Below are 576,716 nucleotides of genomic sequence, written 5' to 3' on the forward strand. Positions count from 1 at the left end.
CTATCGAAGAAGAAGCGTGTCGCCGTCGCAGCCGCTGCTGTTGCATCACTGAACAAGGGTGTCGCTGCTGTAGCTGTCGCATTGCACCGCATCACAAGAAACGTCTTGCAACATCGAAGAAGTGTGTCGCAGCCACTGCTGTCGCATCACAGAGCAAGGGTGTCGCCGCTGTAGTGTAGCTGTCGCATTGCACCGCATCACAAGAAGTGCCTTGCATCCACGGAGAAGCTTGCCGCCGTCGCAGCCGCTGTCGTCGCATCACTGAACAAGGGTGTCGCCTCTGCAACTGTCGCATCGAGCAGAAGCGCCTCGCATCGTCGGAGAAGAGTGTCGTCGCCAAAGCCGCTGTCGTCGTCTCACTGAACAAGGGTGTCGCCTCTGCAGCTGTCAATTCGAGTCAAGACATCTCGCAACATCGGAGGAGCGTGCCACATCAAGAAGAAGACGCCATCTTTGTTTCTTTGCACCGGATCTTCAACGCATCACCGTCTTTGCGTGTAAGGAACTACTGCATCACCATCCCTGCAACACTTTTGTTGTAGAAGCGTTACGCATCTTAAGGTACATTGACTCAAAGTGTTGCATTTTAAGATCTAAAGAGAACTAAGCTAATTCTACCATTTTAAGTACAGTATTGTGGATTTTTGTTGTTTGTGGTCTTGTGTTAAATCTATATAAAAAATACTTATTTTTAATATACAACTTGTGTGATGTTCATCTGTAGTGTTGTCACTTGATCACTGTATGTGTTCACAAATGCTTTACACACTGCCTCTGAGATAAACCTGTCTGCTCGGGCCGAGCTACCAAGGGGGTGAGCAGGGGTTATTTTAGGAGTGTATCCCCTTACCCTGACTAGAGGCAAGGGTCCCTATTTGTCACAAGTGCCAACCTGTGCCAACTAGAGACCCCCAAATCTAACATACAGCAATCGAGAAATCATCGTGCATGGAGCACGTATTTGAACTCACCCATTTCGGGTCGACAATGTTTGGTAACGTGTAACGGCAGGTGTCAACACTGAATAGTGCAGTGTCCTGACCATGGAGTAGGAAATTGAAAAAGATAAAATAAAACATAATTATTCACCAAGCTAGCCAATGTGCAGCTACTTGCCAATCACTGAAACACCAACATGGGACCTGGTAAGTGTAAGTCCCATCCCCACAACTATCCGCCTAGAAAGGGATTAGTGTACTTACTTAGGCGTTTATTATCTAGGACACCCATGGAGGCTAACCCCACGCAGGCCCTCAAGATCCCTCTGTGCCTGAACAAGGGCCCAGAGTGTGTCCCCAGTGCATGCCACGTGTATCCCCGAGAGAATCCTGTCAAATAACAGAAGTTAAGTCACAGTCTAGTAAGCATGTCACTAGTCCGCATAGCAACCCAGAGGCAAGACCAGGTCTCGTCCTCTCTCTTTCCCAAGAAGGTACCAGAATCTATACGATCATTGTGCCCTCCAAGGGGGCCTAATCATTGACCTCATTAGTATCAGAGGAGGACGACAGCCAATAAGAACTTGTGGGGCGTACACTTCAAAGAACAGCTCACCACGCAATGCTGTGTCAGAAAATAGCGGTTCAGGTTTACACACGGTTCCACAGCCATGCCTAGATTACTCACGTTTTCCGATTCTGTCGTACGTACTAGATAATAAACGCCTAAGTAAGTACACTAATCCCTTTCTAGGTGGATAGTTGTGGGGATGGGACTTACACTTACCAGGTCCCATATTGGTGTTTCAATGATTGGCAAGTAGCTGTGCATTGGCTAGCTTGGTGAATAATTATGTTTTATTTTATAATTTTTTATTTTTTTCAATTTCCTACTCCATGGTCAGGACACTGCACTATTCAGTGTCGACACCTGCCGGTACACGTTACCAAACATTGCCGACCCGAAACGGGTGAGTTCAAATACGTGCTCCATGCACTATGATTTCTCGATTGCTGTAGTTGCCTTAGATTTTTAGATTTCTACATCTTGCACATTATCACAGACACTTGAGTGTGAAGCATGCGTTTGCACACTTTTTGCAGTGTTGCACTATGATTGTTGCACTATACATTGTTGGATAATGATATATTATTTCTGACTAATCTCTCCTTTCGCAGGTATGATATAGATCTACAGGTACCACTTTTTAGGGTGTTGTATGCGTGGTCACTGATTTTTCACTATTTTAGTACCACCACCAAAAAGTGGAGATACATCTCACTTAGCTCCTAAAGAATTGCAGTCTTTTTGACATTAGGCAAGATACATGTAGGCCTGATTCTCTAGGGCGCAACCCTGTAACCTTAGAGCAGGAGTGCGCGCCTTATCATTTTTAATCAGGATAGTGGCCACATTCATTGAACTTTTTCTGATTGGACCACTTACTCCTGTTTTAACCTCACTTTTTCTAAATCTTTACATTTACACTCACTAAGGCCCTCAAATGCACTGCACCCAACGACGAAAGATCTCCACCAAAAGGGCCCCATCATGGGTGGCAATCGAGTATTGCAGCGCCAACCCAATAAGGAGCAGACCCAATGATGATGCAAGATGCCTAGTTGTTCGGGTGTGTGAGGTGAGGGACTTTTTCCAAAAGGAGAAATCTCTTCTCCTACCCTGAGTGAGCACAGTTGTGCTCCGTGGATCTTCAATAACCTACATCACTGAATCGGAACGGTACACCCTACTCTACGTTGTTGTCCGTACCTGTTTGTTGCTGCGGAGTTGGCAAACAAGGATTGTGGCTACTAGATACTATATATATATATATATATATATATATATATATATATATATATATATATATATATATATATATAGAGAGAGAGAGAGAGAGAGAGATGGATAGACAGACATATAGATAGATAGATAGATAGATAGATAGATAGATAGATAGATAGATAGATAGATAGATAGATAGATAGATAGATAGATAGATAGATAGATATAAATATACATAGATAGATATATATATATAGATAGATATATATCACTTACTTATTGGTGGTTAGGACTTTCCGTAGGAAAAGCATTTTTGATTTGCCAATAACTTTGCCGGTGTTTGACGAATCTTTGCAAAATTTTGAAAACTAATAGTGGGTCACGTCAGCTGGTGTCTTGAAAATCTTGGTGTGATCCGTCAAGCGGGGGCAGAGAAAAAGGGGATGTCCCTAAATGCTTTTCCTCCATGTTAATTATATATATATATATATATATATATATATATATATATATATCAAAGTTCCACAGATGCCCATGCAATAGGAAGCACTCATCCAACAGCTCACATCAGGCTGCAACACAAACTGCAAACTCAGGTTTTCAATCACTGTGCCTGACGCGTTTCCGACTTTCACAGTCCTTGTTCACAGGCAGAGACATCGCTGAAAATAAAGCCAGACTGCTGATTGCTCACACCTGAATTTATTGCCCCAGTGGGCCTCCTGATAAAGCGCAATGCATTCTGGTATCAGCAGTCCTTGAGCCGTTTCGCAGTTCATAATTCGTGCTGCTCACAGTTCAAAATTACAGCAGCGATGTCACTCAATTATTTAAAACAATACAGCCATTAATGGGCTAACTTTGAGTCTTTAGCTTGCGTGCAAAAACATCTTACGCCATGCTGCTGGTACGGACCGAGCCTCGTACTCACAAGGCCCCGGGCCCGCTTGTGACAAAGCGGAGGTGCTACCTTGCGGCTGGACTGCCGCATATAAATCAAAGTTCCACAGATGCCCATGCAATAGGAAGCACTCGTCCAACAGCTCACATCAGGCTGCGACACAAACTGCAAACTCAGGTTTTCAATCACTGTGCCTGACGCGTTTCCGACTTTCACAGTCCTTGTTCACAGGTAGAGACATCGCTGAAAATAAAGCCAGACTGCTGATTGCTCACACCTGAATTTATTGCCCCAGTGGGCCTCCTGATAAAGCGCAATGCATTCTGGTATCAGCAGTCCTTGAGCCGTTTCACAGTTCATAATTCGTACTGCTCACAGTTCAAAATTACAGCAGCGATGTCACTCAATTATTTAAAACAATACAGCCATTAATGGGCTAACTCTGAGTCTTTAGCTTGCGTGCAAAAACATCTTACGCCATGCTGCTGGTCCGGACCGAGCCTCGTACTCACAAGGCCCCCGGCCCGCTTGTGACAAAGCGGAGGTGCTACCTTGCGGCTGGACTGCCGCATATAAATCAAAGTTCCACAGATGCCCATACAATAGGAAGCACTCGTCCAACAGCTCACATCAGGCTGCAACACAAACTGCAAACTCAGGTTTTCAATCACTGTGCCTGACGCGTTTCCGACTTTCACAGTCCTTGTTCACAGGCAGAGACATCGCTGAAAATAAAGCCAGACTGCTGATTGCTCACACCTGAATTTATTGCCCCAGTGGGCCTCCTGATGAAGCGCAATGCATTCTGGTATCAGCAGTCCTTGAGCCGTTTCGCAGTTCATAATTCGTGCTGCTCACAGTTCAAAATTACAGCAGCGATGTCACTCAATTATTTAAAACAATACAGCCATTAATGGTCTAACTATGAGTCTTTAGCTTGCGTGCAAAAACATCTTACGCCATGCTGCTGGTCCGGACCGAGCCTCGTACTCACAAGGCCCCCGGCCCGCTTGTGACAAAGCGGAGGTGCTACCTTGCGGCTGGACTGCCGCATATAAATCAAAGTTCCACAGATGCCCATGCAATAGGAAGCACTCGTCCAACAGCTCACATCAGGCTGCAACACAAACTGCAAACTCAGGTTTTCAATCACTGTGCCTGACGCGTTTCCGGCTTTCACAGTCCTTGTTCACAGGCAGAGACATCGCTGAAAATAAAGCCAGACTGCTGATTGCTCACACCTGAATTTATTGCCCCAGTGGGCCTCCTGATAAAGCGCAATGCATTCTGGTATCAGCAGTCCTTGAGCCGTTTCGCAGTTCATAATTCGTGCTGCTCACAGTTCAAAATTACAGCAGCGATGTCACTCAATTATTTAAAACAATACAGCTATTAATGGGCTAACTCTGAGTCTTTAGCTTGCGTGCAAAAACATTTTAGGCGGTAGACTGCGTATGGCGTGGTGCAGGTTAGGAACTGATTAATTTTCTTTTTCTGTCTGCACCCTGTGGGTATGCTTTTGATACCTATGGCGAGCTATTAAGGCTGAAGCGCAATTGTTCAACCAATGAAGATTTTGAGCTTGCTGCAAAGGAGAGTAATGAGAGATTTGAGGCCAGGGGGTACAGTAAAAAATTGCTACAGAACACTCTAGAAAGGGTTAGGATACCATCGAGAAACACCCTCTTCATTAAAAAGTCCAAACCCACGACTGACACAGGGAAATTCAGAATGATCACCCCCTACTCCCAAGATTGCCAACAACTCAGAGCAATTCTGAAGAGACACTGGCACATTCTGAAAAGTGATATTATCATAGGGAGTGATGTGCCCAATAATCCCCTAATCACTTTTAAAAGGGCCCGGTCATTATGGGACAGTCTGGTACATAGCCACATGTCTCCCGCTCCCACGAAAACAGGAAAGTTGAAAGATGCCAAGGGCTTCTTCCCTTGTGGACGCTGCAAGGCTTGTGCCAGTAGCAAAAGGGTTTACACATATGAGATCACAGGGTGCAGACCGAAAAAGAAAATTAATCAGTTCCTAACCTGCACCACGCCATACGCAGTCTACTGCCTAAAATGCCCATGTGGGCTCAAGTACATAGGGAGCACCATCAACCCTGTAAAATTGCGTATCCTGGAGCATATGCGGGCAATAGCCAACAGAGACTTTACATATCCTGTCGCGAGACACTTCTCTATTAAACATAACAGCGACAGAAGTCTCTTGCAATATTACTGCTTGGACGCAATTCCCGAAAATATCAGGGGAGGGGATAAGCTACAAAAACTTCGTAGACTGGAATCCCGACATATTATAGATTGTCAGACCAAGGCCCCTGGGGGATTAAACTGTGGAGAGGAGGTAACAGTACACGTAGGCAGTTGAGCGACAATGAATTAGTAATAGAGTGTAGCCACCAATCTTGAATAGGTTAACATATATGCATGAATACAGATGAAAACCCAAAATGATTTTGTTATTTGCTATGAACTTCCTACCTCAAATGATGATGCTCTAGCATTGGACAGATTGATTAGATTAATCTACCAAATGAATGTAATGATTAATTAAGGAAAGTTTTTTTTTTTTTGAGATCGGATTTTGCAGAATTTTTGTTAACTATATAGTACTATGTAACTTTATTTGTGCAAAGAACAACACAGGGTGTCTTTGGGACATTTTCATTGCATTGGGCTTCGGGGACTGTATAGGCAACCTGGGTGGTTGCCATAGGCCGATCCACGGCGAGATTTTATCCCCTGCCTTTGCGCTATAACATAAGAGAGTTCATATGCCGATCCACGGCGAGATCGTATTGAAAGGAACGTTGTTTTCAATTCACAAATGTTCGTTCCAACCTTAAAACTGCCATAGAAACATTGTGGTGATAACATTAATTAAGTGCTATGTTATTGTTTATTCACCTGTACTAGCAACATGGCGCTCACGTGCCTGTCCTCTCTCTATGTCCCATACTAACCGGTGTGTGCATTTTAAATGAAATAAAATGGCGCCTCGGCGCGCGTTGCGAAGTAACAACATTGAGGAAGGAAGCGTGGCTTCCGAAACGCGTCTGTGCGAGTAAAGTTGCTTTTTGAATTGAAGATTCCCGTGTGTGCAGTCTTTATTTCTCACCCGGGACCGGGAGGGATTGAGCTTGAATATATATATATATATATATATATATATATATATATATATATATATATATATAGTCTTCTCCACAGCAAAAATACAAGAATACAAGAAAAAAAATGACCATCGAATGTGACCATAACAGAAAGATTAACAATCCATACACTTAAATCAAGAAGTGGCAACACAGTCATACATCATACTTACAGTTTCATATAGGATGTCACCAAACTGCTGAAGGATATCTTTCACCACAAAATCATAAAAGTACAACCCCACCAGAAAAAATACAAGAAGAATTCTACAACAAACTTGACTACTTGTACCAAAACAGGTTCCTCACACTGAATGACAGAAGTTATGTATCTGTCAAACACCTCAAAATGGCTACATTTTGATATATAACCCCAAACTCCATAAAGATATATTTAATACAGAGGGCACTCAGTAATTGCATGCATGGATACCTTCTGGTCAAGATTAGTTGAATACATTAAGTCCTTTATAATCAATCAATCAATCAATCATAGCATTTGTATAGCGCGCTACTCACCCGGAAGGGTCTCAAGGCGCTTGGGGGAGGGGGTCCGCTACTGCTCGAACAGCCAGGTCTTGAGTTGTTTCCTGAAGGCGAGATGGTCCTGTGTCAGCCGGAGGTGGATGGGGAGGGAATTCCATGTCTTGGCTGCCAGGTAGGAGAAGGATCTTCTTCCGGCGGTGGCTCTTCGGATGCGTGGTACGGCGGCGAGGGCGAGGCTTGTAGAGCGTAGCTGGCGGGTGGGTGTGTAGAAGGTCAGGCGGTCGTTGAGGTACTTGGGGCCCAGGTCGTGGAGAGACTTGTGTGTGTGGGTAAGGAGCCTGAACGTGATCCTTTTGCTGACGGGGAGCCAGTGCAGGTCCCTCAGGTGGCCGGAGATGTGGCTGCGTCGGGGGATGTCCAAGATGAGTCGGGCGGAGGCGTTTTGTATGCGCTGGAGTCTTTTCTGTAGTTTGGCTGTGGTTCCCGCGTAGAGCGTGTTCCCGTAGTCCAGTCGGCTGGTGACGAGTGCCTGGGTTACCGTCTTCCTGGTTTCGGTCGGGATCCCGCGGAAGATGTTTCGGAGCATGCGCAGGGTGTTGAAGCACGACGAGGAGACGGCGTTGACTTGTCTGGTCATCAAGAGGGAGGAGTCCAGGATGAAGCCCAGGTTGCGTGCGTGGTCTGTTGGTTTGGGAGCGGTGCCCAGGGCGGGAGGCCACCAGGAGTCGTCCCAGGCGCAGGGCGATGGTCCCAGGATGAGGACTTCCGTCTTGTCTGAGTTCAGTCTCAGGCGGCTGTTCTTCATCCACTCGGCGACGTCTTTCATCCCTTCGTGTACGCTGGTTCTGGCAGTGGCGGGGTCATTGGTGAGGGAGAGGATCAGCTGGGTGTCGTCGGCGTAGGAGATGATGTTGAGGTTGTGTTGGCGTGCGATAAAAGTCCTACTCAGCTACACTGTTATAAAACATGTCAAGAGTGATGTAATATGTGGGGGTTATTACAGTGCCTGGTGAGGGCGCAAGTTATAGTTTACCTAGGGCACAAGATACAGTTACTAGAGATAACTATAATGGGTGAATTTCAGAGTTTTTATTCGTTTAAAATGGTACATTGTAACTGAATTTTTCAACTAACTAGAACATCACTTTGACCGTTGTTTTTTCAGTGATTGTGTAGTTTTTATTTACGGAAAGTAGTACTATACTATATGTATACCCAACATCCCAACCACGCACAGCCTTCACTAACCCCTCCCCCCCACAGGTAGCCAACCCCACAAGGGCCAAAGAAGCTCTTGTAAATTTTGTCAGAGCACCCCCCCCGTACAGTGCATAGCGTGCAAGCCTGCCCACTATAAGGTGGCTTGGGGGGGGGGGGGGTGGGGGGGGGGCAAAACTGCTAAATTCTACAACACGTTTCATTATATATTCAACTGTATTAGTTTTGAAAGCATAGTAAATGATGACCTTACAGTGCAACACAATACAGCAATCTTTATTGGGGCTCTTAAATGATTCCCTCACTATCGCCCTCTCCAACAGTGCCTCTCATCTCTCCAGAGCCCCTCTCTCATATGTGTTTCGTTTCTTTTGTTTTATAGCACCACTCATACCAGTGTATGGTGTTGGAGTAGTTTACATCTCACACACACATACAGAGACAATGAGTCATACGTGTGTGTAAATCAGTGTATAAAAAAAGTTACAAAAACAAAGGGGACTATGAGGTATAGGATTTACATGTTATCCATGCTGGTAGGCTTTTTTTTAAAACATATTTTATTAGTTTTAAGCTATACAGTACAGGATGTTCAAATATCATGTGCCAATAATTCTTTGTATCACACAACAGTTATAAACAGCATTTCTCAGTCCCACATGTATATTCTGAGTCAAATATCATTCTGCGTAACATAATTCTAACAAAAACTCAACTCTATCTATGCCATTTACCTATATATGTTCATGATCTTGGTCATGCATCCACTCATTGTATCTATGGACAAGTCTTTAGACTCTTCGTACATACATTTATGTTATCTCTTCCGTTATTAAATGACCATCTGCCGTTTTATACATTTGTATGGGTATACCTCTATAGGTGGTCCACCTTGCCCATATTATGATGTGTTTCTGTGGGCAACCTCGGGCTATAAAAACAGGGAGTTCTAGTTCCATAGTAAAATCCATGACTGACTTCCACAGTGCTATTCGGGGTGGATTCTCTGCTTTCCATTGTCTGGCAATGTCTTGTTTTGTTAATTTATTTATGAGACCAAGGAACAACAAGTGTTTTTTTGTACCTGTTTCCCCCTATAATGTCCATGCAGTGTAATAGTGGTAATTTGGGGGATCTCGGTATGTCCCAGGCCAACACTTCTGCCAGGCAATTTAGCATCCCCCGCCAAAAACGCTGGGCAAAACCATATTATGTGTATGAATGTTCCATCTTCCACGTGACATCGTAGACATCGTGGAGATGCAATCAGCCCCCTGTCCATAACATGTGTGTGGTATAATATACCCTGGGTAAATATTAAAATTGGATAAGGCGAAGTTGGGTCAAGACCGCTGCTTCCTGCAGTGTTTGAAGTGCCTCGGCCCAATCATCGTCATCAATCGGACCGATGTCATCATTCCATGTGGCCATTAAGGCTTCTACTTTCGTAGGGCTGTTAGTAGCTAACAACTGAAATTTTAGAAATCTTATGATCCAAGGTCCTCCATCAAAAGTTTGCCCTCTAGTGGGCTAAATTCAGGTAGTGTGGTCAGGTCTTTAATATATGGGTGAAGGGCATGTCTCAATTGTAGAAATGTATAGAATTGCGTGGTGGGCATAAAGAAGTCTTTACAAAGGTCCACAAAGGATTTGAGTATCGTGCCCCTCATGACGTCTCCCAGGGTAGATATTCCAATTCGGTCCCAGTTTCTGAATCCCTTCAGATCAGTGATCTGCGTGAGCAAGCGATTCTGCCAGATCGGTGAGGCTTGTGTTGAACGACCCCACCATCCATTTCCAGGAAGAGTCTGTCGCCAGGTCATAATCACCAGGTTGGTCGCTGGGGAAGGTCTTTAGGGTCAGACCTACTATATAAGAGTGTGTGTCCCGAGGGCTCTCCCATTATCCACTGTTCCAGCCTGTATGCCAAACTCTCTTTGGACCCGTACCACCACTCATTCAATATCTGCAAATGCACCGCAGCATGATATGACTGTATATCGTCCGTAGCGATACCGCCGCAGTAAGTGAACTTTGTGCACATACGTAGGGCCAGTCTCGCTGCACCAACCCCTCCATAGGAAGTGTCCCAGCATTGTGTTAACCTGAAGAAACCAGGCCACGGGGATTGGATAAGGATAAGATTGTAGGTGATACAGCAATTTGTGTAGAGAGACCATCTTAAAGATGGCCGATCTACCATATAATGACAGAGGAAGCGTTGACCAGGTTCTAACCTCCGACTTAACCTTATCAGTTATTGCCTCAATATTGCATTCCCAGGAAATGGTTTGATTATCTGATACATAAACACCGACATACATGAGCCCGTGCGCGATGGTTGTAAGTTCATCCGCCCTCCGACCTTGTCCCACAGAGCCCCGTAGCGGCCACAGCAATGATTTAGATGCATTCATATATAGGCCGAAAGTTTCTCCAAATATGGGCATAATCTGCAATATTCTGGGGCCAGTTCAAAGAGAATTGTTCAAGAAAAATAGGATATCATCCACATATAATGCTATACGGTTGAAGATTTCGGGGGTCCACTCAAAGCCGCAATAGAGCGCATCTTTTCTCACCAAAGCCGCAAGAGGTTCGATGACTAGTGCAAATAGCAAGGGAGAGAGGGGACACCCCTGTTGAGTTCCCCATTGAATCAGGAATTATGCTGATGTAGCCCCGGACACTCATATTGAGGCTGTGAGGGTCATGTATAACAATCTGATTAGTTTTTTCTATCTAGGCCCCATATTTAAGTGTCGTAGTAGCATCAACATGCATGTTCAACTGACCAAATTGAATGCCTTGTCCATATCCACTAATAGTAAGTCTGCTGGTCTGGCTAGTTTATCCACTGAGGCTATCGCATTGTAGGCTCTACGAATATTATGCCTAGTCGTGCGTTGTGGCATGAAACCGCCTTGATCTGGGTGGATCAAGGCTGGGAGGTGCGGTATTAGCCTATCCGCCAATATCTTGGCAAGTATCTTATTTATTTTTTTTAACAGATTTTATTGCCATTTTTATGTCTTATCACATATCAGTAAACATACATTTAATCGTCATTAGTACATAACTTAGTTGTTCCGCAGCATACTCGCTACCTAGTTGACTTTGGCAAGTATCTTAGCTTCAATATTTAATAAAAAGATCGGCCGATACGGTGCACATGATTCGGGTGGAAGGCCTGGTTTCGGGAAGACCACTATCTCTGCATGTCGCCAATCTAGGGGCAGGCATTTAGCCGTGAGGGTTTCACTTAGGGTTGCGAGATATTGATTTGTGCATTTTGAAAAATTCATTAGGGAATCCATTAGTTCCAGCTGATTTACCGGACACTATCTCCATAACTGCTGCGTAGATTTCTTCCAGTGTGATGGGGCTATCCAAAGATTCGCGCTCCGTGGCTGTCAGAGTCTTGGGCGGTATGTCCCGAAAAAAATCTTCAATTTGGGATTCCGAAATGACTTTCCGTTTGGTATATAGTGCTTGGTAGAATTCTGCAAATGCGTCCACGACCCGAGTAGGCTCGGTGATCTTCTCACCAGAACTTAAGTTCATTATGGGTGTTTGTGTTGGTTTCAGGGAATATTGGAACAGTCCGTGAAGCATTTTCCCTGACTTGTCCCCAATTGATAAATTTGGCTTTGTGTAGCCTGCCATATGTGTTTGGCTTTGTCTATTTGGATTCTTGATACAGCAGGTACATTAATCACCAGAGTTACCATGTCTTGGCGCTTTTATTGTTACCTGAAAACTGTTGACACAGAAGAAGCTGAGACTATACTTGTTTGGTACTCTCTTCCAAGGGACACTGCAATGCTTTTAACTGTTGCACGGCTTCAAAACCAGACCCCATTAACAAAAGTGGTCCCTCACCGTTCCATCCAGATACTGCCAGTCCAGCATTGAACCCCATTCAACACAGGCTTTAGGAGTGGGACTGGCTGAAGGGCCTGTCATATGACCAGGCCCTGCACCCAACCCCATTGGCGTAGTTTCCCTCCCCCAGCCCCATCGAGCCTAGTAAACACCAACTTTTCTATGGGGAGGGGGCACATGGCCCCCTCCCTGAGCCACTTTGGGCCCTCCGAACACCATCCCCCAGGGCCTGAGATACTTCTGGGTGGGCACCCCGATACTAATCCCAAGGTTCCCTCCAGTATGTTGGAGGCAGCAGTATTAGCCTTAGGGACCGCACGGCCCCAGCCGGCTACCTGCATGCACCCATCCTGGGTGATGCAGAGGCCGGCACTGCTCCTGCCTGGCAGGAAAAGCTGTTTTGTTTACTTCCACCGGGTAGGAGCAATGTGGGTTTACCTGCCCACAACAGCACATGCAAAGATATAAGTATGCTGGCAGGAGCATTTTTAAAGCTCCTGCTGAATGGGAGCAGATATGCCATCCAGCCTGCATTCTTGAGAGCAGGGAAGGTATGTCCACTCCCACCCAGCGACTGCTTTCAAAATGCTCCCATCAGGTGGGACTAGACATGTGTTTCTCTGCTCGTGCTCTTGCAAGTAAGTAAACTACGGTATCCCCGGTGAGGGCTCCCTGGGACAGTAATTGAGCTGGCCCCGTCAGATGGGGTCCCCCAGGGCCTTTACAGGCTCAGGTGTAGGGGCTGCACGCTCCCCTCCCTTTTAATTTAAGATCAGTTCTGGGGCCTGTGGTCGGTGGGAAAGGGGTTGTTTTCCCCCCCCACCCTAATACTTATTATTTTGTGTCTGTGAGATGAGATCCACAGGACCTGGGACGACTCCTGGTGGCCCCCGGCCCTTGGCAGCGCACCCAAACCAACGGACCATGCTCGCAACCTGGGCTTCATCCTAGACTCCTCCCTCTCGATGACCAGACAAGTCAACGCCGTCTCATCATCATGTTTTAACATCCTACGCATGCTCCGAAAGATCTTCAGATGGATCCCCATCGAAACAAGGAAGACGGTCACCCAAGCACTTGTCACCAGCCGACTGGACTAAGGTAACACCCTCTACACCGGAACCACAGCCAAACTGCAGAAAAGACTTCAACGCATCCAGAACGCCTCCGCTCGACTCATCCTGGACATACCTCGACAAAGCCACATATCCGAACACCTAAGAGACCTTCACTGGCTCCCCGTCAGCAAGAGAATCACGTTCCGTCTCCTCACCCACGCACACAAGGCCCTCCTCGACCTAGGACCCAAATACCTCAACAATCGCCTAACCTTTTACACTCCCACCCGCCAACTGCGATCATCCAATCAAGCCCTCGCCACGATTCCACGCATTCATAGAGCCACCATGGGAGGAAGATCGTTCTCCTACCTGGCGGCGAAGACCTGGAACTCCCTCCCCACCCACCTTCGTCTTACCCAGGACCACCTCTCCTTTAGAAAACAACTCAAAACCTGGCTGTTCGATCAATAGCGAAGCCCTCCCCCTTAAGCGTCTTGAGACCCTCTGGGTGAGTAGCGCGCTATACAAATTTCTGATTGGATTGGATTGGATAGGGAGGGTGGCTGAGCGCCCCTTCCCTTTTTTCAGAGAATTGGCTTCTGGGATGGTTTCCCCAGGGCCTTACATGGCCTAGAGAGGGGGGACATGTGCCCCTCTCAATTTTATTTAAACTTAGGCCTCGATGAAGCTCAGGGAGGGAGGCCCCTTCCTCTTTGATTTTCCCAGGAATTTATTTGTATTATCACAGTTAAATAAGGTGGGCCGAGCCAAATGTAAGCTTCATCAGTAAAAGGGTACGTCCAAAGGAACAGAGATTTAGTGCTACTGACAAGCAAGCCTTTTCTGTTGTCTGGGCACTGAAGAAGCGGAGACTACACTTGTTTGGGACTCACTTCCAAGTTAAAACAGTCCACAAACCCTTTATATGGCTCACGCAAATGGGTGAAAATCCCAAACTGTTGAGGTAGTCCATCCCCTTACAGGGAATAGACTTTACGGTGGACACTGTCCTAGGTCAGACCACTCCAATACTGATGGTCTGTTCAGGTTCTTTCTGCCTTAGTGTTTAGAACTCCCAGGAAGTTCGGTATTCTCTCCACTTCCTACTGGACGTGGGAACACGTTAGACCTTTCGGCCTTAGGGTGGTCTTGCTAACTCCACCCTCCTATTTTTATGAATTTCTTTTTGTTGGCCTTAGGCATTTTACCACTGCTAACCAGTGCTAAAGTGCTTGTCTTCACTTTCTAAAACATAGTAAAATTGACCTACACCTAATTAGCCTATTTAATGTATTTATACGTCTCTAGTAAAGTAGTATATCATATGCGCAGGGCCAGTAAATTAAATGCTACTAGTGGGCCGGCAAGTATACACAACAGAAGTATACACCCAATAGGGAACTGTGTTATATTTGTATCATGCAACAATGTCCCAAAGGGTGTCAACAGAAAAGAAACCAAACTGGTTAGTCTTGCAATACTGCGAAGCCATGTATTGTATACATAACTGAATTACAAAACAGAACAAGCATTAGAAATGCAATCGGGCTCGGATTTATTTGAGTTTGAGCTAATGGCTTTGTAAATGGCAATGTCTTTTCGCCATGTGTTATGGAGTGTGTGCATGTGGTGTGTAGTGGAATTATGTGGGTTGGATTGTAATTTTACCAATGGTTGCATGCTGTGCTTTAGATGAATATGTTTAAAAGTAAAGTGTACCATACTGCGATTGCTACAATAGTTAATTGTGGATACGTTAACAATTGATGCGTGCACTGATGGCTGGTGGTGTGTGTGCTTGGTGGAAAAGTGCACTGCCGGCTGGAGGTGTGTGTGCCTGGTGGAAGGGTGCACTGACGGCTGGTGGGTGTGTGCTTGGTAAAAGCGTGCACAGATGGCTGATGGTTGTTGGTGTTTGTGCATAGTGAAAGCATTTCTGTGTACTGGTGAGTGTGTGGTGGTGAGTCTGTGGGGGTGAGCCTGGGGAGTAAGTGTGGTGATGAGTGTGTTGTGTTGAGTGGTGAAGTGTCTGTGGTGTTGAGAGACTGAGGTGTGTGGTTTGTGTGTGCGTTATGTGTGTGTGGTGTGTGTGTGGTGTATATGTGTATGGTGTGTGTGTGTGTGGTATGTGTGTGTGGTGTATGTGTGTGTGGTGTTTTCTGCACACTCACACACTGCCCCTACTCATTCACACACTGCTCACCCGCCCACTCCCAATGTCACCCTGCATAGTCACACACTGTTTATCCTGCACACTCATTCTGCACACTCACACAATGTGCACCCTGCACCCTTACACACTGTCTCTGCAGTCACTCTGCACTCACTGTCACTCTGCACTCACTGTCACTCACTCTGCGCTCACTGTCACTCACTCTGCACTCACTGTCACTCTGCACTCACACTCACTCTGCACTCACTGTCACTCACTCTGCACTCACTGTCACTCTGCACTCACACTCACTCTGCACTCACTGTCACTCACTCTGCACTCACTGTCACTCACTCTGCACTCACTGTCACTCACTCTGCACTCACTGTCACTCTGCACTCACTGTCACTCTGCACGCACTGTCACTCTGCACTCACTGTCACTCACTCTGCACTCACTGTCACTCTGCACTCACTGTCACTCTGCACTCACTGTCACTCTGCACTCACTGTCAGAAACTTTCTAGAAAAGGAACTTTCGCACACAGCGCTATGAGCCATCGAGCCATATAGTGCCTACACTCCCAGGTATCCAGGTGTGGTGCAGTAAATTCAGTGAGAGCGGGGAGAGTCAAGCTATCCTCCGTCCTCGCCTTGGTGGGGCGCTGTAGAGGTTGAGGGGGCGAGCCTAGCAGTGAGTGGAGTCACATAGCGCCTAGATGCTCATATACGGAACAGTCAGGGGAACCCGTGAGATCCGAGGTGATATAGAAGGGGGGGACAAGGAGAGGCGAGGTTATGAGTGGTTCCAGTCCAACTGTGCGGGCCGCGAGACTCAGGGGATGGGTGCATATCTGTTCGTATAGCGCCTAGTGTATTGCACTACAGCCAGAGTGGCAGTGATTTCGGTAGGGGGGGCGGGGAATTATGAGTGTTAGTCAATTAACAGAGGGGGAAGAGCCTTATGCAGTGAGTGCTGACACCGAGCGTGGGGGCTTGCAGTTTAATCGCACAACTCTCGGGACCATAGGCGCTACATTCTCAAAAGGGCAGGACATTAGAAGTAGTTACTTGTGGCTTTAGGCGCTGTCTGGTTTCGAAGAAGGAACGTTTCCCCATACACAGATCAAGAGGAACAAGTGAAGTTTCTGGTGGGGGTACTCCGCCAGGATGGGGGTTATCTAGGCGCTTGTGCAGTACACGGAGATGAAAAGAAACGGGGGGGCGACAGGAAACGACGCCATACAAAAACAGGTCAACAGGAAAACAGAACAAAGCAAAGGAAACGCGATGACAGCCCTGTCAGCTATGCCCTGGAACATTCCACATCTGGTTTTACACCTTACTCATTCTATTCTGGAACATCACCTAAACTGTTGTTCCATTAAGATTACCTACCGCATTGGTACAGCATTACTGTGTTTGCATTTTCCATACGTCGGATTTTATCTGAAAATGAAATGCCATTTAAAAAAAAATAATACCTTTGGCTTGATTGTGGTGGTGTGTGCGCGCGCGCGGTGGAGGTGGGTAATAGTGGTGCGTTACACTGAATATTGAACATGCAGCTCTTAGCGCTAGTTCACGCTTGCTAAAATTCATATCTTAACTAGTCTGTATTATTAGCCCTATTTCGGCTACCTGTCTTTCAGGGTTCTAATTTCGCTCTTCCTTCAAAACAAGCTTTCCGCTCAACATACACGTTCCGATACGGGGCTAATTATAAAGTACGATATGTTAATAACGCATCCAAACAATTACCCCCTATGTCTCATGTTAGGATGTTTCCATTTGTGATCTCAGGGTGCCCAGTGCTGTAGGACTGCGTGCGTTAAGAGGTGCAATTCTCTTCCATGCGAAGGCTCTTTTGGGGAATTTCATCTACATGCTGCCTGGAAGCGTAATCATTTAAGACGTTTTTCGCACCCTGGATGAGCCTTGCAGTATATTAAGCGGAGAGGGGAGATGTCACAACGACTAAATCATCAAAGTTTCTAGCGCTTAGAAGTCTTGAATATCTAAGCCCTTTGTGGTAAACAGAATGAGGTCAGAATCCATCACATGTTCAGTGTTCAATGCGAGTGCACGCATTGCAAGACTGCCAGTCCCCGAACCCCCTTAACTCAATCCTTGTATCACTTCAGAAACACGACTAGACCACATCACAATTAAGAGCTCAAAATAATTAGATGCATGTTGACCCTTACCTGCGCCCTTGCACCGCGACCCGACACCAGTGACCTCGTTCTTAGCCCCTTAAACCTACACAATCGGCTCTAGAGAAATAAGGCTGCCCGCGCTGAGAGAGGGAAGCGCTTTGAATATCCCGCCAAAACACGTTTATTTAGTGAGGGTAGGAGGTGTGACGCTATAAGTGACACATCGGAGGGAAGGGATTGGGTGTTGGGCCAACACACCCTCTATTGTACCACCAGGCGGGAAAAAGATGCCACCCACTCACTTATTTTCTATTCATGTGACTTCCCCCGCCCCCCCTTTCCAACTGCCACTTCGGTTACCTGGAGGAGTTTCCCCTCACGCACAAACTGCATGCGACTGTAAGCACTGTCGGGCCACAGTGCTACACTCGGTATCACGTTTCGACCCTTTGGGGTGCGCAATGTATGCGTGTAATACGCAGTGCCATTTACAGTGTAGTGTGATCGAGAATACGCAGTGCGACAGCGTGATGGAGAACACTTACAGTACGCGCTAGCCTGAGCACTCACATTACACGCTGCAGACGAACGCACGCCCGATACATGCAATGCAGAATGGTGAACGCGCTCCCACCATCTGGATTGCATTAGAAGGGCACCCTGACAGCTCCTAATTAAAATTAATGGAATGCCGTGCGCGAAACCGCACAAAAAATTCCAAAAATGGCGGACGAACATTACATATGCCCTATCGCATCAAGACTACTAAAAAAACAGCACCGCGAGGACCAATCACCATTCAGATTAGAAAATAAAGCACTGCAAATGCACGAGCAAAGAAGAATTTTTCCAGCACGAGCCAGAAACCCGCTACAATACGGCTCGCAGCTCCTCCCCACTTCTGACGAAGTGGTGACGTCGCCGAGCCCGTAAAAAGGAAGAGAAAGAGGAAACATGGCAAAAAACAATCCAGAAGTAAATGTATTCAATATTTTTTTAATTAAGAGTAGCACAAGTATGAATTATAAAAAAGCTCAATGCGCATAGTGAATACACAGGGCTCGTGGAAATCAAGTGAATGTTGCAAAGTGAAACACTTAAAAACAAGATAACAGCGAAAAGAAACATGATCAAATAAAGTGCCTATATGTAAATAAATTATAAAGTTTCAATAATATACCATTGCACAATAAATGTTCTTTTTCAGACGGCATTTCCACCTTCTGCCATATAAACGGTCATCATCGGGACAAAAAGAGAACTACCAATATGATTGATGTTTACAGGGCAAAAAATGTAAAAAGTTGGTCAAAAAGATAAACTGACTAGAAAACAAAAAAAGCCATATCTTTGGTACCTGTATATGTTCCAGGGATACTGTAAGGAGAAATAGGATTAATACAAATTGCTAACTTTTGGGGGAGTGCAAGTAAAAAGTGAGATGGTGCACAACCAGTGTCTGTTGTGTTTCTGTTCTGCTTACCCCTTTAAGAAGGTGCATGGGCAGCTCATGCCAGGAATGTTGGTGGTCTACCTGTGAGCAGGGTTGTAAGCAAGGACAGTTGGCGACTTAGGGGCTGTCTGGCTGGCTGTATCGTTGGTGGTGTATCTCCTCATGTTAATAAAGCAACTTTACAAGTACATCAACTCAGCGTTCAAACAGTGTCACACTGCAGTGAGGGACATATGTACACTGACGGATGGCTGCACAAACGTCTGTACCTATCAGATAAACAAAAGGCGAGCAGGGGGCAGAAAATAAATTTAGAAGGCGCCCAATAAAGTAAGAAATTATTTCATGAGAAAGTCTAATAGTTACAATTTTTAGGGCCACAAAGGCGTCTGTAAATGGTTCCATGCTGGAAAACGTCAAGAAAATATAAACTGGCAAGTAGAAATAGGAAACTTGCTCATATTGAAGCAATCCTTGAGAGGCGGATACACTAATAATATGAAAAAGGGATCAAGCATACCTGTAGGGAATTCACTTCCTCTTACAGTAAAACTGGTGCAGAGGGGAGAAGCACGAAAAGTTTTGGTGATCCAACAAGGCCCCGGCCCGAACAGGTAAAAGCATGGCGGACAACGTGAAGTGCAACTGCATATGCAGTACGTGAAAGAAGACTCGATCGAGCACCAAGATAATTATTTAAAAGAACTACTGATTAGAAACAGAATTGTTGGTAAAATAATTTCTGCATAAAAACGTGAAAATAAATTCTTCAATGTAGTCCACATTGAACAATTTATCAAAAGGCAGTATAAATTTGAAAAGTAAATAATTATGTGAAACTAACATGAGTCGTACACGAAAACACGCTAACCCACTAAATGGGGCCTTACAATCTAAAACTGCGAACTCTGTAATTATATAGGTTGAACCATGAGTTCAGTAAATTTCATGTGTTATTCCATTATGTAGTGAATCAATACAAAGTGAGCTGTCTTAGAATGTCAATATATTTATCAAGAAAGGCAAAACAAATTGGAGGCTGTACATAGTTATAACAAATTGAAACCTATGTGGATTACATTAAAAAAGTTACATCTAAGCCAAATTAACCCTTTAGGACAAAATGAAAAATATCGAAGCACAAAGGAGAGTAACATTAAGAAAAGACAAATTTAAATTGACCCTATATAATACATGTCTCATAAAACAGCCATGTTTGGTGTCCTAGTATGTAAAATACACCAGGGAGGATGCACAAAGGGTAGAAATTACTTGGGCTCCAATCAATCAAATATTCACCATACTGTTCCATCCATCTAATGCAGTGGTTCTTAACCTTTTTAGGTCGAGCTGGTGGAAGCAGTGCGAAGCACTGCGTCCAGCGAAGCATCTTTTGTTACTCACTTCCTGGGAATGTGAGCCAGGGGATGGGCACACGCTGGGCTGTCTGAGATTTCAGCATGTGTGCACGCTTTTGCTGCTGGGTGCTCGCGCAGGGCCGTCTAAGATTTCAGCGTGTGTGCACACTTTTGCTTTTGTCCTTCGCATCACGTGTACTGCTGGGCGCTGGCGTTCTGCTGTTGTGGGCGCACTTCACAAGCTGCCTAATACGTTAATACAACATTAATCTGTCCCAACATAAAACGGCGTCTGTCAAACTAATGTTAGGCTTCATGCCAATGTATTTAACATTAGCCTATTCACGTTGCGGCACACACAGACACAGGCACGGGCGTGCACACACACACGCACAACCCCCCCGCCCCCCTCCGCCCCCCCAGCCATGGTCCAACTAAGTTAGCCTACTGCAATCGCTCGCGAACTTCCGGTTTTCGGGCCAGAGGTAGTACAGACGAAGCCAGCAACAAATATCAATAGACAAAAACAGAGTGATAGACAAAAGGCAGCACAATTGAAACCGCACTGCCCACAGAACAACACGCACACTAAACTCTAGTGGGCACCAAAGACAGAGACATCCAAGGGGTGGCTATAGACAGCAGAGACAACAACACCCAGCACAGAGAGGCTGGAGGGGTTATCAGGGACCACCCCCCCCCCACTACCAACAATACATGGGACCCCACCTTTTGCCCATTTCCCTTACCGTCCTTCACCATCAGGACCTACCTACCCTCAATGGGCCCCAGACTACGAAAGTGGTTACTACACACAACAGCCTTTTTTAGGGACACGCCCAGGATCGCGAAGCGGCAGAAACAGGAAAGGCAACACTGTTATGTGGCAGGATACAGATCAAGAGGACTCGAGAATGAACACGAGGAGCATGACAGGTGCCCTCCCCAGTCACCCATCGACTTCAACCAACAAGAGAGGGACCTAGTGGTCAACTTAACGCCAGTGGCACTCACAGACCTACAGAGGAGTCTTCTTAATAAAGGAATAGGTTTTGTCCCAACAAATAAACCTGACTTGTTTAAGTTGCACATTGAGATGCAGGATTTTATCAGGAAGATAAAACTACAGACCTTTTTTCGAGATAAGGAACCAATACAAGTTACCACTGACACAGGCCTCAAACCAAAATCCTCCTTCACCCCCCCCCGATGCAATGTTACCAATTGAGGTACTTGCTTTTGAAAAAAGCAGTCATGAATGAATTGAGTACACTTAACTCATCACACACGAACTGTTTCCACAACATTAGCCAAACAGAGCAATAAGCTATTCGACTAATGGCCACTAATAAAGAAATCACTAACAAAGGGGGTGCTATAGTAGTACAGACAACCACAGCCTATGACCAAGAGTGCCTAAGACTTCTAGCAGACAGACGTAATTACACGATCCTAGGAGAGGATCCTACTGAGTCTTTACGTATCACTATCGGAGGCATGGTTGAGGAAGCACTAGCCCATAATTGGCTATCTAAAAAAGAAGCGTTTTTTTAAATTCAGAATAAACCAAAAATCCCCTATTTCTACTGTATTCCTAAAATACACAAAAACCTGGAAACACCACCAGGGAGACCAATCATCTCAGGCATTGGTTCGATTTTGGAACCCCTGTCTAAATTTGCAGACGCCTTCCTCAGACCCCTTGTACAGGCAGCTGATACGTACCTCAAAGACACGAAGGTTGTCCTTCAACTACTCAAGGATCTACCATTTGACCCAGGATCTCAATACCTGTTGAGCCTCGATGTGGAGAGTTTATACACGAGCTTGCCCCACGACGAGACACTCTCCATTATCGAAGAAGTTCTGTTCACCATGCCTTGGAAATACCAAACACCCAGAGGTGTTGTGTTGGATTGTATTTCTATGGCACTGACAAAAAACTATTTCCAATACAATACAACGATCTATCTCCAAAGCCATGGGACCAGCATGGGCAGCACTTTTGCCCCGAGCCTAGCGGGACTGTATGTCCATCATTTAGAAACCAACAAAATCATGAATAATGGAAATCCATACAGAAACAACATCCGCATTTGGAAAAGGTACATTGATGACGTTTTCGTCTTATGGCAAGGTGATCTACAATCGGTCACAGAGTTCATGGCTTGGCTAAATATCCAGAATGCCTTTTTGAAATTTACAAGCTCAGGCTCAAATCAATCTCTAGTATTCCTCGACCTAAACATCTACGCCGAAGTGGGAACACTTAAGACCACCACCCATTTTAAGCCTACCGCAAGAAATTGTTTATTAAGATTTGACAGCTTCCATCCCCGGCACCTACGGGAGAACCTACCGTACGGCCAATTCTTGCGCCTACAAAGAAATTGCAGATGTGGCTATGTACAAAACACAGGCAAATGACCTAAAAACGAAGCTACAACAAAGACAATATCCAGTCCGTATCATAAACACAGCAATGAAACGGGCCAGGAATAACAATAGAGAAGCCTTACTGGAAGATAAGGTCCAAACAAACCAAGATCAAAAGAGACCCATATGTGTAACCACATACAACATCCATTCGAACGAGGTCTCTAAGATCATTAATAAACACTGGCGAATACTAACCTGTGGCGAACTGGATTGTGAGAAACCCATGTTCGCACACAAACGGGGGAGAAACCTGAAGGATATTCTGGTGCACACCCGTCCAAAAGAGAATCAGCAACATACACCACCACTGCATGGTATTCAAGGACACTTTCCATGCGTAAACTGCAGTAGTTGCCACCTCACTAAAAAAAGCAAGTAACTGACATTCAGAAATGGCACAACTTGGGAACAAAGGAAAATGACAAACTGCAACAGCAAAAACGTGATATACTTGATCATGTGCCCCTGTGGGCTCGAATACGTAGGGATGACCACCAGGGCAGTCAAGACACGAATGAGTGAGCACAAAAGCAACATAAGATGTAGGAAAAGCACCACTAAGATGGCGACGCACTTCTTAGAGGCGCAACATTGCGTAAATGACCTTCACTGGACAGTGATCGAACAGCTACAGTCTGACACCGGCCTTTTCGAGAAAGAACAACGCTGGGTGTTCCGCTTAGGGACTCACAAGACAGGCCTCAGCGATGACATACCATGGGGCCAATTGGTTTAGACTCTCCTTTAAACATTTAGATATATACTTCCTAAGTTGAGGGACTAACAGCCCATTCTGGCCTATGGAGAACAGGTAGCCTTGCAATAGTGAAAAACGAAAATGGCTGTAATTCAGTATTAGGACATGCCTTACACACTTGGGCTTGTCCTACCTTATACTTACAAAGCACCCTGCCCTTGGGCCTACCATAGGGGTGACTGATATGAAGAAAAGGGAAGGTTTAGGGACTGGGAAGTAGGTGCACTTGCCCAGTCAGAATGACAGTACCAGACTGCACGCAGGCTCTGCAATGGCAGACCTTAGACACATTTTACAAGGCTGCTTCTGTGGGTGGCACAACCAGTGCTGCAGGCCCACCAGCAGCATTTGGATTACACGCCCTGGCACACTCAGTGCACTAGACTAGGGTCTGACAAGTAAACCAAAGTAGCCTAACATGGAATCACTAATCTATACATCAATTTACAATAGGGAGCCCTTGCACTGTGGCACTGGAAAGCAGTGGCACAGTGCCCAAAGCATCTAAAACAGCAAAAACACATGAGGCAACAGCAAAAATGGAAGGGAGACCCATGCCAATGGTGCTAGGTCTAACACGTGTCCCCTCAAGCTGAAAAGTGGGGAGAACTACCCTAACTCCTGGGAGTTTTCTTCACTAAGGCAGAAAAATCTGGACAGACCATCAGCGTTGGCATGTTCTGTACCAGGGCGGTGTTCTACCGTAAAGTCCATACCCTGTAGGGAGATGGACCATCTCAACAGCTTTGGATTCTCACCCCTCATCTGCATCAACCATCTGAGGGGTCTGTGGTCTGTCTGAACCCGGAAGTGAGTCCCAAACAGGTATGGTCTCAGCTTCTTCAGAGCCCAGACCACAGCAAATGCCTCACGCTCAGTAGAACTCGACCTCTGTTCCCGTGGAGGTAACCTTCTACTGATAAAGGCTACAGGTTGATCTAGGCCCTCCTCATTCATCTGTGACAGAACAGCCCCCACACCATGCTCTGAAGCGTCTGTCTGGACAATTAACTCTCTTGAGAAGTTCGGTGCCAGGAGCACGGGCGCTGTGCACATGGCAACTTTCAGGGCCACAAAGGCTTTCTGACAGGTGTCAGTCCAAATCACTTTCTTGGGCTGCTTCCTGGAAGTCAGCTTTGTGTCACATACCGGGAGCTTGAAGGGCGGAGGACGCAAACTCCAGCATTCGACCGCGTCGGGGAAAACTACATTTCCCATGATTCCTGTGTCCGGGTAGGCGTGCGAACAGTGTGATGCCGCACCTTCCCGAAATGCTTTGTATTCGGAAATGACGTGGCACTCAGTGCTGCAAATTCCGCCTGTTGGGTCAGCCGATCCTGGAGAATCGCGTCGGGAGAATCATCTCCGATTTTCGAACTAGAACAGAAGGGCGGTAAGGGTGACTGTGTCACCGCTCCTGGGGACTTTTTGATAACCTTGAATCTGGAATCATTTTACTATTTATAGAAGGGTGCATGTCATCATTTAGAACTTTCTACATTCATTATATATTTGCCCTATACAAGAGATAGAGGTTCTATTTCCCACAAACATTGAAGTTAGAGTGTTTCATTTGGCGCACACCTTAATTCTGGACTGTGTGAATTGTTAGCTGTGTTGAAACAGCTGAAGGTTCGTGGCATGATGTAATGCAGATTCTATCTCCTACAAACATTGAAGTTTGAGTGTTTCACTTGGCGCATACCTTTATATTGGACTGTGTGAAGTGTTAGCTGTGTTGAAACAGCTGAAGGTTTGTGGCATGAAGTAATGCCGGTTTCTACTGCCTCATGGTGATGTTGAACATCTTATACTACATTATATGCTTTTATGATTTCTCATTCTAACAGCGGTTTTGGTGTGAACATTCTACCCACTCTGTGATGCAAGTATCTACAAGCATTGTGGTGGGTGAAGTGTGAGTGACTAGTGTGTGTGCTTTACGATACCATGTATTATGAACATGATCAGTGATTGTTGTTTCCTTATTTTTATATGAAGAGTTCATATGCGATAACCTCATCATGGAAATTGGTATCAGAATACAGGAAGCAGTATTTTCCTTTACAAGTAGTTATCATTTAGAATAGTGCATGTATTTAGGATTGTAGTATTAGAGAGATTACAGATTATTGATTGTGTTTTCCGGTTTGTGTATTGTAGATCTCCTTCCCCGCTGTCCCCATCCTTTCCTTTGAAGCGATTGAGAGGTGGACCCATTTGAGCAATGCACCGATCCTGGGAGTTTGGAATAAAGACCTTGACAGAATTCCCAGCCTAAGAATGTATTCCCTCCTGATCGGTGTTTAGTTGATGATGGCCACTTTGGATGATGTAATGGCGGCTTTGGTTATAGTTCAGCAGGAACTAGTTACTTCTAGGGCAGAGACTGCTGCTTTACAGGATCGTGTTGAGAAATTACAAAGGAATCCCTTTGATATGGGTGTCGGTAGGGGTAGTGGTGCCACATGGTCCTCAGCTTCCTTTCCGGGGGGGGACACCTCCTTTTTCGGTGGACTTCCCCACTCCTATTCCTTTGGCAGCTCCTGAAAGGTTTTCCGGAGATGAGAGGAAATTACAGGTGTTTATGACACATGTGTTGTTACATTTTAACTGCAAACCTAAGGCGTTTCCCACAAATCAAGCGAGAGTGGCTTTCCTTATTTCATTCTTGGCCGGAGATGCTGCTTTGTGGGCCGGTCCGTTGGTTCGAAGTGATGACCCACTCTTATATGATTGGGATGGGTTTAGAAAAGAGTTTGAAAATATTTTTTGATAGAAGGGCTCGTAGTCTCACGGCAGACAAGGAGTTGTTGGAACTAAGGTAGGGCAATAAAGATTTAATAGTGTATTTGAATACATTTCAGAGACTAATTTCAGAGACTAGATGGCCGGAGGAGAAAAGAGCAGCTCTGTTTCATCAAGGACTACGAGACGAGCTCAAGGATTTGATCGCCCAGGTAGAACCTCAACCATCCACGTGCACTGATCGCATTAATTTGACCCTAAGGTTAGATAGTAGGTTGACTGATCGTAAGAACGATAGGAAAAGAACAGACAGGGGTTTTTCTAGATACGAAAGACCAAGGTTTTCAAAACCAAGCACTGTTGGAGGGCCTGAACCTATGGAAATATGAACAGTTAGGACTCCTTTATCACAGAAGGAAGGAGATCAAAGACGCAAGAATGGGTTATACTTGTATTGTGGCAAAAAGGGGCACTTTGTGAGAGATTGTTTAGCCAAACCAAAGAACAAACCCAGGTTTGGTAGTTTGAATGTAGCTATGTCCTCCAAGTCGGAAAACTAGAATGCTCAAAGATAACAGGAGGGGGCTTTTTGAGCAACTTAGTGATCCCTTCAACACATGAGATACAAGCCATTATTTTCCAAAAATTTCGGATTCCCATTAGCATCCAATTGCAGTATGCTTGGAGAGACCTGGAAGCATGATAGACTCGGGGGCTACTGGGTTATTTATGGATAAGTCTTTAGCGGTTGATTTAGGTTTGTCCTTGGTTAAGAAGGATGTACCTGAGATTGTCTTAGCAATAGATGGGAGAGAGCTGAAGACAGGTCCCATTAGTTTCTCCACCGGAATATTGTCAGTACGTAGTACACCTCAACATGTAGAGTCTTTGACTTTTAAAAAAAATATTTTATTGAACAAAAGCAGAGGTAGTCTGTCACAAAATACATATTTGACATAGAATACGTATGTTACAGCAAAGTATCGCCAGCACGATTTCGAGGGGAACCAGATCTAGCCAATGACATTTCAGTAGAGGGGGGGGAAGTACACAGTTCACCTCTATAAACGTTCCATTGCCCCCATTTTTTATCCCAGACACCAGGGCATCCCCTGATCTTATAGACCGTTTTTTCAGACAACATACACACATCCATAGCAGCGACCCATCTGATCAAAGGCGGTTTAGCTGGTGAGCCCCATTGCATTGCTATTTCCCTTTTCAGTAAGAGGAAGCCCAGAGCTGCCCACTGTTGCTCTAGTGCAGTTAGATCTGTGGGGTCCCATATATTGAGGAGTGCGCACCTGGGAGTCAGAGGGACGGGTTTCCCTAGAGCATCGGTCATTTTGCGAACAGCTCGCTCCCATAGGTCTTGGATCACCGGGCATTCCCAGAGAATGTGGTAGAAGGTACCAATCAGACCGCAGTTACAGAGACAGAGGTCAGATGTGCGTCTACCAATCTTGGCCAGTAGGGGAGCGGACATGTATGTTCTGTGTAGTATCTTTAATTGTATGAGTCGAAATCTATGATTAATAGTTGATTCGCGCGGGGACATCAGCGCCGCCTGCCATTCTGTCTCATCTAAGTCTCCGATGTCGCTTTGCCATTTGTCTCGTAAAAGTTGGAAGGCATTGGGCATATTATTACATAATTTGCTGTAGGTGTACGATATTGCTTTGGCCTGGAGGGGTTCCGATAAGAGTCTATCCTCGAGGGGCGAGGATTGTGGAAGAGAAGAAAGATCAGAGACGTTGGCAAGTATGGCGTGTTTGATTTGGAGATAGCGGAAAGCCTCAGATTGGGCCAAGTCATGTGCCTTCTGGAGTTCCTTGAACGTCAGCAGTTTACCCTTATGAAGCATGTCAACTAGAGTGGAGATGCCAATTGTGTCCCATCTGTCAAAGCCCTGATAGTGGCAGAGAGAGCCCAGTTTATGTGAGGTCCATAGTGGGGTAGATAACGTAAGAGTGTTGGCCCACCCAAGTCGTTTGTTAGCACGGTGCCAGATTGTGATTGTGTGGGACATCGGGCCTATATATCGGGCTCGAGAGTGTTTGCCATATAAGGCCTCTATATAGCCCCCGCGGCCCATCTGGTACCGCTCTAGGTGAAAAGCCGGGTTCGTGGGTGAACCATAGATCCATGTGTTAGTGGCGGTCAGTTGGGTAGCCCAATAGTAAAGTCGTATGTTCGGCAAGGCAATACCTCCGTCGTACCACCCCTGTGTAAGTGAAAGGAGAGCCATACGGGGGGAACCGCCATCCCATATAAGGAGTCGGAGGTCTCCTTCGAGCGTGTTAAAGTAAGAATCGGCTATGGGAAATGGACAGTTCTGTAAGGCATATAAGAATCGAGGGAGTGCTAACATTTTAAAGAGGGCTGCTCTGCCGGGGAGAGAGAGAGGGAGTGATCTCCAATGAGAAATGTCATCACAAAGTCTTTGTAGTGGGCCTTTAAGGTTGCGATTGTAGAATATTTTTGGGTCTGGAGTGACAAAAATTCCGAGGTATTTAAATCCCTCCTGGGACAGTTCAATTGAGTAGCCTCGTGGGAGGGAAGGAGGTGGGCCATGTAGTATGTATATTATCGATTTGGACCAATTAATGGAAAAACCTGAGTACTTGCCAAAGTTGGTGATGACGTGTAATAAACTATTGATAGAGGATTTGGGGGAGGAGACGTATACGAGAATGTCGTCCGCGTAGAGCGAGATCTTGTCAATCGTGTCGTCATTCCATTGGAGGCCGCAGATGGAGTTGTCAGTCCTGACCCAGTGGGCCAAAGGTTCGAGAGTGAGTGCAAACAACAGAGGGGATAGTGGGCACCCCTGCCTCGTACCTCTGTGTAGGGGAAATCGCCTGGATGTATGTCCATTAACATAGACTTGACCCCAGAGATCAGTGTAAAGCAATCGGATCCACTGGATGAATTTGGGACCAAAGCCATAGCGATGTAGGACCGCGAAAAGGTATGACCATTCTATAGAATCAAAGGCAAGTGTAGCATCTAGGGAGAGAATGGCTGCGTCTTCCTGAAGGTGTGTCATTCTACTCATTACGTTATGAACCCGTCGGAGGTTGAGTGCTGTATTCCGGCCTGGTAGGAAGCCAGATTGATCTTCGTGGATCAAGGCGGGGAGGACTGTCATGAGCCTGGTAGCGAGGAGCTTCGCCAGGATCTTCGCCTCAGAGTTAATGAGGGAGATTGGTCGGTAGGAGCCGCAATCGTTAGTTGGTTTATTAGGTTTACGGATGACCACTATTGACGCTAATCGTTGGTCAAGTGGCAGGCATCCAACCTCTTGGCTCTCCTCAAACATCGCCTTAAGGTGTGGGAGGATCTCGCCTGCCATGCCTTTTAGGAACTCAATAGGGACACCGTTGGGGCCAAAGCTTTACCTGATTGAACGGCAAACAAGGCATTTCCAACCTCTTCTGAGGTGAGGTCTGCCTCCAATTCCTGCACTTCAGAGTCTGAGAGAGTGGAAAGTCATCTCGTCCAGGAGCAGTCTAGACTCTTCGGCGCTGTATAGTGCTTTGGCCATGTAGATTTTCTCAAAGTGGGCGGCAAATGCCTCTGCTATTTCATCTGGGTCTGTGATAGGGGATTGGTCTGGTATGGTCAATCTGAGATCCATCGGGCCCCCTGGTCGCGTTTTTCCAGCCATGCCAGCAGTTTACCTGCCCTGTCTCCCAGTTCGTAGACACGGTGGCGAGTCTTCAGGAGCTTGGCCTGCGCTTTCTCAGAGGCCAGCGCTTTATATTCCATTTGTTTCGCGCGGAGACGAGCCGCTGTCACGTCCGTGGGATTCGCGTTGTGGAGTGACCAGTAACTGTAACCAGTTTTGAGGGATAGTGCCCTCCGTGGGATTCGCGTTGTGGAGTGATTCTAGGTCGGTCAAGTCTGTTTCTACCTGAGACAGGTGTTCGCTTTGCTTGCGGATGTAACCAGTTTTGAGGGATAGTGCCCTACCCTTAAGTACCGCCTTATAGGCCTCCCATAGAGTTATAGCGGATTTCACTGAGCCGACATTTTCCGCGAAGTAGTATTCTGTGTGTTCTAGTAGCCGTCCGGCGCAACGTATAATGCGTTCGCCACACTGTGATTGGCAACGTGCTCCTCTTGTGCCTCTGCCGTTTTCATTCTATTTACCAATCACATGCAAGGTACGCACTTTCAATTATTATTGTTTGGGAATCACCTGTCATTCCCCAGTGTAGATGCTCCCCAGTGAAGACACGTATCTACCCGAACGTTACTTCAATATTTCAAAGGTACTTTTCAATTTCCACGCGCTAAGTTATCTTTGGGACCCTTCAAGATCTCCTCTTGTGTTTTCCATTGAGACTGTTTCTAGTGCTATATAAATGACGTTCTGCAAAACGCTGAGAAAAATAATTCTCTTTGAGCACAGAGACTTGTCAGTTGTCAAAGCTTCACAGGAAAGCACAGTCAAGTCAAAACAAAGTCTCTTAATTTATTGTTAACAGCGACACTTGGTGGATATTGGTAGTATTTTGAGTGCTTCCATTTCTCAATATGGATTTCTTTCCAAAGGCAAGCAGAACGAATGTCTTGAAATAATTAATTGAGGATAATAAAACCTTCTGTCGCACCTCTAGTAACTGTCAAAATGTCGGAAAAAGAATATCTGAACAGGCTGATACATTAATGAAACACCAAAGGGTGTTCATCCATCTGATGGTGGTTGAATGCATAGCAGCAAAACCAATCGCATTTTAAAATTATATTCTCAATGTATGGTAGACTGTGAACTCCGTTTTAAATTCATGTACATGCTCCTTGTTGGAGTTCTTAGTTTTTTTTATTCTTTCCACTAAAGGGACGCGTTGACTCGAAATCAACTACAAAGACCACGTTTTGCTGTCTTGAAAGGTACTTTTGGAAGTCATGCCATCCTCAGGTCCTATCAAATTTCAAGTTCTTCTCAATTGTCAAATACCATATTACTCAAATTACATGCTCTCAAGATTTATATTACTCTACATTCTCAATGTATTTTATTTATCAATGTACATGCATACTTTCAATTCATCAATGATATCAATGGACATGCATGTGATAGTTCTATTACTCCATGGTTTAAGTTTATTTTCATGCATGTTTGCAGGTTTCTCTATTTGGGATTGCGCATTTCAAATTTTCTTTTTCTATGTGCACGGGTGTCTGTTGCATTTTCTAGTTGGACTGTAAATTTCAATTGTTTATTTATCAATGTGCATGAATGTGTTCATTTACTCAAGTACAAGGTTCAATTCTATTCTTGTTTTCAAGTTGTGCAGTATTTTTCTACCAAGGTCTGTACAGTTCAATTTTCAATTCATTTACTCAAAGACGGAGTTCAATTCTATTCTTGTTTTCAAGTTGTGCAGAAATTTTCTGCCAAAGTCTTTATGGCTCAATTTTCAAGTTGTTCAGTAGCTCCCACCTTCCAGAATCAAAGCCTATTGAATCAAAGTTATCACTTCCTTATCCCTGCTACTCTAGAAGTTCCATCTCTATTTCACCTGTCAAGTGTGTCAATTCAACCTGTGCTGTGCCTTTGGTGAGGGCAAGCATGTCTCGAAGTACTCCTGCACACATCCATTGTACCTGCCTGCCAGTTACTTTTACAGTGCCTCAAGAATCGACTATTCTTCCCATTTTGCAGTACCTCCTCCCGTCTATCAACCAGTGCTCCAAGTTTTGACATAGGACTTTAGATCAACTAGATTAAAGACACGTTGGGGACACGCACCTTAACTAGTACTTTAAATGTGCCTGGGAGGGTGACAACTCTATTTGTAGACATATTTTATACAGTGGGTAGACAGAGCCATGAACTTTTATGACGCAGATGTTTCATTTCAAGCACATTTGCTGCAGTGAGTCAATTTTAAGAGGTTTTGGTCTGTAGTTGACCTTGCAACCACCCGGCACAACAGTTCGGTAATGTGTCGCCATCTCAGTATTGGCGCCTCACATCAAGATTTTGGTCCTCTTTCTCATTCAAGATGTTCACCCTCAATAAAGTTTTTTTCAAATAATGGCAGTGTTGAACACGAGTTATATCTCGTGTTTCTAGCCCTAATCCAAGGAAATATTTTACGTGCCTTGTTTTCTTCTATGTCGTTGTGGTGCGTATCTAATCCACTGGTCATGCGTGTTTACATGAGCACGACTTTGACTCCCTAGAATTAATTTTGCCTCAACAATTATTCTATTTCTCTTCATGTGCCTTTTAAAGAAAAAAAAATTCTCACGTTTCTGACAGTGTGTCTAGGACATACTTTACAAACCAGGGTGTTTACCTCATGTTCTTCCACACCGGCAAAGTTTTGTTTTCCTGCCATGATGTTCTTGTTAACTGTATCTACCTTGGACTTCAATGCTTCACTATGTGCAGTGTGGTAGTATACTTCTTAATTTCAAAATGCTATTATTTGCTAATGTATGGTTTCAAATGTTACTATAAATTGTTCTACTGTTATTTTTTTAATTCACATGCATGCCTGGACTTAACTTTAATTTTTCAAGTCAAATGTTTTCTCAAATTGTTTTCTTACAAGGTTGCATATGTGTAATTGTATTCAAATTCAATGATATATTTCTACTTAAGGTTGTCCAGGTTGCACTTTACTCAATCCTTTATATTTTTCGATTTATGCATGTCAGGTGACCTCTGCTTGAAGTTTTCCAGGTTTGCACATTCTCAAACTTATACATTTTCAAAAGTGCTATTACATACTGTTTAATGCCTTCATCCCTCTCATTCTTTTGCATGCCTTTATCCTCTATTTTCTATTTGTGCAACGCTTCTCAATTAGCCTAGCATTTTCACGAAGTATTACAAAGTTCAACTCCTCGATGTTTTCAATTTCTATTTGTACCGTTTTCTCTATCTATAATTGCACATTTCAATGTATGACTTGTTGGGAATGTTTGTCAAGTTTTTTTCTTTTGCTCAAGCTTTTCCAGTTTGTACATTCTCAAAAGTCTTAATATCAATTTTGCAATATTCACTTGGTGGGATTGCAGTTCAATCTAGTTTCTAGTCTATTGTATGAGTTCTCGCTTATCTAGTCTTGTTATTTTACATCGTTGTTTACAGGAAAGGAATGGGTCAATTTAAATTGTTTATTCATTTCCTTCTCTGTATCACTATGAGTTTTGTACTCTTAAAGTCAAGTTGTTTTACATTATATTTAATTTAGTTTCAATGCTCCTCTGTTAATTGTTTTGTTTTGGAAGAAAAGGAGGTATGTTGTATTCTACCTATTGCATATTCCCATGTATGCCTTAACCCACTTAATCCCCTTCTTGTGGAATGTCTCTGCACTGTGATGCACTACGGAATGTTGGGTGCTGGTTGAAGATAAGCAGTTATGATGGGGCTGAGCTGACTGCTCCTGGTGGGGCTTATTCCAGGATACTTAACATCTTATAATAAATCTTCATGAAATACCTCAACCAGCCTGGAGTCAATTACTACATTTGTCTTTTATGTCAGGGATTTTTAGGATCCAGAGTGTTATGATGATAGGGCCGCGGGGTCTCTGGCGGTGATGCGTGAATTCTACTGTAAGTGGGGAGTGATCCAAGATTTCCCTGGGAAGCCCTTTAGGGTGACGAAAGAACTCTAGGTCAGTGATCGGTGAGAACAGATAGTCTATACGAGAGCTGCTGTTGTGGGCGTTGAAATAGTGTGTGAAATAAGAAGTAGTCGGTGAGATGAACGCCATAGGTCCTCAAGCCCCATTGTTTGTGCGAAGTCAGATAGGTCAGAACCCGGTCGGTGTGACGGCCGCTGGGGGTGTCGGTCCTGGGAATCATTCATTGTCATGTTGAAGTCGCCCCCAATAATTAGAGGTCCTTGCGGGAGGTCTAACATTATGCGTTGCAGGGCCTGCAATGCAGCCGTGCCTAGGGCTGGAGGAAAGTAGACTGAGATGACATTTAGCGGTTTGCCTTCCCAGTTGGCCTCTATTACTGCAAAACGACCCAGAGGGTCAGCCCATGTCTTTGTGCATGTCAGTGCAACATTATTCCGAACCAGGATCCCAGTCCCTCTAGATCCAAAGGTGAAGCCTGCGTGTACGAGTAGTTTATAGCCTCCCCGGTGTAGTGCTTGGCATGCATTGCCCATCAAGTGTGTTTCTTGGAGGAGAACCAAGTCTGGGGCATGGCGTTTAAGATATTGTATGACTATCCCTCTTTTAATTCTATTGCCTAGGCCGTTGATGTTCCACGTCATGAGTGAGAGAGCTGTCGTTGATGGGGGTGTCATGGTGGCTCAAAGGACGGAGGGTGTGCGCGGAATAGTGGTCTTGGGGGCACCAATTGTGCCCTGTAGAAGATGACAGTTCCGGGTATGCCCATAGCGGGTTTAGTGAGGGACCTGGTATGGCTGACCGTTGGGTAGTGGGTGCTTTGTGAAAGTGTCGAGCGTTGTGTAGGTAGGCCCATGCCTGAGATATCAGTGTGGCGTGGAAACAGGAAATAAGTCAGAAAGAGCAGCAACGTCAGAGCTAGGTTCTCAAGCACCCATCTCTCTCTAAGGAGGGAGCCGGCATTGTCTGATAGTGAGTGTGTACTGTGTCGTGAAGGCGTGGATCGCTGCGTAGTACGCTCCATGTTCATAGACTCTCTGCAATATGTAAACAAGGACAAAGCCAAAAACCATAACATTGACTTGGCAAACTTCTCAACTACCCCCCTCCCCCCCATTGAGTGCGGGATGACTGGTGTGGGCGCGTAGCGCTGTAACAACAGAAACAATAACAGTGTCTTAGCGACCTTCCCAACTACCCCTGTCCCCCCCAAATCCTCCCCCATACCGTATCCCTACCCCCAACCCCCCTCCCTGCCCCCCTGCCCGCGGACTTAAAACTATCCACTCCCCAACTAGGCAGAGTGCCTGTCGCCCTCCCGAACATTAATGGGGTGCGAGGAGAGCCATAGGTGCCCTCGCTAGCAGTTAACAGGATGACATCGTCTAGTGCAGTCAAATGCAACTTGCAGCAATAACAGTATTCACATAGTAGATAACAGTAACGAATTAATCGGAGTAGGCCATGATGGCTGGAACTAGAGAAGGATAAGGAGAGTCAAATAGCTGGTTGTACCCAGTGGGCCCCCGGCCGGCCCCGCGCTGGAGGCCCAATCTATATCAGTTCAGACATTTGGCAGTGTCCGGCAGCAATAACTAATGTATACGGACAGCATGCACACTCCCGATAGGATCAGGACAGTCAAGTTCTGTAGCGTTTCTCTCTCCAATTAAGCATGAAGCTCATCACTCTCCCATGTTTCAACAAGCCGCCCAGAGGGCCAAGGATTGCCTCCACTGCGAGGACATTGGGTGAGTTAGACTATCATATCCTAGAACCATCTACATGAGTAATACCACTCACAGGTCATAGGAAAAACATCAAACGGAGCAAAATACACAATTACAGCAAAATCAAGAAAAGGATATATATGGATCAGGATAAGTTGCAGATCATTAGATTGAGTCCAATCCGGAGAGGAAGGTCGTGAAAGTTGAGGATTGAGTTCATAGCTGCGATCTGGAAAACCCTCCCAAAAAAAAAAAACGGAGGCATAAACCAATGAGAAGGTCACTTCCGTGGAGTCGAAATACTGTAGTCTGTTGCAGCCCCAGACCAGTGTGGATAGTTCAGGCAGTAACACAGTGTCATGACAGACTAAGGAAGTAGCGGATATTTATCCAAGGGAGTCTTTGACTTTTAACATCATACAGGCACCACAGCATGGTATCATTCTGGGATTACCATGGTTGATTAAAAACAATCCTTCCATAGATTGGGGGGCCAGAACGGTACGTTTCACCAGTACTGAATGCATAGAACATGTAGATTCAGAACAGATTGGTCAGCTAGTACAAGCGTTAGCCGCCCTTTTGCACATTGCTACCACAGCAGAGCAAGACACTGTCTAACCCAGAGAATATGAGTCATACAAAGACGTATTCAATGAACAACAAGCCAATGTGTTACCTCCGCATAGACCCTATGATTGTCAAATTGACCTGGTACCAGGTGCGGTAGTACAATGTAGCAGGATTTATGCTCTCACGGTTACAGAAAATGAACATCTGAAGGTATATTTAGATCAATATTTGACAAACGGCTTTATAAGACCCTCCAAGTCTCCTGCAGCATCCCCTTTGTTTTTCATACCGAAAGCAAATGGGGAAAAATGCGCGTGCATCGATTTATAGGGCCTTGAACCACATTACCGTTAAGAACAGGTATCCCCTACCCCTCCTTCCTGTTCTGTTAGATCAGGTAAAATCAGCTCAAATGTATACTCGTTTGGATCTAAAGGGAGCATATCATTTAGGCCGGTTAAGAAAGGGTGATGAATGGAAGACTGCTTTCCGCACACGTTTTGGTTTGTTCGAATATGCAGTAATGCCCTTTGGGCTATGTAATGCTCCTGCCGCTTTTCAGTTTTTCCTGAATGAAGTATTGCGGGAATACCTGGATGTTTTCACTGTTGTATACATTGACGGCATTTTGATTTATTCTGATTTTGTGGACCAGCACTACCAGCATGTATGCTTGGTACTGCAGGCTTTGCGGGACAATGGGTTATTTTGTAAGCTAAGTAAGTGTGAATTCCATGTTCAGCAGGTGGAATTTTTAGGTGTAATCATTACACCTCAAGGATTGGAAATGTCTGATCGCAAAATCAAAGCGGTAAAGAACTGGCCTCAACCAGTCAACATAAAGAAAATACAATGCTTTTTCGGCTTTGCTCACTTTTACCGCAGGTTCATTCCACAATTTTCAAAGATGGTAACACCAATAACAAAACTGTTGAGAAAAAATGTTCCATTTGAATGGACTCAGGAAACCGAATCATCCTTTTTACAGTTGAAAAAAGCTTTTACTTTGTCCCCTGCTTTGGCACATCCAGATCCGGATCAGCCATTCATAGTGGAAGCAGATGCTTCATCCCTTGCAATGGGTGCTATCTTGTCTCAAAGGAATGCAAAGACAGGACAACTCCACCCGGCAGCATACATGTCTCGCAAACTTAACGAGGCTGAAACAAGATACACTATTGCAGAAAAGGAATTAATGGCCATCAAGGATGTCTTTTCCACATGGAGACATCATTTGATGGGGGCCAAGCATGTGGTAACTGTGTACACTGACCATCGAAACCTACAGCTTATGAGGTCAGCCCGGTTATTATCCCCCAGACAAATGCGTTGGGTGCTGTTCTTTTCTGAATTTGATTATGTTGTTACCTATCAGCCAGGAGCGGAGAATAGGAAAGCTGATGCTCTAACTCGAAGAGAAGCAGGGAGTGGTCAAGAGCATAACACAACGCTTTCCATATTGGCCCCTGAACAAGTCATAGGTGTGGTACACTCTGAACAATTCTTAGGCTCAGTGGCCCGGGCAAGTAATACTCCCTTGTGGAAACAATGGATCAAAAATCATCCTCAATGGAAAATAAAACAAAGGGTACCACTCAGAAATCAACAAATGTTAATCCCTACAAAAGTATTACAAGCAAGAGTGCTTGATTGGTGTCATACGGCTCCAAGTGCAGGTCACAATGGAGTTGACAAGACACTAGATAGAATCTTGAGGTATTTCTGGTGGCCTTCTGTAAAAACGGACGTGACGCTTTTTGTGCAGAAATGTGAGACTTGTGCAAAAGCTAAAACTGATCATAGAAGGGCTCAAGGGCTGTTGCAGCAATTACCCACACCATCTATTCCATGGAATACCATTTCCCTGGATTTCATAGTAGGCTTGCCTAAGGATCAAGGGCACACGGTGATTTTGGTAGTGGTAGACAGTCTTACCAAGATGGGACATTTTATAGCCTGCAAGACACTGCCTACTTCGGGGCAGTTGGCCAAGATTCTTTTGAGCCAGGTAGTGCGCTTACATGCATGCCCTCCAAGATTGTATCCAACCGTGGTTCCCAATTTACAGCACACTTCTGGTAGGTATGGTGTGAAGCTCTCCAGATACAGTCCGCGAAATCCACAAGCTTCCATCCGCAAACAGATGGACAGACTGAGCATTTAAATCAAACATTAAAACAATACCTGTGGTGCTATGTTCAAGAAAATACTGATGAATGGGTGGATCTGTTATGGGTGGCAGAAACAGCTTATAACAGTGCTATCCACCAGTCTACCAAATACACCCCTTACTACAGCAACTATGGGTTTCATCCTAGACTTTTACCTTTGGTCCATCCAGGAATGTATCATGATGTGCCTGAAGTTCAGGACAGTGTGAAGCAGATTCAACATGTAATAAAGACAACACAGCTAAATCTCCAGAAAGCAAAAACCAGTTACAAGAGACATGCTGATATGCATCGTAGGGAGGCTCCTCGCTACAAACCAGGTGATGTGGTATGGTTATCCACCAGGAATATCCGGTTCCATAGATACGGCATCTTTGACCCTCGCTACTTGGGACCTTAAAAGGTGGTAAGATGCATCAACCTGGTCTCTGTTCGTTTGACCCTACCAAAATCCATGAAGATACACCCTGTGTTTCATGTGTCCTTGCTGAAACCATCCTACACACCGGTGAAGGTATCCCCTCCTCCTCTGTTGGTGGATGGCGAACCTGAGTACGAAGTATCGAAGATACTAGACTCCAAAATGAGGGGATCCTCGATGTGGTATTTGATTTCCTGGAAAGGATATAGCATGGAAGAGAATTTCTGGGAACCTGCAAGGAGCGTTCATGCTCCTCAATTAACAGGCGCTTTTCATAGGTGTTTCCCCAACAAGCCACGGCATCGTGGGCCCTTGTAGGGAGGGGAATGTACGGTCACATACCGGGAGCTATTTATAGAAGGGGGCATGTCATCATTTAGAACTTTCTACATTCATTATATATTTGCCCTTTACAAGAGATAGAGGTTCTATCTCCCAGAAACATTGAAGTTAGAGTGTTTCATTTGGCGCATACCTTAATTCTGGACTGTGTGAATTGTTAGCTGTGTTGAAACAGCTGAACGTTCGTGGCATGATGTAATGCAGATTCTATCTCCTACAAACATTGAAGTTTGAGTGTTTCACTTGGCGCATACCTTAATATTGGACTGTGTGAAGTTTAAGCTGTGTTGAAACAGCTGAAGGTTTGTGGCATGAAGTAATGCCGGTTTCTACTGCCTCATGGTGACGTTGAACATCTTATACTACATTATATGCTTTTATGATTTCTCATTTTAACAGGGGTTTTGGTGTGCACATTCTACGCCCTCTGTGATGCAAGTATCTACAAGCATTGTGGTGAGTGAAGTGAGAGTGACTAGTGTGTGTGCTTTACGATACCATGTATTATGAACATGATCATTGATTGTTGTTTCCTTATTTTTATATGAGGAGTTCATATGCGATAACCTCATCATGGAAATTGGTATCAGAATACAAGAAGCAGTATTTTCCTTTACAGGTAGTTATCATTTAGAATAGTGCATGTATTTAGGATTGTAGTATTAGAGAGATTACAGATTATTGATTGTGTTTTCCTGTTTGTGTATTGTAGATCTCCCTCCCCTCTGTTCCCATGCTTTCCTTCCCTCGCTTAATCATTCCTATCCTCTGCGCTGTTATAGCATCAGAGGGTGGAGAGATTGAGAGGTGGACCCATTTGAGCAACGCACCGATCCTGGGAGTTTGGAATAAAGACCTTGACACTCTGTAAAGGGTGCAACAATGTTGCTATATCACTTGACAAACCTCCTGTAATACCCTGTGAGACCTAAGAAGGCTCTCACCTCTGTCTGGGTTTTGGGTGGTTCCCAAGCCAGGATGATTTCAATCTTGGGTTGTAGGGGTGCCACCTGGCCGCTCCCAACTTGGTGTCCCAAGTACACCACAGAACCCTGCCCGATCTGGCACTTACTCGCCTTGATTGTGAGGCCTGCTTTCCGCAGCGCCCTCAACACTTCCCAGAGGTGGCGCAGATGTTCCTCCCAACTGACACTGAACACTGCGATGTCATCCAGGTAGGCGGCACTGAATTCCTCCAGTCCAACCAACACCTGTTTGACCAACCTCTGAAAGGTGGCAGGGGCATTCTTCATCCCAAAAGGCATAACCCGGAACTGGAAATGCCCATCTGGTGTGGAGAATGCTGACCTCTCCTTTGCCCAATCAGTCAAGGCAATCTGCCAGTACCCAGACGTTAAATCGAACGTGCTGAGGTACCGTGCAGCACCTAGCCGATCAATGAGCTCATCAGCTCTGGGGATGGGGTGCGCATCAGTCTTCGTGACTGAATTGAGCCCTCGGTAGTCCACACAAAACCGGAGTTCGGGTGTGGCACCCTGCGCTGCAGCCTTCGGGATCAAGACCACTGGGCTGGCCCAAGGACTGCTAGATGACTCAATCACCCCAAGTGCAAGCATCTTTGAGACCTCCTCTTTAATGCAAGCCCTTACCCTGTCAGTTACCCTGTAAGACGTGTGCTTCACAGGTAAGCTGTCTCCTGTGTGTGTCCACATCATGGACGCACCAATCTGTGACACCAGGAACCAGGGAAAACAGATCAGAAAACTGTCCCAGCAACTGGCAGCAGTCATTCTGTTGCTCAGGGGTCAGGGTGGAAGAGAAGTTAACCCCATCCACTGACCCATCTTGCTCTGAGGCGGACAGGAGGTCAGGAAGAGGCTCAGTCTCCTCCTCCATCCCAGCATCTGTTGCCAAGAGCACGCCCACTTCAGACTTCTCTAAGTGGGGCTTAAGGCGGTTGACATGTAGGTCCCTCAAGGGGTTTCTGGGAGACCGCAAGTCCACCAAATAGGTAAGATGACTCTTGCGCTCCACAACCTCAAAAGGTCCGGTCCACTTACCTTGGAGTGCGCAGGGCTCCACTGGGGCCATGACCCACACCTTCTGTCCAGGTTGAAGATCTACCATTGTGGCATTCTGGTCATACCAGCGCTTCATCTCCTCCTGGCTGGCCTCCAGATTCGCCTGAGCGAGTTCACTGAAGCGCCTGGTCTGGTTCCTGAAGGCCAGCATGTAGCTATATACATCCTGGGGAGGTATCCTGGGAGATTGCTCCCAGCCTTCTTTAACCAGACTCAGAGGTCCTCTGACTGGGTGTCCATAGGGAAGCTCAAAGGGACTTAACCCTCGAGATTTCTGTAGCACCTCACGGTATGCAAACAACAGGCATGGTAAGAGGATGTCCCACTTACGCCTCATGGGTTCCTCGAGACACATTATCATGCCCTTCAGGGTCCGGTTGAACCTTTCAATGAGCCCATTTCCTTGGGGGTGGTAAGGAGTGGTGAATTTGTAAGTTACACCACACTCCTGCCACAGGGACTTCATATACTTAGAAATGAAGTGGTCCCCCGGTCAGACACTACCTCGCAAGGGAATCCCACTCGTTAGAAAATTCCCATCAGTACTCGTCCCACCACGGGGCCGTCACTGTCCTCAGAGGTATGGCTTTCGGGTACCGGATGGCATGGTCCACCAAGACCAGGATGAACCTGTTGCCCATAGCTGTCTTGGGGTCCAGTGGCCCCACAATGTCAATCTCCACCCGCTCAAAGGGGCTACTGACCACAGGGAATGGCTGGAGAGGAGCCTTGTGCTTCCTCCCACTCTTTCCACTTGCCTGGCAAGTCAGGCAAGTCCTGCAATGAGTATCAGAAATCTTGCGCATTTGGGGCCAATGAAAGTGGGTGACAAGCCTTTCAAAGATCTTGTCCTGTCCCAAATGTCCTGCTAACGGCACATCATGAGCCAGCCCCAGTTGGAAGGCTCTGAACTTCTGGGGTACCACCAGCACACGGGCTGACCCAGGTTTAGCAACCTTAGGCTCACTATACAGGAGACCATTCTCCCAATAGAGCCAATGTGATCCTGACCTATCACCTGCCGCCTGGCTTACAGCCTGTTGTCGCAAGCCCACGAGAGAAGGGCACTCTTTCTGCTCCTTACAAAATTCTTCCCTGGAGGGACCTCCTTCTTGCTGCCAATGGGTCAGCTCAGGCAGGTCTTCCAGTTCAGCTATCTGCTCCCCGGTAGGCTCCAGGGCATCCTCCTCAGGGTCTACCTCCTCCTGGGCCGTGGGAACTTTGCCGGTTTCCACCGCCCCCCGCCACTTCTCTCTTCGGCAGGTTCCTGGGCCTCACTCTCAGGCTCCAGGTCCTCTTGAGAACCCCTTCTGGCTGACATTGACCGGGTAGTCACGCACGCCCAGTCAGGCAGTCCAACCATCTTCAAGTGAGTTGTTTTCTCCACCTTTTCCCAAGGGGAGCTCTCCAAATAATTTCCTAACGAACAGTCAACAGGCATGGAGGGCCTCACAGCTACCTGAAGAGTACCAGAGACCCCCCCACTCAAAGGGAACCTGAGCCATTGGACAATGACTCTCTGTGTTGTCGGCATTAACAACTCGGCAAAATGCATGAGGGACAATCTGCTCTTGAGACACCAGGTGCCACCTGACAGCTGTCACACTGGCTCCTGTATCTCTAAGAGCCTCCACCTTTTGGCCATTGACGGTCACTCGCTGCCCATATTTCTTAGTGTTTCTGGGTAGCTGAGCTTCTGAGACCGTCTCACAGTCTCCTAAAGAGACATGGGTCATCTGTGCAGGACCCCCCCACCTTGGACTTTAATCTCCTCCCACAAGGCTACACTAGCCATCTGCCGGGGCGGAGCACCAGTGGGTGCTTGTTTACCAAACAGGCGGCACCTGGGATCATTCGCCTTATGACCCAGGTCACCACACTTGTAACATTTCTGGGGCCCCTGGGGAATAGGACTACCTGTCGGGCCCCTTGCTTTCTCTCAGGGGGTGGCTGGGAACCTTTCACGGGGTTCCCTTGGGGACTACTTTGGGGCCCTCTGCGGAACTCCTTCTGTTTACCCTTGTCCCCCCCACTCTTCTGATGGGGACCCTGCCTACCTTTGGCTGAGTCTCCCATGTGACCCTAGTGGACCCTGGTACTGACCCAGCGGTCCGCCTCCTCAGCAAGCTTCCTAGGGTTAGTCAGCTTGCTATCTATCAGATGCTGGCGCAGCTCTGGAAAACAATTATCAGACAAGTGCTCCCATGCGATCAAATCAAAGAGACCTTGAAAATCATCACCCGTGTTGCCCTTTACCCAACCATCCAATGCTCTGCAAAAGAAAGTGACATATTCAACCCAAGTACTGTTTTCAAACTTTTTGCATTTCCTGAACCTCTGCCTATAGAGCTCAGGTGTCAAACCATATCTAGACATCAATGCATCTTTCATGTGGCTGTATGAATTGTGGACATCAGAAGAGAAGTCTAACAATGTATCCCGCCCCTCACTAAGGAACCTTCCCGATAACCCCCTTCCCAATCTCTCTCAGGGACCTGGTGGGAAGACATGGCTACCTCATAGGCTCTGAACCACTGACCAATATCATCATTTTTGTAAAACTCTTTCACCACATCATTGGGAATATACACTCTACTTTCTGTATGTACTGACGGTACGCTGCCACCAGAGGGAGTAATTTCCAAACTTTTAGCTTTTAACTCCATCTCCCTCAAAACATTTTCATGCTCAAATTGCATTTTCTTTTCCTCAAGAACTAACTTTCTATTTTCTAATTCCAACTGCCTATCCACCTTGAACCTGGTCATCTCCATTTCATGCCTTCTTGATCTCTCTCTGTCCTCCAGCTCCTATGGAGACAGACTTTTGTTAGAAGCACTGCTACATTCAGGGGAAGGTACTTTCCTCCCTCCTAGGCCCACTGGCCCTTCTTGTTGCACAATTGCCAAGTCATCCCCCTCAATTTCAGGAGTTTTCCTTGCTTCTACCCAGGCCCTCAGCGCCTTGTAGAATTCTTCCTTCACTCTGAACCCAGAGGTGGAAACATTGAATTTCTAGCAAAAGTACTTCAGCTGCGTTACTTTGTAGCTTCCTAGGTTCTCTTCTTCCCATTCAAGATCAAGAGAGAGGCATCTTTCAAAAATAGGCAATCCAAAAATCAACAAGCATTTACAATGCAATGGTCTCGGCATTATTAAAGGTAGAGCTATTGGCATTGCTCATGACATTTTTTTTTTTAAAAACATAAATACATGGTATTGTCATTTACAATGGCAATAGGTGAGCATTAGAGAGTAGTAGAGAGTATTCACGGACACAGAGCCAAACACACACAGACAGAGCCGCGCACACACACACACACACAGACAGAGCCGTGCACGCACACACACACACACACACAGACAGAGTCGCACACACACATAGACAGAGTCACGCACACACACACAGACAGAGCCGCGCACACACACACAGAGCCACGCACACACACACAGAGCCACGCACACACACAGACAGACCCACACACACAGACAGAGCCACGCACACACACACACACACACAGACAGAGACACACACACAGAGCCACGCACGCACACACAGAGCCACGCACACACACACACAGACAGAGCCACGCACACACACAGACAGAGCCACGCACACACACAGACAGAGCCACACACACACACACACACAGACAGACAGAGCCACGCACACACACAGAGCCACGCACACAGAGGCACAGAAAAACCGGGATGACAAGCAGGGAACAGAGGCACAGAAAAACCGGGGGAACACAGGTACAGAAAAACCGGAGGAACAGAGGCACAGAAAAACTGGGATGACAAGCAGGGAACAGAGGCACAGAAAAACCAGGATGACAAGCAGGGAACAGAGGCACAAAAAAACCGGGATGACAAGCAGGGAACAGAGGCACAGAAAAACCGGGGAAACAGAGGCACAGAAAATCAGGGATGACAAGCAGGGAACAGAGGCACAGAAAAACCGAGATGACAAGCAGGGAACAGAGGCACAGAAAAACCGGGGGAACAGAGGCACAGAAAAACCGGGATGACAAGCAGGGAACAGAGGCACAGAAAAACTGGGATGACAAGCAGGGAACAGAGGCACAGAAAAACCGTGGGAACAGAGGCACAAAAAAAACGGGGGAACAGAGGCACAGAATCACCAACAGATTTTAAACTTGTCAGAGTATATGTGGCTCCTTCTTTGGGAGGACTAGGTGCATTTTGATCTTACCAGTTATTTGGCACGCTTTTGGTGTGAGCATCTGGGTGGGAGGCCAGTACTGCTACTTTGGTATTTTCCCAGTGGACTGCAAACCAGGGTTTTTTCTGAGCAGGATAGGAAACCATGACCCAACCATGCCTTTAAAGTCGCATTCTAGTCGGTGCTTCTGGCAGAACTGGTTTGAACATTATTGCCAGGACCCGTCTTGCTTTCCAATCCGGCCCTGATGAGCTCTGACTGACTTGGACCTTTGAAGAGATATGTGGCAAACTCGTTAGGTGAGCACTTGCAGACTTCGATTCTGGCAAAGGCATTTGACCTGCTCTTGTGGTTTCTCAGTCACAAAGCCAAATAAGCAGTGGTTGGGATGCTTGAATTACCTTGTCATTGGTATGTGCGCAGATCTGCATTGCAGCCCATCTTGTTTGGGATTCTCTTTTCCTGTTGGAGAAGGAAAAACTGATTTGCATTGCCAGACGGATAGCTCAGTGAGCTGAACGTCTGTTGCTTGAACAAATCTGTTATCAGTAAGTTAGGAGTTTAAAGCCCAGCGAGGTTGCCTCAGGTTTCCATCCTGTCGAAGGGCAGTGAATTGAGAGCCAAGAGTTTGTAATGGCAACATCTGTTATTTACCACAGTTAGAATCTGCAGAAATGCGATATGAAGCATTATATGAAACAGATTCTCCTCTAGAGTGGTAAATAGGGAGCCTCGAGGTTGCCACTGGGTGACACGTCTGCTCGCATTCCATCCATTTATTGTTTTAACCTGATGTTGTAGAGGTGGCCACCAACACATTTGCATCCCGCCAGAGATCTCTGGCACGCTAGTGGGGTGAACACCGCCAGATTTGGGTTCTGCCGGGTGTTTGTGGCATACTCTTGAGCAGTGGCGGCTGGTGACATTTGAAAGTGGTGAGGCGTAAAACAATTGTCGTACTTCACTGCGGCTAGCTAGCGAGCCTGAACCATATATGGGGGACTCGGGGATCTCCCCCCTAGAAAATCTAAAAAAAAGAATGGGCAAATGGTACATTTTCAAGCAAACCAGAAGGTGTGAAGAACAGCCCTGGAATGCTTTCTGCCCAGAACTCAGGATCCTTCCCACCTGGCAGTGCCCAAGGAAAGAAATGAAAACCTGCCTCTTCTAGGAGGCTTTTCTAGCCCTCTACAAAACTCACAGGATGCCTCGCATCCCATCCAAGGAAAAAGTCCCCGAAAAATGTTAAAGTGCCGCAAAGGAGCTCTGTGAACTGAGTAAAAAACAAGTGACCTAAGCCTGTTAGATTTTGCTCATCCTGTGCGTATGTAGGGGTTTTGGTTACACTTGAAATACACCTAGACTCAATATCCAAAACAGCATTACAAAGTGGCCACCAGCCAAAAGTCAGGGCACAACAATTCAATTAAAGTTACACCTACCTTGTCAGACACAGGGACACACTGAGGGGAAACATTCCATCTTGTAACTTTAAGGCATTCTCGCCTCACTCACCGTCACCTTACTCCCCTTATTTCACCAGGTACCCCTAGATTACAACCAGCAAAAAAAGTGGGCAACTGACCCCCACCAAGAATTCATTGGTATTATACATGAATAAGCACCCAGTTTTGGACACTAATTGGTTAAATCCAGATAGAAAAATACCCACACAGCTTTCAAAGTTAGAGCTGGCTCTGCCTGCAGTTCTTGCAAAAAGATTCCAGTGTTTTTCCTTTCTTGGCTACAGGTCTCCAATTTCTCAGGTCGCACGGAGTGCTGAGGCCTGGAGGGGAGCGGTGTCACTGTGTGTATGCTGCACAAGGAGTGCTGAGGCCTGGAGGGGAGCTGTGTGTATGCTGCACAAGGAGTGCTGAGGCCTGGAGGGGAGCTGTGTGTAAGCTGCACCAGGGAGGGCTGAAGTCGATTTGTGGGTGGGTGGGTGGGTGTATGCAGCTGCACAGAAGCCCCCGGGTCTGTGGCAGGTAGACGGCCTGCAGGCTGCACTATAAGGATGAGACTGGCTGTGGCAAGTGCAGGGTGTGGTGAGCAGGGTGGGGTGCAGGCTGCTCTCAGGAGTCTGTGGGGTGCGATCGGAGGAAGGCAGCACTGTATGGGCACAATACACGTATTTAAATCCAACACATAACACCCTCTCTGTCACACACGCCTGCCAGCTTTGGGCTTTCAAGGGGTCTGCATAAGAGAAGAGGCAGGCCTTGCAGGAGAAGCAGGCGTGATATTACATTGACTGTCCCTGCGCTGTGCCTGCACATCAGGGAAAATATAAACCGCCTGTACTGCCCCTGTTTACAGGCTGAGCTATTGTATTTTTCTTATCAAGCGTGACAGGTGCCACTCGGTCGGGCAGAGGCCAGTGTGGTTACATACACATGCATTACAGCGCCTATATAATAAAATGTCTCTTCTAATGGTAAAGTGCAGGGTGCACACTTAAGAGCTGGCGTAAAAATGGGTCGTCTATCCTCACTAGCGTGAAGAGTTTTATATATCACCTTTTCGCCTCTGTGTCTGCAGATATAAATGTCACCTCCCCCCCCCCCCTTTCACACACACACCCTTTCCTTTCTGATCGAAAAGCGCACAGACAGCCTCTTCTGGGAGCTAGCTAGATGCCCAGGGTGCAGAGGAATGCTAATATATCACAGTTGCCCGTCTACCCCCTCGCCCAGCTCCTGTCCACAATAGTGAGAGACCGCTTGGTTTCAGCGCTCTGCCACCCACCAGAATCTAGCAGCGCTATATAAAACTTGTCGATAAAATAAACTGCCCACATACAAGTGAATGGGGACTACACTTAAAGCGTGCATGTAGCTTGGGCGGCCCCCGATGACCTCAATAAACTCTGGTGTATTCCATAGCAGGACGTGTACCATAAGAGGTATATAAAGCTATTTATGGTTCAAAGGCCCAGGGTTTCTGACTGAGAACTGCTTTGGACGACAGCAGAACTCTCCTCCAGCCCTGACCTTTTCACTTCGTGCACACTAAGAATTAAAACTGTTTACTTCTCAGCATGTTGTTACCACCTCTTGAGATGGATCGCAACAAATACTGGAATTTAACCCTCCCCTCAACTTGCCCTCCAAACCCGGAAAGGGCTATTATGAGACCCGCTAGCTTAAATCAGCTTTGAAATGTCAGTCTCTCAGTTCATAATAAAAGTGATTTGCATTTGAGATTCAGGGCGCTTTTAAGTGCGGGTAAACCGCTTCTGTATCTAGACTAACGCTCCGCTGTTTCATTTGCCATTAAACTGATGGATACTCCAATGTAATGCGGTGTATTTCCGTTTGTATTTCTGCTCATACGAAATGCGTAAGGTTCATCAGTCTCAGCACTTGAAACGCTCTTACGGGAATGGAGCCCCCCTTCCCACCTCCACTGTAGTTTAACAAGTGAGTAGCAAGCCCAATATCACGAAGCAAAGGCTATCTATATATACAATATTTCAGTGCATACTTCTCAGATTTTTTTTTTAAGTTGTAAACACAAAACTAAAGAAAATTTTAGAGATAGCCATAGCGCTCCCCCCTCCCCCCACGAAACCACAGAGAACCCCTTCCATGGCGTTGTACGAGTCCACCCAGTACCCCCACAGACCCAGTCGCGCCTCACAATACTCGCGCGGGGGGGGGCAGGGGTGGGCTCGCGCGGGGGGTTAAAATACATTTGGGGGAAAACAAGAAAACTTACCTGACTGCCCGTGTCCGCGCCTGAGCAGAGGAAGCGGCTCGGGTTCTCGTCGTCAACCGAGGAAGCTGCGGTGGGCGGAGATCGTATCTTGAATGGCGTCTGCACGTTGGGGAGCAGCGGGAAGAGCACGGGAGCGGGCACCAGCAGGGGTCCCCAGACTGGCTGCTAGAGATACAGTCTTGGCGATGTGTGGGCGGGGTGAGCGCCGGATCCTCTGCACGTAGTGTGGACCTTGAGGGCCGGCTGTTTTTCGGAGGCTCTACCCCCGGCTGGGCTCCACTGCAGTGGGAGAGACATCAGAGGTTTGGCTTTGGAGTCTCGGCGGTTTTCCTGTGCTGGGACCCTTCGGCACTGGCGGGTGGCGGGAGCTATGGGCCTTGTGGTCAACACAGCGTGTGTGCAGAAAAGCGCAGGAGCCGTGTGCTTTTCCTTTTACCGCTTGTGGGTGGAATAGCGGCAGGAGCCGTTAGCCTCTGAATCAGCACAGCGTGTATGCAAGCAAGCGGCAGGAGCAATTTGCTTCTCCTTGCATCACGTGTGGGCAGAAAAGACTGCATCTGGGCTCCGAGGCGCTGGGCGGAAGCCCCATCCGCCGTTTGTGCCGGAGCATGTGCGATCTGCATCACCGTGACTCGGCGCCGGCCAGGCAACAATGGCGGCCGCAAACATCCGAAAATTTCGGATTCGGGGCGTGTTTTTTGCGCTCTGAGTGACAGATGACGTCACAGGGCTAAAGAACGCAAAAAACACGCCCCCGAATCCGAAAGAGACGGGGCTTTTGGAGTGACTCCATTCTCCTCCAATGGCTGACCTCCGTTTAGGAAGCCAGCCAATGGAGAAGAATGGAGGAGAGAGGCGGGTTCAAAGCCCCTAACTCCAAAACATTAATTCTTCGGTACTCCTTCGCAGTGAGAAGCGACGGTCCCTCGACCTAAAAAGGAATCTACCAATGCGGTATCGTTATGGTCTGCACTCACTAAGTAGTGTTCACCAGTCACTGTACATGAGTCACAAATGACAAATGCAAATCCAGAATCCCTTCCGCTGCCTACCAATGTTAGATTTGGGGGTCTCTGGTTGGCACAGGTAGGTACTTGTGACAAACAGGGACCCTCTCCTCTAGTCAGGGAAAGGGGATTACACACCTAAAATAACCCCTGCTCACCCTCTAGGTTGCGTGGCGCGAGGAGTCAAGGCTTATTTCAGAGGCGTTGTAAGTTAAGCAGTTGTGACCACATACAGTAACCCATTGACAACACTACAAATGGACACCACACAGGTTTTATATAAAAAATAAGTAGACTTTATATAGAGTTACCACAAGACCACAATCAACAAAAATACACACTATGATTACTTTAAGATGGGAGATTAAGCTTAGTTCAGTTCAGTTCTTAGATGCGACACTCTGCGTCAATGTACCTGAAGTTGTGTTGCGCTTCCACGACAAGCAATGTCGCAACAATGGGAAATGCGGCAAACTTCAGATACACAGAAATAAAGACGTGAAGATCTTCCAGATGCGGCGCGCTTCTCGGGGATGCGAGAAGCTCTCAGTTCGATGCGTGGACTGCAGCGAAAACACCCTTAAGATGCGACGGCAACAGCTCCAGCGGCGACCCTCTTCTCCACGATGCGTGACGCTTCCACTCAATGCGACAACTACAGCGCGACATCCAAGATGCGACGACAGCAGCTGCGACGGCGGCGCGCTTCTCGGGGATGCAAGGTGCTTTTGCTCGATGCGGTGCAATGCGACAGTTCCAGCGGCGACATCCTCCTTCTCCAGAGTTGCGACGGCAGACACAGCGAAGGCGACACGCTGCGACCTCGTTGCGAGATTCTTCTCCTGATGCAGTGCAGGGAGACAACCACAGCGGTGACACCCTCCTTCTTCGGAGTTGCGACGGCAGCAACGGCGACACGCTTCCTCTTTAGTGCGGCACGCTTCTCTCCGATGTGGTGCAGTGCGACAGTTCCAGCGGCGACACCCTCCTTTCTCCGGAGTTGCGACGGCAGGCACAGCGATGGCGACACGCTTCTTCTCGTTGAGTCGCGCTTCCAGCTCCTTGCGACACGCAGTTCCTCAGAAGGCCCAAAACAGCAGCAGGCTCTTCCAAAAGAACTCTGGGGAGCTGGGCGGTGAAGTCTGTTGTCCCTGAGACTTCAGCAGGAGGAAAGCTCTTTTCCAAGCCCTTGGCGATCCTTCACAAATTGAAAGCAAAGTACACAAAGTTCCTTTCTCCTTCCTTTGGCAATAAGGCAACCACTGCAGGGCAATCCCCCAGCAGCACTGCAGCTGGGGAATAGTCTCTCCTCAGTTTCTTTAGGTTCCTCTCCTCAGTAAAGGTTTCTTCTTGTAGCCCAAAGTGGTCTAATTTCATGGGATCAGGGTCCCAATATTTATATCCAGAAATCCTTTGTTCTCCGAGGGAAGAGGGGCCTTTGCCCAGTCCAAACCAGTTCTGAAGCACTCTGTTTACCAGACTTCTCCTTGCCTTTCACAGTGCAGGGCATGCACATCAGACACCCCACAGGAGGTGGAGCCAGCATTGTGGAAGGCAAGTACAGTCCTGAGGCACTTTGTTTACAGGACTCCTTCTCTTCTTTCAGCGTGCAGGGCAGAGACATCAGTCGCTCCCCAGGGGGGTGGAGCCAGCATTGTGGAAGGCAGACACAGCCCTATTCAGAGTTCAGGTGCACTCCTCCCTCCCATCTAGATGCAGATCTCTCTATTCACCACTGAGTGACTCAGCCTGGCTCCTGGAATTCCCCAGCCCTGTCACTCACAGAAACCAGACATAGGAATACACAAACTAGCAGAGGCAGGTTTGAATGGTTAGACAAGCAAATACTTACTTTCTAAAAGAGGTATTTGCAAAAACAGAATATTAAAATAAACTTTACTAAAATATGTATTTTGTTATTCTGAGTTCAGGCATACTAAACTCGAATTTCTACCATGTTCTCTGAGCCTGTTAGGATTATAAAATGTAACAATTCTAACAGCCCATTCTGGCCTATGGAGAACAGGTAGCCTTGCAATAGTGAAAAACGAAAATGGCTGTAATTCACTATTAGGACATGCCACGCACACCAGGGTTTGTCCTACCTTATACTTACAATGCACCCTGCCCTTGGGCTACCATAGGGGTGACTGATATGAAGAAAATGAAAGGTTTAGGGACTGGGAAGTCGGTGCACTTGCACAGTCAGCATGACGGTACCAGACTGCACGCAGGCTCTGCAATGGCAGACCTTAGACACACTTTATAAGGCTGCTTCTGTGGGTGGCACAACCAGTGCTGCATGCCCACCAGCATCATTTGGATTACACGCCCTGGCACACTCAGTGCACTAGACTAGGGTCTGACAAGTAAACCAAAGTAGCCAAACATGGAATCACTAATCCATACATCAATTTACAATAGGGAGCACTTGCACTGTGGCACTGGATAGCAGTGGCACAGTGCCCAAAGCATCTAACACAGCAAAAACATATGAGGCAACAGCAAAAATGGAAGGAAGACCCACGCCAATGGTGCCAGGTCTAACATTCCCCAATGATTTTTCAAGTCTGTGTTCACAGATTTCGTCTTCACCGAGGGTGCAGATGGAATTAAGAAAGCTACTTTTGGGGCTGGGTGGGCGATAGATAAGCAAACCTATAAAGGATTTATTTTTGGTCAGCTCAAACCAAAATATTAGGGCTTCAGAGTCTTCATTAGGCATCGCTACAAATCTAGCCCTAATCCTGTCCCTGTAAATAATTCAGAGCCCGCCCTCCTCTTTTAAGGGGTCAATCTATTGTGGACATGGTGTATCAAAGGGGAATGGCAATCATAAGATCCGGGGTAGAGGAACATTATGTTAGGTTGGTGTGTTTCAACTACGACAGCCATTTCAATGGCATGTTTTACTAAGGAGTGACCATTATTAAGGGCACAGCGGTACAAGGATGCGATTGTGTGAAGTGAGTCAGGGTGGAAAGTGGTGAAGCCTAACGGTGGTGAAGGGGTGTCAAGAAAAAGTCCACATAGCTTACAGCTAGTGCTGTTTCCTGGCCAGAGGGAGAGCATATTAAAGCAGGAAGATCTGGTGGTACATCCCCTAAGGGTTAGTAGCTCCTTATCTGATATTAATAATAGGATCTGGATGGAAACAGCAGGGGTTCCAGCGCTCAGTGAGATCCGGGTGCAGACGGGCTTGCCTTTGGCACGCCAGCGCTACTCCACGATTTAAATATCCCTATATATGAGGGTGGGCGTGTCTACACGCCAGTGCCGGAGCACGAGTGCAGATAACTCAAAACAAATGGCTAAAGCATAAGGGGGCAAATCCAGGGCCCAGCAACCCCGCTTTTCCTACACAGGCTCCCCACATGAAAATAAGGAAATTGTGGACACTGACCCTTCCAAGATGGCGCCCAGCATTTGAGAGGAGCCAGGCAACTCCAGGAAACTGGCACAGAGTATCTAATACACCAGATGCCTACAAGGAAATAAAAGAATGAGGTAGGTCACACAGATTCACAAATGATCTGCTGAGCTGCGAGTCTGCGTTACTCCATGATTTAAATATCCCTCCATGAGGGTGGACGTGTCTACATGCCAGCACAAGATGGCAAGTGCAGATTGCTAAAAACGAATGGCTAAAGCAAAAGGGGGCAAATCCAAGCCCAGCAACCACTAAGGAGGTTTGTCGCCAAACATTTCATAATCAGTTCACCCTCTCCATCGAGTATGGTCAGTCAGTCACCTGTAATCCAAACTCGAGAAGAAGAGGTGTCAACTAGTGTAGATAAATTTGGCCAACCAGAGGATATCGTGGATGTCTCCCAGCCGGCCACTCAGGATAGGGGCCCCAGACTTTCGTCTTCACTCTGCCTTAATATTTCACTGACATCTTTGGTGCTTAAAGGGTCCAGAGCCTTCAGGTCTGTATATAATGGGGATTCGGGGGACCAGAGCGGTTCGCTGCTTCAGAAGGGCTTTCAGTCCCTTGTGTCCAACGTAACCAAAGGCTCTCTGGGAGGGTCCATTGACATCCAGCCGACTGGCTCATGATCTTTGTTGGATGTCATAATGCTTGTGCAAAATACGCTACAGGGTATTCTAGAGACTCGAGTGACTGTTAGCTCAAACCAAGCGGTTAATCTCAATATTGGAAAGACATTTTGACTGAGCTATGTAATATACAACAAGGGCATGATATAGTTGCAGGGGTGGGAACGGAACCCAAAGTACTTCATCCATAGGCAGTCTTGGGACAAAAGCCAACTACTTGCAATGAGGAAGGCATTCCCCGCGTATACATTTCAAAATGCCCAATATTGGTACGGAAAAGAAAGCATATTTTTGGTCCGCCCCCCCCAGTTTTCCTCAAGATACTACCTCTCTCAGAGGTTTGGGAGGATAAAAAGAGTAGTAAGATCTTAAGAGCCAAAGGGGGAAGAGGAAAAAGTGTAAGACCAAAGGCAAGGACAGTGTTCTCACAACAAAAGGGGCTCAGGTTATACCAGGCCTGCATGCCCTACCTAACTTACAGTGGTAGATCACCAGACCTAGATTTTACACACCCCTGATCTAATTATGTCTTTGATTTTTCCTCCTTGAGCTATTTTTATGGAACACACTTTTCCATCTGTGCACCTTTTGGCATTTCACTTTTATGATTTCTGCTCTTACATGTGGGGGAGGTTATTTAGTACATCTTTAGTAAGATGTTTAGTTTCAATCATATTAAGTGGCTTGCAATTAATGTTTTGACTCATTCTATGTACTGGATAAAATATCCACTTATATGGGATTAAGAATTCAACGTAGGACCGCTTGTTGTAATTTTGAATAATGGCTCACTGTACATGCATCCATTTTTCTTTTTCTTAGGTTATATTTTAATACACATGGCTTCCTGATGAAGGCACCCAGCCGAAAAGCGCGTAGGATACAGATTTCCATTAGCCATGTTTGACAGCCATTTGTATATATGACATGATCACTTTGTCTTCTGATAATTTGAATATACACATTTTTTTAACATAATGATGTCAAATAGCAGCAATGTGATTGTCAGAATCAATGATTGATATCAAAGGATGTCATTGTTTTATTCAATTGTTTTGTATCTATTGTGCTCAATATATATTTATAAATCTAAAACAAATAATAAAAATATTTTTGATATAATCGTACTGGATTGCATGTACATGATGTACACTACTCATGCTTAGGTCTACTTATATTTTCATTGTTCCTAAATGGTGATACTCACATACTAGATAACTTCCCTGATTTAGGAACTTGTTTCAGGGGTACCCCTATTTTTTCACACACCACTCAGGCTGTGGCAATAACACAAGGCAGCAGCCGGCCACTTAAGATCCACAAGCCAATAATGGTAGGTGCAGCAGCACGCAAAGCCACCCTAACAACAATCAGAGGAAAGGACATTAATCTATCAGGACCTAAAATAATCTCTAGTTAAACTATTATTACCTTAGATAATCAACCTATCCAAGATCCCGTTCTCATGTCCTGTTTGATATAATTTGCAGAGGGAAAAAAAGGAATGTATCCCCTGAATATTTGACATCCTGAGGTGATTTAGTTTCAGTGGGGTTCACAGAGGGTGAAGGGAAAACAGCCATCTAAAGTGGGTTTATTTCCCCCTGCATCACACTATTGGTAGAAAAAGCAGAAATGAACTTTTATTTTTATTATAACCTGGTTTAGAAGTTTGAGGTTCAATCAGAGACAAGCCTAAGGTGTATGGTTCATTCTCCGATTTAAATTCCTCCCCCTTTTTAGGTCTCGCCTGAGACTTCGAGACATTTACTAAGTGGCTTTTTAAAAGTGCCACCAGAGGCTTGCTGGCCTCCAGCTTGCGTTCACGAGCGCGTGCACAGCTGCCATCTGTGTTTTTATTGCTGTAATCAGGCTCCTCTGCTCGCACTCCCTCCTCCCTTCTCCCCTTCCCTATTCGTCAGTTTCATTTGTGTCTTCTATTGCTGTGAATGTTCCTCTGCTTGCACATCCCCCTCCCTCTTTGTCAGTTTCATTTGTGTCTTCTATTGCTGTGAATGCTTCTGCTTCCACCAGGCACACACACCATCAGTCGCTAGTGCATGCTTTCACCCGGCACACACACCACCAGCCGTCAGTGCACGCTTCCACAAGACACACACACCACCAGCCGTCAGTGCATGCTTCCACCAGGCACACACACCACAACGCTTCCACCAGGCACACACACCACCAGCCGTCAGTGCACACTTCCACCAGGCGCACAAACCACCAGCCGTCAGTGCACGCTTCCCCCAGGCACACACACCACCAGCCGTCAGTGAACGCTTTTCCACCAGGCACACACACCACCAGCCGTCAGTGCACGCTTCCCCACCAGGCACCCACACCACTAGCCATCAGTGCACGCTTCCCCACCAGGCACACACACCACCAGCCGTCAGTGAACGCTACCACCAGGCACACACACCACAACGCTTCCACCAGGCACACACACCACCAGCCGTCAGTGCACACTTCCACCAGGCGCACAAACCACCAGCCGTCAGTGCATGCTTCCCCCAGGCACACACACCACCAGCCGTCAGTGTACGCTTTTCCACCAGGCACACACACCACCAGCCGTCAGTGCACGCTTTCCCACCAGGCACCCACACCACTAGCCGTCAGTGCACGCTTCCACCAAGCACACACACCACCAGTCGTCAGTGCACGCTTCCACCAGGCACACGCACTACCAGCCGACAGTGCACGCTTCCACCAGGCACACACACCACCAGCCGTCAGTGTACGCTTCCACCAGGCACACACACCACCAGCCGTCAATGCACGCTTCCACCGAGCACACACACTACCACCCGTCAGTGCACGTTTTCACCGGGCACACACACCACCAGGCGTCAGTGCACGCTTTCACTGGGCACACACACCACCAGGCGTCAGTGCACGCTTTCACCAGGCACACACACCACCAGCCGTCAGTGCACGGTTCCACCAGGCACACACACTACCAGCCGTCAGTGGACGCTTCAACCAGGCACACACACCATCGGCCGTCGGTGCACGCTTCCACCAGGCACACACACTACCAGCCGTCGGTGCACGCTTCCACCAGGCACACACCAGCAGCCGTCAGTGCATGCTTTCACCAGGCACACACACACCACCAGCTGTCGGCGCATGCTTCCACCAGGTACACACACCACCAGCCGTCCGTGCACGCTTCCACCAGGAACACACACCCCCGGGAATGGCTTCTTCCTACAACCAGAATGGAAACAACATTCAGAGCAATGAAAACAAGTTCATTTGATGCAAAGAACTTTTAACAAAAACCATGTCCAGCTATTGTAGATCTGGCAAGTTAAACAAAACAGCAACAAAAAACAAACAAGCATCGGCATAGCCAATAGGTCTCGCTTTTTGGACCCTTTAGGTATTTACTTATGCAGCAGAATGTCCTTGGTGCAACAACACCAACTGTTGCATGGCTAAACACTTATAAGGTCCCAAATGCGAGACCTATTGGCTATGCCAGTGCTTGTTAAATATGCATGGGCAGCTGGTTCCCAGCCAGGGGGAGCAGACTTTTCCCTATCCTCAAGAAAGGTTACAACAAGTCGAGGCAAGTTGGTCAGGCCTCTAACAATTTGAGGGTGGTGTTTCCAAATGATAGACTGAAGGAGCAAGGGGGCATTCCAGATCGGGAGGAGGGAAATAGATATGTCCCCCTGATGCAGCTTCCTAGGAGGAGGAATCTTCGCCCAATCTGAGAGTCCGGAGTTGGAACATCCACGGGTATGAGCGTTTCAGAAAAGTGTGATGACTTGGAGGAAAGATAAAAGCCCTACCATGTGGTGTTCCTTCAGGAATCTTGGCTGAGAGAGGTTAAAACAATGGATGGTTTCATAGTTATAAACGGTAAAGGCTTCAAAAGAGGTAAAGGTTGAGCCTCAGCTGGGGTATGAACCCTAATATCCACCACGGTAATTACCAAACCACTGGAGGCAATCAATCTGTTCAACGGAATGCAGCTCTACATGGTATAACTTGGCCTGAACACTAATATTTTTAGGTGCTTCATATTGATAAATGGATACATTCATAGAGAAGAATACCATAGAATAAATGACTGGCTGGATCCTTTCAAACAATCCTTAAAGGATATAGTAGGGAGTTTTCCTGCAGCTATAATAGTGATGGCTGGAGATTTTATTGCTCGATTGTATGCAGGTCAGGTAGATACCCAGTTGGAAGATGTACTGGACTGTTACGATGCTCCTTTAGCCTCCTTCCTCCCGGATTCAATACAGTGGGAGGTCAAGGCACCAAGGCAATGGCTGGCAATTAACAGCCTGCTAGGTCTGCTACGTTTCTGCAGGTTTATAGGGAAGGCCCAATAGATTATATGTTTACCCCATTCAGGCAGTGTGGTCTTTTTTTAGAATTTAAAGTGGCAAAATATGGGGGAAGTGATCACTGGGCTATGGCAGCCAGCCTACATTTTCAGGAACCTGTTGCAGTAGAGAAGGTACTGCCCATGAGGGTTACTACTCGCCTTGACCCAACTCATCTTCAGCTTCTGGCCGCCTATCAACTGACAGCTAACAGTAAGGTTTTTTTCCTGGGGCCAAGAGAACAGAATTGTGTAGTTCAATGAGATCTTGGCCAACGTGAAGGATTGTATACATGTAAACATAAATAATATGGGCCACAGTTATCTCGTCGTGTTAAAGGGAAAGATTGGTTCGACTTTGCATGTCAGCAAATCAAAAGTTGGGTAGGGAAGGCATCCAAACAAGTTAGGCAGATTCCAAAAGCTGTGTAGGTTAAAGAGCCTGTATAGACGGCTGGTTAAAGAGAAGAAGTCTTGTTTTATCATAATACGTGGGACGATATGATTAAGGTTATACTATTGGGGGATCAACAAGAGTTCACTCAGAAGTAAACTAATTCTCTAGCCCCCATGGGGGGACCCTTACATGTATGATCGCTGAGGATACTGGGCAGCAGACTTAGATTGTCTATGTAGTAAGGTTTTCAATCAAAGAAGTAAATGTGGCAATTGAGCGGATTAAACTATCAAGACCCCTGGGTCCTGATAATATTCTGGCAGTGCTAACTAACTCCATAGTGCCTGGGGGGGTAAGGATGAATTCCTTTCTGATTTGCAGGATAGTCTCAACAGTTGACTATATCCTGTCTTGGAAGGGCACAATAGTGAAATTCATCCTGAAAAGGGGGAATGGTTCGGACTCTTCACAAAATAGATTAGTCTATTGGATCTCAGTGAATATATTCTCAAAGATCCTACTCTCGCAGCTGGATGAATGGGCTTATGAGCAGATTATACTGATTGACCAAGGGGGCTTTCAGGAGGGCCACTCTACCATAAACCACTGTTTTGCTCTTTTGGTCATCATACATAGGGCCCTGGAAGTTAATCAAAGGCTGTGCTGTTGCTTTATTGATTTTCGAACAGCCTTCAATACAGAAGACAGGGTCTTCGGAGGGGGAAACTTGTGACCTGGAAGCTCCCAAATGATCTCTTCAGTGCATTACAAGCACTACATATGGACAACTGGGCACAGGTCAAGCTAGATAAATCTGGCAGACTATCACAAAAAATTCCAATTTTGAATGATCTTCGTCAAGGATGTGCATTAGCTCCCCTGCTATTTCGTTTATTTTTGGTAGACCTTCCAGCAGCCATAGAATTTTCACATTCATTCTCCCCCAACGTTTTAAATCATCACATTCGCTGCGATGCAATGATTTGGTTCTGCTGGACTACACCCCCATTGGTCTGCAAAGAAAACTAAACCCCTTAGGAGTATATAGAATACAGAATTTGCTTAAAATCAATTTGGAGAAAACCAAGGTGGTGATATTTGGGAAACAAGCATTTGCAATGCAATATGTCTCGCATTTGCGAGAGTTTAAGCTATTGGCATTGTAAATGACAATGCCTTTTATGTATTTGTTTCAATAATTAACACATACATAAAAAGCCTTGTCCTTTACAATGCCAATAGCTCAAATTCAAGGAAATGCGAGACCAATTACATTTCAAAGAAGCAGCCACCATTGTCCCGAGCTGCTTGGAAAGTGAAAGCTTGCATGGCTTGCTGACTATTGCAGGAAAGCATGCCGTGTCTGCAGTAAGTGAAGCTCATTAAAGAAAATAGTACTTACAGACTAAATAAGACTTAACTGTGTAACAAATTAAGTAAAAGGGCCAGTCCTCATGGGAGGTTACGAATGAAGACAAGGCAGTTCTAAGGAGGGACTATCAAGTCTAATAACAAATCAGAAGCCAGCATTTAGGATGGACAATGACACAAGCCCATGATAAATATGGGAGGAGCTTCAAGTCCATATTCAAATACAGCATGCCTCGCATGCTCCCCCCTTTTCTCTCGTACCCTACACCTACCACCTGCGGAGTCCCCCAGGGCTCCTCCCTCAGCCCTACGCTCTTCAACGCCTACATGGCTCCGCTCGCCCCCATCGTCAGAACCTACGATCTCAACATTGTGTCATACGTAGACGACACCCAACTCATCCTCTCCCTATACAACGAACCCAACACCGCCAGACACAACTTTTGAAAAGGAATGGAAGCAGTCACCAAATGGATGAAAAACTGCTGCCTACAACTAAACACCAACAAAACAAAACAAACCCCGACACATGGAACGACACCTGGTGGCCCTTCGCCCTCGGAAACCCGCCGACCCGAAAGGACCACGCACGCAACCTGGAAATCATCCTGGACTCAGAGCTCAAAATGGACCACCAGATCAACTCTGTCTCGTCCTCTTGCTTACACCCCCTCCGCCTCCTACGTAAGACCTACAAATGGATCCCCCTCGAACACAGAAAGACCATCACTCATGCTCTGGTCACCAGCAGGCTCGACTATGGCAACGCACTCTATGCTGGAAGAACACAAATCTCCCCTGCAAGCTACAGAACATCCAAAACGCCACCGCAAGACTGGTCCTCAACCTGCCAAGACGCTGCCACATCTCCCAGCACCTGTGCACACTCCACTGGCTCCCCATTGAAGCTAGAGTCACCTTCAAGATGCTAACGCATGCAAACAAGGCCCTCCATGACACCGGACCAGCATACTTGAACAGCCGACTCAAATTCCACACACCACAAAGGACCCTACGACCAGCCCAGCTCTTCTACGCCGTGGTACCCCACACCAGAAAGACCAGATCTGGAGGCTGCTCCTTCTCCTTCCGCGAGGCCAGAGCCTGGAAGGACCTTCCGCTCCACCTCAGACAGATAACATCGCTCCCTATCTTAGCAAGAAACCTCAAAACCTGGCTCTTCGACAGACCCCCTCCTTGATGGACTGGAACATGCGACCCCCCCACCCCCAGCGCCTTGAGACCCTTACTGGTGAGTAGTCGCGCTTAACAAACACCTGATTGAGAGCATGCTCTGTGAGGGCTCGACCTACAAAGAGTAGTCAGGTTGTGAACCTTGAAAGGCATATGGGGGGGTTCCATTGAATCCCTCAAGACATGCCCCTGCAGGTAGGTTTAATCACTGAGGGCATCTGCCTGCAGAGGGATCTCTGCCCCCTCCCCTTTGAAATGCAGACCAGATGTCAGAGGGCCCGCTGCTTCAAACAACCAGGCTGCCTTTCTCTGATGCACTGACCCCAGGGAAAGATAAGTTTATGGCTAGGCTGGGCATAGCATATTCATTGTGCTAGGGCACAATTACCTGGTTTGCGCAGGGCGCAACCATTTCAAGTGTGCCGCAGCGCAGAACATTGTGCTCCCATCAGTAATGTAGGCCCAGATTGCAATGTTTTTGTATGTAAAAATACAGTTGAGCTGGATGACATTTAATCAGGAACTTCGATTGTGCAGCATGCGCTATGGAAGAATCTGTGTGCCTTTAGGTTACAGCATTGCGCAGCTTGCCAGTCCCATGGGCTGTGATGGTATAAAGCCCTCCCACATACACAGCAGCCCCCACTGGAAGGGAAAAAAGGTACAAACCGCACCTTGAAATACAGTGGTCTAGGATGGAACGAGAATCCCTTGGCAATTACGCACACACCTGAATCCTAACCTCCTGCTGGCACATGCAAGCTAACCCTGCTCTGGGAAACAACCGTGGGACGGCTAGGAGACACCTGCTCTCCCCCTCCTCACTTAACAGGCTGACTGAGGTGCACAACGCGGTGAGTACACCGTATACTGGCTTATGGTGGCTCTTTAAGGCGCCTTTTAAAAAGGGAGGCCATTATTGCTTTAGCAGCATTCGTTGTCTGGAATACTTGAGCGCTTTATGTCGAGATTCTTTTTCTTAGCGCTAGAGATAAAAGAGTGTGTCTGTGTGGGAGTGTTGTGACTGGCAGTAGTTTCAATGTGGTTATTGGGAAACGGAAGTGTGCGTGGGGCGCAGCCGAGCAAACATGGCAGGCTAGGTTCATCGTGAGGGAGTGGGCACACCACATTTGCCATCTCCCTTCAGTCCTGGGATATCATTTGGCAATTTCATGGTCATAGTGGTCAGGTTTCCCAAGTCATCGCTTAATTAAATGCTCTAGTCCACTTTTGTCTTTCGTACAACTTCCAGAATGCAAAGAAAAACAAGCTGCTCAGCGTCCAGCATAAACTCTCTCAGGCTGCAGGCGTTACCACAAATTCCCTGGAAAGACGAGGATGCGCACACAACCTTCTTGTTAAAGAGAGGAGGGCAAGAGGGGGTAGCTAAGCTTCAGTGGATACCCCTGCCGTCTCAGCCATGCAGGCTACACACAGACCTGCAGGCAGCGAACACCATGAGAAGACAGTCCCTGGCGAGACACCCTTCCCATTCCGAGGACTGGACTAGTAGGAGAATGGCAGCCAGGTCGGCGTCTGCGACAGGCAGGACTGAAGCAAAGCTCGCAACATGCCAAGCTCGGGTGGACTCGTTCCCAGCCCTGCGTGGCCTCTAGAGGCGCCAGGTCGTCTACGCAGAGCCCTGTGGCCCAGCCGGCCCCTGCTGCGAAACCCTTGCGAGTGTGAAAAGCTTGCACCTCTGCTGCCTGTGGTCTCCTTGTGAGTGTAAGAAGCTTGCACTGCTGCTGCCTGTGATGTCGTTCTTGTGAGTGTGAGAAGCTTGCACCGCTGCTGCTTGTGATGTCCTTCTTGTGAGTGGGAGAAGCTTGCACCTCAGCTGCCTGTGGTCTCCTTGTGAGTGTAAGAAGCTTGCACAGCTGCTGCCTGTGATGTCCTTCTTGTGAGTGTGAGAAGCTTGCACCACTGCTGCCTGTGAGTATGAGAAGATTGCATTGTGCATCTCTGTGCTGTTCCTGTTCTTTGTAAGGGACTCTTGCTCTGTTGCTGCTGCTGCCTTGGCACAGTACCTGCTGTGAGTGTGTAAGGGAAGCTTGCACCACTGCTGCTTGTGATGTCCTTCTTGCGAGTGTGAGAAGCTTGCACCTCTGCTGCCTGTGGTCTCCTTGTGAGTGTAAGAAGCTTGCACTGCTGCTGCCTGTGATGTCGTTCTTGTGAGTGTGAGAAGCTTGCACCGCTGCTGCTTGTGATGTCCTTCTTGTGAGTGGGAGAAGCTTGCACCTCAGCTGCCTGTGGTCTCCTTGTGAGTGTAAGAAGCTTGCACAGCTGCTGCCTGTGGTGTCCTTCTTGTGAGTGTGAGAAGCTTGCACCGCTGCTGCCTGTGAGTATGAGAAGATTGCATTGTGCATCTCTGTGCTGTGCCTGTTCTTTGTAAGGGACTCTTGCTCTGTTGCTGCTGCTGCCTTGGCACAGTACCTGCTGTGAGTGTGTAAGGGAAGCTTGCACCACTGCTGCTTGTGATGTCCTTCTTGCGAGTGTGAGAAGCTTGCACCTCTGCTGCCTGTGGTCTCCTTGTGAGTGTAAAAAGCTTGCACTGCTGCTGCCTGTGATGTCGTTCTTGTGAGTGTGAGAAGCTTGCACCGCTGCTGCTTGTGATGTTCTTCTTGTGAGTGGCAGAAGCTTGCACCTCTGCTGCCTGTGGTCTCCTTGTGAGTGTAAGAAGCTTGCACAGCTGCTGCCTGTGATGTCCTTCTTGTGAGTGTGAGAAGCTTGCACCGCTGCTGCCTGTGAGTATGAGAAGATTGCATTGTGCATCTCTGTGCTGTGCCTGTTCTTTGTAAGGGACTCTTGCTCTGTTGTTGCTGCTGCCTTGGCACAGTACCTGCTGTGAGTGTGTGAGGGAAGCTTGCACCACTGCTGCTTGTGATGTCCTTCTTGCGAGTGTGAGAAGCTTGCACCTCTGCTGCCTGTGGTCTCCTTGTGAGTGTAAGAAGCTTGCAAAGCTGCTGCCTGTGATGTCCTTCTTGTGAGGTCTCGCAGTTGTGAGAGTTTGAGCTATTGGCATTTTAAATGCAAGTGCCTTTTATTTATGTATTGGTTTTTGAAACATAAATAAAAGGCATTGTCATTTACAATGCCAATATCTTAAACTCTCGCAAATGCGAGACCTATTGCATTGCAAATGCTTGATGGTACTGGTGGCACTGGTAATACCGGTAGCGGTAGTATTGGTGGTGGTGGTACTGGCAGTGGTAGTATATGTGGTGGAGGTACTGGTAGTGTTAGAATTGGTGGTGGTGGTACTGGTAGCAGTAGTATTGGTGGTGGTGGTACTGCTGGCTGTAGTACTGGGAGTGGTAGTACTGGTGGTGGTGGTACTGGTGGTGGTAGTAATGGTGGTGGTGGTACTGGTAGTGGTAGTACTGGTGGTGGTAGTACTGGAGGTGGTGGTACTGGTGGTACTGGTAGTACGGGTAGTGGTAGTACTGGTGGTGGTGGTGGTGGTACTGGTGGTGGTGGTGGTACCGGTAGTGGTCAGTACTGGTGGTGGTGGTGGTATTGGCAGTGGTAGTATATGTGGTGGGGGTACTGGTAGTGTTATAATTGGAGGTGGTGGTACTGGTAGCAGTAGTATTGGTGGTGGTGGTACTGCTGGCTGTAGTACTGGTAGTGGTAGTACTGGTGGTGGTGGTACTGGTGGTGGTAGTACTGGTGGTGGTGGTGGTGGTGGTACTGGTAGTGGTCGCACTGGTGGTGGTGGTACTGGTGGTGGTGGCACTGGTAGCACTAGTGGCTGTAGTACTGGCAATGGTAGTACTGGTGGTGGTAGTACTTGTAGTGGTAGTACTGGTGGTGGTAGTACTGGTGGTGGTAGTACTGGTGGTGGTGGTGGTGGTAGTCGTAGTACTGGTGGTGCTGGTGGTGGTGGTACTGGTAGTGGTAGTACTGGTAGTGGTAGTACTGGTGGTGGTGATACTGGTAGTATTGGTGGTGGTGGTACTGGTAGTGGTAGTATTGGTGGTACTGGTAGTGGTAGTATTGGTGGTGGTGGTACTGGTAGTGGTAGTATTGGTGGTGGTGGTGGTACTGGTTAGATTAGATTTTATAAAGCGCGTAGTCACCCGTAAGTATCCCAGCGCTAAGATCCGTACATCTGAGGGTCACTGGGGCGAAGGGGGAAGTCAGATCAGGGGAAAAAGGTGCGTTTTCAGACGCTTCCTGAATCGGAGATAGTCTGGTTCCGTTCTAAGGTCGCGGGGTAGTGAATTCCAAAGGCGGGCAGTGTTAACAGAAAAGCGCCGCCCACCCGTACGCACCTTCTTGACTCTGGGGATGGTGATAAGGTATTCCTGATCGGATCGAAGGGCTCTTGGGGCTTTGTAGGGTCTGATAAATTTTCTCAGAATAGGGGGGCCTTTGCTTTGTAGAAGTCTGTGAGACAGACAGAGAGCCTTGAACTTCACCCGCTCTCTCACTGGCAGCCAGTGGAGGAGTTTTAGGGCTGGTTTGGCCGAAGTTCTGGCCAGAGTATTGGTAAGGATCCGAGCTGCGGCGTTCTGGATCCTCTGTAATTTGTCTAGGGTTGCCTCGGGAGCGCCTAGGTAGATGGTGTTACTGTAATCCAGCCTTGATAAAATAAGGCCTTGGATTAACAGTTTCTGGGAGGCAGGAGGAAGTAAGGGCAGAATCTTCCTGGTTGATTTAATGAGCCCAAAGCAAATCCCCGCGATTTTTTTGGCTTGCGTCTTGAAAGACAGATCTTTTTCGAGCCAGATACCCAGGCTTTTAATCTCAGACTTAGGAGCAGGGGGATCACCCATGCAGGGGGGCCAGATGTTCTGCGAGAGGTAGTACTGGTGGTGGTACTGGTAGCAGTAGCATTGGTGGTGGTGGTACTGCTGGCCGTAGTACTGGTAGTGGTAGTACTGGTGGTGGTAGTACTGGTGGTGGTGGTAGTATTGGTAGTGGTAGTACTGGTAGTGGTAGTACTGGTGGTCGTGGTACTGGTAGTACTGGTGGTGGTGGTAGTGGTAGTACTGGTGGCTGTAGTACTGGTAGTACTGGTGGTGGTGGTGGTACTGGTAGTGGTAGTACTGGTGGTGGTGGTGGTACTGGTAGTACTGGTGGTGGTAGTACTGGTGGTGGTGGTACTGGTGGTGGTGGTAGTGGTACTGGTAGTACTGGTAGTGGTGGTGCTGGTGGTGGTGGTACTGGTAGTACTGGTGGTGGTGGTAGTGGTAGTACTGGTGGCTGTAGTCGTGGAAGTACTGGTGGCTGTAGTAGTGGTAGTACTGCTGGTGGTAGTACTGGTAGTACTGATGATGGTAGTACTGGTAGTACTGGTGGTGGTGGTACTGGTAGTGGTAGTACTGATGGTGGTGGTACTGGTAGTGGTAGTATTGGTGGTGGGGATGGTAGTGGTAGTATTGGTGGTGGTGGTTGTACTGGTAGCGGTATTACTGGTGGTGGTGGTTCTGGTAGCAGTAGCATTGGTGGTGGTGGTACTGCTGGCCGTAGTACTGGTAGTGGTAGTACTGGTGGTGGTGGTGGTGGTAGTGGTATTGGTAGTGGTAGTACTGGTGGTCGTGGTACTGGTAGTACTGGTGGTGGTGGTAGTGGTAGTACTGGTGGCTGTAGTACTGGTAGTACTGGTGGTGGTGGTACTGGTAGTGGTAGTACTGGTGGTGGTGGTGGTACTGGTAGTACTGGTAGTGGTGGTGCTGGTGGTGGTGGTACTGGTAGTACTGGTGTGGTGGTGGTAGTGGTAGTACTGGTGGCTGTAGTAGTGGTAGTACTGCTGGTGGTAGTACTGGTAGTACTGATGGTGGTAGTACTGGTAGTACTGGTGGTGGTGGTACTGGTAGTGGTAGTACTGGTGGTGGTGGTACTGGTAGTGGTAGTACTGGTGGTGGTGGTACTGGTAGTACTGGTGGTGGTGGTACTGGTCGTAGTGGTAGTACTGGAGGTGGTGGTACTGGTAGTGGTAGTACTGGTGGTGGTAGGACTGGTGGTGGTAGGACTGGTGGTGGTGGTACTGGTGGTGGTACTGGTAGTGGTAGTACTGGTGGTGGCGGTAGTGGTAGTACTGGTGGTGGTACCGGTAGTGGTAGTGCTAGTGGTGGTGGTACTGCTGGCCGTAGTACTGGTAGTGGTAGTACTGGTGGTGGTAGTACTGGTGGTGGTAGTGGTACTGGTAGTGGTAGTACTGGTGGTCGTGGTACTGGTAGTACTGGTGCTGGTGGCAGTGGTAGTACTGGTGGCTGTAGTACTGGTAGTACTGGTGGTGGTGGTGGTACTGGTAGCGGTAGTACTGGTGGTGGTGGTGGTACTGGTAGTACTGGTGGTGGTAGTACTGGTGGTGGTGGTACTGGTGGTGGTGGTAGTGGTACTGGTAGTAGTGGTAGTACTGGTAGTGGTAGTACTGGTGGTGGTGGTACTGGTAGTACTGGTGGTGGTTGTACTGGTGGTGGTGGTAGTGGTAGTGGTAGTACTGGTGGCTGTAGTAGTGGTAGTACTGGTGGCTGTAGTAGTGGTAGTACTGGTGGTGGTAGTACTGGTAGTACTGATGGTGGTAGTACTGGTAGTACTGGTGGTGGTGGTGGTACTGGTAGTGGTAGTACTGGTGGTGGTGGTACTGGTAGTGGTAGTACTGGTGGTAGTACTGGTGGTGGTGGTACTGGTAGTGGTAGTAGTGGTAGTACTGGAGGTGGTGGTACTGGTAGTGGTAGTACCGGTGGTGGTAGTACTGGTAGTGGTGGTACTGGTGGTGGTGGTACTGGTAGCGGTAGTACTGGTGGTGGTGGTACTGGTAGCAGTAGCATTGGTGATGGTGGTACTGCTGGCCGTAGTACTGGTAGTGGTAGTACTGGTGGTGGTGGTACTGGTGGTGGTGGTGGTAGTACTGGTGGTGGTAGTGGTACTGGTAGTACTGGTAGTGGTAGTACTGGTGGTGGTGGTAGTGGCAGTACTGGTGGCTGTAGTACTGGTAGTACTGGTGGTGGTGGTGGTACTGGTAGTGGTAGTACTGGTGGTGGTGGTGGTACTGGTAGTGGTAGTACTGGTGGTGGTGGTACTGGTAGTACTGGTGGTGATAGTACTGGTGGTGGTGGTACTGGTGGTGTTGGTAGTGGTACTGGTAGTACTGGTAGTGGTAGTACTGGTAGTGGTAGTACTGGTGTTGGTGGTACTGGTAGTACTGGTGATGGTGGTAGTACTGGTGGTGGTGGTAGTGGTAGTACTGGTGGCTGTAGTAGTGGTAGTACTGGTGGCTGTAGTAGTGGTAGTACTGGTGGTGGCAGTACTGATGGTGGTAGTACTGGTGGTGGTGGTACTGGTAGTGGTAGTACTGGTGGTGGTGGTACTGGTAGTACTGGTGGTGGTGGTACTGGTAGTACTGGTGGTGGTGGTACTGGTAGTACTGGTGGTGGTGGTAGTGGTAGTACTGGAGGTGGTGGTAGTGGTAGTACTGGTGGTGGTAGTACTGGTGGTGGTAGTACTGGTGGTGGTGGTACTGGTAGCGGTAGTACTGGTGGTGGTGGTACTGGTAGCAGTAGCATTGGTGGTGGTGGTACTGCTGGCCGTAGTACTGGTAGTGGTAGTACTGGTGGTGGTGGTACTGGTAGTGGTAGTACTGGTGGTGGTAGTGGTACTGGTGGTGGTAGTACTGGTAGTGGTAGTACTGGTGGCCGTGGTACTGGTAGTACTGGTGGTGGTGGTAGTGGTAGTACTGGAGGCTGTAGTACTGGTAGTGGTGGTGGTACTGGTAGTGGTAGTACTGGTGGTGGTGGTGGTACTGGTAGTACTGGTGGTGGTAGTACTGGGGGTGGTACTGGTGGTGGTGGTAGTGGTACTGGTAGTACTGGTAGTGGTAGTACTGGTAGTGGTGGTGCTGGTGGTGGTGGTACTGGTAGTACTGGTGGTGGTGGTAGTGGTAGTACTGGTGGCTGTAGTAGTGGTAGTACTGGTGGCTGTAGTAGTGGTAGTACTGCTGGTGGTAGTACTGGTAGTACTGATGGTGGTAGTACTGGTAGTACTGATGGTGGTACTGGTAGTACTGGTGGTGGTGGTACTGGTAGTACTGGTGGTGGTGGTACTGGTAGTAGTGGTAGTACTGGAGGTGGTGGTACTGGTAGTGGTAGTACTGGTGGTGGTAGTACTGGTGGTGGTAGTACTGGTAGTGGTGGTACTGCTAGTGGTAGTACTGGTGGTGGTGGTACTGGTAGTGGTAGTACTGGTGGTGGTACCGGTAGTGGTAGTGCTAGTGGTGGTGGTACTGCTGGCCGTAGTACTGGGAGTGGTAGTACTGGTAGTGGTAGTACTGGTGGTGGTGGTACTGTTGGTGGTAGTACTGGTGGTGGTAGTGGTACTGGTAGTGGTAGTACTGGTGGTCGTGGTACTGGTAGTACTGGTGGTGGTGGTAGTACTGGTGGCTGTAGTACTGGTAGTACTGGTGGTGGTGGTCGTAGTGGTAGTACTGGTGGTGGTGGTGGTGGTAGTGGTAGTACTGGTAGTGGTAGTACTGGTGGTGGTGGTACTGGTAGTACTGGTGGTGGTGGTAGTACTGGTGGTGGTGGTAGTGGTAGTACTGGTGGCTATAGTAGTGGTAGTACTGGTGGCTGTAGTAGTGGTAGTACTGGTGGTGGTAGTACTGGTAGTACTGATGGTGGTAGTACTGGTAGTACTGGTGGTGGTAGTGGTACTGGTAGTACTGGTGGTGGTGGTACTGGTAGTACTGGTGGTGGTGGTAGTACTGGTGGTGGTGGTAGTGGTAGTACCGGTGGCTGTAGTAGTGGTAGTACTGGTGGCTGTAGTAGTGGTAGTACTGGTGGTGGTAGTACTGGTAGTACTGATGGTGGTAGTACTGGTAGTACTGGTGGTGGTACTGGTAGTGGTAGTACTGGTGGTGGTGGTAGTGGTAGTACTGGTGGTGGTGGTACTGGTAGTACTGGTGGTGGTGGTACTGGTAGTAGTGGTAGTACTGGAGGTGGTGGTACTGGTAGTGGTAGTACTGGTGGGGGTAGTACTGGTGGTGGTAGTACTGGTAGTGGTGGTACTGGTGGTGGTGGTACTGGTAGCGGGAGTACTGGTGGTGGTGGTACTGGTAGCAGTAGCATTGGTGGTGGTGGTACTGCTGGCCGTAGTACTGGTAGTGGTAGTACTGGTGGTGGTGGTGGTACTGGTGGTGATAGTACTGGTGGTGGTAGTGTTACTGGTAGTGGTAGTACTGGTAGTACTGGTGGTGGTGGTAGTGGTAGTACTGGTGGCTGTAGTACTGGTGGTGGTGGTGGTACTGGTAGTACTGGTGGTGGTGGTGGTACTGGTAGTGGTAGTACTGGTGGTGGTAGTACTGGTGGTGGTGGTACTGGTGGTGGTGGTAGTGGTACTGGTAGTACTGGTAGTGGTAGTACTGGTAGTGGTGGTGCTGGTGGTGGTAGTACTGGTGGCTGTAGTAGTGGTAGTACTGCTGGTGTTAGTGCTGGTAGTACTGATGGTGGTAGTACTGGTGGTGGTACTGGTAGTGGTAGTACTGGTGGTGGTGGTACTGGTAGTACTGGTGGTGGTGGTACTGGTAGTACTGGTGGTGGTGGTACTGGTAGTGGTAGTACTGGAGGTGGTGGTACTGGTAGTACTGGTGGAGGTAGTACTGTTGGTGGTAGTACTGGTAGTGGTGGTACTGATAGTGGTAGTGCTGGTGGTGGTACTGGTAGTGGTAGTACTGGTGGTGGTACCGGTAGTGGTAGTGCTAGTGGTGGTGGTACTGCTGGCCGTAGTACTGGTAGTGGTAGTACTGGTGGTGGTGGTACTGGTGGTGGCAGTACTGGTGGTGGTAGTGGTACTGGTAGTGGTAGTACTGGTAGTGGTAGTACTGATGGTAGTAGTACTGGTGGTGGTGGTGGTAGTGGTAGTACTGGTGGTGGTGGTACTGGTAGTACTGGTGGTAATGGTACTAGTAGTGGTAGTACTGGTGGCTGTAGTAGTGGTAGTACTGGTGGTGGTAGTACTGGTAGTACTGATGGTGGTAGTACTGGTAGTAGTACTGGTAGTACTGGTGGTGGTACTGGTAGTGGTAGTACTGGTGGTGATGGTACTGGTAGTGGTAGTACTGGTAGTAATGGTACTGGTAGTGGTAGTACTGGAGGTGATGGTACTGGTAGTGGTGGTACTGTTGGTGGTAGTACTGGTGGTGGTAGTACTGGTGGTGGTAGTACTGGTAGTGGTGGTACTGGTAGCCGGAGTACTGGTGGTGGTGGTACTGGTAGCAGTAGCATTGGTGGTGGTGGTACTGCTGGCCGTAATACTGGTGGTGGTAGTAGTACTGGTTGTGGTAGTACTGGTAGTGATAGTACTGGTGGTCGTGGTACTGGTAGTACTGGTGGTGGTGGTAGTGGTAGTACTGGTGTCTGTAGTACTGGTAGTACTGGTGGTGGTGGTGGTACTGAAAAGAATACGCTCTTAGGAACTGCTGGACGTTTAGGACCCTATCCCTCTCCCACATTACCAAATGCCATCAGTTTAATTAAGCCAATCATACGATGCCACCCAATAGAAAAGAGCAACAGCAAAGCAATTAAAAAATGTAGCATAACAGACAGAACTGTCGCCATTAAAAATGCTCGATTTACGGTAGCATCTTACCAGCATATGCTTCTAAGCATCAATTAAACTCCCCGTGCCTAATAAATGTAGCTCGGTTTAATTTAATATCATCTACTACCTTCAGATCGACTTCACGCTACATAAAACTGCAAACACCAAATATAGTTGGAAAAAATGATTTTGACACTAAGACAGACTACGCACGCACCTACCCTTCCCTGCTTCACAAATGACCTGGTTGTGCAATGACTCCAAAAAATGACACACCAAACGGGAAGCTGTGAAAACCACTCGCACTCGGCACAAGGCACGGAGCAAGGAACGTTCCCGTCTTAAGAATCTTCTTGTCTGCACCAGGCTGTGAGGCACACCAGACAAATGTTGTGCTTTGCATGGCGCGCGCCCACCAAACGCACTGCAGAATGGTGAACGCGCCCACAGCATCTGGATTCCATTACAGCACCTCCCTGACAGCTCCTAATTGATATTTATGGACGGCCGTGCGCATAACCGCACAGAATATGCCAACAATGGCGACCGGAAATTACATGTAGCCTATCGCGTCAAGGCTACTAAAAAGTCAGCACAGCGAAGACGAATCACTATGCAGATGCCAAACAAAATGACTGAAAAAGCTCGCGCTCTGAGGAATTTATCCAGCACAAAACAGAATACCCTTTACAATACGGCTCGCAGCTCCGCCCCACTTCTGACGAAGTGGTGACGTCACCGAGCCCGTAAAAAGGGGCATGGCTTCACGCCATACTGAAATCCCCTCCTCACAATATCTCTTTGCCTGCAGCAGCGCACGCGCTGCCATGCAGGCTTCGACCTAAAAAGGGAATACATTTCAAATGGTATCTGCACGGGAGGTGGAAGTTGTGAATTTTTATAAATATTTAAGTCTGTACTTCATTGGGAATCTAAAATGGGATATTCATGTGGGGTGTGTTAATCAGCGGTCCATGCTACAAGCTGGATGCCTGGTTAAATTGAATTCGAACCAAGGGAGTTTGGCTCTCAATCCCCTAATGAAAGCTTACAAAGGGAAAATAGTCCTTGGCTTGGGGTTGGATGGGGAAAGGTACGAGCTCTTGACCTTTCCACTGATTGGGATACTATGGAGGATGCAGTCCTTAAGAGACTGCTTTGCTACCCCCAGGAACCATGGTTCAGGGTATAACAGAATTGAACCTGCTTTCCTGGAATTTGCAGGCCTCTTCCTATGTGCTGCGATTCTTTAATACGATAACTATGTATGATGAAACCCCAAAGGTGTTTAAATTGTGCTGGGAAGAAATCTGTGATAGTGAACAAAGGTATACAAAGGAAGCAAGTAAAAGGATAGAAGATTTTGAAAAGAATACACTCCCTGTGGGGTATAATAAAATACTCGTCTTCCTTTCCAAGTAAATTAGCTTTGAGAGACTCTGTGAGGAAGGCTGACAGTTCTCTAGACATGGTCTATTTAAGGAAGAAACCTTCGATTAGCTTCGCAATTAATATTCTAGGCCAGGACACAGTTTTACCCTATTGGGGCTAGGAGCCCGACCCTAGATTGCACAGCGAAATTTTAAAACTGAGTTGAGTGTAACCCTGTTTTTTCGACCCGGAAATGGGGCAGTGTCGTTCAGGACTGTAATGGATTTTGCCCATGCTCCAAGAATGTGGAAATGTCATTGCCTCATGTACTTGTTGACTGTATATTTTATATTTCTGCTACTATCAAGTTTATAAGAACTTTGCTTTTAGAATAACAAACACTTCAACGTCTAGAAGCGTTGAAGTTGTTGTCTGAAACGCGTTACTTCTATGTGGCAACTGGAATCGCACATTTTCATTTAGCTATCAAACAGAATTTTAAGAAAGGGTTTGAATAGGACACGCTGCTATGGGAGATTTGGGATGCTAGATGTTCTTAAATTGTATAGTTGCTCCATTATTTTAGCATGTTTTATGGACAATTGTCCCAATAAACTTTTGTATAACCTATCCCTTAAATAGGTCACCTGCTACAACGGCATAAATCAGGAATTTCACATAGCAATTGTCACGCAAAATTGCTGACATTTTTGTAAGAGTATGCCAGCATAACAGAAATCTCACCAGGGCATAAGATTTATTTGGGACGTATTTCATATTGTAGGGTGTGCTATTTGCACCATTTCTAAACGCACCAGTAAGTGCTGTTTTGCAGCGGCCAAATAGTCCAGATTTATAAAGAAAAGTATGAGCAGAGTTCTATGAACCCGTATGGTTGTATTTTTTACACTTTTCCCCAGTTCACAAAACAAATGTGACATCTGGAAAGCCATGCCAGGGGCATGATACCATGCGTAGTATTGCATATCTCACGTGTCACTTTTTGAATGCCTATTATTCCCTGTGCGGAATTATAGAATTTGATACAGCATTTTTTTTCTTCCCGGTATTCCTGTGGAGAAAACTCTTCATCTATGCTGCACCCAATTTGGGGGTGATCCATTTCCCTTGAAACTGTGAAAGGGAAGTAAATCTTCAACCTTTTCCATGGTTGGATAGGGATACATTTCACTTTGGTAATCGCAACTATACATGTTTACGGTTGTGTACAAACGTCCAAAGCTAACCACTCTTTGTTTTGCCCGCTACCTGCCTCTTAATGGGATTTAATATTGCATACTTCTCTGCATTCTGCCAGGATTTCATTCGTAATTTTCTGACAATTGTAACGTAGTTTTTTTTACCATCAACTTAAGTTTATGGCCAGTAATGGATTGAGATACAGCCAAGCGTAATTACTAGTGACTGAGATTATTAAAGCTGTCCACCCATCATTTTTTTGTATACTTTGCATAGAGATTACATATAGCACTGTGGAGTAGATTAGCACCATTGAAGCTGCTCATGTATTCTGTTCCTGGACCACCAAACGATGATCGCTAAAGAAGTACTCACATTCTGCTGCCTGCAGAGGTTGCTGCAAAGTGCCTCCCCTCAAATGCATCCAAGATGTGGCGTGTTGATAATGGGGCTGGCCACCTTTTAGCATTTGCTTTAGTCTGTGAAAAATGGAAGCAAATCCAGTGGGAAAAGTGCCTTTTTGGGTAGATCTGCTTCCACCTTCCACAGACCAGTAAAAAAAAACACATCAGAATCCCTCAGCAGTAAACAGGCTGCTGCAAAATTAGCAGCTTGCATGGAACTAGTTTAAGGTTGTTCAACGGTTACTTTGATGGCAGTCAATCTGGCCTAACAGACAAACATATCCTGATTTATTGGAAGACTTGCCAATCAGATTGTGGAAATAGAACTGTGACTGGCCAGCCTTTAGACCATAGGTACTCGTAAACATTTTCCCAAGGGCCAAAATGTTTGGTCTGATGTGATCGAGGCCCACATTGATGCAAGTCAGGGCAAGAAGGTCGGTGTTTGTGGTATGGTGGGTTTAGGGGAAGCGAAGCATATATATCTAGTGAATGAACTGCACAATGTGAAACCAGAAAACCTATTATTAGGTTACAGAACAGCTGTGATTATTAAATCCATATAGTTTAAAAGTGACTATTACCTGCAGACTAAGCCTTTCTTAGGGCACGATTCTGATGCAGTTTGGAAAGCTTCCCGACCAAATGGGTTTGGGAATGGTTTACGACTGAGGGCCCGATTCTGATGCGGTTTGGAAAGCTTCCCGACCTAATGGGTTTGGCAATGGTTTACAATCGGATTGGGAGTGTCCAACCGACCAAGTACGATGCATCGAGATGCTTCCAGATACGATTTGGTTGGACTTCAATGGGAGCCTATGTTCCTAACCGCATTGTAAGTGGGTCTTAGGTGGGAATGCTTTCCTAACCACAACGTAATCAGGCCCTCGGTTGGAAAAACAAGTTCCCAATCAGATTTGGACGGAGCAAATGCCGTTAGGAGGCCTTTCTTACCGCATCAAAACCAGGCCGTGAATCGGGAGAGTGCAACCGACCGAGTTAATGCATCTGGATACTTCCAGATACAATTTGGTTGGACTCCCATTTACTTCAATGGGAGCCTTTGTTCCAACCAAATGCATAGGCTCCCATTGAAGAAAGGGGTGGCTGGGGGAAATCGGGCACCCCCTGGTGCCTGCCACACTGTGCATGGCTGGTAAGTGGGGACCCATTGGTACCCCCACGGGCACAATTAGGAAGGCTCCTAGTGCAGGGGGGCCACTATGGCCCCTAAAGTCTGAATCAGACTTTCAATTTGAGTCGGACAACACAATTCAGAAAGGCTGTCTAAATCCTGCATTGTACTCAGTCGTTCGGAAACATAGCCAGTCGAGACATACGATTCTGCTCCGTACGGCTTGGCCATTCCAAATGCCGTCTGGTTCGGATTGGTATATTCCTCAAACCTAACTTGCAACATACTCTGTCAGTCAGAAACCTTTATGAGTCCGTCAGATACGTTCCCGATCCGATATGGACGGAGCAAATGCAGTCAGGAGGCCTTCCGAACCGCATTGGAATGCTTTGGGAGTCTGAATCGCCAAACTTTTAGGAGCGTTATGGTACTTGTGTTGGTGCGGTCATTGACAGCATGACTGGGACTATGTGTGGTGCAAGCTGCAGTGGCCTCCTGATGAGAACCCTGGCACTTATTGTTTTACAAATTAAGCACTGCATACCGAGATACAAATCCATAAATAACAATGGCACAGTGCGCACGCTGAAAATGACGGGAACATACATACTGCATGATACACACAGTAGATAAACCTGGCAGCATAAATACTGTACCAACGTTATGGTGTAAACTTACATTTTGTAAAATACCTCATAATAAGTTCCGAGTTTGGTGTTGGAAAACTTGCAAAATAAAGTGCTGCAAAAATGACGCAAAATTCCCATATTTGTGCCACAAAATTTGCTAATTTGTACCACAATATCCTGGGGGTCTGCTTTATAAAGCACAATTGAAAAATAATACATGCACAAGCCCTTTAAAAATGTATCTCATTGACCCCAAGGCTGCTATGATTTAATTTTCTAACTCTCTTTCTAAGTCAATTAGCATAATATGAATGTTAATTGCACTTCATTGATACCGCAGTATGACTTCATTTTTTGTTGGTTTTAAGACTTTAGCTTGTATTGATTACAGAAAATGTTTTTTTGTATGTTTTTAAGAAATTCCATTTTCCAAAATAAACAATTGCTGCTACATCTCTTTGCAGTGCCCAGTGAGTTACAAAATAGTGACCCTGGAGCAGTGCAATATAGACTCCACCCTTGCAGGTCATAGTAAAGTATTTATATATATGTGCATTTAATATTATATTCACTGTGTACCTTAACTTTATTAACGTGTGTGAAACTTAAATGGGTTATTGAAATGTATTCACGGTAGATACTACAGATTTATATATGTGTAAACTAATGTTCAGCTGAAACAAGAAGACGTTTGCCCCTAAGGTTATATTTGCAAATGTACTTTTACTTACTTTATGCATATATTCCTAAAGTTACATATGTGCATGAAGAACCATGTATTCAAATATTAAATGCTTAAATAAAGGTAGCCTGACAACAGTATCAGTTGAAATGCATTTTGCTTAGCAAGCCATGTTCTTTTTCTTGCAGGTTTATCATTTTGTTAGTTTAAGCTTTTTGTCCGTTTTAGACTGCTGATAGAGGCCTGGAGGACAGCGAACACGGAGAAACAATGGTTGAATGAGGCGTTCTGTTCATCATGTACCCGGATGGCAAGATGTTCGTGATTGAAAATCACAGTCCTAGTTCGATGTTAGTTCGATGTGTTGGGAAACTGGAGCAATGTTCCAGAAGCACTCAAGCTATGGTTTGATTGGTCCCTGACGGTGTGATAGGATATTTCTGAATCTCGTTACTTTTAGCTTCGGGTTCACACAGGGTCACTAGAGTCCCTTTAGACTTCGAGAGGTGCAGACCTCTCTGCTTGCTATATTCTTGCAAGTGTGAAGCTTTATGCCAAAACACTTATTACTTTTTTCCAAATACTTCTATTGAAGTCTGAGCATGCTGAAACATTCTATGCTTCCGAATTACAGACCAGTGATAGGTGATCCTATATTTAACAGACGTTTAGAAAAGAGAAGGGAAGTGTCTTTATGGAACACCCATTTGCTTTAATTTATTTTGTACTTTTGTGGCTATCAGAATTCTGTATCTCAATCGGTTGCACCTCAGGCAACTGAGGCATTTCATCTTATCTATTGTATTACTGTACCTATTGAACTTATTTATGGTGTGTGTGTATATATATATATATATATATATATATATATATATATGTATATATATATATATATATATATATATATATATATATATATACACACACAATACCAAACCAAGACTGTATATTTTAGATACAATGAATATTTATTGGTTTTAATGATATTTATGTATATATTTATTTATTTGCGGATATTTGCACACTGACTGTTTTCTATTTGCAGAGGAATCCAGCAGGAAAACGTATAATATGTTTTTGTATGCGAGGGTGGGATGGGGGTGATGATAATTTAACATCATATCGTGTGTACATTTTTAATGTGTCACCCGTTGGAGTCATCGACATTGAGACTAGGCAGCAGTATGTTTTTTATGTCTACAGGCCCGCAGGTCAGATGACCTGTTTTTACACTATAAAATTGTGGTGATAGGCTAACCATGTCATGTGATAAAGGGCTCAAGGGCCCGAAACGCGTCATGGCGGAGAGAGAAATGCACACAAAAAGTTGCAAATTCACCTGAATGGGTCCGGTTAGTTCTTTATCCGGTTTGAAGCGGATGATATAACGAAGTTCCTGGAATATTTCTACACAGCCATGCTTCTTGGTGTATAACGGACCCCTCCAGCGTTCTGGGTGAAGCGGAAGGAAGCTAGCTCCCGGTGACCTGGAAGCATCTACAGCTCTGTTAGGAGCAACCGCCTCAAACCCCCGGCTAGCAACATCCACCCGGAATCAGCAACCTGAGGTAAAGGGCTCTCACGGCCGTGATTGAGCCTGTGCCAGGAGCAGGAGCTGGTTCCAGCGAGTGATTGCAAAGAACACCGTGCCGGTGCAGGAGTAAGGCCAGTGAGACGAGCAGTACCACCGAGGGGAAGAGGCTTGTTTGACTGGGTGCAAGATATTTAAAAGTGCATAATGATGGCCGCCACGGACGTGGTTAGGAACCGAGAGGAAGCGGCAATCAACATGTTCGATGACTCCCCCACAGCGGATGCTCAGCTAATAAGACACGTCACACAGGTAGAAGCTGGGGGCAGTAAGATAAAGGACTTGCTTAAGCAATTGGAAAAAGCCATGCAGACGGAGCAAGCCAAGTGGTGGGAGAAGAAGTCCCTCTCCCGATACCTGGAGGTGGGACGTATCCCACGCGGCTTGCGGATCCTGCTGGCCCCCAGCTTCGAGAACCCCGACCTCAATATGCTGCAAGAGTGGGCACAGTGCAACCTGGATCATTCCAGTCGACTATTGCAGATACTGATAAAATATGCAGAGAGTGATAGGGCGAGTCTCCAGAAGGAAATAATGGACTTGGATGAACAGATCAAAGCTCTAAATGAGCCAGCCCAAGAGAAAAAATACAGAGAGGAAATGGTGGTAAGGCTCACCAAGGAAGAGGATATTATTAAAAAAAGAAAAACATTCAAATTCCAGCGGGACAAGCTGGATTACCAAAATGGGTGTATTTTTACGTTCAAGGAAATATGACCCCCCCCAGAGGAATATCCACTCCCGAAACAACAATGGTGGACTCGAACATAGGAATGGAACCACGTCCTCTACATCACAATCAGACCTCAGCTCTGTGCCTGCCAGCGACTCGGAAAACGAACAGCAGGCGATGAGTGAGCAGTTGGGGTTTACAAAACGGTTGTTGGCCCAGGAGGTGGATTGCCTGAGGCACGACCGCAAACAAACATTAAGATCCCATACCACAGGCTCCAAGCAAACCAAAGGCACAACCTCAAGCGCAAGTAGCGCAGGCAATGCAGCACAGCAAAGCTACGCGGCAAACCAAGCGCCGAAGAGGAGAAATCAGAAGAGGTGGTACCGCAGATAAAAACACAAGTAAGAAATGCAAAGACAGTCATTAATTTAACAGACATGCATTTAAGTCCGGGGGAAATTAACACGCTTTCGTTGGGTCTAACATAGTGCCCACCCAGTACTTTTAACTATGCACAAACCAGAATGGATCTATTTAAGTATATCAGAAAGTTAAAACTAAGAAAACTTTATCTCCTCAATAAGAACAAAATGCGTAAAACACCCACCAACGGCGGCGCAGGGGGAGCTGATTCAATGACAATTTCAGCAGGAGAATATGAGCTCCATTGTGACCTACAAGAGTAACATAGGGAAGGCGGCACAGATGACACCGTAGATGATGATAGCCCATTGAGAACTAACGCCCCGGGGCTAACACACTTCAGACCAAAGTCAACATTTAATCTGGTGTTAGCTCATGACAACATTGATGTTTTTAATGAACTGGTAACGGCTGAGATTAAAAACTTACATAAGGCATCAGTGATTAAAGACAACAAAAGCCGGAAACGGAACAGTGCCTATGGGAGTCTGATGAAAAAACTACAGAGCGAGAATAAGGTGATCATCAAACAATCTGACAAGGGGGGCAATATTGTCCTCTGGCCCAGGCACCTTTATTTGGAAGAAGCTTTAAAACAGCTTAATGACAGACAATGTTACTGTAGAAGTGATTGGCAAAAAGCAAAGGCAGCGTGGAATGATTTTAACTCCAAATTATGTACCTGGAAAAGTAAAGGGCTTTTGAGTGGAGATGAACTCAAGTTTTTGAAAACAAATTACCCGGTTATTCCGGTATTTTACTTGATCCCTAAAGTACATAAAGACCTGATCAAACCACCGGGGAGGCCAATTATTTCGGCCAGACAGGGGACCTTTGAAAACACCTCCCGATACATCGACCATTTCCTCCAGGAACATGTAAGGGCTTTGCCCTCTTATTTGCGAGACACTGGGGATTTTCTGGAGAAGATTAAAACAATAGTGTGGCAGGAGAACTATTTACTGATCACACTCTATGTGACTGCCCTTTATACTAGTATTAACCACGGGGATGGTTTGCGGGCAGTAAGACATTTCCTGCGCAACAGACCAGTCTGCATGTTAGAACATAATGCAATGCTCAGTGAAATGATAGAGGTTTGCCTCACTAGCAATTTCTTTTTAGTCCAAAACCAAGTCTTCCAGCAATTGAGAGGAGTTGCGATGGGGGCCTGCTTCTTCCCTAGCTACGCGTGCTTGCTTATGGGGCTATGAGAGGAGCAGGTCCTAGGAACCGCCTATGCAGATGTAATGTTAAACAACATAGTGTCATGGCACAGGTTCATTGACGACCTCTTCATAGTGTGGAAGGGGTCGGTTAGTGAAGCAGAGAAATTCATCTCGGATGTGAATGTCAATGACTTGAATTTAGGTTTCACTGGGCAGATCAGCAGAAACGTGGTTAATTTCCTGGATGTTGAAGTGCACATTGAGGGAGGTAAATTGCAGACCAGGTTGCACCGCAAGGAGACAGCAGGCAACACAGTCCTGCATGCGTCTAGTCACCACCCAGCGCACCTGATCCGAAGCATCCCCTATGGGGAGATGCTGAGGATCAGGAGAATTTGCAGCACAGAGGAGTCGTGTTCGCAAGCACAAACAGGTAGTAAAGAGAGGTTCCTAGAGAGAGGCTATTCGGTGTCGGTGGTAGAAAAGGCTATGATGAGGGCTAACAAGCAGATCAATTACCAAGATCCAGAGGACAAATCAGGGAAAACTCAAGTAATGGGAAGTAGCGAAACGGGCCAGCCCAGGCTAATAATAGCTTATAGTCGACAACACAAGCAGCTACAAACAATAATCCGCAGAAATTGGCCCATAATAAAGGGGGACCCCGTGATTAGTAGATCTCTTGCAGACAAACCGGCAATAACTTACAGCCGTGCAAGATCAATGAGTGATATGCTGGTGAAGAGCAGCCCAGAGGTAGTGATTAATACCTGGTTGCAGACCAGCAAAGGGTTCATAAAATGCGCAAGCTGCAAGGCGTGCAAAATGGGGAAGAATAAAACAGCATACATGACCCCATTCAGTGAAATACCAGTACCCATTACCAAGAAGATCACATGCAAGTCTGAATTTGTCGTGTATGTGCTGGAGTGTGCGTGTGGCCTGCGGTATGCGAGTAGTACCAAGTTGCAGGTCCACAAGCGCATACTCCAGCACATGCGGGCGGTCAGCAACTGTGATGAGGCTTACCCGGTGGCGAGACATATTAACTCATGTCACAACGGAGATCTGGGATGTTTAAGCTATTTCGCTATAGATATGGTCCCACCGCTACGCAGAGGGGGCAACAGGGAGGCCCGCCTGAGAGTTCTAGAAATCAAGTACATCATAGAGCTCAATTCCAAGACAACGAATGGGTTGAATGCCACCGAAGACCTTTATACGTGCCTGTAAAAGATTGAGCCAAACTGAGTAAACGCACAAAGCTCAAGTAATAAGAGACAGAAATTTGAGAAAGGGAGTCATCGCAGCATGATATTGTCTTTTAGAGAAATATGAAACACAAATATGTATTGATTTTAAGGTTATTTCACAGGGTGAAGGAAAGGCACAATTTTGGGGTTTCCCCCACCTTTGTTGTTTTATTCCTACAATAGTGTATTAAGGGCTGACCACAAGGCAAAGGGCAGTGTAGACGCAGTTGTCTCAATACCATATACTAAAAAAGCCCACTTGGGCAGAATTACAACTACCACCTACAAACCCCCAGCTTCTTGAAAACGTCTGCACTTATCCGAATGCGAATTTTGCACAGTTAGCAGATTTGCACAAATAATGAATTAAATTTACAATATCAAACCAAGACTGTATATTTTAGATACAATGAATATTTATTGGTTTTAATGATATTTATGTATATATTTATTTATTTGCGGATATTTGCACACTGACTGTTTTCTATTTGCAGAGGAATCCAGCAGGAAAACGTATAATATGTTTTTGTATGCGAGGGTGGGATGGGGGTGATGATAATTTAACAACATATCGTGTGTACATTTTTAATGTGTCACCCGTTGGAGTCATCGACATTGAGACTAGGCAGCAGTATGTTTTTTATGTCTACAGGCCCGCAGGTCAGATGACCTGTTTTTACACTATAAAATTGTGGTGATAGGCTAACCATGTCATGTGATAAAGGGCTCAAGGGCCCGAAACGCGTCATGGCGGAGAGAGAAATGCACACAAAAAGTTGCAAATTCACCTGAATGGGTCCGGTTAGTTCTTTATCCGGTTTGAAGCGGATGATATAACGAAGTTCCTGGAATATATATATATATATATATATATATATATATATATATATATATATATATATATATATATATTCACTGAAAAAACCATAGGTTATAGACCATATATAGTTAGGAATTAGCATTTAAAAAACCTTATTTTACTCACACAAAACCATTGAAATTCCATATATAGTTAGTTGCACTAACTATATATCGCGCACCCGCAATCCACTGCTGATCATGTCACATATTACATCATTCATGACATGGTCAGTGACATCACTGATGACATCACTGATGACATCTCAAATGACATCACTGATGACATCACTGATGACAACATCCAGTGACTGTATGTTTCTGTAAAGTTAAAATATGTCTTACATATTGAAGAATGAGTGGATGTATAAGTGTCTGGATGAAGGATTTAGTAGGTGCGTGACTGACTGTATGAGTGAGTGATTAAATGTGTCTCACTGAATGCATGGGTTAGTGACTAAACTGTCTTAATTTGTGCATCATTATGTCTGTTGTTCTGTAAACTGCTGCATGTGTTGATCATTAGCTATACGAGAGGCTATATGTGTTATTAATTGGTTGCCCAAGTATTTCTATGGGAGATTGAGTTTGTGTGGGGGTGGCTGGAAGGTGTGTGACTCTATGCATAGATGTGTGAGCAGTTTATTCACTAGGTGTATGAGTTCAAGAGTGCATGTGGAAACAGCTACATGGGCAGTTGACTGTGTGCATGAGTGTATTGATGAGTGAATGGATATCTCAATGCTACATGTCATAGTAAGTACATATGTAAAACACAGTACATGTGAGAGTTGGCATATATAAATAACTGTGCATGAGAGCCACTGAATGAGTGAGTGGTTGTATCGATCATTGTGAACTTGTATCAGGGATTGTATAAGAGAGTAAATATGTGTTAGTATATGTTTCAATAAGTAAGGTGTGTTTAACTGTATAGTTGAAGAAATGGAGGTGAGATTGTTTCTTTGCATGACTGACTGGGTGTGTGAGTAACTCCATGGATGAGTGGCAGTGTGTGAGTGTCTGTATACACTGAGTGTATCTAAGGTTATATTAGAGTCTGAAGAGGTTTATCGTATTAGCACAAGAATGATGTCAAATGAGATGTCATCAGTGATGTCATCAGTGATGTCATTTGAGATGTCATCAGTGATGTCATCAGTGATGTCACTGACCATGTCATGAATGATGTAATATGTGACATGATCAGCAGTGGATTGCGGGTGCGCGATATATAGTTAGTGCAACTAACTATATATGGAATTTCAATGGTTTTGTGTGAGTAAAATAAGGTTTTTTAAATGCTAATTCCTAACTATATATGGTCTATAACCTATGGTTTTTTCAGTGAATTTTCAAGGTTTTGTAAATGCTAATTCCTAACTATATATGGTCTATAACCTATGGTTTTTTCAGTGAATTTCAATGGTTTTTTAATAGCAAATATCATAAGCTGTCGAATGTCAAGTACGTGGTAAGTGAAAACATTTTCGTGTTTATGCACACTGATCTGCTTTGAATGGTGCCCCCCCCCTCATTTCTATTAGGAGTACTCTCTCTTTGCAGATAGTGAAAGGTAGTTAACGCAGGCCTTTGCCCCCGTTGTAATCCGTCGTGCCTGCTTCTCTCTCCATTTGATTGATTGTTATCCAAGTATTTACTGTTTTAGAATTAGTTCTCTTTGGTTCATTCTCTATTTACAAACAAACACAGAGTCGCAATACTCTGTTTAGTCTTTGCAGATAACGAAAAATCGTGTAAAAAAAAGAAAAGGAATCGAGCAAAATCAGTAGGCCACTAATGGGATCTCTTTTTGACCTCGCTAAAATAGAAACATTAGGAACAACCCCTCATGACAAATACAAAACTAGTGAGATGAACTGAACTCCACACAATGATGGCTGCAAAACAGCTCAGCTCCGCCACCCACCCCGCCCAAAATAACGATAAAGAACGGCTGCCATGATTGGTTGCGGAATGACCACGACGGAGCTACGAAATGGTGCTGCTCTCATGCTAACCCCAGCTTCAGTCTGAAACATCCAGAAACACTGTAGACTACCAATTCGATCAGTTCCGGTAGCGCCCCAATGTAACCCGGTAGAGAAGAACTAGCCCTCCCCTCTTTGACTGATGGTTCTTGTTGCCTGTCCCTTCTGTTGTCATTTAACAGAACTATTTAGCCTGCTGAAAGGGGTTGTGTACCGACCGCTGGTTGGTGGAGACATTTTGACTATATTCTGTACCTGCGTTGTCGCGTAATGCGTCATATGACGCGCCGCGTTAGCGCATCTGGAAGTCATCCGGGGCGCGCAGCGCGTAACGTAAGCATAACAAGTCATGTGACTTGTTAATAAAACTTTTCATTGGTTCATTTTACTTTTCTTATTGTAATGATGAAAGGCTTGGTCATATGACCTAAAAATTACGCTTTTCATTACTTCCGAACATTATTTTTTCTTAAATATATGTTATAATGTTCCAGGCTAATGTACTTTCCCGGAAATTTTACAACTGTCCTGCAAGTAAAATATATTCTTTTTTCGAGAAAAAGAGCGTTTCTTCGTCCCATGACGGAGCCGTTGAGCAAAAGAGGGTCGACCTGCTGTCTTAGTCGCCGATACGCCTGAATATGAGATTCTTATCGATCACTTTATGTTGCAGGAATAGAAAACACAACAGCCCTTGACCATTTATCTTTACTGCGTTCCTTCGTATTATACCTTTTACCCTTCATGTAATTGGTCTGCTTTATTTCACTTGCCTTTTAATGATTCTAAAACAGTCACTATTATTAAAAACTTTACCAATGTATATACTACTACCATGTTTTCTTTTAAAAACCTTTATTGTGAAAATGTCATTATACAAATACGAGCCTATAACCACGTGGGCCTGCCACAGAGCAAACTGTAATCGTATATGATGAATAGACATTTACACTGTAGAGGAACGTAACGGGCGGGCCATTAGGTTGCAAGAACTAAGGTGTCTAACAGTTACGGAATCGGTGGACGTACATTTTATAATTAAAATACGACAGGGCCAGTTACAATAAAATTATCTAGATATACATTTGCGGGCAAGTACCATGGGTGACGTTAATTCGAACTTTCAACAGTACAGTAATCAATAACACATCAGAACTTAATATCAATAGGGATGTCGAAATATTCAATCAATTCTCGTCCCCGCCCGCCATGTGCTTCAAAACTGCATACGTATCTCGTGATTTCAAGGTTCTGCAACCAGTACACAACAAGGAGTTACGAGTCCCATTTATTCCGGCGCCATTTTGGGCGAGGACGGGCAGGTCCAGGATATAGTCAAAATGTCTCTACCAACCATCGACTATGATGATGTTCATATGCTGTATTTATTAGAGTAACACTCATCTGTCCACATGAAATTAATTTGCCACAATCTAAACATGTCATTTTAATCTTTCCAAAGTTCTTCTAAATATTTGGGACCGTTTCCCTTGCCTCTGAAGCTCTCAGTGCCACTTCTTTGATGAATGTACTAGCAGGTCAGGGGTTCTCCTCCAAATCTCTCTTTTATGCAGCACTATAATTAATTGGTGCCACCTCTCCATATCACGATGCATGGTATAGTTACCACAACGATATTTTTTTTCGGTTCCTCTGGAGAGTTCATCGTGGCAGATGAAGCGTGTAACGTACCGGGCATTTACCTTTTTTTGCATGTACAGGAAAGGAAAAAAAAATCGAGCGTCCGAGTTCTAAGGTGTCCCAGGGCCATTTTAGTGGACCAGGCCCAAATCCAAAGAACAGGCCGCCATTTTGAGAGTCCTCTTGCAGCCGCCTGTCGCTGTAGCATCAAGAGCAGCCGAAACTCAGCTGAATGGCAACTGAAACGGTAAAGGGGCGCCCCACTACAGCAGACGAGCCTCCACCTAGGAAGGCCCATTCACGCCGGCTCCCCCCCCCCTTCGGGCACCCCACGCCGTTATTCGGAGCAGTATTGTAGGATGGCCACACCAGTGCGGCAACTTGCTAGACATCACCTCGGTGGTAACCGAATCTCAACGCCTTGTGGTGTCTTCTATTCAAAAAACATTGTTATGCTGCCTTCGACCTATTCGCCGCAAGTGCGCACACAACTCAACTGCATAGCTTGCTAGACACCACCTCGGTGCCATCCGGATCTTGGAATGTCAGCACCTTTTGGTGTCTTCTCTTCAGAAAATATTGTTGCGCTGCCTTTGGCCCCATTCGCACATCAGTCCGCTACTGACGCCATCTCACAGGCTAATGGGGCGCCCCACGCCGACTTTCAGCATTGTAGAATGACCACACCAGTACAGCAACTTGATAGACATCACCTCGGTGCCATCCGGATCTCGGCGCCCCACTGCAGATGAAGTGCCTCTCAACTATGAAACCACCACGGTGACATCCGGATCTTGGCGCGTTGTGCTGCCTTCGGCCTATTCGCACATCGGTCCGCTACTGACGCCATCTCACAGGCCAACGGGGCGCCCCACGCCGACTTTCAGCATTGTTGGATGGCCACACCAGTGCGGCAACTTACTAGACACCACCTCGGTGCCATCCGGATCTTGGCGCGTTGTGCTGCCTTCGGCCTATTCGCACATCGGTCCGCTACTGACGCAAACTCACAGGCCAACGGGGCGCCCCACGCCGACTTTCAGCATTGTAGGATGGCCACACCAGTGCTGTAACTTGCTGGACACCACCTCGGTGCCATCCGGATCTTGGCGCGTTGTATTGCCTTCGGCCTATTCGCACATCGGTCCGCTACTGACGCCGCCTCACGTGCCAACGTATTTTCTCCGCATTTTATACCCTATGCCGCATAACAGGTCATGTGACTTGTTTATAAAACTTTTCATTGGTTCATTTTACTTTTGGTTTCCTAATGATGGAAGGCTTGATCATATGACCTAAAAACAACACTTTTCATTGGATGAAAACTTTTTTTTTTTCCCAAACGATGAAAGCCCCACCTTGTTTCTGGATGTTTCAGACTAAACTGGCGTCAGCATGAGAGCACCACCATCTCGTAGCTCCGTCGTGGTCATTCCGCGAGCAATCATGGCAGCCGCTCCCCACCAGAAGCCTGCAGGAGTCGGGGCCCCCAAAACTTTTGATGAATTCTCAAGGCGGAGGGGACGCTTTCGAGAATGGGGTCCAAGACCTAGCAGACAAGCGTCCGATTTCCAAGGTGTCCCAGGGCCATTTCAGTGGACCAGGCCCAAAAAGGAAAGAGCCTGCCGCCATTTTGAGAGTCCTGTGACAGCCGCCTATCGCTGCACCGCAAGAGTGGGCGCAACTCAGCTGAATTGCGGCTTTTGACACAGTGGACCAAAAACGGACGGAATGGCAACTGAAACGGTAAAGGGGCGCCCCACTACAACAGATGACACTCCACCTGGAGAGGCCCGTTCACGCCGCCTCCCCCGGGGCGCCCCACGCCGTTATTCGGAGCAGCATTGTAGGATACCAAAACCAGTGCGGCAACTTACTGGACATCACCTTGGTGCCATCGTTCTGCTGCCTTGGAACTATTCGCACAACAGTTTGCTACTGATGACCCACCCCCCGCGACGCCCCATGCCGTTATTTGCTGGGTGGCAACTTACTAGACATCACTTTCGTGTCATCTAGATTTCGGCGCGTTCTGCTGCCTTGGAACTATTCGCACAACAGTTTGCTACTGATGACCCACCCCCCGCGACGCCCCACGCCGGAAATCTGGACGTTGTGCTGCGTTGGGACTATTCGCACAGCCGACCGCTACTTCGTTGTTTTTCCCTAAAAATGTTTATATGTTATTACTATTTTTGTTTTCTTGTATATATTTATAAATTATTAAAGTTTTATAATCTTACTACTTTGTCGGAGTGCTATATATTTTTAATGTGACACATAATTGTAAAAACTTTGATGTACAAAGAGTCATCCCTGGAATCTTCCGCTTCACGCTCGGTCCCCTCCCCAATCACAATACAGGATGGTTTTCAGATAATAGCAACGCTTCTGCTGTGACGGATCTCATCGAGTGTGGGCCTTGATCTACTATAACTCCTTTGAAGAGGGGTGATTCTTTACAGCTGTGGCCATAAACTACATCTGCAGGGCTAGCTGATAGCCTAGGACCGGCCTGGACAATCGGACACAGAGGAAAAGGAGTGTCAGAGGGTGCAGTAGTGAATAGGGCGAAAGGGAGGTGTCGGGCGGGCACAGGGTGTGATTCTCAGGGAAGAGCAGCGCAGATGGGGGGAGGTTTATTACCCATGCATAACACAGACAGCGGGGGTGACCACTGCCTGGGTGAGATGCTTGCGAGGGTGGGGAGCCATGCTAAGGATCGACAGCGTGCACAGAGTGGGTCTGGTCAAGGCATCTAAAATGGCTGCCGTGCACGACAAAAGTGTGGCATTTGAAAAAAGACAAGATGGCGCAGACAATGTTTTTCAACACTTCCTGATTTCCTTCGAATCGAACGTTAACAGACGTTGGGGCATATTACCAAAGTTAAGCGATATTTATCCCTAACGATGCATTGCAAAGATTTTTTTACCGTCAGAAATTATCGCAGATAAACCTTGCTATTATCAAGGTTTATCGCAAATACGATAAAAAACGACCGCAATGCATTAATATCGCTGAAAACTCAGCGATATTCATGCATTACCGAGCTAATGCTCTTAGCCATGTTATCCACCTCCCATTGGATAACATGGCTAAGAACTGCTCAGGGCAGCTGTTACTTTTTGGAGATATTCGCGCTTATCTCGAATATTTCCAAAAGTTGATAATAGGAGATAGCGATGTTAGCGACTGTTTCCAGTCGCTAACATCTTGGCATGCCCACTTTGCATGTCATTAGTGATAAATATCACTCACATGCAAAGTGGGGCCCAAGATGGTCGCTATCTCCTACTAGCCGTCGCTAACTGGTGTTAGCAACAGCTAGGTAATACAGATATAATTTTATCTCCGCGAAGCGGAGCGCTGTTACAGATATATATCTTGTTTTTGAACGTTAATTTCTCAAAATGCACTGAAGCACATATATTGAGACCTAGCAAAGGCACATCGGGCTACCAGTCCCTAATATTTTACCAAGTTTCGTGCAAATCCATTCAGCCGTTCGATTATTATTATCATTTTTTTTTGCCCCGCGGGGCCCTTTTAAAACCTCCACATCAAACCTAGGGGGTCAGCGAGGATCTACTATGCCCCCTTATGGTCATTTCCCCCTTCGCTTTGGCCTCCTCTTGTCTCTCGATCCTACCGAGAGACAAGATGGCGGCCGCTACGTACTGTTTGGAATGTTTACAGACACCGGAGAGCCAATCAGCTTCGCTTCGCAAAGCTCCGTAACGCGAAAAGTACGCGTCCTGGAGCGCTGCCCGGTCCGCTGTTACAGATATATATCTTTTTTTAAACGTTAATTTCTCAAAATCCACTGTAGCACATATATTGAGACCTACAAAAGGCACATCGGGCTACCAGTCCCTACAATTTTGCCAAGTTTCGTGCAAATCCATTCAGCCGTTCGGGCTAAAAGTGAGGCCAACCGCCCTATGGAAAACTCAATGTTAAAAACACGTTTTGGGACCCCCCTTTTTTCTCGACCCCCCCTGGACGAACCCCCCCCCCCCAATTTTCAGGGGCTGCTCAGAAACAAAATGTGCCATTTTCCTGAAAATTTCAGCCAATTCCGTCCACAAACGCCAAAGTTATTAGACATAGAATTTTCAAAAAACCCATAGAGAAAAAATCCTAACTATATATACCTACTGGCGACCGCCAGTAGGTAATATATATATATATATATATATATATATATATATATATATATATATTGCATTGATTGGTACTTCAGATAAAACCCTCTACCCATATTCAGCGATTCCAGGTCCTTATTGAGGAGTCACATTGGCTTCACAAGTTAGATATTATGGTTGATGTGTTCTCACTTTCAATGCTTCACGTCAGCTAATAAAGGTTCATACAACCAATGGGGAAAAATCTTTTAAGACTTGACTAAGAGATTACATTGTACGGCCCAGTACCCTTTCAACCTCATCCATCATGTTGGTAGCTCGTAAATCAAATGAGAGACAAGGACACTAATGGGGAACCAGTGCATACCAAAAGCCATCAATTGTGTTGTTCTGCTTTTGATTTTCCCACTGGATAGACTAGGCTTCATTTCATTTTTTAAAAAAAATCTAATTTGCATAAGGAGCTAAACCGTTAAAGTCTGTGAACTCTTATCATGTTACTATTATAAAATTGGCGAGAACCTAATGATAAATGAAAATAGGATTGCTGGACTATTCTTTAATATCCTTTAACACACTGTTTCATGAGGATTTAAGTGCTTGCACCCTCAGGAAAGTGCTTAATTCTATTTAGCAAAGAAGCAGATGTTGCAAAAGCCTGTGAAGGTGTCCCTTTTGTCATTCTAACAGCATCTAATTTTACTCATTGAGCTTACCCTCCTGGGTTTCTTCTGCTCCATAAACTAAAGTATTGCAATTCACTGGCATGACTTCCCTTTTGGACTGGCTGATAGATTACACTCCAGCGGCTTTTCTTCTGCCATATAATAGTTCTTTTGCAGAACCGTTTTGTGTGTTACTGGTAATTCTCTTTTAACAGCAGAACAATTCCAGTGGGATAGTTCACTGGTTAGCTACCTACCTAAGCATATTTTTCAACCGGCCCTCAATTGGTAGGAGTCATGTACCTTGAATTCTATGTCAGGATTGGAGACAAGGATAATGCCTTCTTTCTTCACTTTTTTGGTACAGCGGCCATTCAAAACAACAAGACTACATTTCCCATCAAATCTGGAGAAATCTGTAGTCAAACAAAAGTGTCCAATTAGTATAGTCCTTGGTCCACTAATTAGGGTCCTCCAGTATCCAGATAGTCTGCCCTCACTGGCCCTTCCTCCTCTTTTTTTCGCTGCTCCGCGGCCGAGATAAGAGTTTTTTCCTCTTTCTCTAGTCGGTTGGTTATCTATGGTTTATTGCCTTATGACATTGTATTGTTGTTTTCTTATATGCTCTTGCGCTCTTATGCCAATATCACATAGCGTTGTATTCTATTTATGATGCTTTGTTTCTTTTTTCTCAACTCGCACTAGGCTCTTGTGAGCGCTTCTTTGTTATAGGGCCTTGCTGCCCGTTTGTCAATTTTGAGGCAGCACGGGGCTTTTTACTTATTTCACTCCCGCTGTCAACCTCTGTTTCGTTTGACAGTTTTATTCAGGGACGAGTGCCCGTCCCACTGAGGGAGCCGCAGGAGCGTTTTTTGCTCCTACGCGGCTCGTCTGGTGCACCCACTCTCCTTCCGCCGTCAGGGGGCGTGTGAGGAGTTTACTACGGCATGCGCATTTCAAACCTTTTTTTTTATTTTATTTTTGTGAAGCCTTTATCGGCAATAAGGAGAAAGCAACACACAGCTTCGCGCCTACAACCTGTGACATCAGGCCGGCAGCACCGATAGAATCAGTTCATAACATGTCCAGCATTAGAAGTATAGCATTACCGATGTTAGACACAGCATGCCGCCTACAACCCGAAACGGGCCGGCCGCGATATAAACTGGTATCGTTGGATAACATACAAAGTAGAAATACGACTCTGGAAGTGCTGCACAGTCAAGCCTAGTGCTTTGAGGCTTCTTTTATAATTTTTTGGTACAGTACCTAACATAAACCTTGAACAAAACTAAACTCCCACGTGATATACCGCCATAACTTGTGTGTGGACAGGGGGGGAATCGCAAGACAGGGGGGGGGGGGCACGTAACTGTCTGAGGGGGGATGCAGTGCAACCATCTCCAGGGTAAGTGATGCTGCAAACCAGTGCTATACATTAGGCTGACACGGGAGGAGGGAGATACGGAGGTGGGGGGGGGGGGGAACAGGAAACAGTAGTGATGCGTGTAACATGGCTATGAAATGGGCGCGGAGTCATGCAAGGAGGGCGTGTCGCATGGTTCTGAAGAGTTGTCCCCTTGCTCCTGAAGAAGGTAGGCTACCAGGGGTCCCCAGAGATCCTTGGGGCGGGACATATGAGGCATGAGATCGGCATAATTGCGTAATTGTTCTTGCCATGTGATCATTGTATTAAGCCATATTTTGAACTTGGGCGCACGGCCCCTACCCCATTTTCATGCCACAAGGCGTTTGGCGAGCAGGAGGCCTATTGCGAAAAATTTCCTATGTGTTTTCAATGCCGGCGCTGAGTGACCCAGCAGAGCTATCTTGGGACAGGGTGTAACATCCACCCCTACCATATCAGACAATGCCTCGAAAACCTCGCGCCAGTACATCGCCACAGCGGGACAGGTCCACGCAAGGTGAAAAAAATCAGCCCCTTCGCCCCTGCAACGGAGGCAGCGATCGTTTGCGCTCAGTCCGAGGCGGAACAGCTTAGAGGGAGTGAAGTAGGTGCGGTGCAAGAATTTGAAATGCAGCAGCCGGAGACGGGCATTACTGGTGACCGCATTAGTGTGGGAGCAGCTTTCTTCCCACTGTTCGTCCGAAAGTGGGGTGCCAAGATCGGCATCCCAGTCCCTGCGGGATCTAAGGGAGGGGGGGGGAAGGTGCCGGCTGTGCATGCCGATATAGCATAGACACCACGTGCTTCGGGGAGTCAACCTGTAGGAGCGTATGGAGGGGGGCCAGGGTGTCTGGTTCGTCCGGGAAAGAGGGCGTGACCGCCTTGACATTTTGGCGAAGCCTGACATAAAGGAAGGTGTCCATTACAGAGGGGGTATGCTCACCAAAAAACTGAGCCGCCGTGCGGAATTGTCCCTGGAGGTACAGCTCGCCCCATGTGTGGACCGCCAGTTTTACTAGCAATTTTCGGCCGATCTCCTCACAGGCCATGCGCAACCGCGGGTCATGTGCTAGGGGCATAAGCGGGGAGTAAAGGAACGTGAATCCCATGTGTCGCGCTATTCGCTGCCAGGCCAAAACCGTGCAGTCCACTGTGGTCGGGTCTCGGTCAGTGACCCGGGGCGTGGTGTGTAAGTAGCCCGATGGCTGCACAGGCCTCATATAACCGTCCTCTACAGCCAAGTGGGCCATGAAGGGAGGAGGGTGAAGCCAGTAGGCGGCAAAGTGGCCCTGGGCACAATCATAGTATCGCTGAAAGTTCGGTACCTCGAATCCGCCTTGGTGGTACGGTAGCATGAGAGTTTGTAAACTAACCCTGGGCTGCTTACCGCCCCAAATGAGGCGTGACAGTTGGGAGTTAAGGGAGCGAAAAAAATGCGATCCCGGATTGTACGGGATGTTGGTGAAAAGATACAGGAATTTTGGAAGGATAACCATCTTGATGAGGGATATACGTCCCGCCATGGAGAGAGGGAGATGAATCCACCTAGTGATGGTATCAGACAATTTATCCAGGACTGTGCCAAAATTAGCCCTGATAAGTTCTTCTCGATTTCGGGAGACTACGACGCCCAGATACTTAAGCTCCTCTGATTCCCACACCAAGGGGTAGTCAAGGGGGAACTTCTCAGTCCTGTCCGTCAAGGGAAAAAGGGCGGACTTCGACCAGTTGATCTGCACGCCCGATATGGCACCGAATTTAGTAATTTCGCGCAGTACAGGGTTTAGGTTTTCGCGCGGTTTGTGAATGTAAAGAGTGATATCATCTGCATACAGTGCCACTAGTAGTTGGCGTTCTGGGTAGATAAGAGAGCGGTGGTTATGGTGTTGCCGAAGTTTAGCTGCTAGTGGCTCAATCGCGAGCGCGAAGAGGACAGGGGAGAGGGGACATCCCTGTCTAGTGCCTCTATGAATGACAAAGGGGGCCGATCTAGCACCATTCAGTAACACCGAGGCGCATGGGTTAGTGTAAAGTAGTTTGATCCAATCCAAGAAGCTATACGGGATCCCCATCCGCTCAAGAAGAGACAGGAGATAGTCCCATTCGAGGGAATCAAACGCTTTGGTAGCGTCCAGGAACACGGCAGCCGCCTCGCAACGGGGGTTAATGTCCTGAAGTACGGCTTGAAGGGTGCGTAAGTTGTGGTAGGTCGCCCTGTTAGGGACGAACCCCGCTTGGTCCGGTAAGACTAGTCGCTCCATCAGAAGGTTAAGGCGCGTTGCAAGCACTTTCGCTAATATTTTAACATCGGTATTGAGCAACGATAGAGGCCTATAAGAGTCACAGTTATCAGGCGGCTTGCCAGGCTTCAAAAGAGATGCAATAAGGGCCTCGCGCATAGAGGGCGGCAGGGTACCGTCTTCGAGGGCAGCGTAATACACCTTTTGCAAGATCGGGGCGAGTAAGTGAAGGTAGGCCTTGTAAAAGTCAATTGGTAGCCCGTCAGAGCCGGGTGCTTTACCAGATTTCATGGACATGATAGCGTCCTTTATTTCATCTAGTTCAAGAGTGTGATGTAGAAATTTTTGCTGAGTGGGGCCCAGCCACGCAATGGCCGTGTCATCTAGGTATTGGCGTAAGTCTATTGGTGTCGATCTGTGAGACGTGTATAGGGTGGAATAGTGAAGTGTGAGGATGCGGAGTAGTTCTGGAAGGTCTCTCTGCGGGATGCGGTGTTCATCTAGCAGGGAGGTAACAAAGTTGTTGAACCTAGGGGGTTTGACAGCCGACGCGAGCGCCCTGCCAGGCCTATCTCCCTCGCCATAGACGCGCGCGGTGTGATGTTTGCCAAGGAACTTTCCCTCCTTGTCAGCAGCCTCAGTGTATGCTGATAATTTTTCCCTAAGAAGGGCGGCAGTAGCAGCGTCGCGGGGGTTGCGAGTTCTAATCCGCTCTAGGTCTCGAAGTTCAGACTCAAGTTTATGCAATTCGCCCCGTAGTGATTTAAGGACACCTCCACCCTTGGCGATGCACCAACCTCGAGCCGTAACCTTAAAGGCCTCCCAGACCGTGGTAAGATCCGGGACTGAACCGATATTACGCTCAAAAAAGTCCTGGATGTCTTGTTCTAGTTCAGCACGGAAAGCGGAGTCTGTAAGGTGGGCGGGATTGAATCGCCAGCTCAGGTAAGGGGAGGTTTCAATGGGTATATGCAGCGATATTAGGACTGGGGAGTGATCAGAGAAAGTCCTAACAAGGTGCAGGGCACTGGTCAGCCACGACGCTAGGCTGGCCGATAGGAACATGTAGTCCAGCCGGGCCCAAGTGGAGTGCACAGCAGAAAAATGGGTACCTTGCTTGAGGGAAGGGTGCAGGTGTCGCCAAGCGTCTACATAGTGATGTTCGGCAGTAATGGAGGCCAGTGCGCGCTGGGTATGGGAGAAGTGCGCCCCCTGGGGGTGAGACCTATCTAGGGATGGAGCAATGGCTGTATTGAAATCACCCCCCAGGATGACGTGGCCTATTCCCAGTGTCTGAATCCTGCCCCACATCGTGAGTAGAGGGGAGACGTCATCAGTATTGGGGCCATAATAACATGCAAGCAGGACAGTATGTGAATATAATTGCCCCCAGACCATGCAGTATCTGCCACTGGCATCCGCTTCCGTCCCAGCGGGTGTAAACCGCAGCCCTCGCCTAACAAGGATCACCACCCCCCTGGCATAGTTAGAGTAGGAAGAGAAAACTTTGCAGGAGGCCCATCTAGTCGCAAACGGGGGGGAGCTATCTGGCAGTAGGTGGGTTTCTTGAAGCATAGCAATTGACACATTCTGTCTGTCTAGATAACCCAATATTTGCCTCTTCTTCCTGGGGTCATTTAACCCACGAATATTCCAGGACACCAGTCTCAACTGTTGTGTTGGTTGCAGATTTTCTACGTCACCCATTCAAAGACATAACAGATTCCATGACGCGTTATACTGTAAAGAAGCACCGGAAATCCGTTGGCGCTTCGGCGATGGACCCCCCCACCCAGAGCTCCCCCACCCAGCCCCCCCAGTGACCACACAACAAGCACAGCAAAGGCAGTAATATTGGCATTCAGTTTCTTCCCACCCACACCGGCAACCCCAACTAGCCGGGCATACAACATCCTCCCACCCACCCAACCCCACAGTAACCCGAAAACTAGAAACAGTGTGACAGCTGCCCCTCCCCATAGGGGGGAGGGGGTGTACAGGGGCTCACCCATTAGGGGGATATAGAGCCAGGGGGCACCAGACCTGCCAACCACCTCCTTACTCTCACCCACAGACACCAGAAGTTCCGGGCGTCTAGCGTGGGACGGAGGTGGGTGACCGAGCAATCAATACTTCAAAAGACCGGTAATCGTAAAACTGTCAGAGTACACGCAGCCAGTAGCAGGAAAGTGAAGATGACACGGGTCAATGTCTCGCCGCTCCTATTCAGTCCTGCTGTGACAGTGGTGAGGAGGGTCTGGAGCGGCGGGCGTGAGGGTCAACAGCGTCATCGCCACCACGGCCTCCCCGACCATGTTTGAGAAAGTCTTCCACTTGTTGCGGGTTCTGGAAGAAGTGCTGTCTGCCTTGGCACGTAACCTTCAACCTGGCAGGGTATAACATGGCGTATGGGAGCTCCAGTGCCTGAAGTTTCTTTTTCACCACCGAGAATTTGCGTCTGGCGTCCTGGACGGAGGCAGTAAAGTCAGGGAAGAAGGAAAGAGACGTATTGCAGTAGTTGACAGTACCCATCTCCCTCGAGCGTTTCAGCACTGCATCACGGTCCCTATAATTCAGAAAGCGCGCAATAACAGGGCGTGGCGGGGCCCCAGTGGGGGGACGCGCCGCCAGGGACCTGTGGGCCCGTTCGACGATGAAGTGCGGAGAGAAAGACTCCTTACCAAAGAGTTCTATGAGAAGATTCTCCACAAATGTCTCCATTTTGCCAGTGTTGGTAGTCTCTGCAAGGCCCAAAATGCGGACATTGTTGCGGCGGGACCGCGCTTCTAAATCCTCATTCTTATCAGCGATGAGCTTGAGCAATCTGTCCATCTGCGTGACCTGCTTATGGGATGAAGCGGCTCCGTCCTCCAAAGTAGAAATCCTGCCCTCAGCTTCCCTGATGCGACTGTCGTGCTGGTCCAGCTTGGCCACCACGCTGTCCATGCGTAAATTCATGGTGTCTATTTTGGCGTCAATCGTGGAGAGGCTTTGTTTCATACTAATCAATAAAGTCTTCCAGTCGTCCTCCGGAGGGGTCGATGCCGCAGGACTACTCCCCACCTCCTGCGCAGCCCCAGTGGGCCGTTTGGATTCGAATGGGATCTTGGATTGACGGGCATCGTTGCGCCCCATGGTGCGTCTGGGCGGCAGCGACGGAGGGGGGGAAAAGAGCGCCAGATCGCTGCAGTGACAGCGCAGTGGTAAGGAGGAGGGAGCGCCCCCAGAAACTGCACTTGCGGAGGTATGGAGTCCAAAGGCCACAAATAATGGAAAGGCAGCCCACCTCTCAGATTACAGCGCCAGGCATTCACAGGCTGCGCCACTGGGGTGCTGAGAAGGCCACCATTGCGAGAGGGGGGAGGGGGGGGGGGGGGGGGTGACTGCCACCCTCGTTGCACTGACCGGGTGTATGGCGCCGATTCAAAGTCTTGCCGTATAGGCAGAAGTGGCGGCCAGGCAGGAGGTAGCTGTCCGTGAGTGGCCAAGAAGTGGAAGGAGGCAGTCTCCCGCTGAGTCTTCGTCTTGCCGCTTAAGGAGGTGGGGGGAGCACTGCCGAGGAGAGGGGCCCGTCGCCCTGCAATGCGTGTGGGATCAGCGGCGGCGGCCTCACCACAGGTACCCGCCGTCCCGTTGTATTAGAACCAGTGCAGCCGCTGAGCGAGTTAAGCAAAATGGCGGTTGGCGGGAGGAGGCAGGAACTCAGCGGCCTGGCTGTGCGGCGGCTTCACGCTGGTAGGGCCTGGACGGGGACGTGGCAACACCTCGCAGGCAGCGCTCACCTCATGGCAGCAGTGGGGAGTCCCCGTCGAGGAAGTAGAGCAGTCGCTGGCCAGCCGGCGGCGGGATGTCTCGGCGAGCTGCGCCCCTCCCGCAGCGACGGAGAAGGCCTCTCAGCACCGGTCTTTCCTGGCAGGGCAAGCCGGCGGGCAGGAGTCGCGGAAATGGCAGTGGGTCCGCTCAGGCTTCCGCGGCCGCTAGCTACTCGCCGGGTGGGGTGTTGCGCAAAAAGAAGACACCGCCGTGTAGAGTTCGGCAGCGCGAAGGCAGGCAGGCAGCATTCAGGGCTGTGCGCCCGGTCAGGATCCCTGAAGGATAGGCGAGATCGCTCGGTCGAGCGGGAGCCTCACAGCAGTGCGGCCATCTTGGTCCGGCGCCACCTAGCGCCCCCCGCGCATTTCAAACCTTGAAGAAATTGTGAGACTCGCCATAGATGTGGGGTTTGCTGGCCTGAAGCAGATTACCATGAGCGGGCTGTAAACGGTTCTCCTATTTTCAAACAGCCGCTCGGTGGTGCATTCCTCACGCTCCACTTGGCACATTACTTAGTGAGGTCTGTATTTTTTCTAATATGCCCTCTGGATCGTGTATTGCTGTGTGTTCTCACGCTTACTGGGCACTTGTTACCCAGCCCAGTTTAGTGTTTCTCTGTACCTTACAGGCACCAGACACGTGCCCAGGGCTAATTACCCCCTTCTTTGCAAGTTTCTCGACCTGCATTCCGGCTCACACCAAGCCCCCACAGACCTGGGATCTCCCAGCAACGTCTGACACCCAGACCTTTTTACTACATTTTCTCCTTCTCTGGCCTTCGTGTTTTGTTTTTGTGGCCCGTCGCCATGGAATTTGAATATGACTCCCCCCAAGGAGGGGATAATGCCCTGACCGACCTCCAATGGGAGGAGGAGTTCTATGAAGCAGTGGACACTTCTATTTATAGAGCAGTTGGGGAAGCAATGACCCCCCCCTTCGAAGAAAGGCTCACCCAGAGAATTGATCAAACGCTGGCACGCATTGTAAGTTTACCGGTGGCCCCTCCACCTCCAAATACCCCCATCCCAACAATTCTGCCGGATCCCTCACCTCACCTCCGCCAGCCAAAAGTCCTAGAGACACAGGGATGGACGCCACAGCCTTCGACAGGCTCAAGCAGGCTTTCCTTGCCACCCAACCGAGCCCACCGCAGGTGACTACCCCTGCTATTCCCCAGAACTCAGGGAATGATCATACCGAACCAGGTCCTTCCAGACCCCCAACCCCTCTCCTCCACCAGATGTCTCTGATATGGTTGATCCGGACGAGATCGTGCATGCTTTCTCGCTCATTCAACTGGGCTCCAACGGATAAAGTGGAAGAATATGTGGCCTTACACATCAGGAAGCCACTAGAGAAGGATGCCCATAATTGTCTTAGGGCAGAATTCCCACCCCCTTCTTTGGATGGAAAAGTTGCCCTCACACCGGAGATCGAACCCCGACTTTCCTCCAAAAGTTCCTGAGGGACCCCAAGAAGGGAATACACAAATCCTGGCGAGCTTGCCAGGATAAACTCCTTGATGTCCTCGGTCCTTTAACCAAGATTCTCGACATAGCGATTCCCTGTCTGGTTGGGCTCAGAGAGCTATTGTGCTCCTTGGCAATGCCAACTGTGCCATCTCAACTGAATGGCGGCGCTCTCTGCTCATCAAGGTGGACCCCAAACTAGGAGATTTTGGAGATTCGAAAGCAGGAGTGGTAGCCCAAGGGGGTTTATTTGGTGACTCATTTGTAAAAAAAATTGGGAAAATTCGTTAATACTTTCACCTCCCTTGACAAAGCTCAATCTACTACCAAGAAGGTGTTTCCCAGGGTTTTACGCGGGAAGGTCTAGGGAGGGGCCGCCAAGCGGGCAAGGCTCCAACAAGAGCCAATATCAGGACCAATCCCATTTTGGCAACCTTTACCTCATGAGAGCAGATGCAGCAAAGGACGTGGTTTTCGCGGACCTGCATCCTCTTCCAACGGTGAGTCTACTCCCTTCTTCCCATCTAAAAATAAGGGGGAGGCTGGGGAATTTTTTCCAGGCCTGGACTTCTGTCACAGGGGGATCAGTGGGTTCTGCAAACCATCAAAAGCTTTCACATAGAATACCTGGGAAACCCCCATCAATGCACCAGGCCCCGCCCGCTTCAGTTTTCCCACCAGGATACCCCTCTGGTAGACGTGGAGGTGTCCATCCTCCTTGCAAAAGGAGCTATTGTTACCTCAGTCCTTCACCCTTGAGGTTGTGTCAGCAATTTATTTGTAGTAGACAAGACAGATGGGGGCAAATGCCCGGTAATCAATCTAAGCAGTTTCAACGAGTGGCTGGTGTACCGTCACGTCAAGAGGGAAGGTATCCATCTTCTCAGGGATATGCTGCACACGGACGATTGGCTGGTTCGCCTCGACCCGAAGGACGCCAATTTGGTAATTCCGATCTTTCCTCCCCACAGGTGTTTCCTTCAGTTCACTTGGCGCAGAAAAGTATTCGAAGTTGCCTCCCTCCAGTTAGGCCTCTCGTCTGCCCCTTAGTGTTTTACCAAGGCCCTCAAACTGTGGTAGAGTGGTTCGGCGCTCGGGGCATTCAGATGATCGTCTACCTCGATGATCTCCTGCTTATGGACGCTTGCCCTCGCCGACTTCATCAGCATCTTCAGATGATGGTAAACCTCCTCCAAGGCCTGGGGTTTGTCATCAACGAGACAAAGTCAATGCTCTCTCCCTCACAGACTGATATTTATGGGTTTCGTGATCGACTCAAGGCCCTCTACTCTGTCTCCTGCCTCATAAAGTCACAAAGATCCATCACAAACTACGATGCACTCTGGTCAAGACAATTGTGTCCCTCAGAGGTTCAGCTCTTGTGGTAGGCTTGCTCTCTGCCTCCATCCAGGCGATCTTCCCAGGCCCCCTTCACTATCGATATTTCAACACCTCAAAGCGTCATACCTCCAGAAGGGGGCCCCTACTCTCACAAGGTGGCTGTCATCAGAAGCCAGAGAAGAAATCCAATGGTGGCTCCAACATATGGAGGCCTGGAACGGTTGAGCAATATTTGGTTCCGCTCCAGACTTAGTTATATAGAGTCTGACACCAGCAACCTGGGCTGGGGAGCCAGGAGTGACGAGTTTTCTACCGGAGGGTTGTGGTCTCCAGACGAACACAAATTACATATAAAATAGCTAGAGCTCCTGGTAGGCACCTTTGTGGTTCGCTGTTGGACAAGAGACTGCATTCTATCTTCAGTTCTCCTCAAGATGGACAACATCTCTGCAGTCCGCTACATCAATCATCTGGGGAGCACCAGGTCCAAAGCCCTCTCAGATTTGGCCGCCAGTTTATGGCAATATTGCTGGAGCACCATGTTTCGGTGATGGTGGACTATCTTCCGGGTCGGGAGATTCTGGTAGCGGATTTCCAATCCTGCAACTTCTGGGATTCTAGCCTGTGGAAGCTGGACTAAGGGATCTTTTTGAGATTTAACGACTTCTGAGGGCCATTCTCGATCGATCTCTTTGCCTCGAGGCTCGATCACCAGATGCCTCGGTTCTACAGTTGGAGACCGGACCCACTGGCAGTGTCCACAGATGCCTTCCCCCAGAATTGAAACCTGGAGTTGGGGTACGCATTTCTGCCTTCTGCGATGTTGACCCGTGTCACGGCTCAGGTCCGTCCCCAGGGGGCAGAGTTGGTTGTCCTCTCTCCCCTGTGGAGATCTCAAGTGTGGTTTCCAGTTCTTCTGGAACTGTCCTGGGATTTTCCTACCCTCCTCCCCCTGTTACCACATCTCCTCAATCCCGAGGGGGTTCCTCAGCCTCTAGTTCTGCAGAACTTATTACGGCTTGTAGCATGGAGGATTACAGGTGACAATGGGAAGTCCCAGGACTTTCGGCAAAGGCTGAGGAACTCATGTCCAACGTGTGGGCGGGCAGACTACCGTCAAACGCTATAGATCTGCTTGGGGCAGATGGTCCCGATGGTGTCTGCAAAGGGGAGCCAATCCCATGGACGGAGATGTAGTACACGTTTTGAACTTCTTAGCCCATTTGGCTTCTAACGGTCTTGCTTACTGTTCTATTAACAACTTTCTTTCTGCGGGCCATGTCCCCATTAACAACTCCCCTGTCGGGGAACATTCCCTTGTTTGCAAACTCCTCGGGGGCATTCGGCTATCCTTGCCGCCAGAGCCCCGTTATTCAGCTCCATGGGATGTGAACTAAGTCTTGAATTTGTTTTTATCCTGGCAACCCAACAGGTTTCTTTCACGGAAGGAGCTTTCAGCCAAATTGGCAATTGTACTCTGATTTCTTGTAGAAGGGTCTCCGGTGTAAGAGCATTGGATATCTCTTCCAGGATATTTACTCCCTCTGGGGTGACCTTCACCTTAAACAGATGGACAAAGTGTCACACACAGGTGATTTCTTACCCAGAATTTCCAGATTGTCCTAAGTTACGTGTGGTTCGCTGTTTGAAGGCTTACGAGGAGATGACAGAAGAAATGCGGCCTCCAGGTGAGTGCCAACTTCTCATCACTCTCTGCAAGCAGTTTAAAGCGGTTTCTTCACCTACCATCACGCAATGGGTTAGGTGGGTTATGCAAGAAGCAGGTTTCAGCCTCCAGGAGTTTGTTGCCCACTCGGCAAGAGGGGCAATGGCTTCAAAAGCATTTGGCTTGGGTGCCTGTTTAGAAGATATCCCCAACGTGGCAGATTGGTCTTCAGACTCTACCTTTAAAGCGTTTTATTTCAAGCCTGTACTGACATGGCTCACCTCGTGGTGAGCAAGCTTTGAACCAGCATAAACCCCGCCTCCAGCCCTGACCTAGAATTGATGGCTCCTTTTGTCCTTGTAGGTTCAGACGTGAATAAACAGGATGCCTGAGGATTGGGTTTCTGGCCGACTTCGCGCAAAGAAAGAGGAGGAAGGGCCAGTGAGGGCAGACTATCTGGATACTGGAGGACCCCAATTGGTGGACCCAGGACTGTACTGACTGGACAATTTTGTTCAACTACAGATTTCCCCAGTGTTGATGGGAAATTTAGTCTTGTTGTTTTGAATGGCTGCTGTACCAATAAAGTGAAGAAAGAAGGCATAATGCTCGCCTCAGAGTCCTTAATAGAATTGAAACTTTCCGTTACGATAGCTAGGAAATTTTTCATTCCTATTCGCCCTCCAAACAAGAGAAATTAAATCTATGGATTTCAATGAGATTTCCTGCTCCTAAAAAAGCCACCATCACTATCCATAAAGTTTAAACTCCTTTTATTTCAAGGGAATTGTGCAATCTTCAAAACTACTTGGTATCACACTCCGAGATTTAAAAGGTTGACCATTATGCATTTTGCCTGCACAGCCACACCATTCCCATTGCCTACTTGCACCAATGTGGCAACTCTCCAATATTCTTGTTCTGCACACTACTGAACAAATATTCTTTAGCCATTACGTGACTCGTAATCCCCTCTGCACACTCATCGCACTGTGCCTTAAGCAAGACCTGCAAGGATGAGACAGTTCTTGCAGGGCTTTAAGAGGGCTGTGCTCCTCCGCGTGTCAGACCCGGTAGTAATTAACAATGGACATTGATGTCCCTGGCAGGCTGGTTAGCAGTATCCAAAATGGTCATGCTCCCTGGACTCTCATCATTCTGTAAATATTCATGTGATCTTGCCGGCCTGGATTTTTAGATCACTTAACACACTGCTCACGTCCTTGCTCTGGGGACAAGGAAGGCACAGGATGGCATTATCCAAGATGCAGCAGCCAGACACAGCTGGTGGCATGGGGTCACCCGATTTTAGAACGTACCATATAGTGGGACCGTTGCAATGGTTGGCCTATTGGCTGGCGGGCCAAAATCTGTTTGAAATTGGTTACACCCCGACGCACTTAAGGAGTGGAAAGTTGCAGGCGCTGCTGTGCCCTGGAGCTGACAGGATGTGTGACCATCCGTTCCAGTTGTCCATTGCCATCCACTACTGGAAGCAGGCACAGAAATCTGCTAAAATTCCATACCCATATGCACCGAATATCACTCTTTGTGGTCTACCTAATCGACGCGGTGTGTTGTCAGCTGGCCAGGTACAGAACTGGATACAGGCGGGCACAGCCACAGCTGGAGATCTTTTCGGCGGTGCGCTGATGACTCATGGCGAATTTGCCCACACTAGAGCAGTACCGGAGACTCTATTCCTCATACATGCATCGGTTGCACAATATGTCCAGCAATATTGGTTGGTGGCGCAGACGGAACCCCCCTACATTTCAATTGTTGCGGTCACTGCACATCATGGGCCATGGTCGCCACCTGGTACACTGGCTATACCATGGATTACGTCAACACCTGCATGTACCACTGTTGCTGCTCAGTCATTAGTGGGATTTGGCGCTGGGAAGGGAACTGGAGGACAGGGAGTGGGATGCTACCCTAGAACATCCCAGTCAGGTGTCCCATAATTTCCGGCTGACGTCCATACAACTATTAATACTACACAGGGCTTATCTTACACCGCAGGTTATTCATAGAATGTACCCCTGGGCTGCTGCACGCTGCCCCAGATGTCCCCACGATCCTGCTGATTTTACACATATGTTATGGTCATGTCCTGAGGAGGGGGTTTTGGTCTGAAGTTACCGGTGGGTTATCCACATTGACGAAGCGTAATGGCTGGGATGCCATGGAAATGTGTTTATTGGGTCTCCTCCCACTCCCGAAGAAAGCAATACTGCTGCGTCGCTTTGCAGGATTGGCTCTGATGCTCGCCAAACGACTAACAGCGGTGGAAACCTTGTAGGGCGCCACGAGAGGGCAACTGGAGAGAGGAGGTCATTATATGGGCGGTAGCAGAAGGTGAGGCGCTGGCTTGTGAGGAATATAGGGGACTAGGGAAAAAACCAATAGCACTTGATTGGGCACTCGTGTTAGAGCAATTTAAAGCAGCGACAGGAGACGATATGGATGCAGCCCTAGATATACCGGTTGAGTTGTCCGCATCGGCCTCATTTTACATTATGGGCAGCAACCCGAACTTGATGGGGGATTGCATTCTGGCCGGAGGGCTGCTCCCCCCCCCCTCCCGGGTCTTAACTCCTTACTACTTCTTTCCTTTCAAAATAAAATGTTCACAAAAGAATGCAAGAAGGAATTTCTTTTAGCTAAAGTACTGTGAAGGTTTAGGTACGTTTGCTTTGCAGCATCGTTTAGTAAAAGGTATTGATGCATGCTAGTGTTTCCCAAAAATATTCAGAATGGAAAATAAGTAACCAGTTTCAATTAGATTATAGGAAAGATAAAAATAAACTAGCATTGTCAAATCCATATATCTTAAATTGGAAGTCAGCCTTTTAGTTTTGTCAGCATGTGACTTATTTTGGCATTATTTTTGTAAAGCCTTAGTGTGGGAGCTGATGGGCCCTCATAACGAGCATTGGCAAAAAGCAAACATTGTTTTTGGTCTCAAAAAGTACACTGACACAGCAGTTACTAGCACTGAACAAAACTACTTTGTGTGCCAATATGCTCCTTGTAAAAGAGCAGAATGCGGTCACTTACAGTGAAGCCAGCCGATAGAGAGACAGAATTTTAATAAACACAAACGGTCATGGTTAATGCCAGATCTAATTAGGGACCCAATTATTAAAGAAAGTCTCAAACGTACACCCATGGTATATGTACTTGAGTTAAGTGCAGATATACAGCTTTCATGAATTCACATAAGTAGGCCAAGAAATCGTACTCCTAGAAAAAAAATATTTGTGAACTGCATTTTTAGCATGAGCAAATATACACGAGCAGATTTGCTCATGCAAAAAACAGCGTTTGCAAGTACATTTTCTCTCCAACCACGTTTTTTCCTACCCTGGAAGAATTTTTAATATGCCATTGTCCAGAGTAACTTTTCAATCTCTCTCAGGAAAAGATTAGAGGAGTTGGTGAAAAACCTTAGAGCATGCGTTAGTATAGGTTTGCAGACTCAGAATAGCATTCCAACCCTGGAACTATTGCAAACCACTACCTTCAGCCCCAATATGTAGATCTGCAGAAATACAGCAACATAAGGGAATTGCTAGTATTCAAATCCTACAATGATATAAGCTCTGGAATAATCAGTGAGGTTATATCATCGCTTTTTAGGTCGAGCCTGGAATTCGCATCCGAAGGATGCGTCCAGGTGGAGACTTATAGCTAGCTGACTCGGGGAATGAAGGACAAGGAACTGCCACGCGATTCTCTTCGGCTGGATTACACTGCGTGCATGCGCACCCACACTCACGCATGCGCACATCACAGCCACACGCATACACCCCCCCGTCGCCGCCGCACCTACACACACACTAGCGCACCTACACGCACACACAGAGACCCCCCACACACACACACCAGCGCACCTACACACACGCACACATACAAAGACCCCCCTCCTCCCCCCGCCGCCGCCATCGCACACACACACACACACACACCAGCACCGGACCCCACTCACCGGCTACGCAGGATTTCTCTTCTCTGGGGCAGCCCCGGGGCTCTCCCTAGCTCACGGGAGCCCCGGGCCGCGGGAGGACTCGGCTTCTTTGCTCCATCCCGGCGGGCAGCCAATCATAGTCCAGCAGCAGGCGGGACTTCCTTCTTTCTTCTGGCCCGGCCCACGTCTTCTCTCCCGTTGCCTGGCTTCCTGCCTCAGGGGTCCGCCAATGGCAGCGCGGCCCCGAGCAGGGAGGCGGGCACAGCGTTTCCTCGTTTAATCAAAGTGTTTGCTGCATCCGGAAACGGATCTTCATTCTCAAAGGGCCTGAGAACTCGAAACCGTGCCAATCCGACGGTTCCTGCAGTAAACCACGGCGGTCGCTGTCCTTGTGATTGTACTGGCACCACTCGACCCCACAACCAGATTTATTTTTTGCTCTTTTACATTAAAAAACCCAAAATGATTGCACTATTTTTTGCAGTGGGCGGTGGAGGAGCGCACGGCCAGTGGGCTATGGCTCTCGGCGGGTTTGTACATCCAGTGCCTCTCCTCGCCACGTCCATCTGAAGGTGAGTTCCGTCAGGTGCACACGCAGTTGCCGCAAGCGGCCGCGGCGGGCGTGTTGCTGTACCTGGGCTTACTTGTTAGTTGTCACACGCCCCTCCTCCGCTATTTCAGTTTTTCCTCCTTCCATTTTCTTCTCCTGTCTTCCAAATTGCAAACTGGAGGACTTGAGGCGTAATCTGAAAGCAGTTGGCCCGAGTTCAGATTTCCTACTTAAATCATATTTTTACCTGTTGTACCCTTTTGTAAAAAAACAACAAAAAAATAAAACAACAATAAACGTGTATGTCATGCCATGGTGGCCTGGAGAGCTCTGTGAGGGAAATATTAAATGTCATAGTCCTGAAAGTGTGAGACGGGATTTTCTTCCTAAATTATTTGCGAGAAAATAAGACTTTTATTAAATATAGTTTGTAAATAATAGTTTTTTGTACTGTAACGTTAACTGCAATTTCTATAGTACACTGTACAAACTGAATTGTTTCCAAAAGAGTTGCTTCTGCTGACCTGGAACTCATTTCATCTGCTATGAACGGTGAAAGGCTGAGTCGGCCTGTCCTGTCTCAAACCTGTGGCTTGCTCGTATTGCGTACTTCTGAACCCTGTGTGCTTGTCAGAACTTGAATTGCATTTACCTTTCTGTAGCCCCCCTGAGTAAAGAGCTATAATCTTTCCTGGCTAGCCTATGCGAAAATAGTTGATGAATAATTCGAAAATACTTATAAGGAGAATGTCCTCGAATGGGCCGTAAATTGTGAAGGGGGTGTAAGAGCGGCATTCAGTGCCACATTTGTGTTAGGACAGTCGGGGGTAATGCTATTGACCACGATATTTATGGTGCTGTATGGTAAAGCTGCTCTTCATAGCGCTACGAAACTGGTTTTGCAGGCTCTGTTTTAATAATCTTACTTACAATTGCGTTACTATTCTGAGAAGAATGAATTAAAGGCTCGTAAAGAGAGTTCATTGTCGAGAAAAGGATGCCACGGAACCTATTCAGCCCGCCTGCTCGGTGCCTTTTGTCGTGTCATGTCATGTGCGAGGGGTTGCGGCTCGGCGCGCCGCGGACGCCTTGAGTGACTTGGGGCACTTCCTCATTAAGTGCCCGTCGCCCCCCATTCTGTGCGCTGCCGGGACCCATTCCATCTACGCGTCACCCCTACGGACACCATCTCGCTGCAGCTCCCATCTGTCCATATAGGCGATTAGTCAAGACCCGTCCTTCAGCTTTTTTAGTGGGTAAGCGCATATGTTTAATTAGCAGGCCTTTTGTTTTTGTTTTAAAAACATAATTAAAAGGTATTGTCATTTACAATGCCAATAGCTTAAACTTGTGTAACTGCGAGACCTATTGCATTGCAAATGCTTGTTTATAATGGGATTGCTGCCACAATCTGTCACCACATTACATGGCACAAAAGGGATAAGTGGATTTTGTTACAGGACAAGTAGATCAATGAAGCAACTTGCCCCATGGATAAGTAGATATTTAATTAAATTCCACATCCCTGCTATTGTTTTATACTCTGAGGAGACTATTTTACAAGAACCCAAAATAGGTGCCCAAAAATCTAATGTGTTACCACTGGATCCAAAGTTCAAATTGATTCATAGCCTGCAAGAAAAAGAACAGTGTTGCAACACAACAACAAAAAAACAGTTCCAACTGTCCTGGAAAATATCCAGGATCGTGATGGGAGATGGTTAATCACAAGAGCATTCAGCAACACCTAAACCTTCTATATAGTGAACATTCACGCACTGATGGCAGTTGACTTCCAGTTTTGTATTACTCGGAACAAAAATGTATGTGCAATACCCAAACAGACTGGTATCATAGTATCAGGAGACTTAACCTTCATTGCAACATAACATTAGACAGGGATTCCGTTTAACAATTATAGACCTAAGTCACACAAGCAAATAGAAAACCTACATAATCACTGCTTACATAACCCTAGATGGATGAGTTCACTTTTTACTCCCATCCACACAACACTTTATCCAGAATCGATCGATTATATCCTGGTAAATGACATACTCCCAAAACCCCCACCAACAAAGCGATATCTGATCAAGTCTGCATCCCCCATTGAAATATATATATATATATATATATATATATATATATATATATATACACACAGTTGTACGACGTTACAACGCATGGTTTTACCACGCATGCCTTTACATCGCAGTTTTTACAACGCATGCTGTTACAACGCATAGCGTTAAGGGGTGCTGGATAGTGAATAGTTTAATTTACTATTCCAACTCCAGTCCCCTTGGATAGTAGGGAAGGTGTTGGATAGTAAATTAAATCTATTCCCTATCCTAGAGCGCCCCCCAGCGCCATGCGTTGTAATGACATGCGTTGTAACAGTTGCGTCGTAAAGGCACTGCGTGGTAAAAGTTGCGTTGTAAATGATGTTTACCTATATACACATATATATATATATATATATACATATATATATATATATATATATATATATATACACACACACACACACACACACACACACACACACACACATATTTTATACACACACACAAATACTCCTAAGGAGAAACAGTGGAGAATGAATGAGCTCATCTAATATAAAACACTAAAATATAAGGTAAATACAGCTGCTATTAATATTTTGAATGAACATGCTACTAATAACATTCACTGAAACGCTAAGGGACGCAACGAAAAACAATTATAGGTGTGATAATTTATGTCTAACAGAAATAAAATCACTAACAAAAGAATAAACTTAATAGAATCTACAGTAAACCTACAACAGAATAAACTGTTCGGTACAAAAAAAAAAAAAGAGCACTTACACAAACTAAAACCTTGGAAATAAAGGAGAATAACAAAATAGTCAGCACTCGTTTCAACACCCAAGTTCAAAATAATAAAAAAAAATTAGGGAGTCAAACAGCAGGTAGAATACTTGCAAATTGCCTTAAATATAAGACTAATAACACTCTCTCTACTGCCATTAACCCCTTCCATGCTGATGACGGCCCCCGTCCGTCATGCATCACGGTGGGCCTGTGCTCATTAAAACGGCCGCACAGGCGCAGAATAGCGGCCGCGCCCAAGGGGTTAAAAAAACAAATTTATCACTGTTTTGGACCCACTTGAGATAGCAAAAACAGTCCAAGAGTACTACTCTGAGCTATACAACCCAAAATCAACTTATACTCCATATAAATGCAAAAGGTTACCTAGACAAAATACAATTACCACGACTTGTGGAGTCCAAGAATGAATTTCTCAGCTAAAGTAGTACCACCGTGGAAATCCAATGTACAATTAGCTGCCTAAAATCTAGGAAAGCTCCAGGACCGAATGGTTCCTGGTGAGCTTTTACAAAAGCTCACAAGACAGTCTACAACTGCATATGGAACGTGTATACAAAATAATTGAAGGCTTCTCTGGAAAAATCTGCATCTGAAGCCACATTTGCGGTAATATACAGATGGGACAGAACCCTGAGAGGTTAAAAACTACAAACAAATGTCCATATTAAATGTAAACTAAGATCTACATGAAAATCCTGGCACAGAGACGGGAAAAAAGTTCTCCCCCTACTGATTCACCACACCCTGACTGTTTATAGTCTGGCCCGACAGTGCAGCAGTCACCAGACAATTATGAGAGCAACAGTAGAAGGGACTTTGACTCCGCCCACGATTGAATGCACCAAAATGATTGTCCCTCAAATCAACTTTGCTACCTTTCAGGCTCCGCCTCCAACTCTCAACCAACTTCTTTACACATTCTGGCTTAATGTGGAAAAGCAAGAGAAGTAGGACTTCTCTGAGTAAACTCAATTTATACAAGTCCAAATGTGGAATTAGCCTCCCAAACTTCTCTAAATACCAGACACCCTTTTAAGTGATAGGCTACTTGGTGTAACAGCCCCAAATACCCTAAGACAAACCTCTGCAGATATACATAGAAGACCAAACAAAACAATTGTCTTTCCCATCAATTAAAAACTCATAATTCCCCACTCACTCCATCAGAGACACTATTTTGGCTCTTAAAATACCTACAACAACCTTCTTAACGAGATTCAAGGATCAGAGTTTGCCTCTTTATGCAAAAATTAAAATGCAAGTCTCTGGTGTTCTCGAATTATGCAGAAAAAGACAATATACATCAAAGACTTATGAGTCGGACGTCTCAAATACCTAAAATCTTCAGTGAGCTACAGTGTGCCCACAAACTAAAAAGCAAACTTCAACAGCTTTCCAAAACTGGTGGTTGCTCAGAGTAAAGGAACACACAAATCTGACATCAGCCTTCTAATAAAATGTTGTGCCCTACTGCACGCTGCAGACAAAATATTAAACTCCAACAATGCTGAAAATACCCCTACAACAGCCCATCACCATATCCAAAAAGTCATGGAAAAATATAAGGAAGTTTTTCTTTAAATCATCTTGTCTCAATGTAAACTGTGGACACGATGCTCTACGACCTCCTAAACATATGCTTTTCAACTGTAAAATGCTCCATGAGTTCAAGTCAGAAACCGAAACCAACAAAGTATTACACACCAATATTACCTCAACGACTATGTGGGGCCCCTGTGGACATTGTGCCTTACTCCTACTTCAGAATTAAACACAAACGCCTTCTGCTCGACTTATAACTAACCATAGGGGTTAAACATATATTATGCAAATGGCAATCATTTAAATATCTATCCCCCAATATGTGGTGGGAACGTGTCTGCTTTGCCAGAAGTGCAAACAGCACAGCATTCAACACGAATTTTAACATCCAATCTACACACTGATTTAGGAATAACCGTGATCTGTAAATCCAAACAGATCACCCCCCCCTCTCCCGTGGATAGCTAAAACCCACGCCCCAACAACATAAAGACTGCTTAATGTTAATACCCTCTAACATAAGAATGTGATAGAGGTGATGTACACCAAAATTACCAACACAAAGTTCATGCCACACCTACCTGAAACCTAATAGTGTGGCTCGCATTATTTTTTCCCTCTAATTCATTTCGAATCTCACCGTATACATATCAAACAACGCTTAAACAGGTTTACTAAACAAGTATCTTACTTTTACTAGTTAAAAGCTTTATACGACCGGTACAGGATACCCTCGTTGTACTTATTGCGTGAATATCTTCCCATAAAACTCAATAAAATATTTTGAAAATAAATGACAAAAATCGAAGCCAATGTATGACGAACGAACTCATTTGTGACTTGCAATACCCGACTACAGACATTGGTTTTTTTTAAACACACCAAACCTGATGTATGAAACTCCTAAGACAAAATAAAGAGGTAAAATTAAACATATGAAATACACATTCAGAGAGTCTCTGTTCTAGGAGCAGGCATTCACAGTCATCACGGTTGCTAGCACCTTGTCTTGCTAAGGAGTCTGTCGAACAGAGATAGTGGCAGCCATTTTGGGAGAAAACTGGCCGACTTTGAACCTTCATTTCAGGGCATGCCCGCCGCCAAGCGACCTAAAGAAATGATTTTGCGCTAATTTTAGTTTTGGTTGCATCTTTCAGATTCCTAAAGAACAACAGCCAAGTTTTATGCGTTTTCCTGGATGGGACGGTGGTTGTATCAGGCTTTCAGTACATGGATATATTCAGCTATGGGAAGGCGCCGAAACCAGGTAAGCAAAGTAACTTCAAAGCGCTCCTGTCCTGACTACCTCCTTACAAACTCTTTGAATTGAGAATAATGGCGCCACGACCGCCATTCCCTCCCCCAGAACCATCGCGCCCAACCCACCTCACCCCCTCACCCACACCCAACCTGCCTTCCGTCCTGGGTTACCCCACCCTTTCACCACTCCTATGGGTCATTCCCCCGTCTGTCAACGCAGCTCGTGCTGCTATTGGTACAATGCCAAGTCACGCAAAAGGAAACGCAAAAAAAAATAATGGGCGGGATAAAATAAAAAAAAAAACTGTGGCGTCTCTCACCACACCACATTCCTCCTTCTAAACATACCCTCCCCCTACAGGGCGGGGCCCACTTCCTTGTCTATTGGCCAACCCTCCCTCTGCCAGTCAAAGAAGGCGGGCTTTGGAGCCTCCCATAGTCAACTGGGAGTGGTCCACTAGCTTGTCATGTTGGCTAGTCCCACCCCTACACTGTCGAGTCCCCTTCCCTTCCAGCTAGGTTAGGTTGCTTGCTTGCCTCGTCAGCACGAGATCGGTGGATGTTGGGTACGCGGGCTTTTGGTTTGAGTGAGCGCTCGCGTCCCGGTTACCCCAGAATATGAGCGGTAAGAAAACGATTAGTTGGGGGGGGGGCGTTGGGGAAAAAGGTGGGAAGGGCTCGCGCTCTATGTTAGATGTGAGAGCGCGAGCATGTTGAGGCGGGCTGAGGGGTGGAGGCCGCGGCTATAGACAGGGCGGCGGGAGGAAACAGGGGAGGCCGTGCCTGCCCCCGGTGTTCCCTCCAGCCCTGCCCACAGGGACTCGGAGGGGGGTTGGGGGAAAGCACCTTCTCACAGCCCCTCCCTCCGCCCCGCCGCTGATCGCCCCTCATCCGCCCCCCGGAGGCGGTGTCTCCCGCCCTTTCTGGGGGAGCGGGCGGGTCAGGGGAGGAGAGAGCAGAGCTGCAGCCCCTCAACACAACCTCCCACCGTCCAAACAGTATCAGTCGCTGTCGCGGACTTCCTGAAATGGAGATCAGTGAATATCAAGTGACTTGGTGCTTGTAATAGTGTGAACACATGGAAAATTACGTTGAATTTAATTTGTTACATATTTAAATTAAACGTGGACATTCGCTTAAGCGGAGGTGTGTATCTACATCATTGTTGTATTTCTTACACTGGTTAGTTTATATTATCCTACCATACGCTTTTCTGATTATATTGTGGAATTGCTGGGGGGGGGGGGTGGCTTAAACCCACCTATAGAATTTCTCTTTACTACGCAGTATTACATCAAATGGTTAGTGATGTTTTCAAGTCTCATATTATTAAAGTATGGAGCATTTACTATTATCCTATAAACGAGAGGTTCTCGCAGGAGCACGCACAGACCGACATCGGACGGAGGTTTATATTTGTAGAACTGGTAATAAACACTCAGTAGTCCTACTAAAATGTGAACATGAAAGCGTTTATTTGTAGTAAAACTTCTAAGCGAGATACATTAAATACGATCTTTAAGGTTGCTAACGAACTACTGGTAACCTTTAAATGACGTCCGTGTAGGTATTATACTGAGGGGAACACGTTTGCTTCTTCTGTATTGCCATAACTAGTATATGAAGAATGATATAGTTATGTCAGAACTAAGTTGTGAGCAATAGAACCATTCCCTTTTATTCATTTTGGTACCATAGCTTCAGATTTTTTTTCTCTTCGTTTTATTCACCCTTAAATACCTTCGCCATTAGTCTTTTCCGTGTGTTCGCACCTAGCATATTGACCACCTCCTTTAGTAAGGCGGTCCAACTCATCACCGTCAGTCTCTGGTTATAATATGGTGAGGTCAATAAATCTATTCTTCTTGTGTCTAGGCATAATCCCTAATGGGCGCGTTTCAGGATTAATGCCTGGCTTTCTTGTTTAAGAAAAGAAACTGCATGTCATTCCCAAGGGTTTTACGGTTAAATGTGTATAAACCTCTCCAGAATCATTTTATTTATATTTAACGTGAGGTGTAGCACATATCAAAACTGTAAATCATTTGTAACTTCATGAAATAGCTGTTTCACAAAAATATGATGCTCACTTTATCAGTCTCTGAAAGATAAAATTCCAAGTCATTCCATTGGATTTCACATTTGGGGGCCATCACATTTTCTCAAGTTCAGATGTTTTTTTTTTTTTTGCCAAACACTTGTGTGTGTGGGAAAAAACATTACGTAGTGTACACAACTTTGAAAAAATGGGTCCTCCCCGCAGTGGCAGAAAACAATGTGTATTCTTGAGTATGCATCAGACCTATGCCTTACACTTGCATCACCTACAAATTGATGTAGCGGCAGCATTTTGAATGTGCTATAGTCTTTCGGAGGCACAACGGTGGATGGCCCTAGAATTATCAACCTGAGAATGTACGTACACGTTTGTCTCTGATCTTATGAGTGAAATGTATAAAGAGAAAAAAAGTATGCAAAATTCAACAAGTAACAGTAATTTTTAGAACCAGCTGTTGAATGAGATTTTGCAACAGATCTGAAATGTTCAAGATTTTTAACGATGGAGACAGGTTTTGGAACTTTCCACACGAAAATACATCAAACATTATGCTTCTGGTTATTGAGAGATGATGTGGAAATTGTCTAGCGTCTGAAACAGCATATTTTTCTCGGATGTCTTCTGCATAAACAAACTGCTAGCTACCATTAGGATAAATACATTTCTTAATAGCACTCATAATGTCGGCACACATTTTTTGTTACCTGTACTACGATGGATCACCAATGCATTGGAACTGTGAAACAAATAAGACAAGAGGAGGAGAGGTAAAAGGGGGTGCAAATGAGGTACTTATGACAAGTAATGAAGAAGCAAGTCTTATTTCTGTATGTACCAGCGATGGAGACATCAGTGTAGTCACCACATAAAATGTTAGTTATCTGGGGGAGGGAGTTTACAAGTGTATTACATACATTTTATTTAACATTTTGAGTTTCCAAGTCTTCGTGGTAACTTCTCCGTGGGGTCGGTACTAACAAATTTAATCTGCGGGAAATCAATCAAGATGGCTCGCAGACCCCACTCCCTATTGGTCAAATGTAGTGCAGTGGTTACTTAGCCCTCACTTCTCTCCTTGGGGAATCTCACCCTCTTCCTCCAGTGATGCAGACATCCTGTGCGTCCCACTCTTTTGAATGTTATCAGGAGCATGTCTCGTCATTCTTTAGCTCCCCTCCTGACTTTGAATATTTGCCATGAAAGGTTTCCAAACATTTTTAATCTCATAGCTTTTTGTCAGAGATGAGAAGTATCAATCTTTCCATTGTGAAAACCTACCATAATGGATTGGGAAGATACAAGAGCAAGTGGCATGCTTTTATAATACTGGTGCCAACGCAGTGATCCGTGCTAATATTGCCACAGTAATTCATAGGTACAACTGTTAAATCAAAAGGAGGGTGTGTCATGTGACTTGTAACAATATACAGCCATACATCACCCAAAAAATTACTAATGTGTACACTCTCAATTTATGCCTGCTGTCACATCATCACTGGAGGTACTTTATATAGATTAATATTCTTTTGGGAGACCTTCAGTGCAATTTTATTTTATTCTGGTATCTACTTATAGAGAAATGTACTTTTTGTGCTTCGAATAGTTGCATGTGTGCTCGTCAAACTTTCTCCTAGACACCCCCTCAGCCCTTTCTTGCTACGCCAAGAGATCCACCCATTAAATGGGCGGAATGGAAGGAATGTTTTTTAAACTATATATAAATTATTGATGATGAAGAACTTGCGTTTTATTGCACTCATTGGGGACGCAATTACTGAAGGTAATCCTTTGTGGGTTCCAAAGTGGCGAGCTACTAGCCAGAAAAGTGCTTCAACACCCATCGGGGGTAACAAGTGCTATATGAACGTACACCTTTCTTCCCCTTTTATCCCTCCTCTATCCTTCTCACTCCAAATGACTAATATCCAATACTGAAATTACTTCATATTTCACCATATTAATTCACCACTAATCCTTTATGGGCTTCCTGAATAGTATGCGTCAACACCCCATCAGGGGTAACAAGCGCTATATAAAGACAAACCTTTTTCCTCCTCTATCCTTCTGCTATCATTCCAAATAACTGACTAACCTATCCACCACTTAAAATGTACTTGCATGTTTCATTATACTAATTCAACACTAATCCTCTATGGATCCCGGAGTAGCCTGCTACTCGCCGGAAAAAAGCTTCGACGCTTAGTCAGGGGTAGTAAGCGCTATATAAATGCAATTACAATACAACAGGATCAATAAAACAAGAACGTCGCAGGGTGGGATGTTTTTGAGAATGCCGTAGCACAGTGGTTCCCAAACTTTTGACTCCTGAGGACCCCCATTGAGTCACCACTGGAAGCCGGGGACCCCCAAGCAATTTGTATGAGTTAAATTTCAAAAGTAAAACAGTAATTCGAAAAAAATACACACCTGTGCACACAAAACAAATACTCAGGTACTAAAGATTTTGGGACCAGATGTACGACCATTTCATTTAGCGCCTCGCAATTGGCGACACATTGCGAGTGGCAAATTGCGAGTCGATAAATGAAATGTACAACAGTGTGTTTAACACTGTTTGGGATTCCCAATGGGGTCGCAAATTGCTAGGTTCATTAATATTAATGAGCCTCTCGCAATTTGCGAGCCCATTGGGAATGCCAGCCCTCCCAGGGATGGTGGCCTGCTGGGCTCTGCAGGCCACCAGGTCTCGGACTGCTTTTAAATAAAGCAGTTTAAAAAAAGAAATGCAGCCTGTTTACCATGCATTTAAAATAAAAAAGAAAATGAAACGTGTTCATTTTCTAAGGGCAGGCAGAGGTCCCTGGGACCACTGCCTGCCCTTAAAAAATAATTTTGCATGCGTTTGCAAAGGGGTAGGGGTCCCCTGGGGACCCCTTCTCATTTGCGAATGTATTACCGTCTACTTGAAGTAGGTGGTAATTGCGACTGTTTTGCGACCGCAAAACATTTGTACATGGTCTTGAGACTCCCTATTTGGAAGGGAATGCCCCTTCCAAACAGCAAGTTGCAAAACCTATTTAGCGAGTCGCAAACAAATTGCGACTCGCGAAATAGGCTATGTACATGGCTCAATAGGTTTTTGCATGCATAAACGGGTTCGCGAATATAAAAACAGATCGTACATCTGGCATTAGTATTTTATATTGAAGTAATAGCTCCTCTGTCATATGTATTTCATTTGTTTTATAGCATCTCTCATACCATTGTAGGATGTCAGAGCACTTTACATCACACACATATAGAGACATTGAATCATACATGTAAATCAGTGTGTATATAAAATGTTTAAAGAGTGCATAGTATGGAAAAGCACAATCTCATGATTCAGAACATAAGACAGTGGCTAACCCTGGCTTTAACATTAAAAATGCATTTCCACCCAAATAAATCTTTTTAACAGCATCAGGATAATGAATAGCTGTGAGAAAATAGAAGTTAATAACTGGTACCATGCAGTTTGCAAGCAGCTCTTTGATGACAGGTTATAGGCCCCTATGCTAGATTATGATTCTTACTTATGAAGTGCACAGTAACAAAAGAATTTCTGTGACAAAAGCAGTAACCACGCACCTATGCACATAAAATACTGCTTTTTAAGATGCATGATACACGTTCTTTGCAGTAGGCACATTAACCCTCTGTGCTACATTAGTTCAATCAAAGCTGCCAATGAACAAAACTCTCCTCAGCTCCAGCAGGTGCATTAATCACTGGCATTCTCTTGACACTTTTATTGTTGCTGGAAGGCTGCTAATTATACAAGAAACGTTTCTGTGCTTTTAAAACTGTTGCCTACGGACCCCCTGGGAATGTGTCACGGACCCCTGGGGGTCCGCGGACCACAGTTTGGGAAACACTGCCATAGCAGACTTAAATGAGTACTGTTCTCCTTGTGTTTGAATTGGAATTGATGGGTTTAATTTTTTCTAGAGGAAACAAGAAAAGTGAGCCTGTTGATTAATGTTTCTGCACTGAAGAAATTAGCTATTATGTGTAGATTTGGGTCACTACATGACGACAACAACAACTGTTAGAAGGGAAGGGTGTGGTTAGTAGAATAGTGCAGAACAAAAATTTGAAAAGTGGTACGGCCACCATTTGGAATGCAGATAAGGTGAAAGATGTGCAGAAGGGTTTTGGCAAATCTAGCTCAGAAGGAAATTTTATCGTTCTGATAGTTTAAGCCGTCTTGCTTATAGTAAAACCTGCCCAACAATTAATCAGATGTGTGCAGCGTGTGGCATTAAAGGACATTTCGCGAAAGGGTGTAAGAAGTATAGTTGTGATGTCGTGGTTAAATTGGTTAAGGATTCCATTTGGAAATTGTCAGAAGATAATTCTAGCAATTCAGAAGATGAGTGCAGAAATACAGTGAAAGGTTGTGTTCTTTGCATGAATGGTGATGTGAAGAAAAATCCTGTGTGTTGTCAATTAATACAAGAAAAAAGTTAGGTGGAATCGAAATGTTGATTGTAGCAACTCTGGATCCCCATTCACTATTGTGAATGAGAGTGTTTGGAAGTAGCAGTTTGTAGGGAAATTAGGAAAATAACTCACTCTCCCGGATATCTCCCCAGAAACTTTTGTGAGGTAATGTATTCCTATGTTGAGATTTAGAGTACTTGCATTTGAATTGCAAAATTGGAAGGCTAAGGAGGGTCCATGTGTTTTGGGATGGATGGACGAAAGGGAACTTTATATCATTTTGAATCCCACTAGCATGCAACAAGTTTTGATAATGGATGATATGGAAAAGTGCACGAAGAGAGTTTTCACAGGTGTTGCCGGGAAAAAATTGAATGTTAAAAGGATTTTGCCACAAATCAATAAAAAACAAGCATTTACAATGCAATGGTTTTGCCTTTGTTAAAGTTAGAGCTATTGGCATTGCTCTTGACACTCTGAAGCTCCACTCTGAAGCTCCACTCTGCACTCTGAAGCTCCACTCTGCACTCTGAAGCTCCACTCTGCACTCTGCAGCTCCACTCTGAAGCTGCACTCTGAAGCTCCACTCTGCACTCTGAAGCTCCACTCTGCACTCTGAAGCTCCACTCTGATGCTCCACTCTGATGCTCCACTCTGATGCTCCACTCTGATGCTCCACTCTGATGCTCCACTCTGATGCTCCACTCTGATGCTCCACTCTGATGCTCCACTCTGATGCTCCACTCTGATGCTCCACTCTGATGCTCCACTCTGATGCTCCACTCTGATGCTCCACTCTGATGCTCCACTCTGAAGCTCCACTCTGAAGCTCCACTCTGAAGCTCCACTCTGAAGCTCCACTCTGAAGCTCCACTCTGAAGCTCCACTCTGAAGCTCCACTCTGAAGCTCCACTCTGAAGCTCCACTCTGAAGCTCCACTCTGAAGCTCCACTCTGAAGCTCCACTCTGAAGCTCCACTCTGAAGCTCCACTCTGAAGCTCCACTCTGAAGCTCCACTCTGAAGCTCCACTCTGAAGCTCCACTCTGAAGCTCCACTCTGAAGCTCCACTCTGAAGCTCCACTCTGAAGCTCCACTCTGAAGCTCCACTCTGAAGCTCCACTCTGAAGCTCCACTCTGAAGCTCCACTCTGAAGCTCCACTCTGAAGCTCCACTCTGAAGCTCCACTCTGAAGCTCCACTCTGAAGCTCCACTCTGAAGCTCCACTCTGAAGCTCCACTCTGAAGCTCCACTCTGAAGCTCCACTCTGAAGCTCCACTCTGAAGCTCCACTCTGAAGCTCCACTCTGCACTCTGAAGCTCCACTCTGCACTCTGAAGCTCCACTCTGCACTCTGAAGCTCCACTCTGCACTCTGAAGCTCCACTCTGCACTCTGAAGCTCCACTCTGCACTCTGAAGCTCCACTCTGCACTCTGAAGCTCCACTCTGCACTCTGAAGCTCCACTCTGAAGCTCCACTCTGAAGCTCCACTCTGAAGCTCCACTCTGAAGCTCCACTCTGAAGCTCCACTCTGAAGCTCCACTCTGAAGCTCCACTCTGAAGCTCCACTCTGAAGCTCCACTCTGAAGCTCCACTCTGAAGCTCCACTCTGAATCTGCACTCTGCACTCTGAAGCTCCACTCTGCACTCTGAAGCTCCACTCTGCACTCTGAAGCTCCACTCTGAATCTGCACTCTGAAGCTCCACTCTGAATCTGCACTCTGAAGCTCCACTCTGAATCTGCACTCTGAAGCTCCACTCTGAATCTGCACTCTGATGCTCCACTCTGAATCTGCACTCTGAAGCTCCACTCTGCACTCTGAATCTGCACTCTGAATCTGCACTCTGAATCTGCAGCTCCACTCTGCACTCTGAATCTCCACTCTGAATCTCCACTCTGAATCTGCACTCTGAATCTCCACTCTGAATCTGCACTCTGAATCTCCACTCTGAATCTGCACTCTGAATCTCCACTCTGAATCTGCACTCTGAATCTGCACTCTGAAGCTCCACTCTGAATCTGCACTCTGAAGCTCCACTCTGAATCTGCACTCTGAAGCTCCACTCTGAAGCTCCACTCTGAAGCTCCACTCTGAAGCTCCACTCTGAATCTGCACTCTGAAGCTCCACTCTGAAGCTCCACTCTGAATCTGCACTCTGAAGCTCCACTCTGAATCTGCACTCTGAAGCTCCACTCTGCACTCTGAATCTGCACTCTGAAGCTCCACTCTGCACTCTGAATCTGCACTCTGCAGCTCCACTCTGAATCTGCAGCTCCACTCTGCACTCTGAAGCTCCACTCTGAATCTGCACTCTTAATCTGCACTCTGAAGCTCCACTCTGCACTCTGAATCTGCACTCTGAAGCTCCACTCTGCACTCTGAATCTGCACTCTGCAGCTCCACTCTGAATCTGCAGCTCCACTCTGCACTCTGAAGCTCCACTCTGAATCTCCACTCTGAAGCTCCACTCTGAAGCTCCACTCTGAAGCTCCACTCTGAAGCTCCACTCTGAAGCTCCACTCTGAAGCTCCACTCTGAAGCTCCACTCTGAAGCTCCACTCTGAAGCTCCACTCTGAAGCTCCACTCTGAAGCTCCACTCTGAAGCTCCACTCTGCACTCTGAAGCTCCACTCTGCACTCTGAAGCTCCACTCTGCACTCTGAAGCTCCACTCTGCACTCTGAAGCTCCACTCTGAAGCTCCACTCTGCAGCTCCACTCTGCACTCTGAAGCTCCACTCTGAAGCTCCACTCTGAAGCTCCACTCTGAAGCTCCACTCTGAAGCTCCACTCTGAAGCTCCACTCTGAAGCTCCACTCTGAAGCTCCACTCTGAAGCTCCACTCTGAAGCTCCACTCTGAAGCTCCACTCTGAAGCTCCACTCTGAAGCTCCACTCTGAAGCTCCACTCTGAAGCTCCACTCTGAAGCTCCACTCTGAAGCTCCACTCTGAAGCTCCACTCTGAAGCTCCACTCTGAAGCTCCACTCTGAAGCTCCACTCTGCACTCTGAAGCTCCACTCTGCACTCTGAAGCTCCACTCTGAAGCTCCACTCTGCACTCTGAAGCTCCACTCTGAAGCTCCACTCTGAAGCTCCACTCTGCACTCTGAAGCTCCACTCTGAAGCTCCACTCTGAAGCTCCACTCTGCACTCTGAAGCTCCACTCTGAAGCTCCACTCTGAAGCTCCACTCTGAAGCTCCACTCTGCACTCTGAAGCTCCACTCTGAAGCTCCACTCTGCACTCTGAAGCTGCACTCTGAAGCTCCACTCTGAAGCTCCACTCTGATGCTCCACTCTGAAGCTCCACTCTGAAGCTCCACTCTGAAGCTCCACTCTGAAGCTCCACTCTGAAGCTCCACTCTGAAGCTCCACTCTGAAGCTCCACTCTGAAGCTCCACTCTGAAGCTCCACTCTGAAGCTCCACTCTGAAGCTCCACTCTGAAGCTCCACTCTGAAGCTCCACTCTGACTCTGCACTCTGAAGCTCCACTCTGCACTCTGAAGCTCCACTCTGAAGCTCCACTCTGAAGCTCCACTCTGAAGCTCCACTCTGAAGCTCCACTCTGAAGCTCCACTCTGAAGCTCCACTCTGAAGCTCCACTCTGAAGCTCCACTCTGAAGCTCCACTCTGCACTCTGAAGCTCCACTCTGCACTCTGAAGCTCCACTCTGAATCTGCACTCTGAAGCTGCACTCTGAAGCTGCACTCTGAAGCTGCACTCTGAAGCTGCACTCTGAAGCTGCACTCTGAAGCTGCACTCTGAAGCTGCACTCTGAAGCTGCACTCTGAAGCTGCACTCTGAAGCTCCACTCTGAAGCTCCACTCTGAAGCTCCACTCTGAAGCTCCACTCTGAAGCTCCACTCTGAAGCTCCACTCTGAAGCTCCACTCTGAAGCTCCACTCTGAAGCTCCACTCTGAAGCTCCACTCTGAAGCTCCACTCTGAAGCTCCACTCTGCACTCTGAAGCTCCACTCTGAAGCTCCACTCTGAAGCTCCACTCTGAAGCTCCACTCTGAAGCTCCACTCTGAAGCTCCACTCTGAAGCTCCACTCTGAAGCTGCACTCTGAAGCTCCACTCTGCACTCTGAAGCTCCACTCTGCACTCTGAAGCTCCACTCTGAAGCTCCACTCTGCACTCTGAAGCTCCACTCTGAAGCTCCACTCTGCACTCTGAAGCTCCACTCTGCACTCTGAAGCTCCACTCTGCACTCTGAAGCTCCACTCTGCACTCTGAAGCTCCACTCTGCACTCTGAAGCTCCACTCTGCACTCTGAAGCTCCACTCTGCACTCTGAAGCTCCACTCTGCACTCTGAAGCTCCACTCTGCACTCTGAAGCTCCACTCTGCACTCTGAAGCTCCACTCTGCACTCTGAAGCTCCACTCTGCACTCTGAAGCTCCACTCTGAATCTGCACTCTGAAGCTCCACTCTGCACTCTGCACTCTGATGCTGCACTCTGAATCTGCACTCTGCAGCTCCACTCTGAAGCTCCACTCTGCACTCTGAAGCTCCACTCTGAAGCTCCACTCTGAAGCTCCACTCTGAAGCTCCACTCTGAAGCTCCACTCTGAAGCTCCACTCTGAAGCTCCACTCTGAAGCTCCACTCTGAAGCTCCACTCTGAAGCTCCACTCTGAAGCTCCACTCTGCACTCTGAAGCTCCACTCTGAAGCTCCACTCTGCACTCTGAAGCTCCACTCTGAAGCTCCACTCTGAAGCTCCACTCTGAAGCTCCACTCTGAAGCTCCACTCTGAAGCTCCACTCTGAAGCTCCACTCTGCACTCTGAAGCTCCACTCTGAAGCTCCACTCTGAAGCTCCACTCTGAAGCTCCACTCTGAAGCTCCACTCTGAAGCTCCACTCTGAAGCTCCACTCTGAAGCTCCACTCTGAAGCTCCACTCTGAAGCTCCACTCTGAAGCTCCACTCTGAAGCTCCACTCTGAAGCTCCACTCTGAAGCTCCACTCTGAATCTGCACTCTGAAGCTCCACTCTGAATCTGCACTCTGAAGCTCCACTCTGCACTCTGAAGCTCCACTCTGAATCTGCACTCTGAAGCTCCACTCTGAATCTGCACTCTGAAGCTCCACTCTGAATCTGCACTCTGAAGCTCCACTCTGCACTCTGAAGCTCCACTCTGAATCTGCACTCTGAAGCTCCACTCTGAAGCTCCACTCTGAAGCTCCACTCTGAAGCTCCACTCTGCACTCTGAATCTGCACTCTGAAGCTCCACTCTGCACTCTGAATCTGCACTCTGAAGCTCCACTCTGAATCTGCAGCTCCACTCTGCACTCTGAAGCTCCACTCTGAAGCTCCACTCTGAAGCTCCACTCTGAAGCTCCACTCTGAAGCTCCACTCTGAAGCTCCACTCTGAAGCTCCACTCTGAAGCTCCACTCTGAAGCTCCACTCTGAAGCTCCACTCTGAAGCTCCACTCTGAAGCTCCACTCTGAAGCTCCACTCTGAAGCTCCACTCTGAAGCTCCACTCTGCACTCTGAAGCTCCACTCTGAAGCTCCACTCTGCACTCTGAAGCTCCACTCTGAAGCTCCACTCTGCACTCTGAAGCTCCACTCTGAAGCTCCACTCTGAAGCTCCACTCTGAAGCTCCACTCTGAAGCTCCACTCTGAAGCTCCACTCTGAAGCTCCACTCTGCACTCTGAAGCTCCACTCTGAAGCTCCACTCTGCACTCTGAAGCTCCACTCTGCACTCTGAAGCTCCACTCTGCACTCTGAAGCTCCACTCTGCACTCTGAAGCTCCACTCTGCACTCTGAAGCTCCACTCTGCACTCCGAAGCTCCACTCTGCACTCTGAAGCTCCACTCTGCACTCTGAAGCTCCACTCTGAAGCTCCACTCTGAAGCTCCACTCTGAAGCTCCACTCTGAAGCTCCACTCTGAAGCTCCACTCTGCACTCTGAAGCTCCACTCTGAAGCTCCACTCTGAAGCTCCACTCTGAAGCTCCACTCTGAAGCTCCACTCTGAAGCTCCACTCTGAAGCTCCACTCTGAAGCTCCACTCTGAAGCTCCACTCTGAAGCTCCACTCTGAAGCTCCACTCTGCACTCTGAAGCTCCACTCTGAATCTGCACTCTGAAGCTCCACTCTGCACTCTGAAGCTCCACTCTGAATCTGCACTCTGAAGCTCCACTCTGCACTCTGAAGCTCCACTCTGAATCTGCACTCTGAAGCTCCACTCTGAAGCTGAATCTGCACTCTGAAGCTGCACTCTGAAGCTCCACTCTGAAGCTCCACTCTGAAGCTCCACTCTGAAGCTGAATCTGCACTCTGAAGCTGCACTCTGAAGCTGCACTCTGAAGCTCCACTCTGAAGCTCCACTCTGAAGCTCCACTCTGAAGCTCCACTCTGAAGCTCCACTCTGAAGCTCCACTCTGAAGCTCCACTCTGAAGCTCCACTCTGAAGCTCCACTCTGAAGCTCCACTCTGAAGCTCCACTCTGAAGCTCCACTCTGAAGCTCCACTCTGAAGCTCCACTCTGAAGCTCCACTCTGAAGCTCCACTCTGAAGCTCCACTCTGAAGCTCCACTCTGAAGCTGCACTCTGAAGCTCCACTCTGCACTCTGAAGCTCCACTCTGAAGCTGCACTCTGAAGCTCCACTCTGCACTCTGAAGCTCCACTCTGAAGCTCCACTCTGCACTCTGAAGCTCCACTCTGAAGCTCCACTCTGCACTCTGAAGCTCCACTCTGAAGCTCCACTCTGAAGCTCCACTCTGAAGCTCCACTCTGAAGCTCCACTCTGAAGCTCCACTCTGAAGCTCCACTCTGAAGCTCCACTCTGAAGCTCCACTCTGAAGCTCCACTCTGAAGCTCCACTCTGAAGCTCCACTCTGAAGCTCCACTCTGAAGCTCCACTCTGAAGCTCCACTCTGCACTCTGAAGCTCCACTCTGAAGCTCCACTCTGCACTCTGAAGCTCCACTCTGCACTCTGAAGCTCCACTCTGAAGCTCCACTCTGCACTCTGAAGCTCCACTCTGAAGCTCCACTCTGCACTCTGAAGCTCCACTCTGAAGCTCCACTCTGCACTCTGAAGCTCCACTCTGAAGCTCCACTCTGAAGCTCCACTCTGAAGCTCCACTCTGAAGCTCCACTCTGAAGCTCCACTCTGCACTCTGCAGCTCCACTCTGAAGCTCCACTCTGAAGCTCCACTCTGAAGCTCCACTCTGCACTCTGAAGCTCCACTCTGAAGCTCCACTCTGCACTCTGAAGCTCCACTCTGAAGCTCCACTCTGCACTCTGAAGCTCCACTCTGAAGCTCCACTCTGCACTCTGAAGCTCCACTCTGAAGCTCCACTCTGCACTCTGAAGCTCCACTCTGAAGCTCCACTCTGCACTCTGAAGCTCCACTCTGAAGCTCCACTCTGCACTCTGAAGCTCCACTCTGCACTCTGAAGCTCCACTCTGAAGCTCCACTCTGAAGCTCCACTCTGAAGCTCCACTCTGAAGCTCCACTCTGAAGCTCCACTCTGCACTCTGAAGCTCCACTGAAGCTACACACCGCGCAGGGCAGCTCTGGATGCTGATGCGAGAGGCCAGCTGGGAGGCGCGCTGCTCGTCTTCCTGCTCGTGCTGACTCGGAGAGAAAACTTGTTTTCATTGGGAGAGCGGCCTTCAAAGACCCGGTCACTGCGCCTCTCCGAGTGTTTAGCTTGGGATAAAATGGGCGCAGTGTTGTGGTGATGACAGTAGAGCAAGGGAGGTGCCGGCAATGCCGGACCAGACTCGGGGGCGTTCCCGGCGTCGCGTGACGTCGGCAAAAGGGAAAGAATGTCAGGAACGCCCCCGTGTCTGGTCCGGCATTGACGGACAGGCCCCTCGTCCAATGGCAAGGCTCCGTTTACGGAGCCAGCCAATCAATGACGAGGGCCGACCCAAAGCACCCTACAGTTCTCAACAGGATTTCGCCTGCGCGAAAAAGCTGCGCAGAGCGCAGCTTTCGCTAGGCAAAACCTAAAAAATGCCAAGCCTAACATTCACAAAACGAGGGATTGACCTGTTTGAATGCTGGTATTAGTGAGCGCGTGGAGAGTGGCTGAATGGATTACGCCGTAGGTGGTGGCAAGACAACCTATGGTAAAATATGGTTATGTGTAGATTTGAGGGATTTGAACAGGAATATTATCATAGAGAGATTTCCTCTACCGAAAATAAATGAAAGTTGTCACTGACCAAAAGTATGCAGTGATTTACGTCAATAGATCTTTTCTCTGCATACCTTCAAGTCCCATTGCACCAGTAGAGTCAATTTTTGACTGCATTCATGACACCTATGGGTTGATTGTTTCGTCAGCATGCCATCTGGGCTAGTCTTGGCGGCTGTCTTTCAAATATGAAAGCTTAATTTGCTTGATTGAAACAAGGGGAGTAAAAGGCAAGAACATCAGAGGGCGAGTGAAGTTTGGAGAAAATAAGAAAAATGTGGGTTAACAGCTGAAGCCCCGAAATGTAGATTTGCTGTACAATCTTTAAATTACATTGGTCATGCAATTGCTAAGGAAGGTGTTAAACCTAAAATGGAGTTAGTGGAAGAGCTTAAGAATGCACCCACACTAACTAATAAATAAAAATGAATGTCTTTTTTTTTTTTAGGGCTAGTTGAAATTTAGTCGAAGTTAGGAGCTTTTCTGAAAAGACTTATCTTACTCAAATCAAAATATACTTTATTCTGCTTTAGATTTAAAACCATAAAAGTTACACAATTCCATACAATGAATGACAATAAAAACAAAGGGAATTAATCCTATAGAAAAAGCAGCAGTATATACATCTTGTGCAAAAGATTAATCAGACGGATAAAACACACAATGAGGGGTGCCACTAGCTCTCCATACAAATCTTAGATCTCAGTGAAGATTTCAGAAACCCTACTTTAATAGACGCACATTGTGGTTTCAACAGTTGTAAAAAAGAGCTGGACAAACCTGGATAAAATTCCACTTCGTTAAAAGAGCTTTTAAATATCTGCACGGTACTTCATAAAATGTACAAAAAAACCATAAAGTTTAGCAAATCCTGAGGAGACACTCCGTCGCAGACACAGGATGCTAACACCTGACCTCTGCAGCTCACTTTTGGGGCGGCAAGCAACAAATGAAAATAATCTAACCGAAACCTGACCAATAAAAACCGTTCATGAGATGAACGTAGCCACAAAAGATAGGGCTCAATCGATGGAGATGATTTGAGCACCATATGTTTGCGGACACTTGATTTTCCAATTTCTGTATCATCTCTACCGAACTTTTTTAAGGTAGTGGAAGTATACTTTACAAATTCCACATCTTTCGATGTAATTGAATCAGGCTTTGTAAAAAGGTCTGGCCGCTCCAGCTCTTCAAAACAATGGGATGCTTGTCATATGATCAAGGCTCATAATTTCTCTTGATGATTAAGAGCTAGATCTTTATTTAATCAGCAATTAAACCAGAACAACATAGGGCGCATAGCCAGGGTATCCCCTATAAATTGTCAAAACAGAATTTCCCCTTTGGGCTATGATAACAAGAAGTACAAAATCAACAACGCTGCATTCAAATCAAGTAGGAGCAAAGGAGAAAATAAAGTATGCAAAATGTATTCAAATATACATTAAAACATGTTCAACAATACATTGCCATTAAAAAAAATTTTTTTATACACAGAAATATACATCACAGGTGGGACACAAAAGAAAGGAAGATATAATTCCTATACAGCTGAGGAAGACCCAGTAGTCCAAACAGTACAATCTCACTCTATCACATGTATTGCTATCTTGGTTAGAGTTGTTGCTTGAAGGACTTATTGTGTCACTACTCAGATAGTGCATCGACGCGTTTCGGTGGGCATACAGTTTAAAAGCCAACACCTTCTTCAGGACAAAGTATATGAGTCCCACATTTATATAGAATGTCTTTTTGAAACACTGCAGATTCTCATGGAATCCCTCAAAGAGGACGGGCAGCGAGATTATACAGCGTTCAATAAACTGTATCTTCGTTCTTGCGTATATGTCTGGCTAAAAAATTAGAAGGCACACCCAATGTCCTCCAAACGCCCGAGTCCGTATGCTATAGGCGCCTCAATTTGATAGCGGGTTAGTATTAATAGCCCCGTATACTGAGTTACTACAAGACCGCCAGCAGCCTGCATGTAACGAAAACCTTGAATGGTCCGGACAAACGCCTCGTTCAATGTGTCCCCTATAAATGCCAAACCCCAGTTCTTCGTGCACCACCAGATTTGATGTTCCACTAGGCACTCCTAAAAGACGTTTAAAAAAAAAAAAAATTCTCAGCCACCTGTAAAGTGTCAGATGATGTATAGCCCCAAATTTCACTCCCATGGCTGGCAAACGCAACACTTTTAACCTGATATATTTTCACCATTGCCGCTATTGGGCGCTTACCCATCTTCGCGGCAAAGTTAGAAATCCGCGACATTCACCTTTATTACCTCCCCTTTCTTTTCTTCTTGATCAGGGACCCCCAACTTAACTGATCATCTACCAAGACACCCCAGCAAGAGAAAATCGTGGTCACCGGAACAATCTTATTACCCACTGTTTCTTCTATAATCTTACTCCACTTTTGAAGAACAAAGTTGAATTTAAGTGGAATGAACTTTTGCAATCAGAATTTGAACAAATCAATGAGAACTATGTTCTGAAAAAGTGCTTCACATGTTTGAGCCAAAATTGAAATGTGTTGTGAATACTGACGCGAGTTTTAAAGACCTGGGTGCAGTGTTGTCTCAAAGGATGCTTATGCACCCAGAGCATTAACTCTGGCTCAGGATCGCTAAACTAAAAAGAGCACGGAATAGGATGATAAGGCAAATCAAGAAAACTATTCTTAACGAGGAAACATCAGGCAAACTGAAAGCTGCGAATCAAAAACTAAGGAAATTAATATGGGATGAGAAAAATCAGGCAAAACGAGCACTCTGGGCAAAAATATACCACGCAAGCAAACAGATAAACACAAGAGAGTTCTGGAAAATTATAAATGGTCTGGCTAGACCAAATAAAAGGGTTGTTTCCTCCGTTCTAACTGAGCAGGAATGGGTGACATTTCTTAAAAAACATTTAAACCAAAATAGTATGACAATAGAGAAAATTGAATCCCAACCGACAGATACATACGATGGAGATATGGAAACCCCAATTGTAGTAAGAAAGGATCAACTAAGAAAACTAATTATAAAACAGAAAGATGGAGCACCAGGACCCAACGGCATCCCGTTTGCCCTATTCAAAGAGAATCCAGATCTATGGGCAGCACATTTAGAAAAAGTATTTAATGAAGTTATTAAAAAAGGCGTTATCCCGGAGTCATGGCGAGGATCATTAATAACGCCAATTTACAAAAAAGGAAACTGGGCGCTTGCAGAAAATTACAGGCTCATCACACTTCAAGATACAGATGCCAAGTTGTTTGCTAGGATCTTACTGAATGAGTTGAGTGACTGGGCAACAGAAAGTAAGATCCTACCACTGAATCAAACGGGCTTTATTAAAGGATTGGGGATATCAACAAACCTCTTGGCTTTATCTCTTTATTAATGGACAAGTCAATTAGTCTTAAACAGCCCTTGTATCTTTGTTTCGTTGATTTTAAATCAGCCTTCGATTGTGTTCAAAGGAACTTATTGTGGAAAAAGCTCAGAGAAAAGAACATTCTAATGGCCCTTCTGAAAATGATCCAGCTATTGTATAGCAAAACTTGGGTAAGGGTAAGGATGGGGGATGGGCAAACGCTGTCGAAGGAAATCCCAGCCAACGAAGGATTAAAACAAGGCTGTGTACTGGCCCCCCTTCTTTTTAATATATTCTTGGCAGATCTGTCGGGGACTTTAGATGAATTAAATGCTCACCCCCCGAAATTAGCGGATAGGCATATTTCAAACCTACTGTATGCTGACGATGCCATCCTCCTCAGCCAAACAAAAATTGGGCTGCAGCGACTAATTTCTGGAACATGTACCTACGCAAGGGAAAATGGGATGGTGATCAACGAAACCAAAACAAAGGTCATGATTGTCGCAAAGAGCAAAAAATTAAGAAAAAAATGTAATTGGTATATGGAAAATACCAAACTAGAACAGGTTGAAGTATATAAGTACCTGGGCGTACTTTTCGATGAGAAGGGTAGTTACCAGCCCCAAATAAAAGATATTCAGAGGAAGTCCAACTCCCTAACAGCTGCATTTAGAATCTTGCAGAGATCGCTGGGCAACCTCACATATGGGCCATTTTTAAAGGTTATAGCGGCAAGATTACAACCAACAATCACATACGGCAGTGAGTCGTTAATGGGAAGGGATACGGAAACAAACAATAATGCTGTATCTAAAACATACAAATTACTATTTCATCTCCCAACAAATGCCTCACCAGCCCAAATTAGACTTGAGTTTGGTTTAACCAACCAATATTATGCGACGAAGGGACACTTTATTAAAACCTGGAACCGGATTAAAAACGATCAAGATAATCAAATCTCTCAGCTATTATGGAAGGAGATCAGTAATAATACAAAGGCCACACCATGGATTTTTCTTAAAGAGGCTATAGAAGAGTTTGCAGTCACCGCAATTTGGAATAATACCATAACTAACGCTTCCTTTAAGAAAATAATTAATATAACGTCAAATCAACTATCAATTTTAAATGATAAAGATAGTCTGACAAAAAGAAAACATGCCTGGACAATAATAAATGGATATAAAACAAAGAAGGTTCAAGACTATTTAGAAATACCATGGTCAGGAAACAACAAACAAATCCTTCTAAAAGCAAGATTTGGAATCCTTCCGGGAAACTGCCACCTCCCGCCTTGGAAAATCTCTGAAAGGAGTTTAATATGTAGACAATGTAACAACGGAAAGGAGAATATTGTCCACTTGCTCTGTATTTGTCCGGGACTACGAAATGAAAGGACAAAACTACTTAAAGACCCTTTTATTGTACGTGGAATACGATCATGTAGGCAAGCCCTGAAATGTTGTCTTCAATCAAATGATATAGCCATGAATGCTACCTTTGTAAAATTTTTATTAATGGTAAAAACAAAATTAGTGGACTAAGTCCTAAATGAAGTATACTAAGGATATATTTTAATGCATTTTATGATGAGTTTTATTGGTTTTATACTAAAAGTATTTTTGTAACTGTATATTGTAAGATTTTAAATAATCAAACAATAAAGAACCTATTATTATTATTACACTGTTCAGTGGTTAAAGAAGAAACTCTTGCTGTGGGGACTGTTTGGGAAGGTTCCGTCTGTTCATATGGGGTTTTGAGATTTTTGTCTGCTGTGATCAAAAACCCCTGTTAAAATTGCTTACTACTGAAATACTGTTAAGGGCCGCTTCTAGAATAGCTCATGTCTGTGAGATTGTTTTGTTTGATTTTAATTATACATTACAATATATGCTAGGAGTCAAAAGCAAAGTGACACATTGCCCGAGTAGACTGCCACTGCAGGAGGCGTCACAATATGATTAGGAAGAGTTCAGTGTAGCTTAGACTGAGTCTAAGGGTGGAGTGGCAAAAAATGAGTTAGTGATGTGATGCTATGATGGAGAATGAAATGTTGAATTTGATTGTGAAAAGTGTTGTGGAATGCTGGCTAGTAAAAAGTTAGTTAGATAAGATGTTTTTCAGTTTTGAGAAATTCTGGATGAGTTATCATTGGTTGGTAATATCTTGATGAGAGGAACAAAAATTGTCCCATCTAGTGTGACGAGGGACTGTATTGCATGTCTTTGCCATGATGGTCATCCAGGAATCGTCAAGAGAAGTCAGAGTTAAGGAATACTATTGGTGGCCAGGTATGGATCGTGAAATTGAAAGGGTGGTGAGAGAATGTTTGCATTATAGCATTGCGGATAAATCACAGGTTTTGAGTAAGCCTCCATTGTTTCTGTTCCTGAAATGGCTTGGGAAGTTTGTTATGACGTGATCCTGGTAGCATTGTTATCCTTTACCCAGTCTTCAGGGTTTATTTTTAATCCCTCCTTTTAAAAAGGTAAAAAAAAAGTATATTTTTATTCTTGAAAAATAGTATTTGATGTGACGTCTCATTGATACGATCCTTTGTACATGTACTGTTTTTCTGCTTTTATGTGGGGGTTTTTCAAAAGCTGAATAAAGTGATTTGATTGGCTTGGCAAATCATTGGATTAGATATTAAGGGACGGGTTGTGAATGAAGATGTCTAATACCTTTGTGTTGGCTACTGTGGATGTTTTTCTAAATGGTCAGAAGTTCAATTTGTCTGGAGAGCAGATGTTCAGGCTGTGGTAAGATTCATGGATGCGATTTTTCAGAGAGAAAGGCTGCCTAAGAAGATACTTATAGACAATGGTGTGCAAATCATGGCTGGTGAGTGAAGTCATTTTTGACTAGAAATGATGTGGAGCATAAGATGAATCTGTGTACCATCTCGAAGGCCATGGAGAGGATGAAAGATTTAACAGTGTAATACGTTACCTTATAGACAGCCAAGTCCAGGAACAAAAATTTGAAAAATGATGTTCAAAATATGGTTTGGATGTATAGGATAACAGCGTATAGTCCATAAGTCATTATGAGAGGGAGATTGCCGTTTAGCAAAGATACACTTGCTTGGCATGGTAGTTCTCAGTTGCACCTATGGTCACCTAATATTATCAGGGAAAATATTTGTAATGCTCAATCTGTTTATAAGAAGGTTTTCAACGAAAAACACAGATCTAAAGAAGCAAAATTAGAAGTTGGACAGTTGGTTCCGGTGAGGAAATCTGGATGCAACACGTGGGGGGGGGGGTTCAGTTATGTTAAGAATTTTAGACTTATTTTGAAATTCTGTCAAATTAAGTGATAGTCCAGTGTGGTATAGGAGTAGAATATCTAAATACAACAGTGAATCTGTTCCATGATCCGGCGAAAAATGGTCATGGAAAGGTTCAAGGAAGAAGTTACTTGTGGTTGGAAGAGGATGTTTATCAAGATAGCGAGAACAGGGACGTTTGCGAAAGGGAAGATCTCAATGGATGGCATGATGAAGAAGATAGAAAAGATGAGTGTGTATGGTAGCATGAGTAGAAGTGGCCGTAAAGTCCTACGACTGAATTATCTTAAGGATTTTTATTTCATAGTTAATATATATTTTTTTCCTATGTGACAATTTATTATTCTCTCTTTAGGGATTGTATTACTATGCATTTGTCGTGTTAATGTAAGATTTAACTTTATTTTTATTGCATTGTATTACAACTTATGTATAGTGTTCCCATGTAAATTTTGGGTTTTGTAAAATTTTGCTTGGTTATAAAAGGGTAATGTGTTGTGTTGAGGTATGTTGGTGTATTCTATATAGAATGTTTTTAGCAAATGTTAGTTTGGAATGTGTGCGTAATAGGTGGGAAAAGAACGTTAAAGGAAATTGGAGATGATGGCCGTGCGGGGAGCACATCTTGTAACAACGCCAAGACTCAAAGCGGTAAGTGGATTAATCTATAGTGACAGGGTATTCACAACAACGACCCTCCAACCCTCTATCGCTGGAACTGGTTTTATGTGAATTTCAATTTCTCACTTCTGCTGTGCTAGGTAGGCAATTTTGAATGGAATATACATCATTTTATTTTAGTTAAATACAAAATTGTCCACCGTCTGCCATTCTGTCTCCACGTCCAGATTCAGCAGTTAATGTGTTTTTTTCCCCCAGATGTTGCCTACAGCGTGACCGTTTTATTTTAGCCTCTTTCTAAATTTTGATTTATTCATTTGTTTTTCATGTTTTCCATATTGTTCCTATTTCTAGATATATATCTCTTTTCTGACCAGGACAATTCGGAAGACATGTCCGTTGTGAAGACTGAGCGCTTCCAGCAGAGTCAGAGCCAGCCGAGCCAGCAGCAAAACCAACAGCAGCAGAACAACCAGCAGCAGCAGAATCAGCAACAGAACCAGGCTCAGCAGCAAAGCCAACCCAGAGGACAGGTGAGTAGCATGCTGTTGCGGTGGCGGGGGGGGGGCATGTTTTAGCATCCCACAGCTTGTCCAGTCTTGGGAGATTGTTACAGAGCCTATTTGACACTGAAATTACCCCCCATGTAATGTCAGCCGTCCCAGAGACCCGTATGATGTGCCATGGGTGTTGGTTTGCTCATAGACATTTCTTCTTACTAGTTCTAGTTATATGGCAAGACCAGTTTGATGTTACTTTTGAAGGAACTTGTTAATTTCGATAATCTGTGCATTTTAAGGTATTGCACTGTGATGCATCCTCAAAATGATCAGATCTTTTCAAATATAACAACTTACTTTCTCGGTCTCTCACTTTCGAGCTAATAGTTTAGCCAAATGACAGTTATTAAATGAGTTGTTGCCCTTGATTTTACAAAAGGCAGGTGCTGCATATTAGTTTCATAATATTCACAGTAGTATTAGTTGCCAATATATCACTCAATAGTGTTATGTCTTTCTGTATTTAGCATGCCTTGTGATGCCATTGTCCTTTTTAGGGCTCGCCTGCTGATGCGCTTGCGCATAGCTGGCGAAGCTCTATAGTGGCTTATCCAGAGTTTAACCACTGGCGATTCCATGCAGTGCATGTGCGCTTTTTAGGTCATTGCGCAAGCCCTAAAAAGCGCGTGCACAATGCCACCTGCCGCCTGCCTGCCTCGCATTACCACATCAAAGGCAGCCCAGCCTCCCTCCCACAAGCTTCTCAGCGTGCGCTCTGCATTTCTCCTCCCAGCGCATTTCTCATCCCCCTAATTATTCACGGCCGGCTGGCCGTACTTTCAGTTTCACGGCCGCCAGGACGTGTCTCCTTTTATGCTCTCTGATGCTGACACATCAGTTGCATCATCGCTTCTTATTTTTAGCATGTTGTACAGCATCTAGCTCCTGTTTGACGTGGTACATGTAACATGTCCTTCTGGCAATGGTGGCAGCATTGCTTGTTTATTTAGCCTGTCGCTTTGCCGTCTCACACAAACACACACACAGCCTTTCCCTGTTTGCTTCCTGGCATCCCTGCTTCCGCCTGCTACTTAAAAAAAAAAGCCTCTGTCTCTCACCCCCAAGTCTTCGCTGCACTTATTCACAACTGGCGGCGGAACTAGCCTTCCATCTCGGAGTCAGTTTTGTTAAGATACACTTTTTTAATCTCTTCCCTTTGACCGCCCACTTTACTAAACGTTTAATACTGGAGGTGTCTGCATTTCACTTCCGTGCTCCAAATGCATCAGTGCACATTTACTTAAAAAAACATGCAGCCCCTCGCATCCGGAGTCTCTTCTGGGGCCCCTTCCTTCCAGCCCTCACAACATCCCCACACCACGCATACCTTATCTCCTTCATCGGGCCATACATTTTCACTGGCTGCCCATTTGCTTTGCTCTCACGTCCTCTCTCCCTCTGTCCGTGTGTTACAAATGCATGTTATTTAAAATGCAGAGTAAGTTTTCATTTTTTATTTACCCGAGAGGATTCCTACAGCCCTTTTTATTTAAACCGACCCTCTCCATTTACCTTTTAAACTTTTTTTGCAAATTTTTTTCTCTCATTCTAGAGTCCCCTCCTCCTACTACTAAAAATACCCCTTTATTTTCATATTTTTTCTCTGCGTATAATCTCTATTTTCATTCATGCTTGTTTTAATGGCCTACACCCAGTGACTGCAACACTTTTAATGTTGGGCCAGGCCACATATTTTCCCAAGTTTACTGACAACGTGGCCTCTCTTTACAGTAGATGCTTGGCCACAGTTACTTCCAACACTTTGCACTGGCACTTCTTGGGTTGCCTTGTCCTACAGCTAAATTCGAACTGTTCTGAACTAGAGTCTCATAATTTTCACAATTTTGCAGTAAAACGATCAAAGAGGTACTAACTTAATTTCGACATCATTATTGAAGTGCAGTTTATCTTGTCTTCCTCAGTACTTCGTACATCTCTCTAGAGATGTGGCCTAACGACCAGAGCTGCCATCTAAGTCACCTAAATAGAAAACATGTTGCATTACAAATGCTATAGGTGTCATATTCGCGAAAGTTATAACTATTGGCATTGTAAATGACAAAGCTATCAATTTAGCTATTTAAAAACCAACACATAAATAAAATATTTGTCATTTACAAGACCAATAGCTCCAACTTTTCCAATGCGAGACCTATTGCATTTCCAATGCTTGTTTTTAAATGCGTGCATGTGGATGTAAGATACCATGTGTTTGTCCACACTGGCAGTCGTAAGCACCTACTTCTAGATGTGAGCAAATTAACAGGGACAGCGGAGCCAAGCAGGGGATCTGACTGAGCTCTAAGCTCGGGTTTGAGTTGAGCCCTGAAAATGTTTGGCACTTCAACTGTGCAACAGATAACATATAAAATACATTATAGACTGTTTAAAATTCTAAAAAGTGTACTTCTTTAACGGACAGAAGTGTTTCAGCTTTTTAATCAGATTATATCCCTGCACTGAGAAGCATTTATTAAAAGGGAAAGTTAGAAAAAAATATTCAACCTCCCCGCCACCGATGAGAACAATTTAATTAGTGAAATAATGGACAAATGAGTTATGTGCACCCTGTATGTGGCATAGATTCTTAAAAGGGGCAACATTATCATTTATTTAAATCGGGCACACATGATGCTTAAATAGCACACGCCCTCAGCTCACGTATTTCAGAGTGCTCAAATACAAAAAAGATAAAGGAAGCACAGTGAAATATGGCTAGAGCTTTCAGTGGCTCTCACCTTTTTAGTTTCATCTTGCACCATCTGCACTCAGTGGGGGAAGTGGATACTGCCGAGATGTAGTTGGCGTTGGTGCTTGTAACGAAATGGAGAAGACTAGGTCAGGAAACCAGATTCTATAGGGAGGATTCACCCACAACAGCCTGGTGTGTACTGGCTGCAGTGAAATTGCTGTTGTTGGTGGTCCTGCCACTGTCTGATAGATCACCTAGACCCTTACAGTTATGTGGTGTGTTGGTCTGATTCATTGCTTCACTAATTTCTTGGTCCTTGCAAGATTTGTAGAATGCCTAGTATTTTAAGCCATTTTTAGGTCTCGACTACAGCATTGCTTTAGCAATGCTTGTTTGTCGAGATTATAGTATGGCTTTCAAAAGTCTACCCAAACTGCGGATTGGGTACAGTACATGTGAGCCAGGTGCGTGCACATTGCCAGCCACATTGCACACCCACACCATTTGTCTGAGCCTCGGCATCAGACTTCAAAGGAATCCGCTCCCCCCCCCCCATCAGACTTCAAAGGAATGCGCTCCCCCGACACAGCAATGCCGAGAGCTTGTTGAGGCTGCAGCCTATCCCCACTCCTTTCTGCTTTCTCACACTTGATTTATCTCTCACATTCTTGTGTGACAATATCCTGAATTTGTTCTGCTCCAGTGTGGGGCACATGAACCCCTTGGACGTGCCCTTTGTAGCACTTTATGAACGATGCAATTTACGAATGAAGCATCTTTCATCGGACGGCGTCTTAGCACTACAGTCGGTAAAATGTACTTTATGAACTTAATCAGCTCACAAACAGGCTCAACAGAACCCAAACTCCGCGCGTCAACCAGACTGGACAAGCTGCAAAGTAGGTCACATGACTTTATGCGTAATGAAATGCACGAGGAATTCTCTTCCAAGTCATTTAATTACTGGAATCCATCCAACATAAGGGTGACTTCCATATTAACGATACTCCTTTCAGCAACCGCAGAATGAAGTTGGCACCAGTATGGTTCAAGCCAGGGACCTGTAGGTGTCACTGCGATCTAAGCAGTAGTCTCATTAACCCAGTGAGCTATGCTGCTTGATACATGTTCACTGTGATGACAATTGCTATTTCTCTCGAGGGGCAAATCTGGCAATGAGGTGGCAGGATAAAGGAATGTGTGCATGCCCGCCCCCTCCCCGCAGGCCACGCAGCGCCTAGAAGCCAGGGTACCACAGGGAGGGTTCAGAGAGCGCTCTCTCAGGCTTGGATATTCTGGGCTTTGAGCATTCGCCATAGGGTGGCTGCCTGGGTACGCCTGTGAGGTCAGCATGCGTGGGGTGCCTATATTGTAGCGTATGCACCTTCTAATGGCTTCAAAGCGCTTCAGTGAACAAAGGAAGAGGTGGCGAAGGGAGAGGTGGGGCGGCTGAAAACGGCGTATAAAAGGGGGTTCCATAGTACATCACACCACAAATCTCACATTTTGTCTGCAAGTCCCGCAACCTGGAACATTTTCTTTTGAGCTTCTGATTTATGTTGAGGGCATTGTGGACACTCCGTTTGATGTAACCAGGTTCCAAAATATGTAGGTCTGTGTGTTCTTTCACAGTGCGTTTGTTTGAGCACTCTTAACAGTTTTTGTGAATGTGCGTGTACTGCTTGCTGTAAAACTATTTCAAAGTGCAGTTCATCACTTACCAGCGAGTACACAAGTAAAGCCACTTTACTCCAGTATTGGAACTTTCATAGATTCACATGCCTGAATCATTCCCCGTCGTCGAGACGGGAGTCTCCGGTATATAAAAAAGCAGTGCTTAGTAGTATAGCAAACTGAAAAGAGGCCTAGGCCCATTTCCCTTTTGCAACCCATAGCCTTTGTTATGTAAAAAAGGCCCAAACCTTCTGCCCCTCAGATTTTTCTACCGCACGTTGTGCTAGGGAGTCTCCTTCGAGCTCTGCTCAAACTCTTTACTTCTACAGTATTTTGACTTGAATTTGAGGTTTTTACATCAACCATGTCTGATAAAGAGAGAAAAGGATTATTTAGAGCTTGTTCAACCTGCTCCAAGAAGAGGCTTTATACAGATGACCCTCACAAGGACTGCATCTACTGTCTCTACCAAGACCGTAAGGCAGCAGATTGTAAGGTATGTCGTACCTTTTCAAATAAGGCCTTGAGAGATCGTGAGGGAAGGCTACTGATTTGGCTTCAGAAAGTCCAAGCCAGGAAGGAAATCCTCTCAAGTGAGAGTGAGGAGGAATCTGTGGCGTCTAAGAGATCTCAGAAGAGAAGTAGATCTCCTCAGACACATTCCTTAGGGGAAAGACCTGAGAAGGCCCTAAAAAAGACCACCCCTGGGTCTTCAGGGCGCAGTCCCTCAAAATCCCCTTCAGTCTCATCTAAGGGGAAGAAGGGATCTGCTGGTGAGGTGAAAGGAGCAAAATCCACCTCAGATCCACCACAGTCACCTCATAGGATAGCAAAACAAAACATAGCTTAACAAAACACAACAAAGCATAGTAAAACATATCATAGCATAACAAAACAAAGCACAGCATAACAAAGCATAGCATAGCAAAACAAAGCATAGCATAATAAAACAAAACAGAGCCTAATAAAGCATAGCAAAACACAACAGAGCATAGCATAACAAAGCATAGGATCGCAAAACAGCATAGCAAAACAAAGCCTAGGATAACAAAACAAAGCATAGGATAACAAAACTAGAATAACAAAACAAAGCATAGGCTAACAAAACAAATCATAGCACAACATAGCTTAGCAATACAAAACATAGCATAACACATAGCATAACAAAACACAACCAAACAGCAAAACATAGCATAACAAAACATAGCATAACAAAACATAGCATAGCAAAACGTAGCATAGCAAAACGTAGCATAGCAAAACGTAGCATAGCAAAACGTAGCATAGCAAAACGTATCATAGCAAAACATAGCATAGCAAAACATAGCATAGCATAATAAAACAGAACAAAACAGAGCCTAATAAAGCATAGCAAAACACAACAGAGCATAGGATCGCAAAACATAGCATAGCAAAACAAAGTATAGGATAACAAAACATAACATAGCATAACAAAACACAACATAGCATAACAAAATGCAACAAAGCATAACAAAACGCAACAAAGCATAGCACAGCATAACAAAGCATAGCACAGCATAACAAAGCATAGCACAGCATAACAAAACACAACAAAGCTTAGCATAGCAAAAATAGCATAATAAAACATAGCACAGCATAACCACATATAGCATAGCATAACCACACGTAGCATAGCATAACAACACGTAGCATAGCATAACACGTAGCATAGCATAACAACACGTAGCATAGCATAACAACACGTAGCATAGCATAACCAAGCATAGCATAACAAAACACAGCATAACAAAACAAAACAGCATAACAAAACAGCACAACACAGCATAACATAGCAAAACATAGCATTCCAAACACAACAAAACATAGCATAACAAAACATAGCATAGCATAATGAAACACCACAAAAAAAACAGCATAACAAAACAGCATAACATAGCATAACAAAGCATAGCATAACAAAACACAACAAAACATAGCTTAACAAAACACAACCAAGCATAGCACACCAAGCATAACCTAGCATAGCATAGCAAAACACAACAAAACCTAGCATAACCTCCTAGCTGCTGGCGACGTCCAGCGGCGTCGCGTGCACTACCTCGGTAGTGCTGCGCACGTCTGTTGGACGTCGCGGCCCCGCCCGTGCAATAGATTGTTCCGCACTAGCGCGGAACGTTTAGCGCAGTAAAGGGGATAACAAAAGACAAAAACACTATAGCTAAACAGAACAGCATAACAAAGCATAGCGCAGCATAACAAAGCATAGCGCAGCATAACAAAGCATAGCGCAGCATAAAGAAACAAAGCACAGGATAGCAAAACATAGCATAACAAAACAAAGCTTTAGATAGCAAAGTATAGCATAGCATAACAAAGCACAACAAAACAAAGCATAGCATAAAAAATGCAACAAAACATTGCATAGCATAACATAAGAAAATTTAGCATTAAGTTGATAAACTCATTGTAGCGGGCCTGCTAGCTTTAACTGGCAGTGACTGTAAGCAACTCAGTCAACCCAGAAGCAGTCACTCGTTCACCTTTGCTCTTGTATTGCAGTGGATTTGTTTATCAAACAGTGCCCATATTTGTACTGTTACTGAAGCTTGAGGAGTTAGGTCCTGGGACGTGGGAGGGGCTGGACCATATCTAATCAATTAATATACAAAATGCCCCCCACACACTTGTTTGTTATTTGTTAATGCAAATGCAATAATCAGGACTACTTCTGATTTATATGGGTTTATTTGATTTCACCCTTTACTTTTTTGTTTATTCAGATAGAAAAACTTTGTTGTATGTATAAGAAACACACGAAACATATAACACTTAATAACAAATGTAAAAAATCACAAATTACAACACATTGGTTTCAAAACATTAAATCAAAGAAAAACTTTGCACATTGTTTTCTGTTGTGGCAAATATTCAATTTTTACAAAGATGCCCGTCCATTGAGTTAACGGGGCGAAACGCGTCGGCAGTAAGAAGGCTATAAAGTGCACAGAATTCATTGTGATATTGCATTCATTGATTTGTATCTACCAGCCTTCCTGTAGACTCTTTGTCCTTCAAATAACTTTAAGAAATTATCAGTTTCTGATAGAGGCATCTTTGTAAAGTAGTCCTGATTATTGCATTTGCATTAACAAATAACAAACGTGTGTGGGGGGCATTTTGTATATTAATTCATATTTATACTGTTAGCACTTTACTTGTGCAAATTTCAGGGCTCAGAAAACTTCGATGAATCGAAGTTCACAGCTGAGGCTGGTAAGTTCGTGCTATATACAACCCCAGGGATAAATAAAAAATATTGCCATTTACAATGTGAATAGCTCCAATAAATACAAGACCTATTGCAAAGTACAAAACATTGCCATTTACAATGCCAATAGCTCCAACAAATGCGAGACCTATTACATTTCCAATGCTTGTTGTAATTTTTCTAATCTCTCTACTTTTCCTTTGGTTGTTTAGGACTCCCAGCCGTCGCCTTTGGCGCTGCTGGCCGCAACGTGCAGCAGGATTGAGTCACCAAATGGAACCGCTGGCCAGGGGCAGCAGGGCTCCCAAGAGCTCGAATTGTCCAATGCACAGATCACCCAGACAGCCAATGGCAGCTGGCAGATCATCTCCACAACTGGTGGGACAGCCGCTTCTAAAGAAGGCTCTGGAGATTCTGCTTCAAAGAACCGTACAATGGCACCTGGGCAGTTTGTGGTTACAGCTGCACCCAATCTGCAGAACCAGCAAATGCTGGCTAGTCTCCCCGGAATGATGTCAAACATTCAATACCAAGTGATCCCACAGTTCCAGACTGTTGACGGGCAGCAACTACAGTTTACCACAGGCCCAACTCAGCTAAACGTTCAGCAAGATGCATCGGGTCAGTTTCAAATCGTCCCTGGAAATAACCAGCAGATCATAACAACTAATCGGGCCGGAGCTGGTAACCTTATCGCTGCCATGCCAAATATACTTCAGCAAGGTGTTCCTATTCAAGGAGTTAACCTCACCAACAATGTTCTCTCGGGACAGGCCCAATATTTGGCTAATCTCCCCCTATCGTTAAATGGGAACATCACGCTCTTGCCTATGAACAGTATGGGGGCAGCAACTTTGGCACCCAGTTCAAACGCAGTGACAATAAACAGCAGCTCTCAGGACAGCAGCTCCCAGCCTACAACGTCTGGGTCTGCCATAAGCTCTTCCCAGCTAACCTCACAGGCCAATTCTGGCACCTACTTCACTAATGCCAATAGCTTTGCCAGCACCAGCAGCAGCAGTATGAATTTTACCACCAGCAGCAGTACCACCACAGGTTCAAACACACAGGTCCAGACCCCTCAGAGGTCTGGTAGTCTACAAAATTTAGTCAGCGACGCCATTCAGATACAACAGGCCAGTCTGGCGCTCCAGCAGAGCCTGCAGAAAGACGCAGAGCAGCAACAGCAGCAGCAACAGATTCTCATTCAGCCCCAGCTCCTTCAAGGGGGAAACACCATACAGACCCTCCAAGCGGCTCAGCTATCAGGCCAGACATTCACAACCCAGGCAATCACACAGGATGCCCTTCAGAACTTTCCATTTCAGGCACTCTCCAATTCTGGCCCCATCATTATCCGCACACCCACAGTGGGACCCAATGGACAGGTGACCTGGCAGACCATTCAGCTGCAGAATCTCCAGGTCCAAAATCCACAGACCCAGACCATCACCCTCACCCCAATGCAGGGCATGTCACTGGGCCAAGCCGGGAGCACCCAGACACTCTCAACCATGCCTGCTGGCACAGTCACCCTGAATCCTGCACAGTTGTCCTCCATTCCCGGCCTGCAGGCCATCAGTCTGGGCTCCCTGGGAACTTCGGGGATCCAGGTCCACCAGCTGCAGGGGATGCCGCTCACCATCACAAATGCCACAGGTAAGAACAATGTCAACCTTGTGGAGCTAGACAGGCATGACCTCTGGTTTAATCTTTTGCAGGCTTTCTGATACTTGAATTTTCAGTACATTCATTTTGTCATTACAATTCCTGAAGCTCTGCTTTTCCTTTAATCACATTACATCCTATAGATGCTAATATGCAGTAGAGTAATTTCAGTTGAGAAGTGTTGCAAAAAGTGATCTCCCAATGAAAGAGTGTTACGGTTTTCTGTTAATCCAGTCCGGCACAGCCATGATTAATTCACTTATCTATTCTGTCAGTATTAGCACACATAAAGGTCTACACACGCACCATCCCAATTGTCATCTGGTAGTACACTATTTTGGCATCCTTTCCAACTTTTAAGACGCCCATATATTTTGATAGGTCAACAGCAGAACTCGGGTAGCACTCGCAAAAGGGGCAGGTTATCCTTGTCTAGCAAGATTGTTGCTTTTTTCGCCTTTGCCGATGTTCTGCTAATCTACCACTGATGGAATGCATTTTTTACTTTTTTTCTGGAGTGCGCAAGATGTGATGGTTTCTTGCTACTGTATTCTTACTACTCATTAAGGAAGTTGGGTGGAATGCCTGTTCATATGAAGGATTCCTCCTTTACCGGTGCTTGGTATTTATTTGTTGACTTGTTAGGATAATATTCATCTGTAGATAGGTTACTAGTTGCTCCTAAGAACTCCGTGCATGTAAATGCTGTAACATCTCAGATTTGATATTCTTGACGGCAGACCTTTGAATGGGGGTATTTGAACTTTGTACCCCCATCTCAGTCTCTTACAAAGGCGATCATTTATTCTGTAACAACCTTTTTGAAGACTTGAGCGGCTATATACTTCCTCTTTGATGCTTTTACCAGGAGTCACGTGTCTGCTATCCGGCTCTCTCATCTTGAAGTATTTGGCCCCTACAGAAGATTCTGGTAAAAATTAGTAGTCTTCAGTGAACTGTCCCATGGCACCTTACATGACCTCTACTGGGGAAGACATTTTAATGGTACGTTCCTCTGCCACCACTGCCTGAGTCCCATTGATCAAGTGTGTGGTTTTTCCAGGTAATTCCTTTGCCAGAATTACCTTTTGTGAGAACAAGATACAAAAACATTTTTGGTATGAAGCATTGTAGCTATTGTCTGGCCCTCCACAATAAGTAATTGAACAGGAGCCAGCCACTGCATCCCGTTTGGCCTGGGATTTTTTGTGTTTAACTCGAAAGGTATGAAGAATAAGGATACCAATGGGAGAACCTTGTTTTTGCATGGTTGAGATATGATATAGTGGTCAAGTTGTCGTAAGTTCTAAGAGCTGAGTGCTTGTCCTGACTTCACCTTTTGATCCTGGTATCCCATTTATCTTACCATTGCTGGAAGCTAAATAGCTTTCTTCATTTGTGAAAACATTGTACCACTTTCTAAGGATTTAACAGTAGATAGAGGGCTTAGTGGGGAATGGTTCTACCATGTAAGGATGCCACATCTTTGGTTTAGTGTATTTGTGTTGAAATAAGTGTGGAATGCTTTAGAATCCTTGATACCATTGCCACAACTGCTACATCATAATTGTTCTGTACACAGCATCCCTGGCTTCAAATCCTAGGATCATGTGTGGTATTGTGTCTTCCTGTGGGTGCATATGGGCTGTGTAATGTCTGCCCCCGAATGTTCCACTCTCCTAAGTCTATTTGTAGTTGGTGTAGTAGGATGACCTGAACACTGAGCAGGATGCACACTTGCTGCTGATAGGGCTTATATTGAAATATACATGGTACCTTATTAGTTACAATAAAGCGTGTCAATCAACTTGGTTTCTGTAAAGGTTTGCCTTCTTCTTGCTTTCTTTTCAAGAGTTTTGCAATAATTAATTCCTGCTTAGTATTCTGATAAAAGCATGTGAATATATGAAAGATCCAGTGTTGGTAAAGAAATTAGTTACTTACCTGTAACTCCAGTTCTCTGACAGTGGAATCCTTTATATTTCACATGCGGCCGTTCCTCCTCCCCGGTCTGAAACTAATTCATTACATACTCTTCTCCTGTTTGTGCTTTGAAATCAGAGCTATGGTGTCCTCTGGGGAGTAGGAGAGCCGACAATCAATCAATCAATCATGCCATTTGTATAGCGCACTACTCACCTGGGAGGGTCTCAAGGCGCTTGGGGGGAGGGGTATGCTACTGCTCGAACAGCCAGGTCTTGAGTTGTTTCCTGAAGGCGAGATGGTCCTGGGTCAGCCGAAGGTGGATGGGGAGGGAGTTCCAAGTCTTGGCAGCCAGGTAAGAGAAGGATCTTCCTCCGGCGGTGGCTCTTCGGATGCGTGGTACGGCTGCGAGAGCGAGGCTGGTGGACCGTAGCTGGCGGGTGGGCGTGTAGAAGGTCAGGCGGTCGTTGAGGTACTTGGGGCCCAGGTCGTGGAGAGACTTGTGTGCGTGGGTGAGGAGCCGGAACATGATCCTCTTGTCGACGGGGAGCCAGTGCAGGTTCCTCAGGTGGCTGGAGATGTGGCTGCGTCGGGGGACATCCAGGATGAGTCGGGCGGAGGCGTTCTGGATGCGCTGGAGTCTTTTCTGTAGCTTGGCTGTGGTTCCGGCGTAGAGGGCGTTTCCGTAGTCCAGTCGGCTGGTGACGAGTGCCTGGGTGACAGTCTTCCCGGTCTCGGTCGGGATCCAGCGGAAGATCTTGCGAAGCATACGCAGGGTGTTGAAGCACGATGAGGAGACGGCGTTGACTTGTCTGGTCATCGAGAGGGAGGGGTCCAGGATGAAGCCCAGGTTGCGTGCGTGGTCGGTTTGCTTGGGTGCGGTTCCCAGGGCTGGGGGCCACCAGGAGTCGTCCCAGGCGGAGGGCGAAGATCCCAGGATGAGGACTTCCGTCTTGTCCGAGTTCAGTTTCAGGCGGCTGTCCTTCATCCACTCGGCGACGTCTTTCATCCCTTCGTGTAGGCAGGTTCTGGCGGTGTCGGGGTCTCTGGTGAGGGAGAGGATCAGCTGGGTGTCGTCGGCGTAAGAGATGATGTTGAGGTTGTGCTGGCGTGCGATGGCTGCGAGAGGTTTCATGTAGATGTTGAAGAGGGTGGGGCTGAGTGAAGATCCTTGCGGGACGCCGCAGATGACTTCGGTGGCCTCGGAGCGAAACGGGGTGAGGCGGACTCTTTGTGTTCTTCCGGCGAGGAATGAGATGATCCACTCCATTGCCTTCTCTTGGATACCGATGTTGCTGAGGCGCTGGACTAGGGTGCGGTGGCAGACCGTGTCGAACGCAGCGGAGAGGTCCAGGAGGATGAGGGCCACTGTTTCCCCCTTGTCGAGCAGAGTCCGGATGTCTTCGGTGGCTGCGATGAGGGCGGTCTCGGTGCTGTGGTTGGCTCTGAAGCCGGACTGCGAGGGGTCGAGGGATCCGTTCGTCTCGAGGAAGGCGGTCAGCTGTCTGTTGACGATCTTCTCGATGACTTTAGCAGGAAAAGGGAGGAGCGAGATGGGGCGGAAGTTTTTGAGATCGGTGGGGTCCGCTGTAGGTTTCTTCAGGAGGGCGCTGATCTGGGCGTGCTTCCAGCTCTCCGGGAAGGTGGCGGTGTTGAAGGAGGCGCTGATGATGTTCCGGAGTTGGGGTGCGATGGTGGAGTCGGCCTTGTTGAAGACGTGGTGTGGGCAGGGGTCGGTCGGTGATCCGGAGTGGATGGTGTTCATCGTGCAGGCTGTGTCTTCGGTGGTCACCGTGGTCCAGGTGCGAAGGGTGGCGTTGGTTTGACGGTTGGGTGCGTGGGTGGGGCGCCGAAGCTGTTGTGGATGTCGGCGATCTTGCGGTGGAAGAACGAGGCGAGGGAGTCGCAGTGGTCTTGTGACGGAGTGATGTCGTTGGTGCCGGGGTTGGAGAACTCCTTGACGATAGTGAAGAGCTCTTTGCTGTCGTGGGCGTTGTTGTCCAGTCGTTCCTTCAGGGATTTCTTGTTGGTGGTGCGGATGAGCTGGTGGTGCTTGCGGGTAGCGTGTTTGAGGGCGGTCATGTTGTCGGTGGTCCGGTCGAGGAGCCAGGCTTTCTCGAGGGTGCGGCAGGTCTTCTTGGAGTCCTTGAGGTCGTCGGTGAACCAGGATGCCTTCTTGCTTCTGGGTCTGCTGGGAGGGTTCTTTAGTGGCGCGAGGTCGTCGGCGCAGGCGGTCAGTCACTGTGTGAAGTTGCGGGCTGCTTCGTTGGGGTCCGTTGTGTTGGCGGGTGGGCTCTGGCTGAGGGAGGTGGTGAGCTGGTCTGCGGTGATCTTGCTCCAATTCCTGGGAGGTACCTGTTGCGGGTGGTGGTGGGTCGTGGATCTTTTGAAGCTGAAGTGGACGCAGCTGTGGTCGGTCCAGTGGAGTCCGGTGGCGTGGCTGAAGGTGATGTACTTGCTGGAAGAGAAGACTGGATCATGCGTGTGGCCGGCGTAGTGGGTGGGGGTGTTGACCAGTTGCTTGAGTCAGAGGTTGGCGAGGTTTTCCAGCAGGGCGGTGGTGTTGCGGTCCTTGTTGTTCTCCAGGTGGAAGTTGAGGTCCCCGAGGAGGATGTAGTCGGTGGAGGGGAGGGCGTGCGGGCTGATGAAGTCTGTGATGTCTTCGCTCATTGGCAATAGTTGATTACCCATGTTTTCTCTCTGGTTGAAAGCATATTTAAGGAAAGACTTTTCAGGGATAATTGTGGCCGCCTTGCCATTTAGGTGTTTTTCAATATTATGGCGTTAGCGTTGGATTTGCATTGTTTGAGCCATCTGTCCTTTGCTCGAGATGGTCATTGCATGGCGTAAGATGTCAGTTTTTTTTTGTTTTTTTTTGTCCTCATTTGCCGCATCCTCGTTCCAAGAAGTAGCCAACCACCTTGTTGTCCTAAAGAAGGAGACCAGAATGTGATCCCATCCTACACCTGGACAAAACGTACCAAATTGGCGGGAGGTGCTTTCAGGAAGATCTTACTCCATCAAGGCCTAATTCAGCCTGTTGGCCCTAGATTCGTCGTGGTCCTGCAGACCCCCTTCTGGACCATGGAGTGTAAGGGCATAATCATCGGACCCGGGGGAGAAAAAAACAAAAAAAAAAGAGAGAAAAAAACCAAACAAAAAAAAACCCCGAAGGCCCGAATAGCATTTCATCTCCACTGAGCTAAGAGATTCCAAAAGGCAAGGCTCCGAGAGCTGCCAGATCTAGCTGTATCCACCCTTGATGTTTCGTAGAGGGAAGACAGCCAATCGGCATGGGTTGGTGGGTTAGGGTCGACCCAATGCTTGCATATTTATCGTTGTGCCAGGACGATTGCGTAGAACAGAAAGGTCCTTTCCATCCCTGTAAGGTTGTTTTCCAGACCAAATATGATTAATGTCAGACTGACAGAAATCGGTATTTTGAGGATTGACTCCAGGGTGGCCTTAACTTCTTCCCAAAACACAGTGATACAGGGGCAGTCCCAAAACATGGATATCGGAGGCTGCTGGGAGGAGGCACTTGTTGCAGCACTTTCCTGGCTGGAATTTAGAAAGCCTTTGGGGGGAGAGATATGCTCGGTGCACAGTAAACAGGTGGTTACGCCTTAGCCATGCTGGCTTGACGACCTTGTATAGGAGGCTAAAAGATCTACGCCATCGGTCCTCACCCTGTGCCCCTACTTCACTTCCCCACAATTCCAACGGGAGGTTGAATTCACCATCAGCCTCCTCCATGATGGACCAATACCAGAGGGCCACCTCCTTACGCCCTATTTGTCTTTCTACCAGATGTTTTTCTAGATAACTATCCCCCAAGTTGAGGGTTTTTCCCTTGACTGCTCCCGGGACCAGCTGACCAATTGCAGATATTTAAATCTGGATAGGGATGGGCAGACCCTCGCTGAAAGCTCCTCCCATTCTACCAAAGAACCTCCTGCCATCAACTCTCCCCATCTTAGAATCCCTGCCTCTAATAGGGGAACTGCGAGACTGTCTTTTAAACAGGGGGTAAGCCCCGGGGAATCCCAAATTGGGGCGAAGTAGGAGAAATATGCCAACCCAACTATAGCTTTTATTTGAACCCATTCTCTCATCAATGATTGTAGAATCTTTAGTTTCACCTTTTTAAAGAACCTCTGGTGTCCAAACTTGAACAAAAAACCATCAAGTGGAAGATTAGCCCCAGTTAACATGGCCTTAAACATTTTCCCGGTTGAGTTGTCTTCAGGGGTTTTCAACAACATCATAGAGTGGGACAGCTGAAATGCCCAGGCGTTATACTCTAGGTCTGGCAATGCAAACCCTCCCTTCTCCCTCCTCCTCCTTAATTTTTTCCATGCCAGCCTCACTGATTTAAAGCTCCAAATGAAAGAATTAATTTCCTGCTGACATTTATGTAGCTGTTTGGAATTGAATGCCAATGGGATGGAGTTGAAAATAAACGTAAATTTGGGGAGGATGGACATTTTCACAAGATTTGTTTTTCCGTAGACGGTCAGGGGGAGAAATGACCAGGCTCTCAATAGTGCCTTAGACTCCTGAAAGACCGATGTAAATTAGTCTTGGCCAGCGTTCCGATGTCGTGGGTGATCCTAACTCCCAGGTAACGGATTGAGGGGTCACTGGAAGATGTGAGTCGTCAATATTCCAGGTCATAAGCTCAGTTTTACCCGCATTGATTTCATACCCGGAGACCCGCCCGAATTCCTCCGCCCTCCTTATAACCCTAGGGAAAGCCTGAACAGGGTCTGTGGTGTAGATGAGGATGTCGTCGGCATAAAGTCCGACCTTCTTCTCCCACCCGCAGAATGTGAAAGACGGGATGCTACCTTCAACTCTCAAAATCTGGACGAAGGGTTCAACATAAATGTTGAATAAGAGCGGAGAGAGCGGACAGCCCTGCCTAGTGCCCCTCATAATTTGAAAAGGCTCAGTTCAGGTACCACTCACCAGAAGGCTAGCCCTGGGATCTCTGTAGAGAAGATTAATTGCTCGACAAAACTTGGCCCCAAGTTGGAACTTCTTCATTGCTGCAGCCAGATAGGGCCAGTTGACCCTGTCAAATGCTTTAGTAGCATCTAAGGTCATGATGGCTAGGGGAAGGGCGATAGTTAAGGCGATATTGATCGCCCCTATCAGGTCGTGGGTTAGATCGGCTAACTGGTGCCCCGTATAAAACCCTTTTGGTCTTGGTGGATAATCGTGCCGATCTCACTCCCAAGCCGTGCCGCCAGGATAGCGGCGAAGATCTAGTAGTCGTTGTTAAGGAGCGAAATCGGCCGATAAGACCCACAATCGACCGGGTCCTTGCCTGATTTTAGAATCAGGGCGATATTTGCCCCCCCCCCCGAGTCGGGTGGCGCCGCTCCATTCAAAAGGATGTCATTGAAGAGGCCAGTCAAGACAGGAACAATAGCTGAACCCAAGGCACGGTAGAGCTCGCCAGGGATACCATCTGGCCCAGCAGCCTTCCCCCCCGCTTCAGTTGTTTGACAGCGTTGCTGACTTCTGTTTCTGTTATTTCTTTATCCAGGCGATCACTCTGTTCCAAGGTGAGCGCAGGGAGACTAACCTTTTCTAGCCACGCATCCCTGACCGTTGGATCAACTGTAGTTTCTTCTTTATAAATATTCTGGAAGAACTCCTGAAAGGCTTTTCCTATGTCTGTGTTTGAGGTCCTAGGCGTGACTTCCCCCGCTCCTCTGACTTCCCTGATGTAATTTGTAGCCTGATCTGATTTAATTTTCCAAGCTAGGACTACCTGCGGCCTCACCATATTCAAAGTGTGATAGCTTGCTGGCCTCCCACCTCTTTGCCACCCTTCCCTGAAGTAAACTGTCCAGTTTTGCTTTAAAATCATTCCGTCTCTCTTGGTCTACTAAGGAGATGGTACCAGAGCTTAGTTTGAGCAGGATGCACACTTGCTGCTGATGGGGCGTATATTGAAATATACATGGTACCTTATTCGTTACAATAAAGCGTGTCAATCAACTTGGTTTCTGTAAAGGTTTGCCTACTTCTTGCTTTCTTTCCAAGAGTTTTGCAATAATTAATTCCTGCTTAGTATTCTGATAAAAGCATGTGAATATATGAAAGATCCAGTGTTGGTAAAGAAATTAGTTACTTACCTGTAACTCCAGTTCTCTGACCGTGGAATCCTTTATATTTCACATGCGGCCGTTCCTCCTCCCCGGTCTGAAACTAGTTCATTACATACTCTTCTCCTGTTTGTGCTTTGAAATCAGAGCTTATGGTGTCCTCTGGGGAGTAGGAGAGCCAACACTTCCACCTCATTGGCAATAGTTGATTACCCATGTTTTCTCTCTGGTTGAAAGCGTATTTAAGGAAAGACTTTTCAGGGATAATTGTGTCCGCCTTGCCATGTAGGTGTTTTTCAATATTATGGCGTTAGCGTTGGATTTGCATTGTTTGAGCCATCTGTCCTTTGCTTGAGATGGTCATTGCATGGCGTAAGATGTCAGTTTTGTTACAGTTATAGCTTATTGGTATACAAAAATAAAGCTGGGTGTTATCAACATAGATGTCCATGGCTGAAAGCCATGGGTTGCTCTGCAAATCGGTAACTAGGGTAAAGATTGAAATTCATCAAGTTTGCTCATTGTTTTCATTGCTCAAAAATGACCTAAACAAATTGTGTCTATCTTATCTACAGATGACGTTCTTCACAGTAAAAACTGATCATCAACTTTATCAAAAGTTGTGGTCGGGTCTTGAAAAAACAAGAATAGCGTGTTAAAAGTGCTCCTTTGGACACACAAGCGGAGTCCCATTATAGTTTCCTATGAGACCTATTTTTCTTCAAACACCAAATTTTAAACTGTAGGATGTTATTGTCTAGAGGCTTTTGTGAGGTATATCTTGCTTTCATAGTTAAGAATAAATCACAGTTGGAATTGAAAGCTTGCCGTGATCCTGTCTGTGTTCTAGTTATTTTTTCTTCCCAAATAGTGTTTTTAGTGTGTTACATTATTATTTCTATTATACATTTGTACTACCTGACTCAGTTTTTCTCTAGTTTTTGTTTTTAGGGATTAAAAGATTTCTGGCTGTAGTGTGAAACATGACAATAGATCTATTTATCTTCTTACTCTTCAGGAGCTACCCGTTAACCTCTTTTCTTCATCCTAGTCCATCATTGTTTAATAGCCTGTGCAGTCCCTTGCAGCGTAATTTTGCAACTGTTGTTCCTTGAACATGTAGTCGTACTATTGTGTATTTTGTCATCCACTCAGATAGTTCACACTGGCTTTTGGATGCCTCCTCTTTCTCAAGTATTGTCTGACGGTTTGAGTGTAACAGTCGGGCAGCTACAAACCTGTCTGGAGTAAGATCATTGTTGAGCAATCTGGGCTGGATAATCTTCTAGGGTGTCTAATTATTATTTTTTTTTAAACACATTTTATTTCCTGTAATATATTTCCATATTATGACATTGTTTACGATATTCTTTCCAGTTCTGACCTTTGGGTTGTCAGTTACAAACATCTGTCAAGGACTAGGTAAATCAATCAAATTACAGTCAACATCTGTTCTTGTGTTAAATTTCTCCCTAAACTCCCCCCCCCCCCTCCAACTGCAGGTAGATAGAGTATATTGTCCCGCTTAAATGTTCCTCCCTTTATCGTCTATTGTGTGGTTGTCCATTTCTCCTGATGATGATCCTGGTCTTTTATCTTTCCTATGTTCCCTATTTATTTTAACTTAGGTTGCTTCATCTACAGGTGCCTGTTCTAATGCTCTTTCCTAGCTATGTCTTGTATGGCTCCCCAATCATGACTGTGTCTCTGGTGTTGTGGATCTGGACCTCTGGTCGGTGTGTCGCACACCCTCTACCAGTGCCTCCCACATTCTGGCTCTCTCAAGTTTCCCCTGTCTTCGTCGTGCATCCCCGAGCAAGATCCTGACCTCGCAGCCCGCCCACTTCTTCAGTTCCTGCTTCCATCTAGCTACACTAGGACTGCTCTTTGCCTTCCACCTGCTAGTATTTTTGTGCTTGGCTAGTATGAAGACCAAGTCCTAAAATGTGTCAGTGACCTTTGTCTTAGCTGTATGGGGGACCAAGCCAAGCAGTCAATGTTCCGAATTACACGGAACCTCTTGATCGGTGATTCGGCCCGTTTCGTTAGTCACAGCCTGACAATAAATGGTCTGGGCCTGGCAGCTCCATTTCATGTGTAAGAAGCCCGCTTCCACCTCCCTGCATCTCGGACACTCTGCATTGTCTCTGTGGAAGTAGAGGTCAATTCGGCTTGGAGTGTTGTAGGCCCGATGTAGGATATAAAAACGAATCCGCCCAAATCGGGCATTTCTTGAAACTCTGGGTGTCCTATACATAATATTCTCCCAGGCCTTATCTTCAAGGGGTCTACCTAGATCTTCTGTCCAGTAGTTTCTCAGCATGTCTAATGACTTAACAAAGTCTTTGCCTGTCGCCCTGTACAGGCAGGTGACCGCTTTTATGGTGCTGCAGATGGTCCTATGTATCCGCACGTAGAGCGATAATCAGGCTCAAGGGTACCCATCCCCAAGTGTTGTCAAATAGGCCTGTGGCGCAGAAACTGGCACTAAGGGATATCCCATTCCGTGCTAAATACATAAAATGGTATCAATTCCCCATCCTTAAATAAGTCCCCATCTTTTGTGGCCCCTGCCTGCTCCCTGTCCTCCGCTGTATCACTTTGTGTTCATTTGTGTATGTGTGCCCTTGTGGTTCTCAAAAGGGTACGTGTTAATGCGTCTCTCTCGGAGAAGAAAGGGCCTACCTCCCGGAGAAGAAAGGACCTACCTCCCGGAGAAGAATGGTCCTACCTCCCTGTCTGGTGTCAGTCTCCCTGCTGTCCATTGCGTAAGTCTCTGTAGTTACCCTGCCAGTTAATATGCCTCAAAGTCTTTGACAGCCAGTCTACCCCCCTTGCTGCGGGTCATTTTAGTATTGTCCAGGCCACCCAGCGTCTTCCAAGTCCCCCATATAAAGGACAAAAGGCATGAATCGAGCTCTTGAAACCACGCTCTGGGTACCCAGACAGGTAATGTAGTAGAAAAAAGCATAATGGTCTGGGGAGGGCCACAATTTTTAACAGAGCGATCCTTCCCTCCACAGATATAGGGAGTTTCCCACAGAAGGCCACAATGTCCTCTAATGATTACAACACCCCTCCTGTGTTCCATTCCTGGATGTCTAGCAGCGAGTGGTATACTTTTACTCCCAGGTATTTAAAGCATCGGGGTTCCCAGTGCAGGTCCCCCAATCACTCAGGCGGTTGCCTGTCTTCCACTATTGGAAAAAGTCAATTTTTCTGCCAGTTAACTCCAAGTCCTGGGAAGGTCCCGAACTCTTCCATCATGTCCCTAGCCCCTCGTAGTTCACCCTCTGGATCTTTCAGGAATAAGAGAAGATCGTCAGCTTATAGCACTATGTGATGTGCCTGCGCTCCCAAGCGTAAGCCTCAGTATCTACTGCTCGTCCGTGCCAAACCGGCCAGAGGTTCCATGGCTAGGGCAAATAACGGGGGTAAGGGGGTACCCTTGGTGTGTACCCCTTCCCACTTGATACTGCTCTGAAATCGTACGACCTGTGCACACTCTGGCCAATGGGTTCGAATGCAGCAGTTTCATCCAGAGTATAAACCCTTGGCCCACTCCATCTTTTCTAGGACGGCATAGAGAAAGTCCCGACCCAGGCTGTTGAACGATTTTTCGATATCTTTGACGAAGATCGCTCCCTCGTGTTCCTCGCTTCTGCCCGCTTCCAATATGGAAAGAAGCAGTCTTCTATTTAGGATTGTGTTTCTACCTGGGATGAACCCTGCCTGGCCCGAACCCTGCCTGGCCCGGGTGAATCAGGGTGGTCATACATGGAAGGAGTTTTGTCGCCATCAGTTTACTTAGGATTTTAAATTCTAGATTCAGCATCGATAGTGGCCTTTAGGCCGCGCACTCTAGGCGGGACTTATCCTGTTTGTGCAGAGGTATCACCAGTGCCTCTCGGCTCGTCTTTGGCAGGATTCCCTCCTCCCCGGCTGCTGTGTACAGCTCCACCAGCCAGGGGGCCAGTTCTTCCATATAGTTGGCATAGAACTACATAGGAAGTCCATCTGTTCCCGGTATCTTTCCTATGGCCAGTCATTTAATCGCTGCCCTAACTTTGTGCTCCGAGATTTCAGCTCCCAATTGATCTGCCTCATCGTCAGTCAGTCGGTGTGTGGGTGGGAAGCCGGTCTGGGAAATTCTGTGTTGTTCTTCCCTCTCAGACCCCTGAGCTCTTATACAAGCATTTATAATATTCGAGAAACCTATTATTTATCTCAGCCTGCCTATATAGTGGGTGTCATGCTTGGGTCAGCCCCTCTCCGTATGAGTACGATCCATGTATGTTTTATAGTCAAAACATCACAATCGTTCTTTCTGGGCTGCTACTTCCTCCTTCACATCCAGGAGTTCTTGGCGGAGCTCCAGGCGTTGTCTCTGAATACTCGGTAGGTTCTTTCCACATCTGTAATTAATGACCGCCATACCCCAATGGATGTCGCCATGCACCATCCCCTAATTACGGGACTCCGTCAATCTGGAGTCAGTGGAGTGAGGATGGTCATTGAAGTAGGATGTTGTGTTCTCTGGTCTCCTAAAGTAAGGCCTGGTCCTCCAGTGCCTTTGGATTAAGGCACCAAGTAGGGATGGGTTGGTTTGCACTCCTCATTTTAACCTAATCAGTATTGAGTTATGGTCCGATATCGTAGGTGTCTGGTACTCCACCCCATGCATCAGAGCATGCTTGTCAGAGCAGCACAGGAAGATGTCCAAACGTACATGTGAGAGGTGTGAATGTGCCTTGTCTAGTGAATGTATACCTCTCCAGGTGTCCACCAATCCCCAACGGGTCTGTGATCCTCTAAAGGCCTTAGCTATTTTGTGTACCTGGGAGTCCTCGAAGAGGTGGATGGGATCGGTCTAATTCTGGGTCCGCTACGCAGTTAAGATCTCCCCTCATGATGACGGCGCTAGTTATGTAAGGAGGTAGGATGCCCGTCATCATCTCCAGGAAGTCGGTGTTCGGTCCGTATATATTGGCTAATGTCACGTCCTGCCCATCTAATCTGCCTGTGACTATTAGGTATTTGCCCTCTTGGTTGACCCTGTGCTGAAATGGAACCCCTGCCCGTACCCTGATCAGCACCCCTAGCCGTCCACCCCAGCGAATGCGGAGTATGATGTATAGAATGGCTGGCCTCTCCCATCTACTGTGTAGTGCAGTGCTCTCTGAGGCCAGGGTGTGGGTCTCCTGCAGCAATGCAACGTGAACCCCATTTCTGCTCAGGTGTGAGAATATTTTATGTTTCTGCATGGAGTGTATACCCCGGACGTTCCAAGACAATAAGTATGTAATTTTACTACTCATTGTGTTCTTTTTCCCTCCCCCTCTTCTTTCCTCGACCCCAGGCTATCCCAGAGAGTTGACTTGCAGGTGTTGTCATCATTTAATTTCATATAGTCTCTCCAAGGCTCCCTGCAGGGTCCCCAACTTACAACTTTATATACACCCCAACTCCCCCACACCAGGACAAGTGAGAATCTCGTTCCCCCCCATCCAAACTATGCACTTGTGTGTCTCTATAGATAGTGACTAAAGTTCAAGTAGAGACAGGTCAGACGCTCAATTCGGAGCAGTGCCCCTCCTCCGTCGCCCCTCCCCCCCCGCTACCAAGTTCGCCCCACCTGGTGCACACATTATTTGAATAGCAAGCCTTGGTCCCAAGCCTACTCAGTCCTGCATGTTGTGTTAGTCTCTCTGCAACAAACCCTGTGTTTATTATTCCCTACTATACATGCGTGCCCAACAGTGTTCATATAATTTTGTCTGCCGGTCTGGGAGTCACGGACGGGACTTCATGGCTGGCTTCCCCCCCCACTGTGCTGGAGCTTTGGTCCGAGTCTCTATAAACGTCCCAAAAGACATCAAGGTAATGTCCTGCCTTCTGGGTGCTCTGAGATATGCTATATGCTAAAGCCGCTACTGTGCTATCCCTTTCCCGCTGCGTCCCTGCTTTTGATGGTGCACCTGCAGTCTTTCCTTCTCTCCCTCTTTGTCTACCCGGGCCATGATTGTGTCTATCTTGTCTGGAGTCGTACCGTTCATGTGGTATATGCTGGTCGATCTTTTCCCACACCTCCTATGGCGTATTAAAGAATGTTGTCTCATTAGTAGTTACCACTCTCAATAAAGCAGGGAACACCATGGAGTATTGTATGCTCTGCTGTTCCAGTTTCCTTTTGGCGTTTACGTAAGATGCTCTCTGTTTCAGAACCTCTCTGGAGAAGTCTGGAAATATTCTGACAGTACTATTGTCCACTATGAGTTGACCCTTCAATCGAGCCTGACCCAGAACATGGTTTGTGTCCTTGTAAAATAGCAGCCGTGCCACTGCTGGGCGTGGAGGTCGTCCAGGTAGGAGAGCTCTCGCTGGAACTCTGTGTCCGCTCCAGGGCACAGTATGGAGAAAGTCCTTCTTCCGAAACGCTGGTGCACATCCAATTTTCTAGGTATGCTATCATGTTATCTCCCTCAATCTTTTCCAGCAGACCAACGATTTGTAGATTGTTGGGCCTTGCTCTGTTTTCGGCGTCTTCCACACTAAGTTCCAAAGCGTGCACCGCTTCTCCATGTCGGCGAGTCTATTTGTTGTTGTGGCGAACTGGGGTTTCATGTCATGGACATCTTTCGGCTGCTGTGATCCATTCTGCTAATTTCCTATCATACGCTCTCAGCAGTACCAGGTCCTCTCTAAGGGTGTCATTTTTTTTTTTCCACCGCCACTCTTGAGGTCTAGATGGCTTGGAGTATGTCATGGAGGGAGGAATCCTCTGGAGCTTTTCTCCCGGCGTTGCGGCTGTTTGTCTTCGATGCAGGGCCCCCAGGGTCATCCCCTTACTTTTCTGCTGCTCTGGATCTCGCCTATTGGACACCTTTCCCATGATGGCTCCCCACCTAGTGTTTAGCTCTTTCTTGTTAAGCTTTCTACCTCTTCCCGGCCTGCTCCCCGTGCTCCGATGCCTAGGCCTGAATAGGTGACGTGTGCATCTATTGCTGTTGTCCGGGAGGTCCCCCTGCGAAGTGTAGCATCCCTGAGAGCTCCTATATGCCCAAGGGACGTGGGGGTGCTTTGCCCCCTCTCCTCCATTCTTCGCCCCTCAACCCTCTCCAGGTATAGATAGGCTACGCACATACTCTGTGTGGGGCTCATAGGCTTGTTAGTGGGGCTTACCTCACTCCCTGCTTTTTGCTCTCTTTGCTGCCTGCCCACTCGCTCACCAGCCTCACATAGGGCTTCTGACCTCGGTGGGGTCCAACGCCTCTCCCCATAGCTCAGTTAGGTGTCTGTGCATTTAACACTCACCTGCTGGTCTGTTGTTCTCGACCACAATCATCCCCGCTCCATCAGGCGGAGGCCGGGCCCATCGTCCTAATGCAGGTCCTACCCCCCCTAGTGTGTTAGCTCCCTCTCCCAGCGAAGGAGCCAACTCTTGTAGCGGCCTCTCACCAAGCCGCCAGCCCCCGCACCTGTGTATTTCTTCCTGGGGCTTTGCTGTTGGGCTCCAATCGCTGTTCTAGCCGCCTCTTCTTCGGCCAGTGGACTCCCAATGCTATCCCCACACTCTTATTTTCCAAGGGCTCAGAGTCGCTTGGTGCCTTTCACCTGTAGGCCCCGATTTGGCTGAAGCGCGGTGGACCATCACTGGCAGAAGTGCGGCCCAAAGCTCCCCACTCCATCGGTGCCAGACCACGCCCTCCCCTTCTAAGGGTAAACTGGGAGATCCTGTTGGGTAATAGGGTGACGCGTTTCACAGTTAGTACTGTATTTCATTAACTTCTATTTCAGTGATTAAAAATAAAGCCTCCGATTGCCTCCAGGTGCCTGAGATGCCAAACATGTAGCATTTAGTCTCTACCATACCGTTCAGCAAGGATGTAAATCCCAGTAAGCTAATCTTTTTTGTTTGTTTGTTTTTTTTTTGTTTTGTTTGGTGCCTTCAGTTTATATGCCACAACAAGCTTTCTTTGTGGTCTGTGAAAAATGTAGGAGGTTAAGTATTCAGTTTCCTGAATTTTCTCGAGGATGAGTTATACTATGGTAACCACTGTTTTTGTGGTTTATGTAGATTAAGAATTCCTTTCTCCACCACTAAATAGGCTGAGACTACCTTTCATATGCCCTTCCGAGCCATTAAATTAGACCTGTTAGGGGTCCTTTGTCATGATGCTTGCATGGACTCTTGTAACACCATTTCAGATACAATAAATTAAGTGTTGCTCTGCTCTCTGTAGGCCAGATCATCTACAGTAGAAGCTGATTACCTGCCAGCTCCGACATTGCCTCTTTGCACAGCTCCGACATTATGCCTCTTTGCACAAGAATGGTCTGTAAACTTTCATGGGATATTACTCCAGTGAATTGAATTTTGTTGACAACCCAAGGGCTCTCAATCAGTTTGTCCTCTGGGCTTTTACATAAAGTGCTTCTTGTATCTAAATGTGTATAATGAATATAATGTGGTACTATGAACTGATTCAAATAGAAATCTAGTACTACAAATTGGAAGTGTTTTGGTTCAAATTGCCTACACCTCGAGTGCCAAATGAGGCATTGTACTTTTTAGGTCTCGCACCTGCGAGCGGATCGCGAAGCGATCGTCGCTGCGAGGCCCTATTGCAATCAGTTCTGCTTACAAGGAGCCACGGGAGACAGGAGACAAGACATGTGCACGCGCGTAAACGGATCAGGTCGCGCGCACGTTCACCATCTCCTGTCTCCCATGGCTCCTTGTAAGCAGACACACACAAGCGCACATACACATAGAGACACCCCACCCGCCGACAAAACACACACACACACACTCACACTCTCTCTCCCCCCCCACACACACCGGGCTCTTTCAGCGTGTTCCTGTCCCCCTCGTCAGCCAATGGGTCAGTCTCGGCATGGTAGCTCCGCAGTGCTGGTCTTCACCCAGGCCCCCCTCCTGGCACCGGGACGTCAGCTGCCGGACTTCGTTCTCAATAACAAAGAGCTCGCATGCGTGGGCAGCCCTCTCACTCTCAGCCCGGGCTGCTTTCGGTTTCACGGTCTTCCGTGTTCAAATAGGAGTTGCAGGAACTACATATCCCATCAGGCCAAGCGCTCTCTTACCGCGCGTTGATATCACCACCATAATCCACATGATCACTTCATGAACATTCTCGGGAACGCTGCGTGAAGACATTGGTCAAAGGAAACCTTCCTGGTGCAGATGAAAGTGGAAATCCGCTCTCCCTTTCATTCCGACAAGAGACGTGGAAAGGCTTGCTGCATGCCGTGAGGTCGTGCTATTTATTTCATCCTTGATTTCAAGAACCGACAACCCCACCCTGTCCGCCCGCCGAAAGCACTACATCCCCGCTCCCCCAGCAGCACCCTGGCAACACACAAGCACACAACCTCTTCACACAGCAGCAGCCTGTTCCTACATCCCCGCTCCCCCTCCCTGCATCGCAGTACCTCCGCCACGGGCACCACAGATGCTGCAAAACACCTGCTGGGGCACCAAACATTACCGAGCCCAATTGAACCACGGCGCCACACCATCCCCTGGGAAATACAACAGCGGCCAGCCGAAAGCGCTTCATCTGCGCCTCCCACCACTGCCCGTTGCACAGCCCACAATGCACCCGAGACTGACCTGAAGGTGTAACCGCGAAGAGGATAAGAAACTGTTTATAGACTGTAGCATGTTCAATATTTCAAAGCGAAGTATAAAGCCGAGTTTTAATAATTCTGCAAAGATATTCGTTTTTTAATTGTTTTATTTCACTTTAGCTTCATTCATCCTGTAGTTAAGAAGGAGAAATGGATATGAACATCATGTTCCATGTTTACGGGCTCCTTATCTTGGGAATGCAAAGCCCTGCACTTCAAGCTTTGCTCACCAGGGTTGTGCACCACAAAGAGTGTTCGCTGCACTTTAAGCCTTGTCCACCAGGCCTGCGCACCACAGAATGTTCACTGTGCCTTGCTGCACTTCAAACCTTGCTTGCCAGGGCTTTACACCACAGGGCTGGACCTCGGCGGAGCGCTGTGTGACTGGATTCGTGAGCGACGACTTTACAGCCTGCTCAGAGCTTCATGGCTAATGTCTTAACACACATCGCACACAAGCCTCCTTCCGGCGCCTTGTTAATATCTCCGCACCTGCTTCTTACCTGCTTCATCTACACTGACGTGAACCACATTTGACGTAAATGAAGTGAGAGCACAACGTGGTCTGTTTGTTCCTTATCGTGTGGACTCTGAGCCATTTTAACATGCACATCAAAAATAGGCTAATATATCGATAAGAGAAAGAACGATGCAACGGGGTCAACTGTATTCAGAGTTTTACCTTTTTTTTGCATATTTTTTATAGCGCGAACTTGACCCGAAGGTATACATTACACATTCAGGCACAGGGAGATTAAGTGATTTGCCCAGAATCACAGTATGCGGACGCGACCTCGAGGCTCGACCCCTGGTTTCCAGCACCAGAGTCGGCAGGTTAAGCCGACGGACCACATCCTCCTCCCTTATTGTACTGGTGCATTTTGACTCTCCATCCACCTGTAGATCATTCGCTGTGGAATGTGTTGGACGGAGAGTTGGCATGGTACCCCTCCCCTCTCCTCCCTTTCACTTTCCTCCTCTCCACAATCCAGCGTACAGAATCACGTTTCCTCCATCTCTCCTCATTCATTTATCTACCCACCTTCACCCATGCATACCATCCGCGCGTTAGCATTTTATCATCCTTTCCGTCATTCAATTTAGAAGAAATGCCGAATAAACCAGAAAGATAACTACACTAGCGGCTGCTATTTACAACACTACATTTCTCGTTCCTTATCTAAAATAAAGATAACTATTTCATCTACTTGCGAGTCTCTCAATAGAACCTTTTCCTGATTGAAACTAGAAGCAGTGCAGCCTCTAGTACATTCCTTCAAACCCTTTCTTGTAAAGTTCGCTTCTGTCAGAAGGTTCCGCAGAGCGCAATGCGATGTCAAACCTGCTGCTGGAAGACACTCACACGGCCTCTGAGGCAAAGCCTGCCGGCTCAGGCTGCCAAGGGCTGGCGTTTTTAAATGTCCCCTTGAAGAGCAGGCGGGGGTTGCAGGTCCGGAGAGGGCAGTGACTGGCAGTTCTGATTCCAAATACAACAGTCACTTTGTGCGCCTTGCAGAAAAGGGTATGTGGAGCTCGCACTCGGCCCCTGTAGGGCTTGGCTTCCCCCATGCGGGATATCACTTATCTTCTGTGGTGCTTGATCTGGGGCGCATGCACCCCAGGCGCATGCACTAATCATCTGTGGGGCTCGCCTTGAGCCTCTGCCGGACTGGCACTCAGGATTCACCGGACTTGCACTCAAATACTGTTGGAACCAGCGGCTGTACTGGAGAGAAAGTGTAGGTGTGAATGGCTGCATTGGTGAGTGAGCAGATGTGTGAGTGCTTACGCCTCATTAGTGCACCCCCTGCAGTAATTCCCACAATCTTTATTCACGCCCGTACCTCCCTATCTGTCTTCATGTATCTTTTATCTCTACCTCACCAATCACAACATTCATGCTCATCTCTTTACCTCGCTTCTCCGTTTCCCTTTCTCTCTATCTCTGTCTCACATCTCTACTACATCCTGCCTCTCTCTCTCGGTCTCACTCGCATATCTTTCTATCCCATCTCTCCTTATTTAATCTAATCTCTTCTACCTCAATCCTCTTTCCCTCTCGTTTACCCTCTTTCTACATCTCTATGCACCTCACCTACAAAACCAGCCCTGCTTTAACTCACCTTTGTCGACCTCAACACTCACAATACACTTATCAGTGCCACCTCTGTCTACTTTTTTTTTTTTTGCAGAGTTTTATATAGCGCGAACTAGAACCGAACCGATCAGTTATCAGAGCGCTTTACATAGCACCAGTTACGTTACATGTTACATTACTTGCCTTTTGAATCTGTATCAGTCTTCCACCTGTCTCTTTACCACTTTCTAGGCTTCTCTCATACATCTAAGTCACGTAAATACAACACACATTGCAGTGAAAATGCTATAGGTGTCACATTTGCGAAAGTTAAAACTATTGGTATTGTACATGAAAAAGCTATTAATTTCGCTATTTTCAAAACCAACACATAAATAGAAAAATTGTCATTTACAATACCAATAGCTCAAACTTTCCTAGTGCGAGACCTATTGCATTGCAAATGCTTGTTTTAATATAGTTGCAACTTCTACACCACACCAATCCCAATTACATTTTTTTAAAGTAACCTGACCATTATTTTATCTTTCAACGGTTTGGAGCATCTAGAAAACACTTTTTGGACTAGGTGTCTTGAGTTACCAGCTTTCAACTTTTTCCCTTGAAATGATGGCGAAATTTGTTGTGACCCCGGTTTGGCAGTATGCAGGAAAACTCTAAAAGACATGAATGGATAGGAAAGATGTGAGCTACACTTGTAGTTTTCCTTGTAATAGTTTTATAAATATGGAAAATTAATTGCTTATGCCTTATGATTTGTATAGCTCTGTAGTTCCTCGATTTGCGTTAGATTAGACGTATAACTTCTCAGGTTTGTGGCAGTTCAGCTACATAGCGTGCGCAAGACTCCGAAGTGCGCCCAAGAGTCACGCACATAAATGTGGCGACAAACCTTCCGAGAGGCCAGTGTAGCGGGGCATTGTAAGTTATGTATTATTGGCATCTCTGAGAGCCTATTGATTTTGTGTAAGAGATAACATTACACACTGATGCATGTTCGGGCCACCAGCGCAAACGCCCAGTTAGTCAAAGAACGTTGGCTATTTTTGTGATGAATCGGAGTCCTCTTACGAATCATTATGGAATTTAAAGTTGTTTACCTTGGAAAGGCCAATTAAACATCTGTAGAAGACTTTCAGTTGTAAGATTATGCTATCTAAGATGACTGATCAAAAAATATTGTGTGAATAAGCTCAGATTAACAGTTACTTCAGTACTCGAACACTTTAGGAAAAACTCTTGCCGCTTTAGTGTTGAAGTGCAGCCAGTGCTGTTAGCCCTTGACGCTTGTCTGTTGTGGGATATTAAGGCCCGCTGCTTACTGTCTGCGGATGAGTGTTAAACAGCTCCCTTGTGCAGACTCCTGGTTTCGGGAACCAGTCGTCTCCCTTGAGGGTGCCCTCCCACACCCCCTCTCCCCTTACAAGTATTAGCTTTTTTTTTTCACCTATGCCAACAGTATTCGGTCGTGAATTACATTTAGTACAAAATTCTGCTTGGAAACTACCTGTACCCTAAAAGGTTCCAGACGAATGAGTGCTAATTATTCATGGTGCAACTAGACTTTATTTTTCTTCAAAACCTTTATTGTTTTCTTCAAAGTGTACACTGGTATTCAGCCGACAACCTGGAGGCAGGCAGCTTGTTTACGTAGCGTTACCCCGCTAATGCGGATCGATGCCATACACTTGTGCACATTCCCAACATTTGTATGTAACTTAGTAACCAACAAAAACAACTGTAAGCGAGTATCGTAGAATAGCGATCAGTGCCCAGAATAAGTGTCCATGTATTGATCTCCCAGTGTCCGCTGTTTACTATGGTTGTTCACGCACAATATTCCATTCACACACATATCTCAGTCGAACCGCCACAACACTACTATCATTGAGTCATTTCGCCTTCCCGCCCAAACATCGTCCTGCAAGGGACAGTAACGTCCCCTCCGCATGTCGACCCCATGACGCAGCCCAACTCCAACTTTGCTTCATCACAGTGCAGCCATCACTCATAGTCTTAGTCACTGTCCTTCTCTTCCGCCCCTGCCAGCCAGTCCACCAAAGGCTGCCATATGTCCGGTGGCCTTGACCGCTGTGGCATCAGATCCCAGTAGGCAGTCAGTTGGTCCTTACAGTACACCGCTGACCCCACCCAGCTTGATATTTTCGGCGGAGCTTTCTGCTTCCAGTGGATCGCTATTTGCCGCTTGGCTAGCAATAAAAGAAGAGCTACCAACCTCCGGGATGCACTGGGCACGTTCATCACAAATCCCAGGAGGGCCACAAGCGGATCTGGGTCTATTGTTGTTCCCACTATCTGCCCTATGTTATGGAAGACTGTCTCCCAAAACCTATGTACTGGTCCACATACCCATGCTAGGTGATAGAACGTAGCCTCTCTCTCGCCACATCTCCAACAAGTCGCATCAGCCTACAATCCCATTCTAAAAAGTTGTTTGGGTGTGCGGTACTTCCTGTGTAAGTAGTTAAAGTGTATCAGCCGCAATCTATAGTTAGGGGATAGGTTTTCAAGTTGGGTGCAGCAAAATGTCCACTGTTCCTCTGTGATACTAATGCCTGCTTCTACCTCCCACTGCGATCTCGAGTCAATATGCGCAACAGGTGTTGCATTCTGTGTAGCCCTATAGATGCGCGTTATCAGTTTACGCGAGGAGTTATTCGAAAGTATGTCCTCCAGACCTGCCACCGTTGGTGGAGCTTCAAGGAACATAGGATATCTGTGTTTGCATGCCGCACTCAGTTGATAGTATAGTAGTAGCTCTGAGGCCGTCGGCTCGGGCGATGCTACCATATTTTGTAGTGTGAGGAAAGTGTCATTTGGATACAGATCAGCCGCTACCTTCAGGCCACAGTCATGCGCCCGCCGCACCACTGCTGCGTCCGTCAGCGGTCCCAGCAGTGGATTGCCCTCCAACGGCATGCTCGGGGCATATAGTTCAGTTATGCCCGCTCGTTTTGTAATGTTCGACCAAGCCCAACGCACCACCTCTACGGTGTCAATGTCTTCCTGCGACCGTTTGTATCTCTGGTACGCCGCTGTCTTTAGGGGGCAGGGTGCCGCCACGTCTATCTCTATTGCCACGTGAGGTTGGTAAGGGATCGGGTGTTGCCAGTAATGTATGAATTGGGCCTGTGCACTATATGCATACAGCTCAAAGTCCGGGGCTGCCAGACCCCCTTTGTGGAAGGGAAGTGTAAGGAGGTTCCAGGCTACTCTGGACTGCTTGCCCGCCCAAACCAGTTCAATAATAGTAGATCTAAGTCGGCGAAAGAACGCCATTGTTAATGGCAAGGGGATGTTTACAAAAAGATAAAGAAATTTAGGCACCACCACCATCTTCGTGATAGCTATGCGGCCCGTCCAAGACAGTGGCAGTTTTTTCCATCTCTTTACTTTGCTTTCTAGCCACTCCATGGCCACTCCGAAATTTGACTACCATATATCCTGAATAGTGCGGCTTATCTTTATGCCGAAGTATTTGACATTGTCCGTAACCCAATCTATTGGGAATTCAGTGTGGCATGTGGTTGTACCATCCATCAATGGCAGCATTACTGATTTCGGCCAATTTATATCTATACCAGTGAGGCCACTGTATCGTACCATTTCTCTCATCAGTGGATCAAAATTCTCCGACGGGTTCGTCATATATATGGTAATGTCGTCGGCATACATGGATATGAGCAGACCGCGTAACGTGAAACCAATGCTACGCTGAGTATGATGTTGCCTCATGCGTGCCGCCAGTGGTTCCGTCGCAATAGCAAATAGTAACGGTGACAGCGGGCATCCCTGTCTAGTCCCTCTTGTTATGGAGATAGGAGCAGAGATCTGTCCATTTACCCGTACTCTGGCAGTCGGATTATTATAAAGTATGCCAATCCTCCTAGCAAATAGCGGACTGAATCCCATTCGGGTAAAAAGTGTCAGCAGGAATTTCCACTCTAGGGAGTCAAATGCTTTAGTCGCATCCAATAATGCGGCTGTGGCCTGCACCTTAGGGTCCAGGTAGTGCAGGAGCCCAAACAATACTCTTAAGTTATGCGAAGTGGACCTTCCCAATACGAATCCTGACTGATAAGATAGCGTTATTTGTGGCACCATGTATTTTAGTCGGTCTGCAAGCAACTTCGTGTATATTTTGGCATCTAGATTTATAATTGAAAGTGGGCGATAAGAATCCGGGTTAGTGGGGTCCTTATCAGGTTTAAGCAGCGTGATTATCATCGCTTCACGCATCGACTGTGGGAGCATGCCTGATTCTACTGCTTCCTCAAAGACCCTGTGCAACCTCGTGACCAGGATGTCTGCATATTCTTTATAGAAGGCCGCCGTCAGCCCATCAGGGCCTGGTGCCTTGCCAAGTGGCAAACTAGCTAATATAGCTCTTATGTCATCTTGTGTAAACAGTAAGTCCATGTACTGTCTGGCCCCATCATTGAACCATGCTAAAGCTATAGTATCCAAATAGTCTTTTAGTACCTGGTCATCTGGGTTCACCCTGGAAGTAAATAAAGTCCTATAGTAGTTTGTCATGGAGTCAAGTATGGCTGGGGCCTCTCTGACCATATCGCTTTCTACACCCCTGAGTTCCAAGATATAATCTATCCCTCTTGGCGCCCGCAGCATGTTCGCCAGTGTGCGCCCAGCTCGGTCGCCTTCTCCATATCGTCTAGCCTGACTATCTTCAGTCAGATACGCCACTGCTCTGTCCGCCTCCTCCTGATATTGATTACGTTTCGATCTAAATTCTGCACGTGTTCTATCTGTTGGCGCTTCTGTTAATGCAGATTCAAGCTTAGCTAGTTCTACTTCTAGTTTGCCCAAGGAATCTCTTATGGATCTTAGCACCCCTGTTTTTAGCGACATGCAGTATCCCCTCGTCACCACCTTGCAAGCCTCCCATAATGTGCCTGGCGAATCCACTGTGCCCTCATTAAGTTCAAAGTACTCCTCCAATTTTTCTCTCAGTTCCTGCTTAAAAACCTGGTCCCGCAGTGCCCGGGAGGGGAACCTCCAGCTAAATGGTTGGACATGCTGTGACGGCGTGGTCATTGTCAAACAGACCGGGGCATGATCAGACAGCGACCTTGGCAGGTGTGTCTCCTCAAGTACCGAAGCGTGGATGTCCCTGGACAGCAACCAGTGGTCCAGCCTGGACCATGCAGCTCTATGCACTGTTACGCATGTACCCGCGCGATCCCCGGGGTGTAGCGCCCTCCAGGAATCCACCAGTTCTGTATCCTTCATGATATCGCCTAGCGCTTCTGCCGCCCTAGGGTGATGTCCTCTAGCTGCCCCCTGTCAGTCCATAGTGTCCGAAAGTACAACATTGTAATCACCCCCCCACATAATCGCTGCCGGGCCACAGGCCTGTACCTTGTGCCATAATTCACAGTAAAAATCGGGGTTATCGTCATTCGGGCCATAAACGTTCAACAGCACCATTCTCATACCGCACAGCGTCCCCACTACCAGTATGTATCTGCCTCCATTATTTCTGACTTCCTCATGTGTTTTCCATTGTAAACCTCTTTTGATCATTACCGCCACCCCTCTTGAGTAGTTAGAGTATGAAGCATGTACTATCTCTCCCCACCTATTGTGTCTGAGCAATTGTGTGGCATTAGCAGTCAAGTGGGTCTCCTGCAGAAGGCATATGTCTATCTCTTTTCTAAGTAAAAAGGCCTGCACCAATCTGGCTTTACGTCTGTCATTCATGCCCCGCACATTCCAGGTAAGACATTTTATTTCCTTCACGTCTGCAGGGGTATTGAAATAAGTTGTTCCCAACAGCAAGCCAAATCCGTACAACTCCCCATATGTCTGTCCCCATACGAATAGTGTGCCACAGCGTAACGGCCCAGCGGGCCACAGCATACACAACCAGCCATAGCTCAATGAATGAAGTCGTTGCCGACTGGGCGATACATGTTTTACAGTATCTGGCGCAACGCAACCACACGCTTCATCCGACACCTCGCTTCTAAACAAACATTCAACATCAGAACTCCCCGAGCTTGAGTCATCGTAATCCCCACCCGCTCCAACCCCCCAATTAGGTTCTGCAATTTCCCCCCTGGTCACCCCCCCCAGCTACAGGAACTGTACCTAAAGTCATTGTCGGTAACCAATGAATGGGAATCATCCCCCAGGGTACGCAGGTTGGTCTCCTACTATCCCCGTACTCTTGACAGGGTGATCTGTCCCCATACGAATAGTGTGCCACAGCGTAACGGCCCAGCGGGCCACAGCATACACAACCAGCCATAGCTCAATGAATGAAGTCGTTGCCGACTGGGCGATACATGTTTTACAGTATCTGGCGCAACGCAACCACACGCTTCATCCGACACCTCGCTTCTAAACAAACATTCAACATCAGAACTCCCCGAGCTTGAGTCATCGTAATCCCCACCCGCTCCAACCCCCCAATTAGGTTGTGCAATTTCCCCCCTGGTCACCCCCCCCCCCCAGCTACAGGAACTGTACCTAAAGTCATTGTCGGTAACCAATGAATGGGAATCATCCCCCAGGGTACGCAGGTTGGTCTCCTACTATCCCCGTACTCTTGACAGGGTGATCGAGCGCTGGCCTGAGTGTTTCAGCTCGAGGACCTCCCACACCCCCAAGCGCGCACACTTACACACTCCCTCCGCCACAATTAATTGACCCCTAATACTCCAGTTGGGCACTCTGGGCCCCATCCCGGCTATTACAGATTATCTACAGTGCAAAGTCAGAACCTTAACATCAGCAGTCACTCAATATCACTTAGCCTGTCCTGCGATTCCGGTTCCTCTGAATGCGCCTGGTTCTTTTGGTCTCTTGCCAGTTGTTTCGCATACTGCAAAGCCCCTTTCGCATCCACGAAGAAAGATGGTTTGCCTGGGCCCTGTACTCTGAGCTTCGCAGGATTAATTAGCGAATATTTTGTCCCCGTTTGTTGGAAGATCTTCGCTGGCATAAATTCTCTGCGAGCGGCTTGTACCTGCATGGTGAAATCCGGGTATATGGCGATGTGGTTGCCTTCATATTGCACATCTTTCATGTCTCTCGCCATGCGGAATATCGTGTCACGGTCTCTATAGTTTAAGACGCGCGCAATAATGGGCCTAGGCGGTGCACCCGGTTTAGGCTTAGGTCCCAATGTCCTGTGTGCCCTTTCAACGAGGAACATCTGCGACAGTCCTGACCCAAAGAGGTCCTTCATCATCTGCTCAACATATTGCTCCATGCTGGTAATGTCTGTTGACTCTGCCACACCCGTGACGCGGACGTTGTTGCGCCTCGAGCGCGCCTCCAAGTCCTCATTCTTTTGTTGAATTAGCGCCAGCACTTTGTCCATGCTGCGTACCTTTTTGTCCAGGTCCGTTTGGCTTTCTTCCGTTTCGGTCACTCGCGTTTCCAGCACCCCTACTCTCCCTTCTTGTTTGTCCATTCTCTTCGTGATGCTGTCCATACGTGCAGCCAGGGCGTCCATTTTGTTGTCTATGCCCTGCAAGCTCGTTTTTAATTCTTGGAACATTGATTTTATGTCAGCTGCTTGAGAGCCGCTCTGTTCCTCCCTCGATGTGTCGTCGTCATGGTGTTCCTGGCCAGCCGTTTTCTGCTTGGATTTGTCAAAGGTGAGTTTCGGCTGCCTCGTGTCCGGTTTACCCATTGCCGCTTCCCAGTGCAATCTTTAGGCAAGTGCGACGGTACCTCTGCAGCGCACCAGAAATTTCCTGCTGTGTCGTAGATCACTCCACTCCAGGCGCCTATGGTAGTCAGCAAGAAGGGCAGACGTCTTCAACAGCCAGTGGGGCTATTCCATCTGCACCAGGGTGGTTCTGTATTGCAACAGTCTTTACCTGCTATCGTGGGCCAGCCGTCGTATGGTCTCTTGGTCACAGGCAACCCCCTTCGCAGCAGCTCTAATTCTGCCTCTCTACTCACAGTGGCGCAGCCCACTAGTGCGCCTATGGCAACGCACTCGGCCCCTGCTCACCTCCACATCGGACTGGGTGTAAAACAAAATGGAGGTTCGCGCCTTTTGACCCGGGCGCTGAATGAGTTTGGTCCGCGCCGCAGTAAGTAATAGCGCTGCCTTACAAGGGGTCTCAGTATGTCAGAGTGTCGCTTTTGCATCGGCCTCAATGCCTCTGTTGACTTCTTTTACAGTTCCCGTTGCCGATCTGGCTTCCGCTTGTCTCCTGCGTGCAGCCGCTAGCAACGCGTATTTATGGATGTCCCGCAATTATAGGGCTGTAGTGCACCCTGCGTTTACGGGTATGGCCCTCACTCAGGTCGCGACCCAACAGCTTCTATATTCCGCGGGCTCAGACTCTTACCGCATGTCCGCTGCGTACCGTCTGACTCCTCGGAGCGCGGTGGTTTGCAAAGTCCGCCCGCACTCCGCTGCCACACGTTCACCTATTGTCCGTGGCGCTTGTCTCGCCGCTTGCTTACGATGTCTCCGCCAGCAAGGTGTTGTCTTGCTAGTCCGCGGCCACAGGGTCAATCAGAGCAGCAGTCTGCTTTACTTCAGTGCAGCTCGCCCCCGGGCTGTGTCTCACGCCAGCCCCCGGCCTCCACCAGCGCGCCAGGCCCCTCCGCCGCTCACAGCACGTCGGTTCTACCTTCGCACTGGCTCCCACCACAGGTCCTGGATTGTCGCCAGGCAGACCGAGTATCCCGCGCTCACTCCTGGGGTCGAGAGGTCCGAGTCCAAACACCAGAATCGCCGATAATTAATGGATTAATTCGCTCGATCGGCGGAGCTGCGGTTTCAGGTAGCCATTCCGCTCTGCAGCCAAGCCACGCCCCCTGGTGCAACTAGACTTAACTAACACATTATATGCTTCTACTGGACAATAAGTTTCTATGTGAAACCCAGCACTCTTTGTTGAACAGGCTATTGTGATAAACATGTTACATGGCTGGACATATGAAGCTCTTAACAACAAATAATAATAAGTTAAACAAGCATTGGCATAGCCAATAGGTCTCGCTTTTGGGACCTTATAAGTATTTAGTTATGCAGCACAATATCCTTGGTGCAACAACACCAACTGATGCATGGCTAAACACTTATAAGGTCCCAAAGGCGAGACCTATTGGCTATGCCAATGCTTGTTTTTTTGTCAGTACATTTACATGTGCACAGTTAGCAAAGAATATTGCGTGTGTGCGCATGCTTAGGTGAGGGGCATCTGGCAGAACTAACAGGTAATCTTTTCATGGAGAACATTCTAGCACCTACCAAAAAAAGCAATTTCTCCAAAATCTAAGAAACCGCAAGTATGCAGTAGTTTGAGGCGATCCACTACTCAATAGTAGAACATGCAATCCAATGTTCAGACTGTGCTGGCTAATCAGCTCGCCCAGAAGGAGGGCCTTAACTGGCAGCAGGGCCTACATACACCCATAAAAATGCAATGCCATGCGAAAATGTGGTTTCAAAAACATCGACTATCAAAATATCTGCAACACATAAATACCCCTTTGAAAACAACCCTGACTATTAACCCACAGTTTACCAGGTACTTTGGGCAACTCCACATACTTTAATTTTAAAACCTAGGTCTGAGAAGGTTTGTAATCCCTTGCTGATGCTAGCAATCAGCTCCTTAAAGCTTGAATGAATGTTCTAGAATGGATTACCATGCAGTAATTGACCTACATTATCGTCAGACACCATCTTCTTCGGCTTTTTGTATGCTATTATCTCTCGATAATGCCCTCTGAAAAGCCGATGCTATTGTTGCACTCTTGGTCTTGGGCACCTGCCTCATTGCATATAGTTTGGAGAGAAAATGCGAGGTAAGGGCATTCTCACACTTCTATAATATATTTAACCAAGAGTGTTTTCGCATTACTCTAGATTTTCAGGTATGCTCATGGAGTTTCGTTGTCATTACGTTCGGTGACATCGAAGCCATTGTGCGGCTCTCTGGGTTCTCCGCTTGGAGGGGGAGCCGGGTTTAGGGAGACTGTTTTTTTTTCCTGGAGACTGTGGGTTTGAGGATGCTACCTTCGGGGTCCTATCATTATGGAAACGAACGAGCATTCAAGTTGCCCATCGGTAATTCCAGGGGCCTGGAGGAGAGTTCTTCCGCAGTGCCAGCATGTGTGCCCGGTGCGATAGCTCAGCGGGTGCATGCGCCTCCTGCATAGGAATGGGCGCGGACATAGCCAATCCCGCTAGCAGAGAAAGACTGGCCAATGTGGAATTCTGGAGTTTTTGAGACAGGCCACTGCCTCTAAAAACCATGCAGTTGTGACCGAGTCAGTCACATGTCTGACTACATGTGCCGCATTTCTAACACATGTGCTGGAAAATTGCGTGGATGCAATCAGTACACAAAATGTGACCATGTCCCAATCTTTCACAGAAAAAAATCAATGGTTAGATCAGCATATTTCCTAAGAGTCCCATCTATCGGTGTCGGACAGGGTCTACTCTGCCTTTCACCATTCCCAGGTCGATAAAATGAGTACTGTTTAAGTGAGAGTTACAGTCCGTCCTTTAAGTACTATTAGTATTATTTTTATGTATTGTAACGAGGATGGCGATCGTGATTGTTATCAGTAATATAATTAACGTAATTAATAGACAGGATGCACTCACCTGATGCGATGCCGCAGTTAGGAGGCCACGCATGCACCTGCGGCGAGCGGTGCAGGCGGGGGCCGGCTGGGAAGCTCAGGCAGGAATGACACAGGGCTCGGTGTGGGATGCAGGGCTCGTGCAGGACGCCGATTCCTGGGATGCTGCTTCTGCACCAGGGCTGATTTGAGACTTGTGAATAAGCTCTTTCGGAGTGACTCACCCCCTCCCCTCGCTGACAGCGTCACCCACTAAAAGCTGACAATCTCTGGTGACATGCAGTTCTCAAGTCTGAATCTTGCTTAGGCCAACTCAGCCTTCCGTCCTTTCAAGGTTGGTAACCACAGACAGGAAAGAAACCAATGGCTCCTCCTCTGCGCAGGGAACAAACCAAGCACACAGGCTGGCTGTGGTGAGTCCGAGGACTCTGCTTCAAATTTTCGAATGTTAGATTGTTCATGGGCGGATAGCACATAGCATAATATATAATATTCTATATTCTATAAAAATAATAATAACACAACACAGCACATAACAGCAGGGAAATAAAAAAAAAATACATAGCTTTGAGAATACAGTAAAAAAATAAATTCTTTTAGCATTCAGGACAAACAAACATCGTCGTTCATCAACCAGCACAAACCAAAATCACCACATGCCATCCTAAAAACATAAACAGGACAAGCTGCAAGATGCGCTCTGGGGAGGGGGAGGGGCATTGAAGATAGGCGCGTGTGACAGCAAGGATACAAACGAGAAGGGAGGGGGTAGGCGAGGGCATTCACGCGCGCAAGCAAAGAAGCCAAATGCCAGCTGTGCACGGCATGCGCGATCTGATGCGCGTGATAGCAAGCTGGTGGCCGCTTTGGTAGCACTTTTAAAAGCAGCTACTAAAGGTCTCGGCCAGAACAGCGCATGCGCTGGATCAGGCCGAGACTTTAAAAAAAAAAACAGATAAAGCCTTTATCTAAAACTGTGCTGCAGATCATCCAGGAACTTTGTTGCCAGCAAAACAATCCGCCACTCTTTAATCTATTTCTTCTCACCAAAAGCTAGAGAATTAGAGAATGTGTGCTGAACAAATTGATCCCACACTTAAAAATGCATACTTGAAGGTCTTCTGAAGCAGAGAGAAAATAATATCCTTTGACTTCTTGGCTTTTTCAAATTTTTTTATTCTGCTTTGTAAACTTTCTGCTGCTATTTTACGTTCCTGTTACCTGTGTGTATTGTGAATGTCTCTTGCAGTGTATGTGAATAGCAGAATACATGTTCTGCTTTTGAGTGCCTTATATGAGGTACACATTTTGTGCGCAAGCAGTATTTCCAGTTTTACGAGTTTGCTATTCTCTGCAAGAACACACTGCTATTTCCTCCTCCTTTCTACGAAGACCGTCCTGTAACGTAAGCATCTATTAACAAGGTGTTCATAGAGCTCTAAATACTAGGCTCGTCACTCCTTCGTTTTCAGAGAACGTGGTATTTTAATATCTGATTCCCCCTTTCTAAGACTTCTAGTGTGGTTGTCAGTCAGTTCCATGCACAGTTGCCGTTCAAAAGACGCTGTCCATGTTTATTCATAAAAGTAAATATTTTATCCTGACTTTGTTGTGTGGTTTTGAAGCACGTATTTATTGCGAAGCAATATTTAAAAGACGAAATGAATATTTTCTATCTGAGTTAGGCTCTTACCCCTTTTAGGACTTGGTTTTGTCAGAACAGATGTATGACCTATTGTTTACAGTGTGCGAAGAGTGGGCTGTGAGTATCTTTCAGCCATACGGTTTCTTCGACTGGCCTTTTTCAGCTATATGAGTGATACTTTGTTAATCACGTTCGATCTCATCCCAGTGGAGTATTTCTCACCTAATTCCATTAATCCTTTGGGCATACCCTGCGACCCCCATAGCAGTATTTGTATTGGACTGCTTAAGAGAACTACTTTACAACTATAACTCTTTTCTGCTTCTGCTGGCACACTTCACAGTGACTCATCCACAATAAACTAGACCGTTTAACTTTACCAGTGCTTGTTCTTTTTTGCATCTGTCCGCTATCTGCTTGGAAACGAAGTACAGGGTTGTGCAGATGCCAGGTGGGATTACAGGCCAATCATTGGCAAAACCAATAGGTTTGACCTTTTTACCTATAAAATTACAGCAAAATGTTTCACCCACCCTCTTTTTTTCCTGTTATAGATGCGGAAACCAACCCCGACGTTGTTAAAAAGCAGGCTTTTCTGACACAATGTGTGCAGACCATACTGCATGAATGGCTTCCACTGAAGTGCATCAGAACTCTGCCATAGTACATTTGTTTCAGTTTGCCTTTACTGGCGGCTTACATTAGCTGCGCTGTGGAGTCCTAATTGTTGCCCGTATTTTTCATTTTGTGGCCTGCATCCAGATGCGAGAACCTGACTAAGTCTTCAATTTTGTTTTTGGAACCGTTACATTTCAACACAATTTATTTACTCTTGAAAATGTAATCAGAAATGAGCATGTTCAAAAGTCAGAAATGATCATATGGAACATACATTATGATGAAATTTAACTTTTCAAGTGGCACATTTTCAGGACAAAACTGTATTAAATGCAGAAAAATGAAAACGCGAGACTCAAAGAAAAGGAGCACAAGCGTATTAAACAAAATTCGTGGCTCTTACGAGTGCTACATAATCTGGTATAGGTGCTAGGCTGGGGAAACCTGCAAGGATTGCGATAATGACATTTTTTTAAAAGCGACCCACACCTCAATGGAAAAGTTAAAGGCTGTTTTAATTTTCTAAAGAAAGGACTTGAGTCGCCTCAGTGGCAGATTTAGTAATTGGTGTAGCTTGAAAGACTGTATTGAATCCTTGAAGGCAACAAGTTGCGTTGATCTTCATAAAGAGTAAATCATACATTGAATTCCGTTGAGTGAAAAGTTCTTATATTGAGTTTCAGGCATAGGAATTGTATACCCAAATTATTTATTTATTTTTATTTATTTATTTTGAATGTTTTATATAGCGCAGACAAGATCATTGCGGATATCAGAGCGCTTTCCAATAAACAACGCAAGTTATACATAACAATAAATGAAGGGGAAGTCATGCATAGCATACTAGACAATAAACGTGGCATACATAACATGAACATCAAACATGAACATCAATATGATACCAATCGGGGCAGAAACCTGTGACACAATGTTAAGTTGGGTCTTAAACATGAGCATGAAATACTAGAATGGATACTAATGCATCTTCAGCGTTACTTAGTCTGTAATCGGGTGAATTTTGCCATGAGAATCGCTTTAACTTCCTTTTTGAAAGACGGTGGAGGCAATCAATCTGGTTTCTGGTGGAAGAGTATTCCAAATCCTTGGCGCCATTCCTGAGAAGGTTTGTTTATATGTCTTCTTGTTGAATCTTTGAGTTTTCAATAATAGGTTGTCTGCACTCCTTGAGGACCTTAATCCACCTGAGATTGACAATTTCTGTGCGAGGTAGCTGGGTGCATTGTAGTGTAAGGCCTTATGTGTCATTCACGCAATTTTAAGATAAATTCTAGCTTCCAACGGGAGCCAATTCAGGGATTTTAAGTCTGGAAATGTGGGAGCTTCTTTTAGAGCCAGTGATGAGTCTCGCAGCTGCGTTTAGTGAGGCTCTAAGGGGAGCTGTCGATGCTTTTGTAAGGCCACATAAAGATGCACTTCCATAGTCCACACAAGGTATAACTAGCGCTTGTAGAGCCAGCTTGGTCATTGACTGGCAGGAAGGGTTTCAACTTCCTAAGAGTGTTTATCTGGAAATATGCTCCTTTTGTGGCGTTGCTAATGTGTTTTTGCATGGTGAGATTGTTATTTATTGTTTTGCAGCGTGAATCTTTCTGGATTCACTATGCTGTGCATATTCCGCAATCTGGTGGTTGGGTCCGGAATCGTAGTCTTTTTTTACTCTCTCTTTTTTGTTGTTGTTTTTTTTGTCGTAGCCCAGGTGGGCGTCGACGTCCCACCATTTGGTGTACCTTCGGTGACGTCGGCATGCTTCCGGCGGAAGCTACCACCCTTGGGCGCCATCTTCAGATTCTTTTTTTCCACCGTTGGGTCTGGATCGTCGCGTGAAGCTCCAGAAGTTTTGGAGGAGAAAAGGAGGAAATACAACAATTCTTCGACAGTAAAGACCTGAGAAGATCAGGAGAAGAGGACCATCAGAGAAGAGACGACGAAGAAAGGAAAGAACTTCGAGATCTTTGACGTCCTTGGAGGAATGCGCACACAGGGGGCCCCCTGAGCGCAGGAATGTACAAGACACCCTTTAAATTCTGCAAAAACTGCCACCACAAGTTCGCGCAGAAGGACCAGCACCCGGTCTGCAACCTCTGCCTGCCAATCGACCACGAGAGCAGAGACTGCAACGCCTGCTCCGTCTTCAAGCCGAAGACACTCCGAGTTCGAGAGAGACAGAGGACAGCTCACCACACGATGCAGGGCAAGGGCCAGGCCCGACGCTTTACGAACTGGGCCTCTCCACCAACGACGAGGACAACATCGCCGAAGGTCCAGATGACTTCACGGTCGCAGAGACCGATAAGAAAACGCCTGACAAGGTAGGAGAGTCTACGACCCCGAAAACTCCCACAGGGTCTCGAAAGCCAGAGGCAGACTCTCGAAAGTCAGAGCCTCGAAAAGAGCACCGGCGCCGAAAACTTCGACGACCGAAGCTGCATCCTCTGAAAAAGAGCCCAGCGGATCCTTCGACAAGGACTCCTGGAGGCCGAAGACCAGCGAAAAGCAAAGGTCATCGAAGCAAGCCCCCGAAAAAGGGTCTTCGACTTCGAAGGAAAAGGAGCCGAAGAAAGTTTTGACTTCGCCGCCGAAAAGAGCAGCCGAAACGCTCGACGTCGAGCAGGCCGCAGAGAAAGAAAAGAAGGCTCGAGGCCGAAATGGAGAACATCCTTCAGAGAAAGAAGGACTTCGATGAAAAGATGAGAAGTTACAGGATCCCCTCGAAGCCGGCACCGGCCGTTGCTGAGGTACAGGAGCACGAGGAGTTCGACATCGAAGAGACTCCGAAAACTCCGGACCCCTCGGAGCACGAAGAGGAAGAAGACCTCTACTACACAGAAGGGGATTGCGGGGAGCAGCAGTCAAGCTACGGCTCGGGTTCCTCGACGGCCCAAGACCAAGAATGGCAGGACATCGAGGCCGAAAACCCGGAGGAGGCTGTGGAGACATACCCCTCGAGGCCTTCGCCACCGAATGACTTTGGGGCATACAATGAGGTGGTCAGGAAGGCGGCAGTAGCTTATGGAGTTAAGCTGGAAGAGGAGAAGCCAAAAGCAGATTTCCTGCTGGAAACATTTCTCCCCACACAGACAAGAAGCCAGTTCTTACCCATGCTAAAGAGTATCACAGACCAGGTGAAGGAAGCTTTCAAGGACCCGGCTACATGCAGATCAGTAACGCCGAGGACGGAGAAGAAATACAAATTCTCCTCACAGGACCCAGCTTACATCAAGGGATCCGTCACAGCAGATTCAATAATCGCTGCAATGGCCAGAAAAAGGGCAAACGTACCAACATCTGGACCTCCACCTGACAAAGAAAGCCGGAGGATAGATCTAACTGGCAGGAAAATAGAGGAGCGCCGCGACGCACTGGCGGATGGCGAACTCCAACGCCCTCCTGAATAGACATCAATACCAGCATTGGGATGAGATGGGCCAATTGCTCAAGCACCTCCCGGAACAATACCGTGAGAGGGCATCACACCTTGTGGAAGAGGGGAAAAGCATCGCTAACTCGTGCCTGAAGACAGCCTTGGATGGGCAGAAACATCCAGCAGACTGATGGCTATAGGCATCACAGAGAGAAGGCAAGCCTGGCTCAGGATCTCAGGCTTCAAGGCTGAGGTTCAGAACAACATCCTGAACACACCCTTCCAACGGTGAAACACTGTTCGGAGCCCCAGTTGATGAGAAGCTCACCCAACTGAAGAAGGACAACGAGACGGCAAGGTCCATTGGGGCCCTGCAATTCAGGGGGATGAGAAGGGGCACTCCTACACGGAGGCCGAACGGCAGGGGTGGAAACCAGCAAGGGCAATCACACCAGGCATTCCACCAGGGATAACAGAGTGACAACCAAAGTCGCCAGCAAAGGCAAAACTGGAACAACAGGAGCAGGGGCCAGTCCTTTCGATCAAGAGGAAATGGACGGGGCCAGAGAAGGAGAGGCGGTGAACAACCCCCCTCTAAGTGACTTCACATGGAAAAAGGTGCTCTCCCACTCAAACCCTCCGGGGGAGGAGCACGGGAAAACAAAGAGGAGAGGGCTACACGGACCATACCCAAAGGAACATGTGACGCCAGTAGGAGGAAGATTGAGATTTTTTCTCCAGGAGTGGAGAAAAATAACCACAGACAAGTGGATACTCAACATTATGCAGTTCGGATACTGCATAGAGTTGGAAAAGAGACCACCAAACAGAAAGCCAAAGAAAAGAGAGCACTCTGGAAGAGAGCTGCGATTACTCCAAGAGGAAGCTCAAGAACTCCTCCTCAAAGCGGCCATCGAACGGGTTCCATTCAAAGAACGGAACAAGGGAGTGTACTCAAACTACTTCCTGGTGCCAAAAGTGGAGAAAGTCTAAGACCCATCCTGGACCTACGGTTTCTAAACAAATACGTAAAGACTCAAAAATTCAAGATGACGTCCCTACAAGAGGTCATCCCGCAGATAAAGGCCGGGGACTTCTTGTCCACCATAGACCTCAAAGATGCGTACCTGCACATCCCCATGAACAGGCAGCACGAGCACATGCTAAGATTCACAGTGAACAAGGATCACTACCAATTCACGACCCTGGCGTTCGGCCTAAAGTCCGCACCAAGGGTGTTCACCAAATGCCTCGCGGCAGTGGCCGCACATTTATGAAGGAAGGGGATACACGTGTACCCCTACCTCGACGACTGCATGTCCTGTAAGAGCTTGCCTTTACGAGCCAAAGATCATGCAGAACGGGTCACAAGAACGCTAGCAAGCCTGGCATTCTCCATACACTGGGGAAAATGCTCGATGGAACCAGAGCAGGTGAAAATCTTCCTGGGAGCTCAAATCGACACCGTCCAATGCAGGGTGTTACCCAGCGAAAAGAGAACACTCAGCCTACTGAGGGAGAAACGTCACTACCAGAAGGGGCGAGCTCTGACAGTGAGGACTGTGAGCAAGATCTTGGGGATGATGGCGTCATGCATACACCTGGTCCCCAATGTACGCCTACAAATGAGACCACTCCAAGAGTGGCTGCAACAGCAATGGTCACAAGCTACAGGAAATTGGGAGGATCTAGTGGTTGTAACACACAGGGTGCAGGAAGAAATAAGGTGGTGGACCAAGGAAAGAATAACAGTAGGGAAACCTCTAACACCACCGGACCCAACAGTGACCATCACCACAGACTCATCCCAGAAGGGATGGGGCGCACACATGAACAGGCTCAAAGTGAGGGGTCTGTGGAGCCCAACAGACGCAGTTAGACACATCAATTACTTGGAATTGAAAACAGTGTTGCTAGCCCTCAAGGCCTTTCAGAAACACCTGTACAACCAGAAGGTGCTAATACAAACAGACAACACCACAACAATGTTTTACATAAACAAACAGGGGGGAACTCGATCATTCCCTCTGTCAAGCTTGGCACAGGAAATCTGGAGATGGGCTATACCACTAAAAATAGACCTGCTAGCCATACACCTGCCAGGGAAGGACAATGTAGAAGCGGATTGGCTCAGCAGGCAGACTTCAGCGTCCCACGAGTGGGAACTCAATATTCAGGAAACAGAGAGACTATTCAGGAGGTGGGGGCACACCAACAATAGACCTGTTTGCAACACGCCGGAATGCAAAATGCCAATACTTTGCATCCAGGCAACCAGAGTCACTATCACAGGGGAATGCCCTATGGATAAGCTGGTCAAAAACATTTGCCTACGCTTTTCCCCCGATACCACTGATTCCCAGGGTTCTAAACAAATGCATGACGAGCAACATGACGCTCATCCTGGTGGTACCACAATGGGCCAGGCAGACCTGGTACTCTCAGATAATGGAGATGGCGCAGGGCCCACCCCACAAGTTCTCAAAAAGAAGAGACCTACTCTCCATGGAAAACGGAGAAGTTCTACACCCAGAGCCGGAGAGCCTCAACCTCTCAGCCTGGCTCCTGAGGACTTAGAGTTCGCACATCTAAAACTACCAGAGAGCACCCTGCGGGTGCTGCGAGAGGCAAGAAGGCCCAGCACACGCAAGTGCTATGGGGAAAAATGGAAAAGATTCACTCAATGGTGCTGCAAGAAAAAACTCCATAGAAAACTGACCAGGGAATCTACGGTGCTAAGGTACCTCACGCACCTAATTAAAGCTAAGCTAAGCTCATCCTCGCTGAGGGTGCACCTGGCAGCGATTGGGGCATACACAAGAGGAGAAACAGGGAGAAGCTTCTTTACATCCCAAGTCGTAAAAAGATTCCTGGAAGGGGCTAAAAGAATAGCGCCACCAAAAAGAATGCCGCCACCGGCCTGGAACCTAAATGTGGTCCTGACGGAGCTCATGAAAGCACCTTTAGAACCCATCCACAAAGCATCACTGCAAATGCTAACAATGAAAACGGCCTTTCTGGTAGCAATCACCTCGCTACGAAGGGTGAGCGAACTACAGGCACTCGCACTGCAGGAACCCTACATCCAGATACAGTGACAGGGTCGTGATGAGAACAGACCCACACTTCATGCCAAAGGTGGTGTCAAGGTTCCACATGAATCAGAGTATTCAGATTCCTAGCTTCTTCCAAAACCCCACTACAAGCGCTGAGAGGTCGCACCACACTGTAGACGCAAGAAGGGCTGTGATGCACTACATTGAAAGGACGAAGGGACACAGGAAAACAAAACAGTTCTTCGTATCCTTCGCAAACCGTTACATGGGTAAACCAGTGACTTAAAAACACCATAGCTCGATGGATCGCACAGACAATACAATTCTGCCACTAACAAGCGGGCCAGGAGCTAACAGGAGGGGCACAGGCCCACTCCACCAGGAAGAAAGGAGCAACAATTGCTTTTCTGGCCAACACACCAATTCAGGACATATGCCTGGCAGCAACATGGGCTTCAGTACACACGTTCACTAAGCACTATTGCGTGGATGTACAAATGAACAAAGAAGCACAAGTAGGACAAAAGGTGCTTCAACATATATTTAACAACCAACGGTCATCTTCCACCCAACCGCCACAAAAGTAACGAAAACCGCTACAAAATCTATGCACAGCATAGTGAATCCAGAAAGATTCACGCTGCATAATGAATAGTTTCTTACCTGTCGGTGTAGTTTTGCAGCTTGAAGATCTTTCTGGATTCACTAGCGAACCCACCCGCCTCCGCCAGAAAGATGAGGCTGGAGAAGAAGGTGGAAACACATAGAAAAGAAAGCAAGTTGAAACTTACAAGATAAGTGAGAAGATACGTGAAAAGAATCACGTTGAAAAAACGATTAACAAACATAGCCATGGATTCACTACAAACACAGAAAGAAACAAGCATTAGGAATGCATTAGGGCTCGGTTTGTTTGAGTTTGAGATAATGGCATTGTATATGGTAATGTGCACTGACAGCTGCTGATGATTGTGCCAATTGAAAGAGTGGCTGGTGTACTGTCAGCTGTTGGTGTGTGTGTGTGTGTTTAGTGAAAGTTGCACTGACATTGTTTGTGTGCGCGGGTGTTTAGCGGCACGGATGCATGGTGGAGTTTTTTTGGTGAAAGCGTACATTGGTGGTTGTTGGTGTTTGTGCATGGTGAAAGCATTCATTGACGGCTGGGGGTGTGGTGTTGTGTGTGTTGTTTTCTGTGTACTGGTGAGTGTGTGGTGGTGAGTCTGTGGGGGTGAGCCTGGGGAGAAAGTGTGGTGGTGAGTGGTGACGAGTGTGTGGTGTTGAGAGAGTGAGGTGTGTGGTTTGTGTGTGTGCTATGTGTGTGTGTATGGTGTATGTGTGTGTAGTGTTTTCTGCACACTCGCACACTGCCCCTACACATTCACACACTGCTCACCCACACACTCCCAATGTCACCCTGCATAGTCACACACTGTTTATACTGCACACTCGTTCTGCACACTCACACAATGTGCACCCTGCACCCTTACACACGGTCTCTGCAGTCACTCTGCACGCACTGTCACTCTACACGCACTCTGCACTCATTCACTCTGCACTCATTCACTCTGCACTCATTCACTCTGCACTCATTCACTCTGCACTCATTCACTCTGCACTCATTCACTCTGCACTCATTCACTCTGCACTCATTCACTCTGCACTCATTCACTCTGCACTCATTCACTCTGCACTCATTCACTCTGCACTCATTCACTCTGCACTCATTCACTCTGCACTCATTCACTCTGCACTCATTCACTCTGCACTCATTCACTCTGCACTCATTCACTCTGCACTCATTCACTCTGCACTCATTCACTCTGCACTCATTCACTCTGCACTCATTCACTCTGCACTCATTCACTCTGCACTCATTCACTCTGCACTCATTCACTCTGCACTCATGCACTCATGCACTCTGCACTCATGCACTCTGCACTCATGCACTCATGCACTCATGCACTCTGCACTCATGCACTCTGCACTCATGCACTCTGCACTCATGCACTCTGCACTCTGCACTCTGCACTCTGCATTAAAGCCTCCTGCTATACATATTCATGAAGGGGAGGGGAGGGCGGACATCTGCACGCTGTGTCCCATCCTAGAGGAATGTACCATGTAACATGGGCCGTACCAATGCAAGGGGGAGCTCCCTGGCTACCAGATCCGCACTTACATTGAGCTAATTAGCCCCATAGTAGTTACTATCGTGACACCCAGTTCCTAGCAAGCACTCGGCAGTGTTCATCTTTCTGCCAAACAGCTTGTGAGGGGACAGGAAAAATCGTTCTGTTGCCAGAGGACTTGGAATTGTTTTTAGGAAGCGTTACTGACGCGAAGTTTTAAAAATTAGCATTTGCAGCATGTGTAAATAAGATTTGTTTTTCTGTGTTTTTAAAAATCAATAATTTGCATTCAGCATACCTGTCGCCCACACGCAGTCACCCCAGCATACACACGCTCGTTCCTGCCGTTTTAGGGCAAGGTACCGAGCAGTAGGAAATTTCGTGGCGGCCATTTTGGGGCGGGATAGAGCGGTGAGAGCGCTCTAGGCTCGGCTTCATAAGGAGCCCCCAGGCAGTGTCTTGCGAGCCAGCAAGCACTCGGCAGTGTTCATCTTTATGCCAAACAGCTTGTGAGGGGACAGGAAAAATCGTTTCTGTTGCCAGAGGACTTGGAATTGTTTTTAGGAAGCGTTACTGACGCGAAGTTTTAAAAATTAGCATTTGCAGCATGTGTAAATAAGATTTGTTTTTCTGTGTTTTTAAAAATCAATAATTTGCATTCAGCATACCTGTCGCCCACACGCAGTCACCCCAGCATACACACGCTCGTTCCTGCCGTTTTAGGGCAAGGTACCGAGCAGTAGGAAATTTCGTGGCGGCCATTTTGGGGCGGGATAGAGCGGTGAGAGCGCTCTAGGCTCGGCTTCATAAGGAGCCCCCAGGCAGTGTCTTGCGAGCTAGCAAGCACTCGGCAGTGTTCATCTTTCTGCCAAACAGCTTGTGAGGGGACAGGAAAAATCGTTTCTGTTGCCAGAGGACTTGGAATTGTTTTTAGGAAGCGTTACTGACGCGAAGTTTTAAAAATTAGCATTTGCAGCATGTGTAAATAAGATTTGTTTTTCTGTGTTTTTAAAAATCTAAAATTTGCATTCAGCATACCTGTCGCCCACACGCAGTCACCCCAGCATACACACGCTCGTTCCTGCCGTTTTAGGGCAAGGTACCGAGCAGTAGGAAATTTCGTGGCGGCCATTTTGGGGCGGGATAGAGCGGTGAGAGCGCTCTAGGCTCGGCTTCATAAGGAGCCCCCAGGCAGTGTCTTGCGAGCTAGCAAGCACTCGGCAGTGTTCATCTTTCTGCCAAACAGCTTGTGAGGGGACAGGAAAAATCGTTTCTGTTGCCAGAGGACTTGGAATTGTTTTTAGGAAGCGTTACTGACGCGAAGTTTTAAAAATTAGCATTTGCAGCATGTGTAAATAAGATTTGTTTTTCTGTGTTTTTAAAAATCAATAATTTGCATTCAGCATACCTGTCGCCCACACGCAGTCACCCCAGCATACACACGCTCGTTCCTGCCGTTTTAGGGCAAGGTACCGAGCAGTAGGAAATTTCGTGGCGGCCATTTTGGGGCGGGATAGAGCGGTGAGAGCGCTCTAGGCTCGGCTTCATAAGGAAACGGTCTCTTCCGCGTTAGCGGACGTGTTTTGAGCGGACGCGCCTCGTCTTCGCCGGAGTCCAGCCAGAGTCGAAGCCCGTCTGTGCCCGTCCGGGCCAGGCCGGGACATAGGGCACGACCCTCTGCCCACCTCATAGTAAAGATATGCTAACAGGTAACCAACTTAGGGCGTTACGCCCCTCTAGCCATGACACCTGTATAACTTTGAATCCTCTACTAGCTGGTGCACAAACATGCCCAGAGTGTACCCTTACCCTGACTAACTATCAGCCCTATCCTGTTACCCCACAGGAGACTGTTTTTAAATCCTATCAACAGAAAGTCAGTTCAAAAGAATATTTATTCTTTTTGATAAACTGCCGCTCACTGCCCCAGCATAAATTAGATATTTTTCACCTATTGACTGACAGAAAGCCCATCGCTATATTTTTAACTGAGACGTGGCTCCACGATGGATCGGGCCCCGATGTTGCAACTGCCCTCCCCCCGAGCTATGCTATAGCCAGGAGAGATAGGGTAGGACAAATAGGAGGGGGTATTGCTATTATCTATAGCAGAGACTATGTGTGCACTTTTGAACCTGCAGCTATTCCTAATTGCGAGGCTGCTTCTTTCAAAATTTCCCTTAGTCCAAATTTCACCTTTTCCGGACTATTAATCTACCGACCACCAGTAAATAATCCATCTTGGTCAGATGACCTAGCAAATTTTATCCTACCCCAACATCTAAAAGCCCAAAATTATACCGTACTAGGAGATTTGAATCTTCATCTAGACGACGCCCAAAGCAAGACCTGTAAAAATCTAATAGATGACCTCATGGTGTTGGACATGACACTACGAAACAGCGGTCCAACTCATAAAGCCGGACACTTGCTGGACCCTATAATATCAAGCATGAAAGAACTTTCATGGCTTAACACCACGCCTGTCCTATGGTCAGATCATTTTCTTCTAACTTTTGCCATTTTGTTGGAGCCCAAAAAAGGTCCATTTTCGACTCCTACAGAATCTTTTAGAAGAAACTGGAAATCCCTAAATCTGGAGGACTTGAACAATGCTTTGAAGGAACATCATCCAAATTTGGATGGAGATATGGATAGCATTGCAGAGCTAACACAAGAGTGGCTAACTGGTGCTGTTGATACTTGCCTGCCTCTAGCCCGTTGCAAAGGGAAAGTCCATCGCCCTCCTGCTCCCTGGTTCACAGAAGCCTTGAAGAAAGAAAAATCTAGCTGTAAGAACCTAGAGAGACAGTGGCGAAAAAATTACGACCTTTACCAAAAAGAAGTTTACCGAAAGGCCAGAAACTGTTACCATTCAGCTTGCATGAAAGCCAAAGCTTGCTATGTAACCAATACAATTAACATGGCCGTAAACAAATCCCAGACTCTCTTTAACACGGTAAAAGCGTTAGCTGGGGAGAACGCTAGAGCAGAACCTACCCCTCTTAATACCCAGCAATGCCAGGATTTGGCCTCTTTCTTTACGAATAAGATTGAGAACATCGTCTCTAATATTAAAAACGCTAACAAGTCAACAGACAAGCAAGGAAACACCACCCTAGTCCCTAGAGTAAATTGTCATCTTGAAGCCTGGCCTCCTATTAAATTAGATATACTGAAGGAACTACTTAAATCAATCAAATCGGGCTCCCCTCGTGACCCGATTCCTGTCAGTATCGTAAACAAATTAGAGGATACTGCCTTAATTCCCATAGCAGAAATACTGAACGCATCCATAGAGCAAGCCATAGTTCCTGCTCTATGGAAACATGCTATGGTCAGCCCCCTACTTAAAAAACCAGGCGCAGACCCGATGACATTGGCCAATTATCGCCCAATTTTGTTGCTACCCGCCTTTTCTAAGATCCTAGAGAGGCATATCCATAAGGCACTCTCAACCTACGTAGAAAACAATAATCTCCTACATTCGTCTCAATCGGGGTTTAGGAGTGGTTTTTCTACTGAGACGGCCCTGCTCGGGGTCACAGAAAGGATCAGGGAGCTCATGGACAACAGCCAAACAGTAGCACTGGTCTTGTTAGATCTCAGTGCGGCTTTCGACACCATTTCTCACCCCATACTGCTGGACAGGCTGGGGGAGAATGGTGTCGAAGGCAAAGCTCTGGAATGGATTAGATCCTACCTTTCCCTCCGTACTTTCCAGATCTCCTCTTCGGAGGCTTGCTCTGAGGTATTCCATTCTCCTCATGGAGTGCCACAGGGATCAATTTTGAGCCCTCTGCTTTTTAATTTATACTTACGTCCACTGGCCAATCTTGTAGAAAATGTTGGCTTAAGTTTAATGACTTATGCAGATGATTCACAAGTCCTATTCTCACTCTCCAAATCTGACATGTCCACTCCATCTGCATTAAAAGTAGGCCTCCAAGAAATCTTTTGCTGGATGTCAGACAACCAACTTAAGCTGAATGGAGAGAAAACAGAGGTACTCCTGTTAGGAAATAGCAAAGATCTCTGGAATGATTCCCATTGGCCACCATCATTGGGTAAACTTCCATTTCCAGCTTCGCAGGTTAGAAACCTTGGGGTCACCATTGATGACTGTTTATCTATGTCCCAGCAAGCAAACAAAGTGGCAGGTATATGCTTCACCATTATCAAATGGTTACGCAAAATCATCTGGATGCTGCCACCTACTACCCAGAAGACCGTGATCAATGCCTTAGTGACATCTCGGCTTGATTACGGTAACATCTTATACCTGGGCTCAAATAAGACAGTGATAAAGCGTCTGCAACTAGTGCAGAACGCTGCGGCTAGACTGCTTTGTAAAATCCCCAGATCTGCTAGGATCACCCAACATCTCAAGGATCTGCATTGGCTTAAGGTCGAGAACCGTATTCGTTTCAAAGCCTTGAGCTACTTATTTAAAATCAAAGCCGGCACTGCCCCCAAATATCTTCAGGTCCTTGCTAAGCCCTACCTCCCAAACCGTAACCTGCGTTCAGGTACAGCGGCAAACTTTGCAGTACCAAGGTTTAAAAGAGACAGAATAGGCGGGAGATCTTTCTCCTACCTGGGGCCAGTGCTGTGGAACACATTGCCCTCCCACATTCGTAAGGAGGAAAGCTATGTGAATTTTAGAAAGAGCATAAAAACGTGGCTTTTTAATAAATAATTGTTTTGTCTGTCCTCTCCCCAGTGATATCTGAGTGCTTTGCGTTCTTGGCGCCGGGAAACCCTTTGTGGGTAGCTGCGCGCCTTACAAATGCTATAAAATAAATATAAATAAATTTTCTTTCGACCATGTCCGCGCGGAAGTCGCAATTGCGTCCTCAACAGTTGACATAAAGTCTGGAAAACTGCATTGTGGGAGCTGTAGTCTAGTCTCACTTCCATTAGACCGATTCCGCGGAAGGCAATGATCTGTAGTGGAAAATCCCCGGCCTAGACACGCTGCTCCCAAATCCTGTCTAACAGAGCTTGCCACAGCAGAGCGCCTCGATACGGTTTAGTGTAGGCGCTTGACAAACACATTAAACTCTACATTGGAGTGGCTCTTTTGTACTGATAGGGAGTTTGCAGAGAGGCATCTCTCGTGCCTTTATATGACAGCCCACTCATCCCAGGTTAGCAGAGGGCACGACAAGGTCTTCAGTCCTTGCTAGTGCATGTGGAAATGTTTATTTTATTCGTGTTTGCTGATTGGAAGAGAAGAATGCGCGCACACAATGGGCACGTGACGACTTTGTGGTGGTTGGTGGCACACGGCCGGGTGGCTAAAAGCGCGGTTAGCTGCATGTGCCGCTTTACACAGACAACGGGATACACACTAACTAGTGCTTGTTTGGGAGAGTGCCAACAGCAGCACATGGTGGCTGCTATATTGCGCATGAAATTCGATTTCCTTGCACACCCTGAAAATATTCGCGGGGTGTTCTGTACCTAGCATTCCCATCGAGTGCAGAAGGGAGGCGTCTGGGCTGAATTTGTATGAAACATCTGACAATGTTAGTGAAAAGTCCGGGGCTGCTTTAAATGACACTTCGCTGAGAGCTTCCACTGGCCCTTCTTTTCTATTTTATTTTAAATGCACGGTGTTGTGTAAACAAAGTTGACCGTGTGTCTCCATCGCTGGACACGTAATTTACAGATGGGCGTTTCTTACAGAGGTAATTTTGAACTAAAATGCACATTTCTGCCGAGTGACCGCAAAGTCCAGATGTCCTTCATATGCCCTTGTAAAAGCTTCACTTTAATCAACTTGTAAATGTCCACGGATAAATAAAAAATAGAAGAATAAAGAAACATTTACGTTTATAAACACCATATTTGCTGGTTTCTCGCACGCGCCCGCAAAACTCACTGCTGAATGGTGAACGCGCCCCGGCCATCTGGATTCACTTACCGAGGCACCCTGACAGCTCCTAATTGATATTTATGGACTGCCACGCTCGTAACCGCAGACAAAATGCAGGAAATGCCCAACTGGAAATATATATGGCCTATTGCGTTAAGGGTATTAAAAACACGGCACCGCGAGGACCAATCACCATAAAGATGGTAACATAAAGCACTGAAAATGCTCGCGCACTGAGGAATTTTTCAAGCACGATCCAGAAACCCCTTAACAATACGGCTCGCAGCTCCGCCCCACTTCTGACGAAGTGGTGACGTCGCCAAGCCCTAAAAAAAGACTACGATTCCGGACCCAACCACCAGATTGCGGAATATGCACAGCATAGTGAATCCAGAAAGATCTTCAAGCTGCAAAACTACACCGACAGGTAAGAAACTATTCGTTTTCAACCAGGGTCCTGCCGTAAAGATTCCTGGGATTTTGGCCTAATGCACCCTTATTTTGCTCCTGACAGGGTCCCCCTTGTACCAATTTGCCTCCGGATAGTTCTGCAACTCCGCCAGCAACACAAATGTATACATTAATACGTTCAATTAATTAGCCCAGCCCTCACGCCGGCCCGCAGCGTAAGAAGTTGGGAGGGTGACATCGTGTCCAGCAGGGGGCAAAGAGGGTGGCCAGTGGGTGAGGGCAGGTATAAATACCTGTCCCCAGCCCACCACTCACCAGAAATGACACCGCAGAGGCGCCAGACCAGAGGGGGGACTCCCGGAGGATGGGGTCCCAGTAGCAAGGTGCTGGGAGGTGCCCGAAGGGGCACTAAGGGGGCCACCCACTTAGGGGACCTACTGCATGCGCGGGCAGCTGGCTGCGTAGTGCAGATAGTGGCAAACCCCCACCACCGCTTATCAGTAATTAGTCGCGCTGCGCAAAATAAACAGTCCACACACGTTTTTTGTTGGAAAACAGTTTGCTGCAGGTTTATTACATACAAGGAGTATGCCAACTTGGTGGGTTAACTTACGGGTGATCCAAGGGCAGGCAGCAGTGTCTAACCTAAGCCTCCCACCCCACCTGATGAACCAAACTGCACCGTGGCCAATCAAATCGGTGCTACCATTTATGTGGGGGTTACATATCATGGAACACCAGTCCATAACTTTTACTCATGCCATTTTAGGGCCTTAGCCTAACCAGGCAAGACCCCGGCTGCTCAGGCTTACAAATGCCCGAAGGACTAGCTGGGCGCTGTCGTCCTGCCGTAAAGACTCCTTGGATTTTGGCATAATGCACCCTTATTGTACTCCTGAAAGTGTACCCCTCTTACCAATCAGCCTCCGGATTGCCCTGTAAGTCTGCCAAAACCCTGGATGTGGTTACCATCCTATCCAGGCCCCCTCCCATGGCAGGCTCCATAACCTCCAGCAACATGTGGTTACCAGTCCTTTAAAGCTGTACAATTCCATCTACCTCTGCAGGTGTCGTTCCCCTGCCCCTCCCCCCCCGCCTACCCCCACCCCCCATCCCTATCGGGGGAACAGTGTGGCTATGCACTCAAGAGACCATGCCTTATTTACCAAGCCCTTCTTATTTTATTTGCTTTTGAATTAAAGTTTAATCAAACCCTCCTACTTGATGGGCTTGTTCATCCCTTGTTTACCCCATCTAGGCAAGTTGATGGCCTCCACTTAAATTGGAAACTACTGTTCTCCGTTTTAATCATAGCTTTATTTAACCATTCTTAGGCGTGTTTGATGGCCTGCCTGGAATTGAAACAACTGCTCTCTACATTAACCGCAGATCAGGGTGAAATCCCTTTGGTGCACTGTGCCAATAAGGGCCTACTTGTTAGGTGTTGACGGGTCGTGCATTACCCATCACCGCCCAGTCACTGATTTCAGAATGCCCTTGAAAACATATTGAAGTTCGCCTCCCATACCAACAGTGTATTTGTTAACAAGTTATTGTTTGTGGCCAACACCATACCCTTATCTCTGCCAGCTGGGCTCCTCCTGTATAGGAGTACCACTCCGGCCAGAAATCTTACCAAAACTGGAATGCAAAACTACTTCATAACCATGGTTATGTCTGATTTAATCAATTTTAGAGTTGACTAAGCCCTTGTTTACTCCCGTACGTGATTATTCCCAAAAGTGGGGTTTCAACTAATAACCGTGTACCTCACCTGGAAATTTACCTGCTCCTTCCAAATTTCAATGCACGCTGTGTTCTAGCTGTCCGCATTTGTGCACTGAACCCTTCATTTTCCACCTTATTGGAGACGCAGCACACACTTTTATGGAATGGCAAAGTTATACAAGCCCTTTTTTAAAAATCCACTCTACTTGCGGGTTCCTGGTGCTGCATCTTTCTGCCCTTGTATGGCCAATGTAACGCCTATAGCATCACGCCTGCCCCCCCCATATTCTGCATCATTACATGTACATATTTCATGCCAGCCTCTCACCTTCTGACTGCAGCTGTGACGCCATGCTGATGTCTCCTCCCAGCGCAAGTTGTGCACTTCCCAATTTCTGATAATGTGACCATGGAGCGGACAAGTGGGCGGGAAGGGGTCGGGAGAATATGTACAGATACCTGCCTTTTCTTGAATAATGGAAATTACATGTTCTTAATACATTGTAGCAATTTTGTGCTTTAACCCATTGTTTTCCCAACTTTTGGGACAGCAGCACTGTTGTTAAATGACCGCTTCCACAACCAGCCTAGCTACCATGTCTATCAGGGTGGGTAATTTTTTGCATAACTGAAGCAACCTGTAACATGTCCTCGGTTCCAGAGTGCACATACTTTGCTGAATTTGCACTGACATTTTTATTGCTAAACTAAGAACTGACACAAAATGGTGTCAAATCTGGTTTGAGGGAATGTTTGTATTGTGCACACTGTTGCAGTCACTGCACCCTTTTTGGAGTGACAACTTACGCAGCCCACCAGGCTTGCTTAACTGCAGGATCCTGTTACCCGTCCTTTCACTTTACAGGGTGCACATCTTTTTTCGTCATGGACAAATGGAAAACTTATTGAAAACCCACACTATTGCAGTTTCCTACCACTGTACCCATCTGCTCATATGTGGGCACATGTAAACGCCTATAGCATTACATGTCCACTGCCCTACCCTCTAATGTGCTATGGTGAGGGAGGGGAGCCCTGCACCCCCAGAAGCTTATTCCATGACCATATTGCACGCAGGCCCCTCACGGTCTGACTGCTATTTGGGAGCTGTGTCTCCATGCTGATGTCCCTTCCATCACCCATCCTCGGCCCATTGTAATCACTATCTCATGTACACCAAATGGAGGATCCGGGAAGTAGAAAGGGTGTGACAATGTCTTGCTAGAGTGGATGCAACACGTGATATACATTTGTGACCGACCTTACCAAGCTACTTGCCTGCCCAGCTTCTGGTGCTTATGAACGAGTAGCTTTAAGGGATGCATGTCTGAATAATTCAATGCTCCCGTTAGTAGAAATTGTGTGGACCTATCTTGATAGAGTGGCCACAATAGACTGTTATACGTTTGTGACCGTCCTCACCAAGCTATGTGCCTCCCCAGCTTCTGGTGCTTATAAATGAGTGGCCTGAGAAATGTCTGTCTGTATGATTCAATCTGTCCCATAATCCCCTAAAGGAATTTTCCACGTGCATTTGAATCCTGAGCTGTTCAGCTGATCTTCCTCAAAGGCCATTTAACTGTTAACAATATGGGTGGTGTGGCGACATTGTCGTAAACTAACTTGCCGTTTTGTGTTCTGGTGCAGTCCCTATTCATGTGGATCCTACTGGAACCCCTCTGCCCAATGTGTGTGACCTAGGTACATGGTCCTGTTCACTTGACGCACTTGCATGTGACTCAAGTCAAACTAGCCCTCAACCGGGCGTGCTGCTGCTGGCTGAATCTTATCCATGACGGCACAACTTCTAATGGGATGGCCTTATGGAAGCCCCTATACCCTGCTTGACTACATTGTGTGAGCCTAGGCAATTGTCTGAAATTCTTACTTGTGCCTTCCTTTGACATAAGGTCACCTTGCAATACATGTGGTCAGGGTGTCCACTGTAAAAAGCTTTTTACTGTGTTTGCATTATTGAGCTATGTTCATCTATCAAGACAACCCAAAAGGGTTCCAATATGATGCCCTCAAAAGAGGCCAGTCATGTCCTCACTAGGTGCCTTTCTGGTGACCTGACAAGAGCAGCAAATGGGGGACCATTGTGCACCACTACGCTGCCTATAGGTACTTGGCGCTGTGATTTTGTTGTTCCTTATTAGAAAGTAACAGTCCGAATTTTCACTATTCTCATACCAGTGATGAGAGCAAACCGGTGGGGTGCCCTGGGTCTACGGTGCACTTATTTACTCATGCTCCGTCTGGGTTTCTAAGGCACCAGCTTCCCACACCTCGTAATACCCCTCTGGTTTTCACCGATGTGCACCCCCACCGATGGGTTCGCTGCACTTTTACTATCCAACTCTGCCATCCTTTTTTCCTCACGAGATAAGGAGTTATTCATTTCAGCGCACCTTAATCTCACTCACAATGAGGTTACCTGAGCTTAAAATGAAGGTCTGAGCCCAGCCCTTACCCCATCTCCTGATTTCAACTCATAGCCCAAACTGTGAGAGATTTCAGCCCTTCACGCTGTGCCTACCTGGCGACAGCGATGGTGCTCAGTGAAGTGTGGCTGATACATATAGGCGGTTAGGCAAGCCCCGTCCCCTCTGTCCCCCGCTTAAACAACTGGAGATGACCAAGTTTCAAGTCAAAGGCTAATAGTCGAGGGCATGAAGTATGTATTAATAGAAGCATGTTCATCTATGTACAACTCGTCCCCATTTGACTTGCACAGGTGAACCTTAAGGAGTGATTATCCTGCACCATTATCAACTGTGTCATCTGCACGCTTCAAAGTATTTAGTAAAGCCACCCGATGTCTTAATGATTCTGGCCTGATCCTTGAGGCTCTCTCTTGGCCTTGTATTAAAACATTTAAGCTGACCTCTTTGCTTGGCATAGCGTGCCGCATACTTCTACCTCTTCTGCCATCATATCCTTCTATTTACTCATCCTCTAACATTAGACATATAGCCAGCCAGGACTATTGATTGTGTCACTGTTTTGTAGTTGCATAAGGTAATTAAGCAACAACTATGGCTACCATGTAAGAAATCTAAAAAATGCTTCCGGGCTGAACTGATGAGACTGTGCAAGCTCTATCATGGGTTTCTTTGAAGTTGCATCACAGTCTCAAAACTCCACCGAACTACCACTTTATCGCCGTGTTACTCCTGTGCGCGCATGCTGCCAAAGGTATCGGAGTGCTTCACATTTATTTATTTATTTATTTATTTATTTGCGGTATTTGTAGAGCGCGACACTCATCCCAAGGGATATCACGGCGCTATGTACCAGAGAGGACTGATGGTGGCGTATGCTGAGAAGTTACAGTTTAGGGAAGAGATATGTTTTCAGTTTTTTTCGAAACTGGAGGTAGTTTGTAGTATGTCTTAGGTCGGTGGGCAGGTCGTTCCACCTTTTTGCTGCAAGGTAGGAAAAGGAGCGGCCGCCTGTTCGTTCGTGGATACGTTTGGTTTTAGCCAGGGCTGATTGACATGAGCGTAGGTTCCTGTTAGGTACATAAAAGTCGATCTTCCCTTGAAGAATTGTGGGGCCTGTTTTATATAGAGTCCTATGGGCGTGGCTAAGCAGTTTGAAGGCAGCCCTCTGGCGTATCGGGAGCCAGTGAAGTTTCTTCAGGCACTCCGATGCCGAGTCTTGTTTGCCTTTGTTGCATATGAGTTTAGCCGCCAGGTTCTGTAAGACTTGTAGGCGGGGAAATAGTTGTTCGTTCATCCCTGCAAATAATGCATTCCCGTAGTCGGGCGACTGACCAGAAGAGCCTGTGTGACTGAGCGTCTGCAGTCCAGGGGTATCCAGGGAAATATCCTGGCGAGGAGTTTTAGTATGGCAAAGCCCCTACCACAAAGGGATCGGACATGATCTTTCATGGACAGGGCATCGTCCATAATGATTCCCAGGTTCCTAGCGTGTTGTTTAGGGGTGGGGGCTGGTCCCAGTGAGGATGGCCACCATGTGGCATCCCACATGCGTTTGGCTCCACCGAACAGAAGGATCTCCGATTTGCCTGCGTTTAGCTTTAGGTAATGATTATGCATCCATTGGGCCATTTCGGAAAGGCAGTCGTGTAGCTTAGTTTTGGTTCTCAGGCCCCTCGTCCATGGCCACCATCAGCTGCGTATCATCCACATAAGAGCAGATGCCAATGCCCCACTTCCTTCCAATTTCAGCAAGAGATGAAATATAGACATTGAAAAGGGTGGGGCTCAGTGAGGCACCCTGGGGTACCCCGCAGCCGATGGGGTTTGGTCTTGAATGGAACTGACCCATATGTACTGCCTGTGTACGGTTGCTCAGGAAAGAGTGTAGCCAGTTCAGTGCTATATATTGAACTCCCTTGCTGCGGAGTGTGTTCAGCAGACAGTCTTGGGATACCGTGTCAAACGCCGCTGACGGGTCAAGCAGTATCAGTGCTACCGATCCCCCTTGGTTGGTGGAGGATCTGATACTGTCCGACACTGCCAGCAACGTTGCCTCGGTGCTGTTATTAGCTCTAAAACCGGTCTGAGAGGGATCCAGGAGGAAGTTGTTTTCTAGATACCTGGTCAGCTGTACGTTGACCAGTTTCTCCAGGGCCTTGGAAAGATGGGGAAGCTGGGAGATGGGTCTGTAGTTCTCTGGATTGAGAATATCAGATCCCGCTTTCTTCAGGAGGGGGGTCACTGACGCGTGCTTCCAGGCGTCAGGGAAGGTGGCAGTGGCTAATGATTTGTTAAAAAGATGGGTGATCAGGGGACAGAGCGTGGTCGCAATTTGAGAGAACGCGAAGTGGGGGCATGGATCTGAGGGGGATCCAGATTTAACTGTGTTCAACACTGCTAAGACCTCATCTGTAGAAAGTGGCTCGAAACTGGTTAGGCGGGGTGCATTGCCTAAGTCTGGTTGGTCTTTGGATACTTCTGGCGACACAGCAGTCTTAGATGGATTGTCTGAGTTACCGTGGGTATATTGGGGGGTAAAGGTGACGTAAATTTTCTTAATCTTTTCTGAAAAGAAAGTGCTGATACGCTCACAGACCTCCGTCGATGGGGTGGGAGTCTGTGAGGTGCTAGATGGTTTACTAAGCTCCTTAACTATTCTTAACAGTTCTTTCGCTGAGTTGCTGTTTTCTTGAAAACGCTGAGTAAAGTAGTCCTTCTTTGCGTTTTTGATGGCCAGCAGGTACTGCTTCCGTTTGTGGACATAGTTTCGTCTTGTTTCACTGTCCTTGGACTGTCTCCATGTGTGTTCGTTTTTTTTGACATTCCTTTTTAAGATTTTTTAGGAGAGGGGTGTACCATTTCTCTGATACGTTTTTTTTCCTAGATTCTCGCATGGGGGCTAGTTTGTCTAATGTTTGTAGTATTCCTGCATCTAGTAAGGCGACATCATTGCAGACAGGGGAATCGTCCGGTAGTTTGACATCAATTTCTCGGAAATATTTTTCAAAATTTGGATTCATTGATTGGCCTCCAGGCTCGTTTAGAGATGTGGGGGGCTATTTTAGGTTTCAGAGGTTTACCGGGAAGGTTAAGTGAGAAAGATATAAGGGAGTGGTCCGACCAGGATAAGGGGTGGATTTCTCTTATATTGGTAGATTCTATGGTGGTGAATAGTAGGTCCAGGGTGTGGCCCACTGAGTGTGTGGGGCCCACTATCCACTGCTTCAGTTGGAGAATTCCCATGTCGTAATCCAACTGGGATGTTCCTGGGGCATCCATTTTTTCGTAATGAATGTTGAAGTCGCCAATAATCATATAGTTTTTGTGTTTTAGGCAGAGTGGCAAGCGTTGGTTCAGTAATTTGGCGCCAAGACTGGCCTGTTGTCCGGGTGGATTGTATATGACTGCACCAGTCAGGATAGTGAAGCCCTCGAAGAGTACTTTGAAAGGTAAAGTCTGATGTTCAATATGGGCAGTTATTGGTTCGACAAAGCATGTTAGATATTCCTTGAATATTACAGCAACCCCTCCTCCTCTTTTGCCAGGTCTATCTTGCGTAATGATTTTGTAATTAGAAGGGAGGGCATTTGCTAGATCGGGTGCGCTTGTCTCGGATAGCCATGTTTCGGTAACGAAAACCAGGTCTGGGGACTTAGATATAAGTAGATCCCAGATGTCCAGGGCATGTTTAGGTAAGGATCTGGCGTTGAGATATAGACCATTCAAGGCAAGGTGATTTTTTCCAAGGATTGAATGATTACCTGGTGAGGTTTGACTCATGCTGGACCAGCGACATGAGAGACAAGAAATAGGTCCGTAGGATACTCCTGGCTCAGTTTTGATGCATGGGTGTGATTTTATGCCTGCGTTAACTTTACGGAATGCTACTAGCTCGCTACGCGAGTAGCAGATCGGCAAGGGCAGATTTTGAATAGAACCAGCAGGAGGTATGGCCCCTGGACCCGGCCTGGCGCGGACGGGCGCAGATGGGCTTGCCTTTGGCGGCGCGCCCGCTGCGCGTTCTACAAATGCACATCTTTGTAGTAGCGGAGGGGGCGTGGCCTCCCGGCAGTGGGCGTGGCCTGTAGGTTTGCGTGGCTAATGGCGGCTGTAACTGTTTCTAACCCGCGGCAGCGTTGTCAGGAGCTGCGCGGGGATGATCCAACAAGTCTGCAGGGGGGGGGGGGTGCCCAGGGAGCAGAGTGTTACAGGTAAAAAACAGTTTGTGACCGAATACAATTTTTAAAATGCGAGTGAAATCTCCCGGCTTCCGCCTCAGGAGTCGATCTCTAGTGCGCGCTTGTTATTCAGGGCGCCTTAAGTAGGGAAAGGGGCGTGGCCTCCCGGCAGTGGGCGTGGCCTGTAGGTTTGCGAGGCTGGTGGCTAATGGCGGCTGTAACTGTTTCTAACCCGCGGCAGCGTTGTCAGGAGCTGCGCGGGGATGATCCAACAAGTCTGCAGGGGGGGGAGTGCCCAGGGAGCAGAGTGTTACAGGTAAAAAACAGTTTGTGACAGAATACAATTTTTAAAATGCGAGTGAAATCTGCCGGCTTCCGCCTCAGGAGTCGATCTCTAGCCAGTTGCGTTGCAGACGGACCCATTCATTTTGTTAGGCACGGGGGTGGGGGGGGGTTTGCATGATTTGCCAAGGCTCTCAGGATGTTGGGGGCTCCTGCCGAGACTCGAACGTGGTTCTTCAGCGACGAGGTTGATCGCTCTAGCCGTAAGGCCACATCCTCTCACCTAGTAGACTCCAGTATGCCCGCTTGTTGACCAGCCATCGCCCGAATGTAAAACAAAACAATGGGTAAGTGCCACCCGGTGTCCTAAACATCCCTTGAGTATAGACCGATAGCATATGCTTGGTATACTTACTGCCAGCATATTGTCACCAGAAGATGAACTTAACCCTTCCTGCCAACTGTGTACACTGACCTGTGCCACCAGATGCCGAATCGCCATGTCTGGTGCTCAAACTACCAATTAAGGGCGAGCCGCCCGCCCTTCTAGCTGGCTCGCACCAAGTGCTCATCCCTTTGCCTTGGATCCCCCGCCAAGCCAGAGATGCACAACTTGCTTTCCCACCAACTCAGGATTCGGCAGCGCTGGCCGTTACTCCACAACCCCGCCCTCAGAATATACTTCCAACGTCGGGACTCTCACCCGATTTCCCAATTTGGCTACTAACACCCCCTGCTCATGATACACTAGGGGCAAATTACCCCGGTGTCGATTCATATGTGGGCGGGGTGGAAAAGATGCTACCTACCACAGCAGGCGCCCAACCACAAGGAAAGCGTCCCCTCAGGCAGCAGCCATGCGGCCACCTAAACACCAGTGGGAGCTCGTCCACCTGGCGACACCAGATGAGAGCCAGTGACGTCCAATAGACAACCAGCATCTCTCATCTGCCCCCGGATCATACCAGACTATGTACGGTACACACGACGACACCACAAACAATAGTTTCCGCAGCCAGTGCCGCCGCGTGGCTACCATCCCCTGCGCCGAGCACTCTCCATCCCGGTGCACTCACTGGCCCCCGGGAGCTGAGGGTGTCGCCAGCCATCTCGCCGGATGCGCTCTATGCGAAGGTGGCCTGGTATATGCTGTCCACTAATTAAAGTGGGCACCATGTACCAATCAACACAACCCTTATGATGTAGGAGGTCAAAGATAACCTTATTGAAAGCTATCCTACTGGTAGCTATGGAGAGCAGCCTTCAGGCTTAATCTTGATGGACTGTAAAGCAGCTGTTTTACCAGAATATCACCTCCTGAACGACTAAATGAAGGAGTACCACACAGTAGTTATAGAAAAATTTGTATGTACTAATATAAAACTCTACTATCCTCTACACGAGGATAGAACATAAAGCACACAATACGAGATCAATAGAACAGTTGTAATTAGCACAATACACAGTTGGCTCCAGGGACAGACGAAACCATATACTAAAATAGTTGTATACCAATCACCCCTTGACTAGACACAGTGCCTAGCGCACGTAGAATCGCTGGGACCCCAAGGTGATGTCACAGAGAACCCATGTAGGATGGGTGCAGTGGGGAAACACGATTGCGTGCTCTGTGCAACTCCATGGGAAAGCCGCGGTTGCAAAGTTCAAGTATAAGGACCCTTCTCTGAGGACTTGGAGCAAATCCTTTGGAACTTAAGAGTTTAGAGAGCCACCCCACCTGTGGATACCGGAGTACCCAAGTTATCTATCGCAGGAGAGTTGGGTGCATAGGTCTGAAGTGGTGTCAGAAACTCTGTCGTTCTCTATGGAAGGGAGTGACTAAGTACTGCTGTCTTGAAGGTGAAAAGGGTCTGGTAGAATCCAAGCCTGGATTGTGGATGAAAGGAACCTGAAAGCAGAGGGGGACAGAGTCTTGGTCACTTCAGAGTGACCAGGGCTCGGTAGACTAACGCCCACCAATGTCTGGTGCGAAGAAGGGCTGCTTGACTCTGCAGCCACGAGGACCAGGAAACTTCTAGGACGACCAGGAGCCAGAGGTGAGCTCTCACACGAAGGATGTTGAGTGCTAAGGGGTCCTGTCCGACTGGAGCACCAACAAGCCTTGGCAAAAGTGGGATACTGGCCTCAAACTCAGTGAGAGGGCAGATCGACCTCTGGGACCTTCAGGACCCCACCTCCTGTGTTGCTGAAATATTCGGAGTCCGCAGGAGCTCAGGAACAGCAGACCGGTCAGTTGCGCTTTAGGTGCCTGCGAAGCAGGGGAGTGACTTCACTCCAAGGGAGATTCTTCTTTTGTCTTAAGTGCACCACAGGTCCCGCACAGAGCCTGAATGGAGCAAAGGCACAAACTAAGCTTCGGGCGTAAAGGGGGACGAAGTCGAGCCCACTCTAGGTCCAGCGAAGTCCAAGGTGTCCAGACGGTCGAAGGGCAGCGGTTTATTCTTGTAGAACCGTGTCCATGTAAAATCTAAAGTCTTACAGCCAGGTAAGCCCTTTTGTACCCACGGGAGAGGGTTGGACAGATTCTGGGGACCCTTCTAGGGGAGGGGCAGGACAGGGGTGGCTACACCCATGTCCTTTGTCCAGTTTTGTGCCAGAGCAGGAGTCAATGGCTCCCAGAACTGGTTTGAGCTGGACTATGCACAGGGACACAAAATGTGCCTCCAGTGCAGACTTTCAGGCACTCTTAAGTGCACCCACCCAGCCTCAATTCACTAAACCCTGTGTGGGAGGTGGTCGCAGCTCCCTGTGATGGGATGCCTGTTGTGCTGCCTTCCTCTGCTCAAGCTTGGCCCAGCAGCAGGAAGGCAGAAATGTGTCTGACTGGCAGCATCCATTTTGTGCTGTCTGGGTTGGGAATGCTGGCACCGGGTAGACCAGTGACCCCATGAAGCTCGCTTCTGAAGGGTGGAATCGTGCCTCCTCAAAGTTACTGGTGTGGAGGGATGATTCCAAAGTGTTTGATACCAAACACAATGTGTTTCTATGCAGCCGGTTTCGAGATTTCATTTACTGCGAGGTTATAATGTACCTCTGCCTGTATGTTCGGCTGAGTCCCTGGGTACATGGTGTACCATATACTAGGGACTTGTAAGGGTACCCCAGTATCCAATCTGGAGTGTACCAAAGTACATGTATGTCAATTTAAGGGAGAAAGCAGATAGACTGGAGTACTGATTAGTGGGATCCCAGTCAGACTAGTCAAAAACAGAGAGACATCAAGCAAAAAGTGGGGGTAACCATAAGAAGCAGGTGCTACTTTGCTACACGCTCCAAACAATGGCGGCTGTGTGAGTAAAATGTTCGGACGCCCCCGTTGACCGCTTGCCGTTGCTTCTGCTTCACAAAGGCCAACTGGGACCACAACGTGCTGCCAATTCAATCCGAGGAGGAGGGGGCAAAAAGCTAGCTAATCCAAAGACTCCTGGAGGGAGCTGGGATAGGCCCCGAAGTGACCAATGGAACTGCTGGAACAGAACGCCGAGATGGCCAGTGTCAGTCTGGCAACAAAACATTTCTGAGAAAACAAAATGCCCTCTTTACTGTAAATTTTTGTGAAGCTAGTGTCACCAGATGACAGACACCAGACCAGGCCTCTCACGCCAAACCAAGACTCAACGAGGCGATCGAGCGGTCTGCCTACAATGCAACTGCAGACGAGGCTTCGGGCCACCCACCACGCTGCTCAATTGTTCCTCGCGCTCACAACCTCTGCCGCTCCCCCTTCAACACAACACACCACCAGACTGAAGAGGGAGGCTTAAAGGGGGGGGTGAAATGCCCCAGCACTCACCGGACGACTGACGCCAGACCAGGGACACAACAGCGTGTCCAGCGAGGGACAAAGAGGGTGGCCAGTAGTTTGGGGCAGGTATACATTTGTGTCCCCAGCTCACCTGAAATGATGCTGCAGAGGTGCCAGATAGGATGGGGTCCCAGTGACCAGGCGCAGGGAGGTGCCTGCAGTGGCACGAAGTGTGCCACCCTCACTGCGTGTGCCACAGGCAGCCGCAAAATGCGCAATGTGATGCGAATTCTGGTATAGTGTCTCAGCCGAGAAGAGGTGTGTGAATGAATGAGTAATTTGGGAAGGTTAATTTCCTCATTCAGAAGTAACTCCTGCCGTCTCTTCCACAAAGTGTGCAACAGTCTTCTGGACAACTTAGCCCCGGTGGAGAAGAGTGAGCAGTGAACCTGTATGAGGCGCAGGGGACTGGTATTGTATTCCCCCACACCCTCCCCCCCCGCCGATGGTAGTTCCACCAGAACATTAGCTTGCTTGAGAGCAGCTTCATGTCCAAGGAATAAACACATGACTCCGGCTGCAAAAAGCCCTGAGAAATGTTGGGTCATTCCTCTTATTTGGCATTTACAGGGGGGGGGGGGGGGGGGGGATCCTGGACCGGGCTTCTGCCTATTCTGAAATTGTTTTTAACCTTAGGTTTTAAGTTAGCGTATTTCGTTTCAGTCCAAGACTACTTCTGAGGTCTAAGCTGTGTACTTCTGACGACAGCATGTGGCAAAACACATACAATGTATCTATCTCTCTTTCTCGCTTTGAGTTTCAGCGCAATCCTTTTGAAAATTGATACTTAGAACCACTCTTTGACTGGTGTTGGAAACGCTTGTTATCTTCTATAGGTTATGTATAGAACAAATAAATTAAAGAGGGGCGTTATGTTTTATGCCCCCACAGAAGGCTTAATTCTTGTGAACGCCTTCACGTCGAGCCTGTTTCACCGATGTGCAGAGGTTAAGTTTCTACCTTTCATACTGATGAGTTTTTTTCCTCACGTGGTGTTAAAACATTTGCCCTCTTATTGAAATAACTGCATCTCGAGAAGTGTTCGTTCTTATCTGTTTTTCTTCCTGGTAGACTTCGGATTTTGTACGGAGCACTGGCACCATTGTGTCTGCAGCGACATAAATTATCCACAAACATCATTTTTTTTATTTTTTGGGACTGGGCTGTACTACTGAGGTGTTCCAGTTCAACGCCCACATTGCTGAGTCGGTGCTTGCTCACGGGGCGTTCCATACTACAAGGGAACAAGCGCAACTCATTGCCTCGTGCCGCCCATTTTGTTGCAACTCCCGTTACTGAAATTTTCCACTCACATAATGCAGTGGGGAAATGCCTGTTTCTAATGACCACAACGCTTAATATATAGGTTCAGTAGCACGCACGTAGCCTGGGTCTATTTTTTCACATTGAAGATGGAAACTCTTTCTGTCATTGCTGACTTGCATATACGTTTCCTATACCTATGCATCATGCTAACTGTAAACTGTTGATTAAACGTGGGCATTTTTTGTTTGTTTTTGAATGTCAAAGTAGTTTCATTTCTTGCTATCCTTTTTTTGGTGAGGGTGGCCAGTTGTGTTTAAATATGGTTCGTTTGAAATCATTTGAACTTCCTTGGTGTTTTGACTCCTTAGTATCTGAGTTAGTGACGCAGACCTTATTCCTAGCCACACTCCCATTGAGCTGATGCATACAACTCGTGGCTAAAGCATGTTTGTGATAAAGGTTCAATCAGGGTAACAGTTGTGTTCCCCTTGATAGACAACAACACAAGAAAAGAGACATCAGACTGGTCGCCTTCAGACACTACCTTCCTCACACCTGAAATCCCATTGATTGGCCGAGACCATTTAAACAATCAGTCTTCTGTCAGTGACCTCTAAAGATTTTAGTTGCTTGCCCCCAACAAGATAGAAAATAATGCTCCCATATGCATTATCAGATGCCTTTTGTTATCTTACTGCCACCTAATCAGTCGATTGGTTTGGGTACATCATGTGTTAATGTACATCATGTAGATTATTCCATAAGTCTCCATTCGACCTTTCCTCCCTTCCCCTCACCATTTTGGACTGTTCATGTTTTCAAGATCGTAAAAAACGATTGAAATGGTAGTGGACAAGCTGCATAGGTTTGTTCACTTACCGGGTCACTCAGCTTGAAAAATATGGCAAATAGGAGCTTGGAAATAGTGCAGCTAGGAGCAGTTTAATTATAAATGGATGCTGGGTCAGCATACTATGACATTCATTAGTATTGTAGACGTACCAAAAGGTGTTATTTTTACTAAAACAGAACCTCTTTTATGAATTTAAGGTTTGATTGACAACTCCAGGATTATACCTAATCAGATTGGAAGTAATTTTTGACAGTGTCTTATATTGTGCTGTGCTTGTAGTCTTAAAAGTGTTCTAGAAGGCAAAGAGTTTAAACTGGAACATTTGATGGTGGGTGAGATATTTGATGGATTTTGGTTTTCCAAGAACAGCCTAAGGACCGGAATCATAATGATGTCAATGTAACTGATGGAATATAGAAGGCAGGTAGAGAAGAGAGTAACTAGGTCAAGGAGTCTGCAACAAGCGGGCTTTTGCAGAATGCCTTTTCATAGGTATTTTATAATTAGAAGAAGAAAAAAATTATGCTGGAAAATACCCACGATGGAGAAGTAGGATTACAAATAGGTATTCGTCCTCTTTTTAGAAACCGTATCTCTGAAGGTTTATTGCATTATTTTCATGGAAAGTGTATAACAGTGTCATCAACTGAAGGTCAAGTAAACTTTTTTCTCCCCCACATAGGAGATCATAATTCCCAGATGACTATCCATAGTGCCGGAGCAGATGTCATACAGGATGATCCTGGGATGGATGATGGGGAGGCCAGCCCAGACACACAGCCTTCAGGCCGAAGGATGCGAAGAGAAGCCTGCACCTGCCCATACTGCAAGGATAATGAAGGAAGGTAGGTATTCTCTAACTACACTACAGACTTGAAATTCTTAACTGAGATAAGTTGAAGAAATCCGAAACCTATTTTTTTCTACTGAGTCTGTCTTTTTTAAAATGTGCTGTTAATCTGTGAAACGAGCCAAGCAAGAGGACTGGTATGCTGTTTGTGTCTTCAAAAGTGCCTATTTTTGAGCATACCATACATAGTCCGCTGTTCAACACTGGCTCTACTCCATTTTTTTTTTATATATAATATACCACCTTCAGAAGGCTGAACCTCACTGTGCACTCCCGTCATAAGCTTTTGTATGATGGTAATTTAGATTACATTGTTTTGAGCAATGCAAGGGTTTTCCTTGTCCTGAACTCCCAGGGATTTTCTTCTCGTCTTTAACTTTTTAAGCTGTCCTCTGATGCTTTCTGTGAGGCAACATTAAACACCCTTGCGCAGCCTGCAAATTTTAGGAGGGAGAGGGGCGGACAGGACACACGACAAGCACACATACACACTCACTCACAACCATGCATTCACACAATCAAATCCATTAACTACACTAATTACTAAATAGTCAGATACACGCACTTACCGGCAGCTCTGCTTTGGAGGTCACAGGAGGGTTGGTACTGCTGCCTTTTCTCATTGGTTGATCATAGGTAAGTTAGTGAGGGAAAGCAGCAGTCCCAAGCCTCGGGGTCCCAGGAGAGTTGACTGCTGCCTTCCCTCATTGATAAGGGAAGGCAGCATTCCCAACCTTATCACAGAGTGGAACAGGGCCAGTAAGACTGCTGACCACACCCCACCCTCCTCTCCGACGAGGTGTCTCTGATTGACACTTTACCCAGGGCTCTAAAGGACTTAAAACTGAAGCACCCAGGTCCAAGACACTGAGTGAATCTTCCCCTCGTCACAAGGGTAGGGCCTCTAGGACCTTTGCTGAGTTCAGCTTAGGCAGCCAGGAGCCTTCACATTTAGCACATGTCTAGCTCCTTGTTGCCTCACTTAAAAATGAGTGTCTGTAAAGGGAGCTGAGACTTTATGTAATATATTAATCATTTGTTATATCATGTAAAGAATCCAGAGATTCCCCCAGAAGTGTACAGGGCTCAATTCAAACTCAAAGTGCTCTATTTGTGGTAGTGTGGTCAAGCAGCCTTAGGCCTAACACAGGAGTGTAAGACATTAGCTATGCACACATTGATTACTAAATAACACATGACTCACAAAGGAGATCCACACCAATTTTAGAAAAATAGTAAGTCTGGGTGGTGAACTCCGCTCGCAAAGTTTTCTGCACTCCATGTTACGCGGAGCTCGCAGAGTTCCAAAAACTTTTTTTCCCTCGCTCGCGTTCATCAATTTCAAGTTTAGCAAGCGCGAAAAATCCACCTCCCGGCAAGAATTTTCCTTCGCAATCGTCAACATCTAGTTGGGGAGTGTGGAAAATCAACCTCCCGGCGAGATTTCTCAGCGCGGGCGGTCGGATTTCTCATTGCGATTTGTCGCGGAAGCTAGTGACCACGCACGTTGAGGAACCATCCGTGTTGAGAAAGCTGACGCACAAGTGAAAATCTACTTGAATGGCAGAAAGGAAGCAGCGCCCGCTTGCGCTGTGTTTTGTGCCGTTCGCGTTGATTGCACAGTGCGGACAATCACCTGCCACTGAAAATCACTGCAAACAGCATTTATCTAACGCACTCTGCTGCTTGCGGAGCTCCGCGGAGCTTGGCAGTTTTTTCTGCACTCCGCGAACTCTGCCCAGGCTTAAAAAATAGGCTTATTTCTAGGTTTATTTTAAGATCGAGATGTACCTTCAAAGGTGAGTACGTTTTTTAATACAAATATTTGACACTTTAAAAAGTGGTCACTTCATGAAATTAAGTGCAAGCCAATGGGGGAGATCGGTTTCAGAAATGGTCTGCAGGCTCTGGCTTGAAGCCCGGAAGAAGAAAGTCCACTGCTGTCCAGGTAAGTAGTGATGCTTGTGGACATTGGGACACCATTGGTCGAGCTCCGCAAGGCCCAGAGTGTTCTGAAGCAGGGGTGTCCTTTTGGCATCTGGAAAGTCTTACCGAAGCAGGTGGAGGTCGGGGGGGAAGTCTTCGGAATGAGGCTTCGGGCATTGATACACTGTCCGTCAGGTGTCCGCCTCAGAATCGCTGGGGAACCTTCACAGAACCGGTGGGTCACTTGGACTCAGGCCGTGAGCGTCTGATGCAGAGGTGGGGTCTGGGAGTGTTTTTGCTGTTCTTCAGGGGCAAAACGTTTCGAGTTTAAAGTTGGTTTCTGCTTGGATAGGTCCGATGTCCACGGAAGATTCAGTCCTTATTGAAGGCAGGCAGTCCTCCTAGGGTTTTGGAGGCCGCTGGGTCTGTAGGTCAAAACTGCTTTTGTAGGAGGTGTGAAAGGCAGCAGACGGGCCTGCAGGTCTGGTGCTGAGTCAGTCACTGGTCCTTCTTTCTTGCTGTTGAGGCTGTGCGGTATCTTGGCTTCGTAGGTAGTCAGATATCCGACTTCAGAGTCTGGGTGTTCCACCTAAATACTAGATTTAGGGGCGTTACAGGGTAGTGATCAGTGGGTACCAACTTACCTGGGGTGTCTACACCCGATATTATGCCACCCTCTTGTAGGAGGGGGCTTGGTCCTAGCCCTGATTGGATATATACCACTATCTTCAAGATGGTGGGCACTGAAAAATGTTCTTCACTTCACCTCCAACAGTCGAGGGGTGGAATTGCAAAGGGGGGGCACCACCTATTCTCAGTTTTTCCACTGGTTATTCCACCAAAAGTTTGGGTTTGAACCGGGGCTACCATCTGCTGATAGCAACAGAGGCAGGTTTGTATTATAAAGGCAGCACAACTTTTGAAGCTTTCCTCTCGCACACATGTCTGCCTGGGGGAGGAGATGGGCTTTGTTTCTGGCCTCTGAGAGCAAGGGCTCTCACCCCAGGGGGTACGGAAGCATGTCTGGTGGTGGCAGGCTGCCTAAAGCCAGTCAGAGACCACTCCAGGGTTGGTAGATTTTTAGGGGGCACTTCTGAAGTGCCCTCTGGGTACATGTTTTAATGAAATCAACACTGGTATCAATGTGGGTTTATTAAGAGGAGTTGTTTGATATTAAACACTCCTGGGTTCAGTGAAGCCATCTCGGTGCTGGGAAACTTGAGTTGTCCGGTTTCCAGCCCATGTACCCTCTGACTTCCCTGGCACCTACAAAGAATAGATGTAAATAGTGTAGGGCAGATATAGGGCACCCTGCCTTAGGACTCACTCGTAAGGCCTACCAGAGGGGTGACTTAATCATATTTTAGGCAGTGCTGCTTGACATGGCACACAGGCAATGTGCCATGTCAACTTTGTTGCTTTTCTCTACACCAAGGCATACAGGCTGCAGTGGCAGTTTGCATGGCCTTGGTGAGGGGTCCCTAGGGAACCCTTTTCAATCCCAGTGACCTAGGTTCCATGAGCGAGAGCTTTTTCTGTCGCCGCTCCTCAGCTCTGGAACTCTCTTCCAATTGAGATTAAAACCTCACCCTCAATTGATTTGTTTAAAAAGGCCCTTAAAACTTGGTGCTTCATTAGAGCCTACCAATGAGAGAATGCTGTTTGATCCGGCGAGCTGTATTATTTGAAGTAGGCGCCTTGACGCCCATTGGGCAAAGTTTGCGCAGGACAAGATACATTTCATTCATTCATTCATGAGTGCCATTTTCTAGGGACTTACAGCGGGGGGTGGGAGTTGATTCAAGCTAGCCTGGCTGATGGGAGTTACCCCGAAACCAGGATGCTTGTGTCCGGTCCAGGGAAGACCTGGTCTGGCAATTTGGGCTGGACTGTTCACACGAGGAACAACGTCAAGACTGATTTGCATACGACTGGTTCTGAACCGGGGTGCCGAAGTGAGCTAAAGAATTATGATGGATTCAACCCAGATCTGAGACTAGGGATGAGTGTCTGAAAAGTTTAGGCGCTCCGTCTATCTCTTTGTGTTTACCACAGAATAGTGTCACATCCTCTCCCTGAGGAAGAATTTAGCTGAAGCTATCCTCTATAAAAATAAGAGTCACAATTCGAAATAGCAGGCCTCCCTTTCTCGGTAAGGCTCTGTTTGCCAGCATACAGAGGAAGAGAACTTTTGTATGATAAATGAATCCGTGCCCTGAAAGCGGTTGGCATTGTAGAAAAAAAGGCATTCTTTAAACAATACAGACCCAAATAGTATTGTGTTGTTTTTCCCTCCCCCCCCAGCAGAGTGCAATATCTAAAATGGTCCTAGCAAACGCACCAAAAACAAGGCTAAAGCAACAATACCAATGGAGATACCCCCAAAAAATAATCACCCCTGAAGTCCTCCCAGCAGCAGTAGGCATTCCATAGGTAACCATCAGTGCTGACCTAATCCCCCCCTTTTTTCCCCACAACTAGAAAACAAAGTGGTGTACTAATGTATCGTAGAGTACCAAAAAGAGTCAATCTAATATTGTCCTGTATTAGACCTGCGTTTGTCAACAAATATATTTTCCTAGGTTCAGGTTATTGGCCCTACACCTTTAAAAAAAAATATATATATATATATTACTACTTTTCAGTACATCATAATGCACAGAACATACATTTAATCAACATGTGTCAAAGACCAACAGTACCCCGCACATTATCCTTACCATTACAAAATTGTGTCTAGATTCACTCCCTACCCCCCCCACACACACCCCTTTCTTCCTCTAAATAGAAAAACAGAAGACAAAGGAAGTATATGTTCGAGGCATATGGGCTGCTAAATTCATTTCTGTAGTAGGGGATCTCTGTGTATAGTCATAATCTAGTGAATAGTCCCGCCCATGTGCGTGGACCCCGGCAATCAAAAATAATCTCTTAAGTTGTCAAAAAATTGCAGAACTGCAAAGACACTTAAGAGAAAATTTAAAGACAAATAATGCAGCCTATATCCACAGGCTACACTGTCCAGTACTTCAACTAGAAATTCCACCAAAAATCCACAAACAGCAAAGCCTGTCCAGATTTCCCATGCTTTTACTGCAAAAAAACCCCTCAGAAATGATAGAGAGGAAGGCCTGGACAGACAAGCCCCATAGGCTGCCATTATGTGGTTTAAACAGGATACTGTGCCTTTAAGGAAACCTTCTAGAACCTTCTCCCAGTATCCCAGAATGCATAGCAGGTCCCACTGACTTCAGTTCTTTTTTCCGGCTCCTGCTTACAGGACCCTGGCATTGAGCTCTCCCTTGTTTCAAGGGTTTATTGCATGTTTTGGCACTTTTTGTATTCTGAAAGTGTTGCAGTTTACTCTCTTGGTTGTCTCTTCTCTTCTGTGTGCTGCTTCAGGTGTTTTAGGGCTCTAAAATGCCTGGACTCTTTGTGAAGTGTCCAGCATGTGAGAGGAAGAAGGCCAGAGGTGACCCACAAGAGATCTGCATCGTCTGCCTCCCTGAAGATCATGTCCCTGAGGAGTGTCATCTGCCAGCAGTTTACAACTCGCACTCTGAAGGAAAGGGCGAAGATCAGGCTGTCTGGCCTTGAGGAGAGGCGCCTGCAGGCTGCAGGTGGGTCTGGGCAGTCAGGGAGGGTTCCCTCTGCCTCTGCTGAGGCCTCTGGGGGGCTCCCCAGAGGCAGGAAGCCCAGCAAGCGATTCAGGTCTCCGTCGACGTCGATAGCGTCGACGACGTCGAGAGGGATGACGGCGGTGTGCTCCCCTTCGCTCCGGGTCGAGATATCGGGACGACTCGACGTCGAAGCCACCGCGGACGAAGCAGACGTCGTCTCCGACGTCGAGGGCTTCATACCGACGTCATGGACGGAGCAGGCATCGGCGCTCGCCGTCGAGGCGACACCGCCGGTCGACGTCGAGGGGATCCTCGGCGTCGAGAGCATCCAGACGACGGCGGCGACGCTCGTCGTCGAGGGAGGACCGTTCGACGTCGCGGAGGCATGCGACGTCGCGGAGGAAGAGGTCGACGTCGAGGGGTCGGCGTTCGACGTCGAGGGATCGGCGTTCGACGCCGAGGAAGAAGAGGTCGACGTCGCGGAGGCGGCGTTCGACGCCGGAGTCAAGGAAACGTCCTTCGACGCCGGAAAAGCGACGCTCGACGTCGAGCAGACGGAGGTCGGCGTCTGGGAGTCGGTCAGGATCTCCAAAGCGTCGCAAGAGGGATTCTAGTCCCAGGAGTCACACTGCTTCCAGTGGGGGACGCAAGAGGAAGCGGTCTCCGGCTGAAGGGGCGGGCTCTCAGCCCCCTTCGCCTAAAGGATCACAGGGCACGGTGTACTCTGCGGTGTACACTCCTTCTCGGCCTCGGTCGACGCATACACCTGTTCCTAAGGCGGTCACTCCTCCTCATCTGCCTGAAGAGGATCCTCCGACACTGCCTCCACTTCCAGCGGACGACCCGCCGCCACCGGTCCCTCCGCGTGGGCCGGCACCGCAGCCGAAGGTTCCTCCGCCGAGGTCCGCTTCGCTGCCGTTTTTGCCTGTACCTCCTAAGGGGACCCCTAAACCTGCACCCAGGGAGGCTCCGAGGGGGACCCCACCACGGAAACCGGTGGGGAGGCCACGGACTGGCAGGTCTCGCTCTCGCTCTCGCTCTGGCAGGCGGGACAGGTCGCGACACAGATCATCCACGCGGTCGAGACGCCGCCATAGGAGGCGCGAGTCTCGCTCCCGCACGGGATCCTCTGGTTCCAGGGAGCGTTCTCCTACCCTGTCAGGATCACCGGATACGAGGGTGTCCCCAATTGATGACCTGGTGGCGTTCCAGGATGTCCTCTTGAGGGGCGCTGCGAAGCTGGGCATACCCCTGACGGTGCCCACGCCGAAGACGTCGGTGATCTTCGAGACATTGCACCAAAAACACTCGTCTCGCCCTCTCCTGCCTCTGGTACCGGGCCTGGAGGAACCAGCTATGGATCTTTTCCTCACCCCAGCGGTGGCAAAGGCGGCGCCATCTAGGTTGCTGAGGAAGTACCGGGCCCCGGATTCGGATCCGGCTTTTCTGAGAGCGGAACCCCCTCCGGACTCCGTCATTGTGACGGCGGCACGCAAACAACATGCCTCCGCTCCGTCATCCACGGTCCCCCCGGATAAGGAGTCCAGGTGGATGGATTCGGCAGGGAGAAAGGTCTGTGGAACAGCCGCCACCTCCATGAAGGCTGCGAGTGCCACGGCGCTGTTGGGTCGGTACGCCCGCTCCCTCTGGGACTCCCTTGAGCGTTTTGTGGAGCACTTGCCTCGTGAACAGCGTGAGGATTTTCAGGAAGTGCTGAGTGAAGGGATGCTGGTGGCCAACCAGATCATCAGTGCGGCGGACTCTTCCCTGTTGGCTGCTCATGGGTTTTGCCATGGGGTCAACCAGAGGCGTAGCCTGGCTCCGTCTTACGTCCCTGAAACCGGACGCACAGCAGAGGGTGGCCAACCTGCCGTTCTCCGGCAAGTCTCTTTTTGGGCAGCATGCGGACGACGAGATGGCCCGCATGAAAGCGGAGGCCGAGACGCTCACGGCGGTGGGCCTTGAGAAGCCTAAGGAGACGAAGAAGCCGTACCGCCCTTTCCAACGGCGGTCCGGTGGACAAGGCCGTGGCCGTGGCCAGGCTTCGGGACATTCGCAACAGCAACAGCAGTTCCGTAAGCCGTTCCAGAAGCGCCAGAGGGGCAGGGGAGGCCAGCAGTCGGCTCCGGCGCCCAAGGGCCAGGCTGGGTCTAGGCCCTAGGAACTTACTTCCCCCGGATCCGTTACCCACTCCGGTAGGGGGAAGCATCCAATTTTTTCTGGCAGAGTGGAGAAAAATTACTCAGGACAAGTGGGTGCTGAATATTGTTTGCAATGGATACAGTCTTCGGTTCACCAGCCCGCCTCCATCGATTCCTCCGGTCAGCTCGCGGTTTCAGCTGCTAGAGCTCCAGGTGGAGGCCGATACCCTGTTAAGGAAAAGGGCGATAAAAGACGTGCCTCTGTCCCAGAGAGGAAGAGGCCTGTACTCCCGGTTCTTCCTGGTTCGCAAGAAGGACAAGAACGAGTTCAGGCCCATTCTGGACTTGCGACAGGCAAACAGGTGGAATCGCAGGGAAAAGTTTCGCATGCTGTCGTTGCATCAGATTTATCCTCAGTTGCAACAGGGGGATTGGCTCTGTGCCATAGACCTACAGGATGCATACTTCCATGTGCCCATTGCACGCAAACACAGGAAGTTCCTGCGGTTCCAAGTCGGCACCAATCACTATCAATACACAGTACTCCCATTCGGACTGAAGTCTGCGCCGAGAACGTTCTCGAAGTGCATGGCGGTGGTGGCAGCGCACCTGCGGAAGAACAAGGTGTTTGTCTACCCGTACCTGGACGATTGGTTGATCAAGGCATCCTCCTTCTCAGAAGCGCGAGCACACTTCCAGAAGACGTGCGTTCTCTTGGACAAGCTGGGGTTGCACATCAACATGGCCAAGTCGGTCCCGACTCCGGTCCAATGCATACAGTACTTGGGAGCCTCCATCGATACGCTGTCAGCAAGCGTGTCTCCTTTGGAAGAGCGACGATTATCTCTCCTTCGGAAGGCTCAGGCTCTTATGTCGACTCCATCTACAACAGTGAGGACGGTGTCTTCTCTACTGGGTTCGATGGCCTCTTGTATCTTCCTGACGCCGCACGCACGACTGCACATGAGACCGCTGCAGGAGTGCTTGGAGGACCAGTGGGATCAGAGGAAAGGATCCTGGGACGACAGGATACGACTGTCTCTGCATGCTCTTCAGTCTCTGAAGTGGTGGTGTTCGGCGGAGAATCTCCTCAGAGGGGTTCCCTTTCACAAGGACATTCCCACGCAGACTGTCGTGACGGATGCTTCTCTCCTGGGATGGGGAGCGCACTCCGGGACTCTGCAGATTCAGGGAGCGTGGTCTCCGGTGGAGGCCACTTATCACATCAACTTCCTGGAACTCAGAGCTGTTCACTTGGCACTGAAGGCCTTTCTTCCGTCCTTCCAGACCAGCTCCCTGCTTGTGCAAACGGACAACACTACCACGATGTACTACCTCAACAAGCAGGGGGGCTCGAGATCTCGCACTCTGTCACAGGAGGCGCAGGCGATCTGGCACTGGCTCCTGGCCAGAGGACTGACGATAACGGCTACCCATCTGCCAGGTGTGCAGAATGTTCAGGCGGACGAACTCAGCAGACTCATTCAGGAAAACCACGAATGGGTCATAAACGACGAAGTACTGGGAGAAGTGTTTGCAAGGTGGGGAACTCCAGACGTGGATCTGTTCGCCACCGCCGAAAACAGCAAATGCCGAGACTTCGCCTCCAGGTACTACCAGCCGGGGTCGCTGGGGAATGCGCTATGGATCAGCTGGTCGAACAGCTTTCTGTACGCTTTTCCACCCATTCCCCTGATTCCGGCGGTACTCATCAAGCTGGCCCGGTCCAGGGCTCGGATGATTCTCATTGCCCCGGAGTGGCCCAGGCAGTGGTGGTTCACGGACCTGCTTCACCGTTCTCTCCTTCCTCACATTCGGTTGCCGTGCAGGCCGGACCTTCTCACGAAGTTCGGGGGGCGGATGTTACACCCCAGCCTCTTGTCTTTGAGTTTGGCGGCATGGCTCCTGAGATAGTGCAGTATGGACATCTGAATCTGCCCGAAGATTGCATGGACATACTGAAGGAGTCTAAGAGACCTTCCACTAGGACTTCATATGCTTACAAGTGGAAGAGGTTTTGTATCTGGTGCCGGTCAAGGAACCATGACCCTACAACCTGCAAGGAAGATGTCATCCTTCCTTACCTTTTACATTTGGCGCAGTCTGGCCTTAATGTTCATTCCATTAGGGTTCATCTTGCTGCATTGACTGCCTACAGGAAATGCCCTTCACAGACTTCTTTTTTCCAGATCCCTGTGATCAAAGACTTTCTGGAAGGATTGAAGAAGGTGTTCCCTCCTGTCAGGCTTCCCTCGCCTTCATGGGAATTGAATGTGGTGCTGTCCAGATTGATGAAGGAGCCTTTTGAACCCATTCACAAGGCTTCGTTGCAGCACCTGTCCTGGAAGGCGGCGTTCCTCGTGGCCATTACATCGGCCCGCAGGGTGAGTGAAATTCAGGCGTTGTGTTGTACTGAACCTTATACTGTGTTTCATGCTGCTAAGGTTGTGATGCGTACTCACCCTAAATTTCTTCCCAAGGTTATTTCTGATTTTCATGTCGACCAGACCATAACTTTACCTACGTTTTTTCAGAATCCTTCCTCTCCGGCGGAACGATCTTTGCATTCCCTGGATGTTAGGAGGGTGTTGAAATTTTATCTGGATAAGACCAAAGATATTCGTAGGTCAGACCAATTGTTGGTCAATTATGGATCAGTCAGGACGGGTCTTGCTACCTCTAAGCAGTCCATTTCTAGGTGGATTGTGTCCTGCATTCAATTGTGTTACCAAAAAGCTAATAAGACCTTAGGAGGTAAGCCTAAGGCTCATTCCACTGCCACGACAGCCTTGCTCCGTAATGTGCCGATTGCAGAAATCTGCAAGGCCGCCACTTGGAAGTCGGTTCATACCTTTGCTAAGCATTACTGCCTGGACTCTGATGCCAGGGCAGACGCTCAGGTTGGGCAGGCTTCGCTGCGGAATTTGTTCGCACAGTAGTGGCGTTATGTTCTTTCTCCACCGCCGCTTTGGTGTGGGGATGGGCTTGCCATTCTATTCACTAGATTATGACTATACACAGAGATCCCCTACTACAGAAGGAGTAGTTTCTGTTCTGTAACTCCAGTTCTGTAGTAGGGGTATCTCTGTTATAGTCATAAGCGCCCGCCCTCCTCCCCGGTGGAGAATTGTTCATGTAAGTAATGCTACAGGTCTGGCGTTTTTACGCCTTCAAAAAGAACTGAAGTCAGTGGGACCTGCTATGCATTCTGGGATACTGGGAGAAGGTTCTAGAAGGTTTCCTTAAAGGCACAGTATCCTGTTTAAACCACATAATGGCAGCCTATGGGGCTTGTCTGTCCAGGCCTTCCTCTCTATCATTTCTGAGGGTTTTTTTTGCAGTAAAAGCATGGGAAATCTGGACAGGCTTTGCTGTTTGTGGATTTTTGGTGGAATTTCTAGTTGAAGTACTGGACAGTGTAGCCTGTGGATATAGGCTGCATTATTTGTCTTTAAATTTTCTCTTAAGTGTCTTTGCAGTTCTGCAATTTTTTGACAACTTAAGAGATTATTTTTGATTGCCGGGGTCCACGCACATGGGCGGGACTATTCACTAGATTATGACTATAACAGAGATACCCCTACTACAGAACTGGAGTTACAGAACAGAAACTACTCCATCTTTTGCATTAGATCGCCGCCTAGTGTTGGGTCCGGATGATCGCACATTGTTGTCCTGGAAGAGTCTTCGAAGTATCCTGAGATAGGTGGCTCCTCCCCTGGACTACAGTGCGCATGGGCATCGGCTCCATCCCCAGATTGTTTTTTTCCGCCATTGGGTTCGGATGAGGTCTCGACGTCTCTCTGTCGGAACCGAGAAAAACTAGCTTTTTTACGGCCAAAAGGCCTTATATTCTTTGCGTCGGTATTGTTTGCGCACAGTCTCGAGTTCTTCCGTCTCTTTGAGTCGGAATCAGCGGAGTCGTTTCACTCTTCGGACATCGAGGCCTTCTCATCGCAACACGACCGCAACTTTTCAGCATGGAGCGGAGCCCGTTTAAAAACGGTCCACTCTGTGGGTCCAAATACCCACATATCGACGTACACCCGGTCTGTAACAAATGCCTTTCACCAGACCATAACGAGGACAACTGCATGGCCTGCTCCAAATTCAGGTCAAAGAAGACACTCAAGCTTCGGCGCGCGGTGCGCCTTGAGGCCAGACAAGCGGTCCCAGATCCAGAAAACATCTTCGGCGACCAAGAAGAGGAGGAACAGAGCCATCATCTTCAAATATCCCCGCCCGAGACGGAGGTCGAGGCGGATCCGGAAGACGACAATGGAGTCGTGGGTCAAGGCCTTGAATACGTCGACGAGGTAGGGGACGTCGAAGAGGTTTATGGGGCCGCGGAAGATAGCTCAGGGGATGAGCTATGCCCCGAAGGTTACGAAGATCAGGATCGGGTCACGGGATCGCCTGTCGGCCTTACCCAAGACCCCGTACCGCAAGCCACGGCCCCGCCTTCAGGCCCGGCCACGGACATACTTGCTACGCAGCCCGTACCGAAACTGAAACTAACGGTATCGACTACACCTAAAATGGCCGACCCGAAATCGAAACCGAAACTTACGGGTTCGAGCGACTCTAAGATGGCGGCCGTTACTCCAAAAACACCTAAACCGGCTGCCTCATCGACTCAGTCGGCCACCGGTCCACAGAAGTCGAAGAAAACTGTCGATTCCACAGTGTCGACATCGTCGCCAGAGGAGGTTTCCTCTAAGAAGGGAGTTCGGCACGGGTCAAGCGCTGCGACGCCGTCGAAGCCCGCCAAGGCCGGCGACAAGGCTCCGGTTCCGACTGGGACTTCGTTAGTCGGACACATGGTGGAGACGGACCCGGCTAAATCACACGGATCGAAAGCTGGAACGTCCACGCATCGGTCCAAGGACTCTGGGTCGGCGGCTGCGGCATCATCGTCCAAGACTCAGAAGGGCCACCAGGACGTCGGATCCGAGGGCAAGGTCAAGACCTCCTCGTCGGCGCCAAACGCCGCTGTAAGTGAAGCGTCCCCCATCGCCTCTTCACTACAGAGAATCAGGGAGAAAGCCTCTGCTACGTCGGCTCCGATGCCGTCGCCGCAGAAGCCGATGGACATTCCGGCAAAGCCTGCTAGTAAACTTCTCTTCCTTCTGCCGCCGAAGGAAGCGCCGAAGGCCTTCTCAACCAAATCGACGCCAAAGAAGTCGGATTCTTCAACGTCTGGAGCACTTTCAGGTCAACTACTCAACTCAGAAGAGGAATCTGAGCGTTTTATCGACGCTGACACGGGCAAATTGACCCTCTACAAGAGGAGAATCACTTCACAGCCAGTGGACTCCTATGTTATCCCCCTAAAGAAGAAAAGGCTTGCTCAGGACGCTTCAGCCCTGATGGAACCTATCCAGCCTCCACCTAGAAAGAGCCCAACACCTTCCCCAGAACACTCTGAGGGTGAGGGATATGGTGAAGATGACCAATACACTTTCCCCATCAATGAACCCGATGCACAGCAAGATTCATATGATGACATAGGTGACCAAGGCACACAAGATGTGGGGCAGGACCCACAGCCTTTCAGTGTACGTGCATCCCCAACAGAAGACTCTGCAGGTTTCCATGCACTTATTGAAAGGGCAGCAGCTAATCATGATGTGGACATGCATGCTGACCCAGTAGAAGAGGACTTTCTATTTGACACTTTTTCAGTCTCTGAGAGGACTGTAAAGACACTGCCTATGCTCAAGGGGGTCATTAAACATGCTGCAGACATCTTTAAAGAACCTACCAGGGCAAGAGTGGTCAATCCACGTATCGAAAAAAAGTACAGACCAGCACCTGCAGACCCTGCATACATTCTGGGACAGTTGCCGCTTGACTCCCTTGTGGTCGCAAATGCCCGCAAAAGGGCGAACTCCCAAACAACGGGTGAAGCTCCTCCCCCGGATAAGGAGTCAAAAGTGCTAGAGGCAGGGGGCAAAAGAGTAGCTGCACAGGCTGCCAATTTTTGGCGTATTGCAAATACACAGGCACTCTTGGCACGTTATGATAGGGCGCATTACGACACCCTAGAGCAAGTTTTACAACACCTGCCTCCGCAGTTTCAAGAGGGCACCAAACTGCTTATAGAAGAGGGAAAACTGATCTCCAACGCAGCCATAAAGTGTGCACTTGATGCCGCAGACACAGCAGCTAGGGCTATTAACACTAGCGTCATGCTGAGACGACAGGCGTGGCTCCGCATATCGGGGTTTAAACCAGACATTCAAACAACCATACTTAATCAGCCCGTTAATCCTGATAAACTGTTTGGTCCAGATGTTGACATCACCCTAGAAAAGATTAAGAAAGACAACGAAACTGCTAAGGCTATGGGGGCCCTACAATCACAGCAATTCCGTGGCAACAATTTTCGTCGCTCAGGTGCACGTGGAGTCACCAGAGGACAGATGGGTCAACAGTCACAATTCTCTAGAGGTGGAGCACAATCCTCGTACCCCAAGCAGAACAAAGGGGGTTACCGAGGAAACAGCACCAGAGGACGTGGCAGAGGAAACAACAACTCCCGCTCCTCTGCCCCAAGCAAATAGTGACTCTCTGTCACTGCCCCCCGACCACTCAACACCTGTCGGGGGGAGACTACAGCAGTTCCTGCCCGTCTGGAGAAACATCACCACAGACAGGTGGGTGCGACAACTTGTCCAGTACGGTTATTGTCTAGAGTTAAAGTCCACTCCACCCAACATTCCACCAAGGCAACGGCCTATGTCCGCAGAGCATTTGCACTTATTGCAGCAGGAAGTAGTGGTAATGCTGCAAAAAGGCGCAATCGAGCTCGTGCCGGTGGAGGAGGAGGGCACAGGGGTATATTCTCTGTACTTCCTTATTCCAAAAAAGGACAGATCTCTCAGACCCATTCTGGATCTGCGTCCCCTCAACCTGTATATACTTTCAGAACATTTCCATATGCTTACACTGCAACAGATTCTTCCCTTGTTAAACCAAGGGGACTTCCTAGCAACCTTAGACCTCAAGGATGATTATTTCCACATTCCACTACACCCGTCCCACAGAAAATACCTCAGATTCACTATCCAAGGCAAACATTATCAGTTCAAGGTCCTACCCTTCGGAGTGACCACAGCCCCGAGAGTATTTACCAAGTGTCTGGCGACAGTAGCGGCGCACCTCAGGAGGCGGAACATCCATGTCTACCCCTACCTGGACGACTGGCTCGTTCAAGCCAAGTCGGAACAACAGTGCGCCGCGGACATGTCGACTACCATTCACCTCCTTCACAATCTGGGCTTCTCGTTGAACTACCCAAAGTCGCATCTTCAGCCGGCGCATGTCCGGCAGTTCCTAGGTGCGACAATCAATACCCTGACGGCCATGGCCCAGCCAAACCAAGTCAGGATAGACAGCATGCAGTCGCTAATTCAAAAGTTCAGACCGCAACACTCGCTTCCAGCGAGAGTGTTCATGCAGTTGATTGGCATGATGGCCTCCTGCATCTTCATAGTCCCTCACGCACGTCTACATATGCGTCCGCTCCAGGAGTGCTTAGCAAATCAGTGGACACAGGCTCAGGGACAATTGACAGACCTAGTGTTGGTTACCAGTCGGGCGTACGACTCTCTGCATTGGTGGACTCCACACAACCTTTGCAAGGGCCGACTGTTCCAGGAGCCAGTGCCACAGATTATCCTGACAACGGACGCATCTCTCCAGGGATGGGGAGCTCATCTGCTCACTTACACGGTGCAGGGACTATGGACGACGCAGCAACAGAAGATGCACATCAACTATCTGGAACTGATGGCAATCTTCATGGCGCTCAAGTCCTTCCTTGTACATCTGTGCAACAAGGTAGTGTTAGTCCGGACGGACAACATGACCGCGATGTACTACATTCAAAAGCAGGGGGGCACCCACTCGCCACAGCTGTCTCATCTGGCTCAGGGCATGTGGAAGTGGGCCATTCAGAGGAACATTTTCCTCATGGCAGAACACCTCCCGGGCAAGGACAATCAGATGCCGGATCTGCTCAGCAGATACAGCCATCAAATGCACGAGTGGGAGTTACACCCATCTGTACTCCACCCGTACTTCCAGCAGTGGGGTCATCCGGAGATAGACCTGTTTGCCACAAGCGAAAACGCAAAATGCCAACACTTTGCCGCCAGGTTCCCTCACCCACAGTCGCAGGGGAATGCGATATGGATGAACTGGTCAGGCAGATTTGCGTACGCTTTTCCGCCAGCCCCTCTGATACCGCTGGTGGCAAGAAAGCTAAGGCAGCACTCCATGACTCTCATCCTGGTTGCTCCAACGTGGGCGCGCCAAGCATGGTACACCACGTTCCTCGAACTCTCAGTGGTGCCGCATCAAAGGCTGCGCCTCACGCCCAGACTTTTGACGCAGAACCATGGAGACATTCAGCATCCAGATCCGCAACAGCTCAACCTGGCGATCTGGCTCCTGAAGTCCTAGAGTTTGGATACCTTCACCTACCTCCAGAATGCATGGACATCATCAAGGAGGCAAGAAAGCCAACTACCAGAGCATGCTATGCTGCAAAATGGAAGAGTTTTGTCATTTACTGTACAGCCAATAACATCAACCCGCTAGATGCATCTATCCCTAACATCATTTGCTATCTGTTACATCTTTACAAGTGCAATCTAGCGTACACTTCTATTCGGATACATCTATCCGCCATAGCAGCTTATCTTCAGAACAGGCAACATCTCTCTGTCTTCAGAGTGCCTGCCATTAAGGCCTTCCTGGAAGGTCTGAAACGAGTCATTCCCCCAAAAACACCGCCAGCTCCGGTGTGGAACCTCAATGTGGTCCTCACCAGGCTGATGGGACCACCTTTTGAGCCACTACACTCGTGTGAACTCCAGTTCCTAACGTGGAAAGTAGCTTTCCTTATTGCTATTACGTCACTGAGACGTGTCAGTGAGCTGCAAGCGCTCACAATCCAAGAGCCATTCATACAGATTCATCCAAATAGGGTGGTACTACGTACTAACCCCAAATTCCTTCCGAAGGTGGTGTCACAGTTTCATCTCAACCAAACTATTGACTTGCCGGCATTCTTCCAAAACCCACAAACGGTGGCGGAAAGAATGCTTCATACTTTAGATGTCAGGAGGGCGTTGATGTACTACATTGACAGGACACAACCCTTTAGGAAGACAAAACAGCTTTTTGTTGCCTTCTCGCCACAGCACAAGGGCAACCCTATTTCCAAAGCAGGAATAGCCAGGTGGATTGTTAAGTGCATCCAAATATGTTATCAAAAGGCAAAACGTACCTTGACAATACCCCCAAGGGCGCATTCCACACGCAAATTGGGGGCATCTATGGCTTTCCTGGGGAACATTCCTTTAGAAGACATTTGCAGAGCAGCCACGTGGGTTACTCCACATACCTTTACAAAACACTACTGTGTTGATGTACATTCCAAGCAGCAAGCGGCTGTAGGACAGGCTGTTCTCAAAACACTTTTTCAGGTTTCTGCAGCTGGCACGGGCAACCGCCGCTAATGGAGGGACTGCTATATATTCTATGCAAAAGATATGAATTTAGCAGCCCACATGCCTCGAACTGAATATGCTACTTACCAGTATGCATCTGTTCTTGGCATGTAGGGCTGCTAACATTCATATCGCCCACCCTCCTCCCCGGTGCCTGTCGCAGCTGCAGACATACTCTTGTATTCAATCATTAGCATGGACATCCTTTACACTTTACACTCCATCTCTGCCACAATGGCTAAAAACAATCTGGGGATGGAGCCGATGCCCATGCGCACTGTAGTCCAGGGGAGGAGCCACCTATCTCAGGATACTTCGAAGACTCTTCCAGGACAACAATGTGCGATCATCCGGACCCAACACTAGGCGGCGATCTAATGCAAAAGATATGAATGTTAGCAGCCCTACATGCCAAGAACAGATGCATACTGGTAAGTAGCATATTCAATAGGTCTTGCAATTGGCGGCTCATACAGGTTTAGTGTAATTGAGTTCAGATATTGTATATATTGTAAATACTGGCACTTTAGTGTAGTCTACTCGACGCCCTGCCCACCATTCCCAATGTTTGGTTGCAGATAAGCCATCTGTAGCCCCCAATAGTCTTTTGGTCTAGATGCCATTGGTTGTTCTTCTGCATACAGTTCAAGTTGTTTCTTGCCATGTGCCATGTCAGCCAGCTATGCTGTCTTTGTTGGATGAGATTTACTCCCTCAATATAATGCCACTCTGCGTTTTATGATATTAGGCTCACAGACAGTAGTTTCTTATTTAGTGACCTGAAGTCCTTTAATAATCCCAGTAAGCAGGTTGCTGGCTCACACACCACTTGATCTCCGACCATGTCCGATAAGGTTTCTGTGACATGCTCCCAAAAATGCCTTACTCGCAGGCAGCATCAAGCCAAAGGCATAACATCTGCCTCCCCAGCCCTACACCGGACACAGTTTGAGTCAAACTTTAACCCATATTTATATAATTGCATAGGTGTGGCGCCGTGGCCAGGGCGACTGACTCCGGAATCTGGGGATCACGGTTCGATCCCCGGCACCGGCGGCAGATTAGCCCAGCACCATGTGACTCTGGGCAATAGCTTGCTTAATCTTCCCGACGGCCCCCAGCGCCTAGAGACCCTAACGGGTGATTGTGCGCTTTACAAATGTGGATATTATTATTATTATTATAATACATTTCATGGAGACATTTAGACTGTAAGTTACTATTTGGTGTCAGGGTAGCCAATTGTTCAGAACAGTATCTCCAGTCTTCTTACCCCATGGGCTGTACCAACCCTGTATTCCATTGCGCCAGTGCCTTCCCGCCTCCCTGTGTCCCGTCTTTCTGTTCTGTGTGGCAGCATATAATTTGGTGATACGGTGTTGGAGCGTCGTATTGGTGAGCAGCACCTGCAGTGCCATGAGGTTAGGTGGTTCTCTGGGAAACTGCGGATTATGCGCCTGCACTGTTGCTCGGAGCCCGTAATAGAGAAAGATGAGTAGTGGGGCGTTATCTTGCGGCGTCTTAGCATCTGTCAATGTCAAAAAGCTACTGTTCTTGTATAAATCACTCATAGTACGTTGCCCTGCCTCCCGCAGCTACGGGAGCGATTTTTAAAAAATAATTTCCTGTGTTACCGTTCTGTCCGGGTGATGTGCCAGAGGCATCGAGCGAGCATAAAGCCGTTCATTCCCTGCTTGCTTAGCCAACCCTCGCAATGCCGTCAATGTGGTGCGTAAGGTGTTAATTTCAGTGCGGAAAATCTCACTACACTTGTGCGGTAACATAGCCCTGAGTGAGACTGGGGCGGCATCATCATGCTGGATTGCCCCAAGAGGTATGAAATCATGCGTTGTGTACCAGAAGTGTGCCTGTGCCCACAGTTTAAAATCTGGGGCACAAAATCCCCCATCTCTCTACGGTAGGGTGAGAACCTCCCAGCTGACCTGCTGCTTCCTCGCCCATACTAGTGTGGTTGACAGAGATCGTAGTTGCTTAAAGGAGCATTCTTGGACTGTTGATGAATAGATATAAGAATTGTGGCAGTACCACCATTTTAATGACATCTAGTCTAACTGCCAAGGAGAGTGGGAGTGTCATCCAGCACGGCACTTGATCTTCCAGTCTGAACATTGCTGTTCCGTAGTTTTCCCGTATCACAACCGTAGGGTCCCTATGCACCCACACTCCTATGTATTTAACAGACCCTGCTGCCCTTTCCAGTGGATATTCAATCGCGCAGCAGTGCGTTTCTGGTGTTGGTGGTAAAATAATGGATTTCGTCCAATTAATACACAACCCAGAGTAAAACTTCAATTTTACATATTCTCTAATAACCGGGGCCAGATAGGAGGATGGTTCTGTGATATATAGCACCGTGTCGTCTGCATAGAGTGAAATGTTGAATGGTCTCAACTGGAATCTAAGAGTAGCAACAGCAGCATGCTTCTGCCGGATGATGCAGGCGAGTGGCTTGATTATCAACTCAAAAAGGAGTGGCAACAGAGGGCAACCCTGCTGCGTTCCCCTTGCAATCTTGATAACACTTGATGTGTGCCCATTGATACGTACATGTGCCATAGGGCTTTCATATAAGAGACAAATCCTCTTAAAAACGACTCTGGCATCCCCATGCGGACCAGCACTGCAAACCATTATGTCCAATCGAGTCAAAGGCTTCAGCCGCATCTAACAACACTGCTGCCGCCTGTAATTTGGGCTCTAACTGGTGTACCAGTGCAAATATGGTGCACAGGTTATGTGTAGTTGATCTAGCAGGTATGAAGCCCGACTGGTCCGGTAACACCAAGTGGGATATCGGGGGCTGTAAGCGCATTGCAATTACCTTGCCCAGAATCTTGGCATTTGTATTAATTAAAGACAATGGCCTGTAGGACTCCCACCTTTCCGGGGTTTTATCCGATTTTAGCAGTGCCACTATCCGTGCATCTCAAGGATGGCAGTAGTGTGTGGCCGAGGTATGCCTCCTCAAACACCACATGCAGCTGCGGGGCTAGCAGTTGAATATACACCTTATAGAATTCCCCAGTTATTCCATCCATACCAGGGACCTTAACATTTGTTAGGGCGCGGACAGCCTCTTTAACCTCTTCAACTGTCACTGGCTGTTCTAAATATTCTTTCTGCCCTGGCGAAAGCCACGCCAGCGCCGCCTCTCCCGAGTATCTAATTCAGTGGCAGAGGGCCGTGCCTCATATAATTTTGCATAGAATTTTCGGAAAGTCTCCAGTATATCTGCGTTAGAGTGGTGTGCGGTGCCTTCGTCGTCCACTAAATGGACCACAGAGTCTGCTCCGCTATGGGACTTCAGTTTTTGTGTGAGGCTATGTTCAGGTCTGCCGCCCTCACTGTATTCCGACGCAATATGCTGCTTAGCCATGAATTGCCTCTTGCTCTGCCAGCATCTCAAATTCTGTCAGATTTCCCTGATAAATGCAAGTATCCCCTCTGTTGGTTGCTGTTCATATTCTCTCTCCAGGGAATTTAGTTTATCCTCCGTGTTTAACTGTGTCCTTATGGTTTTCAGTACCCCGGTTTGTGTGCTTATGCATGTACCGCGCATTGTTACTTTAAAAGCTTCCCAAAGAGGGCACTTGCTAGCAACAGAGCCTGTATTTAGTGCAAAGTATTAAATTATCGCTCTCCGCAACTCTTCTTTGAAGGCTGCATCCAGTAATGCTGCCGGGCGAAAATGCCAAGTGAATGGTGCAGAGGTTACATTCAGAAACTTAAAGCTCAAAAGCACCGGCGTATGGTCCGACAGCGTTTTAGGGAAGATGCAAAACTTCTACTATCCTTTGGAACACATCAGCGGATGTGAGCCAGTAGTCCAATCTGAACCACACTCCAAGGACAGAAGACATGAATGTGCCTTCCTTCTGTGCAGGGTGTCTTAATCGCCAGGCATCCACCAAGCCGTATTACTGCATCCCACCCACTTTGGCTGCCTGCTTCCCACGCCACTGTGTATCAGCAGAGCGTACATCCACGGGTCTAAATGTGTATTGAGATCTCCTCAAATGACGTGCAGACGAGGTGGAGAGTAATTGTCTCCAGCTTGTCGTAAAAAACTCAGGGTCCTCTATATTTGGTTCATAAGTATTAACTAATGAGACATCCTTGCCCGCCAACTGTCCTCGTTCGATTATAAGCCTGCCCTGATTATCAGCATGGTGATTCGCAAGCGGAAAGGAGACCCCCCTTTTATTAATAGTAATACCCCCCGCAAGTACCTTGCGTAGGAGGGGGCCAACCGACAGTGAGCCCACAGTACAGTCCAAGGGTACTTCTTGTAAATAGCGCCACGTGTATATTATGCCTCTCTAAGAACCGGAGCGCTAATCTCACTTTAAGAGGGTCATTGAGGCCACGTATATTCCATATTCTGCAATTAATGCTCTCTCCTAGACTTGTCATCTCGTTCCCGTTGGGATGGTGCATATGGCTTATGAGTCCGTGAGTGTGTTTTCAAGGAAATTATATATGTAATGTGCGGGTATACAACATATAAACAACTCAACATTCTCCCCCCCCCACCCACTTCAGCAACCCAAACTGGCTAAAGACTTCCTTGGTTAACAATAAACATACTACATTTCAGAATTAATATTACACACAAAAACAAGATAATGTAGTGGGCCCTGCTGGCGCCTCATTAGCATGTTTGTTTTAATTATTTTGAATTGATTTATTGTGCCGAGTATGCTCATTTTAATTCACTATTGTGTTGGGCTGGTATGGTTTCTAGCTCTTTTTAACTCTGCTGCTAATAATTTTCAAGACTGAATCTGTATCCTACCGTTATCTCGGGTACTAGTTATACTGATTTCAAGTCCTGAGGGTGCCGACCCTGGTCCGTCACAGCTGTTGTGCCGATTGAACGGATGGCGGATACACCATCAGCTTGCCCCACTTCCGCTCACACATTTCCAGCTGGAACGCGGTCTAGTCGTCCACCGGAATTAGCTTTAAATTGCCGATGATACGGACGCGCAGCGGGCGTGCCGCTGGCGCGCCTAACGCAAGCCCGTCTGCGCCCGAACTGGACCGGGGACAGGCCATTATGCTAAAAATGTAATTTACTCTTCACACGATTTGAAATTTCTGCAATAAAAGCCAGTATTCCCTGTTGCCTGTTCTTGAGGGCTAGCCCTAAATGTTGAAACATTTTTGCTCTCTTGAGCAATTTCCAGCAATTGACAATAAGACTTTTTTGGACCATTTGTCTAAAGTAAAGTCAGGATCACCTACGGATAGTTGTCCGCCTCACATATTAGGAGAAATTTTTACCACTTTACCCGGACCGGCTTTGGCACTCCTCAATGACTCATTAACACAGGGTTGTGTTCCGAAAGCTTTTAAAGAAGCAATAGTTGTCCCCCTATTAAAAAAAATCAGGCGCGGATCCTGGGGCCTTGGGCCTTGGCCAACTATCTGCCTATATCCCTGCTTTCTTATTTGGCCAAAATATTTGAATCTTATGTGGCCAAATATCTCTGCACATTTATTGAGCAGTCGGGGTACCTTGATTCTAACCAAGCAGGGTTCCGCACAGCTCATTCTACCGAGGCAGTAATACTTACTGTACAGGATACGCTCCGAATGGAAGTGGATAAGGGCTCCCCCCAGGCCTTGGTGCTGTTGAATTTGTCAGCAGCATTTGACACGGTCGATCATAGTATTTTGATCGACCGTGTCAGGACGGCTGGTATTAAGGGGATAGCATCCAATTGGGTTAAGTCATTTCTCGAGGAACACACTCAGTCAGTGCGGCTCTCACAATTTTCTGCACCCAAAATGGCAACAACGTGTGGAGTGCCACAGGGCTCCTCCCTGTCCCCCCACCGATTCAATCTTTATATTCTTCACCTACTGCACTCTTTGAAAGATAGGAAGGTGTGCACGTATAATTATGCAGACGATCTGCAACTGGTGTTCTCAATCGATAATTCATCTGATTCGGTATCTGAATTCCAGGCAACCATGTTACATATACGTGATTGGATGAACTACAACCAGTTAAAATTGAACCCTGATAAAAACAGAAGTAATTCTGATAGTTGGAATTCACATTTTTGCCAAGTGAATTAGGCTCTCCAACTAATCCCTCTACCTCAGCCAAAAGCCTGGAAGTGATCATTAACCGTGATCTTACTATGAAATCCCAGATAGGAGCTGTGACCTCCACTTGTTTTTTCCAACTGAGGAAGATAAAGAAGATTAGGAGATTACTTACTCGGGAAGCCTTAATCCAGGTGGTACTAGCCCTGGTAATATCCCATCTGGAGTATGCCAACTCTCTTTACTTCAGCATTCCACTCTATCTCACAAAAAGATTGCAGATGGTTCAGAATCAGGCTGTGAGGCTGATTTCCCAACAACCTAGATGGGAACACATCACACCTACTTTGAAGTAGCTACACTGTCTCCCCATCCCGCAAAGATGTGCGTTCAAAGTTGGTTGTCTCATATTCAAAGCCTTGTATGATGCTAGCCCTAAATTCATATCCAAGCTTGTCCAGAAAAACTTACCTGCACGGAGCTTACGCTCTGCCCATAAGAATTTCTTAACCGTTCCCTTTAATAAACTGAAACGAATAGGCGGTTGCAGGTTTGCAGTATTGGCCCCCAGTTTCTGGAACACACTCCCCTTAGACCTTAGAACCTGCACTGAATTTGTTAAATTCGGTAGACTTCTTAAGACCTGGTTATTCACTCAAGCTTATAACTAGTTGGATTGACTGCTAATTATATAGGCTCCAGCAAAATTCCTAAGTCAGCGCCAAGAAACGAATCAGTGTACGAGCGCTTTAAAAGAAAATTTAACATAACATTAATGTAGCACAATGTGCTAGACTCATTTGGGGTGCTCCCTCGTGGGGGTGCGCCAGGCTCCCAGACACCCTCCAGCTGTACGGAGGTGGCTGGGTTCTCGGGAGCAACCATTAACCATCTCCAGCAAGTCGGCCTCTTTTCCACAGTTATCTGCCGCTCCCTGTGTCTGCCCCTAAACTTCGCCATGTTCTCAACTGTCCTCTCAATGCTTACCGCATAGCTCCAAACGAGACACCGTGTTCAGTCAGGGCAATTAAGTTTCTTCATCATCTTCCTCTGCAGTGCTTCGAGCTTGTCTACTAGGCAAGGGTGTCTTTAGGTATTCTTTAGCCGCTTTAGGCGTTGTGAAGATCTTTTGTTGGCCGCGATGTTCTACCGAAGGCGCGCTGGGTATAGCATGGCATATTGTATATTTGCTTTTTGTAGCTGGTGCTTAACTGGCAGGAACTCTCTCCTAGCCAATTGTATCGCAACGGTGAAGTCTGGGTAAAAGATGATCTGGTTCCCCTGGTATTGGCCTTCTCCTTTTTCTCTGGCCTTTTGGAGCACAGCATCTCTATCTCTATGATTACAATTTGTTGCTATTATAGGGCGCGGAGGCGCCCCCGGCAGAGGTTGCGCCATGAGTGCCCACTTGCACAGCCCATAATGTCTCTTCGCTGTCGTGCTGCCGTCTCAGCCTTGTAGTGCCCCGGACAGTCACCACTAAGTTACTTTAGCTGCCAATCTCGGCCTTTGTGCAGCAATGTAAGGGCGACCACATTCTATACTAAGGCGCTTGACTCTCAGTCCGGTCACTCCTCGCCTTCGTCACTTCGTGTCTTCGGCCTGCCAGTACTTCTTGCTTATCGGTAGGCCTCCACCACGGTCTCGTGTAGCAGGTACGGTCTGCAGGGTCCCACCTTCACCTTCGTATGTAGAGCTGCTGGTGGGGATTATGCTGCTTAGATTAACTCCTCCGTGCAGCGACCCACTGGATCATTTCCGCTCTTCCTTGCATCCCAGCGGCCACTGCATGTTTTCCTTGACCAGAGGGCAGCTCCACCGCAGCAATCTAAAGTCCGCCATGGTGCCAAGTTCCTGCTCCGGCTGCGCGTCCCTCACCACCCCCTCTTCCACAAAATATCACACTTCCCAGCAATTTTTTATTAATTTATTTATTTATTTTCCTTCCTTCCCCCAGACGCCGTGTGCAGTAAGCAACTCAGGCCAGCCTGGGGAGTATATTCAGCTCAGTGCGAGTCAGATGGTTGGATCAATGTCTGATTTTCAGAACCCAACCGATGGAGCTGCACTAATGTGCGACCATCTTGCCGTGGGCTCTCTGGCGCCCGCGTTGGCCCTACACCGTATGTTCTCTCACATAAAAATAATTGGTTGGCTTTGTTCCATAGATGAGCATGAGACAAGGATTACATACTTGGGAGCAAATATAGACATAAACAGAAACCATATATCCTTTTGGAGGAGTGTCTCATAGATCAAAAAAAGTTTGCATACTCCACAGCTTGTCTGATTGTCTGTCTCCTAGGATCCATGGCATCTTGCATCTACATAATCTGAAATGCAAGACTGTTTGACACCCCTCCAAAAATGTCTCATGGAAACTGCGTCAAATGATGTCATTGTCCCAGGAAACACCTGCATAAAACTGATGAATAGAAACCTAAAAGGTCTAATTTTTCATGGATATACAGTAGTTAAAACTTGCTATACTTAATCATAATACCATATTGCAGTATCTTTAACAGAAAGCATAGCTCAATGAAAGTTTTAATCCGATAACCTGAATGTAAAAATCCAGCCTGCTTTCATTTAACAAACCGAAAACGAGTCAATCCCTTTAAAAATCTAGGAGGCACCACTACCTAGAATGCTTTTTACTGGCAGTTACATCTCTCACCCAGTTCATTTAAAGAGAATTCCGAGTCTCTTGCCCCACTCTAGCTTCAGTATGAGTATTAGTGTCCAATGGGAAATGGCTCGCATATTATACATTGGTTAGCGCAGGCCCTACTAACACACTTGCAACTGTCTACACTGCCACTACGAGACAAATGGGCGACGGATAGGGGGCGAGCATGGACTGATAAAGAATGGGCGATGATTTTAGCAGGGCCGACATACATCCCGCGCAACCCCCGTTTTAGAATAATACAATTCTACATCTTGCACCAAGCTTATCTGACGCCCGACAAGATAAACAGGTACTTCGCAACCAATGATGCCGCCTGTCCGCGCTGCTCTCTGAACGGAGCAGACCTCCTGCATATGATGTGGCACTGTCCCGCCATACACACGTACTGGACTGAGGTGGTGACGCTACTCACACGCAGCACTGGTGAACAAGTGCCGCACACGTGGGAAGCATGCATCTTAGGGCTATACAAGCGTACTAAACTTGACAAAGTGCGGACGCGGTTCTGGGACATGGGGCTTATAACGGCCAAACGTCTGCTTACCAAGCATTGGAAGGCGGCGACCCACCCTTCCCCCCCCCCCCCCCCCCTCTTACGCGCGACACTGGCACGCCTCATTTACTAACTGGGCGCGAGCGGAAGGCACCGTGCTTCTCCGCGAGGAAACGGCGGGACTATGTAAGTTCCCTATTGCTCAGCACTGGGACGACTTCCTCAAGGCGTTCCGACGTGCCTGCCAGGAACAGGGAATAACCTGAGACACACTCGCACCGTCGCATTACATCACCGTTTAACACCGGAAGTTGACAGAACCCTGCTTCCCTCTCCACTGCTCACCTGCCTCACTGGACTTCAAGATATACACTGCCGATTATGGACACTCACTATACCAAGCGCTGCACCGGACACCCGCACAATACCACACGCCAGCTGCTATCTTCGCCTCGACTGACCTGCGCATTTCGCGTGACGGGACACCCTGCTAGGCCCTGCCCCGCGACCAACGCCACATATGAGGTCCTGTGACGAACCCCCCCACCCCTTCCTTACTGACCCTACCCCCCAGATTTTCCCTGCCAGGATATTGGCATAGGGAATAGTTTGTTAGCTGGTCGTGTTCTCTGACCAGATCTGTTTTTTTCACGCAAAGGAAGACGTTAGATGCAACATGTCACTAGCAGGACACGACGCCTTATTGCTCCCGAGTTACACATATCCTGTGGAGCCACAGTGACACTTACACCTTGAGAGGGATACGGCCTAGCGCACACCCTCGCCCATGTTAGCAACAGACCCGCTGCGCTGCCTATCAGATACTACTGCGTCTCTTATGGCCTCCCGTCACCGATGCTGGGAGGTCATGTAGACACCAAACCACCAGACACTTGAGACCTGACTGCAACGGCTGCAGACTGACACTGCCACTCATAACCACATACCACTATGCCTCAGTGAGCTATACTGTTGTACACCTTGTCATTTTATAGACAGCACTGCGATCACGGATTTGGTACATCATCCGTTGTGGATCCCCTCCCACTACTGATTACCTGCGACTCACTGTTAAGCATCAGGTGAGGAATTGGGGGATTACGAACATGACTCTAATGTTAAGTGATCGCTGCAAAACAAACCTCTACAACGTAAGACAAAACACACTAGATCTAATACTAAAATACCTGCACTTCGCGTGGCTGCAAATATGTCCACTAGAGACTCGCCGCCGGACCCCCGGGCTGTGTCAACTAGTCATTGGTTAATCTGATTGTTTTCTGCCCGGCTGGTCCATGCGAGCCGCTAACTGTACCGTGTAAGATATTTACCGTCTTTAAATAAAGGTCTTCAAAAAAAAAATGTCTGTCATAGGAACGTTTCTAATCTATGCATTGGTAGCAGCTTTCCCCCTTATGGAATGAGTTTTAGGTTTTCCTGTAGGTTTGTTTGTAAGTTGATAACCTATGAAATACAATCTACTATCCATCTAGCAATGGTTTATTTTGAATTAGCTAACCCCTGTGTAATGTGACCGTAATTGATTAAAAGTTGTTTTGTATGTTTTCTTTTTTTCGAAGTAAAAACTTCTCTTCTAATGTCAAAAGATTGTAGCGACCTTTCTGCTGGTGTGGAAAGAATAGGAAAGAACACAAGTAATGTGATAGTTTAATGTTCGAGGCATGTGAGCTGTAGATCACATGCTTTTCATAGTCTGCCATCTAGTGTTGACTGGAAAAGGCTTCTTCGAACAAAAACAAGTGCAAACATCAGGACCCGAGGAAGGTGACTCCTCCTTTCGATTATAGTGCGCATGGGCATCGACTCCATTGTTAGATTATTTTTTTTTCGCCGTTGGGTGAATTGCTGCGCTCCGATTCGGCACTGTTTCCCTTCTACACGCAATCCACTAACCTCGACGGTATTGTTTCTCGATAGCGTTTCCCATTCTCCGCGTATCGTTTCGACTTAAAGATCTTTGATCGGAAAAAATCGTGGAGGGCCGTTGGGCCTACTCGCGCCGGGCTCGCTAGCAGTAGATGGAATGGACTCCATTCTAGCTCTGTCTCAGGTGTCGCGCCAAGTTTCCACGCACCGAACTGTACTAAGTGTTCATTTTCTGTTTGTCCCCGAACATGACGAAAAAGACTGTGACGCATGCCGATCATTTCGATCAAAGAAGACGCTTCGTGACTGGTGCATTGCTAACGCCCAGGCTTTGCCAGCCAGATATGATAGGGCTCATTACGATGAGCTAGAAAAACGTATGCAATTGCTGCCTGATGAGTACAAATCTAAGGCAAATGATCTTATGCAGGAGGGCAAACTTATCACCAATACCTTCATCAAGTGCGCATTAGATGCAGTAGACACAGCAGCGCGCGGAGTAAATACCAGCGTACTGCTACGTAGACACGCATGGTTGAGAATTATAGGTTTCAAACCTGAGGTACAGCCCTCTATTCTCAATCAGCCTTTTGATAAGGCACACCTCTTTGGTCCAGCAGTGGACACCTCGCAGGGAAAAATGAAGGACACTGAGGTTGCGAAGTCCATGGGGACTTTACAGTTACTTGCGAGTAGGGCTTCCTTTTGGCGCTCCTTTTACAGGGGTGGCTCCAAAAATATTACCACAGAAAATCCCCCCATCTCTTACAAGGTCAACAACCAATCGCCCTCATCAAGAGGCTATTTTAGAGGAAACAGTGGTAAGGGAGGAGGCAGAGGCAACTCCACACGCATTTCCCCCCTCTAATAACACAGTGACTTCCTTCCGCTATCCCCTGATCATTCCACTCCTGTAGGGGGACGTCTCTCAATTACTCCCGGTCTGGAACACCATCACTTCAGACAAATGAGTTTTACAAATTATCCAATATGGTTACTGCCTGGAACTTACAAACCTACACAGAGCAAAGCCCCTTTAGAGCCTGAAACACCCCCCCCCGGCGATTGAAATAACTTTGCATGAAGTTGAAGATGCTATTAATCAAGAGTCTGAGCAATAAAGCTCCAGTTCCCGATGGACTGCCTATTGATTTAATCAAACTTAAACCCGAGTTCTAGGCGCCCCTTTTATTATGTTTTTAATAATTTAACTACTGCCCCACTCCCAAGCACCTGGTTGACCACCCTTATTGTGCCAGTTTTTTAACAGGGTGACCAATCGCAACCCAATTGTTACGGGCCAATCTCCCTTACAGACAATACAATGAAAATTCTAGGGAGGATTCTATACAACAGAATAAAAACTTGGGCCGAGGATGACTGTATTTTACAATCATGCCAAATGGGATTTCGAAGCAAAGTGGGGACTATCGAACACTGTCTGAACCTCAAATTAATTATTGGGAAATATACTGTAGCTAAGCAAACCCCTATATATATGGCTTTTATGGATCTTACCTTGGCCTTTGATTTTGTTAATAGGTCCTGGTTATGCTCTACCCGTTCGAGGCATGTGGGCTGCTGAATTTATATCTTTGCATAGATCGCCGCCTAGTGTTGGGTCCGGATGATTGCACATTGTTGTCCTGGAAGAGTCTTCTAAGTATCACGAGATAAGTGGCTCCTCCCCTGGAGTACAGTGCGCATGGGCATCCTCTCCATCCTCAGATTGTTTTTTTCTGCCAGTGGGTTTGGATGTACTTTCTTAACTGACGTCGGAATATCTGTAAACTTTTTCGCAAGGCCTTTGGGGCCTCGGTATTGTCTTTCGTTCGGTGCCTCTTACTTGTTCCAGTTCTTCGAGCAGGACGTCGAAGGCCGATTGCCTTTTCGACACCAAAGGCCCCATCGACGATGGAACGGAGTCCATTCGAACGATGTCCCGTTTGCAACTCCAAATACCTTCACATCGATGTGCACCCAGTGTGCAATAAATGCCTATCACCGAACCACGAAGAGGCCAGTTGCATGGCCTGTTCTCGATTCAGATCGAAGAAAACGCTTCGGCTTCGGCGCGCCGCACGACAGTCGGCACGGGAGTCGGCGCCCGAACCGGAGGACATCTTCCAGGCTGACGACCCAGAGGGTGTAGTAGAAGAAGATCCTGATCAACAGTCTGATCCCCCGTCGGAGCAGATCTCGAACTATGAGGAGGACGAAGAGGAAATCTACGTCCATGATGAAGACATGGTAGAGGTAGGAGACGACGCACAAGCCGTCGGCGACGACTCAAGCGATGAACAAGGCCCAACCGCAGTAGCGGGGCCCATTAAAGACTCTGTACCTTCCAAGGCTCAGGTCGAGGCATCGCCGGAAGGCCTTAGCCAAGATCTTCATCCACGTTCTATAGCCCCGCTTCCAGGCCCGGCTAAGAACATTTCGAAGGAGCCATCTGTCAATCAACCACAATCAGTGGGAAAATCGAAACCGAAACCTACAGACACTAAATCGAAACCGAAACTGGTGAAAACAGTCATCGGCTCGACGACTTCGGAACCGATCAAGTCCAAAAGTGTCATCAACCCCTCGGAGTCGCAAGGAGGTGTCGACCCAAAGAACGGAGCGACTAAGCCCGTCTCTACAGTCAAGCACGTCACGCTCACGTCTTCGACGTCCGGGTCCAAAGATGGCGACGCTACCAAAGGACTTAAGGCTCAAAAGACCCTCGATCCGACACTTCGGAAACCACTAATGGTCAAAGCCTCCGAGTCAAAAACACAACTCTACCCCAAAAAACCTATCCCGTCGAAGCAAAGGAGCGTACCTGCTGCGCACCAACAGCTCGAGTCGACGCCTGGCCATAAGCAACATGCTGAACACTCGAAGTCGGTCGGGTCGAAAACGACGCCTCCATCAAAAAAGGTCGGTCCGTCTTCAACGCTTACGGCGCCCATAAAGTACGTACTGCCCCCGACCGCACGACCTAAGGCGGTGCAGCTCCAGAAGGGCACCGACACATCCAAATCATTGTCGGTAGCTTCAACAAATCAGCCCATGGAGGAGGACGTTCTGTTCCAGCCGCCATCCTATGAGAATCAGTCAAAACTATTCATCGACTCCGAAACTGGGAGACTCACAATCTATAAGCGGAACATCATCCCAGAATATCCTATGGAGTCATACAAAATACCACTCAAAAAGAAAAGGGACTCTGCCACCTCACCTGCTCTTTTTGAACCTATACAGTCCTTTAGACAAGACTGTGCCTATTCTCCCACACATGCCACTGAGGATGTAGAGGAAGGGTACAATGAGGAACAATTTAATTATCCTATTGACATGGATCAAGAGGAGTCCCAACAATGGACCGATTCTGTTGACCCTGATGAGCCACACACCGCGCCTGACGCTCAGTCCTGTGCGGTCAAGACATCACCTACTGAGGATACTGCTGCGTTTAACGCATTAATTGAGAGGGCAGCCCTTAACCATGATGTGGATATGCACGCTGACCCAGTAGAGGAAGACTTTCTGTTTGATACCTTCTCAACTTCAGAAAGATCAGTGAAAACGTTGCCTATGCTTAAAGGTGTGCTCAAACACGCTAGTGACCTCTTTAAAGAACCAACAAGGGCAAGGGTTGTAAACCCCAGAATTGAAAAGAAGTACCGGCCTGCGCCTGTAGACCCTACGTATATCAAGGGCCAACTCCCATTGGACTCCTTGGTGGTGGCTAATGCTCGTAAGAGAGCGAACTCTCAGACAAGTGGTGATGCTCCTCCTCCGGACAAAGAATCCAAGATCTTGGAAGCTTCTGGCAAACGTGTGGCAGCACAAGCGGCTAATATTTGGAGAATCTTAAATACACAGGCCCTATTAGCCAGATATGATAGGGCTCATTACGACACGTTAGAGCAGCTACTGCAACACATGCCTGATGCTTATAAGGAGGGAGCAGAAATGCCGATACAGAAGGGGAAGCTAATCTCAAACGCATCCATTAAATGTGCGTTAGATGCAGCTGACACAGCAGCTAGGGCCATCAATACTAGTGTGATGCTCAGAAGGCATGCCTGGCTACGCATATCTGGTTTCAAGTCAGAAATACAAAAAACTCTGCTTAATCAGCCAGTTAACCCTGACTTTCTATTTGGTCCTGATGTAGACACAACCCTAGAAAAAATTAAAAAGGACACGGAAACTGCCAAGTCCATGGGAGCTCTACAGTCCCAACAGTTCAGGGGCGGTTCCTTTCGTCGCTCCGGTAACAGGGGAGCTTCTAGGGGACAAGCATCGCAGCAAGCCCAATAATGAAGGCGGCACACAAACCACCTATAACAAGAACAATAGGGGTGGATACCGTGGGAACAGCACCAAAGGCAGAGGACGGGGAAATAATAAAGCCAGATCCTCCGCTACCATTAAACAGTGACGTCTTGTGTAGGAGAGTAGGGTCTGCTATCCTATGGTCACCCCAAATGTTTGCTTTTTGCTTCTCTGGTTTTCGACTGAGGCTGTGGGCCTGCTAATCAGACCCCCAGCCTGCTGTTCTCTCTCTAAATTAGGAATACATGTGCTATAGGTACATACCACAATTGGAAATGGACTCCTTGTCAGCCCCTGTACCATGCACTATAGGTGCTCAGGGCATAGGTGCCACCAAGGCCTACCAGGGGCTGCAGCATATCTTTTGTCACCCCTGGCTGGTTCTTAAATTGACACAACTGGCTGATCACTCAGCTGGGGCAAGATGGTGTAATCACCTCTTGCTTAGATATAGTATACCTATATCTAAACCTATATCTGGACACATATAAACCTGTGAGTCACTCCTATGGAAGGCCTTATCGATCCTGGAGGCAGAGTGCGTGGTTTAATGTGAGATGGAGCTCTAGCATGAGCTGAGCCTGTCTGCAGCTGTCGGGAACAACTCCCTAAGCTGTTCCGGGATAATGCCAAACCATATACTATTAAGTGCATTTTAATCCTCGCGGTTATATGGCAACTTTGGTTTGGCTTTATCAAAACATGTCGTGTAAGGTGTCATACGATTTGGAATACTATCCCCTTGCCAGTCCTGGCGACGGGGATAGCATTCCACCCCTCTAGAGGGAGAAGACCTGTTACTCAGCTGAAATGCGGTTGATTTTTAAAAGAGCCTCAGATTCACAAAATGGATGCTTCTGCCACAGACACGGGTCTGACCTCCTGCAGCTGACCAAAACTCAGCCAAGGAGGCCTGGACAAAGGGTTTCCTGTCGCAGGGAGGTGTCACCCCCCCCCCCCCCCCCCCAGACAGGAGATAGTGGATTGTAGCAGGGAGGTTTGAAAGAAACCAGACACTGCTTGGGGGGGCACAAGGCTGCCCCTTGCATAATCCGGCCAAACCGGTGCTGGGGCCCACCAGCCCCCGTCCCAGCGCGGCCTGGTTCAAAGGAAAAGGGTGTACCCACCCCCTTCCTGGGTCCCACCCATAGGAGGGGACCTAGCAGGTAATCCAGCCCCCTAGATTGGTATAAGAATGGGAGCAGTGCCAATGCACTTCAGATTATCCTGATGAAACATAAGAAACAAAACTCTGGACCCTTCGACATCCTACTCAACGTAGAAGACTGAAGAATCTCCCTTGTGGTCAAGGAGTGACCACCCTGTGCAAACAGGCACCATCCAGCACCTCGACGTCTGCTTTGTTGCAGTTCCCGCCGGAACTCGAGCGACAGAGATCGACGAGATCAAGCTTGCCTGCCTTCTTACAGCCCGATCCACAGTCCCTGCAGAGCTGAGACCCGTGGAGGCGACCGGAAGCGTGGGGCACGCCATCTTGAAAAGACCACCTAACGCTGACCGTGCAGCCCACGAGTGACCCTCGAAGCTGTACACCGGGGTTTGAGAAGCCCCAACCCAGAGCAACTCTTGCACCGAAGTTCACCCCTCTACACTCGACGAGTGCTGCGTGGGGCCCTTCTGCTTTCTTTGGCTCAACGCGTTGGCCCGGTCACTTGCCAGCTAGCTTGTGGCCCCTGTGCCGGCGAAAACCTAAATACGACTTGTGATTCTGGTCGCTCCAGACTTACACCAGCTCCTCTGAAAAGGAGCACCCACTCTGACCCTCCTGGTCCGAGTGAGAAGCAATCTTCCAGTTCTGCGTGGATTGCTCTTGCCAAGTGTTGTTTGCTCCAATCTGGAAGCCGACAGTGCCGACGGTGAGAGCCTACGTGGGACAGCTCGTGACCCGCTCCTGGACGTCGCAGATGCCCCAGAGCCCACGTGGCAGCGGAGAGAAGCTCCTCGACAACCACCTGATTGCGCCCGACATTGACTGGTTCCGTCCTGGTTCCACCCTGGTCACTGCTGAGTGACCCAGACTCTGTCCCCTCTGCTTTCAGGTACTTTTCGACTTTGATCCACCCTTGGATTACACCGGACACTTCTCCTTCACATCGCCTGCAGCATCTTCAGCTTCAAGCACCCAGAACCTGCGTGACGAAACCCGACGCCACTTCGACCCTATGCACCCGCTTCCTGTGGGTGAGGTAACATTGCAACGCCGGTGTTCCCACACTGGTCCACACCTCTAGGGTCTGTGACTAAAGTTTTGTCCTTCTAGGTTCAGCGGAAGTATCCTAAAACTCTGTTTGTGTAACTTTTACGCACCATTGACTTACATTGGTGCATGCATGTGCTTTAAGCACTGCACCCGAATCCCGCGGGCTTTTCCCGACTTCAGCATTGCTTGTCCCGACTGCTCCCAGCGATTCCCTAGGCCTAACCACTGTTCGATTGGTATCTCTTATACCACTTTCTTAGTATATGGTCTGAGTGGCCCCCCGCCCTCATCTATAATTGTGCAACTTTGTATGTTATACTGTGCTTTTGATTTAACGCTTGTGCCCCTTTGTCCATAAAGAGTACTGGGGAATATTTTTAGGAATAAACACATATATTTTTATAATATATACTTGTGTGGTGTCCTTTCATTTGATATTACAGGACTGTGATTGGTAAAACAGCTCGCTTAACACGACCTCTTGAGTTTAGCCTTTAAGGCTGCTTAGTCTATGCTACCATTAAGATAGCTTGTCTACAAGGTTGACTTACAACCAGACACCATAAGGGATAGTTTGGACTGATACAAGGTGGTTCCAGAATTGGAAACATCATATATCAGGCCAACTTCTCACATCTTGTCACTGCCCCCGGACCATGTAACACCGGTCGGGGGAAGACTTCAGCAGTTCCTGCCAGTCTGGGAAGGCATTACCACAGACAGGTGGGTGAGACAGCTTATACAATACGGATATTGTCTAGAACTAACCTCCACTCCACCCAACATACCCCCAAGGCACCGTCCTATGTCCGCAGAGCACATGCAATTCTCTTCCAGGGGATACTCATTAATAGTCCTAAGCACTGAATAATCTCCGCCCGTGAGCGGGAACCCGGAACATATAACAATATACATATATATGTGTAAATATACAATAATTAGTACATAGTACTAAACCAAAATATACACATATACATGTATAACCCCATAATATGCAGCCCAACATAATGTATAGGCTAATAAGACCTTATTACACACTTTCTGCAGTATGAAAATACTCCATACACCAATTCAATAAACAGGCTAGAGCCTAGAAATGCATTTCATAACATAAATACCCTTTATTTTCATCAAAGAATCTGTTGTAAAAGGCAATTAGCCTAACAAGGCTGCATATGAAAAAATGTCTGTGTACAGAAAATCAGACTGGCACCTTGCCTTTAAGGCCCCAGAGAATCTGAGCACTTTGCCTTTAAGGCCTCCATGAGACACCCTGCTCCCATCATGCCCCACAGGTGACAGTTAAGTCAGTTCTTTTTTCCGGCTTGTTCTGTGAGGAACCTGGAACTTGAGCTTGGCTAAATTTGACTTTTTTTCAGTCAAAATTTGTTTTTTTCCTGTTTTTGTTGACAAGATTTAGTTCTAGGGGTGGGTTGCTTTCATTTTCTGACTAAACTGTTGGAGTTTTTTAGTCCGTTATGCCACCTTTATTTTATAAATGTCCTTCCTGTTGGAAGAAAATGTCAAAGACTGATCCACACGCTGTTTGTGTGGTTTGTCTTCCTTCTTCTCATAAGGTGGAAGAATGCTATCACTGCCTTAACCTTTCCAGCAGGACTCTGAGAGAAAGGGAGAAAATGCGGCTTCTAGGTCGTTTGGAGAGAGTAGGAAAGGGACCTAAAAGCTTGATCTCATTTGGAAGGCCCTCTTCTCGTGAAAATCGTTGAAGATCTACGTCTCCTGAAGGTACAACCAAGAAAAAGCGTCTTCAGGAAGCGTCGACGTCGAAAAAGGTGCGTTCAGCGTCGAGATCAAGATCGCCTTCAGGTTTATCGACGCTGAGGCAAGACCAGGCTCCATCGGCATCGAGGACATCACCGGTGAGGCAGAAGTCTGCGTCGATGCAGTCGCCGTCGAAGAGTCTCTCGACGTCAAGACATCTGGTGTCTGTTGCGGTAAGAACAACGTCGGGGGTACGGAGTTCGACGTCGAAGGAGAAACAGCACTCGACGTCTAAGGAGAAACAGCACTCGACGTCGAAGGAGAGACAGCACTCGACGTCTAAGGAGAAACAGCACTCGACGTCGAAGGAGAGACAGCACTCGACGTCGAAGGAAAGTCGACGTCGAAGGAGAGACGACGTTCGACGTCGAAGGAGAGACGACGTTCGACGTCGAAGGAGAGACGAAGGTCGACGTCGAAGGAAAGACGACGGTCGACGTCGAAGGAAAGACGAACGATGTCAAAGAGAAAAACGACGTCGAAAAAGAAAGTAAGATCGACGTCTAAGGATGATGCGACGTCCAGACATGAAAAAAAGAGGAGATTGAAGTCTCCATCGAGACGTAGTTCGACGTCTAGACATGCTTCAGGCTTGAGGCATGAAGAGAGAGTATCAGTGGCTAAGTCTCCCCCACCTGCCAAAAGGTCGGCATCGAGACATTCGAGATCAGCCTCTCGGACCTCCCATAGGTCTTTGTCGAGGTCTGAAGTGATTCCACGGCCTTTGGTGACTTCTACACCTCAAGACCAGCAGGAAAAAGTTGCGCACCAGGATTCTTCGGTGGTGGCGAACTCTGGTTCGACTTCAAGGCAGTCGGTGTCAGAGAAAAGGCAACTAGTTCCCAGAGAACAAACTCCATCTGGCTCACCACGATCTGAGCGGAGTGGCTCTTCAAGGTCTTCCAAATCTTCACTGGGAATTCAGATTGTGCAAGTTTCGCCGGAGGGCTCTCCGGAGCGTGCAGCACAGCCGATTAACATGTCACCGAGATGGTTGGAAAGCCTACGACACTGGAAGATGCAACCAACCGCGAACCTAACTAGTGTGAGAGTTGCGGATACTCAGGAGGTTGTGTTGCCTAGGAGATCACGTTCTAGGTCTCCGGTAAGAGGGAGATCTCGCTCTAGAGAACGCAGACAGCAGAAGTCTGCTACTCCTGAAAGGCGAAGTAGGTCTCCTACATCTTCTTCATCATCATCTCCGAATAGAAGTTCGTATAGAGACTATTCTCCTACAATATCGTTAAGTCCCCCTTCGAGGGTAACCCCAGTGGATGACTTAGGCACCTTTAGCGATGTGTTATGTCGTGGAGCAAATAAGTTCAACATTGTGATGGCAGTTCCCCAAGTGACATCTTCTGTCATTTTTTAGACTTTGCATCACAAGACTTCTTCTAGACCTCTTCTGCCTTTGGTTCCTGGTTTGTTGGAGCCTGCTATGAAAACTTTCTTGACTCCAGCCACGGTGGGTTCAGGCCCTTCTAGGATTGCGAAGAAGTATAAGGCTCCTGACCAAGATCCTTTATTTTTACGTTCTGATCCTCCTCCAGACTCCCTTATAGTGGCGGCAGCCAGGAAGGCGCATTCTGCAACTTCGGTTTCCTCTGCTCCACCTGAGAAGGACAGTAAGAGCATGGATTCCTTAGGTCGGAGGATGTGTAACACTGCTGGGTCGGTGATGAGTGGCCAGTGCGGCAGCCTTACTGGGCCGTTATGATCGCCTTTTGTGGGACTCTGTGGCTCGGTTTGCAGACAAGCTTCCAAAAGAAGATCAAAAAGATTTCCTGGAGATTGTAGGGGATGGAGGTTTGGTCGCTAATCAAAGTATTAGTGCAGCTGCCGACTCTGCGGATCTTGCAGCGCATGGCTATGCGCATGGGATTTGTTCTAGGCGTTCAGCTTGGCTGCGTCTTACTGGACTAAAACCTGAAGACCAGAGGAAAATGGTCAACTTGCCGTTTAATGGGTCGACATTGTTTGGGTCTCACGCAGACGATGAGATGGCAAAAATGAAGGTAGAGTTGGATACTCTAAAGGCTGTAGGCCTAGAGAAGAAAAAAGAATTTAAACGTCGGGGAACTTTTCGTCCCTACGACAAGAGGCCTTTTCAACAAAAGAGTCAACAAACAAATTGGTCCTCGCAAAACCAGGGCCAGAACCAACAGAGTTCGCAGTTCCAACAGCGTCGCCCTGGACGAGGAAGAGGAGGAAATAGGCAGCAGTTTGCTGCTGCCAAACAACCTCAAAGTAAAGTCCTCATTTGTATAGCGCACAATCACCCGTAAGGGTCTCTAGGCGCTGGGGGCCGTCGGGAAGATTAAGCGAGCTATTGCCCAGAGTCACATGGTGCTGGGCTAACCTGCCGCCGGAGCCGGGGATCGAACCGTGGTCCCCAGATTCCAGCGTCAGTCGCCCTAGCCGCGGCGCCACACCTCTCCCCTCAAAAGCAATGAAGGGAGTCTTCCTCCGCAGCCGTGGACCACTCCGGTAGGAGGAAGCATTGTGTCATTCTTAAACGAATGGAAGCAACTGACAAAGGACAAGTGGGTGATTGGTATCATTCAGAACGGTTACCATCTCCTTTTCAAAAAGCCACCTCCTCTCATTCCTCCAAAGAAAATGTTACATTGGAATGTGAAGCTTTTACAAAAAGAAGCAAGTATACTCCTAGGAAAGAAAGCCATAGAGAAGGTTCCTCCTCAGCAGAGAAATCAAGGCTTATATTCACGGTTTTTCCTAGTGAGGAAGAAGGTTCTAAACGCAGAATTCAGGCCTATTCTGGACCTAAGGCTTTTAAACAAGAACATTCGGAAAGAGAAATTTCGAATGCTAGCGCTTCATCAGATCTTCCCCCAGTTACATCAGGGGGACTGGATGTGCTCCATCGACATGAAAGATGCCTATTTTCATGTTCCCATTTCCAGAAAACATCGCAAATTTCTCAGGTTTCAAGTATCTGCTCATCACTACCAATATGCAGTACTTCCATTCGGCCTGAAGTCAGCGCCCAGAACATTTTCCAAATGTATGGCGGTAGTTGCGGCCTTTCTTAGAAGGAAAAGGATTTTCATATATCCGTACTTAGACAACTGGCTTCTGAAGAGTTCGTCCCCATCTCTCTTGGAGGAGCATCTGTCGATATGCCTCCACCTCATGCGCAGGCTGGGTCTTCAAGTTAACTTCCAGAAATCTATATTGAATCCGACACAGCGGATCCATTATCTGGGGGCCCTGCTGGACACAGAAAGAGAAAGCGTGTGTCCTTCGGAGGAGAGGTGGTTATCGATCAAGTTCAAAGGTCGTCATCTTCTTCAGTCCAATTACCCGACAATTCGGCAAGTGTCCTCTCTCCTGGGGTCCATGGCCTCTTGCATCTTCATTGTTCCAAACGCAAGATTGCACATGCGTCCTCAGCAGCAGTGCCTAGAAGATCAGTGGAAGCAGAGAATGGGATGCTGGGAGGATCGGATTTGTCTCCACCAGTCTGCAAAAGATTCCATCAGGTGGTGGATGAAGAGAACACACTTGATGAGAGGAGTGCCTTTTCATCAGGACCCTCCGACACAGACTCTGATCACGGACGCCTCACTCCAAGGCTGGTGTGATCATATGGACCCTCTGCAGGTACAAGGGCTATGGTCAGATTTCGAGAAAGGATATCACATCAACCTGCTCGAACTCAGGACTGTGCCACCTTGCTCTAAAGTCTCTGGCTCCATCTCTACAAACTCGGTCCATCCTGGTGCAGACAGACAATACAACGACAATGTGTTATCTAAACAAGCAGGGGGGTACCAGATGCAGGACTCTGTCCTTAGAAGCCCAGACCATCTGGAATTGGTTACTGGCAAGAGATTTGTCAATAACAGCTGTTCACCTGCCAGGGTCTCTCAATTCGCAGGCGGACGATCTCAGCAGAGACTTCGTCGAAGCTCACGATTGGGTGCTCAACGAAGAAGTCGTGCACAGTATTTTCCAGTCATGGGGAACACCAGATATCGATCTGTTCGCAGACGCGGCAAACACAAAATGCCCCGTCTTCGCATCCAGGTTTCCCCAGAAAGGGTCGCAAGGGAATGCCCTTTTGATAGACTGGTATCAGAACTTACTGTACGCTTTTCCACCAACACCGTTGATACCGACAGTAATCAACCGGATGTACAAGACCAACTCCAGGATGATTCTGATTGCTCCCGAGTGGCCTCGCCAGTGGTGGTTCCCAGATCTCCTTCAGTTGTCGGAAGTGCCACACAGGAGGTTGCCATGTCGCCCGGATCTTTTGTCCAAGGAGAAGGGGCGAGTGTTTCATCCCAATCTGTCATCTTTACGCCTGGCAGCATGGCTCCTGAAGTCGTCCAATATGGACACTTGCAGCTAAATCCGGATTGTATGCACATTCTAAAGGAGGCAAAAAGACCTTCTACAAGGAAATCCTATGGATTCAAGTGGAAACGTTTTTTCCTGTGGTGTCAAAATAATGATCTTGACCCGATTCATGGTCAGGACCAGGTGATTTTACCTTATCTGTTATACCTCGCCAGATCTGGTCTGCAGTTTAATTCCATTAAAGTCCATGAAGTCCATCTTGCTGCAATCACAGCCTACAGAAAATCGCCCACTCAGACATCCTTTTTTAGGATGCCTGTGGTGAAGGATTTTCTGGAGGGTTTACGGAAGGTGTATCCACCAGTCAGGTCTCCGTCTCCACCATGGGAGCTTAATGTGGTGTTAACCAAGTTAATGGGTGCCCCTTTTGAACCTATACATAAAGCTTCTTTGCAACACTTAACTTGGAAGGTAGCGTTCCTTGTAGCCATTACTTCTGCTCGTAGAGTTAGCGAGTTTCAGGCTCTGTGTTGTAAAGAACCGTTCACTGTCTTCCATGCAAATAGAGTGGCACTCAGGACGCATCCTGCTTTCCTGCCCAAGATAGTGTCGGATTTTCATATTAACCAAACCATAACATTGCCTACTTTTTTCTCAAAGCCTTCTAGTTCTGCTGAAAGGGCTCTGCATTCTTTGGATCTGAAGAGAGTCTTAAAGTTTTACTTAGACAGGCCAAAAGCTTTAAGAAAGACAGACCGTTTATTTATCAATTATGGTCCTACTAACACTGGTTTGGCAGCATCCCAGAGATCCCTCTCTAGATGGATTGTGTCCTGTATTCTTCTGGCTTATCAGCTAGCACATAGGTCTTTATCAGGTAGACCTAAAGCCCATTCTACGAGAGGAAAAGCTTCTACCACAGCTGTTCTTAGGAATGTGTCTATGACAGAGATATGTAAAGCAGCGACGTGGCGTTCAGTACACATGTTTACATGCCATTATTGTCTTGATTCAGACACACAGGCTGATGCGCAAGTTTGTCAAGCATCGCTCAGAAATTTATTTGCTAGTTCTAGCTGAACACGGTGTTAAAATTGTTGATATGCTCTTATCTGTTCGCCCGCGTCTTGTGGGTATGAGCTTGCTACTCTATTCAGTGCTTATGACTATTAATGAGTATCCCCTGGAAGAGAAGGATTAGTTACTTACCTGTAATAATAGTTCTCTTTCAGGGGTATACTCATTAAAGTCATAAGCACCCTCCCGCCTCCCCGGGCGAGCAGTAGCATTGAGGTTTTTCAATATGTATTATGAAGTTTTTAAGTGCAGATTCCTGCTAAAGTTTACTGTACCGTACAAAAGAACTGACTTAACTGTCACCTGTGGGGCATGATGGGAGCAGGGTGTCTCCTGGAGGCCTTAAAGGCAAAGTGCTCAGATTCTCTGGGGCCTTAAAGGCGAGGTGCCAGTCTGATTTTCTGTACACAGACATTTTTTCATATGCAGCCTGGTTAGGCTAATTGCCTTTTACAACAGATTTTTTTGATGAAAATAAAGGGTATTTATGTTATGAAATGCATTTCTAGGCTCTAGCCTGTTTATTGCATTGGTGTATGGAGTATTTTCATACTGCAGAAAGTGTGTATTAAGGTCTTATTAGCCTATACATTATGTTGGGCTGCATATTATGGGGTTATACATGTATATGTGTATATTTTGGTTTAGTACTATGTACTAATTATTGTATATTTATACATATATATGTATATTGTTATATGTTCCGGGTTCCCGCTCACGGGCGATGATTATTCAGTGCTTATGACTTTAATGAGTATACCCCTGAAAGAGAACTAGGATTACAGGTAAGTAACTAATCCTTATTGCAGCAAGAAGTCATCTCCATGCTGCAAAAAGGGGCCATAGAATGTGTGCCTTTAGAACACCAGGGTACAGGGGTGTATTCTCTGTACTTCTTAATCCCAAAAAAGGACGGCTCTCTCAGGCCCATTCTAGACCTCAGACCCCTGAACCAATACATCCTGTCAGAACATTTTCACATGCTCACTTTGCAGCAGGTTCTACCATTGCTCGCTCAGGGAGATTTCCTGGCCACCCTAGATCTGAAGGATGCATATTTCCACATTCCCATTCACCCCAGTCACAGGAAATATCTCAGGTTCACCGTAAACAACCAGCATTACCAGTTCAAGGTCCTGCCTTTCGGGGTCACTGCAGCCCCCAGAGTGTTTACCAAGTGCTTGGCGACAGTAGCTGCGCACCTTCGGAGACAACACATCCATGTCTACTATCCTTATCTGGACGACTGGCTTATCCAAGCAAAGTCGGCCCAGCAATGTGCCAGCCACATATCCCGCACAATTCACCTCCTGCACAGTCTGGGATTTTCACTAAATTACCAAAAATCTCATCTTCAACCCGCACATCTACAACAGTACTTGGGCGCAGAAATAAACACTCTTGACAGCAACAGCACGCCCAAACTTAGCAAGAGTCACCAGCATGCAAGTGCTGATCCACAAATTCAGGCCCCAACACTCACTCCCAGCGCAAGTGTTTATGCAGCTGATAGGCATGATGGCCTCCTGCATCCTTATAGTCCCACACGCGAGGCTGCACATGCCTCTGCTTCAGGAATGCTTGGCGCGACAGTGGGACCAGGCTCAAGGACAAATAAAAGACCTAGTGTTGGTGACAGGTCGTGCATACAACTCTCTGCATATGTGGAACACACAAAACCTTTGCAGGGGACGACCGTTCCAAGAGCCTGTGCCACAAATAGTACTGACAGCGGACGCATCTCTCCAGGGCTGGGGAGCGCATGTCCTCCATTACACAGTGCAGGGCCTATGGACAACGCAGCAGCAGAAGATGCACCTCAACCTACTTGAACCGATGGCAATCTTCATGGCACTAAAGGCGTTCAAATTGCATTTGTGCCACAAAGTCGTGCAGATCCGGACGGACAACATGACTGCAATGTATTACATCCAGAAGCAAGGAGGGAGACACTCTCCACAATTGTCACACCTAGCACAGAGCATGTGGAAGTGGGCCATTCAAAGGAACATGTTCCTCATGGCGGAACACCTCCCAGGCAAGGACAACCAGATGGCGGACCTGCTCAGCAGGCACAGCCATCAAATGCACGAGTGGGAGCTCCATCCCTCAGTGCTACAACCGTATTTCCACCAGTGGGGTCATCCAGAGATGGACCTATTCGCCACACAAGAAAACGCAAAATGCCACACCTTCGCCGCCAGGTTCCCACACCCGCAGTCTCAGGGCAATGCGATATGGATGAACTGGTCAAACAGATTTGCGTACGCTTTTCCTCCAGCACTGCTCATACCGCTGGTAGCGCGCAAACTGCGCCAGCACTCGACGCTCATCCTAGTTGCTTCAACGTGGGCACGGCAAGCATGGTACACCACGTTCCTAGAACTTTCGGTGGTGCCCCACCAGCGGCTGAAACTCACACCCAGTCTCCTCACTCAGAGCCATGGAGACATTCAGCACCCAGACCCGCAACAGTTGAGCCTTGCAATATGGCTCCTGAGGTCATAGTTTGGCTACCTAAACCTGCCCCCTGACTGTATGGACATCATCAAGGAGGCTAGGCGGCCTACAACCAGGGCGTGCTATGCGTCAAAATGGAAGCGTTTTGTCGTTTATTGTTATAATAATAACATAAATCCACTAGATGCATCAACCCAAAACATCATAGGTTATTTATTGCACCTATACAGGTGCAATCTGGCCTATAGTTCCATCAGGATACATTTAGCTGCAATGGCAGCTTGTCTTCAGAACAGACAGCACCTTTCCCTTTTCAAAGCGCCTGCCATTAAAGCTTTTATGGAAGGACTCAAGAGGGTAATTCCTCCAAGACACCCACCTTCGCCTGTCTGGAATCTAAACATAGTTCTCACCAGACTCATGGGTCCCCCCTTTGAACCTCTTCACTCTTGTGAAATACAATTTCTGACATTGAAAGTGGCCTTTCTAGTGGCGATCACATCGCTAAGAAGGGTTAGTGAGCTGCAAGCCCTCACTATTCAGGAGCCTTCCCTTCAGATTCATGCTAATAGGGTAGTGCTGCGTACCAACCCTAAATTTCTGCCTAAAGTGGTGTCACAGTTCCACATTAACCAAACAATTGAACTGCCAGTATTCTTCCGGAATCCTGATTCAGTGGCAGACAGAGCACTGCACACACTTGATGTTAAAAGAGCTCTCCTGTATTACATAGACAGGACTAAAGATTTCAGGAAAACTAAGCAACTGTTTGTTGCATTCTCTCCGCAGCACAAAGGCAACCCCATTTCAAAATCAGGTATAGCCAGATGGATTGTTAAGTGCATACAGATCTGTTATCAAAAAGCTAAACGCACATTAACAGTTCCCCCACGAGTGCATTCCACACGCAAGTTAGGGGCATCCATGGCTTTCCTTGGTAACATTCCTCTAAAGGATATATGTAGAGCAGCCACATGGACCACCATACACACATTCACCAAACACTACTGCGTGGATGTACACTCCAAACAGCAAGCTGCTGTAGGTCAGGCTGTTCTCAAAACTCTTTTTCAGACTGCTGCAGCTGGCACGGGCAACCGCCGCTAAGGAGGATACTGCTATTTATTCTATGCAAAGATGTAAATTCAGCAGCCCACATGCCTCGAACGGAATATGCTACTTACCAGTATGCATCTGTTCTTGGCATGTAGTGCTGCTGACATTTATATCGCCCGCCCTCTTCCCCGGTGCCTGTCGCAGCTGTAGCACTCAGAATTAATCTCTAGCTTGGACATCACTTACTGTATAATACTCCATCCCTGCCACAATGGCGAAAAACTATCAGAGGATGCCCATGCGCACTGTAGTCCAGGGGAGGAGCCACCTATCTCGTGATACTTCGAAGACTCTTCCAGGACAACAATGTGCAATCATCCGGACCCAACACTAGGCGGCGATCTATGCAAAGATATAAATGTCAGCAGCCCTACATGCCAAGAACAGATGCATACTGGTAAGTAGCATATTCCTTTTGGAGTATGGATTAGATGAGGTTTTAGTTTGTTTTTTAGCATACCTGCATAGGGACCTACGTGCTCGAGTAAGGCTCAATACTAGTGGGGAAGTTTCAGGGGACATCAGAATTGATAGCGGTTTAAGGCAGAGGTGTGTTTTGCCCCCCTTACTCTTTATTTTATATATTAACAATTTTCATAAATACCTTATTGTAATTACTAATGATGTCCCCAAAATTAACGGCAATCTAGTACCCACCTTATTTTATGCTAATGATGCTGTTTTAATGGGACGAACGCCAAATGCCTTACGAAATTTAGTGTGGGGCTTTGTAGATTATATGGGTAGTTTAGATTTGTGTACTAATTAAAAAAAAATGTATTATGTCTTGTGGGTCAAAAAAGCATTTTTAAAATTTTATTACCATAGATGAGCAAAAACTTTACTGTACAAGTACCTATCCTTATCTGGGGCTTGTTTTTTCTGCCAATGGTTCATGGATTGACCATGTGACACATAGTAGGAACAAGTTCTCAAAAGTTATCAACTCCATTATCAGTCTACCGCAGCCTAAAAAGACAGGGATAATACTTGCACTTTTGAAAATTTACAAAGCATAGTGCATTCCAACTGCGACATATGCGCAGAGATATGGGTGCAAAGTGCAATAGTATTCAACTTGAAGAGAACCAGCTCTGTAGGAAAATACTGGGAGCCCCGATTTCGACCTCAACATTAATTTGTCATGCAGAATTAAAATTACATTATGTTGAAGACTTTATAAATGAATTATGATGGGTTGTAGTGCCCACCTAATCGTGCACTGTTCACCTGGTGCTCCGCACCTTCTTTGCTTAATTGTCAACCAAACAATTTACCATAGTTCTCAGTTTGACTTTTAATCATTGTCTTTCTCTTTTAAATTGCATTTTGTTATTCATATTCATAACAATTTTCATTCTTACATTGCATTATACTTTTAACACATTGATTTTCAGAGCAATTCAACATAGTGCATTGCGTTTTATATTAGTTGCATCTTGAGGAGCCCAATGCATTTCGGCACCTAGCGGTGCCTTCCTCAGGGGCAATTCTGTAAAGAAATATAAAAATGTAGCGTGTAAGTATTTGTTTCTAGTGCATGGGGGTTCTTGTGAAATGTAATTGTCTTTCTGTTTTTTCTTTCAGTGTATCTGTTGATTCTACTATATTCTCGAAATAATGCCTTAATTTCAGTGTTCGCATGAACTTCAAAAACGCACCCTCTGTTTCCATCTCATTTGTTGATGTTGTCGGTACAAATGAGAGACCTTTGTTTAAAACTGTTGTTTCTTGTTTTGTTAGTGTTGTAGAGGAAATATTGATAATCAGATTACTGTCCGTCCGCTCCGCAGTGATTTGCCTGCCGCTTCCTCTCCTTGTTTTTCGCTTGTGGCCTGTGTGTCCACTGGTAACGTCGGTGGTTGTCCTTGGTCCTGTCCCTGTGATAAAAAAGCTGCATCCCTACTTGTTGTTGCTTGTTGACTGCCATTGGTATTTAAAACTGTGCCTTCTGGTGTTGTTTTTACTGGCCCCCTCCGGATTGATGTTTCCTTGTCTGTCACTAAACTTTCCTCAGAGGAATGAGCTGGTTGCGTTGCTTTTCTAGGAATAAATTGTCGTCTTGCGTATATATCTGCCCAGGTGTACACCTTGTTCAGTTTGTAGTCTATGGTGTCTCTTTTATACTTGCGTAACTTGCCTTCTTGTAGCTCTTTCTCATATTTGTCTAATTTCAAATTGATGCCATCCAGGCTGATCTTCCACGTATCAGTTTCCATCCTTGATTCCAGTTCTGATTTCAGGTTGTAAATCTCCTCCTCTAGGTCTCGTATCGTTTTGGCCAGTTCCTCTATTATAAGTAAAATGAGATCCAAGGAACATTTGTTGAGGATACTATACCACTTGTCCATGAATTTTGAATTGAGGTTAAAGCGGAACAACATGGGTTTTATTGATAAGCGTAGACCTCTTGGAATCCGTTTTGATTTATGATATTGTATGAGCGTTGATGCATGCATCCTTTGATTTACTTGTCTTCGTGTCAGGTATTCTAGCTGTTTGAGTTGCTGAGTTATAGATCCCCCATGAACGTCCATGCTTTATAAAGGCATGGCCTATTCTCTTTTGGCTTGTGATCTGGAAGAACCCTGCAGCGTCTCGTACGAGAGAGATCATCAGAGACTGCTTAAAGTGTGGTATGGGGAAAGACATACCATCGCTCGCTGCAATAAGGGATTCCTTGAGTAGTATCAATCATGCTCAGATTTTTACAAATCCGCAAGACTCCGTTGACATGAATTAAAAAAGTGATTCGGGGAGTTTTGTTTTTTTTGTATATATTTTTATTGATTATAACACAAGAGTAAAAATGTACATATCGGGTGTCATTTGGTGGTACATAGTACAGCGGTGAACGGGCAAATGAATTGAGGAAATACAGTACAGTCATAGGCATCCGAAAAATATCAATACCAGCTTAGAGCTGAGGCAAAACAATACGATACAGATAATCATAAGCAAACCTCATCAGAACCCGCCCACCAGGGATACAGGATATGCAGATTGGACATTCGACACCCGGATATGAGAGACAAAAAGATCAGGAGAAGATGCCGCATCTCTTGCGAAGAAGGGAAAAGGGAAATAGAAAGGTCATAGAACAAAATAAAGGAAAAATAAAAAACCCTCCCTCAACCCCCCACCCTGCACCCCTGTGGATGGCTACGACCTAACCCCACTAGCAGCGTGCCTGTCGCCCCCTAAACTACACCCCAGGGAAGGGAAAAGATGGAGGAGGAGATGTATTACAAAACGATAAGGGTTCCCGGACTCCCCTCCGCCCTGCCAAAAGCAGACATCCCCAACCGCGGTATTAAGCAAGTTATAACAGACTAATAAGCAAACCAATAGGGGAGCCACCGACAGAGAAAAGACCGTCCCGCCCGGCACCACAGTGACAGCAAATCCCTTTTCGATCATAGCAGTCACACCAAACCCAGACAATAAGAATTCCATCTGGCCCTCACTCCCACAGAAACAACCCAGCTGAGCCAAAAGAAAGTCATCGTACCAAATTCAAGTCAAATTCAGCCCTGGCCAATACGATCCATCGCACAAACCCCATCCAGTAGAACCAATATAGTAGCAAAAGAGTCAAAGTGTTGTTGAAAAAGGAGATCAATATAGCCAGAAAGAGTCAAAAAGGTTAAGTCTCGAAGTCCATCAGATACACGAAAGTCAATCCAAAAAATAGTGGTGGTGGCCTGCAGAAGAGAAGGAAGAAGTGAGTCCTGTGCGGGCGATGACTTTGCCGATCTTGCTAGGTGTTCAGGGGCTCCAGTAACGTAGCGCTGTAATCGTGCAGGCGCAATCGGCACCAGGTTCAGATCATAGTCGGGGTTCTCCTCTCGAGGTAGATCAAGCGTCGCGGGGGTAAGCGTATGTTGCAGGTCGAACACAAGGCTGGAGTCCGGTCTCAAACAAACAGTCTCGAGGCGTGCAGTCAAATTGTGGAGAGCAGCCTCCATTTGCAGGCGAAGAGCCCCGATGGCGGCCATTACGGTCCCCAGGGTCGGTCCACACATCGTCCGATCCATCTCCGCGGGGCAATAGAAAAGCAGATCTTCAGCCCCGGAGGCCGGCTACTCCGGGGAAACCAAAGTGACTGGCGACTCACAGGCTTGGCGACCTTTACACCACTGCGGAGAGCGGGGACCCCACCCGCGGACCCTGAGGGCTGCAGCAGGGTCCCGGGACCCGGCCCCCACCCACCGCGGCAACCACGTCTCGTCGCTGTATTCACAGGGACCGAAAACCACCACCGGGATAGAGAATATGTTCCACTCCGATGAGACCGGACTCTGCCGGGCACCCGCGGCCGATGTTGTTCAACTGAAACCCGGCTGGGTCAGTACTCGACGTCCCGCCTAACACACTGGAGGAGGCTCAAAAATGAAAGACGGTGTAACTTCGTCAATAAAGGCGATAAAAACTCTGGGATTGCCCCTCTGGGCTCAGCAACCATTCAGACACATGGGAGTCCTGCGGGAGGTCAGGATGAAGTTCAGGATAAGTCCGCCAGCGAGGGAGGTCGACGGAGCCGGGAGCTTATGCGGCCATCTTGAATGCTTGCGTAGCTCCTCCGATTCGGGGAGTTTTATATGATCATCACAGGTCTCTAAGATTCAAAAGGGAGACCCAGAAAAAATCTGTAGAAAGTTATTTGCCCGTTGTGGAAGAATCAAATACCCCACCTAGTTACCTCCTAAAGCCAATCGGACCTTGGGAGAGAAGATTATTGTTTCGTCTAAGGGCTGATACAGAAAAATGTTTGCTTTGTTTTCCCTTGGGGTACACTACGAATTCGGATCAACTACCTTGCCCATGTGATGACAGGAGTGGGCAGACAATACTCAATTTTTTATTGTTTTGTAAATTCTATAGCCAATATACCCATCAATTTTTGCTCCCATTTTTTGAGAACATACGACCCATACATCTAGAAGAAGCCTACTTATCAATCCGTAAGCTAGAAAATGATCTGTTAATGGCCCGCGTGGGTACCTTTTTGAAATTGTCAGTGCGCGCTCTCAATTAAATGTGCACTTTTTGATTTTCTGTTTTTATTTAGAGAATGAGTTTAAGGTAATTGATTTATTGGATTTTCTGTATATATATATTTTATGCTATATTCATTGTTATGTATGACTGTTTTTATCTGACTCTTGTCTATGGATTGTTATATTTCCCCTTTTTACCATGATGATCTGTGTTTTATGGATAAAATGTATCCGAATAAAGATACGAAAACGGCTAACTGGTCTACTCCACACACTACACCAAACATTACTGTGCAGATGTCTTAGCATGCCAACAAGCTAATGAGGCCAGGCTGAGCAACACACACTTTCCCAATCCTGAAACATCCAGGCTAGCCACCGTTTTGGGGAGAACTGCTTTGCAGTCTATGCACAGCATGTGTATCTACTGCTACATGTGCCACGATCATAAAATGTTACCCTGTAAGCATCAGCTTGTGGCATGTAATGCTGTAGATTCACATGTACCCACCCCTCCTTCCTAGAAGCCTTTGGCTGTTGCAGATGCTTTTACGTTCTTCCTTTTATTCCTGAATAGTCATCTTCTGTATCGCGCACCGCATTCTCATCCTCCCCCGTTGTGCAGAAAAGCAATCGAACAATGGAGCCGATGCCCATGTGCGTTACCACCAATAGGAGCAATCATGACTCAATAAGACTTCTTCGAAGAAAAACAAGTTTCAATCATCTGAGCCAACACTAGATGTCAGGAGAGTATGCACAGCATGTGAATCTACAGCACTACATGCCTCAAAGATGCTTGTAGGGTAAGTACCATGTTTCTTTCCCTTTTGCTCCTTCGCAAACGCAGATAAACAAACCAATCTTGCTGAAGATAGGCTTTTAAAAAAAAAACTTTATTGAGAATAAGCATGTTACATTTTATGCATTCAATTATACAATTTGACATCTAGTCTTTGGCAGAGTATCATGACAACTGCGCATTGAAAATACATGGTAACTTGGTAATTATCTGTGCATGCAAACATCATTTTGGGCTGGCATGTATACAAGTCATAATATCTCCGCGTCATGGAGTTGCAGGTCTGCCACTGTCTGGGATTGCGCTAATATTCAGGGCCGCTGGGTCTCTGGTTTAGTCGGGGGATTCCTCAGTGATTGACTGAGGTATATCACCAGGGGAGCCCAGATGTTGTGCGGCCTACTCGCCAAAGGCATTCGGTTCCAAAATTCACGTAAGTGCGTCTGGCAGTGTGCTGCATCTGCTAGCCAGTATTTGGACAGTGGAGCCGGCTTGCGGCCCCAGTGTTTCGCCACCCTGAGCCTGGCCAACAGCATTGCAACCAGTCTGAGGCTAACGTCCGAGATGTCCTTAACCTGTCCCAGTAAACATGTGAGGGGGTCAGGTATGATGATTTCACACACGTCCTGCCAGTAGTTCGCTACCTTTAGGCATGTCCAGGCCGGGTGTAAATGATGCCAAACAACGTGTGCATCTCGCATCCACAGCAAGGCCCATTGTGTGAAGTGCCATTGGGGTACGATTGAGTCTGTGCAGAAATGTAAAGTGTATCAGACGTAGTCGGTAGTTTGCGGAGAGTCTTTTGGTCTGGTTACAGCAGTATGGCCACTGTTATGGTGAAGGACCCTCAGCTATATCTGCCACCCATGCACAAGCACGCACAGTGTCCGCCAGGGAGGTCGCAAGGGTAAGCGCATACAGCTTAGTGACAACTTTGCATGGGGACGTTGTCGTGTGAATATATTCAAGTGCTGCATTTGGCAGTAGGGAGTCCGGAAAAGTGTCATTAATGTTCCTACAGGTTGTCGAGTGGAGATGTTTTCAGGAAGAGGGAAAAGATGTCCATTGGGATAGAGGTCAGCGTTGGTGCGTGTGAGAAGTTGGCCTGATGTATGATGATCACTATTCTTGTGAGCACCTTGTATCAGTCCAAGCAACCCTTATGGTGAGTGGTTGTAAGTCAACCTTATAGACAAGCTATCCTAGGGGTAGCATAGGCCTAAGCAGTCTTAGGCTTAACTCAAGAGGGCATGTGAAGCCAGCTGTTTTACCATATGCAATCCTGTAATATCAAATGAAAGGACACCACACAAGTTATATATTATAAAAATATATGTATTTATTACTAGAATAATCCTCTGTACTCTTTATGAGGGCAGAGGCACAAGCGTTTAAACAAAAGCACAGTTAAACATCTAAAAGTTGCACAGTTATGGATAGGCCCGGTGGCCACTTGAACCATATACTAAAATAATGATATAAGAACCACGTCACGAACAATGGTAAGGCCTAGGTCCTTGGGAATCGCTGGGACTACACTGGACTAACTGTGGTTAGGACGGGAGTAGCCCGCGGGATTCGGGTGCAGTGCTTAAAGCACACGCATACACCAATGCAAAGTCAATGGCGCGTAAAAGTTACAAAGTTACTGTTTTGGAAGTCTTCCGACTGGACTAGAACTTAGCCACTTAAAACTAGGACACTAGAGGTGCAAACAACTACAGGAGCACCAGTGTTTTATCGTTACCTCACCCACAGGAAGCGGGTGCATAGGTGCCAAAATGTGTCTGGTTTCGTCGTGGAGTTCTATGGAGCCTGGAGATGAAGATGCTGCAGGCGGCCAGGAGAGAAGAGTCCGGTTGGATCCAAGGGTCGATCGAAGATGTAGAGTACCTGAAAGCAGAGGGGACAGAGTCTGGGTCACTAGCCAGTGACCAGGATGGAACCGGGAAGGAACCAGGCGATGTCTGGCGCAATCAGGTGGTTGTCGAGAAGCTTGTCTCCGCTGCCACGTGGACTCAGGGGCATCGAAGATGACCAGGAGTGGAACACGGACTGTCCCACGAAGGCTCTCGCTGTTGGTAGTGTCGGCTTCCGGATCGGAGTCAACAGGCCTTGGCAAATGCAACCCACGCAGGATTCGAAGATCGCTTCTTACTCTGACCAGCAAGGTCAGAGAGACTGCTCCTTTTCAGGGGAGCAAGGGCCAGTCTGGAGCAACCAGACCAGCAGAGTACATTCAAAGATTTGTCGTCGTAGAGGCCACTAGCCAACGGGCAAGTGACCGGACAGACACGTCGAGCAGAAAAATGCAAAAGGGCTCCACGCAGCACTCGGTGAGTATGGAGGGGTGATCTTCGGTGCACGAGCTACTCGGGGCTGGGGCTTCTCAAACCCCAATGCACAGCTTCGAGGGTGCCTCGAGAGCTGCATGGTCAGCACTTCGCAGTCTTTTCAAGATGGCCTGTCCCATGTCTCACGTCACCTCCACGGGTCTCAGCTTTGCTGTGGCTGTGGATCGGGCTGTTGGATGTCTGGGAATCCAGTTCTTGTCGATCTCTGTCGCTGCAACAAAGCAAACAGTTGGGCGCTGGATGGTGCCTGCTTGCACAGGGTGGTCACTCCTTGACCACAAGGGAGATTCTTCAGTCTTCCACGTCGAGTGGGATGTCAAAGGGTCCAGAGTTTCGTTTCAAGGTTTGTCAGGATTATCTGAAGTCTATGGGCACAGCTCCTACCTTTATTCCAAATCAAGGGGCTGGATAACCTGCTAGGTCCCTCCTATGGATGGGACCCAGGAAGGGGGTGGTTACACCCCTTTCCCTTTGTCCAGTTTCGCGTCCGAGCTGGGGCTGGAGTGCCCCAGCACCGGTTTGAACTGGGCTATGCATGGGACACCTTGTGTGCCCCAGGCAGTGTCTACTTTCACTCGCCCTGCCTGCCTCAATCCACTATCTCCTGTCTGGGGTGGTGTAACACCTCCCTGTGACAGGAAACCTTTTGTCCAGGCCTCCCCTGCCGGAGTTTCGGTCAGCAGCAGGAGGCCAGACCCGTGTCTGTGGCAGCAGCATCCATTTTGTGATGCTGAGGCTCTGGTTAGTTTTAACCGCATTTAAGTAAAGTAACATGTCTTCTCCCTCTAGAAGGGTGGAATGCTACCCCCGTCGCCAGAACTGGCGAGGGGGTAGTATTCCAAAGTGTATGACACCTTACACGACATGTTTTGATAAAGCCAAACCGAAGTTAGCAATAACCGCGAGGGTTATAATGCACTTAAGAGTATATGGTATGGCAATACCCTGGAACAGCTATAAGGACATGGTTCTGAAAGCTGCAGACAGGCTCAGCTCATGCTAGAGCACCATTTCACATAAAACCAAGCACTCTGCCTCCAGGATTGGTAAGGCCTGCCATAGGAGTGACTTATAGGTGCATACGTGTTCAGATATAGGTTTAGACATAGGTATACTATATCTAAGCAAGGGGTGATTACACGACCTTGCCCCAGCTGAGTGATCAGCCAGTTGTGTCAGTTTGGATGGCCAGCCAGGGGTGGCAAAAGATATGCTGCAGCCCCTGGTAGGCCTTGGATGCACCTATGCCCTGGATACCTATAGTACACTGTACAGGGGCTGATAAGGTGACCCAATATCCAATTAGTTATGCACCTAGGGTACATGGAGTCCATTTTAAAGAGAGAGCAGATAGCCTGGGACCCTGATTAGCAGGATCCCAGGCCAACTAAGTCGAAAACCAGCTAAACACAAGGCAAAAAATCGGAAGTAACCATAGTCTGGTATCCACCCTCCTACAGTGCGTATACTCAGTGTTGTAGCCCGGTGCGCAATACTATTGGTCTGCAGTGGAGGGAAAGAGGGATTCTCCAGTGTTAGGGTGTCTTTCATAGATTCACATACTTGAATATTCCCCGTCGTCGAAGTGGGAGTCTCACGGTAAATAAAAATAGCAATAAAATACTAATAACATATGTTTGTAAAAACATAACTCATAAAATACACACTAGAAATAGTTGCAAATACCAAGTCATAATTCCTACATAGGAATACATGGCAAGAGAGAAAAAACACTTGTAACATATCCTTGTCATTATGTTAGTCCAAACTACAGCCAATCAGGCGCAAGCACCCCTCCAGAACCTTCTCCTCAGACCTCAGTCCCTCAGATTTTCTATCGCACGTCGAGTGAATGGAGTCTCCCTGAGCTCTGCTCAGTTTTTTTTCTATTAGTTCAGCTTTCCAGTGAATTCAACTATGTCTTGAAGTAAGAAGTCTTGTTTTAGACCTTGTTCTTCTTGTGGGAAGTTGCAACTCTATTCTGAAGATCCCCACAAGAAGTGTATCTACAGTCTTTATCCGGACCATGAGGTAGGCAAATGTAAGATCTGTAGAACCTTCTCCACTAAGACTCTTAAAGATAGGGAAGGTCGTCTCCTCCTCTGGTTACGCAGGTTAAAGGACAAAGATACAGCTTTTTCTGACGCAGAAAGCCTGGTGTCAGGAACTTCAAAAGCCGCCTCAAAACGTAGCAGTGTACAGGACTTGCCTTCTCCTTTTCTGAAGAAAAAGAAAATGTCACTCAGAGGCTCCTGTGGTGTCTTCACCTCCTCCTCCTGCTACGCCCACGAGATCTGACTCTCAGGCGTCCTCGGCTTCTTCTCATCATGTTTCTACCAAAAAACATGTGAAATCGTCGACGGGAGCGTCGACTATCGTTCAGACGACTAAATCTGCTGTCTCCGGCTCGTCGACAACAGTGACGACGACTTCTGCTTCTGGCTCGTCGACGATGGCAGCGTCGACGTCATCCATGACGACTAAGGTATTCCTCAGCTTTAAAATGGTCTCGTCTCGATACCTATCGCCTCGTCGTCGAAGAAGACTCCTTAGTCAACAGCAAGATCTTCGTCGTCAAAAGTTGTTGAGGGCCTCGTCGTCCATTCCGTCGACGAGTGCTTTGTCGACTGCAGCTCCATCAACGACGACTTCGTCGACGACGGTCCCGTCATCACATCAACGACAACGATACCATCCTCCTTTGCTTCAATGCCACTGGTGCCGCTTCCATCAACGGAGTTTGCTTCTTCAAAAGTTGCCCCCTTGCACCACCGTCGCAGGTCCCTGCGGACCAGATTTCCATTCCAAGTAATATGCAACCTCCATCACCCTTGTTTGCCACCAGTTCTGAGCAGGACTCTGATTCTGAGGAGGATGAAGGTGATCATTTTCGAGCGGCATGAAGCCAGTCTGAATTGGTTATTAAATGCCAGGACTATGGAGATGACCATGAGGATCAGTATTTTCAGGAAGAAGACCGTTCCATTCAAGTTCCTACAGCGACACTGCCTCTGTCTCTCATCTCCAATCTCCAGCACATGTTGGATGATTACAATAGGCGTTTCCCACCATCTCACCAGGGTTCCCCGGGATCAAATGCACCTGCGCCTGCTACGACTCCTGATGCTGCTCCACTACCACAGCCAGCAGCGCCATCTCCTCAAGTTCAAACTTCTGTTAAGATACACACTACAGTGTATCCTGATGAGGATGTTGATGATGTCAGCCCAGAGCGAGCAGATGGTGAAGTTCGAGATGATGACGATGATGATGGTAATATGGCCGAGTGGGACGATTACCAAATACAGACCCCCATCCCCGCCTCCCGTAACGCCAGGGGATTCCCCTCCTGTGGACATTGCGAGCTTCCACCAGCTTATGGTTAGAGCGGCCTAACGCTTTAAGCTGCCTAGGGTCCAAAGAGATGAGGACTGTTTTCTTCAAAAGTCAACCGTTTAAGCAGGTCCATACGGTCCCATCATCGATTTCATCTGGAATGAGGGGGTCAAATTGATAACAACGCCGAATTCCATCCCGGCGCAACTGCCTCGCTTGGAGAAAAAGAACAAGGCTCCACATGGTTCACCAGCTTGCCTGATTGCGCAGCCTAAACATGATTCTGTGGTCACCCAGGTGGCTCCGCGCCGCTCCAGGAACCCAACGTCTCCCATGACGGCCCCTCCTGATCGGGAAGGTCGTCGCCTCGACGCCATTGGGCGTAAATTCTCTAAAATGGCCTCTACTACAGTGAGGGTGGCAAATTCCTTAGCCATATTGAGGCGCTACGACCGTCCGATGTGGTCTGACATGTCTGCCTTTGTGGCACTCATCCCGGAGTCCTCCAAAGCGGAAGCTTTAAAGATCCTTCAAGAGGGAGAGAGAGCGTCGGAAGAAATCATTGACTGCTCTGTAGACATCGCTTGCACTGGTTTCCGTCAGCTCGCAGGAGCAGCTGTTTTGCGACATCAGGGTTGGCTCTGTTCGGCCTCTTTTCGCCAGGAGGTTCAAGCGAAAATCCTGGATATGCCGTATGATGGCGAATCCCTCTTTGGCGCACACGTTGACGAGGCACTGAAAACAATAAAAAGACACTGACACCGCTCGTTCTTTAGGCACTTTGCAGTTACGTAAGCAGCCCTTTCGGGGAGCGCGCGGACGAGGCACCTCCTCTAGTTTACGTGGTGGATCCACCCAATACCGTTCCTGCAATCAAGGAAATCAACAATATTCCACCCAGCCACAACAATCCTCCCATCAGCAATCTTCAAAATCCTATCGAGGGAAGTCCTCATATAGAGGTTCCGCCTCCAAAAGACAATGACTTGCTTTCACCACACAAAGTTGGAGGTCGAATCTCCCTGTTCTCTTCTCAATGGTCCTTAATCACCTCGGACCGGTGGGTACTGGACATTGTAGCAAAGGGCCATGCTCTGGAGTTCGTCAAATTTCCTCCTCACACTCCTCCATCTGGCCCACCTCCAGCCCACCTCAAAGAACTTTTCAAACAAATTCGTATTATGATGCAAAAAGGTGCCATCAAAGTGGTTCCCAAGTCTCAAAAGGGGATGGGATTCTATTCCCGTTTTTTCCTAATCCTCAAGAAGACAGGAGATTGGCGTCCGATCCTGGATTTACGAGCACTGAATAAGTATCTCAAGTGCCAATCCTTCCGCATGCTAATGCTCGTGGAGATCTTGCGTCTTCTCTCCAAGGAAGACCACATGACCACCATCGACCTTCAGGACGCCTATTTTCATATGCCAATTCTTCTACGGCATCGGAAGTGCTTGCGCTTCCGGGTAGGACGGAAAGACTTTCAGTTCAGGGTGTTGCCTTTCGGAATACGCTCCGCCCCTGGTGTCTTCACAAAATTTTTGGCTCCAATGGTGGCTTACATGCGTCTGCAGGGCGTCCACATTTTTCCATACCTGGACGATTGACTCAATAAATTACAATCTCGCAGCCAGCTGTCTCGGGATACAATCTCGCAGCCAGCTGTCTCGGGATACCCAACTCGGCCAGGACGTTTTTCGCTCCCTCGGTCTTTCCATCAATGCCGAGAAGTCGCAGGTCGACCCAGCTCCCTGCAGAAACTATCTAGGTGCCACTCTAGATACGTCTCTAGCCGAAGCATTCGTGTCTCACGAACGTCAATTGAAGATTCTCCGCCTGGTGGCTCTTATTTGTTCAAAACAGTCTGTTTCAGTCCGGATCTTGAAGTTATTTCTGAGGATGGCGTCATCATGCATCTCTCTGATCCCAAATTGTAGGCTAAAGATTCGCCCCTCCAAGAGGAATTGGACAGACAGTGGCGTCAGGTCACCGGCTCTTTCAACGACCTGATCTGTGTAACCGCTCGCATGAAGGCGGCTCTCAAGTGGTGGGCACAGCTGTCCAACATTGCAACATGGAGGTTCCTCTCCACCGCTCCAGAATTCATTCTGACCACAGACGCCTCCTTGGACGGATGAGGCGCGCACCTTCTAGGGCTGTCTATAAAGGGTAATTGGACTCTGTCTCAGCACTCTTGGCATATCAACAGGCTGGAATTGATGGCCATTTTTCTGGCTCTAAAATCATTCCATCTTCTGATCCAGGGAGAATCGGTACTTATCTAAACGGACAATACAACCAGCATGCACTATGCCAACAGGCAGGGCGGAACCAAATCTCCTCTCCTGTCTCCACTGGCTCAGACGATCTGGGCTTGGGCACTCGGTCACCAAATTACCCTGACCGCAGTACACCTACCGGGCATCTCCAACATCCTAGCGGATTCCCTCAGCAGGGCAGCGTCTTCGACCCACGAGCGGGAGTTACATCAGCTAACGCTCTACTCAGTTTTTCGACTGTGGGGTCGTCCGCCCTTGGAGCTCTTTGCAACCCCGGAGAACCGGAAATTCCCATCTTACGCAAGTTGGCATCCCCACCACGGATCGTGCGGGAATGCCCTTTTGATGAACTGGTGCGATCTATTCGCCTACGCCTTTCCTCCGATTCCGTTAGTGCCTCGTGTATTGTGGAAAATGCGGAGACTGCCTTGCCACATTCTCCTGATCGCTCCCAGATGGCATTGACAAGCGTGGTTCTCGGAGCTGCTTCTCCTCTCACAGTGCAAGTCCATCCTCCTTCATCCTCGAACGGACCTTCTAACGATGCACAAGGATCAGATTTGTCATCCGGACCCCTCCTCTCAGAAATTATCGGCATGGAACCTAAGCACCTTGAATTTGCCCATTTGAGTATTTCGCAAGAATGCAGGGACATTCTTGCTCATGCGAGTGCTCCGTCTACAGTTAAGACTTACAAGCTCAAGTGGAAGAGATTCTGTCACTGGTGCGCTGCTAACAATATCCAACCGGTTCATTCCACGCCGGCTCAGCTGCTGCCGTTCTTTTTACAACTGGCTCAGTCAGGACTTTCCCATTCAACTTTAAGAGTTTTCTTGGCGGCAATTTCTCGTTTCCGTCAGGATGGCTCCTCGCTCTGCTCTTCCAGAGTCATTCGACAATTTTTCAAAGGACTATTCGGAAAGCTCACGCCCATTCGGCGTCCTCCTCCTACCTGGCATCTCAATGTTGTTTTGGCACAATTAATGAAGACACCATTCAAACCTATCCACAAAGCGGATTTAAAGTTTCTGACCTGGAAGGTGGCCCTTCTTCTTGCTTTAACCTCCTCGCGACGTGTGAGTGATAATCACGCTTTCACCATTAAGCCTCCTTTCCTCCAATTCAAATCGGACTGTGTAGTGCTTCGCACCAGCCCAGCGTTTCTGCCAAAGGTGCCCACTGATTTTCACATTAATGAACCTGTTTTCTTAAAAAATTTCTTTGCCAATACTCAATCTCCGGCAGAACAACGCTTACATTCCCTGGACATTAAAAGATGCCTTAAATTTTATAGCAACTGGACGGCGCCCTTTCGCAGGTCCGATCAACTGTTCATTGCCTATGGACGCATGCGCAAAGACGTCCTGTTACCAAGCCAACAATTGCACGTTGGATTTCTTCAGCAATTGCCTTCTGCCATCAGAAAGGCGGCAGGCCTCTTCAGTCTACAGTGAGGGCTCATTCCACCAGGGCGATGTCCTCCTCTACTGGTGTGCCGCTCCATTAAATTTGCCGAGAAGCCACGTGCTCCAGCAGGCACACTTTCACGAAACACTACTGCCTGGAGGCCATCAACGAAGCTGATACAGCAGTGGGACAGGCAGTGCTTCGTAATCTTTTTAACTAAGGTGAGCCACTGTCTTCCTCCACCTTTATGGTTTTATACGGCTGTTGTGATTTGCATGACTTTATTATGTCTCTGAGTGTTATACATGCTTATGTATAACTGGTTCGAGCGTCACACCGGCTACTACTCCTCACTATTCTATTCAAGCTTGTGAATCTATGAAAGACACCCTAATACTAGAGAAGAACAATTGTTACTTACCTGTAAACAGGTGGTTCTCCAGTATTGGTGTCTTTTCATAGATTCACATGCGACCCACCCTCCTCCCCTCAGAGGCTCGCTTCTCCTCATACTACAATTGACTAAACACATTGATCGGTTTGATCTCCTCAACCCTCATCAATCAGGCTTCCGAGCAGGACACAGTACAGAAACTGCTATGACTCACATAATAGACGACGCCCTTCAAATCCTAGATCAAAATGATACCTGCCTCCTCATCCTTCTTGATCTCTCTTCAGCATTCGACACCGTCGCATTTTTCCAGGAGTTTGGCGAGAGTGGGAATATTGGTAATGGGACAGTAATTGTTTAGATCAGATGGGTCGTCTGTAGGTTTCTTTAGTAGAGGTGTGACTTGACCAACTTTGAGGGAGTCAGGGATGGTTCCTTGTTGAAGTGAGCTGTTGATAATTTTAGTCCAGAGTGGAAGGAGCAAAGGGGTGAAGTCTTTGACAGCGTTAGCAGGGAGGGGGTCCGTGAGGTGATTGGAAGGTTTCAAGGTGCTGAGCAGTTTGCCAATTTCCTCTTCAGAGTAGGTTAAGCGAAAAAGAATGGATTTAATCCAATTTATTTGTTCCCCTGAATAACCTCCAAACCGTATCACCTCTCATCATTGGTGCCAAATTATGTGGCTCGCGTATGTACAATGTGACTTTGTCCGCGTACATAGAAGTCACCAGACTGCGGGTTGAGAACCCAATGCCGCACTGTGTATGGTGCTGCGAGTGGCTCATTGCAATAGCGACTAGCATCGGCGATAGCAGGCAGCCCTGCCTTGTGCCCCTAGTGATAGTTATGGGATCTGTAATTTGTCTGTTCATTTTAAGGCGCGCCGATGGCAGTGTGTAGAGTAGCTTGATTTTGTGAATGAAGGCTAGGCTAAGACCCAGGCGGACAAGCGGAGAGAAGAGGAAGGGCCATTCTAATTTATCGAATGCCAGATAGGCATTTTTAAATACCACATCTGAAAGAGACACGTCAGTGATAGATTCCTTACCTTAGAATATCCACAGGCGTCAGACTTGATCCGGAAAGTTTGGCTTAGCAGTACCCCTGCGCGTCAGTAGGTGACATCCTGCGGCTCCGCATCCGTCACTGGCGTCGTCCGTGCCGAAATGACGTCACAGAGAGTAGTTAGGCATCACCCGTGCGCGCTGACGTCCGTTCTTTATTTTTCCGCGCCAGTAAGCGCAAATCCGGTTTGAGCACGTACCCAAGCCACTTTTTGACTGCTATTTTGAGACTTTTGTCTCCCCTTTTTTCTTCCGGTGCACATAGGGATGCCCGACTTTAAGTCTTGTGGGCCCTGTTGCCGCAATATGTCGGTAGCGGACCCCCACGATGTTTGCTTCTACTGCCTGGAGACCGATCACGACTCCTGGGACTGCCGTGCCATGGCCCCCAAGGTCTTGCGGGAGCGGTGTAGGAAATTGCTGGAGGTCCAGCATTCGTCACGCCGCAGCTCCGGGTCTAGGGGCCGTCGCTCACTGGACCGGAGCCGTCGCTCACGGGACCGGAGCCATCGCTCACGGGACCGGAGCAATCGCTCCTTGAGCTCCAAGTGTTCGCCTTCGGATTCCGGTAAGCGACGCCACTAAAAAGTCGAAGAAGCGTGTTCACTCTCAGACGTCCCCCCGTTGCTCCTCGGAGGCGGATGAGGGGGACAGGAGCTTCACCCCAGCGGCTCCTCTGGAGCCTGGGAGTCCTGGGCCTACCCGCCATACCCGGGTCCATCTGCGACTCCAGAGCATGTGCAAGAGTTCATTGCTGCCATGGACCACCTTTTTAGGCCTCGGGCTCCCGCCGGCGTGCCTTCGGGCCCCGCGGTCCCGTGTCCAGATCCTGTTGACCCGGCAGCTCCAGCCCCGGTGCCACAGGATCCTCCACCGTTGGCTCCGGCGCCATGAGGTGTGGCGTTGCCGGCTCCGGCACCAGCGCCGCCCTCAGCGCCGCATTGGGTGCCTTTCATCTCTCCCTTGCCCTGGTTCTAGGACCATATCCTTCCAGCCTGGGATCTGCATTGGAAGGCGGCGCTGTTTCAGATGCCGTTTGTTCCCTCCCCGGCTCCAGCCCTGCCGCCGCGACTGGCCCCTCTGGAGGCGAAAGAGGAAGGGGACGGATCTGAGGACCCTCTTGCCCGGCAGTGTGACTCAGAGCTTGATTGGGTAGACTATCTGGAAGACACCGGCGACCTCCGTCTCTTCTGACCCGGGGTTTGCTTCTTTCCCGCCTAGGATGGAGGAGGGCGCTTCCTACACGCTGGTGCTCAGTTGGGCTGCTGAAGCCCTCAACCTCTACCTCCCCACAGTGGCCCTCAAAACCAACCTCCTCACTGAGGTGCTCCAGACGGAGTGTACTTCATTGGAGCCGTTGCTTCCCTTTAATGACGCCCTGACCGAGGTCCTCTTGGGCATTTGGTCGCGGCCGGTCACGCGGGCTCCGGTGGATAAAAACGACGCCGGCGCCTGGTGACCCTGCCTTCTTAACACTCATCTACACCTGAGAGCCTGGTCATTCAGGCCTCGACGTCGCAGAGTGCATTTCCCACGGCCCCGCCGGATAAGGACTCTAAAAGGCTGGACCAGTTTGGGAAGCGGTTGTTCTCTTCGGCCAGCTTGGGGCTGCGGTCGGTGAACACCGCCTGCTTGTTGGGCCGCTACTCCCACGCGGTGTGGGATGCTGTGTCCTTTCTCATGCTGTTGCTGAGGGTAAGGATGCGGATAAGTTCGCCATTCAGTGTGGCTTGGACACCGCTGACTCCTTGGGCAGGGCGAGTTCGAAGACTGTGGCGTTGCGGCGCCACGCCTGGTTGCGTTCGACTGGGTTCTCGCTCGATGTCCAGAGCTCACTCATGGATATGCCTTTTGATTGCACCCGTCTGTTTGGCATCAAGGCTGACAGCACCCTGGAGCGCTTCAAGGACTTGCGGGCTACGGCCAAGTACATGGGTCTTTCTGCTGAGAACCCGGCCTCTCCTGGTTTTCGTTCCTCTTGTGGCCAAGGCAGAGGCACACCCGTCCACCAAGCCTGTGCAGACCCAGCCTCAGCGCTGCCTTGGTCGACGTTTCCGCAGGGGTGGGTCGCGGAACCGGCGTGTGGGTCCGTCCACCTCCACCCCGCTGCTTCCGCCTCCAAACCTTCCTAATCTGAGTTCACAGTAGGCCAGGAGCATTTTCAGTTTGCCGTGCTCACCTTCGGCCTTACCAGTGCCCTCTGGTGTTCACGAAAGTGATGGCGGTGGTCGCTGCTCATCTGCGCAGGTCGGGGGTGTCAATCTTCCCCCTACCTCGACGACTGGCTTTTGAAGGCGGGCTCTCCCCAGGCAGTTGTCAACCACCTTCAGACTACCTCCGACCTCCTGCATTTGCTGGGGTTCTCCATCAATGTGCCGAAGTCTCACCTGAGTCCCCCTCAGAAGCTCCCCTTCTTCGAAGCGGTTCTGGATTCAACGCTGTTTCAGGTTTACCCTCCCGATCTTTCGTCCTCTATCCTGGGGTCCAGTCAGGATGACCCTCTGGTTTCTGGGCCTGATGCCCTCCTGCATCCTGCTGGTGACACATGCCAGATATGTGGGCTCTGCAGTGGGACCTGAAGTTCCAGTGGGCGCCGCATCAGTGCAACCTCTCCAATCATGTTCAGATCTCGGAGGGCGCTGCACGACAATTGCACGAATCACGATTGGGTCAGTGGCAGATCCCTCTCCCTTCCCCAACCGGTGCACACTGTGGTGACAAATGCGTCCCTCCTGGGATGTGGAGGCCACTTGGGAGAGGCGGAGATCAGAGGCCTCTGGTCTCCGGCGGAGTCCCGGCTCCATATCAACTTTCTGGAGCTGCGGTCTATCCGACTTGCACTGAAGGCATTTCTTCCCTCTGTCTGGGGAAGTGTAGGTCAGGTGTTCACGAACAACACCACCACCATGTGGTATTGCAACAAGCAGGGCGGGGTGGGGTGGGGTCCTGGACCCTATGTCAAGAGGCTCTCTGCGCCTCTGGACATGGCTGGAACATCAAGGCATCACCTTGGTGGTTCAACACCTGGCAGGTTATCTGAACGCCAGGGCGGATGAACTCAGCCGCCGATGCTTGATGGATCACGAATGACGTCTGCACTCTGACATTGCGCAAGGTCTCTTTCTGCAGTGGAAGGAGCCTTGGTTAGATCTAGTCGCCACCGAAGAGAATGCGCAATGTCATCAGTTCTGCGCATTGGAATTTCCAAGGTGGCACTCGCTCAGAGACGCTTTTCGTCACAGGTGGATTTGCGGAGTGTTGTACGCCTTTCCGCCTATACCACTTCTGCCCAGGGTGCTGAGTATGGTATCCCGAGCTACTCGGTATGAGCATCGATTCCCCCGATCCGTCTGCCTCTTCGGGAGGATCTTCTGTCGCAGCAGCAGGGGACGGTCCTCCACCCGAACCTGTCCAGCCTCCACCTCCATGCATGGAGATTGAGAGGCGACAGTTGACACCTTTCGATCCTCCTTCCGAACTCTGTGATGTCATTCTGGCAGCCAGGCGTCCCTCTACCAAACCGGTATACACCTGCAGGTGGAACAGGTTTGTGGCATGTTACACAGCAAAGGCTGTGGATCCCCTTTCTGCCCCTCTTTCTGAGGTTCTTCTGTTCATTCTCTCTTTGGTCCAGCAGGGCTCTGCTCTGGGCACTATCAAAGTTTATCTTTCGGCCATCTTCGCCTCAATACGGCTTCCAGATCAGCCTTCTCTTTTTAAGTCCCTGCTTGTTAACCGTTCCCTTACAGGCATTACACATACGTTGCCTCCTGTGCCTTTCATAATGCCTCAATAGGACTTAAATCTTGTCTTGACTTTTCTGATGTGTGCTCCTGTTGAGCGCCTTCATAAAGGTCCCTTCCTTCTTCTCACTTTGAAGGCGGCTTTCCTGGTGGTTATCACCTCTGCTAGAAGAGTGAGTGAGCTCCAGGCTCTTTCTTCCAAACCTCCTTTCCTTGCTATTCATCCGGGCAAGGTGGTTTTAAGGACCCATCCTTCTTTCTTGCCGAAGGTTGTCACGCCCTTCCATATAGGGCAGACCATAACCATGCCCACCTTCTTTCCTCCTCCGCATCTTTCCAGGGAAGAGGAGAGGCTCCACCGTCTGGACCCAACACGTGCGCTCGCCTTCTATCTGTAGCGTACACAACAGTTCCGGGTGGAGGATGAGCTCACTTTTGGCTACGTGGGTGCCAAAAAAAGTCAGGCCTGTACAAACGGACCATCTCCCGGTGGGTCGTTCTGTGCATCAAAGCATGTTACTCCTTGGCCAAGAAGGAGCCTCCTCTGGGGCTGCGTGCCCATTCCACCAAATCAACAGCAGCCACTACTGCCTTGGAATGCAGCGTTCCCTTGTAGGACATATGTCAGGCAGCTACGTGGGCCTTGCTGCACACGTTTACAAAGCACTACGGCCTTGACAGTTCGGTCCAGAGAGACGGCTTCTTTGGCTGTTCTGTTCTCTGTGACTTCCTGGTGTCCTTTTGTTCGCAGACCCACCACCGGGTTGGTATCGCTGGGGTATCTATTATAAGGTAAGGAATTTATCACTAACGTGTCTCTTTCAGATGCACAAGTTACTACTTGTGTAACAATATATCTGTAAGACAGTTATCTCTCGGCTTGATTATGCCAGCTCCCTTTTGGTAGGGTTAAATCAGGCCGAAATCACTCGTCTTCAACGTGTGCAAAATGCGGCCGCCAGAGCAGTAGTGGGGCTACTTTAGTACTGTTCAGTCACGAGCACCTTGCGCTCTCTCCATTGGCTGCCGATTTAAGCAGAGGATTCAATTCAAAGTGCTTTGCATGTCTCATAAGATCCTCAAGGGTTTCCCTGCTCAGATTCTTTTGAAACTTTTGTCCTTTTATGTCCCTGCCCGGTGCCTGCGTTCTTCGGATCTTGAACTTGCAATAGTACCCCGGTTCAAGCGCAGCCGTGCTGGTGGCCGTTCATTTCGAGTACGTGCTGCGGCTTTGTGGAACTCCCTTCCTGTAGAGATACGTACCCTCGGTGAGCAGCTTGCGTTTCGAAGGGCGGTTAAGACCTTTTTATTTCCCTAGTCTGTCTTTCTTTGTTCTTTTTATCTAGTTGTGTTATGTTTGGTTCCTTGGCAGGCGCCAGGACGCTCCTTCGCTGGAGCAGCTGTGCGCGTTACAAATGCTCATAACATAACATAGATTCCTTACCGCCCCACTCATCCTCCCCGTTCTGCGAACTGATTACTATGGTTAAGGTCATCCCTTTCAGGGCCCTAGTTTTATGCACCAGTGGTCCGTATCTTGCATGGCTCTGCGTTCCTGGCGCGGAAAGTGGTGTACAGAACTGACGTCGGCGCGCATGGGTGGCACTTCAGTAGTCTCCGTGACGTTGTCTCGCGCTTGCGATGCCAGTGACTGACGCGGAACCACAGAACGCCACCTACTGACGGGCAGGGGTACTGCTAAGCAAAACTTTCCGGATCCAGTCTGACGCCTGGGGATATTCTAAGGCATGGGTACTCACAAACTTTCTCTCGGGGGCCGAATTTACTGTGTGGTTTGGGGCCAAGGGCCCCACCGGTGGGGGCGGGGTCATTTGGGGCGGGGCTAGAGGGGGTAAAAAAAATCACTGCCGTTTCATAACATTACTATACAATGCTGTATTTCCAAAGCAGATGTAACTACATGCAGCGCATGTTTATAATATTTTTTTTATTAGCAGGCAAGAGCAATCTTAAGTGGGATTGAATGGCAATTTGCAGCAACCGAATATTCAGCACATGCCCAGTGCAGCACAGGCTTCAGAGTCCCAAAATAGATATGTTAAAGACAAACACTACGTACCTTTTTTACATTTCATGTCACCAATTAGTTTTCTGTAATCTGGTACCAAGTTGGAAACGGAAAGCTGTCTGTAAGCTTATTTCTAAGTTTGCTCTTCAACAGTCCCATTGACGGAAAATGAACATTCGCAAGCATATGTTGACTCAAACATACAAAGTACCTTCTGGGCCACTGTAAAAAGAAGAGGAAACTTGTCAGAGTGCCCAATTTTCCAGAATTCTTCTTGTGCTTGCCCCAAAATAGATGCTTCGAGGGCTGAATTGTGCTGCTTGTCAATGAGCTCTTGTTCTGCTTAAGCCCTTTCCATGCCAATAAGGGCAACAACATAAAGATTCCGTGCACTCACCATCCAGGGGTTTTCAACCAGCCTGAACAGAGGGGCGAGGGCTCTGAATTGCGAAAACCGTTCTTTGATCTCCCCAGAAATTTCCTCAAGACATGCACCAGGGTCAAGGTTTGCCAGAATTTCTTGTGCATCTGGAAACCTCTGCATCACAGCCAACAGTTTGGGAAAGTGGGTGAAGTCACTACCATCCAGTTGTTCTTTGAATAGCACAAGCTTACTTTCAAAAGCATAAATACGGGGTATAAACATGGGGTCCCTCAGGGGTCCTCAATCAGCCCCATTTTATTTAATGTTTACATGCGGCCATTACTGGATGTTATTAACCCCTTCCATGCTGGACCGATTCTGCTCCTGTGCTGAAGATTTCAGCACGGGTGCGGTCATGACGGCCCCCAGCCGTCATCAGCACACGAGCACACGAGCACTGTAGTGCATGACTGCTGGGGCCGTCATCAGCATGGAAGGGGTTAAAGCCAATAATATAAGTGTAGTTAATGATGCTGACGACACTCAACTGATTGTGTCCTTGGATGGCGACCTTCCAGACTCCCAAGAAACATTCCATAAGTGTATGTGTGAAATGGTGTCTTGGTTGAGAAACAGCGCTCTGCAATTCAACAGTGACAAGACAGAGATCTTGCACTGTGGGGTGGGTAGAGTGCCATCAGTTTTGCCCTCTAACTTCTGGCCCATTCCTACAGATACACCTCCGGTTCCCGTGAGCATGGTTTGCAACTTGGGGGTTAGCTTCAATGAGAAGCTTAACTTGGAATCGCATGTAAACAAAGTAGTTGGACATTGGTTCGAGGCATGTGGGCTGCTGAATTCATATCTGTGCATAGATCGCCGCCTAGTGTTGGGTCCGGATGATTGCACATTGTTGTCCTGGAAGAGTCTTCGAAGTATCACGAGATAGGTGGCTCCTCCCCTGGACTACAGTGCGCATGGGCATCCTCTCCATCCTCAGATTGTTTTTTTCCGCCATTGGGTTCGGTTGTACTTTCCTTTACTCGAAGTTCGGAATCTAAACTACACTTTCTAAAGGCCAAAAGGCCTTCGGTATCGTCGGTATGGTTTCCAATCGGTGCCGACAGCTTCTTTACCAACTTTATTCAACTTGGGACGTCGAATCGGGGCGCGGGCCTTCTCGGCGCAACGCGACCAGTCGTCGATGGAACGGAGCCCATTTAAAAGATGCCCTCTTTATAACTCAAAATACCCACATATCGATAAACACCCTGTATGTAACAAGTGTTTATCTCCTGAACATAATGAATCCGACTACCTAGCCTGTGCCCAATTTCGTTCCAAAAAGACACTTCGGACTTGAAGGGCCGCTGGACTAATCATGCAGAAACCAGCACCAGAGCCGGACAATATCTTCGACGATGAAGAGGATCTCGTCGAAGCCGAAGAATATGAACAACAGTCGGATCAAGACTCTGAGCATGACTCCAACTACTATATCGACGACTAAGAAGACATCGTCGAGGTAGGGGACGACGAACAAGGGATCGGAGCCGTAGAGGACGACTCAAGAGACGGGGCCAACCGTGAGTACGACGCCCCATACCTATACCTCCATGGTTCCACAGGCTCAGGTCGAGGCATCTCCACAAGGCCTTAGCCAAGATCTCGAAAGACATTCTACAGCCCCGCAATACAGCTCGGCTAAGAATATTACAAAAGAGCCGTCGGATCAACGCACTCCGAAATTGGTAACCTTGAAACCCAAAGTTGTGGAACCAAAAACGAAACCGAAACTAATCGACTACACGGTCTTCGGACCACACTACGTCGATCCATCGGAGTCGAGACCGAAGAAACTCATTGACAATACAGTCTTTGGGCCAAACTATGTCGATCCATCGGAGTCGAACACAGGGGTCGTCGAGCCGAGGGCCAGCGCCCCTATATCTACCCCAAAACAAAAGGTCGTTGAAGCGAAAAAATTTGTGTCGACAGCCGCAAACACAAAAAAGGGACTCGATCCGAAAAAGGTTGTCGAACCCAAAAAGAAAGCCGACAAACCAATGGCTCCGCAACAAAAAGCAATCGAGCCGAAGAAAATAGACCCGAAGAAGGCCATGGAGCCAAAAGCAAAGAGCGTCGATCCAAAACCACAGGTTCCGAAATCGACTCAAGGTCACAAATCCACAGTCGACCCAACAAAAACTATCGAATCGGGAAAAACTTCGGCTCCGAAGAAGCAGGCACTACCGAAACAAACGGTTGTACCACAGAGGGACCTCGGACCAATTAAATTTGGTCTACCACCTTCCTCAAAAACAAAGGCGGTCGACTCAAAAAGCGGAATCGAACCGAAACAAACAAAACAAAAGACATTGGCAAAAACACCCAGAACTGCTGAACAGGAGGTCTTATATCCAGACCCTGCATGAGAGGAACAATCAAAACTTTACATTGACCCTAATTCTGGGAAACTCACTCTCTACAAAAGAAAAATAAGACCAGAGACTGAGAGAGACTTACACTATACCACTCAAAAAGAAAAGGGACTGTTCTACTTCACCTATTCTATTTGAGCCTATTCAGCCAACTAGGCCTAACCAATACTCTTATGCACCCACACACTCCTATGAAGAGGTGGACGAGGAATATAATCAGGAATACAATTACCCAGTAGACATTGACCAAGACAGTCAAACTCAACCATGGGTTGACCCAGTACATCCTGGCGACTCTCAACCCATTCCTGATACATCTGCATACCCTGCTAGGCCTTCTCCTACAGAGGACACAGCTGCTTTTAATTCACTAATCGAAAGGGCAGCCCTCCATCACAATGTGGACATGCATGCAGACCCTGTGGAGGAAGATTTCCTCTTTGACACTTTTGCCACATCAGAAAGAACTGTTAAGACACTACCTATGTTAAAAGGGAACATGCAGGAGACATATTTAAGGATACAACTAGGGCACGGGTCATTAACCCAAGAATAGAGAGGAAATGCAGGCCAGCGCCACTAGACCCTACATATATTAAGGGACAACTGCCTTTGGATTCTTTGGTGGTATCCAATGCACGTAAACGTGCAAACTCTTAAACAACTGGAGAAGCTCCACCACCTGACAAGGAATCAAAGATCTTTGAGGCATCAGGGTAAAGGGTAGCCGCACAAGCAGCTAACATATGGAGAATATCTAACACGCAAGCCCTGTTAGCTAGGTATGACAGGGCACACTATGACACCTTAGAAACACTTCTCCAGCATTTACCTGAACCTTACAAAGAACAGACTGAACAACTAGTACAAGAGGGAAAGCTAATCACTAACTCCTCAATTAAATGTGCCTTAGATGTGGCAGACACAGCGGCCAGGTCTATTAACACCAGTGTTATGATCAGGAGACATGCGTGGCTATGCATTTCTGGTTTTAAAAATGAAGTCCAGTCCACTTTATTAAACCAGCCAGTCAATCCTGACTATTTATTTGGTCCAGCGGTAGATACAATCCTGGACAAAATGAAAAAAGACACTGAGACGGCTAAGTCTATGGGAGCCCTACAATCACAACAACATAGAGGCTCCTTTCGTCGCTCAAACTACAGGGGTGCTGCAAGAGGCAACTCATCACAGCAGACCACAAACTACAAGGTGTGAGAAGTTGGCCTGATGTGCAGTGCTCACTATTCTAGTGATCACTATATATCAGTCCAAACAACCCTTATTGATGATTGGTTGTAAGTCAACCTTATAGACCAGCTATCCTAGTAGCATGGATACGAGCAGTCTAAGGCTAAGACTCTAGAGGGCGTGTTAAGCCAACTGTTTTACCATCACATTACCCCTTGAACACCCAGTGAAAGGACACCACACAAGTGTTATGAAAATAAACAATGTATTTATTAGAATCACAACAACCCTGTACTCTTTATGAGGACAGGGTGCTAAGCACACAACAAAACTCTTACGAAAATACTTTTAAGTTAGCACGTTACACAAATGCCCGAGGGGCACGAAAAACCATATACACTAAAAGTGGAATGCGAATTACTAGCAGGTAAGTAACAGTTCTAATAGGCTTTGGAATCGCTAGGACTGGACTAGGGAATCGTTAGATTACTACTAGGAGGCCCAGGGGACTCGGGTGCAGAGTGTGCACTCTCACGCGGGATGCGGGACAAAGTCTATGGAGGCTAGTAAAGGCAAAGTTAGTGTTCACGGGCGAACCCGACCTGGTAGGAAGAAAACGACAGTGGATCCTGACCCTAGGATAGTGAGGCTATGCTGGGACACCGAAGTGCCGAAGTTACCTAGCCCAGGGGCTGCAGCTGCATAGGTCTGAAAAGACGTCGGGAATCTCGTTGCCGGACCGGGAGCCTGGAAGGAAGAAGTTGCTGGCAGGCGACCAGTGAAGGAAAGTTCGATGGATCCAAGCCTGGATCAAGGAAGAAAACCTGAAAGCAGAGGGGACCAAGTTCTTGAATCACTAGCCAGTGATTAAGTGGGCACCAGGATGGCACCGGGCGAAGTCACCGCAGTCAGGTGAGTGGGCACTGCTGGGCTCTGCAGTCTCTCGGACCAGGAGGCGTTGTCGGCGACCAGGATGGAGGTGCGAGCTGTCCCACGAAGGTTGAAGTCGTCGGCGTCGAAGTTACCCAGGAGTGGGCAACAAGCCTTGGCTAATTCAAGCCCACGCGGTGGACTCAAAATGGCGTCTTGAGTGGACCAGGAGGGTCCAGGGTGCTCCTCTTCTGGAAGGGAGCAAGGGCCAGTCTGGAGCAACCAGACCAGCAGCAGAAATGTCGTCGGGCGTCGTCAGGAAGGCCACAAGCCAACGGGCTAGTAGCCAAACAACGCGGTGAGCAGCGGAAAGCAGAAGGGCCCCACGCAGATCGTGGAGATGCTGGGGGGCTGCTCTTCGGTGCTGGAGCTGCTCAGGGTGGGGGCTTCTCGGACCCCAAAGCACTCACCAGGAATTCACTCGGCGGGCTTGCTGGAAAGAAGTCGTGCAGTCTTGCAGATGGCCGGTCCCTTGAGGTCTCGTCGCACCCACGGTTCTCAGCTGGGCTGTAGAGGTGGGTAGAGGTCAGAGGTGCCAGGGAAGCCGGTTCTCGTCGAGCTGGGCAGTCGGATTCCGGAGGAAGGACTTACAGCAGACCGCAGTGTTCTTTAGATGGTGCCTGCGGATGCAGGGTGACTACTCCTTAGTCACAAGGGAGAAATCTTAGGAAGAAGTCTTGAGTTCCTTTCGTAGAAAGTAGTTTCAGGATTCAAAGATGATCTGATTTGGAAGGGGGCCAGTCTCTACCTTTATCCTGTAAAAAGGGGCTGGCACGCGACTAAGTCCTGCCCTATGGGTGGGACTAGGAGGGGGGTGGTTACACCCACTTCCTTGGCGGGCTTTTCCCCAGCACAGGGTCTGGAGTGACCCTGGAACTGGTTCCAGCCAGCCTATGCACAGTGAGCACCGGGGTGCCACGTGCAGTCACCTTCCTCTAAAGCCCTGCCTACCTACAATACACAAAACCCTGTCTGGGACGGTGCTGGCACCGCCCCTGGCAGGAAACCCTTTGTCCTTATCTCCTGCTCTGGGAGGACTCCCAGCAGCAGGAGGGCAGACTTGTGTCTCGGTGGCAGCATCCATTTTGTGGATGCTAAGGCTCTGTCTGACTTTTAACCGGGTTTAGGGGTTACATACATGTCGTGTCCCTCTAGAAGGGTGGAATGCTAACCCCGTCGCCAGAATTGGCGAGGGGTTAGTATTCCAATTCGTATGACACCTTACTCGACATGTTTTGATAAAGCGATACCAGAGTTGGCACATAACCGCGAGGATTATAATGCACTTAAGAGTATATGGTATGCGATATCATGGAAACGGCTAAGGGATGGATCCCGAAAGCCGCAGACAGGCTCAGCTCATGCCAGAGCACCATCTCACACGATTCCAAGCACTCTGCCTTCAGGATTGTTAAGGCCTGCCATAGGAGTGACTGATAGGAGATCTATGTGTCCATTTTAGGGTTAGATATAGGTATACTATATCTAAAGCAAAGGGTGATTACACCACCTTGCCCCAGCTGTCAAGCAGCCAGTTGTGTCAGATTTGGATGGCCAGCCAGGGGTGGCATAATACATGCTGCAGCCCCTGGTAGGCCCTGGGTACACCTATGCCCTGGGTACCTAAGGTACACTGTAGAGGGACTGATAAGGTACATGGAATCCATTTTACAGAGAGAGCAGTAGGCCTGGGGCCCTGAATAGCAGGGTCCCAGGTCAACTAAGTCAGAAAACCAGCAAAACACCAGGCAAAAAGTTGGGGGCAACCATAGTCAGGGATCAACCTTCCTACACAAGGGTAATACACAAACCACCTACAATAAAAACAATAGAGGTGGATACCGTGGCAATAACAACAAGGGCAGAGGACGAGGGAATAATACCACCAGATCCTCTACCAACACAAAACAGTGACTTCTTAGCGCTACCCCCAGACCATATAACACCGGTCGGGGGACGATTACAGCAGTTCCTACCAGACTGGCAAAACATCACTACAGACAAGTGGGTAAGGCAAATTATCCGGGAATGCTATTGCCTAGAGCTAACCTCCACACCACCCAACATACCACCAAAACACCGTCCTATGTCTGTAGAACACATCAACTTATTGCAGCAAGAAGTCATCAGCATGCTGCAAAAAGGGGCCATAGAACTAGTACCATTAGAACATCAAGGTACAGGGGTATATTCACTATACTTCCTCATCCCCAAAAAGGACGGGTCTCTCAGACCAATATTAGACCTCAGGCCCCTAAATCAATACATCTTATCAGAGCATTTTTATATGCTCTCTCTACAACAAGTGTTACCACTGTTGCAGCAAGGAGACTTCCTCGCAACCGTGGACCTCAAAGACGCATATTTCCATATCCCTATACATCCTGCTCACAGGAAATATCTCAGGTTCATGTTCCTAAATCAACATTACCAATTCAAAGTCCTTCCATTTGGTGTAACAACAGCTCCAAGGGTGTTCACAAAATGCCTAGCGACGGTGGCTGCACATTTAAGAAGACAACATATTCATGTCTATCCGTACCTGGACAACTGGCTGATACAAGCAAAGTCAGCCCGGCAGTGTGCCAGCCACATGTCAAGAACAATTCACCTCCTACACAGTCTCGGCTTCACGTTAAACTACCCAAAATCTCACCTTCAGCCGTCCCATGTACAGCAGTACCTGGGAGCAACAATAGATACTCTAGCAGCGACAGCATACCAGAACACAGCAAGGATAAACAGTATGCAGTTGCTAATCCAAAAGTTCAAGCCCCAACACTCGCTCTCTGCCCGAGTGTTTATGCAACTCATAGGCATGATGGCTTTGTGCATCTTCAGTCCCTCACGCGAGACTACACATGCGTCCGCTACAAGAGTGCTTAGCACGGCAGTGGAACCAGGCTCAAGGACAACTAAAAGACCTAGTGTTGGTAACCAGTCGTGCATACAACTCTCTGCATTGGTGGAATCCACAAAACCTTTGCAAGGGACGACTGTTCCAAGAGCCTGTACCACAAATAGTGTTGACAACGGACGCATTTCTGATAGGATGGGGAACCCATGTCCTTCAGTACACAGTGCAGGGACAATGGACAACACAACAAAAGAAAATGCACATCAACTTGCTAGAGATGATGGCGATTTTTCTGTCAATGAAGGCGTTCAAAGTACATTTAACAAAACTGTGTTGATCCGGACGGACAACATGACAGCAATGTACTACATACAAAAACAGGGAGGAACACACTCTCCACAGCTATCACATCTAGCCCAAAGCATGTGGAAGTGGGCCATTCAGGGAAACATTTTTCTCATGGCGGAACCCCTCCCAGGCAAGGACAACCAAATAGCGGATCTGCTCAGCAGACACCGCCAACAGATGCACGAGGGGGAGATTCATCCCACAGTGCTCCAACCATACTTCCAGCTGTGGGGACAACCAGAGATAGACCTGTTCGCCACAAAAGAAAATGCAAAATGCCAGTACTTTGCAGCCAGGTTTCCACATCCGCAGTCGCAGGGCAATGCCATATGGATGAACTGCTCAGGCAAATTTGCATACGCTTTTCCCCCAGCACCGTTCATACCGCTAGTGGCACGCAAACTACTCCAGCATTCACTGACACTAATCCTGGTTGCTCCAACATGGGCGAGGCAACCATGGTACACAACTTTCCTAGAACTTTCCGTCGTGCCTCATCAAAGACTGTGGCTATCACCCACTCTTCTCACTCAGAGCCATGGAGACATACAGCACCCAGATCCACAACAACTGAACCTTGCAATCTGGCTCCTGAAGTCTTAGAGTTTGGGTACCTAAACTTGCCTCCTGACTGTATGAACATTATCATCATCCATAAGGATACATTTAGCAGCCATTGCAGCTTATCTTCAAAACAGGCAGCATCTTTCGCTGTTTAGAGTACCTGCAATTAAAGCCTTCATGGAGGGACTCAAACGAATTATTCCTCCAAAACACCCACCTTCACCTGTCTGGAACCTAAACATCGTATTAACCAGACTAATGGGACCACCTTTTGAACCATTGCACTCATGTGAATTGCAATTTCTGACTTGGAAGGTGGCTTTTCTTGTAGCAATTACATCGCTTAGAAGAGTTAGCGAGCTGCAAGCCCTAACTATTCAAGAACCATTCATCCAAGTGCATGCAAATAGGGTAGTTCTTAGAACAAACCCATAATTTATGCCCAAGGTAGTATCCCAATTTCATATCAATCAGACAATAGAACTGCCAGTGTTCTTTCCAAATCCACAGTCAGTACCTGAAAGGGCTCTACACACACTAGATGTCAAAAGAGCACTTCTATACTACATTGATAGGACTAAGGATTTTAGGAAAACTAAAGTTATTTGTTGCCTTTTCACCACAACACAAAAGCAACCCCATTTCCAAGTCAGGGTTAGCCAGATGGATAGTTAAGTGTATTCAAATATGTTATTTAAAAGCAAAACGCACTTTAACAGTTCCCCCAAGAGCGCATTCTACACGCAAACTAGGGGCATCCATGGCTTTCCTAGGAAACATTCCTCTAGAGGAAATATGTAGAGCAGCCACTTGGTCTACCATACATACCTTCACAAAACACTATTGTGTAGATGTACATTCAAAACAGCAAGCTGCTGTAGGTCAGGCTGTTCTAAAAACTCTTTTTCAGACTGCTGAAGCTGGCACAGGTAGCCACCGCTAAGGGAGAGACTGCTATACATTTTATGCACAGATATGAATTCAGCAGCCCACATGCCTCGAACGGAATATGCTACTTACCAGTATGCATCTGTTCTTGGCATGTAGGGCTGCTGACATTCATATCGCCCACCCTCCTCCCCGGTGCTGTCGCAGCTGTAGCATTCATTCTTACTTTCCTGCATGGACATCTCTTACTGTACCATACTCCATCTCTGCCACAATGGCGAAAAACAATCTGAGGATGGAGAGGATGCCCATGCGCACTGTAGTCCAGGGGAGGAGCCACCTATCTCGTGATACTTCGAAGACTCTTCCAGGACAACAATGTACAATCATCCGGACCCAACACTAGGCGGCGATCTATGCACAGATATGAATGTCAGCAGCCCTACATGCCAAGAACAGATGCATACTGGTAAGTAGCATATTCCTTACATGCTCATCAGAGGACTACGTAAGGTACCACCACTAATGCCGCCTCAGGTCCGAGGCTTAGAGGTTAGGAGTGTTGTTCTCTGCCACCTGGATTACTGTAATGCTTTGCTACTGGAGTCTCCGTGTTATCTGATCTCACGGCTCCAGAGTATCCAGGCGGCAGCAGCAAAACTGGTCCTTATGAAAACACGCAGGTCTTCTACATCTCAAGCCTTGGCTGACCTGCACTGGCTTCCAGTGAGACAAAGGATATTGTTCAAGTCCTTGTGTATTGCCTTTAGAGCGCTTCATGTACTTGGACCCAAACTGCTTCAGGCTAGGTTTGGATAGTATGTACCTGCAAGTAGTTTGCGTTCTTCAGCAGCTAATCTGGCAATTCTTCCAAGGAATAAAAGATCTACAATGGGGGGACGAGCTTTTGGCGTAGCTGCTGCTCGCTTATGGAATAGCCTTCCCCCAGAGCTGAGGCAAATACAGGATCTGCTGCTGTTTCATAAGAAAGTCAAGACCTGGCTTTTACCCAGAGTTTAACAGACGGCCAGTTAGTTCATGCAGTTGCACTTCTATTCTTAGTCTACTGTGTCTCAGCGCCAGGATGCCCAAAGGGTTACAGAGCGCTTTATAAATGTAAATACATACAAATACAATTCATGAGGGAGCACACAAGCTGTTGTTTACCTTGCAGGGTCAGATTGAGAGCATTAAAATGTGTGAAAAGATCTGAAAGAAAATGGAGCATAACAAGCCATTTCACATTTGTTAGTTCTGGGAACGATTGGCCTCTGCTGTTCACAAAGAGTTCAATTTCATGAAGTAATGCGATGAACCGCTCCAGAACCTTCCTTTTGCTTAGCCAACGCAAGTCAGTGTGCATCAAGACGTCGGTTTGTTCCGCTTCAGATTCCTGCAGCATTGCTTTAAAAAGTCTATGGTTCAGAGCTTTGGCACGAATAAAATTACAATTTTCACTGCACCTTTTAGGACATTATTCAGTTCTCCATGCTTTAATTTTGCACACAACACTTCCTGGGGAATAATGCAGTGGTAGTCTATCACAGTCTGTCCTATGAGCTTCTTTTTAAGCATAGATACGAAGCCTCTGTCATGGCCTACCATGGCAGGAGCCCCATCCGTTGTTATGCAGACAAGAGTGTTCAGTGTTATGTCATTTCTTTTAAAGTAGTTGCACATACTGCCCAGTACATCTTCTCCTATTGTGTGCCCTTGCAGTGGTAGAAGGCACAGGAGCTCTTCTTTGGGATGAAGCGATTGGTCCAGATACCTCACCCAAACTAATAACTGGGCCACATTGCCTATGTCTGTGGACTCATCCATGGCAATGCTGAAGAACGGTGACTCTCTCACTGCTTTGATCACCTGCTCCTGGAAGTTTTGTCCCATTGCCTCTATTCTGCATGCACACGTAGAATCCGATGGCTGCGATGCACCGATTTCCTTTAAAATGCTGGCTTTATTAATGTAGTTGTCAAATAAAATTTCGGCTGCTGAAAGGAAACATTGCTTCACCAGCTCTGCATCTGAGAATTTTTTTTATGTTTGGCAAGCAAGTAGCATATTTTGAAAGACGCTTGGGTTACAGCCTCAGATTCCTTCATCTGGCAATGGAAGATATTCTGCTGGGAAAGAAGAGCTTGCTTCATCGATGCCATTTTTGCAGAACGAAGTTTTGAGTTCAGTGGGAAGTTTGCAGTGTATCCAGAGTGCCACGTTTTGTAGTGCCGTTCCAGGTTATACCTCTTAAGAACATTTACTTTCTCTTTGCAAAGCAAACCGGTGGCTTTTTCTTTTGGACATTCTACAAACAAGTACTCTTCTTCCCATGCTTCCTGTAAGGTCCTGCGCTCACTCTGTATCGATCTGGGTCGTTTGCAAGGCTTGGAAACTGGACTGTAGGCCATTGCGGAGCTCTCCAGCTAGTTTGTTACTATGCAACAAGTAACCAGGACCAGGAAGCTGATTTTCCACCGGATGACCAATGGACCGACACCCCCCCACAACCGATGGACCGACACGACCAATGGACCACCACGTCTCACGACCGATTCTGCGTCACGACCGCTGGACAGACGCCACGACTGATGGACCAACACCACTTCTCGCAACAGATCTGTGAGCAACACCAAAGGAATGGTTTGTTTAAACATACAAAGTAATGGGTAAACCTGTACATGAAAAACAGGAGGCTTTCCTAAAGCCAGTGGTTTATGCATTAAATGTGTCACTCAATAGGGATTTGAAATAAATGGCATGCACACACGTGTATATACAAGCACAAGTTCACCCATAGGTATCTTGGCGCTGAATAACAGATGTTTATTGCTACCCAACTCATTTTATCGACCTCAGATGGATTAAAGGCATGGCCCGCCAGGTTTTAAACCTGTGAGAATGAGGTAGAACACAGGCCCCTGCAGCGGACGCATTAGTCCACTGCGCCACCAGACCCGGCATGCACACATTACAAGGATACAGAGTAGAAAACCTATGGAAGGAGCTAATCTGGACAGTGCTATTTGGTATGGAGCAGCTTTCAAACTAAAGGAATCGGAAAGGCTCAGATACAATGGTCAGGTCTGTAGAGAGGGGATGGGCGAGACGAGGGGCAAGGTTTCAGGTGGGGGTTAGTAGAGCAGGAAGGGAATCAGAGGGCAGGAATAACCAGAAGATTGGGCCAGTGGGCAGAGTCAGGTGTGGCCAGAAAGAGCAAAACATCCCAATTGTTAGTATTTTTTGGGCATTTCATTGCCCAGTTACAGCTTATTACGTTATATAATTCAACAATGCAGTTTCTTAAATATCTCCAGCTAGCTGAAAGTACAAACAAGGAAGCAAGCATTAGCAAAGCCAAAAGGTCTAGCCTTGGCAAGATTGCAATGAATTGAGAGCTTGATGCCGTCTTTGGCCCAGTCACAAAGTGCACAGGTGCACGCGCCTACATTCTCAATGTGTTTACATTTTATAATCATGGCTAGTAACAGTGTTTTCAAAATTGTAACACAGCAGTAGCTCACTAATATTACTGCAAGTAATGTCTGTGACTCCACTCCCATTTTTCCTGTTTTGATCTAGCATTATTACAATGGTATGTGAGACAGGTGGGGAGAAAGAGAGATGATACTCACAGCCGGCATTCCTACCACCCTTCCACCTAGACTCAATGCTTTTCTATCGTATTGAATAACGCACGACTTGTAGATAGGAAGTACTCTTCATAATAAGAGTAGAAATGCAGCAGCAGGGCAGGACACGTCACCATCATCATATAGCTCTCTTCAACTGCCAACCTAACATCACTTAGAATGCCCATACAACGTCACCTATTATTACATAACAACAATCGTAACCTAAGCATCAAGCCCAGAGTATTTTCTGTTTATTATCTGTGCGCCTCTGTATCTTACCTACTGTAATACAGCTTGTGAACAAGATGAAGCCTCTTTGCTAAACAAATATGGACTTTTAAGATGTTCGCATCCTTACTTGCCAAGTTGTGCTGTTTGTAAATTACAGTGTGCTACCATGCTATGTTACAGTAATATATTTGCAACAGTTTACTACCAAATGCACTCCTGGCTACATGCACACCTCCTTAACCACGCTTAAGCTGAGTAGATATGGCTCATCTACTGTACTTATTCTTTGTGAAAAGCTTGTATTTTCCACAATCCCTATGCCTTCAGTGATATTGCTTGATGAGAGCATCCCCACTCTTAAAATAGGTATGGCATCACTGACCATACCTGGACAGTGTTGTCAGCCCTGCCCCCATACTGCCTATAGTAAGCACACATAAAATAAAGAATGATTTTAAGATATGCAAACTCTATCATGGTTCTCCTAACCAGTACAAAATTCCCAAATCAATATACATTTTTAAATGACTTAAAATGAAGTACCAGCTCTATGGTCTAAAATTACACATTTCCTTGTGGTCTCCTTAAGGTAATTTGGAAAACATTCAGCACTCTAGCACACATTAGAATTTTTCTCGTGTGATCCTAACTTTGGACTCAACAGAATGCAAACATTTACCCACACCTCCGCCGTCTCGGTTATTAAGAAAACCCACACCTCTAAAAACTGCAGAAGCTGTTAATGCAACATTATTTGTGAGACCCAGCATGCAGTAAGCAAGAACAGTGAGTCTGACCCCTGCCCCCTACAACAAAACAGCACCGCTGGGACTTTAAGCATAACTAGAGCTTGGGGCTCGGCTTCAGAAATTCGAGAAACAGCCACAGCCCGGAGAGATCACACAAGGGCGGGGGTCCGCTTCAGAGGAGGACAGCTCTGCACCCCAGCCAGGACCAGGGCACGTAGATAACAAAAGACAAAAAGTAGGCAACGATACATTACAAAAGGAAAAAGTGACATATGCCTGCGGTTACACTTACCTGCAGCTAAACTAGTGACGCTGAAAGTTTTCCGGCTGCAGTGAAGATTCTCCGGGGCTGCGAGGACGTCAGTGAAGATTCTCCGGGGCTGCGAGGACGTCGATGAAGATTCTCCGGGGCTGCGAGGACTACGACATCATTACCACGGACACAGGAAGCTTCTTAACAGGTCCTTTAACCCCTTTAAAGCGTTGTAAATAGACCTCCCCAGTGCTGCGCTGTCCATTGGAACTAGTGCTGAATGGACGTCCAACGGTCGTGCGCAGCACTGGGGAGGTAGTGGCCGTGACGACCGTTGGCCGACGGCAGCAATTAAGGGGTTAAAAGTCAACTGTAAAAGCGCTAGTTACATAAAGGGCCTGTGCTTCGCGCCGGGTGTGACGTTGCAGAGGCTCAGTCCAATCAGGCAAGCATAAGCAAAGAAGATGGTCGCAGGAGCAAACGTTGTGAATACGTATTCAAAACGTATTCACAACGTATGCGCCTGCGGCCATCTTCTCTGTTTACTTTATACTTTACCCATGAAGGACTCGTATGGCAACAAGGTCCGCGGGCTGCGATTAGGCCGCCGATTAAGGCCGGGTGGGCCGCCAGCGGGCCGTACTATGAGTACCCCTGTTCTAAGGTAAGGAATCTATCACTAATGTCTCGTATAGATATATCGTTTCACAAGTAGTAACTTGTGCATTTTGCAGGATTTTCCCTTCAGAAAGACACATCCTAATAAACGTATTAGGTCTTTAACTACCAGCATCTACTCGGTTTTGAGGTTGGTTTGTTGTCATCCTCTCCATCCAGACATAATGTGTTTTCTTAAACCACAGCAAGCCCTTAACCACTGATGTAACATTTCTCTTGAAAACCAATATATCCCATTTCCAAAGGTCACTCTTATTGTTGAATGGATTCATGAATGCTAGCAATCTACAAATAAAGGACTTAGACAACTTGTTGAAATGCAAGTGCTTTCTTGGATCAGTCCTGTGTCATGGGTTTTTTTTGTGAGGCAGAACAGAACCCTCCCATCTTCAATAGATTTGTCTACTTTAGAATCTGTAATTAAAGTACTTGGTGATGTATACTTTACCTCTTTCTCTTTACCTTTTTAGGATGTCTGGCGATCCTGGCAAAAAGAAGCAGCACATCTGCCACATTACGGGATGTGGCAAGGTGTATGGGAAAACCTCCCACCTGCGAGCTCACTTGCGGTGGCACACGGGTGAACGCCCCTTTGTATGCACTTGGCAATACTGTGGGAAGCGGTTCACACGCAGTGACGAGCTGCAACGACACAAGCGTACGCATACTGGTAAGTCAGTTGCACTTTTGTTGCCAATTAAAATAGGTTTTGCCACAGGCACGATTTGAAATCTTGTGGTTCGCTTCTGAGTTTCCATCCAGCTGATATTCTTTTGACTCTTTGCTCTGTTGAGTTGTAGTAACAGTGTAGCTTTTCAATAGTGTTCCGACCGCCATTGAAAAGCTGTTAGAAACTGACTTTGGGACCCTTTGAACGGGCCCGTCCCTGTGCGGCATCCGCTGAGAGGCTTGGTGGACACCACAGGCGACCCTCCCTTAAACATCTATCCTCCTGGTGCCTGGTACACAGTGCAAGGTGGTTTGCAAACAACCATTTTTCCAATCCGGGTTGTGCTGCCGCCCTTTTCCTGTCGCTGCACAAGCAGCAATAGAAAAATTGATGTCTCCAACTGCTTCATGAATGGTCGCACCCTAATTCGTCAGATGGAACTAAGACTACTAGTCGGTCTGTTTCCATCCTGACACGTATGCCGGTCAGACGCTCGTCCGACCAGTGTCCTAATTATAATTATCATTTTGACAACCTACTTTTAAATCCTATACTTTTAGGAGCTTGTTTTTACTGTGTATGGTCTAAATTTTTGTGTGCCCTTCTCAAAAGAACAACTAATTTTGATTCAGAAAAAGTTGGTAGCGTAATACCAGTTACAAGAAATAAGTGTTGTCACAAACCTGTTTATAAAGGAAGACTGAGAAAAATAGAAGTGTACCTAAATAGGTCATAATCTTATGAAAGCTGTTATTTTAAGGAAACAGACCAAACTGTATCCCATCTTGTCCTTACAGTGGTAGTTGCCTTTGTTCTTTTTTTTTTTATGCGTATTGAGGAACTGGGATTACCAAGCACTACCCTTTTTGTCTTTTTTTTCCCTCGAAGTTGTTTTCCAAACTTTTGGAAATAATTCTTACTGGAAACGATTTGTGTTTTTTCAAGTATTTTTCCAACATTCTTTATCTCTGCAAGTGACGATACAAAAGGCAGACAAGTATCCACATGAACATGCACCCTGGAGAACAGGGAAAATATATGGCTCCTCATAACTTGGCAACTATAGATACTTGATAACTGCCTCTTTGGGCTCCTGCAAAGCAAACAGCTGTTGTTACCAGTAAAGGTCTGTTATTGTATTGACAAATCTAGTGGCTACCTGCTCGTCGTCGTAGGAAGCTGGCTCTGTATATACTATACCAAAGTGAGGTATAGTGTGCACAGAGTCCAGTGGAACCCAAAAGATAGCCAGGGATACAGTAGATAGCACCTCACTCTCTATTTGTGGTAGTGTCGTTGAGCAGTACGGCTTTATCAGAGGACAGTGTTAAGCATTTGTTGTACACACTCGTTCAGCAAATGAATTCATACACTCGAAGACTGAACTTCAGACCAATTGTTTTTGTATGAAAAGTATTCTTTTAGTTATTTAATTTCCCTGAACCTAACAAGCCTGGCACAGGTGATAAATACTTAGCAGTAAATATACAGTTGTAACACAGTTTGGATTGTAATGTATATTTCTGTAGTAGGGGATCTCTGTGTGTAGTCATAATCTAGTGAATAGTCCCGCCCATGTGCGTGGACCCCGGAGCAATCAAAAATAATCTCTTGAGCTGTCAAAACATGCAGAACTGCATCGACACTTAAGAGAGAATTTAAAGACCGATAATGCAGCCTATATCCACAGGCTACACTGTCCAGTACTTCAACTAGAAATTCCACCAAAATCCACAAACAGCACAGCCTGTCCAGGGTTTTCTAAGAGAAAAACCTTGCCTTTAACAGCAAAACCCTCTGGAATGATAGAGAGGAAGAAGTGGACAGACAAGCCCCATAGGCTGCCATTATGTGGCTCAGAACAGGATACTGTGCCTTTAAGAGAACTTTCCAGAAGTTTCACAGTATCCCAGAATGCACTGCAGGTCCCTTTTATTTTAATTTTTTTTCTCGCCTCCTGCAAGCAGGACCCTGGAGCATTGAGCTCTCCCTTTTCAAGGGTTTAATTGGTGATTTTTCACTTTTTTCAAGTTTTTTGAGTGCTTTTCTTGAAGTACTTTGGTGTTTCTTCCTTGTGTTTGTCTTGTTGCACTCTTTATTTGCCAATATGCCTGCATTATTTGACAAATGCCCGGAGTGCTCGAGGAAGAAGGCCAAGTCGGACCCACACGAGGTGTGCATCATCTGCCTTCCCTCATCTCATGTCCCAGAGGAGTGTGACATCTGCCAGGGCTTCTCTGGCAGAACCCTGAGGGACATATTGAAGATCAGGCTCCAAGGCCTGGAAGACAGAAGACTGAAGGCACAAGGTGGGTCTGGAAGGGCTTCCTCTGCCCATGCTGAGGCCTCTGGGGGGCTCCCCAGGGGCAGGAAGACCAGCAAGCGTCCCCATTCTCCGTCGGCGTTGATTGTCCTCACCTGTGCCAGTAGATTTAGGCGTCCCACAAGGATCCACCCTTTCACCCACACTGTTCAACCTCATCATGGAACCACTCGCCACCTTGCTCCAAGCATCCAATGTACACTTCCATATGTATGCTGATGACACTCAACTTTACCTAAAGGTTCAATCCCCGGAAGATATCAAACTTCTGAACTATACACTTAGAAACACCCAATCGTGGTTGGCCGATAATCACCTCAAACTAAATGCTCTGAAAACTGAGTTCCTTCTGATATCACCCCCGGCGAAAATTACCACCACCCAAATCTGGTTCAATCACCTAACAGCACTCAATGTCCGACCCACCATCGTGGACTCTGCGAAATCCTTAGGCATCACACTTGACGCAAAGCTCAACATGCAACAGTACATTAGCAAAGCAACGAAAGGAGCTAATTTCCAAATCAACACATTGAGGAAACTTAAACCCTTCCTCCCAGTCAGAGACTTCCAAACTGCTGTACATGCCCTAATCATCCCCCGCATAGACTATGGAATTGTGGCCCTCAGCGGACTCACTCTATCAACAACCGCACCCCTAAGAGCCTCCTTGAAAGCTGCCGCGAGACTCATTACTGGCTCAAGAAAACACTCTCATATATCCCCTGACTTGAAATCCCTGAAATGGCTGCCCTTTGAAGCCAGAATACAGCTGAAAATTGCCGTTATGACACACTCGGCCGTACACCACAAGGCACCCAACTACCTCACTCAAAAGTTGACTATATCAGGAGGTTCGAGATCCAATAGAAGTACAAAAAATCTACTCCTGAAACCTCGCAGATTCCGGAAGGAAAAAACTTACAAACGCTCCTTCTCAGGAATGGCACCCAGGATCTGGAATGCACTTCCCCCTGAAACCAGGCTTATCTCCTCCACTGCATTCTTCAAGAAAGAGGTGAAAGCAATCCTTATGGCCAAGTTCACCTGAACTTTATTGTTGTTGGATCAGAGACTTTGCACCGCTTTTGTATCACTGGCTACTTGACTGTTTAATGTTTAATGTTGTCATATTCTTGATTACGATCCTATTATGTTACTCATTCACTACCTATTACTATACTGTACACGTTAGTTTGTTGAATCACCCCCTTGATATCCCTACCCCTTGTTCTCTGTAACGCTAAGAAAGTGGTATATGCCATCCTTATAGCCTAAGCTCTCCTGATATCTATCGTAGTTGGATCAAAGACTGTGCAACGTCCTATATTATTGCTTACCTGATTGTCTATTGGTATTTTATCAGCACATGACTGCTATCCGATCATGCTTTTGACTATTATACTGTACCCAATAATATGTTTAGTCACCCTCCTGTTGCCATCACCCCCTGTTTCTGTGAAGCGCTCTGATATCTGCAAAGATCTTGTTCGCGCTATATAAAACTTTGAATAAATAAATTAAATAAATAAATAAATAAATTGCACCGACTACGGCGTCGAGAGGGACGACTGCAGGCTTTTCCCCCGACTTCCCAGGGCTCTGGGTTTGAAGCGGCGTCGACGCTCGGCGTTGGGGGAACTGAATAGACCGCCCTCGAGATCACCGGTGACGTTTTAGTCTAGTATTCAACATCGAGAGGTGGCCCGGCGTAGGCGCTCGCCGTTGAGGCGACACCGCCGTTCGCCGTTGGCGAACAGAAGGAGGTTGTCGTCTAGGGGATCCTCGACGTCGAGGAACCGCTCGCCGTCAAGACGAAGATCGCCGTCGAGGCGAAGGCGTTCAACTTCATGGAAGAGGCGTTCGGCATCAAGGAGGAGACGCTCGCCATCGAGGGGCCGACGCTCGCCGTCGGGGCGACGTTCTTTGACGCCAAAGAGGCGCAGAACTTCTGGCGCCAGGAGTCAGTCGAGCAGGCGGCAGGTGCCGATGGGGGATTCTCCAACGCCCCAGCCTAGGAAAGAAGGCGGATCACCGGGCTCGGTGTATTCTGAAGTGTTTACGCCTTTAGGCCGAAGTCGGTTACATCCCCTCCTCCATTGCCCAGGGGGCCACCGCCGCGGGCTCCCACCCCGCCTCCACTTCCACCTCATCCTCAACTTCCGGCTGACAGGCCTCCTCCGGTTCCTCCGAGGACGGCTTTGCTGCCTCGATTCCCGACGCCCCCTAAGGGTACCCCTCGGCCAAAGGCCCCTGCCGGGCCAAAGTCGCCCACTCCGGTGAAGCCGGCTGAGCGCCCGAAGCCAAGGAGATCGCGATCTCTTTCCGGTCGGAGGGGGAGATCGAGGAGTCGTCACAGGTCCTCAACGAGACCGAGACGGCGTCACAGGAGGCGACGGTCACGGTCCCGCACGGATTCCTCCGGGACCAGAACCTACTCACCGACCTTGTCGGAATCCCCGGGGACGAGAGTATCGCCGGTGGACGACATCAGCACGTTCCAGGATGTTCTCCTGAGGGGTGCAACTAAATTGGGTATCACGGTGACGGTGCCTACTTCAACGACATCCGTGATTTTCGAGACACTGCATAAAAAACACCTGTCTCGACCTTTACTACCCCTAGTGCCGGGGCTGGTAGAGTCTGCAGATTAGTTGTTTCTCACCCCTGCGGTGACGAAGGCCGCTCCCTCGCGGCTCTTTAAGAAGTACAGGGCCCCGAATTCTGACCCTGCCTTTCTTCAGATGGATCCTACTCTGTCATAGTGACGGCGGCTAGGAAGCAACATGCCACCTCCCCGTCCTCTACTGTACCTCCGGATAAGGAGAGCCGATGTTTCGACTCGGCAGGCAGAAAGGTCTGTGGGACGGCCTCTACTGCTATGAAGGCGGCCAGTGCTGCGGCTTTGCTAGGGCGGTACGATCGTGCCCTATGGGAGTCCCTACAGCAATTCGCTGAGTTCCTTCCCCGGGAGAAGAAATAGGACTTTCAAGAGATCCTGAAGGAAGGGATGCTGGTGTCGAACCAGCTCATCAGCGCGGCTGCGGATACGTCTCTTCTGGCTGCACACAGGTACTGTCATGGTATCAACCAGCAGCGCCATGCGTGGCTTCGGCTTTCGTCACTCAAGCCGGAAGCTCAGCAGCGGGTGGCCAATCTGCCTTTCTCGGGTGAAACCCTATTCGGCAAACATGCAGATGTCAAAATGGCCCGCATGAAGGCGGAGGCCGAGACCCTGACGGCGGTCGGGTTGGAAAAGGCCTACCGCCCGTTCCAGAGACGGTTCGGGGCTCGAGGGCGAGGACAGACTTCGGGACAGCAGCAACAACAGCCGCAGCAGTTCCGGAAGCCCTTCCAGAAGCGCCAGAAGGGTAGAGGCGGCCAGCAGTCCGCAGCAGCGTACAAAGGCCCAGCTGGGTCTCGACCCTGAGCGGTTACTTCCCCTACATCCGTTACACGCTCCGGTAGGGGGAAGCGTTCAATTTTTTCTGGAAGAGTGGAGAAAAATTACTCCGGACAAGTGGGTGCTGAATATTGTTTGCAATGGATACGGTCTTCGGTTCACCAGCCCGCCTCCATAAATTCCACCGGTCAGCTCACCGTTTCAACTGCGCGAGCTCGAGGCGGAGGCCGATATCCTGTTAAGGAAAAGGGCGATAGACGTACCTCTGTCTCGAAGAGGTCTGTACTCCCGGTTCTTTCTGGTTCGCAAAAAGGACAAGAACCAGTTCAGGCCCATTCTGGATTTGCGGCAAGCAAACAAGTGGATTCGCAGAGAGAAGTTTCGCATGCTGTCGTTGCATCAGATTTATCCTCAGCTGCAACAGGGAGACTGGCTATGTGCTATAGACCTACAGGATGCGTACTTCCATGTGCCCATTGCACACAAACACAGGAAGTTCCTGCGATTCCAAGTCGGCGCCAATCATTATCAATACACAGTATTATCATTCGGGCTGAAGTCTGCGCCCAGAACATTTTCGAAGTGCATGGCGGTGGTAGCGGCACACCTGAGGAAGAACAAGGTGTTTTTCTACCCGTACCTGGACGATTGGTTGATCAAGGCCTCCTCCTTCTCGGAAGCTCAAAAGCACTTCCAGAAGACGTGTGTTCTTTTGAACAAGTTGGGGTTGCACATCAACATGTCCAAGTCTGTCCCGACTCCGGTCCAGTGCATACAGTACTTGGGAGCCTCCATCAATACGCTGTCAGCAAGCGTGTCTCCTTCGGAGGAGAGACGATTATCACTCCTTCGGAAGGCTCAGGCTCTTATGACCGCTCCATCTACAACAGTGAGGACAGTGTCTTCTCTACTGGGATCGATGGCCTCTTGTATCTTCCTCCCACCACATGCACGGCTGCACATGAGACCATTGCAGGAGTGCTTGGAGGATCAGTTGGATCAGAGGAGAGGATTTTGGGACAACAGGATACGACTGTCTCTGCGTGCTCTTCAGTCTCTGAAGTGGTGGTGTTCAGCGGAGAATCTCCTCAGAGGGGTACCCTTCCACAAGGACATTCCCACACAGACTATCGTGACGGATGCGTCTCTCCACGGCTGGGGGGCGCACTCCGGAGACTTAGAGTCAAGGGACGTGGTCCCCGACTGAGTCCACGTACCACATCAATTTCCTGGAACTCAGAGCTGTTCACTTGGCACTGAAGGCCTTTCATCCGTCCTTCCGGACCAACTCTCTGCTTGTTCAGACGGACAATACGACCACGATGTATTACCTCAACAAGAAGGGGGGGTCGAGATCGCGCACTCTGTCGCAGGAGGCGCAGGCGATCTGGCACTGGCTTCTGGCCAGAGGACTGACGATAACGGCTATCCATCTACCAGGTGTGCAGAATGTTCAGGCAGACGCACTGAGCAGACTGATTCAGGAAAACCACGAATGGGTCATAAACGACGAAGTACTAGGAGAAGTCTTCACAAGGTAAGGGACACCAGACGTAGATCTGTTCGCCACCGCCTAAAACCGCAAATGCCGAGACTTCGCCTCCAGGTACTACCAGCCGGGGACGCTGGGGAATGCGTTATGGATCAACTGGTCGAACAGCTTTCTGTACGCTTTTCCACCCATTCCCCTGATTCCGACGGTGATCATCAAGCTGTCCCAGTCCAGGGCGCAGATGATCCTGATTGCCCCGGAATGGCCCAGGCAGTGGTGGTTCACGGACGTGCTTCACCGGTCTCTCCTTCCTCACATACGGCTGCCGTGCAGGCCGGACCTTCTCACGAAGTTCGGGGGGCAGATGTTGCACCCCAACCTCTCGTCTTTGAGTTTGGCGGCATGGCTCCTGAGATAGTGCAATATGGCCATTTGAATCTACCTGAAGATTGCATGGACATACTGAAGGAGGCTAAGCGACCTTCCACTAGGACTTCTTATGCTTACAAGTGGAAGAGGTTTTGCATCTGGTGCAAGTCCAAGAACTATGACCCAACGACGTGTAAGGAAGATGTCATCCTTCCGTATCTTCTACATCTGGCGCAGTCTGGCCTTAATGTCCATTCCATTAAGGTTCATCTTACTGCGCTGACTGCCTACAGGAAATGCCCTTCACAGACTTCCTTCTTTCAGATCCCTTTGATCAAAGATTTTTTGGAAGGCTTGAAGAAAGTGTTCCCTCCTGTCTGGCTTCCTTCGCCTTCATGGGAATTGAATGTGGTGCTCTCAAGACTGATGAAGGAGCCTTTTGAACCTATTCATAAGGCTTCGCTGCAGCACCTGTCCTGGAAGGCGGCGTTCCTCGTGGCCATTACATCGGCCCGCAGGGTGAGTGAAATTCAGGCGTTGTGTTGCCAAGAACCTTATACTGTATTTCATGCTGCTAAGGTTGTTATGCGTACTCACCCTACATTTCTTCCAAAGGTTATATCTGATTTTAATGTTAACCAGACCATAACTTGTTTTTTCAGAATCCTTCCTCTCCAGCGGAAAGGTCCCTGCATTCCCTGGATGTTAGGAGGGTGTTGAAATTTTATCTGGATAAAACCAAGGATATTCGTAGGTCAGACCAATTGTTTATCAATTATGGATCAGTCAGGACGGGTCTTGCTACCTCTAAACAGTCCATCTCGAGGTGGATTGTGTCCTGTATACAATTGTGTTACCAAAAGGCTAATAAGCCCTTAGGGAGTAAACCTAAGGCTCATTCCACCAGGGGCAAAGCTGCCACGACTGCTTTGCTCCGTAATGTTCCAATTGCAGAAATCTGCAAGGCGGCCACTTGGAAGTCAGTCCATACCTTTGCTAAACATTACTGCCTGGACACTGATGCCAGGGCAGACGCTCAGGTTGGGCAGGCTTCGCTGCGAAATCTGTTTGCACAGTAGTGGTGTTATTTCTCTTTTCTCCACCGCCGCTTTGGTGTGGGGATGGGCTTGCCATTCTATTCACTAGATTATGACTATACACAGAGATCCCCTACTACAGAAGGAGTAGTTTCTGTCCTGTAACTCCAGTTCTGTAGTAGGGGTATCTCTGTTATAGTCCTAAGCGCCCGCCCTCCTCCCCGGTGGAGAGAGATATTCATGTAAGAAATGCTACAGGTCTGGCGTGTTACGCCTTCAAAAAGAACTGGGAAAAAAGGGACCTGCAGTGCATTCTGGGATACTGTGAGACTTCTGGAAAGTTCTAGGACTATAACAGAGATACCCCTACTACAGAACTGGAGTTACAGGACAGAAACTACTCCTTACAGTACTGTTACTGAGAAATGCAATTCTTTGAAAATACAGTACATATACTTTGAATGGGCTTTTTAGTAAAATGACCAGTACATTACTTTCAGATTACTTTTCTTACAGTGTAGTATACCTGGATACTAAACTGGGACATTGCCCGGAAAGAAAGCGTTTTTGTGATTTAGTACAGTTGTAAAAGAATTTCTTAGATTTTCAAACTCCAGACGAAACTTTTCATAGAAAAACAGTGTTATCCTATGGAGGAAAATAGTGTTATTGGTTCAAATATAAGTACTTTATTGGGGTAGTTTGTATTCTGGGGTTAGACTCAAGGGTCCCCCAGGGTCAAGGAAGCACTCTTGTTACACCCTCAGCGGCACTAGTGCGGCCCAGTGCAGAGTGCTGAGGCCCAATGTTATCCAATGGGCTATAGGTGGCCTCTGGTTGGTCGTTGCTTACAAGCAGGCCACTGGGTTTTGAGAGCAAAGCTCCTGGACTTAAGCTTAGGGCAAATGGGGGTTTAGGCCAGCACAAAAGATGCCCCCTCAGGAGCACTTGGGTGACCGGGTGCAGAGTGCTGTTTTGGAGTCGGTGCCCTGTAGCTTTCAGTGGGGAGTATCCGGTTTGCAAAAGCACTGCAGGATCGGGGACAATGATCTTCTGGGTGCGACCACCCCTTGGAGAGGGCTGTTGGGCGTAGGTGGGCACCATCGGTTGGACCACCCAAGGCCTTGGGGCGTCTAGCACAGAGTGTCTTTTAGAGTCGGATCTTCTTACCAGCTCCTGGTCGTGGTTGGGGGGACCTTCCGGTTTGATGCTGCAGGTGTCGGCTGGAGGCTTGAGGCAGGCCAGGGGTCGCCAGATCTCTGGTCTGGATCGCCCAGGAGACCTCCTCTTGGTGTTGGGCTACTCGGGCCTTGGGCATCGGGTGCAGAGTGGTGCAAACTCGCAGATCCTTGCAGAGCTGGAGTCTGTTGTTCACGGCAGACTGAGTCTTTGGGATTGAAGGCAGGCAGTTCCCCCAGGTTCCTCGAGGTTGCTGGCTGCAGGACACACCATGATTTCGCTGGAGCAGGTACGAGGTTGGGGACAGGCCGCTAGGGCTGGGGCCAAATCAGCTGGTGTCCTCCTTGTTAGCTTCGGCACAGCTGTTCGGTCCTTCTTCTTTTCTTCTTGTCTGAGGAAGCAAGGTTCGGGGTGCCGTATATACTAGATATGGGGGCGATACAGGTAGGTGAAAGGTTGGTCTTTCCCTGGTTGGCTGGGCCCCCCCCCATATGCAAGATGGCGGGGACTGAGAGTTGTGCTGCACTTCCCCTCCCCCACCTGAGGGGTGGAGTTGGCAGAGGTGGGCACACCTCTCTTCTTCATTTTTTTTTCCCTGCCGGTTCTCCTGCCCAAAATGGGGGTCAGAGCCAGTGGTGACCAGTTGCTAAAAGCAGAAAGTGGTCTGGGGAAGCTCACAAAGGCGGCAAGCCTTTAAAGATTCCCCTTTGTGGACCCTGCCCATCCTGGGGGAGGAGGCTTGGCACCTTATCCCAGGATGTGCATTGTTTCAGGCCCCCAAGACCCAGGGGTCCATAAACCTGTCTGGTGGTGGTAGCTGAAAGCAGCCACTCAGCCTGGACACTAGTGGTAGGTCGTTTTTCAGGGGGCATCTCGAAGATGCCCTCTGTGTGCATTTTTCATTAAATCCCACACTGATGCTAGTTTAATGCACTGAGAAGTTCGATTCCAAACTTCTCAGTTTTCAGTGTAGCCATTATGGGGCTGTGGAGCTTGTAACGACAAACTACCAGCACCATATACTCTTAAATGCAGCACTGCACATACAATGTCTAAGAATGGACTTAGACACTGTAGGGGTACAGGGCTCATGCACCTGTATCCTCACCACTGGTATAGTGCACTCCGCTCAAGGGTTAACTGATTTATTCCAGAGCAGTGGGTTGTTTGTCGACTCTTCACTTTGTTCTGCACCAAGACACACAGCCTGCAAAGGCAGTGTGTGAGTGTCCGGTTACAGGACCACTGAGGGTGGCACAATAAGTGCTGCAGCCCTTAGAGGCCTTCTCTGGTCACTGTGCCCTGGGTACCTGTAGGACCATGTACCAGGGGCTGACCTGTGGCCAGAGATGCCAATTGGGTTTAGGCTTCAATGCAGGTTTAGGGAAAGAACATAGGCCCTGGGTACCTGATTTGCAGGAGCCCAGGGCACGCTGAGTCAAAGCACATCAGCAGTTCAGCAAAAGGTGGGGGCAACCATGCAGAAAGATAGCATATTCTGACAGTGGTTGAATAATCGAACCCCATTAGAGCAATCCAGACCATATTGACCCCCAGGGTTTCAACATTGAGGCATCACTCGACTTCAGATGGCTCAGTATCAGTTTCATGAATGCCGGATAAAAGAAAGGGTATCTTCAAACCGAATCCTCCTGTTCTGAGAGTGGATACTCCACTGAATTAGCTTGAAAATCTTTGGCTTCTAGTTTCTTTTCTACAGTCTTTTCAAATAAACGAAGTAAAAGATTAGTTTCCGTGGGCAGATAGGTTCTGGTACTTCACAACATCCATGAAAGCTGCTAGTGCCACAGCTCAGCTGGGAAAAGGTAGCTGCTTTTTCTTCTACAACAGTCTTATCATATATTAGATGGAATTGAGCATTTCAAGAAGAATCTTAGCAGGGCATGATTGTTTATAAACCAATCAATGCAGCACAAAACAGGTGTCGGGACAGGAAGTCAGCACCTATTTGTTTTACCCCTGGCACTTGGATCTTCTGGAACGAAAAAGGTTGTAACGCTAGGAACCAGCAAAGGATGCCAGGGTTAGTATCTTTATTGTTTGCTAGTCAAGCAAGAGGTGCATGGTCAGTGAGCATGAGAAATTGGCATCCCAAAAGATAATATTGTAGGGCTTCTACAGCCCATTTGATTGCCAGGCACTCTTTTTCGATTGTGGATTAATGGGTTTCGCGGGTAACCATTTTCTGCTGATAAAGAGGAGGGGTTTGAGATCATCGTATGCGTCAGGTTGGTATAGAACGGCACCCAGACCTAGTCCAGAAGCATCGGTTTGTAGAACAAATGTTTTGCTGAAGTCAGGAACCATTGCTCTGGTTTCCATGTGGGTATACATGATGGGTATTTGTCAGGAGGTCAGAAAAAGGAATGGCCATGGCAAGAAGTGAGGGATGAACCTACGGTAATACCCAATGAATCCCAAAAAGGAGCATATGTCTTAGTGGTGGGGGTGGGAATTGTCCAGATTGCGTCTAGTTTGCCTACTTGGTGGTTTATGAGCCCTTCCTGTATGGTGTAGCCTAGATATTGAATGGTGTTTGTGCCTAGCAAGGACTTTTTCGAGTTTATGGTCAGGCCTGCTGTTAGGATGGCTGTGAACACTGAGGCCAAATGCAGGTAGGACTGAAAACGACTATGTCGTCCAGATAGGCAGTGGCGGTTTTTATGTGACCTAAGAATTCTTTCCATTCTCATCCAGGGGATACTCATCAATAGTCATAATCTATGAATAATCCCCGCCCATGCGCGGGATCCCGGAGCATATAGAAAATACATATAAATATATATGTATATATATATATATATATACATATATATATATATATGTGAAAACATATATTTGCAGCCTAAAACATTTCCCAACTGGCAAAATTACATAAAGTAGCATACATACAGTAGTACTCTCCTAACCCCTAAGGAAGAAAGAGCAGAAAACATTTGTATACAACAATGCTTTATTGCCATAGGAAAAAACCTGTAATTGCAGGCATTTGCCAGTAGGCTGCAGTAGAGTATAAAGCAACAAAGAAAACTGACACCTTGCCTTTAAGGCATTAGAGTAGGGGTACCGTGCCTTTAAGACCTGAAGGCAACCCCCTGCTCCCATGGTGCACCACAGGTGGCAGTTGGGTCAGTTCTTTTTTCCGGCTCCTTCTGTGAGGATCCTGGAGCTTGAGCTCTTCAGTTTTCAACTGAAATTGTTTCTTTGAGGGAATTTTCTCTGATATTTCGACATTTTTTGGATTAATAAGGCTTCTGATTTATTTTTCTGTGGTAACCTTCAAGAATTTCCTGTCAGAATGCCTGCTGTGTTCCGGAAATGTCCTTCTTGTGACAAAAAGATGGCTCTGGCTGACCCACATTCTGTGTGTATTGTGTGCCTACCATCTGCACACAACCCTGATCAGTGCCATCACTGTCAAAAGTTTACTACACGAACTCTTCGCGACAGGGAGAGAATTCGACTTCATGCCTTGCAGAAGATAGACAAAAGTCACCAGGTGGGTGCTTCTACAGTCCCCAGGTCTTCTCCTACAAGCAAGCATGGCCAAAAACGGCGTCATTCCACTTCTCCTGTCCCCAGGAAGAGGAAGGAAGGTCGAAGAACTCAGTCGAGGTCGCCGTCGAAGAGGCCCAGATAATCTTCACGACGTCAAAGATCTCCGCTGCAGTCAAGTAAGTCGGCGTCGAGGCGCCATGCTTCGGGCTCGAAGTCCATGGCTGCTACCTCCTCTAAATCTCCGTCGACGTCGAGACACTCTCTGCCGCCCCTGAGGGGATCGGCATCGAGAGCTAGGACGGCATCCAGGTCGCCGCCGGCTGGCGGGCTGCCGTCGAGAGGGACTGTCAGATCCCATCCTTCGACGTCAAGGAAGTCGACGCCGAGGCGACGCCAGGAAAGGTCGCCGTCGACGCGACGTCGAAGAAGGTCGTCGTCGACACGACGTCAAGAGTCGGCGTCGATACGGCGTCATGGGGCATCTCCATCTGGGCGACGTCTAGGATCGACTTCGAAGTCTCTGGATCGACGTCGAGGTTCTCAGTCGAGCCTCTCTCGACGTGGTCGGTCGCCGTCGAGAGCATCAAGACACCGCTCGACGCCACTAGTCACCCAGACGTCTTCGACGTCGAGGCTTTCGCCGTCGAGGGATCAAGTGACGGTGGTGGTGGAGTCCCCTGGTTCTGGGTCGTCAGAAGGCAAGTCATCTCCGGGTTTAAATATCGTGGAGATCTCCCCGGAACCTTCACCCAGATCTGCGGACAGGTCACGCAGTTTGGTGCCTCATCATCCTCAAGGGGCTGTGTCTGGAGGTCAAAGTAGCCCGGGCTCGGGTTACTCCCGCACATACTCTCCGTCTACAGCAAGAACGCCGACCAGACTGTCTAGGTCTCCTCGGAGTCCCAGGATTTCACCCAGGCCAAGATCTCGGGACAGATCACGTTCTCCAGTACGGCCAAGAACGCCTGTCAGGCCAAGTTCTCCAATCCGGTCATCTTCTACTAGGTTGTCTTACCGAGATTACTCTCAAACCTTCTCATCTACGCCTCCTTCCAGAGTCTCTCCAATTGACGGCATCGCGACTTTCTCCGATGTTCTGGGCAGGGGAGCAAAAAAGCTGAACATTACGCTGCATACTCCAGTGGTTCCCACTTCTGTGATTTTTGATACCCTTCATCATCGCACAGCGCCCAGGCCTCTACTGCCCCTGGTCCCCGGCCTCCTAGAACCGGCTATGGCTACTTTCCTCACACCAGCAGTGGTGGGATCTGTTCCATCTCGGATAGCCATGAAGTACAAGGCCCCTGCAGAGGATCCCTTGTTCCTCAGATCTGATCCTCCTGCGGACTCCATTATTGTGGCGGCTGCCAGGAAGTACCATGCCGGCTCAACTTCTTCCTCAGTACCACCTAAAAAAGACAGCAAACTTATGGACTCTTTTGGTAGGAAGGTATGAAACACCTCCTGTTCATTTATGAAGGTGTCTAGCGCCTCTGCCTTGCTTGGAAGGTACGATAGGTCCCTTTGGGACTCCCTGACTCGCTTTACAGACAAGGTCCCCAAGGAAGATCGTCAAGATTTTCTGGAGATTATACAGGAGGGAGGCCTTGTAGCCAATCAGGTTATTAGCGCCGCGGTGGATGCCTCTGACCTTGCGGCCCATGGCTATTCACATGGTATTTGTTCCCGTCGTTCGGCCTGGCTCCGCCTGACAGGGCTCAAGCCAGACGCCCAGAAGATTTTGAATCTGCCATTCAATGGGAAATCTGTTTGGAACACACGCTGATGGCGAAATGTCCAAAATGAAAGCGGAGATGGACACCGTCAAAGCGGTGGGATTAGAAAAGCGCAAGGAATTCAAGAAACGCTTTCGCCAGGGAGACAGGAGGCCTTTCCAGCAGAGGGTTCAACCCCCTCAGTGGCAGTCCCAGTCTCAGCAGAAAACGCAGTTCCAGCAGTGTCGTCCTGGCAGAGGAAGAGGTGGCAATAACGAGCAGCAGTCCTCCTCCAAGCAACCTCCCAAGCCTTGAGCCATTGCTTCCTCCACATCTGTTCGCCACTCTGGTGGGAGGGAGTGTTTTTCATCATCTGGTAGAGTGGGAATCCATTACAAAAGACAAATGGGTGCTGAATATTGTGCAGCATGGTTACTTGCTGAGGTTCAAATCTCCTCCTCCACAAGTCCTCCTTCAGGCACGACACTTTCCCCGTTTCCAAAGCCACATACCAGTGTCAGTCAAGCATCGGAAATTTCCAAGGTTTCAGATCGGACGCCGTCACTACCAGTATCGAGTGCTGCCGTTTGGCCTGAAATCTGCACCTCGGACATTCTCCAAGTGCATGGCGGTGGTGGCTGCTTTTCTTCGCAAAAGGAAGATCTTCGTCTATCCGTATCTACACGATTGGCTTTTGAAAAGCTCCACTCCGACGCTGCTTCAAAACCATCTGTCGTTCTGCCTCAAACTGATGGACTCGTTGGGTCTTCAAGTCAATCTGAAAAAGTCAGTTCTCAACCCTTCCCAACGGATCCACTACCTGGGTGCTTCTCTGGACTCACTACAGGCAAGCGTGTGTCCTTCGGAGGAGAGGTTGTCATCTATGCTCCTGAAGGGTCGCCTTCTTCTGGACACTCACGCCCCCACAGCCAGACAAGTGTCCTCTCTCCTGGGATCGATGGCCTCGTGCATCTACATTGTGCCCAATGCCCGCCTTCACATGAGGCCTCTGCAACAAGCCCTCGAAGACCAGTGGTCTCAGAGATCGGATCAGTGGGAAGACCGGGTCTTGCTTCCTCGAAGCCAGGGACTCGATCAGATGGTGGTTGAAACGGTCCAATCTCCTCCAGGGAGTTCCATTCCATCGTCTTCCTCCGTCCCAGTCAATTGTCACGGATGCCTCCCTTCAAGGCTGGGGCACTCACATGGACCGACTCCAAGTTCAAGGCCTCTGGTCCGAGGTAGAGCAAGGCTACCATATCAACTTCCTGGAGCTTCGAGCAGTTCATCTGGCTCTCAAGTCTCTTTATCCTTCTCTGCGCACCAACTACCTCCAGGTTCAGACGGACAACACAACAACTATGTTCTATCTGAACAAACAGGGAGGCACGAGGTCAAGAGTCTTGTCTCTGGAAGCACAAGCCATCTGGCACTGGCTCCTAGCAAGGGGCCTGTCCATCGTGGCAGTCCAACTACCAGGAGTTCAAAACGTCCCAGCAGACTGCCTAAGCAGAGCCTTCGTAGAAGCGCACGATTGGGTGCTCAACGAGGAAGTCGCACAAGAGGTTTTTCGGTGCTGGGGCGTACCGGACGTAGACCTGTTCGCAAATGCAAAATGCCCCGTCTTCGCGTCCAGGTTTCCCCAACAGGGATCACTGGGGAACGGTCTTTTGATCAGCTGGTCGCAGACATTACTCTACGCCTTTCCTCCACTGCCTCTCATCCCGGCGGTGATCCAGAAGTTCTACAGGACCAACACCAGGATGATCCTGAGAGCACCAGAGTGGCCACGCCAGTGGTGGTACCCCGATCTTCAACAGCTGTCGGAGGTTCCGCACCGGCGCCTACCATGCCGTCCAGACTTGTTGACCAAAGACCAGGGGAAGGTGTTTCACCCCAACCTTCCTTCCCTTCGCTTGACGGCATGGCTCCTGAGGTCATCCAGTATGGACATTTAGACCTCCCAGCAGACTGCATGACTATTCTTAAAGAATCAAAACGACCCTCCAGTAGGAAGTCCTATGCTTTCAAGTGGAAGAGGTTCTTCTTATGGTGTCATGAGCACTCTCTTGACCCGGTACATGGCCAAGAGCAGGTGATTCTTCCGTATCTATTGCACTTAGCGAGATCAGGCCTGAAATACTCCTCCATCAGGGTTCATTTAGCTGCAATCACAGCATATAGGAAGACTCCTAATCCGACATCTTTCTTCCTTATGCCTGTAGTTAAAGATTTCATAGAAGGTCTTAAGAAAGTCTTCCCACCGGTGAGGTCCCCCTCCCCTCCCTGGGAGCTTAATATCGTCCTGACTAAACTGATGGGTGTTCCTTTCGAGCCTATACATAAGGCCTCTTTGCAGCACTTGACCTGGAAAGCTGCTTTTTTAGTGGCGATTACTTCTGCCCGTAGGGTCAGCGAAATCCAGGCCTTGTGTTGTAAGGAACCTTACACTGTTTTTCATGCCAACAGGGTGGTCTTAAGAACGCACCCAAGTTTTCTGCCTAAGGTATTTTCAGACTTTCATATCAACCAGTCTATTACCTTACCTACCTTTTTTCCTAAACCTTCCACTCCCCCGAGAGGTCATTACACTCTAGATCTCCGGAGGGTCCTGAAGTTCTACTTGTCAAAAACTCTTCCTCTTAGAAAGTCTGACCGGCTTTTTGTTAATTATGGCAGTACTAATACTGGCTTGTCAATTTCTCGCTGGATTGTCTCCTGTATAGCTTTAGCTTATCAGCTAGCTAACAAGACCTTGCAGGGTAAACCGCATGCACATTCTACTAGAGGGAAAGCCTCCACTACAGCTCTCCTTTGTAATGTTCCTATTTCTGAAATTTGTAAAGCGGCAACTTGGCGGTCTGTCCATACCTTTACCCGTCATTATTGCCTGGACTCAGATACTCAGGCCGATGCCAGAGTAGGGCAGGCCTCTTTAAGAAACTTATTTGCATAAGATGCATTTGCAATATGTTTCTTAGTCATTCTGTGAAGTTTTTTACTTCTTGCTCGTCCGCGAGACTTTGGGTATGAGCTTGCTAATCTATTCATAGATTATGACTATTGATGAGTATCCCCTGGATGAGAAGGATTAGTTACTTACCTGTAATCCTAGTTCTCATCCAGGGATATACTCATCAAAATCATAAGCTCCCGCCCACCTCCCCGGATGAACAGATTTACAAAGTTATGAGATGTTTTTATTGTGGATCTCCTCAGGTGTTATGCACCTCCAAAAAGAACTGACCCAACTGCCACCTGTGGTGCACCATGAGAGCAGGGGGTTGCCTTCAGGTCTTAAAGGCACGGTACCCCTACTCTAATGCCTTAAAGGCAAGGTGTCAGTTTTCTTTGTTGCTTTATACTCTACTGCAGCCTACTGGCAAATGCCTGCAATTACAGGTTTTTTCCTATGGCAATAAAGCATTGTTGTATACAAATGTTTTCTGCTCTCTTTCTTCCTTAGGGGTTGGGAGAGTACTAATGTATGTATGCTACTTTATGTAATTTTGCGGCAATTTTGCCAGTTGGGAAATGTTTTAGGCTGCAAATATGTTTTCACATATATATACATATATATTTATATGTATTTTCTATATGCTCCGGGATCCCGCGCATGGGCGGGGATTATTCATAGATTATGACTTTGATGAGTATACCCCTGGATGAGAACAAGGATTACAGGTAAGTAACTAATCCTTATTATCCAGTAACGGGGTATCTTTCATAGATTCACTTGCCTGAATCATTCTGTAGTGGGAGTCCCACGGTACATAAATAACAAAGTAGTAGGTAAAAATGAGTACCTTTCCATAGGCTATTATGGTAGACGCCATATATTATATAGCCTATTAGTCTCCTTTTACAAAAAGGACCAAAGTGAAAACTCAGCCAATCAGCAACCAGCACCCTCTAGAACCTTCCCCAGAGGCATATGTGTACATCGTTCCTCTTGGTTACGCCTCACTGCATTAAAGCCTGATGCACAGCAGCGCATACTGAATCTTCTGTTTTCGGGTACCTCTCAGTTTGGGGCCCATAAAGACGAGGATATGGGGAGGATGAAGGCTGAATTGGACACTTTGAAGGCGGTGGGCCTTGAGAAAAAGAAAGATTCAGGAAGCTTTACAGACCCTATGATCGCAAAGGTAACCAACAGAGGGTTCAAACCCCTCAATGGTCACAAACTAAGCAGGGGAAACCCCAATATCGGGGACGACGCTCCTCAAGTGGAAGAGGACACCAGCAGCAATCCTCCTCCACAGCCAAGACCATGGGGAAGCAATGAGTCAATGCTTTCTCTAGCACCGTTGACCACTCCAATGGGAGGAAGTATAACACACTACGTTCAAGAGTGGCGCAGAATAACGAAAGATCAATGGGTGCTAAATATACTAGACAAAGGATACGCGCTACGTTTTTGCACGGCTCCAAGAGACTCTCCTCCGGTAAAATCCAGACAGCATCATCTGGACCTCCTGCGTCAGAAAATGTCGACCCTTCTCGAAATACAAAAGATGGATGTCGTCGTCGTTTCTCCCCCCCCCCCCCCAACGCAGAGAGGGAAAGGAATCTATTCAAGATACTTCTTTGTCCGGAAAAAAGACCAACCGAACAAGTTCAGACTCATCGTAGATCTGCGGATTCTGAACAAATACATCAAAAAAGAAACATTTCGGATGCTGTCTCCATCAAATTTTTCCACACTTAAAAAAAAGGCGATTGGATGTGCTCAGTGGACCTTCAGGATGCGTACTTAGACATCCCGATCACAGCACGTCATCGCAAATTCCTACGTTTCACAGTAGGAAAGGATCACTACCAATTCAAAGTCTTACTCTTTGGTCTAAAGTCGGCTCCAAGGGTACCAAGCAAAGCTTCGGATTCCAAAAAACCACCGGATCCAAAGAAACAGTCGGATCCAAAAACAACAACCGACCCGAAAAAACATTTGGAGCCGAGAAAGACTCCTGCTTCTCCGACAAAGGACATTGTAAAAAAAACAAAGCAAGCCACTTCGGTGCCAAAACCTTCTCCAGCACCAAAAGATCGGCCTCCGGCAGAAGACTTAACTTATCCAGACCCTGCTCAAAAGACTCTGGCTAGAGACCCAATCACTGGACAGTTGATTTTGGCCTCAAAGAAGCGACCACTGGACAAACCAGCTCCAGCTCCGCATGCAAAGAAGGACATGGCTACCTCGCCTTTAAGACTGCCTTTCCCTTCTCCTCCACCTATGCCATCACCACATGCTCCCATACCACAGCATTCCCCAGCATCCTCTATAGACCATAGGGATGATCGCTCTGATGATATGGGAGGTAACATGCCTGATCCAGGTACACCTACAGGATCACCTGACCCATGGGATGATTATACCACTCCAGATGTCCCAAATGTCCCTCAGGATGACTTATACCACTCAAGGCCTTCCCCACCCGAAGACACTATAGGGTTTACCGAATTGATACACATGGCTGCACAATATCACGGGGTAGACATACATACAGACCTTGTAGACGAAGACTTCCTAATGGATACCTTTGAGAACGCACAAAGGTCTACATCCATTTTACCAATGCTTAAGGGAGTAATTAAACACGCTTCTGAAGTCTTCAAAGACCCAGTCAGAACTCTAATCATTAACCCTCATATAGAGAAGAAATATAAAGCCGCCCCCTCAGACCCGGCATATATTAAAGGGCCAGTACCACTAGACTCACTTGTAGTTTCCAACGCACGCAAGAGAGCAAACTCGCAAACATCAGGTGATGCTGCCCCACCAGATAAAGAGTCAAAGTTGCTGGACGCATCAGGCAAGAGAACTGCGTCTCAAGCAGCAAACATGTGGCGTATTGCCAACACACATGCATTGCTAGCCAGATATGATAGAGCACATTATGACGAGTTAGTCACTATTGAGACACCTCCCTCAGAAGTACAAGGATAGAGCACACAAACTCATCCAAGAGGGTAAAAACATTACAAACACCTCCATCAGGTGTGCCCTTGACGCAGCGGATACTGCATCTAGAGCAGTTAACACCAGCGTCTTACTACGCAGACACGCCTGGCTACGTATATCAGGATTCAAACCTGAGGTACAAAGTGCCATTCTTAATCAACCTTTTGATGAGCAACACCTATTTGGACCCAATGCGGATGTATCTCTTGAAAAAATGAATAAAGATACAGACACCGCCAAATCTATGGGAACCCTGCAGTCGCAGGCTCCCAGGCGTTCTTTTTGTCGCTCATCCTATAGAGGTGCCACCAGAGGATATTCCTCAGACACAGCTTCTGCCTCATACAAAGCCCCCACACAGTCCACTTACGGCAAAGGCTACCAAAGGGGTGGGTACAGGGGTAACAATAACAAGGGCGGAGGTAAAAATAACAACTCCCGCTCTGCCTCTACCCTTGCCCAATGACTCCCTTCCCCTTCCCCCCGTCTCATTCCACTCCTGTCGGGAAAGACTCCAATAATACCTGCCAGCCTGGGAAAACATCACATCAGACAGGTGGGTGTTACAAATTATTCAATCAGGTTACTGTCTGGAACTAAAATCTACCCCCCCAAACATACCACCCAAGCAGCGTTCAATGTCACAGGAACATTTAACATTGCTCAGACAAGAGGTAATATCCCTCCTGCAGAAAAATGCAATAGAAATAGTTCCAGGGCACTAGAAAAACTAAGGAGTATACTCACTAGATTTCCTAATACCAAAAAAAGGATGGATCTCTAAGACCCATCCTAGACCTCAGACCTCCAAACGTTTACATTAAGTCGGACCATTTCCATATGGTCACACTTCAACAGGTCCTTCCACTACTGGTCTAAACGACTGCCTTGCCACTCTAGATCTCAAGGATGCCTACTTCCATATTCCCATCTATGTAGCGCACAGAAAATCTCAGATTTGTGCTAGACGGGCAGCACTACCAATTCAAAGTGCTCCCATTCGGAGTCACAACAGCGCGAAGGGTGTTTACCAAATGCCTAGCAGTAGTAGCAGCACACTTAAGAAGACCGCATATTCATGTCTTCCCATATCTGGACAACTGGCTCATAAAAGCCAGCTCATACAGCCAGTGTGTACAACACACTCACGCTACCATTCAACTGCTTCACGACTTGGAATCCACAGTAAATCACACCAAGTCGCATCTACAACCCTCACACATGCAACAGTATTTATGCGCTACAATAAACACCCAACTAACACTAGCGTATCCCTCTCCAGCAAGGATAACCAGCGTACAAACTCTCCTTACAAAATTCAAGCCGCAACACTCGCTACCAGCTCGAGTGTTAATGCAGCTCATAGGAATGATGGCATCTTGCATATTTGTAGTACCTCACGCAAGATTGCAAATGCGTCCATTGCAAGAGTGCCTAGCACGCCAATGGAACCAGGCTCAAGGTCAACTGACAGACCTAGTGTTGGTAGACGGTCGGACTCATCGTTCTCTACAATGGTGGAACACCAAAAACCTTTCCAAAGGGCGACCGTTTCTAGAGCCAGTTCCTCAAATAGTCATGACAGCGAACGCATCGCTCTCCGGCTGGGGAGCCCACCTCCTGCATCGCACCATGCAAGGCAGGTGGACACCGCAACAAAAGCTACTCCACATCAACCACCTAGAGTTACTAGCTGTGTTTCTAGCCCTAAAAGCTTTTCAAACTCAAGTGTCAGGCAAAGCTGTCTTAGTCCGCACAGACAATATGACAGCTATGTACTACATAAACAAACATGGAGGGACACACTCTCTGTAGCTCTCTGTTAGCACAGCAGATATGGAGATGGGCTATACCACTAAAGATCTTCCTATTAGCCCAACACGTCCCAGGAGTACAAAACACTATGGCAGATCTGCTAAGTCGACAAACTCAGAAAATCCACGAATGGGAACTTCATCCACAAGTTCTTCATCTGTTCTTTCAAATGTGGGGACAACCTCAAATAGACCTCTTTGCCACCCACGAAAATGCAAAATGCCCAAACTTTGCCGCTAGATACCCACACCCATTGTCCAAAGGCAATGCGATATGGATGAACTGGTCAAAACTATTTGCGTACGCTTTTCCTCCTCTCCCACTACTTCCATTAGTGGTACTTAAACTACAGCAACATTCCCTAACGCTCATCCTAATCGCTCCAACTTGGGCCAGACAGCCGTGGTACACCACGCTGTTACAAATGTCTGTAGTACCACACCAAAAACTAAACCTATCTCCACGCCTATTAACGCAGAACCATGGAGAGATCAGACACCCGGACCCAGCTCAGCTCAACCTAGCGATCTGGATCCTGAGGTCATAGAGTTTGGTTACATCAACAATCCCCCAGAATGTATGAACGTTATCAAAGAAGGTAGACGCCCCACCACTAGAGCATGTTACGCTGCTAAGTGGAAAAGATTTGTCATATACTGCCAGAACAACCAAATTAACCCTTTAGACATGTCTATTCAACACCTCATTGGATTTTTATTGCACCTTCAAAAGTGTAACTTAGCCTACACGTCTATCAGGTTACACCTTGCGGCCATTGTGGCATACTTGCAAAATAGGCAACATCTATCTCTTTTTAGAGTGCCAGCTATTAAAGCTTTCATGGAAGGACTCAGAAGAATAATTCCTCCCAAAACACCACCTGAACCAGTGTGGAATCTAAATGTGGTTCTCACAAGGTTAATGGGACCTCCCTTTGAACCATTACATAAATGTGAACTGCAATTTCTAACCTGGAAAGTAGCTTTCCTAGTAGCCATTACGTCTCTCAGAAGGGTTAGTGAACTACAAGCATTCACCATTCAGGAACCCTTTCTGCAAATGCATCATAACAAAGTGGTTCTTCGTACTAATCCAAAAGTCATTTCCCCTTTTCATCTAAATCAATCTGTTGAGCTGCCCGTATTTTTCTCACAGCCTCAAACAGTCGCAGAAAGAGCTCTACACACTTTAGATGTCAAGAGAGCATTACTGTACTACATTGAAAGGACACAAACTTTTCGTAAGACAAAACAACTTTTTGTGTCTTTCTCCCCGCCACATAAAGGCAATCCCATTGCAAAGTCCGGGATCGCTAGGTGGATTGTTAAATGTATACAAATATGTTATCAAAAAGCCAAACGCACATTAACAATCCCACCAAAAGCCCATTCTACCAGGAAGATAGGGGCTTCAATGGCATTCTTAGGGAACATTCCCCTAGATGACGTATGCAAAGCAGCTACATGGTCTACACCACACACATTCACAAAGCATTACTGTGTAGATGTGCAAACTAAACAACAAGCCACTGTGGGCCAGGCTGTACTAAAAACTCTGTTTCAAACAACTGCAACAGATACTGGTGGTCGCCGCTAGGTGTGGGAACTGCTATGTAATCAATGCATAGTGTGCAATCTGCAGCTCATATGCCTCGAACGGAAAATGCTACTTACCAGTATGCATCTGTTCTTGGCATGTAGAGCTGCAGAGTTGCACACGCCCACCCGCTTCCCCGGCTACCTTTATCTGTTCCAGTATTATTTTAATTAGATACATATCACATGGACATCACTATCTCTTATACAGCTCCATCACTTCTCTAATGGCGAAAAACAATCTGGGGATGGAGCCGATGACCATGCGCAGTATCATCCAAAGGAGGAGTCCCCTATCCCGTGACTTCCAAAGACTTTTCTACAACAAAACAAACTGCAAACATCCGTGCCCAACACTAGGTGGCAATCTATGCATAGTGTGCAACTCTGCAGCTCTACATGCCAAGAACAGATGCATACTGGTAAGTAGCATTTTCCTTTCGTTGGCGCTAATGAGTGTCCTGTATAGCTCTGATGCAGTGGCACGCATGCAGACTACCAATTTTGGGCATCATATGCACTTTTTTCTTAGGCTTCAGTGAAGGACTTATTTTCAGAAAGTCAGTCATGTGCCAAACATTTTATCAAGGAACCTCCAATCATGTTGCTCTACATTGGGCCTCTATTGCTTTTTAATGCAGCACTGCTAGACGACATTGTCTTTTTGAGTTAGGCCAGCTTCTGTGCAAGCCACCCACTGTTTACTTCCTCATCATTTTTGTCTGCCTCCAGGTGACTTGAAATTTCTGCCCTCTCATCTGCTACCAGATCATCTGTAAACTCCTGTTTTTCCAAGAATGAATGCAGACCATTTTGCCTCCTTCTTGACAGCTCTGTAGCTCAAGACTGTAGGAAAGAATTTGTTGTAATCTGTGAGTCTTGCTTATTGTTAATGCAATCCCATATGCATGTTGCCATGCTACTCCGGTGATCTGTAGGAGGTAGCACAGATGCCTGTTCCCTTTTTAACAGAACACACAAGAGGACATGTTGCGGAAATAGTCTGAGACAGATATGGAGGATTTCAAGTCCTAATGGCATGGAAGGAGCACCCTCACTTTCCTCCTAACTGCTATTTGTTGAGAACAGGAGTTAAGGCCTGCAAGGCTTGATATCCACTAATAGGGTGGGCTTGGGGCGCCGCAAAACTTTAAAAAAATGCTAAATGCAACAGTGAAGTTAATGTTAGAATTGGCTATGGAGCCTTGTTGTTAAAAAAGAAAACAAAAAAAAACTTGACATTAATTTTAAAAGCCAAATAGAAATCGTAAAGCAATTGAAAAGTAATAGTTATGGTTGGTTCCTCAAACCATAATTCATACAACAGCTACAAATCCCCTATCTCAAATATCAAATGCAATGCTTATGACCTCACAAAATGTATATCCGAAGTAAGGACGCCACAAAGCACAACGTCACTAAATGCCACATATTCACACAAATAGTACTATATTCATTGTTTTCTCATGGAGTGTTGCAGTCAATCTGATGCATCAAACAGTATTTTTATGTTATTAGCTGAGCTGGGCATCCCCTGCCCAGCTTTGTGCATTTTACGAAGCTCTCCAATCCATCTTTGGGCAGCCCGACTCCGCCAACGCGCCTTCGGGCCCGCGGACTCAGCTGGAGGCTCTAGGACTTTGATGCCGGCTGCTCCGGCCTCTGCGCCACATGGATCCAGGCCTGGATCCGGATCGATGCCGGTTGACCTCACAACACCCCCTCCGGCACCGAAACCTCTGACGACACCTCTGCCACTTCCGGCGCTGGTTGTGTACACAACCGACGTCTACCCCGGCCTCCCCATCAGCTTGGACACAGAACCGGATCGGCGCTGATCGGTACTTTTGTACCACTGTTATACCCTGGCATTCCCTATTGCCCTGAGCGGCAGCCAGAGGACGGTAAGAAGGCTTGGGAGGGGTCTGTTGACCCTTTGGCAAACCAGCTTGCAGAGCCGGACTAGAGTGAGCAGTTGAGTGAGGCCAGTGGTCTGGATGCCTCCCCAGAACTTTGCATGCTTTCTCCCCCTACCGTGGCCACGGAGGAGGGAGCCTCCTATGCTGTGGTGTTGCGTAGGGCGGCTGAGGCCTTAGGCCTTGAGCTTCCTACAGTGGTTGCCAGGATTAATCTCCTGACTGAGGTGCTTCAGCCAACAGCGGTGTCTTCGGAGCCCCTGCTGCCATTCAATTAGGCCCTCACAGACATCCTTCTGGGCACTTGGTCCAGGCCCAGCACAGGGGCTCCCAATAGGATGAATGCCCGACGTCACTGCCCGGCCCCAGGCGACCCATCTTTCAACACCGTACCCCGAGAGGTTGGTGGTCTACACCTCAACATTCAAAGGCGCGTTCCCTTCTGCTCCCCCAGATAGGGAATCCAAGAAGCTGGACCATCTTGGGAAGATGTTTTATTCCACCAGCTTAGGACTGCGTTCTGTGAACACTGCATGTCTCTTAGGCCGTTACACCCACTCTGTGTGGGGACACCGTTGCGCAGGTGCTGTCGCAGTACCCGGAGGAGGCCCGGGTCTCTCACTCCTGTGTGGCCACGGAGGGGAGAGACTCAGCAAAGTTCGCCATCCGATGTGTGCTGGACACAGCCGACTCGCTGGATAGAACCATTTCTACGTCCGTAGCCCTAAGGCGCTATGCCTGGCTGAGATCCACTGGCTTTTCTGGGGATGTCCAATAGACTGTTTAGGACATGCCCTTTGATGACCGTCACCTGTTTGGCGATAATGCTGAGAGTGCGCTTGAGTGCGTCAAGGATTCTAGAGCTACGGACAGATCCTTGGGCCTCGCTGCTACCTCTCGTCCTGTGCAGTCTGCCTTTCGTCCCTTTTGTTGCTACGGAAGGGGTGCCCCGCCACATTCCACAAGGGGCCACTGGCTGGCTCAGGCTACCCAGCCTCTGCGCTGCCAGGGATGTGGAACCCTACGCCGTGGGTCTAGGGGCCAGCGGGTGGGCCAGTCCATCAGTGCCCCCTCTGCACGAGCCTCTAAGCCTTCCTAGTCTGGCCTTTATGGGCTGCCAGTGCGCTGCAGGATCCGCCCTCCCCTCCCCCACTGCCACAACATCACGTCGGACAGGTGCGTTTTGCAGATAGTCCGAAGCGGTTACTTCCTCCCCTTCTAGACTACCCCTCCCTCCATGCCACCAACAGTCCACCATATGTCAGAGGATCACTAGGCCGTTCCCCATCAGGAAGTTACAGCCCTCTTGGCCAAAGGAGCTATCGAGTGAGTCCCTGTCCCAGAAGTAGGTTGTGGTTGTTACTCCCACTACTTCTTGGTGCCCAAGAAGGACAAAGGCTATCTTGGATCTCAGGGACGTTAACTGCTTCCTCCGGAAGAAGAAGTTCAAAATGTTGACATTGGCTCAGGTCCTGTCTACCCTTAACCATGGAGACTGGATGGTAGCGTTGGACTTGCAGGATGCTTAATTCCACATTCCTGTCCTGCCAGTCCACAGGTGTTCCCTACGGTTCATGGTAGGCCACGAGCATTTTCAGTTCACCGTGCTCCTCTTCGCCCTTACCAGCAGCGTCCCATGGGTGTTCAGGAAACTGATGGCGGTGGTCGCGGCTCATCTGCGCAGATCATGGGTTCCAGTCTTCCCCTATCTCAACGACTGGCTGTTGAAGGCGGGTTCGCTCCAGGCTGTCATCTCTCACCTCCAGACTACAGCGGACCTCCGGCATTTGCTGGGTTCACGATCAATGAGCCGAAGTTGCATTGGATTCCCTCTCAGAAGTTCCTTTTCATCTGAACAGTTCTGGATACAGCGCAGTTTCGGGTTTATCCTCTCGAGCAGTGAGTCCGGGATATTCGAGCTATAATACCGATGTTTCCGCCTCTATCCCAGGTTTCTGTGAGATTGACCTTGAGGCTTTTTGGCCTCATGGCTTCCTGCATCCTGCTGGTGGATCATGCCAGGTGGCATATGCGGCCTCTGCAGTGGGACCTGAAGTTCCAGTGGGCGCAGCATCAGGGGAATCTTTCAGATGTCCTGATCTCGGAGGGCACTGCACACCAATTGCAGGGCTGGCTAACGAACCAGGATTGGGTCAACAACAGATCCCGCTCCCTTCCCCAACTAGACTTCACAGTGGTGACAGATTCGTCACTTCTGTGATGGGGCACCCACATGGGAGAGGTAAAGATCAGAGGCCTCTGGTCTCCGGCGGAATCCGGGCTCCACATCAACCTGTTGGAGCTCTGGGCGATTCGTCTTGCTCTGAAAGCATTCCTTCCTTATGTCAAAGGAAGATTAGTGCAGGTGTTCACGGACCACACCACCGCCATGTGGTACTGCAACAAACCGGGCGGGTGGGGTCGTAGACCCTATGTCAAAAGGCTCACCGCCCCTGGACGTGGTTGGAACATCAGGGCATGCCCCTGGTGGTTCAACACCTGGCAGGTTCCATGAACGTCAGGGCGGGCAAACTCGGCTGCCTGGGCATGATGGATCACGAATGGCGTCTTCATTCAGAGGTGGTGCAAGGTCTCTTTTAGCATTGGGGAGAGCCTTGGTTAGATCTGTTTGCCACCGAAGAGAACGCGCAATGTCAGCAGTTCTGTGTGTTGGAATTTTCAAGGCGGCAGTCGCTCGGCGACACTTTTTGTCGCAAGTGAGATTGCAGTCTTCTATACGCCTATACCACTTCTGCCCAGTGTACTGAAGTAGATCAAGCGCGACCGGGCCCAAGTCGTTCTTGTGGCTCCATACTGGGCACAAGCCTAGTATCCCAAGCTCTTGAACATGGCCATTGATCCTCCGATCAGACTGCCTCTTTGGGAGGATCTTCTGTTGCAACAACAGGGGATTGTCCTCCACCCAAACCTGTCCAGCCTGCACCTCCTTGCGTGGAGATTGAGCCGCGACAGTTGACAGCTTTTGACCTTCCTCCCGAAGTTTGTAATGTCATCTTGGCAGCCAGTCGTCCCTCCACTTACATGGTATACACCTGTAGATGGAACAAATTTGTGGCATGGTGCACAGCAAAGGCTGTGGATTCCCTTTCTGCCCCTCTTTCAGAGGTTCTTCTCTTCATTCTTCCGTTGTCCCAGCAGGGCTCTGCTCTGGGCACCCTTAAAGGCTATCTTTCGGCCATTTCAGCCTTTCTATGCCTTCCTCATCAGCCTTCTCTTTTCAAGCCCCCAATTGTAAATAGATTTCTTAAGGGCATTCCTCACCTCTTTCCTCCTATTCCGTTCAGTGGGACTTGAATCTGGTCTTAACTTACCTTTTGTGCTCTTTTCAAACCACTACATAATTGTTCTCTCAGACTCTTGACCTTAAAGACTGCATTTCAGGTGACCATCACCTCTGCTTGCATGATGAGTGAGCTTCAGACTTTCTTCTAAACCTTCTTTCCTTGCTGTTCATCCGAACAAGGTTGTCCTTCGAACTAGACCATCTTTTCTTCCCAAAGTGGTTACCTTTTTCCACATAGGACAGACCATCACTTTGCCCACCTTCTTCCTGCCCCCTCATCCTTCTAAGGAGGAGGAGAGACTCCACCTTCTGGATCCAAAACCTGCAATTTCATTTTATCTGGATCGCACAAAACCATTCCGGGTGGACGATCAACTCTTTGTTGGCTATGTGGGTTCCCATAAAGTCAGGCAGTGCAAAAACAGACCATCTCTCGATGGGTCGTCCTTTGCATTAAGATATGTTACTACTTAGCGAAAAAGGTGCCTCCAGTAGGACTACACGCCCATTCCACCAGGGCGACGGCAGCCACCACTGCTTTGGGACGTGGAGTCCCCTCGGTGACTTCAGCCAGGTGGGCATCCCTGCACACGGCGACTAAGCATTACTGCCTGGATAGTCAAGTTCGGAGAGACAGCTTCTTTGTCTGTTCAGTTCTCAGTACTTTCTGGTGGGAACTTGGTCCGCAGACCCACTTCCGGGGTTGGTATTGCGGGGGTATCTATTGTAAGGTAAGGAATCTTTAACTAGTAGTCTCTTTCAGATGAACAAGTTACTTACCTTCGGTAACAATATATCTGTAAGAGACATATATTAGTTATAGATTCCTTACCGCCCCACCCATCCTCCCCGTTCTGCGAACTGACTTCTGGAGTTAGGGACTCCCTTTGGAATTGGAATTGGAATTGGAAGCGGATTTATAGAGCGCGTAGCTACCCTTGGGCATCCCAGCGCTAAGAGGACCTAGTTTATTCCAAAAGGGGTCAGTACAGGAGGGAAGTATTTAGGGAAAGAGCCAAGTTTTTTATTTTTTACGGAAGGATAGTAGGTCGTGATCATTCCTCATGACTAGTGGGAGGGAGTTCCAGAGCTTTGGGGCGTTGTAGGCGTACCTGCGGCCACCAGATCTTGCCTTTTTTATTCTAGGGACGGAGGCCAGGGCAAGTGAATCCGATCTAAAGGTGTTTGTTAGATTGGTGAGGTTTAATCAGGGATCTGAGTATGGGGGGGCCTTTGTCATGCAGGATTTTGTGCGCTGTGCAGAGCGTCTTGAAAGTGACGCGCTCCTTCACTGGGAGCCAGTGTAGGCTTTTGAGGGCAGGTTTAGCTGAGCTCCGTGCTTTGGTTCCCATGAGGACTCTAGCTGCGGCATTTTGGGCCACCTGAAGTCTTTGAATGACTGATGCAGGGGCTCCCAGGTACAAGCTGTTACCATAATCTAGTCTCGAGTTGACCAGTCCCTGCATCAGTAGCTTTCTGGAATGGAAAGGGATCAGGTGGAAGATCTTACGGGCCATCCAGATTAGGCCGAAGCAGGTCCCTGATGTTTTCCTGGCTTGGGTTTTGAAGTTAAGGTCCTGGTCGAGCCAGATACCTAGACTTTTAACCTCGGTTTTAGGAGTGGGGTAGATACCCATACATGGTGGCCAGGAAAGGTTTGAAGGTAATTTGTTTTGGTTGCCCAGAAAGAGGATCTCGGATTTATCGCCGTTGAGCTTAAGTCTAGAGTCCGACATCCATTTTGAAATCCCTTCAAGGCAGCTGGCCAAGTTTACTAGGCTACTGCCCTAGTTTTGTGCATCAGTGCTCAGTGTCTTGCATGGCTCTGCGCTTCTGCCGTGGAATGTTGTGTAAAGAACGGACATCAGCAGAGATGGCATCTAAGTAGATACCGCAACGTCATTCTGGCAATTACGACGCCAACGCGGAGTCGACCGATGTGCAGGGGTATTGCTGAAGAAAAATTCTCTGGATACATAGTCTGGCGCCTGGGGTAAAGTTCTAAGGTAAGGAATCTATAACTAATGTCTCTAACAGATATATCATTACCGAAGGTAAGTAACTTGTTCTTCAGTGGCAAATGTGTACCTTTAATCCTCTTAACTTACATTTGTGGCTAGTGTGAAGTCTTTAAAATGGTAATCCCTTTTAGGATGAATATAAAAATGGCCATTGGTTGCTTCAAGTCCATAAATCTTATAGGACGGTGCAGCACTAATTGTAGAATGTTATTTGAGATGTCATCAATGATTTAATTTAATGGGTTATGAAAGGTATAATATATGAGTTTCTCATCCAGGGGATACTCATCAATAGTCATAAACTATGAATAATCCCCGCCCATGTGCGGGATCCCGGAGCATATAGAAAACACATATAAATATATATGTATATATATATGTGAAAACATATATTTGCAGCCTAAACATCTCACCACTTGCATAACTGCCGTAAAATTACAGAAATTAGCATATCACAGTAGTACTCTCACAACCCCTAAGGAAGAGAAAGAGAGCAGTAAACATGTGCACACAACAATGCTTTATTGCCATAGGAAAAACCTGTAATTTCAGGCATTTGCCAGTAGGCTGCAGTAGAGTATAAAGAAACGAAGAAAAACTGACACATTGCCTTTAAGGCATTAGAGTAGGGGGTACCGTGCCTTTAACCACTTGCATGCTAATGACAAGGTGAACTCGTCATGAGGCACACTGAATCTGTGCTCATGACAAGGTCAACTCGTCATGTATAATGGGAAACATAAATCTCCAGCACAGGAGGGGAAAACCCCTTAGCAGCCAAGTGGTTAAGAACTGAAGGCGACCCCCTGCTCCCATGATGCACCACAGGTGGCAGTTGGGTCAGTTCTTTTTTCCGGCTCCTTCTGTGAGGATCCTGGAGCTTGAGCTCTTGAGTTTTTGACTGAAATTATTGTTTTTTGTGAGGTTTTCTCAGAAAATTCGACATTTTCTGGTTTAAGGCTTCTGCTTTATTTTTTGTGGTGGTTCACAAAAAAATACCTGTCAGAATGCCTCCTCTTTTCCAAAAATGTCCTTCTTGTGACAAGAAGATGGCTCTGGTTGACCCACACTCTGTGTGCATCATGTGCCTTCCAGCTTCACACGACCCTGACCAGTGCCAGAAGTTCCCTAGGAGAACTCTTCGCGATAGCGCATCAGACTTCATGCTCTCTTGGTAGAAAGACAAAAGTCATCAGATGGGTGGAGATGGAGGCCCCAGACCGTCTTCTTCAAGCAAGCATCCTCAAAAACGGCGACGTTCTAAATCTGCCTCCAGGAAAAGGAAGGAAGGAAGAAAATCTCCGTCGAAGTCGCCGTCTAAGAGACCCAGACGCTCTTCTGGATCACCATCACGACGTCGAAGATCTCCGTTGCAGCCAAGTAAGTTGACGTCGAGACGCCACACTTCAGGCTCGAAGTCTGTGGCTGCTGCTGTTTCAAAGTTGCCGTCGACGTCCAGGCTTCCATAGACGTCGAGACACACTCCGCCACCCCGGACGGGGTCAGCGTCAAGAGTCATGACTGCTCCCTCATTGCCACTGGCTGGCGTGCCGCCGTCGAGAGGATCGTCTAGATGCCACCACTCGACGTCGAGGGCAATCTCCTTCGCCATAGCGTCGAAGGTCGCCATCAACACGACGTCGAGGAAGATAGACGTCGAGAGGGCGACATGAGGGTTCACCTCCCACTCGACGTCGAGGAAGATCGACGTCGAGGTCACCAACTCGACGCCGAAGATCGCGGTCGAGGTCGCTGGGGCATGGACGATCGACGCCGAGAATACCTAGTTCGCCGCCATTGGTCACACAGACGTCTTCGACGTCAAATCTCTCGCCGTTGAGGGAACAGGTCCCTGTGATTGTGCAGTCCCCTGGCTCCAAGTCATCAGGGGACAGATCTTCATCTCCTGGGTCGAATATCGTGGAGATCTCGCTAGAAGTGTTCCCCAGATCTACGGATTACTCCCGCACGTACTCTCCATCTGCTCCGAGGGCAAGTACTCCGGTCAGGCCTGCGAAGACTCCTCCACCAAGGCCACGCCCTACACCCAGACCGAGATCTCCCACCAGATCACGCTCTCCGGTAAGGCCCAGGACACCTGCTAAGCCAAGACGTTCTCCCAGACCGAGATCTCATTCTAGACATCGGTCTAGATCCAGGGGTCGGCACAGCCATCGAGACAGGTCTCATCACCGAGGACGCACCAGGTCTCCGACTTGGTCCTCTTCCACGAGGTCGACGGTCCGAGACTACTCTCCGACCTTCTCCTCTACTCCTCCGTCAAGAGTCTCGTCTATTGATGACATTGCAACCTTTACAGATGTGCTGGGTAGGGGAGCAAAGAAATTGAACATCTTGTTGCATACTCCTGTGGTCCCAACATCTATAATTTTCAACACACTTCATCATCGCACAGCGCCTAGACCGCTGTTGCCTCTGGTTCCCGGCTTCCGTGAACCTGCAATGGTGACCTTTGTTCTGTTCCATCAAGACTTGCCAAGAAGTATAAGGCTCCCGCAGAGGATCCCTTCATTCTCAGATCGGACCCTCCCGGCTGATTCAGTGAACGTGGCGGCTACCATGAAGTCTCATTCAGCCTCTACTTCTTCTTCGGTGCCCCCAGAGAAGGACAGCAAAGTGATGGATTCTTTTGGCAGAAAGGTATGCAGCACCTCTGCTTCTTATATGAAGGTGCCTGTGCTTCTGCTCTACTGGGGAGGTACGACCGGTCCCTCTGGGGCGCCCTTACTCGCTTCACAGAGAAGCTCCCGAAAGAAGATAGACAGGATTTTGTCGAGATCCTACAGGAGGGAGGATTTGTAGCCAACCAGGTCATCGGTGCCCCGGCAGACGCCTCTGACCTCGCGGCCCATGGATACTCCCATGGGATCTGCTCTTGTCGTTCGGCGTGGCTCCGCCTCACGGGCCTGAAACCGGATGTCCAGAAAAAGATTTTGAATCTCCCTTTCAATGGTTCTTCTCTTTTTGGTTCACACGCCGATGATGAAATGACCAAAATTAAATCCGAAATGGACGCTGTAAAGGCTACGGGCTTGGAGAAGCGCAAGGAATTTAAAAAGCGCTTTAGTCGAGGGGATAAGCGTTCGTACCAGCAGAGGGTTCAAACCCCTCAATGGTCTTCCCAGTCTCAACAGAAAACCCAGTTTCAGCAAAGACGTCGAGGCAGAGGCAACAATAATAACAAGCAGCAGTCTGCCTCCAAACAGCCTCCCAAACCCTGAGCTGTTGCTTCCCCCGCAACTGTTCGCCACTCCGGTGGGAGGGAGTGTGTCCATTGTAGGAGAGTAGGGTCTGCAATCCTATGATCACCCAGATTTTTGCTTTTTGCTTCACTGGTTTACGACTTTCCCTGGCTGTGGGCCTGCTAATCAGACCCACAGCCTAGCTGTTCTCTCTATTCCAAATTGTACCCAGGTACTGAATTGGCACTGGGCCCTCTCTTGTGTCCCTGTAACCAGGGCAGAGGTGTATCCAGAGGTCTCCCAGGGGCTGCAGCATGTATTATGCCACCCCTGAGCTGACTAACTAAAACAGACACAACTGGCTGCTTGACAGCTGGGGCAAGGTGGTGTACACACCCTTTGCTTTAGATATAGTATTCCTATATCTAACCCTAAAATGGACACATCTATTCCTATCAGTCACTCCTATGGCAGGCCTTATCAATCCTGAAGGCAGAGTGCTTGGAATGTGAGATGGTGCTCTGGCATGAGCTGAGCCCGTTTGCAGCTTGTGGAACCAAGTCCTAATAGCTGTTCCATGATAACTCATACCATATACTCTTAAGTGCATTATAATCCTCGCGGTTATATGCCAACTCTGGTATCGCTTTATCAAAACATGTCGAGTAAGGTGTCATACGAATTGGAATACTAACCCCTCGCCAATTCTGGCGACGGGGTTAGCATTCCACCCTTCTAGAGGGACACGACATATATGTAGCTGCAACCCCGGTTAAAGTTAACTCAAGCCTCAGCTCCACAAAATGGATGCTGCCACCGAGACACAAGTCTGCCCTCCTGCTGCTGGGAGTCCTTCCAGCAACGGAGGCCTGGACAAAGGATTTCCTGTCAGGGGCGGTGCCAGCACCATCCCAGACAGGGTTTTGTGTATCCCAGGTAGGCAGGGCTTTAGAGGAAGGTGACTGCAAGTGGCACCCCGGTGCTCACTGTGCATAGGCCGGCTTGAACCAGTTCCAGGGGCACTCCAGCCCCTGATCTGGGGAAAAGCCCGCCAAAGGAGAGGGGTGTAACCACCCCCCTCCTAGTCCCACCCATAGGGCAGGACTTAGTCGCGTGCCAGCCCCCTTTCCCAGGATAAAGGTAGGAGCAGGCCCCCTTCCAAATTAGATCATCTTTGAATCCTGAACCGACTTTCCACGAAAGGAACTCAAGACTCTTCTCAAGATTTCTCCCTTGTGACTAAGGAGTAGTCACCCTGCAGCAGCAGGCACCACCCAAGCATCGCGGTCTGCTGTAAGTCTCTCCTCCGGATCAAGACTGCCCAGCTCGACGAGAACCGGCTTCCCTGGCACCTCTGACCTCTACCTGCATCATCAGCCCAGCTGAGATTCGTGGGTGTGATGAGACCTCGAGGGACCGGCCATCTTCAAGACTGCACGACGCTTGTCCAGCACGACCACCGAGTGACCCTCGCCTAAGTGCTTTGGGGTCCGAGAAGCCCCAACCCTGAGCAGCTCCAGCACTGAAGTCCAGCCCCCTTGCATCCACGAGATCTGCGTGGGGCCCTTCTGCTCTTTGCTGCTCACCGCGTTGTCCAGGTCACTTGCCCGCCGGCTAGTGGCCCTTTTGACGACGAACCACGACGACAACACCGCTGGTCTGGTTGCTCCAGACTGGCCCTTGCTCCCCTCCAACAGAGGAGCACCCTGGACCCTCCTGGTCCACTCCAGACGCCATTTTAAGTCCACCGCGTGGGCTTGATTTTGCCCAGAGTTGTTGCCTCAATCCTGGGTCCAGCGACGTCGACAGCAGATACCACCGTGGGACAGCTCCCCCCTCCATCCTGGTCGCCGACAACGCCTCCTGGTCCGAGAGACTGCAGAGCCCAGCGTCGCCCACTCACCTGGTCAAGGTGACTTCGTTCGGTGCCATCCTGGTGCCCACCTAATCACTGGCTAGTGATTCAGAACTTGGTCCCCTCTGCTTACAGGTACCCATCTTCATCGATCCAGGCTTGGATCCCCACAAACTTCTTCACTGGTCGCCTGCCAGCAACTTCTTTCTTCAGGATCCATAGACTGCAACGAGGATCTCCGACGTCTTTTCAGCCCTATGCAGCCGCAGCCCCTGGGCTAGGTAACCTGAGCATTTCGGTGCTCCAGCATAGTTTAACTATCTAAGTGTCAGGATCCTTTGTCGTTTCAGCTCTACCTAGTCGGGTTTGCCCGAGAACACTAACTTTGCTTTTACTAGCCTCCATAGACTTTTTCCCGCCTTACGCGTGAGTTCCCACTCTGCACACGACGTCCCTAGGCCTCCTGCTTGTAATCTAAAGGTTCAGTAGTCCAGTCCTAGCGATCCTAAAGCCTATGAGAATAGTTACTTACCTGCTAGTAATTCGCATTCCACTTTTGTAGTATATGGTTTTTCGTGCCCCTCGGGCATTTGTGTAAATTGTGCGACTTTAAGTATTTCTTTAAGAGTTTTGTTGTGTGCTTAGCTCCCTGTCTCATAAAGAGCCAGGGTAGTCTTGTTATAAATAAATATACTTTATTTTTCATAACAACTTGTGTGGTGTCCTTTCACTTGGTGTTCAAGGGGTAAATGTGATGGTAAAACAGCTGGCTTAACACGCCCTCTAGAGTTTAGCCTAAAGACTGCACGTGTCCATGCTACTAGGATAGCTGGTCTATCAGGTTGACTTACAACCAAACATCAATAAGGGTTGTTTGGACTGATACAGAGTGTTCACTAGAATAGTGAACATTATATATCAGGCCAACTTCTCACATCCATCATCTGGAAGAGTGGAGAGCCATAACAAAGGACAAATGGGTGCTCAGTATTGTGCAGCGTGGTTTCTTGCTGAGGTTCAAGTCACCTCCTCCGCAAGTTTTTCCTCAAACAAAGCTACTTTCCCGTTTCCACAGTCAGTTGCTGCAGGACGAAGTCTCTACCCTCCTCAAGAAGAAAGCCATAGAGAGAGTGCTTTCCATGCAAATGAAGCAAGGAGTCTACTCCCGTTACTTTCTAGTCCAAAAAAGAGGAGAAGTCAAAGAATACAAGTCCATTCTAGACATACTGTAATAATCATGGGGAGAGGAGTTGGCCTAACGGCTAGGGCGCTCGACCTCGGACCTGGAGGAACTGGGTTCGAGTCTCGGTAACGACGCCAAAAACCTCCTGTGATTCTGGGCAAATCACTTAATCTCCCCGTGCCTAAAATGAAAGTAACTGGAACACGTAAAAATGTAACGTAACTGGAAAAATATGTAAAGCGCTCTGATACCTGATTCGGTTCGGGTCTAGTTCGCGCTATATAAAACTCTGCAAAAAAAAATACAAAAAAAATCATAATAGAATGGACACTGGTATCTACTGTAACCGTTGGTTGTGTAGTTGTCTTTGAAAAACCCTCATAGACGCTCAGATCTTTTTCGATGCGGTGTATGGTTTTCATCCGCCCCTTGTCAGGCGTCATGGCATAGTCATTGGGTTTTTTCAAAAGTGCTTCATGCCAGCCTCACCCGAGGCAACCTCTGGTAAGAGTAGAAGTGTCCAGAAATATCCGGAACAACAGCAGAGGAGTAATGTGAGAAATAGACAGTATGAATAGTTAAAAGGCAGTGTCACACCAAAGTCTGAATTTATTTTAAAGAGGTGGGCACTGACGGATAAAGGAATTACTGCGATCTATATGGTAATCGGGTTACTGGATTACCTGATCTATCTTGAACGTCGACATGTTTCAGCTCCCCTTGGCCCAAAAGGGTCTGTGGAGCTTTCGTCAGGACAATACAAACAGTAAATGGTACTCACACAATTTGTGTAGTTTTTCTTGTTAATACTGAGCAAAACCTGCACTGAGGGAAAAAAAACGACAACACACTTTTCGTTGAAGAAAACATGGGCATACAGCACAGGTACAAAAATTATTTGTAATATAGCAAAAGTACATTGTTTGCTGTGGTGCACAAGTACACGATAGAGCTCTGAAGAGAAGTATAAGTGGGTCTGAGTCTTATTCGCTGTTCGTGACATATAAAATGAAATGTAATTTTTAAGGGACTTAAGAAATGAAAAAGTGTTTTTTATAGACTTATCTTGGGGGTCTAACTCAAGATGTAATTTGAGTTTCTATCCCGCTTGTAAAGAACCTACATTCTGCCTGGTTCTATTAAACAGTAGGTCTACTTATCGAGTAGAAGTCGTGTTTATACAGTAAATCAGGTCAGTAAAAATATTCAAACATGAGTGTCATTCTGCAGTAGGCTCGAGATTTTAAAAAGTAGCTCATACTCTGCTTATCTAGAGACAGGATATTAAACAATGTCTCCTAGTTGACACAATAATATAAAAAACATCAGGGAACAATGTAATGCATACATTACTCGTTGCACAAGGTATCGTATTGGGTTTTTACTACTTGCATACTCATTTTGATAACGTAATGGACGCGGTAAGCAGGAATAACGACACACATCGTACCTCATTATAGAGCTTGTATTTCTTCCTCAGGGTGCAGACGGTCGCTATTATGTGGTCCGTACTGCAGTTATGGAAATATGTGGAATATGTTTAAGAAGGTGCAGACAGGTCTAAACAAACGGAGAAAACTCCGTAGAAGTAATGGTAGGGCGCCATTCTTACCCACGTGTAGGATCCTTTACTCCTTGTGCTGACTCTGCCCCCGGTAGTAGAGGGCGGCTCCTTCCTCGCGTCTTTTCACAGACTGCAAGGAGGTAGAAAAGGGACTAAAAGGTACCTTACAAATGGATGCTATTGGCAACAAAAACGTTTTGTGCACACTATTAGTATAGAGCCATCGAGATTATAATAGTCTCGCAACCTTTGCAGTCCTTTACAATTCCTCTGAAACGTAAAAAGCCTGCAGCAGACACCCCCGTTCTGGTGGAACAGATTCTTCCTCAGCATAGGTGGAGTGCCACACCTTCACCCACGTACTCAGATGGGGATGGAGGTGACCAAGATGAGGAGTACAGCTTCCCTGCTCATACAGAGCCTGATGAGCAGCAGGAATCATGGATGGATACTGGTGATCAAGGGGACCAGCAGACGGTCCAGGATCCACAGGTCTTTCACGTGAAACAGTCCCCCACTGAGGACTCTGCAGCGTTTAATGCCTTAATCGAAAGGGCAGCTGCAAACCATAAGGTGGAGATGCATGCTGACCCCGTGGAAGTGGACTTCCTTTTTGACACTTTCTCTACTGCTGAAAAAACTGTCAAGACTCTCCCCATGTTGAAAGGGGTCCTTAAGCATGCGGCAGACATTTTCAAGGAACCCACAAGATCCCGGGTGGTAAACCCACGCATCGAGAAGAAATACAGACCGGCACTTGGCGACCCCACCTACATACGGGGCCAGTTGCCTTTGGACTCTTTGGTGGTCTCTAATGCCCGCAAGAGGGCAAACTCCCAGACGACGGGTGAAGCTCCTCCCCCAGACAAAGAGTCAAAAGTGCTGGAGGCATCTGGGAAGAGGGTAGCAGCTCAGGCGGCCAACATATGGCGCATCTCAAACACGCAAGCTCTGTTGGCCAGATACGATAGGGCACACTACGACACCCTAGAGCAGCTGTTACAACACCTCCCAGACCAGTTTAAAGAGGGAGTTGAAATGCTTATCCAGGAGGGGAAGCTCATCTCCAACGCTGCTATAAAGTGTGCGCTAGATGTTGCAGACACAGCAGTGAGAGCGATCAACACTAGTGTGATGTTGAGGCGTCAGGCATGGCTCCGCATCTCGGGGTTCAAGCCAGAGATACAAACTACTATCCTCAACCAACCCGTTAATCCAGACAGGTTGTTTGGCCCAGAGGTGGACACCACCCTGGAGAAGATTAAAAAGGATACCGAGACTGCCAAGTCCATGGGGGCTCTCCAGTCACAGCAATTTAGAGGGAACACTTTTCGTCGCTCAGGCACTCGAGGTGTTAACAGAGGGCACATGTCGCAGCAGACGCCATTCAATAAAAGTGGCGCACAATCCTCTTACAGCAAGCAGGGCAGAGGTGGATACAGAGGAAACAGTGCCAAGGGTAGAGGCAGAGGCAACAACAGTTCCCGTACCTCTGCCGCCAACAAACAGTGACTCCCTGTCACTGCCCCCGACCATCCAACACCTGTCGGGGGGAGACTCCAACAGTTCCTGCCCGTCTGGAAGTCCATCACCACAGACAGGTGGGTCAGGAAACTTATCCAGTTCGGCTATTGTTTAGAACTGACATCCACCCCACCACCCATGCCCCCAAAACACCGTCCTATGTCAGCAGAGCACTTGCACTTGTTGCAGCAGGAGGTTCTAGTGATGCTGCAAAAAGGCGCAATAGAGCTCGTGCCGGTGGAGGAGGAAGGCACAGGGGTTTATTCCCTGTACTTCTTAATCCCAAAGAAGGACGGCTCGCTCAGACCGATTCTGGACCTCCGCCCCTTAAACCAGTACATTCTTTCGGAACACTTTCACATGTTGACACTGCAGCAGGTTCTTCCCTTGTTACAACAGGGAGACTTCCTCGCAACCTTGGACCTCAAAGATGCTTACTTTCACATACCACTCCACCCCTCCCACAGAAAGTACCTCAGGTTCACCATCCAAAACAGGCATTACCAGTTCAAGGTGCTCCCCTTCGGAGTGACCACTGCTCCCAGAGTGTTCACAAAATGTCTGGCGACAGTAGCGGCACACCTTCGGAGACAGAGTATACATGTCTACCCTTATCTGGACGACTGGCTCGTGCACGCAAAGTCAGCCCAGCAGTGCGCCGCCGACATGACCCACACCATTCACCTCCTTCACAGTCTAGGATTTACACTGAACTACCCGAAGTCACACCTCCAGCCAGCCCATGTGCGGCAGTATTTAGGCGCGACTATCAATACTCTGGCTGCCACAGCTCAGCCAAACCCAGCGAGGATCGCCAACATCCAGTCGCTGATCCAAAAGTTCAGACCACAACACTCACTCCCAGCGAGAGTGTTCATGCAGTTGATAGGCATGATGGCCTCCTGCATCTTCATAGTCCCGCACGCGAGACTCCATATGCGTCCGCTCCAAGAATGCTTAGCGCATCAGTGGACTCAGGCTCAAGGACAACTGAACGACCTAGTGTTGGTGACGGGTCGGGCATACAACTCTCTGCATTGGTGGAATCCACACAACCTTTGCAAGGGCCGACCGTTCCAGGAGCCTGTGCCACAGATTACTCTAACAACGGACGCGTCTCTCCTAGGATGGGGGGCTCATGTGCTCCACTATACGGTGCAGGGACTATGGACAACGCAACAAAAGAAGATGCACATCAACTACTTGGAACTGATGGCAATCTTCATGGCACTCAAGTCCTTCAAAGTACATCTGTGCAACAAAGTCGTGTTGATCCGGACGGACAACATGAGAGCCATGTACTACATTCAAAAGCAGGGAGGTACGCACTCTCCACAGTTGTCTCATCTGGCTCAGAGCATGTGGAAGTGGGCCATTCAGAGGAACATTTTCCTCATGGCGGAACACCTCCCGGGCACGGACAATCAGATGGCGGACCTGCTCAGCAGGTACAGCCACCAAATGCACGCGTGGGAGATACATCCATCAGTACTCCACCCGTACTTCCAGCAGTGGGGTCATCCAGAGATAGACCTGTTTGCCACGGAGGAAAACGCAAAATGCCAAAGCTTTGCCGCCAGGTTCCCTCACCCACAGTCGCAGGGCAATGCGATATGGATGAACTGGTCAGGCAGATTTGCGTACGCTTTTCCCCCAGCGCCTCTCATTCCGCTGGTGGCAAGAAAGCTAAGGCAACACTCGATGACACTCATCCTAGTTGCTCCAACGTGGGCGCGACAACCGTGGTACACCACGTTCCTCGACCTCTCTGTGGTACCGCATCAAAGACTGCACCTCACACCCCAGCTCTTGACGCAGAACCGTGGAGACATTCAGCACCCAGATCCGCAGCAGCTCAATCTGGCGATCTGGCTCCTGAGGTCTTAGAATTTGGCTACCTTGATTTGCCCCCTGAATGCATGGACATCATCTGGGAGGCAAGGAAGCCCACTACCAGAGCTTGCTATGCAGCAAAATGGAAGCGGTTTGTCATCTACTGTACCGAGCACGATATTAACCCGCTCGATGCCTCCATTCCTAATATCATCTGCTATCTGTTGCATCTTTACAAATGCAATCTAGCATACGCTTCCATTAGGATACACTTATCCGCCATAGCGGCTTACCTCCAAAACAGGCAGCATCTCTCTGTCTTCAGGGTGCCTGCCATTAAAGCATTCCTGGAAGGGCTGAAGCCTCCCAGGACCCCGCCAGCTCCTGTGTGGAACCTCAATGTGGTGCTCACCAGATTGATGGGTCCCCCATTTGAACCTCTGCATTCATGTGAGCTTCAGTTCCTCACATGGAAAGTGGCTTTTCTCATTGCCATAACGTCTCTACGACGTGTTAGTGAGCTACAGGCGCTCACCATCCAAGAGCCATTTATACAGATTCATTCAAACAGGGTGGTGCTGCGCACTAACCCCAAATTTCTCCCTAAGGTGGTGTCGCAGTTTCATGTCAATCAAACTATCGAACTGCCCGCATTCTTTCCCAACCCAGAATCAGTAGCAGAAAGGATGCTCCATACGCTTGATGTCAAGAGAGCGCTTATGTACTACATTGACAGAACACAACCCTTTAGAAAGACACAGCAACTCTTTGTTGCCTTCGCAGCTCAGCACAAAGGCAACCCCATTTCCAAAGCAGGAATAGCCAGGTGGATCGTTAAGTGTATTCAGATTTGCTATCAGAAGGCTAAGCGCACTTTAACCGTCCCCCCCAGGGCACACTCCACACGCAAGTTGGGGGCCTCCATGGCATTCCTAGGTAACATTCCTTTGGAAGACATTTGTAGAGCAGCCACATGGTCTACACCACATACGTTTACCAAACATTACTGTGTGGATGTGCATTCCAAACAGCAGGCAGCTGTGGGACAGGCTGTTCTTAAAACACTTTTTCAGACTTCTGCAGCTGGCACGGGCGGCCGCCGTTAATGGAGGGACTGCTATGTATTCTATGCTACAGATATGAATTTAGCAGCCCACATGCCTCGAACTGAATATGCTACTTACCAGTATGCATCTGTTCTTGGCATGTAGGGCTGCTAACATTCATATCGCCCGCCCTCCTCCCCGGCGCCCGTAGCGGCTGCAGACTTTATTCTTACACTTTATCTCTAGCATGGCCATCACTTTCACTGTTGAACTCCATCTTTGCCACAATGGCTAAAAACAATCTGAGGATGGAGTCGATGCCCATGCGCACTGTAGTCCAGGGGAGGAGCCACCTATCTCGTGATACTTCGAAGACTCTTCCAGGACAACAATGTGCAATCATCCGGACCCAACACTAGGCGGCGATCTATGCTACAGATATGAATGTTAGCAGCCCTACATGCCAAGAACAGATGCATACTGGTAAGTAGCATATTCAATCTCCCAGCAAACTGCATGACCATTCTCAAAGAAGCCAAGAGACCTTCTACTAGGAGGTCCTATGCTTTCAAGTGGAAGAGGTTCTTCTTATGGTGTCTTGACAACTGTTGACCCTATTAAAGGTTAGGAGCAGGTTATTCTGCCTTATCTGTTAATTTGGCAAGGTCAGGCCTCAAGTACCCCTCCATCAGGGTCCACTTAGCGGCTATCACGGCTCATAGGAAGTGTCCTTCCCAGACATCTTTCTTCCTTATGCCTGTGGCTAAAGATTTCTTAGTGGGGCTTAAGAAAGTGTTTCCACCAGTAAGGTCCCCCTCTCCTCCCTGGGAGTTGAACATCGTACTCACTAAGCTGATGGGTGCTCCTTTCGAGCCGATACATAAGGCTTCTTTGCAGCACTTGACCTGGAAGGCTGCCTTTTTAGTGGCAATTACCTCTGCCTGCAGAGTTAGCGAAATCCAGGCCCTGTGTTGTAAGGAACCGTACACAGTATTTCACACCAACAGAGTAGTACTGAGGAAACACCCAGGTTTTCTACCTAAGGTAGTCTCAGACTTTCATGTCAACCAGTCTATCACCCTGCCTACTTTTTTTCCTCAACCTACCACTCCCCCGGAGAGGTCTTTACACTCTCTAGATCCCGGGAGGGTTCTGAAGTTTTACCTGGCTAAAACCCTGCCTCTTAGGAAGTCTTTCCGGCTTTTTGTTAATTATGGAACCACTAATACCGATCTGTCCGCCTCAAAAAGATCCATTTCTCGCTAGATAGTCTCCTGTATAGCTCTGTCTTATCAACTAGCTAACCAAGCTTTGCAGGGTAGACCTCATGCGCATTCTACAAGAGGGAAAGCTTCTACTACTGCTCTCCTTCGTATTGTCCCCATTTCTGAAATTTGTAGGGCGGCTACATGGCGATCTGTGCATACCTTTACACGCCATTATTGCCTAGATTCAGATGCACAGGCCGATGCCCAAGTGGGACAGGCCTCTTTGAGGAACCTATTTACATAAAGTTGTATGTAAACCTGTGGTGCATCATGGGAGCAAGGGGTCGCCTTCAGGTCTTAAAGTCACAGTACCCCTACTCTAATGCCTTAAAGGCAAGGTGTCAGTGTTTCTTTGTTTCTTTATACTCTACTGCAGCCTACTGGCAAATGCCTGCAATTACAGGTTTTTCCTATGGCAATAAAGCACTGTTGTGTGCAAATGTTTACTGCTCTTTCTCTTCCTTAGGGGTTGTGAGAGTACTACTGTGTTTATGCTAATTTCTGTAATTTAACGGCAGTTATGCCAGTTGTGAGATGTTTAGGCTGCAAATGTATGTTTTCACATATATATACATATATATTTATATGTATTCTCTATATGCTCCGGAATCCCGCACATGGGTGGGGATTATTCATAGATTATGACTTTGATGAGTATACCCCTGGATGAGAACTAGGATTGCAGGTAAGTAACTAATCCTTATATGCAGTGCATGGCGTGGGTTCAGAGTTAAATTTAGCTAAGTAAAATACAAATAGGAAAATTTAGATTAGTGTATGTTCTTTAATTATTATATACATTCGCTTTAATTTTATTTCAACACCCGATTATAATATCAACGCTTTAACCTTTGTATGTTTTTTTTCTGCACTTTTTAAAAAAATTTAAACATAAGGTAAGGTCTTTTTCTACTATACCCAACGAGGTAACTGTAAAAAATATTTTTAGTGAATTTTTCAATAAAAAAAATGTATATTCCGCTAACTTCCCCTACTACACATACTATTTGACTGTGCACAGCAGGGGTAAGGGGGTGCATACCATATTTTTAAAATATTTTCAGGCCACAGGGATAGTCCTATAATTTTATTCTGAGTTGCGGCCACACAAGCAGATCACTCGTTACTACTGGTCTGGACCCATTAGCTATGCTCTTTCTCGTTCGTATCATGGTATGATGCATTGTTAGAACTTAGTGACAAAATATAAAACAATTATACATGCATGGTCCCCCATCTGTTTTAATCTATGCAGTAATTTGTGGTGCTACAAGGGCATGACTCCAATGGTTAAAAACCGGATCGGACCTGTGAAAAATTTTACGGGTTTCATGCATTTTGCCAACTTGTGATACATCATTAAGAAAGTGGGCAACAGTGCAGGTCTCTTGTAAGTTTCTTCATTGTGCAATCTTGTATCAGTCTTGTTAACACTTGCTTTTTCATCTAGGGGAGAAGAAATTTGCATGTCCAGAATGCCCAAAGCGCTTTATGAGGAGCGATCACCTATCCAAACACATCAAAACGCACCAAAACAAGAAGGTTTCGCCCAATAGCACCGTGACTATGACCAATGTCCCTATGGATACCGGTTCCGACTGCAGCACACCATCTACGCCAACTCCTCAGACTCTCATCACTTCAGGCATGGTGGCCATGGAGGCTATCTCACCCGAGGGCATTGCTCGGCTGGCTAATAGCGGTATCAACGTCATGCAGGTGGCAGACCTCTCCATCAACATAAGTGGCAACGGATTTTGAGGGCTAGCATGACTTGTGGAACTATATTCAAAAGTGGTGGTGGAAATGGGGTAGTGTGGTCCAAATGACAGCACCGGGTACAGGTCAGGATGCCCATTTGCCAGACGTTCGGACCTTGCCCTTCTGGTTTGAACATTATGACAAACCTTTGTGGTGGGTACAGTGCCTGCAAGCAAGAGCTGATGTTTGTTGTTGACCTCCTTATTCTGTCCCCACGCCCATTTTAAGGTATACCTGAAGCCATCATGCCTTGATAAATGTATATTATCAATGCAATACTTTTTAACTAAAAAAAGATTCTATATATATATATATCTATATATAAAAAATATAAAATTATAAATTGAGTTAATTGGAAAAAGAGAAAAAGGAACCAGTGCTAAGACCAAAGTGTTTTGGTCGCCTTAGAGAGCCTTATCTTTGACTATATGGCGCGTGGGCGGTCTCTGACTGACCAAGGTTTCATGAGAATGCTATTTTTTTTTGTATGTTATCTTACACACATTCATATTATTGTTCCTGCTTTTAATTGCGTTTTATGTTTCTCACTTTTTTGCTGGGACTGCTAGCAAACAAAATACATTTTGTTTGTAAACCTGCGGTTGTTGGTGCGCTTAAGATTTCACTGCAAACTCTTTCCACCCTTTTTTTGCCCCGCTTTGCTTAGAAGGTACTTTTTATCATAGCAGAATTTACCCTGTAGGTTTAACGCTGGCACAACGTAAATTGAGCGAGCTACCATTTCACATAATTTCTGAAGATATAAATCCTTTAAGCAGTGTCCTTTTTTTACTTTATATTCAGCGGAAGTGGTCTGTGTCTTTCTTTTTTGATTGGAATAGTTGCCTTCAGCTTGTGCTTGTCGTTTTGAGCAGTGCACATGCCAGGAGTACAACTTTGACTTTCTTAGTTTAAAGAATTATGGCTCTCTTGTGGAAAAGGCGAGTCCCAATCTGGGTAATTTATTTTGTTTGAGGACACTGGTTGCTAGCTAATCTTCACATCTGAGGTTAGGGGAGGATCTTTCTCGAGCCTTTTAAAATGGGTGTAGCCACCAGCTGAGAAGTTACAAATCTTGCGACATGCAGCACTTTCCTGCCGAGCTCTCTGCTTCTTTACAGCATTTTTGAGTGCGTCAGAAAAATCTCCTTTTGCCTGATCCTCTGAAATTTAAAGTGCCTCGTGTGTTCTTATAATCACTACAATTCTTTCCTTAAACTGCCACGTGTAGCTCTAATTCATTGTTTTTAATTAATGATTTGATGGGAATAATTTTGAATCTTGGTTTACAATTGGTAACTCTTTCTGCATGACCAGTCCTGGTTGGTTACATTAACTCATGAAATCACCGCAGATCTCAAATTTGCCAACTGTATTAGGTTTTGTTCGTTTTAGTGCTTTGAAGCCATTTTGCAGTTTATTTATACCATTTGTCCTAAGGCTTGCTACGTTATTGGTAGTATCTTGCCAGCCAAACGCATCAATCGATTAGCCAGAAAAAAATATATACATACAATTCTGCTGTCAAAGTGTAGGGTATCGAATCTGTCAGATTTCATTTAGATTCTACCCCACATTTTTCTTACTGGAGGACCCTGAACATTCAGTTAGTAAAATAACTGAAAAACAAAAAGACTGAAAAATAAACAAAGCCAGAAAAAAATATATACATACAGTTCTGCTGTCAAAGTGTAGGGTATAGAATCTGTCCGATTTCATTTAAATTCTACCCCACTTTTCTTACTGGAGGACCCTGAACATTCAGTTAGCGAAATAACTGAAAAACAAAAAGACTGAAAAATAAAGTTGCTGAGGTGGTGTGTTAAGTAAGAATGAGTTTGTGCTCCTGGGCTCTGGTAGATGGGATTATGTTATCTGATTAACTGCCTTGCACATTTTTTTTAATTGAAATAATTCTTTTTTCATATTCATAGCATTTTTATGAAAATGTATACCTGATGAATATTTGTTATAGACATTATTGTTCTCTCTTATATTGCATCCGAACCTATGCTGCATTCAATTCTAAACGGGGGATGAGGGGTCGTGAGTGGCAAAAATTACCTTGTTATATTTATTTCCAGTTTCCAGAGTTTTTTTCCTGGCAGCCTGATCACCTATACGACACCTTACATAGAGCCCCCGTAAGCAGATTTTGATTAATTTTGTATAGGATGAAGAAGCAGTTGCTTTTCTAGTGCACACTTCTTGTGCTCAGGGAACTTACATGCTTTTCCCTGGACTGTCCGTTTGGACCTCCTCTGATTTAATGGCAGCTGTAAAAACTAAGTGGATGAGCATTGATTGCCTCGTTGAACCAAAAATGTGTACTTTCAGTTGAAGCTTTACAAGCCTTGAGTAAAGGGTTCTGATGTGGTTATGTCTATACAGTCAAATTGCTAGAACTGTGGTGAGGAAATCACGTATGGGAGAGAGCGGAGTTGTTGGAGAAGCCTCTGGAAAATGCAGCTTTTCTTTCAAAGTGTCTAGGAGGTAATCAGTCTTTGACTGATAGTGCTGTTTTTGACGTTGCAGGTTAAATTTATTTGTTGTTTGATCCTCTGGTTTCGTTCTTTTCACCAGATTGTAATTATGTATGAAATATGTATGAAATCCCTCCAGCATTTGGCGGCTTCGGACTAATTCCACTGATATGTCCACACTGTTTTACTATTTTGTATCTTATTTTGGGACTGTTTATTTTATGAGGACGTTGTGGCAGACGGATGCTCAGATTAATCTGAGGCACCCAAACACAGTTGTATGTGTAGGAAGTTCAGGTTTCAAAATGTCCATTTGTTAAAGACTTTAATCTTGGGGGAATGATTTTTATATAGTATTGAAAGGCACCATGTTTGTTGAACATGTTGTCTGTTATTCTAACACTTGATAGTTATTGCATGACAGGCTGCAAGGTATTTTGATTTTGGGCAATCCGGCCACAATTGAAATATATTTTCTTTTTTCTTTTTAAATATTAAATCATTGAAGCCATCCATTTGAAGCGACCTGTGGTATAGCAGCTGCAGCACACATTGATGGCATTGGATCTTTGCGATGGACAGTGCATCTCGGACATTTTCTATTGTGTACACTGAAAGCAAAATGTTTGCTTGGTATGTCACAGCTTGTTCAGCACCCTAAACACCCTTTTGTGCTTGGGTATGGCCGTTACAAGTGAGTCAAACTCAACATAAGCACAATATGTAAGAATTTCTATCTGGGATGATGGCAGGCAGGTTGGCTTATTTTTTTGCACTCAGATTTATCAGGTTAATGTGTTTAAATCTTGTATACAACATCGAAAATCACATCGTGATTTGTCAGTTTTATATGTACAGAGTATGTATGCTAACACATATATTTATATATGTATATTTTGTACCTTTTCTACCCAAAAACCGTAAACTGTGTGAATTTGTGTGACTGCCGCTATAACTTTTGTACCAAAAATTGAGGATTAAAATGGAAGGTGGTTTGTCATTTTAAAAGTTTTTAAAGTTTTAGGAAACAAAATTGCATTGAGTAGGAAAGAAACCTTTGTACTACTTCCTGAATTGCACCTCCTTCCCCCCCATCGAAGATGTTGAACTAGTTCTTCAAAGTCACATGCCTGCACGAAAAGGGAGTGTCACACTGGTCTTGCTCATTGATACAAGTAAATTGTCAGCTGACCAATCACGATCTTTGTGTTACTAACTATATTGAGCCTAAACCTTCCAGATCCCCTGTCTTTTTTGGCAGAGAGACTTTGTACCGATTGGTCCCTCCATCGAGCCTCGGTTTGTTGTTTATACTTTGGAGATTAATTTGTTTCAGCCAGGTCAATTATTGTACCCAAGCATGAGCAGTTACGCTGTGTTGTGACATGCACACATCTGATTAAAATTCAAAAGTTATGGGTAACTTAAAAGAGCATGAGAGGTTAACGTTAAAAGTATTTTAATTACTTATTTTTTATCCATTATTAAAAGAAAAGTTCCTACAAGCTTCCCCCTAGTCTATAGTAAGACTTTAAAGGTAGTTTTGTTTTTATTTTCTTCCTTATATGCTTCTATAATTAAATCGATCTACATAAGCGGTCAGTGGAATCTCGGACTGATCAGGCAAAGTAAGTTGAGGATCATGGACTTTTATTTATTTTTATTCCCATTTGGTGCCATACCCCCATCAGACATCTACCTTCATAATGCAGAGAATTCATTTTGTATTTGGGAATCAGCATTTCCTTGCCCATTCATGGGCAATGTAATGGGATGTATGAAATGTAGTTCTGTTTTGATTTCAGACTCTTATTTTAAAGCACTTGCTTATACGATCAACCAGATTGTTCAGAGCTTTTTGACAGGTTTGTGACATGTGAATGGCCGGTCCTTCCTTGAAGTCAATGCTCGGTAGCAGTCAGAGAATTAAAGAGTTGTTTAAAGAAACCTTACAAGAGACAAGTTTCGGTTTGGAGTGATCGACCTTAATTGCGGCAGAAAAGGGGAGGAAAAATAATTGAACATTACTTTTTCGGATTAGTTTAACAGTAGAAATTGGTAATCTGGGTTTGAACAAAACTGGCATTCCACCCTCTTTTTTTAGGAACAGTTTTCAGTGGTGCCACCTCAACTGCAAGATGCCTCCTCTCTACTAGAGGCTGAAAATGCATTCATTTAGGGACTCAGCTGCTTGTGATTTCTTTAGGAAGAGTATTGTACTTGGTTCCAAAACAAAGAATAGGCTACATGAACATGTAACTTTCTGCTTTGAAAAATGTGTACCATGAAAAATTACTTCTGACTTGCTTGATTAAAAGCCACTGTTAAATGATAATATCTGTATGACAACTTTGAAACAATGAAACGTGTAACCAGGCTGGACGTTCTAAGCATGATACAGCAGACTTGCCGTTTTCTAAAGAAACTGAATTGTTTTAAATGCTGGAACATGCATATTCACCAAATTCCAGCATGCTTGGAAAATATTTTTACAATCCTCTAGACTCAGGTTTATATATTTCTCTTCACATGGGGTTGAAGAAACCTATCAGTTCAGTGATTTGTTTGCTTTTAGACTGCTATTCTGATTGCAGATGGTTTATGCTCCCAAATTACTGTTTTTGTAAATTTCCTGGTGTGCATTCTCAAACAAGACTGCTATTGTATTTTGTTGTTTTCAGTTTAGACAGTTCCTGATTAAATTGAATCTGATAATTTCAGTGATATCCACCTCCTCAACGATGCCTGCTAATGTTTGTTTTCTCAAACTCGAAAAATGCAAAATAATTGCTTCTAGAAGTCTGATTCACAGAGACTGAAAGTCCTGTTCCATTTCTAGTTTATGGAGTTGGCAAGGGAGCAGTGCATTGCAACTAGGTTCATGCAGTCTGCTGCCTATTTGAATGAGGTCCAGAATTTCATGCAGCCAAACTGTTGTACTCTAAATTGCATGGCCCTTTTTGTCATCTAAATTTATTTAACATATTTACAAGTTTCAAATCCTAATTTGAGCATGTGTATAACACTTCCTTACCAATTTGAAAAGGTTTGGCCATCTCAGAATTGTTGGTTTGGTGGCTTGCCTTGCTGGGGAGTGTAAGGCAGGGTGCGGTGGGGTGTTCATTTGGCTAAGGCTATTCTATTAATGAATGGGGATGATTGTGCAATTCACAGCTTCCTGAGAGTGAGGGCATTTTGACACATGGTGATGACAACGACTAAGGGCCTTATTTAGAATTTGGTGGATAGGGTGCCCCATCAAGTATTGATGGATGTATCAACCTGTGCCGTATGCTATATTGCACTTGTAATATGGTGAATGGGGTATGTGCCACATTTGTGATGAAGTATCCTCTCCGTCAAACTCTAAAAAAAGGTCCTAAATCTTTAACAATGGCGAGCCAGGAAGGTTGTAAGTATAGCATCTCTTTTGTTTTTTTTGGTTATAAAATCTGCTGCTTCTGTTCAGCAATTCACATGTAAAGCATGCTTGTAAACTCTTTGACGGGTTTCCTTCCATACCATAAAACTGTGGACTTCTTTCAGACCCCAACATCATACTCTTCCCCCAAATGATCACTCTGCAATGAAGAGATTTGCTTCCCGTTTGTATTATTGACAGAAAGCATGTGTTTTATAATATTTTAATCATGACTGCTAAACTATCAGGAGTTAACTGTAAAAGATCATTGTCGTCAGCTGACAATTTACAATATAGCATGAAGCAGTCGTTCGTGGCCCACTGACGAAAGACAGTGATAGTTTTTCTTTTCAGTAGAGGTTAGAAGTTTGCTGTCCTTTGCACACTGTCTACGGTTGTTGCCTATGTAAGAATTATGTTGTTTCCAAGGGGCCATCCTGTGAATAGGTTTAGCGAATGTTGGGATTTGTTTTGCCAGTTATGGCTAATCAATATAAACTTACAGTTTAACTTCTCACCCAGCTACTTTAGAACGCTTCATGTGTACATTAGTAGAAAAGAATAGACCCTGGTCGAATACTGGTTGGTCATAGAATATGTGAAAGAGTGAGACCGCTTTGGCTGGATGTTTAGGGGAGGCGAGGGGATTAATGAGCCCTTCCTTAGACCAGTTCAAAACGTGGCATGGTTATAACTTTCCCTGGATATCTACAGATCTATAGCTAGTTTACTTCAAAACTGTTATTTCACCCAGTTTAAAAAAAAATCTAATTGAATTCACCATTGCCAGGACTTAACCTTTTCTTTTGTATCATTAAACCTGTGAGGCGGTCTTATGGAGTTATCCGTTGTTCCTTTGTTAATATTGAAGACTCAGTATTTGACTTTGAATTATGAGGCTTGCTGAAGTGGCATTTTCTGGATGCATTGAAATCCCAGCGAATCGTGCAACATGTTTTTCCATTGGAGACTTAGCAGAAAGTAATTCTCTGCCATAAAGGGAAGGCATCCACAAACCCTACTGCCCATCTAATGCTGTAATGAAAGGCCCACTGTCACTTGCCATGCTAGCTTACAAATTACCGGTGAAATCCAGTCTTCTTTCTGGTGCTAGATGTATGGCCTTAGTTTAAATGGCTAACAAAGTCCCTTCTGCAGATACTTGCTCGTCTCAACAGTGCCTGGATAAACATAACAGATCTTAATCTTATAGCATTTGGCAATAATTTGATTGTATACCTGTAAAACGCTGTTTTATCTTGTAATAATGTCATGTGCTTCTTTTAATTCTGTCACCAATGTAATAATGTCAATCTCATTTTTAACACTGATGCCATTTTTGTACAAAGATTACTTTACATGTAGTTTGTAGCTCCTTTGTAAACCAATTAAATTTTTTTTAAGTAAAATGGCCTCTGTTGCATTAGGTTGAGTATTCCTAAACTTGTCTAAATTGAGTGATATTTGAATGTGCCGTATTCATTGGTGATCTGAAAGTACTGCTTTGTGTTTGTTTTTTTTCCCCCGGTATTGGCTTTTTTTCTTTCAACTGCATAAAATAATCTCATGGTATGAAAATGTTTCCAGATCCAATCTATTTTTGTATTTTACAATAAATGATTGTGAGGTGCGTTCTACAGGACCTTTGCTTATACGTTTTTCTAAATCACAGAATCTTCCTTATTCAATAGCTGTGCTAATTTGCAATCTCATAGAAATATGTTAAAACTGTGAAGAAATCCCTGCCCTGTAATCACTAACAATACCCATGCAGAGTAAACATTTTATTTGTAATTTCTTTTTACTTTCATAGGACTAAAAAACGAAATATTAAAACAAAATGGACCGAATCGAACTGTTTAGCAGACTTGCTGGTCAAACCTTTTTTTAAAGGACATTTCCTTGGGCAATTTTCCTGTTGTATTAAATTTTTTTTAAATGAAGTCCGCTATCTGATAAAGCGTTCTAGCTGCAGATTCTATACCTTAGAATTATCCCCAGGCGTCAAACAGGACGTGGAAAGGTTTTGTTAGCAGTACACCTGCGTGCCGGTAGTTGGCGTCATCTGCCTTAAGTGACATGCGTGGTGGAGCCTATATAGGTGCCACCCTAGCGCTCTGACATCCGTTATTTTCTTTGTGCCAGCACAGATCCACATTAGTCACTTTTTGACTGTGCTTTTTTGGTGTTTTGTCGAAGATTTTTGAGACTTGCCTCCTGCTGCGGCAGGGGTGTCAACTAGGAAGACTGGCTTTAAGCGTGCGGTGCCTGTCACCGCCGATGTATGCGACTGACCCGCACCTAGTCTGCCTCTGGTGTCTTGAGCACGACCATGCCATCATGATCTGTGTTGATTATCATGCCATGAACACCAAGGCCTGAGGGACGATCCCTCAAGCTCCTTGCCACTTGACATGCAACACCACGACTGCCTCGATCACAGTAGAGGGGCAGGTCCCAGGATCGGTTGTAGAGCTGTAGATCTTGGTCACGCTCAAAGTTGCCGTCCGGCAAGTCCCACAAAAAGAAGAAAAGCAAGAAGTTGAAGAGGACTTAGACTTCACCCAGTCTGTCAAAGTCATCCTACAAGGCCTGCTCCACTGTAGAACCTGCGCCTGGGCCTTCTCGCCTCCCTGAGTTTCCGGGAGCTGATGCAATCTTTGCCGAATTCAGCGAATTTTATGAAGCTATGCACCCTGTATTAAAGCGCCCTTCCCAGCTGGTGCACCTACGGGCCCATCCTATTCAGGAAGGGCCCCTACTGGTTCCCCATGGGAGGGCTGTCCCCAGTGCCAGTCAGGCCCCTTGAATGCACGGATGGATCTAGACTAGAGCCAGTCGAACCACCTTGACCTTATCCAACGCTGGTCCCTAAGGCAACACTTCCGGCACCGTCCCCATTCTCATCCCAGACTCAGACAGGGAACTGGATGGGTGTTGTCCGACTCTGGCTCCGACTTTAGCTATACCCTCCAGACCAAAGCTTGAGCCCTATTCTTATGGGCTAGGTTTGGGGAAGATTAGCAGGGGTCACCGGGCCCTGAAAAATACCAGCCCTTGGATCTCAACATGGACTGGAGTGAGGAATTGGCGGATGCCACTGAACTGGACACTTCACCAGGTACTGGCATGGTGGTGAGATGGGCGGTCAAGGTCCTGGACCTTAACCTTTCCTCAGTGGAGGTCAAGACTAACGTCTTGACAGAAGTGCTTCAGCCAGGAGTGGCCCTCTCAAAACCTCTTATCCCATTTAATATAGCCCTCATAGGCTTCCTGCTTGGGCTTGGTCCAAGCCCTGCACATGGGGCTCCTCTGAAAAGGGCAATAGCCCGCCGACCTCTCCCTCGAGCTTGGTGGTCAAAGACTCCACTTTACATTTAAATCCTAGTGCATTCCCTAACCCCCTCCCTTTCCCAGATAGGGAATCTAAGAGGCTGGACACCTTAGGAAAGAAAATGTTTTCTTCCACCAACCTGGCCCTGTGTTCCATTAACACCATGTGCCTTTTGCGCCGTTACTCCCATACACTTTAGGATTAGTTTGCACAGGTGCTGCCTATGGTCCCGGAGGAGGCCCAGCCCAGACTCTTCCAAGCTATGGGAGCGATACTGTGAAGTTCACAATCCAGTGTGGGCTGGACACAACCAACTCGCTTGGCAGAGGTTTATTCGATAGCCTCACGGTTCCAAGCATTGCTGAGGATGACTGACTTTTCAGGGGTGTCTAAGCTTTGCTTATGGACATGCCCTTTAATTGATCCTGTCTCTTCTGAGCCAAGGCAGACTCCGTGCTGGAGCGCTTCAAGAGTAGCAGAGCTACGGCCAGGTCCTTGGGCCTTTCCATGGCCCTCGCCAACCCTAGTTGGCTATTCGTGGCCACAGAAGAGCTTCCAGCTGCGTCTTTACCCACTCACCCTGCCACCATTACACGCAGGCGCCACAGCCTCTGTGTGGCCGAGGACGTCGTACCCACAGACCGCGTGGACAACAAGTGGTAGGCAGGATATGCCATCACCTGTACACTGGAGGTTGAAAACATCAGACCACTGGGTTCTTCAGATTGTCTAAGGGGCTACTCCCGCCCCACGCCTGACTTCCTCTCAGATGCTCCCTTTTATCGGAGCTGTTCTGGACACAGTGCAGTTTCAAGTTCATCCTCCCATACGGCGAGTCCAGGATGTTCAGGCTACGATACCAATGCTTCAGCCTCTATCCTGGGTTTTGTTGACACGATCTCTGAGGCTGATTGGCCTCATGGCCTCCTGCTTTTGACACATAGCCACTGGCATATGTGGGCTCTGCAGTGAGACCTGAAGTTCCAGTGGGCAATGTCTCATGGGAATCTCTCCAACATCGTGCTGATCTTGGAAGGAACTGGAAAATGTCTGCAGCGGTGTTTAACAACCCACGATTTGGGTAGCGGCAGAACCCTCTCACTTTCCCAACTAGATCTCAAAGTTGTGACTGATGCATCACTCCTGGGATGTGGTGGCCATCTGGGAGAGGTAGAGATCAGAAGCCTCTGGTTGCGGGCGAATGTGGACTTCACATTAACCTACTGAAGATCCAGGCGATCCAGCTGACATTGAAAGCCTTTCTACCCTCCAGCAAGGGAAGGCTAGTGCAGATGTTAATGGACAACATCCCCGTCATATGATACTGCGACAAACTGTGCGGAGTGGGTCCATAGACTTTGTCAAGAGGCCCTGTGTCTTTGGGCATGACTAGAACGTCTGGTCACCTGGCAGGCTCTCTGATTGGCTGGGTGAATGAACTTAGCTGAAGATGCCTATCGGATCACTAGTGGTGTCACCATCCGTAGGTAGTGCAAGGTCTCTTTCAGCAGTGGGTAGAGCCTTGTTTAGATCTGTTCACCACTGCTGAGAAAGCGCAATGTCAGTAGTTTTGCGCACTGGAATTTCCAAGGCAGCGCTTCCTCTGAGACCCTTTTCATCTTGAGTGGAACTCTGTCCTCCTGTACGCCTCCCCCCCCATACCACTCCTGCCCAGAGTTCTCAAGAACATCAGCAACGACTTAGCCCAAGCTATCCATAGTTATGAACGTTCCATTGAGAATTAGAACTATTAATTTTGTGTCCTCTAAATGACCGAGTGGACACGCTTTGTATTCCACTGTCTGCGAGATGCATGGGTTGTCAGCTAGTGGAAGTGGAATAGGGACTGAACTTTCCAGCGTATCAAACTATTTCTGATGGATACTTCGACCTGCATATTCCTCACTTTGTGGATATTCCCCAGGTGTAAGACTGCATCCAAAAACTTTAAAGCAGTGCTTCTGCATATTGGTAGGTAGCATTGTGCGACTCCATCGTTCCAACCTGGAAGTGACCAGAAGCACCGCATATCTGAAAGAGACACGTTAGTGATATTTTCCTTACCTTAGAATATCCCCTGGCGTCAGACTGGATCCGGATTTTTTTTCGTCAGCAGTACCCCTGCACGTCGGAAGGTGGCGTCGTGCAGATCCGCGTCAGTCGCTGGTGTCGTAGGCGCTGAGATGACGTCATGGGGACTACTTAGGCACCACCCATGCGCGCTGACATCAGTTCTTTCTTTTTCCGCGCCAGCAAGCACAGATCCGGTTAGAGCACATACCCTAGTCACTTTTTGACTATCCTTTTGAGACTTTTTAGGTCTCGCGTCAGCGAAAGACCTAATGTTGCCGGCTTGCCAGGAATGTTGGACAGGGGATGGGCACGCGCTTTCCCTCTGTGATTTCATCGCCTGTACGCGCACGTCCAGCACAGCGCCGTGCATATCCCCGGTCCTACATTCAGAGCAAGTCAAGCCTTTTGAAATTGCGCGCACACTCACACTGAGATAGACACACACACGCACAGCTACACACACACACACACACGCGCACCCCCCCCCCCCCCACCACCACTCACGGGCTCACGCACACACACACAGCCACACACGCAACCCCCCACCACTCACACGCACACACACATACACACACATATCCCCCCTCCACTCACCGGGCTCTTTCTCTGCCGCCTCACCACACGCGGGGCTTCCCTCATGCCTCGGAGCCCCGCGTCACCGCTGCTCTCCGTGGGTCCGGGCTTCCCGCAAAAAAGCGGAAGTCCCGCCCCACGACGTGACGTTCCCGAACTTCCGATAAGCTGTTCCTAATTAGCCAGATGATTACCCCTACGGCTACATACATTAAAAAAAATGGCAGCGGCATTAACTGTATTGTTTAACTGCGGTAGTCATTTTCTCCCCTTTAAGGCGCATGCGCAAGGCTGCGGCAGGAGAGGGTGTGCACGAGGGGAGGGCAGCGTATGCTGCTTGTTCCTGTTTCTGGCGTGCCACGACTTCGGGTGCATCCTCTATGCTTTCCATCCATCGCTTCTTCACTGTGTACATCCTCCGTCTCGCTGCGGTGTGAGGCCGCAGGATCCCCCTGCTCTCCTTGCTTCAGTCTTTGCTCACTGTCCCTTCCCGGGCCTGTTTTTCCTGCTCTCTAGACCGACAGCGGCCACTAGCCACCCCCTGCCCTTGGGAAACGATGCATGGTGCCCTCTACTAGCACCCATCAAGCGACACTTACCTGTCAATCACCAGAGCATGAGTGTCCAATACCCTGCCTGGATGGTGCCTCGTGGGCACGTTGTCTCGCATCCATACTGTTGAAATAAATATTGCATGACGTCCGTGAGTTCCGTGCTTGTCCTGGAGTGTCTTACACCTCAAGTGTCAATAAATTACTTGTCACAAGTAACTGCACATTTACACGACGTTTTTTACACATTTACGCTGCACAGCCGGGCTGAAGCTTTCAATGGCGGCAATTAAATAGATCGCGCTGTAATCTAATTACTTTTTAGCGTGTTCAATCAGCTGTGCAGATGACTCTGTGTAAGGCTCTCGTTAGAAGTGGGATGTAATTAATTCGCAGCTAGGGAGTATGTGACGGCAGATGTGCGTGACGGGCATTTGCACTTTTGTCACAAAGAATGTTAGTGGAGGATATGGTCTCCTGACACAGATCTGACAGCTCGAGACGCTGAATTGATGGCCTCAATGGACTGTGCTCCAGGGCACTTGTTTACGGGAGTGTTATCTGTGGTACCCCCTATAAAGAGCTCCACGGTGCTCTCCACATACGCTTTATTGCTCTGGCTATCAGATGAGCAGTTTGCACGGATTTTATATTGGCTGCAGCGTGGTATGTTATACATGCCAGCGCTCCCAATTATATTTAGGAAATTATGTGATTATACCTTTATCCCTCTTAAACGTCATTTCACTCAATTGCAGGTTAACAGAGAAATACACTTTATTTAATGCATCCTCTTAATGTCCCTCACAGGTGTCACAAATGTCATTTATCTGAAAGAGACACGTTAGTATTAGATTCCTTACCTTAGAATATCCCCAGGCGTCAGACTGGAATCGGAAATTTTTGCGTACCAGTACCCTTGCGCGTCGGTAGGCGTCGTCTGCGGCTCCGCGTCCGTCGTAGGCGCCGTGATGACGTCGTCGGAGTACTTAGACGCCGCCTCCGCGTGCTGACGTCGGTTCTTCTTTTTTTCCGCGCCAGCAAGCGCAGATCTGGAAAAAGCAGTAACCCTAGTCACTTTTTGACTAACTTTTTGATCCTTTTTGATTGCTATTTCGAGTCTCTCGACTCCGAAACGGTGCCTTTAGGGATGCCCGGCTTCAAGCATTGTGACGATTGCGACCGGCTGATGTCGGTCACGGATCCTCACCGCGTCTGTTTGTCGTGTTTGGGCGTCGACGACAAGGCCTGCTCCGACTGCCGGGCACTCTCTTCGAAAGCGAGGCGGGAGCGGTCCCGTAGGCGCCTCGAACTCCGGCAGTCGGCCACGCGCCGTGAGAGGTCCCGATCCCATGGGAGGTCGAGGGACAGGTCGCGGGCTCGGAGCCACCACAGCTCCGAGAGTAGGCCGCACTCCTCCGGGTCGAAGTCGTCGTCAGGTAAGAGGCACAAGAAGTCCAAGGGGCGTCATCGCTCCACGGACTCCCCCCCCCCCCCCCCCCCCCCCCCCGACGCTCGCGCGATGCGGCCGGGGGTTTGGGTGACACCGCCCACGCGGCTCCGTCGGAGTCGCGGGCGCCGCGTGCAGCTCCACACCCTCCGGTCCCTGGGCTGAACGCGTCGCCGGAGGAGATCGAGCGAGTCCTCATGGCCATGAGGAAACTCTCTCCTCCGACGGGCTCCGCGTCGCCTTCGGGCCCAGCGGACCCGTCTGGGAGCCCTAGCGGGTCGGCGGCTTCGGCCCCGACGCCGCCTTCGGGCCCGACGCCGCAGGTCCCCGTTATCCCGACGACGCCTGTGCCTTCGGGCCCGGCGCCGCAGGATGCCGCTGGTCCTCCTTCGGGATCTGGTTCGTCGCCGGTGGATCTGACGACCTCCCCGGCGTCGGACCCTCAGGTGTCACCTCCGGCGCCGGCCTCAGGCGGCGCCGTCCCCGGTTCCACCTTCGTTCCTGTTCCGGCGTCGGGACGGCCCCGATGGGCGCCGCTCCAGACGCCGGTTGGAGAGTTCCATCTCTACGAACAGGCCCCATTAGATGAGAACCCTGAATTTCAGGAGATGGGTGATGAAGAGGCCTGGGAGGGGTCTGAGGACCCTCTGACCAGGGAGTGTCAGTCTCATGAGGACTGGGCAGGAGACCTTGGGGAGGCCAGTGGCCTGGACACCTCTCCAGACACTGGTTTTGTCTCCCCTCCTTCCGTGGCATCGGAGGAGGGGGCAACTTATAGTGTGGTGGTGATGAGGGCTGCCAAGGCCTTGGTCCTTGAGCTCCCCGTCGCGGCCGTGAGGACTAACCTCCTCACTGAGGTCCTTAAACCACAGTCAAGCTCGGCCGAGCCTCTGCTGCCCTTTAATGAGGCCTTGACCGACGTTCTGCTGGGCACTTGGTCCAAGCCCGCTACGGGTTCGCCCGTAGATAGGAACGTGGCCAGACGCCACCGCCCAGCCCCGGGCGACCCATGTTTCCTGTCCTCCCACCCTACCCCCGAGAGCCTGGTCATCCAGGCCTCCAATTCCCAGACCGCATTCCCGTCCGCCCCCCCGGACCGGGAATCCTAGAGGTATGACCAGTATGGGAAGAAGATCTTCTCATCCCTTAGCCTAGGCCTGCGGTCTTCTAACACCGCCTGCCTCTTGGGATGTTACACCCACTCTGTGTGGGATAAGGTCGCGGAAGTGCTGCCAGAGTGTCCGTTGGAGGTACGGGCCAAACTCGGCCAAGCCCTTGTGGAGGGCCGGGATGCAGCCAAGTATTCCATCCGGTGTGGGCTGGATACCACTGACTCGCTGGGTAGAGTGATGGCAACGACGGTGGCGGTCAGACGCCACGCCTGGCTGAGGTCCGCCAACTTCTCGGCAGATGTCCAGAACACGCTTATGGACATGCCGTTCGATGGCCGTCGCCTCTTTGGCGACAAAGCAGACCATGCGCTTGAGCGTTTTAAGGACTCCAGGGCTACGGCCAAGTCCTTAGGCCTCTCGGGCCAGCGCCAGCAATCGGCTGCCTATCACTCCTTTCGTGGCTACGGAAGGGGTGCGCCCACACGTGCCGCCAGCCACGCACCGCAGGGCAATACCCAACGCGGTGGCGGCCGTGGGAACCGTCGTCCAGGTGGTCGGGGGCAGCGGCGAGGTCAGTCCACACCTTCCCCCGCAGCATCCGCCTCAAAACCCTCCTAGTCCGTGCTTTCAGGCCCATGTGACGCCAGTGGGAGGCAGGGTTCGCCATCACCACCTCCACTGGCGCACTGTCACGTCGGACAGGTGGGTGCTGCAAATCGTCCGAAGGGGCTACTCCCTCCCCTTCGAGGCGACTCCTCCAGCCATGCCACCGCAGAACCACCGTGTATCGGGGGAATCACTTGCGACTTCTGCAGGAGGAAGTTACGGCCCTCTTGGCCAAGGGGGCCATCGAGCGCGTTCCTGGGCCAGAAGTAGGGTGTGGTTGCTACTCCCACTACTTTCTGGTACCCAAGAAGGGCAAAGGGGGCCTACGCCCTATCTTGGACCTACGGAACGTCAACGGCTTCCTCCGGAAGGAGAAGTTCAAGATGCTGACACTGGCTCAGGTCCTGGCTGCCCTGGACCCAGGAGACTGGATGGTAGCGTTGGACTTGCAGGACGCTTACTTTCATATCCCCGTCCTGCCTGCCCACCGGCGCTGCCTGCGGTTCATGGTGGGCCACGAGCACTTTCAGTTTACCGTGCTCCCCTTCGGCCTTACCAGCGCCCCACGGGTGTTCACGAAGGTGATGGCGGTGGTCGCAGCTCATCTGCGCAGGTTAGGGATTTCAGTCTTCCCCTCCCTCGACGACTGGTTGTTGAAGGCGGGTTCGCCCCGGACAGTCGTCGGCCACCTCCAGACGACGGCAGACCTCCTGCACCAGCTGGGGTTCTCCATCAATGTGCCGAAGTCACACCTGTGCCCCTCTCAGAAGCTCCTCTTCATCGGAGCGGTTCTCGACTCGGCGCGGTTTCGGGTTTATCCGCCCGAACAGCGGGTCCGGGATATTCAGGCTCTGATTCCCATCTTTCAGCCGTTATCCCGGGTTTCGGTCAGGTTGACGCTGCGGCTTCTGGGGCTGATGGCCTCCTGCATCCTACTGGTGCATCACGCCAGGTGGCGGATGCGGGCTCTGCAGTGGGACCTGAAGTTTCAGTGGGCCCAGCATCAGGGCAACCTATCCGACCACGTCCTGATCTCGGAGGGCACTGCGAGACAGCTGCAGTGGTGGCTTACGGACCGCGATTGGGTCAGCGGCAGATCCCTCTCCCTTCCCCATCCGGAGCATGTAGTTGTGACTGACGCGTCCCTCCAGGGCTGGGGAGGCCACTTGGGAGAGGCGGAGATCAGAGGCCTCTGGTCTCCGGCAGAGACCCGGCTCCACATCAACCTGTTGGAGCTCAGGGCGATTCGTCTGGCACTGAAGGCATTCCTCCCCTCTGTCCGGGGGAGTGTAGTGCAGGTGTTCACGGACAACACCACCGCCATGTGGTACTGCAACAAACAAGGCGGGGTGGGGTCGTGGATCCTTTGTCAAGAGGCTCTTCACCTTTGGCAATGACTGGAACGCCAGGGCGTGACCCTGGTGGCTCAACACCTGGCAGGTTCTCTGAACGCCAGGGCGGACGAGCTCAGCCGTCGGTGCATGATGGATCACGAATGGCGTCTGAACTCGGACGTGGCGCAAGGCCTCTTTCAGCGATGGGGAGAGCCTTGGTTAGATCTATTCGCCACCGAAGAGAACGCGCAATGTCATCAGTTCTGCGCGTTGGAATTTCCAAGGCGGCACTCGCTCGGAGGCGCTTTTCGTCGCGAGTGGAGTTGCGGTCTGTTGTACGCCTTTCCGCCTATACCACTTCTGCCCAGAGTGCTGAAGAAGATCAAGCGCGACCGGGCCCAAGTCATCCTTGTGGCTCCGGACTGGGCTCGAAGATACTGGTATCCAGAGCTACTCAGTCTGTCAGTCGATCCCCCGGTTCGTCTGCCTCTTCAGGAGGACCTTCTGTCGCAGCAGCAGCAGGGGACGGTCCTCCACCCGAACCTGTCCAGTCTCCACCTCCATGCTTGGAGATTGAGCGGCGACAGTTAAGGCCATTTGACTTGCCTCCTGAAGTCTGTAACATCATTCTGGCAGCCAGGCGTCCCTCCACAAAGTCGGTATACGCCTGCAGGTGGAACAGATTTGTGGCATGGTGCACAGCAAAGGCTGTGGATCCTCTTTCTGCCCCTCTTTCGGAGGTTCTTCTCTTCCTTCTTTCCCTTGCCCAGCAGGGCTCTGCTCTGGGCACTGTCAAGGGCTACCTTTCTGCCCTTTCAGCCTTTCTCAGGCTACCTGATCAGCCTTCTTTGTTCAAGTCCCCTATTGTAAACAGATTTCTTAAGGGCATCACTCACACGTTTCCTCCTGTTCCGTTTGTGATGCCTCAGTGGGACTTGAACCTGGTTTTAACTTTCCTGATGTGCGCTCCCTTTGAGCCACTTCACAACTGTCCTCTTCGCCTTCTGACCTTGAAGACTGCTTTCCTGGTTGCCATCACCTCTGCCAGGAGAGTGAGTGAGCTCCAGGCTCTTTCTTGTACTCCACCTTTCCTTTCTGTCCATCCGGACAAAATGGTGCTTCGTACCAAACCTTCTTTCCTGCCCAAGGTTGTCACGGCCTTTCACATCGGGCAGTCTATCACCTTGCCAACCTTCTTCCTGCCACCGCATCCCTCTAAAGAGGAAGAGCGGCTCCACCGTCTGGACCCAAAACGTGCGCTCTCTTTCTACTTGGATCGCACACGCCAGTTCCATGTGGATGACCAACTCTTTGTTGGTTACGTGGGCGCTAAGAAGGGGAAAGCGGTGCACACGAGAACCATCTCCCGGTGGATCATCCTGTGTATCCAGGCATGCTACTCCTTGGCTAGGAAGGAGCCCCCGGTTGGACTGCGGGCTCATTCTACCCGAGCGACGGCGACTACCACTGCCCTGGGCAGGGGTGTGCCCTTGCAAGACATCTGTCAGGCAGCTACGTGGGCATCGCTGCACACGTTTGCAAGACACTACTGCCTGGACAGCCAAGTCCGGAGGGATGGCTTCTTTGGCCGTTCCGTCCTCCAGGACTGTCTGGTGTGATTATTGGTTCGCAGACCCACCACCGGGGTTGGTATTGCTGGGGTATCTATTCTAAGGTAAGGAATCTAATACTAACGTGTCTCTTTCAGATGCACAAGTTACTACTTGTGTAACGATATATCTGTAAGAGACATTAGTTAGTATTAGATTCCTTACCGACCCACCCATCCTCCCCGTTCTGCGAACCAATATCTAGGGTTAGGGTTGTCCCCTTCAGGGCCCTAGTTTCAATGGCACCAGTGTTGGTTTTTAACATGGCTCTGCGTTTCTGGCGCGGAAAAGCTGTGTCTAAGAACTGACGTCAGCACGCGGAGGCGGCGTCTAAGTACTCCGACGTCATCACGGCGCCCACGACGCGCAAGGGTACTGCTACGCAAAAATTTCCGGATCCAGTCTGACGCCTGGGGATATTCTAAGGTAAGGAATCTAATACTAACTAATGTCTCTTACAGATATATAGTTACACAAGTAGTAACTTGTGCATGATACCAGTGCGTGGCTAAGTTGTCCTTGTAAGAGTTAGTTGTGAGCCAGTGATTTATCTAATGCTTGCCTTGATCGTTGTGTTGCAAGATGGTCTACCATGCCATTAAGCCTTGTCTGATTTTCGTACTAACTGGTGCCTATGTGCACATTTGCCTTGGCCAATTTGAGGCATGCTAGTTTTAACTACTGAATTATTTTAAACATTAGATGGACTCTGAAACCCGAATGCATGGATGGCACATACCGTGATTTTGCTTTGGCCTGTGTGAAGTGTATTGCAGTTTACCCGAAGTGTACACTTACTCCTAGTCAAGGGTAGTTACTACTCCACCGCTCGTACTCAATTAAGTTTTACAGACACAGACGGAGTAGCTTTCACAACGTATTTACTTTCCTTTATTTCATACTGGCAAACCAATTCATTTGCTTTTCCAGAACTGCTGGGACAGCATCTGGTTCTCCCGTACCAAAATCACCCCCAACACCCGCTGTTCACGTGCTCTCCTGTTCCAGCCTCTCATCTTGTCACTTCCCTTCCTGCTGTCTCCTGAGCACCGATCACTCGATTTACAGCCTCAATATAGTTTTAACTATAATTTACTTTAAAAAAAACTCCACTCCAAACAAAAAAAACATGTGTAAAAACATTACCACTACTTATTTGCTGTCTCTCCGCTCTTACTGTCACACTCGCACTTCTTTCCCATTGTGACACTGTCTCTCCTCTTTACCAGAGGCTGGCTCTTAGTTTCTTAGTGGACTCCTCCTTTCACCTCAAACTTTCACTGTCTTCCAATAGCACTCCCCTCTGGCACTTCACAGGCTCTCTCTCCCCTCGTCATCATGTCCATTCTTTCACCAGAAACTCTCCACAGGCTGTCTCTCCGCTCTGTGTCATTTTGTTCCTCCTTTCACCTTCTTACACTGTCCCTCCTTACATCGGAGGCTCTCTGCTTCTTAGTGGACTCCTCATTTCACCTGAGCCTTTAACTGTCTTCTAATACCACTACCCTCCGGTACTTCACTCGTTTTCTCTCCCGTCATCATTCTGTCCCTCCTTTCACCAGAGGCTCTCGGTTTCTCCGCCAATCCCTCTTTTCATCCCAGCCTTTGAGTCTCTTCATCTCATCCATTCGGTCTCTCTGTACTGTTCTCCCACCAGTACCTCATACCAGTCTCTTCACTCTACTTTTCACACTGTCCCTCCTTTAGTCTCACTCTTTTTATTGCCGATCACCTCGTTTTCCAGCGTCGCAAGCTCATACCAATACCGATAGCACTATGCAAAAATAATTACTCTACTGCAAATAAAAATGCACAAGTGAAAAATATTGTCATTTTCAATGCCAATACCTCAAGCTTTAACAAATGCGAGACCTATTGCATTGTAAATGCTTGTTGTCTTCTCCTTTTGAGTCTTTGACTCCTGGTACCACGTAGGGATGCCTGGATTTAAGTCGTGCAGGGCATGTCGCCGCACGATGTTGATGCCTGACCCCCCATGGCGTCTATTTCTGTCTGGAGCACGACCATGACTCCCGGTCATGTTCCGAGCTGCATGGACCGCCTGTTCAGGCCTCGGGCTCCCACCGGCGCGCCCGTGGGCCCAGTTGAGGGCCCTCCCTTGCCGCCTCCGGCCCCGGTTGCCGCAGTGGGTTGCGTTCGTTCCGCCACCGCCTTTGCCCGTGTTTCCGGACAATTTTGCCCCTAGCTGGGACCCTAATTGGGACACGGAGCCGTCCGGCACCTTGCAACAATTTGTATTCCCCTGTCCCTCCCCCACCTCCGCAGCCTGTGCGACGACTGGGAGGGGTCGGAGTACCCTCTCGCACGGCAGACCCTCTCGCATGGCAGTGCGGGTCGGAACAGGAATGGACAGAAGAGCTAGAGGATGCCGGTGGCCTTGACCTCTCCTCTGACCCTGGTTTTCTTTCTCCTCCTGCTGTGGCCATGGAGGAGGGGGCATCATACACTGTGGTGCTCCATAGAGCAGCTGAGGCCCTTGACCTGCCTACAGTGACCCTCAAGACTTATCTCCTCAGTGAAGTGCTTTAGCCGGCAGCAAGCTCTTTGGAGCCCCTTCTGCACTTTAATGAGGCCTTAACTGAAGTCTTGATGGGTACCTAGGCTAGACCAGCCACAGGGGTTCCCGTGGATAGGAACGTAGCCAGGTGCCATCGCCCGGCCACAGGTGACCCTGCGTTTCTGTCTACCCACCCAACCCCGGAGAGCCTGGTCAACCAGGCCTCAACTTTGTTTGTTGTCTGGTTTGAGCGCCTAGAGACCTGTAGGTGAGTTGGCGCTATAAAAGACTAAGTTAACAATAACAACTTCCCAGAGCACTTTCCCTACCGCTCTGCCGTATAAGGAATCCAAAAAGCTGGAACAGTTAGGTAAGAAACTGTTTTCATCTGCCAGCTTAGGGCGGCGGTCGGTGAACACCGCATGCCTCCTGGGCCGCAATTCCAATGCTGTATGGGACATGGTTGTGCAGGTGCTACCTCAGTGTCCGGAGGAGGCTCAGACAGTGCTTTCCCAAGCTGTTGCTGAGGGAAAAATGTTCGCCATCAGGTGTGGACTTGACACCGCGGACTCACTGGGTAGGGCGATCTCAACGACAGTGGCCCTCCGTCGCCACGTTGGTTGCGTTCCACTGGTTTTTCAGGGGATTTACAAAGGTATTTTATGGACATACCCTTTATGGCACTCGCCTGTTTGGCGATACGGCAGATAGTGCGCTGGAGAGTTTTAAGGACGCTCGAGCTATGGCAAATCCATAGGTCTCTCCAACACGCACACTGCCACGCCTGCTTTTCGTTCCTTTCGTGGCCACGGAAGGGGTGCCCGAAACGTTAGTTCAGCCACAAGCCTGCGCAGAACCAACCTCTGCACAGACGTGGTTCTCGACCCGGCCCGTGCGGTTCAGTCCACCTCCACTCCTGCAGCATCTGCCTCAAAGCCTTCCTAGTCAGAGCTTCAGGGCACACCCCACGCATGGGTGAGAGGCAGGATTTGCCATCACCTTCCCCACTGGTGTTCCGTTACCTCGGACAGGTGGGTTCTGCAAATCGTCCAAAGGGGCTACTCCTCCCCTTCGAGACTGCCCATCCAGCCATGCCACCTCAGTACCACCGCATGTCGGGGGACCATGTTGCACTTCTCCTGCAGCAAGTCACAGCACTCTTGGCCAAGGGCGCGGGAGCACGTTCCTGGGCCAGAAGTAGGACGTGGTTGTTATTCCCACTAATTTCTGGTCCCCAAGAATTAACAAGCATTTACAATGCAATGGTCTTGTCTTTGTTAAAGTTAGAGCTATTGGCATTGCTCATGACATTATTTTTGGTTTTAAAACATATAAATAAATGGCATTGTCATTTACAATGCCAATAGCTTAATCTCTAGCAAATGCGCGACCTATTGCATTTGCACCCACACCGAGCCAAACGCACCCACACCGAGCCACACGCACCCACACCGAGCCACACGCACCCACACCGAGCCACACGCACCCACACCGAGCCACACGCACCCACACCGAGCCACACGCACCCACACAGAGCCACACGCACCCACACAGAGCCACACACACCCACACTAAGCCACACACACACACACACACACAAAGCCACACACACAGAGCCACACACACACACAGCCACACACACAGCCACACACACAGCCACACACACACAGCCACACACACACAGCCACACACACACAGCCACACACACACAGCCACACACACACAGCCACACACACACAGCCACACACACACAGCCACACACACACAGCCACACACAGCCCCACACAGCCACACACAGCCACACACACAGCCACACACAGCCACACACACAGCCACACACACACAGAGCCACACACACACAGAGCCACACACACACAGAGCCACACACACACAGAGCCACACACACACAGAGCCACACACACACAGAGCCACACACACACACACACAGAGCCACACACACACACACACAGAGCCACACACACACACACACAGAGCCACACACACACACAGAGCCACACACACACACACAGAGCCACACACACACACAGAGCCACACACACACACAGAGCCACACACACACACACAGAGCCACACACACACACACAGAGCCACACACACAGAGCCACACACACAGAGCCACACACACAGAGCCACACACACAGAGCCACACACACAGCCACACACACAGCCACACACAGCCACACACACAGCCACACACACACACACAGCCACACACACACACAGAGCCACACACACACACAGAGCCACACACACAGAGCCACACACACAGCCACACACAGCCACACACACAGCCACAGCCACACACACACACAGAGCCACACACACACAGAGCCACACACACACACAGAGCCACACACACACACAGAGCCACACACACACACAGAGCCACACACACACAGAGCCACACACAGAGCCACACACACACAGAGCCACACACACACACAGAGCCCCCCACACACACACACAGAGCCCCCCACACACACACACAGAGCCCCACACACACACACAGAGCCCCCCACACACACAGAGCCACACACACAGAGCCACAAACACACACACAGAGCCACACACACACACAGAGCCACACACACACACAGAGCCACACACACACACAGAGCCACACACACACACAGAGCCACACACACACACAGCCACACACACACACACACACACACACACACACACACACACACACAGCCACACACACACACAGAGCCACACACACACACACACACACACACACACACACACAGAGCCACACACACACACACAGAGCCACACACACACACAGAGCCACACACACACACAGAGCCACACACACAGCCACACACACACACAGAGCCACACACACACAGAGCCACACACACACAGAGCCACACACACACACAGAGCCTCACACACACAGAGCCTCACACACACAGAGCCTCACACACACAGAGCCTCACACACACAGAGCCTCACACACACAGAGCCTCACACACACAGAGCCTCACACACACAGAGCCTCACACACACAGAGCCTCACACACACAGAGCCTCACACACACAGAGCCTCACACACACAGAGCCTCACACACACAGAGCCTCACACACACAGAGCCTCACACACACAGAGCCTCACACACACAGAGCCTCACACACACAGAGCCTCACACACACAGAGCCTCACACACACAGAGCCTCACACACACAGAGCCTCACACACACAGAGCCTCACACACACAGAGACACACACACACACACACACACACAGAGCCCCCTCCACACACACAGAGCCCACCCCACACACAGCCCCCACACACAGCCCCCCCACACACACAGAGCACACACACACACAGCCCCCCCACACACAGAGCACACACACACACAGAGCCCCTCCCACACACACAGAGCCCCCCCACACACACAGAGCCCCCCCACACACACACACAAAGCCCCCCCACACACACACACACACAGAGCCACACACAATTGATCAATACATTTATAAAGCGCACTACTCACCCGTGAGGGTCCCAAGGCGCTGAAAGGAGGGGGGAGGGAGGGGTGCTGCTACTGTTCGAAGAGCCAGGTCTTGAGGTGTTTCCTGAAGGTGAGATGGTCCTGGGTCAGTCGTTGGTGGGTGGGTAGGGAGTTCCATGTCTTGGCAGCCAGGAAGGAGAATGATCTTCCGGCGGTGGTTCTGCGTATCCGTGGTACGCTGGCGAGGGCGAGACTGGGGGGGGGTTGTAGTGTGGAACGTGAGGCGGCTGTTGAGGTATTTGGGGTCCGTATTGTGGAGCGCTTTGTGTGTGTGGGTGAGGAGCCTGAAGGTGATCCTTTTGCTGACGGGAAGCTAATGCAGGTCTCTCAGGTGGGTAGATATGTGGCTATGGCGAGGGATGTCGAGGACGAGTCGCGCGGATGCATTCTGTATGCGCGCACACACACACACAGCGCCGCGCGCACACACACACACAGCGCCGCGCGCACACACACACACAGCGCCGCGCGCACACACACACACAGCGCCGCGCACACACACACACAGCGCCGCGCACACACACACACAGCGCCGCGCACACACACACACAGCGCCGCGCACACACAGCGCCGCGCACACACACACACAGCGCCGCGCACACACACACAGCGCCGCGCACACACACACAGCGCCGCGCACACACACACAGCGCCGCGCACACACACACAGCGCCGCGCACACACACACAGCGCCGCGCACACACACACAGCGCCGCGCACACACACACACAGCGCCGCGCACACACACACACACAGCGCCGCGCACACACACACACACAGCGCCGCGCACACACACACACACACAGCGCCGCGCACACACACACACAGCGCCGCGCACACACACACAGCGCCGCGCACACACACACAGCGCCGCGCACACACACACAGCGCCGCGCACACACACAGCGCCGCGCACACACACAGCGCCGCGCACACACACACAGCGCCGCGCACACACACACAGCGCCGCGCACACACACACAGCGCCACACACACACAGCGCCGCGCACACACACACAGCGCCGCGCACACACACACAGCGCCGCGCACACACACACACACAGCGCCGCACACACACTCACACACACAGCGCCGCGCACACACTCACACACACAGCGCCGCGCACACACTCACACACACAGCGCCGCGCACACACACACACACACAGCGCCGCGCACACACACACACACACACAGCGCCGCGCGCACACACACAGCGCCGCGCGCACACACACACAGCGCCGCGCGCACACACACACAGCGCCGCGCACACACACACAGCGCCGCGCACACACACACAGCGCCGCACATACATACACAGCGCCACACACACACAGAGCCACACACACATGTGCATCTTATACAAGGCAATCCAACAGTTGGTGTTTTATTTTATTTTTTACAGTTGGCTTTTTAACCAAGCGCACTTTGCATTAGTGGGTGGAACTGAGGTAGGCTGGGGGCACACCGGAGGCGTGAGGCAATGAAGACGAGGCAGCATCAGAGGGTCAGATGGGAAGTATTGTGGGAACAAGGCGTGCTAGAGGACAAGGCAGGATGAATTGAACTAGACATGAGGAGGCCTTCATGAACTTCGGGGCTTGGGTCTGGTCACAGCGGAGATACCGGGCGGAGGGCGCCTGGCTGTAACCAGGAGGCGGTGTCAGCAGAGCGAGCCGCTCCTACCACCACGCCCAGGGGAGGTTTGAGGGGGGGGGATATGCGCACGCACACATTTTACATTGAAGTTTAGCCTTCGCACCCATGAAAGTTACCAGCCTAACTCCGTGAACATGTAATCCTACAGTGCTGTGCTCAGAGTAACTCGTTCTCGCCGACTGAGTGCCTGTCTCAGTGACCAGACTCTGCACAGCCTGGGGAACTGAAGCTGCCCGGCCCGTATGTCTGAAAGTAGAAACCGGTCGCGTTCCTTGGGCGGGCCTAGTACAGCGGGTACATTAATGAACATGCATTTCATGGTCTGTAGAGCGTTCACCCCCATTCCTCACAGCCCCCCCCCTCCCTCCAGTGGGGGCAGCGGCATATGGCACTGGTTCTTACCGGAGATGTAATGCCACCTGCCCTCGTCCAGGTGAGTGGAAATTAAGCCCCCATGGTGATCCGCGAGTCCCCGAGCCGCCAGCAGAGACCAGAGAGCGGGTCGGATCCGAGGCGTGGGTTCAAGTCCTCGGGTGGGAGACGCAGCGACGCCGGTGACCCTCCGGTGGGCAGATCTGCTGGGGGTAGAGGTCAAGTCAAATATATGTTTATTATGACCATAGTCTTTAAACAATGCAATGAACATAATACTGTAAGGAGTATGCACCATAAATTCATTAAACTTTTTTAAAAGTTAATCTGTTAAAAGTGATCTCAACCCATTATCAAAAATACAAAATTCGACTAGATTACATTTCTTAAAACCTATATTTACATGTTAAAAACCTTTACGTTTTCTTGCCCCTACAGGCACTTTCATTCAGCTAAACTGTACTACAGTATTACATATTATTCTTGACTTCTCAGTGCTCTCAGGGCCCCCTTTATAAATTTCCCCAGGGCAATTACAATATCGATAGAGGGGATTTCTGCTAAGAGGCTGGCTGCCTGCGTCCTTGTTTTTATATCATGGTTTAAAAATACAGGCCGCAGCCACAGTTTTCTCTGCTCCAAAAGTGTCCAGCAATCTAACAAGATATGTAACAGGTCTCCTTTGGTTCCCAGTTCACACCTACAGAGGCCTTGCTGGTCTAACATTTTTGTTTTGAGGTCTCTGTTTACTAACCATGGGTTAATCCCGATCCGTAACCTAAGGATCTCTTGCCTGTACCCACGGTTTGGTAGAATGTCTAGGTAGGGGAACCAATTTTCGTTAGACCAAGCATTTAGCATATGTGCTACTGATTTTTTCTTTGCTAAATATTCTATATCTTTCAATTTGGAGACTTCTTTCCCCCTTTGCTTCAGCTCTCCTTTGGTACTGAGGACTTGGTACGTTACCTGATCTACCTCAATATTCAATACATTGCAAATTCCCATCAATTTTTCCCTACTGGCCTTAGCCCATTTTAACTCACTTTTCTGGATTTCATTACGACACCAGTGTGCTACTTTTTGCCTTTCGGGGTCTTCCAGTCTCTTCCAAAATCTGACTACAGCCATCTGAGTTTGTATCACCCAGGACTTTGTGCCTATTTCTGTTCTTATGGCATGTATCATAGAAGATTGTGGAAGTGATAGGAGCCTTTTTAAGCATTTCCCTTCTATCACGTCCCAGGATCCCTTACCGCTCAAATAAAGGATCTCGGCTCCGTACAGGACTTGGGAGGGGATCATTGCCTCAAAGGCTCTAAGCAATGGTTGATGTGACATCTCTCCATAATCCCCATTAAACCTTTTTAGCCCACTTATGGAAGAGATTGCCTTTGCTTTTTGTATTTCAAGATGGGTATTCCAATTTAAAGCCCTGTCGAACCATATACCCAGGTATTGGTACTCATTTACTGTCTCCAGTTTAAGATCTCCAATGTACCAACTAAACCTGCTTATCTTTTTCCCGAAGCATAAGGTTTTAGTTTTATCTAGGTTGATAGTTAGAAATTTGCTAGCACAATATGTATTAAAGGCATTAAGTTTTCTTTGGAGGCCTCTCTCTGTCTGGTCAACTATTACCAGATCATCCGCGTACAATAGGCAGGATACCTTATTCCCATCCATTTTAGGGCTAGCACTACCCTCTACCTCAAGGTATGCCGGCAGATCTGACAGAAAAATAGAGAAAAGCTGGGGGGCCAATACACAGCCCTGTCTTAATCCATTGGCAATGGGTATTTTTGGGGTCAAAGCCCCCGTGGTATCCTTGATAACTTGCCCCCAATTTTCTCTATGTAGTTCCTTTATTATTATAAAGAGATTTTTAGGAATCTTTAACCTCTTTAGGGTATCCCACAGACAGGCCCGATCTACTGAATCAAAGGCTGCTCTAAAGTCGACGAAACAATAGCATAGCTTGCCGTTTTGTTCCGTCGACTTCTTAGCCATAGCCCATAGCGCGAATCCATGGTCTATAGTGGAGTGGCCCGCTCTAAAACCACCCTGTTCTGTGGGTACTATTTGGAACTCTTGAACCCATTCATTCAATTGTTTAAGTAAAATTTTAGAGAATACTTTCTCTCCTATATCTAGGAGGTTGATCAGCCGGTAATTTTGAGGCGCCTCTTTGCTCCCTTTCTTGTGGATTGGTCTAATTATAGCACCCTTCCAGGTAGGTGGCATTACGCCTTCTTTTAGTACTACATGGAACAACTTTGCGAGCAATCTTGCCCACCAATTAACCTCCGACTTCAGTATTACTGCGGGGAGATTGTCTGGACCTGCTGCACGGGTTAGCTTTAGTTCTTTTATTGTGAGCTCTACTTGTTCTTCGTTAAATTTGGCTAATAGATCTTCTGAAATTTCTTGCCAAGTTTTAGCCTCCACATCCTCTCTGTGTATTCTCGCCCCGTACAGTTCCGTTATGTACTCCTCCCATGCGGCCTCACTCACCACACAGTTTAATTCCCCATCTGCAGTTCCGGCTGCTGCCTTTACTAATTTCCAAAGTTGCCTTAGATTTTTATCCTCTATGGCTTCTAACAATTCTAACCAGCATTTCTCTTCATGTATCCTTTTAGCGTTCGTTACCATTATTTTGAATTCTTTTTTCAGCTTAATTAACTGCTCCTGTCTTTCTTGTGTGAAGTTCATTTTTTGCCTTCTTTGTACTGCACGTATCTCTTTTTTCTTAGATTGACACGCCACTGAAAACCCTTTCCCTCTGTTTATCTGTTTTACCCTTATGGGTTTCTCCCTATTTAAGTGTATTCTTAGACAGTGTACCACTTCTTCTAGTTTCCCTATAAACCATTCCAAGTTTTTATTCTCAAAATTTTCAGGTGCCGTTTTTATTTGCAAGGTCTTCAATTTTTCCATATATTAGTCGTGTCGTCACACTTTTGGGGTACTCTACCTCCTGGTTAATCACAGTATCTCTCTGCGATTTCCTACCCCCTGCTAGAGTTAGGTGTAGAAGTTTGTGATCGCTCACCTCTTTTTGTTCTATCCTAAAGTCTCTGATCTGGGGGAAGTTCCAGGCTTGCAAGAATATATAATCAATAGGGCAGTTCTGTTCCCCAAGATTAAACGTCTTTCCTGCTGGGGAATCTGTCTCTATTCTCCCATTTACACAATGAAGGCCCCTACCTCCTAGTGCATGTACTAGTTCTGAGTCCTGTTTCGAGATCTCCCCCTTTGGAAACCTAGCCGGGTTTATTCCGTACACCTCTATCTGTTCCTTGTTCCACAAGTCTGCCTTTTTTGGGTTCAATTTATGGTTAAAATCCCCCGCTAATATTATTATATCTGTGGGATATTTTTCTAAGGTGCTGTCTACGTCCTCTTTAAAACAACTCATCTCCCTTTTGTACTCCTCCACATTATCCCACTGCATATATACATTCATTAAAATCAGCATTTTACAGTTCAAATCCCCCGTCAGGAGTTCTATTCTACTTAATTGAGCCCATTTACATTTTGTTTTCAACAGTTTAACTTCCCTCATTACTTTCGTTGATATCAATGTCAACAGGCCCCCCGAGGGCCGCCCATAGTTTTTCTTTGTGGCGGGATGATGTAACTGTAAGTATCCTTCAAAGGTTGGGGTTTCGTCGCATAAGCAGGTCTCTTGGAGGCAGGCAAAGTCCATTTTATTTATGATTTCCTTAATATATTCCTGTTTTTTCGCATTGCCTAGCCCATTCACATTCCAGGTTAAGAGACCTAGTTCTTGCGCCCCCCCCCCCCCCATCCTATTCTACGTCATTCAACCCACCATCTTCTTCCGTATCCAGCGTATTATTGTCGTTGGATTCTTCCATGAGATTACTCTGTAAGGACCAATTGCCCCATGAGGATTCATTCCCTGAGTTTTCTATCATAACATTCAGGCAGCCCCAGTCGCCTTCTGTTTCTCTGCTGAGGATCACTTGTCTCTTCTGTAGCCCAGCATGCTGTTTTAGGAAGGAATTGTCTCTAGGGGTTATTTTTATTTCATGCTCGGGAATCATCCTTATTCCCTGTCGATTTATCTCGTTTGAGGCTTTTTGGATTGCCCTTTTTACCAGGTCCGAGTAAAGGGTGACTTTTGTTATTTCCTTTCCGTTCTTATTCTCTACAAAGCCTACCTGCTGCAGGTCTTTTGTACTTAGCCCCCTCAAACTACCGCATTTTGCAAAAGCGCTCAAAATCTGTGCCCTATTCAGGGGGCTTGTTTTTCCTCACAGCCCCCCCCCCCTCCCTCCAGTGGGGGCAGCGGCATGTGGCACTGGTTCTTACCGGAGATGTAATGCCACCTGCCCTCGTCCAGTTGAGTGGAAATTAAGCCCCCATGGTGATCCGCGAGTCCCCGAGCCGCCAGCAGAGACCAGAGAGCGGGTCGGATCCGAGGCGTGGGTTCAAGTCCTCGGGTGGGAGACGCAGCGACGCCGGTGACCCTCCGGTGGGCAGATCTGCTGGGGGTAGAGGTGCACCCTCCTGCGGGCAGATGTGTGGGTGGGGGGGGTGCTCTGCAGGGAGCGGACCCTCCGGCAGAGCTGTAGGTAGGAGCCTCGGGAGCGCAGACCCTCTGAAGACTCGAGCGCCGCCTCGATGCACACGGGTATGGAGAAATAACACAACAACACAAGCATCTCTAGAGGGCAGATACTTACCCTCGGTAGATGGCAGCAAAGCGAGCTCCGGCAGGAAAGCGGACCACGCCATGACACCACTGTTTCTCCGAGGTCAAGCAGAAATGCCTCAGAGAAACGCTCCATCATTTTCCGACTGGGGGGCATGTTTTTCTTTCTCTCCTCTTCCCATTGGCTTTAATGTAAAATTCCAGCCAATGGGAAGAGGAGAGAAAGAACCTAAAATAAACACGGCCCTCAATCCGAAAAAGACTGGTCTTAAATGGACAGACGCCCCTCTTCTCCAATGGCTGGCCTCCGTTTAGGAAGCCAGCCAATGGAGTAAAGGGGCGGGTTCATAAAACAGTTTAAACCGATCTACAAGCCCTGAAACTGAAACATGCTGTTGGCTAGAAATACTGAACTTGGCAACAGTTTTGCATGGCAGGAAGTCACTGGACAGCTAAATAAAAGACCCCTCTATTTGGCATCTTCTTGGAGGATCGTCCCTTTGAAGTAGTCGAGGGGCTTGCACATCTCAGTGACCTGGAGAGCTATGCTGATGGGAGCTTAATCTCCTGATAGGGTTGTCAAAGTTGAACAGGTCAAAGGGTAGAGACCAGACAGAATGTGATCCACTGCTCCTCCAAGTTGGGAGCTGTACACAAGGCTAACAACAAACAAAGCATATGTTACAGAAACAGCTGTAAGGGTCTCTAAAACCACCAGGGACTTAGAGATTCTCTGCATGCGACACATGATTGGCCGTAGCAAAACCTAAAGGAAATGGCTGACAGGATGGCGGAAATTCTGAGTGCCAAGTGCAAGACCATAATTGGATTCTGGAATGTACGGACTATGCATGACATATGAAAGATGGCTCAAATAACATCAGTGATGAGTCACTACAACCTACACACCCTGGGGGCAGCAAATGTAGGTGGACCGGATGTGGCAGAATGACAACCACCACAGGAGAGACAGTACTGTACCCAGGAAGGGATGATGACCAACATCACGAAGAAGTAACCATCATCCTGAGAAAGGGGACAGCAAAATGTCCAATTGAATAGAAGCTAGTCAACAGTAGGCTCATGACAGCCAGATTAAACTGCAGATACATCAGCACCACCATTGTCCAGTGCTATGATCCAACAAATGAAGCAGAGGAAACAGTCAAGGACATTTCTACCAACAGATGAACGTTGAGCTTGAAACTGAGTCGAACCATGACACGAAGACTGTGATGGGAGACCACAGAAGGGAGAAATTGTCTCTAGAACAGATAAGCTCCTGGGTAAGGCAATCTGAAAGCAGAAATGTCCAAGGCAGACCCTGAAAAATCAGCTACGATCCTCCAACTACTGTTTACATCGATTTGTTGGGAAAGAAAGTATCAGATAACAGGATTCAAGATTCCAAAGAAGGGAGTACTACTGTATCCAGACAAAAAGAGGTAGGAATGTAGATTACAGACTTATTAAGTTTAAGTATAATTGATCTATGTGACATTGAAGGAAGTGATAATTCACAGGTTAAGTATCTTTCAGAACCAGTGATTTTTTTATGAGCGTTTGATTTTAATTCAATATTTTAATGGTCATGCTTATATCCACAAATATCACTGAAATGTGTTTTGAATAATCTGATTAAAAGGGACGATTACCCACACCTACAGAATCAAGGTTGGAAAAAAGGGATATATACATGGGATCAAGGGTCCTGAAGAAAGCCATATAGACCTCTTTGAGGGCTAATAAACAGGCTGAAACATGTTGACAAGTATGCAGTGAGGAGGGGTGAGCGGCTGCTAAAAAGTCCTGACACCACAATCCCATATTTCTTTTTTAATCCTGTCCGGATAATCCAGAAAGAAAGCATAAAGGGCGATTATATCCGTCTGTTTTAGACTTCACAATCTGCACATACCTTTATTATTTATATGTTTGTATTGTCTTCTCCTTCCCTTTGCTCCACCCCAGGTGTTGGTCTGTGCAGGGGTGTTAGTTAGCAAGCCCACTGATGAAGCATGCCACAATTTGTGGGTGAGGGCAGTTTTTCCACACCGGGCACATCACACTTAAACTTAATAAGTGTGTAATCTACATTCCTAACTTTTTTTGTTGTATACAGTTTCTTTGGGGAGATTTGGGTAGGAATGTTGTTCTCTCCCCCCTTCTAGAAGTGTGTTGGAGTATTGAACAACTGTCATGGAATCACTCTTGTGAAGTAAAATCAGAGTGAAAATCATTATACAGCGCATTTCTGATGCCATGGACAAGCAGTTAAGGAAAGAATGGACAGGGTTCCGCAAGGACAGAGGGTGTTGATTAGATCCTTACTTTACTCAACATCACAGAGCAATGCACGGAGTGGCAGAGACACCCATACAGGGTGGATGGAGAGGCCCTAGCGATGACTGAACTGTTCACCTACATAGGCAGTAATATCAGACATGATGGAAGCACAGGCAGTGAAATCAAGAGGAGACTGAACAAAGGCTAGAAATAACTTCCGAATGCTGAACGGCGTGAGGAGGTCATCTCAGTACAGCACCAACACTAAGCTGAGGTATTACCAGAGCTGCTTTCCGTCTACACTCTTGTATGGATCAAATGCTGAGAAATTACAAAAAGCGACATCAACAAACTGTCAATCTTCCACAGCACTAACCTGAGAAGAATCTTGCACATTTCCATCTCCAACCAGGAACAGCTTCACCAGATGTAAGCAAGCGAGCATGGAAACCAATCATTATGATAAAAAGATGGAGATGGATAGGACACACTATCTGAAGAGAACAAGACTCCAGCACAAAAACAGCTCTCCACTGGACCCCAGAGGGCAAACCGAAGAGAGGCAGGCCAAAGGACACCTGGAGGCGAAATGTGGAAACAGAAACGAAGACCCTGAACCACAGCTGGAGCACCATAAAGAAACTTGCCCAACACAGACAGAAGTGGGGGTCCTAGTTGCTGCCCTACATGCCAGTCAGACCAGTTTGGAGCACAACAATGAGTATATGTGCCGCTAAACCAGAGCTGCCCAACTGACCTATGTATACGTGGTATAAACGGTTCTGAAAAAACATACCAGCCTTTTGTTTATGTTCTGCTGTTCTGAAAAGTCAAAGGTGTGGTTGGTGAAAAATAACTGGTGCACAATTCTCAATATTCTTTCACAGCATGGTTGTTATCCTTGTGTTTCCTTGAATAATGATTTGGACATAACTCATGCAGCACTAAATTACTTTGTACTTGATTTATTCATGTTTTTACGGTTTTAACTTTATATCTCAAAAGGGAAAGAATACTAGATTTCCTACCTTTCGCTGATTATTTTTCACTGTCTTGGGCATGGAGGCTAGGCATACATGTGTCACCCCTAGGCCGCCTTCAGCCTCCCCTGGCCTTTTATGCAGCAACGTGATGCATAATGTGACTGATGATTTACAATTATAAAAGCTAAACTAAAAGTCCCATGGTGCATCCTGATTTTGACAAATTCAGGACTGGCTGAAAGTGCCACACCTAAATTGGGTGTCGCTTAATCTCCTGCACGCAAAACAAAGACAACAGCAACACGAATTGTACAAACGTGGTAGTTGTCCTGACCACATAACATAGAAAGATGCTGACCTTATTATTTTAAGTAAAGTAACTTTAAAAATCATCCTCTGATCCCAGAGTACGCCCCAGGAGGCCACGCCCAGACCACATGCAGGAGGCGTGACAGGTCAGAATTGCCCAGCGGTACTAATTACTTCTGAGACTCACCGGTTTAGTTAATTGACGGGTAGCGTTAATTAGCCAGTCGAGGCGGGATAAACTCAGCATATATAAACCACAGGCCCGGCCACGCTTCCAAAGAGCTGTTCTGTGTTGTACATTATATTTTCCCTCCTGTAAGAGGCTTTTTTAATTCTATTTTTCGTGGGGCTTTGTATTTAGCATCTTTTCTCAGCAAAATAGCTTCTAAGAGGATTGCTGCTGCTGCCGCCGCGGCCGCCGAGCCCGACTCTTCGAAAGCAGCGACTACTAAAGCAGGGGGGTTTGTCATCTTTGTAATATTTTATTTTACACAAATATATATTGGCAGGGTTGAGGCTTCAATGCACATCTTTATACTGTTCTAAAACGTGCTTGTCAAATTGTACGCGTAAAAAACCCAGCTTATTCACTGTAAAATTGTAAATAAATGGAGTTCGGTTGGCATGTCGCAATTTAGAAGAGCGTGGCTTAGAGTTTTGCAAATTTGGGTGTATAGGTTTTTTTTTTCTCCTTTTACCTGCGCTTTCTGTACTAGCGAAAAACTATTACCGCACCATATGTTTCACACAAGACATTATTATGAACCTTTTCTAGTGGAGTTTGTCGACTGTTTCCTAGGAAAACAATGAACAGCTAAATCTGCTTTAATAAAGAGCACTAGATTCTTTAATTTAGACACCATTGTTCCCTTCTTTAAAGTACTAGTTGTTGTCGGCTTCGAGCCCTGGTCTTGTAAGCCTCCTTAACATGGCGGCCTCTTGCGTGTTACGCTTGTGACGTAGGGCCGTGGTTTCCTGGCACGTGAACATCCTTTGTCCACGTTATAGTGTAGACGGCAGAATGTGAGCCAATGACGCAACACTAAAAACCCGAGACTGGGCTAGCGTTTCAGGTTTGATATAGAACATGCAGGTTTTCTCGAATGCTGCTGGCGACATCTGTTTCCCCCAATATATAATATATTCGAGAAGATAATTGCCTGTTCCTTGAGCGAGTAAGATTCCCTGTCTTGTTTCGCCTGCCCGCAACTATGTAGATTCTTTCGTTATCTAATTACCCTATTAAACAAGCATTGGGTAGGCTCACACAGGAGTCTGTAAGCCCCGTCCTTTTCAGACTGGGGGGCGTGGTTTTTGTTGAGTGACTGAAGACGTCACGGAGAGAAAGGACAGCAAAAAACACGCCCCTCAATCCTGACCGGACTTCGAGTGACAGGCAAAGCTCTTCTCCAATGGCTAGCCGCCGTTTAGGAAGCCAGCCAATGAAGAAGAGCTTGCTTGTTTAAGCCCCGTACTAGAGACATAAAATCTCGCCAGCGAGACTGCGCAAGCGCAGTCTACGCTAGCCGAGACCTAAAAAGGGGGCCTGCGTCCCATCTTGGGCCTCAGGAACTTCAACAGATTCCTCCGGAAGGAGAAGTACAAGATGTTGACTCTAGCTCAGGTGTTGGCTGCCCTCAACCCTAAAGACTGGATGGTAGCGTTGGACTTGCAGGATGCATATTTTCATATCCCCGTCCTGCCGGTCCACCGGCGTTACATGCGGCTCACGGTAGGCCAAGAGGACTTTCAGTTTGCCGTGCTCCCCTTCGGCCTTAACAGTGGCCCTCGGGTGTTCACGAAAGTGATGGTGGTGGTCGCAGCTCATCTGCGCAGATCAGAGGTTCCAGTCTCCCCCTATCTCGACTGGTTGTTTAAGGCAGGCTCACACCAGGCAGTCCTCTCCCACCTCCAGACTACGGCCGACCTCCTGCATTTGCGGAGGTTCTCCATCAACGTGCTGAAGTCGCAACTGAGTCCCTCTCAGAAGCTCCCCTTCACCGGAGCGGTTCTGGATTCGACACAGTTTCGGGTTTATCCTCCCGAGCAGCGAGTCCGGGATATTCAGACTATGATTACGATCTTTCAGCCTCTATCACAGGTTTCAGTCAATATGACGCTCCAGCTCCTCGGCCTCATGGCCTCCTGCATCCTGCTAGTGCAAAATGCCAGATGGCATATGCGGGCTCTGAAGTTCCAGTGGGCACAGCATCGGGACAACCTGTCCGATCACGTCCAGATCTCGGAGGGCACTGCACGACAATTGCAGTGGTGACTCACGAATCGCGATTGGGTCAATGGCAGAACCCTCTCCCTTCCCCAACCGGAGCACACAGTGGTGACGGATGCGTCCCTCCTGGGATGGGGCGGCCACATGGGAGAGGCTGAGATCAGAGGCCTCTGGTCTCCGGCAGAGTCCCGGCTCCACATCAACCTTCTGGAGCTTCATGCCATCCGACTTGCACTGAAAGCATTCCTTCCCTCTGTCCGGGGAAGTGTAGTGCAGGTGTTCACAGACAACACCACCTCCATGTGGTACTGCAACAAACAGGACGGGGTGGGGTCGTGGACCCTATTTCAGGATGCTCTCCATGGCTGGAACATCCAGGCGTTTCCTTGGTGGTTCAACACCTGGCAGGTTCTTCGAATCCAGGGCGGACGAACTCAGCCGCCGGTGCATGATGGATCACGAATGGCGTCTGCACTCTGACGTGGCGCAAGGTCTTTCTGCAGTGGGGAGAGCATTGGGTATATCTATTCGCCACCGAACAGAACGAGCAGTGTCATCAGTTCTGTGCATTGGAATTTCCAAGGCGGCGCTAGCTCCGCAACGCTTTTCGTCACAAGTGGAGCTGCGGTCTGTTGTACGCCTTTCCGCCTATACCACTTCTGCGCAGAGTGCTAAAGAAGATCTGGCGCGACCGGGCCCAAGTCATTCTTGTGGCTCCGGATTGGGCATGAAGATACTGGTATCCCGAGCTACTCAGCATGGCGATCGATCCCCTGCTTCGATTGCCTCTTTGCGAGGATCTTCTGTCACAGCGGCAGGGGACGGTCCTCCAACCGAACCTGTCCAACCTCCATGCATGGAGATTGAGCGGCGACAGTTGACAGCTTTCGACCTTCCTTCCGAAGTCTTTGATATTATTCTGGCAGCCAGGCGTCCCTCCACTAAGGCGGTTTACGCCTGCCGGTGGAACAAATTTGTGGCATGGTGACAGCAATGGCTGTGGATCCCCTTTGGGCTCCTCTTTCCGAGGTTCTTCTGTTCCTTCTCTCTTTTGCCCAGCAGGGCTCTGTCAAGGGTTATCTCTCAGCCATTTCTGCCTTTCTATGGCTGCCAGATCAGCCTTCTCTTTTTAAGTCACTGGTTGTTTTTTTTTTTAACTTTGTTTATTGATTTTGCAGTGCAGGACAATGCATACATCACAAATCAACAGCATACAGAGAACGTACATATAATTTGCAAGTGACGTAGGAGTCCAGAAAATATGAGGCAGTTATGCTACTCAAGAGAACAGAAAAACATAGATAGGTGTCAACACTACAATGAAACATTTAAATTAGAGGCATGCAGTCAGCATTATATATATTAAAGTACAAATAAGCAATAATAGCACAGGGTAGGAACGGAATGGCATACCACAAGAAGCATATATATATATATATAGAGAGACATTGCATGGAAAGTAACAATACATTACTGGTCAGTATGGCAGGAACTGGCACCAAAACACGTGGATAGCCCATGGATCACTCCCAAGTGTCATGCAGTCATAACGGCCCCCCGAATCCCCTGAATCTGAATCCTGCGTGTTGAACCGACCAACAGACTCTACCAACTCAGGGAACTGTGGTGTAGAAGTCGGGGGGGTCACCCTGACCCTCGCCCAGTGTAGGAATGGCTCCCAAATATCCCGGGGCCTAGATGCCGCAGGCATCAGTTCCCAGTAGGTACCCGACTGTGTATGTCCGTATGTAACATCAGATAGCCAGGCTGCAAATGTGGGTAGGATTTTGCGACCCCATTGGAGTTCGCCTAGCATATAACCGGAGTAGTACGTGTAGTTTGTGCCGTTTTGGTTCAGTGTCCGTAATCAACCCCAGAAGCCCGACGTGTGGTGTTGGTTCATCTGATCTGTCAATTATTTGATTTATAGCCCCAAAGACTTCAGTCCAATAATCTGTTAGCGAAGGGCAACTCCAGGCCACATGAAGGAACGTAGCATCCTCCCATCCACATCGGCAGCAATTAGCATCTTCCCTCAGACCCATGCGTTTTAAGCTTACGGCGGTGCGATAGTATCTGTGTAAGAATTTGAAATGTATGAGTCTTAATTTATAATTCGGGGAAAGTTCCTATAGTTGTTTACAGCAGGAGGACCACTGCATTTCACTCAGTTGCGGGTCAAGTTCACTATTCCAAAGGTGCATAGATGTGGGCTGGGTGATCGGAGCCTGGTCCTGCATGTGTGTGTATATGCAAGTCACCAATTTCTTGGGCGAGGCCCGAGTCAGTACATCCTTGAGTGCTAGCAATGTGGGGGGTTCCTCCGGGAAATCACCCCAGAGTGCTCGGCATGAGGACTTCAACTTGTGATATGTAAACATGTCTCTGAACACCATGGGCGAGGTCGCGTCTCCAGGTCGTTGATCCCTAAATCTCCCATCAGGATACAAATCTGCAAAAGTGCGTAATGGTGTGTTAGCCAGGGATAACTCACCCCCACTTTCCGCCAAGCAGGGTATCATCGGGTTTTGCTTCAGCGGAATGGCTGGAGCATATAGTAATGGGAGGCCCGCTCGTCGTTGCAGTTCTCTCCACACCCAACGCAGTGTGCCAGCCGAATCAACATCCGTAGTGGGTCTAGGAGTCTTATGGTATACCGCCACGCTCAGGGGCAATGGGGCCACCGAGTCCAACTCAACGGCCACATGTGGCTGATAGGGCATCGGGTAGGCCCAGAAATGCAAGAATTGGGCTTGCGCGCATAAGGCATATAAATGCATACCGGGAGCACCTAGCCCTCCCTGTCTAAGCGACAAGGTCAACAAGGCCCACGAGACCCTGGCCTGTGTACCAGCCCATATCAAGGACAGAAGGTGGGAGCGCAAACAAGTGAAAAAATGTTTTGTAAGCGGAATCGGTATGTTTGTGAATAAATACAAAAACTTTGGCAGGATAATCATCTTCGCCAGTGCCCCCTTTCCAGCGACAGAGAGCGGTAATTTCGACCAGATCGCCACCTTACCCTCAAGCCAATCAATCGCCCGACCACAATTCAAGGACCAAATGCTTTGGAGGCTTCTGCTAATCCATACTCCCAAATATTTTACTTTGTCTGCTACCCATCAAAGTGGGAACTCCGATTGCACCTCCGGTGTACTGTCAGTGAGGGGGAACAGCACCGATTTGGTCCAGTTTATGGACACTCCGGATAGGCCACCAAACTTTACAAATTCCCGTAGTAGCGGGTTCAGATTTTCAGCCGGATTTAAGACATAGAGGGTCACATCATCCGCGTATAAGGAAATCAACAAACTACGCGAGCTAAAGCCTATGCCCCTGCCAGTGTGGTGTTGCCGTATGCGGGCCGCAAGGGGTTCCATGGCGATAGCGAATAACTAAGGGGATAGGGGACATCCCTGTCTGGTACCTCGGGAAATCTCGAATGCGTCTGATATCATACCGTTAACTCGCACTTGCGCCATGGGTTTGGTGTTTAGGAGGCGAATCTGATTTAGAAAGAGCGTGCTGAACCCCATGCGCTGTAATATACTAAATAAATAGGGCCATTAAAGGGAGTCGAATGCTTTTGTGGCATCCAGGAGCACCGCAGCCGCATGAACAGTGGGATGGAGATAATGAAGTACTGAAAATACGGTTCTTAAGTTGTGGGATGTGGAGCGCCCCGGTATGAAACCCGACTGGTCTGGTAGGGCCACCATCGGAAGAAGCGGTTGCAGGCAGTCAGCTATGAGTTTCGCGAATATTTTGACATCAACATTGATGAGGGAAAGGGGCCTGTAGGAGTCTAAGGATTGACTGTCTTTATCGGGCTTCAGCAACGTGATAATCAGGGCCTCCCTCATGGAGGCAGGAAGGATCTCCAATTCTAAGGATTCCGCGAAAACTTTGTGTAATCTGGGTGCCAGCTCCTCCACGTACGCTTTATAAAACGCTGTGGTGAGCCCATCAGGGCCTGGTGCCCTGTTCATCGGTAGGCCCCTAATCACTTTTTTTATGTTGTCTACTGTCACCGGTAAGTCCATGTATTTACGATGCACATCTCCGAACCAGACCAGTGCGAAGGAGTCTAAGAAGGCCTCAAAATGTTCCAGGGTGGTAGTGTGTCTAGCTGTGTACAAGTCAGCGTAAAAATTCTTAAATTCATTCAGAATAGCAGATTGACCCACCACAGCGTTCCCACTGGCAGTATTTATTGTGTGTATGAAGTCAGACGTGGCAGTAGTGCTGAGCATGCGTGCCAGGGTGCGACTTGGTCGATCTCCCTCGCCGTAGCGCCTAGCTTCCGCGTGCTTGCCTAGAAATTTGAGTTCGCGTTGCGCCTCTTCTGTGTAGTCTAGTAGCTTCGCCTTTAAGTCAGCCGCCGTTTCCAGCATTGGGTTAGCACAAAACTGGGTCTCCAGGTCTCTTAGCTGGCCTTCAATCCTGTCAATGGTACTCCTGATCGCCTTCAGGACCCCAGCTTGCCTCGCTATGCTTTGACCTCTGATTACTTTGAAGGTGTCCCATAATACTGAGACAGTGGAAACCGAGCCTTCGTTAGTGTCAAAGTAACCCGCAATATCTTGTCTTATTTCTTCCTTAAAGGCTTCATCTAGGAGCACATTCGGCGGTAAGCGCCAGCTAAAGGCGCGGGTAGGGGTGTCAGGGATGCTCAATTCTAGCAAGCAGGGGGCATGATCTGATAGGGAGCGGGGCCATACCCTCAACACGCGCAGTCCAAGCGGCCACATCCGGGGTGATTGGCCAGAAATCCAATCTGGACCATGCAGCATGGTGACTGGAGATACAAGTACCCTCCCGTGCATTGGGGTGTCTCACTCTCCAAATGTCTGTTAGTGCCTCCTCTGCCATGATGTCACGCAGGGCTTGGTTGGCGCGCAGTTGAAGCGGTCTGGAGGAACCCCTGCGGTCCTTGGAATCATCCAGTACCACATTAAAATCCCCCCCCCAAATTATGGTGGCACAATCCATCCCTGCGATTCTAGCCCACACCTGTCGAAAAAAGTCAGGATCATCTACGTTTGGACCGTATACAGCCGCCACCGTTACCATCTTACCACATAGCACTCCATTCACAACAACATATCTACCCTCTGGGTCTGTATAAATGTTGCGTTCTCTCCAATCCAACCCTCTACGAATCAATATTGCTACCCCCCGGAAGTAGTTCGAAAAAAAATGGCGGAATATGTGGCTCCCCATCTGGCATGTTTGAGTTTAACAGAAGGTAGTGAGTTAAGATGCGTTTCCTGGATAAAGCACACATCTATACCATGTCTCTGTAGATAAGGAATATCAATCTCGCCTTCCTACCATCGTTAAGACCACGTATGTTCCATGTCAGGATTTTAGTCACTCCCATGTGCAATGGCCAAACAGAACCCTACCATCCCCAACCCTATACTCAATAGTGACACCGCGCATGCTGCAGTGAACTACATAAGCCTCGTACTGACATTCCACCAACTCCCCAACTTGCCCCTCCCTCCCCCCACCCACATCAACCCCCCAATCAGGTCGTGTCTGAATCCCCCCCCCCCCCCCCAAAGCACGCAAAGCGTGAGAACTTGGAAAATGTGGGAAATTTCCCGTGAGGGGGGGGGGGGTTTGCAGTGGCATACTCCCCCCGTTTACAAAGGGTGGCCAAGCCTACAAGTGACATACCTCCCCCCAGCAGCGTCACAGGGTATCCTAAGGCGATGGCATACAGACATAGAATGCATGTAAAAATATCAACAAATTACAATTCGAACAATGCACATTTTGGAGATCCACAATGAACAGACAGACCTCTAAGAATGACTGGTATATTCGCAACAACATAGTCAAGCACATCATGACATGTTAAACCATTTGTGTAAGGCAGCAAAAGCTCACGTGTTCCATAGCAGTGTTCAGTCATTGTCACTCAGCCGGCTTAACAGAGGGTCTTCCTCGGCTACTTTGCGCTTGGCAGCGGGTCCACAGACCTGTTTAGCGAATTTTAGAGCTGACTTCGCATCCACAAAGAAATGGGACGTCCCGTCATGTGACACTTTAAGTTTAGCCGGGTAGAGTAAGGAGTAGGGAATTTTCGCTTGCAGGAGCAGTCGTTTTGCCGGAAGGAATTTACGACGCGCAGCCTGGACCGTCGGGATGAAGTCAGGGTAGAACGAAATTTTGTTACCTTTGTGGGTGATCGGGCCACGTTCCCTGGACAGTCGGAGAATGGCGTCCCGGTCCTGATAGTTCAGGATTTTCGCTAGGATGGGCCTTGGCGTTTCTCCAACTGGTGGCCTGGGACCCAGAGCTCTGTGCGCTCGTTCCACAGCAAATGTCGGTGATAGGTTGGGGTCGAACAGTTTGTGAAGGAGATCTGACACAAAGGTTTCCATCTTTGGCATGGCTGTAGTCTCTGGAATCCCTATCAGGCGGATGTTGTTCCTTCTGGAGCGCGCTTCAAGGTCGTCATTCTTCGCCCGTATGACCGTTAGTAGTTTGTCCATTTGTAGCAGCTGCTCCTTCGTCTCCTGTCTGAATTCGTGAAACTCAGTTTGTCTGTTTTCCAGGCAGTCTAGTCGAGTTTTGTGCGTTGTGACTTGCGCTTTTACCAAGTCATGTTGCGAGGTCAGGGTGTCCAATTTGGCATCAATGCTCTTCAGGCTTGATCTCATTTCCAACATAATGGACTTTAAGTCGCCACCCTGGATGTCCGAGTCCTCACCCTCACCGGATGCCCCGCGGTCCTGTTCAGGTGGCCTTCCGCTCTTAGCGGTTGGGAAAGGGATTTTTGATTGTTTGGCATCATTTCTACCCATTGTGTGTTCTTAGGATGCCTCTCCTCACAGTGCCAGCACCCACCGTCGTTCTGTAGTTGCACTTTTCCAGGGGACCTAGGCGATGCGCCCCTGTCTCCTTGTCGTCCACTCCTCCAGGTGGCGCCGTGGTAGGGGGCCGGTTACAGTCGCATGTGAAATCGCAGCAGTGGTGGGAGTACAGTGGTCTGCTCTCACTCTGGCTACAATGTGCTAGCGCTCTTGGAATGTGTTCACGATGGATGCCTGTCCGTATATGTCAATTTGTATAGCCACCCAGCAGCCCTATGGTCGACCGTATGTATTGAGGTGTATTAACTATCCCAGGGCCCCTACTCCAAAAGCCAGAAAGGAGGACAGTGCTGCAGCCGGACGCTATATGCGTAGCAACCCACAGCGTGTGGGTTTGTGAAAATGCGGCCTGGAAAATGTCGAAATCCGCTCACCTGCAGTGCCAGACGATATGCCACTTAGCACGTAGGACCTGCGTAGTTGGTGCGACCCTCCGTGAGCGATTTCGTGGTATAACCGCGTCTGGTATGTCGCAGTCCTACAGTCGGTCTCTCAGCAGACTCGGTGCGCCCGGGCCCAATGGTAGGGGGCCAGGGACAGACTAATTTGCATACAGCCAGGTTCTGAAACTGGGATGGTGCAATGAGCTAAAAAACGGTGTTGGATCTAGCCCTGATCTCTTGACTGGGTGAGAGTATTCTGCTTAATTCAGAGACTCTGTCCATCACCACCCCTTGTTGTAAATTATTTTGTCCACCCTAAGCGTGGAAGGGTATACTCAGATGTGAGTCCCTTGCTCATTGCACCATCAGGATTCAAGCAAGCCGGGCCGAAGACGGCTGAAATGCCAGAAACCGGTCCCCGGAAGCTTGTTTCCTTCCCAGTGTAAGAATTGGCTTTTGTAGTCTGGTCTGCCCTGTTCCCATGATGCACTGGGCCAGGGACAGACTAATTTGCATACAGCCAGGTTCTGAAACTGGGATGGTGCAATGAGCTAAAAAACGGTGTTGGATCTAGCCCTGATCTCTTGACTGGGTGAGAGTATTCTGCTTAATTCAGAGACTCTGTCCATCACCACCCCTTGTTGTAAATTATTTTGTCCACCCTAAGCGTGGAAGGGTATACTCAGATGTGAGTCCCTTGCTCATTGCACCATCAGGATTCAAGCAAGCCGGGCCGAAGACGGCTGAAATGCCAGAAACCGGTCCCCGGAAGCTTGTTTCCTTCCCAGTGTAAGAATTGGCTTTTGTAGTCTGGTCTGCCCTGTTCCCATGATGCACTGGGCCAGGGACAGACTAATTTGCATACAGCCAGGTTCTGAAACTGGGATGGTGCAATGAGCTAAAAAACGGTGTTGGATCTAGCCCTGATCTCTTGACTGGGTGAGAGTACTCTGCTTAATTCAGAGACTCTGTCCATCACCACCCCTTGTTGTAAATCAATGGTAGGGGGCGGCAGACTCCTGGCAATGTGTAATCTCCCCCCGCACGGTTATCGGTGCATCCTCACCTGGGCCTCAATATTGTCCTCCGGGGAAAGGCCTCCGTCCCTGCACGCCATGGGGAGTGCCAGCAGTATGTCTCTGGGCGAGAGGCAGCCGACAACAACCTCTACAGCAACAATGCGCCGGATCAGTGGCGCCAGGCTCTCTAGGCCCCCGAGCAGTCAAAATGGCGGAATCCCACACAGCAAGCCCTAAAATGGCGCCTCCCAGGTGCACTACACTGCGGGCAATATTCACGTACAGCCGGTATATTTAGGGCATTGGGTCCATCCTGCCACAGGCGTCGGCTCAGCTCGTCATGTGTCTCTGATATATACGCTGCGCAGCCTCCAACATACAAGCAGAACCCCAGTTCAATTGGGCCCCCAAGCGCGGCATTCACGCCACAGCCGGCACACAGCAGGGCAAACAGTCAATTGGCACTACTCCTCCGGTTACCGTCAAACCCCCGGGAGGGAGGGCGTCTTCTTTCAAACAGGATATCACATCCCCGGCTCTTGGAAAATCAGTGCCTCAGGTCGTCCGCGCCTCTGGGCATCGCTCGCCGCACTTAGCTTGTATGCTCACCACTCCGCATGGCAGGCAGGCCGATGACGGCCGCAGATCCTCACCACCTCGCGTCGTTCAAATTTCCTGCACGATTCTCCCGGGCGTGGGGCAGCCACCCAGACCCCGCAGACTTTCGCCCTGCAGTTTCAATCACCTCCGACCTCTTCCAACACGGCCGGCGAAGCCCCCGGCTCGATGTCCACTCAGCGTCGCCGCTCCGAACTCCGCCTCCGGCGGCCCACAGCACCGTCGGCCCGCACTTGTAACTTCTGCGATATCTCTCCCAGTGTGCCGCCGGTTGCAACAAAGAGCCGCTCATCCGATTCACGCGGACCTCCGGTGGCTTTCTGTTCGTCCTGCGCTGCTCGGGGTGAAGGTTCAATGAGGATTAGTGAAGGATTTTAAACGTGGCCGGCGGAACTCGCCTAGAGAGCGGCCATTTTGCAGCCGCGCAAGCCATGCCCCCCAAGTCCCCGGTTGATATCGCTTCCTGAAAGGCATTACACACACGTTTCCTCCTGTGCCTTTCATAATGCCTCAATAAGACTTAAATCTTGTCTTGACCTTTCTGATGTGTGCTCCCTGTGAGCCACTTCATAACTGTCCCTTACGTCTTCACACTCTAAAGACTGCTTTCCTGGTAGCTATCACCTCTGCCAGAAGAGTGAGTGAGCTCCAGGCTCTTTCTTCTAAACCTCCTTTTCTATCTGTTCATCCGGACAAGGTGGTTTTAAGGACTTGTCCTTCTTTCTTGCCAAAGGTTGTCACACCTTTCCACATCGGGCAGACCATCACTTAGCCCACCTTCTTTCCACCTCCGCATCCTTCAAAAGAGGAAGAGAGGCTCCACCTTCTGGACCCAAAATGTGTGCTCTCGTTCTATCGGAAGCACAAACAGTTCCGGGTGGATGACCAACTTTTTGTTGGCTACGTGGGTGCCAAGAAAGGTCGCTAAAAACCCAGACTTCACACCATGACTGGTCCAAATGGAATAGAAGATACTGTTCCTGCTCCCAAATTTGTTCCCACTGCTGATCCTAGTCGAGGCTGAAATCTTTAGGCAAGTTGAAGAAGCACAAAATGTCCAGGTGGGAATATGCCCCTTTTGCCACTCTCTAGCGCCAAAGAATGTAAGAGTTTTCCTGTCCTGCTTTTCTCTCCTGATCTCCGTTGGTGCCAATTCTGTGTCTTGTCCTAAAGGGCCTCGAATTTCCTTTTACTCCACAACGTCGCAGCAAGTAGATGCCTTCAGGGAGTCCTTCCTGCACATTTTGGCACTTTACCATTTTCCTCTGGTGCATCTTAGGGCCAGAATGATCTGCTGGTGCCTCCAGACGGATTTCTGATGGTGAACCATTCTGTGACCTTTGAATCCTTACTTGGTTTAGCACTGACTTCGGTGCCTACTTTTGGTGCTGCCCTCTTCTCAGGTTCCCTTTGCATCAGTGCAAATCCTCACAATGTCAGAAATGATTTGGAGCCTATTATGGTATCTGACTCTTAAGCAGAATCCACCTCAACCAAGGCCATACCTGGTTTCAAAGAGAACGCTGCTATAGGTAATCCTTCCTAATCTGACAGTTTGCCCCTAACCGGCCCCCACCTAAGTCTTTTCAGCAATGATTCCGACAGTGACAATTTTGATGAAATGGGCGATTATGTTCCCCTTCATGATGAGGAAAACTGATACGAAGAACACAAAGATGCCATTGGATTTGATACTTTTCCGTACACAGGCCTTGTCTCCTCCTGGTCCATCTCCTGGAAAAAGTGCCTCCTTTGCTTTTGTTTTGTGAAGGGTAACAGAAATATAGATCTACATCAAGCTATTTAAGATGGTTGCGATGTAATAACATTTATATTCCGGGCAGGTGTGGACATGACTGAGTGCCTAGGCAGGGTTATTGGTACAAGTGCGGCAATTGCACGTCTTGCTTTCATGAGACCTGCTTTCATCAGACCTATGGGCTTCTCAAGGGCTGTCCATGCATCCCGGCCTTGTCTCCTCCTGGTCCATCTCCTGGAAAAAGTGCCTCCTTCGCTTTTGTTTTGTGAACAGCAGCAGAAGTATAGATCTACATCAAGCTATTTAAGATGGTCGCAATATAATATTTATAATCCGGGCAGGTGTGGACATGACTGGCTGCTTAGGCAGGGTGATTGGTTCAAGTGTGGCAGGTGCACGTCATGCTTTCATGAGACCTGCTTTCATGAGACCGATGGGCTTCTCAAGGGCTGTCCATGCATCCCTTATTGACATGCCATTTGATGGCACTTACCTCTTTGATGACAAAGCAGATTCGGGTCTGGAATGCTTTAAAAAAAACAGGGCTACTGCATTGTCCTTGCGTCATTCTACCTCCTATGTCACCCAGCAATTTTACTCTTTCCATGGCTATGTTCATGGTTTCCATTTTCACCAGTGCCAGATCCCTTCGTCAGCCCATCAGGCCATTTCATGTCTGCAAAACTGCTTTAGTGTGTCCTTGTCTGCACACACCCACACTTTTGGAGACAGGATCCAATCATTCAGGCAATTGCTTGACAAGTTGGTCCTCCAAATTGTAGAACTGGGCTACTCCCTGCTATTTTCCTCTACCTTTCCCCCATGCACCTTCAACCACTATCAAGGCAGCTGACAGGGGGCCACCTGTCTGTCTTGCTACAGGATGTGCAGACCGTTTATGCCAAAAAGGCCATAGTAAAGGTTCCTGCCTCCAAAGTAGGAATTGGTTATTACTCCTGCTTCTTCCTTATTCGGAATTTGTGCTTTTGTAGGAATTCATTGAGGGCAGAGTTCTAAAATAGGACTGAGTCCTTAGTCAGAATGCTCCTGCTATCCCAGGTCCTACCAGCACTAAACCCTGGAGACCGGATGTTGGCGTTTTGACGTGCCGGACGCTTTTTCACATTCTCAGTTTGCACTGCTTCCTTTCAGCCTCAGCAGTACTCCTCAAGTGTTCAGGACAATTGATGGAGGTTGTTGTAGCACACCTTCAGAGGGTACCAGTCTTTTGCAAATCTTGACGACTGAAGGTGGTTGATGACTGCCTGGAGTGAGCCCACCTTCTACAGCAAAGGCAAACCTCATCTATGTTCACTACCAACGTGCTAAAGTCAAAACGGACTTCTTTGCAGGCGCTCTCTTTCACAGAAGTAATTCTGGATACAATATTATTTCAAACCTTTCCCCTGGAGTAGAGTCTCTAGGTTATGATCCATATGTTTTTGCCTCTTTTCTGGGTCTCATTGCGGATGACTCCGTTTTGGGATTGTAAGCCTCCTGCATTCTACAGGTAATGTGTGCCAGATAGTACATGAAGGCTTTGCAGTAGGACCTCAAATCCCAGTATGTACAGAATCACAGCACACTGATTGTATCCAGAATTTTTAGGTGACTGCAAAAGATCTGTAGTGGAGGCAACTGGTCTGTGATTGAGTAATGCAACACCTTTCCTACCTCAGCCAGATGTGACAGATGCATCACTTATGGGTTGGGCAGGCTATCTGGTAGAGGTGGAGATCAGAGGTCTCCAATCCCTTGCAGAGACTCCACTTCAAATCATTTTGTTGGAGTTGAAATTAATTCGATTGGTGCTGAAGGCCTTCTTGCCTACCACCAGAGAAATGCTGGTGCAGATGCTCATGAACAACATTACTGATATATGGTACTGCAACAAGTAGGGCAGAGTGAGGTTTTGGGCCCTGTTTCACGAGCTTTGTCTCTGGAAGTTGCTGGACTGCCAATGAATTTCTCTGGTTGTCTTTAAACCTCATGGCAGACCAACTCTGCCACAGACAGTTCATTTTTTTTTTAGGTTGAGCCTGTCCCATTCCGCAGGAATGGATAGGATCGAATTCAAGTGCTCGATCGGCTAGTGAAACCACTGGCGTTTCTTCACAGTGCATGTGAGGTCACGTGGCCACAAAGCGGGTCACGTGACCACACGAGCACGAGCATCTCCGTAATCCGCCTGCCCCCACCAGGCTCGCATTCCCGCCCCCTCACCAGGCCGCACATCTGCCTGCCACACTTCTCCTCCCCTAATTATGTGGCCGGCCGTACTTAGTTTCCTGGCCGCTTCCCGGCCGCTCTTGTTTTTCTTTGTTGGCCTCCCTCTGCTAAGTGTTCTGTTTACTTAGCTTCTGCAGCTTTATTTGCGTGTTTTGTGTAATCACCTTGTGCCGTCACTCCCCACCCACTCATCCCTCCCTCCACACTACTTGCCTGTCCGAACCACCTCTACAAGATCGCCGAGATTGCCGTTTTTTTTTATGTATATTTGCACGCTTCTGCAGCTTTAGTTGCGTGTTTTGTGTAATCACCTTGTGCCGTCACTCCCCACCCACTCATCCCTCCCTCCACACTACTTGCCTGTCCGAACCACCTCTACAAGATCGCCGAGATGGCAGTTTTTTTTTTAATGTATATTTGCACGAGCATCTCCGTAATCCGCCTGCCCCCACCAGGCTAGCATTCCCGCCCCCTCACCAGGCCGCACATCTGCCTGCACCACTTCTCCGCCCCTCGCACGCATTCCGCTGCCCCTCCTTACTCCCCCCCCCCCCCCCCCGCCAGAAGCCTCGCAAAATCACCCCTCCTTTCTCCCCCTGCCCTGCTGCTCCCTTGATCCATTTTGGCTCTCTCATGTAACGTAACGTTTGCTTTTGTAACATGCTCACTTGTAATTGCCCATCACCCTCCAGCTGGAGTCACAGCCAAACTGTATGCTTTCACGCAGTATAGTGGTCTGGTAGTTATCAGATTATTTTTAGATACACTTTTCATAGACACACTTCGTTAAAAATGGCTTTTTATTGGGCACACACTGAACACATTACTTTGCCGTAATCACCACACTTCACCCTCCCGATTTCACTTCCCGCTCTCACCACTTTTGACTTATACACACATTAGGCAGCATCTAGTTTAGATTACATAGCACACTGCTATACCGGCCAGTGACACTGTCTAATTTATGGTTGCACCAACCTTTAGACACAACAGGTATCCTGTGACTCTCCTGGCTGGTGAGGGAGCTCGCACAGAGCCCATGTTCCAATCTTTAACCACATGCGACCGCTAGCCTCCGGAAATACTAGTGTCTTCCATACCGGGACCCACTAGCAGCAGAGTAGGCTTCTGCATTAGGGTCACTTAGGCCAGTATCAGCAAGCTGCAGAGTAGCCACACGCTCTAGATTAAACATGAGATTCAACTCATCATGTCAGGATCAGCATTGTAATTGTAATTATCCTGCTAATATGCCGTTTATGTTGCACATATTGCATGCACCTTATCGGGCCGTACTCATAACAGAAGAGTCTTATCACTATGTCGACATAACAGGCCTGACTTACTGCTAACAGTAAAGCAAATATCCATGTCATTCCGGTCCCAGTATGGTAAAAATGCTTTCTCATGTTAGCAAACAACATAGAACAAGCATTACACTACTCACTTCCTCGTGTGTGACTGTGTCCTCTGCCAGGGATGCGTTCCTGTGTTAGGGACGGTACAGCACAGGCAGTAGCAGTGCAAACTTCCCTCACACACAGAACAGGTACAGCACAGGCAGCAGCAGTGCAAGCTTCCCTCACACACAGAGCAGGTACAGCACAGACAGCAGCAGTGCAAGCTTCCTCACACACAGGGCAGGGACAGCACAGGCAGCAGCAGTGCAAGCTTCCCTCACACACGGAGCAGGTACAGCACAGGCAGCAGCAGTGCAAGCTTCCCTCACACGGAGCAGGTACAGCACAGGCAGCAGCAGTGCAAGCTTCCCTCACACACGGAACAGGTACAGCACAGGGAACAGCAGTGCAAGCTTCCCTCACACATAGAACAGGTACAGCACAGGGAACAGCAGTGCAAGCTTCCCTCACACAGAGGGCAGGTACAGCACAGGCAGCAGCAGTGCAAGCTTCCCTCACACATAGAACACGTACAGCACAGGCAGCAGCAGTGCAAGCTTCCCTCACACACAGAAAAGGTACAGCACAGGCAGTAGCAGTGCAAACTTCCCTCACACACAGAACAGGTACAGCACCGGCAGCAGCAGTGCAAGCTTCCCTCACACACAGAGCAGGTACAGCACAGACAGCAACAGTGCAAGCTTCCCTCACACATAGAGCAGGTAAAGCACAGGCAGCAGCAGTGCAAGCTTCCCTCACACACGGAGCAGGTACAGCACAGGCGGCAGCAGTGCAAGCTTCCCTCACACACGGAACAGGTACAGCACAGGCGGCAGCAGTGCAAGCTTCCCTCACACACAGAGCAGGTACAGCACAGACAGCAGCAGTGCAAGCTTCCCTCACACACGGAGCAGGCACAGCACAGGCCGCAGCAGTGCAAGCTTCCCTCTCACATGGAGCAGGTACAGCTCAGGCAGCAGCAGTGCAAGCAACTAGAAGACTTTTTTTTCTTTTTTAATTCGGTTGTACATATTGTCTTCTTGGTTATATATAAGGTAACAAAATGCTTATAACACTTTTTTATTACACTTTTCAACATGCTGCACAGCAGCAACGATGCTGTACAGCATAGCTTAAAAACATTGGCAACGCCAACAGCTCTTGCTAAACACGTATAAGGTCCAAAATGCGAGACCTATTGGCTATGCCAATGCTTGTATGAATGGCAGTTGCACCCAGGAGTGGTAAAGGGTGTTTTTCATGAATAGAAAGAGAAGCCTGGCTCGATGTGTGTGTGTGTGTGTGTATGTATATATATATATATATATATATATATTAATATATTATTATATTATTATTTTTTTCGCCACTGCTGAGAATGTGCAGTGCAGCACTTTTGCGCACTGGAGTTTCCAATCCACTTCTCGCTCAAACGCCCATTTTGAGAGGAGTGCAGAATTCCTGTACGCCTTCCTGACTCTCATGCTTCTTTCCAGAGTTCCGAAGATAATCAGGAATGACTGGGCCCACGTCCTCCTAATAGCACTGAATTGCACCAGAAGAGTGTAATACCCAAGACACCTGGGCATGAGCATCTGTCAGCCAATCAAGCTGCATCTTCGTGCGGCTCTTCTATCGCAGCAGCAGGGCAGGGTACTGCATAAAAGTGCCTGTACAATTTGTAGCTCCATGCTTGGAGATTAAATGTTAGCTGTTTACCTCTTTCGATCCTCATCCGAAGCCATCTTCCCCTCCACAACAGAACAAAGAGTTCTGTGCGACTGTGCTCTGGCTCTTCATATCCCCTTGGAGCTTAAAGGCCTTTCACCTGGAGTGCTGCTGGTGAGTTCACCCTTTGTGCTGGTTTGATCTCACAAGCCTGTCCCAATACCTCTGGCTTTTAACCTGACTCTGCCTCTGGTGCCATGGTCCATGCTAGTCTCTTAAATGTGGACACGTGCAGAATCCATAAAGACCAGGCGAAAATATACCCACAGTACTTTCCGAGTTAGTGGTGGTCTGACCTTAACCGCAGCCTTGCATGACAACCATTGAGGCACTGTTTCCCCCACTTAATCTACCACCTCCACAAGAGAACACCCACCTTACACTCCCTTTTCAGCACGGACTTGGACAATGATTAAGATGCGGGTGATGAGTTCACTCTGCTCTATCAAGACGACAATTGGTATGATGACTTGCAAGAGGCTACTGGACTTGATTCCCAGAAACTGGTCTTCTCTCAACCCTGGTCCAACCACTGAGGAATCCACTTCCTGTCCATGGTAATGCTCAGGGAGGGAGGGAGGGAGGGGGGGAGGGGGGGGGGGGGGTGAGTGAGTGAGTCGCCGATCTCCAACAACCCCACTTTGGTGGCCAAGACTAATGTATTGACAGAAGACCTCCAGACCACATTTGAGCGAAAATCAAGCCCATACGGATACCTTATTGAGGGCTTGAGTCAAATCTTACCCTGGCCCCCTAGGCATCACACTGCAACATGCTATCGCCTTGCGCGGGCAACCCTGCATTATTCTATCAGCACCTGTAGGAGGCTGGCTCAGTATATAGTGTCAACTGATGGTGCAGCACTGTTCAGGCAACCCTTAGTGATAGTGTTTAGGATCTCAAGGGGTAGCAGTGGAGAGCAGCTAAGGCCTATTCAGGATGTGTGTAAAGCAACTGCATATACCACTATAGTCGGTCAGTAAGCCTTTCATACAAAAAATAACTACACCAGGTGAGAATAAAAATACTTTGTATTTATTAGTACACACTAGACACTTACTTGGTGTATCTTCTGCCTGGAGATATCCACTACACACAAGAAATACTTTATGAAGAAGTAGCACAGAAAAACACATAGGACCCAACGGGAGGGGGCAATATACTAAAATTGTGGAAGCATCAGGTAAGTACTCCAGGAGTATCAACTACACACAAGAAATACTTTAGAAAGAAGTAAGTATCATAGAAAAACATAGGGCCCAACCGGGGTTAAACTATATACTAAAATAGTGGCGTGTGAGGTAAGTACCCCAGGGGAAACACAGAACCACCCAAGTGGAGTAGTCTGGGACCTCAAGGTGGCTGGGTGCAGAGGGTACTCTGGGTCAAACGTCCATAGGATAACAAGGTAAGTCGCTGTTGGAATTTTACAGTTCTAGGACCCTTTCAAAAGTACCCCGAAGGAACCACTTGGATTAAGGAAGGTGGGAGAGCCACCCCATCCAAGGATACCCCAGGGAGCCCAGGTGCATAGGAGTGAAGTGGAGTCTGGAACGCCCAAAGATGCTAGTGGAGGTTCATGGAAGATCATAGATGCTAGTGTAGGTTAATGGAAGATCAGCAGCTAAGGCTGCTCGTGGAACCAGGACTTGGAATCCAGACGAGAAGAACCTGAATGCAGAGGGAACAGAGCCAAACCACCTGGCGGTGACCCGAAGGCACCGCAGCACAATATCAGCCCTGGTTGGAAGTTCTTGCTGCAGTACAGTGAGGATGAAGCAGTAGCTGTGGAGCCCGTACGACGATGCAGGAGCATAGGAGCCGTTTACAAACTGGCCCACGCAGGTCGAAGAGTGCAGGAAGCCCAGTGGCCAGCATGACCACCAACAAGCCTTGGCAAACTCCAACAACGGTTTGTGGGAGAAGATGCTGTGTTGCAGACCAGCAAGGTCTGTGGGAATAATCATAAATCGGGGCCGACCCTCAGCATGCAGGAGAGCCAGCAGGAATCGATAGAGCCCCCTCTATGACCCTCTGCCAGCAGGCACAGGGAGTTGCAAGGAAACCTCAACAGCACACAGGAGATGAAGGCCCACGATACAGAGGATGCAGGCAGGATTTTGTTCTTGGAGCTGTGCCGTGCTGGAGGCTGGGTCTTCTTGGATTCCTTCTGGCTGGGATGCCGGCTAAGTCATTGATGAATCAGAGGATGCATGGCCACGGAGTTGCAGAACTTGGAAAGCACACGGACACAGATGCAGCAGGAATCTGCCCATCGGAGCAGTCATCGTAGGTCCTGGCTTGAAGAACAGCAGAGTTAGTGTTATCGAGCAGAAGTGGTTTTGGACATCTTCAGACGACAGGCATTCGTATCTAGAAGTTGTTGTAGGGATGAATCCAAGGACCTGCCTCCGGGGAGCGCTTAAGTAACCCTAAAATGGTGAAGGACCTCTTCTCTGGTGACCACCTATCTGAGGAGGTCAGGGAAGCTACTCAGCTGTCCTAGCCATTCAGATGCGCCAAGAACCAGACCAGAATCAAGTGGCCACCTGGAGGAGATCTGGGCACCCTCCCTTGGGAGGTTCTGGACAAGGGAGTGGACACTCCCATGTCCCTTGTGGTGTTTTTGTGCCAGAGCTGAAGTCGAGAACTGAACTGGGCAAAACTGGTTTATGCATGGAGGGCACCAAATGTGCCCTTCAATGCACTCTAGTAGAGCTCGAAAGCGTCCGCACTCTACCTAATTCTAAAGGAGAGGTGGTCACACCATCGCAGGAAATCCTATGTTTAGTTTCCCCTGCCCGAGTGCAGCTCATCAGCGGAGGGACAGAACACTGCCTAAGGCCAGCAGCCCTGGTTGGCTTGCAGACCCTGTAAAGATGCATAGGTAGTGTTGCGGGGATTCTGCACATATACAGAACTATGCGCAGGAAACCAGGACCTCAGGGAATAGGGGTTGTACCTCCCTACCACATTAGTACCCAAAATCCCAAATCGACTAGCAATAATGTTTCATTCGTTCTCCGACTAACAGCGAAGCTACCAATGATAAGACAACCCAGAACACAACACTCCCGACCCTTCTCGGAGATCGCAGGAGCCAGACAACTCTTTCGCTCACTCACTCTTGTCCACAATGAGAGTAATCAGAGACACGGTATAGTCTAAAATGTTTATTTTAACAAACGTGCTCTATGGTACAGTACACATGCCAATACTAGCAGCAAAATGCAAAAACACAATATTGTCACAATTCATTAGAATACAAATGGGGAAATCATTTTATAAAGACAGTGAAAAGGGACTACAGTGCCTGACCACCCTCCCTGTGGTAACAAGGAATTTATTATAAAAAGGAAGACCTCTGAGCTTTATCAGCAGACCCCATACCTCAAGCCCTAGATGAAAGGTTTACATCTCAGGACAAGCACAGCTCTTCTCTCTAGAAAGGTGTCTCTCCAAGTGGGTTCAACATGTTTCGCTTGCAATATTAAAGCATGCGATTTCCAGTAGTGTAGCTGTGTGTAGCATGTTCTGTCTAGGTGCGAGGGACTGACCAGAACAGAATGACAAGGGGCATTGTTGATCGACCTTGTACATCGTGTGCAGACTAAAACCTCAGAGCACAGTAGAGGACGCGAAAGGCAGGCAGTTCTCATGTGAAAGGGGCACAAACAGAGTCTTGCAAAATAAACGTGCAGTGTCGTGCGCAAAAGCAGCCTCATGGCAGCAAAGCTCATGCTAACTTAGCAATGTCGACAATGAACCCGCCATCTATACTACAGTAGGTATGGGGGAAGGTCCTCTAAGGAACCCCCGTACATGGTATCATGCAACTAACACTGGAATCTGCGTAGTTACATGTTTCCAACATGTTTGATACCAAACATGACCTGGTTCAGGGCAGCAATTAGGTAGTTGGACATCTCGACTGGCAAGTGTCCACTACATACCTTCTAATGGCTGTCCCGCACTTACAAATCCTAGCAAATGGAGCCCGGGCTTTGCAGGGGTGACTGCCCGTGCAGGGGTACGCACACATTTAGAAAGAAATTAGACACATTGGCCTTCACTAACCTCTACTCCTACCGATCCGCTCTCCATAACTACCACCTATCTTGGAGAGACCAAGAAAGAAGCCTTCAACACCCGTATCGAGACAAGCGCCAACTGCACCAAGGAACTCTTCAGTATCATCAGAGCATTGTCCTGCCCCTCCGCCACATAGAACACAATATGCCCCTCCCGAACCCCCCTGTGATGACCTGGCAGACTACTTTAATCGCAAAATTGCTGACATCTACTCCAACTTCAACCCACTTGCCTTAACCACTTCTGCACCCTTGCCTTCCCCTCCACCACCAACGAATGTAATCCGCTCTCTGCGTGAGACACCATCTCTATCATGAATTCCATACACTCCGGATCTCCAACAGACACATACCCACACCACATCTAAAAATTAGACAGAGAAGTCATTGCACGCCCCCTCACCGATCTCCTCAACAATACCATCATCACAGCCACCGTACCAAACATGTGGAAGCACACAGAGGTGAATCCCTTGCAGAAGAACCCCTCTGCCAACCCCAACTGACTCAAAAACTAACACCCGCTCTCACTCCTTTCCTTCCGCATCAAAGTCTTAGAAAAAGCTATCAACCACCAGCTCATGGACTTCCTCAAGACCAACAACCTGCTCGCCCCTTCCCAATCTGGTTTCCGACCAAACCACAGCACAAAGGCCGCCATGATTGCAGCAACTGACAGCAGAAGCCTACTTGACCAAGACAGAACAGCAGCCCTCATCCTCCATGACCATTCAGCAGCCTTCTACACAGTCTGCCACCACACCGATCACCAGACTCCACCACATCAGCATCCAGGGCAACGTACTCAACTGGATCTCTTCCTTCCTCTCTGGCTGAACCCATAGGATCTACTTGGCATCCTTCTCCGCACACAGACATCCTATGCGGTGTACCCCAAGGACCCACTCTAAACCCCACACTCTTCAACACCAACATGACACCTCTAGCAGACATCACCCCCACCCACGGACTCAACATCATCTCCTATGCTGATGACACTGAGCTAGTCTTATACCTCACAGAAGACGCTGGATCCACAAAGGCTTGCTTCCAACACTGCCATGACAAACTTTGCCACCTGGATGAAGACCAACTAGCTCAAGCTCAGCTTGGATAAGACCGAGGTCATCTTCAGAAAGTAGCCCTCCCCATGGGACGACACATAGTGGCCCGCCGCACTCAGCCCCTCACCTACTCCCACCAACCAAGCATGCAACCTTTCAATCATCCTGGACGCCCAACTGACCATGAAGCAACAGATTAACGCAGTCTCCTCCTCATGCTTCCTCACCCTCTGCAGGCTCCGCAAGATCTTTCGATGAATCACAGTATCCTCCAGGAAGACAGTCACCCAGGCCCTTATCGCCAGCTGACTTGACTACGAGAACACACTCTATGCCAAAACCACCAAAAAACTCCTGAATCGCCTGCAGGCACTCCAGAACTTGGTGGCACGACATCCTCTATCCCCTGAAAAGACCAGCATCACCCTCCACTTCAGAGCTCTCCACTGGCTACCCGCCCAAGAAAGGTGCCTTTTCAAGCTCCTCACTCACGCCTTAAAAAAAGCCCTCCACTAGTCCAGACCCACCTAGATCAACAACAGCCTAACGTTTTAATGACAGACTATGAATCTCTGATTCTCCACCCTCGCTTTGGCCCTCATCCCCCGCTTAGGCTGCAGCCTATGTGGAGGATGCTCCTTCTCTTACCTAGGTGCCTGGTCCTGGAACAACCTCCCCCTCAGCACAGCTCTTTCTCTGAAAGACTTCAGGAAGCAGCTCAAGACCTGGCTCTTAGACTCACACAGCCTCCCTGCCCCCCCGGGTTACAAGCCGCGTTATACAATACTTTTTGATTGGCCTGCCTTCTTCAGGGCCTCAAGTACATTCCTGAGGTGGGCCAGGTGATCATGCTAATTGGAGCAAAATACCGTTACATCATCTAGATCTGCTGAACTAAAATCTTCCAGACCTGACCAGTCTTTATTAACCAACCTCTGAAATGTAGCAGGTGCATTTTTCAAACCAAAGGGCATTACAGTAAACTGGAAGTGACCCCCCCCCCCCCCCCCCAGGGTTTGAAAATGCTGTCTTAGGTTTTGCCTCATCTGTGAGTCTGATCTGCCAATAGCCTGCAGTCTGATCAAAGTCCTGAGATACTTGGCGGAAGCCAGAGTATCTATCAATTCATCAGCACTGGGAATAGGATGGGTACCAGTGTTAGTGACTGCATTGAGGCCTCCGTAGTCTACACAAAGCCTCATTTTTCTCTCTCCTCCCTGGGAGTGAGGTTTTGGCACAAGGACAACTGGGCTAGCCTAGGGGCTCTCTGGAGGCAGAATGGCCCCTAACCCCAGCATCTTCTGGACCTCTGTCCTGAAGAAATCCCTGACATGGTCAGGATGTCTGTAAATTTACTCCTAACAGGCAGACTGTCACCTGTGTCCACCTCATATGCACACCAAGTAGTCTGACCGCGTGTTAGGGAAAAGAGTACAGGGAAATGACTGGGAAACTGTCTGCAGTCAGCTTGTTGTTGGTCAGTGAGGCTGTCTGCAAAGATAACTTCTTCAGCTGAACCATCTGTGTGAGAGATTAGTGAGAGTGTCACTCTTCCTCTTGTCTCTCATCCGTAGAAATTAGCAAGCTCATGTCAGTCCTATCGTAGTGAGGCTTCAGGCTGTTCACATGAAGCATCCTGTGGGACTTTCTATGAGTACCTAGGTCCACTACATATGTGACCTCACCTTTCTTCTCCAGGATGGTATCAGGGCCAGATACAGGCTCAAAGACCCATACTTTCCCTGGCTGGTAAATAGTCAGAAAAGCCTTTTGGTCATACCACAACTTCTGAAGTTCTTGGCTGGCCTCCAGGGTTTTGGTGGCCTTCATGTACTCCGCAATGCGTGATCATTGGCCTAGCACAGGGGTACTCCTAGTACAGCCCGCGGGCCGGTGGTGGCCCGGCAAGCCTGCCCTGGCGGCCCGCGGACCTCGCAGACATCGTACCCGTCTATTAAGAACACATTTTTATTAAAGAATGTCTGCAAACACTGCCGGGTGCAGCAGCGACACTCAGAGAGACTCTGCTGCTCTGTGGGGGCCGGGTGATTCAATCCAGTGATAGGCAGAGCAGCAGAGTCTCTCACACACACACACAGCCACAACCGAGCACTTCACACGTCTTTAGAAAGACAATTTGCATGTTAGTGGAGCTTTGTGAATTTCACCTCTTCTTAGGCCCCTGCAGCTCCGCTCTGTCTATCACTGGAATTAATCACCCGGCGCCCACAGAGCGGAGCTGCAGGGGCCTAAGAAGAGGTGAAATCAACAAAGCTCCACTAACATGCAAATGGTCTTTCTAAAGACGTGTGAAGTGCTCGGGTGCGGCTGGAAGCGGGAAGCTGTCTCAGCCCTGGCAGACACAGTCATGTTAGCAGTCTACTCAAGGTGACATTTTACCACAGAGTTGCACTGCTCTAAATGTAATGCAGCTAATTCCTTCAGTATCGAGTCAAGGGCAGTTTCCGATATGGTGGTGGGGGTCATGCGCTTCTTCATCCTGCTTGGGAGTGCCCAAGAAGAGCATTTGTCTATGCTGCTTTTGGAGAGACATGCAATGATTTTAGCATTAGAATATAATGCATCATAGTGTGGCAAGGGTCTCGGAACACCTCAGGGTTCACAAGGTTGGTGGCACTCTGTCTGGAGTGAGGGCACGTCAGAGATGCTACTTCCAGAAAGTTAAATGAATCAAGATTAGCCACTGCTGAGAATTAGTCCTATTGAATTGGAGTTCATAGGGCAAGAGCATTCTGAAGTTAGTGAAACTCTTTACGTCGAGGGAGGGAGGGAGACAGACAGAGGGAGGATGTCGACAGAGGGAGGGAGGCGGGGGAGGGAAGTAGAAGTGAGGGAGTGAGGGAAGGGGAGTGAGGGAGGCGGGGGAGGGAAGCAGAAGTGAGGGAGTGAGGGAGGGGGAGTGAGGAAAGGGGAGTGAGTGAGGGAGTAAGGAAAGGGGAGGGAGGCAGAGGGAGGGAGGCGGAAGTGAGGGAAGGGGAGTGGGGAAGGGGAGGGAGAGAGAAGTGGAGGGAGAGAGAAGGGGAGTGGGGGAGAGAGGCAAGGGGAGTGGGGGGGGACAGGGAAGGGGAGCGGGGTAGGGGAGTGAGGGAAGGGGGAGTGGGGGAAGGGGAGAGAGGGAGGGGAGGGAGAGAGGGAAGGGGAGTGACAGAGGGAGTGAGGGAAGGGAAGTGAGGGAGGGAGATGGAAGGGGAGAGAGGGAGAGATGGAAGGGGAGTGAGGGAGGGAGTAAGGGAAGGGGAGTGACGGAGAGAGTGAGGGAAGGGGAGAGTGGGAAGGGGAGTGACGGAGGGAGTGAGGGAAAGAGGGAAGGGGAGAGAGGGAAGGGGAGTGACTGAGGGAGAGAGAAGGGGAGTGAGGGAGAGAGGGAAGGGGAGAGAGGGAGAGTGGGAAGGGGAGAGAGGGAGAGTGGGAAGGGGAGTGAGGGATGGAGGGAAGGGGAGAGGGAGAGTGGGAAGGGGAGTGACGGAGGGAGTGAGGGAAGGGGAGTGAGGGAGAGGAGGAAGGGTAGTGAGGGAGAGGGGAGAGGGGAGGAGAGAGGGAGACAGAGAGAGGGAGTAAACAGTCAGAGTGAGAGAGAGTCAGAGTGGGTGAGACAGAGGGAGACAGGGAGAAAGGGAGAGAGAGGGATGGAGGGAGGGAGACAGAGAGAGAGAGGGAGTGTGACAGAGATTGAGAGAGGGATGGAGGGAGGGAGGAAGAGAGAGAGAGAGAGAGAGAGAGAGAGAGAGAGAGAGAGAGAGAAAGTGAGATGTGTGTATGCCGGGTCTGGTGGCTCAGTGGACGAAGGCGTCTGCTGCAGGGACCTGTGTTCAACCTCATGGCCACAGTTTTTTTGTTGTTGCTCTAGCCCCGCCCCCTCCCCCACTGACCCTGCCCCCACCGGTGCGGCCCTCGGACCCAAACCACAATGTAAATTTGGCCCCCGAGAGAAAGTTTGTGAGAACCCATGGCCTAGCACATAGTAAACAAAGTCTTGCTGAGGAGCTTTGAGACAGAGAGTGGGGGTGCCAGTACGTAGAAAAAAGAATAAGTATAAGGTCAAAATAGAGAAAATAGTCAGCACCGAGTTCCACATGCCCAAGACCCAATTCTTTCGATATCTTCAGTTTCGCCATGCATTAGCACCTAGCCTCACTAATTTGGAGTCACTCGCGGAATTTAGCCCAGTTATAGCGAAGGTGTTCATGGGAGATCTTGGTGATAAGAAGGTGTCTCTAATTTATCAAACACTAGTTACTCATTGCTCAACCACGCTACTTCCACTTAAGGAGGCATGGGAGGAAGATGTTGGTCCCCTGGATGAGGATGACTGGAGGGAGGCCCTGGAGTCCCCGCGGGGAGCTGCCATTGCCATACTAGGCTAATTCAATTCAAGTACTTACACAGGGCATACTATACCTGAGCGGCTGTGGAAGGCGGGACTAATTGGGTCTCCGGAGTGTCTGCGCTGTGGGGCTGCAACAGGTATGCTGCTGCATACTGTGTGGTCGTGTGCTGGGTATGGCCAGATTCTGGAGAGGTGTTTGGAGTTGCCTGTCAGAGCTTTTGGGATGGGATCTTCCCCGCACCCCTCGATTAGGGTTGCTCCATGTCTTGGAGGGTGTAGGTGGCAATATATATAAACGTCACTTATTGTTGTTGGGGCTTGTGGTTGCCAAAAGAGACCTGGCCCGAGCGTGGAAGGGAGAGCGAGCCCCCCCCCCCCCCCCCGAGTGCATGGAAGGCTGGACTAGACTACTTTATGGGATTGGAGCGCCCAGTATATGAAGCGAGAGGATGCCCCCGCAAACATTTTAAGATCTGGAAGCGGTGGGCGGAATATAGGGGGTTGCTACTGGACCCCCCAGTGGAACAAGAGGAGGAAATACAGGTAGATGATGCGGTACAGGCCTAGGAAGTGCATCATACCTAACACACCACGACCAAATACTGATTGTCTTGTATACTCACGTGCATGGTGTTAGGGAGGGATAAGGGGTGGGTAGCAGGGTGGTTGGGGTCGGTGGGTGGAGGAGGGGGGGGGCTCATGTTATTTGTCTACTTATTGAATAGACTTTGCACTAATGATAAACAATGTCATGATGCTTGGTGGTGATCTCCTGACTGTGGGGAGCCACGTATCTCGCTTTGCTTAACCACTCAATAAAATTTGTTGTGAAAAAAATAGAGAAAATAGGAACAAAACTACACAAATTGCATCAACACACTTGTCTTTAATCACAGTGTGTACAAAATACTACATATCATGAATAAATCAATTCAACATCATAAGAAACTTGGTGCCCCGAAAAGAAGAGAGGGTGAGAAAGGGTAGGTTGTGAGGTGAGGAGAGATCTGTGCGAGTTTAGAACACAATAGATCAAATCACATAGTTTGATGACTAAACATAAGTACAATTGTTCAAACCTGGCTTCACCATAGAGCCAGCTACAAAGACAAACATCCAATGTTCATATATCTTTGAATGCAATAACATGCTACATGCGCTTGTATGAATAACATTGTATGTTGGTTGCGCAGGCTGAATGTCGGTTATGTGGTCTGTCAACATTTCGACCCCAGAAAAGTGTGTAGGTAACCGTTGGACCTTAAAAACGGGGTCTTCATCAGGACGTGGAGGGTGTGTGACGGGGCGAGTGATTCTAGAAGGAATGAAAATTGATTTGTAACCCTGACAGGATGGTTTGAATCAAATCAAGTCAAGAAAGTGACCCGAAGGCAATTACCATGGGTGGAGTATCAAAGGTTGGGCCAGCCGGCTCCAATCCAAGCGGGACGCACAGCGTTCTAGAAATAAAAGGAAATATAGTGTGGTGTCTATATACAGTGTAAAATGGACAGCATGAACTCGCCAGCACAGTGATCTCAAGAATAACTATTCACTGGGCTTCAGTATGAAATCATCACCACATCTGAGTGAATCCTACAAAGTGGTTACGGCCGCCATGAAGGTCGGTTGAATTACTGTAAAACATTTAAACAACACGGCGGAGGCTACATAAGTTGCAAGCAAGGGTGCGGTGTTCTATTGCTTAGGTAATAGAGGCCACTACATTACTCACATCAGTACTATGAATCCTTCAGAAATATCTTAATGCCGTCACCCGGATCGGCAGAATCTGTAGGGACGACAGTCAAAGACAGGGGATCTAGCGTCAGGATTATTTTCAGTGAAAAGCACTGGACCCTAACGTGAAGAGACACGCTGCAGTTTAGAATTACCTCTGAGAAGGGCCGCTGAGTGGCACGTCTAGTCCTGCATAGGCCGTGGAAATACGCAGTTACCGGCATTACGGGCTGCCATGTATAACAAGCATTTACAATGCAATGGTCTCGGCAATATTATAGGTAGAGCTATTGGTATTGCTCATTATTTTTTTATCTTTTTTGTATCCCTAAATAAATGGCATTGTCATTTCAATTGATATTAGCTTTTTTCTTTTTTTTTTGCAAATGTGATACCTATTGCATTAGCAGAGAGAGAGTGAGGTAGTGAGAGAGAGAGTGAGGTATTGAAATAGAGAGAGAGTGAGGTAGATAGAGAGTGAGGTAGTGAGATAGAGAGTGAGGTAGTGAAAGAGTGAGGTCGTGAGGGAGAGGGATGTTGTGAGGTAGTGAGATATAAGCATAGAGTGATGTTGTGATGTAGTGAGATAGAGAGAGGTAGTGAAAGAGAGTGAAAGTGAGTTAGTGAGATAGAAAGAGTGAGGTAGTGAGATAGAGAGTGATTGAGGTAGTGAGTTAGAGAGAGAGAGTGAAGTTGTGGGCTAGAGAGTGAGGTAGTGATAGAGTGAGGTAGTGATGTTTTGAGAGAGAGAAGTTGTGAAATAGTGAGGTAGTGAGATAGATAGAGTGGAGTAGTGAGGTAGAGAGAGTTATGTAGTGAGAGAGAGGTAGATAGAGAGTGAGGTAGTGAGAGACAGAGTGAGGTAGTGAAAGAGTGAGGTAGTGAGGGAGAGGGATGTTCTGAGGTAGTGAGATAGAAACAGTGAGTGAGTTTGTGAGGTAGTGAGATAGAGAGAGAGTGAGGTAGTGAAAGAGAGAGTGAAAGTGACTTAGTGAGATAGATAGAGAGAGAGTGAGGTAGTGAGATAGAGAGAGAGTGAGCTATTGAGATAGAGAGAGAGTAAAGTTGTGAGGTAGTGTGTTCGAGAGTGATGTGGAATGCATGCTAACAATAAGCAACAAACAAACATGCTACAAATACCTCCCACCCCAAGACCGGCACTTACCTCTCATGCCGCTGATCAGCACGCATAAGCTATCAGGAGAAACAAGAACAATCTATCCCAGGCTCATTAGCGCTCGTTCAACTGCCCATGATGGACCTGGCATAAAAGGCAACAGTTTCCTGATACACTGCAAAACTCTCCAGGCACAAGAGAAACGAGAGCGGCGACCTCATCAGCGGGAGGGGGCGGGAAAAAGACACGGACAGCGGGAGGGGAGCACCCCTGGGAGTTGGTGGGCCCGCTTTGGCCTGTCTCTATCGAGAGAGCCTGCTGTCACTTGGGAGCAGGCCTTGGGTTAGAGGGATCCCTCAGAGGCTGCAGCGACTTTTGTAAAGTGATCTCCTCCAAACACATTCCCAAAACCCCAAACAGGAGGTGAGGAAGGACCAGGGCACCACAGCGAACAGGCAAGGCCCAAGCTAGTTAATGGGGCTTTAACGGTCCCTCGACCTAAAAAGGAAAAGACAAAACCACAACCCCAGCATGCAAAATGTTAATTATAAAAGCACGAACTGAATAAAGGTGTCTCTAGCAAAATAAGAGAGGCTGGCTGTTATCCTTTTTCATACCCTATACAAGGGACAGACATTGCATAGGCCAGGACCGGCCAATCATAAAAAAAAAAATCTTTTTCTAGCTCCAGGAAAGTTGGTCGATGTCCGCTCAGGACAGAAGTCTCTGAAAATGAATATCTTTGAGTCGTGGGGGGAAGTGACAGGGCAAGTGATATTTTCTTTCACAGCTCTACTCACCTGGCCTCGATATGATGCAGTATCTACACCTAGGTCTATTGATCGCTTGTTATTCTCTTGCTTGTTGATCTATTGTTCTGGCCTCTGTGTTTGTCTCCTCCCTGACCTGATCTATTATTACATCTTGTACTGCTCTCGAGTATGCTGTTTTCTCAGCCTGCTTCTCCTTCTTGGCCAATATTAAAGAGCTCTGATACCCGCTAGGATCATGTTCGCGCTATATAAAACCTGATACCTAAATAAATGGTGATGCCATTACTAATACCGTTCATGCTGACGTTTCAAAACACAGCGATGTAACCCTGTTGTTCCTGCACTCGTGCGTGTGGCTGTGCGTGCGTCTGTGCTTTGGCGCCTCGTGGCTCCCCACGCGCCAGGCGATGGGTTGGGTCATGTCTTGGTTGCGCAGCAGGTAAGATAAGGTGCGAAGACTGTACGCACAGCTCAGCCGCGTTTGTCATGCATACTGTTTGGATATGCGGTGTTAAACATGTTGTTAGTGGTACGGTGCTATCGAAAAGATCCAAAGGCTGAAAGAAACATCTGCACGCTGCAACCAACATAATTCTCTTCGAGAAGGCGTGGGAACAGCTGTCCTCAGACACCACAAACCCCGAGACGCAACGCGCTCCCCCTGCGAACACAGCGTGCTGCCCCCGAGGCGCTGACGAGGAGGAAGAGGCGAGAAGCGGCCAGACTGCTGACTGATCAGGGCGAGGGAGCGAGAGCGGCAGTTGTTGTTTACAGAGATATTAATATCCTATCTCCTCAGTACAGAGTGGAAGCTTCCACGAGGGGGAGCCCAAGACAGAGTGGAAACTTTTCTGCAAACGATCCAGTGAGATGCGAAGGCACGGTTTAGGAAAACAGAATTTATTATTTCACACATTTTAGAGTTCTATTGAAAACATAATACTTTGTGCGAGGAGGATAGAGCCATTAACAAATAAGATGGCCCAGCGATGTGTATTATGAATTAATCTTGTTTTAAGAAAATATAGGGGTGCTTATAATTATAGTTATTATGAAGATATATAAAATATGCCTCATATAATTCACATTTTATCTTATCTTGCACTGGCACGAGAATTTAAACACCTTCAACCAACACTTACCAGCTTCATCCGGGCACGTCCCGTTTCCCCAGCGCCACGTCCATTGGCAGCCCACTGAAATATAATCAGCTTGTCCTCGGTCACCTCAGACCCAGTGCAATTTCCAGCAAATGTGGTCCTGCAATTATGAAAGCAGTATTTTAGTGAGCACGTTATCCACGGGTACATTTCCACGCCAGTCAGCCCTGTGCACTTTCAGCTCCAAGTGTACCTTGTTACGACACATTCCCGAGTTGCAGCAGCACTCGGCGTTCAAGATACCAGCTGCGATGCTGAGATCCTGTGCGGGCGGGACACGGACAGCGGGAGGGGGCGGGAAAAAAGACGGCGGGAACCGGGCGGGACACGGACAGCGGGAGGGGGCGGCAAAAAAGACGGCCACCACTGAATGATTTATTTAGCAGGAGGGGATCGGGAAGAAAGACTGACAGCGGGAGGGGGGTGGGGATAAAGAATACAACAGCACAGCGGCCGACCTAATCAGCGGGAGGAGGGCGGGAACAAACACGGACAGCGGGAGGGGGGCGGGAAAAAGACCACAGCAGGGAAAGAATACAACGGCCGACCTAATCAGCGGGAGGAGGGCGGAAACAGAGACGGACAGCGGGAAACCAGGACAGCAAGCCTACCTCATCTTAAGGAGCCGTAAAATGGCGGCTGTAAACTTTCGAATTTTTTGGAATCGGGGGCGTGGTTTTGTGGTTCTGAGTGACAGACAACGTCACTGTCTAAAGAACGCAAAAAATCACGCCCCCGAATCCGAAAAAGACAGAGCTTCTTTGGAGGGACGGCTCTCTCCTCCAATTGCTGGCCTCCGTTTAGGAAGCCAGCCAATGGGAGAGAGCCAAAATTAGAGGCGGGATAAAGAGCCCCTCTAAGAAACATAAGATCTCTCTACTTCCGGTTCTGCCGAACCGGATAGTACCTCGACCTAAAAAGGGGCAGAGGGAGCTCCGTCAAGGAGCTCGTGCACGTAATCCAATGCAAAATGCGTATGGGATGACATGGTGAAAAGACTCAACGTGTACCTCTTTCAGTGCACAGTTCTTCGCGTACCTGAACGGGTGTGATGGTATCAATGTGAGTGAGTAATCTATTATGTTGGCAGTACTCGTGAAAGATCAGTGGACCCACTGGTACTTGATACATCGCGTGCACCTCTTAAGACAAAAGGGTAATGTTAGTGACAATCATCATGGAAAATATCGGATGATCGCTCATCGGTTGGGCTTAAAAACATTTCGTCCACAGTGTAACATGATGGTAACACTATATGTGATTAATCTTAAATAATTTGGCTATAGTCGGAAAAAGTCTGTGAAATACATCATAACTCAATACATCACGCGCACTTCTTTGGATACAAGGGTGAAAGCGTTAACGTTAGTGAAAATATCAGATGACCGCTCTTTTGTTGTGCTTCATAATATTTGCTACACAGTATAGCATGATGGTGTCAAAACATGATTTGGCAATAGTCGAAAAGGGTCAGTGGAACACAGATACATAACGCGCACCTCCACCTCTTAAGACACAAGGGTGAAAGCGTTAATGTTAGTAAAAATCATATTGGGTTATGCCATCATCGGGCGATCCCTCGTTGGCCAGGTTTCCCAACAAAGTAGTGACACTTGTACATAGAGCTGTGATGGGTTCAATGCCAACGTTTACCAATGATTGAAACAAAACAATACCACTGATTCGGAAACACAAATCATTAAGATATATTATGATTTTAAACAAAACGCGCACCTCTTACAACAAAAGGGTGAAGGGGTTTGCACTAAAGAAGCACATCTAGATTGTGTTTACATACCCCAATACGTGTTTTTCTAAACGTGTACTGCAGAGTATCAGAGAATCGAGTGTTTCTTGCTCAGTTATGGGAAAAGCTCATTTGAAAAACAGGTTTCATCTAAAGAATCCATCTATTTGCAATGGATGTGTTGCCATCAAAGACCATCGTGGACAAAATGGATATGCACTACAGTCAATTGAACTCCGGCAGAGGCCTACTCGTGTCCCAGTGTGGACAGTGTAGTGTATCAGAACACAAGGGATTGGTATGGGTACCATCCAAAGTTAAAAAAAATAGCGACTCAATTTAGACAGTTGGGCATGACTACTTTCTATTTCATTTAGTCCATTGTTGACTGTATCAAATATGGCCATCCATTTAGACTCTCGCACGTTCAGAACCGAGCCAATGTCTCCCCCTCTTGGGCCGAGTGTCACTTTTTCAAGTACAGTCCATTTGAGACTGTCAGGGGTGTGGCCACATCTTTTAAAATGGTCCACCAGCGGTGCCCCCGGTACCTCACACTGGATCCTGCTGCAGTGTTGCAAAATACGTGATTTCACCTTTTGTTGAGTCTGACCCACATACAATAAGTCACAAGGACATTTGATCACATAAATTACGTTAGTGGTGTTACAGTTTGTATAAGACTTGAGGACAACGGTGCCTTGGTCGTGCACAAACTCCTTAGATTGAATAGTGGTCGTGCATGCTTTTCGTGCGCCGCATCTGTGATGCCCCAAAATTGGGGGTAGGTTCCATATTGAGAGTAAAGTTGGTGGTTGGGCTGCTTCAAGAAAAGAGTGGACCATGAGGTCCCTGATATTTTTTGCTCTTCTGAAGGAGTCAAGGGGAAAAGAAGTCTGCTGTAAACCGTCCGCTATCAACACCCAATGTTTATTTATGATTTTCTTGATGGCATTACTCACTGTGGAATATGTTGTGACACATATCATGCGGTTAGAGGTGGAATTACTCCGTTCCTTTGGTAGTAGTAGACTCTCCCGTGGATTATACCATGCGCGTTTGCGCGCTCGCTTGATCAACCTGGCTGGGTAGCCTCGTTCCAATAAACGATCTGTGAGTACCTGCGACTCACTCATGTAGTCGGTTTTCATGGAACAATTCCGACGGATACGCAAACATTGTCCGGAGGGTAAATTTTCTCTCACCCCCCTCGGATGGTGACTGTCGTATTGGAGGAGGGAATTCCGTTCAGCTGGTTTCCTGTATAAAGTTGTTAGGAGCTGGTTATTTTCGGTGAAGATCGTGACGTCCAAGATATCGATCCGATCAGGACTTGATTGCATGGTAAACTGTATATCTGGACTCATTTCATTCACCCAGGTGTGAAAATTGGTGAGATTGACAGTACTTCCGGTCCAGATCAAGAGGACGTCATCAATGTATCGGACCCATAGATCCAAATTCTTTTTAAATGGATTAGTATCACAGAATATGTGTCGCCTCTCAAAGTCATCCATAAAGAATATAGCCAAATCTGGGGCAAAAGTAGCCCCCATGGCGACTCCTTTTGTTTGGAGAAAGAATTCATTTTGAAAAATGAAGAAGTTCTTCATCATGGCTAGTTTGAGGAGATCAATGATGAAATCCGCTGGGACCGGCTTCTCCCACCCCTCCTTCCCTAGTGCAAGGGGACCCCTAATTGGATGTCCAAATAAAAGTTCAAATGGACTTCTCTTTAGCTTGTCAGATAGTCCCATAATCATACCTTTAAGGGTTTTGTTGAAACATTCAACCTACCTATTACCTTGTGGATGGTAGGGTGTAGTGAACTTATAGTTGACACCACATTCCTACCACATCACATGGCTGTCAGGTAGCCAGATAAGAGGTTTTCACCTTGTTCTCACCTCCTTAAGAAAGCCCACTCTGGAAAAGATTCACAAGAGGGCCTTGGCCACTGCAGGAGCTGTAGTAGGCCTAAGAGGAATAGCGTCTGGGTATTTAGTGTCATGGTCTACCACCACCAGGATATAACTGTTCCCAGATGCTGTAGGAGGGTCTAAGGACCAGCAATCTTGATCCATACCCTTTCAAAGGGAACCCCAACCACTTGTAGTAGGAGTAAGGTGGCCTTTTTAGTGCCATCTGACTTACAACTGGCTTGGCAAGTGACACAGAATTGACATAACTTCTTGGTATCATCAGACCTGTGTGCCCAGTGAAAGTGTGGGACCAGCCTGTCCCAAGTCTCTGCCCAAGATGCTCAGCAAGGGGCATATCATGTGTAGGCTGCAAATTGGTTAAACCCGAATGTACCCGACATTACACTACTGGCTGTAAATCAGCTGACCTGGTTTAAACCAAGTTTCATTGATTTTTCACTTTTGTTACACTGCTTAGCCACTTGAGGGAGCCAAAGAAATACTAACCGGAACAGAGTCCATAACAGGCGTTTTGGGCTCATACAATGTGTTTTATGGCGCCCAGTTAGCCTGCAGCAGTGGCCCCACCTCCCAGCAGGCAGGATTGTGGGGGCTTAATCCTCAGAGTACTAACCCCCCTCCCGGATCCCCCCCACAAGTCTAAAGCGGGCATCTCAAATTAGAAGTTAACACACACTCTTGTCCTTTTGACCTGTTCACTGATATTTCATCAAGGCATAATGCTGGCAAATTCACCCGCGAGTTCCTTCCTCATCGCCGTATTGGAGTAGCTGCTATCATCCTTTTGAAATCAGATTACTAAATCATTATTAGAAGCCTTGCCCGTAGGTCACTGTTGTCATTAAGGCGAAGAGTGCTGTGAGCAAACAAGGTTTCTCTTAACATGGCAACAGTCAACAAATGCTCACGTTTTGATCGAACAATGTGGCTGACAGTGGCACTTTCGGTAGTAATTATTTTTATCTTTATTTTTGTATTTGAACACACTTTTATGATATGAGCAAATATTTTACCATTTTAGTACTCCTGTAAAGCAGCAAGCAATAACTGAAAAGTGTGCAACCATGTGACTCAAATCAAATCAGTCTTTATTTCGATTTTTTTCACTTATTAGACACAGCAAACCAGTACAGTACAAACCTACACAAATGCATATTATGTATTTACAAAGTGCAAAAAAGTTCCTTGTTTATAAAAAAGTTCATAAAATGATAAAATATTAAAACCAGTAGCAAAGGATAGATTACATTTTTTTCTTAATTATGGTTGTGTGTCACAGACTTTTCCACAGTGATATATTGTGAGTGACCTTGGTGATACACATTTCCATATTCTCATTCCCATGATTGAGTGAACTGGAACACATTCCTATTACACCTCAGCAGATAGCCATTAAATGATGTAAGTTGTATGCATAAACATTTCTGTTATATGTGATGGTCACCATTGCACCTTGTTTCTTCAGATTGTTTGATTGTATCCTCCACGACCAGCTCAGGAACTTGGCAATAGCTATTACTATGTGTTCATGCGTGTTGGTCTTGAGAATACGAAGTGCATGTGTGCTGGATCTAGTGCCCAGGTTTTGGCAGATCGGCATAAGCCATTTGTATCTAGGGCATTTGTACGCTGGACATGTGAACAGGATACGAGGGATTGACTCAACAATCATTTGACATGATGGACATATAATATCCAGTGTGTTTTGCATTTTGCAGTGAATGATTTTATCGGGAGCGAGCCAACCCTAAACTGATGGTACAATTTCCTGTCACATGGTTTGGTTATAAAGTTCCAGTAGGCCTCAAACTGAGTGTTATGCTTGTGCTCCAAGAATTTACCCGAGAGGGAAGTATTCTGGAGGGATGACATACACTTTATTTCAGCCATATTCCTATACATTTCCTTAAGGCTTTTTTTGATGGGAATGTGCTGCCTACTGGATCTTCCCACACGTGGCTGAACCCCATGTCCACCAATGTACCCTTAATTTATTGTAGCCATGTAATTTTACAAGATGTGTTGGCTTCTCTTACATGGTTTAATGTATTCGCGTAGGGTAACACCTCCGGAGTAGTCCAGAGCCTTCTCCAGTATACTACGGGGCGAAACCGAGCTATCTCATCTATTTCACAGCAACCCAAATCTAAATATAAGGTTTTAGGGGTGTTGATTGTGGGAGTCCAGTTTAAACTCTCAGAAACTTATCCTGGGCTGTTGTCAAGGGTAATACATTTTAGAAACCCCCAAAGCTGGGTGCCACATAGAATCGAGGCCCTAACTTTGGCATTATATATCGTTAGTGCGGGGCCAACCGACTTTGTTTGTGAAAGCCGGTACTCTTTTAGTAAGACACCTGCAAGTCGGGCATGCCTTAGGGCCAATGTATCGATCTGGGGTTTCCAGTTTAGCTTCTTTTCCAGGGTTACCCCCAGGTAAGTAAAGGTATCGTTTTGTTCCAGCTGAGCATTGTCCATGTATACACTCACTTTCACCACTTTACGTTTAAGTAAAACCATACATTTTGTTTTGTCTACATTAACTACAAGCTCATGGTCACTGCAGAAGACCTTAAATCTGTCTAGAGCTCGTTGCAAACCTTTCTGTGTTTTAGATAAAATAAGGGTATCATCGGCAAACATTAAAAGGGGTACCTTCGTGCCAGCGAGTGTGGGTGCATCTGTGGGATATGTAGAAAAATAATTAGCTACCCTATTAATAAACAATGTAAAAAGGGTGGGGGCCAGGACGCACCCTTGGTGGACCCCTTTTGTTACCGGGAACCTATCCGTGATCATTCCCTGAGAGCCCCAACAGACCTGTGCATAGTTGGACTCGTGCAATTTGACAATTAAAGCAAGTAGTTCTGGTGGCTTCCCTTATTCCTTCAAGGCATCCCATAGCTTATTACGAGGGACCACGTTGAATGCAGATTTAAGATTATGAATGCTGCATACAAGGTACCCTCAGCAATAATTACAGTATGCCAATAGAGCAGCATACATCTAAAAACCTGGTCGATAGTGCTGACATGCGAACGGAAACCAGCCTGGAAGGTTGATAGAATATCGTGTTCACAAATCCATGTTTGAGTTCGACTCAGTAAAAGCCTAGCCATGATTTTTTTTAGTTGTCTATTAGGCTTATAGGCCTGTAATTGCTTGGGCATGTACGATCCCCCTTTTTGTAAATTGGTATGATTTCTGCACCTTGCCAGAAGTCTGGGATGGGAGCCCCACTGGCTATTGCATTTACTAGTATATGGATATACTTGAGCCAGTTAGCTCCTTCATGCCTAAATAGGTCGGCCGGGATGCAATCCGGGCCAGGAGCTCTACTCTTTGGAATCGCATCCAGGGCAATTTCAACCTCTCCAATCCCAAAGGACAATAAGGTATCAGATTCTGATATGGGTTGACGGTTTAAGCTATCAGGTGTAGCGGCAAATTGGGCCTCAAAAAACGAAACCCACTGATCAGGTGCTACATAATTGTCTAGTGCTTGACTGGGTTCCCCACTGCCCCATTTTACTGTCTCCCAGAATTTCTGAATGCTTTTATCATTGCTCGCAAGCATAAGATCATTCCATCGTTTTTCATCTGACTCCTTTTTAGCTATGTTTTGAGTTTCTTTGTACAATTTCCGAGCCAATTTTTTTCCTCCATTGATTTGGTTCTTATGGCTCGGGACAGATTCTTGTAAATTATTCTACAGTCCTTGTTGTACCAATGTGGTGACTTTAAGTTGTCTCAGCTACCAGTTTTTTTAAAATCTTAATAAGAAAAGCATTTAAGCTTATTAAACAGTTCTTCATGAGCCTGTATAATAGCACCATTTTTATTTTCCTGGGCATCTATGTTGGAAATAACTAATAAGGTATTCTCTACCTCTGCCTTCATCTGCTCTAGGATGTTCTCTTTTTCAATTAACATCGCCCACTTCACCCTACGCAAGTCATTAATTGGAATTACGTCTCCAGTCACCCTCTCAATTAACAGTGACTGGGTTTAACCCCTGCATCTGCAGGGTTCGCAATAGTGGGTTGTGGTCACTCTCACTTATTTCTTGTACCATCATATCTGAGGCAAGACCACAGCTCCAGGTTAATTAAGAAATAATCAATTCTGCTACTTCTTATGCCATTATTGAAAGTGTGCAGGCCCTTACAATCCGATGTTGTCCTCCCGTTTGCATCCCTAACGCCCCTTTCCATGCACAGATTCTTTAGTTGAATTGCTGCCTCTGTCCATTTTGTTTATCGTGGTCAGAGAGCGGGTTGGAATGCCCTATTGAAAATTCTCTTCGCAATTTAGGCTTCCATCTTCGTGGTCAAGAGGTTTGAATGTACAATTAAAATCCCCTGCTATGACCAGGTTGTGTTTGCCCCTATGTTTCTCTATGAAGGATTCCAATAGGGAGACTGTGCTAGAGAGCTTCCCGCCCACCATCCCTCTGGCATATATATTTTTCAGTAGTATATTTGGACCATGTTTAAACCGTAAAATAATGGCCAATATATCTGGGCTGTCTGTTGTTCACTCTTCAACCCTAAAACCAGATTGTTGCCGTACCCTTTGGGTAAGCCCACCAGAGGGCCTCCCTTTGTGAGCAACAATTGCGGGTTTGGTAAAATGTAGATACCCTGGACTGAAAATGGGACTCTGAGATGATGTCTCCTGAAAAGCCCATTTGTCTTGACCCTCTATAAACCATGACCATTCGGCTGACACTGTCTTAGTTTGGAGACCTGCTATGTTCCAAGAAGCAAAGGCCAGTGTGGGGTTGGACAATTCAGTGCTTATAATAAGGGCAACTTACTGATTATCATTTCCCAGGTTATTTGGCATGTTGGTGGGTTCCTTCCCCACAACTGCCGCAACCTCAGGCCGCGACTGGGGGGGGGGGGGGGGTAATCTGTAAACATCAATCAATGTTATCCAAAGCTGAGCCTTCATTGCTTATTAAGAGTGTTTTAGAGCAATTGTTGCTGTTGATTGGTGCAGGACTATATTTGATCCTAATGTCACTTGGGATCAGGTGGGATGTTCTTTGGTCAAATTAAACTAAGCTATCTGCAAGATCCTCTGATTTTAAATTTAGGCATACATAGTCTGTGTTAAGGCCAGGAGTCACAGATCTTTTGGCTGACAATATGTCTTCTCTTATTACAGACCTACACTTACTTGTATGGTGTAGCCAATGGATGCCCTTGTTGATCAAAGATTGTTCATCTTCCCCATAGGGTTTGGATGGAATTCTGGGGATGTTGGTCAGAATAATTTGTGCCCTCGGGGGGGGGCCTAACATCGGAGAGTTAGTGAAACGATGGTCCTTGTGTGTAGGTGGCCCTGAATTTCTATGTGGGTGAATTTACTGAACAACCAGATTCCTTTTGCTGCTGACTGGGACTATTACGATTGATGTAATTTAAATTAATTTCAGGATTTGGTCTTTTGTTGGTTGGCTGATACCTTCCACTAGTAATTGAATGGGAGCTTGTTTTAGGGACCGCACATGCCTCAATACTACTTCTACCCGTTCTGCCAATGTTGGTTGTGTCAGAAACACTATCTTTCTGATTCCTGGATGTAACCAGTCTGCAGGGATCCAGTACTTTATCATATGTTGGCGTGTTTAGGGTGTCTGTCAGTTTATTGACCAGCACCTAAAGGGTGGTATTAAGTTCAATGAGCAGATTTGACTGGGTCCCTAAGTTCTCAATTGGCTGACCTGGGCAGGAGCATCTGCATGCTTTTACTGGAGTAGTAGTTGTAGTAGGCCCTACAGTCTCTGTATTCTCTTTGGAAGTAATTGATTGTATGGACAGATTGTCCTCAGCTATGTCCGTCAGGGGCGCAAATCTATTACTGCACTCCAGCTCACAGACTGTGTGTGTGAGAAGTTGGCCTGGTAGGGGATGTTTCCAATTCTGGAACCACCTACTACCTGACCAAACAATCCCCTTATGGTGTCTGGTTGTAAGTCAACCTTATTAGACAAGCTATCCTAGTGGTAGCATGGACTAAGCAGCCTAAAGGCTTAACTTAAGAGGTCGTGTTAAGCGAGCTGTTTTACCACATACAATCCTGTAATACCAAATGAAAGGACACCACACAAGTATATATTATAAAAATATATGTGTTTATTACTAAAAACAATCCCCAGTATTCTTTATGAATAAAGGGGCACAAGCGTTAAATCAAAAGCACTGTTTAAACATACAAAGTTGCACAATTATGGATGAGGGCAGGGGGCCACTCAAACCATATACTAAACAAGTGGTATAAGAAAGGCCACTCGAGCAGTGGTTAGGCCTAGGGCCTAGGGAATCGCTGGGAGCAGTCAGGACAAGCAATGCTGAAGTCGGGAATGGCCCTCGGGATTCGGGAGATGTGCGGAAAGCGCACGCATGCACCAATGTTAACCAATGGTGCGTAAAAGTCAAATAGTTAAAGTTTAAGGACACTTCCGCTGAACCTAGAGGAACAAAACTTAACACACAGACCCTAGAGGTGTGCACCAGTGTGGGAACACCGGCGGAGCAAAGTTACCTCACCCACAGGAAGTGGGTGCACAGGGTCGAAGTGGCGTCGGGTTTTGACACGCAGGCTCTTGGTGCTTGAAGCTGAAAGGGCTGCAGGCAGGGTGAAGACGAAGTGTCCGGAGGAGTCCAAGGGTGGACTCAAGTTGTAGAGTACCTGAAAGCAGAGGGGACAGAGTCTGGGTCACTCAGCAGTGACCAGGGTGGAACCAGGACGGAACCAGGCAATGTCGGGCGCAATCAGGTGGTCGTCGAGGCGCTTCTCTTCGCTGTCACGTGGGCTCTGGGGCATCTGCGACGTCCAGGAGCAGGTCACGATCTGTCCCACGCAGGCTCTCACCGTCGGTGCAGTCGGCTTCCGGTTTGGAGCAAACAAGCCTTGGTAAGAGCAATCCACGCGGGATTGGAAGATGGCGTCTCACTCGGACCAGGAAGGTCAGAGTCGGGGCTCCCTTTCAGGGGAGCTGGTGTGGATCTGGAGCAACCAGAATCACGAGTCTTCTTTTGTAGTTCGTCGGCACAGGGACCACAAGCCAGCTGGCAAGTGACCGGGCCAACGCGTTGAGCCAAATCGTGCCAAAGGGCCCCACGCAGCACTCGTCGAGTGTGGAGGGCTGAACTTCGGCTCAGGAGTAGCTCAGGGTGGGGGCTTCTCAAACCCCGGTGTACAGCTTCGAGGGTCACTCGTGGGCTGCACGGTCAGCGTCTCGTGGTCACTTCAAGATGGCGTGCCCCACGCTTCCGGTCGCCTCCACGGGTCTCAGCTTTGCAGGGACTGTGGATCGGGCTGTTAGAAGCTGGGCAGGCTTGATCTCGTCGATCTCAGTCGCTCGAGTTCCGGCGGGAACTGCAACTAAGTAGACGTCGAGGGCTGGATGGTGCCTGCTGCTGCAGGGTGGTCACTCCTTGACCACAAGGGAGATTCTTCGGGCTTCCACGTTGAGATGGAGGGCGGAGGGTCCAGAATATCGTTTCAAATGTTTCTTCCAGGAAATCTGATGTGCATTGGCACTGCTCCCACTCTTATTCGAATCTGGTGGGCGTGATTACCTGCTAGGTCCCCTCCTATGGGTGGGACCCAGGAAGTGGGTGGATACACCCCCTTCCTTTGATCCAGGCCGCCCTGGCACGAGGGCTGGAGTGCCCCAGAACCGGTTTGGCCGGATTATGCAAGGGGCAGCCTTGTGCGCCCCAGGCAGTGTCTGGTTTCTTTCAAACCTCCCTGCTACAATACACTATCTCCTGTCTGGAGGGCGGTGACACCCTCCTGTGACAGGAAACCCTTTGTCCAGGACCCCCTTGACTGGGTTTCGGTCAGCTCCAGGGGTCCAGACATTTGTCTGTGGCAGAGGCATCCATTTTGGGGATCTTAAGGCCTTTGGAGAAATCAACCGCATTAAAGTGAAGTAACATGTCTTACCCCTCTAGAGGGGTGGAATGCCATCCCCGTCGCCAGAACTGGCGAGGGGATGGTATTCCAAAGCGTATGACACCTTACACGACATGTTTTGATAAAGCCAAACCAGAGTTGCTAAATAACCGCGAGGATTATAAGGCACTTAATAGTATATGGTATGGCATTATCCTGAAACAGCTTAGGGATTTGTTCCCGACGGCTGCAGACAGGCTCAGCTCATGCTAGAGCTCCATCTCACATAAAAACCATGCACCCAGCCTCCAGGATTGGTGAGGCCTGTCTATAGGAGTGGCTCACAGGTTTACATGTGTCCAGATATAGGTTTAGACATAGGTATACTATATCTAAGCAAGGGGTGTGTACACCACCTTACCCCAGCTGAGTGATCAGCCAGTTGTGTCAATTTAAGAACCAGCCAGGGGTGGCAAAAGATATGCTGCAGCCCCTGGTAGGCCTTAGTGGCTCCTGTGCCCTGTGCACCTATAGTGCATTCTACAGGGGCTGACAAGGAGTCCATTTCCAATTGGTATGTGCCTATAGCACATGTGTCATTAATTTAGTGAGAGAACAGCAGGCTGGGGGTCTGATCAGCAGGCCCACAGCCTCAGTAGTCGAAAACCAGTGAAGCAAAAAGCAAAAATTTGGGGTGACCATAGGATAGCAGACCCTACTCTCCTACACAACCCCCCCCCAAACGCAGGGACATTAAACTAACCTTGACCAGATAAGTCTTCATGTTCTAAGTGGAAGTACCTGGAGAGACCATCTGCATTACCATGGTCAGTCCCTGGGCGGTGCTCCACTGTAAAGTCCATCCCCTGTAGGGAAATGGACCACCTGAGCAGTTTGGGATTTTCACCCTTCATCTGATTAAGCCATAAGAGGGGCTTATGGTCTGTTTGCACCAGGAAGTGAGTTCCAAACAAGTAGGACCTCAACTTCTTTAATGCCCAAACCACAGCAAAGGCCTCCCTCTCAATGGCTGACCAACGTTTTTCTCTTGGGGTTAGCCTCCTGCTAATGAAAGCAATTGGCTGGTCTTGACCATCTTGATTAAGTTGTGAGAGTACAGCTCCCACCCCCAACTCAGAAGCATCTGTCTGAACAATGAACTGTTTGGAGTAGTCAGGACTCTTTAGGATAGGTGCAGAGCACATGGCCTTCTTCAGGTCTTCAAATGCCTTCTGACAGCTAACTGTCCACTGAACCTTTTTTGGCATCTTCTTGGATGTCAAGTCATTTAATGGTGTCACTATAGACCCATAGTTTTTCACAAACTTTCTGTAATACCCAGTCAGGCCCAAGAAGGCTCTGACTTGTGTCTGGGTAACTGGAGGAGCCCAGTCCTGTATGGCCTGGATTTTGCTTTCCAGTGGCTGAACCTGGCCTCCACCTACTAGGTGGCCCAGGTATACAACCTTACTCTGCCCTATCTGGCACTTTGTGGCCTTGATAGTTAGGCCTGCCTTTTGCAGGGCTTCCAAAACTTTCTTCAGGTGGATCAGGTGATCCTCCCAGGTGGAGCTAAAGACAGCAATATCATCCAGATAAGCTGCACAAAAGTCATCCAACCCAGTAAGGACTTGGTTCACCAACCTTTGAAAAGTGGCAGGTGCATTCTTCAAACCAAAGGGCATTACCACAAACTGATAATGTCCACTAGGGGTAGAGAATGCTGTTTTGGCTTTTGACTCCTCAGCTAGTCTGATTTGCCAGTAGCCAGCTGTCAGATCAAATGTGCTCAGAAACTTGGCAGAAGCCAATCTGTCAATGAGCTCATCTGCTCTTGGAATGGGGTGAGCATCTGTCCTAGTGACAGCATTGAGACCCCTGTAATCCACGCAAAACCTCATTTCTCTCTTACCATCTTGGGTATGAGGTTTTGGCACCAGGACTACTGGGCTGGCCCATGGGCTCTCTGATGGCTCAATCACTCCAAGCTCCAACATCTTTTGCACCTCAGCCTTGATGCAATCCCTGACATGATCAGGTTGCCTGTAGATCTTATTCTTGACAGGCAGACTGTCACCAGTGTCCACAACATGGGTACACCAGTCAGTTTGGCTGGGTGTGAGTGAAAACATTTGCCTGTGAGCCTGCAAAACTTGTCTGCAGTCCCTCTGTTGCTGGTCAGTGAGGCTGCCTGCCAAGGCTACTCCATCAACTGAACCATCATCAGGGTTCTGGGAAAGCAGGTCTGGGAGAGGGTCACTCTCTTCCTCCTGTTCCCCATCTGTGGCCATGAGCAAGCTCATGTCCTCCCTGTCTACAAATGCTTTCAAGCGATTCACATGGATTACCCTGTGGGGGCTCCTGGGTGTTCCAAAGTCTACCAAGTAGGTGACTTCCCCTTTCTTCTCAATAATAGGATAGGGTCCACTCCATTTGTCTTGGAGTGCTGCTGGAGCCACTGGCTCCAGTACCCATACCTTCTGTCCTGGTTGGAACTCTACCAGCACAGCCTTTTGGTCATGCCAAGCTTTCTGCAATTCTTGGCTGGCCTCCAGGTTTTTGGATGCTCTTTCCATGTACTCAGCCATCCTGGAGCGGAGACCAAGTACATAGTCCACTATGTCTAGTTTGGGCTTTTTGAGAGGTAACTCCCATCCTTCCTTCACCAAACACAATGGACCTCTCACAGGGTGGCCAAACAAAAGTTCAAAAGGGCTGTAGCCAACCCCCTTCTGTGGGACCTCTCTGTAAGCAAAGAGCAGGCAGGGTAAAAGAATGTCCCATTTCCGCCTGAGCTTCTCTGGTAATCCTTTTATCATGCCTTTAAGGGTCTTGTTAAATCTCTCCACAAGCCCATTGCATTGTGGATGATATGGGGTGGTAAACTTGTAGTTTACTCCACATTCCTTCCACATTGCTTTTAGATAGCTGGACATAAAATTTGTCCCTCTATCTGATAGTACCTCCTTAGGAAAGCCCACTCTTGAGAAAACTGCAATGAGGGCTTTTGCCACCACAGGTGCTGTGGTGGTCCTTAGGGGAATAGCCTCTGGGTACCTGGTGGCATGATCCACTACCACCAGTATGAATCTGTTCCCAGATGCTGTTTGGGGGTCCATTGGACCCACAATATCAATTCCAACTCTCTCAAAGGGGACCCCCACCACAGGTAGTGGTATTAGGGGGGCCTTTGTTGTGCCACCTGACTTACCACTGGCTTGGCAAGTGACACAGGAGCGACAAAACTCCTTGACATCCTCTGACATGTGAGGCCAGTGAAAGTGTGGAACAAGCCTGTCCCACGTCTTGTTCTGGCCTAAGTGTCCTGCAAGGGGAATATCATGGGCCAAGGTAAGGAGGAATCCCCTAAACTGCAGAGGTATCACCAACCTCCTGGTCATGCCAGGCTTGGGGGCTCTAGCCTCTGAGTAAAGGAGTCCCTCATCCCAATACACAGTATGGGTACCTTGGGCATCCCCAGCAGCCTCAGCAGCAGCCTGCTGTCTGAGGGGTTCAAGGGAAGGGCAATCTAATTGAGCCTGCCTCAGGTCTGCCCTTGAGGGTCCCCCTGTCCCCAGAAACTCAACCTGGTCAGGTTCAAGCTCCTCAGAGACAGTCTCCTCGTGGACTGCAGAATCAGTTTCCTCTGAAACCTGATCCTCAACCTGGGGCAAGGTGGAAGGCGAGGCCTTTCCTCTCTTGCTCCTTCTCTTGGGTTGTGGCTGGTCTATTGTCTCAAGATCCACCACTGGTTCAGGAAGGCACTTCTTAGCCTGAGCCCTTGTCATGGCAAGGACATGCTCTGAAATCCCTAGCATTTCTGCATGAGTCCTGTACTCCACTTCTGACCATGCTGAGCTTTCAAGGTCATTGCCTAACAGACAGTCTACTGGTAGGTCTGCACTCACCACAACTTTCTTTAGGCCATCAACCCCTCCCCAGGAGAAGTTCACAACTGCCACACTATGGGAGGTAGTGGAGTTGCTTGCATTGGTTACTAGGTAGCTCTCTCCTAGTACAATCTGTCCAGGGTCCACAAAGCCAGGGGTCACCATGGTGACACTAGCACATGTGTCCCTGTAGGCTTGAGCCAGTTTCTCATTTATTAAGGGAGTCTGCCTGTATTTGCCCAGGTTAGTGGGGCTTACTGCAGTGGGCAACTCAATGTCCACATCATACAGGAGAACTGCCTGTGTAGGGACTCTGACTAGGCCAGATCCTACTTCAATACCCAGGGTCAACCCAGCTACACCCTTGGACTGTGTTCCACCACTGCTTACTGTACTTGGGGTTGCAGTTGCTTTAGGAGCTGTAGTGGTGGGAACTGGATTTGCCTTGGTGCACTCACTGCCCCAGTGTGAAACTGATTTGCAGGTATTACACCAAGGTGTCTTTGGACCTTTGTTCTTCTTCTTCTTGTTACCATTTTGGGAACCACCCTCCTTACTATTAGTTTGGGGGCCTGAAGACTTCTGGTCTTTTTCTTTATCTTTCTGATTCTGATTACCACCCTTCTGGTCTGTTTTCTTCTGGTCACCACCTTGGTTCTGGGGTTTCTGCTTAATCCTTGTTCTGACCCATTTGTCTGCCTTCTTTCCCAATTCTTGGGGAGAGGTCAGATCAGAGTCAATAAGGTATTGATGCAACAGCTGGTTTGTACAGTTATTAAGGATCTGTTCTCTCATCATAAGATTGTACAATCCTGTATAGTCTGAAACTTTACTTCCCTGTAACCAACCCTCCAAAGCCTTAGTGGCACACTCCACAAAATCAGTCCAGTCTTGAGTCTGTGCTTTCTGGGTGTCTCTGAACAACAACCTGTATTGCTCAGTGGTTAGGCCATACCCTTCAATGAGAGCACTCTTCAAAACAGAGTAGTTTTTGGCATCCTCAGGTCTAACTGTGAGGAGCCTGTCTCTCCCTTTCTCAGAAAAGGAGTACCACAAAATTGCAGCCCACTGGTTCTCAGGAACCTGCTGTACCATGCAGGCTCTCTCAAGAGCAGTCATCCATTTGTGGATGTCATCCCCTTCTTTGAAGGGGGGCACAATCTTGGTCAGGTTTCTATTGTCATAGGCCCTGTCTTTTTCTCTTGGAAAATTGCTGCCACCAGTGACATCTAAGCCACTTAATTTCTGCTCTCTTGCCAAGGCAAGTCTAGCTTGAGCCAAGGCTACCTCCTCCCTCTCTATCTGGAGTTTGACAGCCCTCATTCTGGCCCTATGCTCTAACTTTTGAGAAGCACTCATGCCTCTCTGTGATTCTCTGGAGGCACTAGAAAGATGAGAGTCTCCTGAGGGAGATCTCACTCTTCTGTTGCCTGGGAGAATCATTTGTTGGGATCTGGGGAGGTGCTGGCCCTCCCCATTTCCCAGTAGGTCCAAGTTGGCCTGGCTAAGCCTACCAACTGGAACCTGGCTACCCTGATCCTGTACTTCTAAGTCCCCAGCATCTGAGTCCTCATCCAAGTCATCATCATCCTCCTCTTCAGGGGGATCAACTGCAGGGGGGTTCCCTCCAGTTCCTGTATCTAGGGAAGCTGCTTTTGCCCTCTCTAAGTCATCCTGTTCTAGGAGTCCTATCAGGATTAGGCAGGTGGGGCTTCTGCCCCTTTTTAACCCTCTTGCTTTGCACAAGACAATCAAGTCTCTGCGGGTTAGTTTGTCATATCCAGAAGTTGCCTGGGTAGGGTCAACTGTCACAGGACTAGACCCTGAGGCCTTTCCTGTGTCGGACATGGTTACTAGTGAGGTGTAAGTGGTGCACTTACCTACACTAAGTGTTTTCCTACTGGACCTTGCTAGTGAGTTGTAGTCAGGGGTGTGCTACTCCCTTCAACCTACAACTACTAAGTTCAGTAGAACTTAATATGCTAAGCTTTTGATTTTATATGTACCTAGAGGTACTTGATGTGATCTTTCAATTTGATATAAAGATTGCAATGGTAAAACAACAGCAAGCTCAAATCCGCACCGCTGCTCACCAATGTGAGAAGTTGGCCTGGTAGGGGATGTTTCCAATTCTGGAACCACCTACTACCTGACCAAACAATCCCCTTATGGTGTCTGGTTGTAAGTCAACCTTATTAGACAAGCTATCCTAGTGGTAGCATGGACTAAGCAGCCTAAAGGCTTAACTTAAGAGGTCGTGTTAAGCGAGCTGTTTTACCACATACAATCCTGTAATACCAAATGAAAGGACACCACACAAGTATATATTATAAAAATATATGTGTTTATTACTAAAAACAATCCCCAGTATTCTTTATGAATAAAGGGGCACAAGCGTTAAATCAAAAGCACTGTTTAAACATACAAAGTTGCACAATTATGGATGAGGGCAGGGGGCCACTCAAACCATATACTAAACAAGTGGTATAAGAAAGGCCACTCGAGCAGTGGTTAGGCCTAGGGCCTAGGGAATCGCTGGGAGCAGTCAGGACAAGCAATGCTGAAGTCGGGAATGGCCCTCGGGATTCGGGAGATGTGCGGAAAGCGCACGCATGCACCAATGTTAACCAATGGTGCGTAAAAGTCAAATAGTTAAAGTTTAAGGACACTTCCGCTGAACCTAGAGGAACAAAACTTAACACACAGACCCTAGAGGTGTGCACCAGTGTGGGAACACCGGCGGAGCAAAGTTACCTCACCCACAGGAAGTGGGTGCACAGGGTCGAAGTGGCGTCGGGTTTTGACACGCAGGCTCTTGGTGCTTGAAGCTGAAAGGGCTGCAGGCAGGGTGAAGACGAAGTGTCCGGAGGAGTCCAAGGGTGGACTCAAGTTGTAGAGTACCTGAAAGCAGAGGGGACAGAGTCTGGGTCACTCAGCAGTGACCAGGGTGGAACCAGGACGGAACCAGGCAATGTCGGGCGCAATCAGGTGGTCGTCGAGGCGCTTCTCTTCGCTGTCACGTGGGCTCTGGGGCATCTGCGACGTCCAGGAGCAGGTCACGATCTGTCCCACGCAGGCTCTCACCGTCGGTGCAGTCGGCTTCCGGTTTGGAGCAAACAAGCCTTGGTAAGAGCAATCCACGCGGGATTGGAAGATGGCGTCTCACTCGGACCAGGAAGGTCAGAGTCGGGGCTCCCTTTCAGGGGAGCTGGTGTGGATCTGGAGCAACCAGAATCACGAGTCTTCTTTTGTAGTTCGTCGGCACAGGGACCACAAGCCAGCTGGCAAGTGACCGGGCCAACGCGTTGAGCCAAATCGTGCCAAAGGGCCCCACGCAGCACTCGTCGAGTGTGGAGGGCTGAACTTCGGCTCAGGAGTAGCTCAGGGTGGGGGCTTCTCAAACCCCGGTGTACAGCTTCGAGGGTCACTCGTGGGCTGCACGGTCAGCGTCTCGTGGTCACTTCAAGATGGCGTGCCCCACGCTTCCGGTCGCCTCCACGGGTCTCAGCTTTGCAGGGACTGTGGATCGGGCTGTTAGAAGCTGGGCAGGCTTGATCTCGTCGATCTCAGTCGCTCGAGTTCCGGCGGGAACTGCAACTAAGTAGACGTCGAGGGCTGGATGGTGCCTGCTGCTGCAGGGTGGTCACTCCTTGACCACAAGGGAGATTCTTCGGGCTTCCACGTTGAGATGGAGGGCGGAGGGTCCAGAATATCGTTTCAAATGTTTCTTCCAGGAAATCTGATGTGCATTGGCACTGCTCCCACTCTTATTCGAATCTGGTGGGCGTGATTACCTGCTAGGTCCCCTCCTATGGGTGGGACCCAGGAAGTGGGTGGATACACCCCCTTCCTTTGATCCAGGCCGCCCTGGCACGAGGGCTGGAGTGCCCCAGAACCGGTTTGGCCGGATTATGCAAGGGGCAGCCTTGTGCGCCCCAGGCAGTGTCTGGTTTCTTTCAAACCTCCCTGCTACAATACACTATCTCCTGTCTGGAGGGCGGTGACACCCTCCTGTGACAGGAAACCCTTTGTCCAGGACCCCCTTGACTGGGTTTCGGTCAGCTCCAGGGGTCCAGACATTTGTCTGTGGCAGAGGCATCCATTTTGGGGATCTTAAGGCCTTTGGAGAAATCAACCGCATTAAAGTGAAGTAACATGTCTTACCCCTCTAGAGGGGTGGAATGCCATCCCCGTCGCCAGAACTGGCGAGGGGATGGTATTCCAAAGCGTATGACACCTTACACGACATGTTTTGATAAAGCCAAACCAGAGTTGCTAAATAACCGCGAGGATTATAAGGCACTTAATAGTATATGGTATGGCATTATCCTGAAACAGCTTAGGGATTTGTTCCCGACGGCTGCAGACAGGCTCAGCTCATGCTAGAGCTCCATCTCACATAAAAACCATGCACCCAGCCTCCAGGATTGGTGAGGCCTGTCTATAGGAGTGGCTCACAGGTTTACATGTGTCCAGATATAGGTTTAGACATAGGTATACTATATCTAAGCAAGGGGTGTGTACACCACCTTACCCCAGCTGAGTGATCAGCCAGTTGTGTCAATTTAAGAACCAGCCAGGGGTGGCAAAAGATATGCTGCAGCCCCTGGTAGGCCTTAGTGGCTCCTGTGCCCTGTGCACCTATAGTGCATTCTACAGGGGCTGACAAGGAGTCCATTTCCAATTGGTATGTGCCTATAGCACATGTGTCATTAATTTAGTGAGAGAACAGCAGGCTGGGGGTCTGATCAGCAGGCCCACAGCCTCAGTAGTCGAAAACCAGTGAAGCAAAAAGCAAAAATTTGGGGTGACCATAGGATAGCAGACCCTACTCTCCTACACAGTGGGTGCAATTTGTGCCATCGTGCACAGTGGGCGGAGGGCAGTCTGCTCTCTGGATGGTGCGATTCCCTCGTTCGAGAGAGGAGGCACTTGGTGTGTTGCTCTTTTAATCATTTCTGGAATAAATTTGGCTGGCTCAGGGGATAGTGGCCTGTCAATTTGATTATTCCACTTAAACAAAGGGGGCCCTGAGGTTTAATGGGGGTGGAGACGCAGGGGAAAATGAACTGAAAGTACAGAAAAAATCTCCACCCGTATTTAATCACAAAGCGCTATAAAGTCGCCAATGAATGGACTCCCACCAAGCTGGCCTAAGAACAAAAGCAAGCGATAATTATAAATTAAAAAATTATCAAATATTTATTTTAGTCAATTCATATATTTTCGTGAATAAATAATCAAGGAACAGAAAAAGTTACATCCCCACAAACCATTCATTCAAACATTCATGCCAACAGACTCATCAACACTCATTCTCACTCGTCCTGATCCTCAAGGATCCTAACATACTTGCAATAATTCAACATAATTAGAAAAGGTGGACCGCAATTGTAAAGAACACTCATAGCTAACATCAGATATCCTTCATATAGGTTGATCTCTGTGTGTACTGAGATTTCATTCAATTGATGTTACAGAGTCCAACAGTATGACATAAATAGAAGTAATGAAGAAAGAATTTCTTATATATATATATATATGTATGTATATTACCTACTGGCGGTCGCCAGTAGGTATATATAGTTAGGATTTTTTCCCTATGGGATTTTTGAAAATTCTATGTCTAATAACTTTGGCGTTTGTGGACGGAATTGGCTGAAATTTTCAGCAAAATGGAACATTTTGTTTCTGAGCAGCCACTGGAAATTTGGGGGGAGTTGGTCCAGGGGGGGCCGAGAAAAAAGGGGGGTCCCAAAACGTGTTTTTAACATTGAGTTTTCCATAGGGCGGTTAGCCTCATTTTTAGCCCGAACGGCTGAATGGATTTGCACGAAACTTGGCAAATTTGTAGGGACTGGTAGCCCGATGTGCCTTTTGTAGGTCTCAATGTATGTGCTCCAGTGGATTTTGAGAAATTAACGTTCAAAAAAAGATATATATCTAGATCCGCGCCTGGAGCGCTCCCGGATACGCGTACGGGAGAGCGCTCCAGGCGCGCCACGCGACTTGCGCACGGCAAGCTGATTGGTTCTCGGGTGTCTATAAACATTCGAAACAGTCCGCAGCGGCCGCCATCTTGTGTCTCGGTAGGATTGAGACACAAGAGGTGGCAAAAATCAAAGGGGGAAATGAGCAAGAGGGAGCAGGGTACACACCCCCTGACCCCCTAGGTTTCATGTGGGGGCCATAAAAGGCTCCCGCGGGTGAAAAAAATAAATAAAAAAAAAATCGATTTTCGCGGGGGTGAGCGCCCGGTACGCGCACCGGGGAGCGTACGGGGGAGCGTACCATGGAGATTAAAAATGACAGACTTTAAAAAAAATAAAGCTTCTTTTTAAAAATTGGAGGTAGTTCTGAAAAGAACTTTTTTTTTCATTTTGTTGTTTTATATATATTTTTTTTTTGTTTTTTTTGTTTTATATTTTTTTAGACTTTTTAAAACAATTTTATATTTTTTTTGTATTTTTTTCAAGGGAAAAACAAAAACAAGGATTGCAAAACTGCTCAACAGGAGCAAAAAAAATTGAAAATTTAGGGACTGGAAGAGCAGCGGTGTTGCTGTTTCTTTAGAGCAATCAGTTCAACACTCTGCTCCCCATAGCAGAGCAGTTCGTCACACTCTGCGCACAAAAATTTGATGCCCGCAAACACCGGCTGAATGTTAGGGATCATTCTTCCACGGGGTGGTCCCGAAGGTGTTGCTCCACCAGTGGAGGTGCTGCCGCCATCTGTTGGTACATTCCGTGCCAGCTCTCTGACACTCTCCCTGGCAAAGTTGTTAGGGTGTCTTCTTTTGACATGCCGGATCAAATTGGCATTGCCAAAACTATATTTTTTCAGAGGATTGCCTCTGGATAAACTACTCCCACATATTTTGCATGTTACTTTGGGAGCGTTCACTTTTTTCTGTCCTTCTGGGATGTCGTAAAATTTCCAAATGAAATGGGTTTTTTTCTTTTGCTGAGGAGGGTCCTCATCCAAAAATCCCTCTGAATCACTGCTGGATGACTCTCTTGCAGCCATTGCTGGAGATCAGAAAAGTAGGAGATAGAGTAGACACAACAGCTCTTGCTCTCTCCAAGTACAAAGCAATAGTGAGAGAAATGGGTGGGTTTCACACAATTTGGAAAAAAAAAAGTTCTGAACCAATGAAAAGTGTTATTTTAAAGTCACATGGTTTGACGCGCTTACGCTACGCGCCCGGGGCGCGTCCCGGGCGTGTATCGTAAGCGCATCGGGGCGCTTACGTTGCGCGATCGTATGCGCTTCCGGGTGCGCTTACGCGGTGCGTCATAAGACGCATCTCGCGGCTACGCGATACGTGTCTTATGACGCAAGGCGTGGCGGCTACGCGATACGTCACGATGTTGTTTTCGTTCTCGACAATAGCGCTTCCGGGACGCGCATTAGTACGCGCCTCGGGGCGCGCCGCCAGATTGCGCTTACCCGTGCGTTCACCTGTCCGCGCCCCGGGAGCGCACTAAAAATAATATTAAAAAAAAATAAAAAAATTATAAAATATAAAATTAGATTTAAAATGTATTATTTTTATAAAGATTTGCTATTAAAAAACCTATGAAATTCACTGAAAAAACCATAGGTTATAGACCATATATAGTTAGGAATTAGCATTTACAAAACCTTGAAAATTCACTGAAAAAACCATAGGTTATAGACCATATATAGTTAGGAATTAGCATTTAAAAAACCTTATTTTACTCACACAAAACCATTGAAATTCCATATATAGTTAGTTGCAGTAACTATATATCGCGCACCCGCAATCCACTGCTGATCATGTCACATATTACATCATTCATGACATGGTCAGTGACATCACTGATGACATCACTGATGACATCTCAAATGACATCACTGATGACATCACTGATGACATCTCAAATGACATCAGTGATGACATCATGACACACCAATACCAGTTACTACATACGCACTCACTGATTCCTACGTCTACACACACATTCACTCATTCACCCATACAATCACTCATAAATACAGTCACTCATTATTACAACACTATCATATGCACTCATACACCTAGTCAGTCCTGTGAAGAATCAATCACACTTCGATTTCCTCATCTATACAGTTAAACACAGAACACCATACTTTTCACACATAAACTAACACATACTTACTCTCTTATACAATCACTGATACAAGTACACATTGATATGCACAGTCACACACCTCCCAGCCAGCCACACACACACTCAGTCTTCCATACATCCACTCATTCTTCAATATGTAAAACATATTTAAACTTTACAAAAACACACAGACACTAGATGATGTCATCAGTGATGTCACTGACCATGTCATGAATGATGTAATATGTGACATGATCAGCAGTGGATTGCGGGTGCGCGATATATAGTTACTGCAACTAACTATATATGGAATTTCAATGGTTTTGTGTGAGTAAAATAAGGTTTTTTAAATGCTAATTCCTAACTATATATGGTCTATAACCTATGGTTTTTTCAGTGAATTTTTATATATATATGTATGTATATATATATATATGTATGTATATATATATATATATATATATATATATATTCACTGAAAAAACCATAGGTTATACACCATATATAGTTAGGAATTAGCATTTAAAAAACCTTATTTTACTCACACAAAACCATTGAAATTCCATATATAGTTAGTTGCACTAACTATATATCGCGCACCCGCAATCCACTGCTGATGATGTCACATATTACATCATTCATGACATGGTCAGTGACATCACTGATGACATCACTGATGACATCTCAAATGACATCACTGATGACATCACTGATGACATCTCATTTGACATCATTCTTGTGCTAATACGATAAACCTCTTCAGACTCTAATATAACCTTAGATACACTCAGTGTATATACAGACACTCACACACTGTCACTCATCCATGGAGTTACTCACACACCTAGTCAGTCATGCAAAGAAACAATCTCACCTCCATTTCCTCAACTATACAGTTATACACACCTTACTTATTCAAACATATACTAACACATATTTACTCTCTTATACAATCCCTGATACAAGTTCACAATGATCCATACAGCCACTCACACATTCAGTGGCTCTCATGCACAGTTATTTATATATGCCAACTCTCACATGTACTGTGTTTTACATATGTACTTACTATGACATGTAGCATTGATGTAATTTAAATTAATTTCAGGATTTGGTCTTTTGTTGGTTGGCTGATACCTTCCACTAGTAATTGAATGGGAGCTTGTTTTAGGGACCGCACATGCCTCAATACTACTTCTACCCGTTCTGCCAATGTTGGTTGTGTCAGAAACACTATCTTTCTGATTCCTGGATGTAACCAATCTGCAGGGATCCAGTACTTTATCATATGTTGGCGTGTTTAGGGTGTCTGTCAGTTTATTGACCAGCACCTAAAGGGTGGTATTAAGTTCAATGAGCAGATTTGACTGGGTCCCTAAGTTCTCAATTGGCTGACCTGGGCAGGAGCATCTGCATGCTTTTACTGGAGTAGTAGTTGTAGTAGGCCCTACAGTCTCTGTATTCTCTTTGGAAGTAATTGATTGTATGGACAGATTGTCCTCAGCTATGTCCGTCAGGGGCGCAAATCTATTACTGCACTCCAGCTCACAGACTGTGTGGATTTGTGCCATCGTGCACAGTGGGCGGAGGGCAGTCTGCTCTCTGGATGGTGTGATTCCCTCGTTCGAGAGAGGAGGCACTTGGTGTGTTGCTCTTTTAATCATTTCTGGAATAAATTTGGCTGGCTCAGGGGATAGTGGTCTGTCAATTTGATTATTCCACTTAAACAAAGGGGGCCCTGAGGTTTAATGGGGGTGGAGACGCAGGGGAAAATGAACTGAAAGTACAGAAAAAATCTCCACCCGTATTTAATCACAAAGCGCTATAAAGTCGCCAATGAATGGACTCCCACCAAGCTGGCCTAAGAACAAAAGCAAGCGATAATTATAAATTAAAAAATTATCAAATATTTATTTTAGTCAATTCATATATTTTCGTGAATAAATAATCAAGGAACAGAAAAAGTTACATCCCCACAAACCATTCATTCAAACATTCATGCCAACAGACTCATCAACACTCATTCTCACTCGTCCTGATCCTCAAGGATCCTAACATACTTGCAATAATTCAACATAATTAGAAAAGGTGGACCTTGTCCCACAATCCGTTTGACCTGAAGACACGCTGTAGTGGGGCGCCCCTTTACCGTTTCAGTTGGCATTCCGCCCGCTTTTGCTACACTGTGCCTCTTCCGCTATTCAGCTGTTTACCGCCCGCTCTTGCGACTACAGCGTTTCGCTCACCATGTAGTTGAGTTGCTCCCGCTCTTGCGGTGCAGCGATAGGCGGCTGCCACAGGACTCTCAAAATGGCGGCCGGCTCTTCAGATTTGGGCGTGGTCCACTAAAATGGCCCTGCGACACCTTGGAACTCGGACGCTTGTCTGCTAGGGCTTGGGCTCCATTCTCGAAAGCGTCCCCTCAGCCTTGAAGATTCTACAAAAGTCTTGGGGGCCCCCGACTCCCGCAGGCTTCTGGTGGGGACCGGCTGCCATGATTGCTCGTGGAATGGCCACGACGGAGCTACGAGATGGTGGTGCTCTCATGCTGACGCCAGCTTCAGTCTGAAACATCCAGAAACACTGTAGACTACCAATTCGATCAGTTCCGGTAGCGCCCCAACGTGGCCCGGTAGAGAAGAACTTGCCCTCCCCTCTTTGACTGATGGTTCTTGTTGCCTGTCCCTTCTGTTGTCATTTAACAGAACTATTTAGCCTGCTGAAAGGGGTTGTGTTCCGACCGCTGGTTGGTGGAGACATTTTGACTATATTCTGGACCTGCGTTGTCGCGTAATGCGTCATATGATGCGCCGCGTTAGCGCATCCGGAAGTGCTCCGATGCGCGAAGCGCAGCTTCCCGGAAGCAATCCGGGGCGCGGCGCGCAGCGCGTAACGTAAGCATAACAGGTCATGTGACTTGTTAATAAAACTTTTCATTGGTTCATTTTACTTTTCTTATTCTAATAATGAAAGGCTTGGTCATATGACCTAAAAATTACACTTTTTATTACTTTCGAACATTATTTTTTCTTAAACATATATGTTATAATGTTCCAGGCTAATGTACTTTCCCGGAAAATTTACAACTGTCCTGCAAGTAAAATATATTCCTTTTTCGACAAAAAGGGCGTTTCTTCGACCCATGACGGAGCCGTTGAGCAAAAGAGGCTCGGCCTGCTGTCTTAGTCGCCGATACGCCTGAATATCAGATTCTTATCGATCACTTTATGTTGCAGGAGTAGAAAACACAACAGCCCTTGACCATTTATCTTTACTGCGTACCTGCGTATTATACCTTTTACCCTTCATGTAATTGGACTGCTTTATTTCACTTGCCTTTTACTGATTCGAAAACAGTGACTATTATTAAAAACTTTACCAATGTAAATACTACTACCATGTTTTCTTTTAAAAACCTTTATTGTGAAAATGTCAGTATACAAATACGGGCCTATAACCACGTGGGCCGGCCACGGAGCAAACTGTAATCGTATATGATGAGGAGACATTTACACTGTAGAGGAACGTAACGGGCGGGCCATTAGGTTGCAGAACCAAGGTGTCTAACAGTTGCGGAATCGGTGGACGTACATTTTATAATTAAAAAACGACAGGGCCAGTTACAATAAAATTATCTAGATATACATTTGCGGGCAAGTACCATGGGTGACGTTAATTCGAACTTTCAATAGTACAGTAATCAATAACACATCAGAACTTAATATCAATAGGGATGTCGAAATATTCAATCAATTCTCGTCCCCGCCCGCCATGTGCTTCAAAACTGCATACGTATCTCGTGATATCAAGGTTGTGCAACCAGTACACAACAAGGAGTTACGAGTCCCATTTATTCCGGCGCCATTTTGGGCGAGGACGGGCAGGTCCAGGATATAGTCAAAATGTCTCCACCAACCATCGACTATGATGATGTTCATATGCTGTATTTATTAGAGTAACACTCATCTGTCCACATGAAATTTATTTGCCACAATTACCATAACTATATTTTTTTTCGGTTCCTCTGGAGAGTACATCGTGGCAGATGAGGCAGGTAACGTACCCGGCATTTACCTTTTTTGCATGTAGAGGAAAGGAAAAAAAATTCGAGCGTCCGAGTTCTAAGGTGTCCCAGGGCCATTTTAGTGGACCAGGCCCAAATCCAAAGAACAGGCCGCCATTTTGAGAGTCCTGTTGCAGCCGCCTGTCGCTGTAGCAGCAAGAGCGGGCTAAACTCAGCTAGACGGCGCTCCATTGAAGTAACATAGACTTGCTGAGGATCTTTCATCTTTTCAACACACACCAGTGCGGCAACTTGCTAGACACCACCTCTGTGCCATCCTGATCTCGGCGCCCCACTGCAGATGAAGTGCCTCCACATGGAGGGAGAGACTCGTTTGCGCCGCCTCCCCCCCGCTTCTCAGAACTCTCAAATATGACACCACCTCGGTGCCATCCGGATCTTGACGCCTTGTGCTGGTTCCGGTCTATTCACACATCGGTCCGCTACTGACGCCACCTCACAGGCCAACGGGGCGCCCCACGCCGACTGTCGGCGCAGCATTGTAGGATGGCCACACCAGTGCGGCAACTTGCTGGACACCACCTCGGTGCCATCCAGATCTCGGCGCGTTGTGCTGCCTTCGGCCTATTCGCCGCAAGTGCGCACGCAACTCAGCTGCATAGCAAGTGAAACACCAAGGGGCGCCCCACTGCAGCCGAGGAACCTCCATCTTGGGGGCGACGCACAGCATCACATTGCTTTCCAATGCAGTCAGATCCTCAAACAGCCCCCACTGACTGACGCGAACTCACAGGCCAACGGGGGGCCCCACGCCGACTTTCGGCGCAGCATTGTAGGATGGCCACACCAGTGCGGCAACTTGCTGGACACCACCTCGGTGCCATCCGGATCTTGGCGCGTTGTGCTGCCTTCGGCCTATTCGCACATCGGTCCGCTACTGACGCCGCCTCATCTTGGGGGCGACGCACAGCATCACATTGCTTTCCAATGCAGTCAGATCCTCAAACAGCCCCCACTGACTGACGCGAACTTACAGGCCAACGGGGCGCCCCACGCCGACTTTCGGCGCAGCATTGTAGGATGGCCACACCAGTGCGGCAACTTGCTGGACACCACCTCGGTGCCATCCGGATCTTGGCGCGTTGTGCTGCCTTCGGCCTATTCGCACATCGGTCCGCTACTGACGCCGCCTCATCTTGGGGGCGACGCACAGCATCACATTGCTTTCCAATGCAGTCAGATCCTCAAACAGCCCCCACTGACTGACGCGAACTCACAGGCCAATGGGGCGCCCCACGCCGACTTTCGGCGCAGCATTGTAGGATGGCCACACCAGTGCGGCAACTTGCCGGACACCACTTCGGTGCCATCCGGATCTTGGCGCGTTGTGCTGCCTTCGGCCTATTCGCACATCGGTCCACTACTGACGCCGCCTCACGTGCCAACGGATTTTCTACGCTTTTTATAGCCCTATGCCGCATAACAGGTCATGTGACTTGTTTATAAAACTTTTCATTGGTTCATTTTACTTTTGGTTTCCTAATGATGGAAGGCTTGATCATATGACCTAAAAATACACTTTTCATTGGATTAAAACATTTTTTTTTCCCAAACGATGAAAGCCCCACCTTGTTTCTGGATGTTTCAGACTGAAGCTGGCGTCAGCATGAAAGCACCACCATCTCGTAGCTCCGTCGTGGTCATTCCGCGAGCAATCATGGCAGCCGCTCCCCACCGGAAGCCTGCAGGAGTCGGTGGCCCCCATGACTTTTGTAGAATCTTCAAGGCTGAGGGGACGCTTTCGAGAATGGGGTCCAAGACCTAGCAGACAAGCGTCCGAGTTCCAAGGTGTCCCAGGGCCATTTCAGTGGACCAGGCCCAAAAAGGAAAGAGCCTGCCGCCATTTTGAGAGTCCTGTGGCAGCCGCCTATCGCTGCACCGCAAGAGTGGGCGCAACTCAGCTGAATGGCGGATTTTGGCACAGTGTACCAAAAGCAGACGGAATGGCAACTGAAACGGTAAAGGGGCGCCCCACTACAGCAGACGAGCCTCCACCTGTGGAGGCCCGTTCACGCCGCCTCACCCCCCCCCCGGGGCGCCCCACGCCGTTATTCGGAGCAGCATTGTAGGATACCAAAACCAGTGCGGCAACTTACTGGACATCACCTGGGTGCCATCCACATCTCAGCGCGTTCTGCTGCCTTGGGACTATTCGCACAACAGACCGCTACTGACGAGGTCTCCCCCCGGGACGCCCCACGCCGTTTTTCGGAGCTGCATTGTAGGATACCAAAAACCAGTGCGGCACCCAGGTAACATCACCTGGGTGCCGTCCAGAACTCAGCACGTTGTGCTGCCTTGGGACTATTCGCACAAAACTCAGCTACTGACCATTGTTGCTTCTTTTTTCTAAAAAATGTTTAAATGTATTTACTGTTTTTGTTGCGTTGTATATATTTATAAGTTATTAAAGTTTTATAATCCTACTACTTTGTTGGAGTGCTATATATTTTTAATGTGACACATAATTGTAAAAACTTTGATGTACAAAGAGGCATCCCTGGAATCTTCCGCTTCAGGCTCGGTCCCCTCCCCAATCACAATACAGGATGGTTTTCAGATAGTAGGAACGCGTGTGGTGTGACGGATCTCATCGGGTGGGGGCCTTGATCTACTGTAACTCCTTTGAAGAGGGGTGATTCTTTACAGCTGGGGCCATAAACTACATCTGCATGGCTAGGTGATAGCCTGGGACCGGCCTGGACAATCGGACAAAGAGGAAGAGGAGTGTCAGAGGGTGCGGTAGTGAATAGGGCGAAAGTGAGGTGTCGAGCGGGCACAGGGTGTGATTCTCAAGGAAGAGCAGCGCAGATGGGGGGAGGTTTATTGCCCATGCATAAGACAGAGAGCGGGGGTGACCAGTGCCTGGAGGAGGTGCTTGCGAGGGTGGGGAGCCATGCTAAGGATCAACAGCGTGCAGAGAGTGGGTCTGGTCAAGGCATCTAAAATGGCTGCCGTGCACGACAAAAGTGTGGCATTTGAAAAAAGGCAAGATGGCGCAGACAATGTTTATCAACACTTCCTGATTTCCTTTGAATCAAACGTTAACAGACGTTATCTCTCCCACACTACCGGTCCCCCTGGGCTTAAACGCCGAGATGGTAGGGACTGCATCCCGTGGAGATAGGCCGAGACGTCACTCAGCAAAAAAAAAAAAAAAAAAAAAGTCTATAAACATACAATAAGTTAAAAGTCAATCATTCTTGTTTCCTTGTAGTACGCTCCCCAGTCCGCTTTCCGTTACGCGTACCGGGCGCACCCCACGAAAAAAAAACGATTTTTTTTTTATTTATTTTTTGCCCCGCGGGGCCCTTTTAAAGCCTCCACATCAAACCTAGGGGGTCAGGGAGGATCTACTATGCCCCCTTATGGTCATTTGCCCCTTCGCTTTGGCCTCCTCTTGCGCTCTGAAACACGTAAGGGACTTTGCATTTGCAGAAGTAATGCCGGTTTCGAAAATAAATGCTGTTTGAAAGCTCCTGACTGCGTGGGCATCCTTGCTTCAGGGCATTTCTGAGATGATTTTACTCGGCAGCCTGGCCGAGAAGGATGCCCCACCATGAACTTAATATGGGGCCAAAGGTTTGAATCATCGGACCACGAGGCGCAGACGGGCTAATTGAAAGGAAACTGACATTTCTCTGCAGCCCACTCGGGATTTTATCAATTGAAGTAAAAGACACTGCAGTTGAACAGCACCCACATGGGAGAGAAAACTACGGGTTCCAGCATGCTTTGAAGATAACTCACCTGTGAGATCCACATGGAAATTAATTAGCATGCAGCTTAAATGGCGCCCTGACGAGTTCAGCAGTTCATCCAGCATCACCCTCTGACGAAGGAGCCATCGCGCTCTGAATTGCGTAAGGGACTTTGCATTTGCAGAAGTAATGCCGGTTTCGAAAATAAATGCTGTTTGAAAGCTCCTGACTGCGTGGGCATCCTTGCTTCAGGGCATTTGTGAGATTTTACTCGGCAGCCTGGCCGAGAAGGATGCCCCACCATGAACTTAATATGGGGCCAAAGGTTTGAATCATCGGACCACGAAGCGCAGACGGGCTAATTGAAAGGAAACTGACATTTCTCTGCAGCCCACTCGGGATTTTATCAATTGAAGTAAAAGACACTGCAGTTGAACAGCACCCACATGGGAGAGAAAACTACGGGTTCCAGCATGCTTTGAAGATAACTCACCTGTGAGATTCACATGGAAATTAATTAGCATGCAGCTTAAATGGCGCCCTGACGAGTTCAGCAGTTCATCCAGCATCACCCTCTGACGAAGGAGCCATCGCGCTCTGAAACGCGTAAGGGACTTTGCATTTGCAGAAGTAATGCCGGTTTCGAAAATAAATGCTGTTTGAAAGCTCCTAACTTGCTGGGCATCCTTGCTTCAGGGCATTTGTGAGATGATATATATATATATATATACGGACCACCAAGAGTTTCTTTAAACAGTGCAGATGCGCATTTCGGTATCGGAACTATTACAGGTCTCACCTTCCTCAGGGCAGATGTATCCGTAAAGGCGGTTGTGGGATGTACCTAAAACAGATAATCGTTAAAACACAATACAGGAAGATTCCATCAAAACAATCTATATTTGATCATCATTTCTTTTACATATTTACCAAGCGCATGCTTGTTTTAATTAACAAGTATGAAGGCTCAGCTGGGAGGACATTATTTTAAAAGATGCACAGGACTAGTGTGCACTACACGTCAAGGGAAAGATATTAAGGACACCACAAATTTGATATACTAGCCACCAGAAGGGTGAACAAAAGCAAAAAAATAAATAGAAAAAAAGGTACAAAGTGGTGTAATGGATTAATAGAATGTGTGACAGTCCCAAAGGATAAAAGAGCTACAGTCAACTAAGAGAAAAATAATTATCATAGGTCAGTTCTCATAAATTAGTAGATTCACCCCATATATGAGGTTGACATATATATAGACAAAATGGATACCTGGAGTCAAGTACAAGAAGACACGATCACCGCCATAGGCGCGGTACAAAAGACACCGAGATATCTATAAAAGACAATCACCATAAATGTAAATCTGTAAAAACGTTGATTAGAGAGGCACTGTCTGAAGGGGTAGTCAAAAAATATCTTACCACTCAGCATAAATGTGGCTCAGCACATGAGGAAAATAGCAACAGAAGTGGTATCCTCGAGGGAGGATGGAGGCTCAAGTAGAATCGGTATGATTCAAAGTATCTGTATGTGTAACTAAAATAAGTCTCCACATCTATAGAGATGCTGGAAGTTTTTATTTAGATTCTAGAGATGGAAGAACAAATAGACAGGTTTTGGTGACATGTAGAATATCGGCAACGTGTTGAATGTAAAAGCAAACTGCAACGCGAATATAAACAGATCAGGTACACGGCATTAAACAAAAGCGATTCTAATTACCAAACAATTCAAAAAATGGAAGAAAAAAAATGAGAATATACAGAGAGTATGCCGGACGTCTTTCCCTAAAGAGACTAATGATTAGTCATAGCTGCAAAGAGAGCTTCGACGTTTGACACCTGGACAAAACGGTCCGTAGTCTGACGAACATATTCAGGCTGACACATCTAGTTATTCCTCATCTCCATCTAAAATGAAATACAAACCACAAAGGTGGATTTTAAATGTTTGCAGAGCATGTAAACGCCACATGGTGCGAGGAGGAAAAACGACAATAGTTTACTGTGAGCTCACCTGTGGACGACCAGTCAACCATACGCGAGGGTGTCAGCCACACGACCGGAGTCCGACAAAGCGGGCTCCCCAGGCGGTCGAGGAAGTTAAATACCAGTCCTCCCCGGAGGTATCCAATGAAAAGGGATGCGGAGAGGTTCTGTGCTGACGTCCCGGATAGCTGCCGTTTTTTAGCATAGGGATCAACAGAAAATAAAGAGTCATAAAAACAAGCATAAGGGATAGAAGCAAAAGAGGAAAAGCCGACTCTTTACACAGATCTACAAGGGTATACTGGCACCTAGACATAAGATCGTTATAGCAGTAGTAATGTAATTAGGTTTTTATAAAGCGCGGCTATCACTCCAAGGAGCATCTTGGCGCTGGAAAACCAGAAAGATGCAGTGTCTGGTTGGGCTGCTTTCATTAGTAAGGCAAGGGTACTCATATTAAAGCTTTACAGCACGTTTCAGGAAGACTAAATATCCAATTCTTCAGTGCTTTCCTGAACTCTGGCTCCAAGGCCATAGCACGGAGATGTGGGGGGATCTTATTCCATGCCTTGGATCCTAGAACTGCCAGGGATTTCCCTCCCTTCGAGATGAGTCTAAACTTAGGGATGGCCAACAAATTAGCATTAGAGGATCTAAGATTGCGTGAAGGCCGATAATGCAAGAACCTCTTTTGTAGGTACTTTGGCCCTCGGAAGTGAAAAGCCCTAAAGGTGATCACTAAGACTTTGAACAGTACCCGTTTATGAATTGGTATCCAATGGAGCATGTCTAATGCAGCTTAAGCCGAAGATTTCATCGACCACTTCAGCACCAGCCTTGCCGCTGCACGCTGTACCATCTGCAACTTGTGCATGACTACCTTGTTCGTTCCAGCATACAAACTGTTGCAGTAGTCAGGTCTCGATGCTATAAGGGCAACCGCTACCATTTTTCTAGCTGATAGTGGGAGCAGATCAAAAAATTTCCTTAAGCCCTTTATAACATTAAAACAGGTACCTGCTACTGCCAGAGCCTGTTATTTGAAAGACAGGGAGGCGTCAAACTTAATGCCTAGATTTCGTGCTGTATTAATCGTGTTTGGAGTCACCTCCGCATCTTCCGGCGACAATTGTTTAGGAACAAAGTGATTTTGTGGGCCTAACTGCAGAATTTCAGTTTTTCCCGCATTACATTTCAAGTGGTTTCTATTCCTCCACTCAAAGGTGGCTGATAGGCAGCTCTTAAAGTTTTCTTCCCAGTCCTTGGTATCTTTGTCCAGGACTCAGTAGTAAGCGAACGCGGGCAAGAACAGGTGCAAAATAAGCATTAAAGGGTAAAGTAATGAGAAATGTGTATACAATGTAGGAGTACGCCCGACAGTTAAAAAGAGGTAGTGCCTCGAGGGGGCGCAAAACGGAAGAATACTGTCATGGGCATTATGGGAAATGCCCACTATAGAGATTCCCATGTACATAAGAATGAGGCCAATTGTATAGAAAAGTAATCACGGAGTCCAAAGAAGAATAACCATCCATCCAGGACCATGTGGGTGGAGCCCCACTCCACATGTCATATATAATTCTACATGTACGTCTCAATCCTGGGGCACTAGAGCGCAGTTCCAAGGATGAAGAAAAATGACAACCCATATGATTGTATCAGCCAGAAATCATGGAGTGCCAATGGGGGATCAGTCGCACTCAGCGGATACAGTATGATGGACGATCTTGGTGAAAGTCCATGCTCTTAAGGCAGTGGTTCCCAAACTTTTTTGACCCGTGGCTCCCTTGACGTAATTGGCAGTTGGCCGTGGCTCCCCCCCATTTTTTTACCGGTGGACGGGTGGGTGGGGATGTAAGCCCGACCTCGGGAGTACTTCCTGTTTGTAACAAAATAAAAAGATAACAGTTGTAAAAGGGGAAAAACAAACTTTTGTTTTATGTGCTGATACGTTTTCTCTCATCGAGAATGTAAATGCGTCGTGAACTCAGGCGTGGGAGGCTGTATTGAAGCCAGTGACCATACTGATGTTTCAGTAATATTTGAATGCCTTCCCCTTTCAGGGACCATCCGAGAGTTCTACTGGATTTGGTCTAGAATAGATTAGAAAAATTACGATGTCCCGGTCTGTAAACGCACATTTGAAGATGTTTTCTAAACAAAATACACTTTTTTTTAATTTAATTGTAAATGCATATTCCCTATTGAATATATGGAATATGCATTTAAAATGACATTTAAAAAAAAGTGTATTTTGTTTAAAAAACATCTTCAGATCTGCGTTTACAGACAGGGCTATCGTCATTTTTCTAATCTATTCTAGACCAAACCCAGTAGAACTCTTGGTTAATCTGGAGTTAAATTTCACCAAGTTAAAACAGAGCCATGCGGTGTTATCATTGCATACTGGAGGAAAAATACACCCAACAGGCAAACACGCACGCCGAAATTCATTTAATACACCCCTGTCAACCCTCTCCCCCTGTCTGCCAGAACCCTGCCTACCCTCTTCCCCCTGCCACCCTCTCCCCCTGCCTGCCAGAACCCTGACAACCCTCTCCCCATGCCCCGGATGTCTCCCCGTCTCTTGTTTTATGCCTTGTGGCTGGCCCTGCGCTAGGAGTGCCCGTTCTGCCCATGCTTGCGCCCTTCGTGACCTCTCCTGCCCCCTCTACCCATGTCTGTCCCCTTCGTGTCTTGAGACTGTCACTTCTTTCCATGCCTACTCCCTTCGTGTCCTGTGACTGTGTCTTCTATCCATGCTGTTCCCTTTGTGTCCTCAGACTACCCTTCTCTCCATGCATGCTCCCTTCGCGCACTTAGTCTGCTCCTAGTGTCCATGCCTGCTTCTGTCGTGCCCTCAGACTACCCTTCTGTCCGTGCCTGCCCCATACCCCTGACTGCCCCCTCTGTCCATGCCTGCCCCGCGCCCTCAGACTGCCCCTTCTGTGCATGCCTCCTTTCTTCATGACCTCCAACTACCCCTTCTGTCCATGCCATCTCCATACGTGCCTTCTGACTCCCCCTTTCCATTCCTGTTTCCTTAAAGCGGCGGATTTTACACGATTATGCAGGTGGCATTTCTAAATTTCTAGCGCTGCCACTGCAATTTCCCACATCGTGCCGCGGCGCCCCTGGCAACTCATAACGGCGCACCGGGGTGCCGCGGCGCACAGTTTGGGAACCACGGCCATTGGGAAGCGCAATCTGTGTCGACACTTTTGTACATTGTAAATTGCGACTCGCAATCGAGCACAAATTGCGAGACGCAATTTACACTGTTCGAACATCTGGCCCATTGTTCTTTTATGGCAATCTTCATTGATGTCATGAGCAATGTCCCACTTCGCTGGTGGAAAGGTCAGAAAGATTTTACCAATAGATCAGCTTGCTATGGTTCCACAGAAACATCTTCAACGTGGCTGGATACTTCCATAAGGTCTTTTAAAAATATTTTGAATAAAATATTTACACTCATTTGTGTTTATATTTATGACCTTTTTCACAAAATCCAATTTAAATTAATCCAATCTAATTTGCAGACAGGGTACCAAAGCTTTTTTACAATTCTTTAATGGTACCTTCCCAACAAAAGGTGGCCCATGACTGTACAAGTACAAATATTGCAAAAGAGCTCCAGACGACTATGCATGGGCAGGACGCATATGGCCTCAATGCAGATTCCCTGAAGGAGGACGAGGGGCTTTTCTCACGGCCCCATGAAAAGGGGCTCATGGGTGTTCCTGCGGGATATGTTCATGCAGGTAATCGTTGGCTTACTGAAAAGTGCCAGTCCTCGTTTGAAAGTGCTGCAAATGTGTGACCCAAAGTCAGCAGCAAACGTTTGGAGGGGTGGAACTGGCAGGGTGACAGGCCTGCATTTCTTTCTCTTTATGTCACCTCCTTGCCCTCTGCCACGAGCCGGACAGCTCGGTTTCTAAGCAGACCCTCCTGCAGATATGCACCTGAGAGCCGTGCATAGCCACTTGCCCCACAGAGCAGCCCTGTGCATCCGGGGCGCTTTGTGATGACAAATTTAAAGAACCCACAAGTCCTCCCCACCAGCCGCATGCGTCCAATGAGGAGGCTTTAATGTGGGGGGTGACCGCTGCCAGGGGGTCGCATCTTGCTTTAGGTTTCCCATGCGCATCTTTCCTGCACTTGCACGGCAGACTTTGCAGGGACCTCATTCCAGGAGGTGCACAGAGCTCTGGTGTGACTGTAGGGGTCCTGCCCTTCAGTCACACCAAAGCTGGACTCAAAGGGCTTCCGCCCCCCCAGTCTCCTCCCCCCGTCTTGTGTGGCAGCCCGGGGATAAGAGCGCTTCCTGGGCACACACGCAGCCGCACCCGAGCACTTCGCAGCTCTTTAAAAGACAATTTGCAGGTTAATAAGGTCTTGCTGTCGTTTCACCCCTTCTAAGAGCCCCTGCAGCTCCACTCGGCATGTTGCTTAAAGCTACATCGTGCCGCGGCGCCCCTGGCAACTGATAACGGCGCACCGGGGCGCTGCGGCGCACAGTTTGGGAACCACGGTCTTAAGGGATCAGATGTTCAGGCTATACGCAAAAAGAGAGAGATTTCTAGATCTATACCCTTAATACCAAAAATGAGAGACTCGACGAGAATATCCCCAGGGAAAATGCGATCATCTGAACGCTATTTGGCCTGTATGGGTGGGGCTCCACTCCCCATGACCTGTCATGGTCCTCTCCCAGTTACTTGATGACTTTCACCCCCCTGGGAATATGCTATTACATCAATCATAATGTATCCGCTGAGTGTGACCGATCCCCCATTGGCACTCCATGATTTCTGGCTGATACAACCATATGGGTTGTCATTTTTCTTCATCCTTGGGACTGCGCTCTGGTGCCCCAGGATTGAGACGAACATGTAGAATTATATGGACTGTCCCAACTATAACCATCTGTTAAAAGTAATGGCAGCGCAGATTATGCCCACCCTATCCTACGGTTTAGTCACGTGGTGTGGCAAGGAGGTCGATCTTTTAAACGATTTACAGATCAAAATTTACAAATCGGTTTTCAATTTGGCAAAATCCGCCTCTGCCTCACAAGTCAGGCTTGAATTTGGTCTGCAAAATCAGAAGTTCCGGAGCATGAGCGGCTTCGTGAAATTCTGTTACAAACTTAGATCTGCAGACCTAGAGACACTGGACTGGCTAAGCTGGGAGGAAATTAAAAAATGGGGGGAAACCGAAACCCCGAACACCTGGGGAAAGTATCTGAAACTCAGTGTGGAAAAGTTGGAGCTGGAAGCAGTCTGGAAATCTGAGACAGACAAAATAAGGCTAAGTAAATTAGCCAATTTGTCAGCAAAAAGGAAATCCTTCTTGGAGGACAAAGAGTTATTGGCAAAACGTCGGCATGCCTGGACCATCATGAACTCCTTCGCAACCCAACAACCACAAGCATATTTGGTATCCCACTTCAGTGGTCATCTAAAAAAGGCCTTTACAGCCTACCGGATGGGGATGCATGTCTCAAAGGATTTACTACCGGTTTGGAAACTGTCTCACCAGACGGAACAATGTCTCCTCTGCGGTTACAAATCTGAAACCCTTGTCCACCTTTTCTGTATATGTCCGGCCCTGATTAGTCAGAGACTGCTCCTATTGAAACCCATACTCAACGCGCTAAATATCCGTTCCTGCAGACATGCAGTCACAAGCTGGCTTGGAGGCTCCTCCACAATCCTGGCATGCCATGGAGCTAAATTCATGGCAGAAGCAAGAAAATGCCTAGAACTAACAGAACAGGAGGCCCAGCCAGCTGGCGGGACAACAGGCTGACCCTAATCCCTGGATTTTATATGCCCAGTCCCCAACAAAAAGAGAGACTGAGAGACACTAATCTCAGCATTTTTAAATTTTGCACTGTTATTTTATTATGCGAATTTTGTAACAATTTTAACTAATTATGCAAATAAAACTTTTTGATGTAGAATTATATATGACATGTGGAGTGGGGCTCCACCCACATGGTCCTGGATGGATGGTTATTCTTCTTTGGACTCCGTGATTACTTTTCTATACAATTGGCCTCATTCTTAAGTACATGGGAATCTCTATAGTGGGCATTTCCCATAATGCCCATGACAGTATTCTTCCGTTTTGCGCCCCCTCGAGGCCCTAACTCTTTTTAACTGCCTAGCGTACTCCTACATTGTATACACATTTCTCATTACTTTACCCTTTAATGCTTATTTACCACCTGTTCTTGCCCGCGTTCGCTCACTACTGCCATAACGATCTTATGTCTAGATGCCAGTATACCCTTGTAGATCTGTGTAAAGAGTCGGCTTTTCCTCTTTTGCTTCTATCCCTTATGCTTGTTTTTATGACTCTTTATTTTCTGTTGATCCCTATGCTAAACAAGCATTTACAATGCAACTGTTTCGCCTTCGGAAAAGTTAGAGCTATTGGCATTGTAAATGACAAACTTTTTATTTATGACTCACTTTCCGGGCGGTGACCGATGCATAAAAACAACACTGGCAAACACTTAACCCTTTAAGTGCTGCGCACGTTCAGCGGCCGTCGGCACCACTACCTCCGTAGTGCTGCCGTCGGCCGTTGAACGTTCGAACTGCACCTGCGCAATGGAACGTCCAGCACTGGAGCTGGACGTTCCATAGCCGTTAAGGTGTTAAGAAAAGATCATCATGCGAATCCTGCTCACCACACTATCCCTTCGCCCTCGACTGGCACGATCTGAAGAGACAGTACTTTCACTTTCATCATCTGTAGACTTTAAATATGAATACTCAGTTGGATGCACATCACAAACACGCACCTATCTCGAAAACAGTTTGGCAGAAGTGGTATTAAGTAATTAAAATGTAGAAATCATAGGCCACTCCTAAAGGTTCGTTTTTAGACGATAGATATACTGTAACGTAACAAGGCGTATGCCCCCCCCCCTCTGTAACCCCCAAAAGACGGGGGACCTGAACTAAAAAAAATACATCTCTCGAAGGAAAACCTCCATAAACGTTCTTAATCGCAATCAGCCATTTACAGCAGTCGGTGTCCGAGTACCTTTGAAGCATCCAATCATAATAAGAGACAAATATACTGCTGTGGTGCACATAAACACTAGGATGCATCAAAAATGCTGCGTTGATTAATATTTATTACATGAGTCAATACCGAGTACACATTAAAAATGTCTTTATGACTTTCACTCAAAGAAAATGCCCTTGCGCGTTTCATATATGCTTGATACTTTAAGCTCAGATTCAAAGTAGAGAGTGGACAAAGTTTTTACTGCAATCTTTGTGAGTGGTCTATAAAAGAAATGTTGATCGAACATTTCTAATTATTTGTAAAGAAACTGCCTCCATCATAGGACGATAGGTTTCAGCGTATATTAATAATTCAGAAGGCCTGCCCTAGACAAAAAGCAAGGATCTTAAGGAAGGTGATAGGATACATTCCATACTGCTTTTTCAGACCAGTGGAGAGGTTCCTATAGCGAGAAAAAATCTAGGCATGGTGAGATGAATTTCTCAAAGCCAATCGAACATCTGGTGTGGCAGCGGTAAGCTCAGTGGGGCCATATTTCGACCAACACACTGTCTCCAAACAGTCTACTGAATTCAGCCCGCTAGCTAAAAGCGGGGCAAACCAACTGGACCCCAAAGTTAAGAGAGCCTCTTTGCGGACTCACGACGATGACTCGAGTTTCAGCGTCGTGGTTAAAGCAAGTAAGGTATAATCACAGGAACCTCTCCTACTGTAAATAAGATTAACAATGTAAACAACAATGCAGTACTGGGAGGCAGCAGCCTAGGTACTTGTAACCAATACTGCATGTTTATTAAACTGAGTCAAGAGAACACAGTCAGCTACTCAGTCTTCCTAGTGCAATCTAAATATGGCTCCAAATCCAGGATTTCCGCCTAGTATATTATTATTATTGAAGAACTCTATAAGACGTCACACAATACAAACTTGCAGCTAAAAACGTGACACAAATCCTGGTAAAAGACTTCCTGGCGTTAAGTGTAGAGAATTCGAAGCTGAAGTGGGGTAAAGGGATGCGAGAGGTGACGAAAAAGGCGCAAGGGCAGGAACGAAAATGCCAAAGAGCTAATCGCAAGCCACCCTAGTTCTAACAATTTACCTTATTCCAGGCACTAACAACAATGAACACATCTAATTGTTCCAGCTCGCACTACTCCACCAATGCAAGGTGAGTTAATCCTGTCTGGCCTGGGTGAGCAGCGAGACAGCCCCTCCTGCTCGGCTTCGCTGAGTCTTCCGTTGCCAGGCAACACTTCCCAGCTGATCTTGTTGTGGCACAGCCTCCCCCTCACAGCGGGTCCCGTCGCAGTGGGACTTATCCTACGATCTCGGCACATGCCTCCTCCTTCTTAAGATCTGGTTAGAAGCACTCTAAACACCCTACCCTAGAGTTCTTATCAGCTACACTATCAGGTCCCAGTTCTTGTCAGCTATTTTCTTCTCCCCAATCCACCACCCCCGATTCTTGTCAGCTGCTTTCATCTCCGCCAGTGTCAGTTCTTGTCGGTAGCTGTCTTGAACCAACTACTCTCTTCCCAATAGCCATAGTTCTTATCAGATGCACTTCTCTGCTCCTGCCCCAACATTCTCCCTGATGTGTGCTTTCCTTTCTTAGCTGCTCTCTTCGATCCCTTGTTTGCTTCACTCCTCCAATCAGCCCCCGCTTTTTTTCAGATGCACTGATGTACAAACCTCAATTATTTGTCGTGGTATTATTCTCCACCAGACACTAGTTTTGGTCAGATGCAACTCTGCCACATAAGACCACAGTTCTTCCACAATGCAATCTTCTCCTAAAAACTACAGTTCCTGTCCTTCAGCAGCCCCCACTTCGTTTCGGACACTAAGCATCCCCACTTTTTAATAGACATACTCGACTACTGAGGACCTCATCTCTTGTTTGAGGTGCTCTTCTTCACTACAAATAAGTCATAGCACAGAGCTATAATCACACTTCTGTAGTTGGCTGGATCATGTATGTTCTGCTGCCATCTGCCCAGTATGCAATTGCAACAAATGACTAAGAATTCTGGCCATGAATGCCTATACATCTGCTTCTGCTGACCCAACAAACCTTCCTATTGGCAATTGTTTAGTGGATCCCAGATGTGCGCTGCCTACTGGTTTCAAGTATTTACCTTCAATTGGACATCAGTAAATTTGACGTGGCTCTGGATTTCTATACCATTTCACCTTCCTTCCTCTGTGTGTCAGTGTGTTTACAGAGGCTATGTCAGTCTAGGTTCTTAGACTCCCAGTCATGTTGTTGCACTGTGCATTCTCTATAGGGAGGCACCAAAACGTCTGGCACAACACTGGACAGACTGGTCTTTCTTCTACTGCCGTGTTGGACCTTGTGGTCCACATAACAGTGCAATAGTCCCGTACAAACGCCCCCCACCCCCCCAAAAAAACATAGCCATGATGTTGGCTGTCCTTCCCCCGGATCCCTAATCCGTTTATTTATATTTTGGAGCCGAATACAGTCTGCCTCAACCAATATTAACATTGTGTTCTTGGCTGGCAGCTTCCACTATTTCCACATCCGAGGTCAGGTTCTATATGCACAGTGAGATCACGTTGCCCAATGTCAGGTTTGAATGGTTCATCGTGTCATCGATTACAAATACTAAAAAGCAAAGAAAGTACATTGAGAGAACGGGCACTGATGAGCCACTCTTCCCTGGGGTTACCAGATGGCAGTCGCCAAGGACACACGTTTTCCAATAGCGTTTTCCTTAGGCATATAATTGTTTCCATGAGAGCTGCTCCAACTCAACTAAACCATGACTACACCCCCCAGAATGCACCCGCTGGTTTTATAAACGCCAATTAGAAGCACAGTCACATCTGTAATCACTATTCTTAACCAACATAAAATAAGTTTTGGTGGTTTACTGCAGCACTCTAGCATCCACCTGCTCAAAGCACCGCATACGCCTCCACCTGCTCCCTTCCAACCTCCGGCCATCGCTCTTACATGCCTCTTCCCCCAAAAAAACATATCTCCCTTCCCCATCAACTCCAGCACTCACCGCTAAGATGTTCACCAGGCTGGTCTTGCCGCTGTACTGCAGCCCGATCAGGGTCAGCTCCATCTCCTCCCGCCAGAAGAGCGAGCGCAGCCAGCCCAAGAGCCGGGAGAGCAGCCCCATCCTAAAGCAGCGAGGCACCGGTGTGGGCAGGAGGAGAACCGGGCGCTACACACAGGCCCGGACACTAAACGGCAGACAGCCGGAGATGAACTCCCTGCAACCGGCTCTGGCTGCAGCGTCTGTGCGAGCAACCCCCACCTAACGGCAGCGCGGCACAAAACCGACGACGGACTATCCTATTTCAACATAGACGCCGCCATATTGAAACAAGGCTGTCGGATACAAGGACAGGGACTGCTAACTGCGTTCACCTCGATTATTTCTGGTTTAATCACCCTTAGTCAGACGCCAGCTGGTAGTATAATGCTATAGAAAGTTTAAATATATTTAAGAAAAAAAACGTGGATAGGAAGGTCGAGCATTGGCTTAACTCGTATATTACCCCTAGTTATTGTGTCTTTTTGACATGATACATACTCTGTTGATTATAGCCACTAACTTACGGCCACTGAGCTTTACTAGAAAAACACAGGAGTTTCCGGAGTTTGTCCTACTTCTCTGCCTATAATGAGGGAGCCCTGCCCAAGAGAACTGATAGCTAGAAGAAGCGTCCCTTTCCAAGAACAATAAGTCAGGCGAACACGTTAAAAACAAGAAGCACGGGCACACGGACAGCGGGGAGGGGCGGGAACGGACAGCGGGAGGGGGGCGGGAAGGCATGGAAAAACAAGCACTCACCTGGACTTCCTCCGTCGGCGGTCGGCCGCGGAATGGCCAAAACAAACCTGGACGACAAAAAAAAAATAAACCCCGCCCACCGCCGCACTGACGTCCTAAAAGGGGCTGGATGAGAAAAACATCCCAGGAACGCCCACGAATCGCCTTGGTGAATGACGGACGCCTCTGTCTTCCAATGGCTAGCCTCCATTTATGGAGCTAGCCAATGGAAGACAGAGGCGGGAATAAGCCACATATTATTCTCAAAGGTTTTCGCCTTGCGAAAGTCTGCTACGCAGCTTTCGGCGAGGCGAAACCTAAAAACGGCAGCTATCCGGGACGTCAGCACAGAACCTCTCCCCATCCCTTTTCATTGGATACCTCCGGGGAGGACTGGTATTTAACTTCCTCGACCGCCTGGGGAGCCCGCTTTGTCGGACTCCAGTCGTGTGGCTGACACCCTCGCGTATAGTTGACTGGTCGTCCACAGGTGAGCTCACAGTAAACTATTGTCGTTTTTCCTCCTCACACCATGTGGCGTTTACATGCCCTGCAAGCATTTAAAGTCCACCTTTGTGGTTTGTATTTCATTTTAGATGGAGATGAGGAATAACTAGATGTGTCAGCCTGAATATGTTCGTCAGACTACGGACCGTTTTGTCCATATTTCAAACGTCGAAGCTCTCTTTGCAGCTATGACTAATCATTAGTCTCTTTAGGGAAAGACGTCCGGCATACTCTCTGTATATTCTCATTTTTTTTTATTTTTCCATTTTTTGAATCGTTTGGTAATTAGAATCGCTTTCGTTTAATGCCGTGTACCTGATCTGTTTATATTCGTTTTGAGGTTTGCTTTTACATTCAACACGTTGTAGATATTCTACATGTCACCAAAACCTGTCTATTTGTTCTTCCTTCCATCTCTAGAATCTAAATAAAAACTTCCAGCATCTCTATAGATGAGGAGACTGATTTTAGTTACACATACAGATACTTTGAATCATACCGATTCTACTTGAGCCTCCATCCTCCCTCGAGGATACCACTTTTGTTGCTATTTTCCTCATGTGCTGAGCCACATTTATTCTAAATGGTAAGATATGTTTTGACTACCCCTTCAGACAGTGCCTCTCTAGTCAACATGTTATTACGTTTTTACAGATTTACATTCATGGTGATTGTCTTTTATAGATATCTCTGTGTCTATTGTACCGCGCCTATGGCGGTGATCGTGTCTTCTTGTACTTGACTCCAGGTATCCATTTTGTCTATATATGTCAACCTCATATATGGGGTGAATCTACTAAATTATGAGAACTGACCTATGATAATTAGTTTTCTCTTAGTTGACTGTAGCTCTTTTATCTTTTGGGACTGTCACACATTCTCTTAATCCATTACAGCACTTTGTACCTTTTTTTCTATTTATTTTTTTGCTTTTGTTCACCCGTCTGGTGGCTAGTATATCAAATTCGTGGTATCCTTAATATCTTTCCCTTGACGTGTAGTGCACACTAGTCCTGTGCATCTTTTAAAATAATGTCCTCCCAGCTGAGCCTTCATGCTTGTTAATTAAAACAAAGCGATACAAAAGGGGATGATGGACGGAGCGTTTGAGCAAATCAAACACTCACCCCCAGTCAACTGATCTGGGTTTAATCCATCACCATTCTTTAGCCCACTCAGCCACCCCATTTCAGACATGGCCATATGCAAATCAGTCTGACCCTGTGCTTCATGGGAACAGTCCAGCCCGAACTGCCAAAGCATGTCTTCCATGGACCGGAAACAAGCATCCTGGGACCGGTTTCGGATTCATAATCCTCATCAGCCAGGCTATCTTGAATCCAGTGGCCAAGTGAGCAAGGGACTCACGTCTGAGCATACCCTGCCACACTTAGGGCAAAAAAGCGATACAAAAGGGGATGATGGACGGAGCGTTTGAGCAAATCAAACACTCACCCCCAGTCAACTGATCTGGGTTTAATCCATCACCATTCTTTAGCCCACTCAGCCACCCCATTTCAGACATGGCCATATGCAAATCAGTCTGACCCTGTGCCTCATGGGAACAGTCCAGCCCGAACTGCCAAACCATGTCTTCCATGGACCGGAAACAAGCATCCTGGGACCGGTTTCGGATTCATAATCCTCATCAGCCAGGCTATCTTGAATCCAGTGGCCAAGTGAGCAAGGGACTCACGTCTGAGCATACCCTGCCACACTTAGGGCGAACAAAGCGATACAAAAGGGGATGATGGACGGAGCGTTTCAGCAAATCAAACACTCCCCCCCAGTCAACTGATCTGGGTTTAATCCATCACCATTCTTTAGCCCACTCAGCCACCCCATTTCAGACATGGCCATATGCAAATCAGTCTGACCCTGTGCCTCATGGGAACAGTCCAGCCCGAACTGCCAAACCATGTCTTCCATGGACCGGAAACAAGTATCCTGGGACCGGTTTCGGATTCATAATCCTCATCAGCCAGGCTATCTTGAATCCAGGGGCCAAGTGAGCAAGGGACTCACGTCTGAGCATACCCTGCCACACTTAGGGCGAACAAAGCAATACAAAAGGGGATGATGGACGGAGCGTTTGAGCAAATCAAACACTCACCCCCCGTCAACTGATCTGGGTTTAATCCATCACCATTCTTTAGCCCACTCAGCCACCCCATTTCAGACATGGCCATATGCAAATCAGTCTGACCCTGTGCCTCATGGGAACAGTCCAGCCCGAACTGCCAAACTATGTCTTCCATGGACCGGAAACAAGCATCCTGGCTTGGCAGTTCGGGCTGGACTGTTCCCAGGAGGCACAGGGTCAGACTGATTTGCATATAGCCATGTCTGAACTGGGGTGGCTGAGTGAACTAAAGAATGGTGATGGATTAAACCCAGATCAGTTGACTGGGGGTGAGTGTTTGATTTGTTCAAACGCTCCGTCCATCATCCCCTTTTTTATCGCTTTGTTCGCCCTAAGTGTGGCAGGGTATGCTCAGACGTGAGTCCCTTGTTCACTTGGCCACTGGATTCAAGATAGCCTGGCTGATGAGGATTAGGAATCCGAAACCGGTCCCAGGATACTTGTTTCCGGTCCAGGGAAGACATGGCTTGGCAGTTCGGGCTGGACTGTTCCCAGGAGGCACAGGGTCAGACTGATTTGCATATAGCCATGTCTGAACTGGGGTGGCTGAGTGAACTAAAGAATGGTGATGGAATAAACCCAGATCAGTTGACTGGGGGTGAGTGTTTGATTTGTTCAAATGCTCCGTCCATCATTCCCTTTTGTATCGCTTTGTTCGCCCTAAGTGTGGCAGGGTATGCTCAGACGTGAGTCCCTTGTTCACTTGGCCACTGGATTCAAGATAGCCTGGCTGATGAGGATTATGAATCCGAAACCGGTCCCAGGATGCTTGTTTCCGGTCCAGGAAAGACATGGCTTGGCAGTTCGGGCTGGACTGTTCCCAGGAGGCACAGGGTCAGACTGATTTGCATATAGCCATGTCTGAACTTGGGTGGCTGAGTGAACTAAAGAATGGTGATGGATTAAACCCAGATCAGTTGACTGGGGGTGAGTGTTTGATTTGTTCAAACGCTCCGTCCATCATCCCCTTTTGTATCGCTTTGTTAATTAAAACAAGCATGCGCTTTGTAAATATGTAAAAGAAATGATGATCAAATATAGATTGTTTTGATGGAATCTTCCTGTATTGTGTATTAACGATTATCTGTTTTAGTTACATCCCACAACCGCCTTTACGGATACATCTGCCCTGAGGAAGGTGACACCTGTAATAGTTCCGATACCGAAACGCGCATCTGCACTGTTTAAAGAAACTCTTGGTGGTATATATATATATATATATATATATATATATATATATATATATATATATATATATATATATATATATATAAAATTATTTCTTCATTCCTTCTATTTATGTCATACTGTTGGACTCTGTAACATCAATTGAATGAAATCTCAGTACACACAGAGATCAACCTATATGAAGGATATCTGATGTTAGCTATGAGTGTTCTTTACAATTGTGGTCCACCTTTTCGAATTATGTTAAATTATTGCTAGTATGTTAGGATCCTTGAGGATCAGGACGAGTGAGAATGAGTGTTGATGAGTCTGTTGGCATGAATGTTTGAATGAATTGTTTGTGGGGATGTACTTTTTTCTGTTCTTTGATTATTTATTCACGAAAATACATGAATTGACAAATAAATATTTGATAATTTTTTAATGTATGATTATCGCTTGCTTTTGTTCTTAGGCTAGCTTGAGGGGAGTCCATTCATTGGCGAATTTATAGCGCTTTGTGATTAAATACGGGTGGAGATTTTTTCTGTACTTTCAGCTGTCTATTTGATTAACAACGTGGGTCCCAATACCCGGGGGAGTAGTTAATATCACCTCATAATGACTAATGATTGCATCTATGCGATTCATAACACAATTGTTTGTTACATGTTTAGAACGTATAGCCGATTTCTTAGGCTTCTTAACCTGCCCAGTAACTCCACCTCCTGGTACTTCCACTGCCTTCCGTTTGCCCGTTCTGCTACAACAATTACAATCAGTTCAAAAATGGAAAATAATTAGAATATTACACAAGACTAATATCAGCATGCGGTTAATCACTACAGGGATGGACCGCCAATGTTCATAAAATTGACTCTTCAGGGATGGCAATACCCACCACAGTCCAAATAGGACTAGGTTTGTATTTGAGTAACTACTACACTTTGACTCATATGCATGTTGTTGCTCTGGGTGGTGAGCCCCCTTTACTAATGCCTGAAACGTCCCAAACACACAAGAACAGTATCTTAAGTTCGTTCAAGTAAGTTGCGTTCTGTGGCAGATGTTAGAGGGTTTGCCCTGCCCTGCCTTTTCCTGGCAGTGAGGGTAAAGGACGGGCCCGCCCTTGGCCAGGGCTTTGCCCGGGCACGCAAGTCCTGCGCTGCGGTGTTGCAAGGCGCTATTAAGCGCGGCGGTGATAGCAGACTCCTCCCTCTGGGCAGAACACCACCCTGGGACTTGCAGTCCCAACTGGCAGCGGAGTACAGTCTGGCGGCAGTGCGTCCCACGCTGCGGTGTTGCCAGGCACTATTAAGCGCAGCGATGACGGCAGACTCCTCCCTCTGGGCAGAACAGCACCCTGGGACCTGCAGTCCCCACTGGCAGCAGTGTCAGGTCTGGTGGTAGTGTGTCTCCATGTGACCTATTGACCTATGCAAAGGATCTACCACCACATAGCCCCACATTAGTTTGTTTTTTTATCTGACGAAACTAGAAAGAAAATTTGTTAAAAACGGTAAATGATAATGCAGCAGATGCTAAATTATATGGCAAATGCTGTATATTAATTATGTGAAAACCGGCGCAGCAGCGGCAACACATATTTACAGTGTTACTCACTATTCAGTCATTATGTTTCTAAAAAAGGGCTTTTATTTACAACATCCGAAACTCACTAAGGGCCTCATTTGAGAGGTGCACACAATGGGGGACCTTGCTCCAATCGCTCCTTTGGCGGGAAGAAATAGGCTGGCCCTGCTGATGAAAAAATGCGGCAGACGACCCTTTTCACAGGTCAGTGGCGGGTGAGGGGGTAGATGGGAGGGTAAGGTAGGGGGCTGAATGGGTGCTAAAATGCTTTGACTGCAGTAGGTTAAGAACAGTTGAAAACAGAATCCCTCGAGCCAAGGTAGAGGGTGTTGTTGGTAGTAGGATCACTATACAAATAGTTCTTTTCGCCCCTCTGAAGAGTGGTGCCTCCCCCAACTCGCCTATGCCATGCCAAGAGCCAGCCCTGGGTCCAAAAGTGAAAAATTGTGCAGAGAGGTTTTATGTGCCCATTTTTACGTCTCGCCTACGCAGCACGCATGCGCTGCATAGGCAAAAAGACCTTTTGTTATCGGTACGACTTTTCAGCCAAAAACGTGCGTTGCATAGGCAAAAATACCTTTTGTTATCCGTACGGCTTTTCAGCCAAAAACGTGCACGCGTTCCATTGCCTTCAGTGGTAGCAATTATCGCTCCTGCAAGTGAATTGCGCAGGCCCCCCACCTGCTGTCGAGCGAGATTGTTTCTTTTTGTTAAAGCACAGCACAAAAGTGGATTTGTTTTCCAGATGCCTCCCACATGTACTTCTCCACTCCATGATCCTCCCCATTCCCCTTTCATCCACCTGCCGTTGTCCGTGTACTTTCCTCAACCGATTCCTGTAAGCCTCCATTGTCACTGTGCTTCCCCCAGCCCCTTGTGCTCACCCTCCATGGTGAGTGTACTTCTCCATTTGCTACCGCAGAAATTCCCCCCACCCTGTATTATGTGTCCTTGCCCCAGACCCCACCCTCTTTTGACATTTTCACTGCAGTTTACAGTTTCCTTTGGTCGTGACCATCGTCTTCTCATTTGAAACAGAGAACCCATGGTCACCAGTACAGCTCTTTTATGGCCACCGCACTATTCAATCACATAACTGCTGACTTTTTCTAATCACGTCGCAATACATTTGCACCACCCATATAGAAACGTAAAGCCTATAATTGTGTTTGCCTGCGCTTGGGTTTGTTAACTTGCATTCACTTTTTTCATTTCAGTTTCCTGTGCGACTGCCCCTGTTATACATTTCTTGCTTGCCTGCGGCTGCTCTCATTCCCTTTACTAATGTCTCTGATCTGCTCCTATCATGGGCACTACCCATTTTCCTTGTTTCCTTTTCTCCCTCCCCCTCCCGTTGTCCCATGTTCACCACCTTCCTCCTGTTATTTTATTTCAGCCAGCATGTTCGAAATGTCAGCTTTTATTCCTGTAGGCATTTAATGCTAATAAACGTTCTGCCATGCTTTATTTACATTTCAGATGGGCATGCCTCTGCATCTGTAGGCACGGCAGAGCTGCTGCCTATTTTCAAACCCGCTTCCCCAGTTCCAAAGTCGTCACCTTTTGATGTTATGCCACATCTTCTCACTAAAACGATTGCCATTTTTTTGGTGTTTTAGACGTCTTTTGTTTCCCTTAGCACAGCCAGTGTGTATTCATATCCTGGGGGGTCTGCTCAGGTATGATTACAAACCGCACTAGTTTGCAAGGATTCCTCTCTTTATCACTTTCCTACTTCAAAGCGAATATTTTACTGCTATTATTTGTACTGAACGAAAGGTCACATGTTGAATACAGTCCTGGCAAGCTCAAGACTTTCGCAGGGGCGGCTGGTGACATTTGAAAGTGGTGGTCGCAAACTGATTTGCATACTGCACCGTAGCGAGCAAGCGCATCGAGCGATCCCGAACCCCATAAGGGGGGCTTGGGGGGTTACCCCCCGCCCGAGAAAATTTTGAAAAAAGAGAAGAAAAATCGTGCATTTTCAAGCAAATTTGAGAAAGCAGGAAGGTTAATAAAGCAATTGTGAAAGTGCAGTTATTACATTAATAGATGGCATAACATAGGTAAATGCTTATTCAGTATAACCACAGACCTTCATACATTCCGTCCTATTACGCTCAGATGCTGAATTCAGACTATAAGACTTTCATGAAAATCTCAGCTCTGCTATATGAGCAGTACCTTGATGTCTGTCTTTAATATTTCTGATATTGCAACCAGGAATATCACACAACAACAAGCACACACCTAAGAACAAGCCAGGCATACTTTGCCAGTGCTTACTAGCAGTATCAGATAAATGAATAATAAGAATGATATTGCATGATATTGAGAATAGTTAGTAATGAGCATGATTTAAATCTTGAAATATGAGACTGAATTAAACATTACTATGGTCTGTGGAAGGAAGGAGTAGCAGTCTTTAAAGTATCCTTCCCATTTACCCCTTCACACTTTCCTCTGTAGTATCTCACTGTTAGCCAATTACATCCTTTTTCTGCCTGCATCTCTCTGAAATCCTTACGCCACATCCTTTTATCACTGTTTTTTCACTTGTCTTTCTGCATTCCCTTCCTTCCATCACCTCCCTCTTATCATCCCCCCTCTCTCTCACACAATCTCTCTTCGATTGGCACATATCGGATTGGATACAAATGAACAGCTTTATGATCCACTGACAGGGACTGTGATAAACCTGCGCTGGCCTAAGGCTCAGATTCAATGTTCTCCCTTGTGCACCCGCACTCGCTGTCATGAACCCCATCCAGAACCTGAACTCAGCCAGGCACCTAAAACTGCCTCAGTTCACAGTATGGCAGTGTTACACAAACCTTCTATGTAACATGAACACAAAAAGCTACAGAGACCCATGCGAGAAACGGAGATACTCAGGGGAAAGGAAGATCAAGTAAAAAAAAAAAGTAAACCAGGGCGGTTTACTCACATGGGCTAACTTTAGGGATCCATTACCTCTCATTGTTGAGGACTTATTCATTTGCCCTTTAAAATTAAGGACATTAGCATGCAGCCATTATGAAGACCTTTCAAAATCAATTTTCAATTGCTGCAGAGTCTGAACACTGCAACTGCCCAGGGAATTTAGCAGTACCTGCGGGGACAGAGGGCGCGGAGAAGAAAGCGAGTATAGCACTGACGACCACTGAGTAGTCCAAAGCAGATAAAAAAGAAGAGGAACACCCCCTAAAAGTGAATTTCTCATGTGAACCATGTGTGTAAAAGGCCTGAATAACGTGATACAGTTTCTGAAGCTAAAGTTAAAATAATGGAACGTCTGTCCTCCATAGCGAGCCTGGGATCCATTTTTGGAGAAAATAAAGAGTAAAGTAAGGCCACAGGCCGCCACATGTGTATTTTTTTTTTCTCGATCCGGATCCACTTGTACTCGATAAATGAGCCCGCCCAGTGCGCCCAGCCGCCCACGGGAATCGATCACACAGTTATTTGCCCAATGCCTAGGCTTATCGCGAGTGACCTCAAAATTGGTGTAACCATCACCAGGGCGCCACATGAATCCTAATCCACATGAAAAATGCTCCGGACCGTCCGCAACATGATCTGAACCAATTCCAAACACTACTACTCCTCACCTCAATCATCTTGTCGTTAACTGTATGCACTCATTGCACTGTGGCCTTACCTGGTGGTGGTGGTACCGTAACCGACCGTAGTATAGTAACTAGTCTCTCCGGTCACGATCTGACTGCACTGCTGTACACGAGGCGAGTCCAGACTCCCAGGCTACACTGCAGATAGAACCGACGTCACAGCCAGGCCGCGTGCGTCCCGAAATGGCCAATCACTGCATGGCTTCACATGAAGTCTCACACTGATTGGCCATTATGCAGTGGGGCTGAGGCAGTGTGCACCACCCACGCGCGGCATCCAATAATGGATTGCTGCGCGGTTGACCAGCCAATCCTGGCGCTGCATGCAGCGCCAGGATTGGCTAGGGGGGCACACTAACTGCTCGCCCAGTCTCCCTCTAACGCTGGGGGCTGCGGCCCGGTTAAACCAGCACCCCCCTGGTCGCTCTCTCTATGGGAACTTTATGCACATACTCGGGCTAGTTTCAGCCCCAAGCTTCTCTTGTGCACTACAGGTGAGGTACTGTCTGCTGCTGCAGCTGAGTGAGTGACGTGGACTGTCACTCAAGCTGCAGCAGTCCAGCCCCCCTGCGCGCAGCGAGTCCGGATAAGTAACTCGGGTCCTGCCCGGATTCCTGCTTATTGAAATAATTATGCTTAGTATTTTTAAAATTGCATTGCAATATTCAGTGTCCTTGCAGCCGCGACGGTGGGTCCATGAGGCTAGTGAGGCTACGCCCCTACGCCCCAATGGACGCACCGCGACTGGCACTTTCGGTATTCTGAGGTTGATAAAATGGCTACCATTAAATTACGTAACAGTAACACCTGTTATGTACATCGTTTGGAAACGATAAACATGTGGGACCTCTGCTTGAGTCTGAGCAAATTCCCGAGGCTGGTGAGTGACACCGACCATTCACAGGGCATCATGGTCGTCTCGGATGTGCCTGATATGAGCGTATACCTGCATGCAGTATTGTGAGGCATTGGCGTCCTTGCAATGTCGTTTCATGAGAGCACAGAGCAGTATAATGCACTGTATGCAAAACGAGAATTCACATAATTTTGTCAAGATGCTGTAGTTTCCCCAACTATGAGTAACACAAACCCCTTGGTGGGAAGGTGTTAACACCTCTTGTAGTCACACATTTGTCAATTGTCATGTTTAGCACGTTTGTGCCTACGAGCTCCTCTAGTTCACTATAAGTGCTGTTGATCACACAAAAGCCTGGCCCATTGGCTTTGCCAACAGTGTAAAAATTAGGAGCAATGTGCTTAAGAATTAAATGTGACAAAGAGCGATATGGCTGCGTGCACTTTCTCATGTAAAAGAGTACCTTGTGCATTCCGATGAAAGCACTTTTTTGTTGTTTTATATAGCGCAAACTCGACCCGATGAGCACCAGTAGCATTACAGACGGACACATTCATTTTTAGGCATGGGGAGAATAAGTATACTTGCCCAGAAGCACAGGATGTTTGAGCCTCCCACCAGAATCAACCTTGGTCCCACAGCTTCAAATTCGGTCACTCTGACCGTTAAGCCACATCCTCTCATGGAAGGAAGAAAGTTACACAAAACTGCTGATAAGGCGAGAAATACTTTTTTATGTATATTTTAAAGAATTGCTGACCATGCTTTTTGCAGACAACTGAGACCTAAAAGAGATTGGCAGTTCACTATGGCTCATGTCGCTCTTAAGGGAGGGTTTGATTGTGAAGATTCACAAATGTCATGAAAACACGTTTTTGTTCAGTGCTGAAAATAGAAAAATATGTACCTCAGAAACCCATAATGTGAGGACGATGGCACAAGGGAGCGGAGCGACGAGGGAAGAGTTCAGAAGGGGAGCAGGATGAGGAGCGGAGTGAATTACAGACACCCTATGATTTAAATGTATTAGTGTTTTTTTTGTGGGTTTTTTTTTTACATATTCGGCCCAGAATTGTCAACGGAAAAATGTGATGGGCAAGCTTTTCTAACTTCCTTACTCTGTATTTAACCGACTGCATTTTAAGCTTGCTTTGGAGGTAAAGGCACTTGTTGCGTAGATCTATGCGCACCCAGCAGGTTTCAGGGTGTGATGCTGGTGCGATTACTCTGGTAATTGGCGCATTTGCTGGAGAGATCAGAGTGCACTCGTTTATGACATGTCAAAATCATCACAAAATAGCTCAGAGGGTTAAGGTACCTTTTGCAGAGCTCTAGGTTTAAGCTACCCATTTTAATGTTTTGTTAAGTAGTTTGGTGGGCTAATAATTTTCTTTAAGAGGTCCTTGTGTAAACTGTAAGCTCACACTCCTAATAAAATGACCCAGTCATGTTCACCCTTTAAAGGACTCCATGTAGCCTGCGAAGTCTTACTTTTTAACTCCGTATGTTGCTATTGTAAGATTGTTAATATGGGTTTTAATGGGTAGTGATACATACTTATTATGTGCCAAAAAATGCAGTTTGTATCACCTGTTCTATGAACGATTATAAATAATGTACTTGCACACATACTGATATATATATATATATATATATATATATATATATATCAAATATAAGATGATCCAGTATTTATATAAACAATCATCCGGCACTCCGAGGTAGGTTTAAAAAAACTCAGTCTATTTTATTATTGACAAAGTTACTACTACGCGTTTCGGAAGTCTCCAGCTTCCTTGTTCACGATGACAAAGCGCCATTTTTTTTTTAGGTAAAATACACATTGCAGTAGTGGTTGATACTGACATAGGACACAACAATATAAGTATAGGACTCTGCCTAACCCAATGTGGCGGCCATATTTAAACATGTTTCTCCTAATATTCAGAGTCCTGCTAATTCAGCTTTCGTTCCAAATGCTCGCAATTATTCATTTATGAATATGATTTAAAATTCATGAATGTTTATAACCACGATTTGTTTGTTACTTGGAAATATTAATTACTCACTTTTTTTCATTCTATTGCACATTTATATTGAAACAAAAAATATTTAAATTTCAAACAGTGCATTTCACAAATGCAAAGTGCAAGTGCATTGAGCTATTGGAAATTTTAGCTTTAAATAAAATATACCGACAAGTGCCTATTCATATTGGGTGCATGTTCCGACAAACTTAAGGTGCAAGTGCAACTGTGCAAATAAGCATTATTCAATCATTGTTATTCAAACTTTAAGTTACTTCACTTTAAAGTGCAAGAGCAAATAACTATAATAGTTCATGACCTATATACAATTTAAAAACAGGTAATTTTTTATATCTATCTAAAAGTACGTTTACAGAGACAGAAAGCAATTTTAAAAGAAAGAAACACAACATTACTTAATCATATTCTCTAACAGTAATGTTACCATATCACTTCTAAGTTTAAAGTGCTAGTGCTTATGTAAACTAGAGAAAATTTCTCCATGTAAACCTCTCTCTCTCCTCAATGTAAACATACTTTAATACAGTACAATGATCTCAAAAAGTGCAAGTGCAAGTGCATATAGATCAAAATGGAATTTGCTACCCATCTCAACTTAATAACACAGATCTTATGTTGTATGTATCTTAGTATCCATTACTGCAAACAAAAAATTAAAAACAATCAGTTTATGGTCTTACAATTGTGCAGGTGCTCCTATTTCAACTCTTCTTCATACTAATCAAGACAGGCAGGTATATAGGTCCTCGTCCACATTGAGCCCATATGGTTCCAGCAGTTAAATTCCAGAATAAAGTATGTTTCTAATTTCCGGAGTTCTTTATCCCTGTCCCCCCCTCTCCTTTTCTTTGGGACCTCGGCTATACATGTATACTGCAGGCTCATAGAGTTACTTTGGTGGTGGGACTCAAAATGCCTTGCAATAGGGTATGTTCTGTCTTGATTTACAATCGCTCGCCTGTGTTGAAGGATTCGTTGGTAAACGGGCAGAGTTGTGCTTCCTATATACATTTTTGGACAGGAGCATTGTAGCAGATAAAGAACAAAACTAGTTCTACAAGTCAGTAAACTTCTAATGGTTACTGTTTTGTTAAAAAATGTTCTAAAATCAGTACAGTTCATGCCATGCTTGCATGCTTTACATTTAGAGCATTTTTTTAAACCTGGTTTCTGATGTAGCCACGTGGGGGCACCCCTCTTTCTTTCTTGAAATTCACTTTTGACAATCAAATCCTTTAGAGATTTAGATCTCTTGTATGTAATCTCGGAGTTTCTCTTAACCTTTGCACCCAACACTGGATCGTTTCTTACCAGATGCCAGTGTTTATTCAGAATAGATCTAATTTCTCTAGGTTTCACATTAAAAGTTGTTATAAATCCAGAGCTATCCTGATCTCTCGATTTCGCCCTCTGTTCTTGTTGCCGTTTAGTTCTAGATGGTTCGAACAGTATTTTACGTCTTTCCAAATTTCTAGCCTTAATTGATGCACCTTTCAGAATATCTTGACAATATCCCCTTTGGATAAATCTCTGCGTCATTTCTTTTTCTATTCTGTCATATTCTTCTTCATTGCTGCATGTTCGCCTTGCTCTATAGTATTCCCCAAAGGGGATACTCCTGATTAACACGGCAGGATGGGCACTTTCCGCGTGGAGAACTGAGTTCCCGGCAGTAGTGTTGTGGAATACAGTTGTTACTAGTTTCCCGTCAAGTGGTTTAATCTGAATATCCAGAAAACCTATAGTGGTCCTACTGTAATGCCCCACAAATTCTAAATTTAGGGAATTTTTGGTTGAGGTCATTAATAAACAAATCGATATCTGACTCCGTGCCCTGCCACAGCACGAAGACATCATCAATAAATCGGACCCACAGTAGCACATGTTCGGTCCACTGCTCCAGGGGACTGCTTTCGAGCACCTGTTCCTCCCACCAGCCAAGATGTAAATTCGCATAACTGGGGGGGAAACAGGTGCCCATCGCAGTCCCCTGTTCCTGCAGATAGAAATCATCTCCAAAGATAAAAATATTTTTTGTAAGGCACCATTCCATTAACTCTAGAATCATTTTATTCTGAGCAGCAAGTCGCACTGGTCTCCTATTCAGAAAGTATTCGGATGCTCTAAGAGCATCTACGTGTCTTATACTTGTGTACAAGGTTGATATGTCTAGTGTCAACAATAACATGGTTTCTTCATTCCAGCGAATATTAAAAATACATTTTAAAAAGTCAGTTGAATCCTTAATAATAGAGGGGAGTGATCTTACAATCTGATTGAGAAAATAATCAATATAACGTGAAACATTTTCAAACAAACTACCACAAGAAGAAATAATAGGTCTCCCTGGTGGACTAGTGGGGCTCTTGGGGATGTTTGGGAGCATATAAAATACTGGGATCACTGGTTCTCCCTTTTGATAAACTTGTATTCATCCCAGCTCAACAGTCCTTCATCTCTCCAAATGTCCAATCTCATGAAGAATTGCTCTGTTACTTTTTCATACTCCTGAGGACTGATCCTACTATAGCAACTACAATTCTGCAGTTGACTAAGAGCTTCTTTCTTATACTGCTCCCTACCCCACAGTACAATATTGCCTCCTTTGTATGAGGGTTTTATCAATACTCCATCTTCCTCTTGTAATTTCTTCACAGTTTTATGGAAGAGTGCTTTCTTTGGATTCATTTTCCGTTTACTTTGATTGACCACAGAATATAAATTTTTAAGATCTCTAGTTACATTTTCCCCCAAAATATCCAAATTGTCTCACAGTTTGGGGTAAAAATCTAGATGGTGCTCTAAACGGTGTATGATCACTTCTTTCTAAACCTGTTCCTATTCCAACCAGATCCTCACTTCCAATCTGACTATCATCACTGATCAACGAAATCATATCTCTCAAGGACGGTATATCATCAACACATAAGAAGGCTGTATTAATTGTGGATATAGGAGTCTGTTCCTGTATTGGACGATTTAGTTCCATATTGTCCTACATGCAAATTAGATAATTTAAGCTTACGGATGTACCGGTATACATCCATTCTGCTATTGGGAAAATTAAAATCATTATCATCGCAGAACGATAATCCTAATTTCAACACCGATTCCTCATCCTCTGTTAACTCCACAGTGCTCAAGTTGATGATTGTTGTGTTGTCAATAAATTCTTGAATTGTTTCTTCATATTGGAGCGCAACAATCTTTTTGTTTGCCAGCCTTGTGCTCCTCCTGTATCCCTCGCCTCCTCTTCTTTGCCTTCTCTTCCTCGACCTCTTCCCCAACCCCGTCCTCTTCCCATGCAATGATCGGTCTGTTCCATTAGCATAAAATGGAATTCCTCAGTTACAGCCAATCTCACATCCCTAGTTCCTCTGTTGCCTTGTTCTTCAGATTCTTGCTCAGAACCAGTGTCTGAGCTGACTTCGCTTTGTGAGGCAGCCTGCTGGTCTATTTGGCCACTATGTATCTTTTGTCGCCTTTCCATGTCGAATTTTCTCGCAAAGGTAAAGATTCGCCCAGACTCTTAGTCCATACGATCCCTCAAAAATTTCGTGGCTTTTCTATCCTTAATGCGTTTCTCATATTTATCCAGCCTGCTTTTTAAATCACTTTTGAACTTGCTGATTCTAGCTTCATCATCATTTTTGTCTAGGATATCGTTTAATTCTTTAATTTTCGCCACCACTTCCAAACGTTCTTTCTGCGCATATTTTACCAAAATGCGTATCATGTTGGTGGAAGTTGCTGCACTGTTTTCCGCCCTCTCGCCGAGCATTTCTAAATCTGGGTTTTCGTAGGTTGGTGTAATCATTATCCTAAGTCCGCGTGGAACACGTCCCACGTGTAAATAGTTGCGTAGGGATGCCACTTCCCACCATCGTGAGATTTCTCTCTTTTTTAGTTTTTCATAATCTTGCAGTTGTTTATTTAAATCATTACTTCCTCTTGGGGCAGCGGCCCCTTTTTCCCCTCTGTACTGGTCACGCGATTTCCTTGAAGAGTTTTAGGGCCTCTTGTTCCCTTGCTGCACATTCTTCGTCACTCATATTGTAGCCGGTGACAAACTACCACGTTGGGACACTTACTTCTACCCCGCTCTCTCCCAAGTCGAAGCGGGTTTCTCGCATGTAATTGACAGTACACGTTTCTCTGTGTCCCGACCCAGCTCCCGCTGCCGCATGCAATACTTCGCTGCTGTAAATATATATAGTATTTTTGCTGACCATGCATAGATGTTATATCTTACACAGATACACGAGGAAAATCAATCAATTTCTGTAAATCTCAGCAACTTATGGATTACGCTGCACGGGATTTCTTTGCTTCTCTTGCTAGGCTGCTTGGTGCGGTGGCCAGGTATGATATTCCAGCTGTTATGTGATTGACCTCTAGCTACACCAGAAAGCCGCTTGATCTCTAAACTAATCAGGTTGTCTGTGTAGTGAAGTTTTATGAAGCCAGCCATGCTGGAAAGCAAAACAAGCCCTTTCCAGATCCCCAGAGAAGCACACTGAATGTGCATACGTGCAACTGATGGTGTCAGGACACCACATTGGCCCTCACACAGTGCTGCCTCAACATCGGCACAGCACCACCTCTGCATCCGTGCACCACCACCAACGCAACCCCACCTCAGCAGCAACTCCGTACCAGCACATCACCACTTCAGTATCAGCACAGCTCCACTTCAGCACCAGTCAGCATCACTCAGCACCACCTCATTATCACTCTGCACCACCTCCGCCCCTCAGAATGTGACATCTGTTGATTCTCCACTATTGTCAGTCCACTGCTCGTGTTTGAATTCAGGTACGATTTCCCAACCCCCACCCTCCCTTTGTTTGTCCACCCCCTTAACAAAACAAGCATTGGCATAGACAAAACGTCTCTGTTAGAAATAGGATTTCTGGTTGGCTAAGGCTTGCGCCAAAGCCAGGCAGAAACCACCACTCTAGTCAGGGCAAGGGAGTTATATGCCGAGATAACCCCTGCTCACCCCCTTGGCAACGTGACACGAGCAATACGGCATATCCTGGAGGCAATGTGTAAAGCGTTTGCGCAACACACACACAGCAGCAACACACTAGGCACACCACAAAAAGGAACTCCACACAAGGTTATATATAAAAAATAGCCTTTGTATTCCCATAAACACATTATATCATAATCACACAGATACACTGTGCCAACTGGCACTGGGCAGTATTTACAGGGGATTATTTACACAGGACAGGGCCACGAGGGCCACTGTCAGAATCAGCACTTAGTAGAAATAGCACTTAGAATACCTGTAGCACAAAATAACACTTGTAGAACACAACCAGTAACCATTGGTAAAGTGTAGGAACACCCTATGCAATACTAATCACCATATGCATAGATCACGCAGGTACACATAAGCTCGCTAGCATAAACTATACTAGGCAAAACAACTGCCTAAGCATGAAAACACAGCTAGAGGTATCACAGGCATAAAGGCATTGCACATTACGCATAAGACACAGTAGGCAATCATCAGCAAACAATATAAAAAAAGAAGGAGTAAAGGGCTATTACTACTTCGGGAGAAGTAGAAGGTCCAGCCACAGCTTGCCCTTAGAGGGTACGTAAATACAAAGATTGCTGTGCTGTTCCTGATGGGAAAGGTAGAAAGTTGATACAGACAATGATGCGGAGGAAATGGTCGGGAAACAAGTGGTTAGCCCTGGTAATCCATTTTGTTGGATTTAATGCCCTCACACACCCTTTCAGGTGTCATGCTTCATCATTTGGGCCTGCTCCTCGTTGGGTCGGTGGTGCAATACCCAACGGGCAACACCTCATAGAGGACCACCCGGATCCAGCGGCGAGGGGTAGGCACATTACGCGCAGCTCAGGAACTCCCAACCTTGCGGTGGAAGATCTAACCTGAAGCTTTACCCGCTGGATACTGTTGTTGTTCAACCGTTAAATAAATCTAGGTTATGACAGCTTAACACATTAGAAGGAGGGTAATATAGTAATCTTCCCTTCAACCCTAAGTATTGTCTTGTATCCGCATTAGTGTACACACAACACATACTAGGGATTTGGAGTAGACAGTCCTCACCTTTAGATACCAGCTAAATTATTAAATAGGTCCTGAAGAATCGCTTCTTTAATTGACGCCAGCGAGAAACATGTTGACCAGACAATAATAATTACTGGAGGAGTTTCGGAAGCATAATATTCCAGAATCCTCCCCTAGAATATTGGTTTTAACTAAAGCAGCGTACCACCTGAATAAATATTTCCCGGTACCCCTGACTTTATTTTAATTCACTTTCTACCCATTACGTCTACTATTCTATTCCATTCTGGCCCCATACCTGCACTTCATCTATACGGCAGTTGGAAAAATATCTCCACCAAAGATCCCCTCTATGAGGTGTTGCCCGTTGGGTATTGCACCGCCGACCCAACGAGGAGCAGGCCCAAATGATGAAGCATGACACCTGAAAGGGTGTGTGAGGGCATTAAATCCAACAAAATGGATTCCCAGGGCTAACCACTTGTTACCCGACCATTTCCTCCGCATCATTGACTGTATCAACTTTCTACCTTTCCCATCAGGAACAGCACAGCAATCTTTGTATTTAATTATCAGCATAAACACCAATCACCAATTACCTTGCACAGAATCACAGTGGGTACTGACCCCAGACCAACTGGCCTTCCATGGGGCTCAAACGCCCTTTGTCCTAAAGTCAGGACTGGCTGCGCACACAGCCAAAAGCAACAACGCCAAGAGAACAGCCTAAACGTGGCAGCTGCCCACTACTTGCTGGGCAGCTGTAGAGTCCCAAAGAACATGTCCCCTAAAAATAAGGAGAACCTAAACGGTGCAGCTGCCCATTACTTGCTGGGCAGCTGGGAATCACTCAACAGGGGCAGGGGCTCTCACTGGCCCTCAGAACAGATTGCGCCCAACGTTGGAGCAACATGAGGCTCTGAAGACAAATAAGGGCCCTGGAGCATTGTGGCTCCCAAAATCAACTGAGCCTCAGGAGCACCCTTGCTCCTTAAATAACCAACTATGGCCCCAGGACGTTGGAGTCCCACTCGGGGGACTCGGTAAACAATGGCCCCCCACTGGTGGAGCCTCTCCGGCTCTAAAATAAATGTTGCCCGCAATGTTGGAGCCACGGGGCTCTTGACACATCACAATGCGGCACTTGTCGTGGGAGCAGCCCTCTGCCATCTGGGGCCCCTCGGGAAGTACACTTCGACGGTGCCTCGCTCAGGCACCAACCCTTCCCCCACACGGAGCCCGCACTCACTGGCTGCTATGGCAGGAGCTCCTCGTCGTCCGGTCCGCAGGAGAGCTCCCGCTCCTCGGGGCTCTCCCTCCGCACTCCCCAGCTGCACTCCGGGGCTCTCCCTCGCACTCGAGAGCCCCGGGGGAGAGATGCCGGCTTCCTCTGGTCGCGTCGGGTGGGCTCCCGTCCTCCGACTGCACTTCCAACCATGGCCACACAGGAGCGCGGAGAAGGCTCCCGTCTGCTTCCTGTTTCGCGTAACTGCTGCCGGGTCGTCGCAGGCAGGGCAGCGGCCCGTGGGAGCGGCTCATGGCAGCAATCCGGTGTAGGCTCCCGGCTCAAAAACCAAATCCCTGGCTGGGTGGGCACCCGCTAGGGCAGGGGCACAGCACAGAATCCCTGGCGGGGTGGGCACCCGCGAGGGCTACACTAATAAAAAGAAATACGGCAATAAGCGGGGTGGGCTCCCACGCCGATAATCCAAGGACAGGGGGGGATCCCCACGCCGTGTAATCCCTCAGAAAAGGGATCGCCGCTCTAGCGGCGCACTGCGCTATTTCTAGGGAGGGAAGACCAGCGCTTCCCAGGCGCCCAATTGTAAAAGTCCAGGGAAAAGAATGAAGGCAGGGGGGGGCAAAGGCTGGGCCATGGGGCCAGCTCACAGGGCCCTCCAGCAGGGAGGCAGTCCCAGTGCCGGTTCCTCCTGGTGCCCAGCATCAGCCGGACCCCCTCTCAGGTCAGGAACATTTCACTTGGGGTCACAGCCCCTTTTTATACATACATTTTCTTTGTCTGGAGGGTGCAGGGTAGTGGGAAAACCAGACGCAGCTGGTTCTAGAGCACTTTGTTGTGCTAAGCCCCTCCCCCCATTCACAGGACAGACTAGGGACATCAGTCGCACCACAGGGGGCGGAGCCAGCATTGTGTAGGAAAGACCCAGCCCTATTCAGGTCCCAGGTGCACTCCTCCCTGCCATCAACATGCAGATCTCTCCATTCACCACAGGGGCAGACTCATCCTGACTCCTGGAGCCAGGCACACCAGCCAGCTCCAGCCAATCACAAGCCAGACAGTCAATTCACATTTTCTACACAGACATGCCAACTTCTAGAAGTGGCACTTCCACACCAGACACATTAAATCTGTGCACACCATCGCGCAGCATTTAATCTCACGAGTTCGCACATACCAAACTCGCCCTTGCATTCCCCACACATCAGGAACTACCATGGACACCCACATTCCCCATGCATTCCTATGGGAGGGCAGGCCAATCTCACCACATGCACTCAGACTGCGCACGCACTTTACACTGGGACACAGTGTTAAAGTGCACAGAAGGCTAAAACAACTAGTATCAGGTCACAATTAAAAGCAAAAAGTTTAGGGGTGAACCTGCCAAAAGGGCCAAGTCCAACAGTCTCGCATTTGGGACCTTATAAGTGTTTAGCCATGCACCAGTTGGTGTTGTTGCACCAAGGATATTCTGCTGCATAACTAAATACTTATAGGGTCCAAAAAGCTAGACCTATTGGCTATGCCAATGCTGGTTTCAGTTAGTGCTTGTTACAGGATGAATGGAAATAGCTTTCACTGATGACTTTTGCGCACGCTTTTCACCATAGGTCTTACCTCTAGGAAAATGAGCCAACAGAAGAGTGCTCTGGGAGAGGCGAAAAGTCTGTTTTTGTACATAATTCACCTTTATCACTGAAGAACTAGTGGGGTCCAAAAACTGACCTGCTATGGTGTGCAAACGGTATTACAACTATTTGTACCTCCAAACTAGGAACAAAGCTGCAGACTTGGGGCCAAATATATGGCCCTTGCAAAATGGAACTGTACAACCGTGTCTAAGACACTGTTTGTGATTCCTAATGGGGTTGCAAATGACCTGCCAAATCAATATTCATGAGGCAGGTCGCAAATTGAGACCCATTAGGAATGGCCAGCCTTCGCAGGGATGGTGGCCTGCTGGGACAGTAGACCACCATGTTTGTGACTGCTTTTTCAATAAAGCAGGTTTTAAAAAAATGTTAAATGCATTTGGTTTTCCTTTGAGGAGAACGGGAGGCATTTAAAAACAAAAAATGAAATGTTTCAGTTTTATTTTTTAAGAGTAGGCAGTGGTCCATGGACCACTGCCACTTCTTAAAACACAGTTTTGCATCCATTCATGATGGGGTACTCTGGGGACCCCTTTCTGTTTGTGAGAGGCTTTGTAGGTGGTAAACTACAAATGCGGCCACGAAACAATTGTACATACCGTTCTGACTCACTATTCGGAAGGGATGCCTCTTCCTAATAGTGACTTGCAAACAATATTTTGCGAGTCAAGATTCACAAAATAGTGTTTGTAAATACCACCACCCTTTTTTGTGGTCACAAACTGGCCGATTTTCCGTTTGCGACCACAAAAAACAGTCGTACATCTGGCCCCTGGTCCGCTTTGTGACTGCACTGAAATAGTACACTAGATAAATGTGCTTTTAGAAAAAAGGAAATTGCAGGAATAGATGCATGTTTAGTGAACGAGGAACAATCTGAATACCTTCATTGTGAAATATGCTAGTGCCAGAGTGATGCAGGTGCTGAATGGTAACGCTATGTCTATTACAGCAAAGATGGCATGGGCATTCAGAACGTACGCTACTGAAAGAGGCCAATAATGGAATGGGCTTGCAGGATGCTTTGCATTGTTACTGGGGGCGTGATAATTCAAAAGAGAGCAAGGGTTGGATGGACAAGAAAAATTAACTATATTATGCAGTAGAATTGATTTCTCTGTCAAGAGACCATGGAATGTATCAGTCTTGCTTCCACACTATTCCTTCAACTTCAAATATTTTTCCCCATCAACCATTAAAGAAGAGAACATGAAGCCTGAATCTTCCTAGAACAAGTTATTCATCAATCCTCGTCAGTCCAGCCCTCTATGATGATGTATTACTTTTAAAAACATGAGATGTGGCAGTAGATAAAAGGCACCTAGTCCCACCTTGGCAGCTCATTTTCTGCCTGCACTTCACAGAGGCCCTCAGATTTACCTTGTATTGAAGTAATTAAATGTACTGTTTTCTAAGACACCTATAAAAGATTCTAATATGTATTTGTGTTTAGGGCGCTGTATTACCGGAAGGCATCATCATGGCCCTAAAAGGTTAAACAATATGTTACTCTAAAAAAGATAAAGCCAGGCCTTTTCTGCTTTAGGAAGGTTCAGAAACTTGATCTTACACCAGTGAGTGGTTGCCATCATTGAGAAAGCCCAGCCACCAAGCATTGCTGTCCTCCCTATTGAGATTAGAAGGATACAGTGATTTTATGACTTGAGAGCTCATGAGTGGTGGTACCTAGTTACGCGCAATCTGGGGGAAGTGGGCAACATTACATTTAAGGTTTTATGTACCAAGCATGAGGGATTGAAAATCACTCATGGCTTAACAGGGAGCCAGTGGTGTGAAGATAAGGTAGGAGTTGCATGGTTTTGTCTGGCAGGAACTAACACCATTTTGGACTAGCTGCAGAGAATAAAGGCGGCAATCTGTAAGACCAAGATACTGAGCACTGCAGTGGCCCAGCCACGAAGAGATAAAAGGGTTCATGATTTCAACTTTATGAAAGGAGAAAAGCAAAGAATAAAAACAAGAGCTGACTATTACTTTAGTTTGTGTAATGGCTGTTTGGGCTTTGACGTCTCAAGTGCCAATGTTGAGAGGGCCTTTTCACAGAGAAAAGTTTACATGGGAAAGAAAGAGCGATGGTGCGTGACCAAAGACTCACTGAAGAAGTATTGTATGGTGTGCCACAATAAGTTTGATTTGTAAAAATGTATTTGGACTTCATATACATGGTACATACACTGTCTGTTTTACCATGCACTATCAGTGCAGAAAGCAATCAATAATAAAAGCAAGAAGTTGCATAAACACCGGAAAAACACAATTTCTGTTGTTCTTAATGGCGCAAAAATGCGCAACCACTGAGAACCACCGTTTTTTTCAAGGTATTGAAATCAATGAAAAAAAAACACCTTAATTTATCAAAAATAGAACCTGAAAACAGGAAAGCCTAATCATGTGCTAGTGTCAAGAGGAACTCCCTAAACTTCTAAGATATAAACAACCTCCTAGTTTAGGGACCTTATCCTCAGAATAAAGTAGTCCATCCACCCAGTAGACCTTGTGGCTCCCACTGACACCCCTGCCGCAGCTTGCAGCCTGAGGCCCTCAAGAGAGGGACAGGATTTCTATTCCATGCTCAGTTCTTCCCTGGAGGGTACCCGTGCTTCCAGTTTGTAGTCTCAAGCTCCTCTGGGTTAGTGCCCTCACAAGGGGCAGGATCATCTTCCTGAGAAGACTGAGCCTCACATGAAATCTGTGGGAAGGATAACTTTTTACCCTTCTTAACTCTCTTGCTAGTAGCAGTCTGGGCCATTATTTCAGACTCCACTAATCCTTGGTCTCCCTGCTTCTTGGCGTGTGCTCTAGTCATCACAAACCTATTTTTAGAGATTCCAAGAATGGCTGCATCAGTCCTCAACTCAATTTCAGCCCATGCTGAGGTTTCCAAACATTGCCCATAAGACACCCTGCAGGAATTTTAGAGGAGGATACGCCCTTTTTTAGAGTTAATCCCAAGTTCTCTAGCTTTGCACAGGGTCCTACGTTCCTGGCACCTAAGAGCTCTGTAACTAGACTTAAAAAAAAACAAGTGTAGAGAAACAGCTATTCTAGACCCTTTATAACTAACTTAAGTTTATAAATGTCTTACCTAACAAGTATTGTGTAGTTACCAAAGGTAGTGATGGTTTCTTATGGAAACCTTAGTAATGAAAATGAGGTATAGTACATTCAACTCTTTATCCTAACTGTAGGAGGCTGCCTCAGTATATAGTGTCCACCTATGGTGAGGCACTGAGTCCAGGCAACCCTTAGTGATAGTGTTTAGGTCCCTGAAAATCAGAGCTCTCAAGGGGTAGCTGTAGAGAGCAGCTGAAGGTTATTCATGAGGGTGTAATGCAAGTACATATACCACTTTAGACAGTTGGCAAGCTTTTCATATACGAAAAACCCACACCAGGTGAGTATAAACATACTTAGTATTTATTAGTACGTACCAGACACTAACTTGGTATATCTTCTGTCTGGAGATATCAACTATACACAAGAAATACTTTAGAAAGAGGTAAGTAGCATAGAAAAACACATAGGGACCAACGGGCGGGGGCACCATACACTAAAATAGTGGAATGTGCGGTAAGTACCAAAACGGGACTAGTACCCAAGGATGGAGGACCCCAGGAGAAATACAGAACCATCCAAGGTGAGTAGCTGGGGACCCCAAGGTGCCCAAATGCAGTGTGGGTACACCAGGTCAAACGTCCATAGGATAACAGGGTAAGTCACGCTTGGAATTTTACAATTCTTGGACTTTTCCCAAAGGACTCCAAAGGTACCACCTGGATCAAGGAAGGTGGACAAGCCACCCCTGTGCATACCCCAGGTACCAGGATACCCACACCAGGGAGCCCAGGTGCATAAGGGTGAAGTGGAGTCAGAAACACCTGTAGACGCCAATGGAGGTTTGTGGAAGATCGGCAGCTACAGTGTCTTGTGGACCAGGCCAGTGGAACCAGGACGTGGAATCCAGAGGAGAAGAACCTGAAAGCAGAGGGGACAGAGTACAAACCACCCAGAGGTGACCCAACGGCACAGGAGCACAATACCAGCCCTGGTTGGATGTTCTTGCTGTTGAGCGCTACGGATGAAGCAGTAGCTGTGGAGCTCAGGTGACGATGCAGGAGCAGAGGAGCCGTCCACGAGCTGTCCACGTCAGTCGATGAGTGCAGGAAGGTCAGTGGCCAGCAGGAACACCAACAAGCCTTGTCAAATGCTAACAATGGTTTGCAGGAAATTATGCTGTGTTGCAGACCAGCTAGGTCTGTTGGACTAACCCAGCAAAAGTGAGTCAGGATCGGCCCTCAGTAGGCAGGAGAGTCAGTCAGAATCAATGGAGCTCCCCTGAGGACCCTCTTGCAGAAGGCACAGGGAGTTGCAAGGAAGCCTCAACAGCACACAGGAGATGAAGGCATCTTATGCAGGGGATTTAGGCAGTATGTTGTTGTTGGAACTGTACAATGCTGGAGCTTGAAAATCTTTCGTAAGGACGGCCAAGAAGCCTTGGTAATCACAAACAGACCGCGGTGCGCAGGGAGACGGTTCACATCTGTTAAAGGAGTATTACACTTTCCCAAGTTGCAGGGAACACTAGTCCGGCCTCTGGAGAACCAACAAACCGCCACCTGTGTTACAGAGCTGGGTGAAGTCCGTGGGACAACCGGATCAGCAAACTTGTTGTCATAGAGCTGCCTGCGGATGCAGAGAAGTGACTCCTTCACTCCAAGAGAGATTCCTTCTGGCTGGAATGCAGGTTGAGTCCTTGGTGACTCAGTGGATTTACGGCCACCGAGTTGCAGAACTTGGAAAAACACGGGGATGAAGATGCAGCGGGAATCTTCCCACTGGAGCAGTCTTGTCATAGGTCCTGTCTTGAACAGCAGCGTTCCAGTGTCCACCAGCAGAAGAGTCTTTGGAGAGTTTTGAGACGACAGACCGTCTGAAATAGAAGTTGTTGTTGAGACAAATCGAAGGACTCACCCTCAGGGGAAGCTCTTAAGATACCCTGAAAAGGGGAAGGACCGCTTCTCTGGTGACCCACCTATCAGAGGGGGTCAGGGATGCTACTCAGCTGTCCTGACCAGTGAGATGCTCCCAGGGACCACAATTCAACATGGCCGAATCAAGTGGCCACCGGGCGAGTTCTGGGCATTTCCCTAGGGAGGAGCTGGTCGGGAGTGGGAGGGTTTGGACAGGCCTCTGTCCTTTGTGTGGTTTTGCACCAGAGTAGGAGCGAAGGGCTCCTGAATTGGGCTAAACTGGTTTATGCATGGAGGGCACCAAATGTGCCCTTCAATGCAGTCTGGTGGCGCTTGGATGCACCCCCACCGTACCTAGTTCTGAAGGAGAGGTGGATACACCTTTCTTTCACAGGAAATCCTTTGTTCAGCTTTCTCTGAAGCTCATCAGCAGAGGGGCAGAACACTGTCTAGAGTTGGCAGCAGTGTGGCTTAGCAGGCAGACCCTGTAAGGCTGCACAGGTATGTATTGGGGGGGTCCTCTAAGGAGCACCAAGTACATGGTATCATGCAACAAACACTGGAATCTGTGTACTTGCATGATCCTAACATGTTTGATACTAAAAATTACCATGTTTGGGCAACCATTATGTAGTTGGACCTCTCGACTTGCCAGTGTCCACTACATTCCTTTTAATGGCTGTCCCGCACTTACAAAGCCCAGCAAATGGAATATAGGGTTTGTAGAGGTACCTGGCTCATGCAGAAGTACCCACACACTTAGAACCAGGCACCCTGCCCATGGACTGAAGGGCCTACCTTAGGGGTGACTTCTAGTATTGTCTCGACCACATACCTTATTTTGGTATTGGATGCGCCAGACCCCCTATTACGGAAACTTCACTTTATTTTACTGGAACTGACCGGAAATTAATTGAGCACTGACTCGGGCGTTTGCCTCACTCATCATAACGACGCACAAGACTCCCCATTTCGGAGCCCTTACGCTATTCCACCGGAGTGCACCACAGGATTATATGTAACCATAATTGATGATATTGCCTTGCCATCATTTTATCAGTTTGTGGAGCCAACAATTGATTTATACTGGCAATTTCGCTAAAAATACCAATAGAAGAGCCTAATACAACAGGAGTAAAGGCATGTATTGATATGTCCTGATGATGATCCCGCATTAAAAAGGGATCGAAACGTCGTCGACAGCTTACACTTGATGATTTGAACACCTTTTTATTGTGAAATCACAGAAAGTGTATTTAATTATTAATTTTCTGTTTTAATTTTGATCAATTTACAGACTTTTTCTTGCCTTGTAATTGTTTTTTTTTTTATGTTTGTATGTATGTGGTAGTTGGACATAGGCTTGTGTTCCACTTGGAAACTGTTTGATATCTTTGCCACATTTGATTGTATTAATTATTAAAATTTGTCCGGCTGGACATCTAATATAGATTCCAATTTTGGTCTATATTATTTTTGCTTTAAATTGAAATTGATGTTTGGGACCATTGTCTCTTGAAACAGTGTCGGTCCTTCTGGTCATAGCTGTACTGTTGGCAAGAGACACCACAAAAGCCTGCATGAAGTGGCAAAGTGGTACCGGGTGGAAAGAGTTGGCAGTGATGGCACTTTGAATCCAGAATGTTCTATATTTGATAGCAGTCCACATAATGGGAGTAGACATTACTCAATCAGACAAGCTTAATTCAGCATTTCCCTTCTCTCAGGACGTTCCCACCCCCTGTCCTCTCCTCCCTCCCACCACCAGTCTGCCAGAGGGCATCTCAGGGGCGGCTGGTGACATTTGAAAGTGGTGAAGCATAAACTAAATTGCATATTGCACCGCAGCGAGCAAGCCCGAACCACCTTGCATCCATCCATACATCATTCATGCATCCATCCATACATCATTCATGCATCCACCCACCCATCATTCATGCATCCACCCACCCATCCTGCATCCATACATCATTCATTCATCCATCCACCCATCCATCCAGCATCCATACATCATTCATTCATGCATCCACCCATCCATCCATCACGCATCCACCCATCATGCATGCATCCATCCATACATACATCATTCATGCATCCACCCATCCATCCACCCACCCATCCTGCGTCCATACATCATTCATTCATGCATCCACCCATCCATCCATCCACCCACCCATCCAACCTGCATCCATCATTCATGCATCCATCCACCCATCATGCATGCATCCATCCATGCACCCACTCTCCCTGTTCAAATTTCCTTTGCTGCGGCTCTTAGAAACTGGCCAATCACGTTTAAGCTGGGTCCCCCAACTCCACCATCTAATATATTCACATTCATTTTACCCTTACTGTAAACATCCGTGGTCTCTTTGGAGGCAAACTGACCTGACAGGAGTCTGCAAGAAACTGGCTATAAGTTTGTGATTTACATCCCCACTGAACTTTTTTCACACTGTCTACGGTTGATTAATAGCCACATTGCACACATCCGTACAGGGTGCACTCTTTACTTAAGACTGCACGCTTTTCTTCTTTCAGCACTGCAGTGCTGTCGGGCATCTTAAACAAATAAAACACGTCAAAACACTTTTTTTCCTCCTTACTTGCGTTTGGTCACTCTTTCGCACAGCTCGTGTCAACAGGCTGCCATGTCCGCACTAATTGTTTCCATATTTCAGACAATCCTGGCGCTGTAGGGGCACAGGTTACTCTACGCCCAGAGCACGCCCATTAGGAGACTGAAGGGCTCCTAATGGGCATGCGCAAAAAAAGCATGAACACAAGTGCGCATGCGTGGGCAAAAAATTCACCCTCCGTCCCCACGCATGCGCACTCGTGCTGCTGCCTGCCTGGTGACAATCATGTCAATCAACATGACGCCCCCCGACGTCATGCTGATTGGCATGCATTGTCAGTTCTCCCTCGGTGTCTCCTGCGGGCGGCTGCGGGCGGCTGCGGGCGGGGGGGCTACGCCCCCACGCCCCTAAGGACGCACCGCGCCTGGGGCATCTGCACCAGTCTCTGCAACCTCTCTGCAGAGAATGCGTCTCCATGTGGAAGGTGAACAGTGAAGGTTGGAAAGAATAGGCTTTTCTCATGCTCTTCGCTGCCATTAACATTGCATGCGTTGTAACGGCATGCGATGTTAATGGCATCGCGCCGTTGTAGCATGCGTAGTAAAAGCATGCGATGTCAACTATCCTGCGATGTAAAAGTCGCGGTGCGATGGCACCGCGATGTATTGACATCGATGTAATGGGTGTTTCCCGACTTTGGGAAGGGCAACTAACTCCTCTTCCTGTTACCCCTCAGCCTGAAGATCTATACTGTAACTTTGTTTTTTAATGCTCGTAAGTTGGTAAATTGCAGATGTTTGTCTTTGCCAATAATTGCTCATAATTGTACCTGCTGTGAAGCGCTCTGATACCCTCGGGTCCAGCTAGCACTATACAAAACTTCTAAATAAAATAAATAAATACCTTATAAGTGTTTAGCCATGCACAGTTGATGTTGTTGCACGAAGGATATTGTGCTGCATAACTAAATACTTATAAGGCCCCAAAGGCGAGACCTATTGGCTATGCCATTGCTTGTTGAGTTCAGCTTTCACTACTGAGCTGACAATTGCATTGTGAATGAAACAAAGGGTTGCTGGGCTATGTAACCTTTGAACAGATACCAAAATCCGGCCAATCAAAAAGAACAATATCACCATTCCTTATACAACTTAAAACTTTTACTTTTTGTAGTTGCCCTGAATTTGAAAATGCACATGCCACCTGAGACCCCCCAAGGCTCAAACCCTTAACCTTGCAAATGAGAGTCTAGTCTACAGCCTGACCGCTAAGCAAACAAGACGGTAGGCGCACAGTGAGGTCTAGCTTTAAAAGAATTGTAGGAGAAATCCCGGCGAGATAGGAGAAAACAACAAAACTGAGGGACAGTGCCACCCGGTGGCCTTAACACCTCATGGCACCCTAGAGGCTAGATAGACGAACTAACGGCCAGATTCATCATACTGAAATCGGCTCGCAAAGGGCCAGATTCTGAGAATCTGGCCCTTTGCGAGCGCTATTTTTGCATTTGGAATTCATCATCCCAAATGCAAAAATCGCTATACTAGAAATCGCTATATTGCGAAGAATCGCATTTAAGGAATCTCAATTAGAGATTCTTTAAATGCTATTCATGAATCTTTTTAAAATTCTGGGCCACAAAATCTCCCAGAATCGCCTGGAGGAAGCTGAGAAGGCGACTGAAGCTGGGTGGCCTTGCACTACCAGATCTTTTGATGTGCTGCTACGCCTTCCAGCTTAAGAATTTTAGAATTTTGGCGAATAGGCTTGACTCCTCCTCGCATGGTCGCTTATTTCAGGCAATGTTATCTGACCAGTCACTCAGCTCAGACTTTTTTCTTTACAAATTTGGCCATCAAAAATTCTACAAAAAGGTCCGCCTGAAAATTCTGCAGGCTGCATTAAGAACCTGGCTGTATCTCCGGAAAGTCTTCCAAATTCCCTACTATAATATGCACGCTCCCATCTGGGACTCACCTGGTGTAGGAGAGTAGGGTCCGCAATCCTATGATCACCCAGATTTTTGCTTTTTGCTGCACTGGTTTACGACTTTCCCTGGCTGTGGGCCTGCTAATCAGACCCACAGCCTAGCTGTTCTCTCTATCCAAATTGTACTCAGGTACTGAATTGGCACTGGGCCCTCTCCAAGTCCCTGTACCCAGGGCTGAGGTGTACCCAGAAGTCTCCCAGGGGCTGAAGCATGTATTATGCCACCCCTGGATTGACTAACTAAAACTGACACAACTGGCTGCACGACAGCTGGGGCAAGGTGGTGTACTCACCCTTTGCTTTAGATATAGTATACCTATATCTAACCCTAAAATGGACACACAGATCTCCTATCAGTCACTCCTATGGCAGGCCTTAACAATCCTGAAGGCAGAGTGCTTGGAATCGTGTGAGATGGTGCTCTGGCATGAGCTGAGCCTGTCTGCGGCTTTCGGCTATCCCTTAGCCGTTTCCATGATATCGCATACCATATACTCTTAAGTGCATTATAATCCTCGCGGTTATGTGACAACTCTGGTATCGCTTTATCAAAACATGTCGAGTAAGGTGTCATACGAATTGGAATACTAACCCCTCGCCAATTCTGGCGACGGGGTTAGCATTCCACCCTTCTAGAGGGACACGACATGCCTGTAACCTATAACCCGGTTAAAAGTCAGACAGAGCCTTAGCATCCACAAAATGGATGCTGCCACCGAGACACAAGTCTGCCCTCCTGCTGCTGGGAGTCCTCCCAGAGCAGGAGATGAGGACAAAGGGTTTCCTGCCAGGGGCGGTGCCAGCACCGTCCCAGACAGGGTTTTGTGTATTGTAGGTAGGCAGGGCTTTAGAGGAAGGTGACTGCACGTGGCACCCCGGTGCTCACTGTGCATAGGCTGGCTGGAACCAGTTCCAGGGTCACTCCAGACCCTGTGCTGGGGAAAAGCCCGCCAAGGAAGTGGGTGTAACCACCCCCCTCCTGGTCCCACCCAGAGGGCAGGACCTAGTCGCGTGCCAGCCCCTTTTTCCCAGATAAAGGTAGAGACTGGCCCCCTTCCAAATCAGATCATCTTTGGAATCAAGATACCACTTTCCACGAAAGGACTTCACGATTTCTTCCTCAAGATTCTCCCTTGTGGCTAAGGAGTAGTCACCCTGCATCCGCAGGCACCATCTAAGAACACTGCGGTCTGCTGCACGTCCTTCCTCCGGAATCCGACTGCCCAGCTCGACGAGACCCGGCTTCCCTGGCACCTCTGACCTCTACCCACCTCTACAGCCCAGCTGAGAACCGTGGGTGCGACGAGACCTCGAGGGACCGGCCATCGCCAAGACTGCACGACTTCTGCACAGCAAGCCCACCGAGTAATTTCCTGGTGAGTGCTTTGGGGTCCGAGAAGCCCCCACCCTGAGCAGCTCCAGCACCGAAGAGCAGCCCCCCAGCATCTCCACGATCTGCGTGGGGCCCTTCTGCTTTTTACTGCTCACCGCGTTGTTCGGCTACTAGCCCGCTGGCTTGTGGCCTTCCTGACGACGCCCGACGACATTTCTGCTGCTGGTCTGGTTGCTCCAGACTGGCCCTTGCTCCCTTCCAGAAGAGGAGCACCCCGGACCCTCCTGGTCCACTCAAGACGCCATTTTGAGTCCACCGCGTGGGCTTGAATTAGCCAAGGCTTGTTGCCCAATCCTGGGTAACTTCGACGCCAACGACTTCATCCTTCGTGGGACAGCTCGCACCTCCATCCTGGTCGCCGACAACGCCTCCTGGTCCGAGAGACTGCAGAGCCCAGCAGCGCCCACTCACCTGACTGCGGTGACTTCGCCCGGTGCCATCCTGGTGCCCACTTAATCACTGGCTAGTGATTCAAGAACTTGGTCCCCTCTGCTTTCAGGTTTCTTCTTCCTTGATCCAGGCTTGGATCCATCGAACTTTCCTTCACTGGTCGCCTGCCAGCAACTTCTTCCTTCCAGGCTCCCGGTCCGGCAACGAGATCCCCGACGTCTTTTCAGACCTATGCAGCTGCAGCCCCTGGGCTAGGTAACTTCGGCACTCCGGTGTCCCAGCATAGCCTCACTATCCAAGGGTCAGGATCCACTGTCATTTTCTCCCTACCAGGTCGGGTTCGCCCGTGAACACTAACTTTGTGAATTCTAGCTTCCATAGACTTTGTCCCGCATCCCGCGTGAGAGTGCACACTCTGCACCCGAGTCCCCTGGGCCTCCTAGTAGTAATCTAACGATTCCCTAGTCCAGTCCTAGCGATTCCAAAGCCTATTAGAACTGTTACTTACCTGCTAGTAATTCGCATTCCACTTTTAGCGTATATGGTTTTTCGTGCCCCTCGGGCATTTGTGTAACGTGCTAACTTAAAAGTATTTTCGTAAGAGTTTTGTTGTGTGCTTAGCACCCTGTCCTCATAAAGAGTACAGGGTTGTTGTGATTCTAATAAATACATTGTTTATTTTCATAACACTTGTGTGGTGTCCTTTCACTGGGTGTTCAAGGGGTAATGTGATGGTAAAACAGCTGGCTTAACACGCCCTCTAGAGTCTTAGCCTTAGACTGCTCGTATCCATGCTACTAGGATAGCTGGTCTATAAGGTTGACTTACAACCAATCATCAATAAGGGTTGTTTGGACTGATATATAGTGATCACTAGAATAGTGAGCACTGCACATCAGGCCAACTTCTCACACCTGGTACCCCCGATTGTCTCTTAGATAGATTGGCAATCCCACTGAGAGAGGCAGGGGTAGTAAAGTGGGCAGATCTTAGCACCAACTCCCAACTGCTGTCCTGGGATTCATTAGTTAATTTAACTGGGGGGGTCCTTAACAAGATTCAAGTTTTATCCGTTGTCCTCATGGTGGGAGAGACAAGACTGGGGGGTGCAGGAGGAGCCTCAAATCTTAGATCTCATTGATAGAGGTAGTGGCGGGAGACGGGAGGTTGCCTTTTGGTACAATACTCTGATTGGGGCAAAAGACACGTTAACGTCCGAGATATTCAATCTTTGGAGTGGTGATATAGTAGGGAACTCTGAGGAGATCAGGAAAATCTGGTCTGATGCATTTGTTATATCTCAAAAGACAATTAAACCAGCTAATCTTAGAAGGAATCACCTATTTACAATTTACAGGGTGTATCGGACTCCGGCCAAGCTCTCCAGATTGTCAGCAGAGAGATACAGTTGCCCAAGGTGTAAGCTGGAAGCAGCGGATGATCTGCATATGTTTTTTGAGTGTCCACAAGTCACTAGTTCTGTAGTAGGGGATCTCTGTGTATAGTCATAATCTAGTGAATAGTCCCGCCCATGTGCGTGGACCCCGGAGCAATCAAAAATAATCTCTTACAGTGTCAAAAAATGCAGAAATGCATAGACACTTAAGAGAGAATTTAAAGACAGATAATGCAGCCTAAAAAGGCTACACTATCCAGTACTTCAACTAGAAATTCCACCATAAAATCCACACAACAGCAAAGCCTGTACAGATTTCCCTTGCTTTACCAGCAAAATCCCTCAGGAATGATAGAGAGAAGAACCTGGACAGACAAGCCCCATAGGCTGCCATTATGTGGCTCAGAACAGGATACTGTGCCTTTAAGAGAACTTTCCAGAACATCACAGTATCCCAGAATGCCCTGCAGGTCCCAGTTACTTTCAGTTCTTTTTTCCGGCTCCTGCAAGCAGGACCCTGGAGCATTGAGCTCTCCCTTTTCAAGGGTTTTGTTGGTGTTTTTTCACTAAATTCGATTTTGTGTACTTTTAAAGTACTTTGGTGACTTTCTTCTTGGTTTTCTGCACCCATTTATTGTCCATAATGCCTGCATTATTTGACAAATGCCCGGAGTGCTCCAGGAAGAAGGCCAAGTCAGATCCCCATGAGGTGTGTATCCTCTGCCTTCCCTCTTCCCACGTCCCAGAGGAGTGTGAGATCTGTAAAGGCTTCTCTGGCAGGACCCTGAAGGACAGGGAGAAGATCAGACTTCAGGGCCTCGAAGATAGAAGACTGAAGGCTCAAGGTGGGTCTGGAGGGGCTTCATCTGCCCATGCTGAGGCCTCTGGGGGGCTCCCCAGGGGCAGGAAGTCCAGCAAACGTCCACTGTCTCCGTCTGAGTCGGTTGCGCTGACCACGACGTCGAGAGGGAGGTCCACGGCCAGTTCCCGGTCTCCCCAGGGCTCTGGGTCGAGAAAACGTCGCCCGTCGACGTCGAGGGACTTACACAGGCCGCCGTCGAATCCAGTGACGGTTTCTTCGTCGTCGTCGACGTCGACTGGACGACGTCGACGGGCCCGGCGTCGGCGCTCGCCGTCGAGGCGACACCGCCGTTCGCCATCGACGAACAGGACATCATCGTCGTCGAGGGGATCCTCGTCGTCGAGGCCGCCGTCGAAGCGGATGAGGTCGCCGTTGAGGCAGAAGAGGTCTCCGGCGAAGAAGAGGTCGACTTCGAGGCGGTCGAAGAGGTCGCCGTCGAGGCGGTCGAAGAGGTCGCCGTCGAGGCGCAAGACATCGCAGTCGAGACATAAAGGATCGTCGTCGAGATGGTCGGGATCGACGTCGAGGCATCGAAGCCGTTCGACGCCGAAGCATGGAAGACGGTCGACGCCGAAGGGGCACTCAACGTCGAGGGACATGCGCTCGACGTCTGGACATCATTCTTCGACGTCGAGGGGCCGTACTGGCAGGCCTAGGACTGTGGGGGGCTCCCCTAAGTCCGGGAAGGATGGCGGGTCGCCGGGATCGGTGTACTCGGAGGTGTATACTCCGAAGAAGTCGGTTACACCTCCTCCTCCATTGCCAAGAGGCCCACCTCCGAGGGCTCCGACCCCTCCTCCATTGCCTCCTCTACCTCCGCTTCCAACGGGACCGCAGACTCCAGTACCTGTCAAGCCTCCTCCGGTTCCGCCGAGGTCGGTTTCGTTACCCAGGCTTCCGACCCCTCCCAAGAAGACTCCTAAGGCTAAGGAACCGCCTAAGCCCAAGACGTCCGCCCCGAAGCCGGCTGAACGTCCCAGGCCCAGGAGATCGAGGTCTCGCTCCAGGAAGAGAGAGAGAGAGAGAGATCTAGGAGCAGACACAGGTCCTCCACGAGATCCAGGCATCGCCATAGGGGGCATAGGTCGAGGTCCCGTTCAACCTCTAGGACCCGTTCCTATTCGCCTACTCTGTCAGACTCCCCGGAGACTAGGGTGTCTCCTATCGATGACATCGGTACGTTCCAGGAGGTTCTCCTGAGGGGTGCTGCGAAGCTGGGTATCACAGTGACGGCTCCTACACCTACGACGTCCGTGATATTCGAGACTTTGCACAAGAAGCACCTGTCTCGCCCTCTACTGCCTTTGGTGCCAGGGCTGGTTGAACCTGCTGAACAGCTTTTTCTTACGCCAGCAGTGGTAAAGGCCGCTCCCTCCAGACTTCTAAAGAAGTACAGGGCCCCTGAGTCTGACCCGGCCTTCCTACGGATGGATCCTGTACCCGACTCAGTGATAGTGACGGCGGCCAGGAAGCTGCATTCTACCTCCCAGTCCTCCACCGTGCCTCCGGATAAGGAGAGCCGCTGGATTGATTCGGCTGGAAGAAAGGCGTGCGGGACGTCTTCCACGACGATGAAAGCTTCCAGTGACTCGGCGTTACTGGGATGGTACGACCGTACGCTGTGGGATTCCATGGAACAGTTAGCGGACCTTGTCCCGCGTGACAGGAAAGAGGACTTCATGGAAATCGTCCAGGAAGGGATGCTGGTCTCGAACCAAGCCGTCAGCGCTGCGGCGGACATTTCCCTGTTGGCTGCATATGGCTACTGCCACGGGATTAATCAACGACGCCATGCTTGGCTCCGGCTTACGTCGCTCAAGCCTGAGGCGCAACAGCGAGTGGCTAATCTGCCGTTTTCCGGCGAGACCCTCTTCGGGAAACATGCAGATGACGAAATGGCCCGGATGAAGGCCGAAGCTGAAACCCTGACGGCTGTGGGCTTGGAGAAGCCCAAGGACAAGAAACCCTACCGCCAGTTCCAACGACGGTTCGGCTCGCAGGGTAGAGGAAGAGGGCAGTCTTCTGGGCAGCAGCAGCAGCAGCAACAGCAGCAGCAATTCAGAAGACCCTTCCAAAAACGTCAGAGGGGTAGAGGTGGACAGCAGTCCTCTACCGCGAACAAGGGCCCGGCCGGGTCTCGACCCTGAGCGGTTACTTCCCCTTCATCCGTTACCCGCTCCGGTGGGGGGAAGCGTTCAATTTTTTCTGGCAGAGTGGAGAAAAATTACTCAGGACAAGTGGGTGCTGAATATTGTTTGCAATGGATACAGTCTTCGGTTCACCAGCCCGCCTCCATCGATTCCTCCGGTCAGCTCGCAGTATCAGCTGCGCGAGCTCCAGGCGGAGGCCGATATCCTGTTAAGGAAAAGGGCGATAGGAGATGTATCTCTGTCTCAAAGAGGAAGAGGTCTGTACTCCCGGTTCTTTCTGGTTCGCAAGAAGGACAAGAACGAGTTCAGGCCCATTCTGGACTTGCGACAGGCAAACAAGTGGATTCGCAGAGAAAAGTTTCGCATGCTGTCGTTGCATCAGATTTATCCTCAGCTGCAACAGGGGGACTGGCTTTGCGCCATAGACCTACAGGATGCATACTTCCATGTGCCCATTGCACACAAACACAGGAATTTCCTGCGATTTCAAGTCGGCGCCAACCACTATCAGTACACGGTGCTTCCGTTCGGGCTGAAGTCTGCGCCCAGGACGTTCTCGAAGTGCATGGCAGTGGTAGCGGCACACCTACGGAAGAACAAGGTGTTTGTCTACCCATACCTGGACGATTGGTTGATCAAGGCCTCCTCCTTCTCGGAAGCTCAGGCACATTTCCGGAAGACGTGCGTTCTTTTGAACAAGCTGGGGTTGCACATCAACATGTCCAAGTCTATTCCGACTCCGGTCCAGTGCATTCAGTACTTGGGAGCCTCCATCAATACGCTGTCAGCAAGCGTGTCTCCTTCAGAGGAACGACGATTATCACTCCTTCGAAAGGCTCAGGCTCTCATGTCCACTCCATCGACGACAGTGAGGACGGTGTCTTCTCTGCTGGGGTCGATGGCCTCTTGTATCTTCCTGACGCCACATGCGCGGCTGCACATGAGACCGCTGCAGGAGTGCTTGGAGGATCAGTGGGACCAAAGGAGAGGATCTTGGGACGACAAGATACGACTGTCTCTACATGCTCTTCAGTCTCTGAAGTGGTGGTGCTCGAAGGAGAATCTCCTCAGAGGGGTTCCCTTCCACAAGGACATTCCCACACAGACTATCGTGACGGATGCTTCTCTCCAGGGATGGGGAGCGCACTCCGGAGACCTGCAGATTCAAGGGACGTGGTCCCCGACGGAGTCCACGTACCACATCAATTTCCTGGAACTCAGAGCTGTTCACTTGGCGCTGAAGGCTTTTCATCCGTCCTTCCGGACCAACTCTCTGCTTGTACAGACGGTCAATACGACCACGATGTATTACCTCAACAAGCAGGGGGGCTCGAGATCCCGCACTCTGTCGCAGGAGGCGCAGGCGATCTGGCACTGGCTCCTGGCCAGAGGACTGACGATAACGGCCACCCATCTGCCAGGTGTGCAGAATGTTCAGGCAGACGAACTGAGCAGACTGATTCAGGAAAACCACGAATGGGTCATAAACGACGAAGTACTAGGAGAAGTCTTCGCAAGGTGGGGAACTCCAGACGTAGATCTGTTCGCCACCGCCCAACACAGCAAATGCAGAGACTTCGCCTCCAGGTACTACCAGCAGGGGACGCTGGGAAAAGCGTTATGGATCAACTGGTCGAACAGCTTTCTGTACGCTTTTCCACTCATTCCCCTGATTCCGGCGGTTCTCATCAAGCTGTCCCAATCCAGGGCGAGGATGATTCTGATTGCCCCGGAATGGCCCAGACAGTGGTGGTTCATGGACCTGCTTCACCGGTCTCTCCTTCCTCACATGAAGCTGCCGTGCAGGCCGGACCTTCTCACGAAGTTCGGGGGGCGGATGTTGCACCCCAACCTCTCGTCTTTGAGTTTGGCGGCATGGCTCCTGAAATAGTGCAATATGGCCATCTGAATCTCCCAGAGGATTGTATGGACATACTGAAGGAGTCTAAGCGACCTTCCACTAGGACTTCATATGCTTACAAGTGGAAGAGGTTTTGCATCTGGTGCAAGTCTAAGAACTATGACCCTACGACATGCAAGGAGGATGTCATTCTTCCATATCTACTGCATCTGGCGCAGTCTGGCCTTAATGTTCATTCCATTAAGGTTCATCTGGCTGCTTTGACTGCCTACAGGAAATGCCCTTCACAGACTTCCTTCTTCCAGATCCCTGTGATCAAAGATTTTCTGGAAGGCTTGAAGAAAGTATTCCCTCCTGTCAGGCTTCCTTCGCCTTCGTGGGACTTGAATGTGGTGCTGTCCAGATTGATGAAGGAGCCTTTTGAACCCATTCACAAGGCTTCGTTGCAGCACCTGTCCTGGAAGGCGGCGTTCCTTGTGGCCATTACATCGGCCCGCAGGGTGAGTGAAATTCAGGCGTTGTGTTGCCAAGAACCTTATACTGTATTTCATGCTGCTAAGGTTGTTATGCGTACTCACCCTAAGTTTCTTCCCAAGGTTATTTCTGATTTTCATATCAACCAGACTATAACTTTACCTACGTTCTTTCAGAATCCTTCATCTACAGCGGAAAGGTCTTTACATTCCCTGGATGTGAGGAGGGTGCTGAAGTTTTATCTGGATAAGACTAAAGATATTCGTAGGTCAGACCAATTGTTCATCAATTATGGATCAGTCAGGACAGGTCTTGCTACCTCTAAACAGTCCATCTCTAGGTGGATTGTGTCCTGCATACAATTGTGTTACTACAAAGCTAATAAGACCTTAGGGGGCAAACCTAAGGCTCATTCCACCAGGGGCAAAGCTGCCACGACAGCTATGCTTCGTAATGTTCCCATTGGAGATCTGCAAGGCAGCCACTTGGAAGTCGGTCCATACCTTTGCTAAGCATTACTGCCTGGACGCTGATGCCAGGGCAGACGCTCAGGTTGGGCAGGCTTCGCTGAGGAATCTGTTCGCACAATAGTGGCGTTATTTCTTCTTTCTCCACCGCCGCTTGGTGTGGGGATGGGCTTGCCATTCTATTCACTAGATTATGACTATACACAGAGATCCCCTACTACAGAAGGAGTAGTTTCTGTCCTGTAACTCCAGTTCTGTAGTAGGGGTATCTCTGTTATAGCCATAAGCGCCCGCCCTCCTCCCCGGTGGAGAGAGATATTCATGTAAGTAATGCTACAGGTCTGGCGTGTTACGCCTTCAAAAAGAACTGAAAGTAACTGGGACCTGCAGGGCATTCTGGGATACTGTGATGTTCTGGAAAGTTCTGTTAAAGGCACAGTATCCTGTTCTGAGCCACATAATGGCAGCCTATGGGGCTTGTCTGTCCAGGTTCTTATCTCTATCATTCCTGAGGGATTTTGCTGGTAAAGCAAGGGAAATCTGTACAGGCTTTGCTGTTGTGTGGATTTTATGGTGGAATTTCTAGTTGAAGTACTGGACAGTGTAGCCTTTTTAGGCTGCATTATCTATCTTTAAATTCTCTCTTAAGTGTCTATGCATTTCTGCATTTTTTGACACTGTAAGAGATTATTTTTGATTGCTCCGGGGTCCACGCACATGGGCGGGACTATTCACTAGATTATGACTATAACAGAGATACCCCTACTACAGAACTGGAGTTACAGGACAGAAACTACTCCTTACTGGAGACAGGTGTGTGATTTTTTGGAAGATGTTTTGTCAACTTCAATCACTTGTAGCCCTAGTTTAATTTTTTTCGGGGTACCCTCGGGATATCTGCTAAACAATCCAGCCACTCAATTTATCTTCTATGTAATTGTGATTGCAAGGAGAGAAATTTGTAGAGGGTGGAAGTCGGAGGCACCCCCAAAATTCGCAGATTGCCTGATGAATGTCATGATGATAAGTCAGTCGGACATGCTGTGTGGTGGCGAAAGTGCTTGCAAAGTGTGGTCAGCCTTAAGAACTTGGGCCGAAAGATAACCAATGTCCAATGATTATGCCAGTGGTTATTGGCCTGGTCCTCCCAGGTAAGGTAACGTGTCGAAAGGGGAGTTGGACTAAGAAATAGCCTGCCTCTGGGTGATCTCTGTTTACCTTGCACATTCCATCGAGGGCGGAATCCTAGAAAAATAAGAGTGCAAGTGGCATGGAGTGACCCCACTTAGAGGTTATATCTGCTGGTGGCATGTATGAGGACAAATAAAAAAAAAAGAATTGCAGGAGAAATCCCGGCGAGATACGAGAAAACAACAAAACTGAGGGACAGTGCCACCCGGTGGCCTTAACACCTCATGGCACCCTAGAGGCTAGATAGACGAACTAACGGCCAGATTCATCATACTGAAATCGGCTCGCAAAGGGCCAGATTCTGAGAATCTGGCCCTTTGCGAGCGCTATTTTTGCATTTGGGATTCATCATCCCAAATGCAAAAATCGCTATACTAGAAATCGCTATATTGCGAAGAATCGCATTTAAGGAATCTCAATTAGAGATTCTTTAAATGCTATTCATGAATCTTTTTAAAATTGCGATTTGGCAATATGGGGCCGCTATTAGTGTAACTTCGTGGTAAATAGCAAAAACTTAGAAAAATGCACTTTAGTGCATTTTTCTAAGTTGTATGTTACACACACACATGTCCTTTGGACATGTGTGTGCGCAACACCAGTGTACATTTGCATTTCAGGGGTGCTACAGGGTGTCCTTTGGACACCCTGGCACCCTTGAAACCGCTTCCTTATTTGTGATTCGCTAATTGCTAATCGCAAATAAGGAATGACTCCCCATTCATTCCTATGGCCCTTGAGGCCCATAGGAATGAATGGGAAAGCCATTCCTTATTTGCGATTAGCAATTAGCGAATCGCAAATAAGGAAGCCGTAGAAATTGCAAAATAAATTGCGATTTCTACATGCATCCCGTTTTGCTAGTCTTTAATGGCGATTCCTTAATAATCGCTATTAAGGACTCGCAAAAGAGGACAATGATGAATCTGGGGGTAAGTGCTCGTGCGTGCTCTGGAAACTTCCCTTACCGCAATTCAGAAACTCGTTCTCACCCAGCCAGGGACCGGTCTTACATTCTCACTTTCGGGAGCCTCCCGGTGTTGGCCTGATACTTCAAAGGCCATTACATTAAGGTAATATCTGCTGCCTGTCTTTAAACTCCCTCCAAAGCTCCGGTTGATGGTGTGAGCGAAACTCGACCGTCCTTTCAGTGAGCCAGACTTCATCTGAATAGGGAAAAGCCGCAACCCCGCAGGTCCTCAACCACGCTGTCTGCCGCCGCGTTCACTGCCGAGCCCCAAATGCATTTCAAAATACCCTCCCATGCGTGCCGGGCCGGCGCCTGGGTCCCCGTCGGGGCTACCAGCTCCTGCAATTATTATGGCCCACATTCTTTTCAATGAGCCAGACCCTACACATAGCGTTAAATCCGTGAGAGCAGCGCCCTGGATTTAGCAGACCAACGGTTACCATCAACAACCCCCCCCCCGGTCGGTAATGGGATGACCTGCAGGGCGGTGTCGTGGGGAGGGGGAGGGGCAGGGTGGGGGGTAGTAATGTATGGATTACGGAGTTTTACAGGTAAGTAAATATATAAATAAATAAAACAAATTTCGTTGTGTGCACTGCACCCCCAAATGCGATGCAGTGCGCGCAACGAAATTCTTTTATTTATTAATATGTTTACTTACCTGTAAAACTCCATAACCCATACATAACTACCCCCCACCCTGCCCCCCTCTCCACGTCACCGCCCTGCAGTTCATCCCACTACCGACCGCGGCTGTCTGTCACTCTTACGGCAGCTCATTGAAGACGGATTTTGTGGCGCTGAATGTGATGCAGGACAGCCACCCACTACCCCCAGACAAAGGGTGCAGGCAGTTTTTTCCTCACCATACCCCCATGCAGGGTGCACAGAAACCTCCCCGTCTCAGCCCAGATAGGGGGCACATCAGGCCCGGACTGGCCGTTGCGTGCACTGGGCAATTCCCCGGTGCGCTGTATTGGTGGGGGCCGGTTTGGGCCCTGGGGGTCGTTTTTGTTACAGGGCCGATTTGTAACAAAATCGGCTGAAAACCGACCCCGGCAAAGAGCTCGGTCGCACCCCCAGGGGCCAGGCCGAGCACTTTGCCAGGGCCGGTTTTGGGTCTCAGTCCGGCCCTGGGGCGCATGGGAACCGCTACACCAGACCCAAAATTAAAGGGCTCATTAGAAACCTCCACACTACTCCAACAGATACATGGTACATGGAAACATTCACAATATACCCGCTCATAAAGGGTGTATGGCAACCTTTACATCGAACACGGTGGACGGAAAACTTCCACTGACCCTCGCATGTGTAGCATGCCGGTAGGTGGAGGGCCTTGGTGGTGGCATGCTGCTGGACCCTAGCTATAGCACGGGGTCATGTAAATCACTGCACACACACACTGTTATCTAGTGTGGGCCATGACCTTGAGCGGTCATGCGCCCCTTTATTTATATCCTTCCGGCACGCCTGCCCTCAGGAATGTAACAGGGTGCAACATAGGGGCAGATTCACAAATTCCTTGTGCCACCGGTGCGTCACTTTTTGTGATGTACCAGTGGCGCATTTTACTGCTCTATATTTACAAGGACAGGAAAAGCCACCCTGCGTGACTTTTCCTGTCCGTGTAAATATGGCCCCTTTGCACGCAGCACGGCCTAAAGGATCAAAGGAAGTAAGAAACCTCAGAATTACCATGGACTCCAAGCTATCAGTGAATTCCCAAGTGGACAAACTAGCAAGATCAAGTTCGTTACTAGAAAAACTCTGCAAAGCATCTCCCCCACCTGGGATTTCCTCACAAGGTCCAGGCTGCTATCTCTCTTGTTCTCTCTAAACTTGATTACGCCAACAGCCTCTACCACAGATCATCTATAAGAACTATGAAAAGACTACAAATTAATCAGAACTTTTCTCCCGGACTACTCTTACACATAAAGCCACAAGCCCACATCTCCCTTGTCTTGAAAGCCCTCCATTGGTTACCGGTTGCCAGAAGATCCACATTCAAGCTGCTTTGCATCTCCAACAAAACAATGCATGGAAAAGGACCACTCTGCACCAGGAATAAAATCACCAAATACAATCAACAAAGGAACCTCCACTCTAGTCAGTAGCAGCCGCCACAAACAGAGTAGTGGGGCAGGTGGAGGGAGAGTGGGAGGGAGAGTGTGGGAGCGCAAGAGGGAGAACGCAGGCGGGGAAGCCGCAGGGGGGAGGGTGTTCCTAATAAAATATATATATATATATTTTAAATATATGTATATAAATTATATATATATATTCACTGGAAAAAAACATAGGTTTCAGGGGTGTTATAGTTAGTTGGACATTTCACTCATAAAAAACCATAGATATTCCCCCGTTATAGTTAGTTCAGCTAACTATAACTCGCGCGCCTGCAATGCACTGCTGATGACGTCACATATGACATCACTCATGACATGGTCAATGACAACACTCATGACATCACTGATGACATCTCAAATGACATCTTTTCTGTATTTCTCCCATGGTGTCTAGATCTTTCCACATTTTTGGGGCAACCTCTGCTCTAGTAGACTACTTTCTAATATTAATACCGGAAGGACTTTGTTTGGAGTTTCTCGTGTCTTCGTGTGGGTCTCTGGACCGCCGGACTCCAGCCTTTTCTTGCCTGTTGGTGTTCGGAGTTCGGCTGAATCTCGGGCATGCGGTGGTGACTTTGGATTTGCCCTGTTGTTGTTCGAGGCCATCCTAGGAGCACTCCTGCTGGCCCCGGAATTCCTTATGCCGGTAAAGAAATCTATTCGTGGAATCCCTTATTGTGGAGTCTGATGCACGGCTGCGTGTCAGTGATTAGAATTGGACTTCTGTAGTAGGGGATCTCTGTGTATAGTCATAATCTAGTGAATAGTCCCGCCCATGTGCGTGGACCCCGGAGCAATCAAAAATAATCTCTTACAGTGTCAAAAAATGCAGAAAATGCATAGACACTTAAGAGAGAATTTAAAGACAGATAATGCAGCCAAAAGGCTACACTGTCCAGTACTTCAACTAGAAATTCCACCACAAAATCCACAAAACAGCAAAGCCTGTACAGATTTCCCTTGCTTAACAGCAAAATCCCTCAGGAATGATAGAGAGAAGAACCTGGACAGACAAGCCCCATAGGCTGCCATTATGTGGCTTAATTAGGATACTGCGCCTTTAAGGAACCTTCCAGAACCTTCTCTCAGTATCCCAGAATGCATAGCAGGTCCAACTTAGCCTCAGTTCTTTTTTCCGGCTCCTGCAAGCAGGACCCTGGAGCATTGAGCTCTCCCTTTTCAAGGGTTTTTGTTGGTGTTTTACACTGATTTCGAATTTTGGTACTTTTAAAGTACTTTGGTGACTTTCTTTCTGTGTTTCTGCACTCTTTGTTTGTCCATAATGCCTGCATTATTCGATAAATGCCCTGAGTGCTCAAGAAAGAAGGCCAGGTCAGACTCCCATGAGGTCTGTATTCTCTGCCTTCCCTCTTCCCACATTCCTGAGGAGTGTGTGATCTGCAGAAGCTTCTCTGGAAGAACCCTGAAGGAGAGGAAGAAAATCAGGCTTCAGGGACTTGAGGAGAGAAAGCTGAAGGCACGAGGTGGGTCAGGAGGGGCTCCTTCTACCCATGCTGAGGCCTCTGGGGGGCTCCCCAGGGGCAGGAAGACCAGCCCTCGCCCAAGGTCTCCGTCTGGGTCAGTTGCGCTGACCACGACGTCGAGGGGACGGTCAACGGCCAGTTCCAGGTCTCCCCAGGGCTCTGGGTCGAGAAAACGTCGCCCGTCGACGTCGAGGAACGTGTTCCGGCCGCCGTCGAAGCCGGTGTCGATATCCTCGTCGTCGCTGTCGAGTGGTCGACATCGGAGGGCCCGGCGTCGGCGCTCGCCGTCGAGGCGACACCGCCGGTCGCCGTCGAGGACATCGTCGTCGAGGGGATCCTCGTCGTCGAGGTCGCCGTCGAGACGGAAGGCGTCTCCGGCGCCGAAGAGGTCGACGTCGAAGCATTCCAAAAGACCGACGTCGAGACGGTCAAGGAGATCGACGTCGAGAAGGTCGGAGAGGTCGACGTCGAGAAGGTCCAAAGGGTCGACGTCGAAGCGATCCAAGAAGTCGACGTCGAGGCCGGCGAAGAGGTCGAGGTCGCCGTCGAGGCACCATCGCCCGTCGTCGAGGTTTCGTGGCTCGTCGATCTGGTCGGGGTCGACGTCGAGACGGAGACACGGTTCGACGTCGAGAAGTGTGATTCGGTCGACGCCGAAGGACCGTTCGACGTCGAGGGGACATCGGTCGTCGTCTGGACACCGGTCTTCAACGTCTGGAGGTCCTAAGGACAGGCCCAGGACTGTGGGGGGCTCCCCACGCTCTGGAAGAGATGGTGGCTCGCCGGGACCGGCGCATTCCGGGGTGGATACTCCGATGAAGCCGTCTACACCTCCTCCGCGGCCTGCTGTGCCGAAGGGTCCTCCTCCGAAGGCCCCTACTCCGCCTCCGAAGCCGGCTCCGCGGGACCCGCGTCCGGTTGCTCCTCCACCCCCGATCCCACCGAGGGCGGTGTCGATGCCTAAGTTTCCGACGCCTCCGAAGAAGACTCCTAAGAAGCCTAGAGCTCCTGACCCTGGGAGGCCGAAGGAGCGTCCGAGGCCCAAGAGGTCGAGGTCTCGCTCGGGGAGACGGGACAGATCAAGGAGTGGCCGTGGATCTTCCTCACGATCCAGGCGTCATCACAAGAGACGTCGGTCCAGGTCGCGTTCTCCATCTGGGACCCGTTCCTACTCGCCCACGCTGTCCGATTCGCCGGAGACTAGGGTGTCTCCGATAGACGATATAAGCACATTTCAGGAGGTTCTCCTGCGTGGTGCGGCGAAGTTGGGCATTGAGGTTGAAGCACCTACGGCTTCTACCTCGGTGATATTTGAGACTTTACACAAAAGGCACTTGTCTCGCCCCCTGTTACCTCTGGTGCCGGGGCTCCTTGAGCCCGCCGAACAGCTATTCCTGACGCCGGCAACGGTGAAATCTGTGCCTTCCAGGATCCTAAAAAAGTACAGGGCTCCGGACTCAGACCCAGCCTTCTTGAGGAAGGACCCGGTACCGGATTCAGTCATCGTGACTGCTGCTCGGAAGCTTCATGCCACCTCCCCTGCGTCCACGGTGCCTCCGGACAAGGAGAGCCGGTGGATCGATTCTGCTGGTCGCAAGGCGTGTGGGACATCCGCCTCGTCCATGAAGGCCGCCAGTGACTCGGCTTTGCTGGGACGTTACGACCGGTCCCTGTGGGACTCGATGGAGCAGTTCGCAGACCTCGTCCCTCGAGACCGCAAGGAGGACTTTGTGGAGATCGTCAAGGAGGGGATGCTGGTCTCTAATCAGGCCATCGGCGCCGCAGCGGACATATCATTGCTGTCCGCGCACGGATATTGCCACGGGATTCACCAGAGACGCCATGCTTGGCTCAGGTTGACGTCATTGAAACCGGAAGCACAGCAACGCGTGGCGAATCTCCCGTTTTCCGGAGGTACCCTCTTCGGGAAACACGCGGATGATGAGATGGCCAGGATGAAGGCCGAAGCGGAGACCCTGACGGCAGTGGGCTTGGAGAAGCCCAAGGAAAAGAAACCCTTCCGACAGTACCAACGTCGGTTTGGGTCGCAGGGTCGTGGAAGGGGGCAGTCTGCTGGACAACATCAACAGCAGCAGCAGCAGCAGCAGTACAGGCGGCCCTTCCAGAAGCGACAGGGTGGTAGAGGTCGTCAACAGTCCTCTACCGCGACCAAGGGCCCGGCCGGGTCCCGTCCCTGAGCTGTTACTTCCCCCTCGTCCGTTACCCGCTCCGGTGGGGGGAAGCGTTCAATTTTTTCTGGCAGAGTGGAGAAAAATTACTCAGGACAAGTGGGTGCTGAATATTGTTTGCAATGGATACAGTCTACGTTTCACCAGCCCTCCTCCATCGATTCCTCCCGTCAGCTCGCAGTATCAACTGCACGAGCTTCAGGCGGAGGCGGACGTTCTGCTAAGGAAAAGGGCGATCGAAGACGTACCTCTGTCTCAAAGAGGAAGAGGTCTGTACTCTCGGTTCTTTCTTGTCCGCAAGAAGGACAAAAACGAGTTCAGGCCCATTCTGGATTTGCGGCAGGCAAACAAGTGGATTCGCAGAGAAAAGTTTCGCATGCTGTCGTTGCATCAGATCTACCCTCAGCTGCAACGAAGAGACTGGATGTGTGCCATAGATCTACAGGACGCATACTTCCACGTGCCCATTGCATGCAAACACAGAAAATTTCTGCGCTTTCAAGTCGGCACCAATCACTATCAGTACACGGTGCTACCCTTCGGACTGAAGTCTGCACCCAGGACATTCTCAAAATGTATGGCAGTGGTAGCGGCGCACCTGAGGAAGAACAAGGTGTTTGTCTACCCGTACCTGGACGATTGGTTGATCAAAGCCTCCTCCTTCTCGGAAGCTCAAGCACACTTCCAGAAGACGTGCGTTCTCTTGAACAAGCTGGGGTTGCACATCAACATGTCCAAGTCGGTCCCGATTCCGGTGCAGTGCATCCAGTACTTGGGGGCCTCCATCAATACGCTGTCAGCAAGCGTGTCTCCTTCGGAAGAGCGACGTTTATCACTCGTTCGGAAGGCTCAGGCTCTCATGAAAACTCCGTCTACGACTGTGAGGACGGTGTCTTCTCTACTGGGATCGATGGCATCTTGCATCTTTCTCACTCCTCACGCACGGCTACAGATGAGACCTCTGCAGGAGTGCTTGGAGGATCAGTGGGACCAGAGGAGAGGTTCTTGGGACGACAGGATACGACTGTCTCTACATGCTCTTCAGTCTCTGAAGTGGTGGTGCTCGAAGGAGAATCTCCTCAGAGGCGTTCCCTTCCACAAGGACATTCCCACGCAGACCATCGTGACGGATGCGTCTCTCCAAGGTTGGGGGCGCATTCCGGAGACCTGCAAATTCAAGGGACGTGGTCCCCGACGGAGTCCACGTACCACATCAATTTCCTGGAACTGAGAGCTGTTCACTTGGCACTGAAGGCCTTTCATCCGTCCTTTCAGACCAACTCTCTGCTTGTTCAGACGGACAACACGACGACGATGTATTACCTCAACAAGCAGGGGGGCTCGAGATCGCGCACTCTGTCGCAGGAGGCGCAGGCGATCTGGCACTGGCTTCTGGCTCGAGGACTGTCGATTACGGCCACCCATCTGCCAGGTGTGCAGAATGTTCAGGCAGACGAACTGAGCAGAATCGTGCAGGAAAACCACGAATGGGTCATAAACGACGAAGTACTGGGAGAAGTCTTCGCAAGGTGGGGAACTCCAGACGTAGATCTGTTCGCCACCGCCGAAAACAGCAAATGCCGAGGCTTCGCCTCCAGGTACTACCAGCCAGGGACGCTGGGGAACGCGTTATGGATCAACTGGTCGAACAGCTTTCTGTACGCTTTTCCACCAATTCCCCTGATTCCGGCGGTTCTCATCAAGTTGTCTCACTCCAGGGCGAGGATGATTCTGATTGCCCCGGAATGGCCCAGACAGTGGTGGTTCACGGACCTACTTCACCGATCTCTCCTTCCTCACATGAAGCTGCCGTGCAGGCCGGACCTTCTCACGAAGTTCGGGGGGCGGATGGTGCACCCCAACCTCTCGTCTTTGAGTTTGGCGGCATGGCTCCTGAAATAGTACAATATGGCCATCTGAATCTCCCAGAGGATTGTATGGGCATACTGAAGGAGGCTAAGCGACCTTCCACTAGGACTTCCTATGCTTACAAGTGGAAGAGGTTTTGCATCTGGTGCAAGTCTAAGAACTATGACCCTACGTCATGCAAGGAGGATGTCATCCTTCCATATCTGCTTCATCTGGCGCAGTCGGGCCTTAATGTCCATTCCATTAAGGTTCATCTGGCTGCTTTGACTGCCTACAGGAAAGGACCTTCACAGACTTCCTTTTTCCAGATCCCTGTGATCAAAGATTTTTTGGAAGGCTTGAAGAAAGTGTTCCCTCCTGTCAGGCTTCCTTCGCCTTCGTGGGACTTGAATGTGGTGCTGTCCAGGTTGATGAAGGAGCCTTTTGAACCCATTCATAAGGCTTCGTTGCAGCACCTGTCCTGGAAGGCGGCGTTCCTCGTGGCCATTACATCGGCCCGCAGGGTGAGTGAGATTCAGGCATTGTGTTGCCAAGAACCTTATACTGTATTTCATAATGCTAAAGTTGTTATGCGTACTCACCCTAAGTTTCTTCCCAAGGTTGTTTCTGATTTTCATATCAATCAGACTATCACTTTGCCTACGTTCTTTCAGAACCCTTCCTCTCCAGCGGAAAGGTCTTTACATTCCCTGGATGTGCGGAGGGTGCTGAAGTTTTATCTTGATAAGACTAAAGATATTCGTAGGTCAGACCAATTGTTCATCAATTATGGCTCAGTCAGGACGGGTCTTGCTACCTCTAAACAGTCCATCTCTAGGTGGATTGTGTCCTGCATTCAGTTGTGTTACTGCAAAGCTAATAAGACCTTAGGGGGCAAACCTAAGGCTCATTCCACCAGGGGCAAGGCTGCTACGACAGCTATGCTCCGTAATGTTCCCATTGCAGAGATCTGCAAGGCGGCCACTTGGAAGTCGGTCCATACCTTTGCTAAGCATTACTGCCTGGACTCTGATGCCAGGGCAGACGCTCAGGTTGGGCAGGCTTCGCTGCGGAATCTGTTCGCACAGTAGTGGCGTTATTTTACTCTCCACCGCCGCTTGGTGTGGGGATGGGCTTGCCATTCTATTCACTAGATTATGACTATACACAGAGATCCCCTACTACAGAAGGAGTAGTTTCTGTCCTGTAACTCCAGTTCTGTAGTAGGGGTATCTCTGTTATAGTCATAAGCGCCCTCCCGCCTCCCCGGTGGAGTGTTGTTCATGATCATAATGCTACAGGTCTGGCGTTTTCTACGCCTTCGAAAAGAACTGAGGCTAAGTTGGACCTGCTATGCATTCTGGGATACTGAGAGAAGGTTCTGGAAGGTTCCTTAAAGGCGCAGTATCCTAATTAAGCCACATAATGGCAGCCTATGGGGCTTGTCTGTCCAGGTTCTTCTCTCTATCATTCCTGAGGGATTTTGCTGTTAAGCAAGGGAAATCTGTACAGGCTTTGCTGTTTTGTGGATTTTGTGGTGGAATTTCTAGTTGAAGTACTGGACAGTGTAGCCTTTTGGCTGCATTATCTGTCTTTAAATTCTCTCTTAAGTGTCTATGCATTTTCTGCATTTTTTGACACTGTAAGAGATTATTTTTGATTGCTCCGGGGTCCACGCACATGGGCGGGACTATTCACTAGATTATGACTATAACAGAGATACCCCTACTACAGAACTGGAGTTACAGGACAGAAACTACTCCTAACTTCCTGGATTTGTGTATCCGCTCAATGTCATTGTGTGGAATTCGGGCGGATACACGAACATTTCGTTTTGCAGCAATTTTTCCTTCTTTACCTTTTTGTAGTGGCCACTATTTAGCCGTTCTCTGGTAATTCATTATTATTATTTCCCTATTTCAGAAGTGGGTTTTTTTCTGTCTGTGGAGTCTTTTCCCTCTGATATATATACTTCTATGTCCATTTGGAGAGTGGTATCCTGGAACATTAAGTATTTGCGAAATCCCTGAAACCCTGAAAAAGGAACTACAATTCTTCGTGCCTGGACGGGTAAGGGATCCTCTTACTTCCAAGACACGGCTTGTGTGTGCATGTTCATAGAGACATTATATGTATATATGAACCACTACCAAAACGTTGAGAAAATCGGCAGCATATTTACCTGTAGCACCAGCCCACCCTCTGGTTCCTGATACCGGCAGCATCTCCAGCGGCTCTGCCGGAACACCAACGGCTCCCTTGGTCTTCCTCTGTGGGCTCCTGACATCGGCCCGGGCCCCCCCCCCCCGCCGCCAGCGACGCCATTACACCTAGCGTCGCGGCCACCGAGAGGGGGGACTACAACCCCCAAGAGACTTAGCGGCTGACGCCGCACACCTGCAGTCGGCGCCCGGAGGCGCATAAAAACAACGCCCTCTTAGCGGCAGAGTGAGAACCACTACCAAAACGTTGAGAAAATCGGCAGCATATTTACCTGTAGCACCAGCCCACCCTCTGGTTCCTGATACCGGCAGCATCTCCAGCGGCTCTGCCGGAACACCAACGGCTCCCTTGGTCTTCCCCTTTGGGCTCCTGACATCGGCCCGGGTCCCACCCGCCGTCAGCGACGCCATTACACCTAGTGTCGCGGCCGCCGAGAGGGGGGGACTACAACCCCCAAGAGACTTAGCGGCCGACGCCGCACACCTGCAGTCGGCGCCCGGAGGCGCATAAAAACAACGCCTTCTTAGCGGCAGAGTGAGAACCACTACCAAAACATTGAGAAAATCGGCAGCATATTTACCTGTAGCACCAGCCCACCCTCTGGTTCCTGATACCGGCAGCATCTCCAGAGGCTCTGCCGGAACACCAACGGCTCCCTTGGTCTTCCCCTGTGGGCTCCTGACATCGGCCCGGGTCCCCCCCCCCGCCGCCAGCGACACCATTACACCTAGCGTCACGGCCGCCGAGAGGGGGGGACTACAACCCCCAAGAGACTTAGCGGCCGACGCCACACACCTGCAGTCGGCGCCCGGAGGCGCATAAAAACAACGCCCTCTTTCCCGCGACGTGGGACGCGTGGGGGCGACCGCCGGGCTGAGCCCGGGCAGAGGGCGGGCTGTCTTTGGCCGTCAGTGGACGGAGGAGGACGGGACGGGCCACCCCCTTTCACTTCCAGAGGAACCACCTATCGATAAAGCCGTATTCCACAAGGTACTGTACCTATTGAGATTGAGATTTAATTCCCTTGTTGCAAGTACTTAACTGGACAAACAGGAGGAGGCATTGTTGATGTAATTAGGACTCTGTTGTTTATCCTTATACTTACAATCAGAGACTTCCATTTGCAGAATGAGTAATAGGGGGAAAAAAGTAAAAATACCAGCCACACGATCAAATACCAAGCTGCAGGCTGCTGAATCCCAGCCCCTCCCCACTCTGACTGCAATTGACAAAATGCTGCAACAAACAATCGGTGTTGTGGCTACTGCCATTGAGAATACTGAGAGAAGGCTATCAATACCACCAACACTATTTATCCAAAATCAGGGAGGTGATATCTCAACCACCATGACTGACGCTCTAGAGGCAAATTCATACCTGACATCATCGTATGTAGATTTGCCCAATAGTCAGATACCCATTGAGACTTCGATAGATGCCCAGGATTCTCCGATTATCTTGACCCCCCCTCTCCTGCGATAACCCCAAACGCACGCAAAGCAGACCCCAGGAAAAAGAAAGAAAACACTCCAAAAAAAGTGGGCAAAAATAATTTGGCTAATCACAACCTGGTGACCCCGACTGCTAATCCATCGCTCCAGACATCTGGAATACCGTGCTGGGTCACCAATATGGTGGCCGACCTACAAGCTTGTCTCGAACGGACAATTGTCACTCAACTTAAACCCTTGGTGTCGAAACTTGACAAACTTATCCCCACTGTAAACAGCAAGAGTGTAGAGAATATAGAGCCAGCCAAGCCACAGGGAAGTGTGGTATCTTCTGTGGGTGACACCACCCTTAAAAACATGCTTAGAGGTGGGGTATCCGGGGGGAAAATCCCATTACACAGACCAAAAACGAAGGAGTTACACCAAACATTCAGAAGCAGGCACACGACCAACCTCATCCTTTGCCCACTACCGGTACTCACGACCAAGCTTATTGGGTAGTGGGGAACCAGAAAATCCCCAGAGACAAAGCAACTCCAATGACTAATGAGGATGTAAAGGGGGTTAAATCCGGCTCATTGGAGAAAAGGAATATAATAACAAGAGCTATTCCCTATCAGCTACCAACAATAAACTTACCCCCAGAAGCACAACCGTATGTGGTAGCACCTGCAGGAGTTCCATCTTTAAGTGAGGGGAAAAGAGAAAGGGAGAATGAGTTAAAAAACAAGTGCATTCAATGGCTTAGTGTAAATAGACCCTTGCCATTAAACGTTTCAGGTGAAATACTGTCGGCTAGAAGAGTAGGCTGGATTGGGAGGGGGCTAAAGACAGTAGCAGGAGACGTTATAGTTTTGAATTTTAGGGGCACCTCTGCTGTAGAGTATATCTGCGACGCCCCACTTTATACACTAAATACCCAAATATGTCCATTACATCTTTCATACTTCTACCCTACCCCTAGTTTGGAACCGCCCCACCCCAAAAGACCATATTACAACAGGGGCTGCCAGCTTCCATTAAACAGAATACCAAATGGGCGATTACCTAGGGCGGGTATGTTTTCGTGCAGTCCCCTCTTTCCGCTCCAACCACTTTGGAATAGATTTAGTGTGCTGGAAGAGGTGGAGTGACTCAGCTCAGGGGTAACAGAGGAAAACAAGCCATCATCCATCCCTAGGGAGGAATTAATAATCCAGACTTCTTCTAGGGAGAAGATTAGTGATAAGGGGAACAAGGAAATAAATGTTCCTGAAAAAATAGTAGAAGGAAGTCTAAAATTGGTTTCCTGGAACATAGCAGGGCTAAAAAATAAACTGCTTGGGCCGCCTTTATGGCAACACATGACATCTGCCTAATGCAAGAGACCTGGGCATTGGAGGAGAGCACAAGTTCGACCTTTGCAACCTATGATGTTCTGGCAGTGTCTACAGGCAAAGGTCGCCCATCGGGTGGGTTATCAATTTGGATAGGCTCTCATTTGGGAATACAGGCGACACAAATCCACACAAATTCCCGGGATATCCAGTGCGTTTTGCTAAAACCCCCAAGCAAACCCCAAGTAGCCATAATAAATATATACTCGAGGCCATCTAAAAATGGGCAAGAGTCGAATACAATTAAAGCCCTTAATTCCTTTATCCTTGCACTAGACCCCTCCGTTACAATAATTGTCGGCGGTGATTTTAATTGCCAATTTGAACCGCTGGGCACCCTTGAGTTGGGTGAACAAGATGAAGTAGATGCACTGTGGCACATACTCTAGCCTAATATCACTCCAGTCAGAGCATGGACCCCGTTAGCGCTACAAATTAAATCTTTCACCCTTGCAACGTCCTTCCGCGCGTGCAATGGAAGAATGGATCCCAACCGCCCAGGCACAGCCACGTTTAACAGGGCAAACAAGGTTTCCATCATTGACTACATTATGGTGGAAGCGGAAAATTGGGATAAGCTGACGGAATTTAGGGTTGTCCAAAGAAATGATAGTGACCACAATGCCTTGGTTTTAACTTTGAAACCCGGGTCTTTTGGTCTGACAAACCCTGTCCTTAACCCTGACATAGAGCCCCCTCCGTTTATGGTCTCTAATAATAGAAGGAGGGTTAAATGGCCTAACTTAGTAGAGTCCCCCTCACAGCTTGCAAAAATATATCAGCTTGCAATTCCCTTTATAACCCAGATTAGTGACTCGATTACCGGGCAGCATGCAGTAGATACACATAGACAGCTAGCAGTGGCATTGGGGGAAGTGTTTTACCCTCTAAGTAGGTATAAGCGGCGCATCCCTAAGACGCATCCCTGGTTTGATGATGCCTGCAAGAAATTAAAACAGGAGCTCCTTGCGGCAATCAAATCCAAAGATAAAGCAAACATCAGGGCAGCTAGATTGTCCTACAAAAAAGAGATCATCAGGGGTAAGAGAAAGTGGGAGGAAGCTAGGTGGAAAGAACTGAGGGGCGCCCTCCTGGCAAAGGACTCCAAACTATTTTGGGCAATAGTAAGTTCTGGTGCGAGAGAGGGAGGAGAAACTCCCCTACCAAATATCGCCCCATTAGTTTGGGAGGCGCACTTTGCAGCACTCTATACAAGTCCCGAGATTGGCACCCCTAAACATATAAACAGGGCCTGGATACCAGAGTCAGACATTGCCCCTGGGACTCCATTGGCCATAGACCTCCCGCACGAGTGTCGACTGCGGGGGGCCTTGGGCTTGGACTACCAGATGGGTCAGTGGGACTCTGGGGAGAGGACGGGCTCTGGAAAGATTGAGAGCATCTCACTTAAGGAAGTGGAATCTGCGGTTGCCAGTCAGCTTCCAAACAAAGCCCCAGGTCTCGATAAGTTACCAGGCGACCTTTTCCGATCCCAGCCAAAAATATGGGCACCGTACCTTGTTGTATTGTTCAATGCGGTCCTCAGGGGAGCTAAGCTCCCAGACTCCTGGGCGGGGGCTGAAATCATCCCCATTTTTAAAAAGGGATGCCCTTTAGTTCCATCGAACTACAGACCAATTAGTCTTCTGGATACCACCCAGAAACTAATGGGCCGCATCCTTCTAGACAGAATATTGGGATGGATGGAGGAGTCTGAAATATTAACTACTCTTCAGGCCGGTTTTAGATCCGGAATCTCGACCCTGGACCAAATTTTTAGGCGGCAGGTCCTTTTCTGGAAGTCAGTAAAAATAGAGGGTGGCAGCCTCTATCTTGTCTTCGTAGACCTGCGGGCCGCTTTCGACCTTGTGCCCAGGGAGAGCCTATGGAGGGTCTTGAAAGAATTTGGCCTTCCGCCCTATCTACTAGATGTCCTGAAGCGTTTCCATGCTGGGAACTATGCCCAGGTGAGGTGTGGGAAGAATGGAAAATTATCTGCACGTTTTCCCGTAACTAGAGGTGTTCGACAGGGCTGTGCCCTGGCCCCCACGCTCTTTAGTCTTTATATCAATGGTTTGGTGGGGGAATTAGCTAGAGTCAGGGATAGTGATGCCCCGTCGTTGGCTACAGGTCGGGTGCCCGCCCTGATGTTCGCAGACGATACTCTGTTGTTGTCGCGAACATCAACGGGCATCCAGCGGGTTCTGGACGGGTTTGTTTCCTTTTGCGCCTCGAGGGGCCTGGAGATAAACTTGGAGAAGACCAAGTTCATGATCTTCGGTCCCCCGAGGCGCACCCGCCCGAGCCCCGTGCTAAATGGCACCCCGCTCGAACAGGTGAGAACCTTTGTCTACCTGGGTGTCACCCTGACTGAAGATTTTGGTTGGGGTCCACAGGTATCTAAATCCACCCTGAGGCTTTCGCAGATTGTAGGGGGCATAGGCAAGTTTCAAAAAACAACCCAATTCAAGCCAGTTACTCCTCCCCTAGAGATCTATGGTGCCCAAGCTAGGCCAACTGTGATGTGTGCTGCAGAACTCTGGGGTTACACGAACACGCAAAGCCTGCTCAAGGTGGAGCAGGCCTTCATGAGGAACTTGGTGGGTCTTCCCCAGAGTACTCCGCTTGTACCCCTGAGATTAGACCTAGGTCTAGAGCCCATTACAGAACTGCTATCCGCTCGACCTCTCCTATATTGGAGAAGGCTCTGGACAGTACTGGAGTTAGTGGATTATAGAGCTGAATTCTCTGTAGTTTGGCAGCGGTTGAAGAGCAAGACTACACCTTGGTTAACACACATCAAAGACCTTGCATACAATATTGGCCTCCCCCAACTATGGGAGACCCCTGAGGCGAGCTGCCCAACGGTACCGAGAAAAGAGCTGTTGGCCTCTTTGAGGCATTATAACTTAAGTCTGCTATACAGCTCGACAACCATGGGCAGGCTATCTATAGAATTTCTGCTGGTGTAACTTGCACCCAAGAGAGAGCAATTTTTGGACCTAATACAGCCTTTACTAGCAAGGAAATTGTACACCCAATTAAGACATGGCTGTCTGTCTATCGGGGCATTGACTTGTACATGGGCTGGACGGGAAAATGGAATCTGACCAGCTTGTAAAAGCAGTAAAGAAGACATTGTCCACGTTTTGTTTTTCTGCCCAGCCTATAGTAAACTACGGAGATGCTGGTCGGCACCGTTGTGCAGAAATTTGGGACTGAAGCAATGTGCACAAGCCTGCAGAATCTTAAGATATGATAACTCCTCCCTTATTGTGTTCTCTGTTTCCCGCTACCTATTTGGTATGTGGCGTAGAAGGTCTATCTTGATTAACTGTGATAAACTCTGTTGACCGCTACCTCTTTCCCTTTTTTTGATAACTTACTGTTTAATAATTTTTTAACCCAAAGTTTTTAACTATTTCTGTATTTTATCTTAGCGCATGTATGTATTTTAGTCGCACTTTTATGGTCCATGACCGAAATAAAGTTATCAAAATGAATGAATGAATGACATCACTCATGACATGGTCAATGACAACACTCATGACATCACTGATGACATCTCAAATGACATCACTGATGACATCATCCTTGTGATAGAGTGGCAGACCTCCTCTCACCCTAATATAACCTTTGATACACACACCCAAAAATACAAACTAACATTTTCAAAACAATGGACATACCAATACCAGTTACAACACACCTATTCAACAATTCCAAGATCTACACATGCATCGACTCATTCACCAACAGTCCCTATACAGTCACTCATACATGTACTCACTCGTCATATGTACTCATACATCTATACATCCTGTTACACATCGCCACTCATCCATAGAGTTACTCACACACATAGTCACACATGCAAGCAAAGTATCAAACATCCATTTACTTGCATATACAGTTATACACACACTACCACACTTACTTCTACAGAAACTTACACATACTTACTCTCTTAAACAATCACTTATAGAAACACCTACTTATTTGTACAGGAACTCTTCCAATCTCTCACTCTATCATATATTCACTTATATACACCAATACTCACATATACATGTTTAAAACATATGTAGTTACTCATAAAGACACTATTGAGGTAGTCATTCAGTCACTAACACACCCATACACAAACTCATCCACCTATACAGTCCTGCACACATGCGTTGTACATCGCAAAGTCATTACTACGCATTTTTTTAGAACGCATGGTCATTTACCACACATGCCATTACTACAAATTTTGTTGTAATGTTATGTATGGTAAATGACCATGCGTTCTAAAAAACATGTAGAGGATCCAAGTCGTTGTAAGGAAACAGAGGCTGTTCCATTTCCTTACGATGATGTGCACCTCCCCTCAGAGACAACGTGAAGCAGGAGCCACGAGGAGAGAGGAACCACGAGAAGTGAGAGGTACGGAGGATTGGGCATGGGGTGGGGGGTTCTTTTGTAGGGTTTAGGGTAGTGCAGTGGTGTTTGGGTAGTGTAGGGGGTCGTGCTGGGGGTAGTGTTTTAGGGGTTAGGGTAGTGCAGTGGTGTTTGGGTAGTGTAGGGGGTCGTGCTGGGGGTAGTGTTTTAGGGTTTAGGGTAGTGCAGTAGTGTAGGGGGTCCTGCTGGGGGAAGTGTTTTAGGGTTTAGGGTAGTGCAGTGGTGTATGGGTAGTGTTAGGGGTAGTGCTGGGGTAGTGTTTTAGGGTTTAGGGTAGTGCAGTGGTGTTTGATTAGTGTAGGGGGTCATGCTGGTGGTAGTGTTTAAGGGTTTAGGGTAGTGCAGTGGTGTTTGGGTAGTGTAGAGGTTCATGCTGTGGGTAGATTTAGGGTTTAGGGTAGTGCAAGGGTGTTTGGGTAGTGTAGGGAGTCGTGCTTGTGGTAGTGTTTTAGAGTTTAGGGTAGTGCAGTGGTGTTTGTATAGTGTAGGGGGTTGTGCTGGGGTAGTGTGTTAGGGTTTATGGTAGTGCAGTGGTGTTTGGGTAGTGTAGAGGGTAGTGTTTTAGGGTTTAGGGTAGTGCAGTGGTGTTTGTGTAGTGTAGAGGTTAGTGCTAGGGGTAGTGTTTTGAGGTTTAGGGTAGTGCAGTGGTGTTTGGGTAGTGTAGGGGGTCGTGCTGGAGGTAGATTTAGGGTCTAGGGTAGTGCAGTGGTGTTTGTGTTGTGAGGGGGTCGTGCCGTGGGTAGTGTTTTAGGGTTTAGAGTAGTGCAGTGGTGTTTGTATAGTGTAGGGGGTCATGCTGGGGGTAGTGTATTAGGGTTTAGGGTAGTGCAGCGGTGTTTGTGTGGTGTAGGGGGTAGTGTTTTAGGGTTTTGGGTAGTGCAGTGGTGTTTGTGTAGTGTAGGGTGTCATGCTGTGGGTAGTGTTTTAGGGTTTAGGGTTGTGCAGTGGTGTTTGTGTAGTGTGGGAGGTCATGCTGGGGGTAGATTTAGGGTTTATGAGTGCAGTGGTGTTTGGGTAGTGTAGGGAGTCGTGCTGGGGGTAGGGTTTTAGGGTTTAGAGTAGTCCAGTGGTGTTTGTGTAGAGTCATGAGTGATGTCACTGACCATGTCAGGAGTGATGTAATATGTGACGTCATCAGCAGTGCATTGCGGGCGCGCAAGTTATAGTTAGCTGAACTAACTATAACGGGAGAATTCCTATGGTTTTATATGAGTGAATTGTCCAACTAACTAGAACGCCCCTGAAACCTATGGTTTTTTCAGTGAATTTCTAAGGTTTTTTTAAATGCTAATTTCTAACTATAACATGCCCGAAATCTATGTTTTTTTCAGTGAGTTTCTAATGTTTTTAAAATGCTAATTACTAACTATAACGTGTCTGAAACCTATGGATTTTTCAGTGAATATATATATATTTATTATACTATGTATACGTGTGAAAATGTCTCGGTCCACCTGTTTGCCTCAGTGGCACGTAAAAAATGGGTGGAACTGACGTCAGCACGCAGACGAGGTCCTCTTATGGCTCCGATGACGTCATACAGTGTCGCGAGCGGAGCCGTGCTATTATGACGTCCTCGTTGACGTGGGAGAGCTAGGAAACAATTTCTGAGGAATGCTGTTGCAGGGGATATTCATCTAAGTGTTCAGGCTAGTCCTGTGGGAGAAACTGTTTATGTTGACACTCCAGAAACCGAAACCAGTGATCCGAGGGCAGAGGCCCTGCAGATGGCACACGTGGTGGGGTGCCCAGTTGTGTGCACCGGCGGGGCAGGGAAGTGACAAGCACCACAAACCCTCAAAAAAGATAACGAGGGCACTGAATAACACAGGATCTTCTCTTTGTATCTGGCAGGAACAACAAAGTTAAAATCCCCTAGAACCAAAATGTAGAATTAGTGCTACCTGCAGTGGTCTTCAAGAGGACCTGCGATGCCGATTCGGCCTTCTGTACCCTGGAGGCGGCACATGGGTCACACGGTACGGTCATACTGCGGTGGGACGCACACTCGTTGACCTCTCATAGCACTGCTCCACACTTCAAGGAGGACGCTTTCCATTAGCTATGTTTTCTGATGACGTGTCGCGCCGGCCCCGTCCAACAACAGAACTCCTTCAGATCCAAACAGACTCTTCCACTCTCTCACCGGAAGTGAAACCAGGCCCTGCGGACACTTTCACAATACAACAGCCAGGAATGCACTTTTCGATAAAAAAAAACACATTCTTTCCTCCTAATTAATCAAATAAACGTCTCACTGAAGAACAGGGGCCAGCTTCGATCGGTAAACAGCTGTTACAATGACTTTTTTACTACCCGATACCATTACAACGCATGCATTACCACACATGCGTTGTACATCGCAAAGTCATTACTACGCATTTTTTTAGAACGCATGGTCATTTACCACACATGCCATTACAACAAATTTTGTTGTAAAGGTATGTATGGTAAATGACCATGCGTTCTAAAAAACATGTAGATGATCCAAGTCGTTGTAAGGAAACAGAGGCTGTTCCATTTCCTTACGACGACGTGCACCTCCCCTCAGAGACGACGTGAAGCACGAGCCTCGAGGAGAGAGGAACCACGAGAAGTGAGAGGTACGGAGGATTGGGCATGGGGTGGGGGGTTCTTTTGTAGGGTTTAGGGTAGTGCAGTGGTGTTTGGGTAGTGTAGGGGGTCGTGCTGGGGGTAGTGTTTTAAGGTTTAGGGTAGTGCAGTAGTGTAGGGGGTCCTGCTGGGGGAAGTGTTTTAGGGTAGTGCAGTGGTGTATGGGTAGTGTACGGGGTAGTGCTGGGGTAGTGGTTTAGGGTTTAGGGTAGTGCAGTGGTGTTTGATTAGTGTAGGGGGTCATGCTGGTGGTAGTGTTTAAGGGTTTAGGGTAGTGCAGTGGTGTTTGGGTAGTGTAGAGGGTCATGCTGTGGGTAGATTTAGGGTTTAGGGTAGTGCAATGGTGTTTGGGTAGTGTAGGGAGTCGTGCTGGTGGTAGTGTTTTAGAGTTTAGGGTAGTGCAGTGGTGTTTGTATAGTGTAGGGGGTTGTGCTGGGGTAGTGTTTTAGGGTTTATGGTAGTGCAGTGGTGTTTGGGTAGTGTAGAGGGTAGTGTTTTAGGGTTTAGGGTAGTGCAGTGGTGTTTGTGTAGTGTAGAGGTTAGTGCTAGGGGTAGTGTTTTGAGGTTTAGGGTAGTGCAGTGGTGTTTGGGTAGTGTAGGGGGTCGTGCTGGGGGTAGATTTAGGGTTTAGGGTAGTGCAGTGGTGTTTGTGTTGTGAGGGGGTCGTGCCGTGGGTAGTGTTTTAGGGTTTAGAGTAGTGCAGTGGTGTTTGTATAGTGTAGGGGGTCATGCTGGGGGTAGTGTATTAGGGTTTAGGGTAGTGCAGCTGTATTTGTGTGGTGTAGGGGGTAGTGTTTTAGGGTTTAGGGTAGTGCAGTGGTGTTTGGGTAGTGTAGGGTGTCATGCTGTGGGTAGTGTTTTAGGGTTTAGGGTAGTGCAGTTGTGTTTGTGTAGTCTAGGGAGTCGTGCTTGGGTAGTGTTTTAAGGTTTAGGGTTGTGCAGTGGTGTTTGTGTAGTGTGGGAGGTCATGCTGGGGGTAGATTTAGGGTTTAGTGTAGTGCAGTGGTGTTTGGGTAGTGTAGGGAGTCGTGCTGGGGGTAGTGTTTTAGGGTTTAGAGTAGTCCAGTGGTGTTTGTGTAGTGTAGGGAGTCGTGCTAGGGGTAGTGTTTTAGGTTTTAGGGTAGTGCAGTGGTGTTTGGGTAGTGTAGGGGGTCATGCAGGGGTAGTGTTTTAGGGTAGTGCAGTGGTGTTTGTGTAGTGTAGGGGGTCATGCTGGGGGTAGTGTTTTAGGGTTTAGGGTAGTGCAGTGGTGTTTGGGTGTGTAGGGGGGTGTGCTGTGGTAGTGTTTTAGGGTTTATGGTAGTGCAGTGGTGTTTGGGTAGTGTAGAGGGTAGTGTTTTAGGGTTTAGGGTAGTGCAGTGTTTGGGTAGTGTAGGGGGTAGTGCTGGGGTAGTGTTTTGGGTTTACAGTAGTGCAGTGGTGTTTGTGTAGTGTAGGGGGTCATGCTGGGGGTAGTGTTTTAGGGTTTAGGGTAGTGCAGTGGTGTTTGTGTAGTGTAGGGGTAGTGCTTTAGGGTTTAGGGTAATGCAGTGGTGTTTGTATAGTGTAGGGGGTCGTGGTTTAGGGTCGTGCAGTGGTGTTTGGGTAGTGTAGGGGGTCGTGCTGGGGGTAGTGTTTTTGGGTTTAGGGTAGTGCCGTTGTGTTTGGGTAGTGAAGGGGGTCGTGCTGGGGCTAGTGTTTTAGGGTTTAGGGTAGTGCAGTTGTGTTTAGGTAGTGAGGGGTAGTGCTGGGGGATATTGTTTTAGGGTTTAGGGTAGTGCAGTGGTGTTTGTGTAATGTAGGGGGTCATGCAGGGGTAGTGTTTTAGGGCTTAAGGCAGTGCAGTGCAGTGGTGTTTGTGTAGTGAATGGGTCGTGCTGGTGGTAGTGTTTTAGGGTTTAGGGTAGTGCAGTTATGTTTGGGTAGTGTAGAGTTAAGGTGCTTGTAGCACTGAAACGCGTCAGGGAGGAGGATTAATTGAGTCATTCATGCCGCCTTCATGAATAAAGAGGTTGTGTTAACTTTACCCTCGTGGAGTGCTTCTTTTTGGACTACTCCCGGCATATCGCTTACCTGAAAGTGAGTGCCAAAAAGGGTAAAAGATGTGGAAGTCTGTTTCATGTGATCAAGGGCTCTCGAGCCCGAAACGCGTCATCTGCATAAGCTGTATTGGATGAAAAAGGTTAAATAAACATCTTGCCTACAGAAGTGGTCCGTTTCTCTGTCTTCGCCGCCGCGCTGTGGTGGAAGTAGCTGGAGTTTTTGTTCAAGATATATATATATACACTTATTAATGTTTTATATACGAACTACACTATGCATTCATGCAGGTATGAATTTATAACAAACGATTTATGTAAAGCAAAAAATATATATACATATGTGTGCTTTTGTAAAGTATATCGTTTATGTTCATGACCATGTGACACATGAGGTCACTGTTTGGGGCGTGTGTCTGCACAAACACATATTTAAAGGAATGAAAATTTTTAAAAGGATTGACAGCGTGATCAAGGGCTCGTGTAGCCTGAAACGCGTAGCTGTTTCTTTGGGCTTAATAAATCTTTTGCACCTGATCCTGTGGTCCGTCTCCTCTCTCGCTGGTGTTGCTGCATTGCTTGCCGGAGGTGCTGCGGAGCTATTCTGTGAATATTGAAGCGGAAGTTGATTTGCTCCGCCACACGGACCCCCTCGCTGAAAAAGAGGGCAGCCGTATTTCAAATCGTTAACAAGTTTCCGTGGTGGATTATACAGACGGCTGCCCCCTGGGTTTTCGAAAGATTGCTGAAGCCGCTTGAAGAGATCTTCGGACCGTTTGGGTCGGAGGACCTACGGCTTGAAGACTTCTGTTACGCAGTGAGTGATTTAGAAATTTGACTCAGGTTAGCGAGGTTAAGGACAGGACGCTATCCAGACCCGGCATAATTCAACTCGGGTCGATCGTTCAAGCAGCACAGAGAGTATGTCAGCGGAAGCTATGAGAAAGCGCGAAGCAGCGGCTGAGGAAATGTTTAATAAAACATCCAATACTGCAACAAGAAATAAAACGCCTAATGAAAATCCACAAGATGCAGCAACAATGAATATTAAAACGCTATTTAAAGAGTTGGAGAAAAATAATAAAACGGAAATAACTAAATGGTGGGAGCACAAATCGTTAAGTAAATATGCTGAAGTTGGAAGAGTCCCTCGTGGTTTACGAATCCTTCTTGCTCCCAGCTTTGATAAACCCAATCCTGCCATGTTGAAGGAGTGGGGAGAAAACAATTTGGCAGCCTCAATGAACTCGGTCCATATTTTAATTAAATATGCAACAATTGACCGGGATATAATCTTGGAGGAAATCGAAAAATTAACAAACGAAATAAACAACAAGGGTACTAATGATGATATCAAGAAAATGTGGGATGCTATGAATGTTAGATTGGAAAAGCACGAGGAAAAAATAAAGATCAGAAAAGCGCACAAATTTGCTCGTGACGAGGATGATTACAATCACGGTAGAATCTTCACTTTCTCTCGAAAGTACAATGCACAGAAGAGACAAGAATATAGTAACAAGAAAAGCAAGAGCAAATCCAATGCACCATCTAATGATGCCTCTACAAGTGGAATACCTAATACAGTTAATAGGGAAAATGAGGACAATGATGACACAATCAGCAGTGATACGATCTCGCTTACGAGTGGCTCCAGCTGTGAATCCATTTCTTCCAACCAGTTTCCGGCAACCAGATTAGACTTAGCTGAGGAATTGGATTTTTTAGTCGAAGAGAGACTCCAAACATCACGACCAATGTTGACGCGGCAACAAACAAGAAAAGAAGAAACAAAAGGCGAAAAGAAAGGTGACGAAGATATAAACAAAAATCAGCAAAAAAAGAAGAAAAAAAGCAATTGGAGCAACAGACGGTAGAAGATAAAACCATAATTATTTTGTCAACTATAATTTTGACCAAGGCCGAGGAACAGCTCTTATCACTTGGCCTTAACTACTGTCCTATACAAAGTATGAACTACAGCATGACTAGAGTGGATGTTTTTTGTTTCATTCGCAAACTCAAGTTGAAAAAACACTTTGCCTCAAAAAACGCCAAAAGTGGAACAAAAAGGAACATAGATAATGGCGAGCCTCTTGTTTCAGCTCCTTTTCAATCATCTGATGCGGAAATTGTCCTCACAATACATGATCTAAATGAGAATTCAGACCTTCCTGATTCCGACATTGATCAAGCTACACAAGTGAGACTCAATAAAATTGACATTTTCCAAAAAGGAGCTGGTCTAAGTCCATTCAAATCTAAGTCGAATTTCATGCCTATGATGCCTAAAGACGGCATAGATGTTTTTCATGAGTACGTTACAAACGATATTAAGAAATTGTATTGATCAATAAATAACAGAAAGAGAAAGAAAAATCTACACATGACAAGAGCGTACGACAAACTGATGAAGAGACTTGCGGAAGATAGTGAAATTGTAATAAAAAATTCAGACACAGGTGGTAATCTGGTCATCTGGCCAAAAAAGGATTATATTGCGGAAGCAAAAAGACAATTGAGCGATACCAACTGCTATGAGACGACTAACCAAAAAGAGTACACTAAAGCGAAAGACAATTTGCAAAAAATGCTGGCACAATGGCGCAGGGAGGGACTTATTTCTTTTGAAGAATATAAATTTATGAACACCGAATTCCCTGTTATGCCATCACTATACCTTATTCCTAAAGTTCACAAGCTTGTGAATCCCGTCCCTGGCAGACCAATCATTTCTGCCATCAACAGTATGGGCGAGCATGTAGGTCAGTATATAGATTATTTTTTGCAAGATTTTGTCAAGGAATTGCCAAGCTATGTACGTGATATGAGTGACTTTTTATGTAAGATTCAAAATCTAACATGGAATGCTGATATGTTATTAATAACATTAGATCTGGAATCACTATATACGAGCATTAACCATGCACAGGGACTAGAAGCCATCAGATACTATTTATCCAGCAGAAGTATAGAGTACTATGAGCACAACAAAATGATCATTCTTTTAATTGAATGGTGCTTGAATAACAATTTCTTTGCCTTTGGTTCTGAATTATTCAAACAACTCAGAGGAGTGGCTATGGGGTCCTGCTTCTCCCCCAGCTATGCGTGTTTACACGTTGGCTGGTGGGAGAAGCAGGTCCTGTTGACAAAACACAAACATTGGGTTGACAATCATGTCTGCTGTTTTTACGCTACATAGATGATGTTTTTATCTTGTGGAGGGGTGATGAGCAGCAGGCTAACATGTTTGTAAAAGATATCAATTCTAACTCCTCAAACCTACATTTCACATCCCATATGAGTAAAACCAAAATTGAGTTTTTGGATGTAGAAATATATATTGATAATCAGACCATCAAAACGACCCTACACAGAAATTCCACCACTGGCAATGCTACGCTACATGCGTCTAGCATGCACCCGAGACATCTTATATCAAGCATTCCTTACGGTGAAATTTTAAGATTGAAAAGAATCTGTAGTACATCTGATGACTTTGACCGATGTGTAGAAGAAATGATCATACGTTTTAAGGCACGAGGTTAGACTGACTCTATCCTGCAACAAGCTATCCAAAAAGCCAAACAAAGACCAAGGGAAAGTTTATTCAAAAACAATCCTGTAATTAATGTAAATACTCAATCTAACAACATGACCCCAGTAGCAACACCACACATAGATAATACCACTACATGTCCATGACTTATCACTGCTTTCAGTAGAGAGGATAGAAAACTAAGGGCCATAATTAACAAAAATTGGCCAATCGTGTTGACAGACTCAGTTCTTAGTGGTAAACTTCCCAATACTCCGAACATCACTTTTAGACGCGCTAGGAACATGAGGTCTACCTTGGATAAGGCAGCACCGGAAACTAAACAAAAAATATCCTGGCTACAATCTAATCGGGGTTTCAGGAAATGCACGACTTGTCGTGCATGCAAGTTTGGGATTAACAAGGCCGCTTATTCCTCTCCATTTCGTACAGATGAAACACCAATCCGTGGCAATTTTGATTGCAAAACGGAATTAGCAGTATATGTTCTCACGTGCACCTGTGGCTTAAATTATGTAGGAAGTACAAAGCTACAGGTGCACGTGAGAATATTGCAACACTTAAGGGCAATACTCCATAATGATCAAGCCTACCCGGTAGCCCGCCACTTTAAAGATGTTCATAATCAGGATTTAAATTGTCTAAAATATTACGTGGTGGGTTCAATTCCAAAAATGAAAAGAGGGGGCAATCGGGAGCGCTTGCTAAGACAACTCGAAACCAGGATGATTTTAGAGTTCGACAGCAAGTGGCCCAACGGATTGAATAATATTGAGGAATTGCATAGCTTTTTATAAATATATAAATATATTTTTATAAGTGTATTTTTATAGTTATATTTGCTATTTTCTAATTCTGTGTTGCTCTTCGGTCCTGTTTACAATATTCATGAAATGGTTTATAACTTTGGAAATTTTTGATACATTTGGAGTTTTTTGATACCTTTGATATTTCTGATACCTTTGATACTCTTTGACACCTTTTGATAAATTTGATATATATGTACATAGATGTTTTTATAAACTTCGGTGTATATTTATATCTATTTATATCTTGATATTCACTTGTGTGTACATATACCATTGATTTGTAAATATATGTTCATATTGACATGTGTAAGTTAAAAAAGATGAATTTTTATGGAATTTAAAAATATGTTCTCCCTCTTCTTTTTGTTATTTATTATTTTTTGTTTTTCAGCCTTTTATATGGCTAATTTCCCTATTTATTTCCTCAAAAAATTGAATTGAATTATTTTTTTCTGTATTGATAGATGAACTTTACTAGATAATGTATAGGATTTTAACATAAGCTGCAGGGCTCTGCAGCAAATTTATGTTATATATATATTGATGCAATTCGTATATATCAATTAGATATCTTGCACTTTAAGCCTTCTTTGCACTTCAAATCTTGCACTACTTCTCTGCACTTTAAAAATTGTCTGCTTTGCACTATTTATATTTAAATTTTATCATGGTCATGTGACGTGTTATGTTTTGAGTGTGGGACTTAACAATTATCATTCAAATATTAGCACAGTTGCGAATAATATTTGGGATTTTCCCATTCTTATCACAGTATTATTATGTTGATTATTACAACAATCATACGTGCATATATTTGAAAAATTCATTTTCATTTTTGTATATACAAGGATTTATCCAGTAATATTGTATACAAATAATGAATACACTTATTAATGTTTTATATACAAACTACACTATGCATTCATGCAGGTATGAATTTATAACAAACGATTTATGTAAAGCAAAATATATATATATATACATATGTGTGCTTTTGTAAAGTATATCGTTTATGTTCATGACCATGTGACACATGAGGTCACTGTTTGGGGCGTGTGTCTGCACAAACACATATTTAAAGCTTGTGCTTAATAAATCTTTTGCACCTGATCCTGTGGTCCATCTCCTCTCTCGCTGGTGTTGCTGCATTGCTTGCCGGAGGTGCTGCGGAGCTATTCTGCCAGCTGGCAGCTTGTTACTTAACGAGGAGTCGACTGCACTGTTTGTTCGGCTCTGCATTTTGGCTTAATTTTGGGCTGCACTATGCTCGAGGCTTGAACTGAGAGGGACGTGTAGGAGTGCACAAGACTTTTATTTTACGTTTTTTCCTCTAATCCTGTCTGCCGTCCCCTGCAATACTCTCCAGTCGCACTGTCTTCTGGGAGTTGAAGTTTCATTTTGCGCCACCATGGTAGAATCAACATGTGACTTGGGGGCGGTGGCTTACTTACCTTCCAATGAGGGTGGTACTGGACATTTCTAAAATGCAGGTGGGGTCATCACGTGTCAGCAACAGCAACCGAAGAAGGCTCATTGCCGAAATGCATCTTGCTACGCTGTCTGTCAATAAAAACGGCTCCTACATTGTTCCCTCGCGTGGCCTCTTCTCCTTCCTTATCTGCGGGGAGTGCTGCTTTTTTCATATATATATATATATATATATATATATATATATATATATATATATAACCTACTGGCGGTCGCCAGTAGGTAGTTATAGTTAGGACCTAGTTTCCATAGGAAATCCACAACATTCTATTTGGAATAACTTTAGCGCCGGTGGACGAATCATCGTGAATGTCTCCAAGAAAATGGCCTGCTCGGTTCCGCTCCTTCCCTGAAAGTTTGGGGGTGATTCGTCAAGTGGGGGCCGAGAAAAAAGGGGGTCCCAAAAAGTGTTTTCTCCATGCAATTTTCCATAGGGACCTTTAGCCAGGGCTACAGCCCGAACTGCTGAACGGAATTACACGAAATTTGGCAGAGAGGTAGAGTTCTGTTTGCAGATTATGCTTTTTGTTAAATGGTGTAAATCCGTTCAGTAGTTTCTGAGAAAATTGCAAGTAAAATCATATCGATATCTAGAGACGGAGTTCAGCACGCGTACGGAAATCTGTTCAATTACGAGCGCGAGCTGCATGCTGATTGGCTGTGAACTGTCAACCCTCGAAACCACGAAGTGTTGGTGGCCATCTTGTGGCTCACTAGAACCGAGTCACAAGAAAACAGTAAAAAAAAGTTGAGAAATAAGGGAAGGGGGTAGGCTAAAAACATTCTGACCCTCTAGGCTTGCTCAGGAAGTCGTACATGGATGTTTAGGTTCTATTTTTTATTTTTATTTTTTTTTAACACCATCAATGCTACAGGGATTAATCCCCCATGCTGATGATTGATGAATCCCACTGTTCATGACGAGCTCAGCTCGTCATGAGCACACAAGCAGTGTACTGCATGACGAGCTGAGCTCGTCATGAGCATGGAAGGGGTTAAGGAAAATCGCGGAGTACGCGCATGGAAATACACACAATTACGAGCAAGAGCTGCATGCAGATTGGCTGTCAATACTCCAAACCAGGAAGTGTTGGCAGCCATCTTGTTTGTTGGGAGAGCAGAGTCACAGGAAAACAATAAAACAAAGTTGAGAAATAAGGAAAGGGGCAGGGTAGAAACATTCTGACCCTATAGTCTTGGTCATGGGGTGGTACATGGATCTTTAGGCTCAATTTTTATTTTTTTTAAAATAAAAAATGGCGGGGTACTCATGCAGTACTTGTACGAGGTGGAAAAGGTGGTTTTATTCAATAGGTTCCGGGGGGGGAAATTATGGGGGCAATTTTTTTGCATAATGGGGGCTTGTAAGGTGCCCTGAGCACTGGGGAATGGAAATCCTCTGGTTTTATTTTTTAGTATGCGGGGGGGGGGGCGGTTACGGTCCTACTCCCCGCAGTCTTGTTGATCGGCACCTCTCGGGTCTTTTTTTAAAAAAAATATGTTTTGAGCTCTCTCTCTCTCTCTCCCCCCGTACACGTCGCAGGGAACGCCACCTTTCTGGGGTAGTGATTTGTAAAATGACCTTCCAGCTCCGGGTACCTGCATTGTCTGGAGTTTTTTATTAATGTTGGGAGGGTGGGCTTGATAATACGTCCTTGTTAATTCCCATAGAAGCCTATGTTCCAGTGTTAACATGGGCTTCTATGGGAAATAACAAGGCCGTATTATCAAGCTCATTATTGCCGTTTTATCGGCAGTTTCCTGACAATAAAACGGCGATAATTTTAACACCGGTCCTTGATAATATGCACCTAAGTTTACTGGTCAAAAAAAGAGCAATGGGCCATATTATCAACAAAAGGCGATTCATTATCGTCGCTTTTATCGGCAGTAAACTGCAGATAAAGCGGCGATAATGGGCTTGATATTATGCTCTTGTGAATAACCATAGCAGCCCAGGTTAACATCAGAACCTGGGCTGCTATGGGAATTTACAAGGGCCTATGGTTTTTTATTAATGTTGGGAGGGTGGGCTTGATAATTCGTCCTTGTTAATTCCCATAGAAGTCTATGTTCTGGTGTTAACATGGGCTTCTATGGGAAATAACAAGGCCGTATTATCAAGCTCATTATCGCTGTTTTATCGGCAGTTTACTGCCAATAAAACTGCGATATTTTTAACACCGGTCCTTGATTATATGCACCTAAGTTTACTGAAACAACCGATAAAGCGGCGATAATGGGCTTGATAATATGCCCTTGTGAATAACCATAGCAGCCCAGGTTAACACCAGAACGGCTTTGCTTGGCCCGCTACCGCCGCGGTCGGCGTGGCGGTTGTTCTGTATTAGGGGATCTCTGTGTATAGTCATAATCTAGTGAATAGTCCCGCCCATGTGCGTGGACCCCGGAGCAATCAAAAATAAACTCTTAGAGTGTCGAAAAATGCAGAAATGCACAGACACCTAAGAGAGAATTTAAAGACAGATAATGCAGCCTAAAAAGGCTACACTGTCCAGTACTTCAACTAGAAATTCCACCCAAAAAAAAAATCCACAAAACAGCAAAGCCTGTACAGATTTCCCTTGCTTAAACAGCAAAAACCCTCTGGAATGATAGAGAGGAGGACCTGGACAGACAAGCCCCATAGGCTGCCATTATGTGGCTCAGAACAGGATACTGTGCCTTTAAGAGAACTTTCCAGCACTTCACAGTATCCCAGAATGCACTGCAGGTCCCAGTTACTTTCAGTTCTTTTTTCCGGCTCCTGCAAGCAGGACCCTGGAGCATTGAGCTCTCCCTTTTCAAGGGTTTTGTTGGTGTTTTTTCACTAAATTCGATTTTGTGTACTTTTAAAGTACTTTGGTGACTTTCTTCTTGGTTTTTGCACCCTTTGGTTGTCCATAATGCCTGCATTATTTGACAAATGCCCGGAGTGCTCCAGGAAGAAGGCCAAGTCAGATCCCCATGAGGTGTGTATCCTCTGCCTTCCCTCTTCCCACGTCCCAGAGGAGTGTGAGATCTGTAAAGGCTTCTCTGGCAGGACCCTGAAGGACAGAATGAAGATCAGACTTCAGGGCCTCGAAGCTAGAAGGCTGAAGGCTCAAGGTGGGTCTGGAGAGGCTTCATCTGCCCATGCTGAGGCCTCTGGGGGGCTCCCCAGGGGCAGGAAGTCCAGCAAACGTCCACAGTCTCCGTCGGGGTCGGTAGCGCTGACCACGACGTCGAGAGGAAGGTCCACGGCCAGTTCCCGGTCTCCCCAGGGCTCTGGGTCGAGAAAACGTCAGCCCGTCGACGTCGAGGGACTTACACAGGCCGCCGTCGAACCCAGTGACGATTTCTTCGTCGTCGGCGTCGACGTCGAGTGGACGGCGTCGACGGGCCCGGCGTCGGCGCTCGCCGTCGAGGCGACACCGCCGATCGCTGTCGACGAACAGGACATCATCGTCGTCGAGGGGATCCTCGTCCTCGAGGCCGCCGTCTAAGCGGACGAGGTCGCCGTCGTGGCAGAAGAGGTCTCCGGCGAAGAAGAAGTCGACGTCGAGGCGGTCGAAGAGGTCGCCGTCGAGGCGCAAGAGATCGCCGTCGAGACATAAAGGATCGTCGTCGAGATGGTCGGGATCGACGTCGAGGCATCGAAGCCGTTCGACGCCGAAGCATGGAAGACGGTCGACACCGAAGGGGCGTTCGACGTCGAGGGACATGCGCTCGATGTCTGGACATCATTCTTCGACGTCGAGGGGCCGTACTGGCAGGCCTAGGACTGTGGGGGGCTCCCCTAAGTCCGGAAAGGATGGCGGGTCGCCGGGATCGGTGTACTCGGAGGTGTATACTCCGATGAAGTCTGTTACACCTCCGCCTCCGTTGCCAAGAGGTCTACCTCCAAGGGCTCCAACCCCTCCTCCGTTACCTCCGCTGCCTCCGCTTCCAACAGGACCACAGGCCCCTGTGCCTGACAAGCCTCCACCGGTTCCACCGAGGTCGGTCTCGTTGCCCAGGCTTCCGACCCCTCCCAAGAAGACTCCTAAGTCTAAGGAACCGCCTAAGCCCAAGACGTCCGCCCCGGGGAAACCGGCTGAACGTCCCAGGCCCAGGAGATCGAGGTCTCACTCCAGGAAGAGAGAAAGATCTAGGAGCAGACACAGGTCCTCCACGAGATCCAGACATCGCCATAGGAGGCATAGGTCCAGGTCCCGTTCCACCTCTAGGACCCGTTCCTATTCGCCTACTCTGTCAGACTCCCCGGAGACTAGGGTGTCTCCGATCGATGACATCGGTACGTTCCAGGAGGTTCTCCTGAGGGGTGCTGCGAAGCTGGGTATCACGGTGACGGCTCCTACACCTACGACGTCCGTGATATTCGAGACTTTGCACAAGAAGCACCTGTCTCACCCTCTACTGCCGTTGGTGCCAAGGCTGGTTGAACCTGCTGAACAGCTTTTTCTTACACCAGCAGTGGTGAAGGCCGCTCCCTCCAGACTTCTAAAGAAGTACAGGGCCCCTGACTCGGACCCGGCCTTCCTACGGATGGATCCTGTACCCGACTCAGTGATAGTGACGGCGGCCAGGAAGCTGCATTCTACCTCCCCGTCCTCCACCGTGCCTCCGGATAAGGAGAGCCGCTGGATTGATTCGGCTGGAAGGAAGGCGTGTGGGACGTCTTCCACGACGATGAAGGCTTCCAGCGACTTGGCGTTACTGGGGCGGTACGACGTGCGCTGTGGGATTCCATGGAACAATTCGCGGACCTTGTCCCGCGTGACAGGAAAGAGGACTTCATGGAAATTGTCCAGGAAGGGATGCTGGTCTCGAACCAAGCCATCAGCGCTGCGGCGGACATTTCCCTGTTGGCTGCACATGGATACTGCCATGGTATCAATCAGCGACGCCATGCTTGGCTCCGGCTTACGTCGCTCAAGCCTGAGGCGCAACAGCGAGTGGCTAATCTGCCGTTTTCCGGCGAGACTTTATTCGGGAAACATGCAGATGACGAAATGGCCCGGATGAAGGCCGAAGCTGAAACCCTGACGGCTGTGGGCTTGGAGAAGCCCAAGGACAAGAAACCCTACCGCCAGTTCCAACGACGGTTCGGCTCGCAGGGTAGAGGAAGAGGGCAGTCTTCTGGGCAACAGCAGCAGCAGCAACAACAGCAGCAATTCAGAAGACCCTTCCAAAAACGTCAGAGGGGTAGAGGTGGACAGCAGTCCTCTACCGCGAACAAGGGCCCGGCCGGGTCTCGACCCTGAGCGGTTACTTCCCCTTCATCCGTTACCCGCTCCGGTGGGAGGGAAGCGTTCAATTTTTTCTGGCAGAGTGGAGAAAAATTACTCAGGACAAGTGGGTGCTGAATATTGTTTGCAATGGATACAGTCTTCAGTTCACCAGCCCGCCTCCATCGATTCCTCCGGTCAGCTCGCAGTATCAGCTGCGCGAGCTCCAGGCGGAGGCCGATATCCTGTTAAGGAAAAGGGCGATAGAAGATGTACCTGTGAGAAGTTGGCCTGATAGGTGATGTTTCCAATTCTGGAACCACCGGTTATCAGACCAAACAATCCCTTATGGTGTCTGGTTGTAAGTCAACCTTATTAGACAAGCTATCCTAGGGGTAGCATGGACTAAGCAGCCTAAAGGCTTAACTTAAGAGGTCGTGTTAAGCGAGCTGTTTTACCACATACAATCCTGTAATATCAAATGAAAGGACACCACACAAGTATATATTATAAAAATATATGTATTTATTACTAAAAACAATCCCCAGTATTCGTTATGAATAAAGGGGCACAAGCGTTAAATCAAAAGCACAGTTTAAACATATAAAGTTGCACAAATATGGATGAGGGTGGGGGGCCACTCAAACCATATACTAAACAAGTGGTATAAGAGATACCAATCGAACAGTGGTTAGGCCTAGGGCCTAGGGAATCTAAGCCACACATTTTCTGTTGTCTTGCCAAGGCAAGTCTAGCTTGAGCCAGGGCTATCTCCTCCCTCTCTATCTGGAGTCTGACAGCCCTCATTCTTGCCTCATGCTCTTTTTTCTGAGAAGGGGTCATCCCTCTCTGAGATTCTCTTGAGGCACTAGAAATATGAGAGTCCCCTGCTGGAGATCTCACTCTTCTGTTGCCTGGGAGAATGTTATAGGGTCTGGGGAGGTGCTGGCCCTCTCCATTCCCAAGTAGGTTTAATTTGGCCTGGCTAAGCCTGGCAACTATAACCTGGTTAACCCCTTGATCCTGATTTTCAGGGTCCTCTACATCTGAGTCCTCCTCTTCTTCTACCACTGGGGGAATCTCATTCTCAGGGGGTTGTGCTCCATTTCCTGATCCTAAGGGAACTGCATTTGCCTTTTCTAAGTCATCCTGTTCTAGAATGGCTATCAGGGAAGGACTGGTGGGACTTCTGCCCCTTTTTAACCCTCTTGAGATGCACAAGGCAACCAAGTCTTTGTGGGTTAGTTTGTCATAGCTGGAAGTTGCCTGGGTAAGGTCAACTGTCACAGGAGCAGACCCTGAGGCTTTTCCTGTGTCAGACATGACTCTAGTGTGGTGTAAGTGATGCACCTACCTACACTAAGTGTTTCCCTACTGTACCTTGCTAGTGAGTTGTAGTCAGGGTGTGCTAATCCCTTTAACCTACAACTACTAAGTTCAGTAGAACTTAAATATGCTAAGCTTTTGATTTATATGTACCTAGAGGTACTTGATGTGATCTTTCAATTTGATAAAAGATTGCAATGGTAAAACAACAGCAAGCTCAAATCCCACCGCTGCTCACCAATGTGAGAAGTTGGCCTGATAGGTGATGTTTCCAATTCTGGAACCACCGGTTATCAGACCAAACAATCCCTTATGGTGTCTGGTTGTAAGTCAACCTTATTAGACAAGCTATCCTAGGGGTAGCATGGACTAAGCAGCCTAAAGGCTTAACTTAAGAGGTCGTGTTAAGCGAGCTGTTTTACCACATACAATCCTGTAATATCAAATGAAAGGACACCACACAAGTATATATTATAAAAATATATGTATTTATTACTAAAAACAATCCCCAGTATTCGTTATGAATAAAGGGGCACAAGCGTTAAATCAAAAGCACAGTTTAAACATATAAAGTTGCACAAATATGGATGAGGGCGGGGGGCCACTCAAACCATATACTAAACAAGTGGTATAAGAGATACCAATCGAACAGTGGTTAGGCCTAGGGCCTAGGGAATCGCTGGGAGCAGTCGGGACAAGCAATGCTGAAGTCGGGAAAGGCCCACGGGATTCGGGTGCAGTGCGGAAAGCGCACGCATGCACCAATGTTAACCAATGGTGCGTAAAAGTTGTAAAGTTAAAGTTTAAGGACACTTCCGCTGAACCTAGAGGAACAAAACTTGAGACACAGACCCTAGAGATGTGTACCAGTGTGGGAACACCGGCGGAGCAAAGTTACCTCACCCACAGGAAGCGGGTGCACAGGGTCGAAGTTGAGTCGGGTTTCGTCACGCAGGCTCTTGGTGCTTGAAGCTGAAAGGGCTGCAGGCGGGGTGAAAGAGAAGTGTCCGGTTGAGTCCAAGGGTGGACTCAAGTCGAAAAGTACCTGAAAGCAGAGGGGACAGAGTCTGGGTCACTCAGCAGTGACCAGGGTGGAACCAGGACGGAACCAGGCAATGTCGGGCGCAATCAGGTGGTCGTCGAGGAGCTTCTCTCCGCTGTCACGTCGGCTCTGGGGCATCTACGAAGTCCAGGAGCAGGTCACGATCTGTCCCACGCAGGCTCTCGCCGTCGGCGCTGTCGGCTTCAAGATTGGAGCAAACAACACTTGGCAAAAGCAATCCACGCGGAACCGGGAGATTGCTTCTCACTCGAACCAGGAGGGTCAGAGTGGGGGCTCCATTTCAGGGGAGCTGGTGCAAATCTGGAGCAACCAGAATCGCAAGTCGAATTTCAAGTTTCGTCGGCACAGGGGCCACAAGCCGGCTGGCAAGTGACCGGGCCAACGCGTTGCGCCAAAAGAAGCAGAAGGGCCCCATGCAGCACTCGTCGAGTGTGGAGGGCTGAACTTCGGTGCAAGAGTGGCTCAGGGTTGGGGCTTCTCAAACCCCGGTGTACAGCTTCGAGGGTCACTCGTGGGCTGCACGGTCAGCGTCTCGTGGTCTTTCCAAGATGGCGTGCCCCACGCTTCCGGTCGCCTCCACGGGTCTCAGCTCTGCAGGGACTGTGGATCGGGCTGTTAGAAGGCAGGCAAGCTTGATCTCGTCGATCTCTGTCGCTCGAGTTCCGGCGGGAACTGCGACAAAGCAGACGTCGATGGCTGGATGGTGCCTGTTTGCACAGGGTGGTCACTCCTTGACCACAAGGGAGATTCTTCGGGCTTCTACGTCGAGTAGGATGTCGAAGGGTCCAGAGTTTCGTTTCTTATGTTTCATCAGGATAATCTGAAGTGCATTGGCACTGCTCCCACTCTTATTCGAATCTGGGGGGCTGGATTACCTGCTAGGTCCCCTCCTATGGGTGGGACCCAGGAAGGGGGTGGATACACCCCTTTCCTTTGATCCAGGCCGCACTGGCACGAGGGCTGGAGTGCCCCAGAACCGGTTTGGCCGGATTATGCAAGGGGCAGCCTTGTGCGCCCCAAGCAGTGTCTGGTTTCTTTCAAACCTCCCTGCTACAATCCACTATCTCCTGTCTGGGGGGGTGTAACACCTCCCTGCGACAGGAAACCCTTTGTCCAGGCCCCATTTGGCTGAGTTTCGGTCAGCTTCAGGGGGTCAGACTCGTGTCTGTGGCAGAGGCATCCATTTTGTGGATCCAAGGTCCTTTTAGAAATTAACCGCATTTAAGTAAAGTAACATGTCTTACCCCTCTAGAGGGGTGGAATGCTATCCCCGTCGCCAGAACTGGCGAGGGGATAGTATTCCAAATCATATGACACCTTACACGACATGTTTTGATAACGCCAAACCAAAGTTGCTATATAACCGCGAGGATTATAATGCACTTAAGAGTATATGGTATGGCATTATCCTGAAACAGCTTAGGGAGTGGTTCCCGACGGCTGCAGACAGGCTCAGCTCATGCCAGAGCTCCATCTCACATTAAACCACGCACTCTGCCTCCAGGATTGATGAGGCCTTCCATAGGAGTGGCTCACAGGTTTATATGTGTCCAGATATAGGTTTAGATATAGGTATACTATATCTAAGTAAGGGGTGATTACACCACCTTACCCCAGCTGAGTGATCAGCCAGTTGTGTCAATTTAAGAACCAGCCAGGGATGGCAAAAGATATGCTGCAGCCCCTGGTAGGCCTTGGTGGCTCCTATGCCCTGGGCACCTATAGTGCATTATACAGGGGCTGACAAGGAGTCCTTTTCCAATTGTGGTATGTACCTAGGGTACATGGAATCCATTTTACAGAGAGAGCAGATGGCCTGGGGCCCTGATTAGCAGGGAACCAGGTCAACTAAGTCAAAAACCAGCTAAACACAAGGCAAAAAATCTGGGGTAACCATAGTCAGGTAGCCACCTTCCTACAGTACCTCTGTCTCAAAGAGGAAGAGGTCTGTACTCCCGGTTCTTTCTGGTACGCAAGAAGGACAAGAACGAGTTCAGGCCCATTCTGGACTTGCGACAGGCAAACAAGTGGATTCGCAGAGAAAAGTTTCGCATGCTGTCGTTGCATCAGATTTATCCTCAGCTGCAATGGGGGGGACTGGCTTTGCCCCATAGACCTACAGGATGCATACTTCCATGTGCCCATTGCACACAAACACAGGAAGTTCCTGCGATTTCAAGTCGGCGCCAACCACTATCAATACACGATACTTCCGTTCGGGCTGAAGTCTGCGCCCAGGACGTTCTCTAAGTGCATGGCTGTGGTAGCGGCACACCTACGGAAGAACAAGGTGTTTGTCTACCCGTACCTGGACAATTGGTTGATCAAGGCCTCCTCCTTCTCGGAAGTTCAGGCACATTTCCAGAAGACGTGCTTTCTTTTGAACAAGCTGGGGTTGCACATCAACATGTCCAAGTCTATTCCGACTCCGGTCCAGTGCATTCAGTACTTGGGAGCCTCCATCAATACGCTGTCAGCAAGCGTGTCTCCTTCGGAGGAACGACGATTATCACTCCTTCGAAAGGCTCAGGCTCTCATGTCCACTCCATCGACGACAGTGAGGACGGTGTCCTCTCTGCTGGGGTCGATGGCCTCTTGTATCTTCCTGACGCCACATGCGCGGCTGCACATGAGACCGCTGCAGGAGTGCTTGGAGGATCAGTGGGACCAGAGGAGAGGATCTTGGGACGACAAGATACGACTGTCTCTACATGCTCTTCAGTCTCTGAAGTGGTGGTGCTCGAAGGAGAACCTCCTCAGAAGGGTTCCCTTCCACAAGGACATTCCCACTCAGACTATCGTGACGGATGCTTCTCTCCAGGGATGGGGAGCGCACTCCGGAGACATACAGATTCAGGGGACGTGGTCCCCGATGGAGTCCACATACCATATCAATTTCCTGGAACTCAGAGCTGTTCATTTGGCACTGAGGCTTTTCACCCGTCCTTCCAGACCAACTATCTGCTTGTACAGACGGACAATACGACCACGATGTATTACCTCAACAAGCAGGGGGGCTCGAGATCATGCACTCTGTCGCAGGAGGCGCAGGCGATCTGGCACTGGCTCCTGGCCCGAGGACTGGCGATAACGGCCACCCATCTGCCAGGTGTGCAGAATGTTCAGGCAGACGAACTGAGCAGACTGATTCAGGAAAACCACGAATGGGTCATAAACGACGAGGTACTAGGAGAAGTCTTCGCAAGGTGGGGAACTCCAGACATAGATCTGTTCGCCACCGCCGAAAACAGCAAATGCCGAGACTTCGCCTCCAGGTACTACCAGCCGGGGACGCTGGGGAACGCGTTATGGATCAACTGGTCGAACAGCTTTCTGTACGCTTTTCCACCCATTCCCCTGATTCCGACGGTTCTCATCAAGCTGTCCCAGTCCAGGGCGCGGATGATTCTGATTGCCCCGGAATGGCCCAGACAGTGGTGGTTCACGGACCTGCTTCACTTGTCTCTCCTTCCTCACATGAAGCTGCCGTGCAGGCCGGACCTTCTCACGAAGTTCGGGGGGCGGATGTTGCACCCCAGCCTCTCATCTTTGAGTTTGGCGGCATGGCTCCTGAAATAGTGCAATATGGCCATCTGAATCTCCCAGAGGATTGTATGGACATACTGAAGGAGTCTAAGCGACCTTCCACTAGGACTTCGTATGCTTATAAGTGGAAGAGGTTTTGCATCTGGTGCAAGTCTAAGAACTATGACCCTACGACATGCAAGGAGGATGTCATCCTTCCATATCTACTACATCTGGCGCAGTCTGGCCTTAATGTTCATTCCATTAAGGTTCATCTGGCTGCTTTGACTGCCTACAGGAAATGCCCTTCACAGACTTCCTTCTTCCAGATCCCTGTGATCAAAGATTTTCTGGAAGGCTTGAAGAAAGTATTCCCTCCTGTCAGGCTTCCTTCGCCTTCGTGGGACTAGAATGTGGTGCTGTCCAGATTGATGAAGGAGCCTTTTGAACCCATTCATAAGGCTTCGTTGCAGCACCTGTCCTGGAAGGCGGCGTTCCTTGTGGCCATTACATCGGCCCGCAGGGTGAGTGAAATTCAGGCGTTGTGTTGCCAAGAACCTTATACTGTATTTCATGCTGCTAAGGTTGTTATGCATACTCACCCTAAGTTTCTTCCCAAGGTTATTTCTGATTTTCATATCAACCAGACTATAACTTTACCTACGTTCTTTCAGAATCCTTCATCTCCAGCGGAAAGGTCTTTACATTCCCTGGATGTGAGGAGGGTGCTGAAGTTTTATCTTGATAAGACCAGAGATATTCGTAGGTCAGACCAATTGTTCATCAATTATGGATCAGTCAGGACAGGTCTTGCTACCTCTAAACAGTCCATCTCGAGGTGGATTGTGTCCTGCATACAATTGTGTTACTACAAAGCTAATAAGACCTTAGGGGGCAAACCTAAGGCTCATTCCACCAGGGGCAAAGCTGCCACGACAGCTATGCTTCGTAATGTTCCCATTGCAGAGATCTGCAAGGCGGCCACTTGGAAGTCGGTCCATACCTTTGCTAAGCATTACTGCCTGGACGCTGATGCCAGGGCAGACGCTCAGGTTGGGCAGGCTTCGCTGCGGAATCTGTTCGCACAATAGTGGCGTTATTTCTCCTTTCTCCACAGCCGCTTGGTGTGGGGATGGGCTTGCCATTCTATTCACTAGATTATGACTATACACAGAGATCCCCTACTACAGAAGGAGTAGTTTCTGTCCTGTAACTCCAGTTCTGTAGTAGGGGTATCTCTGTTATAGTCATAAGCGCCCGCCCTCCTCCCCGGTGGAGAGAGAGAGAGAGAGATAGATATTCATGTACGGAATGCTACAGGTCTGGCGTGTTACGCCTTCAAAAAGAACTGAAAGTAACTGGGACCTGCAGTGCATTCTGGGATACTGTGAAGTTCTGGAAAGTTCTCTTAAAGGCACAGTATCCTGTTCTGAGCCACATAATGGCAGCCTATGGGGCTTGTCTGTCCAGGTCCTCCTCTCTATCATTCCAGAGGGTTTTTGCTGTTTAAGCAAGGGAAATCTGTACAGGCTTTGCTGTTTTGTGGATTTTTTTTTTGGTGGAATTTCTAGTTGAAGTACTGGACAGTGTAGCCTTTTTAGGCTGCATTATCTGTCTTTAAATTCTCTCTTAGGTGTCTGTGCATTTCTGCATTTTTCGACACTCTAAGAGATTATTTTTGATTGCTCCGGGGTCCACGCACATGGGCGGGAATATTCACTAGATTATGACTATAACAGAGATACCCCTACTACAGAACTGGAGTTACAGGACAGAAACTACTCCTTCTTGATGTGGCGGACAGTATTTCCGCAGTCCTGGCGGGCGGTTGGTGTCCGCCTCCATGGCGGTCGGGGTGGTTTTCCGCCCGCTATCCTAATGGGCCCCTAAGGGGTCCATTAAGATGTCGGGCAGATTTCCTCCGCCAGGCTGGCGGAGGAAATCCGCCCGACATCCACTGCCCAATTCCCCCCGCCATATTTGGATGGCGGGGGGGACCGCGGCGGTGTCAAACACCGCCTGCCTGTTTTCCGCCCCAGTCGCCTTGCGGCTGGGGCGGAAAATGAGTAACATGGTGGCGGTGTCTGTTAGACACCGCCCGCCATATTACTATGGGGATTTACAAATGCTTTTCCGTGGCGGCAATGCCGCCACCGAAAGGCATGCAGAGCCTCCCTGCGGGGGACCCTTGGGGGTCCCCTGGGAGTCCGGGGCTTGGGGGGTGCACATGGGGGGTACCTATGGTACCCCCCCGCATTTCAAAGTGCAACATGGCAGGCACCGCGCAGTGCCTGTCATGTTGTGCCTTGAAATGCACAACGTTCATTTTTACCATTGTGACGGGCGGAGTTTTCAGCTCCGCCCGCCGCAATGGTAAATATACAGGATGCGCCCGCCTGTGTGGCGGGCACATCCTAATGCCAAAATCGGTATCCCCGCCCTGTAGGCGGGCGGTCCACATTACCGAAAGGGTGGCGGGCAGGCAAAGCCCGCCCGCCATCCTAATAACCCCCTAAATATCGTACACTCGAGCTAACACCTAAAACACAAAGTACGATCGATATTACAATCGTACTCAACCTAAATACACCACACATACACTTAAATTAAATTTACAAACTTATAAAATACAACAAAAACAAACTGACCCTCTCCAACGCGACGCAGCATCCAACCGCGATCTGTTCCAGTACCAAATCAAACTAAATAACATTACGCGGTTAAACAATAGTTCCTGAATAACTGAAAAGCATATTTTTTCTCTATTTTCACCCATAAAAAATCTAGGCTTACATTATGTAATATTTCTCCTAATAATTTTTTTAAATATTTATAAATATATATTTATTTAAAAAAAAATTTTGCAATATTATTTAATGAAGTATGAAAAAGAAAATATTATTTATATGTACACTTTATAATTAAGTAAAATGTTGAAATTACTTTTATCATTCAGTTTCTTTTAAACCTTATGCTTATAAAAATGTTGATGTGATTATTAAATTTATCTAGTTAAAAATTAATTTTCATTATTTACTTAAAAAAAATAATATTATGAATATTTTCTACATTAATTTTATTATTTTATAAAAAAATATATCATTTTGTAACCAACACAAATGTTACTATTTTAAAAACTGTAAAAAATGTATCTATCAATAATTTGTACTATAAAATACAAAAAAATGTATGTACAACAAATATAACAATTATTTTCAACATGTTTACTATTTAAATATTTCTATTTTGTATGTGATTTAAAGTAATTGTTATGAAATAAATTGTATACTAGATAATTATATTTGTTATGAAAATGTACATTTCCAATATATGTGAATTAACATAAAAATTATCTCATTGCAATGTATGGATATTTTTAATATACAAATATTTACTTTCTATTACATTTTATTTGTTTAAAACTATTCACTTACAAAATTATACTGCAAATAAAAAAAATTCCTCTACTTCCCATTTCTTTTTACATCTTAATAAACTGTTTGTAAATGTTTTCAATTAACCATGTGTTTGTCTCCTTTTTTAATTTTCTAAATAAAATATAATGTGAATAATTTTGTAATTATTTAATAAATGTATTTTTACAAATAATAAAAATTGTGATTTTTTTATCAATTTATTACTAATATAACAATACATAGAATTACTACTATAGTTAATATATTTACATACAAATAATAATTGTAATATTCTACCAACCAAAATGTATAACTCAACAAAGTTTTTACTATTCCCAATCCACCAACTATAAACTCAAGGAAGGTGCTGGACAGTAAACCCATATAAATTACGATTCGCACTACACCAAGTATAAACTCAGGGAAGGTGCTGGACAGTAAACCCATATAAATTACTATTGCCACTCCACCAAGTATAAACTCAGGGAAGGTGCTGGACAGTAAACCCATATAAATTACTATTCACACTCCACCAAGTATAAACTCAGGGAAGGTGCTGGACAGTAAACCCATATAAATTACTATCCCCACTCCACCAAGTATAAACTCAGGAAAAGTGCTGGACAGTAAACACATAAAAATTACTATTCCCACTCCACCAATTATTAACTCAGGGAAGGTGCTGGACAATAAACCCATATAAATTACAATTCCCACTCCACCAAGTATAAACTCAGGGAAGGTGCTGGACATTCAACCCATACTAATTACTATTCCCACTCCACCAAGTATAAACTCAGGGAAGGTGCTGAACAGTAAACCCATATAAATTACTATTCCCACTCCAGCAAGTATTAACTCAGGGAAGGTGCTGGACAGTAAACCCATATACATTACTATTCCCACTCCAAGTATAAACTCAGAGAAGGTGATGGACAGTAAACCCATATAAATTACTATTCCCACTAAACCAAGTATTAACTCAGGGAAGGTGCTGGACAGTAAACCCATATAAATTACTATTCCCACTCCACCAAGTATAAACTCAGAGAAGGTGCTGGACACTAAACCAATATAAATTACTATTCCCTCTCCGCCAAGTATAAACTTAGGGAAGGTGCTGGACAGTAAACCCATATAAATTACTATTCCCACTCCACCAAGTATAAACTCCGGAAAGGTGCTGGACAGTAAACACATAAAAATTACTATTCCCACTCCACCAACTATTAACTCAGGGAAGGTGCTGGACAGTAAACCCATATAAATTACTATTCCCACTCCAAGTATAAACTTATGGAAGGTGCTGGACAGTAAACCCATATAAATTACTATTCCCACTCCACCAAGTATAAAGTCAGGGAAGGTGCTGGACAGTAAACCCATATAAATTACTATTCACACTCCACCAAGTATAAACTCATGGAAGGTGCTGGACAGTAAACCCATATAAATTACTATTCCCACTCCACCAAGTATAAACTCAGGGAAGGTGCTGGACAGTAAACCCATATAAATTACTGTTCACACTCCACCAAGTATAAACTCAGGGAAGGTGCTGGACAGTAATCCCATATAAATTACTATTCACACTCCACAAAGTATAAACTCAGGTAAGGTGCTGGACAGTAAACCCATATAAATTTCTATTCCCACTCCACCAAGTATTAACTCAGGGAAGGTGCTGGACAGTAAACCCATATAAATTACTATTCCCACTCCACCAAGTATAAACTCAGGAAAGGTGCTGGACAGTAAACACATATAAATTACTACTCCCACTCCACCAAGTATTAAATCAGGGAAGGTGCTGGACAGTAAACCCATATAAATTACTATTCCCACTCCACCTAATATAAACTCAGGGAAAGTGCTGGACAGTAACCCCATATACATTACTATTCCCACTCCACCAAGTATAAACTCAGGGAAGGTGCTGGACAGTAAACCCATATAAATTACTATCCCCACTCCACCAAGTATAAACTCAGGAAAATTGCTGGACAGTAAACACATAAAAATTACTATTCCCACTCCACCAATTATTAACTCAGGGAAGGTGCTGGACAATAAACCCATATAAATTACAATTCCCACTCCACCAAGTATAAACTCAGGGAAGGTGCTGGACATTCAACCCATGCTAATTACTATTCCCACTCCACCAAGTATAAACTCAGGGAAGGTGCTGAACAGTAAACCCATATAAATTACTATTCCCACTCCAGCAAGTATTAACTCAGGGAAGGTGCTGGACAGTAGACCCATATAAATTACTATTCCCACTCCACCAATAATAAATTCAGAGAAGGTGCTGGACAGTAAACCCATATAAATTACTATTCCCACTCCACCAAGTATTAACTCAGGGAAGGTGCTGGACAGTAAACCCATATAAATTACTATTCCCACTCCACCAAGTATAAACTCAGAGAAGGTGATGGACACTAAACCCATATAAATTACTATTCCCACTCCACCAAGTATTAACTCAGGGAAGGTGCTGGACAGTAAACCCATATAAATTACTATTCCCACTCCACCAAGTATAAACTCAGAGAAGGTGCTGGACACTAAACCAATATAAATTACTATTCCCTCTCCGCCAAGTATAAACTTAGGGAAGGTGCTGGACAGTAAACCCATATAAATTACTATTCCCACTCCACCAAGTATAAACTCCGGAAAGGTGCTGGACAGTAAACACATAAAAATTACTATTCCCACTCCACCAACTATTAACTCAGGGAAGGTGCTGGACAGTAACCCCATATAAATTACTATTCCCACTCCACCAAGTATAAACTTATGGAAGGTGCTGGACAGTAAACCCATATAAATTACTATTCCCACTCCACCAAGTATAAAGTCAGGGAAGGTGCTGGACAGTAAACCCATATAAATTACTATTCACACTGCACCAAGTATAAACTCATGGAAGGTGCTGGACAGTAAACCCATATAAATTACTATTCCCACTCCACCAAGTATAAACTCAGGGAAGGTGCTGGACAGTAAACCCATATAAATTACTGTTCACACTCCACCAAGTATTAACTCAGGGAAGGTGCTGGACAGTAAACCCATATAAATTACTATTCCCACTCCACCAAGTATAAACTCAGGGAAGGTGCTGGACACTAAAACCATATAACTTTCTAAAAATAAACAATACACTCATAAAAAATTAAATATTTAATACAATATTACATTTGAAAAATTAATACAAATTTACATTTAATATTTTAAAATAATTTATAAATGTAATTTCATTTTTGTTTTTAATTCCTAGCCTAATTCCCAAAAATAACACAACCCACTCCATAAACAAAATGTTGTAATAAAATTAAATATTAGTATAACATTTATACATTTAAATTATTATTTTTTAACAATTTTCTAATTTTTAATTTCTTTTTTGGACAAATATTCCAACATTATTACACAAAAATTACACTGCCCAATCCTAAAACACAAACATTTCTAACACAAATTAATTTGTAAATACATTGTTTTGTAAAATATATAAATTTACATAATTATTTGCATTTAATTGTAACATTTTCTACAAAATGTCTAATTTTATTCCACAAAAATTAAAGTACACAATCCTAAAACACAAATATTTCATACTATTTTTTTTTTAATTATTTACGAAATATAAATAATGTAAAAAATTGTTCCAATTTAATTTAATTCAAATGTATAACTTTATATAAATAATTTAAAATTAATTTAGAAAATAATTTACAAAATAATCTAAATTTAATTAAATATTTGCTAAATAATTTCGAAATTTATGTCAAATAAATATCTAAATTTAAATAAATATTTTCACATTAATTTTGAAATTATTTTCCAATAAATATCTAAATTTAAATAATTAATTTCACAATATTTTTGCAATTATTTTCAAAAACATCAAACTTAAAAAAAATATTTCTAAATAATTTCTAATTATTTAATTCGAAATTATTTTCAAATAAATATCTATTTTTAGAAAAATATTTTCTAAATAATTTCTAAATTAATTTGAAATAAATATCTAAATTTAAATCAATATTTTCAAATTTATTTTGAAATTAATTTCAAATAAATATCTAAATGTGATAAAATAATGAAAAATTAATTTCGAAATTTATTTTCTAAATATTTTAAAACACTTCCCACCCTATTACCCTAAAAACCCACAACCCGCTCCTAAATTTTTAAATTATTTTTCAACTACATATTTATGTATTTTAATTTAAATTATGTATATATTTTATTACATTAAATAACAAACAAAAACATTATTTTACAAAAAAACAACAACATTATTAACATTCTACATTTAACAAATCGATATTCTCTTTCGATATTATAACACTCTATATTTTGACATTCGATATTTTTAACTTATACAAAAACTCAATATTTTCTACACTCGATATAAACTACTCGATATTTTCTAATTCGATATTTTTAAAAAAAGTTAAAAATCGATAACATTAACATCGATATTACTTATCTCGATATTACTTCCATGTCGATATTCTGTAGTCGATATTCTGTCCAGTCGATAATAAAAACTCAAGATTTAGACTGCATAGCACCACGGATGACCTTCTCCCTCCGTGTGTTAATTTGGCAGGCTGGCAGGCAACCGCACGCTATCCGGGCCCGGAGGGGATTAATTTTGCAGTCTCCCCGTGAGGGTATACTCTGTGGCCACTGATGTTCTTCTCTCGTGGCAAAAAATGGCGTAACGGGAGGTGCGCTATCTTGTGCCAGTCCCACAACCTCTTGTACCCCCAGTCCGCTCTGTCTCAGGGACGCTCCAGTGCCGTGCAACGTTAGAGAGGGGGAGCGGTGGCCGAGGTGTCCAGATCTCGAGCGCTTTTCCCCCTCTGCTACAGCTCGTCCCGTGGGTCGCTCCGAGTGGCGGTAGTCCGCTATCCGGGTGCTGTGGGGTTAATGAGGACTGCTCGCCCGACATTTGCGGGCGACTACCCTATCCGGGGTGTCCCAGCCGTCCTCTTTCCCGGAGGCAGGCCTCGCTGTAATCGCCACCCCCGCAGTCAGCCCAAGGTTCCGGTGGAAAGTTCGGGCCTAGCGTAGCCTTTGAAGCCGGGCGCTCACGTAGAGTGCCGGCGCCGCGGCAGGGTCACTGGGCCTGGCATCGCTCCCCCAATCAGCCACTCCTCGCACCAGCACTTGCCTGCTCCGCATCCGATCAGTAGTGGCCCCGCAGGAAGGCGAGCACCACCGTCGTAGCCCTCCGACGTGCTCTCAGCTCAGCGGATCTCCGTGGAGCGGCTGCTCGACCGTGCAGCTCCCTGGTAGGCCCCAGCTCCGCTCACCGATGCAAGCCAATAATGGCATTTCTCATGATCTAAACCGGCCGGGACCGAACCGGTGTCGGCTCCACACCCCTCAGATCGTTTTGAGGGTTTTTGTTGCTTTCTTGGGCACCGGCGCACACAGGATAATTGTATGGATATTAGTTTGGGCGGAGGAGCAAACGATTCAGGCGGCCATCTCCGTCGCCGGCTAGTTCCGCCCCCCAGACACTCACAGGTTTGCAAGGCATCATTAACTTGAGTGATGACATCCTCGTGTTCTCTAAGACACTTGAGGAAAACCACGTACACCTCAGAGACACCCTGCAACGGCTAGCAGAAAGTGGACTTATCCTGTACCGAGTGAAGTGCTCGTTCTACCAGGAGTCAGTGGAATTCTTCGGTTACATCTTTTCCATGGATGGCCTGCGCGTAGATCTGAAGAAAGCAGCAGCGATACGCACCGCTCCGAGGCCCATGTTCCCAACGGAGGTACGCAGTTTCCTCTGCATGGCCACCTACTGTGGCCGGTTTATTCCCAATCTGGCGTCACTCTCCGAGCCTCTTTGCAATCTCACCAAGTCTGGTCAGCCATGGGCCTGGACCATGAGGGAAGACATGGCGTTCCATGCTGTGAAGGAGGCCCTCATCGACAACAAGGTGATGGCGTATTTTCATCCAAATCAACGCAGAGAAGTGGTGGTGGATGCCCGCCCCTTGGGGCTAGGTGTGGTCCTCATGCAAGAGATGGAAGAGAAAGAGTGGGTCCCGACTGCATATGCCAGCAGGGCGTTGACTGGAACAGAGATGCGATATGCACAGATCGAGCTCCAAGCCGCGGCCATCAAATGGCCGTGCCAGCACTTTCATCTCTACTTGTATGGACAGGAATTTCGAGTGGTCACGGATCACAAACCCCTGATTTCCCTCTTCACCAGCACCTCCAGGTTGGCGCCCCCAAAAATTGAGACGTGAGCGGTTCAACTGCAGGCCTACCGCTTTAATGTGATCTTTCGGCCTGGGGTTAACATTCCAGTGGACTTCCTATCGCGCCATCCTGGCACGCCTGCTCCATCTGGAGACCTGTCAGACGAGGACCACACCAAAGAATTTATTCGGATGGTCTCTCAAGTGACATGCCCAAACACTCTTACGCTGGCGGGCGTCAGGAGAGCCACCAAGTCCGACAATTGCCTGTCCAAAGTCAAAGCGACGTTGGTGAATAGGAACTGGCGTCACTTCCTCGACGGGGTCAGTGCCCTGAAAGAGGAGGAAAAACTGTGCCGTCAACAGATGTGGAGAGCACAAAGCGAGCTCAGCGAAAGTATTCATGGAGTTGTTCTGCGTGGCACCACCTTGGTGATCCCCAGGAGTCTCCAAGAGAGAGTGGTCTGTCTGGCACGTCAAGGGCACCAGGGGCACCAGGGAATGGCTAAAACCAAAGCGCGGCTACGAAGCAAAGTCTGGTTCCCAGGCATGGACATGATGGTCGAGGAAGTTTTTTGGGCATGCCATTCCTTCAACATCAGGGGATGTGGCCCGACACAGCACCCGATGTTCACGGAAGCTCCATGTCCCGAGCACTGGACCAGAGTGAGCATCGACTTTGGGTCATTCCCTGATGGACAGAACGCCCTGGTCCTTATTGACTCCCACTCCAAATTCCCTGTTGTGGAATTGGTGCCGTTATGGCTTTTCCCCATGTCCAGAATGCACTCGATCACATCTTCGTGACGATGGGGTTTCCGGAGGAAATCAAGTCAGATAACGGCCCACCCTTCCAAGGGAGAGAATTCCAAGAGTATCTGTCATCCTGTGCCATCGACATCGGAAAATCACGCCACAGTGGCCGCAGGCAAATGGAGAAGTTGGGCGGTTCATGCAGACTCTGAACAGGGCTCTCAGGATTGGCGTCGAACAGGGAAATGATGTTGAACACTGCCTTCAGCAGTTTCTTAGTGCATACCGTCAGACGCCGCACTGCACAGCCCAATGTGCTCCGGCGCTCCTGCTGTTCAGGAGAGTTCCTCAGGATAGCATTCCTGCTGACCCGTCTTGGAGTGCATCCGAGCTGGATCAGGATGCTGCACAGGCTAGAAGGAAAAGTACCAATGACAAGGCAAGCCAAGTACTCCGTGCACAACTGATGGACGTTCAAGTAGGAGACTGAGTCATTGTGAAGGACTGATACCCGGGATGGAAGTATCACACTCCGTTTGAGCCGGAGGTGTAGGAAGAAATCAACGTGAACCATGGTGTCCGCCATGCAGCAGTCTTGAGTGGTCACCCAAAATGTGTCCTGGTTCAAGAAAGTGGGGGTCAGCCCAACCCCGACTGGTGAAGAGATGGAGATTGAAGAAGGGGGGGAAGTCGTGACACCAAGTCCGATCACCCCACGAAGCAGCCAGACAGTGGCGCTGCCAAGTCCAGAAGGACGGTCACCGGCTGGTGACAAACAGACAAACCTGAGTACGAACCCCTCGTCATCGGCAGGAGGCACTGGGACAACAGGCGGAGAGAACATCTCCAGAAGCCAGAGGTATGGTCTTCGGCCGAATCCTGCCCCCAGCCAAAGACTAAGAGACTTTGCGTGCCATGTGCACAAGGACTGAATGCTCATTATTAAAAGGTCCTGACATCTAAATGTTTGGATGGATGTTGTGATGGTGACACCCGGGCCGCAGTGTTGTGAATCTATCTAGGACCCTAATTAGATATCCCCGATTCATGCCCTTATGTGGTTATAACAAAACATATCCTTATAAAGGCATAGGAATCATGCCCATATCTAGTCATAGCCCATGCAGTCCAAATACGGCAAGGCTACTCCCATAAACTCCTAGAAAGCACAACGTGTTCTTTAAACAAACCAAGCCTCCAGCAGCCCGGGAATTCCCCCTGCTTTTGTTTTGATTTGCACAAGAACTCCTGGAGACCAGAAAGAACTGTTAGTTCATAGTGATGTCTTATGTCCAACCTTACGTCAAACACGGCACCTTTCAGGTATAAATATACCAACGTTGCCTTAAGTAAACACACGGTGGTTTGGAGCAGAGCGGCTATCTACTTGCCTGACGCCCAGCTGGTGCGAGAGCCGTAGGAAGCCGACCCTCCCTTGGCGCACAGAGAGACGCTGTCTTTTCTCTTGCCGAGAAATCCAGCTCCTGTGTTTCCAGTCACCCTTGCGGGTTGCTGGGAGAAATGAGTCCTGAGACACGAGATACAAGACCTCCTTCATTCTCGAACCAAGGTACGGAGCTGACTAAACCCTTGAGAGATTTCTTGATTCAGATTCTTGGCAAAAACCAACTTAACTTAAACTGCAACTTACTTACTCCTTCCCACGTATTAGGCTTAGGTCAGGTACACCGGGGTAGGCGTATCTTAGAAGCACCAGTTGAGTACGTTAGTCAATGTTTTTATGTATGTATATATTTTATCCATTTTAAAGTATCATATGGCTAAGGAACCATATCAATGATTTTACAGTATTATTTCATAATACCACTTTTACTGTACGCACTTTACTTTATGATAAGTATTGCAATTGTGGCAACTCATTTCTCTTGCATGAGAAAGAAGACTGCTCAATAAATAACAACTTTTATTGAAAACGCCCGTCTCTCTATATCTCTGCACTCCTGGTGAAATTAAGCATGCACGATTGACTGAGTGAAATAACTGTCTATTGTTTTCACACGACTCTAGAGATACACTCTTTATTCCGAGGGAGCAAAGTTGTTATGTTTATGCGGTTGTCAGAAACTAATCCCTTCTTGTCTAAATCAGGAGAGTTAACTCTTTCCTGAACATTCAAGAAAGTTTCTAGTGACTTCTGAGCTAGCTGGCAAAACGAATTAAGTCTAATATAGTCAGTAGAGACCTAGATGACCTCAGTCCTACGTCTACACTGCTGTTTATATTATTCCAATGCGCAGAGCCTATTGGGAATATAGGAACTACACTACTGCAGTATACTTTGTAGCACACACACGCACGCACCCGGAGGGCGGGCTCGCCCGAGGGGTTAAATAAATGAGCGCAAGACCGTTCAGGGTCTTTGGCTCACACCATACACCCTGCCTCTGTGTGAGTATTTGAAGTTGGCTGCCTATCACATCAGAAGGCTAGCCTCAGCGCAGCGAGAGACCCGATAGACCCAGTCACCACAGTTGTGGGTCAGGGGTAACACAATGTCTCACAAGTAAATTGCGACAGTGCAGGGGTCTCCTGTGAGTAGTTTTGCCTCTAACAATCAGGTTTATGTTGTGGGGCAGGCTTCAATCGTCTTGAGGCAGCATACGTCACTGCATCATACCACAGGCCACGGTCCAGCAATAGTTTGGACCGGAGCTAGGATGGAGACTCAGAATTCAAAACAAAATGACTATTTTGACTGTCACTCGCTTGAGACTGCCGGCGAGAAATAGATCCTTTCTACAGGATACTTTAAAGCGGCAGTGTGCTGCTCTCAATGCAGAACGATCAACACCCTTTACCAGATAATTTTCCTCCAATATTCAGCGACTCTGTGCTTAAAATAATACTACTAGCACAATCTGTACAGCGTTCTAAATGCTAGATAAAGCAGCACATTGGACCCCCGCACGTAGTCCTGTCTAGTTGACTGCTCAGAATGGATGGCAGTCAAAAGGCAGTATAGCATAAAGATATATACTGGTTCACCTTGTTTAAGCTGCGTTCCTTTTATTCTGATATGATCTTCTGAAAACATATTTAGGACTTAGGGGAGTCCTGAGGGCTATACATAGGCTTAACCGTTGGTAATATCATTCAATTACTTAAACTTTCACTGCTTCGATCTGCCTTTGACCGGCACGTCACATATTTTAATACAGAAGGCCAATTAATCTTTCTCCAATGATCAGTAATAATAAATCAAGTAACTAACACCTGGGAGTCGATTCCGATCCGGTAAAAAGCGCTCCGATTAGCTGTACGGAGCGTTTTTCCCGTATGATTCGTACACAAACAACGTCCCCGTACGAACTAGCAAGTACGATCCTAACCCAAAGCGCCACTCCGTACGACTCGTACCAAACACCGTACAACTACAAACTACTTACGGATTCACTCCTTCCGACGCTGTACGCCACGTCCGTACGTAAAACAGCAGCCATTTACGAACCAGGAAGTACGATCCGTGTTGACGACACTCCGTACGGCCCTTTTCCTACGAGAGCGGTAAACTGCCGTAAATCCAGAGTCCGCCACGAACTGCACCCCGGTACGTGACTTACACGACATGAACCCCATCGACTGTGTCATACGAGCCCTGTACGCCTACGACCTCGTATATAGAAACCGACGACAGTGCAGACGGTGAGTACAACCCACCGCAACAACGGAAGTATACCTGTACGGTGCGCCACACGCCAGCGCATATCACCATCCCAATAGGAATAGGCGCCACACACACGTCATTAATCTCGGGGTACGGTGCGTCACACGCTAGCGCACATCACCATTGCAATAGTGATACGTGCCGCACACACGTCACAAATCTTGAGGTACGGTGCGTCACACGCTAGCGCATATCACCATTGCAATAGTGATACGCGCCGCACACACCTCAGAAAGCCCGGGGTACGGTGCCTCACATCTGAGGTGTGGTTGGAAAAGACCCCCAGCAGTGCCCAACAGTAGAGGGGGTGGGTGCAGACGACCCCCAGCAGTGCCCAGCACTGCCCACCAGCATAGGGTGTGTGTGGCTAAGACCCCCAGCAGTGCCCAGCATTACAGTGTGTGTGGCTAAGACCCCCGGCAGTGCCCAGCAGTGCCCAGCATTACAGTGTTGTTGGCTAAGACCCCCAGCAGTGCCCAGCATTAGAGTGTGTGTGTGGCTAAGACCCCCAGCAGTGCCCAGCATTACAGTGTGTGTGGCTAAGACCCCCAGCAGTGCCCACCAGCATAGGGTGTTTGTGGCTAAGACCCCCAGCAGTGCCCAGCAGTGCCAAGCATTACAGTGTGTGTGGCTAAGACCCCAGCAGTGCCCACCAGCATAGAGTGTGTGTGGCTAAGACCCCCAGCAGTGCCCAGCATTACAGTGTATGTGGCTAAGACACCCAGCAGTGCCCTGCAGTGCCCAGCATTACAGTGTGTGTGGCTAAGACCCTCAGCAGTGCCCAGCATTAGAGTGTGTGTGTGGCTAAGACCCCCAGCAGTGCCCAGCATTACAGTGTGTGTGGCTAAGACCTCCAGCAGTGCCCAGCAGTACCCACCAGCATAGGGTGTGTGTGGCTAAGACCCCCAGCAGTGCCCAGCATTACAGTGTGTGTGGCTAAGACCCCCAGCAGTGCACAGCAGTGCCCACCAGCATAGGGTGTGTGTGGCTAAGACCCCCAGAGGTGCCCAGCATTAGAGTGTGTGTGTGGCTAAGACCCCCAGCAGTGCCCAGCATTACAGTGTGTGTGGCTAAGACCCCCAGCAGTGCCCAGCATTAGAGTGTGTGTGTGGCTAAGACCCCCAGCAGTGCCCAGCATTACAGTGTGTGTGGCTAAGACCCCCAGCAGTGCCCACCAGCATAGGGTGTACGTGGCTAAGACCCCCAGCAGTGCCCACCAGCATAGGGTGTGTGTGGCCAAGACCCCCAGCAGTGCCCAGCATTAGAGTGTGTGTGGCTAAGACCCCCAGCAGTGCCCACCAGTGGCCACCAGCATAGGGTGTGTGTGGCTAAGACCCCCAGCAGTGCCCAGCAGTGCCCACCAGCATAGGGTGTGTGTGGCCAAGACCCCCAGCAGTGCCCAGCATTAGAGTGTGTGTGTGGCTAAGACCCCCAGCAGTGCCCAGCATTACAGTGTGTGTGTGGCTAAGACCCCCAGCAGTGCCCAGCATTACAGTGTGTGTGGCTAAGACCGCCAGCAGTGCCCAGCATTACAGTGGGTGTAGCTAAGACCCCCAGCAGTGCCCAGCATTACAGTGTGTGTGTGGCTAAGACCCCCAGCAGTGCCCAGCATTACAGTGTGTGTGGCTAAGACCCCCAGCAGTGCCCAGCATTACAGTGTGTGTGGCTAAGACCCCCAGCAGTGCCTAGCAGTGCCCACCAGCATAGGGTGTGTGTGGCTAAGACCCCCAGCAGTGCCCAGCATAGAGTGTGTGTGGCGTAGACCCCCAGCAGTGCCCAGCATTACAGTGTGTGTGGCTAAGACCCCCAGCAGTGCCCAGCAGTGCCCACCAGCATAGGGTCTGTGTGGCTAAGACCCCCAGCAGTGCCCACCAGCATTGGGTGTGTGTGGCTAAGACCCCCAAGCAGTGCCCAGCATTAGAGTGTGTATGTGTGGCTGAGACCCCCAGCAGTGCCCAGCATTAGATTGTGTGTGTGGCTAAGACCCCCAGCAGTGCCCAGCAGTGCCCACCAGCATAGTGTGTGTGTGGCTAAGACCCCCAGTAGTGCCCAGCATTACAGTGTGTGTGGCTAAGACCCCCAGCAGTGCCCACCAGCATAGGGTGTGTGTGGCTAAGACCCCCAGCAGTGCCCAGCATTACAGTGTGTGTGGCTAAGACCCCCAGCAGTGCCCAGCAGTGCCCACCAGCATAGGGTGTATGTGGCTAAGACCCCCAGCAGTGCCCAGCATTAGAGTGTGTGTGTGGCTAAGACCCCCAGCATTACAGTGTGTGTGGCTAAGACCCCCAGCAGTGCCCAGCATTAGAGTGTGTGTGTGTGGCTAAGACCCCCAGCAGTGCCCAGCATTACAGTGTGTGTGGCTAAGACCCCCAGCAGTGCCCACCAGCATAGAGTGTGTGTGGCATAGACCCCCAGCAGTGCCCAGCATTACAGTGTGTGTGGCTAAGACACCCAGCAGTGCCCACCAGCATAGGGTCTGTGTGGCTAAGACCCCCAGCAGTGCCCACCAGCATTGGGTGTGTGTGGCTAAGACCCCCAAGCAGTGCCCAGCATTAGAGTGTGTATGTGTGGCTGAGACCCCCAGCAGTGCCCTCTCACAGCCACATGCAGCCTAAAATCTCTGCACACACACAAATAAAGATAATTATCTGAAACATTGTGATAGCACAGAGATACCATGGTCCACCTCATTCCCATCAGAAAAATAGACATCTATCACAATACCAAAACATTAACATCACACAAACTTGTAGGCACACAGCACCTAAAGAAATTCCCTGAAATGCAATAGTTCAGACAGAAAAATAAAATGATTTATTCAGCGCCAATCTGTTGAAAACAAAATTAAATGAGTCAAGGAACACTGAAGGCTAATGGCCAGTCCAAAACAAGGTCCATTACAGTGGTAACTTTGTGGAGGCTGTCACCCCAAAACTTGCCTGCACATGTTGGACTTAGAGGTCCGTGGACCCATGGGGGTTCTCATCTGAGTCTGGGTCTGGCACCGCGGGGACAGGAGAGGGAAGGGTATGTGTAGTGGGCGCAGGTGGGGAGGATTCCTCCACAGTGGCAGGGTCAGCGCAAAAGGTAGCAACATATTCAGCGCTGCACACTGCTGCCAGGTCAGACAGGCTACCACCTGAACCCGGGGACACAATGGGAGTGGAGGTAGAGGGCTGTGAGTCAGGTGTATGGTGGCTGTGTTTGGGTGGGTGATGTGTGTCCCCTGTCCCTGTGACTGTGCATACATCCCCCTGAGATTTGGTGAATATTGGTTTGCGCTTCGACTTACGTGTGGGTGTGCTGGGTGTGTCTGTTGGGGTGTCTGATCTTGTGCGTCTGCGTGTATGGTGGACAGGGATGGGAGAGGGGGATGTGGATGGGTCAGAAGGAGGGGGGGATTGATGCTGCAGGATGGCAAGTGCTGCCGTCAGTGTTGAGTCCATGGACGCCGAACTACGACGTTGATCAGACATGTCAGCTGACATGCCCTCCATGAATGACAACAACTGTGTCATTATTTGTGTTTGGCCAAGGAGGACAGTCAGCATTGACGCCTGACCAACTTGAATCAGCCGGAGTAGATCAACAGACTCAGCACTGAGGGCAGCAGGGGAAACAGGGGCAGGGTCCGCGGTGCCGGGGACAAAGGAGACACGGGGGGTAGAACGGACTCTAGGGCCCCTAACAACTGGGAGGGTGGAGATGGGTCTGGAGGAGGAGGGGACAGACATAGTTGCAGTCGATGCCATTGCTGCATATTCCCCCTCCTCCTGGGAGTCAGATTTTGCGCCGTCTGCTTGGTAGGAGGTGTCGTGCTCATGAGGTCTGGCCGGCTGACTCCCCTCACCCTCTGTGCCACTGCCTCCCTCCGACTCCTCGAAGCTGATGGCAGTGTTGCTGGGTCCCTCGGTCCATTCTTTGTCTGTGTCTCCTCCAGGTTGTGGTGATGATGCTGTTGGCAATGAGAAAAAGAACAATATATCAGTCATCTCTCCCCATCATACATATCAGCATTAAAAAATGTTGCGCCATTTCTAATCATGGCATGCATCATGAGTCACATGCCACAGAACTCAGCACATATCTAAGTCTCCTAATGCGTAATTGTAAGAGACACAAAGCTCATTGTATCCACAGAGCAAAGTCACAAACCAGGCCACAACTTGGAATACAGTCACAATGATGAGCCACTGCCTGTCAACAGGAGAGGTGTTAAGCAATCATCTCTGGGAGCCAATAACATTTCCTGTAAATCCTACAATGACTATATTCTCCAGCAGCACAGCCTAAGTGCATAGTGACAAGTCCACATCAGATATTACATCCTCAGCACACCACTGACAAAGTTAAACAGTTGGTACCATCACACCTCCCATGCACAACATCCCAAGCACTCCGTCAATGTGAGTAATACTGCCCAAGTAGTCGAAAATATGAATCTGGCTCCCAATAACTGGAAACCTATATAAAGAAATCCAAGGTCACATTGTTTTGCTGCACAATCAATATTTGTCCCAAAGAACCTGCTACATTTCTTGTGAATATGCACACACGTACTGCCCAGTGTGAGTATGCACAAAGCAAAATTAGGATACATGGACAGTGTGCACATGTAGCTAACACATGAGAAATACAAAGCATACCAAGGACAAAGGCCACTGAAGCAGACCCGTGCAGAACTTCTTGTTGAGACTCATGATCAGTGCCAAGCTATCATGAAGGGCAAGCACAGTGCACAGGCTGTTGAACAGTTAAGCTACCAACAAGTGTCACAGACCCCCCTCCAACATGATGATGTGCTAAGCAATATGCATACTAATACCTTTCTTCCCTAGGAGGACATGCACAAATATGAAACATAGAAAGCAGGGGCCAAATGTTGAGGAGGGTAAGGGATGTTAAAGAGCATTAGCTTAAAAAGGGGCATTGAAATTACAATGCATTAACTGCCTGTCTGACCACACCACCCCCACTGTGGGAATGTCACCAGGCTCACAAACACTGCAGGTAGCATGTGACATACATGACAGCAAACAGACATGTCTGCTGCTGTCCCTCCTGCATCTGCCTATGGAGGTCAGGGAAAACGAAGGCCAGGACCCGGAGCTGGTTGGGGGCGTGGTGACGCGTGCCTCCATGCCGGCGTGGAGCCTCCAGCTTAAGCTGCACCCGGGCGATACGGCGGGTCCAGCACCGGATGTCCTGCCACCTCTTGCGTATGTTCCGGACCCTGCGGTAGGGTCCCCCCTCACACCTCACATCCCTGATGGCCCTGGCAATGTCCAGCCAGATGTCCCCCTTCTCATGGGCAGATACCTGTCATGAATAAAAAGTAAAAGTACATCAGTACACCTGCTCCATGTCCCAAAGTCCCACACTTGCCCCACATTGATGATAACAACAGGGCAGAGGATGCAGACAGGACTAGTATCATTGTTCATGTGAATGTGGCCTGTGAGCAAACACCAATGCACTACATGCCTGTGAAAGGCAACTGATGCCCTAGGGCTTTCTAAACATTCACTGAGCATGACTAACACTGAACAAGCTATGCTTTTTCATGGTGGTGTCCAGCACGTGACATGCTGGCACATATCCCACGACACCTAAGAACTCTAAGCACACCACACAATCTCAAGTGAATGTACTTAGCACAATGGCGGTAAGCAGTACACAAGATTTAGATACATCATTCACTGCATGGTAGATATTTTAATGTACACACCAGACACTCACTCTGAAGTACATTGCATCTCTCTCTGTCCCATAAATACACAATGGCTGTAGTCACACTCACACATTAAGCACTCACCTGATCCCCTGGTTTCCCATACAGCTTGCTGTAGTTGGGTAGGAGGGCATCCAGCAGTGCCTGGTTCTCCTCCTCACTGAATGCAGGTGCCCTCTCCATGTCCAGCAAAATCAGGGTCCAGGGAATGCAGAGACAGCAGCAGTGTTGTCCACTCAAATATTGTGCAGGCAAGTGCCCTCTCACAGCCACATGCAGCCTTAAATCTCTGCTGCTGAGGGGCTGTCATTCTCAGGAAGACAGTGTGATAGGGCACATCACTTTGCATCCTATATTTCATCCAATCCCATTACACATAAGGCCCTGACACTCATTTGCATGGTTTGAAATTTTAGCTCCAGCTACACAACAAACATAGCAACATTGTATACTTTTGGCCAACTGAATTTTGCGGGACACCTGTAGCACATTCAAATATCAGTTTCCTTGACAACCAGCCTGCATTCAGTGCATCCAACTCTATCCCTAGGTGTTCCCTATGTATTTTCAGGCATCCACACACAAGTACGGTGCGTGAATCGTTGCAAACGCCATGTTTCAATAGTGATACGACCCGTACACCCGCACGCACCAGTGTGGTACGCTCCTGACTTGTATAGGCACAATGCATTGGTGAGACGACCCGTACACCCGCATGCACCAGTGGGGTATGCTGCACACGCGTATAGGCACAATGCATTGGTGAGACGACCCGTACACCCGCACGCACCAGTGGGGTACGCTACACACGCGTATAGGCACAATGCATTGGTGAGACGACCCGTACACCCGCACGCACCAGTGGGGTACGCTACACACGCGTATAGGCACAATGCATTGGTGAGACGACCCGTACACCCGCACGCACCAGTGGGGTACGCTACACACGCGTATAGGCACAATGCATTGGTGAGACGACCCGTACACCCGCACGCACCAGTGGGGTACGCTGCACACGCGTATAGGCACAATGCATTGGTGAGACGACCCGTTCACCCGCACGCACCAGTGGGGTACGCTACACACGCGTATAGGCACAATGCATTGGTGAGACGACCCGTACACCCGCACGCACCAGTGGGGTACGCTACACACGCGTATAGGCACAATGCATTGGTGAGACGACCCGTACACCCGCATGCACCAGTGGGGTATGCTACACACGCGTATAGGCACAATGCATTGGTGAGACGACCCGTACACCCGCACGCACCAGTGGGGTACGCTACACACGCTTATCGGCACAATGCATTGGTGAGACGACCCGTACACCCGCACGCACCAGTGGGGTACGCTCCTGACTTGTATCGCGTATAGGCACAATACATTGTTGAGACGACCCGTACTCCCGCACGCACTAGTGGGGTACGCTACACACGCGTATAGGCACAATGCATTGGTGAGACGACCCGTACACCCGCACGCACCAGTGGGGTACGCTCCTGACTTGTATCGCGTATAGGCACAATACATTGTTGAGACGACCCGTACACCCGCACGCACCAGTGGGGTACGCTACACCCGCGTATAGGCACAATGCATTTGTGAGACGACCCGTACACCCACACGCACCAGTGGGGTACGCTCCTGACTTGTATCGCGTATAGGCACAATACATTGTTGAGACGACCCGTACACCCGCACGCACCAGTGGGGTACGCTCCTGACTTGTATCGCGTATAGGCACAATACATTGTTGAGACGACCCGTACACCCACACGCACCAGTGGGGTAGTGTGCGTATCACATGCTCCAGTCAATGCATGTGTACAGTGCGTTCCACAGGCTCACGCATGGCACCATTACTATAGTGACAACAGGAAAACACATGGCAGGGATGTGGGTGTGAGTTCATCATGAGGATGTCCATGTATGTATTCACATGGCTGACCTACATTAGCAGGCCCCTGGTGTGGCACACAGTCAAATAGCAGAGGGCATGTGAACTAGTGGCATTGTTGATGAGTGATGGGCTGTGGAGACATGACATTTGTGACGGGCCACTATGTGGTTTACATTACCTTCACACTTGTCACATGAGTAACATAATGGACATGTAGTCATTCACATGAACACTGTGATGGCACACTCTTCATTACGGACATCTGTCACATGATGCCAGGGACAGGGGCACTGTCTCACTGTACCAATTTAGGCTGGCATGACCCTGTGTGACAATGTAATGTGTGTGCCATGTATTCCATTGGACATGCTGTTTGTATTGGGTAAACGTCATCCTCTATCGGTGCATTTATGATGGGTCTGTGTCGTGATAGCAAGTGTCACACATGTACGCACACCATGCCACAGGGGCATTTCTAAAGCTCATGTGTGTGATGGCATCATACAGCATTTGGCCACAGACATACAGATCTGCATTCAGAGGATGTCTGTGGTGTAGTATTGTAAAATGCTAAACTCATGCACAATATCACTGAAATGCAAAATATAGAGCACATGTGACGTGGGTGTGTTCCGTGCAGTCAGCTGTTTGGATGTGTTGACCACCTTCTCATGCAGGTCACGTGACGTGTGTCACTGACGCTATACATTGGTCTGCCAACTCTGACATGCCCAGAATATCTTTTGTGTGCATGTCATGTACATTTCACAGACAACAGGGCAATCAGTTATGTGTCAAGAGAGCCAAGTAGCTTGCTTAACTGTCCATGATGTATAGCCCATGGCAGGTTCATAAGTGATTTCATGTGTGTAATCAGTGGTAATTGTGATATGTACATTGTAAAATGTTTTGGCTGATAGTGGTACACTTTTTTCCCCACACATGTCGTGCAGGGCACCCCCTCTGCCAAGGCCGTTGCCTGACTTGGATGCCATGAGGGAACGGGATTGCATCCGGCGGTACAGATTTCCACAGAAATTGATCGAGGATTTGACTGACAGGCTGAAACCACACCTACAACCGCGACACAGGTACCCAACTGCGCTGACACCTAAGGTAAAGGTGATGGCAGCCCTACATTTCTTTGCCACAGGTACGTTCCAATTCACCATAGGTGATGTGGGGGGGATATCCCAGACCATGTTTAGTCGTGTCCTCCATGATGTCTTAGCTGCTATGTTGCAGCACATTAATGATTTCATTAAGTTCCCCACTCCACAAGAGTTGAACAATGTCATGGGTGCATTCTATGCCCTGGGACGCATGCCACATGTAATTGGGTCCATTGATGGGACACATGTTGGACTGGTGCCACCACAGGCTCAGGAGCAGGCCTTCCGCAATCGGAATCATTACCACTCCATAAATGCCCTGGTTGTGTGTCTTGCTAACATGAAGATTTCCCATGTTTGTGCACGTTTTCCAGGATCATGCCACGATGCATTCATCATGAGGCGGAGCAGGGTACCACAGATGATGCTGCAGCTGCGCAACCATCGGGCATGTCTAGTTGGTGGGTATACACTGTTACTCATGTATGTCTCAATGTCAATCATCTCTCTCATGGCTACTCATTGCACACTCATTGACATGATGTATTGTTGTAGGAGATGCCGGATATCCGAACATGCCGTGGCTCATGACTCCACTACGCAACCCCCAAACTGCTGCAGACCAGCGTTACAATAATGCACATGGCCAGACACGGCGTGTGATCGAGCGTACGTTTGGACTCCTGAAGAGCCGGTTCAGGTTTCTCGACAAGACAGGCGGATCACTACCATACTCCCCGCTCAAGGTGTGTGACATCTTCACCGTGTGCTGCATGCTGCACAACATGGCAGTGGAGGGGGAGGTGCCACTCATCCTGGATCCTGATGAAAAGGACCATCCGCCCGTTGAGGACGAAGTCCTTGGCCAGGATGCTAGCAATGAGGAGGAGGACGGTGATATCCGGAGTCAACTCATACGCAACTTCTTCTCATAACAGTGAGTTCCTATAAGATAGTGTGCAATCTTCCACCGTGTGACATGTGTAGCATAATGTGTGTCCAGCAGACTGTACACAATATCACTTTGATGTTGGTGGCGCTGTGTCACACAAGTAAAGATGTCATGCCACACACATGAGCACAAGGATTGCAGTTCGAATGTACAAGTGTACTACGTTGTCAGTGTATTGTACGTGACCATGTCTAAATGAATCTTTACAGTACGTGACCACTTGTGTGCCTGTCCTTTCCAGGTTGCCCGGGCTGTTGTCCGTTTGTGTCATCTTGGTCCTCCTGCAATTCCTCTTGATGATAGCAACATTGGGTGAATCAGCGTACCCTGCACAGACATGTCAAAATGTCATTTTGGGTAAGGATTCCAAACCAGCAGTTCATTGTTGTAATGGTTTGTTTTTGGGTAGAAACTGTTCCTGCGCATGTTGTAGGCCCATACATAGATGTCACATTGCCATGTATCAAATTGCATGTAGCGCCACTCCCATGACAAGACAGTCACCTAACCTGACAGTCATCTGTAGTTGAGTTTATAATTTGGTGAAAGCATCAATGTGTGCTTACATTGACCCTGACACATTGCGGATGCCACGGCTTGCCATTGTGTGTGACATCACAAACACAGGCACTGTGGAGAATTGCTGCCTCACTGTGTGCAGCAGGATGTGTCCAAATCATCCACTCAACCTTGTGGGCCAGTATAGTTTGATTTCCTGTGAACCATGTTGTGCCGGTGTGGGCCAGTGTATGTCCCACATTTTCTGTCAATTGTCCTGTGAGTCTGTTTGCATGGATGCTTTGCCCGTTGTGGCAGTAGGTCATGTCACTGTCACATCGTTACCTCAGTGCCGGTGGACAACACTACTATGCTAGCCTTCTCAGTAAGTTGATGTTAACTTTCCTTTCCCATGATGCCAGGTATGTTGCGCTGATTACATCACCACGTTGGCCTGGAGCTAATGTTCACACTTACGTGGCAATAGTCCGTTGAGGTAAATGTCTGAAATCTCTTCTGCCATGCAGCATATCCTGGTCACGGTAGGGTTGTATCTTTTAGCATTGTGCCTATGTACTCACAGTTGAGTTTGTATACACATGCTTTTCCTGTCTAGCATAGTAAGGCACAGTTGCAAGAGGTAATGAGTGGGCCCTATGGGGCTTAATGTTGTTTTGGTTATTTCCTTTCTCATTTGAGGAGCTGCTTACGGCTCTTGCGGGTGATGTCAACTTTCCCGTCATGACCCTCACTTATTCACAGGGCTGAGTACGTATAGTTGGCTTTGTGTCATTTCCACTGCTATACGTTACAATTACTGAGATCGTGAGCATCAATCATACACTGTGACGTCGTTCATGACTGCATGGATCTAATTCCATTGTAGCAGCCTAGTGAGCGTCATACATGCTCCATTTAGGTGAGAACCCCTACCAACTCTCATGTGTCCCTGTAGAAGGATCTGATCTTGGCTCATTGAAAGATCTGTGATCACTAATAAGACACAGTGGCAGTGGTTGCACTACACAGGTGTGAGTGGTACAGTGTAGATGCCAAGATACTCTGAGATTCTGTAACTGAAAGTATGTAATCCTCATGCATGTTTTGCTCTTTTTCAGATCTCCCTCCCTGCAGTTCCCATCCTCACCTTCCCTCGCCTGATCGCCCTAATGTGTCTGTCATTAGTAGTCAGACCAAGGGGATATTGGGAGATGGAAACCTTCCAGCATCACACTACTCTGATGGTCACAGGTACGGACAGTCCCTGGCAGTTGTGTGGAGAGTGTATCACCAGCATTACAGGTAACATCATTGCATGAGTGTTATAGTCGTCTGAGCAATGCCACTGGACATGTAAATTGGCTGATGCAGCATGTCCTTGCAAGTAAGTTCATACTATTGTGTAGGAACTGTGTTTCACACTGTACATTGTGCCTCATTGCTGTCACCGCCAGTATCTTTCCAGACTGCATGCATTCAATATGTCATTCTTTACAGTGAGTGATCATATGTGGTTATGTGTACACTCACAACAAACATGCTGTTCTTAATGGCTAATGGACCATGTTGTGCATGATGAACATGGTTGCGTATGTGTTCTGTTGCTTGATACACACAACGTGCTGGCTACTGCTGCTGACGCAGTGTGTCGTGTGCCCTGATTGGCATTATGGTGACTGGTCCTGTGGCCGTGATGTGTATTCAATGTTCACACATTTGCTGGGACTGACCCATGGGTAACCAGCCACTCCAGGTTCACATACACATGTCAATGTTTGCCTAGCAAGAATCCTTGGGTTGTGTGGCTGTTTGGCATGTTCAATTGCACCTTCTGCCCTCATGTGTTCACTCCTCCTGGCTGCAGCATCCACAGCCACAACGCTTCACCGCATGCCCCAATCAAGCCACACACACCTATGAGATACTCATCCATACATCCGTCAATCCATCATTGAAGCATGCCGCATCTTGTCTGTGCCACTGTTGCACAACCGCCATGACAAAGGCCGGTCCGTCAGCACCTGCAACATGCACACTGCTAGACACTCAGCTCATTTGATGACACATGTGACTGCATCAGTAGGAAGTTGGTTAGCTAACAAGTCCCTCCCCTTTTCAATAGTGGTGGTCGATTGTCCTTGGCTCTCATAGGGGTACCAGGTGCAGACACACATAAATTTCACCATAATTAACATGAGGGGACATAGTGGTTGATTATTTTATCACCATATTATTATTAGTTAGTGATTCACAGTTAGTATTTGCCTCTTTGTTCCTTACTCAGACGAAGACAGAGTGGCCGATGATGAGAAGTGGGTAAACTGGCAATTGTCTGTCAGGAACCCCCTCGGGTGTTGCTACCGTGAGGCACTCTCTCTTAGCTCTCTTCATTTTTACTTTAGTGAGTGGTATCAGACCTTGGTGTCAATGTTGTGTAAACGTAAAACACGACATGACCCTATGGATTAGTGTAAAGGTACACCTCTGAGGCAGTATTTTAGATTGGCCATGTAACTCTGACATTGGTTGTTAGGAATTTCTTGAGAGATGGGTTTGGCATTTTTGTGGTTGAACAGTGTCTGAATGGGGTGCGTCTTTTGCCAATGGTATCCACTTAGACTCCTTAGTATTTAGTTGCAGATGTGATACAACAGACTCATGCTCCAGACAACCTCCACACAGTGAACAGCTGACAGTAATCCACCTGGTAACATGCTACCACGAGCACACACATGACAGGCTCTCAGGCTGTGTGTGCAACTCATACTGACAACTCGACGCAGACACACTTAACAGTGCGTGTACGTACAACCAGGTCATGTGCCTCGTACTGCACACACACTACTTCCAGCAGCACCACATTGTGGTGTATTACCTCATTGACACAACACCACCACACATCGCCTCAAATGCTGTAACGTGATAGTACGCAACCTGAGAACGCCACTCATGCCGGGAGATCACAGACAGATTTTCAAAAACCAAAGGGATCACACACCCAATCCAGGATTATGATTGGTCAGACTTGACGGCCTACACCCTCTGAGTCACATCCAACACCATGGACACACTCTGCATTGTCAAACATCTGCACAGCCTGTTTCACACCAGCATCCTGACCAGCATAATTGTAACTATCATCTACAGCTCTCCTACACTACACACAGATTTTGCCTAAGCCATCTACAATCAGTTGATTCGTTAGTTTGACGCACTACCTACCCGTGACGGTCTCAATGCGCTGAGGGGTGCTGGTACTGATCTAAACACACTGGCCTTGAGAATTATTGTGAAGGGTAGCAGGTCCTGGTTCTGTAGTTGCCTTTTAGGAAGGGTGAACCATGTCTTGGAGTCGAGGTAGGAGATTGATCTGTCACTGTCCGTGTCATTCGGGATGTGAGGCACAGTGGCGAGAGCATGGTTGTTAGAGCGGAGGCTGCGGGTGGGTGTGTAGAAGTTGAGTCTGTGGTTGTGGTATGCTGGTCCTGCGTGGTGTAGAGATTTGTGTGCGTGGATGTGGATTTAGAAGCTTATTCTGTTGTTGACAGGGAGTCAGTGCAGGCCTCTGGGGTGTTGTGTGATGTGGCCGGGTTGTGGTAAATGAGGATCAGACGTGCCGATGTGTTACAGATGTGTTGCAGCAGTCTCTGGAGTGTGGTTGTTGTAGCTGCGTAGATGGCGTTCACTTACTCAAGTCAGCTGTTGGAGAGGGGCAGGGTGACAGTATTTTGTATATTAGAGCTGATCCATTATAAGATCCTGCGGCCCGTTCAGAGGATGTTGGAGCTGAAAGCAGAGATGGGGTAGTCCTGCTTGGTCATGGGGAGTGAGTGGTCCAGGATGGCCCAAAGGTAGTGTGCGTGTTTGGTGGCTTATGGTGCTGTTCATAGCGATGTTGCCCACCAGGAGTCGTCACAGGCTGAGCTGGTTGGGCCGAGGATGTGTTCCTCAGAAATTTCAGGATTCTGCATCAACCTGCTGTCCTTACTCCATTCCGCTACAGCCGTGATTCCTCTGTGGAGGTAGATGTTGCCAGTGTGTGGGGCCTTGGTGAGGGATATGATCAAATGGGTGTAATTGGCATAGTAGATGATATTGAGGCTTGGTGGTTGTGCCACATGGGTGAGTTGTGCCATGTGGATAATTAAGGAAGTTGGGCTGTGGGATGATCCCTGTGTTACGCTGTGGATGGTGTCAGTGGTATTGTAACAGTACTGTGGGAGGCAGATGCCCGAGGTTGTGCCGGTGGGAAAGGATGTGGGCCAACCAGGGCACACGCTTTGCTTCCTATGTCATGGATGTGTACTGTTAGGGTGCCGTGGGCGACCGTGTGGTAGTCTGCTGATAGGTCCTGATGGATGTGGGCGTCTGTTTCTCCTTTGTCCATGAGTATGCAGATGTTGTTGGTGTTGGCAATGAAGGCGGGGTCCGTGCTCTGGTTGATGTAGGATCCAGACTGTGTTGGTTCTATGATGTTTATGTCTTTGAGGTTGTGGGTCAGCTGTCTGTTGATTATATTCAACATGACTTGTTCTGGGAAGGGGAGCAGGGAGATGTTCAGGATTTTCAAGATGTATTTGTGGTCCACCTTAGGTTTATTCAGTAAGGCAGTGAACACACCATTGTCAATACTCCCTGTGAAGGTTGTTGTCTTGAAGGAGAAGTAGGATATTTTAATGGAGAAGTGGTGAGATTGCTTTTCTGGCTTGTTAGGAAGAGTGGATATGCCATGGGCCAGATGAGGATCCAGAGTGAATGTTTTCCTTGCTCATGATGGTGTCTTCAGTGCGGACGTTGTAGCAGCCAATAAGGTCAATTTTGTGGCTGTTTGTCGCAGGGGGGGTGGTCTCGGTTGTGGATGTGAGGCTGGTGGAGTAGAATCTTTTGTGTATGTGGTTGATCTTACCATAAGCAAAGTTAGCCAGTGAGTCACACAGGTCTTGTGATGGTGGAATGTTGTATGCACTATATTTGGCTGTAGAGAGTTGTTTGGCAATGTTGATGTGCTATTTGCTGTTGTGTGCGTTGGTGTCTAGCCGGTCCTTGATGGGTGTCCTGTTGTTGGTAATGAAGTGCTGGTGGTGTATGCGGGGGGCACTCAGGTGTACTTTGAAGGCTTTTGGTAACTGTTTGCAGTGCATGCTCCTCTACAGCTTACAAGAGGTGGATTTGGACGTCCGGGGATCTTTGTTGAACCATGTGGCAATGTGGTTTTTGTGTCAGGTGGCGGAGGACTTGATTGGGATGAAGGTGTATGCGCAGTCGGTGATCCACTGTTTGAGGAAGATGGCAGCGGTGTGGGGGTTGGTGATGTTGGCTTGTGGGCCCAGGGTAAGGGTGGCTGTCAGTTAGTCCTTGTTGAGCTTGCACCAGAAGCTGCGTGGCATGGTCTGTGTGCAGGGGGATTGTGTTTGCTTTCCTGAAGGTGAAGTGTAGGCTTCTGTGGTCTCTCCAGCGTTGTGAGGTGTTGTTGTTGGATTAGATGTGTGGAGTTTCTGCAAAGATGGGGTCCTGTGTGTGTCTAGCGTTGTTGGTTGTCACTTGTTGTTGTAATCCAAGGTTTGCAAGGTTGTCCATCAGGGCGGTGGAGTTTACGTCATTGTTGTAACTATGGTGACAGTAAATTTCCCCAAGGAGGATGTAGTCCGTGTAGGTGAGAGCATGCGTGCTGATGAGGTGAGCGATGGAGTTGGTGAATAGTGTTGGGACTCCAGGTGGTCTGTAGATGAGTGTTCCTCAGAGGGTGTTGTTTGTGTGGATCAGTAAATGCATGTTTTAGGCGATTCCTTAGGTAGGAACAGTGTCAGACAGGTAGTACCACTAATGTGCCATGTTTAAACTGATACTTATGAATAGATCATGTTTAAGTAGATTGTAGGTTTTATATAGGTCCTGAAGAATCGCAGTTAATGAACTAGATGCGAGAAACATGCCGACCACACTTTTTGCACCTGTAGCCTTGGTTCACTCTGGGAAACTATAGTTCCCACGAGTACCGGCTATCCTTGTTTTTACTTGTGGCAGGGGACCATCAGAATAAAATTGTTTCCGGTACCTTGAGCCACATTTTTACCCTCACCCACACTTTCTACTCTTTCCTGGCCCCTCACCCGCACTTCACCATAAGGCAGTTGGATAAAAGATCTCCGACAAAGAGCCCCTCTTTGAGGTGAGCCCGTTGGGCATTGCACCGCCTGCCCAACGAGGAGCATTGCCTATGATGAAGCATGACACTCGCAAGGGTGTGTGAGGCCATTATATCCAACAAATTGGATACCCAGGGGTGGTCGTCCACTTGAACACCAGCCCCTCCCTAGTGACCGTCACTTCCCTGCCCTCCCCCCCTTTTCCTCCCTTTATTCTTTTAGGAACAGCCCAGTTACTTCCTTGATGTCTATGGTGATGTCTGTTGGCAAGGTGGTGTTCAGCCTGGTTACCGTCCACAACACCAGCCAGCCCTACTACAGCAACTACCTCTACACAGGAACAAGAACGTGACTTACGGAGTACTTGTGGAAATGCAGGGTGCATGCACACACCTGATCCTCAACGTCCCCTGCTGCTGCCACATGACCATCCGCCTGAGATATCTACAATGGTCCCACAGTCAAATGCAGTTTCACCTTCATACTCATCAGCCACACACATTCGGCACTCCACAGACCCAGGCTAAATAAATGATATGGACGTCTAACATCTGACACCCTATTGCCCACAGTCCCTATTGGCACCCTCGGCCAGGCCAACAATCTTCACATCCACAGTACAACAGCATGTGGCTGCTAGTTCTCATTCCTCATTAGACAGATCCTGGTGTTCCCTCCGTGGACACCTAGCATATTTGCCATGCTCTTGACGCCTCACACACTCTTGTATGACTGTCTGTCATTTCAGTATTTCAAGCAAACCCCATCTTCTGCAGTTAGTAACCATCACGGGTGAGTATTGCTATCCATGTATGTAATTTAGGCTATCTTGTGACCTATGTATTTCCACTGCCTAAATAAAATCCATGTGTGTAGATGGCAATAGTTTGCAGGAGACGGTGGCATTTGAAGACATTTCACCTCACAAATGTATTAGAATCTGAGTACATACAAATACATCAATGCTTTTAGTGCAAGTGAGATTTATTTTTTACTCTTGTGCGTGTAATGTGAGTAGGTGCTGTACAAGAAGGGGGAATCCAAAGTTCACAGCGGGAGATGTGATGCCTTACAGTATGGGTCAACAGAGTCCAGACCACAGTGCTTGGCATCATTGGGCACACAGCGACCAGCAAGTCAATGTGGGAGAGTGTTAAAGTCAATAGGGTGATGCTGTTGCACACAAAGGCAAGATGCCAGACCAGGTGACCTGGGAGTTGTTCATGGCCCTATGCCTCTCAACGTCTTGACCGTGGACGACCAACCTTCCTTGGGGGACCCTCACGTGCAGGCCTTGGGGATGCATGGGAATTTCCATCTGACAATTCTGCCTCCTCCTCCCTCCCTGTGCCTGTTGTTGGTCTTTGCCTAGAAGTTTCTGGCCTCGTGACACAGGGAGGGTGCTGCATGTTGCCAGCGATCAGACGGAGCGATTGGTTGATTTCCCGATGCACCGTCACGAGCTCATCCAGTCTTGCCTCCATCCGTCCCTGGTGTCGTTCTTGACTGGCATGTAGCCGGGCCTGCTGCTCTGTCATTTTGTTGAGGGCCTCCACTACCAGGCTGAACTCCCTGGTGTCCCGCCGGTATTCATCCATGATGTCTCGGAGTTCGGACATACCGGGCCCTGCAGCTGGCTGGTCAGGTTCTCGCCTCCGCCTAGCGCCACTCCCACCACCCCTGCCCACACGAGCTGGTCCGACGCTTGTGGGCACATCATGTCGACGGGACCCATGAGTGCTAGCAGTGGAGGTGTCGTCTGCCACCTCATGGGTGCCCGGCGAACGATGTCCCTCATTGTCAGACAGGCTCTGTTGTGTATCATGGGCAGGGCTCCGGGCTGTCTGCTGGGATGTGGCGGGAATGGGTGTGGTGGTTGGCACAGATGTATCTGTTCCAGCTGCTGCAGGGGTTTGGGATCCAGAAGGGCCTGGTTGGTTGGGGTCATCCACAGTGTGTTGAGAGGCTTCAGTTACGATGGGGTCACTGCCGTGCTGAGCCTGGGACTGGGATCCTTCTCCCCCCTGGTTGGGGGTAGTTTCCACACGTTCCCCTGTGGGTGTGAGAAAGAAACAGTGTTAATGCACTATCATGCAACATCCAAATGTAATATACATTGGGGCAGATTTATGAAGGCCTTGCGCCGCCGGTGCGTCACTTTTAACATGGGAAAAAGTGACGCACCGGCGGCGCAAAACCTTCATAAATCTGCCCCATAGTCGTTATCAATGTTCCCCCTGCTTCGTATTTTAGAAAGTGTTCACTTGTGTATGTGTATGTTGGGGGCTGAGATTGACATGTGATCAGGGGTGCTTGACATGTTGGGTACTGTCTTTTGATAAAAGTCACAGCCATTGCTGTGGCTTGTGTGGCCAGCGCCACACAGATGTGCTCTGTGTGGCCCAATCTGCACAATGCAGTCTGAATAATTATTGCTGGTGCAAGCATGCACAGGGTTTTTATGCTGCATGTTTATGATGGCGACTGATTTGAATTTAGCTGATTTCATTATGCTACTTTAGAGAGGGTTTGCAGGGCCAAGACAGACACCCACTCCCAACCCCCCAGGAGCAGTACACCCTCTTCAGGCACAGGGCTTTAGGTCGTGCCACTTCTCTATGATGCATTACCTTGTCAATACCCATGTCCATGGTGCTACTTGAGTGCATCCACAGCATCATTAAGCTGTGGCAACAGCACTGTGTGAGAGGCACAATGGACTTGTGATTCTGCACTGTGCTTTGTTTGCATACGTTATCAGATCAGTATTTTTGGGGTTTAGTTACATGACAATTGTGACAGTGGTGCACTCCATTGTCTGTCCCCAGGGGCTCAGTTTCTGTCAGGGGTGTGTGTGACAGGCCATGGTAGTAGTTTGAGTGTGATTGGAAAGTGGGCGTCCCTCGTAATGTCTGTCCCCCCATGTAGCATGCTGCCATTATAGTGGTTGTGAGTTCCTGTGCAAGATATCTTCACTTGTCCTGGTGTTAGTGTTTGCACTGGTCACAGGAGGCCCATGTGCTGCCTACACCAGGGCCCAGGGTCAGCTATCTTGTCAGTACTTTCACACTCCCTGTGCATTGAACATGGTGCATGGGTGTGTACCTGGCCCATATGGGTTGAGTGCTGCCTCCTACCATACATCTTGCACTCTCTCACCCTCCCCCTTGCAGCCTTCTGCAACTCCCCTTGCACCCCCCCCTACTGTTGGCCACTGCAGGGAGTCATGGCCACACCCCCCCAACACACACCCCCATACCCTCCTACTGTTGGGCACTGCTGGGAGTCATGGCCACCACCCCCCACCCCCAAACACACACCCCCATACCCCCTACTGTTGGGCACTGCTGAGAGTCATGGCCACCCCCCACCCCCAAACACACACCCCCACACCCCGCTACTGTTGGGCACTTCTGGGAGTCATGGTGACCACCCCCCCACCCCCAACACCCCCCCCCCCCCACACCCCCCTACTGTTGGGCACTGCTGGGTGTCATGGCCACCCCCCACCCCCAAACACACACCCCCACATGCCCCTACTGTTGGGAGTCATTGCCACCACCCCCCCACCCCCAAACACACACCCCCACACCCTCCTACTGTTGGGCACTGCTGGGAGTCAGGGCCACCCCCACCCCACCCCCAAACACACACCCCCACACCCCCCTACTGTTGGGCACTGCTGGGAGTCATGGCAACCCCCCCACACCCCCCAACACACCCCCCTACTGTTGGGCACTGCTGGGAGTCATGGCCACACACCCCCCCACCCCCCCCATACCCCCCTACTGTTGGGCACTGCTGGGAGTCATGGCCACCCCACCCCCCACCCCCAAACACACACCCCCACACCCCCCTGATGGGTACTGCTGGGAGTCATGGCCAGACCCCCCCCCCAAACCCCAACCCCGCAATGCTGGGAGTCCACCCATGTTACATGAGTTGTTTGTATACTCACCAGGCTCAACGGCTCCTTCAATTCCGTGAACTCCCACCGGTGGTAGCATGGCCATGACTTTCTCCTCCCAGGGCTGATATTGTGCAGGTCTACGGGGAGGTCCACCTCCAGTGTGATGAGCGTTGGCGTAGTCCTCATCCATCTTGTGCTTGACCATCCTCCGCAGATCGTACCACCTGTTCTAGCAAACCGCATTGGTGCGCCTGATGGGTGCAACAGCATTCACCTTCTCGACTATCCTCTCCCCCAAGCGTGTCTTTTGAGCTATGCTGGTCTGTCTGACCAATGCACCAAACAGCTGTGGATAGACTCGGATGACCTCATCTGTAAGGATCTCCATCTCCGGGTTAGTGAACTTTGGACCCTTTGGTGTGGTCATGGTGTGGGGTGTATGTGATTGGGGGGGTGATGGTGTGTATGGAGGAGGGTGTGTGGGTCTGATTGTGAAGGGGGTGGTGTGTGTGAATGAGATAGGGTGTATGTGTGAAGGTGTGTGGCTGCAGTTGTTGGTGTGATGGTTGTGTCTTAGCAAGAATAGGTATGTTGCAAAGGACGATGGGTTGTATGTGTGGGCCCTTTTATTGGTCCATTTGTGGGTGTGGCTTTTTTTGAATTTTTGTGTGTCATCAAGGGTGTTTGTGACTTGGGCCCTCTGTTTGTTTGTTTGTATGTTCCAAGGGCATTGTTTTCCTATGCTGTGTAGACTGTAGCCTTCTTTATTGAGCTGTGCGCCTCGTATTTGTTAGTGCGTCTGGCAGTTAGGCTCGTGTATCGTCGCCGGGGGTACGTGTACGCTTGATAGTGGGGTGTGCGCCTCGTATTTGTTAGTGCATCTGGCAGTTAGGCTTGTGTATCCTCGCCGGGGGTACGTGTATGCTTGTTAGTGGGGTGTGCGCCTCGTCTTTGTTAGTGCGTCTGGTAGTTAGGCTCGTGTATCGTCGCTGGGGGTACGTGTACGCTTGATAGTGGGGTGTGCGCCTCGTCTTTGTTAGTGCGTCTGGCAGTTAGGCTCGTGTATCGTCGGCGGGGGTACATGTACTCTTGATAGTGGGGTGTGCGCCTCATCTTTGTTAGTGCGTCTGGCAGTTAGGCTCGTGTATCGTCGCGGGGGTACGTGTACGCTTGATAGTGGGGTGTGCGCCTCGTATTTGTTAGTGCGTCTGGCAGTTAGGCTCGTGTATCGTCGCCGGGGGTACGTGTACGCTTGATAGTGGGGTGTGCGCCTCGTCTTTGTTAATGCGTCTGGCAGTTAGGCTCGTGTATCATCGCCGGGGGTACGTGTACGCTTGATATTGGAGTGTGCGCCTCGTCTTTGTTAGTGCATCTGGCAGTTAGGCTCGTGTATCGTCGCCGGGGGTACCTGTATGCTTGATAGTGGGGTGTGCGCCTCGTATTTGTTAGTGCGTCTAGCAGTTAGGCTCGTGTATCGTCGCCGGGGGTACGTGTACGCTTGATAGTGGGGTGTGCGCCTCGTCTTTGTTAGTGCGTCTGGCAGTTAAGCTCGTGTATCGTTGCCGGGGGTACTTGTACGCTTGATAGTGGGGTGTGCGCCTCGTATTTGTTAGTGCGTCTAGCAGTTAGGCTCGTGTATCGTCGCCGGGGGTACGTGTACGTTTGATAGTGGGGTGTGCGCCTCGTATTTGTTAGTGCGGCTCGCTCATACGCGATGTTTTCCGCATGAATCGTGCTTCATGCGGGACGTTTGCCCGTACAAATCGCGTACTTGGTTCCTGGTCAGGATCGTACTTGTTAGTTCGTACGGCATGTTTACAAATCGTAAGGTTGAAGTTCCGACGACATTTCTTACGGTTTTTCGAATGTGGTTCGTACGATTCGCAGATATTCGTACGTATTTGCGGATTTCGAATCGTACTACGCAATTCGGACGGGTTTTTTCAATTTGTACGTAAACTGGTACGAATACGAATCGTAACACGGATTTTAATCCCGAATCGGAATCGACCCCCTGGTGTTTACAGATATAGAAGCTCAGAAATCATGTTGCACTGTGTTAGTGTTCAAATCACATTTGCACACACTTTATACTAACTGGAGCCTTAATATGGTATACAATCCTGTAAAACAAGGTTCCTTGCTTTTAACTATTAAAGCACGAATAATTCCGGGACAAACAAGTTGAACTAGGCCAAGTTCTAGATTAATCAACCAGTGTCATAGCTGGGGGGCAGATGGGGTTAAAGTGCCATACATGAGAACTCTGTCACACAGTCCAGAAAAAGGCCCCTGCAGCTGTGAACACTGTGAATTCCTAGAATAACAACTGACAATGAGCATATAGGTTATCTCAGCTAGCAGCTAGGGGTCACAAGTAAGCCTCGTGGAGTTCAAGGAGTTCTGCTACGCTGAACTCAGCAAAGTGCAGAAAAAAATCCGCCGCATTACGCGGAGCTCCGCAAGAGGCAGAGTGCATTGGATAAATGCTGTTCACAGTGATTTTCAGTGCCAGGTGCTTGTCTGCACTGTGCAATCAACGAGCACGGCACCATGCACAGCTCAAGTGGGCTCTGCTTCCTTTTTGTCGTTCTGCAGCTCGAGAACATTTTTACTCGAGCAGCAGCTTTCTCAACGCGAGCGGACAGTTTCTCAATGCGAGCGGTCGCGATAATACGAGACTACTCGCAATGAGAAATCCGACCGCCTGTGTTGAGAAATCTCGCCGGGAAGTTGATTTTCCTTGCTCATGCTCGCCAACTTGACGTTGATGAATGCGAGTGAGGGGGAGTTTTTCAGAACTCCGCGAGCTCTGTGTAACCCGGAGTGCGGAAATCTCCACAAACTCCGCGAGCAGAGCGGAGTTCACTGCCCAGACTTAGTCACAAGATGAAACTATGGGCACATGATTGGTTTTTATGTGGCATGGCTGCCCCATCCCCACTGTCACATAGTCATAGCAGTTCAGATCAAACCACTGTGCCAACCAGTCACATGCTCCAGGTGGTTACAATGCTAGAGGACTGGTAAGATAGGGTTACAAATCCAGAAGTCCAATGCCTCCATGGGGGAATAAGCTTAAGACAGAAGGTGTTCAATTGACATGTGATACAGGGGCAAAGGGTTCCCCAGCTTATCCTTTCTGCAAGAAGACCTTCTTCCGCTAAAGGTAAATCTTCTGGAGCTATTAATAAAATTCCATCTCCATCCTGGCCTCATCACGACGTCCCTGCCATGACTCCAGCTTGTGATCTGACACATAGAGAAAAACCTTTAACATGTGTAATCTCATGGATACACATGATCATGCTATGGGCCATGTAGTGTCTGGGTGTAATTTGCAGGAGGATGTTGCTACAACAGCTTGGGGTTTACATACTACAACACATGTTTCTGTGCACACCCATAGGTTTACTGGCTGTGGGATACACCACACCTTCCATAGATGTCCGAGCTAATTAAAGATGCCTTTAAACTCAGTTATGTTACAATTTGTTTTAAGCGCAGTGGTTACCCAGAGGTGTCCTGGCTCTAGTTACCTATCCTATTGGCAGAGCCGCAGATGCTGGATTACTTGTCAAAGAGCCATGTCTACAAACCTCTCCTAAAGGCCAGCAGGTCAGTGGCATTTCTCAGGTGAAATGGGAGTAGTTCCAGGCCTTGGCTGCCACGACGACAAAACTTCTGCCTCCCCATGTCGCCTTTTTTTACAACTGGGACTATTATCAGCTTGGCTCCTATGGAGCGAAGATTTCCTTTTGCTATGTACCAATTGAATTGTTTTCGTAGGTAATTGGGTCCTATTCCTTGGAGTGCCTTAAATACGGTACACAAGGATTTAAAACGAAGCCGATTCCTCACCGGGAGCCAGTGTAGTTTTCTGATTACATTAGAAATTGAGTAAACTTTGGTATGCCTGTAAGTAACCTGGCCGCCACATTTTGTATCCTTTGGAGCTTATTCATAAGATGTTCCTAAAGATTCAAATAAAGACTGTTACAGTAATCCAGTCTGGATAAAACCAGCTCAGTTACCAATGTATGCCGACCTTCAGATGGTAAAAATTTTAATATTGTTTTCACAGTTTTAAGGACACACGCTGTAGAAGATGAGACTGCATTGACTTGATCACCAAAGGTCAGTCTCTAATCTACAATTACTCCCAGATTTTTCACTTTTTTCATAGTTGTAGGAAGGGAGCCCATAGAGGACGGCCACCAGTTTGGATTCCAGAAATTGGCGTCATTTCCAAACAGTATAACCTTCGTCTTGCCTGAATTAGGCTTTAGGCAATTATCCGCCATCCAGCTGCCTACAGATAACATGCACTCCTGGAAACGTTTTTCTAGGCCCTTCTGCTGATTTGGAAGCAGAGACACCACAATTTGGGTGTCGTCCGCGTAGGAGGAGAGACCAAAGCCAAATGCACTGATGATCGGAGCCAAAGAGGAAATATATACATTAAACAATGTCGGGCTCAACAATGACATCTGGGGAACTCCACAGGGCAGCCCGAATGGCTTTGAGAGGTAATCATCCAAGGATACCATTTGTACCCTATCTGTTAAGAAAGGTTGTAGGAGTTTCCATGCTTTCTCAAGGATCCCACATGCCCTTAAACGGTCCATCAAGAGATCATGATGGACCGTATCAAAGGATGCGGACAGATCCAGTAGGATCAAGGCAGCCTTTCCACCTTGATCCACAGCTCTTCTAATCTCATCAGTGCAGACTCCGTACTATGGCCCTCCCTAAAGCCATATTGGGTCGAATTCAAGGCTTTTGTCTCTCGAAGGAAGGCACTAAGTTGTCCATTTATAGCTCTTTCTATCATTTTGGAAGGAAGTGGTAGCCTGGAGATTGGGCGGAAGCTGTGGGGGTCCTTTGGGTTCAGGTTGGGCTTTTTTAGAAGGGGTAAGATCGACGCCACCTTCCAAGGTTTGGGAAAATGTCCTGTTTCAATCATGGCATTAAAGATAGGTGTAAGTGCAAGGGCCACAGGTTCTGCCGCTAATTTAGCCACTGCAGCCGGGCAAGGGTCGAACAGTAAACCTGATCTTGCTGCCAAGAGCATACTACGAGTGTTATCCATTGATAGTGGCTCAAACTTAAGAAGGGCATAAGGGGCACTATAAGGAGCTCATGTTCCTCCTCAACTGTAGCCCTCTCTGTTGCACTTAGACCATTAAACGCCCCAAAAATTACCTCAACTTTATTTCTGAAGAAATTAGCGATATTTTCGCAAAGTTCCTGTCTGGACTGAACTTTAGGTGATTGTGGTTGCGCCAGGCTGAAGACTGTTCTAAAAAATTCTTTAAAAAAACCAAAACGTTTTATTGGTATTTCGTTGTTATACACGTTTATACATCAATAAGCCATAATCAATAATCATCTCCAGTTATAGTTAATCAGTACACATCACATTGCATACACAACATAGCTCTCCCATCACAGCAATAGCACATTATATCAGGTGACATCGGTTTCCCAGTAACTCTCCCGCACCTGCATCTTCTAAACATATGTGCTACATAGGCCACTCGACCCCTTCTCTGTTCAAGGGCTATCATCAGGGGTGGATGTCGTTTGCGGAGGTTCACAGATATTCCCCTGGGATTCATTCCACCTCCCCATATTCTGGACCATTTTTTAGGGCATCCTCTGTGTGTGTAAACTGCTCTTTCAGCCACCATAGCAGCATCCATGTCACTTTCCCATTGCTGCTGTGTAGGTAACACCCCGGAGCCCCAGTTCTTGGCTATATTTCTTTTAGCGATTGTCGTCCCAAGCGTAGCCCAGTTTTGTAGTACCAAGTTTAAATCAGTAGGTTGCCAAACATTTAGGAGGCAGCATCGGGGATCTCGCTGGACCTCTGCCCCCCTACCTCCGAAATCTCATTCATCACCTGTTCCCAGTAGGACTGTATGTTCGGACATTCCCATATTATATGATAAAATGTTCCAACTTGCCCACAGCCTCTGAGGCATAGTGGATCGGGTGCGTGCCCGAGTTTGTGTAACATGGTGCGAGGGTAATACATGCGGTGTAATACTTTGAGTTGTATGGCTTTTAGCCGAGACGGGATCGCAGCCTCCCGGGCCGACGCCGATGCGTCCGTCCAGTCTGAATCCTCCATGTCACCTAAGTCTGTTTGCCATTTTCCCCTGAATGCTATCATGGGGTCTGGTTGATTGTTAACTAGTTTAGGGTAGGTCTGTGATATGGCTTTTTTGTCCATGTAGTCCGTGAGAAGTCTGTCTTCCAGGGGCGAAGACTCTGCTAATTCGGCGCCGGGGGGGATAGTGCTCTGGAGAGCATGTCTGATTTGGACATAACGATAGCGTTCGGTTTCTGCCATCCCATACTTTTCTTGCAGAGTTGCAAAGGTAAGGATCTCTCCCTACGCCCAGAGATCGCCGATTTTAGTTATGCCGATGAGATCCCATTGCCTGAATCATTTAGTATTCGCCAGGGTACCCAATCGCTGGGTCTCCCAAAGTGGGGTGGCTAGCGTCAGCACTCTTTCCCAACACAGCGCCCTTTGTGCAGTATGCCAAATTTTAATCGTGTGTGCCGTTGGGCCTGGGAGTGCATGTCGCCTTTTGTTGGTGTAAAGGGCCTTCAACAGGTAGTCTACAGGTAGGAGATTCCTGTCCAGTCTGAATGCTGGCTCATCCTGCGGGACATGCAGCCATTGATTAATTATCATTAGTTGTGAAGCCCAATAGTATAATTTAACGTTTGGTAGGGCAATTCCTCCATCGTACCAGCTACGCACTAATTTATGTTGTGCTATGCGGGCTGGTTTACCGTCCCACAGCAGTGAGGACATTTCTGCCTCAATTGCTTTAAAGTAAGAGAGGGGGACCGGCAAAGGAGTATTTTGTAGTGCATGAAGGAATCTGGGGAGCGCCCGTCCCAGAAGTGTGAGCGGAAGGGATCTCCAGTGTTTAACATCTGCTTTGAGTCTCGCTAGGGGTCTCATCAGGTTTTCTTCCATAAATATAGTGTCTTGTGGGGTAACGTATATTCCTAAGTATTTAAGCCCTCTGGTCGCAATTTGTACTTCGCAGCCCGGAGGGAGCCTGGGTATAGGGTCATGCAATATATAGAGCAGTGATTTTGTCCAGTTTATAGTGTATCCTGGCATTTTCCCGTATGCCGTAAGGATGCCTAGTAGGACCTCCAGGGATTCCGCTGGGGATGTTAAATATATTAGTAGGTCACCCGCGTAAAGCGAGATCTGGTCTTCCCAGTCTGGTCCCGTGGATCGACCACTCTTGCCGTATCCACGCAGCAAGAGGTTCCAATATCAGGGCGAAGAGGAGCGGAGACAGCGGGCATCCTTGCCTCGTCCCTCTGCCCAATGTGAACTCCCTTGATATCCATCCATTTGCTACTACATCTGCTAGGGGTGCTGTGTACAGCAATTCGATCCACTTACAGAATTTTGGCCCAAATCCCATCTTTCGGAGTACTCCGAACAGGAATGGCCACTCCACGAGGTCAAACGCCATTGTGGCGTCAAATGAGAGAATGGCCGCATCCTTTTGGATTATTGGCATTTGGGCCAATACGCCATATAGGCGTCTTAAGTTAAGGGCGGTGTTTCGTCCAGGCATGAAGCCGGATTGGTCTGGATGAACCAGTGTCTTGAGGTGTGGTTGTAATCAGAGTGCCAACGATTTAGCCAGTATCTTGGCCTCTGCGTTTATTAGGGATATCGGGCGATAGGAGGAGGCTGTCATCTCAGGCTTACCGGGTTTGTGTATTGCCACGATCGTAGCTAATTTTCTATCTCTTGGTAGCATCCCTTGCACTAGGGAGTCATTTTACATGTTAAGTAGATGGGGCGTGATGGTGCCTGCGACCTTTTTGTATAGTTCTACTGGCAGACCATTAGGTCCCATTGCCTTCCCCGTGTGAAGTGCCTTCAGTGCCATCCCTAATTCCTCGGCCGTGAAGTCTGTTTCCAATTCTTGCATATCTTCTAGTGACAGTGTAGGCATGGTAATGTCGTGTAGAAATTGTATGTTTTCTTCCATTGTGGCTGTGGCGCGCGGTGTTTATACCTGTTCGTAATATGTTGCCAGCTCCTCCACTATGAGTTGGGGGTCAGTTGTGGTCGTGTCGTCTCCCAACCTCAGCTGGGAAATCCATCTATTTGCCTTCTCCCTCTTTTCCAACCATGCTAGCATTTTCCCTGTCTTGTCTCCCAGTTCGTATATTCTGTGTAGGGCATCAGTGTGTCTAGTTTTCGCCATTTCCCATGCTTAAGCTCTAAATTCTTGGGACGCTAGTGTCAGGGCCTGCGCTGTGGTATCAGTAGGATTTGTGGCATGTATCACCTCCGCCCTCTGTACTGCCTCTTCTAGGGTATCTAGGTTTCTCCTGTGTTCTTGTTTGTGTTGGGTTATGGTCGAGATGGCCTGACCCCTAATTACTGACTTGTACGCCTCCCATAGAACGCATGGCGATTCTACAGAGTGTGTGTTCTCCGAAAAATAGTGTTCAGTAGTTTTCACGAGGACCTTGGCAATTTTATGATTTTTTAGGTATCCCGGGTAGAGCGGGTATGTTCTCTGTCTTCCGGGGAGCTGTGTAGTGTATAAGACTTGTATAGGGGAGTGGTCCGAAATGCCTCTCGGCAAGTGTTCAATTTCACTCACCCGGTCTGGGGTTATCGCTAAAGTCAGGATATAATCGATGCGGGAGAGACTGTTGTGTGCCCCCAAGTGAAAGGTATATTGGTGTTCTGTAGGGTGTTTAATTCTCCAAATGTCAGTCAGTCCCATTGCGTCTATGAATTCCCTCAGGGCCTGGTTGGATCTGTTTGTGTCTCTGGGTGGTTTTCGGTCCTTACTAGCCTCTATCACCATGTTAAAATCCCCTCCTATGATCATTTCGCCCTCAGGAAGGTCAAGTAGGAGTTTCCCACGGTCACGCAAAGTTGTCTGGTGAAGTGTCAGGGGGACATATACTGAGACCATGTTGTACATTCTTCCCTCCCATTGACAGGACATAGCGGCAAATCGGCCCTGGTCATCAATCCATATTTTCTTTACTGCTAACGGAGAGCTCTTATGTATCAGTACACTGACCCCGCGGGATCCAGATGTGAACTCTGTGTGGGCAACCATTTTAAACCCCCAATGGTCTAGTGCTTTGCAGGCCGTTCCCATTCAGTGTGTCTCTTGGAGTAGAGCAACCGTGGGGCCCTTCCATTTAAGTATTGCAGCACCAGTCCCCTTTTGATCTTGTGCCCTAATCCATTTACTTTCCACGATATAACGGATAGGGGAGGGCTTAATGATCGTGTCGACTGGGAGTCAGTACCTAGGTCCCCATGTCGTGACATATTGTATGTAGTATGACAACATCAAATTGACTGTGCTCCCTGTGATGTCTGAACTGAAGCGTATGTCGCATGCATAAGTACATTGCATCGTTACTGACAACTTTCCTTTTTTGTGTGTGTACTTCCTGTGTAGTCATCAGGAATTCTCCACGGAGAGATTGTAGAACAATAAACTCATAACATATCCAAGTAAACTTCCCATTACCCAAGATCCGTGCCCCCCCACCCTGCCTCCCTGCCCGGCGGATCCAAAACCGTCCACCACACCAACTGAGCAGAGCGCTTACGATCCCCAACAAACTGCATTACTCGTAAGGGTGAGTCTTCCGCGACCATCTTAGAGCCCCCCCCTCTGGTACTGATCATACAGTGCTGCTTATAATTCGGTAGATCATACCTGCGGGAGCCTCCATCCCTACTCATGGTACCTCTCGTCAAATTTGTCCCAGTGTCCGCCATCATCGTTTCAGCCTATCCCCGCTTTTCAGCGCCCGACCATGGGCCATGCCAAGGATATCATTGCAATGCTTCAAAGTCATATACATTTTGACAATTTTGCGATCTTTGTTCCTTAGATGTCCAGTGTCCAAAATGTGTCGATATATATCATCTCTCCGTGTTTCACCTGTCTCTTCAGCTGTTGTTTCGCGCCGCGTCTTGGTTCCTGGGTCCTCTAGCTGGTCTCCAGCCCTCTAGCTAGTCTCTTGCTTCCCCTGGTGACTTGAAGAACCACGTTTTTCCTTCCCATTCTACGCGCAACCTCGCTGGGAAGATCATAGAGTATTTCAATTCTCTGACGCGTAGTTCCTTCTTCACCTCTGTAAAACTTCACCTTTGTTGTGCAACTGCCGCTGTATAGTCCGGGTAGAAGGTGACTTCAGAGTTGTCGATTTTATCGGCGGTTGAATACGTGCGGCCTGTAAAATGGCGTCACGGTCTCGAAAGTTAAAGATTCGTGCCAAAATTGTACGCGGCGGCGTTCCCGGGCAAGGTTTGCCCCCTGGCACTCGGTGAGCCCTCTCCACCGAGAAATAATTGGATAGTCCTCTCGGTTGGAGTTGGTTCTTGATGAGATCCTCTACAAAGAAATCTAGGCCTGAGCCCCCTGTTGTCTCCGGAACTCTTACTAGACGTACATTATTGCGGCGGGACCGACCTTCTTGCTCATCAAGCTTGGTCTTCAGCAGGGTGTTGTCTTCTTCCAATTTCTGTACTTTTTGCCGTAACTCT

The 576,716-nt window shown here is 47.7% G+C and overlaps 1 protein-coding gene across 2 annotated transcripts; it reads left to right on the forward strand.

Moving 5' to 3' along the window:
* Nucleotides 1-114,700: 114,700 nt before the first annotated feature.
* Nucleotides 114,701-340,018, forward strand: SP1 (Sp1 transcription factor). 2 transcript variants are annotated; one of them, XM_078687645.1, is made up of 6 exons: nucleotides 114,701-114,835; nucleotides 136,526-136,704; nucleotides 144,560-146,006; nucleotides 208,802-208,964; nucleotides 292,634-292,833; nucleotides 339,413-340,018. In XM_078687645.1, the coding sequence occupies exons 1-6, from the start codon at nucleotides 114,829-114,831 to the stop codon at nucleotides 339,721-339,723; spliced, it is 2,307 nt and encodes a 768-aa protein (XP_078543771.1). In that variant the 5' UTR covers nucleotides 114,701-114,828; the 3' UTR covers nucleotides 339,724-340,018. The 2 variants fall into 2 exon arrangements, with proteins under 2 accessions (XP_078543771.1, XP_078543780.1); XM_078687654.1 differs by having other exon boundaries at nucleotides 114,702-114,835; nucleotides 136,549-136,704; nucleotides 339,413-339,858.
* Nucleotides 340,019-576,716: the final 236,698 nt, after the last annotated feature.

Source organism: Lissotriton helveticus, chromosome 1_1 (assembly GCF_964261635.1).
Source record: "Lissotriton helveticus chromosome 1_1, aLisHel1.1, whole genome shotgun sequence".
Classification (NCBI taxonomy): Eukaryota; Metazoa; Chordata; class Amphibia; order Caudata; family Salamandridae; genus Lissotriton; species Lissotriton helveticus.

Bases quoted from the DNA above. Each gene is read 5' to 3' on its own strand.
- SP1 (XM_078687645.1), top strand. The intron at 136,705-144,559 runs GTGAGTAGCATG...TTGGTTGTTTAG, and splicing joins AAAGCCAACCCAGAGGACAG to GACTCCCAGCCGTCGCCTTT. The intron at 292,834-339,412 runs GTAAGTCAGTTG...TTTTTCATCTAG, and splicing joins ACACAAGCGTACGCATACTG to GGGAGAAGAAATTTGCATGT.